We start from the raw sequence: 521,827 nt of genomic DNA on the forward strand, positions 1-521,827 counted from the left end.
AGTTAGCAATGTTGTTTTGCATAATGTGTATGCACTTAATAAAAATGAGATGAAGACTAATTGGAAGTTATCCTTGACCTACTTGTGGCGTTCCATAATTTTTTGAGATCTTTTGCGCAACAACATTTTATGCAGATATATTCTTTTTAAAACCTCTGCAAGGACAATTTTGGCAATTAGTTGCTTAAATTATACCATGAAGTTTGTCAAATTGTGCTGATTTATTTAAAAATTATGAGAGGGTAAAAAGAAATACAAACAATTTTTAAGTAAATATGTGTTTAATTGAAATTACAGCTTGTATGAGAAATTATAAAATTATAAATTATAAAAATATAAAAATTATAGAAATAAAATATTTTTGCCTTTAAAAACTTAATTAAGAAGTAAATAATAATTTTAAAAAATCTGTTTTTCAATTAAAACAAAAAATAAATGTAAGTAACACGAAAGAAAAAAGATAAACTTTTTCCTACAGACTTTAAAAACAATAATCACAGATGTTTTTCTTTCTTATCTTGGGAATTCCTAAATTGTGTCGGTACAATATAAGCAATTAACAGATGGTACAGGTGGTATTAAAGAAACACTAGTCTCTTTTTTCAAATTATAACAGTGAAATATATATAGAGTAAGGTTATGTCCAATCTGTGCCATGCAAATATGTCAATTTTAATGTATTATATAATAGTATAAAACTGACAAGCAGCTAAATTAATACACTTCTTGAAACTTTCGAAATGCCTTATGTAAAAGTGGGTCAAACTTGCTCCTAAAACTAAAAAAAGAATCTTCTACTTGCTTTTTTAAATAAAACACTTTTATGCATAAACACTCACTGTTCTCCATAAACTTTATGGCGGCAGATGAATCTTGCATAACGTGCAGATGGCGCTAGGTCTTCAGATTCTATGAAATATAAAGATGGTACAATTTAGGAGCCGGTACAATATGTACTAATACTCGATGGAACTTCTTGAGAAGCGTCAGAGAAACGGAAGGATGTTATTTAAGGATCTATTAAACCAAGATAACGGAAAATTTAAATGGAAGAAAGGTGCTCCGATCATGAGAGGTATATATAAACTAAGAAAAAAAATTAATCAACCAAGTATCTTACTATATATATGACATCATTTTGTGTGTGTGTGTGTGTGTGTGTGTTAACTTATTTTCAATACAGATGCTATGGCTTTTTCACTTGCGATTGCAATTCTCTGCAATCGTGAGAATATACACTTTCGATTATCTCAAGTACTCGCTACATTTACGTCATTTTATATCTTTAGCTCGCAATCGACGAAATTGGTGGCAGTCTGACAGCGTCAGACGTGCGCGCGAGCGTCCAGTTGTTTAAAAATAATATCGGAGGCCGGAGGCGAGAGCGAGGACGCGAAATTCATGCATATTCTCTCGTCTCCGCCCGTCTCCTCGAGCATCCTCGCGCGACGCACGACGTATACCTCGCGATAGCACGTGCTCGTAAAACAGCGCGGGTAAATAATGAGACGCGATAATGAGAAGCGTCACGTTCCGAAGAAAGTGGTCTCTCAGGCGTGATAACTTCGCGAAGTCGCGTCGGCGGGTCCACCTCCCGACCGGCTTGAAAGAGGCGCTCGGAGGAAGCGCGATTTGAAAAATAACGCAAGTCGTTCGATCGCCGTCTCTCTCTCTCTCTCTCTCTCTCTCTCTCTCGTTCGCTCGCTCGCTCGTGATTGCCGCGTGAAAAATCGCGTCTCGATTCGGAAATCGGAGCGCCCCACCTGGAAACCTGTTCGCGCTTCCTCGATCTGCCTCCGCGAGTGCATATCCCGAAAAACAGAGAGACGGTCCCCTATCTTCGCCGATTAATCCCGCTCGCGCCCTCATTTGTACCTCTCCTCGGCTCGCTATCTCCCTATAAATTTTTCGACGCTCGCGAATCCCTCTTCTTCCCTCTTCCCGCTCTCTTTTTCGTCATTGTCTCTCGCGTTATCGAGATACCCGGGAGGAAGCGCTCTCCGCCGATCCTCGGCATAGGCGAACCGCAGCGGCGCGTTTTCGACTCGTCGGCGGCCCCGGAGAAATTGATTTCTTCCTCGGTTCACAGTTACGGGAGAATTGCACGAGCATGTTAAAAAGTAAGACGAATTTTTTACAGTCGCGGGTACACGAGCACAGTTAGCAACAGTGACGTACGCAGCGACTGGCAGAAGCGCCGATTGGTTGCTAACAGCTGCTATCTTATCTTTTTTTCTGTGACTGTCAACATTCGGCGTTTGTCTTATGTACGTACGATGTGTGCTGTGTGTATGTGCACTGCGCATGTACGTGTGTGTGTGTATGTGTGTGTCTTGTACTCGCATCGGATACTGCTGTGCGTTGCGGACGCGAATCTTTTCCACATCCTTCTCGCCCGCGACTGGCGACATCGACTCGCGCGAAACGATGTCGCCGTCGTTGATTATTCGGGAGAGAAGAATCGTGTCGGGATAAAAAATCGAAAAGAGACGATCAGTGTCTTTGGTCTGCTTTCCCGAGAGGAAAGAAAAGAAATTTCGCGAAAGAATTTCTATTCTTATCTCACACATGGAAATCACTTCAGAAGAATGCCGCTGACTGAGAGAGAGAGAGAGAGAGAGAGAGAGAGAGAGAGAGAGAGAGAGAGAGAGAGAGACAGAGAGAGAGGGAGAGAGAAAGAGACGATGCGCAATCCTAAGAGGAATTTCGCGAGCCCAATCGAGTAGTCCGTCGTAGTTCTTCAGAAATAAGAAGAAATTCAACGCGATGAAACGCGGCTCGCGGCGTGCGGTAGATATATTGCGCCGATCGAAATCAGGCTAAATGACACCGATGTCAACTCGACGCGATCGAAGCAGCGTCGAATCGCGGCCGCGAGTTTATTTCGAGTTCGGCTTAAGCGCGCATATCTTATGTAAAGTGACCGCATGTGCGTAGACAATAAAAACAACTCGTTTTCGTCGCAGGTGCACATTGCGAGATACGATCGCGTCGCGTCGCGTCGCGTCGCATTGCATCGCATCGCGCCGGGCAGACCGTTCCGTGGAAGGAAACGTCCAAATTGCGTCACTATCCCGTTGAAAAATTTCTATTGAGGTCTAAAGTCAGATCTCCGAAGAATTTCCTATACGGGATCTCAATTATTTCATACGATATCTCAATTGAAGATAAGTAATGATCTTTTAATTGAGAAGAATAAAAGTTTCTCGATTGAAATATCATTACTTATTTTTTCATATGATTTTTCAAATGATATCTCAATTGAAACATCATTACTCATTCTTCATGTGATATCTCAATTGAGATATCATATGAAAAAAATAAGTACGGAAGAAAGTGATATTATGGCCGTTTTCGATATCTTCGTTATTAGCTAGCAAATTCCAGTTATTATTTACGAAATTATTTGTTTAGTCGTTCACGTCGTTAAGGCAATGATGCTAAAATATAAATATGCAATAGCTAGCACTTTTTACAACACAACATTTTTATGTTCGATCATTTCGAAATGTTTTTCGGTTTCACGGTACATTTTAGCATTTAATTAGACATGTTTCTTCAGTATTTTTGAACTTGAGCGTATTATCATACGAATATATGTACAATTGAGTATTTTGTTTGTTACTTGACATTTTATTCGGCTGTACTACTTTCAAGTTATGCAAAGTTAAATGAAGTAGCATGACATTTTGCTAATGTGGCCTCATAAAAGTGCTGATAAATGCTGCCTCTTTTTCGAGGTTATTTTTGTACCAAAGTAGTTATTATATTTTTGTACCAAAGTAATTATTTGATAAGTCGATTCTAATCTGTAGTTCAATGTTGTACTTATGTCTGCATTACACTACTATCTTTCTAGCAAATTGCATTTCTTAACAGTTAAGTAAGTCAACATCCACATTAAAAATCAGCAGTTATGTTCATTATTATTCCCTTTTTAAGAGTTTAATTTGAATAAACGTATAATTTTGTAAGTAAACACTTTGTGTTATTTTCAACAAAATTAATTTTTTGTATCAGTTTTAGTGGGAGGCCACATTATCACTCTATTTTTTCGCCGATCCATTACGCTGTTGCCATATTTTTATAAATAACATCCTGAATAATAAACATTACATAAATTTGAATCTATAGTCGACTAAACAACACTGTGACGAATATAATCATTCAGAATGTAATCATTCTCACTTTGAAATATGGATTGTTGACAAGGTTATTGTACAAAATGTGAATGGAAGGCCATAATTCTCCTCTAATGATATTTCAATTGAGATATCATATAAAAAATAGAAAAGCTTTTCCATCTTTCTCAATCGAAACATCATTATTTACCTTTTTATATGATTTTTCATACGATATCCCGATTGAAATATTATTATTTATTTTTTCATATTATATCTTGATTAACCCTTTCGCTGTTAGTGGGAAGTATATTTCCCACCTTTTCTTGATTCAATTTTGCATTGTAAATCACATAATTTTGAAGAACTAATCGGGGATTGGAGTTTTCCAGATAACTGAATAGTTGTTCAACATACCCCAATAGGTTTTTATACCCAATTATTCATTTGTGATTATTTATAACAAATCAAAGTTGAAAAAAAATGCTGTTATTAGGGGGAAATCGATTCCTCGAAGAATATTGAATGTAGAGGTCTGAAATTTTCACCAAATATTTTTCTGATGTTGTACAAAAATATATATTTTTTTCAGTATTTTTTGGCAGGTTAGATTTTTTTTATAAACAAATATTTCTACAAAAAACGGCCGAAATTTGATTTTTTGTATTTTTTAGCTTTATTTTCCTAGTTTTTTCATTCTGTATCTTCATCTCTTATCCATACTATCAATATTATTTTATTCAAAAATGAATGTTTAATCTCTAGTAAGCATAAATATGCAGTATTGAACATTTTCCCACATAAATTTTTTCCAGCTCGATCGAGTTCCATCGTCTAGAATCGTATGTTCTTATTACGACTTGGTCATTATTTAATAATAATTGGAATTTTCATTAATTTTGTACATGATTGCCATATTGAGTCCGCCATTTTGAATCTTGCAAATCTGACTTTAGATTCGTAATCAGCGACCCCCCCCCAAAAACGTAAGACTGCCAAATATCTTGATAATTTTCTCAAGGGAAGTTAACAGTTCAACAGTGAAAGGATTAAAATATCATACAGGCAATTTTTCGAAAGCTCAATTTAGATCTCAAAATTTTCAGTAAGGTATCTGTCGCGCGAGTCGGTTTTCTTCCCGCAGCCGCTCGCTTCTCGTACGCCGAAAGAAGAGAGTCTCGATCAAGGCTCCTCGATTTGCTAATGAGCTTTTCATTCCTCGCGGGAGCAACAGCGCGCGATATACACGTCGCGTCGCGTCGAGCCGCGTCGCGCCGCGCCGCTCGCGCCGCGGCAGACTTCGTCATTCCCGCGTGACATTTTTTTTTGTTGCCGCCGTATTGTTTCTACGACGGATGAAGATAATTCCGAGTCTATAAATAGACGCGGCTGGCAGAAGGAGAGCCTAATAAAAGCACGTTCTAGAGACCGTACGCGCTCGAGCGTGAAGCCGGAATAACGCAACGCCGCCGGCGATTATTGTTAACACGTGGAATCCAATGATCCTCTTAACGATCTCGAGTGATATTCTCGCGAAATATCTGCTTTTTCCCTGTCAATTTCATAGATGCGACTAATCGTGCATACCTGTCTTCTTTTTCTCAACAGCCTGCTATATTCGTCGTATCTCTCACGATCCGAATGCGTCGCGAAACGAGCGCGAGTCATCGCCGGTTCAACGGCGAAATTTGATAAAGTTCTCCGTCGAAATCGCATCAATTAACAATCCTCGAGATCTCGAAAGTTCACGAGTGGAAGTCAGTCTGAAGAAATTGCTTCTCGTAACTTCTCGTGAAAAACACGACGTTTAATAACCGACGCGTACTTTCCTCCTCCGTCCCTGTCCACTTGGTCCACAGATTTGATATGCGCGAATTCGCAGAGTTTCCGTGTTCGAATATACAACGCGCGGCTCTGGTCGGCCGAAACGGCGCATCAGAAATACGACGGGAGACTCCGAGACTCTCCGCGCGCACGAGACGAGAAAGAGAGACTAGTGAGACTAGCGAGAAATTTCCCCGAAGAGGTAGAGACCGGTGTGTCTATTTAAAACACAATGCGCCGCAACATTATTGCTTGCGACGGGCTTCTTCCGCGAAATTTTAGACTTTTCCTTTGAGATTTCACCGAGATGACCGATTGCCGAGGGTCGCGCATTGTGTTGTGCAGCGAGCTTAACGGGAGCGCGCGTGTCATCGGCTCGGCCGCTCGCAGCGTCGCTCGCTTAAGTCCCGAGCGTGCGCGGTGAGTTTTGCAACATTGCTAACGACGAAGCTCGGCGTCGACGTCGTTCTCAGGGGACAGATATGCCATTTGAAAATTACGGCGCCGCTTGCAACCTGTACAAACAAACGGCTATTACGTACTGTTATACGATAATCGTGCTTGACGTCAAATATTAAATGATTTCGCTGCGTGAATCGGGCTGTTTAAATTGTTCGGCTTGATTGAATGATGGCCACTGCTCTAAGTTGGCCGACAAGCACTTCAACGTAAATAAGACGGCACCCCATTCTGTATATAAGAATCGCCTCATTATACAGGGTGTCCGAGGCGTCACGGATTCTCGCGAGGTCGGCGGATCCGACCGGTCGTTTTTGCGGTCGCATTTCAGACACCGCTCGGCCGAGAGATTATTGGCTTGGCAACTAAGTAATTGCGGATTTCACTGATAGATGGCGTTTAGTTGAAGTTTCAGATATATTTATGTATTCGAAATGTCAAACTCATATTTGTTGTTTGATTTGAGTTGGTACTTCAATCGGCATTCAGTAAAAGAATTGTATCGATCAGTTGTGTAGTTTTTGTTTGGCGTCGGTTGAAGAATGGAAAAGCAAAACGAGCATTTTCGTTATATTTTGCTTTTCTACTTCCGTAAAGGAAAAAACTCATCGCAAGCTTAGGAAAAGTTATATACTGTGTATGATGACGAAGCTTTAAAAGAACGGCAGTATCAAAATTGGCTTACTAAATTTCATTCTGATGATTTTTCACTCAAAGATGAACAGCGCTCTGGTCGTCCAGGTGAAGTTGATGACAATCAAATTAAAGCAATAATCGATGCGGATCGTCATAACACAACACGTGTAATTGCTGAGAAGCTCGATGTATCACACACATGCATTGAAAAGCGTTTAAAACAACTTGGCTACGTAAAAAAACTCGATTTATGGGTTCCTCATGAACTTAACGAAATTCACTTAACACAACGTATTATTGCTATCTGCGATTTGCTTATGAAACGTAAAATGATCCATTTTTTAAACGATTGATAACTAGCGACTGGCGAAAAATGGGTTGTTTACAACAATGTTAATCGAAACAGATCATGGAGCAAGCAAGACCAGCGCAAACAACATCTAAAGCTGATATCCATCGAAAGAAAGTTATGTTATCAGTTTGGTGGGATTACAAAGGAATTGTCTGCTTTGAAATTTTACCACGCAACCAAACTATCAATTCTAATATATACATTCAACAACTAACCAAACTGTACAATGCAATTCAAGAAAAGCCACCAGAATTGGCAAATCGAAAAGGTATTGTGTTCCACCATGACAATGCAAGGCCACATACATCTTTGGACACTCGGCAAAAATTATTGGAGCTTGGTTGGGATGCGTTGCCACATCCACCATATAGTCCTGACCTTGCACCATCAGATCTTCTACTTGAATGATAAAAATTTCGATAATAATGATGATATCAGACCGCCCTTGGCTCAGTCTTTTGCCGATAAAAACCACAAGCTTTATGAACGTGGAATTATGACGCTGCCTGAAAGATGGCAAAAGATCATTGATAAAAATGGACAATACATTCCTGCGTAAAGCTATTTCGTTTCATGAAAAAATTGTCCTTTATTTTCTTAAAAAGGTCTGTAGTTACTTAATTGCCAAACCAATAGTTATCACTTTGTTGACGCGTTACGATCGTTTTCAGTCGATATCGATATGTTGCGTTCCGTTCTCTCTCCAATCCGCGGAAAATTACCGACAGCTCGGCCAAAGTTCCTGCTCTATTATTCAGCAACAGGTAAATCGGCCGTTACATAATGAATGATAATACGCCGTCGAGTCCGTTGCGTGCTTCGAACACGCCAGCGCGCACGCGAAATATTGATCTCGATATTGCCACTCGCATCCGAGCCGCACGAGCACCTGCGAACGGTAATTCGTGCAATAAATTCAAGAGTCAGAGTCTCGTGTTTGCACGGTACATTCGCACGTAGGCGAAGACGGGACGGACCGTCGCCGCTTTTCTTGTCACGCGTTCTCGCGGCGCGTAACAAAACGCGCAACGCAAATCGACGCGACGCACAGTGGAATGTTTGTACCAAAAAGTTGGCTAAAATTATTTTTTTACGAATTTCGGTTTAAAACGTGCCACTAATTATATATATGATCATTATAAAGATTTCGTATAAGTTTTTCACGAAATAAAGTGCAAATATATATGTAAAAATATTTTAATAATAAAGAAAGCATAATATTGCACATCAATAAGTATTCAACTAGACAAACTCCAAATTTCTTCATCTAATGAGCGTATTTCATCCAATGTTTCTTTTAAAAATTGTTTAGATTTCTTTCTTGGTACGGCTCTCATATTTGTTAGTAACGGGTCAGAATTTAGTAGAAGTCTGTTGATTATGTCCATGTTATAAAACGAAACAAAAGAACAAAAAGAAACAAAAGGAAATTTCATGTCTAAATAACCTTTGGACAAAACCTAATTTACGTTTAGAGAAACAAAAGTAATTACTGAAATTATATCCGCGGTTTTCCGCAGCTAATTCTTTCTGACATTTTATCCGGAAAGATTATTCTTTCATTTCACTCAAGAAATGTAACAGGGATAGACCGTGAAGTATAACCAAATCCTTCGAGTTTGACATCGAGAACGCAAAAAGATACATTATTGAATGCTATTTTCAAAATTGTATATCTACGTGAATAATAATTCAATTGTAATAAATATGATCTAAAACGTTTCTTCATACCTTTCTCGAAATAATCCGTAACGAAAAATTTCGCGCTGCCACTTCTAAGAACCTTAAAATTCTGATCGAAGATCATATGTTATAAAGTGCTTAGGATTGATGCGTGCAATACGAATAACGTCCAAATTCCGACTAACCAAAGCGCTTCATGTTATCGCGGACGAACAAAAGCATAGCGGCCTATTATTCCACAGATATTCAACTGTCTAAGACAGTCACTCATGCAGAGCAAGAATGATTTTAAGAAAATTGACTTTTGGCCAGCTCTTCAAGCCAAACATTCCACAGTGCGACGGGAGACTCCTTCGCGTGACGTCTCTCAGCGTATCGTCAATATTTTTCAGTTCCGGATGTTCCGGTCGAGCCGTGAAAATTCACCACGGCGTTTCGACGTTTCAGCGTGAGCGAGCGAGAGGGAGAGCTCCTCGATCGATGTGATTCAACGATCGAGCCTGAAAGTACGATCACGTCTCGCGTTACATTTACACAACTGAACTAGTCTCAATCGCGGTTTACGCCATTTCGGATAAAAATGCAGCTATACATTGCGCACATGGCCGGCAGAAACATCGTTAATAAATATACGAATTATGAAAACAAATGCGTGACTGAACGCGTCCGCGGTTCCTCGAGGGAGGAACGGAGAACTCACCCGCGTCGTTTTCTATCGGCTACGAGTCTCACCTGCACGTTAATTAATATACGTACTCGCCGTTAATTCAGAATTCTCATCGCACATCTGTCTTCGTCTTCGGCGTTAACGTGCGATAAACGTCGCTGTTAAAAGCAGTCCTGCGGACCTGAAAGCGAGCGGATACATCGTATTTTCAGGTTCGATCGTCGAATCGATCAACCGCTGTCGCGGAGAATTCCTCGCGAGGATGAAAAGCGACTCTCGCTCATGCTGAAGCGTCGTGATAAATGTGGTACGGCTCATTCGACGAGAACATGCGGAACTGAGAAATATTGACGATGAAAAACGCTCACTCCGCCAGAGCGGGAGACAAGCGTCGCCCCTGAAAGATGACTGCCCGATATACATCCGCGTAGGCGCCGAAAGACGCGCGTAGATGCGCGAAAGTCTCCGTTTGTACGATAGCGAACGATCTTTTGCGCGTGAGTATTGCAGAAACATTTTATTCAGGCGAACAATCTAAAGTCACTGTCTGTTGGCCTTCCTCCTCCTCCTTCTCCTCATTCTCTTTTCTTCGGTACGATTGGCGTCCTTCGCGCGATTCATTAGACACGTCGACGTCTCGTCTCGACTTTGCTCTCTTTTTTAAATGTTAATCAGCAATCGGTTGCGTATGAAAGATAAAAGGAAAACACACATACGCCCGTAACACGTACAATCGCTCGCGCGGCAGTCATATTTCATTAATTTCCTCAGTAATAATGATTTAATGAATCTTTGTGTATTATCGTCGCCGCGCTCTCTATCATACGTCGCTCGCGTGTGTCGGATTACATTTGCAGCCGTTGCACTTGCATGCGACGGCTGCATAAATTAAATTGCGCATTAAAGCGCACCGGCACGGCGATGGATTCCAGATAGAATGTACGTGTTTCCACGCGAAGCAGTGTCATATGAAGCTTAGAGAATTAGTCGCTTGGAAATAAATATTATTAGAATGTTGAATTAATTCTGGTCTTATTTTGTTAATTTTTTATCTTTATTTGAAAAAAGTTGTTAAATTTATATCAATCAAAATCATTTCCGTCGTTAGCTGTGACTTTTTCCCATCTTTCTGGCAACATAGCGATTTCGCGACGATAGAACGATCTGTCTTTCGAAGCAATCTAATCAAATGCCCATTTTTGCGCATCCTCGTAAATATTGAAATGTCTATCGACCAAAGCGTATTGCATCGATCGGAATAGATGGTAATCAGATGGTGCTAGGTCTAGGAGAGTACGCTGGGTGCGGAAGGATTTCCCATTCGAGCTCTAACAATGTTTGTTTAACGATTGAAGCAACATGTGGAAGAGCATTATCGTGCAAAAGAATCACTTTGCGTCTATTGCTGGCTATCGCTGGACATTTTTGCATCAATTCAACATTTAGTTTGTTCAAATGTTGCTGGTATCGCTCCCTCGTAATTGTTTCATTCGAATTTAGGAGCTCATAGTACATATCACACTTTCCATATTATACCAAATATAGATAATTACTTTGTGACCGTGAATGTTCCGTTTTGGTGTCGATGTTGATGGTTATCCTGAATCAACCTAGGACTTTTTTCGTTTTGGATTATCAAAATAAATCCACTTTTCATCTCTGGTTACAGTTCGTCATAAAAACTCATTTTTCTGTCTGACAAGCAAAGATATGGAGATATTCAAACGATTTTCAATGGCATTTTCACTCGATTCGTGTGGAACCTGTTTGCCTTCCTTTTGAATTTCTCTCATGGCGTATAAGCTTTTAGAAATTGTTGATTTATCGACGTTGAGTTGTTCAGCCAATTGTTTTTCCGTTTGAGTGGTGTTTGCATTCAATAATGCTTACAATTCAGAAGCTTTAAATTTTTTTGGTTGACCAGTACGTTTTTTGTCACTCAAATCGAAATCGTCACTTTTGAATCGTTGAATCCAAAATTTATAGTTGGAATATGATGGAGCTTGATCATCGTAAGTTGTAACAAGCATTTCATGAGCCTCAGTTAATCGATTTTTTCAAATCAAACAAAAAAGTAACAAAAGAATGTCGAAAATGCAATTTTGTACGATCCATTTTAAACGCGTATAAACAATGAAACTATCAATAATAATAGCGCGCAAACTGTCATAGCTCACAGAGAAATATCAAATCTTTCATTATTGCCAGATTTTAACATTCATACTAACCATTAACTTGTTACTAAAGCCATCTATTGCTAGAGACCAGAACTAATTCAACTTCCTTGTAAAATTAACTAATTCAACTTCCTTAAAAAATTAACAATCCTTATCATTGGTCGCATTTAAGATTAGTACATTTCTGAGACATTCTCTTAAAAAAGATTCGACTTCAAATATTCCCAACACTTCCTCAAGCTTGGTCTTCTTTACATTTTTATAGTATTGCCTTCTACATAAGGTAAACGTACCGAATTACGCCACTTACCCGAGTTACGCCATCTTAGCTTGTTCTATGCATATAATAAAACACAGCTGAATAAAAGTGTACAAAAATTGTCGGAAAGAAGTCGTGATAGTGTGCCAAATGGCTCCGCTAAAGTAAGTATACGAAAATATAATGTGATTTTTCGTGAAAACCAATTTCAAAAACCTATATCAAAGATTTATCACTTTTGACTATTTTCGACTGAATTTGCTTCTAAATGATTACTAACCTATGAAGTGACACCTTATAATAATATGATAAAATGAGATATTTTTGAGTAGTAATATAAAATGTTTTAGTTTTGTACGGTTAAAATATAATAAAAGATGATAAAAAGGTATGATATTATAAAGTTATATGGTTTTTATATAATATTATACACTAAAGGTGTTGCTGTGTGTTTGGCAGGATTGCAGGGGAATTATTCACATCGAGCTACTCCGTCGCGGCGAAACAATCACGACGGACAAGTACTGTGAGCAACTCACTAGACCCGATGCGGCTATTCGAAAAAAACGCCCGGTTTTGGCCAATCGGCAAGACATCATCTTCCACCACGACAATGCTAGACCGCACGTCGCCCAACAGACGCTGCAAACAGCAACAGGAGTTACAATGGAAAATTCCCCAGCACCCAGCATATTCTCCATATATTGCCTTTAGATTTTTATGTGTTCCGGTCTTTACAGAATATATTGAAGGGCGAAAATCTTAAGCCCGAGAAAGCTGTCGAAAACCACCTCACGAACTTTAAAAAAAAACGAAACTCTTTTTCCAAAATGCAATCGACAAGCTTGTAAATCGTTGGAAAACAATTGTAGAAAAGAATGAAGACTATATAATTGATTAATAAAAATGTATTCTTTAAAATTTAACCTATTGAAGTTTATTTTTAAATCGAACACGAATTTATGCAATCATCCAATATTAAAATATATAACAATAAATACAAAATAACAATACATAAATGAGTTATATTCCTCTTGAATATTCTACCTATCTGAGTAATGTAAACAGTTCGTTTCTGCAAACAAATTGTTCTTCGATGATTCTGCGACCGGAAAGCGCTCGCTCAACAACTATGACGTACTTTGATTCTTATCATAACCGATCACCGCGTGTAAGTACGTGATTGGGACTCGCAACGGTTATTTCATGTGTTTCCTTCATGAAGAAAATGTTCAAACTCTATTCGCAGTCGTCTTGACGTGACCTTTTCTATTTGCCTGATATATCTCGCTTTCGGATATTGTCGATATCATGTGAGTCATTTCAAACAGTCGCTCGTCGAACATACAGAATACATATGGAAACTTGTCTCTTTCAGATATCAGGAATTAGTCGAAGAAAAGAAATAAAGTTGTGCGGTTACGCAGACAAATTATTGCACCAAGCAAATTGAAAAGAACAGAATCTCAATTAATAGTGAATCGATAGAGAGAAACTGGCACAGTCTTTAGAGGGTGATCCGTGCGACAAACATTAAAAAAAGGGAGAAGCATTGAAAAGTGTATAAGTGTATTTTATCGACGTAATATCTGCAAACAAAACTTCTGTCTGAAGATGGATATGACAGATCTCGACGAGGTCTTCGGACTTAATAATTATAAATGGAGCAATTACAACTACCAAAGCAGCGATTTGGTAATCTCGTAAAATTACATTATATGAAAGCGCAAGGACGTTAACATGTTCTTGGTAAGGCTATAACTTTGTTTATAATTTGCAGGAAGATGTGTTAAGCGAACAACGATGTCTTCTACCTAACGAACAAGAAGGAAGCAATGTTATGCAGCCAGGACCGTCCTTGGAGAATAATTTGTGCGGCAAACATTCTATCAAGGAGAGCAGCACTAAAAAGTACATCAAATTTCAGAAACAATGCCACATTTGCAAACAAAACTTTAACGATAAACATGAATTGAATGATCATTACGAGAAGGACCACAAATATCACTTCTACAAATGTAAATATTGCAACTACAAAACCAACCGTAGGGGTAACTTAGAAAGACACGAGGAAATACACTTAAGAATATATTCAACCAAAAGCAGCGACTACGTGTGTATTGAGCCCGGCTGTAACAGTAGATATAAGGATAAGTATGATTTCAAGTACCACATAAAGATTTGTCAGTATAAAAATAAGATGGAAAGCAATAATATGGAGCCGGGACCGTCCTCAAAGAGTAATCTATACGGCAAACTTTTCAGCAGAACGAAAAATGAAAAGCTCAAAGTTTCTAAACAATGCGGAATCTGTGGTCAAATTTTCCGTAATAAAAAAATGTTGGTAGATCACTCAATAACGGTTCACCAACATTGCGTGCATATATGTGAAGACAAAACATGCGATTACGAAACCGACGTACTGTATCACATGCAAAGGCATTTTGTAACAAAGCACATGAATAATAAAAACTAAGTATGTAGTGAGACTGGCTGTAACTGGGTGAGAAAAGGACATCAGGAGTAGCTAAGACAACACATATGACGCGTTCACTCTGACAAATAAAAGGAAAGCAGTATTGAGGACCCAGGGCCGTCTTCAGAGATCGACCTGTACGGCAAACATTTCAGAAGAAGCTCCAGCATTGAAAAGCCCATAAATATGCCTCATAAATGCAAAATCTGTAACGGAATGTCTCTTTCTAAGCAACAGTGGAAAAAATACCTCATAGATCTTTATAAACAATCCATATGCAACTGCAGCCATGGTTAATTACGTATTTAACAGGGAGAATAACTTGCAAAGACACACGAAATCACACGGATACTTAAGCCTAAATGTGTACTGAGTCTGTCTGTGGAAGTATAAATAATAGGCGGATCTGAAGACACACATACAATCGTCCTGTCAACCAGAAGAAAAGCAAAAGTGCGAATCCGGGGGGTCTTCCGAGAGCGACCAATGCGGTAAACATTCCAAAAGAGGGAGCAGCATTGAAAAGCGCGTAAATGTGCCTCAGCAGTGTAAAATTTGCAACCAAGGTTTCGATAGGAAGAAAGAGTTGACACATCACCTCTGAAAAAATCAAAGGATATCGCATGTGCATCTGCGATTGCAATTACATATCTAACATTAAACAACACTTGATACGTCATGTTGTATGTAAGCACATTGGCAATTACGACCATGCATGTAATAAGAATGGTTGCTAAGAGAAATTCAAACTCGGACAGAAACTGAATAAACAGGTAAAATATCACCTTTCCAATGACTCTCGTACCGGTTCTGAAAATATGCTCAAGTAAGCTGTTGTTTTTTAAAGCGCGGGAGGCACAAGAATGTGCGGAGAAATCAAGAGGTGGCCGATCTGCATCGCCCGAGTTACATCCAGCGGCAGTCTTTACGCAGTTACATGGAGAAAATACATTTCGATTCACTTCCAATCGAATAAAGTTTCAAAAGCAATGACAAACAGGCTGTTGAATCGAGTAGAGAAAGTACAAGAAGGACGCGAGGAAGCAGTTTGTGCTTAATTTGTTTATATACAGTTTATTTATATCCACACGCGCACATATACACAAATACACGTACACGCTCAACATATGTGCTGAACCATATATTCTCTTAACACTCACACGCACACAGACACGCAATATCCGCGCATAGTAGATATCCCACATCGTATCGTTTTGTAAAATTATATTTTTAGCCCTTTTTAAATTGTATTTTTATCCCTGGACATCTTTCGCACTAATTCTATATATTCTATATATTCTTACATATCCGCGCGCGCACGTGTATGAGCATGTACATACGCATACACACACATACATGCTTGCACCCAATTTGCTCTGTGGGATAATGAGACCAGTACATAGGAAAGAGTTGGAGGATGATTATATGACGAACGTTGTAGGTATATAGTTTGCTTACATAACGAGCTGAACGTAACATAAAAATTTGAATGTTATATAATAAGATAAACAAATATCATATTGTACGTGTGACATTTTTATAATAATGTAAAACTTTTGTACATCTGGATATTTACATAGCCGGCACATATTCAGTGAACACAAATTATAACAGTGATTTTATATGTATATTATAACATTGCACTTGAAAATATAACAATATAAAAGAATGTAAATGTAATATAATACATCTTGCAAATTATATTTACATTGTTTAGCAAGATATTGTGACATTGTAATAATGTTACTGTTCTAGTTTGTGCTCTGACTAGAATGCAATAAAAAGGAATATATACGTATTTATATATATATATATATATATGTATATTTCTTTTTTGTAATGTGCATATTAACATTTCTATGTTATATTTGTATTATATATTTTTACTCAATAGAATTGTCATTGTAAGAGCTAATAACTATAAACTAACTAATAAACATAGCGTTATATAGAAATATAAGTTCATATATATATATATACTGTGCTTGTGTTTATTATAATATGTTTTATTATAATACGTTATATTATTTTATAGTGACTTATATATTACCTTAAATTCATACAATGTTATTGATTTGATACTGTGCTGCCAATTCTAACGGATGTATTAATTTCATTTATATTTAGTCTTAGATATAATAATATTAATTTAACTGTATATAATTTCATATATTCTGGAATAGGAAATCTGGATATAGTCTGGAAAAATTAATTCTGTTAAAGAAAAAAAGAATAGATTTATAAAATTATAATGAAGAATTTCTATAAAGGGGGGCACATATTCGTTTTCATCGTATTTATGTAACAGATTTCTACCAGTTATGGATGTATGTAATTATGTATACTTGTACCAAATGGCCGTGTAATATTAACTAACAGGAATATTATATTAATATTGTAACATGTTATATTATCATTGAGTAAAAGTATAACATGACATTTATATTATTGAGTGGAAATTAAGAAGTTGTTTTAATATTACTGTTGGGTTATTAAATTTGTTAACGATGTTTTTTAAATAGGGACACAATTTATATATAATAATTTTTATCCAGGACATATCTTTTTTTCTTTTTGCATCATGCTTCTAAAAGTAATAATCTTGCTGCGAATTTCCATATCGTGTTTTGAACCGAGATTTCAATAAATCTACATTTTAATATATTTTTGTTATATTTGTTAATTTTGTAAGTCGCCATCAATCTCAAAAAATCGTGAGCATATCTGTCCGCAATTACTTTAATTATAACGCTGATAAGACGTATGATTGTATTGAATTTTTCAGTTTCGAACTTCCTTTCTATATAAAAAATATAATACCGTTTTCTAAGACGATTGAGAGTTATTGAAGCTATAAAAATATGACGTACGATATCCTCTCTTTGCGTATTGGCTTATGAGACGTAACTCTATTCTAATCTTTTAAAGACCTCTCTATACTCGTTTCCTATTATTATTTTCATAATCCATGTGTATCTATTTCAATTAAATAATACAAACTCCAAAGTTCCCTATTATCACTGAAAATGTGCTAAATTTCATCTCATACCAATGTGTGGAATTTCTTTCTATTTAATTCAATCCACAACTATTCAATCCACAATATATTCTCATGAATTTCATTTCCTAAGAAATCTTATAACTGTAAGGGATAATTTCATCGGGACCTTCTCTTGCGGGGACGATAGTCAATAGTGTAACCTTTCGTAATTAGGATAACTTTAATATAAATTGAAGCAATACAGCACAGCGTCGTACAAAACTCATGTCGCATCGCTCTCTCTGGACTCCCTGCTCGTCTTCTCCTATCAACAATCTCCCTGTTTTTCTCCTCATTACTTTGTTCGCGTATGTGCAACAGCGCCTTCGGCCTCAGGCCTCTGCGATGTTCGGGGCATGCTTGCGCACATCTTTCTGGTTCTTACTTTCAAAAACGCTTACATAACACAGTCTCATGATTATTCCCGGGCATAAAATTTGAGATACTAATACAATCTCTTGAATCAAATCTTTCCTCCGAGCTAATCGGAATAATACTAACGAGATATACAGGATGTTTGGTAACTTATCCAGCCATAGCGAATGAAAGTATGGTGCTAACTAAAACAAACGTTAAAGTCCCATACAGTTTTGCTAAATTCACAATAATTAAAATTTATTTATTTATTACTCATTTATTTTATAATATTTTCATATATAGTTAATTACAGTACACTATCTAGATCGGATCATACTTTAAATGGCATTTGTTACATGTACATAAAATATAATGTATTATCGTAACAAAAACCTGCGTTTTTAAATACGACAATGCGTCATATTTTATTCATGAGTAACTATACGACAAAATATGTACCAAATCTTCTCATCAACTTTCGCAACGAAAACCAGTTTTTAATTAATGATTATAATTTTTGACAGCAACAAATGTTCCCACCGAAATATCATGTATGTTAATAGGAGTAAGTTTTAATTGCGGATCAATCAAGAACGCCAAGATATATTTATATCATTATATCTACTAAAAACAATATATATATATATACATCAAAATTATATAAAAGTATAACAATAAATATACAATGTAACAATAAATAATATGATAAATGTTTAACACACAACATACAAGTATAATATATAAATATATAATATAAAAGTACGCAATATATAAAACATATAGTATATATCAAAATACATAACAATAAGTATAGATTAACAATACATAAGAGACTTATATTCCTTTAAAATATTCCGTGTATCCCAGCAATGTAAACAACTCGTTTCGAAGATAGTTCTTCGATGGTTCTGCGCCCAAAATGCGTGCTCGCTCAACAATTACGACAGACTTTGATTCTTATCATAACCGATCAACGCGTGTAAGTTCGTGATTGGGACTCGTAATGGTTACTTCATGTATTTCCTTCATGAGGAAAATGTTCAAACTCTATTCACAGTCGTCTTGACGTGACCTTCCTTGTTTGTCTGATATACCTCGCTTTCGGATATTGTCCATATCATATAAGTACCAATAATTTCAAACAGTCGCTCGTCGAACATACAGGATACATATCGAAACTTGTCTCTTTCAGATATCAGGAATCAGTCGAAGAAAAGAAATAAAGTTGTGCGGTTACGCAGATTATACGACAAATTATTGCACCAAGCCAATTGAAAAGAACAGAATCTCAATTAATAGTGAATCGATAGAGAGAAACCGGAACAGTCTTTAGAGGGCGATCCGTGCGACAAACGTTAGAAAAAGGGAGAAGCATTGAAAAGTGTATAAGGGTATTTTATCGACGTAATATCTGCGAACAGAACTTCTGTCTGAAGATGGATATGACAGATCTCGACGAGATCTTCGGACTTAATAATTATAAATGGAGCAATTACTACTACCAAAGCAGCGATTTGGTAATCTCGTAAAATTACATTATATGAAAGCGCAAGGACGTTAACATGTTCTTGGTAAGGCTATAACTTTGTTTATAATTTGCAGGAAGATGTGTTAAGCGAACTACGATGTCTTCTACCTAACGAACAAGAAGGAAGCAATGTTATGCAGCCGGGACCGTCTTCCGTGAATGATCCGTGCGGCGAACCTCCCATCAAGGGGAGTAACACTAACAAATACAATAAAATTCCAAAACAATGCGACAGAAGACATGGGTTGATAGATCATTGCGAGAAGGACCAACGTCGCATTTACAAATGTAAACAATGCGACTACGGTACCAACCGTAAGAATAACTTGAAAAGACACGAGGAAACACACATAAGAAAACGTCCGACCTATAGCGGCGGCTACATGTGTACTGAGCCGGGCTGTAACAAGATATATAAGAATAAGTATAGTTTAATGATTCATATGACATATAATCATAATAATAACAAGATGGAAAGCAATAATATGGAGCCGGAACCGTCCGCAGAGAGTAATCTATACGGCAGAAAGCTAAATGAAAAGTACAAAGTTTCTAGACAATGCAGAGTCTGTGGTCAAATTTTCTGTAATAAGAAAATGTTAATAGATCACTCAATGAAGGTTCACCAATGTTGCGTTCACATATGTGAAGACGAAACATGTAATTACGAAACGAACGTACTGCAAAACATGCGAAAGCACTTTGTAGCAAAGCACATGAATAATAAAAACTAAGTATATAGCGAGATTGGCTGCAACTGGGTGAGCAAAGATTAGCAGTAGCTAAGACAATACGTACGACGCGTTCACCGTGACAAATAAAAGAAAAGCAGTATTGAGGACCCAGGGCCGTCTTCAGAGAGACCTGTACGGCAAACATTTCAGAAGAAGCCCCAGCATTGAAAAGCCCATAAATGTGCCTCATAAATGCAAAATCTGCAACGGAATGTTTCTTTCTAAGCAACAGTGGAAAAAATACCTCATAGATCTTTATAAACAATCCATATGCAACTGCAGCCATGGTTAACTACGTATTTAACAAGGAGAATAACTTGCAAAGACACACGAAATCACACGGACACTTATGACTAAATGTGTACTGAGCCTGTTTGTGGAAGTATAAATAATAGGCGGGTCTGAAGACGCACATACAATCGTCCTATCAACCAGAACAATAGCAAAGCACATGGACAATTATGACTACGTGCGTAACAAGGAAAGCTGCTACAAGGAATTCAAAACTCGAGGAGGAACTGAAGAAACAGGTAACATATGACCTTTCCAAAGATACCTACTAATGCCGAAAATATACTGAAGTAAATTCTAATTTTTTAAAGCGCGGAAAGCACAGGAATGTGCGAAGAAATCCAGAGATTCAATCTGTGGCAAGGCTATACTAACAAAGAAAGGGTCGGAATTGTTCTTCAAGGATTTTGACGGGCTTTGAATATATAGCAGAGCAATGAGAACTATTACATATGAATTTTTTTTACCGGCGAATCTCAAACTTTAGAAGTGTGCGTGAAACAACCCCTAAGAAAAACCAATATTTTAATTTTTTGCGAATATCTTGTAAAATGCGAGGTATATGAAAAAATGTGCCGCACAAAAGTTTTACAGTATTTTATACTATTTGCACTTAATTTGATGATTTTGAAATTTCCAAAGATCGATAAATTAACAAAAGTAAAGGCACTATTATAGCAATATATTCTTCAAATTAAATAAACTTAAAAGCTCTAATTTTTTCCATTTTTTCTTTCGACAAATGATTAGCGAGATATCTTAAGTTAAATATTGAAAAAGTTATCAAGTTTTCCCTGAATATCTCAAAAAATATTAGGCACATAAAGAAATGTTCAGACAAAAGTTGATAAAATTTGTGTGGCAGAAAAAGAAGATATAATGAAAAATTTGGCTTTCTATTTAAAAAAATTAAGTTGACCTTTAACCCACTTTAAATATACGTTTCAAAGTTAAACCAGGGACACCATTGTATGTCCCCCTTTAAAACATACAACTTTTATTTAAAACATTTCTTTCTCCATCGTTTCGTTTTTGAGATATTTTGCATCATGAACTTAAATGTTTCTCCCTGTATAAGGCACATTCATCTACTTAATATTTTTATTCGTGTAATAAATTGCTTATTGTTGCTTATTATTAAAATTAATTCCCTTGCATATTGTATGTATGAGGAAGTATATAAATATAAGAGACAGTTATTGAGTACAGCGCAACTGAAAAGAAATAACACCACACCTATCTACAGCATGGCGTCTGTAGCACGATGTTGTCTCGTTTTTCTAAAAATTAATCATGACCATATTGTATTATTATATATGGATGGATTTGGTATCAAATGTTCTTTAATTTCTGTCCTCATGAAATTTTTTAATTTTGCGAAATTAAAAAGATAGGGGCGGGAGGTAGGAAACTTTGACACTTTTGAAAAATCTGAATATACCGTTACAAATAGTATAAAGTATTATGAAACTTTTATAGGAAATATTTTTTCATATACCTCGTATTTTAAAAAATATTCGCAAAAAATTAAAATGTTAGTTCCTTTTAGTTGTTTCACCCTTTAAACCTTGAGATAAAAAAATTATGTGTCTAATTTCTTATTGCTCTACAACATATTCAAAGGCCATCAAGTGCCCACACAAATACACACACTCACTCACACACAATGTCCGCGCGCAGTGAATATTCTAAAGCAAATCTTTTTGTAGAAAAATGTTTTTAGCTCTTTTTAAATGGTAGTTTTGTCCCTCAACATGTATTCGTAATAATTTTATATCTTCTATATATTCTTATATATGCTAACGCGTGTATGTATGTATGTGTATATACGCATGCATGCACATAAATGCTCTCCCCCAATTTGCTGTGTGAAATAATAAGACAGTACATAGGAAAAAATTGGCGGATGACTATATAACGAATATTGTGTATACTTTGCTTACACGACGAGCTGAACGTAATATTAAAATTTTATTTTTATGTAATAAGATAGACAAATTTTTATATTGTACAAGTGATGATTTTAAAATAAGATGAAATGTTTGTTGTAAACGTGGATATTTACATATTCCATTAACACGAATTATAACAGTAGCATTACATCAATAATATAACATTGCAGTTAACTATGTAAGAATATAAATGAATGCATATGTAATATAATACATCTTGCAAATTATAGTTACATCGTTTAGCAAGAAATTGTGTCATTGATATAATTTTTCTGTACTAGTTTGTGCTTTAACACGTTGACTGCCAACTACGAGATATCTCGTAGGTTGTTTACTTGCCCAGGACGCCTACTACGAGTTATCTCGTCCCTTCATTACTTGCCATATTTGTACAGCTACGAGGAAACTCGTAGCATAACAGTGTAAATATGAATAGATGGCCTCAGGAAAGAGAATAAAAAATGTTTTTTAAAAAAAAACATTTTTTAAGCTTTTTGATTATTACTATATACTATTATTAAAGTTTTTAATAATATAACATGTTTAAATCAAATTGGCTCTTTAGACCGGAATCGTGAAAAATTCCGTGGCAGTCAACGTGTTAACTATGATATAATAAAAAGAAATATATATATATATGTAAATTTTTTTGTAATATATCAGGTGTAGTAAAAAGAAATCCATTATTTTTGCATAAAATTGAAGGCTTTAATTACCATAGTTAGAATGATCCGATTTAGGTCAAATATGCGCCGTTTTGTTCGATAACTTGTTGCCATTTTGAAGGTAATTTCATTATGCCTCTCTCATAGAAGCCCTCGTTCCTATTGGCAAAAAGTTGAGGCAGTCGATTTTCACAAGCCTCTCTTGAAGAGAATTTTTCACCAACAAAATTGTTCGCCATGGACAGGAACAGATGGTAATCACTTGGTGCCAGGTCCGGACTATAAGGTGGATGCATAAGAACCTCCCAACCAAGCTCCCGGAGCTTCTGGCGAGTCACTATCGATGTGTGTGGCCTGGCATTGTCCTGATGGAACACAATTCCTCTCCTATTGGCCAAAGCTGGCCGCTTCTGGGCGATTGCTTCCTTCAGACGGTCCAATTGTTGACAGTACAGTTCCGAGTTAAGAGTTTTGCCGTAGGGGAGCAGCTCATAGTAGATAATTCCCTGCCAATCCCACCAAACACACAGCAAAACCTTCCTGGCCGTCAATCCTGGCTTGGCCACCGTTTCCGCCGGCTCACCGTGATTCGACCACGACCGTTTTCGCTTGACATTGTCGTAAGTGATCCACTTTTCATCACCAGTGACCAACCGCTTCAGAAATGGGTCGATTTTGTTGCGATTCAGCAGCGATTCGCAGATGGAAATTCGGTCCATGAGGTTTTTTTTCGTTAACTCGTGTGGCACCCATACATTGAGCTTCTTTTTGTATCCAGCCTTATTCAAATGGTTCCAAACGGTTTTTTGTGCAATCTTTAGCTCTTGGGCAATCGAAACAGTGCTTACATGACGGTCGGACTCGACAATGTCCATGATTTTATCGATATTTTCGACAATTGGCCTTCCAGTGCGTGGTGCATCTTTGACGTCGAAATTACCGGAACGGAATCGACGAAACCAAAATTGCGCGTGATTGGCTGTTACAGTATCAGGACCATAAACACTTGGAATCGACTACGTAATGTTTTGAGAAAAATTATTAAATAAATGAGCGAATAAATACACAGTGGTCGGACATTGCGGGCCTGCTATTCCACACAGCTTGGACCGCTTAAACCACCATTTTGAGGCAGCCATCTTGAATTCACATTTTCACCAATGCATACCTTGAAAGTCCAACATTTTTGAGACAAGATGTGACACTTGTAGCTGTATCAAAGTAACGTTTTTGATACGAAATCAAGCTTATAAAAAATAAAATTGTCGATTTCTCACGACTTCTTTCAAAAAGCAGCTGAAGGTGCAGAACTCGTTGCAAATGCTGGCCTGCATCCACTGAAGGTGTTGCTGTGTGCTTGGCAGGATTGCAGAGAAATTATTCACATCGATTTACTCCGACGCGGCGAAACAAACATGACGGAAAAGTACAGTGAACAACTCACTAGACCCGATGCGGTTATTCGAAAAAAACGTCCGGTTTTGGCCAATCGGAAAGACATCATCTTCCACCACGACAATGTTAGACCGCACGTCGCCCAACAGACGCTACAAACAGCAGCAGCAGTTATAATGAAATATTCCCCAGCACCCAGCATATTCTCTAGATATTGCCTTTAGATTTTCATGTGTTCCGGTCTTTACAGAATATATTGAAGGGCAAAAATCTTAAGTCCGAGAAAGCTGTCGAAAACCATCTCACGAACCTTTTTCAAAAAGAAGAAAGTTCTTTCTCCAAAAATGGATTCGACCAACTTGTAGATCGTTGGAAAACAATTGTAGAAAAGAATGGAGACTAAATAACTGATTAATAAAACTATATTCTTTAAAATTTAACCTGTTGAAATTTATTTTTAAATCAAACACGAACTTATGCACCATGCAATACTAAAATATAACACTAAATAAATACAAAATAACAATACATAAAAGAGTTGTATTCCGTTGGAATATTCTGCCTATCTGAGCAATATAAACAGTTCGTTTTTTCGTACAGATTGTTCTTCGTTGGTTCTGTGACCAGAAAGCGATTACATAACTATGACGTACTTTGATTCTTATCATAACCGATCATCGTGTGTAAGTTTGTGATTGGGACTCGCGACGATTATGTCATGTTGACATTATGTGTTTCCCTCATGAAGAAAATGTTCAAACTCTATTCGCTGCCGTCTTGACATGACCTTTTCTGTTTACCTGATATACCTCGCTTTCGGATATTGTCGATATCAAATAAGTAGCAATAATTTCAAACAGTTCCTTGTCGCACATACAGAGTACACATCGAAACGTGTCAGTTATCAGTACTTTCAGGTATCAGTAATTAGTCGAACCACGAAGAAAAATAAAGCTGTGCGGTTATGCGTACAAATTATTGCGGCATGCAGATTGAAAAAGATCAGTATCTCAATTAAAAGTGAATCAATAGAGAGAAACCGGAACAGGCTTTAAAGGGCAAACCGTGCGGCAAACGTTACAAAAATGGAGCAGCATTGAAAAGTGTATAAGTATACCTTATCGACGTAATATCTGCGAACAAAACTTCTGAAGATGGATATGATAGATCTGGCCAAGATCGTTGATACAAATAAATGGAGCAGAAACAACTACCAAAGCAGCAAATTGGTAATCTTGTAAAATTACATTATATGAAAGCGCAAGGACGTTTATACATGTTCTTGGTAAGGTTAACTTTGTTTATAAATAGCAGGAAGATCTGTTAAACGACCTACGTTGTCTTCCGCCCAGCGAACAAGAAGGAAGCAATGTTACGCAGCCGGGACCGTCTTCCGTGAGTGATCCGTGCGGCGATCCTCCCACCAGGGGGAGCGACACTAACAAATACAATAAAATTTCAAAACAATGCGACATTTGCAAACAAATCTTTCGCAGAAGACATGAGTTGATGGATCATTGCGAGAAGGTCCATAAACGTAGCATGTACAAATGTGACCGTTGCGACTATGAAACCAACCATAAGAATCACTTAAAAAGACACGAGAAAATACACGTAAAAAAACGTCCGACCAATAGCGGCGACTACGTGTGTACTGAGCCCGGCTGTAACAAGAGATATAAGAATAAGCATGATTTCATATGCCACATAAAGATTTGTCAGTATAAAAATAAGATGAAAAGCAATAATATGGGAACGGGACCGTCCTCAGAGAGTAATCTATACTTCAGAAAAAAAAAAGAAATGTACGAACTTTCTAGACAATGCAGAATTTGTGATCAAATGTTCCGTAATAAGAAAATGTTAATAGATCACTCAATGAAGGTTCACCAACATTGTGTGCACATATGTGAAGACAAAAAGTGCAATTACGAAACCAACAAACTGCGAGACATGCAAAAGCACTTTGTAAGAATGCACACGACTAATAAAAACTAAGTATGTAGTGGGACCGGCTGTAACTGGGTGAGAAAAGATCAGGAGTAGCTAAGGCAACACGTTCACCCTGACAAATAAAACAAGACGACGCGTTCACTCTGACAAATAAAAGAAAAGCAGTATTGAAGACCTACGGCTGTCTTCAGAGAGCGACCTGTACGGCAAACATTTCAGAAGAAGCCCCAGCATTGAAAAGCCCATAAATATGCCTCATAAATGCAAAATCTGCAACGGAATGTCTCTTTTTAAGTAATAGTTGGAAAAAATACCTCTTTACATATAGATCTTTACAAACAATCCATATACAACTGCAGCAATGGTTAACTACGTATTTAACAAGAATCATTTCCAAAGACCCATTGCACGAAATCACACGGACACTTATGGCTAAGTGTGTACTGAGCCTGTCTGTGGAAGTATAAATAGTAGGCGGGTCTGAAGACGCACATACAATCGTCCTATCAACCAGAAGAAAAGCAAAGCACATGGAAAATTATGACTACGTGCTTGACAAGAAAAGCTGCTACAAGAAATTCAAAACTTGAGGAGGAACTGAAGAAACAGGTAAAATATGACCTTTCCAAAGACACCTACTAATGCCGAAAATATACTGAAGTAAACTCTAATTTTTTAAAGCCCGGAAAGCACAGGAACGTGCGGAGAAATCCAGAGATTCAATTTGTGGTAAGGCTATACTAACAAAGAAAGGGTCGGAACTGTTCCTCACGGATTTTTACGGGCTTTGAATATATTGCAGAGCAATGAGAACTATTACACATGTATTCTTTTTACCGGCGAATTTCAAACTTTAGAAGTGTGCATGAAACAACCACTAAAGAAAACCAACATTTTAATTTTTTGCGAATATCTTCTAAAATGCGAGGTATATAAAAAAATATGCCGCACAAAAGTTTTACAGTACTTTATACTATTTGCACTTAATTTGATGATTTTGAAATTTCCAAAGATCGATAAATTAACAAAAGTAAAGTCACTATTATAGCAATATATTTTTCAAATTAAATTACCTAAGAAGGTCTAATTTTTTCCATTTTTTCTTTCGACAAATGATTAGCGAGATATCTTGAGTTAAATATTGAAAAAGTTATCAAGTTTTCCCTGAATATCTCAAAAAATATTGGGCAAATAAAAAAATGTTTCAGACAAAAGTTGATAAAATTTGTTGGCAGAAAAAGAAGATATAATGAGAAATTTGGCTTTCTATTTAAAAAAATTAAGTTGACCTTTAACTGACCTTTAATATACGTTTCAAAGTCAAAGCAAGGACATCGTTGTATGTCTCCCTTCAACCATATAAATTTTATTTAAAATATTTCTTTCTCCAACATTTCGCTTTTGAGATATTTTGCATTATAAACTTAAATGGTCCACCCTGTATATGCACGTTCATCTAATATTTTTATTTGGTGTAATAAATTGCATACTGCATCATTAAAATTAATTCATTTGTATATTGTATGTATGAGGAAATATGCATAAGAGACAGCTACTGAGTACAGCGTAAATGAAGAGAATTAATAACACACTTATCCACACCGCAGCGTCTATAGCACGATATCATCTCGTTTTTCTAAAAATTAATCATGACCATATTGTATTATTATATATGGATGGATTCGGCTACAATTTTCTTTAATTTTTGTCCTCATGAAATTTTTAATTTTGCGAAATTAAAAAGATAGGGACGGGGGGTAGAAAGTTTTGACACTTTTGAAAAATCTGAATATACCGTTGCAAATAGTCTAAAGTATTATAAAACTTTTATAGGAAATATTTTTTCATATACCTCTTACTTTAGAAGATATTTGCAAAAAATTAAAATGTTAGTTTTTTTTAGGGTTGTTTAGGGTTAGTTTTTTTTAGGGTTGTTTTTTTAGGGTTGGTTTTTTTAGAGTTGTTTCACGCTCTAAACCTTGATATAAAAAAAATACGTGTCTAATTTCTTATTGCTCTACAACATATTCAAAGCCCATCAAAATCAGTGAGGGACTCTTTCCTAAGTAAAGTTTATTTCATCATTTATAGATATATGCTGAGACGACAATTGTTTGTCCTGTCCGCAATAAGATGTATAACAGCAGAAGAACTATACTGGAGCACTGTATACGTATATACTTGGATAACCCTACATCTGCAGTCTACAGCACGGGATTCATCCAGCGACGGTCTTTACGCAGTTATATGGAGAAGAGATATTCTAATCCGGTCCTAATCGAATAAAATGATCAGGTATCGAGAGCACTTTTGCAACATTTCTATAAGAACAAAAGACGAACAAGCTGTCGAGTCGAGTAGAGAAAGAACAAGAAGGACGCGAGGAAGTAGTTTAGTGCGTAATATGTTTATATACAGTTTATTTATACATACATGAGAACATACACATACACGCTCAACATACGAGGTCTGGCAAAAGTACGGAACGGCTAATTATTAAAAAAAGAATGATTGTTTTAAACAATATTTGAAACAAAAGTTGTAGGGCTTAAAAAAAGCTATCAGATATTGATAATTGTTTGGCCTGGGAATGACCCTGAGAATCGTTATCAAGGTTATCAAGGTCGACATAAAAATCTTAAATGGGAACTCCAATATTTTATTACACCGTCTTTTTCCACCAATTAATTTGAACAACTTTTGTCTGAAATATTTTTTTATTTGTCTAATATGTTTTGAGATATTTAAGGATAACTTGGTAACTTTTTCAATATTTAACTAACGATATCTCGCTAACTGTTTGTCGGGATAAAAAATGGTACTAGACTTTTCTATTCTACTTGCTCGCAACAATATATTGGTACAATGCTTTATTTTTTGTTAATTTATCGAACTTTTGAAATTTCAAAATTATCAAATTAACAAAGGTCAGGACGCTATCGTAACAATATATTCTTAAAACCAAGTAAGATAGAAAAGTCTAGTACCATTTTTTTATCCAGCCAAACCGTTGGCAAAATGTCGTTAGTTAAATATTTAAAAAGTTATCAAGTTATCCTTAAATATCTGAGAAAATATTAGGCAAGTAAAAAAATGTTTCAGACAAAATTGTTCAATGTTGTTTGGTGAAAAAAGGCGATGTAATAAACAATTGGAATTTCCATTAAAAATTTTTATGTCGATCTTGATAACGTTTCTCAAGGTAATTCTATGGTCAAACAATTATCAATATCTGATAGCTTTTTTTAAGCTCTACAACTTTTGATTCAAACATTGTTTTAAACAATCATTATTTTTTGAAATAAAGACCGTTTAGGAACTTTTAGCAGACCCTGTATGTGCTGAATCTTTGAATAAACTCTCAAACGCTCACACGCTCACAGACACACAATATCCGCGCATATATCCCACATCGTATCTTTTTATAAAATTATATTTTTAGCCCTTTTTAAATTGTGTTTTTATCCTTGGACATTTATTCGCACTAATTCTATATCTTCTATGTGTTCTTACATATTCGCGCGCGCACGTATATGTGCGTATACATACGCATACACACGTATACATGCTAGCACCCAATTTGCTCTGTGGAATATTGAGATCAGTACATAGGAAAGAGTTGGAGGATGATTATATGACGAACGTTGTAGGTGTATACTTTGCTTACATAACGAGCTGAACGTAACATAAAAATTTGAATTTTACATAATAAGATAAACAAATATCATATTGTACGTGTGACATGTTTATAATAATGTAAAACTTTTGTACACCTGGATATTTACATAGTTGGTACATATTCAGTGAATACAAATTATAATAGTGATTTTATATCAATATTATAACATTGCACTTGAAAATGTAACAATATCAAAGAATATAAATGTAATCACTTCTTGCAAATTATAGTAACATTGTTTAGCAAGATATTGTGACATTGTAATAATTTTACTGTACTAGTTTTTGCTTTGACTAGGATGGAATAAAAAGAAATATACCAGGTATGTAAATGAAACCGGAATTTTTGTATAGAAAATACATGTTTATTGTATGAAGATGATAAAAAATATTTTATTCGAAGTATTACCCATCGCTAGCTATACATTTTTCCCACTTGTCTGATAATTTGTGGATGCCACGTCAAAAAAAACTGTTGCTCTTTTGAGGCAAACCAGTCATCGAGCCATTTTCGTACATTTTCGTAAGAAGTGAAGCGCTGCTCAGCAAGTGCGTGTCCCATCGATGCAAATAAGTAATAATCGGACGGAGCCAAGTCTGTGGTGCGATTTTTTAACTCGTTATTGGAGTTAACGACAGTTTCGTTATCGTTGCGCAACTTTTCTACGGTATACAAAAGCTGCGCAACGATAACGAAATTGTCGTTAACTCCAATGACGAGTTAAAGAATCGCACCACTAGTGAATAAGCCGCATGCGAAAGTATTTCCCAATTAAATGCCTCAATCGTTTCCTTGACCAGTTTTGCTGTGTCTGATGGTGCATTATCATGAAGCAAAATCACTTTGTATTGCTTTTTTTGATATTCTGGTCGTTTTTCACGCAAAGCTTGATTCAAATCGATCATTTGTTGTCGGTAGCGTTCAGTATTAACGGTTTAGCCAGGTTTTAGCAGCTCATAATATATCACACATTTCTGATCCCACAAAACACAGAGCATTGTCTTCCGTCTATAGCGATTTGGGCTTGCAGTCGATGTCGATGGATCGCCTGGAGTTACTCATGATCTTTTATGCTTAGGATTCTCAAAATATATGCACTTTTCATTGCCAGTCACAATTCGATGGAGAAATGACTTTCTTTTGTACTTGGCGAGCAGTATTTCGCAAGTGGTTTTTCGGTTTTCCTGTTGTTTTTCATTCAGTTCATGTGGAACCCATTTTTCCAGCTTCTGGATCTTCCCCATGGCTTTCAAACGTATGGAGACGGCTTCTCGTATCACATTCAATTGATCCGCGAGTTGTTGTTGCGTTTAAGCATCATCCTCATCCAACAATGCCTGCATTTCGCCGTTTTCAAACTTTTTCGGTGGTCTTCCACGTTCTTCGTTTCTCACGTCAAAATCGCCACGTTAGAATTTTTTAAACCACTGAAAGCACTGTGATTTACCAAGAGCATGCTCACCATAAGCTTCGATAAGCATTCGATGCGATTCTGCAGCAGTTTTCTTCAAATGGTAACAGAAAATCAATGCTGTCCGCAAATCGTAGCTTCCATGCACAAAATTCGACACGTTTAACACTATTACAAACTATGTTGCTGTATGAAACTTGTATTGTTGTGAGTTGAAAATCTTTATCAGATGTCAACAAATGGAAATGGCGTCAATGACGCGGTTTGACTGTAACTACATTGACAGCTAGGGCCATATGTGGGCAAATTCCAGTTTCTTATTTACAGATCTGGTATATGGCTCAACAATAAAGCGAAATGCTACATCGTGAGAAATATATAAAAGAAAGAGGAAGAATAAGTACAGAGCGAAAAATAGCCAATTTTTATAGAAGTATTAATTGGATTTTCTTGCTCGTTTATATGTCGATTCTACTAGGGAAAATATATCCACAGAGATTTTGAAAGAGGTAGTACGCATCAACGAAGATAGTGATGCATCACTCAAAGTTGAATGTTTGTCTGTTTCTATGATTTTCATTTTGGAAAAAGAACATTCACATAAATATGTGGACCCAAACATAGAGAAAATTCGAAGACCGAAATTTCTAAGACGTTGATAACACGATGCGTCTAAAATTTTAATGAATTCGACACGCTTTTCCTGTTTTTAATGAAAGATCATATTGCGAATCGCGCAATTCTGCCTGAAGATGTAGGCTTTGTTCCTCGATTTGCACAGTGAGAAGATTCTCAAAGAATATTAAATCTTTTCTTAGCATAAAAATGTATTTAAAATTTAACCTATTGAAGTTTATTTTTAAATCGAACACGAATTTATGCAACAATTCAATATTAAAATATATGACAATAAATAGAAAATGACAATACATAAATGAGTTATATTCCTTTTGAATATTCTACCTATCTGAGCAATGTAAACAGTTCATTTTTTCGTACAGATTGTTCTTCGATTGTTCTGTAACTAGAAAGCGATCACACGACAACTATGACGTCCTTTGATTCTTATCATAACCTATCATCGTGTGTAAGTTCGACATTGGGACTCGCGACGATTATGTCATGTGTTTCCCTCATGAAGAAAGTGTTCAAACTTTATTCGCAGCCGTCTTGACGTGACCTTTTCTGTTTGCCTGATATACCTCGTTTTCGGATATTGTCAATATCAAGTAAGTAGCAATAATTTCAAACAGTTCCTTGTCGCACATACAGAGTACACATCGAAATGTGTCAGTCATCTGTACTTTCAGGTATCAGTAATTAGTCGAACCACGAAGAAAAATAAAGCTGTGCGGTTATGCGTACAAATTATTGCGGCATGCAGATTGAGAAAGATCAGAATCTCAATTAAAAGTGAATTGATAGAGAGAAACCGGAACAGTCTTTAAAGGGCAAACCGTGCGGCAAACGTTACAAAAAGGAAGCAGCATCGAAAAGGATGTAAGTGTATTTTATCGACGTAACATCTCCAAACAAAACTTCTGTTTGAAGATGGATATGATAGATCTTGACGAGATCCTTGATACAAATAAATGGAGCAGATACAACTACAAAAGCAGCGATTTGGTAATCTTGTAAAATTACATTATATGAAAGCGCAAGAACGTGTACACATATTCTTGGTAAGGCTATAACTTTGTTTATAATTTGCAGGAAGATGTGTTAAGCGAACTACGATGTCTTCTACCTAACGAACAAGAAGTAAGCAATGTCATGCAGTCGGGACCGCTTTCCGTGAGTGATCGGTGCGACGAACCTCCCATCAAGGGGAGCAACACTAACAAATACAATGCAATTCCAAAACAATGCGACATTTGCAAACAAATCTTTTGCAGAAAACATGAGTTGATAGATCATTACGATAAGGTACACAAATGTCACATCTACAGATGTAACCATTGCGACTACGAAATCAACTGTGTGATCGACTTAAAAAGACACGAGAAAACATGCACAAGACAATGTCCGACGAGTAGCGGCGACTATGTGTGTACTGAGCCCGGCTGTAACAAGGTATATAAGACAAATTATAATTTCAAGTACCACATAGGGATTTGTCATAAAAATAAGATGAAAAGCAATAATGTGGGGCCGGGACCGTCAGAGAATAATCTATACTTCAGAAAAAGAAATGAAATATACAAACTTTCTAGACAATGCAGAATCTGTGGTCAAATTTTCCGTAATAAGCTAATGTTGATAGATCACTCAATGAAGGTTCACGAACGTTGCGTGTATATATGTGAAGACGAAACATGCAATTACGAAACCAACTACCTGCAAAACATGCAAAGGCACTTTGAAAAAAAGCACATGAATAATAAAAACTAAGTATGTCGTGAGACGCAGTAATTGGATGGGAAAAGATCAGGAGTAGCTAAGACAACACGTTTACCCTGACAAATAAAACAAGACGACGCATTCACTCTGACAAATAAAAGAAAAGCAGTATTGAGGACCCACGGCCGTCTTCAGAGAGCGACATGTATGGCAAACATTTCAGAAGAAGCCCCAGCATTGAAAAGCCCATAAATATGGCTCATAAATACAAAATCTGCAACGGAATGTCTCTTTCTAAGTAATAGTTGGAAAAAATACCTCTTTACAAATAGATCTTTACAAACAATCCATATGCAACCATGCAGCCATGGTTAACTATGTATTTAACAAAGAGAATAATTTCCAAAAACACATTGCACGAAATCACACGGACAATTATGACTAAGTGTGTACTGAGACTCTCTGTGGAAATATAAATAGTAGGCGGACCTGAAGACGCACATACAATCGTCCTATCAACCAGAAGAAAAGCAGAAATGAGGACTCGGGGTAATATTCCGAGAACGACCGTGCGGCAAACGTTCCAAAAGAGGGAGCGGCATTGAAAAGCGCATAAATGTGCCACAACAGTGCAAACATGCAACCAAGGTTTCGATAGGAAGAGGAAGTTGACACATCACCTCCGAAAAGATCGAATGTTATCGCATGTACAACTGCAACGATTGCAATTACATATCTAACGAGGAAGAGCATTTGAAATATCACGTTGTATGAAAGCACGTGGACAATTATGACTACGTGCCTGACAAGGAAAGCTGCTACAAGAAATTCAAACTCGAGGAGGAACTGAAGGAACAGGTAAAATATCACCTTTCTAAAGACACCTACTAGTGCCGAAAATATACTGAAGTAAACTCTAATTTTTTAAAGCGCGAAAAGCACAGAAACGTGCGGAGAAACCCACAGATTCAATTTGTGGCAAGGCTATACTAACAAAGAAAGGGTCGGAACTGTTACTCACGGATTTTTACGGGCTTTGAATATATTGCAGAGCAATGAGAACTATTACATATGTATTTTCTTTATCGGCGAATCTCAAAGTTTAGAAATGTGCGTGAAACAACCCCTAAAAAAGACCAACATTTTAATTTTTTGCGAATATCTTCTAAAATGCGAGGTATATGAAAAAATATTTCGTACAAAAGTTTTACAGTACTTTATACTACTTGCATTTAATTTGTTGATTTTGAAATTTCCAAAGATCGATAAATTAACAAAAGTAAAGGCACTATTATAGCAATATAATCTAGAAATTAAATAAACTATAAAGGTCTAACTTCTTTCTATTTTTTCTTTCGCCTAATGATTAGCGAGATATCGTAAGTTAGATATTGAAAAAGTTATCAAGCTCTCGCTATATATCTCAAATAATATTAGGCAAATAAAAAAATGTTTCAGACTAAAGTTGTTAAAATTAATTGGTTGGAAAGGAAGATGTAATAAAAAATTGAGCTCCCTATTTAAAAAAATTAAGTTGGCCTTTAACTGAGCTTAAATATACGTTTCAAAGTCAAAGCAAGGACAGCATTGTATATCCCCCTTTAAACCATACAAATTTTATTTAAAATATTTCTTTCTCCAACATTTCGTTTTTGAGATATTTTGCATTATGAAATTAAATGGTCCACCCTGTATATGCACATAATCTAATATTTTTATTTCCTGTAATAAATTGCATATTATAACATTAAAATTAATTCGTTTGTATATTGTATGTATGAGGAAATATGCATAAGAGACAGTTACTGAGTACAGCGCAAATGAAAAGAATTAACACCACACCTATCCACAGCGCGGCGTCTATAGCACGATATTTCGTTTTTTTAAAAATTAGTCATGACCATATTGTATTATTCTATATGGATGGATTCGGCATTAAATGTTCTTTAATTTTTGTCCTCATGAAATTTTTAATTTTGCGAAATTAAAAAGGTAGGGACGGGAGGTAGAAAATTTGGCACTTTTGAAAAATCTGAATATACCGTTGCAAATAGTATAGTATATTGTAAAACTTTTATAGGAAATATTTTTTCATATACCTCTTATTTTAGAAGACATTCGTAAAAAATTAAAATGTTATTTTTTTTAGGGTTGTTAGTTGATTCACCCTCTAAACCTTGAGATAAAAAAATACATGCCTAATTTCTTATTGCTCTACAACATATTCAAAGCCTATCAAAATCAATGAGGGACCCTTTCCTTGTAAGTAAAGTTTATTTCATCATTTATAGATATATGCTGAGACGACAATTGTTTGTCCTGTCCGCAATAAGATGTATAACAGCAGAAGAACTATACTGGAGCACTGTTTACGTATATACTTGGATAACCCTACATCTGCAAAGTCTACAGCGCGGAATTCATCCAGCGACAGTCTTTACGCAGTTATATGGAGAAGAAATATTCTAATCCGGTTCTAATCGAATAAAATGAGCAGATATCGGGAGCATTTTTGCAAAATTTCTATGAGAACAAAACACAAACAAGCTGTCGAGTCGAGTAGAGAAAATGCAAGAAGAACACGAGGAAGTAGTGCTTAATATGTTTATATATAGTTTATTTATACCCACACGCGAATATACATATACACGCTCAACATACAAGGTCTGGCGAAAGTACGGAACGGCTAATTAAAAAAAAAATGATTGTTAAAACAATGTTTTAAATTTTTCACAATTGTTTAAAACAATGTGAAACAAAAGTTGTAGGGCTTAAAAAAAGCTATCAGGTATTGATAATTGTTTGGCCTGGGAATGAGCTTGAGAAACGTTATCAAGGTCGACATAAAAATCTTAAATGGGAACTCCAATATTTTATTACACCGTCTTTTCTCACCAATTAATTTGAACAACTTTTGTCTGAAACATTTTTCTATTTGCCTAATATGTTTTGAGATATTTAAGGATAACTTGGTAACTTTTTCAATATTTAACTAACGATATCTCGCTAACTGTTTGTCGGGATAAAAAATGGTACTAGACTTTTCTATTCTACTTGCTCGCAACAATATATTGGAACAATGCTTTATTTTTTGTTAATTTATCGAACTTTTGAAATTTCAAAATTATCAAATTAACAAAGGTCAGGACGCTATCGTAACAATATATTCTCAAGACCAAGTAAGATAGAAAAGTCTAGTACCATTTTTTTATCACGACAAACAGTTAGCCAGATATCGTTAATTAAATATTGAAAAAGTTTCTAAGTTATCCTTAAACATCTCAAAAAATATTAGGCAAGTAAAAAAATGTTTCAGACAAAATTGTTCAATGTTAATTGGTGGAAAAAGACGATGTAATAAAAAATTGGAGTTTCCATTTAAGATTTTTATGTCGACCTTGATAGTGTTTCTCAAGGTCATTCTAAGGTCAAACAATTATCAATATCTGATAGCTTTTTCTAAGCCCTACAACATTTGTTTCAAACATTGTTTTAAATATATATTCATTATTTTTTGAAATAATTAACCGTTCCGGAATTTTTAGCAGACCCTGTATGTGCTGAAACCCTGTATATGCTCTTAAACGTTCACACGCTCATAGACACACAGTATCCGCGCACAGTAAATATCCCACATCGTATCTTTTTGTAAATTATATTTTTAGCCCTTTTTAAATTGTGTTTTTATCCTTGGACATCTATTCGCACTAATTCTATATCTTCTATGTGTTCTTACATATCAGCACGCGCACGTATATGTGCGTATACATACGCATACACACATATACATGCTCGCACCCAATTTGCTCTGTGGAATATTGAGATCAGTATATAGGAAAGATTTGAAGGATGATTATATGACGGACGTTGTAGGTGTATACTTTGCTTACATAACGAGCTGAACGTAACATAGAAATTTGAATTTTACATAATAAGATAAACAAATATCATATTGTACGTATGACATTTTTATAATAATGTAAAACTTTTGTACACCTGGATATTTACATAGTTGGTACATATTCAGTGAACACAAATTATAATAGTGATTTTATATCAATATTATAACATTGCACTTGAAAATGTAACAATATCAAAGAATATAAATGTAATCACTTCTTGCAAATTATAGTAACATTGTTTAGCAAGATATTGTGACATTGTAATAATTTTACTATACTAGTTTTTGCTTTGACTAGGGTGGAATAAAAAGAAATATACCAGGTATGTAAATATGAAACCGGACTTTTTGTATAGAAAATACATGTTTATTGTATGAAGATGATAAAAAATGTTTTATTCGAAGTATTGCCCATTGCTAGCTATACATTTTTCCCACCTGTCTGATAATTTGTGGATGCCACACCAAAAAACCTGTTGCTCTTTTGAGGCAAACCAGTCATCGAGCCATTTTCGTACGTTTTCGTAAGAAGTGAAGCGCTGCTCAGCAAGTGCGTGTCCCATCGATGCAAATAAGTAATAATCGGACGGAGCCAAGTCTGTGGTGCGAATCTTTAACTCGTTATTGGAGTTAACGACAGTTTCGTTATCGTTGCGCAGCTTTTCTACGGTATACAAAAGCTGCGCAACGATAACGAAACTGTCGTTAACTCCAATGACGAGTTAAAGACTCGCACCACTAGTGAATAAGCCGCATGCGAAAATATTTCCCAATTAAATGCCTCAATCGTTTCCTTGACCAGTTTTGCTGTGTCTGATGGTGCATAATCATGAAGCAAAATCACTTTGTGTTGCCTTTTTTGATATTCTGGTCATTTTTCACGCAAAGCTTGACTCAAATCGATCATTTGTTGTCGGTAGCGTTCAGTATTAACGGTTTCGCCAGGTTTTAGCAGCTCATAATAGATCACACATCTCTGATCCCACCAAACACAGAGCATTGTCTTCCGTCTATAGCGATTTGGGCTTGCAGTCGATGTCGATAGTTCGCCTGGAGTTACCCATGATCTTTTATGCTTAGGATTCTCAAAATATATCCACTTTTCATCGCCAGTCACAATTCGATGGAGAAATGACTTTCTTTTGTACTTGGCGAGCAGCATTTCGCAAGTGGTTTTTCGGTTTTCCTGCTGTCTTTCATTCAGTTCATGTGGAATCCATTTTCCCAGCTTCTGGATCTTCCCCATGGCTTTCAAACGTATGGAGACGGCTTCCCGTGTCACATTCAATTGATCCGCGAGTTGTTGTTGCGTTTGAGCATCATCCTCATCCAACAATGCCTGCAATTTGCCGTTTTCAAACTTTTTCAGTGGTTTCCACGTTCTTCGTTTCTCACGTCAAAATCGCCACGTTAGAATTTTTTAAACCACTGAAAGCACTGTGATTTGCCAAGAGCATGCTCACCATAAGCTTCGATAAGCATTCGATGCGATTCTGCAGCAGTTTTCTTCAAATGGTAACAGAAAATCAATGCTGTCCGCAAATCGTAGCTTCCATGCACAAAATTCGACACGTTTAACACTATTACAAACTATGTTGCTGTATGAAACTTGTATTGTTGTGAGTTGAAAATCTTTATCAGATGTCAACAAATGGAAATGGCGCCAATGACGCAGTTTGACGGTAACTACATTGACAGCTAGGTCCATCTATTCCGGTTTCATATTTACAGACCTGGTATACGTATATATATATATATATATATATATATATATATATATATATATATATACGAGGGTAGTCCCAGAAGTACCTGACCTAACAAAGAAAACACAAAAAATTTGGGGAAAAATATCTTTATTTCTCTACATAGTCTCCTTTTAGCTCAATACACTTTTCCCAGCAATATTCAATAGCTTCGACCCTGTTTCGATACCCTGTTTATAGTGGGAATCGTCGAGTTCCTCAAAATAGCCATCAAGCCACCTTGGTCCATTGTTTTGACTGTTCCTTCGTCTCAGGTGTAAAGTGATGGACCTATGTTTCATCTATGGTTATGAGTCGACGCAAAAATTCGGCTTTATTGCTACGAAACTTCGCCAAACATTCGATTGAAACATCCTCACGACGCTGTTTTTGTTCCAATCGCGGCACCCATCTTGCGCACAGCTTTCTCATGTCCAAACTTTTAGTCAATATATGATATACAGCACTTTTTGAAATGCCTACCATGTTTGCTAATTCGCGTACTTTCAGTCGACGGTCATCCAATACCATTTTGCGGATTTTCTTCACCATTTCTGGCGTGGTCACCTCATTTGGTCGATACACGCGCGTTAGCATGTATAAGAATATATAGAAGATATAAAATTATTGCAAATACATGTTCAGGGATAAAATTACCATTTTAAAAGAGCTAAAAACATATTTCTATAAAAAGATTTGTTTTAGGATATTTACTACGCGCGGACATTGTGTGAGTGTATCTGTGTATATTTGTGTGAGCATTTGATGGACTTTGAATATGTTGTAGAGCAACAAGAGATTAGGCACGTATTTTTTTATCTCAAGGTTTAGAGGGTGAGACAACCTCTGAAAAGAACTAATATTTTAATTTGACCCCTTCCGTGGCAGAGCAAAATTCAATAAAATGCACTGAAACCGCCCCAAAAAATGACGGGGCGGATTTTGTCAATAATTTGTATACTTCAGTTTTTTTGGTCGCTGAAGCCGAATTTGAGGTCAAAATATAGAAATTCAAAATGGCGGACCGAATATGGCGACTAAAATGTTTAGAAATGCTTAATATTATAAATAAAAGTAATTGGTCATTTCTCAAGTCACTAAATTAACAATTTTTATATAAAATCGCTCTTAATGCTCTTGCTGCTTGAACTGACTCGTTCGCTGCTCGCTCTTCGTCGTACATTGTCTGTTTTTTGGTACTACCGAACACTCGGATTCCTCTAGGCGCTGCGATCGAACGACGCCGAACGTCGCGTGAAATCCATCGATGACGCCGCTGCCCTGTTCTAACGACGCCGATCCCTCCATTGGACGCCGCGGTCTCCTCTCAGTTTCTCCCTCTTTCCCTTTCTCACTCACACACATCCCGTGTGTGAAAAAAAATTTACAAACTTCCGACATTTTAATTTGATTATAGTTTTTTTATTAACAAATTATAAAAAACTAAGTTGAAATTCGTAATCAGCGATCCAAAAAATACTTGATAAAAATTCTACAACAATAGTTGTTACACTTAAAATTCAATACAACACGAAAATGATCTGGACGCATCGGTGCGTCCGTGCCACTTACGGTACTGTTTTGGCTGGACGCGCGTCCGTGCCACGGAAGGGGTTAAAAACCACTACGATTTTCACATTATGGAAAAAGACTTTTTTGTTCCTCTCACTTAGCTCTACGTCCATACGGAGGCCGTGTCTCAAAGTTCTGAGACACCCTGTATATACAGGGTGTTTGAAAGCTTATCATACAGACGAAAGTTGGAGATAGATTCGGCGTAGCCGAAAAGAAAAGTCATGTACCATAATGTCAAATTGGCAATAGTTCTCGAGTTTTTAATTGAAACATGTGAGCCAATGAGCGCGTAGAGAGCGTTGGACGGCCGCGGTAAGACATTTGGTATAGGCGGAGTCAACGAGCGTCGATAGGCGAGCGTGCGCGGCGAGGGGCAACCGTAAGCGACAAGAAGCGAGCGCGCGCGACGAGGAGCGAGCGAGCGAGTGACAAGAGGCGGCCGCCCAGCACTCTCTACGCGTTCATTAGCTCACATGTTTCAATTAATAACTCGATAACTATTGCCAATTTGACATTATGGTACATGATTTTTCTTCTCGACTACACCCAATCCATCTCTAACTTTCGTCTGTACAATAAGCTTTCAAACATCCTGTATATAAGATCATGTACAGATATATCAGATGATTGCATAGGTTCATGCCCGATTTTCATAAATGCCGTTAACTTACTTCATGGCGGAACTCCGCTACTTTTGTTCGATTATGTTGCATGCATTGAATAGGTAATAGTGTCTTGTGTCACTTTAACATCAGGCATCGTCCAGATAAGTCGATTTGTGTGTAAGAAAAATATTTTAAAATGGAGAATGAAAAGGTGCATTTGCGACATAAATTATAAACGAATGTCGGAAAAGCGTAAGTGTTGGGACTGCACAAAATAACATTCAGAGCGTTTATTTGGACCGTGCTCCTGCTCTCCCGACAGTGAAAAAGTAATTTGGCAGATTTCGAAATGGTGATTTCAACCCTTGGGAAATCAATCCTGCTCTGGACGGCCTTCTGGCATTAATGACGACTGTCATTAATGAATGTAATGATTCTGTGTGCCTTAGTGGAAGAAAACCCAAGGATTACAACTGAGAAGATTGCTTAGAGGCTGAAGATCGATAATTCGACCGCGTTTCGCCATTTAAAAAAGCTTGGATACGTTCGTCCAAGCTCGATACATATGTGCCGCATCTCTTGACTGAAAGGATTACCCATTAACGCCCAAAAGTCCTAAAATATTAGCCTTACTTTGCAACTGTATTTTATGTAGATAAATATATTATATAAGGTTGGAACAGCATTTCCCTATGTTTTCGAGGTCGTTCTATAAGATTCCGGCGTCAAAATTCGTTTAGATTCACAACAAAATTCAATATGGAGGAATTTTTGAAAAGAAGTCGTGAAAAATTGACAATTTTATTTTTTATAAGCTTGATTTCGTATCAAAAAAGTTACTTTGATACAGATACAAGTGTCACATCTTGTCACAAAAATGTTGAACCTTCAAGGTATGCATTGGTGAAAATGTGAATTCAAGATGGCTGCCTCAAAACGTAGGTTTAAGGGGTAAGGCCACTCCAGGTCCTAGAAAGAAAGGCTAATTTCGGGAATCTTTTTCAAGAGTATAATAAAAGCATTGGAAAATTCAGTTAAGGTACTTTATTAAACACACATTTAAGTGTAAGAAAAAATTTTTCTTATTTGTTTTTATTTTAAAATGGCGGCTTCAGAACCCAAGATTGCAAGGCACCTTTCATGCGAGGCCTTAAACGGGCGAAACGATTGCTCCCGCAGATTTCAACCTAGAACAAAAAACCAAACATTTTTAAGTAATATATGCCAAAAGCTACTGGATAGCATACGGAAATTTGAAAATACCGTTTTCTTGAAAAATGGTGCACATTTTTTAAAAAAAGTTCATTTTTCAAAAATTTAACCCAAAAATTTAACCGAAAAATTGTTTATAAAAAGAAAGTTTATAACTTATTGCAAAATCCATACGCTATCCACTAGATAATGTATCTGAAAAGTCACCCTCAAAAGTTCAAGAGAATCGATAAAGGTTCGTAGGAGTTATCATTTCACCCAATTAGAAAAATGCAGTTTTTAGAAAAACGCGTTCAAAGTTTTGAGTAACATTCTATAGCAGAAAATTTTATTATACCTTTAATCTGCAATGCCTGCATTATATAATTGGCCTTCCAAATTGATATTTTCCTCTTCTTCATCCTTCCTGCCTGATTTTAAAGCAAGCCGAGATGTTCTTGCAGCTTCAGTCAACGATCGGTCGAATAACTCGATGCGGCGGTCGCCCGTCTCAATGCAGAAGTTATAACAATTCAACCCTATGGTCATGCCTGAAACCGCCATAATTTGCGTGATACTGCTTATTCCATCGTTGAAGATGCACACAGTAAGATTTCCTGCAAAATCAAGGACAGTTTTGCTTGATGTTGCAACTTGATGTTGATTTTGGGGCTATTGACCAAACCGTAGCATTGAAGCTTTCGTTGCTATTCTGTGTGAAGCCACCTAAACACCGTGTAAGAAGATCATCGCTGCTCAACTCTTCGTAGATGGACTTCATGGCGTTAAAAACTGTTTATGGAAGAGCTTGCTTGTGTGAATAAGTATTTAAAGTATTGGTGGCTTTTGCCTTTTGCCAAGAACACCACGAACTTTCACCGGACGGGCACTTGCCGTGTTGTGGCTTTTCATTTGTCGACAGCTTGTGGTACAACGTTGCCCAAATTTCATTTCTCATCTTTTCTATTGAATTTTGATTCCTGCGGATGGCCAAGCCGTAGTACATTGAAAGCTCATCAATGAGCTTGCCTGTCAATTTTCCTTTCCTGCCAAGATCTTTTACTTCTTTTTTCAAATTTCTTAGTCGAGTTCCCATTCTTTTCTGAACGTGATCGATGCATTCCTTCTTTTGTATTGTGAAATTCTCGTAAGGCTCAGCATTTAAAATACCTTTGAATGTCTTAGAGTCACCGTCACCTATGTATCTGCCGTATTTCACTTCATATAAACTTTCAGAACGCTGAAACATTTCGACAACTGCGTCGACCTCCATTTTACCCGACCCCTCGTGGTTTATTTGGCATTGGTTTGCATGTGTTTCCAGCCATTCAGCATATTCTGCAGTATCAGATTCTTTTTCCAATATTCGCAAGCCTTGCAATATTTAGATTTGATAATTATATCAATCACTTTTCCAGTACTCCATCCTATTAATGTCACCAAACCAAATAATGATGAAAATCCACGTTTCCTCTAAGAACCATCACCTGACACTACCAATCCATTTTCAGCACATTCTTTTTTTTCTATTTCTGCTGCTTTTGCCATGCTAACCTTACAAACAGTTTCTGTTGCATCATGAATAGTTTTAATAAGTTTATCATAGAATGAATGAAAAATTGGCTGAGGCAGTTCCATGAACGCACAGAACTTTTTGATTCCATGTAAACCAATTCCTAGTAATCGCATGGCAAGAACTATTCTCCGATTGATTTCATATGCTCAGTTAATATATGGACCATTGGAAATTTCAGTTTTCTCATAGTTGACACAAGAAATAACTATCTTGAAACCAAGTCCACGTTTGCCACTTTCAGTAAATGTGACGTTCGATTTCACACTTTGCACTCAACAACTTGTGAAATAGCAGAAAACACAGCCACAAAATTAATCAAACGATAGCCGAACGATGCATCTACTTCAACTTGACGAGCATCTTCAGACAGCCTAAGCTTCTTAGCGGACATGCCGACGCTCTCGGGATCCGTCGACTCCATTTCAAATCTGTTTAACGGTAGATGACGTGCTTGCTTGGTTTATTTGCAAAACTCGCTCCTCCCTTTATACCTTTGCGTTCACGATATTTTGATCTTTCACTCATTTTGTGTCAATCACTCGTGCGTGAGTGCGTGTGTGAGTGCGTGCGTGCGTGCGTGCGTGTGTGTGTGTGTGTGTGTGTGTGTGTGTGTGTGTGTGTGTAACGGCAAGAAAATAAGTAACAAGGGGAGAGAGAAGAAGAATGGTGGAGAGAGACAGTGAGAGAGAGAGAGAAAGAGGAGACGGGAATTTTGACTGAAGAAACACACACACAAAATTGGTCCTTTTTAGGGCTATATACACGCTCACACACAGTGAAGAGGAGTAAAAAAATACGAGAGTGAGAAACCATGGGGTCTATATCTTTACTGTGACACACACATACATACTCACTCATGCTCGCACGCACGCGCGTTCCCACACACACACACACACACACGCCCGCGCGCGCACACCGCAACACCGTTAACACCGTTAACACAAGAGGCGTAAACCCGACCGTGCAACCTCCACGCGTTACATCTTGGGTAATGCGAATGCCGTTGGTATGTCAACTTTGAAGATTCATACCTTGGAAATGGCTTGCGCAAGAAAAAAAATGTAGTGTTTTGTAGACGTCTCGACATGGACTATAAGAATATGCAATAAAAAATAGGAGGTTCTATTTAAGAAAATATCGATTACATTGACCTGGCCTTGATAAAGTCATTCAAGGCCAAGCCCTTATTTTTATCATGTGTCCCCCTCAATACCCTACAACTTTTGTCTGAAACAATTTCCCATATTTAAAGCCATTTCCGAGATCCAGGGGTGGGGTCGGACTTTATAGATAGCCTGTATAATATGTTTCTCTACATAAAATACAGTTGCAAAGTAAGACTAATATTTCAGGACTTTTGGGCTTTAATGGATTAAGCTGAACTGCATGAATGTGGCAATTTCTCTCCTCGCACGTAACAAAAAAAGAGCCTTTCTTGGATCGAATGGTCGAACAGGCGATGAGATGCGGATTCTATACAACAACATATAACGAAAGGGGGCCTGGAAAAAAGCAGCTGAAGGTGCAGAACACGTTGCAAATGTTGGCCTGCATCCGTTGAAGGTATTGCTGTGTGTTTGGCAGGATTGCAGAGAAATAATTCACATCGATCTACTCCGACGCGGCGAAACAATCACGACGGACATGTACTGTGAGCAACTCATTAGACCCGATGCGGCTGTTCGAAAAAAACGTCCAGTTTTGGCTAATCGGAAAGACATCATCTTCCACCGCGACAATGCTAGACCGCACATCGCCCAACAGACGCTGCAAACAGCAGCAGGAGTTACGATGGAAAATTCTCCAGCAACCGGCATATTCTTCAGATATTGCCTTCTGATTTTTATGTGTTCCGGTCTTTACAGAATAATTTGAACGGCGAAAATCTTAAAAGTCTGAGAAAATTGTCGAAAACCATCACACGAACCTTTTTCAAAAAGAAACAAGCTCTTTCTCCAAAAATGGAATCCACAAGCTTGTAGATCGTTGGAAAACAATTGTAAAAAAGAATGGAGACTAAATAACTGATTAATAAAACTATATTCTTTAAAATTTAACCTATTGAAATTTATTTTTAAATCAAACACGAACTTATGCACCATGCAATACTAAAATATAACACTAAATAAATACAAAATAACAATACATAAAAGAGTTGTATTCCGTTGGAATATTCTGCCTATCTGAGCAATATAAACAGTTCGTTTTTTCGTACAGATTGTTCTTCGTTGGTTCTGTGACCAGAAAGCGATTACACAACTATGACGTACTTTGATTCTTATCATAACCGATCATCGTGTGTAAGTTTGTGATTGGGACTCGCGACGATTATGTCATGTTGACATTATGTGTTTCCCTCATGAAGAAAATGTTCAAACTCTATTCGCTGCCGTCTTGACGTGACCTTTTCTGTTTACCTGACATACCTCGTTTTCGGATATTGTCAATATCAAGTAAGTAGCAATAATTTCAAACAGTTCCTTGTCGCACATACAGAGTATACATCGAAATGTGTCAGTCATCTGTACTTTCAGGTATCAGTAATTAGTCGAACCACGAAGAAAAATAAAGCTGTGCGCTTATGCGTACAAATTATTGCGGCATGCAGATTGAGAAAGGTCAGAATCTCAATTAAAAGTGAATTGATAGAGAGAAACCGGAACAGTCTTTAAAGGGCAAACCGTGCGGCAAACGTTACAAAAAGGAAGCAGCATCGAAAAGTGTATAAGTGTATTTTATCGACGTAATATCTGCAAACAAAACTTCTGTCTGAAGATGGATATGATAGATCTTGACGAGATCCTTGATACGAATAAATGGAGCAGATACAACTACAAAAGCAGCAAATTGGTAATCTTGTAAAATTACATTACATGAAAGCGCAAGAACGTGTACACATGTTCTTGGTAAAGCTATAACTTTGGTTATAATTTGCAGGAAGATGTGTTAAGCGAACTACGATGTCTTCTATCTAACGAACAAGAAGTAAGCAATGTCATGCAGTCGGGACCGCCTTCCGTGAGTGATCCGTGCGGCGAACCTAACAAATACAATGCAATTCCAAAACAATGCGACATTTGCAAACAAATCTTTCGCAGAAAACATGAGTTGATAGATCATTGCGAGAAGGTCCATAAACGTCGCATTTACAAATGTAAACATTGCGACTATGAAACCAACCGTAAGATCGACTTAAAAAGACACGAGAAAATACACGTAAGAAAACGTCCGACCAATAGCGGCGACTACGTGTGTACTGAGCCCGGCTGTAACAAGAGATATAAGAATAAGAAAGATTTCAAGTGCCACATAAAGATTTGTCAGTATAAAAATGAGATGAAAAGCAATAATATGGGAACGGGACCGTCCTCAGAGAGTAATCTATACTTCAGAAAAAAAAATGAAATGTACAAACTTTCTAAACAATGCAGAATCTGTGGTCAAATTTTCTGTAATAAGAAAATGTTAGTAGATCACTCAATGAAGGTTCACCAACATTGCGTGCACATATGTGAAGAGAAAAAATGCAATTACGAAACCAACAACTTGCGAGACATGCAAAAGCACTTTATGAGAATGCACATGAATAATAAAAACTAAGTATGTAGTGGGACTGGCTGTAACTGGGTGAAAAAAGATCAGGAGTAGCTAAGGCAACACGTTCACCCTGACAAATAAAACAAGACGACGCGTTCACTCTGACAAATAAAAGAAAAGCAGTATTGAGGACCCACGGCTGTCTTCAGAGAGCGACCTGTACGGCAAACATTTCAGAAGAAGCCCCAGCATTGAAAAGCCCATAAATATGCCTCATAAATTCAAAATATGCAACGGAATGTCCCTTTTTAAGTAATAGTAATAATAAAAGAAAAAATACCTCTTTACAAATAGATCTTTACAAACAATCCATATGCAACTGCAGCAATGGTTAACTACGTATTTAACAAGAATCAATTCCAAAGACACATTGCACGAAATCACACGGACACTTATGACTAAGTGTGTACTGAGCTTGTCTGTGGAAGTATAAATAGTTGGCGGGTCTGAAGACGCACATACAATTGTCCTATCAACCAGAAGAAAAGCAAAGCACATGGAAAATTATGACTACCTGCTTGACAAGGAAAGCTGCTACAAGAAATTCAAAACTTGAGGAGGAATTGAAGAAACAGGTAAAATATGACCTTTCCAAAGACACCTACTAATGCCGAAAATATACTGAAGTAAACTCTAATTTTTTAAAGCGCGGAAAGCACAGGAACGCGCGGAGAAATCCAGAGATTCAATTTGTGACAAGGCTATACTAACAAAGAAAGGGTCGGAATTGTTCCTCACGGATTTTGACGGGCTTTGAATATATTGCAGAGCAATGAGAACTATTACACATGTATTCTTTTTAACGGCGAATTTCAAACTTTAGAAGTGTGCGTGAAACAACCCCTAAAAAAAACCAATATTTTAATTTTTTGCGAATATCTTGTAAAATGCGAGGTATATGAAAAAATGTGCCGCACAAAAGTATTACAGTATTTTATACTATTTGCACTTAATTTGATGATTTTGAAATTTCCAAAGATAAATAGAGTTGTTTCACCTTCTAAACCTTGATATAAAAAAATACGTGTCTAATTTCTTATTGCTCTATAACATATTCAAAGCCCATCAAAATCAGTGAGGGACTCTTTCCTTGTAAGTAAAGTTTATTTCATCATTTATAGATATATGTTGAGACGACAATTGTTTGTCCTGTCCGCAATAAGATGTATAACAGCAGAAGAACTATACTGGAGCACTGTATACGTATATACTTGGATAACCCTACATCTGCAGTCTACAGCACGGGATTCATCAAGCGACAGTCTTTACGCAGTTATATGGAGAAGAGATATTCTAATCCGGTCCTAATCGAATAAAATGATCAGATATCGGGAGCATTTTTGCAACATTTCTATAAGAACAAAAGACGAACAAGCTGTCGAGTCGAGTAGAGAAAGAACAAGAAGGACGCGAGGAAGTAGTTTAGTGCGTAATATGTTTATATACAGTTTATTTGTATATACACGAGAACATACACATACACGCTCAACATACGAGGTCTGGCAAAAGTACGGGACGGCTAATTATTAAAAAAAGAATGATTGTTTAAAACAATGTTTGAAACAAAAGTTGTAGGGCTTAAAAAAACTATCAGATATTGATAATTGTTTGGTCTGGGAATGACCTTGAGAATCGTTATCAAGGTTATCAAGGTCGACATAAAAATCTTAAATAGGAACTCCAATATTTTATTACACCGTCTTTTTCCACCAATTAATTTGAAAAACTTTTGTCTGAAATATTTTTTTATTTATCTAATATGTTTTGAGATATTTAAGGATAACTTGGTAACTTTTCTATATCTAACTTACGATATCTCGCTAACTGTTTGTCGGGATAAAAAAATGGTACAAGAGTTTCTACTTTATTTGATCTCAAGAATATATTGCTACAATAGTACTCTGTTTTTTGTTAATTTATCGAACTTTCGAAATTTCAAAATTATCAAATTAACAAAAGTCAGGACGCTATCGTAACAATATATTCTTAAGACCAAGTAAGATAGAAAAGTCTAGTACCATTTTTTTATCACGACAAACAGTTAGCCAGATATCGTTAATTAAATATTGAAAATGTTTCTAAGTTATCCTTAAACATCTCAAAAAATATTAGGCAAGTAAAAAAATGTTTCAGACAAAATTGTTCAATGTTAAATGGTGAAAAAAGGCGATGTAATAAACAATTGGAATTTCCATTTAAAATTTTTATGTCGATCTTGATAACGTTTCTCAAGGTAATTCTATGGTCAAACAATTATCAATATCTGATAGCTTTTTTTAAGCTCTACAACTTTTGATTCAAACATTGTTTTAAACAATCATTATTTTTTGAAATAATTAACCGTTTAGGAACTTTTAGCAGACCCTGTATGTGCTGAATCTTTGAATAAGCTCTCAAACGCTCACAGGCTCACAGACACACAATATCCGCGCATATATCCCACATCGTATCGTTTTGTAAAATTATATTTTTAGCCCTTTTTAAATTGTATTTTTATCCCTGGACATCTTTCGCACTAATTCTATATATTCTATATATTCTTACATATCCGCGCGCGCACGTATATGTGCGTATACATACGCATACACATGTATACATGCTAGCACCCAATTTGCTCTGTGGAATATTGAGATCAGTACATAGGAAAGAGTTGGAGGATGATTATATGACGAACGTTGTAGGTGTATACTTTGCTTACATAACGAGCTGAACGTAACATAGAAATTTGAATTTTACATAATAAGATAAACAAATATCATATTGTACGTGTGACATGTTTATAATAATGTAAAACTTTTGTACACCTGGATATTTACATAGTTGGTACATATTCAGTGAACACAAATTATAATAGTGATTTTATATCAATATTATAACATTGCACTTGAAAATGTAACAATATCAAAGAATATAAATGTAATCACTTCTTGCAAATTATAGTAACATTGTTTAGCAAGATATTGTGACATTGTAATAATTTTACTGTACTAGTTTTTGCTTTGACTAGGATGGAATAAAAAGAAATATACCAGGTATGTAAATGAAACCGGAATTTTTGTATAGAAAATACATGTTTATTGTATGAAGATGATAAAAAATATTTTATTCGAAGTATTACCCATCGCTAGCTATACATTTTTCCCACTTGTCTGATAATTTGTGGATGCCACGTCAAAAAAAACTGTTGCTCTTTTGAGGCAAACCAGTCATCGAGCCATTTTCGTACATTTTCGTAAGAAGTGAAGCGCTGCTCAGCAAGTGCGTGTCCCATCGATGCAAATAAGTAATAATCGGACGGAGCCAAGTCTGTGGTGCGATTTTTTAACTCGTTATTGGAGTTAACGACAGTTTCGTTATCGTTGCGCAACTTTTCTACGGTATACAAAAGCTGCGCAACGATAACGAAATTGTCGTTAACTCCAATGACGAGTTAAAGAATCGCACCACTAGTGAATAAGCTGCATGCGAAAGTATTTCCCAATTAAATGCCTCAATCGTTTCCTTGACCAGTTTTGCTGTGTCTGATGGTGCATTATCATGAAGCAAAATCACTTTGTATTGCTTTTTTTGATATTCTGGTCGTTTTTCACGCAAAGCTTGATTCAAATCGATCATTTGTTGTCGGTAGCGTTCAGTATTAACGGTTTAGCCAGGTTTTAGCAGCTCATAATATATCACACATTTCTGATCCCACAAAACACAGAGCATTGTCTTCCGTCTATAGCGATTTGGGCTTGCAGTCGATGTCGATGGATCGCCTGGAGTTACTCATGATCTTTTATGCTTAGGATTCTCAAAATATATGCACTTTTCATTGCCAGTCACAATTCGATGGAGAAATGACTTTCTTTTGTACTTGGCGAGCAGTATTTCGCAAGTGGTTTTTCGGTTTTCCTGTTGTTTTTCATTTAGTTCATGTGGAACCCATTTTCCCAGCTTCTGGATCTTCCCCATGGCTTTCAAACGTATGGAGACGGCTTCTCGTATCACATTCAATTGATCCGCGAGTTGTTGTTGCGTTAAAGCATCATCCTCATCCAACAATGCCTGCAATTCGCCGTTTTCAAACTTTTTCGGTGGTCTTCCACGTTCTTCGTTTCTCACGTCAAAATCGCCACGTTAGAATTTTTTAAACCACTGAAAGCACTGTGATTTACCAAGAGCATGCTCACCATAAGCTTCGATAAGCATTCGATGCGATTCTGCAGCAGTTTTCTTCAAATGGTAACAGAAAATCAATGCTGTCCGCAAATCGTAGCTTCCATGCACAAAATTCGACATGTTTAACGCTATTACAAACTATGCTGCTGTATGAAACTTGTATTGTTGTGCGTTGAAAATCTTTGTCAGATGTCAACAAATGGAAATGGCGCCAATGACGCGGTTTGACGGTAACTACATTGACAGCTAGGGCCATATGTGGGCAAATTCCAGTTTCTTATTTACAGATCTGGTATATGGCTCAACAATAAAGCGAAATGCTACATCGTGAGAAATATAAAAAGGAAAGAGGAAGAATAAGTACAGAGCGAAAAATAGCCAATTTTTATAGAAGTATTAATTGGATTTTCTTGCTCGTTTATATGTCGATTCTACTAGGGAAAATATATCCACAGAGATTTTGAAAGAGGTAGTACGCATCAACGAAGATAGTGATGCGTCACTCAAAGATGAATGTTTGTCTATTTCTATGATTTTCATTTTGGAAAAAGAACATTCGCATAAATTTGTGGACCCAAACATAGAGAAAATTCGAAGACCGAAATTTCTAAGATGTTGATACTGGCCTAATACTGGCCTGCATCCACTGAAGGTGTTGCTGTGTGTTTGGCAGGATTACAGAGAAATTATTCACATCGAGCTACTCCGATGCGGCGAAACAATCATGACGGACAAGTACTGTGAGCAACTCACTAGACTCGATGCGGCTATTCGAAAAAAAACGTCCGGTTTTGGCCAATCGGAAAGACATCATCTTCCACCACAACAATGCTAGACCGCACGTCGCCCAACAGACGCTGCAAACAGCAGTAGGAGTTATAATGGAAAATTCCCCAGCACCCAGTATATTCTCCAGATATTGCCTTTAGATTTTTATATGTTCCAGTCTTTACAGAATATATTGAAGGGCGAAAATCTTAAGTCCGAGAAAGCTGTCAAAAACCACCTCACGAACTTGTTGAAAAAAAACGAAGCTCTTTTTTGAAAAATGGTACCGACAAGCTTGTAAATCGTTGGAAAACAATTGTAGAAAAGAATGGAGACTTTATAATTGATTAATAAAAATGTATTCTTTAAAATTTAACCTATTGAAGTTTATTTTTAAATCGAACACAAATTTATGCAACAATTCAATATTAAAATATATGACAATAAAAGAAAATGACAATACATAAATGAGTTATATTCCTTTTGAATATTCTACCTATCTGAGCAATGTAAACAGTTGGTTTTTTCAAACAAATTGTTCCTCGATGGTTCTGCGACCAGAAAGCGCTCGCTCAACGATTATGACGTATTTTGATTCATATCATAACCAATCACCGCACGTAAGTACGTGATTGGGACTCGCCACGGTTATTTCACGTGTTTCCTTCATGAAGAAAATGTTTATACTCTATTCACAGTCATCTTGACGTGACCTTTTTTGTTTTCCTGATATATCTTGCTTTCGGATATTGTCCATATCATGTAAGTACCAATAATTTCAAACAGTCGCCCGTCGGACATACAGAATACATATCGAAACATGTCTCTTCCAGGTATCAGGAATTAGTCGAAGAAAAGAAATAAAGTTGTGCGGTTACGCAGACAAATTATTGTACCAAGCAAATTGAAATGAACAGAATCTCAATTAATAGTGAATCGATAGAGAGAAACTAGTACAGTCTTTAGAGGGTGATCCGTGCGACAAACGTTAAAAAAGGGAGAAGCATTGAATAATGTATAAGTGTATTTTATCAATGTAATATCTGCAAACAGAACTTCTGTCTGAAGATGGATATGACAAAGCAACATCTCGACATGGTCGAACGTAGTACAAATAAATGCAGCAATTACAACTGCGATACGGTAATCTTGCAAAATTACATTATACGAAAGCACAAGGACGTTTACACGTGTCCTTAGTAAGGTTGCAACTTTGTTTACAATTTGCAGGATGATATGTCGCTGAAGAGCATACAACGTCTTCAACCTAACAAACAAGAAGGAACCAATATTATACAGCCAGGACCGTCGTTGGAGAATAATTTGTGTGGCAAAGATTCTACCAAGGAGAGCAGCACTAAAAAGTACAAAAGAATTCCAATACAATGCGATATTTGCAAACAAATCTTTCGCAGAAAACAAGAGTTGATAGATCATTGCGAGAAGGTTCATAAACGTAGCATCTACAAATGTAAACATTGCGACTACGAAACCAACTGTAAGAGTAACTTCAAAAGACACGAGAAAACACACGTAAGAAAACGTGCGACTAATAGCGGAGACTACGTGTGTACTGAGCCCGGCTGTAACAAGATATATAAGAATAAGTATGATTTCAAGTGCCACATAAAGATTTGTCAGTACAAAAATAAGATGAAAAGCAATAATATGGGACCGGGACCGTCCTCAGAGAGTAATCTATACTTCAGAAAAAAAAATGAAATGTACAAACTTTCTAAACAATGCAGAATTTGTGGTCAAATTTTCTGTAATAAGAAAATGTTAGTAGATCACTCAATGAAGGTTCACCAACATTGCGTGCACATATGTGAAGACGAAACATGCAGTTACGAAACCAACAACCTGCGAAACATGCAAAAGCACTTTATAAGAATGCACATGAATAATAAAAACTAAGTATGTAGTGGGACTGGCTGTAACTGGGTGAGAAAAGATCGGGTGTAGCTAAGGCAACACGTTCACCCTGACAAATAAAACAAGACGACGCGTTCACTCTGACAAATAAAAGAAAAGCAGTATTGAGGACCCACGGCCGTCTTCAGAGAGCGACATGTACGGCAAACATTTCAGAAGAAGCCCCAGCATTGAAAAGCCTATAAATATGCCTCATAAATACAAAATCTGCAACGGAATGTCTCTTTCTAAGTAATAGTTGGAAAAAATACCTCTTTACAAATAGATCTTTACAAACAATCCATATGCAACTGCAGCCATGGTTAACTACGTATTTAACAAGGAGAATAACTTGCAAAGACACATTGCACGAAATCACACGGATAATTATGATGAAGTGTGTACTGAGCCTGTCTGTGGAAATATAAATAGTTAGCGGATCTGAAGACGCACATACAATCGTCCTATCAACCAGAAGAAAAGCAAAAATGAGGACTCGGGGCAGTCTTCCGAGAACGACTGTGCGGCAAACATTCCAAAAAAGGGAGCAGCATCGAAAAGCGCATAAATGTGCCTCAGCAGTGCAAACTTGCAACCAAGGTTTCGATAGGAAGAGAAAGTCGACAGATCACCTCCGAAAAAATCAAAGGTTATCGCATGTACAACTGCAACGATTGCAATTATATATCTAACGAGAATGAACATTTGAAATATCATGTTGCATGAAAGCACATGGACAATTATGACTACATGCGTGACAAGGAAAGCTGCTACAAGAAATTCAAACTCGAGGAGGAACTGAAGAAACAGGTAAAATATGACCTTTCCAAAGACACCTGCTAGTGCCGAAAATATACTGAAGTAAACTCTAATTTTTTAAAGCGCGGAAAGCACAAGAACGTGCGTTCTTCGAGGTACCCCCTGACAGGTAGAACATTGGCGGAAAAAAGTGCGCGATCAACTATGCGAAAATTCGAGTGAATTCCTTGCAGCATTCCAAGAACTTTTTGTCTTTTGCAATTTCCCCCTAAACCCCACCATTCTCGAGTAAAAAATTCAGGAAGTTTGAAAATTTCAATTTTGGAGGCTGAATAAGTGAAATTAGTTTGCGTTATAAAAAAAAATGCTTCAGACTAAAGTTTCATTTTCTTTTACGTAGAATCGATTGCTGATATGAAAAATAGGGGTTCCCATTAAAGAAAAAAAAGTTGACCTTGAATGACCTTGAACCCTTCACCCGAGGTCAAAATTGTTGATGGCATCGAATGTTAGAACTGAGCAACATTTGTCTGACATTTTTTTCTGGAAAATATCATCCTCGAATTTTATTCAGCCGGCCGGATTAAAATGGGACACCTTGTATATAGTATATATATATTTCTTTTTTTTTCTTTCTGTAATATGCATATTGACATTTCTATGTTACGCTTTATATATTTTTACTCAATAGAATTGCTCAATAGAATTGCTCAATAGAATTGCTCAATAGAAACGCTATTATATATTTTTACCCAACAGAATTGTCATTGTGACAGCTAATAACTAATATAATATAGAGTGGCGTCATTTGGTACATAATCAGTGGCGTAAATTGGGACCTACAATTTTAGTGGACGTAATTCGGGACATTTGCAGTTCACACTTAATTCTTTTATATACATATATATATGTAGATAAATAATCTTGTTTATTTCTAATTTGTATGTGCGTTTTTGCTAATTTACAATAATAACTTTTAATAAGATTCATAGTCTTATCTAGGGTTGCCAACTGCCCGGTTTTGACCCGATCTGTCAGGTTTTCAGAAATCTTGTCCAGTGTCCGATTAATAAGTTAGACCGGACGTCATATGTTCAGTTTTTAAGTTATGTCGGGTAGGGAATGCGGGAGCAGTTCTCCTGACTCCCCCCACCACGGTCCGAATGGTAGACATCCCGCAGGGGTTTTAGTCTGTAAGAGTCTGACATATCCCCGACCCCCCCAACGGGTCGGGGGTATCTATGATGGATTTCCCCTGTGTTACCAAAAAAAAAAGTTTTTAAATTATATCCAATCAATGGAATGAGAGTTCAGATTTTAGCAACATTTTTTCCAAGCGCCTACAAACGGTCGAGCGCCACGAAAAGTCGTCTAGTAGATGATCTGCCGAACCATCATTTCATATATATTAAAAAAGTAATAGTTTATTATTTTGTTCAATCGAATCTTGTTTAAAAAATTGTTTGGAAAATAATATTGTAAATAAATTCTTGTCATATTTTGTATATAATATAACGTTATGATTATTATTTTTGTCCGGTTTAGTCCGGTTTGGGTTTGTTACCAAAGAAAAAATGTCCGGTAATTTTAACTTTTGGACTTGGCAACCCTAGTCTTACCTAACATCACTTTACTTTTTTAAAAATAAACTCTCAAAAATTAGTTTCTGCTTAACGTGGCGTAATTCGATACGTTTACCTTAGTCGTATTGCGAGAGATCCTGTCATTAATATTTCCACATGAAACGCTGAAACTTCAATCGATAAATTCCGCTCAGTAGCATGTTCAACGAGTCAAGGAAACCCACATAGTACGCAATGATGATGTTGAAAAGACGTTTTTATTCATCCATATTTTATTGATATACATTTCTTCAAGGAGAGAAAATGGGGACGAAGAAAACGTGTCGCGTAAGTACATCTATCTCCTCCTCTCAGATTATACGCATCGTTTGTTCGTTAAAAGACCTCTGAAAAATTTGTGTAAGAATATTAATAATACTTTCATCGTCTCGCTGTCGACGGTGACTCGCGAATCCACACGCAATGTTTACAGATGGCTTAGCTCTTCACGCCGGGAAGTGACATTCGACGGCGCACGGAAATGCAAGAGACAACGTGAACGTGGCGCTTAAATTATCACTGACTAGACGCTTGCTTAGCATAAGAAGCACGAGCCTTTTACGTTCGTCTACGCTAATATAAGGAATATGCTATTTTTACGTACTGACGTTTCTGCATGAGGGAGGGGAAAGGGAGAACAAGAAAGAGAGAAATAAATAGATAGATAGACATATAGATAGAAAGAGAGATAAAAAGAGAGAAAGATAGAGGGAAAGAGAGAGAGAGAGAGAGAGAGAGAGAGAGAGAGAGAGAGAGAGAATTAGCTACGAATACGTTGACGCACGTATATGTGTGAGATATAATATATCTCGTTTGTACGTATAGTCCGCTTTGGTACCGCGTCGTGTTACTGCGAGCGAGAGATCGAAAAGTCTCGCCGTTCGAAAGTGCGTCGCACGACGCACGAGATTACGACGCTCAATCGATATTCGAGTCCGCGCGATGTCGCGTTCACGGAACTTTACCGATTGTCAAGCTGTTCCTGCAGAGACGCCTCTTTCACGTTCGCACGCGCAGCCGTGCGGATGTATCTTCGCTGCGTTTCCGCCAGGGTAATGCGGTTCTTGCTTCAAGTCGCTCGACGCGACCATTCAACGACGAGAATTCGTCCGTATCCCGCGAAGGATTCCGATTGATCGAGCCTGCTCACTGGACTACTCGTTCAGTTATCCAGGTGACCGGCGGGATAATAAATCAACGGCGTCATTACGTCCCATCCGTCGATCTCCTCGTTGGACTGTGCCGCTCTCTTCTGGGCGTTCAGCACCGTCGCACTGTGCCGGGGACTGCTCGGTGCGGATCTGCAGGTGACTTGAAGCAAGCCGGGCGCGCCGAGGTGCAGATTTTTCGCGCTGCTGCGCGGCAGGCACGACTCGTTGCCGAATATCAAATTCGTGCGCAGCGATGGCGTGTTCTTCATGTCTGATGGTAGCTGGCGCCGCAGCAGGTCCGGCTGCGCCTCTTGGTCGCACAGCTTCTCGACGCAGGGGCAAGAATTGCTGGACGATCTCCAGCTCTCCATGCAGGATGATCGTATCGCGCACGAGGTCTTCGTTTTGCAGGGACTGTTGTCGACGATCGACTCCAGCTGGTTGCTCACCCTCGAGCTCTTCTGGTCGAGCTGGTCCGAGCTGGCGAATCGCAGCCGCTTCGGCGACTCGCTGGAGCAACGCATATACGTCGACCTGACCAGGGATTTGTTCTTCAGGGAGCTGCGTGGAACTAGCTGGTCGGTCATGCTGTTTTTTTTGCTGCTATTACGTTTGCTTGCTCTTTCTTCGCTACGCGTGCTACGTAGAATCGGGTCCTCGCCGATTAACCAGTACGTCAAGCGCTCGCCTTTCCCTTTCATGGAAACTACCCCACGTTCGACTAGGGTGAATCCTCCTAACTTGTCTAGTAGCTGTTTCGTTTCGCTACTACAGTGGATTTTCAGCGCTAAAGGATGTAAGGAAGAAAAAAATAAAAAATGTGCGTCGATGATGTCGGTGAAATATAGAAATATAGGTTATAAAGAAAGTGATTGCCGCCATTTTACACATAGATGTCGTTAGTCGCATTTTCAAGTAACAAGCTTCACTCTAAAAAACCGTAAAATCATTTTAGAAATCGAAAATTGACATATTAAACGTTATTTATCAGGTTCGCAACAAAGTTATGTCGTTTTTCACGGATAAATGGCTTTACTTGTCAATAAACGCAACTAACTTCACTCCAAATCCTATAACCTTCATATCATTTGACATTTCAAGCTTTTTTTAACCCTCTAACACCCGACTTTTTTATGTTTTAAGAATAAAATTTGAATATTTTTGAACTGAGACTATAAGTAGTGATAACCAAAAAAAATATCAGAGTTTTATATCTACGGGAAACTAGCTTTCCAAGCAGAAACTATTCCCAGAAGCGAAAAATATGCCTGATCGGTTAAATTTTTTTTTAGTTTTAATAATTTTATATCATACCTAATGGTTGGAAAAATTCCTCGTATCTGAAGCACGGAAGTTTTAAGCTCATATTTTGAATTCTTTTTTATCGTTAAAAGTGTCTATAAAAGTGGATTATAAACCCCCTGATTGGCTAAAAGCCACTTTTAGAGTCAACGAGGGAACTTATGCAAGCAAAGCCGCGAAAAATGGAATGGGACGCTATGGTTCAAATGTTTCAACAATCACTCGAATTATACAATATAATACCGCATATGCATATTATATTGGCGTCGGCGACTATAAAACGTTTTCCGCATTGCTTAACGCGCGTATATATAATAATATAATACCGACAAAATTAGAATGTGTGGGCCATGTGCAGAAACGCATGAGTAGGTCGCTTCACGTTAGAAAAACATTTAGAGAAGCTGCAACAGCCATGAAGTCGAGGTCGGCGAGTCTCGAAGGCAAGGAAAAATTAACGGCATCGTTAATTGACAAGTTAACAGTGTATTATGGTTTGGCGATCCGAAATAATTGTGTTTCAGTATTTGTGTGATTCAGTAAAAAATCTGAAGGGCGCGATTTGAGCCACATTCCACAAAATTTCCACTGACGTCAAGCCACAACACAGGTACTGTCCGTCCGAAGCCAATAGTTAGTGTACGTTGCAAAAAGCGAAAGCTAAAGGGTCTATACAAAATTACAAACATCAACCTGCTTGATCGGAAATTATAGTACAGACAGCCATCAAACCCGCATATGATGCTTTAAGTAAAGAAGATTTACTGCAAAGATGCGTAGGTGGTTATACGCAAAATAATAATGAAAGTTAGAACCAGAATATTTGGAATGTTGCGCCCAAGACGACCTTTGGCAGCTTGCGCATTGTTGAAATAGCTGTTTAAGTGACTGCGAGCGTTTTTAACGACGGATCCGACTTATATCTACTCGTAATGGATTTGTTGGGCATCCAGGTAGGACGAAATGCGTATCAATATTGCCAAGAAGAGGACACGAACCGTCTGATGCACGCCCGCATCAAAGCGCAACAAGCGATAAGGGAGGCTCAAATTGCTCGTAGACTTTCTCTATTGAAGCAACACATGGCTAAAGAGGCGCAGGAAGGTACCTCTTATGGCGTCAGAATAACTGAGTAATAGTAAGTTTGATTATCCAAAAGTTATATTATAAAGTTTTCATGTCAAAACTTTATACGCGTTTTTCTCGAAACGCTGTTTTCCGTCAGTGTCGGCACGACAACTCGTCGAGTTTTCAATATTTCTGGGTGCGCTTTAGACGAAAATATTCGTAATTAAATTCTCTACCGTCTATCGAGGGCTTTTTTAGATTTTCCGTTTCGTTTTTCTTTCATAACAAAAAATATGACGAGATTTTGAGGAAAAATCGCATTTTTTGTTTAAAGTTACGCCATTTTGTTAATTTTACGAAACTCAAAAATCCCCCTCGATAGACGATAACCACAACCTTTAAAAAAATATTTTTGTTTTGTAGATCGCACGAACGTACAGGACGGAATCATGCCGACACTGCAAAAATCGGGGTTCACGTCACGTTGTGCCATTTTCAAAGTATTTGCTCAATCGAACTTTCGTTTAATATTTTTTGTACTAAAATATATGTCATATAATTTCAAAAAAAACTCCGCACTCATATCTCTATCCCAGGCTGAGATTAATGATTGATTTGAATGTCTACTGTCGCTAATTGGATAAATTAAATACAGCTATTCGCGTGGGACGATCAGAATTGGTGAATATAAAAGGTGTAAGGTGTCCCATCATAACAACGCAAGACCACACACAAGTTTGATGATTCGGCAAAAATTATTGAAGCTTGGGATGTTGCCATCATCTTTATCTGATTTTGCACCATCAGATTACCTTATCGGTCTGTGCAAAATTCTTTGAATGGTGTACATATCGACCCAAATGAAGATGTAACAAATCACATAGTTTAATTTTTTGCTAATAGGGACCTTCTATAAGCGCGGAATTATGAAGTTAGTTGAAAGATGGCAAAAGATGTTAGAACGAAATATTCAATATATAACTGAATAAAGTTTTCACTTTCTACGACAAAATCGTCTTTCATTTCTTCAAAAAGGTCGTCAGTCACTTTCTTCACAACTCCAGACACAAGTTGCAGATGATGTGTTACTACTTTTATAAGCTACCATCAGATATCACCTCGAGCTAATTTTTCTTGTTATGTTTACAGCAAAATGTATACGAGAATTGATCTGTTTTATCATAATATTATCACCATTGATAGTGTAAATAAATATCTAGATAAAGTCAGTGTCGTCAGTGTGGTTACGTTTTCTAATAAGGTTAAAAATTCGCTTGAGATAAAATTTCACTCATAGTAGCCTTTAACAGTAAATGCTGTGAGTTATGTTTGCGTATCAATTTGCACAAAACACGAATCGCGGTTATCGTATTCTCACCATAACAACTTGATAATATTTATATGTTCTGTTGAATGCTTTGATATTCATCTATGTATTGAGAGACGAACACTCACGTAATCCTGTCGACTCCATGCGGCTGGCTGTATTCACCGTGTCCCCAAACAAACAATAACGCGGCATTTTTAGCCCGACAACGCCAGCGCACACTGGACCTGTCAAGAAATCATAATTAATTCGCGAAATTATATCGCACGAAATAACTGTGACAATTTGCGTTACTCCCTGATGACTCAAAAAGTCCTTTTTCTCTTGTTGAAAACGCACCGGAATGTATTCCTATTCGAAGTTGCAGTTTATCGTGTGGCCGGTGGCGGATGGCGAACTGCTTAATCGCGTCCAAAAGGCACAACGACATGCTCGCTATTTCTCCAGCATGTTGAATGCCGTTTCTTATCGGCAGTCCGCTCACCTGTGGAAAAATAAAACCCGTCTGTACGTGAGCGACACCCTCTTAATTGACTCGTTTCGTAATTATCTGTACACACAAATGCGTTATATTAGGAGTATAATTTAGTTTTGAAGGTTTTGCAAGAGATGGCACTAATGTCAGTTTTGTCGAAGACATTCCAATCATAGCTATCATTTTTTGATGCTTTAATATTAATTCATGACATTCAGTCATTTACCAGAAATAAATGCAGTAAAAATCGTGTTAACACCATTTTAAAAATGTAACTTCCTGCTTTTGTTTTCTAATCGGAAAAAAGTGGCGGCTGAAGGTCAAAGAATTCTGATAGAAACATATGGTGATGTTGCTCCATCAATTAAAACATGTGAATATTGGTTTAGACGATTCAAAAGTGATAATTTCAATGTTAACGACAAAAATCGCTTCCAACCAAATCGCGGACAACCAAAAAAGCTTGAAAATATAGATTTGCAAGCATTATTGGACGAATGGACGAAAATCTAGCATAATCACTTCAGAAGTTGCCAGAACATTAAATATTGATCGTACAACAGTTACTAAACGTTTACATGATATAGGAAAGATTCACAAAGGAGGAAAATGGCTTCCACATCAATTATCGGAAAATGCGATTGCGAACCGGTTGAACATTTGCATTTTGTTCAAAGATATGGCTGTATTTTGATGGGATTAAGAAAGTACTATGAACTACGTGTACTATGAACTGTTAAATCCGAATGAAACTATCACCGCAGATCGACAACAATTATATAAATTGAAGCAAGCATTGGACCAAATACGATCACCAAGTGCGAATAAACGATGCAAAATGATCCTACTTCGCGACAATGCTCGACTTCATGTTACATTATTAATGAAGCAGATACTATTAGAGCTAAAATAGAAAGTCTTATCGCACCTCGCGTATTTTGCAGACGTTGCACCATCCGATTATAACTTGTTTCGATCGATGCAACATGCTCTAGAGGATACACACTTTCATAACTTTAAATAAGTGCGAAAATTGAATCAACTCCAAAGGAGAATCTTTTTATCGTCGCGGAATCTATCTCTTACCGGAAAGATGGGAATGAGAAAACGAAGGAAAATATTTTGATTAAGATATTCATTCATTATCTTGTTTAAGTAAATCAGTTTTTGAAAAAAAGGAACTCTTAAAACTAAATTATACTCTTAATAATAACATTTTAATACTTAAAAGCTATCATGGGTGAAATTTCACCCTTTGAATTTTATTCTTGTATCTTATCAAGAAACGTTTGTAATTGCTGTAAACAATAACTTCTCTACTTTTCATCTAACATTCAATAATAATAATAAAACATTTAAATGTATTTGTTTGACTTTTTGGATTTCTAAAATAAAAAAATATATACTGAGGTGAAATTTCACTTATAATAGTACAAACATGTTTTTTTTTTAGGGTAAAGATTAAGTGTAAGTTTCGTGAATAATTTTAGTTTTACAATACTTACCACCATGTAAGCGTCTCCAATAGTTTCGACTTTGTAGACGTCATAATTTTGTATCGTCGAGTCGAAGCACGTGTACAGATCGTTGAGAAAATCCACTACCTTGCAGAGGAAATTATAATAAGCTTTTAGCTTACATTCAAGATATTAAGTAAAATAAATTATAATAAATAAATTGTCTTAAATCTCTCAAGCCCTTAACGTAAATTCTAAATTTTATCAACGTATTATTATTCACACGGATGACTAAACTGAAGTGCGAGGTGACCTCTCAAGTCAGATGGTTTTTCAAATACAACGTTTGTACCTGTAACGGTGTACTCTCCGCAGACATGGACGTGAAACCGACAATATCACTGAAGTAGATGGTAACGCAATCGAAACTTTCAGCCTCCACTTTGTGTCCCTTTTTTAATTGCTCGGCCACGTAACGCGGTAACATTTCGTACAGCAACGCGTCTGGAAGCGACAAAAGAGCGAATTAAAAAATTCCTCATTCACGATAATAATGAAATATTGATTAAGATTTATCGGTCGACACGACTGACCTGTTTTCTTCTTCTCTTCGGTCAACTGATCCGTGCGCTCATCGACGAGAGCTTCGAGATTATTCGCGTATTGTTCCATTAACGACATCATATTGTCGAAGATGTTCGCTTTCCTGCACGATAAAGACACGTTTACGTGCGTATGTAATTTATATTGACCGACGAAACAATATTCCCGACGATATCGCGGATAAAGCGAAAGAGGGAAACGCAAATGGACAACTCACATGCCCTTCCGCAGCGGTCTCAATTTGTTCCTAATAATTTTGAAATCCGGCCGGTAGTCCGGATTTTCCGCCCAGCACTCCAGCAAGCAGTCGCGAACGAAATCAAACGTGTTCTCCAGTTGCTCCAGAGGCGGTCTGCAATTCGGTTTCAAATAGGAGAAAGAGAGGGAGAGAGAGAGAGAGAGAGAGAGAGAGAGCCGTTTAATGACACGCGAAAACTCTTCGGATTAACATTAAAAGGACCGAGGTAATCAATTTGGTTCCTCGCGAAATTCTAAGTGCTATAACTTATTTCAACTATGCCTCCAAGTGATATCCTTTTGTGACTTTTCATCATTTTTCATATTCTTAATTGTGGTAAACAAATTTTTCAATTATATAAGATGGTTGAATTTTTATTTAATTGTCTACCTAGAAGGGCCGTTGGAGCCAATTTGGCTTCCTTATATCTGATATTGCATTCTGATATGTTTTACGGGTTTATTTACAAGTTTTATGACTTTAAATAGGTAAATAAATTTTTTATGTCTATCTATCTATTTGTTCGTTTGAAAAACAATTATATACATACATATATACACACAGTATGCATAGATATGCATATATAGTATTTCGCCGTTAGCCAGTTCATATTTTTTATAATATTTTGGATTTTACTGCAATAAGTGCATCGATTATATACAAGGAAGTTACGTGTAAAAATATCAAGAAGAATCTGTTTACAAAACCTCGTGGAAGAGTTGAGTGCCCCATGTGTTGCTCAGAGACGAAAGTCTCAAAATTTTGATTCAACCGAAGAAGAAATTGAATTCGACGATTCTTCAGACAAACGATCATTTTGTCAAATAAAAACAACTGCAAGAAAACATCATAAAGCTGGAAAATGTTTGTGTAAAAAATTTGTGTGCGGTGAATGTACAAAGAAAATTACGTACAAATGCGTTTCCTGTAGTATATAACGGCGTTGCATTTCACGATTAGTCTTTCTCCAAAGACTAAGAAAATTCAATATAATATAACTAACAGTTTCTTTTGTTCAATAAATTAGTAATATTATTGTTAAAACGTTAAATTTTATAATTGCCTATACATTTCGTTTCTTTCTATTTGTTATTTACGAAAAGATATGCTTGGAGCCAATTTGGCTCCTACGGTCCTTCTAGGGGAGTCGCCAAATCCGGTCCCTCTAATATTAAAGGCAATTTAATAGTCTACCTAAATGCTGATGTTTCAGGATCTTTCGCGATTACTTTCTTCAGTATCTCGGCCGCTGACAGTTGCGTGACGCCGAAGGGCCCGTGCCTGCCTTGCAGCTCGTACAGCACTATGGCGAACGAGTAGACATCTCCTTTTTGAAAATCACGAGCGCTTGGCTCACTGAGACCGTTGGAGCGCAATAACTCGGGCGCCTTGTATAGTAATCCTGCAAGTTATTTGCATGGCAATGTTAATTACTACCACAATAGCGTTTATACAAATTATCACGGTAAACAGCTACGAGTGCGTGTCATCGGTCGGCGCTTCCGCAAGCAGCTCAGCTGGTTCACCGGATTTAATCAGGAATTTGCAAAAGTTTGTCGGATCATTGACCATGTAATTAGGAAAGGACGTGTGTCCTTCTTCGGACACACCAAAAGTGGACAAAAGTGTGGCATGATGATAGCAGATTCTTTGGTCGAACTTATATCGTTGCTTTACTATTAAGAGTGTGATTTAGTTTTGAGATTTTTTTCTCAAAAATTGATTTACAAGACAATGAACGAATATCTTAATCAAAATATTTTCCTTCGTTTTCTATAACTTTTTCCCATCTTTCTGGCAAGAGATGGATTCCACGACGATAAAATCTCCTTTGGAGTTGATCCAATTTTCATCAAATTTTCGCACTTGTTCAAAGTTATGAAAGTATGTATCCTCTAGAGCAGAGATTCCCAACAGGGGGTGCGAAAAAATATTCTTGGGAATGTTGATGGAAAAATGATTGTAATTAAGAATGATCAAGATAAATTCTGGAATAATCCGGCATTTTTATCATCAAATTAAAAAAAGTGTTATTAAAATTATATATTTTGTACGTATCTGTACGTATATATTCATTACTATGCGAAACATGAATAATAATTTTATAATATTAAAATTATAGCTAATTTCTATAAAACAACACTATGTAATAATAAATTATTATAAATTGACTTCTTACCTTAAAATCCTAACAATTAATTTTTACCATAAAACATAGGAATAATTTTCTTTTTTGTGAGGAGGTGCGAAGGTTCATTAATAAATTTTTAGGGGTGCGAAATACAAAAAAGATTGGGAAACCCTGCTCTAGAGCATGTTGCATCAACCGGAACAAGTGATGGAGCAATGTCTAGAGAATACATGGGGTGCGGTAAGATTTCCCGTTCTAGCTGTAATAACGTTGGCTTTACTGATAATGCAACATTAAGTCGAGCATTGTCACGAAGAAGGATCACTTTGCGTCGTTTACTCGCAATAGGTAATCTCGTTTTTGGTCCAATGCTCGTTTTAATTTATATAATTGTTGTGGATAACGATCAGCAGTAACAGTTTCATTTGGATTTAACAATTCATAGTATACATAGTATACATAGTATACATCTTCTTAATCCCATCAAAACACAGCCATATCTTTGAACAAAATGCAAATGTTCAACCGGTACGCAATCGCATTTTCTGATAATTGATGTGGAAGCCATTTTCCTTCTTTGTGAGATTCTTTCCTATATCGTGTAAACGTTTAGTAACTGTTGTATGATCAATATTTAATATTCTGGCAGGTTTAAAGTGAATTGTGCAAAATTTTCATTCAATAATGCTTGCATTATTCAATCTATTTTCAAGCTTTTTTGGTTGTCCCAAGCGATCTTTGTCGTTAACATTGAAATTACCACTTTTGGATCGTCTAAACTAATATTTACATGTCTTAATTGATGGAGCAACCATAAATTTCTATTAAAATTCTATGACCTTCAGCCGCCGTTTTCTTCTGATTAAAAAACAAAAGCAGCGCATGTCGAAAATGTTCTTTAGGAAACTCCATTTTTAAAATAGTATTAACATGATTTTTACTGCGTCTATTGTTAGTAAGTGACTAAGTATCATGGATTAATATTAAAGCATTAAGGAACAAAGCTATGATTGGGATATCTTCGACAAAACTGATATTAATGCAACCTCGTGTAAAGCCCTCAAAACTAAATCACACTTCTAATATTAAGTAACCAATAAAGTCCGTGCGGTTTTGTACTAAAATTTATACAGGGGCGGAAATTTTTAGAAAAAAAAAATGTTACAACTGATATATGAACAAATAATCGATAACTATTCGTTATCGATAGCGAAGGATCCTCCTGCATGTGGTACATCCTCAATTAATCGTTGAGAGAAAATTTTTTAATGAGTCCTGTGCAATCCGTTCTTCCAGCATATCTTTTTTCCAAGCGGTACGTGTATCTTAAGACATGCTTCTGCAGCTTTTCACCCGAGTTTAAATTCACAAAGCAAACATACTCGAAGTACACTCGATTCAACAGAAAAGAATGAATAATCATAAACCAAGAGACTATGCCACGACAAAGTTCGCCGATTAACTCACGCAAATCTGTGCCATGTAATAAGTATAAATAAATTTCAACACGATTCGACAACTCATTGCGTCAAACTCGAGCGAAAACCGCCCGAACTGTTTTGGTCATCTGATATCAACGAAAGAAACATGGGGCCGAAAATCCGAATCTTCGCAAGCCCCTGATATCTCTTTTAATATTTTTTGTTTTACAAGCTCGCAAAACGCGCTGTATATTCAACGGGCGTGAATGAGATTAGAAAATTACGACCGGCATAAAACATTCGAAAGCCGTCCAGACTTTCGTGGGACACGGAAGTGTTCGCGGGGTTCACGCGAGCATCGCCTTCTCTTGTCGTGCTCACCGTGATATTTTTTTATGACGTCGCTGGGATCGCATTCCGCGTCGCGCTTGAATTCGTGGAGACCGAAATCCGCCAGCTTTACGACCCACCGCGAATCCACCAGGCAGTTCGATGTGCTCAGCGATCCGTGGTACTTTATGACCGACTCGTGCAGATAGATCATACCCTAAAAGACAGCGTTCAATTTACTCTTCAGAAGTGACGGTCATTAATGTCCTGATGCGCGAGATCGGACATAAAGCCGGCCAGCCGCAAATTTACAATGCAAGCGGCTATTCACTTATTTATTGCATCACCGAGGCCTGCATTTACATACTCGTTGCTGCAAAATTACCAGGCATGAGACACCTCAATTGAGTTCGTCAAGTTGAGCCTGTTCTGAGAGACGATGCAACGGATGCATTTTGAAAGTTAGTTTGAACTTTGCGCCGGAGGAGGGGGAGGCCATGAATTTGTGATTAGGGGAAACACTCAGTAGTTGACACCTTGTTGGTCAAAAGAATCAGTCTTTTTCTTCTTAAAAAAATCATTGTTAATCAAAATTTATATTATTCGGTCACTGTGCGAAGAGAATATGTTCTAGTTTAGTTATGAGGAGTTTCAAAGAATTTTATTTAGATCTTAATACTCATTTTGATGATAAATACTAGAAAACTACCAATCTCCATTTCCCATCACTCTGATTTTCTACCAGCCAGCACTATCTTTTTAGATATTAGTTTATTATATGTTTCATGTATATATTAACGGTAGACATTAAACATATTATTTTTATTATAATAAATAGAGAGAAAGATAAACATACGTGTGTAGGTATATGTATGTGTGTGTGTGTGTGTGTGTGTGTACAAATACAATTATGAGTTTAAACTAAAAAATACATAAAAAAGAAAACTACTAATTTAAAATATGCTGATAATACTCGGAAAAACTTAACTAACAAAAGAGAAATTGAGATATGGCAGTAATTTTCATACATATCAACAACCAAGATAATTAGAATGAGAACTACTATATTTTAGATATGTTGAAAATAGAATAAAAAATTTAATCAATAATTATAAGTATAACAGGCATTTTTATTATAAAAATAAAAAAGAAGTCTTTAAGGAAGTATAAATATACCGACTACTGGATTTCAAACAAATGATTAATGCCCATACATAGTCGGCATGTCTGGCATGCCGACATACTAACAACTGGAAGGAGATATAGTTTCTAACCTACAAATCGGTATATCTCTTAAAATCAATATATTTCTTTTTATCTTTCGAAGAATAAATGATTTATTGTGCATAAATAGACTATAAATAAGTAGAACATAAGACTTTTTGGTATAAATTACATTCTTAAAGCAAAAGAAAAAGTTCCAACGATATATAGAGTGTCCCATTTTAAATAAGCCAGGCAAAAAATATGAAAAATATGGAAGATACTAAGAAACGTTTCAGACAAAAATTGTATAGTTTCGAAAGGGATATGAAACAACTATATCATTTTGTTTACACATGACGCCACTTTCAAGATATTCATTGATCATTACTTTTCTTAAATAGAAACCTCAATTTTTTATTATATTACCTTTTCCTACTAATTAATTTTCACAATTTTTGTCTGAAACATTTTTTCACTTGTCTAATATTTTTTCAGATATTTAATATTAATTGGTAACTTTTTAGTTTACAATATCTCGATAACTATTTGTTATCGGAAGAAAAAGTGGTACTTGACTTTTTTACTCTGGTCTCAAGAATATATTGTTACAATAGCGCCCTGATTTTTGTTAATTTGATGATTTAGAAATTTCCAAAGATTAATAAGTTAACAAAAGTGAGGGCACTATTGTAACAATATATTTTCGAGACTAAATAGAGTAGAAACGTCTAGTATTTTTTTTTCAACAAATTTAGTCAACAAGCTATAGTCGTCAAATGAAGAAAGGAAGAAATTTCTCTGAATACCGGCGATCGTTGCAGAACTGTGCAAGTTACTCCAACGCGCTTATTTCTAGCGTAAAAGTTGCCGCACGCGGAAGGGAGAAGTGGCGGGGGAGAAGTGTGGACAAGTTTGGAAAATTGCTTTCCTCACATTACGGACCTTTCATCTGGCGATACGACGCTACGCGCATGAAGGAAATTTAATACAACTTTTTTGAACGAAAATATATTATACGCCTTACGGAGTTGAAAGAGCGAAGGCCGCTTTAATGCTCGAACAAAATTGACGAAAACTCACTCTAATGATGTCGCCGACGAGGGACGCCATGAACATATTATCGAGTTTTATGTCTTCGTTCTCAAGTATGTCCTGAAAACAAAAAAAAGGAAAAGGAAAAGTAAATATTTTGTCGCCGAGCGTTTCACGGGGAACTTGAAATTACGGATTTTAACTCTATATGGTACATTTTTTCTACTTGACAGTTTCTGTGAAATTTTTCATTTTTATATTTCTTGGGTCGCTGATTATGAATCTGAAGTCAGACTTCAATAATTAAAAATGGCTCTATTCAATATGGCTACCATACAAAGCTGTAAATTAGCATAAGTCTGAATAAACATAAATCACAGATCCATGGTAAGGATTTTTCAGATCGTTAATTAATTCTTATGTCAGATTTACAAAATCCATTCAAGCAATTTGTTTATAAAAAATAATCTAGTACGCAAAAAATTCTGGAAAGATATATATACCATATTTTGACATGTGAAGAATATTCGCAGTAAAAATTTCAACCTCTAATCTTAAATATTTCCCAAGAAATTAAATTTTCTTCTGCAAAACACTTTTTCCCAACTTCATTGGTTTAAAAATTAATAATCGAATATGAAAATCATGGGTAACATTTAAAATAAGTATTAATATATCAAAAGAATCATATGTTACAAAAGTTCAAAATGGTAGATTCAATATGGCAACTATAAGATCAAAATTAGCGTAAGTCTGAATAAATGTAAATCAGATATACGATATAAAAGTTTTTCGTTAATTACGAATTTCACGTCAGATTTACAAAATTCATTCAAGTCACGTTCAAGTCAAGACTTATAAGAAAAGGATCTAGCGTGCGAAAAATTCTAAAAAAATATATTTTGACATGTAAAGAATATTTAATAAAATATTCAGCTTTTAATCTTAAATATTTTCCATAAAATTAAATTTCCTTTTGTAAATTGCTTTATTCCAAGTTTATTGGTTTATAAATAATTAAAAATGAATAATTGGATATGAAAACCATGAGAAACATGTAAAATAAATATTAATATATGAGAGGAATGTGAAATTATATTTATTTTCATTAAGTTGTAAATAGTATATAATAAAAATGAAAAAGAAGAAAGTGATAAGTATACTCACTGCTACACAAAAAGTTAACATGGTAATCCGCAGCATTAATACCGATCTCAACACATGTACTAAAATAATTTCACAATAATGACATAAGAATTATACCGACCTTGAGGCTACCACGAGCGCTGTACTCAACGACGATGCAGATATTGGGTGGGTCGGTGCATGCACCAATGAAGGAGATGAGGTTGTCATGCCGTAAATCGCGCATCTGAAAGTACATAACGTCGTCGTAACAAGTGCGAATGTTTCGATACGAGTCAATAACAGTCGTCACGCGACAATTACGAATAGAATTGAAACTGTCGATTGTGCCTAAGCGCGCCATTACCATTTTCAGTTCTTTTTTCATTTCCCGCGTGATCTCGATCGATTTCTTCCTGACTTTCTTCACGGCGAATATCCGTCCTTTGTATACGCCAATTTGCGTGTAAATCATGGAGTATCGGAAGTCCGCGTCGGGATTCGAACTCAATGAGACTTGGCTGGTTCGCACTATGGGTTGTGCTGTTGGCGGCTGCATCAAACGAAAAGAGATATATTTAACGTTTGGGACGAATTTGAAGCTGATTAAAGTTTAATTTGAGATTACTTTATGTAATTATGTTTTATATTCGTTGATATACAAGTATTAAGAAAAAGGATTTAGAGCTCTAAAGGTAGGCGGTATTTACAAAATGGAGGAAAAAAGTGCTAATAAACATAGGTCAAAAAATTAATATTATTAGAGTTGTGAACAATTATTTATTTTAATTAAAGCAAATATTAAATAGTTGGGACAAAGCCGGAAATTTTTGAAAGAGTTCGCAATTCTATACGAAGATGTAAAGCGTGTGCAAAAATAGGAGGACATGAAAATTTTCTGCAAATTTTGTAGCAAGAACTAGAAGCAAGTAGGTCACTTGCTTTAATTCAAATAAATAATTGTTCATAACTTCGACAATATTAATTTTTGGTCTATATTGTAAGAACTTTTTTCCTCTATCTTATGAGTGTCCATTTATCCTTCAAATCCTGAACCTCTTTTTTAAACATTTTGTATACAGAATATACAGGATGGTCCGTTTTAATCGACAATCGGAAATATTTCGTCAGGTAAGCTAGATCGCGAAAAATATCTCAAACAAAAGTTATAGGGTTTAGAGGGGGACATCTGACGGTGACCTTGGCTTGACCTTAGATTGTCGTTTGAAGGTCACATAAAGGTCAACTTTAAAATCTTAAATGGAACTCTCCATTTTTTATTACATATGCTTGTAGCTCTTTTCGAGATGTTTTTAAAACACTACTTATTTTTGTCTTTTGCGTAAATTATTCGCAAGATATGAAGCTTCAAAGTTGACATATCGCCGGAATTCACATTACCCGATGTACACCGCAAAGAGGTTGTTCAATCGGATTTGTACATCATAGTTTACTTTCCTTCGGCAATCACCTCGATGTCACTTTCCCTCATCAATGGATAGGTCCCTCATCAGGATGGTCCAATTTGAAGGCCACCAAAATCATTTGACTTTACTCCTCCGGATTTTTATCTGTGAGGATTTTCGAAAGACGCAGTGTTTCATCAACCGCCAACGACGCGGCAAAATATAATGGATCGCATCAGAAATGCGTGCAAACGTTTCTAGCAAACGTTCTTCTGAAACTCGTCAAAAGTTTCGAAAAGCGAGTTCGAGTGTGCCGAGCTGTCGATGGCGGCATTTTCGAACATCTATGATGAATAAGCCCCCCCCTCCACATACACACACACACATACAATCGACTCTTTTTAGGGCCATTGCAATGTACAAATCCAACCAAGCAACCTCCCCGCGGTGTAACATCGGGTAATGCGAATGCCGGCGGTATGTCAATTTTGAAGCTTCATATCTTGGGAATGGCTTACGCAAAAGGCAAAAGTAGGTAGTATTCTGAAAATGTCTCGACAAGGGCTATAAGAATATGCAATAAAAATGGGGATTCCATTTAGGATTTTAAAGTTGATCTTTAAACGACCAAGGTCAAGCCAAGGTCACTGTCAGATGTTCCCCTCTGAACTCTACAACTTTTGTTTGAAACATTTTTCGCAATCTGGCTTACCTAATGAAATATTTCCAATTGTCGGTTAAAATGGACCACCCTGTATAGGGTGTTCCATACCACCCATACCACCCAATTTTTATATAAACGCGATATTTTAGAGAAAAACGTTTCAGACAAAAGTTGTTTAGTTTAAAGGGAGATATAAGACAGTAAAATTATTTTATTTACGGATGGCGTCACTTTCGAGACATTCACTGATTATCAATTTTTTTAAACGGTAACTTCAATTTTTTATTATATCAACTTTTTTCTACCGAGTAATTTGAACAACTTTTGTCTGAAATACTTTTTTATTTACTTAACATTTTGTGAAATATTTAAGGCAAACTTGGTACCTTTTTCAACATTTAACTTACGATATCTATCGCTATCTTATGATAGCTATCGCTATCTTATGTCCCCTTTCAAACCAAATAACTTTTGTCTGAAACATTTTTCTCTAAAATGTTGTCTTTACAAAATGTCGCGTTTACAAAAAATTGGTACGGTGATCTGGAACACTCTGCATAAGTATATTTTTCCTTCTTCAGAAGAAGGAAGAATGTATTTAGCCTACATTGTAATAATTTTATCGATGCTGCGCTTTTATCGATCGACACGAAGATTGACAAAGATGGAAACGAGCTGTGCGTAGCACGAATGCGAACGATTTCGATCCACAGTACGACCAATTGCTCGACAAGAGACGATGGAAGTAAGCACGAGGAAATGTCGGCCACGAGAATTTCCACGAGAATACGAGCGGCAACGTCGGGACGGGCAGTTACCTTGGAATTGCATTTGGCAGGCGCCTCGTTGGCTCCCGCCGCTTCGTCCTTCTTCTGCTCCTTAATCTGGATGTCCTTGTAGTTCACCTTCCAGAGTAAGGAATCCAATTCTTGTTCGTACTTCCAGTTTCTGTAGAGGATCAAAACAACCGCCGTGATAATGAACGCCAATCCGCCGACGATGCCTCCCACGATCTCGCCGGTATGAGCTGTAACGGACAATTCAAAGATATTTTTGCGACAGCGGGGTTACCTCGCAGCGGTAAATATGGGTGAGTTTTTTAATTCATCGATTGCTCCGTCGCGTAAAGCGCAGCTGCCGCGAAGCGTTCTTTTATTTATTGATAAATGCGTTTTTATTTTCAGCGCATATCCATCAGATCCATCGACTCATTTTACCGATGAACTAGTGAAATTTTTGACTGAATATAATGCGGGTGATTTCCTAACCTAGAAATATTAATAGCTATGTGTGATTATTGACATGGAAACACTAATAAATTATAATTTAATTAAAAAAAAACGTATAAAGATAAATCTGTTTCTGATTTTTCTTTTGGTATTTCGCCTTTAACAACTGACGACAGTGGCACAGATTTATTATAAATTAAACGTGTACGTGTAAAATATAATAATTGATAACTTTGTATCAGAAAATTATACGTGCATATAAATATTAAATTCTTATCATCGACTTCAGTTGAATCTATTCATCAAATCGTTCTTAAAAACATATCATCAAACATCCATCGGAGACGCCATATTGCAGGGTTAGATAAGTTAATTCTTTTGAAATTAAGTTAATTTTAAAGTTAACGACTTATAAATTAATTAATTTACTTAAACAACTAACTCGATTAAAAGTTAAGTTAAAAAGCTAAATTAACTTATTAAAGTTAAAAGTTAATCATGCTGAGTTATGTGTTTTTTACATAATAACTTTTTTAATCGTACATTAAATTTAGGTGAAATACTAAGAAGATAGTATTTTATGAAAGAGATAAAACGCATTTTTTTCTAATAATTTAATATATTATTCGGAAAAATATAATAGGGGTTGCAATAGAGAAAAAATGTTTAAGAACAGAACGCTCAATTAAGAACAATTGAAAACGGTGAAAGGCAAAATACTCATGTGCAGATGAAGCGAATCAATCTGAACAGAAAAATCCTGTACATAATTTTACTTATGTCATTATTCTACTAGAATTATAGAATAGTTTTCGAGGAATTACTTAAACACTGTTAGTGAATGAGTACGCGGGAAACGGTAGGGCGTGCTCTGTGAACAAGGTATCTTCCAAAATGGCTCGAATTTGTTAATGGTCTGGTTGGCAACAGCAAGCGGTGCATGATACTAACTGCACAACTCCAATATCTACCACCATAAACCGTTCGCTTTTGCCAGGATATCATCAACAGATTCGAGTTATTTTGAATGAGACTTTATTTATAGAAATCATCATGCGCATACGTTCATTAATATAATGTCTAATTATTTCCTTGATAACTATTGTGGACCATTTTCATGTGACTTTGATGTTGATGAATTATTTTAATTCGTGACTTGGAAAAAAAGTTAATAAGTTAACGTTAATGCATCTAAAAGTAACTAGTTTAAGTAAAAAGTTAACGATTAAGATTAACCAAGTTAAATTAAAAGTTATTAATTAAGTTAAAGATTATTAACTTTTTAATTTCTTAACTTAATTTTTAATTGATTAAATACCCAACTCTGCCGTATTGTCATTTGTTCGATGAAGATGCGGTGGATTTATGTTAAATTAAAAAACTCATCCTATATGTCGATCTTTGCGAAGGCGTCGTTTGCATCTTCGCGTGCACGCGAGAATATCGATGAGAGTGATTGAGCGTCACTCACATTTGCACTTTCCACCGTGATACCCGCAGTAAGGCTCCGCGACCGGCGGTCCGTTCCCAACCCATGATATCTGCTTGGTCAATCGCAGCTTCTACAAGTCTCATTAGTTCTGATTAGATTAGAAGTCGACTCAACACAGCTCGGCGCGAATTAGAGCTATCGCCACCGCTTTACGTCCACGGAAACCGATAAAATCGCATTACGACTCTGTATACTCTTGTTGATATTCACTTTTCCCGGGAACGAAATAACATCGCGGTGGCGAAAGCAGCTCGCTTACCGGTAAATTTGTGCCCTGCTCTTTCCCGACGAAGTACGCTATCGGATAAAGCCCGCACCCCCTCGTGGGTCTGTCGTCCAATGCAATCAGCGTGTAATTGCCTTCGGCGTCTCCATTCTCATCCATGTACACCATGTATCTGCAAATTCCCTTAAACTTGACATAGATTGATCACGTAGATGTCTTCGTAACGCGAGACGCTTCCAGATGCGAGATCGTTCGATTGCAATTAAGAGGACTGCTCGCGTCTATATTGCGTCGTAATGTTGGGGTTTTACTAATTGCAAGATATCTACGAAAACTCAATAACCAATATTCCTTATTGAGAACAATAGGTGCTATTCAGAAAATACATAAAACCGTAGAAGAGAAGATGGTTTTATGGTCCTTGTAGGTATTATGGCTACTTTCAATATCTCCATCATTAGATAGCGAATTCCAATAGGTAGACAATAGGTAGTTATTATTTATGGAATTATTTGTTTAGTAGTTCGCCACTAGCGCAATGACGCTAATATATCGATACACAATAGCTAGTACTTTTCATAACGCATTTTTACTTTCGAGCATTTCGAAATGTTTCTCAAGGTACATTTTAGCATTTAATTAGACATGTTTTTTCATTATTTTTAAACTTGGGCGTATTATCACACGAATGTATGTACAATTGAGTATTTTGTTTGTTACTTGACATTTTATTCAGTTGTACATCTTTCAAGTTATGCAAAGTTGAATGAAATAGCATAACAGTTTGCTAATGTAGCCCCATAAGAGTGCTGATAAATACTATCTCTTTTTCGAGGTTTTTGTATCAAAGTAATTATTCGATAAATCGATTCTAATTTGTAATCCACTGTTGGAATTACGTCTGCACTGCACAGTCTGTCCTAGATACGATGAGACTGGTTCCATCAAAGTTCTTAGCGCAGCGATATCTATGAGTGAATGATGGTAGGTGAATATTCTACCCTTCATCTACTTAACCTCAAAATTTGAGCGAATTCGGTTGATATTTCACTGTGGTTTGACATTTTATGTAAAGTCACTTTGTGTACGTCGGTCGAAAAACCAACATGGAACATGTTTTAAATTGGGTAAAAGTGATGCAGAAACGTACGAAACGATAAGAAATGTGTACGGGGATGAATGCATGTCCCGTGCACAGGTTTTCCGTTGGTTTGGCCGATTCCGTGACGGTCATGAGGACCTTGCAGACGATGACCGAGCACCGCTGCCAAAAACCACTCGCAATGAAGAAAACATCGAGAAAGTCAAAGAAATTCTTCGATGCGACCGCTGTGTGTCTGCGAGACTCATCGAAGAGGAAACTGGGATACCGAAAAGCACAGTCTATCGAATTTTGACCGAAGATTTGGGCAAACGGAAGGTTGCACGATAATGCACCATCGCACAAAGCCATCATGGTACATGAATTCTTGACCAAAAAAGGTATCATTGTTATCGATTATCCACCGTATTCACCTGATTTGGCTCCGTGCGACTTCTGGCTATTTCCCAAACTAAAATTGGCGATGAAAGGAAATCGTTTCGATACCATCCCGGTCATCCAAAAGACTTCGACCGCCATACTAAAGGCCATTCCAGCCGATGAGTATAAAAAATGTTTCGAAAAATTTGTTGAACGTTTCCAGCACTGTATTGACTCAGAAGGAGACTATTTTGAATAAATAAGAATAAAAAATCAAAATAATAAACGCTTTGTATCTTTTTTAGACCAGTCTCATTGGATCTGGGACAGACTGTGTATACTGCTGTCTCTCTGGCAGATTGCATTTTCTAACAAGCAAGTCAATATCCATGTCAATATCCTAAAAATTTGCAGTTATGTTCATTATTATTCCCCTTCTAAGAGTTTAATTTGAATAAACATATAATTTCGTAATTAAATACTTTGTTATTATTTTATATATTTTAAACAAAATTAATTTTTTGTATCAGTTTTACATTGCTACCCCATTTTCTCGCCGACCCATTATGTTGTATTGTCACACTTTTATAAATAACATCCTAAGTAATAAACATTACTTAAATTTGAGTGTACAATCGATTAAACAACACTGTGGCGAATGTAATCCTTCAGTTGTCATTTTAAAATATTGATTATTGACAAAGTTATTGTACAAAATGGAATGAATGGAGAGCCATAATATACCTTCTCCTTTAATACCATCTTCTCCTTTAATAATCTTACTTTAGTCCTGATTTAGTTAGTCCTTTGATAGTCTAGCTTATTCATAGACTGACGATGAACTAAGGCTATATTATTCAGAGACATTTTTCCGGAATAGTTCAAATTTGTATTCGGATTAAGGAAAGCCTTCGGGCGGTATTCATAATAGAATAAGATTGTTATATTTAATTGTCTGAAGTTTATCTCTAGATATTTTGTAGCCAATAAAATGCAATCACCAAGGACTTGTCAAAGCCATTGATACGTAGAATGGACTGCTAATTGCAGTGGTGGAGGTAGAAAGATGAGTAGAGTGAGATGCAGACTGATAGGTCTGTTGCTTTCATTTTTGATACTTTTATACCTCATATCCGTTGCACACTGGCCTCTCTTAAAAAAAGGAGCTCTCATTGGATATCGTTCATCGCGTCTGGTGTGCAACAGGTATTAGGTACAAAAGTATCAAAAGTGCAGGCAACGCGAACAAACCTAATATGAAGGCACCTCCCGTCTTTTTTCCAAGCAGGAATGTATTACATACCGTAATAGAATCTTAGTCATAATGATGCAGTGTCGTCAGATTTTTTATTTTTACGGTATGTTATATTCCTGCTTGAAAAAGAGACAAAAGATATCCTCATATTGTCATCTCATTCTACCCCATCGCTGCAGTCCATTCTACATCGATGGTTAAAGCGTCCGTGTTTATATTTTGAGACTCTTTTTTTTAATTTGTGACAGCAAAATTATTCTCACTAGATACATCACACAAGATAAGGCGAAATAAGTAGGCTAATTGGAGAACCATGAAGGAGAAAAGTTTCCTGACGAATTCGATGTGAAAAAGGAAGAGCGTTATCGAAAAAAATGTATGCACAAACAAAATAAAATAAGATCAAACAAGAATGAAGGCAATTCTTAATAATATCAATGGACATATCAGGACATGTATATACGCCTGTAGTAATTAAAAGATTAAATCAAGCTTAGACTACGTCAACAGGTAGTTTAAACATAAGCTGGGTTTACTACAAGACTAAAGTCGGCTGTTCCAACTTCTTAGTAAATTAACTGATAGTTAAATCATATGTTCATCTTTGTTTTTCCTTCAATTTAAACGAAGACAGCTATATGATTTAATTATCAGTTAACTTATCAAGGAGTTGGAACAACCTGTCCTAAATCATAAAAAAGTGTCTCTGATTACAAATGTCTCGTTAGTTTCTTCATATACTATTGTTAAACCGCGACTAAACCAAGCTCGTTTTGCCTCCAAGTAGCACCCAATGTGTCTCTCGGTCGATGTAATTTCCGCGCGAATGATTTCATCGATAATAAAAGAGTACACAAGTGCTGTTTCCCGACTCGTGTCGCGACTCGTTTGCTGTTAAATGACAAAAGTTAAGTGTTTCCGCAGTGTCGTCGGTCGCCGTAAGTTACTTCACAGCCGATCGTCCTTTCTTCCATTCGTACCAACGTTTACGGTTATTGACAGCTATTACGAATCCCAACGTCGAACCGCCCATAGGTTAGGTGCGTACGAGGTATCGGCCGAGTTTAGCGGCCAACTTCAATCGAGGCGCTGTACTAAGGGTGACTTACATTTCACGGGAAATATTAGGTCAATCGCAAAGTTCCATCCGTTTTTTGCAAAACGTATAGCTTTATTTAAAAAACAAAATGAAAAAGTACATCGATCAAAATATTGTCCATCGTTAGCGATGACTTTTTTCCATCTTTCGGTCAGCAAGCGAATTCCGCGGCGAAAGAATGACTCATCTTTGGAGGCTATCCAGTCAGAGACCTATTTTCCGACGTCTTCATAAGAATTGAAGCATTCGTCAGCAAGTGCACACGCACTTGCTGACGAATGCTTCAATTCATCGACCGAAACAAGTGGTAGTCGGAAGGGGCACAGTCTGGTGAATAAGCCGCATGGGGTAACACTTCCCAACGAAGTGCTTCTAACGTTTTCTTGACAGATTTTGTGACGTGAGGCCGAGCGTTGTCATGAAGCGAAATCACCTTATGCTGTCTCGTTTCATATTCTAGTCGTTTTTCGTGCAATGCTCGGCTCAAACGGGTCATTTGTTCTGTGTAGAGATCCCCTGTGACTCTTTGACCACTTTTCAACAGCTCATGATACAGCACACCCTTCTGATCCCACCAAATACAGAGCATTACCTTCTTTTCGTGGATATTCCGCTTTGGCGTCGATGTTGAGGGTTGGCCGGGATCGCAAATAGTTTTTCGACGTTTGGAGTTGTCAAAATAAATCCATTTTTCATCCCCAGTGATGATACGATGTAAAAACCCTTTTCTTTGTTGCCTAGCAAACAGAATTTCGCAGGTGGTTTTTCGTCTTTCAATGTCTCTTGACTTCAGTTCATATGGAACCCATTTTCTTTCCTTGTAAACCTTTCCTAAGGCTTTCAAAATCGGAAATGACAGATTGATCACAATTTAATACTTCTGCGAGTTGCTTTCGCGTTTGACATGAGTCTTCGTCCATCAATGCCTGCAATTCTTCATTTCTGAATACTCGGCCGTCCAGAACGCTCTTTGTCCTCAAAATCACCACTTTTAAGCGTCTAAACCATTCTCTGCATGTTTTATCGGAAGGAGCATTATTACCATAAACTTCTACAAGCATTCGATGAGCTTCAACTGCAGTTTTCTTCCAATTGAAGCAAAAGATTAACACTTCGCGCAAATGACGCTTATTTGGCTCAAATTTCAACATTTTCGATGTAATAAAAAACAATGTTATTGACGCAAACGTATACCTTTATGTACTGAATGTTATTGACAGATGTCAGAACAAACCATTAAGCTTCGTTTAGACATTAAAGGTCAACGACAGCTTCTAGCTATAGCTATAGCAATACTTGCCGCTAGATGGACGGAACTTTCCGATTTACCTAATGAAAGGGATCTCACCATTTCTTCTCGCACGTAGTAAATGATCGGTTTCGTCAAAGGAAGTCTCCTCAGACACACGTAACTATCCCCCATCGAAGTCTAACGCGCAGGATGAAGCACGAGCGAACCGGAACACCCAATTTCATGAATAATTCCCCCTCCCTCTTCACGCTAGTAACGAAATGTGTACACGAGGCTGATTCAACTCCGACGAAGCGATTGAAACGTCTCTCGCTGTCTCTGACCGCTCGGGTCTATCTCTTTCTCTCCCTCTCCTCCTGTCTCGCCGTCATAAAGCGCGAAACGGTCGGTTTTAATTGCCGGACGAATCCCTTTTTCACCGCCGCCGGCGCGCGCGCCCGCTCGTCGCGTCTCAGACGACGCAATAATTCCGCCTTAATCACCGCGCCGCAAATGTTCGCGCGCGGCGATCGCGGATGATAAATCGCTTAGCTTCCGACTTCGACGGCCTCGTTACGGTATGCAAACGGTAATTACTTCGCCGAAAACACACCGAGGGGCACGCGCACGCCCGCTGCTCGTCGGTCGGGCCTTTTCAGCGAGAAATTGCCGGCTGACGTTCCGCCTCGTAAGGGAATCTGATTTGCATGCCGTAAAACGTTACGACGCGCTCGCGCCCCGGCGACGCGCTCGCGCCTTTATGCCGTGCTCCTCCTCGGCCTCCTGTACACCGCACCGCGTGCCTACGTACCCCCTCGCGCTCTGATAATGAACCCCGTGCAGCGCCGACACCATCTCCCGGCCGTTCCGTGGGTCCCGCTTCTCGTCCAGGGCGTGCAGCAGCGATCTCGCGTAAAGGTGCACCGCGTCGTACAGGTACGCCGTCTCCGGCACAATCTGCCTTATAACATAAAGTAACGATTATGCTCGAGATAGGGGGTGAAGAGGGCGGCGATGTCGGGCCGCGGCGATTCGCCTGGGAGATATCGCCGGCCGGATTGCGTGGATTGACGAGTCGTCGCGAGCGAAGACGATAATGACAGGGCGAGCAAGTGTGATAATTTCGGAGACGTGTGCATGTGTGTGTGTGTGTGTGCACATGGAGCAGGTTGTTATTTATAATGCATTCCGTAATATGGTAATACGCGGGGCCGTACGTAATCGAGGTAACGCGTGGGCTTTAATTTAACTGCGCTTCGTGACCGTGCGATTAGCAGCACAATGTTTCAATACGGCCCGCGCTCTCTCCCGTCGCTCTTAACGAGCCGCTGTTGGGAAATATTACCGCGGAAAAATTACGTTTCTCGCGATGTAACGTTATTCTGCCGATGTACGGCCGATGTACTCTGTGCGCATATGATACGTTGTATTTATTAATAGGATAATGATAATGTGTTATGATGTGGAGCGTTGTGATGTGATATACGATATATGATGACACGAGAGTGAAATTTCATGCGCATTTTAAATATTGGCAATATGATATTTTACAAGGTCCACGCGATAGGATATCTAGCGAGGTAAATGAAATTGGAGAATTGATAAAATTAAATAATCTGTCCACCAAAACAACAAGCGACTTGATGGAAACAAATAACATTATAAGATCCCCGTCTTCAAATTCAATAATGTAATAATTAATAAACTTGTTAATGAGATAATGACAATGTTACGATGTGGAATGATGTGCTGTGATATACGATATGATGGTATGAGGGTGAAATTTCATGTCCACTGTACAGAGTGGCTCATTTTAATTTATTTACTTAAATATCTCGACGAATATAAAAGATACGGAAAAATGTTTCAAACAAAAGATGTTTGTTTTGAAAGGCGACATAAGGCAACGACATTATTTTGTTGGCGTTACCTTCGAGATATTCACTAATGATCTGACTTTTCTTAAATGGGAATCTGTTTTTATCATATCATATTTTTATATCAATCAATTTGAACAACTTTTGTCTGAAACATTCTTATATTTGTCTAATATTTTTGAAGATAATTTCGAGAAAAATGTTCCAAAGATCGACAAGTTAACAACTGTTAGGGCACTATTATAGCAATATATTCTTGAAACTAAATAGAATAAAAAAGTCTAGTACTATTTTTTTCTTTGCACAAATAGCGAGATATCATAAATTTAATGTTGAAAAAGTTACCAAGTTTTCCTTAAATATCTCAAAAAATACTAAGCAAATAAAAACATGTTTCAAACAAAAGTTGTTAAGATTAATTGGTAGAAGAAGATGGTATAATAATAAGTTGGAATTTCCATTTAAGAAAAGTAATGATCAGCGAATATGTCGAAAGTGACGCCATCTGTAAACAAAATGATATAGTTTTTTTATGTCCCTCTTGAAACCATACAACTTTTGTCTAAAAACATTTCTTTCATATTTTTCGAGATTTTTATCTAGCTTATTTAAAATGGGACTTGTATAGAGTGGCTCATTTTAATTTATTCACTCAAATATGTCGACAAATATACGACGAAGATACGAAAAAACGTTTCAGATATCTGCTTTAAAGGGGGACATAAGACAGCGACATTATTCTGTTTACAGATGACGCCATCTTCGAGATATTCACTAATGATCACTTTTCTTAAATAGGAATCTCAACTGTTTATTATATCATCTTTTTACATCGATCACTTGAACAACTTTGTCTGAAACGTTTTTTTATTTGTCTAACATTTTTTTGAGATATTTCTGAAGAACGTGGTAACTTTTTTGATATTTAACTTATGATATCTCTATAAATATTTGTCGGAAAAAAATAGTACTAGATTTTTTAATTCTTTTTGCTCTCAAAAATATACTGTTATATGTAGTGAATATCTCGAAAGTGACATCGTCTGTAAACAAAATGATGTCGCTGTCTCATGTCCCCCTTCAAACCAAATAACCTTTGTCTAAAACGTTTTTCCGTATCTATGTTATATTTTTCAAGATATTTGAGTGGATAAATTAAAATGAGCCGTCCTGTATATTTACGATATGATATTTCACAAAGTCCAACGATAGCAAACAAGAAAATATCCAACGAGATACTTGAGCGAAATTGATATAAAGTTAAATAATTCGTCTACTAAAGGGACAAGTAACCCAATGAAAATGGGTAGAGTCGAAACATTACAACTTCTCGTATAATCCCGCGTCTGCAAATGCAGTGGTGGGAGCTTGGAGACAATTTCGCCCAGTACCGTGATCTCTGGTAGTCACCTGAACTATTCCTCCCATTTTCTCCAACGGGTTTGTAAAATTGAACGGCGGTTTCTGCCTGTACTCGTTGACCCGCCGCGTAAAGTTCATAATGTCGATCGGAGTTGATGCGACAATACTGAAAAAGTTACGGTACGCCTTCATCGATAGATTCGTGTTCCGCTGCCAGTGTCCACGGACATATTTGTCAGGTCGCTCCTCGTCGTATTGCTTGATGTCGACACCGACAACCCAATATTCGCCTGCGGCACCAAATTGCTGAGTGTTTCTCTCTCTGCTCTCTACCGAGAGCGGCAAAAACGGCGCGCGGAGGAGCGGTCGAAAAATTTACGAAGCTACGCCACGGGGAGTGTAATAACGGACCTTCACTTAAAGGTTCACGTTCTTACGTAATGAAAGAATAACGATTAGTCGGGCAAGCGCGACCAAATGTAAATTGATAAACCGAGCAGCTTTTTTCTCACGGTCGTTTCACTCTCGCTCGAATCGAAGCGAAGGCTGTTGTCGCGAACTACCAAGTATGTACGGGAGAACTCTGCATTGCGAGAGTGCGAGAGTGGTTAACATTAAAACTACATCTAATGACGGCTACTCCCTAATATATGTACCTGATTATCGTACAGGCAGTATTTATACCTTTTTCCAAAAGATTCTTTTCGTCCAGAGCCATCAACAGACCCATGTGCTCATAATGTTGGCCGAGTATTACGTAAACTGAAACACCACACACGTGCGTCGCTTTCATTAAGGAAATGTCGCGCCGTATTTGGAAGTTCTTCCCGGATCGCGGCCGCTTTATCGAATGGGGAATTGCTAAAAACCGGCCGCTCGGAGAAGGAGAGCCGCGCTTATTTTTAGAAGCGGCTTTTAATGTATCCAAATAGGCGCGCGCGAGCGCGTGACTAATGAGGCGAATAGCGAGCTGTGAGTTTTATTCGCAAGCCGGGACGACTTGTCGTAGCCGCGGTAACATGCGGGTCATTCCGGCGATGCAGGCTTCGTTTCGTGGCGCGTCGTGTCGCGGTCGAGCGCACGCTCGACGAGCCGAAATGCGGGTAGTCTATTTTGGATCGCGTCTGCAAGTGCGATTGGATAAAAGGTGCGACGGCCGGCGCGACGGGAACTTTCCAATCGGACGGAGCGAAAGCCCGCGCGAAATGATTAACGCCGAGAGAGCCGGCTTCGCGAAGATGAAAAACAGCGAGCTCCTTCTTTTCTTTCTCTTTAATTGAACGCAATGCGATAAACGCGCGGACGATGATTAAGATCTTAAGAGATCTATCTTCGTTACTACTTACTCCGCGTGTCCGCGTACGTTTCCTTAACATGCTTATGGAATGGATTCTCCATGTGCGTCGCATAATACGGCTCTTCCCAGCAACGTAGATGATTCAGACTAATGCCAGCCGCTTCGAAGGACGCTAAGATCGTCGTCGCGACCGTTGACATTCGGTTGAATTCGTACACGGTCGAGTTCATGTACATGAAAGTCACCTGCACGAAACATCGAAACGACAAGAGTAGGTTGAACAGTTCTTAATCCCTTGTGTGACATATCGTTTCTATCTGACGGATTTCTGTGAAATCCTGCATTTCTGTGTTCTCCGGGTCGCTGATTATAAATCTAAAGTCAGATTTCAAAAATTCAAAATGGCAAATCTAAAATGATTACCATATATAGGACTATAAATTAGTATAAGTCTGAATAAATAAATCAGACGCTGCTCGAGATTTGATTTCATTATTAGCAACATAAAAGAAAGCTCGTTCCCGTCAAAGCGCACAATTATACTCACTTTGGTCCAATTAAACGCCTTCAGCACCGAGACGACGGATTTTGAGATTTGTGTGTCGGGCGGCCGTGTTCTCGCGAATGTCGGGTATTTCTTTTTGTTCGACGTCTCGCGATGCGTGCAAAACTAAAAGGGACAAAAAGGTGAGATCGTTAGTGAAATACATTCCTCATTCTTGCGCGCTGCTTCCTTCTCGTCTCTTATCATCCCTCTCTTCCAATCGATTTTCCTTCACTATTCCGTCGAAATTCCACTCAGATCAGATGAGAGAGACAGAACATTGCGAGAACTCAAAGTGCTCCTCTAAAATTCTCGCAATCAGCTGATAAAGCGTTACACAATGCGCACATGCGACAGAAAAGCGGAAGAAATCCCGATCGCGAAGAGATCTTCGTTCTGAGAGCGAGAATTGGAGTGACGTAAGAGAGATCGTTTACATAGGATATCATCGGGATGTTGAATGCGGCCGCCATTCTGCCCTCGTGAATGCACGTCTCCTGCGGCCCGATATAAGCGCTGATGTTTCTTTTCCAGAGAACCGCCGTGTTCAAAATGCTGGTCTCCTCCTCGCCGTAAGTTTCCGCCACCACAAAATCGAGCTTGTGGCCGCGTCTACCAAGCTCGCCGGCGTTTACCTGCATTGCAAGTGGAGTTTCAGCTCTAAGGAAAACATCTGAAGGGGACGCGAGAACGTGAGTTTCAGCCGCTGACTCGGCGGCTTCCCAGCTACGCGCGTCGTTCTCGATTCGTCTGACAATTTTCCGCGCAAAATCGGTATGAGATTCTCGACCGCGCCTAATTTGCCTCGAGTCACGAGTTTCCTCGCGATCTCGCGTCTTATCGCACGAACGCTTCCGCAGGATCACGGCGTGTTTACGCGGCGCTCATTAACAACCCCTTAACTGTTAATGACGAGAATATCCGCGGAAAGAAAAAAGTGGTCCAAACTGTTGATGACGAAAATATCCGCGCATTCTAAAAGGAAAAAAAGAAACTGATACAACGGAGCAAGGACACTATATTATTTTTATATTTCCGAGACTGCTGAATTCAAATCCGAGGAAATTGGAAATTGCGAAGTTCAAAACGGCGCATTTAAAATATGACGGAGCGAAAATTCAAGAAATCGTTTCGTTTACTCTTGACTTCGAATTTGAGTTCCACAACCTCGAAAATATAAAAATATATTAGGTCTGTGCATAAGTTCCTGGGGGATATGTTTGAATGGCGCTGTAATCTGAATGCGCAAACTTTTCAACTAGGTTATGTTTTATATTAATGCTGTTGGTTAACCTGGATTCGAGCTTACATATAACAGTTCGTATTTGTTTATTTAAACACATTTTTAGTTCAATTGTAAATAGAAATCGAAAAGGTGATCGATATTCGATCCTGCATGCTGTATTATTTTTATCGTGAAAAAAGTGCCGTTGAAACAACCAGAATTATTTGCGAGACCTATGGTGAACATATTATATCTGAAAGTACGTGCCAATCCTGGTTCCAAAGGTTTCGAAATGGAAATTTCGATGTTAATGACAAACCTCGCTCTGGATAACCTCAGAAGATAAAATACGAGGATTTGGAAGTTCCACTCGCTGAAGATGCAGTTCAATCGTCCGTAGACATTGCGAAACAGCTTGCCATTAATCACACAACAATACTTCGACGCTTACATGCATTAGGAAAGATCTAGAAGGAAGAGAAGTGGATTCCACATTAACTATCGGAACAAGCTATTGGCAACCGGCTTAATACCTGCATCTCATTGCTTGCTCAACAAAAATAAGAGTTTTTTTCATGGAAAATAGTAACTGGAGATGAGAAATGGATTTATTATGATAACCTTGAACGTAAAAAAGAGTGGTTAGATTCAGGGTAACTTTCTACTTCAACACCGAAGCGCAATGTTTACACACATAAGATTCTCCTCTACATTTGATGGGACCAGAAGGACGTGCTCTATTATGAACTGCTCAAACCTGGTGAAACGATTACTGCAGAGCGCTACAGTCGCCAATTGTTCTAGTTAAATGAAGAAATTCAGAAAGGAAGGCCGTGGACAGGGAAAGGAAATCGAAAAGTCATCTTGCTCCGCGACAACGCTCGACCACATGTTACTTCCGTGACTGACACTTTACTGGAACTTGAGTGAGAAGTTCTACCACACCCAATATAGTTCAGATCTTCCCTTCAGATTTTTACCTATTTCAGTCAATGCAGAACCATCTCTCCGACGTGCGATTTAGAAATGAGATTGAAATATGAAAATGAGTTGACGAATTCATCTCATCGAAAGATGCGTCATTCTTCAATCGAGGAATCCATTTGTTGCCTGAAAGATGGTCCAAAGTTGTAGCAAGCGAGGGAAAATATTTTGACCAAACAAGTGTGTATTGTTTCTTTCATATAGACAAACTAAGCCGAAGAAACCCCAGGAAGTTATGCACAGGCTTAATAGTTGTCTTGTTCCAATTGCTACGTTATAATTATAATAAATTTTATTTATTATAAATACTTATAATATATATAAGTATTATATATAAGTATTATATTATAATATATATAAGTATTATATAAGTATTATATATAAGTAATAATATTTATAAGTATTCTTTTTTAATGCGTGGGTATTTTCGTCATCAGTTCGAGCCACTTCTCTGACTCCTTTCCCTGCGGATATTTCCGTTATGAACCAGCCGAGGGGTTAAACAGCCCCGCTAATCGCGCGATCATTTTGCGCAGCTTCCGCGAGCGACAAACCGGACACGTTCTTCCGCAAGTATCAACCGCAAGCCGCTCCAATTTCGTGCAATCGATACCCCGCGCGGATAGTCGTATTTCCGCGTGATTGGAATTGTTAAATTTAATTATCCGCTTCCGTGCGCGCGCGCGCGAACGCTAATTGCGGTGTGTGTCGACCGGCGCGAATATATTACGGTGCGATTACTCGCCTCCTCCACGGCGAGAGTCATAGCCCCGGAGATGCGGAAGCCCGGCCGCTGGTACTCGAAGTCGTCTGGACGTCGCTTGGAGCCGGTGATGTATCCCAAAGTGAAGGTCTCCGCATCGGCGTTCTTATCGACGAGCAAAACGTGGATCGCCGTCAGAAGCAGACACGCCCTTTTCACATTTGCCAGTAGCATACCCAGCTGCGAAGCCTTCACGCACATAGAAAGTACCGTGTCGATACATATTGCATAAGCAACTCGACTTAGAAGTGGAGCGTGCCGAGTCGATCGTGCCTTCCTGCGATCTTTCGCCCGGCCGCTTTCGCCTGAATTCTCGCTCCGTCGCGAAAACGGGCCGCGCTGACTGACTGTATCATGTTCGAGCAGCTAAATACAGCAGGACGGGATTCCCGGAAGCTACTTCGGAAGGACGTGCCGAATCGGCACGAGCGAATCGTTCGACTTATCGGCTCTGCTCGCTCTGTGTTCATTAGATTTAATTAGGGCAACGTTTATCGCGGGGGAATGAAAGGACCGACGATGGGAGGAACGATTGTTTATCAGAATGCATATCAATGTCCGCTTCCGCACGGGCGAGACGTCACGCCTTTGTCGCGCGTGTTCTCTCTCTCTCTCTCTCTCTCTCTCTCTCTCTCTCTCTTTCGCGGCAAGTACAATTTCACCAAGAGTCGAGTTTGCAGCGGCTGTTGACCGATCATGAATTCGCGACAGCCCTCCAGGGGAGTCGCGTAGATTCCACGGCTCCAACCGCGGCGCGGCCGGTCGTTTGTCTCTTGTCCGCTACGTTTATCCATAAGAGCCATGAGGTTGCAGGTGAGTGCTTGTAATGCGGCTAATGGATGAAAGCAGTAAGCTCCGCGGGATCGCAATAAACCCCATCAATCTCCCACAGTGCAGCCAACTTCCACTTCCTCGACATCTCCCCCTCCTGCCCCGCGCGCGCGCGAACTTGCCCCCGCGGTGACCTCATACCCGCCTGCGAGAGCTCGATTCGACAAAAACGGGAAACCCCGCTCGCTGTTCGTGCATGCGATATCCGTGTCTCCCGCCTTGTCGATTGACTCGACAAGCTTCAAAGGCTGCGTTCCGAAATGTGCTGACAGTACTGACAGTACTGCTTTCGCGTTCAAATCACAGACTTCTATAGTATAACTAGACTGCTAATTCGGACTCAATACATGACCCCGAAAAGTACCGTCCTGGTAGTCCGACACTCACACGACACGTCTGATTGGTTGAATCAAGACACATTTCTTCTATTTGCATCGGTCATATTGCTTATATAGCCCCTCTCCTTGTGACTACCAATTTCACGCATGCGCACAGATGCTTGATTCTCTTATTTAATATATACTTTTTAGGGTCAATTTTGTGCTACAGGGAGTTAGCAGTCTAGTTATACTATAGGAGTCTGTGGTTTAAATATATCTTGCGTCCCGAAATCAGTTTCGGAAACTTGGTTTTAGTCACGAAGTTGGTAGACCTTAAACTATTTAGATACGTTCCGTAATTCATCATTCAGCTAATCTGTGCGATCGACGTTACAATCGGGAAATCCAGTAATCAAGTAATAAGTAATAAAATTTATCTGTCCTATTACAAAATTAGTAGCTAAAACCAAGTTTGCAAATAGAAATAATACGTAGTAGGGATGGGCGATGTTCGAAAATACATTGACGTTCAAAATATCGGTTAATAAAAAAAAAATTGAAATGACATCAGTTATTTTCTAAAAACGATCGATTTACCAATTAATCGATTAAATTTGCAAAGTAAACATTTAAATTGGTTAGCACCAGATTAAACACTGCTAAGAGTGCGTTCGGAAATATCACTCGGATGCTTTCTTTGCTTATATTGGATGCGTTCTTAAATTCACAAGAGATGTAGCCGACATTATTCAATCCTTATTTTTCACTGAATGTTAAACAAGGATAGAACGACACCTGCAATATTCTCAGTATTACTAGAAATCTTCCTAAAGGATCTTACACATTGGATGCGACTAGCAACGCGCTATGAGGATATTTAATAAGAGTTCTGTTTTAAGAAGAAAGAGCTTTCGTTTCTTTGTTAAATAGAACTCTCATTAGAGAAAGAGAGAGAGAGAGAGAGAGAGAGTCGCTTATAGTTCGTTGCTAATCGCGTCAGTGTGCAAGACCTTTAACTCGATATCATTTGATGTATTTTCCATATGATAAGAGAACTAATTTTGGGAAGATAAATGCTCTTATTGAACTATTCGGCAACATTCCGAAACTTATCAATAAAAACCGGACAACCCTATTGTCTATGACTGCATAATAGATGTAGTAAACTTTAAACCTGAAGAAATTAACCAATCCCAACCTACTTTTACAAGAATAATTGACTGTGGTTGGCCAATTTCTTAAGACTTAAAGCTTACTATACCCATTATAGGTCCGGACTTAACGTTCATAAATTTCATTTACCGTATCTGGAAGACGATATTACAAAAATCTTCTATTTAAAAAAAATAAATATGTGTTGCCTACGTTGAGAAAAAAATCATCTGAAAACATCCAAAAACAAAATATCGCTTCTTTCGATTAATCGATGAAAATCGCCCATCCCTAGTACGTAGCCATGTGAACGAGCGTGTCCCATTCGTTGTACCAACAGAAATAATTTCGCGAAGCTAATCGCGTGATCAGCTGATCAATTACAGAACGTATCTAAGGTATTTTAATTTAAGATAATTTAAGGCCTACCTTACGACTAAAACCAAAGTTTCCGAAACCGATTTCGGAACAGGATTATATTTTTCAATATGCTGTTAAGATGGTAAAACTTTGTGTCTTTTCCACGAAAATAGGGAATTAACTGGCTTTCAACTAATTCCACAAATTATTTCGAGGTGGTGCAAGTTGAGTAATGCATATGACGCACGATAATTGACGGAAGTGATAATAGAACTTATGAAAGACACGAAATCTTTTTCCATCCTCCGAAATGATAAATTTTGCAGATTATTTTCAATCAAATCTGCGATACTTTGTGCCTCAAGTAAAATTGCTATTAAGTTGGCCATTATTCTAAATTCACTTTCAACCTTTATATCCGAATAGGTTATATTACTCTGCGCTGATCACTGCGCGATACTGCGCAGCTGCGTTTCGTTTTCCGCACTGCTGACCATTTACTGACAATTTTGGAACGACTAATACGCTGCTGTCAGTACTATCAGTACTATTTCGGGACGCAGCCAAAGTCTCCCGCCGTCTCGCGGAAGCGCAGATCAGTCTCCGAATCTCTCGGCTCCACACTGCACTTCCGTTCCTAATAAACGCGCTCGTCCCTCCCGATTTTCCACGTCCGACGCGCCGAGAGCGTGTCTTCGGCCGCCACTCCGAAGAATTCCGCAATTTTACCGTCACTCACAAGGCGAGCACCTCGTAAACGTCCGTGAAGAAAAATACGTGTCTCAGTCGGCGACCGAGAAGCTGGACAGCGTGTGAACGCGACATGTCACAGTGGTGTGCTGACGAAATTCGACGCGAACACGTCGGACGTCGACGGCATCCGCGTCGCGTGACCAGAGGCACGCATAGAAAGAGAGAGAGAGAGAGAGAGAGAGAGAGAGAGAGAGAGAGAGAGAGAGAGAGAGGGAGAGAGGGATAGAGGGAGGGAGGGAGGGAAAGACGGAAGCACAACGACCGTCGTCTGAGCTCTCTCGGGCTCTCTCATTATTAATAGCGGTCTATTTTAAATAATACGTGAAAACCGCACGAGCTCGTCTTAGGACACGCGGTCGTTTTTTTAGGTGGTCCCCCGTTGAGCGTTGCGCAAAGTGAGCGTCAAGGACGCGCCACTCGCCGAGACGTTGAAGGATTTGCGGGCCCCCGCGCTCATTGCATGAAAAAGGCGCCGATGCGAGTCGTCCCGAGCCGCGCGCGCGCGCGCACGCGGCGCTTGATTGATAACTCCTCCTCGGCCTCGCGACCCGCGAGGATCCGCGCGATCCGTGGGTGGATAATCGCTCCCATACGACGCGCGATCGCGTGGGAATGCCGGCGAGCGCGCGCGCTGGAAGTTACACTTTGACCGCCGCCGCCGATTCAAACCTTCCCGGGAATAACCCGAGGCGATGAGCGATGAGGGGAGCGGAGGAGGTGGCCGGGGGAGGGCAAAAGGTAATGCTCGCGGGGAGAATGCGTGCCGCGTAATGCGCGCGGCTACACGTTTGTCCAAAGGCAGAGGACCAATTAACCCCGCCGAGCTCTGACCGTTCTTAAATTGCGCCGCGCCGCTTTCACTGTTTACGAGTGGCCGCCCGTGTCCGCCGGCAGCTGTAAATTTCCTCTCGCGCAGCGGGAAGAAAGGGTCCTTTATCATCCGCGCGTGGGCCAATTAGTGGATTCGATCGGAGCGGGCTCTCAGGCCGGCAGAGTCGGAAGCGCTTGCCTTAAGGAGGACCGAGCGGGTCTTTTCGCGGAGGGAAACTGATTTTGCCCCCGATACTCCTGGGGCAGGATTGTCGGAGCGAAAAGATTCGCGATAAGTGACGCGCGATAATGATGAGAGCGGTATATTATAAGGTAACAGCCCGCCTTTTTGCGCAAGACTTTGCTCAGTGCAATCAGCTTGGGTGAAATCGGAGAATATTACGCAGGGTCTTTAAAAAGGATCCGGGATTTTAAGAGTAGATGGCTCTCACGAAGTGGAGAAAAGTAATATGATATTATTCTTACCGTACTGCGGAAACTTTGCGATTGCCTGGTGAAGCGAGCGTATAAATGGAAAGAAAATAGATGTTTGTTTACATCTCGAGCAAGAGCGAAGATTCTTTTTAGGGATTCCTTTAGAGCGTACTCTCCTCACCGATAAATAACATAAACAAGAACATCAGAGAATACAAAAGCACCAGAAGCGAGTAGGTCGCTTGCTTTAATTCAAATAAATAATTATTCATAATTCGGGCAAAGTTAATTTTTACTAGGACTTTTTCTCTCCTTTTCCCCTCGTGTGAATACTATCTATCCTTAATGTCCTAAAGCCTTTTTTTAAACATCTTATATATTATCTTATACAAGGTGTCCTAGATCTTATACAGGGTGTTCCTAAATTTGGAAACGAAAAATTGTGAAGATTAACCCCTTGCATTGTGATTTAAGTTGCAACAGTACGTGCCAAAATCGGTGGTAAAGTTGCATCTGTAATGCCCAGTCTACATAAATTGCAAGTTACAAAACGCAAATCGCAGCCGCTAAGCATTGATCAAAACACATAAAAATTGAACCACGAGTTTTGCTCGTGTTTCTTATGTTTGGCTCGCAAAACATATCAAGTGTCTTACACGACATTATAGAGGTTAATCAGATCAAACTGAGAAGAAAAGTCAAGTACCATTTTGCAAAAATTGCAATAGTTATTAAATTATTAATGATTGAAAATGACCACATCCAGAGACTCTTTTAATTGATAACTTGAAAATTTGCGTGTTTATTTGCAAAATGATAAGAGACTTTCTTGTTCAGAACAACCTACAATTATATGACAGCTGTTTTGTCTAGCGATAGATATGAGTATATTGAACTTTGAACCCTGAATCTTGAACCGCTAGACACAATAGCCATCATATAGTTGTAGATTAGGTCATTCTAAACAAAAAAATTCTTTACCATTTTGCAAATAAGTTTTTCTTTATAAATTTTCAAGTTATTCTATGTTCTATGTGATCATTTTCGATTATTAATAACTCAATAACTTAATAACTAATATCACTCATAACTTATAACTTATATATATACAGGGTGTCTGGGATCTCTGGGAGAAGAAAAATTGTAAAGATTAATCGAATCAAACTGAAAAGAAAAGTCATGTACCATTTTGCAAAAATCGCAATAGTTATTGAGTTATAAATGATTGAAAATGATCACATTTAAAGGCTCTTTTAATAGATAACTTAATAACTATTGCCAATTTTGCAAAATGATACTTGACTTTTCTTCTCAGTTTGATCTGATTAATCTTCACATTCATTTTTCTTTTCCAAAAGATCCCGGGCACTCTGTATATAATCTAGATATGTAGAAATCTTGCTATTCGATTCGCCTGTATATTTCACAAAAATGTATTCATTATTATTCACTCGGGATAATATTCCTCACTATTCAGAGCCATCTTTTCATTATTATTCGTTCAAACAAACTTTTTTGCATCTATATCTTAAAGCTATTATTCATCTAAATATATTTTGCAAGTTTCTGAATCTATTTTCTTGCGCAACGCTTCGCACACAGTAAACCGAAATCTTTCCATCCAGTCTCTCTCCTTCTCGCAAAAAACGAGACAACGGCACTTTCGCGAGTTTTAAAAAACGTATATACGTCCGCGGCCTCGATTGGCCGCGCACGTCTTCGGGTGACAAACTGTGGATCTGTCGTCGCTTAATCTTGCGGCTCGGCGACTTTTGACAGTCAATTCTCGTCCCGTCAAAACGTAGCGCCGGCCGCGCTCGCACGCCCAATTGCAATGCAATCGGCGAATTAACGAGCGCGCGCGACACGGCCGCTGAATTAATGCGGTTAACGGAGCGCGGTACCACGTTTCTCTTTTTTTCTTTTTTCAGCTTCATGTCGGCACACCACCAGATTTCAGGTGCGACACATCCGGAAGATTTACTCGGCCGCGTTATTTACGGCAATTGCGCGCTTTTATCGGCTTAAAGAGAACGGCATAACGGATAACATTTTTACGCCGGATAAACGTCCGCGCTTTCATTCCGGCCGAAAGTCGAAAGTGATACAATAACGCTCACAACAAGACGCTCGACTCGACGCAGGGGGGCAGGGGGAGACGCAATTTAACGTACTTCACCTTTGGCAGCAGATCCACCGAAAACCGAATCAGCGAAAACTTGTCGCACGTGCGTGTGTGTCGGTGAGAATTCCGGCGCCGGAGCTCCGCGAAATGGAATTTTTCACTGTTTCTTTTATCCTCAGCAATCCCACTCGAGACTGATGTTACCGGTATCTAATGCTCGAGAGAACTGGATTCCAAATATTAGTAACGAACACACACGCACACGCACACACACACACACACACACATATATACACAGCGCGTATATACATATACACACCTGTTTGGCAGGCAACGTCGGGATCGTTTTGCATCTGGATTCGCGTCACTCTAGCGGCGTGCGTGAACGCCCGGTAACACGTTTATCTAATGAAAGTGGGTATCTATTTCGACCGGACGCGAGCGAGCAGCGAACGAGCAAAACGAACGTGCGCGCGTTCACAATAGAACGACCGGGCGCGTTCGCTTGTTTACACACCGAAAGTCACGGGAGCTCGAGGGTTAAGCCGACAGAACAGAGAAACTTGCCCGCGGGGTGACGCGGCAGAATTTTTACTCCGATTTACATTTTGTTGCGAAAGCGGAGGAGCGCGCAACGCAATGCAACGAGTTGTTAGCGATCGCGCGGCCGGGCTTCCCCCGGGCCGACGTTTTGACAGCGTGCCCGTCGGCGTGCAAAACTCGTGACGCTAATTACGGTTGACTAATCCGGTCCGCGTTTTTTTGCTCTAACTGACGGCTCTGCGTTACGTCGTGCGCGGCAGACGGAGGGACGGAGAGATAGCGAGTGAGTGAGTGAGAGAGAGAGAGAGAGAGAGAGAGAGAGAGAGAGAGAGAGAGAGAGTGCGTGAGTGAGACGGAAGGGGGGGGGAGGGAACGGTTCGCGGGCGTAATTGATCGCGTTTTACGCGGATCGCTCGTTTCGGACCTGTCGTTTCGTGATTTACGACCGCAGCTTTTGCTGCCAGTTGGAAAATTTACGGACTTTTTCTTTTTGTAAAGCGACTCGGCCTGACAAACTACAGACATCGAGGAAAGCTTCGCGTTAAAGCGGACGGCGGAGATCCTCTCGCGATAGCTTTCAGAAATTGATGAAAGTGCGCGCGCGCGAGATTTAAGTTTAGCTTGAAAGCCGGCGGAAACGCGGAATATCGTGCAAACGTTTTTTCAGAGCGCTTGACACACTTTAACTAGCTAACTGGTGGACCCGAAATCAACGTTTTGTGCCAAAACTTCTGTGAGAACGAATTTCGTATTTCACATGGAGGCTTGTCTGTAAGGGTACTTTTTTTGAGTCATTAGTGGTAAATCTATGTTCGAAATTTCCAAATTTAAAATTTGGCAGCTTTGAGTGACTAATTTTGATATTCCATTATACAGGGTATCCCATTTTAAATGCCCCAGGCAAATATTTCGAATTTGAAATTATATTTCGAATTTGATGATTTTGAAATTTTCAAAAATCGATAAGTTAACAAAAGTCAGAGCACTATTGTAACAATATATTCTTGAGATAAAATAGAATAAAAAGGCCTAGTATTATTTTTTCTTCTGATAAGTAGTTAGTGAGATATCGTAAGTTAAATATTGAAAAAGTTACAAAGTCTTCCTTAAATATCTAAAAAAATATTAAGTAAATAAAAAATATTTCAGACAAAAGTTGTTTAAATTAATTGGTAGAAAAAGATGATATAATAAAAAATTGGGGTTTCTATTTAAGAAAAGTAATGATCAGTTAATATCTCGAAAGTGGCACCAACTTGTAAATAAAATGATATAGTTTTTTTATGTCCCTCTTGAAACCATATAACTTTTGTCTGAAACATTTTTCCATATCTTCCATATTTTTCGAGATATCTGCCTAGGGCATTTAAAATGGGATATCCTGTAGATGCGTGTCAAATTTGGTACGCTTTTTCGTTTTGCTGATAACGAATTGGTTTGAAACATTCAAACTTTGTTGTTTCATTTTGAGTATGCACTCAAGACTGATGTAATATCTATTGAATCGTTCATTGTGGATCAAATTTTTTCTCAACTCAATTTTGAATATTTTTGTATTTTTTGATATATATATATATACAAACATAATATACAAACAAAATTTCTACTGAAAAATAAGGGCTGGACCCTTCATAAAAATGCGGTTGAGATTTTACATTTCCGTTATCAGATTTTCAAAATTCAAGATAGCGGCCACAAATATGAAAAATCGTGATAATTTCGGTGATTCGTAATCAGTAACCTTAAAAGCTAACCAAAGTACAATTTCAGCTAATCATATACAAATTTTATGATCCGCCATCTTGGAAACTAAATTTTAGAATCGGACCTCAGATTCGTAATCAGCGAGCTCAAAAACTAACCAGAGTACAATTTTAGCTAATATGTATATTCTATGATCCGCCATCTGGAATCCGCCATCTTGGAAAATGAATTTTAGAATGTAGATCTCAGATTCGTAATCAGCGACCTCGAAAACTAACCAGAGTACAATTTTAACTAATTTAATAAAAATTCTATGATCTGCCATTTTGGAAAATTAATTTTGTTTGGACCTCAGATTCATAATCAGCGATCCAAAAAACCTCCAAATTTTTATTTTGAGCAAAAAATTCATTCATAGCTCGTGGAAAATGATTTTTTTCTGTAAAAATGTGTATTTTTACACTTTGTTTATTTATAATAAATGGACAACTTATGCAAAACACTTTTCAACCTTTCATGTATGTTCCCATATCATATAAGAAGCTAAAAATCACAAAAAACCTGACAAGAATCCCTCAAATATGAAATATTTCATGAAAATATGAGAATAAATAGGTGGTAAGTACATATACTTATCACTATGCCTAAAAGGATTAAAACAGCTGATGAGGTACGAAAAATCATCGCTGACTTTATTGAATCAAAATCGTTAAGTCACAAAAAATAATGGAAATCATTTCGAACATTAAACTTGTACTTGACTCTTCGTAAGTAAACTTTGAATTTCATGAAGAAAGGCACCGAATTAATTTGCACACCTGATACATCCACCGCGCCATATTGGATCCGTTATTGGGAATTTCTTATATTTGACTCCGGATTTATAGTCAGCGACGCCAAAAAATAACATGGGTTGATGTGCTCATAATGCTCATATATGAGTCATTACCAATTGTGGCACCATTTTTCCTCACATATGAGTCATTACCAGTGAACTGATTAATCACACGCTTCTGTAAGCTGGAAGGAGCGATTGATCACTCTCACGGAAGTGAGAGTGATCAATCGCAAAGTTACACGTGTTCCGCGTAAAGGCAGTCACGATGCGGACAGCTCAATAGATCATATTTGTATTCATAAATAAAGAATATCGCACAAGAATCGTGTATATACAAAGCGGAGATCAAGATTACTCTACGACATTAGTAGCTCACTATTAATATCGTCTCGCTATTTCATCACTCGAAAATAATTACGCAACTCCTCGAGCCGAGTGCGCAGTTAATAAGCGGCTTTATTACGATCGAGGACTTGTATTAATCAAGCCGAGCGTGAGCCGCTCTTAAGTGAATCTTTAGAAGTCACAATGAATGTCGAGACAAGCGCGTCGAATCGTCAATTGCGCGTCTCTTCCGGAAGAATAATCAAGCACGATCTTCCATCTCCGCACATCTCTCGGCCCTCTCCTCCTCCTCTCTCGTTCCTCTTGCTTTACATCACACCGCGAAGGAAATCGTGAAAGGCGTATCGGGATCGAGGCCGCAAACGAGATAATATTAAGCGATTGCAAAAACGTATTTATTGCACCGCCGAACAATCGTCGGTCTCTCATTCGCTTCGCGCCGATTCGGCAAAAGCGGCGCGTCTCTCGGCCGAGCGGAGAGTTAATCTCCGCGGCTACGCGCCGATCTGCACGCTATGCTCACAATTTAAGATCGCGCTGTACGCGGTTAATGAACCGTTCATTAGGGCGCAAAACGAGCGAAACGAGCGAAACGGACGAGCGGTCAAGCGATTGTGAAAGTGTCCGCTGTGCGCACGGAGGAAAAAGACGGAAGAGACAAAGCGTGGAGATTACGATCTCTCATCGTAGCGAACGTAGCGGGATATCTCTCGTGTAATGAGAACGGCGATATTTTTCTTCTTTTTTTTTTTTTTTGCCAATAGGAAATATGGTGATTATGAGTCCTCGATTGGACTGATATAATAGATTTGATCTCACGGATGTAACAGGCGCTTCTAATTTACGTGTGTTAATCTTCTGTAACTCGATTCTTCTTCGCGAATATAAAAAAAAATTACTATTCAAAATAAACTACAAATTAAGCCAGTAAGAACTAACGCCGGTGAAAAAGCGCAAATAATAATAATAATAATAATAACGCCGATGGACAAGCATAATTCCAAAGTGTTTATTGAAATTATTATATACGTTTCGGTCCTATTTCTTGGACCCTCTTCAGTGTAAACAAATAAAATAATATAAAAAAATATACAAAATGTCGCAGTGAAAAACCATATCTTTGAAAAGAAATCGATCTGGCAAAGACTCAAACAGACAAGTGTAAAAATTACCTATAAATAACGAGGAATTATTTTTATTAAATTATTATTAAAAAGAAGTAAATAGATCACATCCAAAAAATTCTTACTAAAAAGTCACACTTCTCAGCAATTTCTCAAAAATTATTATGTTATATTACGAGTTCCCAGTTGGACTAATACGATAGATTCAACCTCACGAGTATTTTGTTTGTGAATATAATAAAAATTATTAGAGGAGAATGTGGTATTATGGCCCTCCATTCACATTTTGTACAATAATACTTTGGCCATAATCAATATTTCAAAGTTAGAACTAAGTGATTACATTTGTCACAGTGTTTAATTGATTATAGACTCAAATTTACGTAATGTTTATTAATTAGGATGTTATTTATAAAAATATGGCATAATAGGTCGGCGAGAAAATGAGATGGCAATGTGGCTTCCCACTGAAACTGACACAAAAGCTGATTTCGTTTAAAATAACACAAAGTGTTTAGTTACAAAATTATATGTTTATTCAAATTAAACTCTTACAAGGAACATCTGCAAAGTGTGTGTCTCGGATTTCGACGAAATTTGGCATATTTGTAGAATAGCCAGAAATAAAAGACTCCTATTTTTTTTATCGGCAATGGCGCAGATTTAAAGGGTGAAACTAATCCTCAAAATTTCATCTCCTTTATACTATCTCGATAACTATTACAGATAGAAAAAAACTTTTTAAACAAATCATACGATTCTTTATGAAAAATAAAATAGGCTTGGTTAAAATAAAAAATATAATTTTAATAATTAACAAAATTACTATATCAGGCTTAATTGATTAATTTATCAAATTATAATATATGGAGGAGAAAGTTAGCATTTTTCGTTCTGAGTCAATCCATATATAATGTTTTATATTTAAATTATATTGCAATTTTATAAGTAGAAGTGATATAAGCAAGGTGCTCGGTAACGTGCGTGAGCGCTTAATCGCTACATCGCTACGCAAATGACAAACATCTATTTATATCCTTTGAACGCATTTTAATTAATACAACAGTATAAATTAATTCAGAAACTATTAACACATAAACGCAGGCCGCCGTACATATTTTTTATTTGTAACATATATTCCACATCATATTATTTTTAAATGTGTTTAATATAACAGACGAGAAAGATATGCATGTGAATTTATATTGACACATTATACAGATTGGAATCGACTTATCGAATAATTACTTTGGTACAAAAACCTCAGAAAAGAGACAGCAGAAATTTATCAACACTCTTATGGGGCCACATTAGCAAAATGTCAGTCATGCTATTTCATTTAACTTTGCATAACTTGAAAAAATAATGAGGAAACATGTCTAATTAGGTGCTAAAATATACCTGCAGAAACATTTCGAAATGCTCGAAAGTAAAAATGCATTATAAAAAATGCTAACTATCGTGTATCGATATATTAGCGTCACTGCGCTAACAACGAACTATTAAACAAATGATTCCATAAATAATAACTGGAATTCGCTACCTAATAACGGAGAAATTGAGAGTGGCCATAATATCATTTTCTCCTCCTACTTATTTTTTTTCGATAAATATGATATCTCAATTGAGATATCACATGAAAAACAAGCAATAATATTTAATTGGGATATTATATGAGAAATCATATGAAAAAGTAAGTAATGATATTTCAATTGAAAAACTTGTATTTTTCTCAATTGAAATATCATTACTTATTTTTTTATACAATATCTCAATTGAGATATCGTATGAAATAATGAATTTATCACAAAACTGAAATTTTCCGTTCTTTAAAAAGTTCGGTAAAGTATTCAACTGGAAGTTCGGCTGCAACACAAGAAAAATTCCGTTAGGAAGTTTTTGTTGTCTCAGAAATATATCAGGCCATCTGAACTGAATATTAATGTTGTCAAGAGTACAAATTTCGTTATTCGCATGGATAAACAGAGCGTCCTATGTATGTGTAAGTGGAGGGGGTAAATGCTTGCGCGGCGGATTGAAAATCGCATCATTGGCAGCGTTACTCAATTTCTTCCAACGAATCTCTTCGGCAACTGAGATTTCATTTTTCTCTTTACATATACGATATAATTTCACCCCTTTTGCGGGAGTAGCCGAATACTTCGCTGCAATAACTATATTTTCCAGACCAAAAATTTTAGTTCCTTCGATTCGAAAATAGCTGTTTATTTATCTATTTATGCACGGGGTAAATTCCTTTTTTCCATCAAAATAAAGTAAAAAAAGGATCGATATCGGTTTACAATTACAGGTAGATCTTAAGACCTTAAGATTTTTACACTTAACAATGATTGAACATTTCATAACAAGATTTTGAAGAAACAGTACGTGATCAAGTTCTCAAATAATATATAGATAAACAACGCAACAGTCTGCTTAAAAATTGTAATTGAGGAAGAAAAGTAGTCGCACATACTCAAATTTCTACATGCGAAATCGCATATTCTAATAACGGGGTTCACATGCGAGCGATACATAAGAGGCCGAAATAGCGGAGCATTATGAATTGGCCTTACATGTGCGTTACAATTTATTAGTGATAAGAGATTCGGACAATCGGTATTAGATGATATCAAGTTATAAAGAAAAATCGCAGTTATCGGTGCGAATAGTTCTTCGGCAGCGAAACAGAATTTTCTATTACTGCAACGGAAGTTCATGCGACAGAAAATTTCAAGTTGTCAATACAGAATATTTTACTGCGTGTGCATGAAGCGCGTTCATGTGCAGTAAAGTCACGTGGCATTACAAGAGGTTAAACAAGCTCAGACGAGCTGATTCGCGAAGTGAAGGTATATGCGAGACAAGCACGATATTCAAATCGCTTCCGTTCGGTCTAAATCACTCTTTCATTATCGCCACGTCATAGAATTGTAAATAAACATCCTTCCTGCCGCGAGGCTTATCAGAAATGCGCGTTGCAAACGAATGAAGCTCGAGGCGGTTCCATCTGCGGTCATCGGCAAATTTCGATTTCGCCAGACGAATGGTCTTTCTCACACGCGCATGCGCGTTTCGACCTTCCGCGCGAGGCGAAGCGTGAAGTATCACGTGAGCTCGTCGCTCACCGGAAACCACGACAGCTCCCTCGACGCTTCGTCGGGAATACGTCGGTCGTGAATGAGTATCCCTTTTATCGCCGCGGCCTTACCTTTCGGACGCCTTTTATCTCACGTTTTGCCGTTAATTGCCGAAGACCGCCAGAAAAGACGTCTTTGCGATTTGCAATCGGCCACGCCAGCGGCGGAAAGGCACAAAACCGAAGCCGAAGCCGGTCGAAGCCGGAGAAAGTAATACGACGCGCACTGCACTGCATTTTATTATTTACCATTAAGTGTTTCGGTTAATTTCCGCTGTTCGCTTTTAAATGGCTCCAGCTGCAAATGTAGCGAACTGTTACAGCTGGAACTCATGCTATATCAAAGATTAGATGTTTTTCGATAGAATTCAGTCCATCAAGGTTTACTTCTGCAAGCAGTGATATTATTTTTAACCCTTTAACGCCCGACTTTTTTATAAGTGTTTTAAGAATGAAATTTGAGATTTTTGAACTGAGACTATAAGTAATGATGACCAAAAAAAATATCAGAATTTTATATCTACGAAAAACTACCTTTCTAATGTAAAGTAATGTAAAGTAAAATGTAAAGTAATAGTCTACTTCTGAACGAATAAATTTGTATTTTGTTTTGTAAATATAACGATAAAAATGATAAATATCGACACACTCAGAGATGGTTATCCAGATGGAAAAACCGTGAAACAATTACATGGAAAATCAGCATCAATCGTTTGCTTCTGAATGAATGAGTACATGAAGTTTCTGCTTTTCGTTTGTTAGTTTCGTTAGTTTGGTTTTTCTTATCGTTCGTTTTTTGTTTATTGATAAATATGACTTGGATCCTAAAAGCATACGAAATGCTATACGAAATGAGCAACCTATACAGAGAAAAATAAAGGGTAATCTATACGACATAACTCTGATAGTCAGCTTGACACTTTTGAACTGAAACTTTACTATATTTGTGAGTGAAGTTTATCATTCAAAGCGTCAAGCTTACTATTTCAGAAGAATATCTTATAGATCACCATTTAGATAGTCAATCGTTCCTTTATTTTTCGCCGCATAAAAAACTGTAGGTCACCAGGTTTCACGATAAAAATAGGTTGATTTCTTGATTTTCGTGTCACCATATTGGATTCGCCATTTTGAATTTCTGTATTCTTTTAATTTCACATTTTGCATCTGAGAAAGCTTCCAAATGTAGAAAATTATAACAAATACCAATCTATTCATTTATAGTGCTCTTCTAGATGTCAGTAACAATGCTAACTATGCCTTCGACGATTCAAAAATGGTGATTTTGATATGAAAGACAAGGAACGTCCAGATCAGCCAAAATAGTTTGAAGACGCCGAACTGCAAGCATTATTGGACCAAAATCAATCTCAAACAGTCAAGGAATTGGCTAAGGCGCTAAATGTTGCCGTTTCGGCAGTTTCTGCGACCGTTTACATGCAATGGAAAAAATTCAAAAGGAAGGAAAATCGGCACCACATGAACTGACCGAAGCGGACATATTGAACTGTGTATCCATCGTCACTGCTCTGATTGCCAGGCAGAGAAAAGAGTTTTTTGCATCAGATTGTCACTAGTGATGAAAAGTGGATCCATTATGACAATCCTAAACGCGAGAATCATGGGTAGACCCAAATAAACTATTCACATCGGTGCCAAAACGTAATATTCAATGGTCATAAAACATTGCTCTGCATTTGGTGGGATCAAGAAAGTATTGCATATTATGAACTCTTAAAACCGAATGAAACTGTTACGGCTGGCCAATACCGACAACAATACAGCTTGAAGCTAGCGTTGGATCAAAAACGACCACAAATCGCTCACAACAAAAGAAAAGCGATTCTGTTGCACGACAATGTCCGGCCATATGTTGCAAAAGTCGTCAAGGAAACGCTGATAGAGCTCGAATGGGAGGTTCTTCCGCATGCCGCGTATTCTTCAGACCTAGACCCATCTGATTACCACTTGTTCCGTTCAATGCAGCATGGCCTTCAAGACACACGCTTTTGAAATTAGAAGTCCGAAAGTGGGTGGATGAATGGATTATTTCAAAATCTGAATGCCGTTCTATCGCCGCGGAATTCATCTCTTATCAGAAAAATGGGAGAAAGTAATACAAAACGGTAGAAAACATTTTGATTGATTAACCCTTACTGTACACACCTCTGAATAATTTAGTATGATATACAGGGAAACCCCAATTATTAAAACTGCTACCACGCTTATTCTATTGGATATTCCGATTCGAAAAAAATTGAGGATATTCTTGAAACCTTCTAAAATAAGAAACTTTTTTGAATAATTTTAATACGAACATAATGAAAAAAATCCGTAAAGGAAAAGAACGCGAAAAATGATATTTTTTACAAAAAAAAAAATCATATCTCATATAATTTTTGGTATTTTTAAATAATTCCTTCGGGATTGTATTCTTCAAATACTATCTTTTCAAGAAAAAATTGGTTCAGATGCGTGTGCTTAGAAAAAGGCATTTTTTTGACGGAGCAGGGAATTTTTTGAAAAAATCGAACTCTAAGAAATTTCAGATATTCATGCAGACTATTATTAATATAAAAAAATATTTTTGACGTTTAACATGTTTGTGGGACCCACTGGACTCCAGGTGTGCAGTAAGGGTTAATCAATTTGTAACTGGAATAAATGTGTTTATCAAGCAAAAAGCAGCGGAAATTAACCGAAACACCTAATATTTCCCGCCGAGCCGGCAGCGCAGCCGCGGCCGAGCTCTCGCGAGCGTTTCGCGATTCCGCCACGAATTCGCCACGGGCAGTCGCGGCCACGCACAGCTCTTACGCATCCGCTCTATTATATATGTGAAACGCGTCGCTGCACACGCTGTACGCTGTCGACTACGATATATTTAGAACTTTTCCAAAAGGAAACGCGGCCGGGAGCGACAGGTGTGGAAAATGGCCGGCGGCGAATATCCCCCGCTAAGGTGATAATAACAATAATAACAATCACGCAACGAGATCGCCAGCACGTATCGCGATGGCGGTGATTAGCTCGCGGCTAATTCTTCATTCATCGGCGTTTCCCGTATCGTTCCGGGCTCGTCGATTACGCGAACAATGGCGACGACTCCCCCACAGCGCACAGTGGGCCAGAATTCCAGAAGTGTAAAAAAAATACATTTTTCGACTGTTTCTGGATTTAAATAAATACATGTTTATTTGGTAATATTAATGTCAAACTGATGAAATGTAAAATGATTTTTCTCTCAAACATATATTAAGACCGCAAGATATTCACAAAATTGACGTCTTTTACAAATGCCATCAATTGTCATATTTAACTGATACAAATGATATTTTTATCGAATAAAACAAGCTATAAAATAGACATGAATAATAATCGTTATTATATAAAGAAATTCTATGACTCTTCCTCTTTCTAATAGTATATAATAAATTATAAAAAAATAATTTTATTACCATATAATAACGCATCAAAACTTAGTTCGCTTGCACGAAAATATCAATGCTATCTTTCAGAGCATATCGATTTTTGAAAACGTACTCGTCGTGACTCGTCGATTGGACTTAATCGGTTTTGTAACTGATGCTTCGTATTTTAATATCCAGAAAAGATCGTCTGCTTTTATCTGCTTTTACGACAGCTAGAACAAAATAATTATCGCAATGTTGATAGACACGCAATTCCCAAAAAATCAAAATATTGAAATTTGAAAACTAGGATTATTTATCGACAAGTCATAATATTAAGTACGAATATTGAAACAAATTATCGATACGTACACACATATATATATATATGTATGTATGTATATATAATGAAAACAGAGTTTTTTTAAATACTTCGAATACGACTTATACTAACGACTGGTAGTACAAGAATTATGACAATTTCTTTAAGCCATGTAAAATTCTTATCCTTAACTGTATTATATTTCTTTGAGAAGATTATTAACGCTCATTATATTCAAAAGCAAACTTGCAAGCATAATTGAAAATTTTCTTTTGACATTGTTTTCTGTATCATTCACCTGCATCTTGTCTTTTGGATAATTAAACAAAAATTCTTGATCGCATAACATGTTTGACATCTTTTATAATATAATCTATTGAACCGGTTAGTGCAGATGTCCATAAAATATTTTGTGAGCCAAAATTCCTACATGCTTAACTCTAGATAGCGATAGCAGTTCTGATAGCAATTAATATCAAATGCCAAAAAAATGTTAAATATATTATGAAAAAATGTTAAATATATTATTACTAGATATAGTTATGTAATAAAATACACATATACATACATAATTAAAAAGATTATAAAATATAATAAATGAATTAATAATTAAATGTTTATTTAATTCTATAATCATAATAAAATTAACGATATTCAATGTTTACATGATATTAATGACACATATTTGTTTAAATCCGGAAACAGTCGAAAAATATATTTTTTGACACTTTTCTGGAATTCTGGCCCACTGTGCAGCGCAGCGAAACAATTACGCGCAAGAAAAAAAAGAGAACGGCGAGGAAAAGCTGAAACAAAGCGCAGGCAGTCGTAAGACAAACACAGAGGTGGGGAATTACGCGCAATGGAGAAGAAATCGCAGAGGAATATAAATTCTATACGCCTCGTTATATATAGACATTGCGCATCGCGATACCGATTTGCATTTAAGGTGCACTTACATCGGTATGCGGTACGCGCGCTTATGCGGCGGAAATTTATGAGGCCTCGGAAAAGTACGCCGGGGACAGGGGGAGAGAGAGGGAGAGGGATAGAATAACAAAGAGAAAAACGAGAAGACAATTTACGCGCGCGAGCGTGACCTCTATCCGCGGGGCGCGCGCTAGCTTTTATCGCGTTGCATCGGATGAAATCTGATGAATCACATCGAGAGGACTCCGACGCTCCCGTTTTCCTTCCGTCGTCCTTCCCTCATCGCGGCGCGATCGCGCTTTACGGCGCGCGGCGGCAAATGTTATTTCGCGAAATGAGACGCGCGTATTTCCTCGTCGGATGCCTCCTTCATCCGTCCGTCTGTAAGGTCTATTTTTTTACAGATATCTCTGGCCGCTAGACGTCCCGTAAGGTCGCCGTCGGCTATCACCGTGTCGGCGCACATCCGTCGTCCACGGCGCATCGGTGCGTCTCGTCGTCGCGGAAACGCGGCCGCAAATCGCGGCGTCTTGCGAAACAGAAGCCTCGAGGAAGCGGCGACGCGCGCCGAATAATGACGGCGGGGACGCGCCAACCCGGCAAAAGGACGAGCCAGTCGATTTCTAGGACACCCGCGATCGCGCGACCGCGGATCATCGCGGCGCGCGCGCGCGCGCGCGCGGCTAATTGCTGCAGGAAACGAGCGATCGAGAAATTCCGACGAGCCGCGGCGAGAGCGTGACTCATCGCGGCGCGGTGTCGTGACTATTGGCTTTCGAGAAAGGTGATCTCTCGAATCTGTGTCACGTGTTGGCTGTTACATAGGGAATTTTAGGCACGCTTCACCTCGTCGCGCGTTGCGTCAACAACGCGCTGCCGCGCGACCCCCGGGCTATCGCGATCCTCCAATTTCTAGCCGGTGGTCGAGATTTTCTAATTGCTGCCGTCTCACACGGTGATAGCCGTGTGTGCAAATTAATACAGTTGTCGCAATATGGGCGTCGCTCTCCAGCGCTGAGTCGCCGAGCGGGGAGCTAAAGATTAGCGGACAGATAGAGAGAGAAAGCGAGAGAGAGAGAGAGAGAGAGAGAGAGAGAGAGAGAGAGAGAGAGAGAGAGAGAGAGAGAGAGTGAGGGAGAAAAGGGGGGAAGAGAGGGAATCTGGAAGAGAGAGGGAGAGAGGATAACTTACGTTGTGATCTCGCAATCACGTTACGAACACGTAATCGAATCGTTTGCGGTCGGAAGTGCACGTGCAAGCGCGCGAGTGACTTGCTGCAATAGGAAGTGTGTGTATGTGTGTGTGTGTGCGTGCGTCTTATCTATTTACGTCGCGCAACAGTTATCGCATATACAAGGTAGCGTGCGGCTTGATATGCATAACCGGTATGCGGCGGTTATTGTCTGTAAATAGTAATGCCATTGTAACGAAGCGTGAAATAGAGGCTACGCGCGTATCGGCGATTTATCATCGCGCGTATTCGCGAGATTGCGATCGCCGGCGAAGCGGAGACGGTTTTCATCGATTAATCGAAAGAACCGATAGTTTGTTTTCAATTAATCGATGTTTCCAGATGATTTTATTTTTACTCAATTGCTCGGTGTTTCATGATTTTTTCTCAACATCGGCAACCGATTTTTATTTTTTTTAAATAGAGGATTTTTGTAATATCGTCCTTCAGATATACGGTGAACAGAATTTATGAACGTTTAGTTCGGATCTACAATAGGTATAGTAAGCTTTAAGTCTTAAGAAATTGGCCAACCACAGTCAATTATTCTTGTGAAAGTAGGTTGGGATTGGTTAATTTCTTCAAGTTTAAAGTTTACTTTGTAAGTTTAAAGTTTACAGTGTAAGAAATGATGTATTAAATTTAATACATTTACATATTTCATGTGTCTCAAATCATCCACTCTCGTTGATGTGTTAATTTAATATACAGCAGATATGTTAAAAAGTAACACGCATAATATGTAAAGAATTAACACAAAAATTTAACATTTGAATGCCGTCAAGAATCACAGTTTGTGTTAAATTGACATACAATGAATGTTACTTCAACATTGGGGAAAAGTAATAATCTATGATTTGATGAAATGAAAATGTTAGATTGACATAATCTATGTGTTAAAAACCCAATCTTTATATTAATTTAACACATGATAACTGTTATAATGAGGAAAGTAACACATTTTGGGCGTTGACTTTAACATATAAAATGTCATAGCAAGAATTCATGCATTTACATAAAAGTTGTTATCTCAACACTTGGAAATGTTATTTTAACACAAGAAAGTCTAAATAACACAACAACGATATGTTAAATTAACAAACGACTGTGTAAAAAATTTATCTTTATACAAAACTTTCTACACACTTTCTACAACTTTCTACAAAAAATTTTAACAAAAGTACGAAACGTTTTTAACTGTGTACATCTATTGTACTGTCATGGACAATAGGGTTGTCTGGTTTTTATTGATAAGTTTTGGAACGTTGCCAAATGGCTCAATAAGAGCACTTATCTTCCCAAAATTAGTTTTCTTATCACATGGAAAATACATCAAATGAGATGCTGAGTTAAAGGCCTCGCACACTGACGCCATTAGCGACGAACAATAAGTGATCTCTCAATAAGTATCTCTCTCTCTCTTTCTCTCTCTACCGAGAGTTCTATTTTAAAGAAGAAACGAAAGCTCTTTCTTCTTAAAACAGAACTTTTATTAGATATCGCTCATAGCACGTCGCTAGTTGCGTCCAATGTGCAAGATCCTTTACGAGGGTTTCTAGTAATACTGAGAATATTGCAGGTGTCGTTCTGTCCTTGTTTAACATTTAGTGAAAAATAAGGATTGAATAACGCCACCTGCAACATCCGTTGCGAATTTAAGAACGCATGCAACATGTAAGCAAGGAGAGCATCCCTAGCAGTGATGTTTCCGAACGCATCCCTAGCAGTGTTTAATCTGGTGCTAAGCAATTTAAATGTTTACCTTGCAAATTTAATCGATTAATCGATAAATCGATTTTTCTTTTAGAAAATAATCGATGTCATTTCAATTATGACAATATGTTATTATGGTTAAAGAGCTTTTTATCCGGCATAACTCAAACTGTAAGGGTTGGGTATAGTTTATCTAGAGAGATCTCGGTTCTCTCGGTATTACCTCAGGGTTCCCATTTGGGTCCTCTCCTATTTGTTCTATTCATTAACGATAACAATATGTTTGAAAATAGTAACTTCCTGCTTTATGCCGACGATCTGAAAATCTTTCGTCGGGTGGATAATGTTCGAGATGCCGATCTTTTGCAGTGGGACTTGCTGAAGCTTATGGATTGGTGCAGCGTCAATAAACTATATTTTAATATTTCTAAGTGCCACGTTATTCGTTTCAATCGCGGAACCAACAGGAATTCTTTTAGTTATAATTTAGACGGCAAGCAATTGACTAGTGTTGATCGTGTTCGTGACTTGGGCATAATTTTTACTTCCAACTTATCGTTTGACCAACACATTAAATTTGCTGTTGGCAATACCTTCAGAACACTCGGTTTTATCAACAGGACTTCCAAGTATTTTAAAAACATGACAACCATTAGAGTTCTTTATGTCACGCTAGTTCGCCCGCACCTTGAGTATGGATCGGTATTGTGGTCACCTTATTAGAAGAATCATTGTCTTCTAATTGAAAGTCTTCTAATTGAATTCAGCACCGGTTTTTTCGCCTTGCCAGGTCCTTTGCGAATGATCCTGTGCATTTCGCGGATCACGATTATGTGCCTGAGCTTTTGCATCATAATTTATTGTCACTAGAATCTAGACGTGCAATACTTGATCTAACATTTTTATTTAAAGTTCTACACAATCATATTAATTGCTCTGCCATCCTCGTCGCATGTAAACTTTATATACCAGCTAGGTCGATTCGATCGTGAGACGTGTTCCACATTGAAAGGCATCGCACGAATTATAGTAAATTCAGCTGCATAAATAGAATGTTAATGATAGCCAAGAGATATTCCACCCGCATTGACTTCTTCGATAACTCATTGAATGCTTTCAGGAGCAATCTTCGCCGCATTTTGCTTCCTCATGTGCACTGAACGTCGCAATTTTCAATAATTTTGTATATATTGTTTTGGTTATTGTCATATGTAATTTTAGTACTTTTCATTATATGTAAGTTTGATTGATCTTCGTTATATTAGGCATCTTAATTTTATGTATACCACAGAATGTTTACCCGTAGATCGTAAAATAAATAAATAAATAAATAAATAGTTTTTGTCAATTGATATTTTAAACATCGATGTATTTTCGAACATCGCCCATCCCTAAGGCGAAGTGATGGCCGGGCTGCACGCCTGTCTAAAGTGGAACTGTCGATACCCGGCGTGCGCCTAACGCGCAGTTGCTCCGCAATAATGAAATTTATCGCGGAAAGCAGGAAGAGTAATTTGAAAACGGGTACACGCGAGAAAATATTCCGCAGCAACAACTCGAAACTCGAAACCGTTTACACGAGCCTCGGCTGCGAGTAGCAGGAAATTCTCTTTCGCGCCCCGAAGAACCATCTGCCTTCAACAAATGCCTTCGATAGAAGGAAGTAAAGTTTTCCGTTCTGGAAAATATAGTTACCGCGGCGGAGTATTCGACTACTCTCGCGAAAAGCGCGGAAATGTATCGTACGTGTAAAGAGAGAAATGGAATATCAATTGTTGCGATCGGAGAGATTCGTTTGAGGAAGCTGAACGACGCTGCCGATGATGTGATTTTCTCAATCCGGCCGCGCAAGCGTTTTCCCCCTCTACTTGCGCATATAGGACATTCTGTTTACACGCGGAAGATATCCTGCAGTGATAGCTTGGATTTTTCTGTTTACGAGGTGTCTCGTTGGGCTAATAAAACACCAGTAACCGCGAAAAATGATTCGCTAATGTGGGACAGCAAATGACTCCATTGTGGTAACAAATGATTTGTTACTTACGATTTGTTGCTCTAACCAACGCTTTTATAGCGGGAGCAAATTGTATTGTTACGTTGATCTAACAAATCAAAAGATTTTGATTTGTTGAATATGAGCAAAGCTTAGAAATTGTGTACGAGCGAATCAGTCGTATTAACTCTTCCTCATCGACGTATGATATTTAGCAAAAATGTAAAATATTTTATGAAACCACACATGCAATACTACACGAGCGTGTATCATAGTTACCAGATAATTCAAATACAGTTCCGTTACATTCAATTAAACATTGGCAGAGACGGATTAACAAAATAATAATTTTGTGCGTGTGTTTTTCAGGAATTCGGGGAGAGCGACGCATTATTACATTAATCTTTATTTTCAGCACAACACGTCATATAAAATTAATAACTGTTAGATAAAGTTAAGTAAGGTTAAGGAAGATATACATACAAAGGCTTGTACTGTAAATGCACTTTTATCAATAAAAGAGTCCGTGAAAGTGGTTCGTAGCTACTTAAAAAAGCCTATAAATCACTTTAAGAAATGCTTTTATGTATACAGGATGTTTTTTGGAAACGAAAAATTGTGAAAATTAATCAAATCAAACTGAGAAGAAAAGTCATGTACCATTTCCCAAAATTCGTAATAGTTATTAAATTATTAATGATTGAAAATTACCACATCTAGAGGCTCTTTTAACTGATAACTTGAAAATTTGTGTATTTATTTGCAAAACGGTAAAAGACTTTTTGTTCAGAATGACCTGATCTATAATTATATAACGGTTATTGTGTCTGGCGATAGATATGAATATATTGAACTTTGAACCTGAATCTTGAACCTGTCGCTAAGCACAATAGCCATCATATAAATGTAGATTAGGTCATTCTGAACAAAAAGGTCCTTTATCATTTTTTGTAAATAAGTATGCAAATTTCCAAGTTATCAATTAAAAGAACCTCTAAACGTGGTCATTTTACTTAATAACTTAATAACTTAATAATTTAATAACTATTGCGATTTTTGCAAAATGATATTTGATTTTTCTTCTCAGTTTGATCTGATTAATCTTCACAATTGTTCTTTTCCAAATGATCCCGGACATCCTGTATATAAGAGTTCAGAATATGAATCACAGAAGAGTCACGTACATATATGTTACATATATGTTACATATGTGTTACGCTATTACAACGTTGCTATTCTTTTTATTAGAAACTATATATCCAACAAATATATATGATTTGCATCTCCAGCGATATACATTTGTTAAAATTACAAATAATGGACAATGATTTGTTGCTGTAACTGTCTGACTTGTTCCCCGTACAATTATCGAGCAGTAAACGTTTATTTATTGTGACAACAAAAGTCTTTTTCTCAGTGCAGGAGCCTCGGCTGCGGTAGCAGAAAATTCTGTTTCGCAAGCCGAAGAACCATCGGCAACGAAAAATGCTTCCAATCGAACGAAGTAAAATTTTCCATCTGGAAAACATAGTTGCTGCGGCGGAGTATTCGGCTGCTCTCACAGAAAGCGTAGAACTGTATCGTACATGTAGAGAGAAACGAAATCTCAGTTGCCGCGACCGAAGAGATTGGTTTGAAGAAATTGATTGACGCTGCCAATGATGCGATTTTCAATCCGACCGCGCAAGCGTTTTCCCCCTCCACTTGCGCACACAGGGACGCTCTGTTTATCCGTGTGAAGAACGAAACTTGTATCCTTGACGACATTAATATTGATATTTCTGGTGACTGAATATATTTCTGGAACAACAGAAAGCTCCTGACGGAATTTCTTTTATATTGCAACCGAGTTTTCGGTTAACACGTTCATTGCCGTTCACGCGATATCGCGTGTTGCGGCCCCTCATCAAACGGCCGTTCACGCGATTGTTTTTTATTATGAGTGACAAACCAGGACCCTCGAAAAGACTCAGTTCAATGCCAGTTCAATCGTGCAAAAAAACGACTAAAAATAAATAGAAGAAAAAATAACTTTGGTCACCACACGAAATTCAAGTTTTCAGTTTGGCAATGAACGTGTTAATTCGGTCACTGAGGAGCGGAAGATTTTGGTCGTCGTAACTGAAATTCAGTTACACACCAACCGGGTAGTTTTCTGCGTGCAGAGTGCACTTCCCAGATTGGCGACGCGAGACTGATCGAGAAGCGCGAAGGCTCTGCGAAGATCGCTCAGCGCGGAGTTCGGCTTCGCCGGTCGACACACGCGCGCTAATTACAAAGGTGTCAGCGGAAAGTGTGAGCGCGAGACCTCTCGAATTACGCTCCCGGTCAAACTCGAAGCCAAGGAGGAACGACCGCATTGTGTTAAGCGCTGAATTCGCAACACGGCCATTAACATACGGAAGGTGCTTTAACGGTCGTGCCCGATTCTCGCCTACTTGCTCGGCAATTCGCGAGACGAGCCATGAATATTTCGTCACGTTGCAACCTTCCCGATAATTGGATCGCATTACGCGGCGCTCTCGCTCGCTCCTCTAGCTTCCTTTTCATCCGCGCGCGTGCGCGCGCGCGCGAGCGTTTAATTCGCGCGTGGTTTTCGCCCAATCTGGATTCCTCGCCGGCGGCGCAGGCCTCCGTAATCTTTCGCCGACGTGCTCTTCATGAGAATTCATCGCATCCCTCGCGGTCGCCGACACGAATACATTAGCCCGCCGATATAGATTCGGCACGTCTGAATCTCGAATTTGAATATCGTACTCTCAGGGTTAGCAGGTGGGCAGCACAGACCGAGGTGTGTACAGCTCGCCTACCTGCTTCGCTTAAATCTGCCGCGGAGATTTGTCGCTACCGCGAGACTTTCAGAAACGGCTGAACGCGCTTCGGTGATTGAGGAGAAAAGTCAAATACCGATTTGCAAAAATCGCAATAGTTGTTAAGTCGTTAACGAAAATTGAAAATGTCTAGACTACGTCTAGAGGCTCTTTTAATTGATGACTTGAAAATTTGCGTTGACTTATTTGCGAAATGATAAAGGACTTCCTTGTTCAGAATGATCTAAACTATGACATATGATAATTATATGACGGTTATTGTGTCTAGCGATAGATATGAGTATATTGAATTTTGAACCTGAGTCTTGAACCTGTCGTTAGGCACAATAGCCGTCATGTAATAGATTAGGTTATTCTGAACAAAAAAGTCCTTTATCATTTTTTGCAAAGTACGCACATTTTCAATTAAATTATCAATTAAAAGACGTCTTTGTCTAGACGTGATCATTTTTAATCATTGTTTAATAACTTAATAACTTAATAATTTAGTAACAATTACGATTTTTGCAAAATGACACTTGACTTTTCTTCTCAGTTTGATCTGATTAATCTACACAATTTTTCTTTTCCAAAAGATCCTGAACTAATCTACACAATTTTTCTTTTCCAAAAGATCCTGAACTTCCTGTATCTTCATTTCGTTTCTCCCTACATGTACGATACAGTTCTGCGCTTTCTGTGAGAGCAGCTGAATACTCCGCCATGGTAACTATGTTTTCCAGACGGAAAATTTTACTTCGTTCAGTTGAAAGCATTTGTTGATGCAAATGGTTCTTCGGCTAGAGAAACAGAATTTTCTGCTACCGCAGCCGAGGCTCATACACTGAGAAAAAGACTTTTGTTGTCACAACAAATAAACATTCGCTGTTCGATAACTGATACTGTTTGATTTACTGTTGTACGGGGAACAAATCAGACAGTTACAGCAACAAATCATTGTCCGTTATTTGTAATTTTAACAAATGTGTATCGCTGGAGATGCAAATCATATATGTTTGTCGGATGTATAGCTTCTAATAAAAAGTATAGCAACGTTGTGAGCGTAATACATACATGTACGTGACTCTTCTATGGTCCATATTCTGAATCTCTCATATACAGGGTGTTTGGAATCTTTTGGAAAAGAAAAATTGTGAAGATCAATCAGATCAAACTGAGAAGAAAAGTCAAATATCATTTTGCAAAAATTGTAATAGTTATTAAGTTATTAATAATCGAAAATGACACATCTAGAAGCTCCTTTAATTGATAACTTGAAAATGTCCGTACTTATTTGCAAAATAGTAAAGGACGTTTATGTTCAAAATGACCTAATCTACAATTACATGACGGCTATTGTGCCTAGCGACAGGTGCAAGATTCAAGGTTCGAAATTCAATATACTCATATCTATCGCTAGACACAATAACCGTTATATAATTATAGATCAGATTATTCTGAACAAAGAAGTCTTTTACAGTTTTGCAAATAAGTACGCAAAGTTTCAAGTTATTGACCTTTGATCGAAGCCCGATGATCGATTTTTCTTCGGGACTTCCTGCCAGACATGTCAATCGAGATCAAGCGAAGGATCGGAGGTTATCATTGGCGGTTAACGCGCGCGGAACTTCGTCGATAGTTCCAAACTTTACGAAGCACTTGAATGAACTTTGACACGTGTACAAAGTCCCAGTCCACGAATTCCCAATCTCCTTCTCTCGTTCGCCGTTCCACGAGTATCCGCTTACTATCGCGAATATCTTCGCGCGCGCGCGCGCGAGCGCCCATCGCGAATTTATTGGCTCGAATTTTCGCGTCGGCACGTGGCAACACTTCTGTCGAGAGTCATTCACAACCGACCGAGGAGCCCGAGTATCTCGTACCACTTATTCTCGCTACTGCTCTCGCAGCTTTCTATTGTTCCTCTTTTCACTCGTTTCCTCGCTTTCTTCCCATTTTCCAGGTCTCTCGTTTGTCCGACGTCACTCGCCGGCGTCGATCGCCAGTCGCACGACGCGAGCGCGGAGGGGAACGTTCGTCTATTTCTCGTTCCCATTCTCGCGTCTCGCCAAAGCGCGGCAATGACATTTCGCGACAGCTCGTTGCTCTTGACGCCTACGGACTATTTTAACGCTCTAGGCGAACTGTAAAATGTATCGCTGGCATTCCCCCCAGGAATCCGGAGGTGGACTGACGCGAATGGGTTGACTCGGGATAAATCGATAGGATCTCTTTTGTCCGCGAATAAATAATGATACGATTTTTTATTTGAGAGGTAATTAAACATGTAATAGTGTAATATACAGGGTGTCTGGGATTTTTGAAAACGAGAAACTGTAATGAACAAACTGAGAAGAGAAATCAAGTACCAACCTGCAAAAATTGTAATAGTTATTAAGTGATTAATGACCACTGAAAATGATCACATCTAGAGGCTCTTTTAATTGATAACTTGAAAATTTGCGTATTTATTTGCAAAATAGTACAGGACTTTTTTGTTCAGAATGACCTAATTACCAATTATGTGACGGCTATTGTGTCTAGCGACATGTTCAAGATTCAGGGTTCAAAGTTCAATAGACTCATATCTATCACTGGATTACTTTCTTCAATTGCAGGCATTTGTTGATGCAAATGGTTCTTCGGCTGGCGAAACAAAATTTTCTGCTACCGCAGCCGAGGCTCATACACTGAGAAAAAGACTTTTGTTGTCACAACAAATAAACATTTACTGTTTGATAATTGTACGTGGAACAAATCAGACAATTACAGCAACAAATCATTGTCCATTATTTGTAATTTTAACAAATGTATATCGCTGGAGATGCAAATCATATATGTTTGTTGGATATATAGTTTCTAATAAAAAGAATAGCAACGTCGTAATAGCTTAACACATATATGTACGTGACTCTTCTGTGATTCATATTCTGAACTCTTATATACAGGGTGTCCGGGATCATTTGGAAAAGAAAAATTGTGAAGATTAATCAGATCAAACTGAGAAGAAAAGTCAAATACCATTTTGCAAAAATCGCAATAGTTATTAAATTATTAAGTCTAAATATATCTAAAATATATCTAAATTATTAAGTTATTAGGTTATTAAGTAATGATTAAAAATGACCACATCTAGATGCTCTTTTAATTGATAACTTGGAAATTTGCATATTTATTTGCAAACAATAGAGTCAAGTTCAAGATTTAGGTTCAAACTTCAATATACTTATATCTATTGCTAGACACAATAGTATTCATATAATTGTGAATTAGATCAATCTGAACAAAAAAGTCTCTTACCATTTTGCAAATAAATACGCAAATTTTCAAGTTATCAATTAAAAGAGCATCTAAATGTGATCATTTTCAATCATTAATAACTTAATAACTATTGCGAATTTTGCGTACATGACTCTTCTCAGTTTGATCTGATTGGATCTTCACAATTTTTGGTTTCCAAAAGACACCCTGTATAGATAAAAACATTTCTTAAAGTAATTTATGAATTTTTTATGTAACTACGAATCACTTTTACAGACTTTCTTGTTGCTAAAAGTACGTTTACAATACGAGCCTTTGTATGTATATCCCTCTTAACCTTACTTAACCTTATCTAATAGGTTGTTAATTTTATATAATGTGTTACGCTAACAATAAAGATTGATGTAATAATGCGTTACTCTATTCCTCTTCTTGAATTCCTGCGAAACACTCACTTGGAATTGTTACTTTGTTAACCTTTTCTACCAATGTTTGATTGGACATAACCAAGTTGTATTTGAATTATCTGGTAATTATGACACGCGCTAGTATAACATTGCATGCGTGTTTTCATCAAGTCTTTTATGTACTTTGCTTAATATTATATATTGGTGAGGAAGTGGTAATACAACTGATTTGCTTCTACATGATTTCTAACCTTTGCTCATGTTCTGTATCGCCCACAAACGAAAAATTTATAATTTGTTAATTAGAGGCAAATTATAAATAACAAATCATTTGTTACCATAACGTTATTTCCTGCTCCACATTAACGAACCATTTATTGCGGTTACTGGTGTTTTTTATTAATCCAACAAAATTCTTTTTCTCAGTGTGCGCGGCTTAACGTGACTATGAATGCGAAAATTCACAGCAGACATTTTTTGCGATTGCATTTCAGCGGTGAAACAAGAAAGTTAATATTATCTTTACAGACTTGAAGAGGAAATTCGTTTAAAGCTTGTTCCAACAAAGCCCAAATCTCTCTCTCTCTCTCTCTCTCTTTCTCTCGTCTCGAGTATCCGATAGAAAGAGGTAAATAAAGATAAATAATAAGAAGTGTGTACAAACAATAGCTGGCACATAACTCACCTTGCCTTTCGTCGTATCCGTTTGAAAATAATCAGACCCGCGCACAGAAGCGAGCGCGGCGAAATTTCCGAGCTCGACGACGAGGAGACTGAGTTCCTTCACTGCGTTATTACTCGCGCCTCATCCTCGGAGATCGCTCTCCGTCTCATTTGCCTTCGTACTTTTAAAGACCGCGCGCGAGCAGGTGGTCGGAACGACGCCGAGGGACTCCACACAGGAAGCAGATTCGACTTCGAGTCTACCGGGAGTCTTCATATACGCAGGTCTTCGTTTAATTCAACTCAACACGCGATCGAAGAGGAAGAAGAAGAGGAGGAGGAGGAGGAAGAAGAAGAAGAAGAAGAAGAAGAAGAAGAAGAAGAAGAAGAAGAAGAAGAAGAAGAAGAAGAAGGAGAAACCGGCCGATACGAAAATTTGTCAAAGCGAAATTAAACGCACTCGTGTCGTACGAAGAGGAGGAGGAGGAGGAGGAGGCGGACGGTTAGTACGGAATGACGTGCGGGGACGATCGATTTGCAAAACTCGAGAGGTCGAATTTGCGATCGCGCGACGCGGGAACAACGACGAGGTCGACGACAGTGATCGGAGACGCGCGCGGCCAGACTGAGTCCGTTCGGTGGTCGGTCCTCTTTCCCTCGCGCCTCGTACGTCGCCGGTCGTCGCCGTCGTCGCCGTCGTCGTCGTCGTCGCCATCGTGGTCGTGGTCGTCGTCCCATTCACACTCCCGCGACTCCTCCGACGCTCCGAAATCGCTCCCAAGGCGCATGAGCGCGATCCACGAACAGGCGGTCTAGGAAGGGAGCCCCGCGGGAACATTGTTCCGTTTTGAGCCGTAAGCTACGGCGCTCTTTTTGCGGCAAAAGAGCCCGCGCGAGCTCGTGAACGGAATGAAATAGCTCGAGCGGAATGGTCCTGGCGAGCGTACCCGCGAACTTTTTCCTCGCCGCTGACGCGACGTGAGAGTATTTCGCGCGACGTCGGGGCGTAATTCTCTCCACAAAGGGGATTCCCTTCCGCTCTCCGCTGGGACACGGCTGAGCAATGCAAAGCTGGGCGGAGACTGCCGCAGGATTTTTCCGATGTACTCCGAATTTGCTGGAATCTCGCGAACTTCGCGGCCGTTCACCCCGCGCGATGCAGCACGACGATCTCGGCGGTCGCGCAGACGTGGCGTCGACGGATCTGTTGCTGAGAGAGAAGACAGTTGCGGCTGTGATAGCGGCCCGCCGCTTAATAATAAAACCGACCCGTCCCGTAAGAAACTTCCCCGCGAAGTCAGCTCATTTCCGCCGCGACCGGGAGCGTATATACGCCGGGGGACGAAGTCAGAAAACGGCGGAATTGTCGGGGAATAGAGGAAGAGTGAAGGGGAGGGGGAGTAACGCGACTGTGTCCCCCCGTAAGAAGCCAATCCTGTGAGAAAGCCACCCCTCGCGGAGCTACGAACGGTAACAGTGCCGCGCACTTCTACGAATGGCACCCTCTTCATATTTCGCGGCGGAGAGTCGGCGATAGAAAAGCACGAACGCGTACGAAACGCCAGTCGGTTCGCATGAAACGTGATAGGCGAGCCGAAAAGACCCGCTCGGACGAAGATCACCGTCAGCAGAACTCCCAGCGCGGTGACCTATAGATGGCTGCAGGACTCTTGTTCTTGGGAGAATTTAAAGTAATGCACAGGAATGAGAAATAAATGGTGAAACTTTGAAAGCATATTCGGTAAATATTAATTTCGGTGGCGATCTCTCATCGATTTCAGTAACCTTGACATGAACATATTGTCAAGAACATGGTTCTGACTAACTTGTAAAAAGTTTTAGCCGTCGCTCATTGTTTATTAAAAAATTATTGACAAAAGAAGTTCCATAAATAGAACCTACTTCTCCGACACAGTATACATTAAAAAATGTTAAACTCATGAGCTGGGGGACGGACTTTGCTTCTTCCCCTGCACCTACTCCTCGAAAAAACCTAACCTAACTTTATCCAATTTATATATCTTTGCATATTGTTGGGCGTTGTAACTTTTAACAGGGCTGGCATGTTTTACACTTTTGGTTTAAAACGAAAGTTTAAATCAAAGATTAAACATGTTTTAAATATTCGATAATTTTAAATATACGTTTTATTAAAACATGTTTTAAACATATGTTTAAACATATATTACAAAAATATACCCTAAACATGTTTCTTGAGAGTTTAATATAAATTTTGGTAAAATTAATAATGGTATATAAACTCGATCATTTCACAAAGTATTTATTTTTTTCATATTTTTGAACATTATAATATTGCACACGAATGTGTAGATATTGTGTATATATATATTTCATAGTTTATTTACATGAAATGATTTAATAATTTTTTCTATGCAGTTCGGAACGTAGTCAGTGATTCAATAAAATAAATTATCTTTTATGAATTTCCAGAGATAAAATTTTTTCATTAAATGATTGACTACACATAATCCAAACATCAAAAGTCAAGTGTTTAAATCGTACTAAAAATAAAAAAAATATATATATATGTTTAAAACATGTTTAAAATATTTTTTCATGTTTGAAACATGTTTCTTTGCGTTTGTTTGAAACACGTTTAAAATATAAAAATAGTTTTAAATAAAAAAAAGTGATACTTTGTTTTTTTTATTTTTAATTTATTTTTATGTATTGAATTTTAACCTAACCTTGTGTTTGAAGGGGATTTTTTTAACAACGCCCAACCATATGCAAAAATGTATGAGTTGAATTAGGTCAGGTTAGAAGTTAAGTATTTTCCAGAAAGAAGATGCAGAGAGAGAGGCTCCGTTATTCTCCCGCTCATATGATTAACATGTCTTTATGTATAGAAAATATGTGTTAGAAGTTAGTTTATGTGTTAGAAAAAAAGGCTTTATTTATGGAACGTTTGTCAATAAATTTTTAATAAACGATGAGCAACAGCTAAAGTTTTATACAAATTAGTCAGAGCCATGTTTCTGACAAGATCATTGAAATCGATAAGGTTATCACTAATATTAATATTAAATAATATTTATAATATTGATATTATAAATTTATTAAAATTTACTAATATTCTACTCACTGTAAGGATGAGAAAAAGTCAAATAAACAGGAACACTTCTTTTCCAAGTTATGAGCACTTTTTATTTACGACAGACTTTGGTAAGAACACAGAATAAGTTGCCATCTTGACACTATCTTAACTTTTAAACGTTTAAATAAAAACTGACTTCAAATCCAGACAGACCCATCTACTAACTTATTTAACCTTCTAATAGAAGAGCTGAATAAAGGATAAGATGCGTGATACGTCGGTACGAAACATGTCTATTAACACAAAATGTTTCAGAAAATTCAGAAAAGAAGTGTTCCTGATGTTTATATGACTAAAGGGTCATGTAATACATGTTTATATGACTGTTTTTTATTCTTAGCGAGTAGAATATACTCTTAAAATTTGGCAACCTATTTCTGAAGCAGCCGGTATAAGTCGCCGAGCAAACGGTGTTCAGAAATCCTATCGCCCGCGACGCGCTCCATCATCGACGCAGCCGTTCGAACTTGACGCCCAGGTCGCACGTGATCCAAGGTCTCGAGGAGTCGAAGATTCGCCAAGTTTAAATTTCACGTTCACGGTTGAGCGAAGCGAGCAAAATCGGCGCGTCATCGTCACCCGATTATCGCCTCTGCTTTGCTACAAATGCAAAGATCGGCTGAGTTAATTGACATGACTGAAACTCGCGTGCGAAAGCGAAAGAGAAAAAGAGAGAGAGAGAGAGAGAGACACGGTAATCGCTCGTTCCGATGGATCGCTGAGCGTCTAACGAGACGTTTATTCGAACGTCAGGTCAGTCGGAGGCAACGACGGTGAGAGGCGAGACGAGTCGAGGTATGATTTTTCACTTACGCGCTGCCCACCTCCCGCACATAAAGCCGCACGTAAAGTCGTGAAGGATGACGCTTGTGCCTAGGTGTGTACCGCGCATAATCCTTGATATCAGCGCTTTCCAGAAGGGAGACTCCACACCCCCCCGTTCGGCCGTGGCGGAAATATTGAAATATGGGGGGACTAATGCGTGCTGCAGCCGCGGTCAGGCAGCCGCGGAGGAACCTCGACCGCGAGCTATTTGTCAGCGAATAGCTCCACGCTCTCGCGGGGGGAGGGGTACCGAGAGGGGCGTACGAGCCTAAAATCGCCAACGGATCGCCGATGCATTCCTCATGTCGGCGAACGTCGACGTGCAGTGGCCCGAGAGCGCGCGTAACTCGCTTTTTCTCGCGACGTCTCGGCCGATTACGCGTTACGCAAGTCCGTAAGAACGCGAGGAACTCGCGCGTGACTTGCTTCGCAGAACGATCATTCGAAGCATGAGGACGACAAATCGGAAGGCCGCGCGTTGCCATCGCGGATTTATTTCGAGAGGGTTCCCGCTTGAAATCAACTCTTCTCCAAAGGAGGTCCGCGCGTCACGAGAGTGGCCGGCGAATACCGTTAATCTTCTCTTTCCTCTCCCCTCCCTCTCTCTCTCTCTCTCTCTCTCTCTGGCAGCTGAGATCGTCATTGGAGAAATTACATTTTGCAAAAAATAGTCCGCGAAAATTCAAAAAAGTATCATCCGACCAATTCCCGACAGCTGAGAAAACGCACTCTGCCCAAATAATGAAAAAACTTGCCGCTTGCAACTTTGTCCGTGTGTGCGAAGCGAGTGTCGTCAGGTTTTATCCTCTGTGACGTTACATTTTATGTTATCCTTAATAAACATGTATATACGCACACAGTACACAGCACACACGCAGAGTCAAGCGAAACGACGCGGTCCGAAGAACGCAATTGAGCTCGTTTCTTTTTATGCAGCCTCAGCGGCTCGTTTCTCGCGTACGCGCCAAATTATTGCGCGAGTCCCGTACTGAGGTCGCAATTGTCTTTCATTAAGGTTAAATTCCGAGAAAAGCGCGCGTTGTGCCCGAGTATAATAAAAATTATGCTCGAGACGTTGCGCATTCATTTATTTCCATCCTCGCTCGTTTCTCGATTGCGATTACACGCAGTTACAGCCAAATCGTTTCTTCTTCTTCTTCTTTTTCTTAGATCGCGTCTCCGAGTGTAATTAAACACTCGGCCCCAGTGAAAAGGTGAAAAATTCTCGCCGGTCGACGACAATGAATCTCGCCAATGAAATAACAATCGAGCGCGACCACGATTACGTTTCGACGTAAAGGTCTATGCACGAAAATTCCATTATCGTAACCGTAAGGTCGTAAGAAAACTCACCGATCACATCGATTATTCTCCTTGCGCTAGGAGAATAATCGATCGTGAATGGCCAGTTTTCTTATGACCTTAGGCTGATTTCGAAATCAGTTTCAGAAACTTTGATTCTCACCAGATTACAAGGTTATAAGGTTGGTAGACCTTAAACTAACCTAGATATGTTACGTAATTAATCAGTTGGTCAAGGTAATAAGTAATAAAAATTCTATCCGTTTCTCTATCTAATATTGCAAGATTAATAGCGAAAATCAGGTTTGTAAATAGAAATAGTATTAGGAGCAATACTATTAGGCAATAGATGGCTTTTGTAATAAGTTAATAGTTAGTAGAATGTTGAAATCTGGTACTGAAAGATTTGATATTTCTCTATAACATATGACAGTTTGCGCGCTATTGTTACTGATAGTTTTATTGTTTATCTAAAGTGGATTGTATAAATTGCATTTCGGCATGTATTTCGACCTTCATTACTTTTTTTGTTTGATTTTTCGTTTGAAAAGATCGGCAACTGAAGCTCATGAAATGCTTGTTACAACTTATGGTGATCAAGCTCCATCATATTCCAACTGTAAATTTTGGTTTCAACGATTCAAAAGTGGTGGATTGCGATTTGAGTGACAAAGAACGTAGTGACCAACCAAAAAAATTCGAAGATTCAGAATTGCAAGCATTATTGAATGAAAACACCTCTCAAACGGAAAAACAAATTGGTTGATCAACTCAACGTCGATAAATCAACAATTTCTAAACTCCTCCACGCCATGGGAAAAATTCAAAAGGAAGGCAAATAGGTTCCATATGAATTGAGTGAAAGTGCAAATCGTTTGAATATCGCTATGTCTTTGTTTGCCAGACAGAAAAAATGAGTTTTTTGTGGCGAATTGTAATTGGAAATGAAAAGTGGATTTATTTTGATAATCCAAAACGGAAAAAATCATGGATTGATCCAGGACAACCATCAACATCGACACTAAAACGAAACATTCACGGTCATAAAGCAATGCTCTGTATTTGGTGGGATATGGAAGGTGTGGTGTACTATGAGCTTCTAAAACCGAATGAAACAATTACGGGGGAGCGATACCAGTAACAACTGAACAAATTGAATGATGAATTGATGCAAAAAAGGTCTGCGATAGCCAGCAATAGACTCAAAGTGATTCTTTTCACGTTAATGCTCGTCCATATGTTGCTTCAATCGTCAAACAAATATTGTTAGAGCTTGAATGGGAAATCCTTCCGCACCCAGCATATTCTCCAAACCTAGCAGCATCTGATTACCATCTATTCCGATCGATGCAACACGTTTTGGCAGATACACATTTCAATAATTACGAGGATGTACAAAAATGGGTGTTTGATTGGATTGCTTCGAAAGTAGAGATGTGCGAAAGTAGAGATGTGCGAATCAAGAATTTTTATGTCGAATCGAATCGAATTGAATTTCATTCTTTAAATTCGAATTCGAATCGAATCGAATCTATGAAATTTCATTCGAATTCGAGTCGAATCGAATGAAATCGAATCGAATCATTAAAAAATTTAACATGACTATTAAACATGCAAATAATAATAGAATAGAATTTAATATGAAAGGGAATATTGATATTGTAATATCATCTTATAGTAAAATATATATTTAAATAATTAAAGTAATTTATAATTAAGTTGTTAATTATAAGTTAAGTTAATTACAAGTTAAGAGTTCAAACATACATGCCCAGATGGCCCGTTTTGTAGCAAATGATAACGTGTTTGATTCCTATTCGAATTATTCGGATTCGAATCATAAGGATTCGGATTCGAATAGTTCGCACATCTCTATTCGAAAGACAGATTGTTCTATCATCGCGGGATCGCTATATTGCCAGAAAGATGGGAAAAAGTTATAGCTAACGACGGAAAATATTTCAATTCATATAAATTTAACTATTTCTTTAAAATAAAGATAAAAAAGTTGACAAAATAAGACTAGAATTAATTCAACCTCCTAATACATGGCTGTGTCGTCCAAGTAGAATCAGCTGACCAATTACAGAATGTGTCTTAGTTATAGTTTTGAGGCCTACCAACCATTTAATTAAAACCATAATTTCCAAAACCGATTTCAGAACGGGCCTCTTACGGTTTAAATTCTACATGCAATAGTTTCAAATATTGCTCGTCTTGTTATTTCTTATTTATAATCCTGTTTCTCTTACTTTACATGTCGGTACATCTCCCTCTCTCTCTCTCTCTCTTCGCTCCTTCGCGCACATCCTTCGGTTCAAACCTCTCAGCCAGAGGATCATTATCGCGCGACCCAGTTTTCCGCGCGGTTAATTAAATCTTTTTGTCGGGCATATAGATGGGAATCAAAGTGCGGGGTGGGACCACCCATTAAACGCTCGTTACAGCACGCGGCATGGGCGATAATGTCACCCATTGGATTCGAAAGTAAGGAAAGGAGGGAGAGGGAAGAAGAGAAAAAAGAGGCGAAAAGGAGCAAAGCGAGAGGAAAGCCGCGAATAATTGGTGGCGCGCAGCTGGGACGCCCTGATTATCATTATTTGACGGCAATGCGATCATCCTCGGGAAATGTACGGCCGCACGGAGGGACGAGTTCCATGTATATTAATATCTGGGGCGTATATTAATTTTGGGGAATCGCGTCCTTTTTGGCGGCTGCCTCCGCATGAGCGAGCGAACGAGCGAGCCTGCGTGCGCGCGCGCGCTCGCGCGAGTCTTCGCGTACGCTTAATTACGAGCTTGAACTCCGATCCATGCCAACGCCATCGTGGAAATTATTTGGCGTAATTACGCCTTGACGCCGGGCGACGCGGCGCGGCGACGCGCGGGCTCTTCTTTCTCATTTTGTAGATGGAAATGACGGGAATACGAAATATCGTGAAAAAATTGAACGCACATTCCACGCTCCACGCTGAAACTGCACGACGCGCGGGCGCGGGACGTTACAACAGGCGGCTCGACGGAAATACGAAATTCGATAGCGTTTCGTCTGTATTTGCGCTAGGTAAACCGGCAAAAATGAAGCCGGCGGCGGGATGAAACGGAGAGATGGCACTCGAAGATCCCCGCGAGATCAGACAGACCCAGAGAGGGTTATACTTTTCTTCGCGCCATCGAAAAACGATGGTAAACTTCGAAGGCTCCGTGCTTCTTTCACGCGGCCAAAGTGAGGCGGTTTCTCAGGCGGAACATCAGCTCACATGAGGGAAATATTGGTTTGGCGACTAAGTAATTGCGGATTTCTTTAACCCTTTCACTGCTGAATTAACTTCCCTTGAGAAAATTATTAAAATATTTGGTAGTCCTATGTTTTTTGGGTCGCTGATTACGAATCTAAAGTCAGATTTGCAAAATTCAAAATAGCGGACTCAATATGACGATCATAATGTACAAAATTAATGAAAATTCCAATTATTATTGATGGTGTATGGGTTTTTCGGGTCGCTGATTACGAATCTGAAGCCAGATTTGCAAAATTCAAAATGGCGGATTCAATATGGCGACCATAATGTACGAAATTGATAAAAATTCCGATAGTTATTGATGATATATGGATTTTTCGAATCGCTGATTATGAATCTTTTGAGTAAAATAATATTGACAGTATGGATAAGATGGAGATACAGAATGAAAAAACTAGGAAAATAGAGCTAAAAAGTGCAAAAAATCAAATTTCGGCCGTTTTTGTAAAAATATTTGTTTATAAAAAAAAATTTAACCTGCAAAAAAATACTGAAAAAATATGTTTTTGTACAACATCAGAAAAATATTTGGTGAAAATTTCAGACCTCTACATTCAATATTCTTCGAGGAATCGATTTTTCCCTAAAAAAAGCATTTTTGTCAACTTTGATTTATTATAAATAATCACAAATGAATAATTGGATATAAAAACCTATTAGAGTATGTTGAACAACTATTCAGTTATCTGGAAAACTCAAATCTCCGATTAGTTCTCTAAAACTTTGTGATTTACAACGCAAAATTGAATCAAGAAAAGGCGGGAAGTATACTTCCTACTAACAGTAAAAGGGTTAAGAAAATAAAAGACAATTTTTTCATGGAACGAAATAACTTTATGCAGTAATGTATTATCCATTCTTATCAACGACCTTTTGCCATCTTTCGGGCAACATAATAATTCCACGTTCATAAAACTTGTGGTTTTTATCAGCTGAAAACTGAACCAAGTGCGATCTCACATCATCATCATTATCGAAATTTTTACCATTCAAGAAGTTTTGCAAAGAACGAAATAAATAATAATCTGATGCAAGGTCAGGACTATATGGTGGATGTGACAACACATCCCAATCAAGCTCCAATAATTTTTGCCGAGTGATCAAAGATGTGTGGATTGTGGCCTTGCATTGTCATGGAGGAACACAATATCTTTTCTATTTGTCAATTCTGGTCGCTTTTCTTGAATCCCATTGTTCAATTTGGTTATTTATTGAATATATACATCCGAATTGATCGGTTGGTTGCGTGGTAAAATTTCAAAGCAGACAATTTCTTTGTCATCCCACCAAACTGATAACGTAACTTTCTTTTGATGGATATCAGTTTTGGATGTTGTTTGCGCTGGTTCATCTTGCTTGCTGCACGATCTTTTTCGATTGACATTGTTGTAAAGAACCCATTTTTCATCACCAGTTATTAATCGTTTCAGAAATAGATTATTTTCGTTTCATAAGCAAATCGCAGATAGCAATGCGTTATGTTAAGTGAATTTCGTTAAGTTCATCAGAAACTCACAAATCGAGTTTTTTTATATAGCCAAGTTATTTTAAACGCTTTTCAATGTATGTATGTGATATATCGAGCTTCTCTGCAATCTCACGTTGTGCTATAATATAATGATCCGCATCGATGATTGCTTTGATTTGGTCGTCATCAACTTCGTCTCGACGATCAGAGCGTTGTTCATCTTTAAGTGAAAAATCATCAGAACGAAATTTAGCAAACCAATTTTGACACTGCCGTTCTTTTAAGGCTTCGTCACTATACACAGCACATAACTTTTCCTGAGCTTGCGATGCGTTTTGTCCTTTGCGGAAGTAAGAAAGCAAAATATGATGCTCGTTTTTGCTTTTCCATTTTTCAACCGACGCCAAACAAAAACTACACAATCAATCGATACAATTTTTTTACTGAATGCCAATTGAAGTACAACCTATCAAATAACAATATGGGTTTGACATTTCGAATACATAAATTCAACTTAAAAATTCAACTAACGCCATCTATCAGTGAAATCCGCAATTACTTAGTTATCAACCTAATAATTTCATTTCTAGGACACGCGGCGGTGGACACTCATTCTCTCTCGCTTTCCTTTTTTCTTTTTTTCATAATTATGCACTCTCCAGAGGACGACAGGATTTGTAGGAAAATGTTAAAGGAATTATCGCGCGAACGTGCGTCGTTCGTGTGCGCCGTTTACGCGTCATTACGTCATTAGACGCGCGTATCGCGCACCCGCCGACCGCGGTACGCACGTAAGATTCCCCGTTATTGAGACAACGTTGCCCTCTTGTAGTGCGGCGATTACGCAATGCGGCTCCGCTTATCGCGGTTGACCGAAAGTGCGAGCGCATAAATATGCACGCGCGCTCATGATCTCGCGGCCTGCGTATGTTCCATCGTACGTGCACACGCGCGCGCGCGCCCGCGGTAATGCTCGGCTCATTTGAGCCGCCACGTGTTTTTCGATGACTCGTAATTGCGGCGATTATCCGCCTCGATCGCGTGCTTCGTGATGCGCACATAAATTATGCGAGATCTCGAATATGTCGTTGTAAGGACCGGACGCGAAATAAGAGAGCGCTCTTTGCGGTCTACTGGGCCCTGCAAAGGGAAGAAGGGGGAGGGAGGAGGGAGAGGGGGAGGAGAGAAAGAGAGAGAGAGAGAGAGAGAGAGAGAGAGATAGAGAGAGAGAGAGAGAGATAAGTCCATTTCATCTATTTCAAACAAAATGCCGATATCGACGAGTGTGTAAAGCCTTTTCACGGAAAACGCAAAAATAGGGAAAAGTCGCCGATATTATATCAGCTCCTATTATAAATTGTACAATCTTTATATTACATAAAATCCGAAAGCTTAGCGCCATTTGCATATTATGCATCTATCACCATAAAGTTAATAAAGAGAAGTGAGTGTTTATACACGAAAGCGTCTTGTTAAAAAAAGTAAATAAAAGTTTTTTTGATTTTAGAAGATTTACTCACGTTTATATAAGGCATTTCGAAAGTTTCAAAAGATGTATTAATTTAGCTGCTTGTCATTTTTATTCTATATTAAAATTGATGCATTTGCTTCCATTGTATCGGTACAATTTAGTAGAATTTTCAAGAAAAACTACATCTATGACTATTATTCTTAAAATTTGTAAAAAGCAATATATCTTCTTCTTTTGTCTCATCTACATTTATTTTCTGTTTTAATTAAAAAACAGATTTTTGTTTAGTGATTGTTTATTTCTTAATCATGTTTTCAAAAATGAAAATATTTTACTAATGTTAATTTTTATTTCGGGGATATAATAAAAAATTCTGCAATTTCTAGTTATGTAGTCAAAAAATAATTACCAATAATATAAATAAAATGAGTATAGAAAGTTAAGTTTTATGTAAAATGAACTTTGTATAAAAATGGACACAACTGTATAATAATTATAATAATTATTTTAATAAATAATTTTAATATATATTTTTATAATTAAAAGAATTTTTTTTTAATTTGTCATACTAGCTGTGATTTTAATTAAATTCTTAGTTAAGTTATTCTTAGTTTCTAAACAAAATATTTTATTTTTGTAATTATGATGTTTATTTTTCTAATAAAAATATTTTTCTTTGGTTTTTTATACAAATTTTATACTTATATTTATTACTTATATTTTATACTTATACTTATATTTAAACTGTAATTTTAATTAAATACATATTTATCTAAATTATTTGTATTTTAGTTTTATCTCCTCGCAATTTATCAATTATTCACATCGATGCGACAAAGGAAAGCAAACAAGGTACAATTTGAGAAACTCTGTGGTACAATTTAAGCAACTAGTTGTTTAAAAATTGTACCATTTGCAGAGATTTTAAAAAACATGTCTGCAGAAGATTGTATTGTACAAAAAATCTCAAAAAATTGTAGAATGTCGCAAATAGATCAAGGATAAAATTTTCGAATAATCTCTATCCCATTTTTATTAAATATTTGCAAATTGTATAAAAAGATTGAAAACTTGTACAATATAGATAATTTTCCTCTATTTAAGAGATATGCGGCCCTGATAATATGATATCGGAACGTGAGATGGAAATTTATTAATTATTTACGCTATAACTGATACACACGTAGAAGATTTCCCGATCTCTCGCGTTTTCTAAACACCGACAGTGGATCGCGAGAGTGAATGGAATAAGTTTGCAGTTACCGGGAAACTTTTAATTAGTCCTTTTGTGCAATGATTAAAACTTTTTTCAACGAGATTAACGTCGCTCTCGAGCGCGAGTAAATGTCTACTTAGCCAATGCTAATAGAACATTACCGAGCGACGGGGAAATTCAGACCAAGTTGCAACTTTACTTCTCGCGTGAGCGAATAATCTGCTATAATATCAATCTATCGTGCTTTACAGTTTGATAATCAACGCACAGTGCTTCCTGTTTGTTTCTTTTTCCTTTTTTTGCGATTTCTTTGCCGTGGCAGAAGAATATGACGCGACGAGCGGAGAATGTCTCACGTCAAGCGATAGAAACATATCGGATGCTCTATCTCTCTCTCTCTCTCTCTCTCTCTCTCTCTCTCTCTCTCTCTCTCTCTCTCTCTCTCTTTCTCTAAAGAGTTATTCAAGTTTTGAGAAGTTTTATTATGCGACCGAGTGATATCTGTTGCTTAATTGGCACTTGTATAAATATTTTATTAAATATAGCGACCCACAGATTTAAATCGGAATGAACTTTCCGAAAGTTTGTGAACGAAAGTTTTGGAAGACACATTATTGTATATGCCGTGTTCTTATTTCGTGCACTCTTGATTAATATATATAGAATAGTTTTAATAAAATGAGACATATTGTATGACCTACGCGTCTGCTGCGAAATACGTCCAATTAATTTTGTAATTAAAATAATATAATAATAAAAATATCGATCATAAAGCAACACTATTTAACTTGAAAGAAGCGATTCACTAATATGCTTAATAACAGCTATGCGCTGAAATATTTAAGTAAAGAGTATTTAAGTACAAAAATGAAGTAAAAAAGTGAAAAAATGGAAAAAAAATGAAGTTCAACACCAGACCAATAAACAAATTAAGTAAAAACTTAATGTCGAAACAATAGAAGATCAGATTAATTTGATTTTCATTATATATATAAAATGAAAATCTAATATACAGAGTGTCCGGGATTTTTAAAAACGAAAAATTGTAAAGATTAATCAAATCAAACTGAGAAGAAAAGATAAGTACCATTTTGCAAAAATTGCAGTAGTTATCAAGTTATCAATTAAAAGAGTATCTAGATGTAGTTATTTTCTAAATGTAGTCATTTTCAATCATTAATAATTATTACGATTTTTCCGAAATGGTATATAACTTTTCTTCTTAGTTTATCATCTGATTAATCCTCATAATTTTTCGTTTCCAAAGGATCTCGGCCACCCTGTACATATACAATATATATAGGGTGTCCCATTTTAAAGGATCCACTCAAATATCTCAGAAACACGACATCAATGACTGGCCGACCAGAGCGAGAATCATCTTGGAGATCAAAATCTCCGCAACGAAATTTCGCAAACCACTTCGGACACACATTTTCGCTTACGGCATTCTCTCCGTATACGGCACATATCTTTTTGTAAGTTTGCGACGCGTTTTTGCCTTTTCGGAAATAAAAAAGCGAAATGTATCGAAAATATACGTTTTTTCCTTCCATGTTCAAAATATAATTAAACTTCGTATACGTCACGGATCTCAATGGATATTTTCTTAAAATGTCGGCACAAATTTCAGCTTTCACTTAATGTACGACACTTCATATGTTTGACACATATGCGAGCGGAAAAGCAACTGCGAACGACATCTATCGGAATTTCGCTACGGAATTATGCATAGACCCAATACTACATATAATAGTGCCCTAACTTTTGTTAATTTAATTATTTTAATAATTTTGATTTAATATCAATATTAATTTAATAATTGATTGAATAATTTAATAATTTTGAAATTTCCAAAGATCGATAAGTTAACAAAAATTAGGGCACTATTATAGTAATATATTCTTGACAGTAAATAAAGTAAAATTGTCAAATACTATTTTTTTTCCGACGAATAGTTAGCGAGATATTGTAAGTTAAATGTTGAGAACTTGTTACCAAATTTTCTTTAAATATCTCAAAAAATATTAAGCAAATAAAAAAATGTTTCAGACAAAAGTTGTTCTAATTACTTGGTAAAAAAAGATGATATAAAAAAAAGTGGGATTTCCATTCAAGAAAATTGATGATCAGTGAATATCTTGAAAATGGCGCCATCTATAAACAAAATGCTATCTTCTCGTTTCCAAAGCAGTCTTATATCCCCCTTTAAGCCAACAACTTTTGTCTTAAACAGTTTTCGATTTAACGCAGTGTTTCTGAGATATTTGAATGGATCCTTTAAAATGGGACACCCTATACACATATATATATATAAATATATAATTATATATATATATACATACAAGATATATATTTGACTGACTTTTGTTAATTTGACGATTTTGAAATTTTAAAAAGTCGATAAGTTAATAAAAGTTAGGGCATTATTGTAACAATATATTCTTCAGACCAAATAGAATAAAAAAGTCTAGTACTACTTTTTCTTCCGACAAATAGTTAGAAGGATTGTAAGTTAAATATTAAAAAAGTTACCAAGTTTCCTCAAATATCTCAAAAAATATTAGGCAAATAAAAAAAATATTTCAAACAGAAGTTGTTCAAATTAATTAGTAGAAAAAAATGAAAAAAAAATTGAGATTTCTATTTAAAAAAAGTAATGATCAGCGAATATCTCGAAAGTGGCGTCATCTGTAAACAAAATACTATAGTTGTTTCATGTCCCTCTTGGAACCAGCTTTTGTCTGAAACATTTTTTTCTAAAATACTTAGTTTTCGAGATATTTCGCCGTCCCTTTTATTTTTTATATACCCTGTATATACATATATATGCCGACATTTAACATTTAGGGTTCAAAATTCAATATTCAAAGTTCAATTCATATCTATCGCTAGACACAATAGTCGTCATATAATTGTAGGTTAGATCATTTTGAACAAAAAAGTCCTTTTATCATTTTGCAAATAAACACGCAAATTTTCAAGTTATCAATTAAAAGAGCCTCTGAATGTGGTAATTTTCAATCATTAATAACTATTGTGATTTTTCCAAAGTGGTACATGACTTTTCTTCTCCGTTTGATCTGATAAATCTTCGCAATTTTTCGTTTCCAAAGAATCCCGGATACCCTATATATATATATATATATATATATATATATATATATAATCGATTGCTTTTATTGCCTCTTGTTGCGTTAAGAATTGCGAGTGTCATATTTTGCTCGACTCGACTACCGACCATTGGTAATCTACGCCTTTCTAAGTCAACCGACCAGGATCAACCAATACGGGCGGAATATTAAAATTAAGGTACTTTGGAAATATGTCGATATAAAATAAATATATATTACATGCCCTTATATATGCGCAAGAGATTTTCTATTGAGTAGGATTTACGAATTATTGTGTTTTATTTTTGTTCTCGTTCGTATCAATGTTGCTTACACGTAATGATAAAATCTATAATGATACAGATACAAAAAGATTATTAATAGATACATCGTCACTGTATTTTGCATAAATAATGATTATAAATGCGGACGCGAAATTTTTATTCTCGTGCTTAAAATCTTTAATGTGCAGTGTAAAAACAAAGTATACAAAGCGAGTGTTAAAGTAACGTAATAGTTATGGATATGCGGAAGATGGATTGCTTATTTTATAAATTTTATGTTAAAAAAAGTACTAAAAATTCATGCTTCAACGACTAAGTTATGCAAATCTGTAATGTGATTGTATAAAAAGTAGCATAAAAAGAAAGATCGAAGATTTATTATTATCAGTTCTCGCATATATTGCATATGATGCATTTTATCGCATTTATCAATCGCATATATTTATATCGACTGATAATCGATTGCATCTAATCGACTTGCATCTAATCTAATATATATTTTAAATGATAAATGTTTAATAGGACATTGTTTACCGAATTAGGGAAAGATGGCGCCACTCGTACGGTTTTCTGCTACTACACGGCCACGTCTTCCTTTCCTCTGTACCTTAGTAGATCATATTCGCAATTGTTCACACGCGTAAACCCGATTGTTTAAGAGACTTTTAAACAAATCGTCTGTCTCGCAAAACACGATAGCCAACTGTCAACGAAAAGACACAGATTACTCGGCGAGTAACCATTCGACGAGAAAAACGCGCGCAAATTATTATCAATCCGTCGGTAGTTAAATAAGCCCGATAGATCTCGCACCGATGGAACGCACAAAAGAGCACAAACGCGACAGCGCATTATCGCACACAACAATCGCATTAGTCGCGTTGGAGCAAGGCGAAGGCGGCCTGACAGACGAATGAGAAATTGCACGGCACGCTACTGACCCCGACACGCGAGAGGGCTACTAATTGATTAATCGACCATGATAAAACGAAAAGAGACAAAAACAGGAAGAAAAAAACAAGCGGAAAGATCACAGCGGCAGTGACGCGACTCCGCGCGCGGGATCGCTCGATCGCGTGTCACACCGCTGGAATCTCTCTCTGACATCATTCGCGATCTTATCGCGCCTGCGATTTTATTGATCGCGACGCGCGGCAAGGTGTCGGCCACTAATAGCGGTCCGTCACCCTTTAATCCGGCTCGCGCGTAATTTTGTTTATCGCTTAACACGTCGTACGCGCCCGCGAATTGACTCGGCGGCGCGCGGCGGGGGGGAGGGGGAGAACACGATAGATCTCACGGCGGATACGATCGACGCGGATCGATCCGACTGACACCTTCGCAGAGACTGGAACGCCCGTATCTGATGACCGCGTGAATTTCCTTTTCCTTTTTCTACGGAGCGGCAGGTGCATCGCGCACGCAGCGGCCGAGAGGAAGGAGCGATAAAGTTGCCCGCGTCCAACGGGGGGGGAGGGGGAGGAGGGACGGGGCGGAGGAGAGAATTTCCGATGTGCCACGAGCGGAAAGTGAATGCGGCGGAAAACTGTTTACGCTGCGGTTCTTCCGCGTAAATATTCAAGGACGGTATATCGTCTTTCCGCTCGCCGCACGCGGCAGGAGATTATATCTAACTGGTAATCCTGATTTTATAATCGCCTCTGGAAAACCCCGCACACATGCACGCGCGGGCGTGTACGCGGCGCGAAATATCTATAAATCTTTTCTAGAACTTCGCTCGATTAAACTCTGCTCGGCTCGGCTCGACTCGGCGGCAAAGCTCCGCGAGCTACGGCGCTGCGAAGGGCCAACGTTTTTCCCGTAACGTGGAAAGTTTCTGACGCACAATCTGTTGTATGTATCCGTCCGACGATTAATTTTCATCGTCGAAACTTCGGCACGTCCGATCCGACCTTTATTATAATTTTTGAATGGCCGCTCGCTACCATGAAAACGTGCGCGCGCGCGCGACGAAGGATGTTAATTAAATCGCGAGGCATAAAAACGAGACATCGCTTCATAACGGACTTATTGAATCGTCGAGACGTCAAATTTTGCCGCTTCCGTGCGCTCGCACATTTTTCGCCGTTAATAAATGCCGCCGAGTTTCGTTCGATCGCAACGCAACGTTTCTCATGCACAAGTATTATACTTACGTTTATTGTTTTTGTCAGCAGTGTAATGTAGCTTTGACGGTTTTGCAAGAGATGGCACTAATGTCAGCTTTGTTGAAGACATTCCAATTTTCCAATCACAGCTATTGTTTAATCCATGATATTTAGGCATTTATGAGGCAGTAATAATCGTGTTAACCCTTTGAGGCATAATGGTAAGTATACTTACCACCTATTTATTCTCACATTTTCATGAAATATTTCATATTTGAGGGATTCTTGTCGGGTTTTTTGCGTTTTTTAGCTTCTTATATGATATGGGAACATACATGAAAGATTGAAAAGTGTTTTGTATAAGTTGTCCATTTATTATAAATAAATAAAGTGTGAAAAATACACATTTTTACAGAAAAAATCATTTTCCACGAACTATGAGTGAATTTTTTGCTCAAAATCAAAATTTGGAGTTTCTTGGGTCGCTGATTACGAATGAGGTCCAAATTCTAAAATTCATTTTCCAAGATGGTGGATTCCAGATGGCGGATCATAGAATGTACATAAAATTAGCTAAAATTGTACTCTGGTTAGTTTTTGAGCTCGCTGATTACGAATCTGAGGTCCAAATTCTAAAATTTATTTTCCAAGATGACGGATCATAAAATTTTTATATGATTAGCTGAAATTGTACTTTGATCAGCTTTCAAGATCGCTGATTACGAATCCGAGATTCAAAACTCACCGAAATTATCGCGATTTTTCATTTTTGTGTCCGCCGTCTTGGTGAATTTAAAAAGTCTGATAACGGATTCGTCATCAGCGACCCCAGAAACCTCCGTATATAAATTTTCATGTGCTTCGGATTTTCTGAAAAATACGTGCTTCAAAGAGTTAATACCATCTTAAAAATGAAGTTTCCTAAAAAGCATTTTTCACATGCGTTACATTTGTTTTTTACTCAGAAGAAAACGGCAGCTGAATGTCAGAGAATTCTGAAAGAAATATATGGTGATGTTGCTTTTCATTAATTAAGACGTGTGAATATTGATTTAGACGATTCAAAAGTAGTGATTTCAATGTTAACGACAAATATCGCTCCGGACAACCAGAAAAGCTTGAAAACACAGATTTGCAAGTATTTTTGAATGAAAATCCAGTACAATCCACTTCAGAACTTGCTAGAACATTAAATGTTGATCGTACAACAGTCGTTAAACGTTTACATGATATGAGAAAAATTCACAAAGAAGGAAAATGGGTTCCACATCAATTATCGGAAAATGCAATTGTGAACCGATTGAATATTTGCATTTCGTTGATTGCCAGTCAAACAATGAAAAGTTTTCTGTATTGAATTGTTACTGGGGATGAAAAATGGATCTATTTCGATAATCCCAAACGAAAAAAATTATGAGTTGATCCAGGCCAACTAGCAACATTCACTTCGAGGTGCAATATTCATGGTTTAAAGGTATTGCTGTGTATTTGGTGAGATCAAGAAAATATTGTGTACTATGAACTGTTAAATCCGAATAAAACTGTTACCGCTGATCGTTATTGACAACAATTATACAAATTGAAGCGAGCATTGTACCGAAAACGATCACTAATTGCGAGTAAATGACATAAAATGATCCTTCTTCACGACAATGCTTGACTTCATGTTGCATTATCAGAACGCCGTGAAGCAAACGCTATTAAAGCTGGAACGGGAAGTCTTACCGCAACCTGCTTATTCTCCAGACATTACTCCATCCGATTATCGCTTGTTCCGGTCAATGCAACATGCTCTAGAGTAGGGATTCCAACCGGGGATGCTCATATCTCCTGGGGGTACAAAAAATATTCTTGGAGGTGCGAGGAAAAGTGGTTGTAATTAATAATGATTAAGATGAATTCTGGAATAATCCGGTATTTTTGCCATCAAATTAAAAAAAATGTTATTAAAATTATATATTTTTTACGTATCTGTATATACATATTCATTACCGTGCGTATCACCGTGCGAAGCTTGATACCGTGGATAATAATTTTATAATATTAAAATGATAGTTACTTTCTATAAAATAATACTATGTAATAATAAATTATTATAAATTAACTTCTTACCTTAAAACTTTAATAACTAATTTTTACTATAAAACATACGAATAATTTTTTTTGTAAGGGGTGCGAAAGTTTATTAATAAATTTTTAGGGGTGTGAAGTACACAAAAGGTTGGGAAACCCTGCTCTAGAGGATACACATTTTCATGGTTTGGAACAAGCGCGAAAATTTGTTGAAAATTAAATCAACTCCAAAGAAGAATCTTTTTATCGTCGCGGAATCCATCTCTTGGCAGAAAGATCAGAAAAAGTTATATTGTAGAAAACGAAGGAAAATATTTTGATTAAGGCATTCGTTCATTATCCTGTTTAAGCGAATCATTTTTTAAGAAAAAAAACCTTCAAAATTAAATCACACTCCTCATATTATCTTCCAATCCGTTTCTCTCATCGGCGATTCGTAGACCGGCAAACTCCGCATCTCTTCTTTCTTCCTCAGTTCTGCAATCCAATGTATTTTTCTCGCTCGTCGTCTTCAATAATAAATATGATGCTTTTCTAACTCTTTATTATATTCTAATGCCTCCTTATCAATTAAATACATTTAGAAGGATTAAGGACGTTTACATTGTTACTTTCTCACTGAACCATGAGAGCGATGGCATTTCAATAATCACAATCGTGCAACCTAATAGATCGTTGCACTGATGTGCGTATACATATGCATGAAATAATATACCCAATTATGCGATTGCCTGTTACAATTGCACTTCTAACGGCGAAGGAGAGCGGGAAGGGAAGCGGATGTTCGAATTATTTACCTCTAAGCCGCATTACGCGATCAGCAATATATTCATTCTCGCAGCTGACCTCTGTCGCAGAAGGCTACATAAAAATAACCACATGTCGAGTCGTTCCTTTTATCAAGAGCGCTGCGTGTAAACAAATAAAAAGGACGCTACGTTTCACATAGCTGCGGCGTAAGCACCGCGCGCCGCGTATGTCAACACGATGTCGCTGGATTTAACTTATTTGTTCAAGCGAACAATTGCGCGCGAAATTTAACCGAGTAAACAGCGTATTTACCTGTTTGTTTAAATTTCATCATAATGCTGAGTTATGCAGCGGCAGGAGCGCACGAAGAAGCGACTCCTCGAAATTGAGTGAACCAGAAGCGCCAGATGAAAACGTACAAGCGACGGCCGACGGTGGCGGCGCTTCCGGCCGTAAGGAAGCGACCCCGCACGATCCCTCGGACTGGCGGCCGCGATCCAATAAAATTCCTTCTAATTACGCAACCAATTTCCCAAGACGGCGGAGTGACTTGCGGGGCGGCGTCGAGGCGTCGCGAAGAAATCGATGACTGTCGCGCGGCGTTAACTCCACGCGGACGGTACGTGTGCGAGCATGAACGCGCGTGTGCAGCCGTCGCTGGATCTAATTAAGCGCTCGATGGAGCGAGATACTCGCGAGCGAGTATTAGCGCCGCTGAGCGGAGCGACAGCGACTCGTGAATTAATTATGCATACCTTCTCCTCTTATGCCCTTTCCGATTCACCGGGCATATCAGCGCTGTCCTCGGTGGACGCAACCTCTCCGCCTCAATGGAAGGGGACTGGATGGCGTGTAATTGGAAATCAATACTCACATCGAGCTGCCAAAATGTCCATCTTCGCGGGAAAGGCGTCTTGGATCTTATGCTCGATCTCGGCGAAGATGTCCGTCCCCAACCGCGAGAGAAGACTATCTCGTCGCGAGCGCTCGTTATCCCTTTCTCCGGCGACGATTACACGATTCTACTCTACCTAGGGTTGCCAGATGGTCGGGATTTCCGGCAATGTCCCGGAATTCTTAAGCTTGTCTCGCGTTCAGGAATTTAAGTCTTCTGTCCCGGAAAATTAGAATTTCAACAAAATCATAATCATGACATTGATGTTTCTACCAGAGAGAAACTTGAGAGCAGCCACCGCGATTTATAGAGTCGAATTTTTCGACGTGCCACCTAAGAAAATTGATTAAATCATTCGCGTGGTAAAAAATACAATCGCACGGTTTATGTCCAAATTTCTCTCTGCTGGTACGTAATTTACGCATTTGTTTGTTGCGAATGCACAGCGGCATCTCTTAGCTGTCTTATCCCTCTATCTCACAAATTTAACTAAAATTCCCTAACTACTTATTTTTCAACCGTCGCCTAAAAAATGTCCCGGAAATAGTTATTTCACATCTGGCAACCCTAACTCTACTCCGAGCATCCGCCGTCGCGTATCGCATGCAGTAGGCGGCGAAAAAATTGTCTCTCGAGATGGAGCGATTTGATCAATCCACTTGACTGGTCTTCTTATAAAAATATTAGGTACATGTAAATATGTTGGTTCTTTCCCGGCCCTGTAATGTAATCATTTTAGATCGAAAAATTTTCCCGCCGTTTCATGTTTTTGTAAGGTTGCTATTGAACTTTCTAAATCGCCATTCATTATGATTCGTTGGCCCACATAACCCCTTTCGCATCCCAAATACACAAAAGCCTCTTTGCTGTAAATATTGACTTTCGCCATTGATGTAGAAGCTTGCGTGTAGAAGTATCCACCCACGTATGTTTGCATTTAGAATTATCATACATAATCGACTTTTTATCGCCAATAATATTCATCCACGGAAAGTATTTTTTACGTTGCAATAAAACGTACGTACTTAACCAGCGGATAATGCTGTTTTGCGATAATTCATGCGGCACCCATTTTCCGAGCTTCTGAATTTTTCCCATTTCATGCAGTCGCCTTGAAACTGTTTTTTGGTCAACTTCGAGCTGTTTTGCAAGTTCTATTTGCTTTTGGGACGGGTTTTCATTCAACAACGCTTCCATGTTGTCGGCCCCAGGCTTCTGCAGCGTTCCAAAGCGCGGACGATCACTCACGTCAAAATTACCGTCTTTATTGCGACGAAATCAATATTTGCATATGTTGTGGACATATGTTGTGCATATGTTGTGTAGGGTTGGGAAGTAACTCGTTATTTGCAGCGAAGTTACAGTTACAGTTATTTTTTTTGGTAACTATAACTTCACTTCGTTCCTTTTTCTTCCATCTATAACTATAACTTAACTTAGTTACATTTGTTTGATAACTAGTCACTAATTTAATAGTTACTGTAATAGTTACTTTATATATTTCAAACTTAAGTTTCTGGCAGACCAGCACGATAACGCGCCGTGCGATACTTGATATCCAATAAGCACACACTTATGCTGGCTGCATTTGGAAAACGCGCTATTGCGTCATCTATCTTTATTGTTTATTAGACATAAGAGAAGAATAAAATGACGCAATAGTTCTGATAGTCTCCTCCCTGAACGCAACCTGTATTTCTTTCAACAAAATTATACGCCTATTAGACATTTCCGTTGCGCGTTCTTACTTAACATAATCTGCGTTCAGTGTGAAGTGCGCTGCGTGGTTTTAGTTGTATAAAAAATTCAAGCAATGGATAAAAATCCTTCGGAGAGAAGGATTCTAAAATGCCATGGCCAGCATATGTAAGAATATTTGAGTTACAACAAAAATTTGGAATCAAAAACAACTGGGCAACTGCAAAATTTGCGCTGGCAAAAAAATTATTCATGCAAGTAGAACTTCAATTGCAAATTTAAGAAAATATATGAGTGTAAGTTTCTCTTTATAAAATATTATATATTTTTTTAGTGAAAAAATTTAATGTTTGGTGTTAAGATTATTTTTAGTATTTATTATCCTCATCAAATTCATTCACTTTTTTATAATTGTTATCAACAGTCTTAAAGAATAAGTATAAATTGCTTATTTAAATGAATGAATCTAATTTGTGAAAATTATATACAATATAAGGAATATAATAATCAACAAACTACCTTTATATTAAAATTGAAGGAATTTACACAATTACGAAATTTAAAATAATAGCGCAATTATTGTAAGAAAGTTACTGAAAAGTAACGATTCGTTACTTTCTAGATAATTATAACTATAACATATTCTTGAAGGTTATTTTTAAAGGTCAGTAACTTGTAACTGTAACTAGTTACTTTTTTAGTGAAAAAAACTGTAACTGTAACTAGATACTTTTACAAAGTAACTTTCTCAACTCTGATTGTGGGACACAATATTTTTCTCAGGAACAGAGCAAATGGATTCACACGCTTTAGGAGCATTTTTCCCTTGCTGGAATTCATCTTGACTGTAAAGTTTTGCATCGCTCATTGTGTCAACTGTTATTTTTAAGATTATGTGCATCAATGAATCATAATGGGATCTGTTCTCTTTAGTTGTATTACTGAACTGGTGTAATAAGTTAGAGAAAAAATAGAATTGTCTCGCCCTAATTTATTGTATTAGTTCAGCAGTGTAGCTAAAAAACGGACCAATGAATGGCGTTTCAGAAAATTCAATATCAACCTTGCACAAATACAAAACGGCGGAAAAATATTTCAATTTACAATAATTACATTAGAGGGCTGAAGAAAGACTAAAACTTTTGTATACGCCTAAGAATAAAAAGAGCGAGAGAGAAGTGAGAGAGAAAGAAAGAGAGATAGAAAGGTAGGGGCGAGAGGGAGAGAGGGCATCGGGCTCGAGTCGACTGGGCGTGTAAACGACGAGAGATAAATGAGGATCGACGAAAGGCGCGTGGGTGTTTCCTAGGGAAATTGTTTTCAGCAGATCGCTGTTTGATGGGTCGGACGGTGCTTCGAAATTTTTCCCCACGTAGTTGCCGCTCGCGCGCGACTTACTCTCGTCCCTTTTAATCCGTAACGGGTTCCGACAGAATTTTAATTAGAATCTTAGTTACCGGAGTCCGTTGTGAAGCTGAATGTCGAAAGATCGAGAGGCGAGAGATGTCGGGCGGGATATTTGTTCAAAGGGAAATTTGTCACCTTGAAAATTTCCCGGGGAGGCCGAGGAACAACGACTCTCGAATTCTTCTTCGGCATGTTCCGCACGTGTATCGAGTTTCCTGATACGAAGTTTCCCCGGAGCCGTTCTCACGGCTCTTCATGCTGCTTCACTCGCACACACATACATACACACACCGAATATCTCCGAAAGTCATTTACGTTTATTACCACTTTTTATGGCCGACGTTCGCCTAATGTCGTTCGTTACAGAAACAACGAATCCAGAGTTCCAGCTGATTTCCGCGAGTAATTTCTACTTACAGTCGAAAGCGTTCCAACGGACAAAACGAATGACCGTAAACCCTGATGCAGAAACTTTTTGCAATCCGCCCTCTCTCTTTCTCTTCTTCTCCTCCTCTCTCTCTTTTCCTTTGAGATCTTTAACTACAGATACACATACACAAATTACACGCGAGCTGGGAGAAGAATATCTTATCGACCGCTTTTCGTAAGCCGCTCTTGTGCTGACTTTTGCACCCGTCGCGACGTCACCCCTCGAAACGACCACATCGAGTACGAGAACGTTGTCACGTCTCGCATTGTGACCTGTCAAGTATTTATGGAGCTAAGGAAATATCTTTTGAAGTTTCAAAAGAGCTTCAAAAAGGCCCTTGCAAATCTCCTTTCGCTCTTTCCTCGACGGCATCGTCGATCACCAGTGCATCGACGGTCGCGCTTTTCCGCGAAGCGATTGGTCAGAAAGAGAATCTCGGGAGAACTCGTCGAGAATTTCACTCCCGGTGTTATGTTAACGCGGGAAAAGGGAAGTGATGTTTTATAAGACTGCCGACACGATTTCATCTGAGCTGAGTATGTAGATATATGTTAATCCGAGCTTACCCACAAAACAACGTGAAAGCTCGACAAAATATTTCCGTTCAGCGGTACATGCGTGTGTATACATGTGTCCGTGAGTGAATGTAAGGGCCCGTGCACAACGGAAGGAATAGGCAACAACGAATTAAACATAAAGAATCGGCGATAGGGAATTCAATTTCGACCCGTGGAAAGCCATGCATTCACAACAAAGGAAGACGGAATTGGGATGTGAAACATCGTGTTGAAATTCCATTCCTTGGAACTTGTGTGCTTTCCAGAATTCTATCTTGTAGATGTAAATAAACAAACTTGTTTCCCGCTGGAAGAAATGTGTGCAGACCAATAGTCTTTATTAATTGTTTCTTTTTATTCATAAATAATTAATAATAATTAATAATAATTTTTAACTGATATATGCGTCTTTATACTCGATACGTAAATACCGCAATTATTTTAACCGCACCAACCTAATATTAAAATGACATTTAAACATCATCAATATTTAAATATTATACAAGTCGGTACTGATGTCAATAACATAACATGTCCGTTTGAACCCATTAATGAGGTTATCAATTGATCGTCCGCTTCAAACGAAACATTTCTTACACACAAAAACATTTGTTTTAAAACGTTCTTGCATCGTATTCTCTATTCCTTCCATTGTGAATCGACTTGTAACTTACTTGTAACATTTTCTCTCTAATTCTCTATGTTTAATTTCTTGTTCTATGCTCCTCTCGTTGTGCATGGGCCCTAAGTGTGTATTAAGACAGCGTGCCAGCTAAAGTATTGAAGAAGCAGTCGATTCCTCTCCGCTTTCTCATCTCCCGCCCTACTTCCGCCTCCGCTTGCAAGCACTCAATATATTAAACAATTTTCGTCCCCGTAATTTTCAGTTCGGAAACAAAAGCAGGAACGGAAGCCGACGCTGAAATATCGCTCAGGTGTCACCGTCGTGATTCATAAATTACATCCCTCGAACGTACGGCACAGTCTGAAGGGGCACAAAAAGGGGAGGGCAGAAAGTGTGTTCGTAGCGAATGACTTTTCTCATCGATGTGACGTGATGTCGCATCGAAGTTCCATAACCCGAAAGCTCCTAAGAACAGTAACCTCGAGGATCCTCCGTCTCGCCGAGACTCTCTCGCTCGAGGTAAGCTGCTCGCGTGCGTCGTCTCGCTGGTCCTCTCACCATATCGTCCCTTCCCCATCCCCGGTCTCTACGAGACTCTCCTGTACACACCCGACTACCTCGCAAATCGGCCGTAAGAATGCCCTAAGGATAACCGTATTTCCAGCGAATGCAAAGACGCGCGAGCGAGGAATAAACAGGACCCGAGAAAATGAAGTCGAGTCGCCCGCCCGACCGATCATTTCCCGTCCCTTTTACGCGAGCTTAATAGAAATCTCCGAAGATCTTCTCGCTTCTTTCCTTTTTCTCTCGACAAAGCCGATCTCGCGAGCCGCTGGAGACGATCTTACAAGAGAGACTGAAATATGCACACACACACACACACACACACATACACATATGCACGCTCTCAGTGTAATAATCTTATCCTTCCATACTTCTGATACTCGCGTGCTTCTCTCCAAATTTCTCGCAACAGCCGCGAGGGCCGCGCTGACCTCTTATTTAGTTTTATTACTTATAAATCCCGCTGAAGGTAAAGGCATATATCTCGCAGTGTCGAAGCTATGATGTACAAGGTAACAAAGCAAAGTAATGAATATAGCAGCAAGGAATAAAGTCCGCCCCCTCCTCCTTTGCCGGGAACAAAATGCACTACTAAAAAATTATCTCCGGAGGAAATGACGAGATGCGCTTCCGATCGCGCGAGCTGTATATCTTCTCGAGATCGCAATAGAAGCTCTGATGAAAGTTTTCCTCGATCATAATTCGAGTAAACTATTAGGAGGTTGAATTAGTTTTGGTCCCTAGCAAGAGATGGCTTAAGTAACAAGTTAATGGTTAGTACGAATGTTGAAATCTGGCAACACTGAAAGGTTTGACATTTCTCTATGACAGGGGTTCCCAACCGAGTATACGAGGAAAAGTGATTGTACTTAATGATTAAGATAAATTCTGGAATAATCCGGCATTTTTACCATCAAATTAAAAAAAAATGTTATTAAAATTATATTTTTTTTACGTATCTGTATGTATGTATTCATTATTATACTACGCAAAGCTTGATACCATGGATAATAATCTTATAATATTAAAATGATGGTTAATTTCTATAAAACAATATTATGTAATAATAAATTATTATGAATTAACTTCTTACCTAAAACCCTAATAATTAATTTTTACTATAAAACATACGAATAATTCTTTTGTAGGGGGTGCGAAAGTTCATTATAGTTCATTAATGAATTTTTAGGGGTGCGAAATACAAAAAAGGTTGCAAAACCCTGCTCTATGACATATGACAGTTTGCGCGCTACTATTACTGGTAGTTTCACTGTTTGTGCGTCGAAAATGGATCGTACAAAATTGCATTTTCGACATTTATTACTTTTTGGTTTGATTTGAAAAAATCGGCAATTCATCGGAAGCTTATGAAAAAATCGGCAAAAATCGGAAGCTCATGAAATGCTTGTTATAACTTATGGTGATCAAGCTCCATCGTATTCCAACTGTAAACTTTGGTTTCAACGATTCAAAAGTGGTGAGTTGCGATTTGAGTGACGAGGAACGTACTGGTCAACCAAAAAAATTAGAAAATTCAGAATTGCAAGCATTATTGAATGAAAACACCTCTCAAAAACAATTGACTAAACAACGTCGATAAATCAATAATTTCTAAACTCCTCCACGCCATGGGAAAAATTCAAAAGGAAGGCAAATGGGTTCCATATGAATTGAGTGAAAGCGCCATTGCAAATCGTTTGAATATCGCTATGTCTTTGTTTGCCAGACAGAAAAAAGGAGTTGTTTGTGGCGAATTGTAATTGGAGATGAAAAGTGGATTTATTTTGATAATCCAAAACGAAAAAAATCATGGATTGATCCAGGACAACCATCAACATCGACACTAAAACGGAACATTCACGGTCACAAAGCAATGCTCTGTATTTGATGGGATATGGAGGGTGTGATATACTATGAGCTTCTAAAACCGAATGAAACAGTTACGAGGGAGCTATACTAGCAACAATTGAACAAATTGAATGATGAATTAATGCAAAGAAGGCCAGCGATAGTCAGCAATAGGCGCAAAGTGATTTTTTTGCACGATAATGCTCTTCCACATGTTGCTTCAATCGTTAAACAAACATTGTTAGAGCTTGAATGGGAAATCCTTCCGCACACAGAGTACTCTTCAGACCTAGCACCATCTGATTACCATCTATTCCAATCAATATAACACGCTTTGGCAGATACACACTTCAATAATTGCGAGGATGTACAAAAATGAGTGTCTGATTGGATTGCTTCGAAAGACAGATCATTCTATCGTCGCGAAATCGCTATGTTGTTAGAAAGATGGAAAGAAGTCACAGCTAACGGCGGAAAATATTTTTATTGATGTAAATTTAACCATTTTTTTTAAATAAAGATAAAAATTTTGTCAAAATGAGACCAAAATTAATTTAACCTCTTATAATAATATGCTTCGGAAAAAACCACTCTTGTTTCGAGTCGCTCTGGCTCTCGGCGATGCTCAGGCGATGAGCGATCGATCGAGCGTCTTGCGCACGCCGAGAGTTAATCTTGGCTCCGTAAGCTTACAGTGACTTCATTCTACATTCAATTCGAGAGAAGAATACCGCCGTCGCACAGTGTACGTTTTTGGACAAAAATCGCTCGCCAGCGTAAAACTCAACCAATCTTAATGAATTTTTTTTTAAATACGAGAGAAAACTCCAGCAACCTATCCTAACCTAACCTATAAAAAACGTATATAATCCATATAAAACAGGCACTCGTAAACTTAAGGATCTTGTAACCCAAATATTTAGTTAGAAATTTCAATCCATAAAAGTTCTGAAATCCTCAAACGTTAAACTCAAGAATTTCCTCACTTAATCCCAAATCACGAAACCCTCTAATCTCGAAATCTTTCAACCTTCCAACTTTGAGTGCTCAAACCTTTGACCCTTATGTAGTAATATTCCAGTGGGATATTATTGTGGAATCGAATTCGTGAATGCATACTATGCCATCATGAGGTTTAGGTAATGATTTGACTGTCTTTTGTTCCATTGTTACATTTCATCATTCACCTTAGAATGGTATCATAAATATGAAAGTAATTTCAATTATAAATTAATCAGCATGAAAATATAGGTAGACTTGGAAAAGTCGAAGGCTCTAGTATTGTAAATACGTTTTTTGTAGGTTAGGTTTGTAAGTATCCAATTTTCCGCAGTACTTTGTTATTGCTGGAGTTTCCCCCTGTATTTAAAACAAAAAATTCATTAAAATTGGTTGATTTTTACGCTGGCAAACGATTTTTGTCCAAAAACGGGACGAATCAAAGAGTCGTGTCTACGTATTTTCAGCGCTCGCCGAAGGCGGCTGTGCGGGATATACTGTTCGTCCATAATTACTGTTGCTACGTGCGAAATTATTGTTTTCCATCTGAAAGATGGAAGGAGTCACGATATTCTTATGCGACCAATTGCATCGCGCCAATAAAAAGGACAAATTAAAAACGACGTATCACTTCAAATCCTAGCGGGAAATCAGAATTCAATTCGGCGCGTTCCGCCGATAAGTCAGTTGTGCGCCGCAAAAATTAATATGATGTCTCTCGTGAGAAGAAAAGCGCAACCGGATATGCGCGGCAGGCGACGGATCGATCGCGATTAACACATCCGTTGGTCGCCGATGTCACGTTCGCGGATGCGCTCGCAAACATTATTTCAGGTCTCGCCGCAAGAATCCTGTCCTCGGAGAATCCAATTTCGCAGGGAGACACGCGCATCTGGGATTCTAATCGGGCGGCTCCGCATCCAGTTCGTTCGATCACGATGATTAGAGGTGTCAGTCCCGACGTAAACGCCTCGACGCAGCCGTGACGACGGAGAATGCGGGGCCTACACGCAGAATCGCGACCGCCATCGAATATTCCAGCCCGCCGCGCCGGATGCGAAGTATACGCGCGTGGAATATATTTTACCGGTGGATTCTTCGCGAGAGCGCGTCTCGAGGTAGTTACCTTACAACTTCCTCAATTGAATTAAGCCACAGGAGGAGGAGAAACGAGGGCGTTTTCCTGTCCCCGCAGGATTTTCGAAAAATAATAGTTTTTCATGTTGTATGATCATTTTAAGAAGGTAAATAAAAAATAACCACTAGATGAGACAAAAGCTCAATCCATAAAGCCGGAATTCAATCGACATCTGTTTATTATTAGTATATATATGTCAGGAGTAATAAAAAATTAATCTTTTCATTATGAGCCGCATTAACTTCACCGCTTGGCGATGATATAAATTGTAGTCAACGTGACGTTAACTACTTCACTAGTGGACTAGTGGGCGAAATCTACGTGTTGTACCAAAACTGATGAGAGCGAATAACTTTGTATTTTGCATGAAAGCTTGCTTACAAGGGTTTATTTGAGTCGCTGGTGACGAATCTAGGGTCGAAATTTTAGAATTCAAAATGGCAGTTTCAAGCAGCTAACTTTGATATTCCATTATGGATACAATGTAGACGTATCAAACTCGATATGTTTTTTCGGCCGCAGATAACGACTGTTATAAATCCGAGGTTTCCACCAGAACCATTCGGCAAAGAATTTCTTTTAACATTGTGAATTATTTACATGAAAGTTGCGACGCAGTTTCGTTAGATTATGTCAATATTTGGTTAACCTGCATAGAAACTGATGCGTAATAAGTCATGTTCATTGACATAAAAATTTTTAATTCGTATGAAGATGGAAATCAATAAGATGCATATTCGTCATTGTATGCTTTTTTTATTTTATCAGCGCAGAACAGCCGAAACAACCAGAAACGTTTGCAAAACTCACGGTGAGAGAACAATAGCTGAAAGTTCATGTCGTGAGTGGTTTCGGCGCTTTAGAAGTGACGATTTTGATTTGAAAGGCAAGGAAAATGACGGCCGACCGCAGATGAGTTCGGATGACTTGGAAACGTTATTGCAAGAAGATTCGACTTAATCGAGTGAAGAACTTGCGAAAAGATTACATGTTAATCAGAGTACTGCAATTCGACGCTTGCATAAGATGGAAAAAATTCTGAAGGAAGGAAAATGAGTTCCCCATGAATTATCCGAGAACACTATTAACAACCGAGTCACCATTTACCTTTCGCTGCTCAATAGACACAAATACAAGTCTTTTTTTATCGAATTGTGACCGGAGATGAAAAATGGATTTATCATGACAATCCCAATCGCAAAAGATCGTGGATAAATCCCGAAGAACCCTCTGCGTCACAGCCAAAACGAAATATCCACGATCATAAGGTCCTCCTGTGTATCTGGTGGGATACGCAAGGAGTGCTGTATTATGAGCTGTTAAAACCATCTTAAACTATCATCGCAGATTTATACAGTCGATAATTGAGGTAGTTGAATTGAGCAATTGATCGAGAAATGGCCATATTTTGCGACAAGCAAAACAAAGTGATTCTTCTGCACGACAATGTCAGGCCTCATGTTGCACCGATGACCCGGGAAACTTTAATGGAATTGCAATGGGTAGTCCTACCACACCCGATAATATATTTTCCAGATATTGCTCCATCGGATTTTCACTTATTTCGTTCTATACAGCACAGTCCTTCTGGCACACAATTTCTCAATGTTGAGGAAGTGCAACAATTCATTGGTAACTTCATTCATTCTAAGAGCAAATATTTTTCTTTTATCGTACTATTCATTCTTTTTTGCCTGAAAGAGCAAAAAGTAGTAGATAATGCCGGAAAATATTTTGATTAGAGATAATATACCATTTATAATAATATTAATAAAATACATTGCTTTAAAAACGATGGAAACTTCTGCGTGTCTTTAAAATGTAATGAGCGAAAATATTTTATTAGTCCACCTATATTACGTTACGTGCGGAAACTCCAACTCTGAGAATAAAAATGGGTGAGCGGTAGTGGGAGAGGCAAGCTGCTACCCGGGTGCGAGTAGTTTTCGAACGGTAGATAGGAAATGACAGATGGTCTGTTCTTTTCAGCTGCAGCGGTGCAATAAGTTAGAGTGATACAAGTATATACTTGTCTCACTTTAACTTATTGTACCAGTTCAGCAGTGCAGCTGGAAAGAAGAGACCAAGACAGTGGCGAATGATGGCGAACGACAGACAATTTCGGTATATTGTCGTAGCCATGAATGTGTGCCATGAATACTGGACAAGAGTTAAAGGGACTGGAGAGTTAGATCGCTGAAAAATCGTGCTTATTTTTGATAATTTGATATTGTTTTTGATATTTTGTGATGAACTGAATAAATGTGCAAGAATGAAAATTTTAGATATATTTATACAACATATGAAGAGTAGAAAAATTTTGTTTATTAACAAATACTCATATAAATATACGATATATACAGCTGAAATATACTCTCCTTTTTTTTCGTCGTTTTTGTCGTTTTTGCAGTCATTTTTGCAGTAATATCTCGGCTCTCGATGGTCCGATCAGAGCGAATTTTAGCTAGAAATCTTGAGGAGGCTTATCATTATCTGGTGAACCACTATAAAAAAGAATCGAACAAAATTAACAAAATGGCAGCTATTATTAGGAAAAAATCCAACTTTTCAGTTCTTTTACAATAAAAAAATTAATATCTCGAAATGAAATATTTTCACGTGATTGTCCATGATTTACCTGAGAGCCAGATGAACAAATATTATTGCTTTAAAATTTCAGATCGATACGAAGTTCAGTTTCGGAGAAATCATTGCAAAAAGTTGAACAATAAAATTTCGAGAAAAACGCGTTTAAAATTTAAGTGGACGTATATTTATGAGTATCTGTTAATAAATAAAATTTTTCTACTCTTCATATGTTATATAAATATATCTAAAATTTTAATTCTTGCACATTTATTTAGTTCGTCACAAAATATTATCAAAAACAAGCACGATTTTTCAGTAATCTGACCCTCCAGTCCTCTTAACAAGAACATGTTTGGACGTTCTACTGTCAACGCATTTCGAAATGCACCTAGAACGACATCGAGTGGGAACAAATTAATGAATTGAAAACACTATTAAAAAAATCCACCAAATATAATAATTTATCTGAATCCATCCTGAAATGTCAAGGTAGAAAATTATTTATCCAGAGTTTTCGGACGACTCCAGCGTTGTCGCTTGAGTGTTATCCAACGGTTTCCGAATGACACCTTAGACTCGGTTGTACCAATATTATTTTGTTTCTAAGCAAGACCTGAATATGTATGTCTTTATTTATTTAGAAAGAACGATAAAGATAGACTAATGTTTAAGTGCCGTTTAAAACTAAAATAATGTTGATGCAACCAGGCCTTAATCATGAAAAAGGCTTGGATACATCATACTGATATAATAATTAATTTTGGCCTTGTGGATAGATTTTTTCTTCATCTAATAGTTATTTTTGACATTCTTAATGATCATACAATATGAAAAAAAATTTTTTATTTTGGAAATCCTGTGAGGGCGAGAAAACAACCCTTCTCCTTACGTGCTATCGGCTGTTACATCTTTTTCAGTCACAAGATATAATATATTCAGTCACGCGAACTTTGCACTTCTCGGATGCGGGGTCGATGCATGCGCATCGCGTGGATTTCGCGCGTTTAATTTGCTCGACAAGAGTTAAGAATTAATTAATCGGCCGTTCATTAAGCCGTTTCTTAAGCGACCACCGCGTGTTTCCGTTTCGCCTTCTTGCGAGCAGACATCCTGCCTTTCTCTCGGCGAAGAATTTGCCTGCTGTATTCGATGTGCGCGACGGAAGCTACGAAAAATGTAGGGTATCGTATTTCATATATCCGAAAGGATTCCATATTCCGCAGGACGTGCTTCGTAAAAAGAAGAAAAAGAAAAAAGAAAGAAGAAGAAAAAGAGGAGAAAGAAGAAGAAGAAGAGGAATCTCGGCCGATTTCGCGTCCTTCGATGCCGTAAAACTTTTATGGCAAATGTTCGTTTGCATCTTTCGGAGTGAGACACGTACACCTCTTACTCAGGGGCGGCGGGATATGAAGAGGAGGGAGGGAGGGGAAGGATTTGCGTCGGCAAATAACAACGAGAGATCTCGGCGTAAGCGTTCTTTTTTTCGTAGGACTTCGCTTATTATTCGATTAAAACGCACAGTGAGTTATTCGACGAATTCACATAATAACGTGCAGCGATGCGTGCATATGTATGGCTGTGTATATGTGTGTGTACGCGCGCGCGTGTGTGTTGCTTTATTTTGGAAAACTGATTCGCCGGCGATGAGAGCGCGAGTGGCTAAGCTTAATTCGCACCGTACGTACGACGTACATGCGACCTCGTTTCGCAGGAGGGAACTCCTTTATATTCGACTAAGTGTCTTAATTAGAAGCGACCTTCCCCTTCGCTGTAGCCAGAGACATACAGAGACAAGTTCCTCGTCGCCTTTTCGCCTTCTCCTCCTCTTACGAATTATGCGAGAGAGTGATCGATTCTCGGTGTGGAAAAGAAAATTCCATCGCTTAACTACCTAGACTATCAAGAACGCTCGCGTGTCCTCCTTAATAATATGTACAAGGAAACAGTTAAGCAGTTTCATAATACACCAAATGCCTATTTATGTACTTACATTAGATACAATGTTACCTTAGACCTAGCGCGTGACTTGTTCGATGCAGTTTAGAGAGCTCGAGATACATACGTTGTGTGTATATATACAGGGTGTCACAGACCACCCGATTTTTTTGTCAACACGACATTTTAGGGAAAAATGTTTCAGACAAAAGTTGCTTGGTTTAAAGGGGAATATGAGACAGCGAAATCATTTTATTTACAGATGGCGCCACTTTCGAGATATTCACTGATCATTACTTTTCTTAAATGGAAACTCCAATTTTTTATTACACCGTCTTTTTCTATCAATTAATTTAAACTACTTTTGTCTGAAACATTATTTTATTTGCCTAATATTTTTTGAGATATTTAAGGAAAATTTGATAACTTTTTCAATATTTTACTTATGATATTTCACTATTTGTCGGAAGAAAAAATAGTGCTAAACATTTTTACTCTGCTTGGTCTCAAGAATATATTATTACAATAGTGTCCTAAATTTTGTTAACTTATCGACCTTTAAAAACTTCAAAATCATCAAATTAACAAAAGTCAGGGTGCTATTACAACAATATATTCTTGAGACCAAGTAGAGTAAAAAAGTCTAGTACCATTTTTTATTTCGACAAAGAGCTCAAATATCTCCTTATATAAATATTTCCTTAAATATCTAAAAAAATATTAGGCAAATAAAAAAATGTTTTCAGATAAAAGTTGTTCAAATTAATTGGTAGAAAAAGATGATATAATAAAAAATTCGGGTTTCTATTTAAGAAAAGTAATGATCAGTGAATATTCCGAAAATGGCGCCATCTATAAACAAACCGATATAGTTTTGTTTTATATCCTTCTTGAAACCATATAATTTTTGTCTGAAACATTTTTCTCCAAAATGCTTTGTTTTTGAAAGGAAAGAGGTGTACGAGTGGTCTCAGACATTCAGTATTTACATACAGGGTGATGCATTTAAAACAAGCCACCTAAATTTTGAAGATATGCAAGATAGAAAAAAGTGTTAAATACAAAAGTTGTAGAGTTTTAAGGAACGCATCACACTGTAATACTAGTATGATTTTGAACAGCATCGTCAAAATTACAGAAAGGTATCTTGAATTTTTTTAATGGAAATTCTCTTTTTTATTATATCGTCTTCTTCTACCAATTAATTTGAACTTTTGTCTCCAACATTTTTTTATTCCCCTTTAATATTTTTTGAGATATTTAAGGAAAACTTGATGATTTGATGAATATTTAGCTTTCAATATTTAGTCACATTTCGACAATTATTTGCTAGAAGAAAAGATACTAGACTCTTTTACTCTATTTGGTCTTAAGAATATATTATTAATGCCCTAATTTTTGTTAATTTGATGATTTTGAAATTTCCAGATATCATGAAGCTAACAAAAATTAGGCCATTACTGTAACAATATATTCTTAAAACTCCAAATGGAATAAAAAAGTTGAATATCACTTTTTCTTCTGACAAATAATTATCGAGATAATAAGCCGAGATCATAAGCCAAATATTAAAAGTTATCAAATTTTCCTTAATCTCAAGAAATATTAAGCAAATAACAAATATGTTTCAGACAAAGATTGTTCAAATTAACTGATAGAAAAAGACGATATAATAAAAAATTCGAATTCGAATTTAAAAAATTCAAGATAATCTTCCCGTAACTTTTTGATGACGCTATTTAAGGTCATACTAGTACTGGTATGTGATGCGTCCCTTAAAATCCTATAACTTCTACATTTAATACTTTTTTCTATCTTGCATATTTTCACAGTTATTCAGATTCAAAGTTATTCAGGCCGTTTAAATGCTTCATCCTATATTAAATTATATATATATATATATATAATTTACTCTGTTTAATACAAATTTTACAGACACATCGATACGTCGGTGCGATTAACGTCGACGAAGAACGACGGGGTTATGCGTAATAGACAGCGGAATGAGACAATATGTATGTATGTGCGCGCGTGTATGTGAGCTTAACGAGTACGTCATGAACCGCGGATATAGACTTTCGTTATACATGCTTGCATCGACGTTACGCGCGTTCCTTTTCCTTTTATTCGACAATCGCCGGCGGAACGCGATATTTATATTTATACATGCCGCACTTGCGCGCTCGCGCATGCGCACTCGCTCGTTCGTTAAAGTCACGGGATTAATGAAGCGTTACCTTCGCCTCTGTCGAAAAGCATATACTCTCTCTCTCTCTCTCTCTCTCTCTCTCTCTCTCTCTCTCTCTCTCTCTCTCTCTCTCTCTTTCGGGAGAGAGATTATCCGGGGTATTTCTAATAGAGCAATTTGCAAAATAGATGCAGAGAAGGGTCTCTCGGAGCACAAGACGCGTTCTTAATTTTAGGATTCGGACAGCTGTTTTAAAGAGTCGGGCGTTTCTTTTCCCCGGCGACCTGCACGTTGCACCATGATTCGAGTAGTATCAGGGCTTGGGAACCTTCAAGCAGAAAAAGAATTAGCCGAAGGAGCTAAAATATAGCTGTGGTAGCTAAGATGTGTCTTTGAAATAGGGACAGCTAATGTCGTTGCTATCAAATTGGTTAGGTAACACGGTCGCGCATGTGCAATTCACCTTTGGAGACGTGAAATTTAGAGAGTGTCGTTACTGTGTATACTGTGCCGAAACCATACATATAGCAATGTCCCAGAAACAATTGCAGTTCGAACCTCGGAATTCACGCGCGCATTACATTTACCAATAGCTGCAACTTTCTTAACTACTTATGCTAAGGTGCTCTTTTGATTTCAAATAAAAAAGTTGTACTTTGTAATGAATACACTTTATCTCTGATAAGCAATTTCTAGCAATGACGGTAAAGCAACAGTTAGTCTTTCAGCTAAGTTCGAACTAGCTACCGACATTTAACTAATATCGTTAAATCATCTTTTTGCATGTCTGTTTTAATTCATACTTTAACAAATGTGTGTATTTATACGTGTAATTCTCACGCTCGGCTATACAGAATGTGTCTGCTGATTAGACGCGCGCTTAATCGGACGAGATCGCGAATGGTTGGACGTTAACAGTGCATCAGCGGCTCTCGGCGATCGTGTCGTTTAACAAGTGCATTTCTGGCGAGTCACGGCGCTTACGAGCACAATCCCGAGCACGCGGAGGCGAGCGCGTTTGAAGGAATTTCAAGAATTTCTAGTGTTATCGTGACGGGGGCAATGCGATCCCTCTTAAGGCGGAGGGATGCTGGGCTAGCTGGAAGTGCCGGCGCGCAAATCGGGGAATACCGGTGTCAAAGTGCGCTCGACTTTCCGTCTAAACGAAGAATCTTTACGATCGCACTTGGCGCGAACGATTTCCCGTGATCGTGCATCACGAGATACGGGCTGTATGTCGCTGTGTAAGCTGCTCGCGCAGCTAATTTGCGCGGAATTACAAAACGCCCGAGTCCGCGATGGACGCGAGCGCTGTTCCGGCGTGAATTTTTATATTTGTCTCGCAATGAGCTGTTAACGAGAAATTATTCCGATGTAAATCAACGCCCGCTCTTCGTGTGGAATTAATAACCTTTCGACAGCGTGTTCTGGGACGAAATTGAAGACGACGATCTTGATGGGAAAATACGTCAAAGCATCGATACTGTCCGATTTATAAATCAATGGAACGGGCATAACGCGAAGAGAGACATCCTTTTTCAACTTTAACCTCAAGAAGTCAAGCAAAATACATTTCTTAGCTAGTTTCCAGCGGGGTTCCAGCGGGTACCTGAACCTGAACAAACTTTAAATAAAAATTTAGATAGACCAATTCAACATTAAGAAGCCGAATAAATTACATTTTCCAGATAATTTCAAACAAAATACCTGAAAAGAATTTTAGCAATGTGAAGATTTTCAAAGTTATGATAGATGACAACTTCCATTAATATTCTTGCGTTAAGATCTTTGATTTTCGTTCAACGCTTTCCGAGTCATAAATCGATGAGACGAGGTGAAAAGAGACATTTTTCTGCAACCTCAGCTTTAGGAAGTCGAGCGAAACACATTTCTTAGCTAATTTTAAATGGAATATACCTGAACAAATTTTAAGCAAAAATTTAAATATAAAGATATACAAATTCAAAAATTTAAGAAGCCGAATGAATTACATTCTCCAGCTAATTTCAAACAAAGTATACTTAAAAAGTATTTTACTAAAATCTCCGATACAAAGACAAATTTTCGTGAGCGTGAAAAATTTCAAAGTTGCGACAGATGACAATTTTTATCAACATTCTCACATCGAGATCTTCGATTTCAATTCAGTTCCAAGATATACTATTGAAATACTGCACGACAGTTTTAGGACGTTCTCTATGTGTGTGTGTGTGTGTGTGTGTGTGTGTGTGTATCTCATATTACAAAAGGACAAAACTTGGAATTCGAATTGGAGCGGCCGTGAACGAAATATCTCGCAGTAGCGCGCTTGCAACGTACATTGCGCGCTTTAACATCAAAGTGTCCGTGGCTGTTTATGGGACTGTCGAGGGACAGATTTATCGGCTTCCTCCTTTGTGGCGCGCGATCTCACAGTTATTGAATGGACGTCGCTCGGACCCGACGAGAGCGCTCGGTCACGCGACGCCGGGTTTTGTTCACGTTGCGGGACGCATAAAGTCGCGCGAGCGCACAGCGACGCGCATAAATCCAACGAGTCTCGCGTAAAACTTTTCAACGCGACGGAGCGGCCGCGCGCGCCGGCTTGTCTTGGCGTCGTGCCGCGAATTCTCCCGCGTTCGCGTGTTACAAAACCGCGCGGAAACTGCCGCGCATCTGGGAAATCAAACGGCGATATGCGCGCACACGCGCCAACCGGCTAAATAATACGTCCCTGTCGAGACGTGGCTTGGAACGTACACCGATGACGAAGATAGCGAAGTAGTGACGATTCTCTCCTCCCCCCCCTCCCGTCCCTCATCCGCCCCCCCTCCGCGTCATCAGCGACTCCGAAGTTATTTACGTCAGCGTGACGATACCGAGATCCGGAGAGGTGTGACGATGGAGCATTAACTGATTAGATCGTCGTATAGAAATTTACGCGGGCGATTAGACGTTGATGCGAAATTTAATTTGCTTGATGGCCGTGTGTGTAGTCGGCTGAAAGTTATAGCTGGTAAATATGGAATGTCTCGAACGTTAATAGACCGTGTCTCGAGTGTGTGTGTGTTTGTTTGTTTGTTTGTTTGTTTGTTTGTTGTTCGCTGCGTGTGTGTGCGTACGTGGGTTGCCGCAAAAGTTTCGGGAATGTGGAACTTCTAGTGTCGGCAGCTTACCGGCAACACCATTTTCATAAAATTTGACAGTTGTCATGTTAGACGGCGTTGACTGAACAAAGAAATGTCAATTGGTTTTGCTTTTATGGCGTGTCAAAGTTGGTAAAAAGGGGAAAAGAATGGATTCAGGTCGAGAACATTTTCGTGCGATGATTTTCTACGATTTTCGGAGTAATTTGAGTCAACAATAATGGGTGGAACGGTTTGTTGCGGCTTTTAGTGACGAGACACCGTCCGAAACAACTATTCATCGCTGGTTTCAAGAACTCAAAAGTGGACATAGCAGTCTTAAGTGATTTTTGTGAAGGTCGTCCGCCAACTGCTGTTGCCCCAAAAAACGTCGATGCTGTTCGTGAGATGACAGAGATGGGTCGGTATGTGACATACCCTGAGATTGAGTCATCCCTAAACATCGACATGAAACAAATATATATTGCACAAACATTTAAAGGTAAAGAAGCTTCGTGCTCGTTGGATTCCTCACAATTTGACCGATGCTCAAAAGAGATAGAATCGTGCAAAGTGGTGCAAGGAAATGCTTAAAAAAAATTCAGCGGAGGATCGTTAAATATGATGTCAACATCGTCACAAATGACGCAATTTGGATTTATTCGTATGAGCCTGAAACTAAACGCGAAACGTCGGCTGTTTGAGTCTCTCAAAGTAAACTGAAACCAACAAAGGTTGCTCGTTCTCGAAGTGTTTCGAAAAAAATGATCGCTTCATTCTTCGGTTTTACTGATCATAATGTTATTGTGGCTTTAGAAGATCGAAGAACAGTTAATGCTGTTTGCTACATGACAGTTTCTTTGTCGCAAGTCATCAAAATTAGGAAAAACAGCGCGAGAAGGCAAATCATTCTGCATCATCACAACACAAGCTCTCACACAGCAGCTGAAACGGTCGATTATTTGAAGCGCCAAAATATCGAATTAATATCTCATTGTCCTTATAGCCTTTATAGATTTATCGCCTAATGACTTCTCCCTGTTCCCTGTGGTGAAGAATAAAATGCGTTTTGCAACGCCTGAAGAGGCTGTCGAAGCACATAAATCGCATGTTTTGGTTATACCTTGAATGGAAAAATTGGTTTGAGCATATGCAAAAATGCATAAATGTTAGAGGGGAATATTTTGAAAAACACTAAAGCCGTTTGTTCAAATTTTTCTTTTCCAGGGTTGGGAAGTAACTCGTTACTAGTAACAAAGTTACAGTTACAGTTATTTCTTTTTAATATAACTATAACTTAACTTCGTTCCTTTTTTTTCCATCTATAACTTAACTTAGTTACATTTGTTTGATAACTAGTAACTAATTTAATAGTTGCTTTGTATACTACTTCAAACTTAAGTTTCTGGCAGATTAGCACGATAACACGACGTGCGATGCTTGATATCTAATAAGAATACAGTTATTCTGGCTGCATTTAGACGCGCTATTGCGTCATCTATTTTTATCGTTCATTAAATGTAAAACAAGAATAAAATGACGCAGTAATACTGATAGTTTCCTCTTCGAACGCAATCTATATTTCTTTCAAAAAAATTGGACATTTCCTATTGGACATTTCCGTCGCACGTTGCCAGTCCTTATTTGTTAACATAATCTGCGTTCAACATAAAGTCCGCTGCATGGTTTCAGTTATTATAAAAAATTCTAGCAATAGATAAAACAGCTCAATCTTTGGAGAAGGATTGTAAAATGTCATGGCGGGGACATGCAGAAATATTCGAGTTACAGCAAACACTTGGAAACGAGAATAACTGGGTATTTCTTTGCCCAGTTGTTATTAATAGTAACTTACTTAAAAAAATAAATATGGATTGCTTATTTAAATTAATGAATCTAATGTGTAAAAGTTATATACAATATGAGGAATATATAATAATCAACAAATTACTTTTATATAAAATTGAAGGAATTTACACAATTACGAAATTTAAAATAATAGCACAAATGTAAAAAAGTAACTGAAAAGTAACGACTCGTTACTTTCTAAACAACTATAACTGTAACATGTTATTTTTAAAGGTCAGTAACTTGTAACTGTAACTAGTTATTTTTCCAATGAAAAGAACTGTGATTGTGTAACTAGATACATACTTTTACAAACTAACTTTCCCAACCTTGGTCTTTTCCATATTTTCCTGAAACTTTTGCAGCGTCTCCCGCGCAGATGTAGCTTCGTGCTCACGCGACTACGGACGTTCGGTCGATTCTATTTATCCCCCCTCGCCCTGCTCATCGATAACTCCGCTGTAATTTCATAATCCTCCTACAAATGTGCGAACACATAAATACGCAAATCCGACGTATCCACCGTAATTACGATAATGAGTCGCGGTGTAAACCCCCCTTTGTACTTAAAGCGTTGTTAATGAAGTTCGACGAGAGGGAGAGTCGAAATTGGTTTCTTCCAAACGGCAATTTTATCTCCGATCTCCAACAAACGGTGAGTCTGCAACAAATGAACCGCAGAATATTCCCATTATTTCTATATAATCACATAATTACAGGTAATTATAACAGATGGGTAATCTCAATCCCCCGTCGCGGCCCTGATAATTCGCACTCGATTAAAGAGGAGTTCGCATAAAAGCGCCCGCCGCGTTTGGGTAGTCGCAAACTTCCCCCGGAGTGAGTCAACTCTGCTCCGAAATTCGCTTCGTCCTCGCGCCACTCCGTCCTGGATTTGTCTCCTTTCCTTCTCGTTCCCCGATCTTCGTCGGGAGATTTTATTAGGATCGCCCACTGACAAATGTCCATCGGAAATCAATCGCGCTGCTGCGCGCTCGAAACGAAGAATTGTAGCGCACATTTCGACGAACATGAACCGACAACGAGGGAAGGGGGGGCGAATCAACTGTTCGCATGTCAATAACTATCGTTTAACGGCGAGGACGATCGAAGTGGCGGACCCGTCGAGGGGAACGATCTTCCTCTCCTCGGTGGTTTCCGCATTTAGCATACGTTGGCGAAAAAGGTAAAAGGAAAGAAAAAGAAGAGTCGTAGAAATGACCTTTAATCTATCCCTCGTGTTTCCATTAATACCCCGATCCGTTTAATCCCCGTTTAACTCTTCGTGTGACATATTCTTCTACCTGATGAATTCCTGTGAAATCTTGCATTTCTATGATTTTCGGCTTGCCCATTACAAATCTGAAGCCAGATTTCAGAAATTCAAAGCGACAGATTCAATATAATTGCCATACAGGAGTACGTAGATTAGTGCAAGTCTAAATAAATGTAAATCAGATACACAATATAAAGATTTTTTTAATCGTTAATTACGAATTTTATGTCAGATTTACAAAATCTATTCGGGTGATTTGTTTATAAAAAATAATCTAGTATGCAAAAATTCTGAAAAAAATATATATTATATTTTGATACCTGAAAAATATTCAATGAAATTTTCAGCCTCTAATTTTAAATGCTTCCCAAGAAATTAAGTTCTTTTTAAATCGTTTTCGTTTAACTTTAGTTGTTTATAAGTAATTAAAAATGAGCAATCGGATATAAAAACCATGGGAAACATGTAATAAGTATTAATATATCAGAAAAATGTGAGATTATACTTATTTTAAATAAATGTATTATAAATCAGATACACGATATAAAGGCTTTTCAGATCATTAATTACGAATTTCATATCAAATTTACAAAATCCATTCAAGCAATTTGTTTAAATCGTTAATTACAATCATTAGCTACAATTGTTAATTACAATCATTAGCTACAATTGTTAATTACAATCATTAGCTACAATTGTTAATTACAAACTTCATATCAAATTTACAAAAGCAATTTGTTTATAAAAAAATCTAGCGTACGAAAAATTCTGAAAAATATATATACATATTATATTTTGACATGTGAAAGTATTCAATAAAACTTTTAGCTTCTAATCTTAAATACTTCCTAAGAAATTACATTTTCCTTTTTTAAAATTTTACTTATTTATAAATAATTGAATGTGAACAATCGGATATAAATATCATAGGAAACATGTGAGGTGAGTATTGATATATCAGAAAAATATGAGGTACTTTTACTTTAAAGAAATACTTATTTTAAATAAATGTAAGTGAAATACACGATTTTTCCAGATCATAATACGATAATCGTATAATAAGTGTCAACGAATTTCGTGTCAAATTTACAAAATTCATTCAAGCAACCTGTTTATAAAAAATCTAGCGTACCAAAACTTTTGGAAAATATACATATATATGTACACATATATTATATTTTTTTATTACATATGAAGAATATTCAGTAGAATTCTCAGCCTCTCAATTATCTTAAATACTTTAAGAGATTAAATCTTTTTAAATTTCTTTTCTTCAACTTTATTTGTTTGTAAATAGTCAAAAATGAGCAATCGAATGTAAAACCTATGGAAATTGTGAATAAAGTGAGTATTAATATATCAGAGGAATGAGTCAGACCATACTTATTTTGATTAAACTGTAAACAGTGTATCGTAAAAATGAAAGAGAAAACGGTGATGAGTGTATACTTAGCACTGCCATACGAAAGATTAACGTATCGGTGGATACTTTTAACTTGCTGCTCTCACGTTGGAATAACGCCAATAACGCCGGAATAACCCGGCGTCAAGTCAACGTATAAGCGCGCACTCACACCTTGGAAAAGCAGAAAAGCAGAAAGCAGAACAGCAGAAGCCAAGAGAGTGACAGAGAGAAAAACTCTCGCAAGAGAGAGACAGACTATCAGCGCGAGATTTGATTGGCTGCTGCCTTCCCGTTTTCTGCTTTTCTGCCCAGGTCTGCGCCCTATCGCGCGTGTTCGATACGTGGCGAATTTTCCGCGAAACGGCAGCGCCGAGACTTCTGTGAGTTGCGCTCACGCTCGAGATTGAGGTCTTTGACGACGGCATATTTATCGAAAATCAATCGGGGCGGCGACAATTGGTAATGACGGAAGCGCGATTAATAGCGAGTTCCATCAGACGCGCGCAGTTTCGCCGGAAAGCGGGATTTCCAATTAATTAAGAGATTAATAGCTACGCAATCTGAATGGTAAATACTATCGCCCTGGGAAGGAGTGCGGCGCCTATATTATACGCGCGTGTTTCTTATTTTTACAACTAACCAGCTCCTAATTAAACCGTACATTGTGGCTCGAATTGATTGAAACGGCGCGCGCGTGTCGAATATCGGACATGATTTCATGAATTCCAGAAAGAAAAGAAATCGCGCTCGCGAAGCGAGCCGAGTTCAAAATGTAAACCCGAGTTCAAAATGTAAACGTCGGCTTACCGCCGTCTATGACGGCGCGCGATCAATCAGCCGCCCTTCGTCACGAGCTTTTTCCACTTTGCAGCCTGCATTAACATAACAACATCTGAGGCACTGAAACGAGCGCGTCATTTTGCGGAAAGTAATTTCGCGCGGGCTGTTAATACAAGAGTTCATTATATGACTACAATTATGGACATGTGTGTAAGTGCGCGCGCCCGCGCGCGCCTGCGGTAATTAATTTCGTGCGACATTTTAGCGTAAAATATCTCACGTCGACTTTTGCCAACTTGAAAATGTACGTCGACCAACGCTTGAGCTCTCCTTCCAAGCGATCGATGCACGCAAATATTCAGTGTCTCAGTTAATTTCCGCTATTTGTTTTTAGATGGCTCCAGCTGCAAATGTAGGAATTGTGACAGCTGAAACTCATGCTATGTTAAAGGTTAGACGTCTCTCAGTAGAATTCAGTCCACCAAGGTTTACTTTTGGAAGCAGTGATATTGTTTTTAAATCAGTTCAAAATGGAACGCGATAAATCGTGTTTTCGATATGTTCTTCCCCACTATTTTATTAAGGCCTATCCTTAGACCAATAGAGATATGAAAAAAGTAACTATTGGGTTTCTGGCATGGGTCCTAGCAATGATTATTGGTGCTTCAAATTGGTTGAGAATAAATTTTTTCAAACAAATTGTTGTAAACAAATTAAGAAAAATTTATTTTTCCGAAAAACTAACCACGCCAATCGATTCTATGGGAAAAATCACTAAAGAAATGTATGTTATATTTTCTATTTTCCGCTTCATTTGTTGTTAAAAAATTACAAACAATCTCTATATGGATGTACCCGCTCCAGCCTAGATCCCGCTATGCCTAGATCACTAGAGATATAAAAAAGGTAACTATTAGGTTTCTGGCATGGGTCCTAGCAATGATTATTGGCGCTTCAAATTGGTTGAAAAAAATTTTTTAAATAAATTGTAAACAAATTAAGAAAAATTAATTTAAGGTCTAAGGATGGGCCTTAATGGATTAGCTGAAGCATATCGAATATTAGCGGAAACTTATGGTAACTCTGCTCCATCAGAAACAACACGCAGAGATTGGTTTCGACGATTCAAAAGTGATGATTTTGACGTGAAAGACAAGCAACGTCCAGGTCAGCCAAAGAAGTTTGAAGACGCTGAACTGCAAACATTATTGGACCAAAATCAATCTCAGACAATCAATGAATAGACTAAGGCGCTAAATGTTGCAATTTGGACAGTTTCTGGCCGTTTACATGCAATGGGAAAAATTCAAAAAGAAGGAAAATGGGTGCCACATGAACTGATCGAAGCGAACATGCTGAAACGTGTATCCATCACCACTGCTCCGATTGTCAGGCAGAAAAAAATTTTTTATACCAGGTTGTCACTAATGATGAAAAGTCCATTATGATAATCCTAAACGCAAAAAATTATGTGTTTTTTCAGTTTCCTGGTCCACAGTGTCATGCTGCGTATTCTCCAAATCTAGCACCGTTCGATTATCACTTGTTCCGTTCAATGCAGCATGGCTTTCAGGACACTTTCGAAATTATGAAGAAGTCCGAAAGTGGGTGGATGAATGGATTGCTTCAAAACCTGAGTCTTTCTATTGCCGCGGGATTCGTCTCTTACCAGGAAGATGGAAAAAAGTAATACAAAACGATGAAAAATATTGTGATTGACTAATCAATTCATTTTGTAATCGATATAAATGTTTTTTAAGCAAAAAACAACGGAACCGAAACACCTAATATATTCAAAACACAGTCGAACATGATCGGCGCAAAGTGCACGCACCCTCTGCTCTTCTCCGTGACATTCGGCGGTTTCCTCGCGCAAAAGGACTCGTCAGCGATACCACCTACTCGACACCGCCTTGCTCTCTAGTGATTTGCATCATACTGATTGATAAAGGCGCACCGGTCGACTATGATAGTTACTATGGACGTTCTCTATACGGCCGCTGATGTTCTGTCGCTCGGGGGGACGGCAATCGCCAACGGATCAAACGAGCGCCCGCGCGTACGCTAACGGACTTGTCGGGGCAAAGGGATCGGCTAATCGAGGCGTAAACGCATCGTCCGCGACAATCAGCGCGCGTATTTTGCGATATCGACGCGTTTAATAATCGAACGAGCCGACAAGCCAGCCGCGCATGTCGTCGCCGCAGCCTCTCGATGTTATCCACAAGCGTTGCGTGTGTCGCGAGTTCAATCGGACGTGCGGATGCGGCTCTGCCAAATTAAGGAAATTAATAAGTCATAGCCCGCTCACGCCAACTGCAAGTCGCTAGCTGACGCGGCAACGGCTCTGTAAATCTGCGACTTGTTCTCTCGACCGAGCGAGATGGGGGTAAGAACGGTTGATTTTACTACGAAGGCTGCGAAGAGAGGCCCGCGATGTGGATATAGTCGCGCGGTACGGATCGAGCTTCGTTCAATTGGTCCAATTTAGGCTTTCGCCTGATTAATTCCAACGTCTGACGATATTAAATGGATATTGACGGAGTCAACATCCACTTTGTCGCCGGGGGAAATACACAACAAAAGGCGAGGCGCCCCCGCCAGCTGATGCGAGCCGCGATCGATTCGATAATTATTTCCTTCTTTAACGCACAGGCGAGCTGCCAAGTGGCTGAAAAGGGTGTCTGCGTTATCTGTGCAATGTTGCGAGCTTGTAAACGGAGCGACGCACGTTCAAAACTACCTCGAATTTAATAACTCGTCTAATTCATCAGCAGAGCCAGCGTGCTGCACATTTACTCAAAGCTGCTTTTTTATCAGGTAAAATCGCCTGGTCATGTATAATTTACCCTTTATCTTTCGCGCGCGTGAGCTCCAATTATACGCGCATGACGTTGATGAAAATATTTCTGATATTAGGTGATATTAGGTTAATTTTAAGGGCTTAGCATAGATGGCTATAGCTACAAATCTACTAGAGATATTTTGAAAGTGATATTTTGGTACGCCATTTTAAAGCTTGGATATTTCTACAAATAATTTGACACATGGCACGTGCATTCGTGAACATAACCACACTTTTTGTGCGATTGAAAATGCAGCGTGGTAAAGAGCATTTTCGGCACTTACTACTTTATTGTTTCAATTCGAAGAAAACAGCTACCGAAGCCCGTCGATTCTTCTCAGAAACTTATTCTGACTTTTCTCCATCGGTTAATCCTTTGAGGCACGTATTTTTCAGAAAATTCGAATCACATGAAAATCTATATACGGGGATTTCTGGGGTCACTGATGACGAATCCGTTATCAGATTTTTTAACTTCAAGATGACGGATTCAAAATAGCGGACGCAAAAATGAAAAATCGCGATAATTTTGGTGACAATGGGTACTATGTGTGGGGTTTTTGGAGTCGCTGATTACGAATCCGTTATCAGATTTTCAAAATTCAAGATGGCGGTCACAAATATGAAAAACTGTGATAATTTCGGTGACATCGGTGATTCGTAATCAGCGACCTTGAAAGCTAACCAAACTACAATTTCAGCTAATCATATAAACATTTTAGAATTTGGACCTCAGATTCGTAATCAGCGACCCAAAAAACCCCCAAATCTTGATTTTGAGCAAAAAATTCACTCATAGTTTGTGGAAAATGATTTTTTTCTGTAAAAATGTGTATTTTCCACAATTTCTTTATTTATTATAAGTGGACAACTTATGCAAAACACTTTTCAACCTTTCATGTATGTTCCCATATCATATAAGAAGCTAAAAAACGCAAAAAACCCGACAAGAATCCTTCAAATATGAAATATTTCATGAAAATGTGAGAATAAATAGGTGGTAAGTATACTTACCACTATGCCTCAAAGGGTTAAAGCATGCGAGTACTGATATATATAGTACTGATATATTTCAGCGTAGTGATTTTAACTTTGAGAGACAACGTTCAGGTCAACCAAAATAGTTTGAAGATGCCGAATTGCAGGCACTACTGGATGAAAACTCAGTCCAAACGCTTCAAGAACCAGCTGAAGCATTAAATTTTGGCAAACCGTTTCAGATCGTTTACACGCAATGCGGAGGATTCAAAAAGAAGGTAAATGGGTTCCACATGCATTGCTTGAATTGGCTATTCAAAATCATTTAACCATTTGCACTTAATTGCTTTCTCGTTCCAATAAGAAGCAACTCTCGTATCAAATTATAACTGGAGCCAAAAAATGAAAAATGGATACTACTATGATAATCCTAAGCGTAAAAAGTCGTGGATAAGTTTAACCATCGACATCGACTCCAAAACGTAACATCCATGGAAGTAAGGTTTTATTGTGCATTTAGTGGGACGTGAAAGGCGTCGTGTTTTATAAATTGCTGCAACCGAATCAAACAGTCATTGCTGTGCGTTATTAATAACAATTAATCGATTTGAATCATGCTTTAAACCAAAAGCGTCCAGTAAGAGCTCAAAGAAAACGCAAATGATTTTGTTGCACGACAATGCTCGACCGCACGTTGCAAAAACAGTTAAAGATACATCATCGGCATTTCAATGGGAGATTCTACCACACGTCGCATATTCACCAGACTGTGCTTCTTCCGATTTCCACTTTTTTCAATCTATGCAGCACAGCCTTGCTGGCCAACACTTCAAATCATATGAAGAGACATAAAAATGGCTCGATGAGTGGATTGCTTCGAAGGACGAACATTTCTTTTATCGCGAGATTCACTTGTCGCCCGAAAAGTGGGAAAAAGTCATAGCTAGCGATGGAAAATATTTTGACTAAAATATAATTTAACATGTCTCAAAAATAAACGTGTTTCTCTTGTAAAAAATCCCTCGAAATTAACTGGAACACCTAATATTAATCTGAAATTTCCCGGCGAGATAAAGGAACTGATTTAATTAAAAATATTTAGTATTAGGTCTGTGAATTAATTCGGTCCGTTTTTTCTCCCAAAAAAAAGACTTTAGTATGAAAAAACATGAAAAAGTACACTAATCAAAGTATTTGCCATCGCTTGCTATTATTTTTTTCCATTTGTCTGACAGTTGTTCCGTCCTTCGAAGTGATCCATTCATTGAGCCATTTCTCTTCATAATTATTGAAGTGCTGGTCCGAAAGCCCGTGTGCCATCGATCTGAACAAGTGATAATCGGATGGAGCAATGTCTGGGCAGGTGAGGTAAAACGTCCCAGCCAAGTGCTTCTAAGGTGGCTTTCACAATCCTTCCAATATGTGGCCAAGCGTTATCGTGCTGGAAGATCACTTTGTCATGTCTCTTTGCATATTTCGGCCGCTTATTCTTCAATGCATTGTTTAAACGGATCAATTGTTGGTAAAGTTCGGCAGTGATGGTTTGGCTTTGTTTTAATAGTTCATAATACACTACACCCTTCTGGTCCCACCATATACAGAGCGTTACTTTCTTGTCGTGAATATTCCGCTTTGGTACCGACGTGGATGGTTTTCCTGGGTCGCTAATGAATTTTCTTTGTTTGGGATTATCGAAATATATCCACTTTTCGTCTCCAGTCACAATACGATGCAAAAAACTTTTTCTTTTTTGCCTGGCAAGCAAGATTTCAGACATGGCTTTCGCCTCTCGATGTCTCTTCCTTTCAGTTCGTATGGCACCCATTTTCCTTCTTTGTAAATCTTTCCCATGGCTGCCAAACGCACAGAAATTATTGATCGATCAACATTCAACAATTGTTGCGATTGACACGGATCTTCATCGATTAGCGCCTGCAATTCCTCGTCCTCGAACTTCTTCGGCTGACCTGGACGAGGTTTGTCATCGACACTGAAATCATCACTTTTGAAACGTCGAAACCATTCTCTGCATGATTTATGTGAGAGCACTTTCACCATAAGCTTCTACGAACATTCGATGAGCTTCAGCGGTTGTTTTCTTCAAATGAAAACAGAAAATGAGAACTTCTCAGAAATGATGCTTTTTTGGCTTGAATTTCGATATTTTCGAATCAGATAAACACGATGTTATCGTTACAAACCCAAAAGTTTATCAACTGAATATTATTGCCAGATATCAAAACTAAAAAATAAAGCCTTTTGCAGACATTAGAGGTTAGAAAATTACATAGTACAGCAATTGACCGTCAGATGGACCGAATTAATTCACACACCTAATACAATAATTACGGCTTCGGACGAGTGACTGTGACGTCGAATGGATTTCCGTCGCGCCGTTCTCCCGTATAAATAGTCGCATATTCGATTTTTGCCACGTCAAATAACACACGAACGTTCCGCACGCACGAAGCGGGTGATCGAGGAGGCGAGCAGGCGGAGACGCTAGGACGAATTTTTCCTCGTCGTTCGGCGGCGACTTTTCCTGCCGCGGCAACAGGTCGTTCTTACGACGGCAGGCCGCCGCGCCGCGCCGCGCCGCGCCGGTCGTAGATTCACCTCGCAACCCTTCCGCGATCCAACGCGTCCGCTGTATATCCACGAGCCGCCAACAGAGTGGAAGTGAATTTCACGAATGCGCTTGTGTAATCAAGCCGTGGCAGCCTCTTCTCATGTACGACTAACGGCGGGCGATTTCGTCGCGTTCTCGCCGGCACTTCTCGCTAGCGGCCGATCGATACGGGCGTCCTCAAGTGACACGAGGCTGATCCTGGAGCAGGCTGTGTATTTGTAAGTATCACGACACGACGTCGTCAGAGAGGGTCATGCTCGCTCGTAAACGGACACGGGGATCCGCACGATCGTATAGCTGGCGCGCGCGCACAATAATTTCGCAGCTGTCGCCACTCGTAAATGCAGCCTTAAGCCGGCGCTGGTGAGTGGACGAACGGGGTTGGCCGGCAATCAGCGTGTGTATTATGTGGTATTCGCGTATTTAATAATCGGCCCGATAGCCGCGCGCGCCACGTTGAATAACTGCAACCTGCGTCGTACGTAACGGCAATTATCAATTTTATTCGTAACGCGCAAGGACGCACCTCTCGACCAGCGCCAACGTGGCTCTCAGGCTCGTTGTTTGTTCACGCTGCGCTTGACACACCATTTTCCATTTGCCCGTCGCGCACTGTCGAAGAAAATGGCCGAAGACGAGTAAAAAGGAGCGAAGCCGTTGGCGAGCAGATACGCAGCGCGCTTAGACGCGCACAGTTGGATATTCGCGAAACGCGCGTCATAAAGTGAAAAAGAAAAAAATTTCACCTACGTACGCGAGCTGGACGCGAGCAGGGATACGATGGCGTTTCGCCGGGAAACACTCGAAGTGCAATAAGCTCATTCGACCCTTAATATTCCGCACGCTCGGCCCGTTGTGCACTCTTCTTCTTTATTTTTACAAGCCTGACGCGAAGCGTCCATCGTAAAATGAAAGACCCCTACCAGCCGTCTCGCCACTTTCAGAGAGCACACGTGTGATATACATGATCCAGCTCGCGGCTGCAGAGTGGATATCAATTGATGAGTCCTGCCGCAAGGTGCCTGCCGCTGAAGGCGCCGGCGTCGATCGATATCCGTCGCGCGCGATATGCACATTCCTCGTCGTCTTTAAAAGGACAACGCTGTAACATCGGGTCTGTTCTTTTCAGCTCAACCAGTGCTGCACTGGTTCAGAATTAGAACTAACGAGTACAGCAAAAGTTCATAGCTGCAGAAATGCCAGAAAAGAATGCCAGAAAGAAATCTTCAGATGAAGACTTTATTTACTATTACGTACCTTACCATGTGTCCATTACACGCAAAACCTATCCTAGGATGAAGAATATGATGGTGATATACTGTTATTTCATGTGGCATAATTGATTAATAAAGTAAAAACTGCAGAAGTATCTGATAACCTAATAACCGTAAGTCTGTTCTTTTCAAATACACTGTTTGAACTGGTATAAATTTTGCCCCGGCAATGTACTGAACTGCTTGTACTAACTTCAAACCTAGGATCTGTTCTTTTCGACTGAACTAGTGTTGCATTGGAATTGCAATGGTTAAGAACTAGGACTGACGAGTACAGCAAAAGTTCATAGATGCAGAAATGCTAGATAGGATAGGAAAAAACTCTATAGTGCAGGAAACAACATAGCGCAATACGTTATTGCAGCTTTTAATGACTCTTCAGATCTTATTTAGATATATCAGAAGACAATCTTATTTTACTTTATTATACACGCAAAACCTATCTAGGATGAAGGACATGATGGTAATAAACTGTTAATTCATATGGCATAATTGATTAATATTAATAAAATAAAAACTACAGAAGTATCTAATAACTTAATAACTTAATAACTGTAAGTTTGTTATTTTTAAATAGTATAAATTTTGAATTAGTATAAATTTTGCCCTCGCAATGTACTGAACTGCTTGTACTAACTCCAGACTTAATGCAAGCAGTACAATGAACTATTGCACTAAGTTCTGCTGCACTGGTGGAAAGAGCAGCAGCATCTGACGTCACTTCTGCTAGAAAGAACGCTTCAGCGCACACTTCTTGAACTAGTACAGAAAGTTCAGCTGGAAATAACAAACCCATCGTTGATTAATTCGTGCGCGAGCGCGGCCATTGCAACTCTCTAAGAGTCTGGACATAAGGGGTGGTACTCAGAGACAATCTATAAACTGTAATAATCTTTAATCCTGGCTTAGTCCTTCGATAATCTAGCCTATCTTATATTTATTATTTTTTCTAGCCTAACTTAATCGTCTGAAGTTTATCTTCAGATATTTTATAGCTAAAATGCAATCATCAGGGAACAGTCAAAGCGCAATTTTTGAGGTTTGTGTTTATACTTTAAGACTCTTTCTTTTTCGAATCTGTGATAGCAAAATTGTTCTCAATAGTAAAATAAAGCAAAGTACAAAGGCTGACTGGAGAACTACAGAAGAGAAAAGTTTTTTGATGTATTCGATTTTAGAAAAAAGAACATTATCGAGAAAAAATGTACGGATACAAACACAAATAAGGTCATAAGAATGTTGAAAGGAAATTCTTGATGATAATAATGGATATGTCAGAGCGTTTATACACGTCTATAGCAGTTAAAAGGTTAAACCTATCTTAGACTACTCCTACAGGTAGTTTAAACTTAAGCCGGGTTTTAATACAAGACTAATTCATTAAAGTATCTCTGAATACAAATGTCGTTAATCCCTTTTTATGGAATTGTTAGACCACGACTAAACCAAGCTCGTTTTGCCTTTGAATAGCACTCAAACACGCCAGTTCTGATTGGTCCGGCAAATTTTATCAACTGCAGCTCATATTTGAATCGCAATAATCTTAACATTGATATAAACGTTATATTTAAACAACACAAATAAGAAATAAACATTGCGAAAGAATGAAATCTAACGCGTGTATGTTTTATGTAACAATGTCCAATAATATATTAGAAATTTAAGAAATTCCTTGTAGTTAATGTTAATCTCTAGGAAATATCTTTATTATATAATCTTTATGCGACAAATTACTGCAAAACGGTGCTATACATCCATCTGTTTTCGCACTATTGTACTGCACACTACCACATTTATTACTGCAAGTTTTTTTAATTTTTAACCTCGGAGCAGCATGGACTGTATGTAGCGCATGCATGTAGAGCGCGTCGGAAAAAAGATAGGTTAACACATTGAGTGCCCAGCGCTTTTCGATAGTGCATCCTGCGGGGCTCAAATGACGAGCGCATGACTGTCACACAAGTTTTGCCGCTCGCGTATCTTACTTTAAAAAGACACACACTTTCTATTCCAAAATAGTTGTTCCGCGAAATGCTACGCGAAAGGTTACGCAAAATATATCACCTTAATTTTAAATATAATAATAATAATATCAATAACATCATTCAAAGAACTGTTGGCTACTGAACTAATACATAATTCCTTTGTCCCACCCGAAAGAATGTAAATTCCAGAAGAATACATAACGTAATGGTGAGAAAGGATCCGTAAAGAAAATCAATTAGACGCATTTTTGTTACAAAAAGCATAGACAATCCTCAGAGGCAAAGGAGAATGTAAAAAACCGTAACATATTATCCTACATGTCCGGCGAAACCACAATTATGCATAAATTGCTTCGAAGGTTACCACTCAAGATAAATATAATTTTTGATAATTTTGTTTTAAATATATATCCAGTGCATTAAAAAGATGATATTTTATTGTGTTTATCCGATATATCATAACGAAGTCTTTCCTATTAGAGTGAAGGAAACTGTCACCTACTTTTGGGTGACGGAGCACTCAAAGTATTAAAAAGAAATATGGCGCGAATATACATCTTTCTCTTTCGAACAACTTTGTCAAAACCGCTTTTGTGTCTAGACTCTTATTAGGAGGCTAGTTAAGGGGGACTTTTATTAATATCTAATTGAAGGAGCGCGCGGTGTGATCAATTCACGACTTAACAGAGTCCCTCCGTAGCTGTTAATTGATATTTAAAGTGGTGCTCGCGCGTGTTCCGCCCTATTTTTCTCCCCGCTCTTGGCGCAGGACGCACGCAGGAGCGCAACGAGCCATTCTCCAGATGATTTTTCGACTTGATTACACGCAATAGAAGGAGCTTCGTCCTACGCTGACGAGAACAGCCAAAGGGAGTGAATATAAAGGACGACCTCATAGCGAGTTCATTGTTGTCCCCGCGATTATTATCACGAGGCACACATTTCCAACGACGCTCGATAAGCTCTGACATTCCACGAATCTTAACGAGAAATCTCCGGAACGCGACAGCGGCGACGGGAACGTAGAGAAACGGATTCGATGGGGGAGGGTACAGCTGGTTTAGTTTGCAAAATTTCCCTAGACGACCGTCGTTCTGTATCGCGCAAGCGATAGGAAGTTACGAGCGCGGCTACGCGATGATCGCTCCGTTACTCGAATTGGAACGTGAGGTCGCAGATAGTTATTCCTGTTTGTATTTTTACTTCTAATTACGCGCCGTTTCTTCGAAGTGCTTCCTCCGCACTCCGAAGGATCGCGATAAATCTGCCGTGGTAAATTCGATTCCCATCGCTACGATGCGCATCGCAGCTTCATTACACGGCGACCTTCATTACAGCACGCGACCACTGCGTAGGAGATGTTAGTCGTAGCAATTACCGTCTCCATGCTCCATCTTGGTTATTTCCGGGGTATTTCCGTCGTATCGGCAATATTCGCGCCGGCAAGATTATATGATAGATGACGCGCAAGCGGTGTGACAAAATTTATACAGAGTGCTAAATTTCAAACGTAACAAGTGAAAAATGCCGAAAACTATGAAAGATAGTAAAAAAAAGCTAAAACACATGTTCCATGATTTCGAAGGGGAAAGAGAATGGCATTATCAGTTTTTTATTTGGAGAGTATTTTCAAGGTCAGTTGAAGGTCAACTTAATTTTTTAAAATAGAAAATTTTTTATTATATCTTCTTCTTCTACCAATTAATTTTAACAACTTCTGTCTCAAACATTTTTTATTTGACTAATATTTTTTGAAATATTTAAGGAAAACTTGGTAACTTTTTTAACATTTAACTTACGATATCTCACTAACTATTCGTCGAAAGAAAAAACAGTATTAGACTTTTTTACTTTATTTATACTCAAAAATATATTACTATAATAATGGCCTAACTTTTATTATACTCTTTATTATACTTTATTTATACTCAAAAATATATTACTATAATAGTGCCCTAACTTTTATTAATTCAATCATTTTGAAATTTCCAAAAGTCGATATGTTAATAAAAGTTAGGGCATTATTATAATAATATATTCTTGATAGTAAGTAAAATAAAAAAGTCTAATACTATTTTCTCTTCCGATGAATAGTTAGCGAGATATCGTAAGTTAAATGTTGAAAAAGTTACCAAGTTTTTTTTAAATATTTCAAAAAATATTAGGCAAATAAAAAAATGTTTCAGACAAAAGTTGTTAAAATTAATTGGTAGAAAAATAAGCTATAATAAAAAAATTGGGTTTTCTATTTGAAAAAATTAAGTTGACCTTCAATTGACCTTAAAAATACCCTCCAAATGAAAAATTGATAATGCCATTCTCTTTCTCCTTCGAAATTATGGAATACGTGTTTTAACTTTTTTTAATATCTTTCATAGTTTTCGAGATTTTTTACCTTCTTACATTTGAAATTTAGCACCCTGTATATCAGGCTGGCAAGAAAGTCATGTCATTTTTTTTATATATAAATAAAAAGCAATTTTTTCATGCAAATCAAAACTTTTATTCTGTAATATACTGTTCGTTTACTTCAATGGCCTTTTGCCTTCTGTTTGGTAACTTCATGATTCCAGTCTCACAGAACTTCTAGTCCTTATCGGCGAAAAACCGATCCAAGTATCGTTTGATAGCCTCATCAGAATCGAATTTTTTTCCCTTCAAGGAACTTTCCAAGGAACGAAATAAATGGTAATCTGATGGTACAAGGTCAAGTGAATATGGTAGTGTATGGTAACACATCCCACTCAAGCTGCGACAATTTCTGGCGGGTGACCAATGATATATGTAGTCTAGCGTTATCGTGATGAAAGACATCTTTACGATTCACTAGTTCTGGACGCTTCTACTCGATTGCTTCGTATAATTTGTCTAATTGATAACAGTACAATTCCGAATCAATCGTTTGATTACGTTTAGGCAGTTCAAAAAATACAATATCCTTGTAATCCCACCAAACAGATAGCAAAATCTTCCTTTGGTGAATGTCTGCTTTAGAAATGCTTTGTGGCGACTCATCACATTTGTTCCGCGATCTTTTTCGTTCCACATTTTCGTAAACAATCCATTTTTCATCGCCAGTTAAGTTTCATTTAAAAAACGGATCGTTTTGCTCACGTTTCTGGAGAAGATCGCTGATGATGCGTTTAGTTTGGTAAAATGAATTTCTTTGAGCTCGTGTGGAACCCAAATATCCAAGTTTTTTGTCGTATCCAAATTGTTTTAAGTGGTTTTCAAGTGGCTCGTATGTGATACGTTTAACTTCTCAGCGATCTCCCGTATCGTATAATGCCGGTTGGATTTAAACAATATTTTTATTTTGTCGTCATCGACCTCAATTGGCCGGCCTGAGCGTGATGCACCTTTCAGAGAAAAATCTCCTGAACACGAGCAAACCAATGCTGACACTGGCTGTCTGTTAAGGATTCCTCATTATACACAGCATATAACTTTTGACGGACTTGCACAGCGTTCTTTCCTTTCTGGAAGTAAAAAAGTAAAATATGGCGGAAATGCTCGTTCTAATTTTCTATTTTTAATTCGATGCCAAACACACAATTCTTTACCGAATGATGCATTTCTTTTTCTAAAGAAGGCGTGAAATGTCAGCTGTCAAATGATATAGAGGTTATAGGATTCGGAATGAAGTTACTTGCGTTTAACCCTTACAGTATACCTGAGGTCCAGTGGACCCAACAAACTGTTAAACATCAAAAATATTTTTTATATCAATAATAATCATGAATATTTGAAATTTCTTGCAATTTGATTTTTTCAAAAAATCCCTGCTTTATATGTCAAAATAATGTTCGTATTAAAATTATTCAAAACCACTGTTGCCTAGGTTAGGTTGCCTCTTATTTTAGGAGGTTTCAAAAACATTTTCAATTTTTTTCGAATCAAAGTATCCAATAGAATAAGCATGGTAACAGTTTTAATCATTGGGGTCCCCATGTGTATCATATTAAATTATTTGGAAATGTGCATAGTAAGGGTTAATGACAAGTAAAGCCATCTATCTGTGAAAAGCGACATAACTTTGTTGTCTGATATACAGGGTGTCCCATTTTAAATCCCCCAGGCAAATATTTCGAAACATATGGAAGATGCGGAAAAATGTTTCAGACAAAAGTTGTATGGTTTCAAGGAGAACATAAAACAACTATATCAATTTGTTTACAGATGGCGATTTTCGAGATATTCACTCACCATTACTTTTCTTAAAGGGAAACCCCAATTTCTTGTTACACTATCTTTTTCTACTAATTAATTTGAATAATTTTTATCTGAAACATTTTTTTATTTACTTAATATTTTTTGAGATATTTAAGGAAAACTTGGTAACTTTTTCAATATTTAACTTACGATATTTCGCTAACTATTTGTCGGAAGAAAAAATAGTACTCTTTTACTCTATTTGATCTCAAGAATATACTGTTACAGTGCCCTAACTTTTATTAATTTATCGACTTCTGGAAATTTTAAAACCATCAAATTAACAAAAATCAGGATGCTATTATAACAATATATTCTTGAGACTAAATAGAGTAAAAAAGTCTAGTACTATTTTTTCTTTCGACAATAAGTTAGCGAGATATCGTAAGTTAAATATTGAAAAAGTTACTAAGTTTTCCTTAAATAATTCAAAAAATATTAGACAAATAAAAAAATGTTTCAGACAAAAGTTGTTAAAATTAATTGATAGAAAAAGAAGATATAATGAAAAATTGAGATTTCTATTTAAGAAAAATAACAATCAGTAAATATCTCGAAAGCGGCGTTATCTGTAAACAAATTGATATAATTGTTTTATGTGCCCCTTAAAACCATGTAACTTTTGTCTGAAATATTTTTCCGTATCTCCCATATTTTTCGAGATATTTGCCTGGGGGATTTAAAATGGGACACCCTGTATATATTTCGCGTTAGCGCCGTTCGCTTCCGGCAATTCGCGAATCTGGCCGTTCAACGTCGCGTTAAGAGAGATTAAAGTGCCGTTCGAGGAATATTACGTCTCGATTTTATGACTGCCGACTTTAATCATTCGCGACTCGCGAAAAACGCGTAAGCGAGACTCGCACTATGCGACGTACAGCGTCGGAAATAAATTCCGCAGTGTATAGGATGCCTCGAAATAAGTGGACGAAATTGTAAATTGATGGGCTCGCCGCCAATTTACCGCCAATTTTTCCCGTCGCCCGGAATATCTCATTATTTCGAGCGAAAACAAACATCATGTCATTCACCATTGGAAAATCACCGCAACAGAAAATCTAAAAATATGGACGAACACACGGCGCAATTCCGTCTCACTTGTATATGAAGCGATCGCAGAGTACAGAGAGACGAACAAAATCGAATGTACTTAGGAATGATAAGAAATATCGAAGTATCTGAGATACGTAGGCGACTTTGCTCGGCGCATATTTACGGCATAAGCCGACCGCTTTCTCGTTTCCATGAGACTCCAGCTTCCGAGGAAAGACCGTGTTTGCTATTTAAGAGCTCGCGAGTTACAAACATATTGTGACGCACATGCGGAAGGTGTTTTAATTTTACAGCGTTACAGCGTCCTTAAGAGAAAAAGAAAAAAGGAAAAGAAGAAAAGAGAGAGAGAGAGAGAGAGAGGGAGGGAGAGGGAGAGGGAGAGGGAGAGGGAGAGGGAGAGGGAGCGGAGAGCGGAGAGGGCAGAAAAACAGCAGGAAAATGTGAAAGAGGCGCTCGTTAAGAGACACGAGCGAGAAGGGGACGTGATGAGGAGGAAGACGTCGCTCTCGTCTTGGTAAGTGCGAACGCGTAGAGATCGTCGCCTACGCGTCCGATCCGCCTTCGTCTGCGCCGCACAATCGCATATATATTGTATACGAAATTAGCCAATTTGTCAAACTACCGTGTCGACAATGGATCCGAACCACATTCGCCGTGCGTATTACCACCGTCGTATGTATTGCATCCTCTCCCTTCCCCCCTCCTCTCCCTGGTTTTATGGCGCTCATTAATCTTTATCATTGCTCTTAGGGGAAATTGTTTCCTAGGACGTAATAAACTTTCGCACCGCGCGCCCCTTTAGCTATATGCCTTGTCCCTCCCCCGCTCTCTCTCTATCTTTCTCTTTTTTCATTCACCACCGTATCCTTTTTTCTGCTTCATCTTTCACCACTTTTGCACCTTGACTTTGGCGTGAAGACGCATTTCGTTGCGTTGTTAAGTAAAGTAAGGGGAATCCCTTCGGGCCAGTCAGGCTTTATGACCCTGCTGTCGAGCAAGTTTAAGAAAGTTAAGGCAGCGTTTCTCTCTCGCGAGAGAGGGAGAGAGAGAGAGAGAGAGAGAGAAAGAGAGAGATAGAGAAAGAGAGAGAGAGAGAGAGAGAGAGAGGGGGGGGGGGGAACGAGGGATCTCGCCGGTGAGCATGTCGGCCGAAATGTCGGATTATGAACTTCGCAGAAATCCAGGTACGACATGATCGCAAGAAAGGTTGACGCTCGTGGCCCAATTTCGGTCCTGTGTATTCGATCTCGTGCAGATTTAATTATCCGTATACCTCGACGACACGGGAATTTTTAACACGTACAGCACGGCGTAAAAGTGGGACACGAAGGGATGCGTGGGTTATTTGATAAGTTTCAAGCCTGAATATGAAGATGATGTTACTAGTCGGAAATCTGTTTTAATAAGCTCCTAAATGTTCTGCCATATAATGACGGTTAGTTTTGTCTTGACAGTCAGTTGTAATAGTATATTGTCAGTATATTTTTCAGTATATTTTTCAACAACGCAAAAAATCGAACATTGTTTCGAGATAAAAAACTTGAATCTAAAAGAGAAAAACCCAAGATGGAAGTCAAAATCGAATTGGATTCTGTTTACAATGACTACAGTGACTACTGCTCCTTAGTTTTTAATGGTGAAAGTTTGAGTTGCCGAGTTTAAACAAAGTAAACGTGTCGAATTACGCCACGTCAAGCAAAGACTAATTTTTGAAAGTTTATTTAAAAAAGAATAAAGTAATGTTAGAGGTAAGACTACGAATTTTATTAAAAGTTATTGTAAATTAGCGCAAACATAGAAATACAAATTAGAAATAAACAAAATTATTTATTTGTATAAAAGAATTAAGTGTGAACTGCAAATGTCCCGAGTTACGCCCATTCAAATTGTAGATCCCAATTTACGCCACTGATTATGTACCAAATGACGCAACTCTATATTATATTATATTTATATTATATTATATTATATATAAAAACCATATAACTTTATAATATTATATCCTTTATCATCTTTTATTATATTTTAATCGTACAAAACTAAAATACTTTATATTACTACACAAAAATATCTCATTTTATCATATTATAAGGTACAATGTCACTTCGAAGGTTAGTAATCATTTAGAAGCAAATTCAGTCGAAAGTAGTAAAAAGTGACAGATCTTTGATATAGGCTTTTGTGAAATTGGTTTTCACGGAAAATCACATTATATTTTCGTATACTTACTTTAGCGGAGCCATTTGACACACTATCACGACTTCTTTCCGACAATTTTTAGACACTTTTACTCAGATGTGTTTTGTTACGTGCATAGAACAAGTTAAAGTTGCGTAATTCGAGTCAGTGGCGTGATTCGATACGTTTATCTCATGTTCGTACAAGTGTGTTTGATAATGAGTGTGCGGGTTGTTCAAAAACTGCAACGACTGAGGAAATGGTCGGCAAAGTGCATTAAATCGTACTGGATGATCGGAGACTGAAGGTCAGAGAAATAGCACATGCCGCAGGCATATCTTCTGAACGTGTTTAAAATATTACATAAAGAGTTGGATATGGGAAAGAGCTGACTACGCGGATGGATGGCGCGTTTATTGACGTTGGACCAAAAACACATTCGACACAACATTTCAAATAAATGTTTGGGCTGGGTCAAACGGAATACAAAGAACTTATTGCGTCCACTCGTGACTGTTGACGAAACATGAATTCACCACTATACACCTGAAAGCAAGGAACACTCAAAGCAGTGGACTTCATCAGCGAACCTCCGAAGAAAGCGAAGATGTTTCATTCAACCGGAAAAGTTACGACGATTGCTTATGAGACAGTCATGACATATCGATTATCTTCAGGAAGGAAAAATAATCACTGTAATCGCATATTGTGTATCGTTATTAGAACGTTTAGAGGAAGAAATCGCGAAAAACGACCGCATTTGAAAAACAAAAAAATGCTTTTCCCCAGGACAACTCATTCTCTTCGTCCTCGTCGTCCTCGTCGTCGTTCTCGTCATCTTCGTCATCCTCGTTGTCCTTGTCGTCCTCGTCGTCTTCGTCGTCGTTCTCGTCGTCCTCGTCATTCTCTTAGCTCATACATTTGCAATCGTCATGGCCAACTGCACGAATTATGCTACGAATCGATTTCCCATTCCACCTCCCTTCTGATTTAGCCTTTTGCAAATTTTTTCTCATTCTCAAATATGAAGAAATGGTTGGGAGGAAAACGATTCGCGACCAATGAGGAAGTGATTGCCGCCGTAAATGAGTATTTTGCAGGGCTTGACTTTAAACCTATTTGCTGACGGAATGAAAGGACTAGGAAAGAAATGGGCAAAGCGTATCGAGCGTATTGAAAAGGAGACTATATTGAAAAATAAAACCCATTATGAGCAAAAATGTAAATGCTTGTTAGGCTTGAAACTTATCAACCTTCATACATCGTGTTCTTTCAATAATCAAATTGAAATTTCGGATATTTCGGACGCGCGTTGTTCGGAAGAAAAGAATTGCACACGCAACATGTGCATCTACTTTTACCGATGGCACAGCAAATAGTCACGGACGGATTTTGTGAAATAGTCAAGCGGGTCAACGGCTCTCTCGATTTTTCATGACACAGCCAGAGACAGCGCGAATCTCGACTGTCTCGCACGAAAATTGCGGTGACGTGAAGGAAACTGTAAAGGGAGATTCCCCTTTTTCCCTTCGACCAACATCCAAAGCAAACTGAACATCCCGAAGGTACAAAGTGGCGGCCCCGATAGCTTACAGCGTGACTCTCTTCGCGACACGCGGCGTTTATTTCAGTGCAATATCTCTAGCGGAGAGCGCAACCAGGTCAGTCCACGGCGTGAAAGCGGAGAGAGAGAAATATTACGATACCCGATATCGCCATTCTTTAATATTCAAGTTGCGGAATAACATTAGCCTTGTTTCTCCTTCCGAAGCGTTGAATGGTCTCGAGATAAAGGCTCATTAAAATCTCTACCGAGGAAACAGGGGCGTATGCACGTGTAAGTGGAGCTCTTTCTTTTCTACGATACAACAGCGGCATTGTAACACTGATAGATAAACAGATCAGATGATAACGAAAGGTCGCGACGGACAGTCGCCGATGAGAATCGGCAAGATGAATGAACTGATTCTTAACAAGGCGATTGCTTTCGGTTATCGACTTGTTTTGTCCATCTTGCCGCCGGTGAGAGAGGCATTCTATTTGTCATTATCACTAATTGACAATCTCAGAGAGATGGAAAAACTCTGCCTCGCCTTACTTTGTGAAGCCTTCATTTTGCATTGTGATATTATTAGGTCGTTAAATATAAAATGTCCGATTTCCTCAAATACCAAATTCGACAGTTGATATCTCTGACATTTCGCTTTTGCAGCTTTTGGTCTTTTTTGTTGTGAAGATACATCATCACTGTGTCAAACGCATGTCCTAGTTTTTTATTATCTTTCGAGTTGTCTTTATTACAGTAATTTTTGTGTAATCATGGATAAGTCAAAAATTTGTATTATTTTCGAATATGAATTCCGCCGTGGAACCAATGCGGCGCAGATAATTCGAAATATCAACAAAGCATTTGGTGAAAATGTGGCTAATGTGGCTAATGATGACATAGACGACCTGAGACCAAGGGGGATAATGATGAGCTGGAAGCAGAACTGGAAGCGGATACATCTCAAAGTACGCGTGAATTAGCAGCAAGATTTAACGTTACTATTCCAACAATATTGGATCATTTGAAACAAATTGACAAGGTATAGGATAAATGGGTTCTGCACGAATTAACCATTTAAGGCACATATTTTTCAGAAAATCCGAATCACATGAAAATTTATATACGGGGGTTTCTGGGGTCGCTGATGACGAATCCGTTATCAGATTTTCGAATGGTGGATTCAACATGGCGGTCACAAATATGAAAAACTGCGATAATTTCGGTGACATCGGTGATTCGTAATCAGCGACCTTGAAAGCTAACCAAAGTACAATTTCAGCTAATCATATAAAAATTGTATGATCCGCCATCTTGGAAAATAAATTTTAGAATTTGGACCTCCGATTCGTAATTAGCGACCTCAAAAACTAATCAGAGTACAATTTTAGCTAATTTAATAAAAATTCTATGATCCGCCGTCTTGAATCCGCCATCTTGGAAAATTAATTATGGAATTTGGACCTCAGATTCGTAATCAGCGACCCAAGAAACCCCTAAATCTCGATTTTGAGCAAAAAAATTCACTCATAGTTCGTGGAAAATGAATTTTTTCTGTAAAAATTTGTATTTTCCACGCTTTGTTTATTTATAATAAGTGGACAACTTATGCAAAACACTTTTCAACCTTTCATGTATGTTCCCATATCATATAAGAAGCTAAAAAACGCAGAAAACCTGACACGAATCCCTTAAATATGAAATACAATATTTTATGAAAATGTCAGAATAAATAGGTGATAAGTATACTTATCACTATTGCCTCAAATTGCCTCAAAGGGTTAAACAAACGTCAGAAGAGAAATCGTCTCGGAGCTTGCTTTTCTTTATTATCACGATATACAGGCGAGCCATTTTTCCTTTTCATTTTCATATTGTTACGTATAATGAAAAATGGATTCTTTTCGATAATCGCAAGCGTCCGGCTAACAATGGTTAGATGGAGATGAAGTGCCGAAACACAGTCCGAAACCGAATTTTCACAAAAGAAAGCTAATGGTATCTGTTTGGTAATCCAGCGCTGATATTATCTAGCTTCATGAAACCTGGTCAATAGATTACAAGGGATGTCTACTGTAACCAACTAGACAAAATAAGGATGCTTGCGATTAAGCAATCGAGATGCCGAGATTAATCAATAGAGATAGACTAATTATCTTGCAAGACAACGCTCGACCACATTTCGTACAAGCAACGTTGTTCAAATTACAGGAGCTGGACTTGGAGACTCTCTATCATCCATCGGATTCACCGGACCTTCCACCGACCACTTCTTCCAGACACTTGACCACTTCTTGCAAGGAAAAATATTCAATTCTCAGCAAGCTGTAGAAAACGCCTTCCATGTTTTCATCGTGAGCCGCTCTTTAGGTTTCTTCGCCGATGATATAAATAAGCTACCGTTAAGATGGCAGAACTGTATCGATAGTTTAGGCGCACTTTGATTAATTATACCATTTCTAGTTTGACAAATAATAAATCAAACTTTTGATTCGAAATCGGACATGTCATATACTTAATAACCTAATATAATCGATACTCAAACTTGCTGCACGTATATGTGTATATTACGAGGAACAGACCGTTTCTCCCGGTGAGAAGGAAACACGAGCGAAGGAGAAAATGTGCTTCATCGTTTGCCATTTTTACCAATTACCGCGTTAAGTCTTAAAGCGATGGAACGATCAGAATTGCAGCGCGACGTGATTATGAAGTTATTATAGTAAAACCAAGACGTGAAATAAAACGCAATTTCCCGCGCGTAATGAGATCGAATGGTTCCAATAAGAATTCTGTTTGCATCTACAGAGGCACACAGGATGAAACTCTCCTGTAGAGAGAAATGAGACGCGAGAGAGAAGGAGAGAAACAGGGCGGGAGGAGTCGGAGAGAGGGCTGATCAAAGGATACGGGACGATTGAAGAGCGAGTACAGAAGCATACGATAATCAGCGTATCTCTCTTTTAGTTTACAGATTCTGCAGCCTATAATGAGGGGCATATACGGTGCATTGTAATAACTTACCGTGGAATCAGTTTTCACGCGACCAGTTTCACGCACTTCGTTTCACGTTACTCGTCGTATAGGAGAGAAACGTCGCGTACGAACGCAATTTTCTCTCCACGTTCTTGCGTTACGTAAACGCGTCTTCGTGCTGCGACGTCGTTTCGATTTTCATTGTTGCCTAAAGATCGATATGTCAGAGACGGGTTGTACATATAGGTTAGTTTAATCGAAAATTGACGACACGCGCGTCGCGTCGTTATTTTTAATTGGTCATTCGATCGCGTTGAGAAGTCACTCTGTATGATTGGTAAATTTCAACATATAAATGAAAAGATAACAAAAAAACCGGATGGAAGGTCCTGTAGAAAAGCGATAAAAACAACGATCGGAGCGCAATGCGAGTGATAAAGGCGCGCGCTTCCACTTGCATCGACAGATTCAAATAGGTTCGATAAAAAAGTCATGTTTCGATAGCATGTACGGCTTGTAGCTTCGCAGGAAGTCGACGCACATTCCGCTCGATTGATTAACAAACGAGGCGAAATGTTGAGCGGCCGAAACGTTGAAATTCGACGATTCAGCGATGCCTGCAAATGTGCTCGGAGTGCCTTACGACGCGTACATACAGCGCCGGCGATAGATATATTGGCTCGTTGGAAATGCTTCCGACAATTTCCAGCCGACGTCGCTCGAGCATTCGACAGGAACGCGCACGTACTCGACATAAAAGCGCGGCGAGTGTTACATTTTATAACACGACAAACGCGTCAAGCTGCGGTCTTCCATTGCGAGTACCTTCGCATTAAGAATTTCATCTTGGTGCTCCTCGACCATCCATTTTCTAAGTGCAAGAGAGCCAATATACTGGAGGGAACGAGTCTGTGTCGAAGAAACGCGACTTCTGAGAGATATATATATGTATATATATATATATATATATATATATATATATATATAGGGTGGCTCATTTTAATTTTAACACTCAAAAGTCTCGAAAAATATAAAAGATATGGAAAAATGTTTCGGACAAAAATTGTTTGGTTTAAAATGGGACGTAAGACAGAGCGATATCATTTTGTTTCCACTTTCGAGATATTTGAGATATTCACTAACCACCACTTTTTTCTAAATGGAAACTTTCATTTTTTATTATATTATTTTTTCTACCAATTAATTTAAACAACTTTTGTCTAAAACATTTTTTTATTCTCCCAGTGTTTTTTTGATACTTAAGGAAAACTTGATAACTTTTTTAAGATTTAATTTACGATATCTCGGTAACTATTTGTAACTATTTAAAATTTCCAAAAGTCATAAAGTTAACGATAGTTTGAGCAGAATTGTAACATGATATCCTTGAGACCAGATAGAGTAAAAAGGTCTGGTATGACTTTTTCTTCTGATAAACAGTTATCGAGATATCGTAAGCTAAATATTGAAAAAGTTACCAATTAATATTAAATATCTTAAAAAATATTAGACAAGTAAAAAAATGTTTCAGACAAAAGTTGTTCGAATTAATTGGGAGAAAAAGATGATACAATAAAAAATGGAAGTTTCCGTTTAAAAAACTCAAGGTACCTTCTCGTAACTTCAATGACACTATTCAAGGTCATACTAGTATTGTTGTGTGATGCATCACTCAAAACCCTACAAGTTTTATGCTTAACATTTTTTCTATCTTGCATATTTTCGAAATTATTCAGTTAATCTGTTTTAGGCGTCTCACTCTATATAGAAGGTGCTAATTTTTAAACGTAACAGTTAAAAAATTTCGAAAACTATGTAAGATATTAAAAAAACTAAAACACGTGTTCCATGATTTCGAAGGGGAAAGAGAATGGCATTATCAGTTTTTTATTTGGAGGGCATTTTCAAAGTCAATTGAAGGTCAACTTAATTTTTTAGAATAGAAAGCCCAATTTTTTATATCTTCCTTTTCTGGCAATTAATTTTAACAACTTTTGTCTGAAACATTTTTTTATTTGCTTAATATTTTTTTAAATATTTAAGGAAAATTTGGTAACTTTTTCAACATTTAACTTACGATATCTCGCTAACTATTCGTCGAAAGAAAAAATAGTATTAGTCTTTTTTACTTTATTTACTATCAAGAATATATTACTATAATAGTGCCCTAACTTTTATTAACTTACCGACCTTTGAAAATTTCAAAATTATTAAATTAATAAAAGTTAGAGGACTATTATAGTAATATATTCTTGATAGTAAATAAAGTAAAAACGTCTAATACTATTTTTTCTTTCGTCAAATGGTTAGCGAGATATCGTAAATTAAATGTTGAAAAAGTTACGAAGTTCTCTTTAAATATTTCAAAAAATATTAGGCAAATAAAAAAATGTTTCAGACAAAAGTTGTTCAAATTGATCGGTAGAAAAAGAAAATATAATAAAAAATTGGGCTTCCTATTTAAAAAAATTAAGTTGACCTTCAACTGACCTTGAAAATGCTCTCCAAATAAGAAACTGATAATGCCATTCTCTTTCTCCTTCGAAATTATGGAACACGTATTTTACCTTTTTTTAATATCATTCATAGTTTTCGAGATTTTTACCTGTTATGTTTGAAATGTAGCACCCTGTATACAGAGTGTATAAGAAAAAAGACTTTAAGAGTAGATAATACTCACAAAATGCAGGAAAAAAGTTTTAATAAATATGAGTTAAAAAATTAATATTGTCGAACTTATGGATAATTGTTTATTCTAATTAAAGCAAGTGATTTACTCGCTTCTAGTGCACGAACGTATAAGGAATGCATTTCTGCCATTTCTTCGTTAGAGTAATACGATGTCCACATCTTCTTACCTAGTATTAGAATATTGTAAGAATTTTGTAATAATTCTCTGCAACTGTTCACTGTTCGTGAGAATATTTGACTAACAATTGCTCAGTAATACAGGAAAATTACATTAGAGAAAAGCACCAGAAGCGAAATCACTTGCTATAATTCAAATAAATAATTGTTTCCAACTCCGACAATATTAATTCCCCGACTCATTTTTATTAGGACTTTCTTCCTCCACTTCATGAGTACTATCTGCCTTTAGGGTCCTGAGCCCTTCTTATAAACACCCTGTATACATATATCGCTCGCAATTACAGTCGTTAAGTATTGCTACGATCCCCGCCATTTTGTACGTCTTCTTACCGGGTGGCCGAAAGAAGACGTAATAATAAAAGGAAGCATTAAGGGAAAGTAAAGAAAGGGCCGCGGGTTCACACAACGAGACGCGAGAGCTGCGCGAGGGGGAAAGAGAGCGAGGGGGGCCGCATGTAACTTCCCCGCGACTTCGACATTATTACTTAGGCCACGCAGCGCACCGAATCGAGCAGGCGCTCGCTCGTGAGTCCTCGCGAAAGCACTCGCGACCCCTTGCGTGAGGTTCCTTCTCGTCCCGCGTTAATGGAGCGATGCTTATTTTGGCACACGGCGCACTCTTAAGACGATCCGTTAATTGTTCATGACGGCTCGGCGCGAATTGTTATGTACGCGCTAATGGAACGTTAATAGTCGTACGAGCGACCAGATCTAACGAATATATCCTACCTACCTCCCCTCCCTCCCGCTTACATACACGATAATTGTTACATCTTATCGCGTGAGAGTCGGAGAGAGAGGGGAGGGGGAGGGGGGGAAAGAACGCAAGACGAATCGAGGCAAACATGCTCGACGCCGTTTGTCCAAAAACGCGCGGATAAGTAATCACGAAATCTCTTCACGGAGAGAACACGCGAGAGTCCATAGATCAATGTCCGAGAGAGAATATCGACCCCCCCTCCGCTCTCTCTATTTCTCTCTACAAACTCTTTCAGCGACCACGGCTTTCGGTGTTTTCGGAAGTCCGCCAAAATGAGACGGTCATCGATCACTGTGACCTTTCATGCTCGGTCCAGCGATACGAGTCCGAGTTAACCGGATGAAGAATTAGAGTTCATCTTCTCTCCGGTGTTCCCTCATCTATCGTGAAGGAACAGCATCTTGACTGGACGAGCAGGTCGTTGCGCGGGGAATTGAGCGCGGTGTCTTCGGCTTGTCTGGGGTGGCTCTCGTCGACGTTGTAAATGGCGCCTCACCCGTCAGCAAGTACAACCATCAGGCAGAAGAAACTCGCCAAGATTCTTCAAGTTTAGCACTGTCGTTCCGTGAGCATTGCGCGAACTCGCCCCGAGTGACTCGTCTCGCGTCGATCGCCGCAGATATTCCTAGGCTATCAACCCTCTCTCTCTCTCTCTCTCTTTCTCTCTCTCTTTTGGTGAAATTGATCTTCTACCTTTCGACCACGTGCGTCCTACTCATCCGCCTACGAAAAGCGTGCCGTTGCATGAATTCTCTCGTCGGGAATATTTCGACCTTGCGTCGCGCTGTACGAAACCTTTCGAAGTGATTTTTCAATCATGGACATCCGTCGACAGCGCCTCCTCGAGTGCATCCTCATAAGCTCCGTCGCGCTTAATCTAGACAACCCGACTCACTATGGTGACCGTGAGAGCGCAGTAATTAAGGGTAGTGTAGCTATCGGCGCAATCGCGGGATCCAGATGCCAGCCCCGGCGATTCAATCGTTTCCGCAATCCGCAGAGAAAAGGAGAAAGGGAGGGAGGGAGGGAGGGGGAGAGAAAGAGGGGAGGAGAGAGAGAGAGAGAAAGGAAAAGCCGCGTGCGTCGCTTGGGTCTTTAGACCTGCGTCAAAAGAGTCAGCTGTGCGCCATTTTTCACGAGATCCTTATCCCTCTGCGTCGGGTCCCTGTGCTCGCTGCTAACCGTGATGTTCGACCGCGACGTCATGGTCACTGTAGTGGTGGAGGTCTTGCTGATAAGCAGTCCCCTCTCGGCGTCTTCGTCCTCGAGCTCCAGTCTCGACTGGCCGGACGTGATGATCCGATTGGGCTGCAGCCGGTCGACGTTGGCCTTGTGCCTGCGTGGAAACACGCTGTTTTCAATGTGCAAGGCCGCGTTCACGTCCTTGCCAGCGGCGCAGGTGCATGCCTTGAGGAAGCTCTTCTTGAAGTTGTCGCTGAGGAAAGCGTAGAGGATAGGGTTCATCGCGCTGTTGCTGTAACTGAGGAAGCCGGCCAGCAGGAAGCTGGTGATGCTGATGCTGCTTTGGCACTGCTTGGGCGGGGTGTAGATGAGCGCGACCTGAGTCACCCAGTAAGGTAACCAGCAGAACACGTACACAGTGATGACCGTCAGTACGAGCTTGGTGACCTTCCGGTGCGAGCGCTTCTTCTCCTTCGATTTGTTCTTCGGCCCGACCGTGCGTAGCTTCCTGATCACCAGGAAGTAGAAATTGAGTATGAGTAACAGAGGCACGGCGAAGCCGAGGATGAAGGTGTACAGGGTGAACGTGGTCTGGCCGCCGTGATCGTCCGGCCAATAAATGTTACAGCTCACCACACCTTCCAGGGACTCCATGGCGTTCGCGTAGAGAAACACGGGCACCATGAAGAGCGCGCTGGTGGCCCAGGCGCTGAGGGACACCACCCTGGAGATGAAGGGCGTGCGTATTTTCGGCGAGAAGATCGGGTGGCATACCGCGACGTAACGGTCGGCGCTCATGATGAACAGGAAGATGCTGCTGGTGAACTGGTTGATGCTTGTCGTGATCATGTACACCTTGCACATGATCTTGCCGAAGATCCAGCTGCGCAGGCTGATGGTCGTCACGAGGAACGGTATGCCGATGAGGAAGCACTCGTCCGCGATTGCGAGGTTCACGATATACATGTTCGTGACGGTCTGCATCTTCGAGAAGCGCAGCACCACGTAAATGACCAAGGTGTTGCCGAGGAGGCCGACCACGCAGACGATGGAGTAGAGAACCTGGTTCACCAGCGCGATGATCGGCAGGTTGGCCTCGCAGTTCGGCGAGATCGTCGAGTGGTTGTAGGTAAGGTTCTCAAACAGATCGATCATATCCATTGTTGCGTTCATCATTGTGACTCTTCTCGGAGGTGATCAAGCGCGGGTCTCTTCTGCTCGGACGACAATAGGTATTCTTTCCGTTGGGGGCCGATGATGATGAGAACCGCTTCGATGGGCGCACCGGCACAAACCATACGCACAAACACACATAGGCACACACATGCACACACGCAATTGGGATCCTCGAAGGGACTTTTTCGCCGTTCCTGCGAGCCTTCACAGAAGAATCCAATTAACCGCAGTCTCGGCTTCTCGTGTTCTATTAGAAACAGGGATTACAAGTATCTTCTTCGTATTCTCGCGGGGAATAACGTAGACACTAGCGTGGCTAAAGTTTGTTCCGCCGACGGGGATAACATACGTGACGTTGACGTCATTCTGCCAATCGCCCGTCCGGAGATCATTAGATCCGTGCGAGCGCTTCACTTCCTTGACCGAGAAGTTCTCCTCCCTCTCTCCTCCGCCTCGTCCGCTTCGCCAGGTCGTTTGTCAACTCGGAGAGTGGAATCTGAAACACACAGAGAGATCGGGAAAGTTAGCAAAAATACGCTCGCACGGCTCGAGTCGATATCACCGAGAGAAAGAGAGAGAGAGAGAGAGAGAGAGAGAGAGGGGGGGAGAGAGAGAGAGAGAGAGATATGGAGAGAGAGAGAGAGGTGGAGTACGTAAAGCGGAGATATCGCGTCGCTGTATCGCAACTTTTATCGCCATCGCCGGCTCCGTTACCTTCCATTTGCAGTTCGCAGTTCCGACGTACCGCCGAAGCGAATGCCGTCGTTATATCGCCGTCAATCCGGGTTCGATCGCGAGCAGCGATTCTCGCCGCAGGACCACATTGAGATCGCGCCCGCGAGAATCTCCGCGCTGTGAGAGAGAAGCCCCATCGGTGAAAATATTCCCGCCGTATCAAAACGACAGGCAGCGCGGCGGGCGAACGATGCCGGCTTGAATTTTCCGACCTAGCTTTCCAATTTGCCCGCCTCGCCGCCAGCTAGCGGAAAAAGCCCCGAGCCGAGCGATATTCAAGTCCGCGCGCGTGTGAGAGTTAATTCAACATTTGCGTCTGCTTTCAGCCGTAATTTCCGCGATCGGAAGCGGCTGAATCGAAACGCCGTGCCACATCATTTCGCAGCTCAGCCGGCGCGGAGACGCGGCTGCGGCAACGATACAGCGCGGCATCGCTGCCGGTGAAGTGATAATTTTCCGCAGTCACCGTTGACGCTGGAAATAATCTTGCTCGTCGCGCATTCCGACAATGGCTCGGGAATTTTGTTGACCGGGCGAGGGAGAGAGAGATAGGAGACGCGGAGACAGAGAGGAAGCACTCTCTCGTGTCCTATGCTGACCCGCGAAAGCCCTTGTTGCTCGTCAGAAACTGCAGCCTGTGCAACATTTCGGGCAAACCGCAAGCTTCTAGTTGCGTCATACACAGGCGGAAGATACGAGCCCGGTAAGCCGGACAAACGGTCCTCGGGTATGCAAGACTTGCTGCTCGACAGATACGAATAGAGTGAGCAGATGGGGTATTCAGACGTGAAACGGTGTGCGATGGGAGACCGCGGCATGATAAACGCTTCCTGTTTACCAGGATAATAATGAGATGTTGCCCGCAGAACGAAAGGATCAACGCGTATTGTGAGCGCCGCCACGGCTAGTTATCGGCTTGGTTAACCCTTACTGTACACCTGGGGTCCAGTGGACCCCAACAAACTGTTAAACATCAAAAATATTTTTTTATATCAATAATAATCATTAATATTTGAAATTTTTTGAGGCTTGATTTCTTCAAAAAATTCCCTGCTTCGTATGTCAAAATAACGTTCGTATTAAAATTATTCAAAAAAAGTTATTACCTCCTATTTTAGAAGAGTTGTTCGGAAAGTAATTTCGGTTTCTTCAAATAGATGGTATTAGGTTGCCTTTTTAAGCAGTTAACCTCATTCTAAACCAGAAAATCATTTCACATTTTTACAACGCATATTTTAAGGTTCATTTGAAAAACAGTTGTTTTGAAATCTGTCAAGTCAGTTGTTCTTGTTTGACGTTGTATGAAAAATGAAAAACCAGCGTGAGCATTTCCGTCACATTTTGCTTATTACCGTAAAAGCAAAAATGCAGCGCAAGCAAGGAAAAAATCGTGTGCCGTGTATAGAGGGGATGTGTTAACTGAACGCCAGTGTCAGAATTGGTTTTCGAAATTTCGTTCTGGGAATTTCGATCTCAAAGATGCACCATGCTCTGGAAGGCTAGTTGAGGCTGATGAAGACCAAATAAAAGCGTTAGTGGACGCACATTGTCATTTAACAACATGAGAAATTGCTGAAAGATTGAATTTATCGAATTTGACCGTTCAGGAGCATATGAAACAACTTGGATACGTTTCAAAGCTAGATATTTGAGTTCTACACGTTCTCAAAGAAAGAGATTTAATTCGTCGCATTACCACCTGCGATTTGCTGTTGAAACATGAGGAAAACGATTTATTTCTGAAGCGACTCATAACTAAAGATGAAAAATGGATTTTGTACAACAACATTAGGCAAAAGATCATAGAGCAGACGTAATGAACCAGCCCAAAGCACATCGAAAGCTGATATCCGTCAAAAGGTGATGCTTTCTGTTTAACAGGCTTGGAAAGGAATAGTTTTTTTTGAGTCGCTACCAAGCAACCAAACGATTGATTCGAATGTGTGCTGTCATCAATTGGACAAATTGAATGATTCCATCAAGCGGAAGAGACCAGAATTGGCGAACAGTAAGGTGTCGTGTTTCATCATGACAACGCCAGATCTCACACAAGTTTAATGACTTGTCAGAAGTTGTTAGCACTTGGATGGGATTTGCTACCGCGTCCACCATATTCACCTGATCTGGTATCATTATCATTTATTCCGGTCGCAAAATTCTTCGGATGATAAAAATTTCAATTCAAATGAAGGTGTCAAAAACCACTTAATTCAGTTTTTTGCCAATAAGGACCAGAAGTTCTACGAGCGTGGAATCATGTTATTACCTCAAAGATGACAAAAGGTGGTAGAACAAAATGGCCAATATTTGAAGGAATAAAACTTTTCTTTCTATTAAAAATATCGTCTTTCATTTTCATGCAAAAAAACCGAAATTACTTTCCGAACACCCCAATAAATGCTTAGCGCTTAAACGCAATTAGACGGACAATTGCGTGCCTTGTTGTTGTATTTTTTTATTTATAAATATAGAAATCATAACACAGTTTCCCGTTGAGCTCCATCGGAGATCTCTGCCGCTCATTCACGCAGATTTTTATTCAGGACTGATTGGAGTGGACAAGAATTGGAAGAGGAAAATATCGTTGACGCCAATCCGTGCGGAATTTTCCGATTCATGTGGAAAACGTGTTTTGTACAGACGCGATATTTAACGCGAAAAATTTCGCATATTTAATTTAAAAGTTTCAATATTTGCTTTGGAAGCTCGCTGCAAGCATGACTCTAGCGCACACAGAAAAAGCACGTTCAATCGAGCGCTATTAATTCCCTCTCAAAAGTTTCAGGATGGGATATTATTTAATTTATATCGTCATTAAACTGTCGCCCGAGTTCCCTTCAAATTGCTCTCTTGGGAAAGGGAAGGTACAAGCCCTCAAATCGTTCCTAATGACTCTCTGTCCAAAGTAACCCTTGAGTGAAACGAAAGTTTTCCACAGTATACAAACAGCTTGTAAACTCTTTCTCTCTCTTTTTCGCATGCAAACAGGACATTTTATTTTCAAAGTGGAGTACGAGTCATCCGCGCGCGGTGGATGGCGATCGGAACAACTCGCGGAACGATTCATCCGATTCAACGCATATAAATCTGAAGTACTCACCCCGAAAGCCGGGGTGGCACGCTACTCCGACGACCGATGTTTATGCGCCTACCAAACTTTCGACTGTCCCCGTTACCGCGAATCGACCGCGCCGATCTGCTATAGGAACATTATTTTCCGATAAAAAAGAGCCATCTCTCCACGATCTATCTTCGCGAAACGGTAAATTGCTATCGCAACTCGCCGGAACACACGAATCGAACGGGGAGAATTCTATTCTTTTTGACACGGAATCACGGCCACGAAAAACGAAGATTTCCAGGCACCGCGGGACAGGATGAAAGCTTTCCATGTCGGAAGGATAGCTTCGATCTTTTTTGCCCCTTAATGAGTTTCCATCGATGCGCCATTAACCAGCATTAGCATGTGTATCGGACAAAGTGCTTCTACGTTGTTGGTTTCCATGCGGAGGAAGGTTTCATGGGGTTTTCCTTTGTTCCCTAGCGGTATTTTTCTTTTGTCCCATTAGCGCAAAGAACGCAAATTTTTTCGAGAAAATAAAGGACTGTGTGTAGAGAAAAATCATCGATATTGTACCGGCTCCTAAATTGTACCATCTTTGTGTTTTCACAGAACCCGAAGGCCCAGCGCCATCTGCATATTATGTGAGGTTCATCTATCGTCATAAAGATAATAGAAGGAAGTAAGTGTTTACGCGCGAAAGTGTCTTGTTAAAAAAAGCAAGTAAAGATTCTCTTTAGAGATTAGTTTTAGAAGTAAGTTTTACCCGCTTTTACATAAGGAATTTTGAAAGCTTCTAAATGTATATTAATTTAACTGCTTTTTATACTGCATTAAAATTGACATATTTGCAGTATGGCAGTTTGGACATAACCTTACTCTGTGTATATTTTACTGGCATAATTTGAGAAGCAATGACTAGTCTCTTTAATCGTATCATCTATTCATTGCTTATATTATTGTAAGAGTATAATTTGGGAATTTCTATGGAAAGAAAAAAAACATCTATGATTATTGTTTTTAAAGTCTATAGAAGAAGAAATTTAGCTTTTTTCTTTGTGTTACTTACATTTATTTTATATTTTAATTAAAAACAGATTTTTAAAAAATTGTTATTTATTTGTTAATTAAGTTTCTGAAAACGAAAATATTTTATTTTTATAATTTTGATTTCATGGATGTAACAGAAAAATTTTGCAATTTCTAGTTACATGGTCGAACAATGATTTTATGAATATAAAATTAGCTTTATATAAAAACAATACCTTCGTAAAAAATAAACTTTATATAAAAACAAATATAATTTCAATAATTAATTTAATGAGTAGTTTTAATGTTTATTTTTAATTAAAAACTTCTTTTTAGTTTTTTATAAAAGCTGTAATCTTAACTAATTTCTTGGTTCAGTTTCTAAAAACAAAAATATTTCATTTCCGTAATTTTGATATTTGTTTTTAGTTAAAAAATATTTTTTAGTCTTTTGCACTAACTGCGATTTCAATTAAAACGTATTTATTTGAATTGTTTGTATTTTATTTTTATTCCCTCACAGTTTTTAAATTAATCATATCAATACGTAAAAAAGAAACGCGGTAGAATTTAGGAAACCCCGCGGTACAATTTAGTCTAGTTGCCAAAATTGTACCATTTGCAGAGATTTAAAAGAAACGTATTTGCAAAAGATATTACTGTGCAAAGAATCTCAAAAAATTATAGAATGTCTCATATAGATCAAGGATAACTTCCAATTAGTCCTCCCTTATCTTATTTTTATCAAATATTTTTAAATTATAAAAGCAAATTGAAAAACCGGTCCAATAGCAAAAGCAACCTCCCGGTATATCTCTTTCTCTCGAACGGTCGTCGGTTAACTGAATTGTCCGTTGCGTCTCTTCAAATATTTAAATATCTGGTAAAATTTACGCAAATCAAATATTTATTTTTCATTATTATTCGTTTGTTATGAAATTAATTGGTATTTTGCTAAAACAATATAACAAAAGGAAATTCTTCTCACTGTATTTACGATATTTATAGAAATCCATGTTTACATAAACTTTATAATTAAATATAATTTACGCGTGTGCGTGTGTGTGCGTACATGTGAGACGCGTATGATGTATGACCTCGTTTAATCGTAGCGTTCTCGATAAGAGACGCGTTGCCAATTGCATCCCGCTTTTGCCGGACGTAATCCACACCGGCACGCCTCATCAGAAATTCGAGAATTCAATAATAAAGAGTTATCAGCGCAAAGCTCGTACATGCGATACGCAACGCATTCTTGCATATATGCAACGCCGAATCGACGTGAATTTGACAGGATCGTAATAGGATAGATGCGCCCGTTAGATGTAGCGTGTGCCCGGCTTTGATCGTTTCCATCAATGCGATTAAATCAATTACAGATGAGTAAATAGTTCGAATTATCTCTTTTGGTAATTCAATTTACACATCAAACGCGAACGGCGCGTTCAGATCCCCCTCGTTTTGAAAGAATGCTTGATCCGTAGTTTATGCAAAATATAGCGCGTCGTTTATTCAATGTAAATTTATTATTAAAATATTTCCTCGCTAAGATAATCCCTTGAAGTTTGCGCGATAAAATGTCGCGCGTATTTTCCATATTAGAAATTCCGTCAAATTTCCGGAAAAAGGGAACGAAAGGGAAAGAGCGAGAGAGAGAGAGAGAGAGAGAGGGAGAGAGAGAGAGAGAGAGAGAAAGAAAGAGAGAGAGGAGGGGAGAGGGGAACAAAGAATATTTTAATAACCTTGAATAAAGCTGAAGCGAAAGCAATCAAAGCTTCTACGCGATCGTAACGGTAATCTGCATATTTGTGAGAAGGCGCATTTGCTTTTCAGATATTGAGATGGCGGAATTTGTACTCTTGCAATTTCCCGTGCCGGTCGACAAGTCATATCCTCGGCGATACCGAAAATGAAGTCCAAAGTGGCGACACCCAGCTGATGCAGTCAACGTGCCAGCGATGAATATTTCATACATGGACCGCCGTCTGCACACGCACGTACACATACATACATACGCACGCGCACACACACACACACACACACACACACACACACACACACACACACACACACACACACACACACACACACACACACACATAATGCGTATTATTAAGAATGCAGATATCTCCGCGAAATCTCATTCCATTGACTCGCGACGGCACAATGGAATACGGGAGAGCGGATAACTTTTTAATTTAAATCTCGAATTTCGATTAAAGTTTCCTCAATCGCGACACTCTACCTACTTTTTTGCATAATAGAAAAAAACTTGCGCACCCGCGATTGAAGATGGGAACGGCGCTGATTGTTTTTCAAATCTCAGGCCAACGATGAGACGAGAGTATTTGCGTGTTATACGTCGTTCAAAGGCGCTTTCGCAAATCGCGTTTCAGTCGCATGTACACAATCCTTTCCTTTCTAAAAAACATACAATTAATTTTCGTCCCAGCGATACTTACTAAAAGCGCGCGATTTTTAATTCCAAACGGAGTCACGAAAGAGATGAGATTTTCACCGAATATTGCACGGTTATCAAGAATTGTAAAGGCGGAAACGGTAACATTCTTCGTTAATTGTTTTTTTTTTCAGACAATGCCCGAATTTGTATATTTAAGATTTGATTGAAATTTTGATGATTGAGATTTTATTGAAATTTTATACCACTTGCTAAGATTCGGGAATGAAGGATCGTTTTGGCTAGGGGACACCGAAGACGTTCTCGCGACTGTTTACGCTCGTTAACTACCGACAGCAATAATGAAGTTCTCGACAAAGCACGAGGATGAAGTCGATATCAATGTCGCAGTGACGGTATCAATTTCGTAATACATAAGCCGCGATTCATCGTGATACGTAATCAATGCCTGTGCAAAGTTGTTACGTGTGGAAATTGAACGCAAGATCGATATCACTCCACACTTTGGTCGACTACATGCGACTACACGATGTAATTAGACGCGTTTACGCACACTCGGCAACTTCCAGTGTAAATAATTCGCCGAGTTTCGAAGCGCTATAAATCCGGCTGCACAGAGAGGCTCTCGTTAATAACAATTAAAACCGCCGCTCTCTCGTTCCGGAACTCGCGTTATAACGAAATGAAATAATATTTAAATAATGGCGTGTAGCACGCGTACTACGAACATCGCACATACACATACACATACACACATATGGATTTATATTTTCGCGTACGAGTCGTACGTACGTGCAGATCGCATTGATCTAATGTGTTACGTTATTATTTCATTTTTAAAAATCGTCAATTCACGCTTGTTCGGTTATGCATCCTTCTCGAGATATTTTTATCTCGTATTTTTGACTTTCCGTTTTAGGCTTGTGTGATGCGTATACGTTCACGCGTATACTTACAGGGTGTGTAAAAAGTACTGGGACAGCGAAATATCTCGAAAACTAAGCATTTTAGAAAAAAACTGTATTGAAAAAAAATGTTTCAGACGTTATTATATTCAGAAAGGTTGTATGGTTTCAAGAGACATAATGGTTTTAAGGGACATAAAACAAAACTATATCATTTTGTTTACGAATAACGCCACTTTCGAAATATTCACTGATCATTAGTTCTCTTAGGCGGAAATCCCAATCTTATTTATTATATTATCTTTTTCTACCAATTAATTTAAACAACTTTTGTCTCTGAAACATTTTTTTTATTCTCCTAGCATTCTTTTGAGATATTTAAGGAAAACTTGATAATTTTTTCAAAATTTAGTTTACGATATCTCGGTAACTATTTGTAACTATTTGAAATTTCAAAAAGTCATCAAGCTAACATAAGTTAGGGCACAATTGTAACAATATTCTTGAAAATAAAATAGAATAAAAAAGTGAGGAAATAAAACAGACAACTTGAATAACTTTGAATATATGCAAGATGGAAAAAGATGTTAAATACAGTAGTCGCAGGATTTTAAGTGACGCATTACATAGCAAATTTAGTATGACCTTGAACAGCGTTATCAAAAGTTATGGGAAAGTCATCTTGAGGTTTTAAATGGAAACCTCCATTTTTTATTATATCATCTTTTTCTAATTAGTTTTAACAATTTTTGTCTGAGTCATTTTTTACTTGTCTAATATTTTTTAACATTTCATATTAATTGATAAAGTTTTCAATATTTAGCTTACGATATCTCGATAACTATTCGTCGGAAGAAAAAATAGTACTACATTTTTTTGCTCTATTTGGTCTTAAGTATATATTTTTAGAATAGCGCCCTAACTTTTGTTAACCTATCGAACTTTGGAAATCATCAAATTAACAAAAGTCAGGGCGCTGTTGTAACAATATTTAATATTTTTGAGCTCAAATAGAGTCTAGTACCATTTTTTTTTTCGACAAATGGTTGGAGATATCGTAAATCAAATATTGAAAGTTACCAAGTCTTCTTTAAGTATCTCAAAAGAATACTAGGAGAATAAAAAAAATGTTTCAGAGACAAAAGTTGTTCAAATTAATTGGTAGAAAAAGATGATAAAAAATTAATAAGAGATAAATTAATAAAGATAATAAAAAATTGGAATTTCCATTTAAGAAAAGTAAAGATCAGTAAATATCTCGAAAGTAACGCCATCTGTAAATAAAACGATATAATTATTTTAGGTCTCCCTTGAAACCATACCACTTTTGTCTGAAACATTTTTTTCTAAAATGCTTAGTTTTCGAGATATTTCGCCGTCCCGATACTTTTTATACATTCTGTTTACATTAGAGATGTGCGAATCAAGAATTTTTATGTCGAATCGAATCGAATCGAATCTCATTTTTTAAATTCGAATTCGAATTGAATCGAATTTATGAAATTTCACTCGAATTCGAATCGAATCGAATGAAATTGAGTCGAATCATTAAAAAATTTAACATGACTATTAAACATGCAAATAATGATGGAAGATTTTAATATGAAAGGAAATTGATATTGTAATATATTTAAAGTAATTTATAATTAAGTTATTAATTATAAGTTAAGTTAATTACAAGTTAAGGATTCAAACATACAGGATTAGATGGTCCGTTTTGTAGCTGATGCATGCAAACGATAATGTATTGGATTCCTATTCGAATTATTCGGATTCGAATAGTTCGGACATCTCTAGTTTACATGTAACATTAATACAGGGTGTGCCTGAAACCTACCGACAAGCTTGTAGAACAGCTTGTAGAATTATAAGTTGAAAAATGAGCAAAATGATCTTGACAAACCAATATGTCCGCGGAGCTCGGTTTTCTCGAAATAAAATTTGACGGTGATGAGAGAAAATGTGTCGCGATAAGCGGGTTAAGAATCATAATATAACATTTTTTATCTGTTTTTTGAAAACACTCACCAGTTTTAATCATTTCTGGATATTGCACAAAGGATCATTCGTCGTGACGTTGACATATTGTTACCGTTTATTGCTAGTGAAGTTAAAAAACCGCGTTGTATTTCCGCTTGACGTCGTGGATTCCTCGCAAGGAGCTTGCAGATATGGAAGAAATCTTAAACATTTTTTACAACTGCGTGTATCTTGTTTCTTGCTTGTAAAACACGATTTAATGAGTAAAGCGTATCTTTTTAAAACAGAAATTGCGACGGCTGTATTTCAGAAACTAAGCGCTTGAGGATATGTTTACAAGGACCTTTTTATTTATTTTTTAAGCGTTTGAGGATACATTTGCTGAGACTTCTTCGCTTATTTTCTCGTGTAGAATCCATCCTGTGAGTCGATAGCATTCAAATACACCCTGTATATTTGCACTTCTGGAGACCCCGACGAATCTCCACGTGATGGTCAAACGCGGTCGCGTAATACGCAATCGCGTAATCACCGCTATCGTCGCGTGGATCACGGATTGTCATCGATCCCGCCCCTCCTCTCCCCCCGCCTCGTCTCCCGTTCCTATTGTGCGCGATATGTTATTTTTTCAGCACGCCGCTACTTTCAATCAGTTATTTAATGCACGCGTGAGAATCATAGTCACGAGACTATACGTGGATGCATAAAAGCTGCAAATTGCTTTTAGCCGCCACTGTGCTCTCACGTCCGCGATGTGAACGGTATTACGCCTGTTAAAACGACATTGCGCGCGCAAACAACGGTCGGAGAATATAGAGCGAACAAAAAAAAAAGGGAAAAAGCGACTCTCGATAACGCGCGCGTTGACGTCGGAGCGGCGCGCGGTCGGCCGTCGGATTTTAACGGTCGCACGGATTCGTGTCGGTCAGGTGTCGCGAGTCGCGAATGTTTATTTAATTCGCGTTTATTCGCGCCGAACACGGCAAACACATCTTCTATGCTTTCCCGCGGACATTTGTGGGAAATGGACGCAACGCGCGTGACAGGAATTGGGTAGATGCTAGAAATAACACGTAAGGACGACCGAGGACACTGCGGAGGCGCAGAATAGTGAAGAGGAGGTAGAGAAATAGAGAAACAGAGATAGAGAGAGGAGAGAGAGAGAGAGAGAGAGAGAGAGAGAGAGAGAGAGAGAGACTCGACTGGAGAAATTAATTACCCTCTTTACTCGCGTACGATGGGCACTAAAAGTAGGAACTCGATCAACCAAATGCGCAGGATACCTCGTTGTCGTCGTCGGCGTCGTCGCCGTTGTCGACGACGGTACTTAGATCCTTGAGACGATTAAGTGGATAGAAAGAGAGAGAGAGAGAGAGGGGGGGGAGGAGGGGAGGGAGAGAGAGAAAAAGAGAAGAGAGTACCTTCGGCGTGACATCAATTTTCGTGCTACAATTAATCGTAAATACGAAAGTTCTTGCGAGAGCGACAAAACGCGCGTAGCGATGACGAAGACGACGTGCGAGAGGATTAAATTAGCGTGAAAGATTCGTTATTTTTCGATTAAATCCTCGCAGAGGAAGTTCGGATACTGAGAGAAAATATGAAGTTCTCACTGGATGTCGGGAGAAATAATAAGGCGCTGTTGTTCGTTTCATTCGTCAAAATGATTAATCCTTGAAAGTGGAGTAATTTGATGGGAGGAGGGAGGAAAATGCCTTCAGCGTGTCATAAATTTTCATACTACAATTAATCGTAAGTATGAAAGCTCTTACGAGAGCAACACGAAAACGCGCGTAACGATGACGAAAACGAGAAGATTAAATTAGTTAGAAAGATTCGTTCTTTTTGATTAAAGTTCGGATATTGAGAGGAAATATGAGGTCCTCACTGGGTGAAGGATTTAAAAGGATACCGATGTTGCTCGTTTCATCCGTCAAAATGATTAATCCTTCGAAAAATGGAGTAGTTTTGTTTTCTATTTTATTTGACGAAAACACACGCATACACAAGCGACAAACCTCTTCCAACAATCCACTTCGAGATTATAAGTCATGGGAAAGAGAAAGAGAGGTACGACTGCAGATGCGCGACTATTGATTGGTTACGATGTCGCTCGATCAACACCGGTCGGCGATAACGCGACGCACGGACTTCCAAGTGCTCAAACTTTTACGTCGTGAATTTTGTAACGTCTATTGAAAGATTTATTAAGTTACCGTCACGCGGATGTTGCGGTGGTTTGAAAAAATGCTTTTTCCAAAGGACGGCCGCGCCACACTACGACATCCAGGATGCATAGTCGCAATTGTTTGCGATTTTATTGCCAGGAATATTTGCGCGTTAATGCCATTACTTATCCAAGATCGTTGGCAAACCATTCCAAACAGCACATGTTAATAAGTAATTAATATGCAATTTAACGTATGGCTATGCATACATATAATATGCACACACGTATTGTATATAATATATACAGAATGGTCTGCATAAAGTGTGACTATCCAAAAGCTCTAAAAATATTTGTCGTATCAAAAAATTATTTATGATAAAGTTTCGTGTATTCGAGAGGTCTTTCTAACTATATAAACAAAAGTCCGCCCTCGCTCTCCCCTGAAGGGGAATGGGGAGTAACTTCGTAATTTCAAATGGACCTCCTATAAAACGTTGAAAGTTTACTTGTTTCTTCCCAAATGTGTAACATTTTATAGGAGACCGGGGACGGACTTTTGTTTATATAATTAGAAAGACCTCTCGAATGCATAAAACTTTGTCATGAATAATTTTTTGATATCACAAATATTTTTAGAGTTCGTGAGTCCTTAGACTTTATGTAAGCCTCCTTGTATACAGAGTGTTCCATTTTAAATGAATCAGGAAAAAATCTCTAAAAATATGAAAGATATTAAGAAACGATTCAGACAAAAGTTGAATGGTTTCAAAGGGGACATAAAGCAACTCTATCATTTTGTTTACAGATAATACCACTTTTGAGATATTTATTCATCATTACTTTTCTTAAATGGAAGCCCCAATTTTTTATTATATTATCTTTTCCTACCGATTGAACTTTTGTCTGAAACATTTTTTTATTTGCCTAATATTTTTTGAGATATTTAAGCAAAACTTGGGGTTTCCATTTAAGAAAAGTAATGATCAGTGAATATCTCGAAAAAGTGACGAGCCATCTGCAAATAAAATGGTATAATTATTTTATGTCTCCTTTGAAACCATACAACTTTTATCTGAAATATTTTTCCGTATCTTCCATATTTTTCGAGACATTTGCCTGGGGCATTTAAAATGGGACACCCTGTATATAGTACATATACAGAGATAGTTGTTTTTCGTATTGTTGTATCGCGCGCTGAGCTTACACAAATTCATCGCGCGCTAAGCTTACGCAAATTCATCGCACATTGAACTACGCAAATTCATCGCGCGCGGAAGATATATAGTATTGGTAAATTAATAATAACGAATTCTCCACACAGACAAGTTAATATTCATCATCGCACCTCCCCGCAATCGTGCTGTAAACGAGAATGCGCGGTGTTTAATGCGTAACCCAATTTGCAGCGCCACGTTTTGCACACGGCTACGTGACAGTGAGGGAGGGAGAGGGAGGATTCCGTGCGGCAAAATTTTCACAAAATTGCAAGAGGTCCGGTGTTTGCGCGAGATAAACTCCAAACGGCTGATATGATAATGCGCGCTCGAGCGCGACTCATCCGAGACACGTCGCGCAGTGAGTTGCCAACAGCGCAAACAATCAAGCCGTCGCATCTATCAGGATAAAATCCAGATGTACGGTATAAAGCAGAATTAACGATCTCTTACTCTCTCGCATGCGAGATCGCCCCGCACGGCAGAGAAACAAACCAAACACGAGAAACGACGTTTAATTAATCTAGCGGCTCAGCAAATCAGCCATTGTCGGTCACTGCATCAGTCCTGGATACTCTCTGCCGTTTCTCTTTCACGTTTCAGTTCCATGTTAACTCTATAAATATCATCAGGCATAACGAAGAATTCCTGAATTCTTTTCCTTTAAGGACAGCTGGATAGAGAGGAAGACACTCGGCAACCATTTCTTGCATCAACGTGGGACAATGTAGTCTGCATGTTCGACGGAAGAATACTTTGACAGAATTTACAGGGCTAATTGATGGAGCCAAGACTTTAACTTGGTTAACGCGATGTTTATTAATGACTATATTCATTCAAAATGTGACCAGCTTTGACGCGATATTATCCCATTACGTACTTTCGGCAACGCGTTTTGATTCTTTTCGAGCACAAGGCTCGATTTAGCCCTTCTTATTTTCTTTTTTTTTTACGATGCGGGCGAGAAGCAGTAACTTTATTAAATATTTTGTAGAGAGATTTACTGCGCCAATGACGATTACAATAATGCGCTCGTTGCGTATATGTTCTGCCGAGAATACTTTGCGAAAGAAGCCATCTGCTTATGCTTTGTCGTCACTTAGATGTTTACAGAGTATCGCGCGAAGGCTAAAACCGCACACACGTCTCGTCAAAGAGAGGCTGGGAAACTTGCGTGTTACGTAGTAACCGAAATAAACTACGGTTGAAGTTTTGTTTATCTGCGAAGAACAAGTAATTAGTAAGTAGCGGGTGGTGTTTGAGTATCGATCTGACGAAATTTTATTTCTGTTTCGATCCTCGCTAATTCTCCTATTAACTTTTGTGCTGTATGTGTGTTTCTTTCTTTTTATATATAAATTTATATATATAAATATGAACATATATATATATATATATATGTATATATATAGTATAGGGGGGAGAAACATAAACAGGCTACCTAAATAACTTGAAAAATATGCAAGATAGAAGAAAATGTTTAATATATATAAATTGTAGGGTTTTAAGTGACGCATCACGTAGTAATATTAGTATGAACTTGAACAGCGTCATCAAGGTTACGAGTTGATCATCTTGAATTTTTCGAACAAAAACTTCTATTTTTTATTATATTATCTTTTCTTACCAATTAACTTGAACAACTTTCGTCTGAAATATTTTTTTATTTGTCTAATACTTTTTGAGATATTTAAGGAAGACTTGTTAACTTTTTTAATATTTAATTTATGATATCTTGATAACTATTTGTCGGAAGAAAAAGTGATATCAGACTTTTTTATTTTATTCGGTCTCAAGAATATGTTACAATAACCTACCTAATACAAGTGCCCTAATTTTGTTAACATGATTTCGAAATTTCCAGAGCTCAACAAGTTAACAAAATTTATAGTACAATTGTAACAGCATATTCTTGAGATCAAATAAAGTAAAAATATTTAGTACTATTTTTTCTTCCAACAAATAGTTATCAAGATATCGTAAGCTAAATATTAGAGAAGTTATCAATTAATATTAAATATTTAAAAAAATATGAGAAAAATATAAAACTGTTTCCGACAAAAGTTATTAAAATTAATTGGTAGAAAAAGATGATATAATAAAAAATGGAGGTTTCAATTTAAAAATTCAAGACGATCTTCCCATAACTTTTGGTGACGCTGTTCAAGATCATACTAGTATCGTTACGTGGTACGTCACTTAAAACCCTATAACTTCTTTATTTTTTTCCATCTCGCATATTTTCAAAGTTATTCAGGTGGTCTGTTTTAGGCACCTCGCTATACATACATATTTTTTTTAATATGTCTACATATATACATTTTATATAAATTTATATTTATATTTATATCTGTATATAACTTCAACTTTAATTAATTATCGCGAATTTTAATCCACCATTTCTTACCGCTTGCGAGTTAAAATCCCTCCGCGCGATATTGCGGTCTACATTTTGAGAGAAACGTTGCTCTAGGTAATTAATGTTAGATAGCTTCCCAGCAAACTCGTATATGTAGAGCAGGATGGAATTACTTGTTACGTGGATAACTTGTTACATTATGTTTTTGTTTCTATTCGTTTGATGCAGCGCTTCGGGTTTAGAACGTGACTCTTATTATTCTACATCACAGTGCGCCATGTTATAACTTTAATACAACTTATTATTCATAAGATGTTGTCAAACATCATAAACTAACAGATTCGTTAAAAGCCAAAACATTGTAAAAATGCCCCAACCTCATTAAGCTAGAATTAATCAAATCGTTCCTCTCGATTTATCTCGCTGAACAGCTGATGAATCGCAATCTGCGACAATTTGTGTCTATCAGAATCTATTGATAAATTACACATTGGACAAGAAGCAATCTTATAAGATGCAAAGTTGCAAGATTGCTGCGGAAGTATTGCAAATTTTTTGATAAAGCAATACACACACACACACACATACGAAGTTTGGTAACTTTCTTCCTCGAAAAGTTGCAAATTGCTGCAGAAATATCATAAATTTTTGAATGTAGTCATACAAAGTTTTGTGTCTTCCTCTCTCGATCGGATTATTCGGAAGGGGAAGAAGAGCTAGGGTTATCAAATAATTATGTAAAAATACAATTTGCCGTGGAGGAAAAGAGAGAAAGATAGTGAGAGACAGATGAAGGGAAAGCCGGAAATGAACTAAGAGAGAGAAAGAGAAAACACTTATACTTGGAGCTTATTAAATTCCAAGATATCCCCACCCGCCACTCATTCGCCGTTGTTTTCTACGCTTTTATATCTTCCGCGCTGTATTACCCCTCTAAACGCCCACTTAGCTCGTCTCTTTGTCTCAGCTGTGCAGTTACCCGAGAGATGCAAGCGTGTGTCGCTCCCTTGAATTGCGGATTCGCCACGAAGAATATCCGGGGAACGATTTAATTAATTTCGGGATGCCCCGGCCCTGAGGGATGAAATGGATTGGGACGAGCCGCGCGCGGCGAGACGACGAGAAAATAAATGTGAGGGTGGCAACGGTGGAAAGAAATTTTCCTGCGGATCTCGCGGCGTGGCTACGGCCGTCTCGCGCAATCCGCCACCGCGGGTTACTTCTTAATGTAGTTATCCGAAAAAGTCGCTTCATAACGTAGCTCGTGGGACAAAAGCGTGACACATTGGGAAACGGCAGATTTTCCAGTGGCGGAATTCCGTCAAAAATAACTGCGACAGAGCGCCCGAATTTCGTTTGCCCGGATGCCACTTGCGCGCGTGCGTGCGAACAGAAGGGGAAAATCTGTATATTTAATTTTCAACGATGTGCGCGTTTCTCTTGCGAGATCTGCCTGAGAATGGGGAGAAAGAGGAGAAAATCCCTCGGGAAGAGTTCGTTCGACTGTCGTGTTATTTTGACACGGCAAATTACACGGCTGTCTGTTCGCGCGGTAATATTAGGAGTGTGATTTAGTTCTGAAGATTTTGCAAAAAATGGCATTAATGTCAGTTTTGTCGAAGATTTTCCAATCACAGCAGTTTCTTAATGCTTTAATATTAATCCATGATATTTACTTATTTACTTAACAACAGATGCAGTAAAAATTGCGTTAATACTATCCTAAAAATGGAGCTTCCTAGAGAGCCACATGTGTTGTTTTTGTTTTTTAATCAGAAGAAAACAGTGGCTGAAAGTCATAGAATTTTCATAGAAACTTGTAGCGATTTTGCATCAATTAAGACATGTGAATATTGATTTAGAACAGGATTTCCCAACCTTTTTTGTATTTCGCACTCCTAAAAAATTATTAATGAACTTTCGCACGCCTTACAAAAAAAAATTATTCGTATGTTTTATAGTAAAAATTAGTTGTCAGTATTTTAAGGTAAGAAGTTAAAAATCAGAAGAGATATTCAATTTTTTATTAAACTATAAACCATAAAGAATTCAGTAATGTATTGTAGAATAATATGTAATATTTATAAATATTTGCTAAACATAAATAAAATATTAGAAAGAAAAAATTTATAGAATTAATGCATTTAATTTATAATAATTTATTATTACATAGTATTGTTTTACAGAAATTAAATATCATTTTAATATTATAAAAGTATAATATTATACAGTTATTATCCATGGTATCAAGCTTCGCACATTGATACGTAATAAATATATACGTACAGATATATAATGAATATATAATTTTAATAACATTTTTTTTAATTGACGGTAAAAATGCCGGATCATTCTAGAATTCATCTTAACCATTATTAGTTACAATCACTTTTCCTCGCACCCCCAAGAATGTTTTCTCGTACCCCCGGTTGGGAACCCCTGGTTTAGATTTTATTAGACGATTCAAAAGTAGTGATTGGAATGTTAACGATAAAAATCGCTGGGGACAAATAAAAGAAACTTGAAAATGTAAATTTGCAAGCGTTATTGGACGAAAATCCAGCATAATCCACTTCAAAATTTGCCAGAGCATTAATTATTGATCGTACAACAGTTACTAAACGTTTACATAATATCGGAAATATTCACAAAAAAGGAAAATGGGTTCCACATCAATTATTGAAAAATGCGAACCGGTTGAACATTTGCATTTTGTTAATCGCCAAACAAAAGTGAAGAGTTTTATGTGAATTGATATGTGTATTGAATTGTTACTGGGGATAAAAATGGATATTTTTATCCCCAGTATATTTCGATAATCTCTATACTATTTCGATAATCTCAAACGAAAAAATCATGGATTGATCCAGGCTAACCAGCAACATCCATTTCGAGGCGCAATATTCACGGTTCAAAAGTATTGCTGTGTATTTGAAAGGATCAAGAAGGTGTTGTGTACCGTGAACTGTTAAATCCGAATGAAACTGTCATCGCTGGTCGTTATCGACAACAGTTATATAAATTGAAGCGAGCACTGGACCAAAAACGATCACCAATTGCGAGTAAAATGACGCAAAATGATCCTTCTTCACGACAATGCTTCACTTCGTGTTGCATTATCAGTGAAGCAACCGCTATTAGAGCTATTTGTTGAAAATTGGATCAACTCCAAAGAAGAATCTTTTGATCGTCGCGGAGGCTATTTCTTGCCAGGAAGATGGGAAAAAGTTGCAGGAAACGAAAGAAAATATTTTGATCAAGGTATTCATTCATTATCTTGTTTAAGTAAATTAGTTTTTGAGAAAAGAGAACTCTCGAAACTAAATCATACTCCTAATGCACAGAGCGAGGATGTCAGCGGGTGGCCTTTTCGTGACGAGAGATCGATAGAAAAAGTCGGCGAGAGCAGATGATTAATGGAACGATGGAAATTCGATCTCGGGCGGGTCCGAAGGCGAGTTTACGCCTATGTTTGTCGCCGTGCAAGCAGGTTTTATCACCGTTGTGTTGCTCAAGCTGTCGCGGGAAACAAGAACAGAGAGAAGTCCGACGACTCTCTCCCGGCGTGCCGGCTGAAATTTCACGGGCTTGCCTCGCTCTCAAACTTCCCGGCGAATTTCTTGCCGAGTACCTGTTCGCGCTTCCGTCGCTGTTTTCACACGGGGTAAAATATGCCCGGCGATGGATGCGAGGGTGTTTTAGTCGCGTGGCGCTACAAAGAAGACGGATTCACGTGGACGAGTTGCCGCCGTCGTCGTCGCCAGAAAGCCCGAAAGCGCGGAAGTTTCCGCCGCCAGCCGGCGCGGCGGTCAGAATTCCGCCGCGCAAGCGCGCCAATTTATGGCGATTATTATCACAGCAACGTCGAATCGCGTCCTAATTGCGAAAATGAGATCAGCGTGAACAGAACCGCTCGTTCGCGGGCGCCCGACGTTTCCGCGCGACTTTAACACCGCGATATAAATCATCCGAAGCTTCCGATGGCATCAGCGCGAAAGGAGGCGAGACCGGACAAAGTTACGAGTTTTCTTCGGAATCATCGAGTTAATTGCTGCTCTCATTGCGTAACGATGCTGCGACGCTGCGTCGATCCTCGGACTTTCTCCGGTCCGCGAGATTTTCCTTCGAGTGCCAAGTTTTTCAAACGCCTTCACGAATTCCAAGGCGCACGCCATAAACAGGTCGGGCAAACGCCTCCTCGGGAAGCTTAACGACTTCCCAACGAGAATTAATACGGCAACTTTCACAAGGGGGAGACGCGGAGAGATCCTTCTCTCTTATTTCTTCTCTCCCTAATTTTCCCTTTTCTTTTACTTTTTTTTTCTTTTTTTTTTTACGAACGTTAGCCACCGTTCACGAAGGGATCTCGCAGAACTTTCGGAAACTTGCTTCAAGCAATGTGCACTTGTTATTCGAAGGGATGACTCGAGTAATCGAAATCCCGTCGCCGACGAGCGCCCGTCTTTATCTCGTCACGCAGAGAATATTCTGCAGTGGCAACTCTAAATTTTCTGTTACATGAGCTTCGGTTACAGTAACAGAAAATTCTGTTTTGCGAACCGAAGAACCGTCCACATCAACAACTGCTTCCGATAGAAGGAACTCAAATTTTCCGAAAATGTAGTTACCGCAGCAGAGTAAAGCGAAATGAAATCTCAGTTACCACGACCGAAAAGATTCGTTTGAAAAAGTCGAATGACGCTGCCAATGATGCGATTTCCAACCTGGTCGCGCAAATGTTTTCCCTTTCCATTTACGTAACAGAAACGTTCTGTTCATCCGTATGAAGAATGAAACTTGCACCTTTGACAACATGAATGTTAGGTTCAGGTGATCGAATATATTTCTGGGACAACAAAAACCCCTTAACGGAATTTCTCTCGTATTGCAACCGAATTTCCAGTTGATTCCTGAAGAACGGAAGGTTTCGATTGTCGTATCTGAAATTCAATTATAGGGAAAAGTGGCCGATATTGTGCAGGCTTCTAAATTGTACCATCTTTATGTTTCATAGAACCTGAAGGCCCAGCGCCATTTGCATATTACGCGAGGTTCATCTATCACCATAAAGATAATAGAGGAAAGTGAGTGTTTACTAGAGATGTGCGAACTATTCGAATTTGAATCGAATCGAATCTAATGTAATTCGATTCGATCCAAATCCGAATCCCTATGATTCGAATCCGAATAATTCGAAAATTTCGAATCACGAAGATTCGAATATGAATCAAATACATTAGCGTTTGCACGTATCAGCTACAAAAACGGGCCATCTGGATTTGTATGTTTGAATCCTTAACTTGTGATTAACTTAACTTATAATTAATAACTTAATTATAAATTATTTTAAATATTTAAATATATATTTTACTTTAAGACGATATTACAATATCAATATTCCCTTTCAAAATCTTCCATCATTATTTGCATGTTTAATAGCCATGTTAAATTTTTTAATGATTCGATTCGATTCGAATTCGAATTAAAAACATGAGATTCGATTCGATTCGATACGACATAAAAATTCTTGATTCGCACATCTCTAGTGTTTACGCACAAAAGCGCTTGTTAAAAAAGGCAAGTAAAGACTTTTTAGTTTTAGAAGTGAGTTTTACACACTTTTACTTACGGCATTTCGAAAGTTTCAAAAGTTTCTGTATTAATTTAGTTGTTTGTCATTTTTATATTGCATTAAGGTCGATATATTTGCATGGCACAGTTTGGACATAACCTTACTCTATGTATATTTCACTGCCATAATTTGAAAAAAAACTAGTCTCTTAAATCATACCACCTATTAATTGCTTATATTATATCGATACAATTTAGGAATTTCTAGGAAATTTCAAGAAAAACTACATCTGTGATTATTGTTCTTAAAATCTATAAGAAGCAATGTATTTTTTTTTCTTTCGTGTTATCTACATTTATTTTTTATTTTAATTAAAAAAGATTTTTTTTTAATTGTAATTATTTGTTAATTGAGTTTTCAAAAACAAAAACATTTTATTTTTGTAATTTTGTTTTCGAGGATATAATAGAAAAATTCTGCAATTTCTAATTACGTGGTCAAAGAATGATTTTATATAGAAAATAGAAAATCAACTTTCACATAAAATATAAAAACTTCATATAAAAATGAATATAATTTTAATAATTTTAATAAATAATTTTAATGTTTATTTTTATAATTATAAAATATTCTTCTTGGTTTTCATGCTGTGAATGTAATGAATTTCTTAAAATTTCTTTAAGTTTCTAAAAATAAAAATATTTGATTTTTATAACTTTATTATTTACTTTTTAATTACAAAATAATTTTTCAGTTTTTTTTTATACAAACTGCAATTTCAATTAAACACGTATTTATTTAAATTTGTGTGTGTGTGTGTGTTTTGTTTTTATCCTTTTCATAATTTTTAAATTAATCATATCGGTACGATTTAAGCGACCAATTATTGTACCACTTGCAGAGATTTATAGAATGTCGTAAACAGATCAAGAATAAATTAATCTCCAATTAGTCTCTCTTTATTCTATTTCTATCAAATATTTACAAATTATGAAAAAAAAATTGAAAATTCGTCCAATATAGGCAACATTCCTCTATCAACCGAATAACTTTCCGCGTCTAGCATTATTCGCGCGACACGACGGCGACTTGCTGACTGCCGCGCAAATACACATTCTTCACACTTTTTATCTCTCGACAATTTACTCAATTTATGACATTTTTATCGTCATCGATATCTCCGGTTGCGCCGCGCCGATTCGAATATGCTACTCTACGTTACAAGAACATTCCCATGTAAACGTGGGCGGTGCGTGCGCACATTGAAGCTCCTGCATTTACGTACATAACACCAGGATCTAACCGAGCACGAGGTAGATTTCCGGAGGAGATTATTCCCCGCGCAGAAACCCGTACGTCGGGTACGCCGCAGTTTTCAAAATTGATCCGACCTCGGAGACACGAACTCGTACAGGGTGGCGGGAGGGAGGAGGGGGCGTGAGCGTTTCGAGCTGCTCTGCACGGCGGTAGCGTCGTGGAACTTGCCATTGTCGCCGTAACGGCGCGTCTCCTTCTCGGAAAGATGAAGAGAGCGGCGGCGAAGCGACACGCGTGATTGAATCGTGAGTGTGTTGACTCGCTCGTTGAGAGCCGATCGATCGCATTGTCGAGCACCAGGAGAACGATCACCGCACGACACTTGTATCCGACGAGTCCGCGTAGCGATGAATGTTCCAGCGTTCTCGAGCGAGTGACGAGTCGCCGCACAGTGACAGTGTTCGCGTCCTTCGGATTCCGCGAGTGAAATGAGCGAGAGCTCTCAACCTCGCGCCGCCGCCGCGAGCGGCTCTCCTCGAACAACTCGAGACCTCGTATCACTCGCGCTCTCTCATCGGCGTCGCTTCAGCAAAATTAGCGCGGACTCCTGAAATCTCTCGATCCGGAAGGAACAGCAGCCGCGGCGAACGCTGCCTCGCGCGCGCAGAGTCGGCGGTAATGTTTGGAAGCTTTTAAGACGTCAGCCGGCTATAAGGGTGACCGTCTAGATAAGTTACGCCAGGGTAGCGTATTCCACTAAATGGGACAATTTGTCGCCGAGGCGGGTTACAATAAGCACGTATCGACAAGAACCGGGCACCGCTTTAATAGGAGCGTTCACGACAGTTGCACAAGTTCTCGGCAGAAGTGGCCGTTTCCGCGCGAGTTTCCGCGCGCGAGCGAGCGTACATATATATGTACCGTCCGTGGATAGAATTTAGTGCGGCCACGTTCGCGCTTCTATGGCTCCTCGGACGGCAGTGAGCCGTTTTACGATTATTGCCGGATTATACGTAAATGCGTTTTGCATACAATCATGCCCCGCCTTATCCGTGCATGATTGGCGCGTGTATGCGTGTTTATGGACAGTCTCGGCTTTCATACGGACGCTTCGTTGTGTTCAGCGACGTCGCGGCCGCGCACTTTGTTTCTCGCGATTCTATTAGGAGTATGCGAAAGTTTCGATTTCGTTTTTAAGACAGTGTTTTTTTATTAATATTATTATAAATGACATAGTACCTTTAATCAAAATATTTTCCGGCATCTACTACTTTTTGCTAACTTTCAGGCAAGAGATAGACATCATGATAAGAGAAGTATTTGCTCTTAGAATGAAGAGAAGTTATCGATGAATTGTTGCATTTCCTCAACACATTGCGAAATCGTGTATCAGAAAGATTGTGCTGCACAGAACGAAATAAATGAAAATCCGATGAGGCAATATCTGAAGAATATGCCGGGTATGGTAGGACTTCTCATTACAGTTTCCTGGGTCGTCAATGCAACATAGGGCCTAGCATTGCAGAAGAATCACTTTTGTTTTGCTTTGTCGCAAAATATGGCCATTTCTCGATCAAGTGATCATTCAACTGCTTCAATTGGCGACTGTATAATTCCACGATGATAGTCTGAGATGGTTTTAACAGCTCATAATACAGCGCTCCTTGCATGTCTTATTAGATACGTAGGACCTTGTGATCATGGATATTTCGTTTTTCCTGTGACGCAGAGGGTTCTTCGGGACTTACCCACGATTTTTTGCGATTGGAATTGTCATGATAAATCCATTTTTCATCTCCAGTCACAATTTGATAAAAAAAAATTTGTATTTGTGTCTATTGAGCAGCGGAAGACAAATGGTGACTCGGCTGGCAATAGCGTTCTCGGATAACTCATGAGGAACCAATTTTCCTTCCTTTAGAATTTTCCCCATTTCATGCAAGCGTCGAATTACTCTGATTAACACGTAACCTTTTCGCAAGTTGTACACTCGACTGCGTCGAGTCTTCTTGTAATAGCGCTTCCAAGTCATCCGAACTCATCTTTTGCGATCATCTGGCACGCTTCTTGCTTTCAAGTCAAAATCACCACTTTTAAAGGGCACTTACGACATGAACTTTCAGCTATCGTTCCTTCACCGTAAATTTCGCAAATGATCCTAGTTGTTTCGGCAGCTGTTGAAATAAAAATGCGCTGATGAAATAAAAATGTATACAATGACGAATATGTCTTATCGACTTTTATCTTCATACGAATTAAAAATGATTATGTCAATGAATATGACTTATTATGCATCAGTTTCTTTGCAGGTTGACCAATACTGACATATCATTGTTATTACTACGGCTCTAAAAAGGACCTTGGCCTCAGCGAGGAATCTCCATTTCTTTCTGTTTCTGGATCTACTCCTCTAATTGTCAATCTTCACCCGATGTCCTCCATCACCGCGTACCATCAGCGATGTCTGGGTCTACCCTTCGGTCTCTTGCTATATATGTTGCTTTCAAGGATTTTCTTACATGGGTTATTATTTTCCATTCTGTTGACGTGCCCCAGCCATCTCAGTCTACCTATCTTGATATAGGAGATTATGTCCACATTGTATATCTGATAGATTTTCTAACAAAAATGTATCGTAACTTTCATGTAAATAATTCACAATGCTATCTATACGTGAACGATGGAAACATCTGCATACTTTTAATAATCGCACTGAAATCTTCTAGAATCGCGCGACGCCTTGCCTCCGTGCGTGGAATTCTAAGCGTGACAGCCCAGGAGGTGTAATAATTAGGAACACACCTCTCGAATTCAGATTTTGTGTCTCGCACACGTGCGAGCTTGTTCCTCGCGTCATCAAAGATTCATTGTTAAGTCCTTATTAAATTACCTTATCGAATCCTTCTTACGTTTTATTTCAGGCTAAAACTTTTCTGCCCAGTCAGAGGATTTAGTTTATACGACGTCGAGTCAACATCGAAAACTTAATATCGATATTCGGAAGCGCACAAATACAGAGCTATCTTCGACTATAATTTCATTATCATTTCAATATCGAATAATACTAATTACTCATACAACATGGTTTTAGATTTTTAACGAGATATTATAATGTTTAATCTTCAAACAACAAAATAGTTTAAAACATCCAATATCACGTTAATTTTACGGCTATTTTTATTGACTGTTAAGGGAAAACAATAATAAACTGTAACTTGTTAAAAAGAAAAATATATATATATATATATGGTTAATACACTTATTAATAAGTTTTATAAGAAAAATGTTTTAGATAAAAGTTGTAAGACTTAAAACTATTTATTAGCTTTATCAGTTTGACCTTGGGTTGCGTCGCCAAGGTCAGGTGAAAATTACCTCGAATTTTTTAAATGTAATCCTACATCTTTTATTGCATATTCTTATAGTCCTCTTATTCAGACTCTTTCAAAATACTATAATTATATTCACTTTGGGTCAGCCGTTTCAAGGTTATCGAGGTTTTTATGATAAGATGTCTAGCCAACTAAGATCGGCGGGTAATCCGACAAACGAAAGCAAGATTGATGGTTGATCCAGGAAATGGAGGCAAGATCGCGGTGGTTATAAGGATATCAAAATAAAAGTGATCCTTAATCAAGATGTGATAATGGGCCTAGCAAAGAGAAGCTGCTGGTGTTTATATATTATAGTAAATGGCTTGATCATATGTCACGTTAATTTTACAGCTATTTTTATTGACCATCAAGGGAACAGAATAATTAACTGTAACTTCTTAAAATCTGATAGTGCAAACTACATTAGGTACAATGAATAAGAATCCGGACAAGGACCCATTAAAGGATCAACTAAAGTACATTACATGATACACTAGATAGTTACATTAAAGTCCTAATATAGATCAAATTATTATAACCTTACAAAGCTCTTCCTTACTCAATTATCATCAGGACATTATAAGGTCTGACTCAATTTGGATTATCTTCCACTCACCCTATTAGGTCTTATATCAGGCGTACCTGATCAAAATTTCTGGTCGGGAAGACACAGCATTATTTCCGAGATGAAATTCATCAGCTGTTGAAAGATGGCTTAAATTAAACTTACACAAAGTAATGACGAAAACTTTGATTGAAAATTTAATTTACTTTTGTTCTAAGATAAACCTACTTAGCTGGATTTACCTGAAATATTCGGATCATTCATTTATACACAAAGTAGACGGCTGACACAACGCGAACATCTTTCCTGTTTACGCATCTGAGCGCTACATCGCGCGCAGCGTGTCGCGACAGGGGCGCGCGTGAGGGATTACTTTGATCGCGGGATGGGGGAGTACTGTACACCGAGGGAGAGGGGGGAAAGGGGGGGGGTGGAAGACCACCATCGTCGATTTGTCTCCGACAGTTTCGTCGGGCGAACGAGCGTTTCCCTGTCGTTCCGTCAGCCGGGCCCGGCTAAAGTACGATCGATTTAAAATTCCTTATCAACGTCGCGGCTCAGGGAAGCCGCGGCCGGCTACGTGCTGAATTTATGTGCGACAGCTTTAAGGCCCTCGTAAACGTGAGCGGAACGCCGGGATCTCGGTTAAAGGAACAATTTGCCGCCCGGTTTCGGGCCCCGACGGGCCTGTGACAGGAGAACGCACGTCCGATAACGCGAGGCACTTCCAGCGCGTAATAGGAACGTCGTCGTTCTCTCGTAGACGTATGTGCGACGTAGGGAAAGAAATGGGACAGTGAAGAAAGAGGAAGAGGGAGGGGGAAGAAAGAAAAGCGGGGGAAAAGTTTTTCTCTTTTCCTCCCCTTCCCCCTCCCCTCACTCTCTCTGTCTCTCTCTCCACTTTCCACGCTTTTTGTCGAAATTCGCTCTCAGAACGGAAGAACGCGACAAGAATGACGATAGCGTCCGCCGAGGATTGAAAGCGCTTATCAGGGAGGTATTGTTTGCAGTCTCAAACACGTACACGCGCGATTTCCGACCTATATTTTCGGTTTCGTTATCATCGGCGCGCCTTGACCAAAACGAATTGAACATGTAGAAATATCGTCCCGCACGAGACCATCCATCAGCGTGATAATGTCGCGCGATGCCACTCTCTTTCCCTCTCTCTCTCTCTCTCTCTCTCTCTCTCTCTCTCTCTCTCTCTCTCTCCCCCTCTCTCTCTCTCTCTCTCTCTCTTTCTCTCTCATTCTCTCTCTTTCTCTCTCATTCTCTCTCTCTCTCTCTCCCTCTCTCTCTCTCTCTCTCTCTCTCTCTCTCTCTCTCTCTCTCTCTCTTTATCTTCCCAAACGTATCTGATTTAGCACGCAGAAATGTAAATGCCCGGACAATTGTGTCGTCAGGCTAATTTATGCGAAACGTCCCGGCTAATCGAATGTTTTACGCCACGTGCGTCGTACGCGTGTGCGCCGAATGTTAAGGGCGTTCTGGGACTGTACGTGACTGATTCGCGACATTTCGGCCTTTTCGGACGACGACGACGACGACGAATGAGAATTCGCAACGAGTACTATTTTCCTCGCCGCTTGTGACTCGACATTACAACATGGAAAAGGAACCCGACGGGAACGCAATCACAGCGATCTGACGGCCAGAGAAGCGCATTCACAAGCGCGACGCTAATTTAACCAGTGAAAGACACCGCTCCGTACATTCGCCTCCGCATCCTCCCTCCTGCCCTCGCGTCCATCTCTGTCCCGAACGTTCCGATACTCCGCGAGCTCCGCCTTTACGACGGTGCTAATCGTAACGGATCTCCCACGAAGACCCCTTGCGCGTTGTTCCCTCGGCCGACACTGAGTACTCGATAGGATGTAAAAACGCTGCTGAGGAAAACTATCTAGCTAAGAGCAGCGTAAAACGCCGGCGGGCTCGCGCGCAAGGGGATGCTGCTGGTGGCCGACGACGGTGGCGGATGACGCGCCGGTGCTTCGGACGCCGCGACGCAGTGCGCGAACGAACGTGAACGGTTGGAAGCGGCGGCGGCGGCGGCCGTAGTCGTCGAAAAATAGCGCCGAGCGGAGTATGACGAAAAAAATATGGAGCAGCGTCGCACGCAGGGCGCACCCCGGGCCGGGTCAAGGGTGGGCGACCGTAAAACTGCTAATCCAACGGCGCAAGTGACCCGTGCAGGGCAGCTCGCGCTCGTCAAAGAAGCAGCGACCTCGTCGGGAGACTCGCGTCGCGTGTAACTGATAAACCCGCGGGGCGATTGCGCCCGATCGAGTGCATTTTCGCGCAGCGAGAATTATATAAACGCCGGGATGAGGGAGACACTTAAACTGCCTGCCGTCCTGCATCTCCCTCCCCCTCTCACTCGCTCTCTCCCTCTTTTTCTCTCTCTACTTCTCTGTTTTCTTCCCCTTCTCTCTCTCTCTCTCTCTCTCTCTCTCTCTCTCAGCTGTTTATTCTCCGTGCCGGTCACCGGCCGTATATCGCGCTCTTTGTTACAGGTGAAACAATACATATGCATGCGCCGGGAAACCCCCGACGGACCTCTCTTCCGTCGCCTCTTTCTTCTTCCGTCTGCCGGAGGTGTATCAGCTATGCTCGAGCCATTCCTCGACAGTGGTTGATTTACGAGCGTTCCTAAAGATTTTCCGGGTACACGGCGCGAGAGCGTAAACGAGGCGGGCGAGCAAAGCAGCCGCACTGAGAAAAGGTTTCGTTGGGTTAACAAAACACCAGTAACCGCAACAAATGGTTCGTTAACGTGGACCAGCAAATGACGCCGCTGTGGTGACGAATGATTTGTTACTAATGATTTGTTGCCCTAACCAACAATTTTATAATGAGAGCAAATAGTATATTGCTATGTTAATCCAACAAATCATAAATTTTCGATTTGTTGGCAACATGAGAATACGAGCAAAAGTTAGAAATGATGTAAAAGCGAAATTAGTTGTGTTGACTCTTCCTCGCCAACGTATGACATATAGCAAAATACGTAAAATACTTGATGAAACCACACATGCAATGTTACACTGACGCGTATCATAATTAGCAGATAATTCAAATACAGTCCCATCTGATTGAACATTGGTAGAGAACGGTTAACAAAGTAATAATTCTGTGCGCGTGTTTTGCAGGAATTCGGGCAAAGAGATAGAGCAACGTATTGTTAGATTAATCATTATTTTTAGCACGACGCATTATACAAATTTTTATAGAGTTCGTGGAGACATAGATCGGTTTAAGACAAACATAAAAGTCCCGTACTATTTTGCGATATTCGTAATAGTTATTGAATTATTAATAACAGAAATCTGAAGAGTGAACGCGCGCCGAGATGGATGATTAGAGAAGCGTCACAGACGCTTGGGCTATAACGCGGCCCAGTCGATCCAGCAACTGTTGCCAGTACGCGCCAAGGGAAAGGGAAACAACGCGCCGTTATTCGTGTCTCATTATGCCGCTCCTACGTCTTGCCGCACGCCGGCAACAGTTACTGGATCGATTGGACCGCACTATGGCCCGAACGTCTGTAATGCTTCTCCAATCATCCATCTCGGCGCGCGCTCATTCGTCAGAATTTTTTAATTGATAACTTGATAACTATTGCAGATATCGCAAAGCAGTATGGGACTTTTATGTTTGTCTTAATCCAGGCTATGTCTCCACAAGCTCAGTAAAAATTATTCTAGGACACTTTGTATAAAATTAGTAAACTATTAGGTAAGGTTGAATAAGATTAAGAGGGATATACATACAAATGTTCATACTGTAAACGTATTTTTATCAATAAAAAAGTCTGTAAAAGTGGTTCGTAGCTGCTTAAAAAAGTTTATAAATCATCTTTAAGAGATGCTTTTACCTATACCTATACAGAGTGTCCGGGATCTTTTGGAAACGAAAAATTGTGAAGATTAATGAGATCAAACTGAGAAGAAAAGTAATGTACCATTTTGCAAAAATCGCAATAATTATTAATGATTGAAAATGACCACATCTACAGGCTCTTTTAATCGATAACTTGAACGATTTGCGTACTTATTTTCAAAATAGTTAAAAACAATTTTGTTCAGAATGACCCAATCTACAATTACATGACAGCTATTATGCTCAGCAACAGGTTCAAGATTCAGGGTTAAAGCTCAATATAGAGTGTCCAATTTTTATCTATTACCCCTCGTAACTTTGCAGGGAGCGATTGTAAAATATTTTTAGCAAAAGTTATTAAAATTAATTGGTAAAAAAAGATAATATAATAAAAAATTGGGATTTCCATTTGAGAAAAATAATGATCAGTGAATATCCCGAAACTGGCACCATCTGTCAACAAACTAATATAGTTGTTTTATGTTCTTTTTGAAATCATACAACTTTTATCTGAAACATTTTTCTTTACGACCGCTTCTTGCAAAATTACAGGGGTGATAGATTACAGGTGATAGATTAAAATTGGACACTCTGTATACTCATATCTATCGCTAGACAATAACCGTCATATAATTGTAGATTAGGTCAATCTGGCCTAAAAAATCCTTCACCATTTTGCAAATAAGTACGCAAATTTTCAAGTTATCACTTAAAAGAGCTTGTAGATATGGTCATTTTCAAGCATTAATAAATTAATAACTATCACGATTTTTGCAAAATGATATATGACTTCTCTTCTCAGTTGGATCAGATTAATCTTCACAATTTTTCGTTTCCAAAAGATCCTGGACACCCTATATATTACGCTCTTACGACGTTGCCATTCTTTTTATTAAAAGTTGTACATTCAACAAACATATATATGATTTGCATCTCCAGCAGTGTATATTTGTTAAAATTACAAATAACGAATGATGATTTGTTGCGGTAGCTATTTTATTTGTTAGCCGCATAATTATCAAACAGCAAACGTTCATTCGTTGTGACAACAGAAGTCTCTTTCTCAGTGCGAGTGCACGACGCGATTGTATTTTTCAGAAATACCTCGCTAGCGAGAGATTTAGCGACGTGCGCGTGTAACTTCGCCATCGACACGACGCACAGTGGTGCCAAAACACACTTTCGGAAAAAATTATGTAACTTTTTAATCTAAACAGATAGAATTATGATTTTAATTTAAAGATAATAATTTATCAATTAAAATGTATTAATATTGTGTTAATAAATTATTAAAAAAATATTAAAATATTAAAATGTATTAATGTTGTCATTTTTTATTTTTTTATGTATATTTATTATTGAAATATATTTATTATATATATTATATTGTATATATATATATATATATAAATTAAAAAACTTTTAAATCTACCTCAATCAGCTTTTTCGTCTTCGAGAAGAGATTTCGCATCCTCACTTAATAGCAAAATATTTTTTGCTGGTTCCTTTCGTAAACTAAATATGTATGGAACAGATGAGATTAATAATTGATGCTGTACGTCTTCATTTGTAGTTAGGTGACTAATTTTTCTTGAATGATACTAGTCTATGTGTATGTATAAGTCTATAATTCAAGCATAACATCTCCGAATAAAAATTCGAATTTCTTTCAGTTGCGCAAATATGCGCAGCTGGATGTTGATGTTTCCTTAAATTAGAAAGATTACCTTCTATTTTAGACAAACACCTCATTTTGGGGAGGTTTGGGTAACAAGGAAATGCTTCGTCCAATTTATATTTTCTTTTTTTCAAGAAGAATTTGTTTTAAGAGACATTTTTTTAAGCAATATTTCTGCAGAAATATAATCGATAAAAATGTATTTCTTGTTTTCTAAAGAAGATTCAAAGTTAATTTGAATTTTTATAATAAATATAATTATGATTTATTGATTCAAAATTATAAAAACACAATCAAAATCAAATACTACTTACTACGATATTTGAAGCTTTGTCGATTGAAAATATTAATAAGGGGAAAACTAAAAGAAAAAAATCATTTAGTATTGATATATTAGAATATTTTAATATTATTTTTGTAGTACAATTAAATAAAAATTTGAAAGTTGACAAAATCAATTTTTTCCGCCTCAGTACGACTGTGCGACGTGGAAATCGCCGCCGTGCAACATTTATCCGTAAATTTATTCACGGAGACGATTTAGGTTCGATGAAACTTCGGTGAATTTTTCACAGCGGTTGTTATGTCTGCGCCATGTCAATTATTCCGCATCCGCAAGTGCGCAATTATTCCGGTATATTTCGAGCGCCGCATTCGTCGTTGATCACTCATGCACGGATAAATCCCAAGAGAGTCGTTCCGCGACGAGTCGTTTCGCGATACGAACGATCTCGTTTCTTGTCGATTGCCCGAGTATGGGCATCCCAGACGGATCGAAGAGCTTGCGACACTTCATGAGCGGACAAAGAGTCAATTTCGATCGGACTCTGCTGCGGAAAGACCGTTAACGTTAGTCTCGTCGCGAGTTCAACCGCGAAGGAGCTCCGTAACAGCCGAAAGACAGACGGAATGTTGATCGAGGAGGTCGCCAGCGGGAGAAACTTGCGAATTTCAATCGCGATCGTAAATAACGTCATGACAGGTTCTCAGAAGATGAATAATTCCACGGGAGGACGCGATATTTGCGCCGAAATAGATATGCGTGAAATGATATTGCTGTCGCGGATGTGCTCGTCGGCGATGTGGCCGCTCGCTACTTCGTTTATGCTGAGAAAAGCGATTCGTCGATTTCTGTGAATCGATAAATCATTCATCGCGTCGCGAGCGAGCCGGAATATTGGATCGCGTTAAATTCCTCGCGGGTATAATTAATGGTATAATGTCAGTCTTCTATCGCAAAATTACACGTAGGACATACATTTATTAGATATTGTAATTAATGTTCTCGCACGCACGTGATATGCATCCGACCGCGCATTTGCTCTCGCGCGTCTCTTAGCAAGTAAAGTGTACACATATTGAAAATTCCTAATATTATAAAATGCAAATAAATATCATTTAAACATGTTATATAAATTATATTTATTTTGCATATGTCAAATATGATGCATTATGTAAAGATAACACCGACTAACTGCAGAGATCACGTTGCGCCGCGTTAAGTTCATCGCAAATTCGCCGATCGCACTCGACGCACGTCGACGATGTGATCAATGTTATCGCAATAACGTGCATTATTCTTTCTCTGCAGAGAACGTTCTCTCAGTTATTTATTCTTGACCCGGATTTAATGCTCAATTTATACATACTGCGGAATTTTGTGGTCTCTCGTATGTTAGTCGATTTGTATGTACCACGAATTTACGAGTATCGAAACTTCAACATACATACTGGGTGTCTGGGATCTTTTGAAAGCGAAAAATTGTGAAGATTAATCAGATCGAATTGAGGAGAAAGGTCAAGTACCATTTTGTAAAAATTGCAATAGTTATTAAGTTATTAATGATTGAAAATAACTACATCTAGACCATTTTTAATTGATGACTTGAAAATTTGCGTATTTATTTGCAAAATGATAAGGGACTTTTTTGTCCAGAATGACCTAATCTATAATTATATGACGGCTATTGTGTCTAGCGATAGATATGAGTATACAAGGTGTCCAATTTTAATCTACCACCCCCCGTAATTTTGCAAGAAGCGGTCGTAAAGAAAAATGTTTCAGACAAAAGTTGTATTGTTTCAAGAAGGACAGAAAATAACTATATCAGTTTGTTTATAGATAGCGCCATTGTCGAGATATTCACCGATCATTACTTTTCTTAAGCGGAAATCCCAATTTTTTATTACATCATCTTTTTTTACCATTTGATGTGAACAACTTTTGTCTAAAATATTTTTTTATTCTCCTAGTATTCTTTTGAGATATTTAAAGAAAGTTATGTAACTTTTTCAAGATTTAGTTTACGATCTCGGTATTTGTAACTATCTGTAACTATTTGAAATTTCCAAAAGTCATCACGTGAACAAAAGTTAGGGCACAATTGTAGCAGCATATTCTTGAGACCAAATAAAGTAAAAAGGTGAAGTATATAAAACAGGTCACTTGAATAACTTTGAAAATATACAAGATAGAAGAAAATGTTAAATACGGAAATTATAGAATTTTAAATGACGCATTATATAGCAAATGTAGTATGATCTTGAACAGTTATCAAAAGTTACGGGAAAGTCATTTTGAAATTTTTAATGCAAACCTCCATTTTTTATTATATCATCTTTTTCCACCAATTAATTTTAATAAATTTTGTCTGAAACATTTTTCTTTACGACCGTTCCCTGCAAAGTTACGAGGGGTAATAGATAAAAATTGGACATCCTGTATTGAGCTTCGAACCTTGAATCTTGATCTGTCGCTAGGCACAATAGCCGTCATGTAATTGTAGATTAGGTCATTTTGAACAAGAAAGGTTTTTACCATTTTATAAATAAATACGCAAATTTTCAAGTTATCAACTGAAAAAGCTTTTAGATGTGGTCATTTTCAATCATTAATAATCATTAATAACTTAACAACTATTGCGATTTTTGTAAAATGATACTTGACTTTTCTTCTCAATTTGATCTGATTAATCTTCATTTTTTCATTTCCAAAAGATCCCAGACACCCTATTATATTTATATATTCGGTTTATATCGGTATATTTCGGTTTATTGTAAAAAGAATTTTTACTGGAACATCCAGCGAATACGGTGCGCGCATTTCATCGTATATGTCTTAAATCTCAAAATCCGATTTCGTTTTAACCATCACCAAAAACTCGTGCATTTTGTACTTCTCCAATCCGAAGGTACAGTCAGTGAGTCAGCGAATGTTTCATAAACTGCTCGAATGTGTGTCTCAAAAAAAGAGCAAAAAGGAACACTTGTACCATCCGAAAAGCCGTTTTCCGATATATCGATACGATTGACGACGTATCGATAATCGATACGAATTTGACTCGCGTTTCGACAGATCGGCTTTCTCGACTACAACAACGACACGCTGACATATTTATCTTTGAAACTGCATCGCGATGCGTATATTTGCGGTGGAAAACACACTGAAGGTGGTCGATCGAAGTCGTACATTTATTTTTGACATTTCTGTCATTTTGATGTCTCAATTTAAATATATCATATATGTAAATCTCGAGATACATCATACGCAAACGACAGTTTTTCCTGTTTCCACCGGCATTGCCATCAATTGTTGAGAACCTCCGTAAAATATGGCGGTGCTCTCCGCGTCTCTCTACGGCGAAACAGCGGGCGCACCATCGTGAAATCTAAAACGGCGATAGAGGGAAATAAGATGCGCTTCGCTGAATCGTCGCCCCATACCGCGTGCTATACTCCTTAAGGCTGCTCTCGCCGATAACTGTATCCCTTCCGCCGATCTCAATTGCCACAGTACTGTTAGCGGCCTCCACATGCAAATGTAGTCTCGCAACGGTGCCTAGTGCATAAACGAACGTTCCTATTTTAGAAAATTGCACATTCATCCCGTCGGAGAATTCTTTCTCCCGCGGCACACCGCACGAATAATTATCAAAGTCGACTCTAACCAACGGCCGGAGATTGAATCGTGGTGATACGGTGCAACGAAAATAACACGGTTAAATCGCAGATTCGTATCTCTCTGTGCATCGCCCGTTGCATTCTCGTGCCTTATTCGACGGAAGAACGGGAATAAGCTCGTCCTAAGTGTTTAACGCCATCGGCTTTCGCGCCGAGCTCGATACGCGGTAACTCGCTTGTGAACTCGCTCCCGTATATAAGCTCGCTTGGAATTAACGTTCAATAATAAACCGGTTAATAAGCTTACATAGCAAAAATTACAATTAATTAGCGATCGATGCTACACTTTCTAGGCGCGAGATGCTCGCACGGCCGAGCGAATGCTCGCGGAACTCTCACATGAATAATGAGGTCTTCGTTACCGCCATATTAGCTTGGCGAGAAGTCTGCTTTGGGCTGCTTGATATTGCCGGTTAATTATCAACAGCCATTGTCGAGTATCCGGCTATTGTGTAGCAACAATCCTGCTGCGTGCGAGCATCGTTCAAGCTATTGTGCGACGAATCTGACCGCTAATAAATTCCCCGTGCAAATTCGCGTGCTATCCTTTATCCCACGTTAGCTGGCTAGCCGACTGGCTGGCTGGCTGCCTGGCTGACTCGTCGGTCAGATTACGTCGGCCCGATAAATAAACGATTTGTGTACCGGCCACCCCACGGGACGCGCGTCTAATATGCGCGCGACAGAACGCGAGAGCGGACTTCGTTATTTGCGTTACAAGTGACGTCCCCTCAACAAGCTTCGCGGATCTCGTCCCCGAAGAGATCGATCGACAAAGATTTCGTTTACCTTCTCTGCGTCTTTCCTTATTCCAACCTCTCAATCGCCTTACATTCGGTATCCCGGTATCTCGTTAAAACAAATTTGTCAATCAAAGTATTCGCCGTGGTCTTCTATAGCTTTAAGCCATCTTTCAGGCAACTGATGAATTCCATGTCGGAAAAATGTTGTGTCTTTGGACACGATAAAGTCGTCAAGCCATTTTCGGATCTCATCCGCTGATTCGGAGTGCATATCGGACAAGGCGTGTTACATCGACCGGAACAAATGGTAATCGGTAGGAGCGATGCCTAGTGAATACGCCGGGTGCTGCAAGACGTCCCAGATTCATTATGATTCATTATGATGTCTTTTGTCGTAGAAGCAATATGTAGCCTAACGTTATCGTGCAACAATTTCACAGGACGTTCTCTTTAGCTACTATACAGGCATATCCACTTCTGATCGCCACTTCTGATAACAATTTTCTACAAGAAAGACTTTCTACGTTGTTTATTGAGAAGAGAAAGACACACACTATCATTTGTTGATTTTTGTTGGCTTCAATGAGTTCATGCGGAACTCATTTTCCTTCTTTCTGAATTTTTCCCATCTCGCGTAGGCGTTTGGAAATGGTTTGTTATGTTACTCCTAACTGTTCTGCAAGCTCTTTTTGCGTTTGTGTTGAATTCTCAGCGAGCAATTGCTCCAAATCATTATTGCCGCACTTCCGAGGGGCTGCAGGACGTTCTTTGATTCACTCAGACTGAAATCGCCGCTTTTAAACCGTCTAAACTACAATGCACATACATCGTACAATACTTCGCCGAGAAAGGAATAAATCGGTTCGCATGCTCTTGTATTATATTCCTTGTTGGAATTTGTAAAGAATGCAGTGTCAGATATGCACATTATCTACTGCCATTTTTGATCGTACTGAACTGAATAATTTTTGAGGTTATGTTGGGCCTTCCGCCATATTAAATGTAATTTTTAATAGCTATGTGTCAACACTACATAATCATAAAAGAACGAGAAATTTGGATTATTTGAAACTTAATTTCTTAGCCGCTTAAAAAAGTTTGAATTCATTTGGTATTCATTTATATACCTAGCATTATTGCCTTTTCTGACGCGATGAATTCAAACGGTATAGCAGTTTCCTCTCGCTTCAGAATGCGGTAATAAAGCACACATTGATAGAACGCCCGTCTATTCTTACCATTTGCCCCCTATTTGATAATGTTAGTTACATGAGCTCGCGTGTAAGCTCTCATAATGACAATGTTGCGTTCGCGATCAAACTCGACTGAACAACAATACGAACATATACGCGACACGTCGTGTATACTAAAATTAACGTAAATGTCACTGTCGTGTCCGCAAACGAGTATGGCGTCCCTGTGCCGTTCAAATATACCGTCTGTGTTTAAACACTCGATGTTGTCCGTAAACGCAGGTACACGTATCTATTGTGTCCTGCACCTTGCTTGTCACAGCGAGTTTCGCGATACGTGCGGTGAAGCAGCTGCTTTCACAAATGTTTGCACGATAATTACCAACTAGCGATCAGTCCGTAATCACATGCCTCTGAGGAAACAAACAATCGTGCGAACGCACGAAAGAATCCTCAAGAGAGGAGTAGCCGATCATTTAATTAGAATTAAACATGCAGCTGCACATACAGAGACGACAAACAGAGTTGCCATTGAACTACGGCGAATCTGTGCCGGATATATGTTCCAAGTAAGATTTTACTAAATATGTACTGGTACTAATGGCCTCGACCTTGGCGATTTCAATGACCTTGACACATATTGTCGAGGACGTGGCTCTAACTAACTCGTAGAGAGTTTCAGCCGTCGCTCATCCAGAAGTTATTAACAAAAAAAGTTTTATAAATAGAGCCTACTTTTTCGACACAGCGTACATTTTGAAAAAATTTTAAATAATACATGCGCTTCCTGCCCGAAGACAACCTAACCTAATTTAACTCTAACCCTAACTTAACTCTAACCATAAGCTAAGTTTTTTTTTCAGGGACAGGGTACATATGTGTAGTTTAACATTTTTCAATGTACACTGTGACAATATCAGAAAAATAGGTTTTATTTTTATGAAACTTTTTTTAATATATCATAATTATTATTATTATAATATTAAGTAAATAATTTTTAAATTAACAATGAGTTGAGAAATTAACAATGACTTTTCAATAAATAATGAGTGACGTGACGACTAAAACTTTCTGCAAGTTAGTTAGAACCATGTTCTTGACTACATATGTCAAAAACATTGAAATCGGCGAGAGCGCCGCTAATATTAACCTTTAACCCCCCCGCGCATTATTCCAAGTATACTCATCCAAACGGAATTGTTCCCGTGTGCGTGATGACGAATATACTCGTCCAAACATTTTCTTTTGAAATTCCTGAACGAAATCACTTAGAGAGGCCTGCGACCTCGCAAATTAAAGCTTGAGACTAGCATTTTAAGATAGAGTGAGTTGCGGTATCGAATTTTGCACATATTATTATAAAAAATTGCAATGAAAATTGTAAAAGAAGAGAAAATTCATGTAATAATTTTCCAATTTTTCGTCCTTTCAAAAGTGGCCTAAAAGTACTCAATCGGTCTGGAAACTTTTACTCGGAGGTTTTTGGGATCGCTGATTACAAATTTGAAGTCAGAATCTCAAAATTCAAAATGGCGGACTCAATATAGCGGTCAAGTACATGATTTCTTGGTGAAACTTTGACAATTTTGCTCTAATTCGCTTAGGAACTGTTACTCGGGGATTTTTGAGGTCGCAGATGACGAATCTGAAGTCAGAATTTCAAAATTCAAAATGGCGGATCCAATATGGCGGTCAAGTACACAATTTCCCAGTCCGATTTCGACTATTTCATTCTAATTTGCCTGGAAACTGTTACTGGGGGGTTTCAGATGTTGCTGATTACAAATCTGAGGTTAGTATTTTAAAATTCAAATGACGGATTCAAAATGACGGATTCAATTGCGTTTAACACTCATACTAGGACTAGGATTTGCTATACTTCTCGTTTGATAAAGTATACCCAGAATGCTTCATGTAGAAGCTCGAAGTCCGATTTTACATCCCTTTCGTTTTTTGTTTTTTTTTATTTTCAATTGCTGAGTTCAGATTTGTAATCAAATTCGTAATAATTCCTCAAACTCTCGAGTAATAGTTTTCAAGTTTACCAGACGGGAATCTCCTAATTTTCACAGGGAAACGTATATGACCGCCATACTGGATCTCATTTTGAATTTTGAAATTCTAACTTCAGATTCGTAATCTATGACCCCAAAAACTTTAGAAATAATCGCGTTTACTTTGCAACACCTTCCAAAAAACTTGCATTTTGGTAACGTTCAAGTCGAGGAAAACTCTTGCGCATGGGGGTTAAAAGCTATCATCAAATATCAGCCCAAGCTAACCTTTCTCGTTATTGCTTATAGCAAAGTATACACGAGAATTGATCTGTTTTATCATAATATTTTCATTACTGACAATGTAAATATTATAAATACCTACAAAGTTTGTATTGCCAGTGTAACGTATTGGGGGTACAAATTATTATTATAATAGTTCGAATATTATATGAATATTATATATTATTATAATATTCAAATTATTATTATAAAAGATGTATTTATTTCAAAATAAAATGAATGAACAGATCAATTAAAGTATTTCCCACATTGGCTACTACTTTCTCCTATTTCTCAGGCAATTTTCGAAGTCCCATATAGTTTTGCTAAATTCACAATAATTGAAATTTATTTATTACACATTTACTTTATAATATTTTCATATATAATCAATTACAGTACACTATCTAGATCGGATCATACTTTAAATAGCATTTGTTACGTGTACATAAAATACAATGCATTATCGTAACAAAAACCTGCGTTTTTAAATACGACAATACGTCATATTTTATTCATGAGTAACTGTACGACAAAACATGTACCAAGTCTTCTCATCAACTTTCGCAACGAAAACCAGTTTTTAATTAATGATTATAATTTTTGATAGCAACAAATTTCCCACCGAAATATCATGTATGTTAATAGGAGTAAGTTTTAATTGCGGATCAAGAATGCCAAGATATATTTATATCATTATATCTACTAAGAACAATATATATAAGACATCAAAATTATATAAAAGTATGACAATAAATATACAATGTAACAATAAATAACATGATAAATGTTTAACACACAACATACAAGTACAATATATAAATATATAACAGTATGCAATATATAAAACATAGTATATATCAAAATACATAACAATAAGTATAGATTAACAATACAAAAGAGTCTTATAATCCTTTAAAATATTCCGTGTATCTCAGCAATGTAAACAGCTCGTTTCGAAGATAGTTCTTCGATGGCTCTGCGCCCAAAACATGCTCGCTCAACAATTACGTCAGACTTTGATTCTTATCATAACCGATCAACGTGTGTAAGTGCGTGATTGGGACTCTCGACGGTTATGTCACGTGTTTCCCTCATGAAGAAAGTGTTCAAATTCTATTTGCAGCCGTTTTGACGTGACCTTTTCTGTTTGCTTGATATATCTCGCTTTCGGATATTGTCGATATCAAGTAAGTACTAATAATTTCAAACAGTCGCTCGTCGAACATACAGAATATATATTGAAACTTGTCTCTTTCAGATATCAGGAATTAGTCGAAGAAAAGAAATAAAGTTGTGCGGTTACGCAGACAAATTATTGTGCCAAACAAATTGAAAAGAACAGAATCTCAATTAAGAGTGACACGATAGAGAGAAACTGGAACAGCCATTACAAGGCGAACCATGCAACAAACGTTAAAAAAGGAAGCAGAATTGAAAAGTATGTAAGTGTATTTTATCAATGTAATATCTGCAAACAAAATTTCTGTCTGAAGATGGATATGACAAAGCGACATCTCGAGGTCAAACGTGACACAAATAAATCCAGCAGTTACAACTATGAAAGCAACGATACGGTAATCTTGCAAAATTACATTATATGAAAGCGCAAGAACGTTTACACGTGTCCTTAGTAAGGCTATAACTTTGTTTATAATTTGCAGGATGATATGCCACTGAAGAGCCGCATACAATGTCTCCAACCTAACAAACAAGAAGGAACCACTATTATGCAGCCAGGACCGTCTTCGAAGAGTAATTCGTGCGGCAAACATTCCACCAAGGAGAGCAGCACTAAAGAGTACTTCAAAATTCCGAAACAATGCAAAATTTGCAAACAAGACTTTCGCGAAAAAAATGAGTTGCATGATCACTACGAGAAGGACCACAAATATCGCTTCTACAAATGTAAAGATTGCTACTACAGAACCATATATAAGAGAAACTTAATAAGACACGAGGAAACACACATAGAAAATCATTTGAGCAACCGCAAATACAAGTGTACTGAGCCCCGCTGTAACAAAATATATAAACATAAGTATAATTTGAAAACTCACATAATGATTAATCACTATAAAAATAAGATGAAAAGCAATAATGGGGCGCCGGGACCGTTCTCAGAGAGTAATCTATACGACAAACTTTTCAACAGAACGAAAATTGAACAGTACAAACTTTCTAGACAATGCAAAATCTGTGGTCAAATTTTCGATAATAAGCATATGTTAATAGATCACTCAATGACGGTTCACCACCATTGCGTGTACATATGTGAAGACAAAACATGCAATTACGAAACCAACTTCCTGCAAACCATGCAAAGGCATTTTACAATGAAGCACATGAATAATAAAAACTGAGTATGTAGTGAGACTGGCTATAACTGGATGAGAAAAGATTAGGAGTAACTAAGACAATACGACGCGTTCACTCTGACAAATAAAACAAAAGCAGTATTGAGGACCCGTCCTCAGAAAGTGACCTGTACGGCAAACATTTCGGAAGAAGCCCCAGCATTGCGAAGCCCATAAGTATACCTCAGAAATGCAAAACCTGCAAGGGAATGTCTCTTTCTAAGCAAAAGTGGAAAAAATACCTCATAGATCTTTACAAACAATCCATCAGCAACTGCAGCCATGGTTAACTACGTATTTAACAAAGACAATAACTTGCGAAAATACAATATACGAAATCATACGAACAATTATGACTAAACGTATACTGAGCCTATCTATAACAGAAAGTATAAATAGTAGGCGGATCTGAAGAAACACATACAATCGTCCTGTCAACCAGAAGAAAAGCAAAAGTGCGAACCCGGGGGAGTCTTCCGAGAGCGAGCAATGTGGCAAACATTCCAAAAGAGGGAGCAGCATTGAAAAGCGCGTAAATGTGCCTCAGCAGTGCAAAATTTGCAACCCAGGTTTCGATAGGAAGAGAGAGTTGACACATCACCTCTGAGGAGATCAAAGGATATCGCATGTGCATCTGAAACGATTGCAATTACATATCTAACATTAAACAACACATGATACGTCACGTTGTATGAAAGCACATTGGCAATTACGACCATGTGTGTAATAAGAATGGCTGCTAGGAGAAATTCAAACTCGAGCAGGAACTGAATGGACAGGTAAAATATGATCTTCCCAATGACTCCTACCGGTTCTGAAAATATAAGTAAGCTGTTGTTTTTTAAAGCGCGGGGAGCACAAGGATGTGCGCTGAAATCCAAAGGTGGCCTGTTCAATCTGTAGCAAAGACGTACGCAAGTAAAGTTTATTTCTTCCTTTACAGATACATGCTGAGATGACAATTGCTTATTTGGTCTGGAATAAGATATACAGCAGCAAGAACAGTATACTGGACTCATACGTTGCACTACACGGCACAATACCCACTACGCCTACATCTGCATCGTCTACAGAACGAGATACATCCAGCGGCAGTCTTTACGCAGTTACATGGAGAAAATACATTCTGATTCATTTCTAATCGAATAAAATGAGTCGGTATCAAGAGCATTTTTGCAAAATTTCTAGAAAACCAGTGACAAACAGGCTGTCGAATAGAGTAGAGAAAGTACAAGAAGGACGCGAGGAAGCAGCTTGTGTTTAATTTGTTTATATACAATTTACTTATACCCACACGCGCACATATATGGTATACAAATACACATACACACTCAACATATGTGCTGGACCCATATATTCTCTGAAACGCTCAAACGCACACAGACACGCAATATCCGCGCATGGTAGATATCCCACATCGTATCCTTTTGTAAAATTATATTTTTAGCACTTTTTAAATTGTGTTTTTATTCCTGGACATCTTTCGCATTAATTACATAAATACGATGAAAACAGATACCCAAAAACATTAGAAATAATCGCGTTTACTTTGCAACACCTTCCAAAAACACTCTTGCATTTTGGTAACGTTCAAGTCGAGGAAAACTCTTGCGCATGGGGGTTAAGAGCTACCATCAAATATCGGCCCAAGCTAACCTTTCTCGTTATTGTTTATAGCAAAATATACGCAAGAATTGATCTGTTTTATCATAATATTTTCATTATTGACAATGTAAATATTATAAATACCTACAAAGTTTGTATTGCCAGTGTAACGTATTGGGGGTACAAATTATTATTATAAAAGTTCGAATATTATATGAATATTATATATTATTATAATATTCAACTTATTATTATAAAAGATGTATTTATTTCAAAATAAAATGAATGAACAGATCAATTAAATTATTTTCCACGTTGGCTACTACTTTCTCCTATTTCTCAGGCAATTTTCGAATTCGAAAGAATTTTCGAATTCGAATTCGAACTCGAAAGAATGACTCGTCTTTTGAGGCGATCCATGTTTGGAGCCAATTTTCGATTTCTGCGAAAGAAGTGAACCGGTGACCTGCCAAATCGTACTGCGTCCTTCGGAACAACCAGTAATCAGAAGGAGCAATGTCCGGAGAATACGGCGGGTACGGTAAAACATCCCATTTGAGCGTTTCCAAATATTTATTTACGACTTTTGCGACAGGGGGCCGAGCGTTGTCATGAAGAACGCCTTTCAACGTCTCTCGGTTTCAGTTCATAAGGCACCCAATTTCCTTGTTTTTGAATAATTCCCATATCTATCAATCGTACGGAAACGGCTTGTTGTGTCACTCCCAATGATTCTGCAAGCTCTTCTTGCGTTTGATTCTGATCTTCTTCGAGTAATGCTTCTAATTCTTTGTCCTCGAATTTTTTTGGCTGTTCAGAGCGAGGCTTGTCTTCGACGCTGAAATCTCCATCCTTGAAACGTCGAAACCATTCCCTACATGATTTATCAGTTGGAGCAGCGTCACCATAAACTTCAACAAGCATTCGATGGGCTTCAGCTGCACTTTTCTTCCAATTAAAGCGGAAAATTAAATCCTGCCGCAAATGCTGCTTGGTTAACACAAAATTCGACATTTTCAACACTGTACAAAGCGAGGTTTTTGTATGAAACTCAAAGCGATATAAACTGAATATTATTGGCAGATGTCTAACCTCTCTGAAACCGCCGAAATCGGCAGCCACTATGAACCATTCATAACAGCCGGAGCCATCTTTTGAAAACGGACCGAACTAATTTGTACATCCAATATGTTTTAAATAATAAAATAAAAAATTTTTTGGAATGCTATTCACTATTCCATTAAATTCGTGTGTCGTTCTGTAGATCTAATATTGATGATCTTCGTTTTTGCCACGCTTTTACTTTTGCACACGCATATTTTGCAAGTAATTCGGGCATTGTCTAATCGCGTTAGTCCGCGTTCGAAATATTTTTACACATCAGACGTGTGCGCGAATATTGCTACGCGAGACAAAAGGAATCATCAGTTATCGGCGTGTCCATCAGGCCCATCTCTCTCGTTATTCGACTATTGTGCATTAAACCTTCGTCCCGAGCAACTCCAAATATTGATATAGCGTACACAGCTTAATCAGCTCGTGGACTGACGAGAATAACGAGGCGGATGGCACTATATCCATCGTCGCGCCGAGCAATACTCGTTTTGGACAAACGCGCGACAGAATCTTCCATTTGGCGTGATAGAAAGTTATCCGGGAGCTTAGTACGCGCAGCATTCACCGGTTAAAATGTATTGTTCGTTTTTATCAACCAACCGCATACGTTACTACTACTCACTGCGCGTTTGATCCAACAAACTGAAACGCCCAAATATTGAATATCGAAACACATGGACACGTGTTTTGTATCGAAGCGTGTCCAAATTCCATTACATCGACTGATAATAGAAAATCCATTTGACTGTTGCATTAACGTAGAGATCATCGCCGCGATAATGAGCACGCTTGACTTAAAAACGTTTCAAATAATCTTCGGGCGATTAATGTCCTATTTGTATTCAGAAAAATATTCTGTAGCAACAACTTGAAATTTTCTATTACTGAAACTTTCTGAGTTTCAATCGCAGTAACGGATAATTCCGTTTCGCAAACCGATGAACCATTCGCATCAACAACTGCTCTCGACCGAGGGAACTAAAATTTTCCGTCTCGACAGTAATTATTGACTGTGGAATTGACGAACCACGGGGTCTTTATCTCTTCTATAACGGACACACACACACATGCGTGCACACTTGGCCCGAACGCCAAAAACAACGATATTTTTGAAAGGCTGTAACTTTGCGAAAAAAAATTGTAGCGGCTCCATTTTTTTTTAAATTGATGGGGAAGATTTGAACTTTATGATGATGCAAACGGCAACGCCGAAAAAAATTGTCCACGTCCGTGCATTCCGTCAACTTTGCAATTTTCAATATACCAAACATGCCCTCAGATGTTAGGGGTTACAGAGGTAGGGGTGCATCGCATGCAAAAAATAGGGACACATTCTTAAAGTAGAGACTTCGAGCTTCATTTTGAAAAAAAAACACTAGTCTACAATAATTTTTCGCCAAGTAGTCGCTAGTCAAAGATGGCCAATTTTCGGCAATATATTATCTATGCCATAATTCTTTTGAGCAGTGTATATAATGAAATTGATACTTTTCTTATGTACAATTAGCACCAAAATATTGAATTATAGTAACGTTGTATGAATATCTCACTTTAAAATAAAGTCACTATAAAAGAGTCACTATAAAATAAAACCTTACGTTATATAATATAATATAATATAATAAAAAACATACAATACATACGTGTATATCATTTTATATTATATACTATACCACGTTTACTAAACGTTTACTAATGATATTAAAATAAAGATATCATTGAGTAAAAGTAAATGTAATTTTGCAAGATTACCGTATCGCTGCTTTCGCAATTATAACTGTTGAATTTACAGTCTGTAAAGTAAGAGCGTGTAACATGGCGTGTAAACAGCAGTTGGCTTCAAATATCGTCCTAGTTTTTTGTGAGCCGATAGATGAAATCTTTGTCGTGAATGTTTTGTCACAAAAGAACAATGAAGAAACCACTGTTAGGCGAAAAACATGTGACGAAAATACTCGCTTGGGCAAAGGAGAATTTGGAGATTAGAGCAACGTAATCTTTACGGACGAAGCTTCTGTTTGGGGATATACTGCCATCCGACGTTCCTGGTCAACCTTGACCAATAGATTAATACAACGGACTGTTAAACACCCTGTAAAAGTTCATATTTGGGGCTGCTTTTCGAAACAGGATTTTGGAGCATTATATCTGTTTTCATACAATTTAAATGCTCCGAAAATGCTTAAAGTTTATGAGAAGTGTTTGTTGCTGATTGCTGAACAACGCTTCATAAAAAAAAACGTGGAGTGGATCTTACAGGAAGATAACGACCCAAAACACCGGAGCAAGCTTTGCATCGAGTGGAAAGAGCAGTCTGGCATCGTCACGCTTGATTGGCCATCGCAGTCGCCAGATGCAAATCCCATTGAAAATGTGTGGGCATATCTCAAGCACAAGCTTCGAGGAAGAAGAGTGTGCACTTTGAAGCAGCTGACACGACAAATTCGTCTCATTTGGAGACGAACGAATACGCAGTCAACTTAGTGGAAAGTATGCCTCGGAGATGCCAGGCAATTATCAATGCCGGTGGTGACTGGACTCATTATTAATGGTATAGCATTTTTCTTCTCATGGAGTACAACAAATCCATGTACTTAAACATCATTAAAAATAAATTTTTCTACACATTAACCCGTACACGCTCTTACTTTACAGACTGTACTAACGAGATATACAGGATGTTTGGTAACTCATACAGCCATAGCGAATGAAAGTATGGTGCTGACTAAAACAAACGTTAAAGTCCCATACAGTTTTGCTAAATTCACAATATTTTAAATAATAATAATTAAAATTTATTTATTACACATTTACTTTATAATATTTTTATATATAGTCAATTACTGTACACTATCTAGATCGGATCATACTTTAAATAGCATTTCTTACGTGTACATAAAATACAATGCATTATCGTAACAAAAACCTGCGTTTTTAAATACGACAATACGTCATATTTTATTCATTAGTAACTGTACGACCAAACATGTACCAAGCCTTCTGATCAACTTTCGCAACGAAAACCAGTTTTTAATTAATGATTATAATTTTTCATAGCAACAAATGTTCCCACCGAAATATCATGTATGTTAATAGGAGTTCTAATTGCGGATCAATCAAGAATGCGAAGATATATTTATATCATTATATCTACTAAGAACAATATATATAAGACATCAAAATTATATAAAAGTATGACAATGAATACACAATGTAACAATAAATAACATGATAAATGTTTAACACACAACATACAAGTACAATATATAAATATATAACAGTACGCAATATATAAAAGAAATAGTAGATATCAAAATACATAACAATAAGTATAGATTAACAATATATAAGAGACTTATATTCCTTTAAAATATTCTGTGTATCCCAGCAATGTAAACAGCTCGTTTCGAAGATAGTTCTTCGATGGTTCTGCGCCCAAAACGTGCCCGCTCAATAATTACGTCAGATTCTTATCATAACCGATCAACGCGTGTAAGTGCGTGATTGGGACTCTCGACGGTTATGCCACGTGTTTCCCTCATGAAGAAAGTGTTCAAATTCTATTTGCAGCCGTCTTGACGTGACCTTTTCTGTTTGCTTGATATATCTCGCTTTCGGATATTGTCGATATCAAGTAAGTATCAATAATTTCAAACAGTCCCTCGTCACACGTACAGAGTATACATCGAAACTTGTCAGTTATCAGTTCTTTCAGGTATCAGTAATTAGTCGAACCACGAAAAAAAATAAAGCAGTGCGTTTACGTGGACAAATTATTGCGGCAAACAAATTGAAAGAGATCAGAATCTCAATTAAGACTGAATCGATAGAGAGAAAACGCAACATTCAGAAGGCGACAAACGTTAAAAAAGGGCGGAGCGTTGAAAAGTGTATAAGTGTATTTTATCAATGTAATATCTGCAAACAGAACTTCTGTCTGAAGATGGATATGACAAAGCGACATCTCGACGAGGTCGAACGTGGTACAAATAAATCCAGCAGTTACAACTATGAAAGTAGCGATACGGTAATCTTGCAAAATTACATTATATGAAAGCACCAGGACGTTTACACTTGTCCTTAGTAAAGCTACAACTTTGTTTATTTTGCAGGATGATATGTCGCTAAAGAGCCGCATACAACATCTTCAACCTAACAAACAAGAAAGAACCAACATTATGCAGCCTGGACCTGGACCGTCCTTGAAGAGTAATTTGTGCGGCAAAAATTCTACCAAGGAGAACAGCACTAAAGAGTACTTCAAAATTTCGAAACAATGCCACATTTGCAAACAAATCTTTAGCGAAAAACATGAGTTGAATGATCACTACGAGAAGGACCACAAATATCGCTTCTACAAATGTAAATATTGCAACTACAAATCCAAATATAAGGCAAACTTAAAAAGACACGAGAAAGCACACATAAAAAAAAAACCGAGCAACCGCAGCTACAAGTGTACTGAGCCCCGCTGTAACAAGATATATAAGTTTAAATATAATTTGATAACTCACATGACACAAAACCATAAAAATAAGATGGAAAGCAATACTATGGAGCCGGGACCGTCCTTAGAGAGTAATCTATACGGCAAACTTTTCAGCAGAACGAAAAATGAAAAGCTCAAAGTTTCTAGACAATGCAGAATCTGTGGTCTAATTTTCCGTAATAAATCAATGTTAAAGGATCACTCAATGGCGGTTCACCACCATTGCGTGTACATATGTGAAGACAAAACATGCAATTACGAAACCAACCTCCTTCATAGCATGCAAAGGCATTTTGTATTAAATCACATGAATAATAAAAACTAAGTATGTAGTGAGACTAGCTGTAACTGGTTGAGAAAAGATTAGGAGTAACTAAGACAATACGTACGACGCGTTCACCCTGACTAATAAAAGAAAAGCAATATTGAGGCTGTCCTCAGAGAGTGATCTGTATGGCAAACATTACGGAAGAACCCCCAGCATTGAGAAGCCCATAAGTATACCTCAGAAATGCAATACCTGCAACGGAATGTCTCTTTCTAAGCAAAAGTGGAAAAAATACCTCATAGATCTTTATAAACAATCCATCTGCAACTGCAGCCATGGTTAACTACGTATTTAACAAAGACAAAACCTGCGAAGACACAATGTACGAAATCATACGGACAATTATGACTAAACGTGTACTGAGCCTATCTATAACAGAAAGTATAAATAGTAGGCGGATCTGAAGACACACATACAATCGTCCTGTCAATCAGAAGAAAAGCAAAAGTGCGAGCCCGGGGGAGTATTCCGAGAGCGACCCATGCGGCAAACATTCCAAAAGAGGGAGCAGCATTGAAAAGCGCGTAAATGTGCCTCAGCAGTGCAAAATTTGCAACCCAGATTTCGATAGGAAGAGAGAGTTGACACATCACCTCTGAACAGATCAAAGGATATCGCATATGCATCTGCAACGATTGCAATTACATATCTAACATTAAACAACACATGATACGTCACGTTGTATGAAAGCACATTGGCAATTACGACCATGTGTGTAATAAGAATGGCTGCTAGGAGAAATTCAAACTGGAACAAGAACTGAATAAACAGGTAAAATATGATCTTCCCAATGACCCTTACCGGTTCTGAAAATATGCTCAAGCAAACTGTCGTTTTTTAAAGCGCAGGGAGCACAGGGATGTGAGGAGAAATCCAAAGGTGGCCTGTTCAATGTGTAGCAAAGACATAAGTAAACTTTATTTCATCCTTTACAGATTTATGCTGACATGACAATTTCTTATTTGATCTGAAATAAGATATATAGCAGCAAGAGTGGTATATTGGACTTATACGTTGTACCATGGCACAAAACCTACGCCTACATCTGCATCGACTACAGCACGAGTTACGAACGTACATCCAGCGGCAGTCTTTACGCAGTTACATGGAGAAAATACATTCCAATTCACTTCTAGTCGAATAAAATGAGTCGGTATCAAGAGCATTTTTGCAAAATTTCTAGAAAAGCAGTGACAAACAGGCTGTTCGAATCAAGTAGAGAAAGTACAAGGAGGACGCGAGGAAGCAGCTTGTGCTTAATTTGTTTATATACAGTTTATTTATACCCACACGAGCCCATATACACAAATACGCATACACGCTCAACATATGTGCTGAACCATATATTCTCTTAAACGCTCAAACGCACACAGACACACAATATCCGCGCATATTAAATATCCCACATTGTGTCTTTTTGTAAAATTATATATTTAACCCTTTTTAAATTGTGTTTCTATCGCTGGACATGCACTCGCACTAATTCTATATCTTCTACATTTTATTACATATGCGCGCGCGCACGTGTATGAGCGTGTACATACGCATACACGCATATACATGCTCGCACCCAATTTGTTCTGTGGAATAATGAGACCGATATATAGAGAAGAATTGAAGGATGATTATATGGCGAATGTTGTAACTGTATACTTTGCTTATATGACGAGCTGAATATAATATTAAAATTTAATTTTATGTAATGTGATAGGCAAATTTTTATATTGTACAAGTGATGATTTTAATATAAGATGATATGTTTGTAAACTTGGATATTTACATGTTCTATTAATACGAATTAGAACAGTAGTATTACATCAATAATATGACATTGCAGTTAACTATGTAAGAATATAAATGAATGCAAATGTAATATAATATATTTTGCAAATTATAGTTACATCGTTTTGCAAGAAATTGTGGCATTGATATAACTTTTCTAGTTTGTGCTTTGACTATGATATAATAAAAAGAAATATATATATATATATGTATATTTTTTAGTATGTATATTGACCTTTATATATACGTATGTGTTGTAAATTTTCACTCAATAGTATTATCAATTTAATATTGCTGGTAAACATGGCGTTGTATAGTATTATAAGTAAAACTTATATAAAACTTACCTTTTTAAAGAAAAAGGAAAAAATAGGCGTCAAGTACAAGTGCAACACGTATTGTGTTATTTTTAGAAATTTCAAACCCAAATTATTTTTTTAAGGTATACATGTGTACATAAGTTTTTACAAATAAACCTTATTACTATATGATAAAACTCTACAACACTATTCTACTGTACAAAAGAAGTGATATATTAGAATAGTGGCGCCAATTGAGAAACTTAATATATATATATGATTATTGTATACTTAATATCTTTAGAAATCTCAAATTCAAGTTATTTCCTTTTTTAAGATATGTATTATGTACATAACATAATTTTTTACAAGTAAAACTTATCAAATTATTTTTCTTTTAAGTGATTTTTGTGTACATTGTCTCTAAGTAGGTAAGAAGGTATTTTAAGATAAACTCCTAATCACGGAAAATTTCGATTCAGTATAAGAAAGTAAGAAACTTCGGACGCACAGGAGTGGTGATATGCGTGCTTCTTTTTATTCCGACACCAGGGGCGCTACGGCAGCGCCTGGTGTCGGAAATCTCCATCCTTGAAACGTCGAAACCGTTCCCTACATGATTTATCAGTTGGAGCAGCGTCACCATAAATTTCAACAAGCATTCGATGGGCTTCAGCTGCACTTTTCTTCCAATTAAAGCAGAAAATTAAAACCTCCCGCAAATGCTGCTTGGTTAACACAAAATTCGACATTTTCAACACTGTAAAAAGCAAGGTTTTTGTATGAAACTCAAAGCGATATAAACTGAATATTATTGGCAGATGTCTAACCTCTCTAAAACCGCCAAAATCAGCAGTCACTATGAACCATTCATAACAGCCGGAGCCATCTTTTGAAAACGGACCGAACTAATTTGTACATCCAATATGTTTTAAATAAAAAAATAAAAAAGTTTTTGGGATGCTATTCACTATTCCATTAAATTCGTGTGTCGTTCTGTAGATCTAATATTGATAATCTTCGCTTTTATCACGCTTTTACTTTTGCGCACGCATATTTTGCAAGTAATTCGGGCATTGTCTAATCGCGTTAGTCCGCGTGCGAAATATTTTTACACATCAGACTTGTACGCGAATATTGCGACGCGAGACAAAAGGAGTCATCAGTTATCGGCGTGTCCATCAGGCCCATCTCCCTCGTTATTCGGCTATTGTGCATTAAACCTTCGTCCCGAGCCACTCCAAATATTGATATAGCGTACACAGCTTAATCAGCTCGTGGACTGACGAGAATAACGAGGCGGATGGCACTATATCCATCGTCGCGCCGAGCAATACTCATTTTGAATAAACGCGCGACAGAATCTTCCATTTGGCGTGATAGAAAGTTATCCGGGAGCTTAGTACGCCCAGCATTCACCGGTTAAAATATATTGTTCGTTTTTATCAACAAACCGCATACGTTACTACTACTCACGGCGCGTTTGATTCAACAAACTGAAACGCCCAAATATTGAATATCGAAACACATGGACACGTGTTTTGTATCGAAGCGTGTCCAAATTCCATTACATCGACTGATAATAGAAAATCCATTTGACTGTTGCATTAACGTAGAGATCATCGCCGCGATAATGAGCACGCTTGACTTAAAAACGTTTCAAATAATGTTCGGGCGATTAATGTCCTATTTGTATTCAGAAAAATATTCTGTAGCAACAACTTGAAATTTTCTATTACTGAAACTTTCTGAGTTTCAATCGCAGTAACGGATAATTCCGTTTCGCAAACCGATGAACCATTCGCATCAATAACTGCTCTCGACCGAGGGAACTAAAATTTTCCGTCTCGACAGTAATTATTGACTGTGGAATTGACGAACCACGGGGTCTTTATCTCTTCTATCACGGAAACACACACACATGCGTGCACACTTGGCCCGAACGCCAAAAACAACATTTTTGAAGGGCTGTAACTTTGCGAAAAAAAATTGTAGCGACTCCATTTTTCTTTAAATTGATGGGGAAGATTTGAACTTTATGTTGATGCAAACGGCGTCCCCGAAAAAAATTGTCCACGTCCATGCATTCCGTTAAACTTTGCAATTTTCAATATACCAAACATGCCCTCAGATGTTAGGGGTTACAGAGGTAGGGATGCATCGTATGCAGAAAATAGGGACACATTCTTAAATCTATTAGAGACTTCGAGCTTCATTTTGAAAAAAAAACACTAGTCTACAATAATTTTTCGCCAAGTAGTCGCTAGTCAAAGATGGCCAATTTTCGGCAATATATTATCTATGTCATAATTCTTCTGAGCAGCGTATATAACGAAATTGATACTTTTCTTATGTACAATTAGCACCAAAATATTGAATTATAGTAACGTTGTATGAATATCTCACTTTAAAATAAAGTCACTATAAAAGTCACTATAAAATAAAACCTTACGTTATATAATATAATATAATATAATATAATATAATATAATAATATAAAAAACAAACAATACATGCGTGTATATGATTTTATATTATATACTATACCACGTTTACTGAACGTTTACTAATGATATTAAAATAACGATATGATTGAGTAAAAGTAAATGTAATTTTGCAAGATTACAGTATCGCTGCTTTCGGCATCTGAGGGCATGTTTGGTATATTGAAAATTGCAAAGTTTGACGGAATGCACGGACATGGACAAATGGCAGTTGGCTTCAAATATCGTCCTAGTTTTTTGTGAGCCGATAGATGAAATCTTTGTAGTGAATGTTTTGTTACAAAAGAACAATGAAGAAACCACTGTTAGGCGAAAAACATGTCACGAAAAGACTTGCTTGGGCAAAGGAGAATTTGGACCGAGATTAGAGCAACGTAATCTTTACGGACGAAGCTTCTGTTTGGGGATATACTGCCATCCGACGTTCCTGGTCAACCTTGACCAATAGATTAATACAACGGACTGTTAAACACCCTGTAAAAGTTCATATTTGGGGCTGCTTTTCGAAACAGGGTTTTGGAGCATTACATCTGTTTTCATACAATTTAAATGCTCCGAAAATGCTTAAAGTTTATGAGAAGTGTTTGTTGCTGATTGCTGAACAATGCTTCATAAAAAAAGACGAGGACTGGATCTTACAGGAAGACAACGACCCAAAACACCGGAGCAAGCTTTGCACCGAGTGGAAAGAGCAGTCTGGCATCGTCACACTTGATTGGCCATCGCAGTCGCCAGATGCAAATCCCATTGAAAATGTGTGGGCATATCTCAAGCACAAGCTTCGAGGAAGAAGAGTGTGCACTTTGAAGCAGCTGACACGACAAATTCGTCTCATTTGGAGACGAACGAATACGCAGTCAACTTAGTGGAAAGTATGCCTCGGAGATGCCAGGCAATTATCGATGCCGATGGTGACTGGACTCATTATTAATGGTATAGCATTTTTCTTCTCATGGAGCACAACAAATCCATGTACTTAAAAATCATTAAAAATAAATTTTTCTACACATTAACCCGTACACGCTCTTACTTTACAGACTGTACTAACGAGATATACAGGATGTTTGGTAACTCATACAGCCATAGCGAATGAAAGTATGGTGCTGACTAAGACAAACGTTAAAGTCCCATACAGTTTTGCTAAATTCACAATATTTTAAATAATAATAATTAAAATTTATTTATTACACATTTACTTTATAATATTTTCATATATAGTCAATTACAGTACACTATCTAGATCGGATCATACTTTAAATAGCATTTGTTACGTGTACATAAAATGTAATGCATTATCGTAACAAAAACCTGCGTTTCTAAATACAACAATGCGCCATATTTTATTCATTAGTAACTGTACGACAAAACATGTACCAAGTCTTCTCATCAACTTCCGCAACGAAAACCAGTTTTTAATTAATGATTATAACTTTTGATAGCAACAAATGTTCCCACCGAAATATCATGTATGTTAATAGGAGTAAGTTTTAATTGCAGTTAATAGGAGTAAGTTTTAATTGCAGATCAATCAAGAATGCCAAGATATATTTATATCATTATATCTACTAAAAACAATATATATAACACATCAAAATTATATAAAAGTATAACAATAAATATACAATGTAACAATTAATAATATGATAAATGTTTAACACACATTATACAAGTACAATATATAAATATATAACAGTACGCAATATATAAAAGAAATAGTATATATCAAAATACATAACAATAAGTATAGACAATATTAACAATACATAAGAGACTTATATTCCTTTAAAATATTCCGTGTATCCCAGCAATGTAAACAGCTCGTTTCGAAGATAGTTCTTCGATGGTTCTGCGCCCAAAACGTGCCCGCTCAACAATTACGTCAGACTTTGATACTTATCATAACCGATCAACGTGTGTAAGTGCGTGATTGGGACTCTCGACGGTTATGTCACGTGTTTCCCTCATGAAGAAAGTGTTCAAAGTCTATTTGCAGCAGTCTTGACGTGACCTTTTCTGTTTACTTGATATATCTCGCTTTCGGATATTGTCGATATCAAGTAAGTACCAATAATTTCAAACAGTCCCTCGTCACACATACAGAGTACACGTCGAAACTTGTCAGTTATCAGTTCTTTCAGGTATCAGTAATTAGTCGAACCTCGAAAAAAAATAAAGCAGTGCGTTTACGCGGACAAATTATTGCGGCAAACAAATTGAAAGAGATCAGAATCTCAATTAAGACTGAGTCGATAGAGAGAAAACGCAACATTCAGAAGGCGACAAACGTTAAAAATGGGCGAAGCATTGAAAAGTGTATAAGTGTATTTTATCAATGTAATATCTGCAAACAGAACTTCTGTCTGAAGATGGATATGACAAAGCGACATCTCGACGAGGTCGAACGTGGCACAAATAAATCCAGCAGTTGCAACTATGAAAGTAGCGATATGGTAATCTTGCAAAATTACGTTATACGAAAGCACAAGGACGTTTACACTTGTCCTTAGTAAGGCTATAACTTTGTTTATAATTTGCAGGATGGTATATTGCTGAAGAGCCGCATACAACATCTTCAACCAAACAAACAAGAAAGAACCAACATTATGCAGCCAGGACCATACTTGAAGAATAATTTGTGCGGCAAAAATTCCACCGAGGAGAGCAGCACTAAAAAGTACTTCAAAATTTCGAAACAATGCAAAATTTGCAAACAATACTTTCACGAAATATATGAGTTGTATGATCACTACGAGAAGGACCACAAATATCACTTTTACAAATGTAAATATTGCAACTTCAAAACCAAATATAAGACAAACTTAAAAAGACACGAGGGAGCACACATAAAAAAACCGAGCAACGGCAACTACAAGTGTACTGAGCCCGGCTGTAACAAGATATATAAGGATAAGTATGCTTTGATGATGCACATGACACGTAACCATAAAAATAAGATGGAAAGCAATACTATGGAGCTGGGACCGTCTTCAGAGAGTAATCTATACGGCAAACTTTTCAGCAGAACGAAAAATGAAAAGCACAAAGTTTCTAGAGAATGCAGAATCTGTGGTCAAATTTTCCGTAATAAATCAATGTTAATAGATCATTCAGCGACGGTTCACCACCATTGCGTGCACATATGTGAAGACAAAACATGCAATTACGAAACCAACAGCCTGCAAAACATGCAAAAGCATTTTTTAATAAAGCACATGAATAATGAAAACTAAGTATGTAGTGAGACTGGCTGTAACTGGGTGAGAAAAGATTAGAAGTAACTAAGACAATACGAACGACGCGTTCACCCTGACAAATAAAACAAAAGCAGTATTGAGAACACAGGGCCGTCCTCACAGAGTGACCTGTACGGCAAACATTTCGGAAGAAGCCCCAGCATTGCGAAGCCCATAAGTATACCTCAGAAATGCAAAACCTGCAACGGAATGTCCCTTTCTAAGCAAAAATGGAAAAAATACTTCATAGATCTTTATAAACAATCCATCCGCAACTGCAGCCATGGTTAACTATGTATTTAACAAAGACAATAACTTGCGAAGACACAATGTACGAAATCACACGGACAATTATGACTAAAGGTGTACTGAGCCTATCTATAACAGAAAGTATAAATAGTAGGCAGATCTGAAGACACACATACAATCGTCCTGTCAACCAGAAGAAAAGCAAAAGTGCGAACCCGTGGGAGTCTTCCGAGAGCGACTCATGCAGCAAACATTCCAAAAGAGGGAGCAGCATTGAAAAGTGCGTAAATGTGCCTCAGCAGTGCAAAATTTGCAACCAAGGTCTCGATAGGAAGAGAAAGTTGACACATCACCTCTGAACAGATCAAAGGATATCGCATCTGCATCTGCAACGATTGCAATTACATATCTAACATTAAACAACACATGATATGTCACGTTGTATGAAAACACATTGGCAATTACAACCATGTGTGTAATAAGAATGGCTGCTAGGAGAAATTCAAACTCGAACAGGAACTGAATAAACAGGTAAAATATGATCTTCCCAATGACTTACCGGTTCTGAAAATATGTTCAAGTAAACTGTTATTTTTTAAAGCGCAGGGAGCACAGGGATTTGCGGAGAAATCCAAAGGTGGCCTGTTCAATGTGTAGCAAAGACATAAGTAAACTTTATTTCATCCTTTACAGATATATGCTGCCATGACAATTTCTTATTTGGTCTGAAATAAGATATATAGCAGCAAGAGTGGTATATTGGACTTATACGTTGTACCACATGGCACAAAACCTACGCCTACATCTGAATCTACTACAGCACGAGTTACGAGCGTACATCCAGCGGCAGTCTTTACGCAGTTACATGGAGAAAATACATTCCAATTCACTTCCAATCCCATAAAATGATAGTCGGTATCAAGAGCATTTTTGCAAAATTTCTAAAGAAGCAATGACAAATTGGCTGTCGAATCGAATCGAGAAAGTACAAGAAGGATGTGAGGAAGCAGTTTGTGCTTAATTTGTTTATATACAGTTTATTTATACCCACACGCGCCTATATACACAAATACGCATACACGCTCAACATATGTGCTGAACCATATATTCTCTTAAACGCTCAAACGCACACAGACACACAATATCCGCGCATATTAAATATCCTACATTGTATCTTTTTGTAAAATTATATATTTAACCCTTTTTAAATTGTGTTTTTATCGCTAGACATGTACTCGCACTAATTCTATATCTTCTACATTTTATTCCATATGCGCGCGCGCACGTGTATGAGCGTGTACATACGCATACACGCATATACATGCTCGCACCCAATTTGTTCTGTGGAATAATGAGACCGGTATATAGAGAAGAATTGAAGGATGATTATATGGCGAATGTTGTAACTGTATACTTTGCTTATATGACGAGCTGAATATAATATTAAAATTTAATTTTATGTAATGTGATAGGCAAATTTTTATATTGTACAAGTGATGATTTTAATATAAGATGAAATATTTGTAAACTTGGATATTTACATGTTCCATTAACACGAATTAGAACAGTAGTATTATATCAATAATATGACATTGCAGTTAACTATGTAAGAATATAAATGAATGCAAATGTAATATAATATATTTTGCAAATTATAGTTACATCGTTTTGCAAGAAATTGTGGCATTGATATAACTTTTCTGTACTAGTTTGTGCTTTGGCTATGATATAATAAAAAGAAATATATATATATGTATATTTTTTAGTATGCATATTGACCTTTATATATACGTTTGTGTTGTAAATTTTCACTCAATAGTATTATCAATTTAATATTGCTGGTAAACATGGCGTTGTATAGTATTATAAGTAAAACTTATATAAAACTTACCTTTTTAAAGAAAAAGGAAAAAAATAGGCGCCAAGTACAAGTGCAACACGTATTGTGTTATTTTTAGAAATTTCAAACTCAAATTATTTTTTTAAGGTATATATGTGTATATAAGTTTTTACAAGTAAACCTTATTACTATATGATAAAGCTCTACAACACTATTCTACTGTACAAAAGAAGTGATATATTAGAATAGTAGCGCCAACTGAGAAACTTAATATATATATAAGTTCATTGTATACTTAATATCTTTAGAAATCTCAAATTCAAATTAGTTCCTTTCTTAAGATATGTATTATGTACGTAACATAATTTTTACAAGTAAAACTTATCAAATTATTCTTCTGTTAAGATATATAAGTATCATAAGTATCATATAAGTATCATATAAGCTTTTACAAGGAAAAATACCGTGTTATAAAAATTTAACATGTTTATTAATAGTGTCCAATATTAAAAAAAAATATCTTTTTAAAGGCTATTGTTATTCAAGAAAAACCTAGCTACAAAAAATGGGTGTTTCAGGAGGAAAGTTACATACTTCAGAAAGTTATAGTATGGACCATTTTGAATAAAAAAGGTCAAATTAACATGTGTCCAGTTTTCAATAGGTTCGGAGTTATAGCCATTTGAATGTTAAGTATTGAGAACTTAATGAGAATATTTAGTGTTACTCGCCAAGCGTGCTTCCATAGGACTACTTGTGCCGTACACAACAATGACCTTATTTTTATCATTTAAAGTTGCTCTTTTTGTTTACCGTTATAGAAGCGACTTATAAGAAACCATATAGAGATATCATTCGCCTAGAATAATCAGTAATTGCAAGTTTTGGCTAGTAGCATTATTTACTATATTCAGGCCATTCTTGCGACCCACTACTGGTCGGATAAATGATTGTTATTCCCTGTGATCTGAGGACTCAAACAATGATTTATCAAGGTTTATTCACTTTTCCCTTGGGGGCCAAAATCGATACTTTTTTAACATCCTCCTTTCCGGTTAATTCCTGCTGAACGGAAAGTTTCGGTCGTCGTAACTAAAATTCAGTGATATCAATCGAATAGTTTCCTGCGGTGCCGCCGATATAGAGAACCTGTTAATAAATGTTACTAAAGCATATACACAGGAAAAGAAACTTCAACCGCGAAGCAACACCGGTAATGAAAAGTCAGTGACGAGAGACGATATCTTCAGCGATCGAAAATATTCGTCGAGAAATTCGCTCGGGACAACCGCGAGAAATTCGCCGAGTAGAAGCTTTCTACGGAAATCTTTCTGTTTCTACAACCGAATTTTCCCCGCCTGGTCACTCTTCTATCGAGCTAGTGGGAAATGAGATTACGTTAACAGAGTTGTCTTCTCCGCGCAAGCTGAAGCGGAACTCTATCTCTCACACTTACATGTCCGAACGAAGATATCCTCGTCGCGGCGAGATTCCAGCTTCATTATCGCCCAAGAACGTTCGCGCGTTCGTAGTTGCGCATAGAACTCTCCGCTTGCGAAGAGTGAAGATTTTGATTGATTGTCGCGCTACCGAGAGCGGAGAAATTCGGCCACCGGTTCGTCTGTGTCCGCGATGGAATTCGCGATCGCGCGAGATGAATAGACAATGGCGCGCGCGGAGGGTTTGAAAGGATCGAAGTCGATTTCAGGATAGCAGCACTCGCCATCTGTTTGTTTACCTCGCCGTCATTTTAGTTTCTCGAGTGGATAGCGCGAGCACCGCGACGGAGAGTGGGAGTTGGTCCGAGTTTTACCGGCGAAGTCGTTAACGGACATTGAGAGCCGGGCTGAGAGAATACACCGAATTATTTTTAAACGCGGCGAGAGACGCGGTAACGGTAAACAATGTGCGCACGAATCGGAGCATGGCGATAACGTCTATGTTGTCGCTGAAATTTACCGAGGAGGAAGCGGTGAGCGCACGATGAAAATTGGACGCGCGTCTCGCGGAAGGACGCTCAGTTGCGTCTCTCTGCCCGAGAGGTATCATCGATGAAGACACACAGCGCGCGAATTTCATCAGAGCGCGGTGTACACATCGATATGCCTAGAAATTACCTTATTCGTTAGAATCGAGTCAATATTTGAACGTCCGCGCGGACCGTTCATGGTCAATGAAAAGGAGAACGGAGCTGTTAATTTCTTCATGTCTCTCGGCTCCTTTAGCTGCGCTCGCGGTCGTAAAAAGAGGAAGTGCGCGCGTGTTAGAAATTGTCATGAAAGAATAAATATCATTTCATTACATGTATCGCGTGATAACAGCGACATGCAACGAAAGAGCCTGTCAACGCGCGGCGCTTATATAAACTCATATGTCTCTATTTATGAGACGCGAGCAACGTTTGTGAAATATCGCACCGCGGTCATAAAAATATAATTAGGCGAGACCTAATTTCAAGCCTCGCGCGTTGATTATCTCCCCGCTACATTCGAATATCCACTCCTAGCAGAGTGTAAAAGCATATAATTTCAAAAGGTTTAATTATAATTTTAATTTTTATTTTAATTAAATTTTAATTTTAGAAGATATGTAAAATACGGTGGATAAATATAAGTATATATATTTTTGCCTGAGAGAACGCGTCACTTTAATTATTAGGTCCAGTAGTTAATCCTTCCCGATGAAATTTACATAGTTCAGAGCAAAATTTGGAATTGAAATATTCTCCCGCTCTTTTACGATTTTAAGATGTCGATATTTAACTTTTCAAAATGACATATGATTTGACGTTTAATGCTCATAACCTCATAATTAGTAACGTTCACGATGGCTATCAACAAAGAGCATATTCGATACGCGATGCATTTCGCATTTCATTTAAACAAAAACGTTTCTGAAGCAGCCAAAACGATTTGTGCTATTTACGGTGAAAATACTGTGACCAATCGCATGTGCCGAAACTGGTTTGAATGTTTTCGAAATGGTGATTTTGATCGACCAACTACGTTCCTAAAAAAATTTGAAGACGAGGAATTGCAAAATTTATTGAATAAAAATACAACACAAACACAACAAGAACTTGCGAAAAAGTTGAGAGTAAGCCAGAAAGCTATTTACAATCATTTATATCATATAAGAAAGATACATAAATAATAAAGGAAATGAATCTCACACGAACTAAAGATTGACAACAAAATTCGCCGATTTACCATATGCGTTACCTCGCTTATCAAAACAGAGATTTTTTCCACAAAATCGTAACTGGTGACGGAAAATGAATTATGAATGAGAACCCTAAACGCAAAAAAAAAACATAAATAGACTTTGATCAGCTGACAACGTCGACAGTAAAACCCAAACGTTTCAGAAAAAAGGTTCTTTTCTGTATATGATGAGATCAGAAGGGTGTGCTGTACTATGAGCTTTTGGAATCGGGTACAACTATTAAAGCAAAGATTCACCAAAAACAATTAATATGTTTCAGCGATGTAATTGAGAAAAAAGACCATTTGTTAGATAAGGCCACTGTAAAATCATTCTGCTGCACGACAATACTAAATCGCCTACAGCAGAGGCCACAAAGAAAACCATCTTGCACTGAGAACACGGCGTATTCTCCAGATTTGGCTTCATCAGATTTTTACTTGTTTTGGTCGATGCAACTCGTATTGTCTGATATATATTTTTCGACAACTGACGACGTACGAAATTTCCTTGACGATTTTATAACCTCAAAGCCACCAAGTTTCTATCGTAATGGGATTCGGTAAATGCCCAATAAATGGCGCAAGGTCATCGATAACAACGGAGAATATTTCATTGATTAATCTTGTCCTATTGACTTTTAAACAAAGATTGAAAATTATCGGAAATTGGCAAGAATTAACTACTAGATTTTATATTATTAAAGATAGCAGAGGAATCGAATAACGACTGATATATTACGATCAATTTTCCGCAAAAACATACATCGCGGAAGATCCGCCGGTGAATTTCACGCTCGGTTTGGAGCAAAAATCATGCGTTCGCTACGTCTCGTGATATATTTGCTCTTTGAAACTTTGTACAGCGGAACCAATTCCGCATGAATTATTTAACACTCGGCTGCATTTTATGGGTCCGCTAATGTGCACTGCGTGCGCGTACATGCGTACGATCGGATATTGAGTGTGCGCGACGTGTGCACGCATAAGCGTCCGTAATAACGATTGTTTAATCATTTAATAACCTAATGAGCGCGAAGCATGGAATTGTAGATCGTACGCGGTCGTGATGAAGCGAGCGATGCAACATCTTTCCGAAACGCGCCGGTCGATCTTGATTAAAACAACACGCATGCATCCGGCGCTGTTACGAGAATTCACCCCGCTGAAACATGTGCAATTAGAAAATCCACGGGAAATGATGATACTACAAGACTACGGCGAAATAAAATGTCCAGAACCAAACAAAAATGTATTACCTGGCCTCAATTATCTCGTGGCGCTAAAAGCAACATGTCGACGAGTACGAGCGTTTTCACACGCGTAAGTTTCATCGTTGCCGCGCAAGGGTGAGTCTAGAAGAGAAATACGAGTGTACGTAAATTTGACTGGTCAATTATGCAGCGAGATCTCAGCGACAAATTGCCAGAGATAATTATTATTTCATACCGTGTATTTTCCAGGAGCTTTCTTATTCAAGAAACATCATGCGTTTCCGAAGAGAGAAACGAAGAACGGAGAAATATTAAATTATTCATCGCCGTTGATCGAAAGTATATACCAGTTTGCCGCGCAAACACATAAATCGACGTTCAAATTTCCACCCAGCACAATAGATTACAACGAGGAATGCTATGTACATCCGACATTTTGCCGGCAGGTTATGTCGGCAATAACTGTCGAGTGAAGCAGCGAAGAGAAGCGAAGAACGCGTGGATAAACTACGGGACGCACATCGGTCACAGCCACGAGAAAGAGGGAGCGAGAGAGAGAGAGAGGAGAGAGAGAGAGAGAGAGAGAGAGAGAGAGGAGTGGAGAGGGAGAGCCGCGCTCGGTCCGTACGCGCCACACAAGCGCGACCGCCGGGGGAAATAAAAGTGCGCGAACTCTTTTCTCGCGCCGAGATATTTTAAATGTCAATCTGTATCTCGAAGGAAGGCGCGGTCGGGAGATTTTTGCAGAACTCGCGAGTCAAACGTGACAGCCATAGGCGGCGCCAGAATTGTTCATACGGGTGGGCCACAGGTGGGCCAGCGTTTATATGAGTGGGCCATATTTATAAAGTCATATAAAAAAGCTGAAAACTTGGACCGAATAGGACAGCATAATTATGCTAAAATTTTCTAAAATTTTAGGGTGGACCAAGGGTGGGCCAGCGTATTTTTAGGTGGGCCAGGGCCCACCCAGGCTCACCCTTGGTGGCAGCCCGACGAGTGGAAACCCGGCGACCGGGAATCTGCTCAATCTTGATTATTACGGTATATCTTCGCTATACCGTATCACTCGTTTCTCTCGTTCTATGTTGTTTTCGTTTCCTCTCTTTTTCTTTCAGGAGACAGTGGAACAAAGCGGACGCGCGTCGCGATATCGCGACGGCTGCCAGCGACATTAGGCCTGTTCGTTTTGTCTGCACTGTTGAACTGGTGCAACAAGTTGAAGTGAGAAAACCTAAGTTTGTCTCACTTTAACTTAATGCACCAGTTCAGCAGTGCAGACAAAACGAACAGGCCTATTGCTCGCTCAATGCGCGATTCCAAATCTGACGATCACTGCATAGGCGTACGAACACGACATGTGTGGGTTTCTTTAGTTTCTTCCGTCACATGGAGATCCGCAATCGGCGGACGATCGCGAGTCGACGGAAATCATCTATCTCTCTTTCTCTTTCTCTTTCCTGTGTCTCCCTCCCCCTCTCTTTACTGCTCACGCGTGAAATTCCTTCGCCCAAGTTCCGTCCTCTCTCGCAGCTGCGACAAGGCGGACCTTCGACCTCGTTAAAACCACATCCAGCTAGATTACCTTCGCCAGAGCGTCGATGAAGTATACATTAAGGCGAGCTGGGTCGCATCGTGTGCGAGTGTTCGAGAGTAACAGGACGACCTTTTCTGCAACTTGCCCGACATGCTGCTTAGATGAGCTCCGATATTGATTGCAGCATGGAACGTTGATCTTGACGAGTGAGAGCTTAAGAACAAAGCACGCGAATAAACGTGAGGGAACGCAACGCGACTGCGAAAGGTCAGAATGCGTCATCGCGTATCGAATAGCTTTCCTCGGATAGCTTTCCCTGGAACACGAAACTGCGCGGGAAAGTAATTCGATTGACAACACCTCTATGTTCTTTTTACTCGATCTCGCGCACCTGTGGAAGAACTTATGACTTGAGATACACTAAAATACACCGTTCAACGAGGAGAAACTGAACGCGTAACGTTCGATCTATTCTTTGTTCCGGACTTTCTCGTTTTGATGCCAGTTGCATGTACTTCTTTATAGATCAGAGGTCAAAATATATAATATTAGGAGCAAAAGTTTCCATCTCGTTCACGTATAGATGGCATTGTGAATTATTTACATGAAAGTTGCGACGCGTTTTTGTTAGTATTCGTATAAAGATGAAAATCGATAAAACACGTCGTTCGTCATTGTGTGCTTTTTTTATTTCACCAGCGCAAAACAGCTACCGAAGCAACCAGAATCGTTCGCGAAAATTATGATTAGGGAACGATAGCTGAAAGTTCATGTCATAAGTGCTTTCGGCGTTTTAAAAGTAGCGATTTTAACTCGAAAGCAAGAAGCGTACTAGGTGATCACAAAAGATGAGTTCGGATGATTTGGAAGTGTTGTTGGAAGAATATTCGACTCAATCGAGTGTAGAACTTGCGAGAAGGTTAACATGTTAATCAGAGTACTGTAATTCGACGCTTACATGAGATGGGGAAAATTCTGAAGGAGGGAAAATGGGTTCCCCATGAATTATTCGAGAACGCTATTGCCAACCGAGTCATCATTTGTCTTTCTTTGTTCAATAGACACAAACACAAGTCTTTTTTGAAATGTGACCGGAGACGAGAAATAGATTTATTATGACAATTTCAATCGCAAAAGATCGTGGGTAAATCCTGAAGAACCCTCTACGTCATAGCCAAAACAAAATATCCATGGTCATAAGGTCCTTCTGTGTATCTGGTAGGACACGCAAGGGGTGCTATATTATGAGCTGTTAAAACTATCTCAAACTATCACCACGGAATTATACAGTCGACAACCGAGACAGTCGAATGATCAATTGATCAAGAAATGACCATATTTTGCGACAAAGCAAAAGAAAGTGATTCTTCTGCAATGCTAGGTGCCATGTTGCATTGACGACCCGGGAAACTTTAATGGAATTGCAATGGGAAGTTCTACTACACCCGGTATATTTTCCAGATATTGTCCCATCGGATTTTCAGATACTTCGTTCTATGCAGCACAGTCTTTCTGCCACACGATTTCGCAATATTGAGGAAGGAACAACAATTCATCGCTAACTTCAATCATTCTAAGAGCAAAAACTTCTTTTATCGTGACGTCTGCTTGAAAGATGGCAAAAAATGGTAGATAATCCCGGGAAATATTTTGATTAAAAATATTACGTCATTTATAATAATATTAATAAAAAATTATTGCCTTAAAAACGATGAAAATGTTTGCATACTCCCCATACGTATAATTATATTATAAAATATAATATAATATATATAATATATATAATACATATAATACATGTAATAAAATATATTTATTATATTATTATTATATTAAAATACACTTATTGTATATTATTTTTTATTATATGTGTTATATAACATATATAATATATGTAATAAAAAACAAACAATATATATAATAGGGTCAAAAGTTCGTGCAACGAAGTAGCGGCTGTAACAGGAGAAAGGGAGAAAGGTGAGAAAAGGAGAGAGAGCTCACGCAAAAATAGAAACGCCGAGATATATCTAGATAGAAGAATCACTCGCAGTACTCTCGGACGTTAGAACGTTTAGAACTTGCTGTTTAACTTTACTTAAAAGCTTCGCTCGAAAAAATTTCCTGAAAGAACCTTCCCTCTCGGAAGAGACAAGTTCTATCTTATAAGAGAACATACAATTACTTGGGCGACGCCGAGGGAGAAAAAGATTTAATCGCGAGGAAGTATTATTAGAGACGTACTTGGCTATCGCCTCTCTTAATTTCCGACGCTTTACCTCGCTGATATACAAAAACGAGCGTCACAGACGCGCGATGTCTGGCATGTAATTTACTCGACGTTCATTTTTCGAGCGCCTACGCTCGAACACGCCGTAAACGCGCAGAGATACGGCGTAAAATTTATCGTGAGGATCGACCATGGTGCCGGGATAATTCGCGAGGATGAGAATTTCTCGTTAACGAGCTACAGCGTATGCTCGAAAAGTCGGCGGGCCTACGTAGCTCCAGCGCGTAATAACATATTCCTGACGTGAAAACCCGCTCGAAAAGATCGCTCGTCGAACCGAACCCGCGCACTGACCTTTCCGTCAGTTTCATCTCTCCGGAATATTATTTGCCCGATGGACCTGGCATTAAAAACAGGCCGGGTCATCGATTTTCCTCTTCTACCGATTCGTACGATTCGCGCTCCTGGATCCGTCAGCATCCTCGCAACCCTCCGGCGACTGCCGCTACTCCGCCTGACAGATAAGAAGTCGTCACAGGCAAAAGTGTTTCTCCACGTAACCGAATGTGTTCCATTCATCCACGCGAAAATAATGCATGTTATTCCCGAGGAATCGCCGATGTTCCATCAACCGTCGCCGTATGTTCGCGAACGGCACTGACGTCACTCGTCGATTGCGCGCAATTTTGTAAGATTATGCGAATTGAGAAATTCCGATACCGCGCATTACATCGTCCATCGCCCGCGGAGCTCTTTCGTTCAAGCGACGACGGATTGCTAATCAAGAAGTAGATCGGTGAGACGAGCACACATCATCGGTGATTCCAAGTCTCCTCGTTTGAAGCCGTGCTCGTCTCGCGCGCGTGCGCACGCGTGAAAGAAACGCGTCGCCGTCGCGGCGAAGCTGCAAACTGGAGTTTCAGTCGTCGGCCGCTCGTTGTATCATTTCCGATCCGTCGAACGTCGGCGAAGGAAACTTTCAATGCTTGCGGGCCATGTAGCCGGTAATACTTTCCGCCGACGCATTGTCGCGGTACAATGTGCTGCAGCGAGCAACTGATATTACAGAAGAGAGGAAGGGGAGGAAGCAACGAGAGCGACGGGATCGGAAAGAGAGAGGGAGAGAGAGAGGGATAGAGAAAAAGAAGGGGAGAGGGAGAGCGTGCGATGGTGCAGTCGGCGTTATTAACCCTTTGAGGTATAGTAATAAATATACTTACCACCTATTTATTCTCACATTTTCATGAAATATTTTATATTTGAGGGATTCTTGTCGGTTTTTTTGCGTTTTTTAGCTTTTTATATGATATGGGACTATACATGAAAGGTTGAAAAGTGTTTTACATAAGTTGTCCATTTATTATAAATAAACAAAGTGTGAAAAATACATTTTTACAGAAAAAAATCATTTTCCACGAACTATGAGTGAATTATCTGCTCAAAATCAAGATTTGGGAGTTTTTTGGGTAGCTGATTACGAATCTGAGGTCCAAATTCCAAAATTAATTTTCCAAGATGGCGGATTCAAGATGGCGGATCATAGAATTTTTATTAAATTAGGTAAAATTGTACTCTGATTAGTTTTTGGGGTCGCTAATTACGAATCTGAGGTCCAAATTCTAAAATTCATTTTCCAAGATGGCGGCTTCCAGATGGCGGGTCATAAAATGTACATAAAATTAGTTAAAATTGTACTCTGATTAGTTTTTGAGCTCGCTGATTACGAATCTGAGGTCCAAATTCTAAAATTTATTTTCCAAGATGGCAGATCATAAAATATTTATATGATTAGCTGAAATTGTACTTTGGTTAGCTTTCAAAGTCGTTGATTAGGAATCACCGATATCATCGAAATTATCGCGATTTTTCATATTTGTGGCCGCCATCTTGAATCCGCCATCTTGAATTTTGAAAATCTGAGAACGGATTCGTTATCAGCAATCTCAGAAACTCCCGTATATAAATTTTCATGTAATTCGAATTTTCTGAAAAATACGTGCTTCAAAGGGTTAATGGCGACGATAACAGCGGGATAACAAACACACGAACGGGAAAGTTGCTGGGCTTTCTGCCAATCGCCGATGCGACTATAAAATCTTATTAAAAGCAAACGCTTTTCATCCCGCTCGCTGTCTGCGTATATATACATGCCGGATAAAGTTATGTTTATTTCATAAACGCACGTTCGCGATCATCGCGATGGTAGGGAGGGGAGCCCGTGATCTAATCTTCGTTGTACCAACATCGGCCGAAATTTATCACCATATTTTCGTACAACACGATATAATTATTATACCGTGCGCTCCTTCCTCCCTCTCTCTCTCCCCCCTCCCTCTCGCGAATACTATTGTCTCGCTGCAGTGACTGAATGTTGGTTGTTGCAAATGTCGGTAAATAAAAAGTAACGCATAAAAAGTAACTCATCGACATTTTTCGTTAAATATTAGGTCTAACAGTTAATTCTCCCCGATGAAATTTACATAATTCAGAGCAAAACTTGAAACTGAAATATCTTCCGCACTTTTGCGGTTTTAAAATATCGACATTTAATTTTTCGAAATGACATACAGTTTGATGTACTTCAAATAATCAGCACGATGGCTATCAACAAAGAACGTATTCGACACGCCATGCATTTCGCATTTTATTTAAGCAGAAACGTTTTTGAAGCAGCCAAAATGATTTGTGCCGCTTATGAAAATGTTGTGACCGATCGCACGTGCGAAAGCTGGTTTAAACATTTTCGAAGTGGTGATTTTGATCTTCACAACCAACCACGCCCCGAAATTCGGTGAACCGAAATAGTTTGAAGACGAGTTACAAAATCTACTGAATGAAAATACGTCACAAACACAACAAGAACTTGTAGAAAAGTCGAGAATAAGCCAGAAACCTATTATTTACGATGACTTGACGCAGTTACATAGAGAAGATATATTCCGTGTCACCTCGAATCGTATAAAGTCTGTCGATATCGAAAGCAGTTTTGCGAAAGTTCTGGGAAAACAAGAGGTAAACAGGCTGTGGAATGGAATAGAGAAAGTATAAGAAGGGCGCGAGGAAACAATTTGTGCTTAATTTGTTTATAAGCAGTTTGTTTATACCTACACACACTCAACATACGCGCTGAATTATACATACGCTTAAACACGCATACGCGCATGACACACAATGTCCGCGCTTAGTAAACACCTTAAAGCGAACCTTTTTGTAGAATTATATTTTTAACTTTTCTTAAATTGCGGTTTTATTCCTGGACATATATCCGCAATAATTTTATATTTTATATATATTCTTACATACGCGCGCGTGCATGCGTATGTACACGTTTTTAAAGTAAGATAAAATTTTTGTAAACGAAGATATTTACGAGTATTTTGTCCAGTACTGCATATATGAATCTTTTTTGTAGTTTCCGAAATATTCGACTTTGAAGTATTGGAAAGTAAAAGTGAAGCTTAGAAGATATCCTTAATCTGCGATAAACACTAATATCTTTTTTATTGATTTATATCTTGTTAAATTTTTATTATAACCTTTCGGCTTACTAAATTCATGAGCTTATTACATATTAGAAATGAAAATATTGTAAAGATAAGTAAAGACCTCTGCGCGAGTTTAAGTTCTTTTGAATTCACTAAGAATTTAGTAAGATAAAAATTAATAAAAAAATATTAAAGTGTTTTTCGAAGAGAGATCTTCCACATTTCATTTCTACCTTCTAATATTTAAAATTCGAACATCTCGGAAATTACAAGCGAGCCCTATATAGATGCTATATAAAGATGCTATATAAAGATGCTATATAAGATGCTAGATAGTGCTAGATAGAATATAAAAAATTACTCGAATGGCTTTTAATCTTTACAGCATATTTAAAAATGAAAAATAAAAATCGGTGAGGTGTCTCACCTTTCATGCATATTTATAGACCAAATACCTCTAATGCCTTCTAATGTCCATTATAGCAGCACGCGATAAAGTTCTCGTGGGAAATCGATAACGTAACGCAATATAGCAAAATGACATCCTCTGGAAATCTTGAGGACACTCAAAACGAACATTGCATTGGATATCCAAATTTTATCTCAATATATACTTTGAATGTCCTGAAGAAAAAAAAATGATAACTGAATATTAGCAGTAGTAGCTTTTAAGACATCTAGAAGACATCCTGTCGGATGTCCTGAGGACTTTTACAAGATATGTTATGGATATTTCCAGATAAGCGTCTAAAGGAAAAAGAAAAAAACATAATGCATTGAATTTGCTGACTACAAATTATATCGAGTCCTTTCTATTTAAATTCTAAATATAACGAAAAAAGGCACTTGATTCTAAATCGAAATTGGCAAATTGAATACATTAATAGTTCAATTTCATTTCCAGAAATAAAAAATTTTTGAATCTCTTTAAATTTTAATCATTTAGAATTCTAAAATCTTTTGAATCTAAAAAAAGATCGAGCTATTAATGTATTCAATTTACTGAATCCATTTTAAGATCGAGTCGAATATTTTCTTTTCTTTATATTTATAATTTAAACGGAGAAGATAGAAAGTACACACATATCTCGACACAACTCGGAACCAGCAAATTCAGTAGGCTATATTTCTATTGTTTATCCTGGAGACATTTTTCAGCTGTCTGGGTTCTTATGTTATTTGAGACTAATGAATATGCAGTGGATATTTATGGGAAATTTGTTTTATTAAATACAATATTAAATATTCTGAAATTATTTCTAATGTTGCACTATAATTAATGAGGTTAAATATACACATAAAATTCTCATTTAAAATATTTACAATAATACAATTAAATATCCTGAAAATATCCCAGGATTATCCTAAATATTCTGAGATATCCTTTCAGGACATTTCTATGGTATATTCGGTGTTCAATATTGCCGAACTTCGCGGAACTATAGGCCAATTATCCAGACAGCGCAAAACATCCTCAGGATAATTCTCAATATATCTAGGATGTCCTGAGATATCTTCAGGATATTTTCATACCCTGAAAATCCATCCTAAACACTTTAATTCCGCGAATTTGAGCAATGGTGGATTTAACATTGGTTTTTTGTTCACATGTCGCTCGATGGCGCGATATGAACGCGATTAAAATTCTATCGCGATAACCATTCGTCTCCTTTGATTGTCGTTCAACAAAACACCACAGACACTTACTTAGACTTTAGTGGACGCTTCGTTGTAAAAATGCCGGAGACACTCTAACAACGATTTCGTTTCTGCGGTTAGCGAGATAACGCCCGTTCGTTCGAGCAGGCTAGACTATGAACAACGCATTCGTTCCAGGACGCAAGTAATCATGCGCAAATGATGATTGCTACGAGACTGAACGCGAGGTGTATATGTGCGACTAAATGGCGCCGTTAGTTATAGTTAGCGTCAATGTTATCTGATAACTGCGTAAATCTGATTTTCGGACGATGCAAATTAACACATTTTGACACGCGATGTGCAGCCTCATAAAGCGGCATTGACCAGCGCGGTTAATACTAATTGTTCGTTACCGCCAAACGAGAAGACGCATCTCTCTTTAGAAACGATCAACGTTTCCATCTATTGATTTTAACTTGGTCAGCGTTATCCGCAATAACGCGAGAACAAGAAGGGAGATAGGATCGAAAACGGAAAGAAAAAAAGAAGGAACTCGATGATCCATCGAATGAGAAAAATGTACGAGAATAGAAGAGAACTCGGTTGGTAAGGGAGGCAACAGCCGCGCGTGCGATGCACGTTAAATCCCTGCGCTAATCTGTAAATTTTGTCGCTGCATGAACCACCGAATCACCGCTCGTAAGCCGTGGGAGTTACGCGAATGCCGTGCATACATCCGCTTGTACAATTGCACGTAATTTTCGCTAAGCGTCTGTTTTATCGCCTGGCAAAATTTCCGCCGGTACAAGTAAGCTCCTGCGGAACTTGAAAAGAAAAACGAAGTCTCGTTTGTGAGACATGTTCTTCACGAGTTGCTCTTTGCTATATTTCGGCTGCAACGGTGGCGCCAAGAATGAGCTTGGGTGAGTCCCACCTAAAAATACGCTGGCCTACCTTTTGGCCCATTTTGAAATTTTGGGAAATTTTAACATAATTATATAATTATATAATTATATTTTAACATAATATTATATTATATAATTATATTTTAACATAATTATATAATATAATTATTATGCTGTTCTATTCTGTCAAAGTTTCCAGTTCTTTTTATATGAAGTTATTTTTATAATTAAAATTGTACAATTAATTTTAAATTCTATATAACTTCATAGTTAATTACTCCCAGAGACAAAACACAACGGTTAAAAACATTAAAATAATGTAATGTTTCAAAAGATCTACTTACTGATATTATGAGTTTGATCTTGGGTAGCATCGCCAAGGTCAGGACAAGATCACCTTGAATTTTTTAAATGGCACTTCCAATTTTTTATCGCATATTCTTGTAGCCCTTCTTCAGACCTTTTCAAAGCACTATAATTTTTTCTACTTTGAGTAAACAGTTTCGAAGTTATCGAGCTTTTTATGATAAAATATCCAGCCAACCAAAGCAAGATCTTTACAAAAGCGTTTGAAAATAATGTTAATCTCTAAAAGAAAAAGTAAAGTCTAACGAATAAGCTAGGAAACAAAACGATTTATCCAATAAACAGAAATTTATATTAATTAATAACAAACTCAACAAATTAATAACAAAATCGATAATTCAATTAAAGAAAGAAAAAGCAGTAAAAAATATAATTTATCTGTTTCGTATGAAACAACGCGTATCGTGTACAAGTAATATATTCTACTTCAAGTCAAATTCATTGCAATTGATTTGAAATAATTCAAACGTGAATTTTAATGCTGTTATAAATTTAGTACTTTAGTATTACTTTAATATTACATGTATCTGAAATATAAGTCACGAAATTGCTCCAGCCGCTGGCTAGACTTCCTATCATAAAAAGCTCGATAACTTCGAAACGACTTACTCAAAGTAAAAAAGTTATAGTGCTTTGAAAAGGTCTGAAGAAGGGCTATAGGAATATGTAATAAAAATAGGGAGTCCCGTTTAAAAAATTCAAAATGACTTTGTCCTGACTTTGACGACGCCACCCAAGGTCAAACTCATAATGTTAGTAAATAGATCTTTTAAAACTCTATAATTTTTATTTGAAAAATTTTTTTCTAAAATGCTTAGCTTTTGTGATATTTCACTGTCCCGGTATGTTTTGTACACACTGTATAATAAATATGGCCCACCCATATGAATGCTGGCTCACCTGTGGCCCACCTGTGGCATGAATAGTTCTGGCGTCGCCTGTGTTAGGCTGGTACGTTTGGTAACGGCATGAGGCTAGAAAACGTTTAACGAAAATTTCCGGAAACACTGCGTGTACGAAGTACCGCGCACGAATACGGATTTATGCCTTTACGTTCGCGACAGAGCACGGTGCTCACATTTTCATTAGCAGCGAGCTTCGCCATAAGGACACCCGGTGGAGTGTTCGTCGAAGAAAGGGATTCCCGGTAAGCTCGGGCGCAGTGATGATGATCAAATCGCAGTTGAAAGCGTTGATTACCAAGGCGTTAATGCATCACGACTTTGCGCTCGTGCAAGCTGCAAACTCACCACATCGCGACAGCGCTGTACGTTTGCGGCTTTGCTAGCCGATGCGAGCACGCACGTAAACGTGCGTGCATCTTGCGGTTACGCGCCAAAGTGCGTGTGCGCCGGGGGGAAACTACGAAAATATTGCGTGTTACGGATTGGCACGCACGCGATTCTATTTTCACACTGCTCGTTTGCCGCCTGGTATAAAGGTGCGTTTATATTAAGCGAAAGAACAACGAAGAATGAATTCGGTAAATGTGTACGCCACAGCAACCTCCACGCGGTACACTTTGGGTAATGCTAATGTCGACGGTACTGTAAATTGAAGCTTCATAATTCGAGACGTACTTAACAAAAAATACTTTGTTACAGTGTTTTGTAAAGCTCTTGAAATACGTCACAAAAATATGCAAAAAAAGGAGGATGTTCCATTTGAAAAATTCAAGGTGACCTTGCTCTGACTTTATTGACTCTACCCAAGGTCAAACTGATGAGATCAGTATATAGATAATTTTAAACTCTAAAACTTTTGTTGGAAACCTTTTTCTCAAAAACTTTGTTTTATTGTTTTCGAAATATTTTAGTGTTTTCGGACTTTTTGAGAACCCTGTATATATGTAATAATTATTTTTTATAAACGAGCAATATAATATACAAAGTGTCCCAAAAGTTCTGAAACGAATAAATATCTTAAAAACAAAGCATTTTATAAAACAATATTTCATACAAAAATTGTAGAATTTCATGTGACACATTATGTAACAATATTAATACGACAAAATCGGCTTACGAAAAGTATTTTGAAAATTGGATTAAGCGCTAACATATGTATATAGTACAGAATAAGAACTATTTTGAAGACAAAATAAACTTACTTGAACAATTGAATATTTTGTGTTATATTGCCTGATTCCGGATACCTCTTGAGTAGAAAGTATATAACAATTGTCGAAAAGAATGGAGACTAAATAATTGATTAATAAAAATGTATTCTTTAAAATTTAACCAATTGAAGTTTATTTTTAAATCGAACACGAATTTCTGCAACAATCCAATATTAAAATATATAACAATAAATTTAAAATAAAAATACATAAATGAGTTATATTCCTTTTGAATATTCTATCTATCTGAGCAATGTAAATAGTTCGTTTTTTCAAACAAATTGCTCTTCGATGGTTCTGCGACCAGAAAGCGCTCGCTCAACAACTATGACGTACTTTGATTCTTATCATAACCGACCACCGCGCGTAAGTACGTGATTGGGACTCGCGACGGTTACTTCATGTGTTTCCTTCATGAAGAAAGTGTTCAAACTCTATTCGCAGTAGTCTTGACGTGACCTTTTCTGTTTGCCTGATATATCTCGCTTTCGGATATTGTCGATATCATGTGATACCAATAATTTCAAACAGTCGCTCGTCGAACACACAGAATACATATCGAAACGTGTCTCTTTCAGATATCAGGAATTAGTCAAAGAAAAGAAATAAAGTTTTGCGGTTACGCAGACAAATTACTGCACCAAGCAAATTGAAAAGAACAGAATCTCAATAAATAGTGAATCGATAAAGAGAAACCGGAACAGTCTTTAGAGGGCGGTCCATGCGACAAACGTTAAAAAAGGGAGCAGAATTGAAAAGTGTATAAGTGTATTTTATCAATGTAATATCTGCAAACAGAACTTCTGTCTGAAGATGGATATGACAAAGCGACATCTCGACGAGGTCGAACGTGGCATAGATAAATCCAGCAGTTACAACTATGAAAGCAGCGATTTGGTAACCTTGCAAAATTATATTATACGAAAGCACAAGGACATTTACACGTGTCCTTAGTAAGGCTGTAACTTTGTTTATAATTTGCAGGTTGATATGTCGCTGAAGAGCCACATACAACGTCTTCATCCTAACAAACAAGAAGGAACCAATATTACGCAGCCAGGACCGTCCTTGAAGAGTAATTTGTGCGGCAAACATTCCACCAAGGAGAGCGGTACTACAAATTACTTCAAAATTCCGAAACAATGCAAAATTTGCAAACAAAACTTTCACGACAAACATGAATTGAATGATCACTACGAGAAGGACCACAAACATCGCTTCCACAAATGTAAATATTGCAACCACAAAACCATATATAAGAGAAACTTAAAAACACACGAGGAAACACACATAAGAAATTCGACCAATAGCGGCGGCTACAAGTGTACTGAGCCCGGCTGTAACAAGATATATAAGAATAAGTATGCTATGAAATATCATATAATGATTAATTATTATAAAAATAAGATGAAAAGCAATAATGCGGGACCGGGACTGTCCTCAGAGAGTAATCTATACGGCGAACTTTTCAGCAGAACGAAAAATGAAAAGTACAAAGTTTCTGGACAATGCAGAATCTGTGGTCAAATTTTCCGTAATAAGAAAATATTAGTAAAACACTCAATGGAGGTTCACCAACGTTGTGTTCACATATGTCAAGAGGAAACATGTAATTACGAAACCAACTACATGCAAACCATGCAAAGGCATTTTACAATGAAGCACATGAATAATGAAAACTAAGTATGTAGTGAGACTGGCTGTAACTGGGTGAGAAAAGATCAGGAGTAGCTACGACAACACGTTCACCCTGACAAATAAAACAAGACGACGCATTCGACCCTGACAAATAAAAGAAAAGCAGTATTGAGGACCTAGGGCCGTCTTCAGAGAGCGGCATTTCAGAAGAAGACCCAGCATTGAAAAGCCCATAAATATGCCTCATAAATGCAAAATCTGCAACAGAATGTCTCCTTCTAAGCAACAGTTGGAAAAAATACTTCTTTACAAATAGATCTTTACAAACAATCCATATGCAACTGCAGCCATGGTTAACTACGTATTTAACAAGGAGAATAACTTGCAAAGACACATTGCACGAAATCACACGGACAATTATGACTAAGTGTGTACTGAGCCTGTCTATGGAAGTATAAATAGTAGGCGGATCTGAAGACGCACATACAATCGTCGTATCAACCAGAAGAAAAGCAAAAATAAGGACTTGGGGCAGTCTTCCGAGAACGACCATGCGGCAAACATTCCAAAAGAGGGAGCAGCATTGAAAAGCGCGTAAATGTGCCTCAACAGTGCAAAATCTGCAACTAATGTTTCGCTAGAAAGAGAGAGTTGAAACACCATCTCTAAAAGGATCACGGACATCGCATGTTCAACTGCAACGATTGCAATTACATATCTAACGAGAATAAGCATTTGAAATATCACGTTGCATGAAAGCACATGGACAATTATGACTACGTGCGTGAGGAGGAAAGCTGCTACAAGAAATTCAAACTCGAGGAGGAACTGAAGAAAGAGGTAAAATATGACCTTTCCAAAAACACCTACTAGTACCGAAAATATACTCAAGTAAACTCTAATTTTTTAAAGCGCGGAAAGCACAGGAACGTGCGGAGAAATCCAGAGATTCAATTTGTGGCAAGGCTATACTAACAAAGAAAGGGTCGGAATTGTTCCTCACGGATTTTGACGGGCTTTGAATATATTGCAGAGCAATGAGAACTATTACACATGTATTCTTTTTACCGGCGAATTTCAAACTTTAGAAGTGTGCGTGAAACAACCCCTAAAAAAAACCAATATTTTAATTTTTTGCGAATATCTTGTAAAATGCGAGGTATATGAAAAAATGTGCCGCACAAAAGTTTTACAGTATTTTATACTATTTGCACTTAATTTGATGATTTTGAAATTTCCAAAGATCGATAAATTAACAAAAGTAAAGGCACTATTGTAACAATATATTCTTGAGATAAAATAAAATAAAAAAGTCTAATTTTTCTCCATTTTTTCCTTCGAAAAATGATTAGCGAGATATCGTAAGTTAAAAAATGTTGAAAAAGTTATCAAGTTTTCCCTAAATATCTTAAAAAATATTAGGCAAATAAAAAAATGTTACAGACAAAAGTTGTTAAAATTAATTGGTAGAAAAAGAAGATATAATAAAAGATTAGGCTTTCTATTTAAAAAAATTAAGTTGACCTTTAATTGACCTAAATACACGTTTCAAAGTCAAACTGAGGACATCATTGTATGTCCCCCTTTTTAAACCATATAACTTTTATTTAAAACATTTCTTTCTCCAACGTTTTGTTTTTAAGATATTTTGCATTATGAACTTAAATTGTCCATACCTGTATACGCACGTTCATCTATCTAATATTTTGATTTCATGTAATAAGTTGCATATTGTATCATTAAAATTAATTCTTTTGCATATTGTATGTATGAGGAAATATAAGAGACAGTTATTGAGTACAGCACAACTGAAAAGAAATAACATCACATCTACCTACAGCGCAGCGCCTATAGCACGATGATATCATCTCGGTTTTCTAAAAATTAATCATGACCATATTGTATTACTATACATGGATGGAGTCGGCATCGAATGCTCTTTAATTTTTGACTTTATGAAATTTTTTAATTTTGCAAAATTAAGATAGGGGCGGGAGGTTGAAAATTTTCACACGTTTGAAAAATCTGAATATACCGTTGAAATAGTATAAAGTATAAAGTACTGTAAAACTTTTATAGGAAATATTTTTTCATATACCTCGTATTTTAGAAGATATTCGCAAAAAAAATGAAATGTTAGTTTTTTTAGGGGTTGTTTCACCCTCTAAACCTTAAGATACGCCAATAAAAAAATACGTGTCTAATATGCTGCTGCTCTTTGACATATTTGAAGCCCATCAAAATCGGTGAGGGACAGTTCCGTCATCTTCCTTGTAAATAAAGTTTATTTCATCATTTACAGATATATGCTGAGACGACGAATTGTTTGTCCTGTTTGCAATAAGATGTATAACAGCAGAAGAACTATACTGGAGCACTGTATACGTATATACATGGATAAGTTATACTACGGTAGAAAAAGCCTACATCTGCAAAGTCTACAACACGGGATTCATCTGGTGGCAGTCTTTACGTAGTTATGGAGAACAGACATTCTGATCTGGTTCCAATCGAATAAATGAGCAAATACTGGGAACATTTTTGCAAAATTTCTAAAAAAGCAAGAGACAAACAAGCTGTCGAGTCAAGTAGATAAAGTATACAAAGAACGCTAGGAAACAGTTTGTGCTCGATTTGTTCATACCCACATACACACATACACATATTCAACATATGCTCTAAACCACACATACGCTTAAACCCCCACACAAACATATACACACCCGCACACAATTTTCGCGCGTAGTAAATATCCCAAAGCAAATCTTTTTGTTCAAATATGTTTTTAGCACCTTTTAAATGGTAGTTTTATCCCTAGACATGTATTCGCAATAATTCTATATCTTCTATATATTCTTATATATAGTGTGTGTGAATATATACGCATGCATGTACATAAATGCTCCCCCCCAATTTGCTGTGTGAAATAATGAGGTAGTACATAAGGAAGAATTGGCGGACTATATGATGAATGTTGTGTATATTTTGCTTAGATGACCAGCTGATCATAATATAAAAATTTTATTTTTACGTAATAAGATAGACAAATTTTGTATTGTACGAGTGATGTTTTCAAAGTAAGATAAAATGTTCGTAAACGTGTATATTTGCATATTCCACTAAACATAAATTATAACAGTAATATTACATCAATGATGATTGCATTTAACGATGTAACAATATAAAAGAATGCAAATGTAATATAATACATCTTGCAAATTATAGTTACATCATTTATCAAGAAATTGTGACATTGATATAATTTTACTGTACTAGTTTGTTCTTTGACTACGATATAATCAAAAAAAATATATATGTAATATATATATTTTTTGGTAATATGCATATTGACTTTTATATGTACGTTTGCATTATATATACTGTTACTCAATAATATTATCAATTTAATATTGCTGGTAAACATGGCGTGATATAATAATAGCGTGATATATATAAGAATATGCAGATATATTATGCGTTTTTTACTATTATATTATATTATGTTAAATTATTTTATTAGTGACTTATATATTACCTTATTCATATAATGTTACTATAATTCGATACTTTAGTGCCCTAATTGCATATAACTGATGCGTCTATTTCATTATACATTTAGTCTTAGATGTAATAATAGATTGGACCTATATAATTACGTATATCGTTTTGGAAAATTAATTCTGTAAAAGAAAAAAGATAAATTTATTTAATTATTATATGGAATTTCTAGAGAATTTCTAGAGAAGTAAACACATTTTTACTTCCATCGTATTTGTGAAACAAGTTTTTTCTCCGTTAGGGATATATGTACGTATATAATTGTGTACACTTATACTAAGTGGTCGAGTAACATGAACTGTCGGGCACTTTACATTAATGTTGCATCTGCTCATTCAATAATCTAATTGTTATTGCAACGTATATATTTGTTATTGAGTAAGAATATATAACATGGTATTAGATTTTTATAATTTATTGAAAAATTAAGACCTATAATTTATTGGAAAATTAGGAATATCAGAAGCTTAATATAACGGTTGATGTATTAGGTTTGTTACTGGTGTTTATAAGGCAGGGATATCATTTATGTACTGTTTGTAATTCTCGCAAAAACTCAACAGTGTGTTAAACGTTTTTCTCCGCAAAAATCGATCTATCACTTGATTTGATCTATGACACATATCGTTAAATCCGTAATCCTTTGCGCAATGAATAGCGGATAAAAAATCTGTGTCGGTGTTTATGAGATTTTATATCCGAGCGGTACGTAGAGTCTAAACTCACTTATGATATGAGCATGCTTGTCGTTACTGTCCGAACCAGAGGTCAAATAAGAATATATCAAAGAGTTATATTCTTTTTGAATATTTCCACCTACCTGAATGTAAACAACTCGTTTCGCAAATTATTCTCCGATGGTTCTGTGCCCAAAGAACGCATATTCGATAATCGCGTATAAATGTGAGTCTTATTATAACCGACCACCGCGTGTAAGTACGTGATTGGAACTCGCGACGGTTACTTCATGTGTTTCCCTCCATTCCATGAAGAAAGTGTTCAAACTCTATTCGCAGTCGTCTTGACGTGACCTTTACTGTTTGCTTGATATATCTCGCTTTCGAATATTGTCGATATCAAGTAAGTACCAATAATTTCAAACAGTCGTCCGTCGAACATATAGAGTACACATCAAAACTTGCTAGTTATCAGTTCTTTCAGGTATCAGTAATTAGTCGAACCACGAAGAAAAATAAAGCTGTGCGGTTACGCGGGCAAACTATTGCGGCAAGCAAATTGAAAAAGATCAGAATCTCAATTGGGAGAGAATGGACAGAGAGAAAACGGGACACTCACAAGGCGACAAACGTTAAAAAAGGGAGCAGCATTGAAAAGTGCATAAGTGTATTTTATCGACGTAATATCTGCAAACAGAACTTCTGTCTGAAAATAGATATGACAGAGCGACATCTCGGCAAGGTCGAACGTGGCACAAATACATCCAGCAGTTACAACTATGAAAGCAGCGATATGGTATCTTGCAAAATTACGTTATACGAAAGCGCAAGGACATTTCCACATGTCCTTGGTAAGGCTGTAACTTTGTATATAATTTGCAGGAAGATGTGATGGGCCAACTACGATATCTTCAATTTAACCAACAAGAAGGAAGCAATGTTATGCAGCCAGGACCGTCTTCCGAGAGTGATCCGTGCGGTGAACCTCCCACCAAGGGGAGCAACATTAACAAATACAACAAAATTCCAAAACAATGCGACAATTGCAAACAAATCTTTCGCAAAAAACCTGAGTTGATAGATCACTACGAGAAGATCCACCAACGTTGCATCCATAGATGTAAATATTGCAACTACGAAACCAACCGTAAAAGCGACTTAAAAAGACACGAGAAAACACACATAAGAAAACGTCCGATCAGTAGCGACTACGTGTGTACTGAACCCGGTTGTAACAAGAATTATAAGAATATTTATAGTTTGGAGTATCATATAATGACTTGTCACCATAAGAATAAGAAGGAAAGCAGTAATGCAGAGCCGGGACCGTCCTCAGAAAATAATCCATACGGCGAACTTCTCAGCACAAGGAAAATTGAAACGTACAAAGTTTCTAGACAATGCAGAATCTGTGGTCAAATTTTCCATAATAAGCATATGTTGATAGATCACTCAATGAATGTTCACCAACGTTACGTGCACATATGTGAAAAAGAAACATGCAATTATGAAACCAACAAACTGTACAGCATGCGAAGGCACTTTATAAGACAGCACATGGATAATAAAAACTAAGTATATAGTGAGACTGGCTGTAACTGGGTGAGAAAAGATCAGGAGTAGCTAATACAATACGTACGACGCGTTCACTCTGACGAAGAAAAGAAAAGCAATATTGAGGACTCAAGGCCGTCCTCAGAGAGCGACCTGTATGGCAAACATTTCAGAAGAAGCCCCAGCATTGAAGAGCCCATAAGTATGCCTCAGAAATGCAAAACCTGCAACGGAATCTCTGTTTCTAAGCAAAAGTGGAAAAAATACCTCCTAGCTCTCTACAAACAACCCAAATGCAACTGCAGCCATGGTTAATTACGTATTTAACAAATAGAATAACTTGCGAAGACATATTGTACGAAATCACACGGACAATTATGACTAAATGTGTACTGAGCCTGTCTATAACAGAATGTATAAATAATAGGCGGATCTGAAGAGACATATATACAACGTCCTATCAACCAGAAGAAAAGCAAAAGTGCGGACACGAGGCAGTCTTCTGAAAGCAATCCGTGGGGCAAACATTTCAAAACAGAGAGCAGCATTGAAAATCGCGTAAGTATGCCTCAATAGTGCAAAATCTGCAACTAATGTTTCGCTAGAAAGAGAGAGTTGAAACACCATCTCTAAAAGGATCACGGACATCGCATATTCAACTGCAACGATTGCAATTACATATCTAACGAGAAAGAACATTTGAAATATCACGTTGCATCAAAGCACATGGACAATTACTACTACGTGCGTAACAAGGAAGGCTGCTACAAGAAATTCAAACTCGAGCAAGAACTGGAGAAACAGGTAAAATATGACCTTTCCAAAGACACCTACTAGTACCGAAAATATGTTCAAGTAAACTCTAGTTTTTTAAAGCGCGGAAAGCACAGGAATGTGCGGAGAAATCTAGAAATTCAATTTGTGGCAAGGCTATACTAATAAAGAAAGAGTCGGAACTGTTTTGACCAATTTTGACGGGCTTTGAATATATTTTAGAATAATAAAAACTAGTACACATGTATTTTTTATCGGTGAATCTTAAAGTTTCAAGTTTTCAAGTTATCAAGTTTTCCCTAAATATCTAAAAAAATATTAGGCAAGTAAAAAAATGTTTCAAATAAAAGTTATTGAAATTAATTAGTAGAAAAAGAAAAAATAATAAAAAATTGGGCTTTCTACTTAAAAAAATTAAATTGACCTTTAACTGACCTAAAATATATGTTTCAAAGTCAAACCATTGGACCAAGGACACCATTGTAGCTTCCCCTTTAATCCATACAACTTTTATTTAAAACATTTCTTTCTCTAACGTTTCGTTTTTGAAATATTTTGCATTATGAACTTAAATGTTCCACCCTGTATATGCACGTTCTTCTATCTAATCTTTTTATTTCGTGTAATAAGTTGCATATTGTATCATTAAAATTAATTTTCTTGCATATTGTGTCCGAGCCACAAAGTTTGTGGCAACGTCCGTTGTTCGCGAGCCTTAGGCATCTGATGCTGATTTTGACAACTGAACGAAGATTGTCTGGACGACGGAAAATCGATAAGAAGAAAACAGCAACAGCTGACAGAGAGTTGCCGGCAAGCAGTCATCGAGGACAGATGCGAGAATTAGATCAGAGAATTATTCCTGTAAAAAGCTTGAGTGAGCTGTGCTGTGAATAGTAAAGTACTTCATATTTGTTACGCGAATGTTTTCATTTACTTGAGTGCAAGCGCGAGTGTGAGAGTGAGCGCAACAATATTGTATGTATGAGGAAATATGCATAAGAGACAGTTATTGAGTACAGTGCAACTGAAAGGAATAATACCACACCTATTTACAGCGCGGCGCCCATAATACAATGATATCGTCTCGTTTTTCTGAAAATTAATCATGACCATATTGTATTATTATATATGGATAGATTCGGCATCAAATGCTCCTTAAATTTTGTCCTCATGAAATTTTTTAATTTTGCAAAATTAAAAAGATAGGGACTGGAGGTAGAAAATTTTGACACTTGAAAAATCCGAATATACCGTTGCAAATAGTATAAAGTACTGTAAAACTTTTATAGGAAATATTTTTTCATATACCTCGTACTTTAGAAGTTATTCGCAAAAAATTAAAATGTTAGTTTCTTTTAGGGGTTGTTTCATCTTCTGAATCTTGAGATAAAAAATACGTGTCTAATTTCTTGTTGCTCTACAACATATTCAAAGCCCATCAAAATCCGTGAAGAACCCTTTCCTTGTAAGTAAAGTTTATTTCATCATTTACAGATATATGCTGAAACGACAATTGTGTGTCCTGTCCGCAATAAGATGTATAATAGCAGAAGAATTATACTGGAGCACTGTATACGTATATACTTGGATAACTCTACATCTGCGAAGTTTACAGCACGGTATTCATCCAGCGGCAGTTTTTACACAGTTATATGGAGGAGAGACATTCTGATCCGGTTCCACTCGAATAAAATGAACAGATATCGAGAGCATTTTTGCAAAATTTCTAAAAAAGCAAAAGACAAACAAGCTGTCGAGTCGAGTGGAGAAAGTATACAAAGAACGCGAGGGAACAGTTTGTTTATACCCACATATACACGCTCAACATACGCTCTGAACCATATATACGCTTAAATGCGCACACAAACACACACACACACAATGTCTGCATGTAGTAAATATCCCAAAGCAAATCTTTTTATAGAAATATGTTTCTAGCTCCTTTTAAATGGTAGTTTTATCCCTGAACATGTATTCGCAATAATTTTATATCTTCTATATATTCTTATATACGCTAACGCGTGTGTGTATATGGATATATACGCATGCGTGCACATAAATGCTCGCCCCCAATTTACTGTGAGAAATAATAAGACAGTTCATAGGAAAAAATTGACGGATGACTATATAACGAATTGTGTATATTTTGTTTACGTGACGAGCTGAAGCGTGAGTAATATTAAAATTTTATTTTTATGTAAGAAGATAGACAAATTTTTATATTGTACAAGTGATGATTTTAAAATAAGATGAAATGTTTGTAAACGTGGATATTTACATAACACATCGATCAATAAGTCCCTGGACTAACTACTAAAACAACATTTGTTTGCCAAAATTCTTCTTTATTCATCAACATAGTTTCCTTCAAGAGCGATACATTCATTCCTACGCTTTCCTAACTTTTCTATGCCAGCCGTGTAGAACGATCTTTGGTTTCAAAATAGGCGTTAGCTTCGGCAATCACTTCTTCAAAAATGGAATCAACAAGCTTGTAAATCGTTGGAAAACAACTGTAGAAAAGAATGGAGACTATATAATTGATTAATAAAATTACATTCTTTAAAATATAACCAAATGAAGTGTATTTTTAAATCGAACACGAACTTATATAATTATCCAATACTAAAATATATAACAATAAATATAAAATAACAATACATAAATGAGTTATATTCCTTTTGAATATTCTGCCTATCTAAGCAATGTAAACAGTTCGTTTTTTCGAACAGATTGGTCTTCGATGGTTCTGCTACCAGAAAGCGCTCGACAACTATGACGTACTTTGATTCTTATCATAACCGATCACCGCGCATAAGTACGTGATTGGGCCTCGCAACGATTACTTTACGTGTCTTCTTCATGAAGAAAGTGTTCAAACTCTATTCACAGTCGTCTTGACGTGACCTTTTCTGTTTGCCTGATATATCTCGCTTTCGGATATTGTCGATATCATGTGAGTACCAATAATTTCAAACAGTCGCTCGTCGAACACACAGAATACATATCGAAACGTGTCTCTTTCAGATATCAGCAATTAGTCGAAGAAAAGAAATAAAGTTTTGCGGTTACGCAGACAAATTATTGCACCAAGCAAATTGAAAAGAACAGAATGTCAATTAATAGTGAATCGATAAAGAGAAACCGGAACAGTCTTTAGAAGGCGATCCGTGCGACAAACGTTAGAAAAAGGAAGAAACATTGAAAAGTATAAGTGTATTTTATCGACGTAATATCTGCAAACAAAACTTCTGTCTGAAGATGGATATGACAGATATCGACGAGATCTCTAGACTTAATAATACATATAAATGGAGCAATTGCAACTACCAAAGCAGCGATTTGGTAATCTTGTAAAATTACATTATATGAAAGCGCAAGAACGTTTACACGTGTCCTTAGTAAGGCTATAACTTTGTTTATAATTTGCAGGATGATATGCCACTGAAGAGCCGCATACAACGTCTTCAACCTAACAAACAAGAAAGAACCAATATTATGCAGCCAGGACCGTACTTGAAGAGTAATTTGTGCGGCAAACATTCCACCAAGGAGAGCAGCACTAAAAAGTACTTCAAAATTCCGAAACAATGCAAAATTTGCAAACAATACTTTCGCGAAATACATGAGTTGTATGATCACTACGAGAAGGACCACAAATATCACTTCTACAAATGTAAATATTGCAACTACAAAACCAAATATAAGGCAAACTTAAAAAGACACGAGGAAGCACACATAAAGAAAAACCGAGGAACCGCAGCTACAAGTGTACTAAGCCCGGCTGTAACAAGATGTATAAAGATAAGTATACTTTGATGATTCACATGACATATAACCATAAAAATAAGAAGGAAAGCAATACTATGGAACCGGGACCGTCCTCAGTGAGTAATCTATACGGCAAACTTTTCAGCAGAACGAAAAATGAAAAGCACAAAGTTTCTAGACATTGCAGAATCTGTGGTCTAATTTTCCGTAATAAACATATGTTAATAGATCACTCAATGACGGTTCACCACCATTCCGTGTACATATGTGAAGAGAAAACATGCAATTACGAAACGAACGTACTGCGAGACATGCAAAGGCATTTTATAATAAAGCACATGAATAATAAAAATTAAGTATGTAGTGAGACTGGCTGTAACTGGGTGAGAAAAGATTAGGAGTAACTAAGACAATACGTACGATGCGTTCACTCTGACAAATAAAAGAAAAGCAGTATTGAGGACCCAAGGCTGTCCTCAGAGAGTGACCTGTACGGCAAACATTTCGGAAGAAGCCCCAGCATTGAGAAGCCCCTAAATATACCTCAGAAATGCAAAATCTGCAACGGAATGACTCTTTCTAAGCAAAAGTGGAAAAAATACCTCATAGATCTTTACAAACAATCCATCTGCAACTGCCGCTATGGTTAACTACGTATTTAACAAAGACAATAACTTGCGAAGACACAATGTACGAAATCACACGGACAATTATGACTAAAAGTGTACTGAGCCTGTCTGTAACATGAAGTATAAATAGTAGACGGATCTGAAGACACACATACAATCGTCCTGTCAATCAGAAGAAAAACAAAAGTGCGAACCCGTGGAAGTCTTTCGAGAACGACCCATGCGGCAAACATTCCAAAAGAGGGAGCAGCATTGAAAAGCGCGTAAATGTGCCTCAGCAGTGCAAAATTTGCAACCCAGGTTTCGATAGGAAGAGAGAGTTGACACATCATCTCTGAGAAGATCAAAGGATATCGCACATGCATCTGCAACGATTGCAATTACATATCTAACTAAATTAAACAACACTTGATACGTGACGTTGTATGAAAACACATTGGCAATTACGACCATGTGTGTAATAAGAATGGCTGCTAGAAGAAATTCAAACAGGAGCAGGAACGGAATAAGTAGATACAATATGATCAACATATATGCTCAATCATATATATATTAAACGAACACATACACACAATATCCGTGTATAGTAAATATCCCTTGTCGTATCTTTTTCTAAAATTATATTTTTAACCTTTTTTAAATTGTATTTTTATTCCTGGACATCTATTTGCACTAATTCTATATCTTCTATATATTCTTACATACGCGCGCTCGCGCGTATATCTGTGTATACCCGCATACATGCACACACATGCTCGCACCCAATTTGCTCTGAGGAATGTTAAGACCGGTACATAGGGAAGAATTCGAGAATGATTATATAACGAATGTAAACGTGACGTATGATGTTATAAACATATATTCTGCTTACATGGCGAATGTATCATAAAAATTTGAGTTTTATATAATAAGATAGAAAAATATTATATTATACGTGTGATATTTTTAAAGTAATATAAAATACTTGTACATGTTGATATTTACATACTCCGTACATATTCAGTAAATACAAATTATAATAGTGATATTACATCAATATTATAACATTGCATTTAACAATATACAGGGTGCACGATTTATCTGAAGACATTGAAATATCTCGAGAACTATGCATTGGATAAAAAAGAGTGGTTCATGAAAATTGTTAGTCTCGAAGGGGGACATCCAATGATACCAAACTCGACCTCCCACCCCACCCCCTGGGGGTGAGGGTTGGGGGCAACTTTGAAATCTTAAATAGAAGCCCCCATTTTTTATTGCAGATACGGATTCTACGCCACAAATTACGTAAATTTTGTCCGAAACTTTTTTTTTTATTCGTGATAGATGGCACTGTAATCGCAAAAAATTATATTTTCCGCAATTCTCCAGAAATGATCATTGGATTGAGAAATAAAAAATACCTGTTCAATATTTTTAAAGAACATAATAAAAGTTATTCCCCCCCCCATCCTCTCGGGGTAGGGTGGGTGGTAACGTTCAAATCTCAAATTGGAACCCGAATCGAAGAGAGAACTGCTCGACGCGCCACTGTGGGTGTATGGCGAACTATGGCTTATTATAAAAGGCAGTGCAATGCTATCTATCACGAATGAAAAAAATTGTTTCAATAAAAATTTCACGTACAATCTAATTCTGCAATGAAAAATGTGGGTCCCCATTCAGTCTTAGATATAATAGTATTAATTTAACCGTATATAATTACATATATCTAGAAAAATTAATTTTGTTAAAAAAGATAGCATAGATTTATAAAATTATAATAAAGAATTTCCACAAAAGGTGGCGCATATTTGTTTTCATCGTATTTATATAACAGCATTCTACCAGTTATGGATATATATAATTATGCATACTGATATCAAATGGTAGTTTAACAGAAACGTTACATTAATATTGCAACATGTTATATTACCATTGAGTAAAAATATATAACGTGACACTTTATTGAATGGAAAATTAAGAGTTTGTTTTAATATTACTATTGGCTTATCAGATTTGTAATGATGTTTATTAGATAGAAAGAAAATTTATATCTAATAATTTTCAAGTTTTCAACCATGACATCTCTTTCTTTCTTTTTGCATCGTGTTTCTAAAGGTAATCATCTTGCTGCGGATTTTCATATCGTGTTTTAGGCTGAGATTTCAATAAATCTACATTTTAATATATTCTTGTTATATTTATTAATTCCGCGTGTTTATGATAAAAGTTGCATATATATGAAATTTGTTAAATATACAGAACACTCCTTTTCATTCAATGCTCTGAAATTTCTCGTAACACATTCATCACCATTTTTAGGCCTCCTCTATAATATGTCGTTCCTTGGAATCGAATATCCGACGTATGCGCATTATATTGTTAGCTATCGTATAAAAAGGTCACAAGCCTGCTGCCGGTATTAGAACGAGGAATGAGCATATAGTATCAATATTCGTCTCATATCGAATATTCTTGCGTTGTTTTATTTCTATTTCCGTAAACATTGGTTAATAAAGTGATATCACACAGAAATGTAGGTGTAGACAAGGAGTCGAAATGTAGCATTGTCGAAAAATAATATTTACTGCGTTTCGTCAGCAAAATTCGCAGTTTAAATTACAAAAGTTGCGTTCCGCGACGCAGTTCCGAGATACCAGGGAATGTCAATGTAAAGTGCATACGTTGAAAGCATTCGTGAAAATCTCACGCCTCACTTCGCGCTTACAATGCTGATGTGATTTTGTGTGAAGCGAAACGACACTACGAAAAACGCATTAGTGAGGTGTCTAGCGTACTTCGATAAAACGCACGGTGACTTTCGGGACACTGTGTACTATATCACACGATTTTAGTTGCTGATTTTGCTGCGAGGAAGTGGCGAACCGCCATTTTCGTGGATTAGAAGAAGGCACGCACGGGCACTTACGTTTCCAGCGTTTACGTTTTCCACAGCGCGCCAGGACGGAGAAAAATTTGTCGCGATTGTTAACTCATTAGCGTTCAGCGGAGTATATCGTGAACCCCACACGCTACTTGTCAGATATTATTTACTTTGCGCGTGCGAATACACGCGTAGCTTTACGCAGTCTTCGTACCCCGCAGACGCGCTGCCCGCTGGTACTTTATGCAAATCATAATTATGCAAATTCGAAATAGCGTGAAAACGCAAAACAGCAACAACAGAGCCTCTCGCTCTGGTGCGCAAGATGCGAAATAACGCGCGTCCCGAGAACACGCGGCAAAGGTTCGTTCGTTCCCCGTTCAAAAATGATCCCGGTTAATTAAGAAATGCTCTGAGGAATATTGTCGCGCTTTTAACCGTCTCCATTACGGCAGCTCGCTGTCGCCCGTTACTTCCGCGGCGCTATTAAAGTAACGAAACGCACAACGAGCAATTATTTCGGCGACAAGTTACTTTTAATTTCGCGCACGCTCGCACGGTTATTTCGCGAGCCGTGTCACCCCGTCGTATCGGCGTATTTTACAACTCCACACCGACGCCACACGCGGTACGGGAAATTGCATGCATTAGCTAAGATGCGGCCGTTACGGAAGCATCGCGGTGGAGCAGAAAATTACGGCTAACACTACTTTGTGAATATTATATAACGTGGTTGAACATTTCAGCGCGGGGAGTGCCCGGACGCGCTTAGATTACATTAGAAATTGAAGAAGCGAGCAGAGCGTCGATACGCGACGACCTAACGGATGCACTCGCGACGCTGGGTTTTTGCATACTGCGCGTGTGCGATTTAGCTTCGGGTATCGTATAATTATCGCCCGCACCGCGAGTATCGTGTGCACGCTCAAGATTCCTACCGATGCGTCGTCTCTCACTTGCTCGCGCTCCCGTTGTATTTTACCGAAACGAGCACGTTACATAATCGCATAGTGGGCCAAGTGCTGGAGAAAAATCTATTTTTGCACTTATTTCCAAATTTGTTTTGCGATATATTTTTGTTTTCTTTACTTCTTAACCCTTTTAGTGCCGAACGAAAGAATTGTGCCTAAGCGAAAAATACCGAACCAAGTTGATATAATTTAGTAAGGTTTGAGAAAAAAAGTATAAACATAAAAGTAAGAATAATATTTACCAAATTCAAAAGGAACATATTACGAAATAAAGGGAGAATAAATTAATGCCAAATGTATTTCAATATTTGTTGGAAATCGTACTAATAATGTTTATTCAAAATCATTAGGAAAATGGAAAAATCAGTTATTTCTTATAAACAGTATTTGCAACTAAGAAGAATCGTCGTTTGGTCATAGTTGAGTGTAGAACACAGTATAAAGCATAAATACTGCATCTTCAATTATTTGTAACAAGATTACTAATATCAAAACACAAAACTAAATGATAGTCCCATGATGCGCAGCAAGCATCAGGAGCATCGCGGAATATAACAGAAAGTTAAGCCCATAAACAATTTTTTCAATTCGTAGAACATCTCACACAGGACTTCTGAAGAGAAATTCAACCATTTATAATGTTTTATAAATTTATTTTAAAACAGAGTTCTCTCACGATACGAATAGTAAGGCGCCATCGCACGCGCAATGATATATCGTCGTTGGCACTAAAAGGGTTAAAGTAATACTTTGTGTAAGCATAACGTCTTCCATGATGTTCTTCTTTTCATTTAGTATTGTCAACGTAGATCAAAACTCAAATTCTGTAACTCTTACATGGTATCTTATATAGAATATATATGTGTGTATTTGATAATTAAATGTCGTGAGATTAACATTTAACAATATTTTCAATATAACGAAGTATTCTTAATACATAAAGTTATAACTTATGTGTTCATATTTTGAAAAAAATTTTGGTCTTTTAATGTGAAACATAATGAAAAGGACATTTATCATTTTTCTTGTAATATATTTGGAATATTCAACATCCTTCAATTTGGCGATAATGTGCATTTTGTTAGTTATAATTAAGAAAGCGGCATGGTATATAAAATGAGCGGCTCGGCAAATAAAATTATTAACGTTTTTCAGCAAATAAAAGATTTCGCTTTATTATTAAAAAACCTTGTTTTTCTATTTATCCGATACTTCATAAAAGTCAATTCCCTTTGAGACGAGTTTAAATTTTCAGGATTTCAAGAGCGACGAAGAGAGGCAACGCCAACTACTGAATATGGCCAGAACTACCAGATCCTGACGAATTTACAGCAAATTAGAGATATGCGAACTATTCGAATTCGAATCTAATCATATCGAATCTAATGTAATTCGATTCAATTCGAATCCGAATCCCTATGATTCGAATCCGAATAATTCGAAAATTTCGAATCGCGAAAATTCAAATACGAATCAAGTACATTAGCGTTTGCGCGCATTAGCTACAAAACGGGCCATCTGGTTCTATATGTTTAAACCCTTAACTTATAATTAACTTAACTTATAATTAATAATTTAATTATAAATTACTTTAAATATTTAAATATATATTTTACTTTAAGATGATATTACAATATCAATATTCCCGTTTATATTAAAATCTTTCATCATTATTTGCATGTTTAATACTCATGATTCGATTCGATTTCATTCGATTCGATTCGATTCGAATTCGGATTTAAAAAATGAGATTCGATTCGATTCGATATAAAAATTCTTGATTCGCACACTTCTACAGCAAATTCTTTTTAGTTATTCAAGAACAAACTATATACATACACACATACACATGCGTACACACACACATAGACTCAAAAGAATCAAATCCTCGCCACGTCCACGTCATTGATCCTGGTAGTACCGAGAGTGGATATTCAATGGACATTTTTTAAATCAAATTCAAATTCAGCGACCTCAGAAATCCTTTATAAAAACGTATTTTTTCATTTACACGAAGTTTCGATTTTTGTCCAGCTTTTTACCGCTTTCGGCCTACTGTGCGTCGGTGAGAAAAGAAGAAAGAAAGATCGTGATGAATTCGAGGCGGATGGCCGCAATAACTCTTAAAGCAATTAGACGCATTAATGCGTCATGATTCTCGCGAAATTCAGAAGATCGAGCATGAGCGCTTCGGAATACATTATCCCTCTTTTATATTCATTAGGTGCCGTTCCTCCTTCGGTGCTTCGTTGCTCCCGCCTGTAACACGCGCTATTTTAACCTGTCCACGCGAACTCGATAGTTTGTCCGCGGAGAGTTGGTGGAAGAGGAGGAAAAAATTGTATGTCACCGATCTCTTATCTCGCACGGGTCAATTTATAACTCGGTAATAAAAACGACGAAAGCGAGGAGTTTCACAAGCGCGCACCCCTTTTATTGCAGCGTCTCATCGCGCGATCATTGTCGGAGGGACCATTTGTTACGTCGTAAAGTATTACGATCCTGTTTTTTCTTTCTTTTTTTTTCGTTAATATCTTCAATGCCATTGAATATTTAGGACGCCGTGGCCACGGTGGGCTTTTTGTCGCAGACATGTCAGAGGAATCACGCGCGCACATGTGTCGCCAAGCGCAAACTTATGTTTCTTTTTTACTGGCCGGTCGACAGTTAATTACGACAATTCTGAAATCTCCGATCATTCTTCCGCTCGTATTTTCTTCTCGCAACCCCCGAATATCCAAAGCCAGACGAATGAACTTATCTCTGTGTCGACGATAAAAATGTTATCCTTCCTATTACGTGCGTTGCTTCACGTCTCCGATAGTAAATGCTGATCGATGAGCGCGAGTGGGAATTTCCAAGGAACTTTCGATAAACGCAGCCATCGATCAGCTTGCGCTCGGTCGTCGTTTGTAATTTAATAGCCGTCGTTTAACATCAAATTTTGTATCACGCGGCAACAATTAAAATGCACGGTAGCAATTTATCGTCGCGACGAAACGCGCGTGCAATTATTCCGCCGAAATGAGAAAGCGCTCTCGCACTCTTTTAAATTGATAATTCGGTCGGTTTTGCTCTAGCGTAGTCGATTAATTACATTATCGTTCGTGCGTGTATACCAATTTCAATGGTGCCGAACATCGAGAGCCAATTATTCCGATGCGTGCTGTGACACGTAACTATGCGCGCGGGCGGCGGGCGTTGTGCCGGCGCCGTAATAATGTTAATAGATGCCTTTAATTATGATGTCAACACAATCGACGCTTTATAATTACAATTAAATCGTATCCCCCGCTAACGTATATATCGTTTGCAGCGTATCGAAGGATTTGAAGCGCGCTTGATGAGTTCGGCGTTCCCCGGGAATTCCCTCGCGCGCGGCCATAAATGACGCGCGGACATTTTATAATCAGCAATAGCAAGCGTCCGTTAGAGGCGCCGGGCGCCGTCGCAATTACGCGCGGAAACCGCAGGTATCGCGATAGCGTGTACGTTTCCGTCGGGGAAAAAATCAACGATCCCGAGTTCATCATCACGGGAGAGGCCGCGTCAGAGAAACGAGGACACGCTATTCACTTTGATTATAGGGACAGAACGTGCGCTTGGTGAACGCGGAGCGACGGGGAATTTATACATGTGTCTCTATCGGTACATGTGAAAAAACATGTTTGTTATTTTCAATCCCGCTACTCTTTCCTTCTCTCTCGATCCTCCTAAACAGACACGGCGCGTCGCGAGAGAGAGAGAGAGAGAGAGAGAGAGAGAGAGAAAGAGAGAAGGATTCGAGGACAATGAGAGACGTAAAATATTCGTCTCGCCGATGCGGTAAGTGCGACGCGTTTCCGCTGCGATAATCGCGCGGTGTGTACGCGCGATAAATACACGAGCGATAAATACGCGAGAATGCGACGACAAGTAATGGTTTTAAGCGTGCCCGCAACAGATGATAACGTTTTAGTGCGCGTTCGCGCAACACCACGCAGTGCTGCACGATAGCGACCGTGACGCGTATCATCGATTATACAATAATTCCGTTCGAGCGAAGGGGATAGGGGGGGATATGTATTTTTCGTACGCGTGTTATTTTACGGCGCAATTAAACCGGATTATTCGCGAATTGATACCCCCAGCTATATATATGTCGCACGCGTGTCCCTCTCTCTCTCTCTCTCTCTCTCTCTCTCTCTCGCTCGCTCGCGCCGTTTTTCTTGCCCGTTGTCGCGCGTTTACTCTCATTAGTTTGCTCGCGTGAGAAAGCGCGCGTGAATATAGACAAATTGTTATTCTTGCGATGACGTAGTCGATCGACTAAACGCAAACGCGCGGGGACGCGCACACAAAGGACGATGATATAGCGCGGCGCGCATACGTAGCGCGTTAGTGCGCGTTATATGCGTACAATCGATGAGTGGCAAATTAGGGGATGATGCATCATCGGTAACCTCATGTGGGTAATATGCAAATATTAGCCTAATGCTTAGTATAACGGAGCGATACTGCGGTCTGGCGTTTAGAGCGCGGCGTATCTGACTGAATCTAACGGTGTTACCAATATTGCAGCCGAGGCTACAAAGCGGAGAAGATACGAGCGAGCTTGTAAACGCGGAACCGTGTTGACCGTACCATCGCGACGAGACATATTTGTCGCGGTTCGCCAACCACGCACGATGAATCCCCTTCGCTTTGTCCGCGAAGACAGAATGAGAGAGACAGATTCTTCGACAGTGGGCCCGAATCGGCTACGAGGAACGATTACTCGCCGATCAACTTGGTCAAGTAATTTTTTTTTTTTTCGAGAGAGAGAGAGAGAGAGAGAGAGAGAGAAAGCTCAGCGCCCCGCTATGACAAATGTTTGGACCGCGACAAAAAGTGCAAACTCGAACAAATCGCGCTGACATGCAAGAAGTATTCGCAAAACATCGCCAAAAAGCGCGATTGCTGCTTGATTAACTCTCCAGGTGTGTTCCCGCGAAATTTCATTTTTTTTCTTTTTTTTTTTTCATGAAGAGAAACATACCGCGGCGCGCGTTTTATTTTGCGGTAAATATTTGTCGAATACTCGTTGAATGAACGAAAATATTTATTATCCGCCACGGATATCGTATATGTTTGCGCGCACGCGCGTCAGATATTATTGAAAATGGCAATAGAGAAATATAAAGTAAGGGAAATACAACGTCGTTATACTCCATTTCGCAAACTTGCATTGACACAGTTTCACCTCGATCCGAAAGAGAATATCGTATCGAATGAGTCGTACGTGACACGTAGAAAGATCTTCAATGGCGTTTCATTTTTTTCACACATCGGCGTAGAATAAATTTTTAAACAGGACTCAGGAAATATGTCGCTTGTGCGTAAATCACGGAACCTTTCAACTCTCTTAAAATTTTTTTCCATTATCGCGTCGCGCATCTGCACACATCGCTGTGGCCGTAAAGCGATCCTCGTATTATTCGCAGGTAATTCACGTAACATTTACATAAAAAAAGTATATAATCCGATAACACGGTTTCCGATTATAAGTGGGAATAATTCGCGCATGATCGTACCGATATGAAGCATTACGTAACAAACATCCGGGCGAGGCCGTCGGATCAAACAGTAAACGGAAAAACGACGATACTCTCCTGCAACTTGAAATAAAATTCATCGTCTAACGCCATGAACGTGAAAATAAAGAATAGCGCGTACCATGTGAATCGTGAAAGTACCGAGAATTAAATTATACATAACAACGAATAACAATAATAGTAATAGTTTCTCTCCGTGGAATGGCTGATATTTCAGAGAATTCATTTTTCACTGCACAATAGCCGTCATACGATCGCACGATCGCCAGTTCATCGTTTTCCATTGTTTCTTTTTCTCTCTCGTTTGCAGCAATTTGCTTTGACGTTCTACTAAATTCCGCTGTTAGCTGCAAATGCCGCCGTGCACGTATTCGAATACAGAAACGACAGACATTTCACATATGGGCATGCAACAAACGGTTCTATCGCGAATAAAAGAGAGAGAGAGAGAGAGAGAGAGAGAGAGAATCCATGGAAATTTTCCCAGCTTAAATCTATCCCGCTGCTCGCGGTTATCCTCCAAGATAACAAGGAAAATCCCAATACAGATGTGTGCAGGATCATATACCGAGAAGATTGCACTTCGTTTCGTATCTCTAAGCCGATTCGTTCCTGAGTTACGATTTTTCAAAGTTTCGACGTGCTCACGCTCGCGCGCCGCGCGCTGTGTTTAAAGCCCCATTTGTTGTAACGGCCCATCACGTGCTCGAGCGGCCAGCTGACAGTCTTATGCAACACGTGTTACACGCGGGCCTTCCCCCACTACCGCTCAGTCAGCTGGCCGCTTTCGACCACGCGCCGTCCGTCCCACTCGCTCAGTGTCGCGTCGCGTCGCACCGTGTGACGCAGTTGGTGTTATTGAGTCTTCACTTTGGCCAAGAACGGCTTGATGTAATCGTCGATATCGTCGTTTCTGAAGCTCGTGGCAGCTTTCAATGGAATTCATTGAGAAGCTGGGACTCCCACGCGCTTTTGATAATCGGCAAAATGAGAAATGTCACGATAGAAAATGTCGATTGTTCTCGGTCGAGCGGCGGAAATGAGTTTATGGCGGCAGTCTAGGCTCGCAACATCGCAGTGATATCGCAGGTCGTCGTTGGCTTCTCAGCTTCAAGCACGTGTAAAGTGAAATTAAAATAGCAGAAATAATAACGAGAGCCTTCTTCCGATTTCGACGTCGCCGATAATTCAGCTGGTTTATTATTTCTCGCAGGATTACACAGTTGGAGATAATATTAGAAGTCGCGGACATATTAAACACGGAATATTTACGATCGAGTGAATTTAGAGAGACAAACACAACGAGACTGATATATATACACATCTTATATATATATATATACGGGGTGTCCGGGATTTTTTGAAAACGGAAAATTGTGAAGATTAATCAGATCAAACTGCAAAGAAAAGTCAAGTACTATTTTGCAAAAATCACAATAGTTATTAAATTATTAATGATTGAAAATGACAACATAGAAGCTCTTTTAATTGATAACTTGAAAATTTGCGTAATGGTAAAGGACTTTTTTGTTCAAAATAAATTAATTTATAATTATATGACGGCTATTGTGTCTAGCGACAAATATAAGTATATTGAATTTTGAATCCTGAATCTTAAACCTGTCACTAAGCATAACAGCCGTCATATAATTGTAGATTAGGTCATTCTGAAGAAAGAAATCATTTCGCAAATAAGTACGCAAATTTTTAAGTTATCAATTAAAAGAGTTTCTAAATGTGGTCATTTTCAATCATTAATAACTATTGCGATTTTTGCAAAATGGTACTTGACTTCTTCTCAGTTAGATCTGATTAATCTTCAATTTTTCGTTTCTAAAACATCCCGGACACCCTGTATATTCGTCAAGTTTTCCTTGAATAACATCTAGATGCAATACCAGTGCTATGAATGTTAATTACTCCCGCCTGACCTTTCGATAGTCGTATTTTCTGCGAAAAGAATAGAATAAGGACTACGGAGAAAGTGAGCTTTTTTGATAGCAATTCGCCTGAGAAGAATTTATAAGAGTAATTAATGACTCTCAACTTTTAAGATTTTTAAGACGTATACGCCAGAAGACAAATTGCATTTTTTATCGCTATATAATACATAGCGCAACAGGAAATACCATTGCGAGATATTGATAAAGTTCATACAATCTCCCGTCCTTTCATCGCGTATGTTTATTTCATTTGAGAACTCTATTTGAAAAATCCTTCGTTGAAAATTCCGCTTCTTCATTTAAAATTAATTATATCGTAGGATCTGCACCTAAAGCATCCTCTTATCCCTCGTTTCTTATTCTTGACGTTACTTTTAACGCTATCTTCCTTACCAACCGCCTCAGCCGTGCAAAAGAAGCGTAACGAAATTTTTACCGCGTCTAAGGAATGCGAGGAGACAAAGGACATGTGTAATTAGGTTATATCTAATACTCTCACACTCGCATAAAAATTGAAAGCAGCACGTGAGAACGAGCCCGGGCTTTGCATGCAAAGGAACCCGGGCGAGCTTTAAACAACTGACATCAGACGCGGGTATTTCTCAAAGGGACGTTTAGGACGCTAAACACGGTGCCTCATTCCCAGCTGACTCGCGCACCACGACACGGCAAGGAAATCGGCAGATGTGTCGCGCTCTGCAATTAATAAGCGAATCTCCTTCGGCTTCGTGCGACACACCATCGGTGTGAAACGCGACGTATAATCGCTCAGCGCTCTTAGCGGTCTCAAAGTGCTAACGCGGAGTCTCGCTTTATTAATCGGCAGCTAATTCCACCTACGACTTCGTCCTGCGGTGCGGTTCGATCCTGATGTCGTTACGCCACTCGCGAGCGTCTGGATGAATATTGCAGAAGTGCGCGGGAAATTATATCCCGGAACGGCGAAGCCGGCAGGAAGCGCGCCCTGCAGTGGTCATTATCTGCCAACGACGATGACGACGGCGACGAGGTCAACGGCGACGCACACGGCAGGCGGAATTTTTCATTCCATTCGTCTAGCCGTCGCGATTTTTTTTACCATAGGGATTTTAGACCCCCGGGCTTCGCAGCCATCTCTACATCCGGCTCTTTTTTCAAAGTTGGACCACGTACACAAAGCTCTTCCACCGTCCGACTCGATTTCGCGATCACTTCCTTTCCTCTTAATCCACTCTGCCCGACGCAATGCGGATGAATTTCCTTTTGATGCGGAGAAATGACTTTGTTACGCATTCGCGACAACTCTTTCGGAGCTTGAGCAAATATTATTAGGAGTGCGATTTTGAGGGTTTTGCAAGAGATGGCACTAATGTCAGTTTTGTCGAAGTGCATTTCAACTTCATTCAGGCATTCACAGCTATTGTTTCTTAATGCTGTAATATTGATTCATGATATTTAGTCATTTATTGACAATAGACGCAATAAAAATCATGTTAATATCATCTTAAAAATGGAATTTCCTAAAGAGCATTCTCGACATCGCTTTTGTTTCTCAATCAGGAGAAAACGGCGGCTAAAGGACATAGAATTACTGATAAAAACTTATGGTGATGTTTTATCAATTAAGACGTGTGAATAATATTGGTTTAGACGATTCAAGAGTTTTTTTGTATGAAATTGTTACTGGGGATGAAAAATGGATCTATTTCGATAATCCCAAGCGAAAAAATCATAGGTTGATCCAGGCCAACCAGCAACATCCACTTCGAGGCGCACTATTCACGGTTCAAAGATATGTATTGCTATGTATTTGATGGAATCAAGAAAGTGTTGTGTACTATGAACTGTTAAATCCGAATGAAACTGTCACCGCTGATCGTTATCGATAACAATTATACAAATTGAAGCGAGCATTGGACCAAAAACGATCAGCAATTGCGAGTAAACGACGAGCAAAGTAATCCTTCTTTACTTCAATGCTCGGCTTCATATTGCATTATCAGTGAAGCAAACGCTATTAGAGCTGGAACAGGAAGTCTTACCACACCGCGTATTCTCCAGACATTGCTCCATTCAATTATCGCTTGTTATGGTCGATATAACGTATTCTATAGCAAGGATTCCCAACCGGGGGTGCTCGCACCCCCCGGGGATGCGAGAAAATATTCTTGGGGGTGCGAGGAAAAGTAATTAATAATGATTAAAATGAATTTTGGGATAGTCCGGCATTTTTGCCATCAAATTAAAAAAAAAATTTTATCGAAATTATATATTTTTTACGTATCTGTACGTATATATTCATTACGTAACATTATGCGAAGCTTGATACCATGGATAATAATTTTATAATATTAGAACAATAGTTAATATCTGTAAAACAATACTATGTAATAATAAGTTATTATAAATTAAATGCATCAGTTTTCATAATTTTTTTCTTTCTAATATTTTATTTATTGACAAATATTTATAAATATTACATATTATTCTATAATACATTACTGAATTCTTTATGGTATAATAAAAAATTGATTGATCTTCTTTGACTTTAAATTTTTTACCTTAAAACCCTAACAACTAATTTTTACTATAAAACATACGAATAATTTTTCTGGTGTAGGAAGTGTGAAAGTTCATTAATAAATTTTTAGGGGTATGAAATACAAAAAAGATTGGTAAACTCTACTCTAGAGGATACACATTTTCATAACTTCGAACAAATACAAAAATTTGTTGAAAATTGAATCAATTCCAAAGAAGAATCTTTTTCAATCCAATCCATTTTGAGCAAATCCATTGTTCCCTTTTTGAGGAAAATATTGTGTCCCACAATATATGCAAATATTGGTTTCGTTCCTTTAAAGACGATGATTTTGACGTGTGTGAAGTTGGCCCCGCACTTTTCAAATTTTATATTTTTTCGAATTGTGCTACATTGTGCTACGTTTGTGCCGTATTGTACCGCAATCCGCAACTTTGTAACTCAAAGCGTACTAGAAAATTAAGAAAAACTAAATTTTCGGTAGCCCCGCATTTTTCGAATTTTGAGTTTTTCTTTATTGTGCCGTATTGTGCTATGTTTGTGATAATTTGTGCCGCAAACGCGAGACCGATAACTTTAATAACATTTAAGAAAAAAAATAAAAACGAAAATTTGCCAGCCCCCCACTTTTGTCCGAATGAACCCAATTTTTGTTTGTAAATTCCTACTAATTTGTGCCGCGGTGTGCCGTTTGAAGAAACTGGATATCTCATTTCGTTTAGTAGAAAAAAATGTTAAAGTTAAAATACAAATTAACGAATAACGTTTTTTACAATGCATTTATCGCAAGTCTGCAAGTTATGCTGAATTGTGCTAATCGAGCATAATAAAAAACCACTTAGAGATGTATCGAAAATTACTCAGATTGCAAAAGAAATTTGCAAACATTGGTGACGCAACAAAAATTTTCCACATTTTCGAAATTTCGAAAGTTGTCCCGGATTGTGCCAGTCAAACCCAACAACTTTTTCTAATTGCAAAATGTCCTCAAATGGCTGGTTTTCGCAGTACGAACATTCAAAGAAAATAATTTTTATGAATAATTTTAGGAATAATTTTCAGATCACTATAGCTTTTGAACCGTGGTAGATATTCAAATTCTGCGAGTTGTGCTGAATTGTCCTAACCGAGTACAACAAGAAACGACTAAGACATGTTCCGAAAATTGCACAGCTTGCAAAAAAATTGGCAGAAAGTAGTGGGCCAAAAAATTTTTTTTTTACATTTTCGAGATTTTGTGCCGGGTTGTGCTAGTTAAGCCTAAAAACTTTTTTTAATGGTAAAATGTCCTCAGATGACCGGTTTTCGCATAATAAAATCCTAATAATAAAATCTCTGCTCGAGACAGAGACTCCTTTCGATGAAAATTCTCCCTTCTTCTTCCTCTCTCATATTTTTACAATCACGAGCTTGCACGACGTGTGCTCGTGCACTCGCCTCGAGGCGCGTCTAGGAACAGAGGAAGGGAGAAGAGATGAATTGCACCTTGGTGTAATCGGCTGATCTGAATCTCAAGTCTGATTTTCGTATATACCGGGTGTTTCAAACTACCTGGGTCACCTGATTTTTCCGTTAACGTGACATTTTAGAGAAAAATATTTCAGTCAAAAGTTGTAGGGCTTCAAAGGATCTATTTCCTGACGCTATGAATTTTACCTTGGGATAACCTTGAAAAGTCCAGTCAAGATCAACATAAAAATCTTAAATAGATACCCCAATTTATTATTATATCATCTTTTTCTAGCAATTAATTTGAACAAGTTTCGTCTGAAATATTTTTTATTTACCTAATATTTTTTGAGGTATTTCAGGAAAACTTGATAACTCTTCCAATATTTAACTCATGATATCTCGCTAACTATTTGTCAGAAGGAAAAGTGGTACTAGACTTTATTGCTCTATTTAGTCTCAAGAATATATTTTTACAAGCGCCCTCACTTTTGTTAACTTGCTGATTTTTGGAAATTTCGAAATCATCAAATTAACCAAATTCAGGGCGCTATTGGAACAATATATTCTTAAGACTAAATAGAGCAAAAAGGTCTAGTACTACTTTTTCTTCTGACAAATAGTTAGCGAGATATCGTGAGTTAAATATTGTAAAAGTTATCAAGTTTTCCTGAAATATCTCAAAAAATATTAGGTAAATAAAAACATATTTCAGATAAAAGTTGTTCAAATTAGTTGCTAGAAAAAGGTGATGTAATAAAAAATTGGGGTATCCATTTAAAATTTTTATGTTGATCTTGACTGGACTTTTCAAGGTGATCCCAAGATCAAATTCATAACGTCAGTAAATAGATCCTTTGAAGCCGTACAACTTTTGTCTGAAATATTTTTCTCTAAAATGTCGCGTTAACCAAAAAATCGAGTGAACCGGGTGGTCTGAAGCACCCGGTATATGCGCGCACAGGCGCATACGCCTTGTCTACTCGATTGCCTAAAGCCTGAGGTTATGATTAAATCTGCCGCGCTTCTCTTGTCCTGCGCTATCACTGCACGCGGCTGCGGTTTCTACCAATGTAGACGCGTTCGCGTTTACCTTACGTGGTGACGCAATCTAAGCCCCTTGCCAGTAGTTAAGGTAGATCCAGTCTCTGCGATATTAACTTGTATAATAGACGACTTAATAACACTAATCTAGAATCTAATGCCGTGGAAACACACACACACACACATACACACACACGGGGCTCATTTGCTCCAAGCGAACCGTCGATGTGAAAGGTGACGTTAACTTTAACGTTAACGAACGATGAATCCCTATCGAATAGGTGTATATGTGTGCGTGAGTGTGTATATGTGTGTGTGCAAAGTACGCGTATCGTACATTATGGAACGTCCACCGGCGTATGCCGATTAATTCTCTATCGATTCAACGATTTAACGCGGAGCATAATTACTCATTTTCGCCATTCTTGCCTTGTGTAATGAACAATCGCGCGGCATTTGTCGCCGGCAGTGGGGTGCGCGGGTAAAATCAATCTCCAGTTGCATATTTGATCGCGAGTAAATTTAAATCGGTGGATCCGCCATTATATATGCACGATAAATTACTTCGATTTTGCGGGATGCGGCAGGCGAAGTGTATAATTAATACATCGCGCGAGCGAGGTCGAGTTGATTAATTTTTCACGATAATATTGTACGACGTAATTCTACCTTGATTTAACCGCCAAGAAAACGCATACATATTTAACAACTCGGAAACCTGTCGGGCGACAGACACGTTGCTAAAATATTCCAACTTTTCAACCGTCGGCTCGAGACGGTTGAGACGATCATATAAATTTTCAAGAATTCACGCGCGGCATCGGAGCGCCGTTCAAATCAATCGCGAGATGCCTCTATCTTCTCGTTCAACGACGATATATTAGAAATGTGATTTAGTTTTCAGGGTTTTTTGCTCAAAGAGTTTAGCAGCATTTTTTCCTTGCTGGGATTCATATCGAAAGCAGTGTCAAATGTAAAATTTTTCGTCGCTCATTATATCAACTATTATTTATAAGGTTGTGTATACACCAAGGAATCGTAATGAATGGCATTTTAGAAAATTCAACACCAACTTTACAAAAATACAAGACAGCGGGAAAATACTTTGATTTGAAATAATTATAAAAGGCTGAAAAAGGGACTAAAACTTTCGCGTTTAATATACAGGATGTTCAAAAAGTCCCGAACCGGTAAAATATCTCGAAAACCAAGCATTTTAGGAAAAGAATGTTTCGGACAAAAGTTCTATAGTTTCAAGAGGAACATAAAACAACTATATCATTTTGTTTACAGATGGCGGCACTTTCGAGATTTACCGACGTTGGATTTTTCAACCTTTGGAAATTTCAAAATCATCAAATTAACAAAAGTCAGGGCGTTATTATGATAATATATTCTCGAGATCAAATAAAGTAAAAAAAGTCTAGTACCACTTTTTCTTCCGACAAATAGTTAGCGAGATATCGTAAGTTAGACAGAAAAGATTACCAAGTTTTCCTCAAATATCTCAAAAAATATTAGGCAAACAAAAAAATATTTCAGACAAAAGTTATTCAAATTAATTAGTAGAAAAAGATGATATAATAAAAAATTGAGGTTTCCGTTTAAGAGAAGTAATGATCAATGTCTCAAAAGTGGCGCCATGTCTGTAAACAAAATGATATAGTTGTTTTATGTCCCCTTTGAAACCATACAACTTTTGTCTGAGACATTTTTCCTTAAAATGTCGCGTTTACAAAAAGATCGGGTGGTATAGATGGTCTATGACACCCTGTATACACGAGAGAGAAAAGGAAGAATCCAGCGAGCGGAAGTGTCTCGTCCCTTCGAATAAAAGAGACGCGGTCACTTAAACGCGTTACATGTCCGAGCGACGGCGATACTCGGAGCCAATGTGCTTCGCGACGTTCGCAGGAGATTCGACGTAACGATCCATCGCATCTTTCCGCCCCGACGATCCCGAGCTCGTAAAAGCACGCCAAACGAAATACCAACACGGGAGCTTTTCGTGCGCGGCCACCCTCCTCCTCCTCCTCCTCTTCCTCCTTTTACTCTTTGAAAAATCTTTGAAAACGCTCGGCGATGAAGGGGGATAGAAATTGAGGGCGCGCAAGTTATTTTCTTTTCCGGCGGGAGAACTCCCTCCCCTCATGATCTATCCTCGAAACCGCACGATCAAATCAACAACGGGCTTCTTGAGGGAATCGGGGAACGACCGTCGCACGGCTGTAAACTCGTCCGTCGAGTCGAAGAGAGCGCGGCCGGAAGCGGAAAGGCGGTCGCCCCAGCCGTCAATGAGGCAGCCGGAACGCGCGAGATTTATACAGCTCTATATGCGTTACCTTCGACACCTGCCATTTTTCTTCCGCCTTTCAGACCGGCCGCGCAATGCAGCGCGCATTAAAGCGAGAATCGAGCCGGATATTAACTCGCGTCCGCCTGATCTAGCAGATTCCGCGCGCGTATTTCTCACAGCGCGAGGGGTGGACGCCGACTATCGATACGCCGAGAAAGAGAGAGAGAGAGAGAGAGAGAGAGAGAGAGGGGAGGGCAGGGGTGACGTTACACCGATAATTTATGCCGCGCGTCGCGACGCGTTGTAATGCAGCGCGAAGCGCTCTTCATGCCGACGCATACATATGTCTCGTTCGACGCTTTCGCGCTTCGGCGCGGCTTCAGTCGTCTCATCGCGCTCGTCCGCCCGACGTGAGCGAGAAGACGCGAGCTGAATTACGGAGAATTATTTCGAAGGGGCGAGAGGCGGGAAGAAGAAAAAAGCAAAATCTCTTTCGGCGCGATGTGTGTGCACGCCAGCGCCGTATCAGCGACGATATCGCAGCGAAGACACGCATTCTCCGCGGCTGAATTTAAATACGTACTTAAAGTAAGATCGCGCTGTGCTGAAGAGACCGACAGCAGCAACTCGTTAACCCGCGAATTACCCGCGTTTGTTCGCCGCGCTAATATTTACGCTGCGCGGCGATCTGGATTCAAATTTCTGTGATATGAATACCGCGGGTCTGCGAATGGACAAATCTCGCTAGCTACAACGCACAAAGTCGCCGAGGATCGCTTGAACGTGGAGGAAAGCTCGAGGACATTGTCGAATTCCAATTTCAAAATCAACGTACTCGACAACGAAATCTTGTCGAGGACGGAGAGGACCATCTAAAGAGACGATCCAACGGTTGAGTTCGGATCTCTTAAGATTCTTTCCTCTCTCTCTCTCTCTTTCTCCCTCAAGAACAAGTCGCTCCTTTCACGCGAGAGTGCCCTGACCTCCGAGGAGGTGCATCTAGGACGTTAAACGCACCTGAGGGAGTAAAAATAGATATCACCGGAAGCGTCGGTATTTGTTGCGCAGTTACACACGCGGTCAGGTACAATTTTATGAATCCACGGGGTGCACTCCCCCGTGGTGAGATAAACGAGAGTTGCAGCGTTGGATGTCTCCTGGCGTCCTTTGGCGCTTTCGCGCTCTTGTCGCGCTTTAATCGAGCTTGTTCGCGGGCTCTTCAGGGACGGAAATATGTATTGGGAAATTGAATTAATTCCGATTTTATTTTATCAATTCTTTTATCTTCATTTTAAAGAAATGGTTAAACTAATATCAATCAAAATATTTTCCGCCGTTAGCTGTGATTTTTCCCATTTTTCTGGCAACCTAGCGATTCCGCGACGATAGTACGATCAGTCCTTCGAAGCGATCCAATGAGACACCCACTTTTGCACATCTTCACAATTATCGAAGTGTGTAACTGCCAGAACGTGTTGCATCGATCGGATTGAGATGGTAATCAGATGATGCTAGGTCAGATGGTCTGGAGAGTACGCTGGGTGCGGAAGGATTTCCCATTCGAGCTCTAACAATGTTTGTTTAACGATTGAAACAATATGTGAACGAACATTATCGTGCAAAAGAATCACTTTGCGTCTATTGCTGACTATCGCTATTTTACTATGCTATTTATCAATTCATCATTCAATTTGTTTAATTGTTGCTGGTATCACTCTCCCTGTCTCATTCGGTTTTGGAAGCTCATAGTATTGGGTCTATGCATAATTCCGTAGCGAAAATCGAATAAATTTCAAACGCCAAATATTTAGCAAAATAAGTGATTTTAATCAACTAAATATATTCCATTCTGTTCAATGACTTTCTACCATCTCTCCACGAGCTTCATTATACCTCTTTCATAGAAGTCCCGAGATCATCGGGCAAAGAAGTCATCCAAGTGGTTTTTGAGGACGTCTAGGGAACTGAAGGTTTTATTATTCAAATTGTTCTGTAGCGCCCGGAACAAGTGATAGTCTGAAGGTGCAAGGTCCGGACTATACGGTGGGTGCGCCAAAACATCCCACCCAAGCCGCAATAACTTTTGCCGGGTCATCAGAGAAACGTGTGGTCTAGCGTTGTCCTGGTGGAACACAACGCCCTTTCTGTTCGCCAATTCGGGCCGCTTCTGATCGATTGCTCGCTTTAATTAGGCCAGTTGTGAGCAGTACTTGGTCGAATCAATCGTTTTGTTGGGTGGCAGCAGCTCATAATAGACGATTCCTTTCCAATCCCACCAGATACAGAGCGTGACCTTTTTCGGGTGTAATCCAGCCTTTGTGACCGACTGAGCAGTCTCTCCGCGCTTCGACCATAATCTTTTTTCGATTGGCATTGTTGTAGGCAATCTACTTTTCATCGCCAATGATCATCCGCTTTAAAAATGGCTCGTTTTGACGGCGTTTGAGCAGCAAATCGCAAGCTGAAATTCGGTCCATTAAATTCTTTTCGCTCAGTTCGTGCGGCACCCAAACATCAAGCTTGCTTACCATCCCAAGCTTCCGTAAATTTCTCGAAACAGTTGATTGGTCAATGTTGAGGCTATGTCCGATCTCTGTAGTCGTCAAATGCCGGTCGGAGCCGATTAAAGCCTTGATTTGATCGACATCAGTAGTGATTGGCCGACCAGAGCGAGAAGCATCTTGGAGATCAAAATCTCCGCAACGAAATTTCGCAAACCACTTCCGACACACACTTTCGCTTACGGCATTCTCTCCGTACACGGCGCATATCTTTTTGTGAGTTCGCGACGCGTCGCAATACAAATGCATCGAAAATACACGTTTTCTCCTTCCATGTTCAAAATATAATAAAACTTCGTATACGTCACGGATCTCGATGAATACTTTCTTAAAATGTCGGCACAAATTTCAGCTTTCACTTAATGTACGACACTTCATATGTTTGACACATGTGCGAGCGGAAAAACAAATGCTAACGATCATCTGTCTACGACATCTGTCGGAATTTCGCTATGGAATTATGCATAGACCCAATACATCACACCTTCCATAGCTCGCCAAATACAGAGCATTGTTTTGTAACCATGAATGCTGTTTTGGTGTCGATATTGATGATTGTTCTGAATCAACCCATGACTTTTTTCGCTTTGGATTATCAAAATAAATCCACTTTTCATCTCCAGTTATAATTCGCCATAAAAAACTCTTTTTTCTGTTTGGCAAGCAAAGACATGACGATGTTCAAACGATTTGCAATGGCACTTTCACTCAATTCATGTGGAACCCATTTGCCTTCCTTTTGAATTTTTCCTATGATGCGTAGGCATTTAGAAATTGTTGATTTATCGACGTTAAGTTGTTCAGCCAATTGTTTTTCCGTTTGAACGGTGTTTTCATTCAATAATGCTTGCAATTCAGAATCTGCGAACTTTTTTAGCTGACCAATACATTCTTTGTCAAATCGAAATTACTACTTTGAATCGTTGAATCCAAAATTTACAGTCGGAATACAGTCGGATGGAGCTTGACCACCGTAAGTTGTAACAACCATTTCATGAGCTTCAGTAGCCGATTTTTTCAAATGAAACAAAAAAAAATAATGAATGTCGAAAATGCAATTTTATACGATCCATTTTAGACGCGTATAAACAATGAAACTATCAGCAACAATAGCGTGCAAACTGTCAGATGTCATAGAGAAATGTCAAATCTTTCGGCGTTGCCAGATTTCAATATTCGTACTAACTGTTAACTTGTTACTAAAGCCATCTATTACTAGGACCAGAATTAATTCAACCTCCTAATACTTGGCAGTGGTCTAACGACACGTCGCGTAACCACGAGATCCGACGAATTGATGAAACGATTTGATCTCCACGCGATTCGAATTAACGCTTCCGCTGCCTCTCAACGTGTAACGCGGTTACGCACACGCACGTGCGAACGCGGAAACGCGACGAAAGGACCCTTAAAAGAACAACAAAATCGCAATCATCCGCACCATCCGCGCGAGAACTCTCGAAAATGAAATCTCGATTAATTCGCTGCGGGTTCCTTCGTCGCCATTAAACACAACTAATAACCCTCCCGAGGTCTCAAATGTGTCCTAATCCGACTTGTACAGCCGCGAAGACAAAGCGGAGAGCTGAAAATATTAGGAGAGGATATATCGCAGTTCTTTATGCGAGCGTCATTAGTCACTTTACAAATGACTCGAGTTGTTTTAAGGACATTATTACCGGAGATGCAGAGAACAACGTCGCACTTTCTTATATTATCTATAGCCCGGCGCGTTATGTCGACGACAACGACCTCGTTGAAACTCTCTTATCTGAAAGTGCTGCTGCACCGCACACGAAGGCAATAAAAGTACGCCCGCACATTTCCTTGCGCGCGCGCGCGCGCGCGCGTCGTATGACTTTGCTGGCAAAAGAGTGCCGACGAGCGACCTGTATCGCGGGATAATCGACGACGGCGATTCCGGAGGGAGGCAAAATTATTTCGATCGACGAGCGGAAGACCCGCCGATAAGAAAGTTCGACGCTGTTTTCGCGAGGAACGCGCAATTATCGGGACGTAACCTGACCTGACCTGAGGAAGTCTGGAAGTGGAACTCGATGAATTCAATTTTCAACTCATTGCCAGGCACGTCTAGCCGGTCTCTTTTTTATTTTCTGTGACTTGCACCAGAGAGATCTAAAGAAGAATAGCGTTGGAATTGTCACCTAAAGTGAGGATTAATTTTAATACGACTCTTTGCGATCTCAAATTATTTGTATGGATGAAAAAATGTATCCATTAAATGCTATCAGTGTAGATCACTCTGAAAATATTTATTTATTCCCGGTTTGAAGATCATAAAAACGACAAAAACTGAAATTTCAATTGAAAGATTAATTGACACATTGGTATTTATTCTATTTTAAAAATAACTGAACTCTTGATTTAAAAATAAAATGACAGCGATATATCTATATCATTCCGACAATAATAATGATAACGGGAAATTGTTATAACAGCGATCAAAGAAACGTGAAAATATGAACGTATATGTAGAACTCACAAGAGAGAATAATTAATGACATTTAAATATATCATGCATAAATTTGTAATCTCAAAAAAATAAATTTATTATCTCTTTAACAGCACCCGCGGTGAACATCAAACAACTCAATTTCATGAAGCGTACGGCATAACCGGTTAAAATCTGATTTCTTTGGTAAAAAGATAATTTTCGACGGACGTAGAAACGGATGTGTATGTAAACTACATAGCGATGCTCCACACGAGCACTCGAGATTAACGATCGGTGAAACCGTCCGAAAGGTATCTCAATTAGCCGAATGGGACGACATAAATATATTAGATATTAAACCAAATTTTCACTATTTTCTTTTCTTGCTTATAAAACGCATTTATTTTAATAAGAAAATTAATTAATACATTAATCAAAATATCTTTTCCATCGTTTTCTATTACTTTCTCCCATCTTTCTGGCAAAAGTTGATTCCGCGACCATAGAACGAGTTGTCTTTTGAAGCAAGCTATTCATCCACGCATTTTCGGACTTCTTTGTAATTGAAGAAGAGTGTATCGGCGCGCGCGTGTTGCATCGATCGGAAAAGGTGATAATCCGATGGGGTCAAGTCTGGAGAATAAGCTGGGTGTGTGGGAAAACTTGCCATTTGGGAACTCCAACAGCGTTTCTTTTATGCCTCAACGTATGGTCGCACGTTGTCATGCAAAAGAATCCCTTTGCGTCGATTATTGACCACTGATGGCCTTTTCGCATCAATTTATGGTTAAATCGATATAATTGTTATTACTAGCGGTTAGCCGTGACTATTTCTCGTCCTATTGCAGTAGCTTATAATATTAGGGATATGCAAAAGTTTCCGTCGTTCACGTACAAATAGCATCGTGAAAATTATCTATACACAAAATAATTAATATAATTATACACGAAAGTTGCGACGCATTTTTGTTAGATTATGTCAGTATTGGTCAACCTATATAGAAATTAATGCATAATAAGTCATATTCATCGAAACATACATTTTTAATTCGTATGAAGATGGAAGTCGATAAGACGTATTCGTCATTGTATGCTTTTTTATTTCATCGGCGCAAAACAGCTGCCGAAACAAGCAGAATCATTTGCGAAACTTATGGTGAGGGGACGATAGCTGGAAGTTCATGTCGTGAGCGCTTTCGGCGTTTTAAACATGACGATTTTGACTTGAAAGACAAAGAGCGTGCCGGACGACCGCAAAAGATGAGTTCGTATGACTTGGAAATGTTATTGGAAGAAGATTCGACTGAATCGAGTGTAGAACTTGCGAAAAAGTCACATGTTAATCAGAGCACTGTAATTCGACGCTTGCATGAGACGGGGGAAATTCTGAAGAAAGGAAAATGGGTTCTTCATGAATTATCCGAGGACGCTATCGCTAGCCGAGTCACTATTTGGCTTTCACTGCTCGATAGACACAAACACAAGTCTCTTTTGTATCGAATTATGACCGGAAACGAAAAATAGATTTATAAGGACAATCTCAATAAGTTAAAGATCATTGGTAAATCCTGAATCCTCTACGTCACAGCTAAAATGAAATATCCATGGTCATAAAGTCCTCCTGTGTATTTGGTGAGATGCAAAGAGTGCTGTATTGTAAGCTATTAAAACCATCTCAGATTATCACCGCAGAATTATACAGTCGACAATTGAGACAGTCGAATGAGTAATTCATTGAGAAACGGCCATATTTTGCGACAAAACAAAACAAAGTAATTCTTCTGCATGACAATGCCAGGCCCCATGTTGTATTGACGACTTAGAAAACTTGAATGGAATTGCAATGGGAAATCCTATCACACCCGGCATACTACTGTGATCAAAAAATATCCGAACTTTATTTTTAAAAATCAAAATTACAATTCAATCATCATATGACATCATATTCCTAATAAAGTATGCCTTCCTGATCTCACTAAATGAAAAACAATGCTTTGTAACCGTGAATATTCCGTTTTGGCATTAATATGGATGGTTGACCGGGATTCAGCAATGATTTTTTTCGCTTGGGATTATTGAAATAAATCCATTTTTCATTCCCAGTCACAATGCGCCACAAAAATCTTTTTTCAGTCTGGTAAGAAAGGAAGTCGCAATGGACAAACGATTCAAGGCATTTTTGAACAACTCATGTAGCAGCCATTTTCTTTCCTTTTGGATTTTTCCCACGACGCGTAAATGCTTAGAAACAGCCACTGGAGTAACATTTAACACTTTTGATAATTTTTCGAGTATTTGAGTTGAATTTTCATTCAATAATGTTTGCAATTCGACGTCCTCAAACTGTTCGGCTGTCCAGAACGTTCTTTGTCTTCCAGACTGAAATCACTACGTCTGATCGTTTAACCCTTTAACGCCCGACTTCTTTATAAGTGTTTTAAGAATAAAATTTAAGTTTTTTTGAACTAAGACTATAAGACTGTAAGTAGTGATAACCAAAAAAAAGATCAGAATTTAGAATATCTACGAAAAACAATACTTCTGAATAAATGAGTACATGAAGTTTTCGCTTTTCATTTGTTGGTTTCGTTAGTTTGGTTTTTCTTATCGTTCGTTTTTTGTTTATTGGTAAATATGACTTGGATCCTAAAAGCATATACGAAATGAGGAACCTATACTGAGAAAAATGAAGGGTAATCTATACGACATAATTCTGATAGTCAGCTTGACATTTTTGAGTTGAAACTTTATTATATTTATGAGTGAAGTTTATCATTCAGAGCGTCAAGCTTACTATTTCAGAAGAATATCTTATAGATCACCATTTAGATAGTCAATCGTCCCTTTATTTCTCGCCGCATAAGAAACTGTAAGTCACCAGGTTTCACGGTTAAAATAGGTTGATTTCTTGATTTTCGTGTCCACCATATTGGATTCGCCATTTTGAATTTCTGTATTCTTTTAATTTCACATTTTGCATCTGAGAAAGCTTCTAAATGTATAAAATTATAACAGATACCAATCTATTCATTTATATTTCTAGATGTGCACTTCTAGATGTGCAGTAACAATGCTAACTATGCCTACTTGGAATTTGGCAAAACATGTTATCATTAAAACTGAGCTAAAAATCGAATCTACATATCTATATATCATTACATAATCTATATATTACATAATCTATATATCTACATAATCTATATATCTATATATCTACATAATCTATATATCTATATATCTACATAATCTATATATCATTTTTTAAAAGAAGAATTCAGCTTTAGTGGCGCAAAGAAACCGAAAATACCTCCTTTTTTGACTAAGTTATAGATTCTTAAATGCATTTCTGGTAACTATAGTTACCAGTAAGCGTTAAAGGGTTAAACTACCCTCTACATGTTCTTTCTGATGGTGCTTGTTCATCTAAGTTCACATAAGTTTCAGGAATCAATTGATGCGCTACAGTTGCAGTTTTCTTCAGATCAAAGTAGTGAAAAAGTACATGTCGAGAAACCACGTATCACGATTTATTTTAAATCGACTAAAAAATATTTCCGCTTTCATAAAAATTAACTTTGGCGCATTGAATTTTATTGACAGATGTCTAACCTTCAAAAGACAATCAGCTAATCAAAGCTGATCAAAACTGAACTATCTATCGTGAGCGGCGGAAAACTAAGTTTATCACCTAATATGTGTAAGCATATACGCATGTATATTAATATTACTCAGGTGATGTGGATATAGATTGCAATCAAAATATAGTCAAGGAGAAGCGCGAGCGTGCGCTCGCGGAATAAAAAGAATCCGATTCAACGACAATGACAACGAGGGTGACCACGAGGAGGACGAGGCCGATAGCGACGGCTTGAACGGTCGCGATTCGCGACGTCAACGAGCGAATGCCAGCGATTGCGACGGCCAAATTCCCCGATTCATTTCAGGGTAAGATCTCGGCGCCCTTCGATCACGAAAGCATCGAAAGCGCCGCGAAAAGAATTAGCGCGGACATTCCCAATAACTGTTCGCCGTGAATTCGTCCGAGTCATTCCTGAAATATCTTCACTTTACCGATGCTAACGCATTCTTGCTTCGTTATCGGGCAACTCCCGGTTCTTTGGGCGGGAAAGCTCTGGTTGCTCTTTCAGGGAGTTATGTCGCTGTGCCGCATCGCGCTGTTGAAATTGGTTTATCTCGAAACAAGGGCGCCGCCTTCCAAGTGGAGAAGTTCGACAAGTGAATTAAGACACTTTTTGTTACCGCACGAATTATGCAACGAGTGAGTCTGCGCATCCGTTTCTCGCTGTTCCGACCGCATCGCAACGTCGGACGATTATGGTAATATTAAGAGTATCGCGATTTCGCTGTCAGCGTAAAATGAGCCGCGAGCTTCCCCGATGTGGTAATTAGGTGGTCGAAAAAGCAGAACAGTCGAATAATACCGCCCATGAGGCAATTTCGAATATAATACGAGTTTCCCCCTCTTGCTTCCTTTTTTGTCATTCGCCAAATGAAATCTTCAATATCGTGCGGTAATATTTCCCGATATCGTGGCTGGATTTCACATTTACGTTTATATTACGTTTTCGTTGTCGCGCGAATTAATAAATGCCGCCAGTCGAGAGAGGAAGAATGAGAGAAAGGGAGAAATGTGGCAGGGGAAGCAGGCACGCTGTTTAAAAAATACATGCAATCAAGGAAGCCTGTACGTCGCGGGAGAAATATATTTTAATATTGCGTCGCTGGATATTTATTTATCGTCCTATTTAAGCAGACTTCGAAGATATTTGCACAGTTACGAGTCGCATTCATCTTGCGTGACGTTGGCCGTCGCTTCGATGAAGTGTTATAGTTGTACCTGTTCCTCACTTGCACAGCCTTTCTCTCGTACATAAGACCCCTTTCAGGAGCCTAACGCAGATTGAAATCAAGCACCGTGGTCGAAACAAGAAACTTTGGGAATATACGCGAGCTTTACGCCGGATATACGAAAATTATTTTACATCATCTCCGAGATTAAATTTTAATGATTATGGTGTGTACGTATGATATCGATTCTCTTTAAAAGATCATTCAATATCTATGTAAAAGCTGCTTCAGCAACATCTTCTCCAAGAGGAAACAGAGTATATAATTTTGAATAAACTTCCAATATTAATTATGAGTTGCGGATAGGACTATGCAAAGTGCGACGAAAGTACACTTAGACCGGAGTGCTCTTACCTGAGAAATTTCGATTGATATCTTATTTACAAAGTTCATTTCCCGTCGGATAGATCGCGGTGCGAGTAAAACGGCAAACGAAAAGGAGCACGAGAAGACGCGGAAGAAAAAAAATAGAAACAAAGATAGAATGTGAGAGCAACGTCGTACACAATTTATTATTCTGGAGAACGAGTCTCCGCAGAAATGCACGAGGGAATAACAAGGCGCGCGCGCGAAATAGGAAGTTTAAGTTTAGAAACCTCGTATTTTGTGAGAGGCCAGATAAACGACATTAGCCGTATATTCTTAATGTCTCAAAAATTTATACGAGCTACTACGACACGTAATACGAATCTACAAATTTTCCACGTTAGGGGCACATGTCCTGATGGGAAAATTGACAGGAGCCTTTGATCGAATACTTATAAACAAGATCTTACGTTATACTCTGCGCTTTGGACGAAATATACAGGATATCCGGGATCTTTTTTGGAAACGAAAAATTGTGAAAACTAAACTGAGAAGAAAAGTCAAGTACTATTTTGCAAAAATCGCAATAGTTATTGAGTTATTAAAGATTGAAAATGACTATACCAAGAGGCTCTTTTAATTGATAGCTTAAAAATTTGCGTACTTATTTGCAAAATGGTAAATGATTTCTTTCTTCAGAATGACCTAATCTACAATTATATGACGGCTGTTATGCTTAGTGACAGGTTTAAGATTCATGATTCAAAATTCAATATACTTATATTTGTCGCTAGACACAATAGCCGTCATATAATTATAAATTAATTCATTTTGAACAAAAAAGTCCTTTACCATTACGCAAATTTTCAAGTTATCAATTAAAAGAGCGTCTATGTTGTCATTTTCAATCATTAATAATTTAATAACTATTGTGATTTTTGCAAAATAGTATTTGGCTTTTCTTTGGAGTTTGATCTGATTAATTTTCACAATTTTTCGTTTCCAAAACATCTCGGACACACTCTATAATTAGACGTATTAAACTGTCATTAGAGAAAATTGCTCCCAAGTCGCGCAACGTAAGCGATTTCGATAAGACCGACGAGAAGGGAAGAGAAAGCGACAGAGAGAGAGAGAGAGAGAGAGAGAGAGAGAGAGAGAGAGAGAAAGAGAGAGAGAGAGAGAGAGCGAGGGGGATAGAGGGAGGGAGAAAGGGAGGGAGAATCGGAAAAACTGAAAGTGGAGAACCAAGATCCGAGTGTTAAAAAACGTCTCGAGTTCGAAGGCCACATCCCTTGAACGCCCTATATCCCCTCCCCGAGTAGTTCGTCGTCACTTAGTTCTTAGAGTTGCCGAGCGAAGCAAAAAAGGAAAGAGAGAGAAAAGGATAAAAAAGGGACGGAAGAGCGGGCGTGGGGCGAGAGGAGGTTACGAATTAAGCAGGCACGGTTTAATTTCCGAAGCTGGATTTACGAGCGCGGCTTATGGTTATTGTTGCTACCTTTAACCTTCTACGTCACTGCGAGCAACCGCCATGGTATGTTCAGGGTACGGAATAGTCGCCTCGAAAGCTCTCAACATTCAATGCTATTATTACCGGTTGCACTACTTGCTATTTAACGGTCCTAGACTTTAACGAAATGAAAGCGTAATCGCGAGTCGCGAGCCGTGAGCTCGTCGTTACGGGAACGATTTCGTGCGCGTGACGCGGTATTATCGTTTTATTGTACGGTACATTTCGTTTGTACCGTAAAATTGCAGGATCACCCTTTACCTGCCGCACACACGATACGTGCGATTGCTTTCACCTACGTCCGTCGCTCGTGCTCAAAAGAGACTTCAAAGAGGACTGTTGAACTTTTTACCCTGATGTACGTCGTCGTTCTTTTCTCGAAATAACACGAATAGAAATGTGAACAGTGACGATACAAAAGAGTGATTAATACAGCTCTGGGTATGAATGAAAAATATAAACATCTATATCTAAATTTAATCGTGACGTATCGATCGTGACGTAGGCAATATAGACAAAACATTTTCCAGTAGTTCTTGCCATTTCCTCATTTTAAACCGGAATGTCAGCATCACACGCAAAAGGGACGGAAAAAGGCAAGATGGCTTGTTCCTCTTATTGTGAAAAATTGCCGCATCCCGGCAAGGAGAGGATGGTGAATTTACGGTTGGAGTGGGAGCGCAGCGAAATATAAGGATGGAGTTGCCAAAATAGGCGCGTCGGGAATTTGCCTTTGCGAAATGGAGAGTGGCGTCAGATGCAACTGCCATTCCCGTAACTGTCCCGCTATATAATAAGCGGTTGGCGCTTAAAAACACTACTAACAAAGCGCACGTACTAATAATATACAGGGTGCTAAATTTCAAACAGGTAAAAAATCTCGAAAACTATGAAAGATATTAAAAAAAGCTAAAACACGTGTTCCATGATTTCGAAGGGGAAAGAGAATGGCATTATCAGTTTTTTATTTGGAAGGCATTTTCAAGGTCAGTTGAAGGTCAATTTAATTTTTTAAAATAAAAAGTCCAATTTTTTATTATATCTTCTTTTTCTACCAATTAATTTGAACAAGTTTTGTCTGAAACATTTGTTTATTTACGAAACGTTTCCACTATTGGCAAGAGAAAGAGAAAGATGCTGGAGGGAAGCAGCATGAAGCAAACACGACGCGCGTTGAAGAATAACTCCTTAAGGATCGTTTCGCTCCCTCCCCCTTCGTGTACTTTGCAGTGGCTTTAAACATAAGACGATACTGGGACAATATTTCCAGCGGTAACTTCATAACGATACTCAACGCGAGCAAGTTGTAAATCAGCTGGCGCTCGACGCTCCCCTTTCTCTTTCGGCGCGCAGTGGCGCTTTGAAAGAGGGATAAAGCGACTTTCGCAAACGAGTTTCAGAATGCAAGCCGACGAGTGGGTTAGAGTCAGCGCGAGATAAGGCCGTGGAAGTCGAGACACAGGCGTCTATCCCGCACAAGCGCGCTAAAGAATCGCGATTTAACGGTCGAAAGAGGATTTACGAGCGCCATTACCAGCGGGGAAGCCCCTTGCGACATCGCGAGAAATATTTGCGTGACAAATTGTCACGGTGCATCAACTTCTCGCGGGACAGTCGTCACACAGCCAGCGTCGACGTGGTGCGCATTTTTTGGACTGCATTTTTTATGATTACTCTGCATATCGAGAAAAATCACGTTTGAAATCGGAAATGACAACACGCTGTGTCGACCGTAAAAGGCCGACACGCAACTACAGGGAAGGACAATAGGGGTGAAGGGAGGGGAGGGCGAAATAAGTATCGTACCTCGAATGTAAGTTGCACAATCTGCCTGATTATACGTGTACGAAGATAATTCCACTAAAGGCAACCACAATATCTCGCGCTATACAGAGATCCCTCTACAGCTAATACTGAAGTGCTTATATAATTGACGAGATAATCTTTGTTGTTACGCTATGAAACTTTCTAATCAGTCTTGCATTATAATGGCGTCAAAAGGCTCGCGTGCATGCAATGTCCGACGATGTGGAAAATTAGGTACTAGAAGCTCAAGTGCAAGCTCTCACACGAGGATAGCTTCTGTATCGACGTTATGTTTTCCGTAATTTTACGCTCGTTGTAAACGCTGCATCGCGAACGGCAAATGCAGAATAATCGAGCGCGCGTGTAAGCTAATTACTGCACGGCGTTGTATTCGCTCGAGGAAACCGCCGCGACGAGTCGCGTCGGTGGCGAACGCGTGTTTTCATAAATATAATATTTCTTAAATTTAATAATGCAAATGCAATTATGCGTATACACGTCGTTCCGCGCCGCGTCATAAAGCGTAGCGCTTTGCTAAATAACTTTTATACACACAAACGCACCTCACTTCCTCCGTCTCCATGCGACATCGCGATACCGAGTTACACACGAGGAATATAATTTATTAACTCGTGCCATTTTACGCTATACGGCGTCGCTATAAATACCGTAAACACAGGGATGTTACAACACTCGCGCGCGCGTTGACGAATCCTGCACGTAGCCGAACGTGCCGCGGCCGGATGATTAAGCAACTTTCACGAGCGTCACGAATCGGGCTACATTTAATCAGACGGCTAAATTAGGCTCACGCAATCTGAAATTTTTGACGGAAAGTGCGCCGCGACGACAACGGCAACGCGACGAGACGTCGCTTGATTTCCCGCCGATGCGATCGCCCGCGGAGGACGAACGCTATTATTGCTCCCGTCGCCATTATATTTAATATTTTTCCAGTTCGCCACCAGTTCGCCATCGCGCGATATTTATTCCGCGGTGCTCTCCTGCTCGTCGCGTCTCGCAGCTCGCATGCGCGCCGAGCGATTTCATTTGCCGAAGACCGTGCTCGCTCTCTGTGGATCGTGAAATCCCTCGATAACGATACGGCGACTTAAATTGCTCGTAAAGTTCCCGAAGAAACTCGACGGGATGTGCTTCTTACCGCGATATATTTCGGCCACCTGAAAGAGAAAAGCGTGGGCGCGCACCGGCTTTCTTGAAGCTCACGAAGTATCGATCCACCCGTTTAGAAGTGACAAGAAGGCAATGCTCCGTGCCGGAGCGTAAAGGACCAAGGACGAAGAGCGCGGTTTGACAAATGAAATTTCGTCCGCGGAGCGAGTCGCGACGATGAGCCAAGAGGAGAATATTAAGCACACAGTAACGACCGTCGTGTTATCCGAATTACTACGTACAGGACCGATAATGATCCTGCCGCTGGTGACATGGCGGAAAGAGCTATCAGTCGGATAATAATGATGTCCGAGACGGTAAAAACGGAGTGAAAAGTTCTTATGGATTTGCACGATTTGTACGTCCCGAGAGAGAAACGATCCTCCCACCAAATCTTTAAAGCTAATAAAAAGAATCGAGAGGAATGTTAAACTCAACTTCGCTGCTCGTTTCTTTCTTTCCTAAAATTGCCCAGATTGCGACGTCATTGTGAATTAGGAAGTTTATTATCGCGAGATAAGGAAGAATCACGAGAAGCGAGGAGCGACGAGGAGCCAAGTAAAAAAAGCAAAAGATGAGGAAAGCTTGAAAGTGATGAGGCTCTCTTTAGTCTTTGAGAGGGAATTCCGAAAGAAGAGTTTCTCAAAACTCTTAGAAACGGCGAAGATTAAAATGCGTCCTGCGTAATGACAAACGAAACACTATACAGATTGTCTCATTTTAAATGAGCCAGGCAAAAATCTCGAAAAACATGAAAGATTTTAAGAAACGTTTCAAGCAAAAGTTGTATGGTTTCAAGAAGGACGTAAAACAACTATATTATTTTGTTTACAGATGGTGCCACTTTCGAGATATTCACTGATCATTACTTTTCTTCAATGGAAATTTCCATTTTTTATTATATCATCTTTATCTCTTTAACAATTAATTTTAACAATTTTTGTTTGAAACATTTTTTTACTTATCTATGATATTTTTTAAGATATTTAATATTAATTGATAACCTTTTTCAATATTTAGTTTCCGATAACTATTTGTCGAAAAAAAAGAGTACTAGACTTTTTTTTCTATTTAGTCTCAAGAATATATATTGTTACAACAGTGTCCTAACTTTTGTTAACTTATCGATCTCTGAAAATTTCAAAATCATTAAATTAATAAAAGTCAGGACCCTATTGCAACAATATATTCTTGAGACCAAATAGAGTAAAAATATCTAGTATCACTTTTTCTTCCGTAGCGAAATATTGTAAGTTAAATAGTAAAGTTAAATAATAAAGTTTAAATTATCAAGTTTTCCTTAAATATCTCAAAAAATATTGAGCAAATAAAAAATATTTCAGACAAAAGTTGTCAAAATGAATTGGTAGAAGAATATAATATAGTAAAAAATTGGGGTTTCTGTTTAAGAAAAGTAATGATCAGCAAATATCTCAAAAGTGGCGCCGTCTACAAACAAAATGATTTCGCTGTCTTATATCCCCCTTTAAACCAAACAACTTTTGTCCAAAACGTTTTTCTGTATCTTTTATATTTTTCGAGTTTTTTGCCTGGCTCATTTAAAATGGGACATCCTGTATAGATAAAAGCATCTCTCAAGGTGATTTATAAGCCTTTTTAAGCTAATACAAACCACTTTTATAGACTTTTTTATTGACAAAAGTACGTTTACAGTCTTTGTATATATATCCTTATTTAACTTTATCTAATAATTTATTTTATATAATGTGTATATATATATATATATATTTTATCTCTATCTTTACTCATCTTTTATTTATCATATTATACATCTATATAAAGTATATAATAAGATAAATGTGAGTGGTGCTGCAGAAGCTACGCGGAGCGCGACGGCAGCCGGGCAATATGATTTTTACACGGCGATATATAGCCGCGCTGCGGTGCTATACTCTGTAATATCTCTTACATCTATCGCCATACCTGCCTGATTCCGCAGCAACGGCGTATCTTAGTCTCGCGGCTTACATAAAACTCGTTTATCTCGTCCATACGCGTAGCAGCTTTATCATTTTATACGCGCCCGGTTTCGTTGTCTCGGTTCTATTAAAAACAGTTCGTCGTCGACGATTCACGACGACAGACAACAAGCCCGCGAGAGAAAAACACGATGGCCCGGTCTCATTTTTTCACGGCGGCAAACGAAGCTCGCATTTTACCGCATCCCACGACGCGTCGGTCTAATTGCATTAGCGCAGGCTGCTTGTGATCCGAGACGGATTTACATGTCGTGTGTGCGTCGCAAAGCGATGGAAAATAGAAAGCTATATCGAGCTTCTTATCGTGCGACGAAGTATCTTATCATCACGCGTACATTTCGGTATTCTATCGATACACAGAATCGACGGCAGAGAGAGAGAGAGAGAGAGAGAGAGAGAGAGAGAGAGAGAGAGAGAGAGAGAGAGAGAGAGAGAGAGAGAGACAGAGAGAGAGACGGAAATAGACTCGCATGAAAGCAGAGGGAAGCTACATCCCTATTGTGCCATGCGACGCACTAAAGCGAACACAGGAGCACGCGGCCATCCCCATGAGCTTTCCCGGGACGTAGGAAGCGACGCGTCCACCGCGTCTCCCGGTCCGACGCGAAGGCGTCGGGATATCGCGGACAAACCTACGTCCTACGCGTCTAGACGAAGAGGACTCGCGTGTGTCAAATGGACAATGGGTGGTCGCCGATAATCCCCGAAGCCGACCGTACGAATCGGTCTCGGGCCGTACGGGAGGACGAAAGTCTGAGCGCCGGTCGATTTTACGCTCACCCCCTCAAGAAAGATGGAAAAAGCCGGCCAGGCCTGCGGTGTTGCGTACGCGCTTACGACAAACCGCATCCTGAAATATCGTACCTGCGCGAGCAATCTACGCGGTAACTGCCTCGTATTCCTCTGACGACGGAGATACAGCGTGTGTGGACGAAACTTTCGCTGGGGAAACAGAGAGAGAGAGAGAGAGAGAGAGAGAGAGAGGGAGCGAGGGAGAGAGACGGTACGCGGAGCACACGCGCGGACGCCGTTGAAGTTGCAGCGCTATCAGCAGAAACGTGCAAATAGCGAAAAGTTGGCGCACCGATCTCGATTACACGTGGCACGTGAATAATTTCCGGGACGTCCATCCGCCCTCTGCGCTGGCCGCCGCGCCGCCGCTTTCAGCGCGATATATCGCCGATATGGTCGTCGAAAGTACCACGCGCTCACCCCTCTGACTCGCGCGGGGAATTGTTTCGGGCAGATTTGGACTCGGCAGCTGAATTAAATATGATAGCCGAGCTGGGGGAGGGGGGGGAGGGCGGAGGGGGGAGCGCTCTCTCAGCAGCTAAGTGAGATATGTGGTACCCACGTCAAACGCGCGGCGAAGTATCGGAATGGACCACGTCAAATATCCCGCTGATTCGATCTCGCCCGTTGAATTAGTAATCGCGCCTTTTTCGGCCACCGCGACTTCGTCGTTTTGACGAGCTTCATTTGCAAGCGTGTCGAACAGACTCGCAGACTCGCAGACTCGATGTAACTGCAAAAAAGATTACACGTCTAAACTTGCCGTCCGCCGCGGTCGCGGAAAAATCTGGCAAAGTCGCCGCGAGGTCACTTCTATCTATTCCGAATATTCGACCGGGGCTCTTCGGCATGCCAAACAGAAAAGCGGAAGCGCTTCTCCTCCTCCTCCTCCTCCGCGTGTCTTTCTCCTTTTGCGCTCGAAGGAGGATGCTGGGATCGGAATCGGCGAACGAGGACGTGCGGTCTCCTCCGCGAACACACACGCACGCATCTCGCGCGAAAGCTGTCAGCTGAACCGAAACGCACGGAGAACTGAGCACACGGAGAATTACGCGTACACACTGGCGAAAAAGGTTAAACATAAAGCGCTCTTTGCGAAGAGGATATCGCCGCGTTGCGAGTGACGTGTAAAAGCCGGCGGGATCTGCTTTTTTGCCGGATCGTTTTTCGAACGTAGCGAGCGCTGAAATCCGGAGGTGCGTAGTCGTAAGGGAACAGTCGTGTGTGCAATGAGGGCGAACGGAAGTGTCAGCGTTGTATATGTGTGTGTGTGTGCGAGAAGAGGGGTCGGAGGGAGAAATTTTCCCTTTTTCTTTTCCGTCCCGGACCAGGTTGCATCGCCGCGCCACTAGCTTTTAACCCCCTTTCCCAGACCCGCCATTTCCTTTCTTTGCATTCCGCATGGCGAACGAAGGCGAACTCGACGTTATTTGACTTCCGTACGACTTCCGGCCGCTCGGATTTCTTCGAGATGAGCTCGCTCGTGCAACTGTTTCGTCATTAAATTGACTCGACGGGATATAACGAGCTTATTGCCGGATGGAGAATGTCCGACAGCGCGGTAAATCTCGCGGGCTCGATGAGAACGCGAGTAACAAGTTGCGAAATAACCGCGATGTAAATTTCAGCGAGTCAGAGCGCGCGCTGTTTACCGGCGGTACGAATCATTCTGCGATTCTATCCGGCGCGCCGTAATTTAGCGGCGAATTCTTTGTTGAAACGGGCAACCTTCGGTCGCTATGCAAAGAACGTCGTGCAATTAGAATTTACTTCTAGTGTAATTCTAGCGCTTCCCTGTGCCTCTTTTACGCGCCTCCCTCTTTGCGGTACACGCAGAAAACTATTCGGTTGGTATAACCGAATTTCAGTTACGACAACCTTCCGTTTCTCAGGAGTCAACTGAAAATTTGGTTGGAACACAAGAGAAATTTTATTAGAAAGTTTATGTTGCCCCAAATATGTACAAAAAGTCTGGAAACCCCAAAAATTTCGAAAAATATATATTTTTAGAAAAAATATTTCAGATAAAAGTTATATGGTTTTAAGGGGGACATAAAACAACTACATCACTTTGTTTACAGATGGCGTCACTTTCGAGATATGCACCGATCATTACTTTTCTTAAATGGAAATTTCCATTTTTTATTACATCATCTTTTCCTCCAAACTAATTTTGACAACTTTTGTCTGAAACATTTTTTTTTATTTATAACTAATAATTTTCGAGATATTTAATATTAAATGGTAATTTTTTCAATATCCAGCTTACGCTATCTCGCTAACTATTTGTCGAAAGAAAAAATATTATTAGACTTTTTTACTCTATTTAGTCTGAAAAATATATTGTTATAGCAGTGTCCTAACTTTTGTTAACTTATCGACTTTTGGAAATTTCAAAATCAAACTGTTCAAATCATTAACTGTTGGATCTAATATTTAATGAAAAATATCGGAGGTGTTAATTTTTATGCGTATTTACTGGCTTGCAACAACCAACATTCAGTCGCTGTAGCGAGACAATAATATTTGTATAAAAAGTTCGGTTTCTTCTTTTTTTCTTGAATGATTCTGCGATTATCGACTAGATCTGCTCTTTTTCTTTTGCCCGCGATCAGTCTTATCCGCTACTACGCCGAGCACCAAAAATTTTTTTCCAGATCTTCCTGACCGCAGCTTCACTTACGCTTTACTTTCGACCGATTTCTCTTTTAAAATTTTCATTCTGCGAGTCCTTAATTATTTAAGCTTCGAATTTCCAGAGAAATTTGTTTAATTTCCATAATTACCGAGAGGTAACTATTACATTTATTAATAAGAACATATAGACTACCTCTCGGTATATATCCTTATTAATGGATGTAATTAAATATTCCAATGCGTATTTTATTTTGTCCAAGGCATATATGATAATAAATATAATAAATTTGACTATTGAAAGGTTTTTAATGCTTTTGGGATTTTTTCATTCTATATTTAATACTTATTACTTAATACTTATAAATTTGTAATCTTACTACTTATTACTACTTAATACTTATAAAAATAGATTAAGAAATCTTCTTTTTGTTCAAATACATTATTATTCTATCTTCTAAAACTGCCGAGTTATTCACGCAAGCGTGGAAATGTTCGGGGTGCGTATTTTATTTCGTCTAGTACTGTAGATGTGGTATAAAAACTTACTCAAAATTATTCTTACTCAAAATTCTTTCGGATTTTCGACAATTTTCAATCATTATTTAAAAATCAACAGAACAAGATTAGTCAACGAAATATTCTCCGTTATTTTCAATAATTTTACGCATTATTTATTAGGCAGTTGTCGAATTCCATCACGATAGAAACTTTGTGACTTTGAGACTATAAAGTCATCGATGAAATTTCGTACGTTATCAATTGTCGAAAAATGTTTACTATGCAATGCGTATTGCATCGACCGAAATAAGTGAAAATTTGATGGAGCCAAATCTGAGGAATACGTCGCGTGTAGGAGAACTTTCCAGCTCAAGTATAAGATGGTTTCCTCTGTGGCTTCTGTTATATGCGATTTAACATTGTCGTGCAGCAGGATGACTTTACGTCTGCTTTGTTCCGTTAAGTAGCCTTTTTTTCTTAATTGCATCAGTCAAACATATCAATTGCTCTTGGTAAATCTCTGCTTAAATGGTTTTACTCAATTCCAAGAACTCATAGTACAGCACACTCTTCTAGTCTATCCATGTATTTTTTGCGTTTAGGATTTTCACATATAATCCATTTTTTTGTCGATTTTTTCGACAAAATTACGATTTTCTGCAAAAAACCTTTTATTTTTGTTGTCTAGTGAACAAGGTAACGCATGTGGTCAATCGGCGATTTTTGTTGTCAATAGTTAACTTGTGTGGAACCCACTTCCCTTCTTTCTATATCTTTCCCATACAATGTAAACAATCATAAATAATTTTCTAACTTACTCCCAGCTTTCCCGCAAGTTCTTGTTGTGTTTGTGCCGTATTTTCATTCAGTAAATTTCGCAACTCCTCGTCTTCAAATGTTTTGGTGATCGGCACGTGGTTGGTCATGAAGATCAAAATCACCATTTCGAAAACGTTCAAACCAGTTTCGACACGTGCGATAGGTCACAGCATTTTCGCCATAAGCAGCACCAATCATTTTAGCTGCTTTAGAAGCGTTTTTATTTAAATTAAATGCGAAGTGCAAATTGCGTATCGAATATGCTTTTTGTTGACAGCCATTGTGAACACTACTGATTATTTGAAGTTATCCATCAAACGCTAAATCATATATCATTTTGGAAAGTTAAATATCAATATTTTAAATTCGTAAAAGAGCAGGAGAATATTTCAATTTCAAATTTTGCTCTGAGTTATGTAAATTTCATCGGAAAAAATTAACTACTAAACCTAATATATATTCCTGAGCAGAACATTAACGTTGTTGAGAGTACAAGTTTCACTCTTCACACGGATAAATAGAGCGTCCATATGTGAGTAAGTAGAGAGAGAAGACGCTTGCGCGGCCGGGTTGAAAATCGCGTCATTGAACTTCTTCAAACAAGTCTTTTCGCTTGTGCTAAAATTTCATTTCTCTTTACATATAGTTCCATGCTTACGAGACCTACCAAATACTCCGCTGTAACTATTAGGTGTATGCAAAAGTTTTAGCCTTTACTTTCAGCCCTGTAATGTAATTATTTTGAAGTAACATATTTTCCCGCTATCTTGTGTTTTTATAAAATTGGTATTAAACTTTCTAAAGTCATTCATTGGTGCACATAACTTTAAAAATTCTTAAATGGTTGATAAATTGAGCAATTAAAAATTTCATATTCGATATGAATTCCAACAAGAAAAAAACACTGCTAAAACGTACAGATTTGATTTGTTCTTGGGAAAAATATTGTGTCTCACAATACGTACAATATTGCTTTCGTCACTACAGAGACGGTGATTTCGACGTAAATGATCGTCCGCGCTCTGAAACTCCTAAAGCTTGAAGCCAACAATTCGAAGCGTTGTTGAATGAAAACGCGTCCCAAACGCAAGTAGAACTTGCAAAAGAGCTCAGCATGGATCAAGCAATAGTTTCAAGGCGATTGGAATGAAGTGAGAAAAATTCAGAAGCTCGGAAAATAAGTGCTGCATAAATTGTCGCAAAACAACATTATCCGCCAGTTGAAGTGCGTTTCATTATTTTTCAGACAGCAGAAAAAAGATTTTTGTCGGAAATTATTATTGGCAATAAAAAGTGGATGTGTGGATTATGTATGGTAATCCTAAACGCAGATATTCGTGGTTGGATCTCAAACAACCTTCCACATCAGTAAAACCAAATACAATGTTGAATATAAAGTTTCTGGTCGCTCAACCGTTATTTTTAAGGTTATTTTTAAGGTTGTGAGTCATGAAGATGATGGCGTTTTAGAAAGTCCAATACCAACCTTACAAAAACACCAGCGGGAAAATATTTCGATTTAAAATAACTACAGGGCTAGAACTAGAGGACTGAAAAAAAAACTAAAACTTTTGCATACATCTGATATATTTTCGAGACGAAAAGAAAATTGTAGTCCCTTCAATCGAAAGCAATTATTGATACGGTTCTTCGGTTCAGTTCGCGAAACAGAATTTTCTGTTGCTACAACCGAAGTTCATATAAAAAAAAATTTCGAGTTGTCTCTACAAAAAATTTTTCTGGATGTAGCTTTCAGCGAACCTGCGCGGAGCTGAATACAATAACCAAATCTAATAACAAGAATTCCTATTGTTGCATTTTATGGTACATTCAAATATTCTGAGAACTATTCCAACATGCCATACTTCACCGTCTCCTTGAAAGCTGCACAAAAGAAGGGAGGGCAGCGTGGGAGATTGAAGAAGTTAACATTACCATAGTATGTACAATTTCTCCCGCACACAATTCACAATAATGCGTTTCTGCGGGCAAGCATATGAGCGAAATTTAAATGCGCCTTTTTCAAGCCGTATAAAACTGTGCAGCTCGCGAATTCGCCATAGTTCATTGTGAAAAACGCTAACATATACTGACGGCGGCTGAATCACACGGCGGTTTTAACCCTTGAAGGCTTGAAGGTTATGAGTGAAATTTCACCCCTTATGAATTTTTCATTTTATTAAAAAACATAACCACACTGACAAAATTAATTTTACACGTACTCGAGTAGAAAAATTAATAGGGCTCTGGTAAGGGCCTGATTATTTTTCTCTAACATTAATCAAGCCCTAGTAAGGATAGAAAGACAAGGGCCCTACAAGATATGTAACAAATGGTTTAACGGGTCCTTATAAGACAATATTATAAAGGCCTTATAAGGCAATATTAATAGAGCCTCATAAGGAAATATTTTTATAATTGCTTGAGTAAAAATATTCGTTCTTTTCATTCCCCGAAATTTAGACTATAATTTCTTTATTTTTTTATAACCTTGTTAATATATAGGAATTTTTATTTTAAAAATATAGCATACTTTACAATAAAATATAGCATTCTTTAGACATAAAAATCCTGTTATTGTTTTCATGAAAGTTTGCTGCATTTTAAAACGAAGGCAATATTAGAAAAATCCTTGGAAGAGATTAATCAATATGGCAACTAATAAAACTAATAAAATTTGTTTTTAATTGTGGTATAATTAAAAAATCGTTAAAAAACCAGATAAAGCATACGAAAACAATACTAAACTATGACAATTTTATTACACTTCAGATCTTATTAATTTTCTATAACAAAACTTGATTTTGTATATCTAAAGCATCCTTAATAGATCTTTCTAAGACTCACATCAGTTTTCCATGTTAAAGCCTTATTTCATAAAATCTAAGGCATCCCTAAAAATTTTTTCTAAAGCCCTTATCAGTTTTCCCTCTATCAAAACCTTATTTATTAGATCTAAGGCATCCCTAAAAAATCCTTCTAACATCTTTTACAGGTTTCCTTATCAAAGGCTTATTTATTAGATCTAAGATATCCCTAAAAAATCCTTTCAAGGCTCTTCTCAGCTTCTTCTCTATCAACACCTTATTTCGTAAAATCTAAGATATCCTTGAAAGATCTATCTCGGAACCTGATATTACAATAATGAAGTATCTCTTTTTAAGATACCCTACTTTCAGCCTTATCGGGGCCTTATAGCCCATGCTTCATAAACATGGCTCTAACAGTTTTCTGTTTTACTTATTCACACTATCAACAGTGACAACATTGTGATGAAACAGATCAATTCTCGTATATCCTTCGCTACAAACGGTAACAAGAAAAGTTAGCTCGTGTTGATATTTGATGGTAGCTTTTCACAGTTAATTGAAAATCGACAGGGCGAGGGTATCCCGCGGTCGTAATTCTCGCGACAGATCGCGCGACTTATCAGCCGCCATCGTAATTCCACCGGTGAATAAACGAAACGCGACCCCGACGAAGGAAAATGGTTCGTCCTTTGTCGCGAGTGACGTGTCGCCGGGCGCAAAAGTGGCGTGATTAATCGCGCAGCCGTGCATCGTCGTTGAGAAATCTTAACTGAAGCGAAACAAAAGCGCGAAGATCTGCCGAGGTGCTCCATCAGACACGAGTAATTACCGCGCGCAATTCTGCGCCGCTCGGCAAAACGAGTGGCCTCATTATAAGATGATGACCGCTCGTGTTCGAGGAAAGAACCGCTGTACACTCGAAATCGTCCTTTTCAGTCGTCGCAAAGGATCCGTTTAATAAAAGGAACTGCTGGAGCTCGATGCAAGTGCGCGCGCGGAACAGAGTTGGAGAACAACAACCTTTCACTTTAAGCCCCCGGCACTTCTACTCAGTGACGTCGCCGAATTGAGCTGCTGCGGAAGCTTTCTCGCACCATGCCGCGAAAGAGGCGAGGCAATCGCACGCGGAATCGATTCGCTCGAGAGGGGCTACCTTTGCTGGAGATTAAACGGGTCTGCCGTGTGGACAGTCGTGACCCTACGATTGAAAAATATCGCGCCAATATCTCGTCGATGCGCTCACCGAGAGAACGCATCTCAATGGCTCGTATCTCATTTTTCTACCCCTTCCCTCTTGACTATCCCTCCCTCGCAATCCGAAGATTTTTCTCTTTCACCTTTCATGTATTTTTCAGCGCAATACGCGCGCCGGTTTGCACACCGCGCGGGAAAACGAGCGACGGTCGACAGCGAGCAGACGAGAGCGAGGAAGAATGAAAAGGTTACCCGCGCCGTGTGCCGAGGTAAGGAAGGCAACGACGACGACGACGACGATGCAGCGTCAATCGTGGGCAGTACAGAGACGTTATCTCGAAGCCACACGTTAACCCTTTATCGATCCCGCTCCTCGCGTCTGCCGGTGATGTTTGGTTAACGTCAATTCTTGGATACCATTTTCTGCCTCTTCTAAGCGATCCTTTGTTCCCCCCCTCCCCCTTTCCTTGCCACGGCCGCGCTTTCGCTTTTCATCTATCGCGCGGCTACGGGCTTTTCATCGTAACGATCCTCCATACGCGCCCCGGCAAATATTTTCGAAATGTCGTAGAGCATCCCGTATATACGATAAAGCTCATCTCGTTTACGCCTCATAACGGCGGATGGAACGCACGCACTTGACGGGTTTATGAAAAGGTACATAAAGTAACGATCGCCCGCCGATCGATGAACTACAAAATAGTTTAAGTGCGCCTCCTTCGTCGTCGTTCAATCGGCCAGAGTGACGCGCGGCTGAACGATAGTCTTTAATGCGCGTCCGCGACATTAATGTCGGCGCTGGTAAAAACAGCCTTGTGAAGCGACACGCGAGAACTTTACGACGCAGCTGTAAAATTCGGGAGATAATCAGCGTCTGGAAAATTTGAGAGCTCGCGGATGAATCGTCAGCCATACGGGAGAGAGAGAAAGAGAAAGCTTTAAAAAAATTTCAGATTCATTTCGAGGATGAAAGAGGATGAAATTTATTATTGTCGATTTTCGTGATTAGAAACACCTAAATACCAAATATATCAACAACAAACGCTAAATCTCGGACTTTAGATCTTAAGTTACGTTGAAGAGAATTTTGCAGCGTTTGCTGGCATTTTTAGCACGTAACGTCGCGAGCAAAAAATTGTTAGAGTTATCTTCATGAAGCATAAGGCCCTGATAAGGCTGAAAGGATGTCCTAAAAAGGAATATGTCCCATTATTACCAAATCAAGCTCCGAGATGGATCTTTTAGAGATACCTTAGATTTTAGTAAATAAAGCTTTGATAGAGAAAGCTGAGAAGAACCTAGATTTAATAAGTATGGCTTTGATATAGGGAAAGCTGAAAAGGACCTTAGAAGAATTTTTTAGGGATGCCTTAGATTTTACGAAATAACGCTTTATCAAAACTAATGTGAGCTTTAAGATCTTTTAAGGATGTTTTAGATGTATCAAATCTTAAGTTTTATTATAGAAAATTAATAAGATTTGAAGCTTATAATAAAATTGTCATAGTTTAGTATTGTTTTTGTATGCTCTATCTGTTTCTTTTAAGATTTTTTTAATTATACCGCAATTAAAAACAAATTTTATTAGTTTTCTTACTTGCCATATTCATTAATCTCTTCCAAGGATTTTTCTAGTACTGCTTTCCTTTTTAAAATACAGCAAACTTTAATAAGAAGTAGCAGGATTTTATGTGTAAAGAATGCTATATTTTATGTTTTTAAAATAAAAAATTTTATACTAACAGGTTTATAAAGAAATAAAATATTACAGTCTAAATTTCTTGGAACGAAAAGAGCGGATATTTTTACTTAAGCAATAATAAAAATATTTTCTTATAAGGCCCTATTAATATTGCCTTATAAGGACCCATTAAACCATTTGTTATACATCTTGTAAGGCCCTTGTCTTTTTATCCCTACTCGGATCCGGTTAATGTTAGGGAAAAATAATCAAGCCCTATTAATTTTTCTACTCGGGGTGTGTGTGTGTCCGCACGATTACACGTTTATTTATGGGAAGGTTTTTAAAGAAAGCCTCCAACATCCTTTTTCCCGGAGGTTAAAAACTCAATTACCAAAGCGTCAAGGATCGACGTGAATATACTGTCGCGAGGAAAGGTAAAGCCGAAGTACACGTCACCCCTGGCCGTTTTGTTTTGACCGGCGAGGCGGAGTAATTTTAATGTCGCGTCACGTAAGTGTGTGGGCAAATCTCGCATCCCCTGTCCATATTTCCGCGGCACGACCGAGGGAAAGGAGGCTTCAAAAGCCTCAAAGCTGTCATCCGCCTTCGTGTTGTGGAAACTGAGAAAAATTCCTTCGCAGGAGATTGCCCGGCAGAGGGACTCGACTTGCTCGTGACATCTGACGAGTCGACGACGTGACTTCACCTCTCCCAAATTAGTCACCGCGCGCGAATTAATATAATTATAATATAATTATAATATAATTATTAATTATACGGTCGAATTAATCGCCTATACCATGCCATCGTGTTAACGCACACGCTTCTACTTTCTATTTCCTTTAAATAGAATTAAAAAAAAAACAGTCCTCATGTTTAATCTCTACCTCCGTCCACATGCTTGCGTATCAGATTTCCGCGCAATGATGGGTAGAATATATCAAACCGATCGATTTCATGCGATACAATCATTGCAACAGGGACAGAGAAAGAGGCGGGAGGGGATAGAAAAGTGCGATGACACGAGAAGTCTGTCACGCACATTCGGTTCGTAGATATCTCGAAAATTTGAAAAATCCATCTCATCATTTGACATGTTGCCAATATGCGTGTGAAATATTTCGAATTGCAACTGCGAGATTATTCCGCCTCGCCGAAAGTCTCAGCGTGTTTTGGTGAAATATGGCAACTGCGAGACGCACGTTTCAGTGATGTAATTATATGTACGCTTTTATTTTACGTAAATTGTGAGTGCGACGTATGCTCAAGCTCATTTGCAGCGGAAGAAACCGTCTATCTCGACACCCTCCAACATTCTCTTGAATATCCAAGAACCCTCCCATTTTGCAAATTCGAAGAACAAGTTCTTCGACTTGTGCAAGATGGTATTATCGGCATTATAGTCTTTCAGCGGGATGAGGCGCCGTACCATCACGTCAGAATTATTCAGGAATATCTGAAGAATCGATCTCCGAATCGGTGGATTGGGCGAGAAGGACTCAGAACTCGGGCGGTACGTTTTCCAAATGTAATCTCGTTAGGTTTCTTCTTGCTCAGAGTTCCGTTAAATCACGACTGTACCACAGAGGAAGTCAAGATCTGACAGATCTTCGGAAACGGAGAAAAGGAATTCTTCTAAAAGATCTTTCACAAGGACTTGTAAAAATCTTTCATGAGAAATTTATGTGATCAACCGATTTTAATTTAACCAACATTATATTTATAATTGACACATTTTATCAAATTCTACTGTTTGAAATATTCCTCGTCGATCAATTATCGCGCATATTCTCGGGTGCAGTAAAATTCTAACATTATTTTATATATATATACGATGTCCCATTTTAAATAAGTCAGACAAAAATGTCGAAAAATATGAAAGATACTAAGAAAAGTTTCAGATAAAAGTTGTATGGTTTCAAAAGGGTTATAAAACAACTATATCATTTTGCTTATAGATAGCGCCACTTTCGAGATATTCATCGATCATCACTTTTCTTAAATAGAAATTTCCATTTTTTATTATATCATTTTTTTCTCTCAATTAATTTTAACAACTTTTGTTTGAAACATTTTTTTATTTACATTTTTACATCTTATATTTTTTACATCTAATATTCTTTGAAATATTTAAGGAAAACTTGATAACTTCTCCAATATTTAACTTAAGATATCTCGCTAACCATTTGTCGGAAGAAAAAGTGGTACTAGACTTTTTTACTCTGTTTTTCTTTTAGTCTGAAGAATATATTGTTACAATAGTGCCCTAACTTCTATTAACTTGTCGACCTTTGAAAATTTCAAAATCATCAAATTAACAAAAGTCAGGGTGCTATTGTAACAATACATTCTTGAGACCAAATAGAGTAAAAAAGTCTAGTACCACTTTTTCTTCTGACAAATAGTTAGCGAGATAAAAATTGTTAAAATTAATTGAAAGAAAAAAATAATATAACAAAAAATTGGGGTCTCTTTTATAAAAAGTAATAATCAGTGAATATTCTCGAAAGTGGCGCCATTTATAAACAAAATGATATAGTTGTTTTATGTCCTGCTTAAAACCATATAACTATATATGTGTATATAACTATACAACTATATATAACTTTTGTTCAAAACGTTTCTTAATATCTTTCATATTTTTCGAAATTTTTGCCTGGCTTATTTAAAATGGGACACCCTATATCTTTCAACGATTTCGTCGATGGGACAAGCGACGGAAGTCGTTTGAAAAATCTAATTCTGTCGCGTTCGAATGAAGATTCGACGCGACACGAGCAACGTCGCAACCACCGAGAGAAACTACATAGATTTGCCCTTTATTTCTCTTTACGAGAATTCAACGAGAACCCGACGTATATTGGACGGGGCGCGACATTATATCTCTTAAGCATTTTGCCGGCGTTGTGCGAAAGCGAAGCTTTTGTGAAAGGGTTTGCGGTGTGCACACGCAAGGCTGCCATCGCACTTAACGTAATTGAAATAGATATTGCGATGACGGATCCCCGGGCATTTACGTGGCCATTGAAGAGCTTAGGATTATATTTATATTTTCATACCTCGGAGTGTATTCAATGCAACTCGAAAGCTCGCCATCGTTCCCCGCATGTAGCAGGATCTTCTGGACATCGACTTCTGTCTCTCCGACGAATCGGTTTGCCGCAGCAAAATTTATTTCGCAAAATTTATTTTGCCCTTTTAGTCCGGGCGCTTTATAAAAGCCCTTTGTAGATTTCCGCAAAGCTGATCCGTTAAGATCGCGAATGCCCCGAGCAAATAATTTTTTACCAGTGCGATTGAAGTGCAAAATGCGGGGGAGAAAGAGCAAATGAAATTTCCTCATCAGAAAGCCAGATTACCATGACGGGGGAATGTGCGCAAACCGTCAGGCGAGCGACCGGCCGAGCTACTTTTCCAATCCCGAGTGTAGGAGTAACCGCGTGAATTAAGACTCGACCTATTTTATTTTCGCTTGCGCTCACATGAGAATGAGCGTAACAAGTGATACAGCGATGCCGCACATCGGGAGATTTCCACTGCGTTCCATTTACAGGACTCTGGAACGAGTTCGCTAACCGAGCGAAAACGAGTCGCGATACGTGCCGGTTCGTATCTTGGATCTCCGCCTTTGAAAGCGCGCACGTGCGTCAATGATGAAATCAATTGGTCAAATTCTTTCGGAAGAACAATGCGAGGCTACCCCAGCGACGTCATTCGCGCGATGAATATGACCTGCTACGTACAGGATGTAACATCAACATACAGGTCAGTATGACGGGTTGCTTGCCCCTATTCAGGCGATAATGCAGAGATAGCCGACAAAGTCACTCGTTGACTTTGTTAATAATGATATTCGAACTGTGTGTTCCCAGTTATGACAAGTGCAACTAACTTTACCCTGTCATCGTTACTATATTTTATCGACCGCATAAGCTTATGCTGCGTCTCTAGCTGCGATTTATACTTTTGCAGAAGCGATCTTTTGTGGAAACATGGATGAAATACAGTATATAAGATTTTTAGATATTTCTGCATCGTTCTTTCTAATCTCCAATTCCTATCGAATTTTCCAACGTGAGAAAGCAATTAAGAAATTATGCATAAAATATGTTGTATTGTTTATTTCTTTAACTATTACTCTTATTTATTCTGCTTAATTTCGTAATATTTATTCCTCAGTTTCACTTTTCATTTCTTTAAACATCTTTTCTAATTCAATGAGGCTTGATTCCTCATCGATAAACGATCGATAACCTATCATAACGATCACGGTGCGAAGTTAGTTGCACTTATCCTAACTGGGAATACTGCAAATATCATTATCAACAAGATCAACGAGTGACCTTTTCGGCAACCTCTGCGTTATTATCCGAATAGAGGCAAGCAACCCGTCATGCTGAACTGTATGTGGATGTTACACCCTGTATATACACGCATCTGTGCGCGTGTGTAAAAGGTGTGAGAGAGAGAGAGAGAGAGAGAGAGAGAGAGAGAGAGAGAGAGAGAGAGAGAGGGAGAGAGAGAGAGAGAGAGAGAGAGAGAGAGAGAGAGAGAGAGAGAGAGAGAGAGAGAGAGAGAGAGAGAGAGAGAGAGAGAGAGAGAGAGAGAGAGAGAGAGAGACAGAGAGGAGCCAAAAGAAGGAAAGGGAGGGTGGGGCGCGTGTGGCGACGCGGGCGTGCGGTCGTGCGTATTCACGCGTGCGTTCGGCCTGTGACGAGAAGCCGGTGGTTATACGGCGAGAGCGACGGAGAAGCGTTGGAACGTACCTATGGATACCTATGTGCGGGTCATGGCGCATGTCAGAGCGGCGAGGGTGCGGCAGCAGCAACCCGAAGACTAAACCGCGCCAGGGCGGATCCATCCTTTCACCGCTCGATCGTATTTTCCCGCTGTACCTGATTGCCGCCGGCTATACGGCGCATAACGCGTTTCCTGCTTCCCCTTATGACGAGCGCGAGTTCGCTTGATTTTTTCCATTCTCATGCTCGCGCGATTTCAGCCAGCGCGCGCGCGCTTTTGTTCCGCGCGGAACAATGATATTTTATGGCAAGCCGCGCTTAAGGTTCGGGAGCTGTTATTTTTAGTTGAAAAATATATACGCGAGCTACAGCGGCGACGTGGCAGCAGCGGTCTCGAGGAGACGGTGGGGCTGTGTTATCGTCTCTTAGCGATGGGGGCAAAAATACAGCCGAACGACGATGGAGTAAGCGACTTTTGCAAAACAAGTGTATACTCGCCGGCTGCTCTTCTCGCGATGGTTACACAGGAGGTTTCATTCCGCTCGCGAAGTCAGCCTTCCTGAAGAATTTGCAAGGCAGAGGAATCGCCGCCGGCGAGCGAGGAAGCGCACCGGAAACTTATCAGTCGCGTCTGTAAACTGTTCGACGTGACCGGAAGGCGGGCTCGAAAAAGCGCGCGCCTCTCTCTCTCTCTTTCTCTCTCTTTCTCTCTCTCTCTCTCTCTCTCTCTCTCTCTCTCTCTCTCTCTCTCTCTCGCTGCGATTCATACTTTGAATTCATGTGTAGTCGAACACGAGAAAGCATAAACGTGAAAAAAAATCGGGAAGAGAGAAATAAAACACTCAAGTAACAAGTGCTTAGAGCGCTTGGAAAATGAACCGAACTTTTTAGCTTTAAGCAGTGAATTTATCCGACAACAGCACTCGAATCCAACGCTTTAAGCGACGAACATCTCTGGATTTAAAGCTTCACAGCCAAGGTGACAAGACGTCCCAGAATAACGAATTCGTCGGGGTATCAGTTGCCCCAATTCCCGCTTTAACTAATTATTCACAACATCCGATTACCGCCTTTGAGCAGATTGCGAATTAAATTTGGAGTTAAAAGAAACGATATGTAATCAGATACATCGACGGATTAATTAATGGGAATTCCATCGAGTGCGATAAATGGGAGACTTCCTCCCCGCATGGCCAGGTAACACGACTCTTTAACGGCGTTGCCATGGCGCGGCGTGTTTTTGCTCGCTACTATTCCTGTGCGTCACACATTCCACAATTAATTCCACTAACGTCCATCCGTTTCTATCCGCCTGCAACCTCCACCTCATCGGGCCGACCCTTCGCCAGCGGAACACAAACACGCGGATCCTTAATCCGAACTACAAGGGAATGCAACAACCTCTTAACGGCACCACCCCGGCTTCACCCTTTAACTTTAAGAGGTCCGAGTGACGTTCGGTCGTTTCTCCCTCGCCCGACTACTGACCGAGCTAAGTTTCTGCGTCACGTACGACGGACAGCTGGATGTTCACAGAGAATAGTAATGATTCTCGTCTGCCATCTGACGGTCCGCGATCGCCCGGATAACACGATTAGTTTCGCCGAGAGACACAGCCCGATCCATGCGCCCGGCTGACAATGCACCGACGGTCTAAGTGAATCGATATCTCACGTCCGAATGCGATATTTACGTAACGCGAGCTCTGCGAGACGCGCAACAGAAACGAGCCAACTCCCTGCGAGCAGCGGCCACGTTCACGTGGCGAAAAAGAGACGATGAGAGAAAGACGGGAGAAAAATGAGCAACGTCGAGGGCGCACTATTCGATTCCTCCGTTTTCCGAACGAGCAGCGACGATAACGACGCGAACATGCCAATGCCGAGCTCGACAAAAAGCCGACGAAGAATAAACTATCGGGCACCACCGTCGCGCGATTCGGCATTCAAACGCCGGCTTGAAGCCGACCTCGAGCAATTTCTCGACCGTAAATCGATCGAGTGTTTGATAAATAACAACGGACGCGTCGTTCAGCTGGACCGTTAATGAATTCCGGCAGACGACTTATACCGCGCACAGACGAGCTGAATCGGATGTAATTAAACGCACTTTCCTACACGTTCGACTTGGAGCTTCAACTTGATCGATTGGATTATTGATAGGCTTTAACTTTATGTGCGGCAGTGGAAACCTCTATATTTATCATCTTTTCCTCTTTCATTTTTACGACGTACTGTTTATGGTTTAGGTTAGGTGACAATAAGCATGACCTCATATTTTTCTGATTCTATATTAGTATTTACTTTAGATGTTTCCTCAAGTTTTTATATCCGATTGTTCATTTTTAATTATTTATAGATAAATATAGTTGAAAAAAGCGGTTTAAAAAAATTTAACTTTTTGGAGAGTATTTAAGATCAAAGGCTGAAAATTTTACTAAATATTCCTCACATGTCAAGATATAATATATATTTTTTCCAGAAGATTGCACATATGCTAGATTTTTTTATGAACAAATTGCCTGAATGAATTTTATAAATCTCACGTGAAACTCACGTAATTAACAACCTAAGAAATTTTATATTCTTTCGTGTATCTGATTGACATTTATTTAAAATAAATATGTTCTCACATTTTTCTCTGATACATTAATACTTGATTTACATTTCTCCTGTAGTTTTTACATCCAATTGTTTGTTTTTAATTATTTACCAATACAGACAAATATAGTTGGAAAAAGCGGTTTAAAAAATTTATTTTCTTTGAGAATATTTAAGATTAAAGGCTGAAAATTTTATTAAATATTCTTCACATATGTCAAGATATATATATCTTTTTTAGAAGTTTTCATTCATGCTAGATTCTTCATAAACAAATTACTTGAATAAATTTTCTAAATATGACATGAAACTCATAATTAACGATCTAAGAAACATTTATCTAATTGACATTTATTCAGACTTATACTAATTTATTTTTATGTAGCAGCCATTTTAAAATTTGTAGAACCTTTAGATTCGTAATCGGCGACTCAAAAAACAGAAATAGAGGATTTTACAGAAATCCGTTAGGTAAAGAAAAAATGTATCACACAAAGGATTAAATGAAAATTATCGAGTTCGAGCTTTTGCAATCTTTGTATATTAAACATCTTTATATTAAACGATCGCGAAGCGCAGCGGTTTCGAAAACAAAGCAATTATTGGAAAAAAGATTATAACGTAGGATATTTTATCAAGGATCGATGCGCGCGAGGATAATATCCGCAAACCAGAGGAAAAAAGAGCCACGTTCCGGGTAGCTTCGAAGCCAGCCAAGACACTCTTGGAGTACTTTTTTCCGCCTGAATATCCGAATAAAAGTATCTCGGAAAAAGTGCGCGTTAGTGTTCGCACATGATTGCTCGCCCGTTCGGAAAAAAGCCTCTCGCTCGAATATAGCTCGCGCACTTCGCACGCACGCGATTGCAAAATTAGGACAATGCATGGATTAATTAACGCTTGCAATTCTCATAGACGACCTCACAGAGAATTACGTGCGCGCGCGCGCACGCGCGCGCCAGCGTGGCTGCTTTAATTTTGGAGTCCTCTCTCGGATTCCTTTCTTTTTAATCCAATATCCCATTACGTTTGTACGCAATATAACACTTTCCGTTATCATAAGCGCGCTTATATTGTCCTAAAATATCACGCGGTTTATATCGTCCTAAGGACTCGTATTCCTCAAGCGTCCCGGTATCTCGGATTATATCGACCTAAGACCTTGTATCGCCGCATTTCGCTGTTGAAGCAAAGCGCTTATGATCGCCCTGGAAGCATGCTGCACTCCCGCGCGACCTTTCCGACGGATTTGGGTTGTCGGCGGTCCTTCGGATAACGACTCGCTCTATTAACGAGGGGACGGGTCATTCTGAGCGCGCAATAAGCCGAAGGCGAATCGCGCCGCTGGCGATAAATAAGGACACGCGTCGGAAAACATGTATCCTTGTCGCGCCGCGAGCACGGGCCGCTTTTCTCCTGATTGATAACAATAATTGTTCGTGCGCGCGCGCGCGCATGTCCCCGCATACAAATCGACGAATCTGAGCGCGCGATAAGAATCGTGCGCGATTGAAATTAGTATAGCGATAAATAACGATACGCGTGGAAAATATCCAAATGCGCTCGTCGTGTCGCGCGTGCGAGGAACCCTTTTCCCAATTAACGCGAGTGTAATAACAAAATTACACTCGTGTGTTCGCTCCTACGCACCTGATAAATCGACGACGAGTTGCGGGAGAAAATCGCGAGTATTCCATCGAACTGCGGGAAAAGAAGAACTGTAGGAAAGAAGTAGACGCGCGGCAACAACTGTCGCCGGAACAAAGTCGCACTATCGCCAATACGAAGGCATTTTCCACGCTGCGGCACGAGCAAATCGAAACGCGCGCGGTACGAGGTAATAGCGAAGAAGCTTGATAAGGGAAAAAGTTTGCTACGTGACGCGCTTTCCTGTGTCTCATACGAGCGACGGACACATAAAGCGGACGGCGATAAGAGAGAGAGAGAGAGAGAGAGAGAAAGAGAGCCAATCTGTCGGACGAGCGGCGGAATGATATCGCAAATAGGAAATCGCGCAGACGCGGCGTTCCTTCTCCCTCTGTACGAGCATTATCTATTAGCGCGTGAAATTCTTACCAACGCCGGAGCTCGATCGAATTCCGCTCGCGTGAGCGGAAGCGATCGGCAGAAGTTGCCTTCTTGAGAGAAAGAAATGTGCGGAGGATATATGGACAACTGGACATTCGCGCGATCGCCATACCGCGCGCATACAAACGACGCTCGCGGCTGCCTAAGCAAACCCAAGTAAGCCCACAACGTGGGCGGTGCCGAGAGAGCGCACATTTCTGCGCTATCAGAAACACACAGGAGCAATCCCAGCCGCGCACCGGTCCATTTTTGTTCCTCACCCCAGGCGCGATGTTGCTCCCACATTTTTCCTCTCTATTACGCGCAAACGAGCAGCTGTGAAAATATCGCGCGCGATACGACGCGTGCGCGCGCGCTCGTGAACGCGGAAAAAATCTGTAATAAAAGGATTATAGGCATGCGTACGGGAACGAGAGCAAGAATTTCCAATCACGTCGGCGCACAGTAGGCCAGGAGACTCGGTTTCGTAGCCAAAAGTCGGCAAACCCATTAAAATGTACAAAAATAAATTGTAATTATGCTTATATATGGTTCTTTAGGTTGCTGATTCCAATTTTAAAGTCAAAATTTTAAAATTCCAAATGGCGAATCCAATATGGTGAAAGATTATTTTAAAAAATTATTGGGTATCCTCTAAACGTAGCATATAGGGGTTTTTGAGGATGCTAATTACGAATCTATATTAAATATTGCAAAATCCAAGAAGTAATCCAATATGGCGGACGACTATATCGACTTTGCTGAAATAAAAATTTTTAAATTCAACATGGGAGATTCAGTATTATTATTATTATTATTATCATTATTATTAATTTGCGAAATTGTCCATAAACAATGTAAACAATAATAAATGTATGTGAGGACTACATCTATGTCCGATGATTTTGAAAGCAACTCAAGAATCTCTCGTTTGCTGAATTTCATTTTCTTAGAATAAAGTAAAAAATGGTAAATTGACATATAACGTATATATTGGGTGAGTGCAAAAGTTCGTGCGGAGTTTGTGAGTAAAAGTCACACAGTGATTAGGCAAACAAAAATCTTTATTCAATCAATGATATATTCTCCATCGTTTTCTATAATCTTTTCCCAACGTTCTGGCAGCATACGGATGCCTCGATCATAAAAACTGCGCGGTTTAGATTCGAAGAACGAAGAGACGCCGTTTTTTAAGGCCTCCAAAGAGTCAAAGTTTTTTCCATTCAAATAATTTTGCAATGACCGGAACAAGTGATAGTCAGATGGTGCGATATCAGGAGAATACGGTGGATGCGTTAAGACATCCCATTTCAGGCTCTTCAGTTTGCGCAGCGTCTTTTTCGAAACGTGTGGTCTGGCGTTGTCGTGATGAAAGACGACTCCTTTGCGATTTGACAAAATCGGACGTTTCTCTTTTATTTCTCGATTCAGATTGGTTAATTGGCGACAGTACTTGTCCGAATCAATCGTTTCGCCAGCGGGGAGAAGCTCGAAATAGATTATGCCCTTGCAATCCCACCAAACAGAGAGCATCACCTTCATCGGGTGCAAACTGGCCTTTGGCATTGCGTCACCATGTTCACCTGATTGTTTCCATGTCCGTTTGCGCTGAACATTGTTGTAGAGGACCCATTTCTCATCGCCCGTCAATAGTCGATCCAAAAACGACTCGTTATTGAGCCGCCCGAGTAAAGAAACGGCTGCAGAAATTCGCTTGATTTTGTTCTTCTCGGTCAGCAAATGGGGCACCCATATATCGAGCTTCAAATCGAATCCCATCTTTTTTAAACGCCGAAAAGCGGTTGATCGGTCAATGTTTAGTGCTGTAGCAACTTCTTCTGTTGAAATTCGCGGATTATTGAGCACTAAAGTACGCAAAACATCGTCATCAATGTCAGAAGGTCGACCAGAGCGTGGCTCGTCTTCAAGGTTAAATTCTCCGCGCCGAAATTTAGCAAACCATTTTTCCACAGTTCGTTTAGCTGGTGCTTCATCCTGATAAACATCCTGAATGTTTTTTACGGCTGCGGCAACGTTTATTCCCTTCCGAAACTCGTAAAGCATAACATGCCGTAAATGCACCTTATCGATACTCATTTTTAAAGTGATATTTCTCGAAGCAGTTTGTATGAAAACAAATGTTTTTTTTTTTAATAACAGCTGAAGACGTCACCTTTCCAACGTTATATAATATGTAGATGGAAGTATTAATGACAACACTTTACGACGCTTATAACTCCATCTATTGAAACTCCGCACGAACTTTTGCACTCACCCAATACAATAACACAAAAGAAATGATGAAGCATAAAACATCAATTAGTTAGTTGTAAGTGTCTTATTGTATTTCCCTCCCTACAAGACTCACGTAAAAGAGAATATGAGCTTAAGATATCTTGAGATATGATATCGCACTGCGATGAATGAATTCAAAATCGTCAACTTCGAAACGCTATTTTTATCAATTTGGAAACAAATTTGACAAAATCTCGAATTTTCGATAGTTTTTACGATTTTCCATCTAATCACGTATTCAAGTAAGTGCAACTTATGGTATCAAATATAATTTCTCTCTGTCATTGTAATCAAAAGGCGCAAAAAGGCGCATATTCAAGTTATAGTGTACATCCTTACGAGCAATTTGACGAATCATATGATTGATTTCAGAGTGGAAGCTCAGAGAAGGTTTCATTTGAAATTGAACAAGTGTACTATAAGATTCGAAACTATTAGTTTTATCAGACGAAACAAAGTCAATGTACCATGAAGAACTTCATGTATTGATAAAAATAACTTTATTTGTTCAATTTAAAAATATAAATGTACTGCTATAACATCTGATAAAATAAGATTCATAGCAAAGGGTGTATAAAAGTCATAAAACGTTTAAATTTGCAAACATAGTTTTTTACATTCACGACCTTCCACAAGCAACATCAATTAATATAAAGAAACAATATTTCAGCATTTAGTGTAGGAAAATGTAAATAAATATATAATATCATATATGTTTGATTTCATGTAAGTTCAAGAAATTGAATTTTGGCCAACCATAGTGGACTTCTGACCTTCTGTGTGGCGGTTGCGAGCCGTGCGAAATTCACCGAGGCAAAAGTGCCGCGCGCGCGCGCGAGCGTTACGTTTCATCGTATTTATCACCAGCCGGTCGCTCCTGCGCTCGCAGCGCATTCAACATATTTATAGAGCAGACCTCTGAGGCAAATGGCCCACTCATTGACTTTTTAAGAGTAGCAAAGATAGTTATTCTTTATTCATGCAAGCTATACAGAGTATCTCAGAACAATGTTCACAGTGAAGCTCGTGAAGACATAGAGCGGGTTAAGACAAACATAAAAGTCCTGTACTGTTTTGCGATATTCACGATAATTATCGAATTATTAATAACAGAAATCTGAGGAATGGCCGCGAGTCGACATGGATAATTGGAGAAACGTTGCAGCTGCTTGGGCTATAGCGCGGCCAGTCGATCCAGCAACTGTTGCCGGTGCGCGGCGAGGGGAAAGACAAGATGTCGTTATTCGTGTTTTACTCGCCGCATGCCACCAGCAGTTGCTCGATCAACTGGGCCACGTTAAGCCCAAGCGGCTCTTCTAATACTATCTTGATGCGCGTTTACTCACTAGACTTCTATAATTAATAACTCGACAACTATTGCGAATATCGTAAAACGACATGTCTGTCTTGATCTGATCTATGTTTCCACGAGCTCTGTAAAAATTGTTCTAGGATACCCCTTGTATAAGATGAAATTGATAACGAAGTTCTATCCCATAAATCAAAATCATTCTTCACGTAAGATACACCTATTTTGCGAAGATAAATGTAGAAACTGCAGTAAAGTTATTTATTTAAAAATACTAGTCCACCGCCGGTGTTTCTGATTCTCTGGAAACACCGATATGTCGCACTTTCTGATTGCATCGCCGACTAAATTTCTGACTTTTCACGCTGTTACAACATAATCTCACAAACAAATTTCTACTTTGTTTGTACAATTTCACAAATATGAGCGTGAGAAGATATTTCTTTATTATTATATTTCTGTATAATATAAAATAAATTGTATTTAGATAACTATACTTACAATATTTGTATAAGATATATATAGGGTGTGCCAGAAAGATAGATATCCCGGATTATAACTTGAAGGGATAACGTTTCTGAAAGAAATGTTAAATACAAAAGTTTTAGGGTTTTAACAAATGTATCAAACGGCGATACTTATTTGGCCCTGACAGCAATTATGGAGAAAATCTCAAAGTTAACTTTAAAATCTTGGATAGAAACTCCAATTTTTTTATTATCATCTTTTTTCACCAATTAATTTAAACAATTTTTACTTGAAACATTTTTCTATTTGATTAATATTTTTTTGAAATATTTAAGAAAATCTTTTCCAATATTTAGCTTACGATATTTCGGTAACTATTTGTCGGAAAAAATTGGGAAGTACTAGATTTTTTTATTCTATTCAGTCTCGAATGCACACTGTTACAATAATGTTCTAACTTTTGTTAACTTGTTGACCTTTGGAAATTTTAAAATCAAGTTAACAAAAATTAAGGCACTATTGTAACAGTATTTTTCTTAAGTATATTCTTAAGACCAAATAGAGTAAAAGAGTTTAGTATGATTTTTTCTTGCGACAAGTAATTACCGAGATATCGTAAGATAAATATTAAAAATATTAAAAAGTTACCAAGTTTTTTTAAATATCTCAAAAAATATTAGGCAAATCAAAAAATATTTTGGACAAAAATTGTTCAAATTAATCGGTAGAGAAAGATGATATAATAAAAAGTGGGAATTTCCATTTACGATTTTAAAGTTGACCTTGTTTTGACCTTTAAATTTAATCCCTTGATCAAGCTCAAGTTCACCACTAGATGCTCAGTTCCGAACCTTAAAACTTTCGTATTTAATATTTTTTTCAAAAACGTCATCCCTTCAAGTTAATCTGGGATATCCGCCTTTCTAGTACACCCTGTATAATAATAACACGGGAACAGATTTTAATGCGTAGCAACTTTGTGGTCAATAAATAAGACGTAGCCTCAAATGTATGGCCCACTAACTGATCCGTCAAATTTAATCGAAAAATTAAGTTCGACAGAAATGTTTTCTTGTCAGAACAAGCATTAATTCTTTCTTAACTTAATCATGCGACTTTTATAGTATGTGTCATACGTACGTTTGTAAAAGTCTATAAATATAGCATGACTTGCGCTGGAGTAGTTACGTAAGAAAAACGGAAAAAGCCTTCGGAGCGTCGCTCTCTGTTTCAGTCGGAGGATTTGATTCAAATGTAAACATGTGAATTTCGTACACCAACAATGTTTATATTTCCATGTCATACTTATAAACAATTAAGATTTCTGTTTGCGTTACACCAAGCTACATGTCAAATATAAAAACCATGTTTCCTGTTGCGTCGCATTCAATTCGAAATGTTTCGGCTCAACGTCTTTGTTCGGTTGTTATAACGTACAAGTACAACCGACATTAGTCATTAAAAGTTGTCACATGAAGACCACAAAGGTATTTCCACGGCATTTCCTAATACCCTTCCATGTGTCAGGAGAGTTCGCTGTTGCGCAGATCCGGAGGAGAAATTACACGGAATTCACCACCTGTTATTAATCCACGTAGACTTCATGGCTTAAGGAGCTATAGTGCGTTACCGAGGACGTGAATTTGTGTATTTTGAACGAGCTTTTGAACGAAGATAGCAGAGATAGCGATATGTTAGTCCTAACACAACAGCATACGTTTAACCACTGATGAGGGCCAAATACAGAACCGAAACGTTTGACATGTGTTTTATGTATTAGATAGGTTTCTTATTGAAATAAATTTTTGTAGTGTTATTATTTCGCACTAATATCGTGCGCAGGCTCAAAGTTGCCATTTTAATTATTTCAATTTGATGAAAATTATTCATCCCAAATGTCTGATTCTTCGCAACTGAAAACGGTAAATACCGCTACTCACCTTATTGATAATCGGTATAACATTTTATGCCTAGAAAAGTACTAATAAGGAACATCCGTAAAGTATTAAAGTATGTCTCCGATTTCGACGAAACTAGAACAGCCAAAAATAAGGAACCCATATTTTTTTCTATCGGCAATGGCTCACGTTTAAGGGGTGAAACTGCCCGTCAAAGTTTCATCCCCTCTACATTATCTCGATAACTATTGCAGATAGGGAAAAACTTTTTAAACAAAAATAAAATTTTTATTGTTTTTTATGCCATACAATATTTGTTTAAAAAATTTTTTCCTATCTGCAATAATTATCGAGATAGCATAAAGGGATGAAATTTGAGGGGCACTTTTACCCTTTAAACCTGAGCCATTGTCAATAAAAAAAATACGAGTCTTTTATTTTTGACTACTCTACAAATATGTCAAGTTTCGTCGAAATCGGAGACACACACTTCGCGGATGTTCCTTGCAAGACTAAAATACATCGAAGAGGTCAGAAAATGTGAGCCGTATACTTAACCTCTTAAGTTGAATGCGGCTCGCGTGCGCGCACGCAGTACGCTGACACGTGCGCTTCAAGTTGGACAGATATTACGTCGAATAGCATTCTCGAGGAATGCGTCGGCGATAAGGAGGAATTGGCGTACGATATTCACGAGCAGGCGTCTCGACAGGCGCGAGATATATATGCGCGCACATTTCCATCGAGCGAAAATATGAGCAGCGGAAGTGAGTCCAAGATTCGAGACAGTTAGCGACGGCCGTATACGTTTAACGAGATCGAGGAAAGTGGTGAGGCTAGATCGCGACCTTTTCCACATCAATCGTAACCGCGGGAATGTCACGGTATATCGTAGCAACAGAACGGAATTGTCTCTTTCTCTCTCTCTCTCTTTCTCTTGCGCGCGCGCGCGCGCGCGTCTTACAGTCTTACAGTCGGCTGCTTTAAATTTAAACTGTTCGGAAGAGATACACTATCGATCGCTCGACTTCGCTCGACTTTATTTACGCGGGCGCGTTAGCGTTTGAAATATCTCCCGCATTAAGATCTTTCCGCGTACTGCCATAACTCGAATGTGACTGAGAAAAACAGAGAGAAAGAACGAGAGAGAAAGACAGAGCGAGAGAAAGAGAGAGAGAGAGAGAGAGAGAGAGAGAGAGAGAGATTTCTCCCTCTCTTTCTTTTTATCTTGGTTTTTTAAGATCCATCGAGCTACGTAGACGACGCAGACAATATCGGATTGCGCGCAACGGTGAAGCTCCGCGCGAAGGATTGTAAAAGCTCGCTTTACGATAAAAGCCGCCGTAAGGCGCAATGGTGAAATTAAAAGATCGAGTATCGTCGGGATCATTCGCAGGTTATATTATCCCTCGCATAATCATCCGAGTCGTAGGAATCAGCGGCGGCGGAGGCGCGATAGGAGCGGTAACATCGCTTAGCAACGAAGCATTCTCCGAGCGAGGAGAGCGCGATCGAAATGAGCTTCGTCGGTCTAGACGGGTGACGCTAATTATAGACGCGTGGCCGTGTGAATTCATCTTAACTTTGCTGATGCGTAATACCAGGCAAGATTTATGACGATATAATTACGATGTTCCGGTCTAACGTGCGACATCGATCGATCATGAGTCGTGACACGCGAGACAACTTGATGCATATTTACTTAAACGTGTTCGAATGACGATGGGCCCGTGCTGTAAGCCTATCGAGACCTGCATCACGATTTTCTCGCACCCATACATTAAGCACGTCACGCGTTAAGCCATGAAGAAGCGTAAAAAGGGATTCGGGGATTAAGAGCCTCGCTCTTTGCGATACGCGAGTCCGCATCTCGTTCGGATGCTGACAGTACGGTATTTTTTAATGCCATTGACGCACGAGCATCCGCGTCTCTTCGTGGAAATTTTGATTCTACGTACGTAATGGAGAGCTCGCGAGGAGAGAAAGAGAGAAAAAGAGAGAGAAAGAGAGAGAGAAAGAGAGAGAGAGAGAAAGAAGAAAAGAATACACTTCTTCTCTTATTTCCTTTTTAGACAGGAGAAAAAATATGTATTTCCAGATTCTCTCTGTAGACATATACAGGGTGGCTTATTTTAATTTATCCACTAAAACATCTTGAAAAATATGAAAGATACGGAAAAACGTTTCAGACAAAATGTTTGAAGGAGAATATAAGACAGCGATATTATTTTTTTTACAGATGGCGTTACTTTCAAGATATTCACTCATCATTACTTTTCTTAAATCATCATTACTTTTCTTAAATGGAAATCCAATTTTTTACATCATCTTTTTCTACCAATTAATTTGAACAACTTTTGTCTGAAATATTTTTTTATTTGCCTAATATTTTTTGAAATATATAAGGTAAACTTAGTGACTTTTTTAATATTTAGCTTATGATATCTCACTAACTATTTGTCAGAAGAAAATGTAGTATTAGACTTTTTTACTCTATTCAGTCTCAAGAATATATTGTTACAATAGTGTCCTAACTTTTGTTAACTTATCGATTTTTGGAAATTTCAGAATCATCAAATTAACAAAGGTCAGGGCAGTATATTCTTATAACAATATATTTTTAAGACTAAGTAAAATAAAAGAGTCTAGTACCATTTTTTCTTACGACAAATAGTTACCGAGATATCATAAGATGAATATTGAAAAAGTTACCAATTAATATTAAATATCTCAAAAAATATTAGGCTAGTAAAAAGATATTTCAGACAAAAGTTGTTTAAATTAATTAATAAAAAAAGATATAATAAAAAATGGGGGATTCCACTTAAGAAAAGTAGTGATCAATAAATATCTTGAAAGTGACGCCATCTGTAAATAAAATGATATATCCGTCTTGTGTCCTCTTTCAAACCAAACAACTTTTGTTTGAAACGTTTTTCCATATCTTTGACATTTTTCGAGATATTTTAATAGATAAATTAAAATGAGTCATATTGTATTATTTGCCTAAAACAAGAGAAATAATTCTATGAAAAGTTCATTCCAAAAAACTGAAGTCAGCAAGGAAACCAGAAAGGAAAATTGTCGAAATTAGCCGCTACGTACAACTGGAACTGCGATAATAGATGTTTCAGGAACGCAGCGCTTCCGAGTGCGATTTCGAGCAAAATTAGTTGCGTTTGGAGATATTTCAAATGTAGGAAGCAAACGGAATTAACATAACATCTTATACGGGAAACTACATTAAACGACTTCCCGCTTTTCCGATTATAATCAAACTTAAAATTTCACACGAGAGTCCTTGTATAATTCATGATTCTCCAGGGATCTCGCGGCGTCTAATTTGCACGGAGGCACTTATATTTCCTTGAACGTGTTATAAATTTGCCTTATGCATTTTTAAGGGGTCTCTGAACGTTTCATCACAACGTCCGCACAACGAGAATCGCCGGAGTAGCTTGAAACCGTCAGCAGAGCGCGGCTGAGAAATTTTGCGCTGAATGATATAATCTCCCGACGAGATTAAAAAGTTACCGAGCGTGCGTACAATTCCGAGCGTGTTCTTGCCGGAATGCGATGCAGGATACGAGCTGTAGTATAAGTTAATGCGTTTTCAATCACACGTGTCGAAGTTGTTAAAATTGCCGCAGTTACGATTCGTCTCCTCGCTCGCGCTCACGCTCGCGCATGCACACGAAAGCGCCAGAGCTGGCGCGTCCTCGTGAAACTTCCTGCGTAAAATACGATCTAATGGCATCCGCGTTTTGAGTGTTTTCAACCGTCCATGAATGATCGTAGAAAAAGTAGGGCGCAACGCTACTTAGGATTTTAATATCACGCTTCCGAATTCCACCTGCGCGCTTCTATCTCGAATGCGCCGCTGCTGTTTGCTTCCCTTCAAACGACACTGAGAGATCCTTTGCGAGAGAAAAATCTGCCCAGCTGTTCGTCCTAAGCCCGTAGAGTCAAAAGCATACTTAACAACGACGCCGATGCGGTTTCACGCGTGCGTGAAATTCTTCATATCCGTTGTCTATTTATTACATCGACGACAATGTAATAACACACACGAGGCGCTTTACTATTATTTAATTTATTTCTGTGACATTAATTCGCGCCAGTCCGTTGTTCCGTTATTATTATCGCGAGTGCCCGTCCCCAGGAAACCAATTAAAGGGGGATATTGAAGTTCCGATATATCTGAAGGATATATAGGATGAGGTAAAAATTACATTTCACGTAGCGCGACAAAGCACCTCCTATTTTCTTTACCTACGATTTATATCCGTTTTATAGTTTATCGATAGGTATGCTCGACGACGCGTGTGTTGTGACGCATGCACTCCTCATGATTCATCGCGAGTTTAACACGACATATATATATATATATATATATATATATATATATATATATATACAAGAGTATACAGTTAGATATTTCGGAGAAACGTGGAGATATTTCTTTTCTCAACGGCAAGAAGGGTGGAAGGAATATATCGTATGCGACGAGGGGTTGTATGCGCGGTTGCACACCGCGGCTACAATAACGAATGAGGAAGGAAAGGCGCTGGCACAAAAAGAAGCAGGGAAAAAACGGATATACAATAATGAAACATTATATACGTCTTGTTATAATGCACTACCCGGCAAAAGGAGCTACCGAGGCGGGAAAAAAGTGAGACCGTGCTCCTTTTTTCTTCCTGCGACAAAAACTTCGACGCTCGGGGAGGAGGCAAGTATATTACGATCAATGCGCGCGCGCGTATGAAACTAAAAATATCGCCTCTGAGAATATCGTATTACCGTAATTTCACGTTGACGTAATTGCGGCTCTCGAATAACAGTAATTGATATCGATGCGGAATCACGCGAAAGAGGGGCGGGAATAAGCGAAGTAAACAAGAGGAAGCACAAAAATGGTGGAAATGCCGAGAGAGCTGACGGCCAATTGTCCTTTTACGATTACGTATCGTTACGCGCGCACGCAGAAATGCGATTTAAGCTGCGGCGTAACACCGATGCGACGTCCAATATGTGCGCGTGGCGCGAAATTCACCGCGAACGTCCGCGCTAATTATTATTCGATCGAAGATTGATTATCTTAATGACTTATCTTTATCTTAACGCGTAAAACATCAATTGCGCGCAAAAGCGAACGTCCCGTTCTGGATCGGCACGCGAAGGTGGGGGAAAATACATAACTAAGCTTTTAAATAACGGCATTGTTTTCTCACTCTGGTGGAACGCGAATCGCGATTCATCAAGAAATCTCATTTGCCGCCCGACGTGTGTAGCGCGCCGAAAAATGCAGCTCCTGCCCCGGGGATAAAAGTCGGATACCCTTTACTCCGAAACGCACGTGGACCCTTACAATCGCTTTCTCGAGAGAAGCATTAGTCGAAGAGGAGAGGGAACGGATTAGAAAGAGAAAAAAAGGCTAAAGAGAAAGGGAAGGAGATATCCGTGCTACTTGCGCGATACGCTTTTCGTTTTAAGTGAAAGATACCGTTACCAAAGAACGGGCGTTTTTACGTATGTTTCGTAAGCACGATTGCGAGAAAGGAAGAGAGAGAAAGAGAGAGAGAGAGAGAGAGAGAGGGAGGGAGCGAGAGAGAGAGGGAGGAAAGTCGGCAATGGGTTCGTCGCATTTGGATTACCTGCGCGGTAATTAGTCACGGAGACGCTTCAGTGGTTTACCGAATCGATTTTGCCGGTTTCTCTCGCGCGCGGTTAATGAAGTGCGTAGGATTATTTCGAAAAGGAAACGAGCGCGAAGTCTTCGAGCGACGTCTCCGTCTCGAGGTTTCTGCCTCTGCTTTAGATTCAACATCTAAATGGCATAAAACGCAACGGTGTTTCGCGGCGATCGATCAGTTTGATTTGATTGAATTTTACACAAGTTGGCATTAAGAATATTTTATGCGCACGCGGAGATTCTCGCGGGATCATCGCGAGAATTTATATGTTTTCGCATTTGTTCAGCACGGGTTTAATTCCTGCTTGTCGGTAATATGGTTCATAATTTACCGGCCGTATAAACAGGAGCGCGGGATGAAACGTGTAACTAACGAGACATAAAATCGCGGCGAGTTGAAAGTAAAATTTTATTTCACGTAGAAACGAGCGAGGAATTCCAAGAATATATTTGCGCTGCCCTTTCAGCGTGGCGTGCTTCACGCGTGCGACGAATATATTACTATCCGTTTTCCCGGCACTCTTAATCAATTTCCCACGCGGATATCGCCCGGACTGAACGAACTGCCGAGCCAGGGTGCGTTCGCTCTCTGCGCCCGAAAAATGTAACAGATCGAAAGGATGGTACGATCGAGCTTCGCCGCTTCGAACAGCGAGTTGTCCGACACGACGGCGCGCGACTCTTTCTAATTATTCAATCCAGTTCCCCCTCAACCCTGTTCCTCTCTCGAATATAATGAAAGAACCCCTATTACTAGACCCGAGACTAACTTGAAGTTTACTTGAGCTGTGTCTTCGCAACGCCAGATATTATTCCTAGGTACTGCTCTTTGGAATTTAACGGAACTCGATAAGTGGATCTTAATGGAGCGTTCGTGTTACTTCTCCGCGGGTCGATATATTTTTCCAAAGAACCGAGACCGATCTCTCCGACCGCGGGCTGCGGCCGCGGTCGGAGAGATCTCGTCGGTGCACTTTGAAAGCACACACGGTAACTTCGACGTAAACAGGATCTACGTCCTCGGCGACTCTCCGCGTATTTTTCCGCTCGTCGCGACGCGCGCTGTGTGCACCGGCGCGTTTCCTCACGCGCGACCGAGCCGCTAAGTGGCATCGGGCTAGCAGGAAGACGGAAAAATCAGCGCAAAGCGCATCCCCGTTCCAATGAGGAGGGGGAGAAATATACATACATATGTATATATACACATCCCTGAAATTCGATGGCGCGACAATCCACCGCGAGCCGGCGACCGGGCTGTTTCGCCGAAAATTTGAATTTCAAATGTGCCGTACACACGCGCGGCACGTGAGGAGAGATCCTCTCGTGCAGAGAGACCGCACGCTCATTTACTCTTTACCTCAGCATCCTGCCATGCGCGACGAGGCTGTCGTGTGCGGCGTTTGACAGCTTCCTCTCCTGCGGGCGCTCGAGCGGGCCGCACGGCGGGCGTTCCTCCGTCCCGACGATCACCGGCTGAGCGATTCGTGACTGAGCGGGAGACCGGAACGTCCAGCCGGAGAGGAGGATCCGGCCGCGAAGACGCGAGGTGGACGACGACCACCAGAGATGAGGAACCACGCGGGGTCCTTCCGCGACGATGTCACGTGCGCGGCTCGCGCGACGACGCGTACTCCCGTGCGAACGGAGGAATTTTTAAAAACGTCAACAAGTGTGGAGAAGAGAGAAAGACGGAAACAGAGTGGCAGAGAAAGAGGGAGGGAGAAGGAGGAGGACGTGTTGTCGCGACAGGTGGACACGCACTGCTCCGAAGAGACGCGGCACACGTCGGCAGCTACTGGGCGTCGCGGCGCCGGCGATGACGACGACGACGATAACGCTGGTGGCAGCGGCGGTGACGGCGGCGGTGACGGCGGCGGCGGCGGCGGCGGCGGCGGCGGCGACCACCACGACAATGACGACGCCGACGTCGACGCGTGCTACTAGCTACTAGCGACCGGTAGTTCAAGGGGATGTAAAGGGGACGCGCATGCGTTCGCCGACGACACCCTCCGCTCTCAGCTGCGGCTCTCGACTGATTAAACGCAGGTTCCTTCTTCCATGCTGCACGTTCCGCCTCGCCCGCCGCCGCCCGGCGGATTCCCGATCTTGCATTAGTATCGCCGGTCGGATCGAAAGTTTGCCGGGGAATTAGCGCCGCGAGAAACGCCGCTAATGGCTCCTGCTTCGGCTCGAGCTCTGCTGCGCTTCTCTCGCCGAGGAGACATTTCTCATCCGCGTGCGCCCGCGGCGATCGAGATGCGAGGCGTAAATACACATCGGACCGTCATGAGCGAGCGGGTCTCGCGTCGCCACGTGAGAATTGCATTACGCTGAGTGAAGGTTGCTTTTATCGGCTCGCTCGAATTTCGTCTCGCTGCTTCCCGAGCGGCCACTCTGCCCGATCCGGACTTCCAGTCACGAAGAGCAAGCTGAATCATAATTAATCATCGAGATTCGCGCGACGAGCCCTTCGCGTCCATGTGCAAAGCGAAAGCGCAGCTATTGTATCCGGATGAGTCGAGCATCGATCGAGCGAGCCGATCGAGGGAGAGAAATAACGCGAATATTCATGCGAAGGTTAACCCCTGAAAGCCATCTCATCAAAAAAGTCACGTTAATCCTATCATAGATGAAATTTTGCCCCGGGGTATACTTTTTATTTGAGAGATCAAAAAGTTAAACTGATGCAATTAAACGTTTTATTATTGATTATCAGATTAAAAGTAGAGAAGTTATTGTCTGCGGTGATTACATACGCTTTTTTAATAAGACTCAGAAAAATTCATGTAGGGTGAAATTTCACCCCAATATATATTTTTTCATTTTAAAAATCGAAAAAGGCAACTAATGCATGTAAATGTTTTATTATTATTGAATATGAGATGGAAAGTGGAGGAGTTATTGTTTGCAACGGATAATTGAAATTTAATAAAATCAAAATAAAATTCACGTAGGGTGAAATTTCACCCCAATATATATTTATTTTAGAAATCGAAAAAGCCAACTGATGCAATCAAACATTTTATTATTATTGGATATTAAATTAAAAGTAGAGAAGTTATTATTTGCAATGGTTACATATGTTTTTTTAATAAGATCCAAACAAAATTCACATAGGGTGAAATTTCATAATTTCCTAATATATACTTCTTATTTTTAGAAATCAAGAAAGTCAAACTGATGCTGTTAAATGTTTTATTATTGTTGAATATTAGATTAAAAGTGGAAAAGTTATTATTTGCAGAGATTATATAAATGTTTTTTAATAAGATCAAAATAAAATTTGCATGTAGTGAAATTTCACTCTAATATATATTTTTTATCTTAAAACTCGAAAAAGTTAACTGATGTAGTTAAACATTTTATTATTATTGAATATTATATTAAAAATAAAGAAGTTATTATTTGCAATGGTTATATATATGTTTTTTTTAAGGAGATCCAAACAAAATTCACATGGAGTGAAATTTCACCCCAACATATATTTTTTATTTTTAAAAATCAAGAAAGTCAAACTGATGCGATTAAACGTTATATTATTATTGAATACTAAATTAAAAGTAGAGAAGTTATTGTTTGCAGCGGTTGTACAAACATTTTTTAATAAGATCAAAAAAAATTCGCATGAGATGAAATTTCAAGTGATAGTAGCCTTTAAGAATTAAATCGAATATCTAATTTATATAGTTCGCGCGAGAGAGTCGACATCACACAATCCCGAAATCATCAAACCGCCGCGGGATTAATTGAAATACACATGACGCACGACATGTTAGCCGTCGCTGATAAGATCGGACACGAGGCATGTCGGTCGAAGCTTGCCGCGAAATTTCGGTGTGAAAATCGACGAATGAGCGCTGTCAAAGGCGTCTCGTACGTTCTTCCGTATGCGCTACGCGCAGGACACGCGCGCATGCAATTTCTCGCGCGTAAAGGCGGAGTGACAATCTACATGCACGACACTTGGGAGATCCTTTGAGGTAAATACGTGCTGTCCCGCTCTCTTTCGCTGCGCGCTACCGCGAAGTGTGTTCCGCCTTTTACGGAAGAGACTCTTCGCGCTGCTCCTTAGCGTCAGTCCCGCGTTTCTCCATGAAAATATAAGAGCGGAATAAAATTTCGCCGTACCGCGCGTTACGCGCTCGTCCGCCTTTATTTCACTCGCATAGATATGACCGCGACAGAATGGCGGAAACGACGACGCCATTCCTTCCTCTCTCAGAGCTCTCGCGCGTGATAACGAAGCAACTCGTCAAGGAATAATAGTCATGCGAACGCGCGTTCTCACGTTCACAACGGGACGGATGTTCCACTTTGACGCGTTACTTCGCGTAGAAATTAATTCGAGTGTCAATCTTCCTTCTATCGAGCGCGAATTCGAATCTTCGCGGAGAATTCCCTCAGCGCGCCTGCGTCCGTTTGCGCCCCCTTCAATAAAAGTGTAGGCCAATTGCGGTCGTAAAATTGAGAGAACGGCATCTAAACCTCGCGCCGGATTCCATTCCCGAACTTCGCTATCATTTCTACGGATTTGACTCGCCCCCCTCGGCTTATCGGCCTGGTGACTTATCGGCTCCGCTCGTCTGCAATTGGGAAAGGGTGCGAAAGAGAAAATGTGGTGTGATCCGCGCGGAGAGGATTGCTGTTTCGACTGATCGGACATGTAGAAACTTTTTGCAGTACACCGTACATATTAGAATGTACGGAAATTTACATACAGTGATATATATACAAAGTGCTCCATTTTAAATGAGCTAAACAAAAATCTCGAAAAATATGAAAGATACCAAAAAATTATATTGTTTCAAACAAAAATTATATTGTTTCAAGAGGGACATAAAACAAAACTATATCATTTTGTTTACAGACAACTTTCGCTTTCAAGATATTCATTGATCATTACTTTGGTAATTATGCAGAATAGGTGCTTTTTCGAATTTTGAGATTTTTTTGTTGCTATTGTGGTCAAAATTTTTGTTGTGGCTCCAAAAGTAATAATGAATCGGGGGAGCCCGAAAAGTATGCAACCAACATATTTTTTTTAACAATTTGTAGTAAACTTATCAAAAGGCTACAGCACCTCCAATTTTGATGAAAATAGACTAATATATGTTTTAATGGTAAATATGGGGTTAAGGGGACCCACTTTTGATGACCTTGAATTTTATATATATTATCAAGAACACTCTCCCGAGTAACATGCAAAAAGTTTTAGTCCGTGCTTACTGTTCGTTAAAAAGTTACTAACAAATGAAGTTAGTGATAAGAGTTTGCATCGAGCATGTGTACACGCACACACACACACACACACCGAAGGGGGTGTGCGGGGGGACCTCCGGTCCTCCACCTGCATCCCCCCCCTCGAGGGTTAACGGGTGAAACTCGCTTCACGTGGAAAGTCGCAATAAGTCGCAAACTCACATGTGACTTTCCATATGAAACGAGTTTCATCCGTTGACCCTCGAGGGGGGGCGGGGGGCCGAAGGCCCTCCGCACGCCCCCTTCGGTGTGTGTGTGTGTGTATGTATGTACATATGCTTGGTACAAACTCTTATCACTAACTTCATTTGTTAATAACTTTTTAACGGCGGAACCCGTTCTGCTTTGCCTCGTTTTGGCATATGACATCAACATTACAAATATTACCTAGATGAAGTTATGTTTAAAAGACAATACGATTTTCATGAACGTATACCACATTTCTTTAAAATAATAGCTTCTGTGTATCTATTAAATAATTGCACGTCACTTCTTATACACAACACTACATGACATTGACTGCTCTATTTGGATAATAGAATATATCGATACTTTCCTTCAGTACACGAGCAGAGATACATGTGCTTAGAGCTTAGACAATGAATTGCGAAGGCTGTGTTCTGAAGCTAAGATTTTTTTTACGGATGTGCGATGATAAAAAAGAGTTATTTGAATTTTTAAAATCACATAACGTGATTAAAAGATCAGTGACTTGTTCAAGTTGTGGGAAACAAGCATCGTTTGACAATCGCCAATTAAAGTGGAGGTGCCAGAAGAGAAGGAAAGTTAAGAAAGGACATAAGATTCAGATTGTATCGTGTTCATTCTGTACAACGATTCGAAAAGATACGTGGTTTGAGAACGCCAATATATCCATTGAAACAGCTTGTGCGTTTATCGGATATTTCGTGACCATAAGTCCACCACGTCAAAACTTTTTGGAGAATGAATTAGAAATGAGTCCGCACACTATCGTTGACTGGTCAAATTTCATTCGAGAAGCTCTATTGTCGTGGTGTGCCGAAAATTCGAGGCAAATTGGCGGGCCGAATCGTGTTGTTGAAATCGACGAAGCGAAATTTGGCAAGAGAAAATATCACCGAGGACGTATTATAGATGGACAGTGGTTTTTCGGCGGATTCGAGAGAGAATCGAAAGAATTATTCGTCATTCCTGTTGTAGATAGATCAACTAAGACATTGTTAAATGCGATAAAAGCGAATGTTCTACCAGGAACCACGATTATGTCTGATTGCTGGAAAGCATATAATTGCTTAGATACAGAAGAAGCTTAGATTCAGCATTTAACTGTTAATCACTCTTACAACTTTGTGGATCCTGACACAGGAGCGCATACCCAGAATATCGAGCGTATCTGGCGAGAAATTCGTTCTAACATTCCTCGTTATGGACGTCGCGAGCATCATATGGACAGCTATATTGCAGAATTTTATTTTAAACGAAAATATCCGGACCATACTTAGCGGTTTCATAAGATTTTTGAAATCATTGCGCTTGATAACGAGTTAAACCGAACTAATGTAAGACAACAAGCATAATTCATGTAGGACAAGATTTAATATAATCGTTGTTTAACCTTTTGCGGTCCGCGCAGTTTTCACCATTTCGTTACAGCTGATCCGCGCTACATTCGCAGTTTCGTACCAGCCGGTCCGTCTGAGTCTTCATCACTTTGGCCATGACATTGAATTACTCTTTGAAATTCATGTTCAGTATCAGCCATATAATCACTGTCACTGCTTTCAAATTCATTGTCGTGCATCGTTCTACATCGTCTTTCCTGTCTAGCCGTAATCTTTCGAAAAAAAATTCTCTTATTGCAATTTCGACTTTGAAAATACTTTTTAACTGCACTACAAATTCCAACTGTACCCCCCGGTGGGTTTGAAACTACTAAAACTAAGCTCTTGCTTTCAAGAGGCGTGGCTTATTCGGGATATGCTACACCACAGCTCTTATCTTATCTCTTTTAGCGTTCGACGAAGATTCGCAATGGGTTAATATATACTGTTGTAATGTAACATAATGCAAATATATATATGACGATGTATGTGCTGAATCGACTTTTGAAAGGTCACGATCGTTCGAAAACAAGACAGACGTGTTGACGGTTGTAGGAAGAACATATCGACGACAAAGCATGAGTCCGATCAACTTTATTGTTTCTTTATTTCACTGTACTCTCCATATTTACCTATATATATATTAAATATTCACTTACAAAAGCAACTGTTAATTAAACAAATCTTACATTCATAAATTGGATTTGGCCGGTAACAGATATATTATGTTACCAGCCAAACCCGATTTCAGAATAAACTAATTGCCCTTGCTATACTTTTTGGCAAAACAAGTTTGATTATTTTTTGGAAGGCGGGGGGAGGAGCCCGCCGCCATCATTTCGCCAACAATAATTAAAACATATATATTAGTCTATTTTCATCAAAATTGGAGGTGCTGTAGCCTTCTGACAAATTTATCACAAATTGTTAAAAAAAATATGTTGGTTGCATACTTTTCGGGCTCCCCCGATTCATTATTACTTTTGGAGCCACAACAAAAATTTTGACCACAATAGCAACAAAAAAATCTCAAAATTCGAAAAAGTACCTATTCTGCATAATTACCATTACTTTTCTTAAATGGGAATCCCAATTTTTATATTACATAATCCTTTTCTCCCAATTAATTTTAACAACTTTTGTTTGAAACTTTTTTATTTGCCTAATATTTTCTGAGATATTTAAGGAAAACTTGATAACTTTTTCAATTTTAACTTACGATATCTTGCAAACTATTTGTCGGAGGAGAAAGTATTACTAGATCTTTTTACTCCATTTGGTCTCAAGAATATATTGTTATAATAGTGCCCTGGCTTTTGTTAATTTGATTTTGAAATTTATAAAGATTGATAAGTTAGTTAACAAAAGTTAGGGCACTATTATATTATAACAATATATTCTTGAGACTAAATAGAATAAAAAAGTTTAATATTATTTTTTCTTCCGACGAATAATTACCGGGATATCGTAAAAAAAGTAATGATCATAAATATCTCGAAAGTGGCGCCATTTGCAAATAAAGTAATGTAATTATTTCATGTCTCCCTTGAAACCATACTTTTATTTGAAACGCTTTTCAATATCTTTTATATTTTTCGAGATTTTTGCTTCGATCCTTTAAAATGGGCACCCTATAAATAAAAGCATCGCTTAAAGTGATTTATAAGCTTCTTTTAAGCAATTACAAACCACTTTTACAGACTTTTTTGTCGATAAAAATATGTTTTCAATATAAATTTTTCTATATAGAGTAATTTTAAAAATCTCGGGTAAATCTCGAAAAATGTGAAAGATACTAAGAAACGTTTCGGACAAAAGTTGTCCAAATTAATTAATAGAAAAAGTGATGTAATAAAAAATTGGAATTTCCATTTAAGAAAAGTAATGATCAGTGAATATCCCGAAGGTGGCGCCATTTGTAAACAAAATGATATAGTTGTTTTATATCCCCCTTGAAACCAACTTTTGTTCGAAACATTTTTTTCTAAAATGTTTGGTTTTCAAGATATTTTATCGGTCCGGGACTTTTTGGACACCCTGTATATATATGTATATATATATATATATATATATACAGTATATATATACAGGGTAGACCACTTTAATCTACGCACTGAAATCTCTCAAAATCCATAAGTTTAAGACAAAAATGTTTAAGATAAAAGTTGTTTGGATTGAAAGGAAACATAAAACAGCGATAGCATTTTGTTTATAAATGGCGCCGCTTCCGAGATATTCACTGATCATCAATTTTCTTAAATAGAAAGCTCAATTTTTTATTATATCATCTTTTTCTACTAATTAATTTGAACAACTTTTGTCTGAAACATTTTTTTATTTGCTTAATATATTTTGAGATATTCAAGGAAAACTTGGTAACTTTTTTAACATTTACGATATCTCGCTAACTATTCATCGAAAGAAAAAATAGTATTAGACTTTTTTATTTTATTTACTATCAAGAATATATTACTATAAAATGCCCTAACTTTTGCTAACTTATCGATTTTTGGAAATCTCAAAATTATTAAATTAATAAAAGTTAGGGTACTATTATATTATATATTCTTGCTAGTAAGTAAAGTAAAAAAGTCTAATACTTTTTTTTTTCGACGAATAGTTAGCGAGATATCATAAGCTAAATATTAAAAAAATCACTAAGTTTACCTTATATATTTCAAAAAATATTAGGCAAATAAAATAATCTTTCAGACAAAAGTTGTTCAAATTAATTCGTGGAAAAAGATAATATAATGAAAAATTGGGATTGCTATTTAAGAAAATTGATGATCAGTGAATATGTTGAAAATAGCGCCATTTATAAACAAAATGCTATCGCTGTTTTATGTCCCCCTTCAAGCCAAACAACTTTTGTCTTCAACATTTTTGTCTTAAACTTATGGATTTTGAGAGATTTCAGTGCGTAGATTATCCTGTATATATATAATGGCCTATCCTGTACAATATATACTACATACTATATATATACACACATATATATATATATAGTGAAATCGGAGCAGGAATCGCACACGAATGCACGAATCGAATCAGTCATTCTAATGCCGGGAAAGTTTGGGATATTTGCGCCACCAGTAGAGAATATTGCGTCGATGAGTTTCTCATGAAATTTTAATGAAAACCCTTGGACATACGCGGCCACATACACATATAGACATACATACATACACACATACGCACTCATGTATACATGACATAGCGCACAACACATAGAGCACTCGCTCTCCCATTGGTTAAACTTTCAGTAGTTAACGCTTGCAACGAAATTACTCTCGCGTGGTTTAACACGAGCGGGTCATCGGATTTGAGAATTCATGGAATAATATTGCTAAGCGCGCACGTAGTCACATTGTATCATAATTTTTCACTCGTACGCTTTGGGATTTATATCGGTCGCGCGTTTGTGCTACGTGATAAAATCATAATACTTTCAGGATGCTCCGCTATTAGCGCGAAATTTTTCAGAAGAGCACGTAATTTATCGTCGCGATGAAAAAAAAATCACGTAGAAAGACGCGCGAGAATTTTAATGCTCTAAGCATCACGCAAATGCACTCGCGAGTTAAAAGTTTCGTTCGGAAGTACGAGAATCAACTTGACGTTCTTTGCGGGAACGCTACTCTGAAACGAACAAACGGCTAAAGTAGAATAATTTCGTTTGCCATCATTTAAGAACGAACGAAAACGAAGACAAAGGGCAAGGGAAATTTGATTGTTTCCCTACGAGACAGATTTATCGGGACGTTATCGCGACTGGAATGTCCCGGAAGCATCGGTGCTGTAACTCCTCCGAAGAAGACGAATGTTTAATGTGGCTTAGCAATCTTGATGTTCGATAAACTCTAAGTGCTAATTAAGAGTCGTTAAGTTGTTGAGAAGACCCGCTTCATCATCGATTGCTTTACTATCGACGTGCACGCGTAACCGTTTATTAAGTACGTCGTTAAACACGAAGTTATTTAAGGAATTCGCAAAAGTTGTTTAAGGATTGCACGTGGGAACAATTTTCCTTATAAATTTGGCTCGAACCAACGCGATAGAAAGGCTACATACACGTATCCCGCTATGGCGATTAATAAAAGCATAGAAAAATTTATGAGAAAAGATTTCTATGTTAAATTAATATTGATATTAATAGTGGCGGAGGGGGGGGAGGCCAATTTATTCGGTGTCCTTACGTTTTTAACGTCTTGTAACACTGATTCAAATTAAAATTTTTTCCCGTCCTATGGTGATTTGAAAGTGCCAACCTTAAGCTTTAAGAAGCACTATAATAGTTGACGGTCCTGTCGACATAACCTCACAAAATAGCAATGAACACGATAGCGGTCGAAAAGCAGCATTTGAAATACTGCGTTCTTTTCGTATTTGAATTAAAAAAAAAGCGCTGTTGAAGCAACGGAAATGATTTGTTCCGCTCTGAGTAAAAACGCTGTGATGTATAAAACGTACAAAAATAATACCAGAAATTTCGAAATGAAGATTTTGATCTTTCGGACTGAAAACATCCAGACCAATCAAAAAACTTTGAAAACAAAGAACTCGAGCAATTGTTAAAGGAAAATTCCGCTTAAACTCAACAGGAGCTTGCATTACGACTGGGAGTTACCACCAACGTATATCCCATCATCTGCTTCAACTCGGAAAAATTCAAAAGGAGGTTAGGTGGATTCCGCATAACTTCAGTCCGGAAAACAAACAGCGAAGATTCGACGCGACTATGTCTTTGCTGGCCTGGTTTAAAAGAAAGGATTTTTTATACAAAATCATTATGCGTGATGGAAAATGGATATTGTATGACAACTCTAACGCAAAATATCGTGTGTAAATCCCGGCTAATCGTCGATATCAACGCCGAAGCCCAATATTCAGGCAAGAACAATTTTGCTGTGCATCTAGTAATGTGAAAGGTGTGGTCTATTATGAGTTGCTGAATCTTGGTCAGATTATTAATTCAGACTATTACCAACGGCAACTTATTCATTTAAACAACGCTTTGGAGTAAAAGAGGTTTTATAATGACGGAACTAGTGATTTTGCAGCATGACAATGCTCGACCACGTGCCGCAAAAGGAACGAAGGATTACGTCTATACCAGGAGTTTCCAACCGGGGGTGCGAAAAAGCATTCTTGGAAATGCGAGGAAAAGTGATTGTAATTAATAATGATTAAGATGAGTTCTGGAATAATCCGGCATTTTTACCATCAAATTAAAAAAAAATATCTTTTTTGATTTTTAACTTCTTACCTTAAAACCCTAACAACCAATTTTTACCATAAAACATACGAATAATTTTTTTTGTAGGGGATGCGAAAGTTCATTAATAAATTTTTAAGGATGCGAAATATAAAAAAAGTGGAAAACATTGGAAATTCTCCCTTATTCGCCAGATCTAGCTCCATCGGATTATTACCTAGTTCGGTCGCTCCAACATCATCTAGCGGATACACATTTTAAAACAGTTGACGAGATCCGAAAAAATATTGATGACTTTATTAAATCAAAACAGCCAAGTTTCTTTCCGCGAGGGTATTCATCAGTTGCCCGATAGATGGAATAAAGTCATAGAAAATGATGGAAATTATTTCAAACATAAAATTTTTATTTTTTGTAAGTAAACCTTAAATTTCATGAAGAAAGACATCGAATTAATTTGCACATCAATACATAAATCATTATTTTATATCTCCGATATGTGCATTTTATCTTCTATCCTGTGTGTCGTTCGATTATTGATTTGTAAAGCACTTGATATTTTATCAAATAATCGAAGCCGCGATGAAAATCTGTCGCTGCTTGATCGCTGCGGTGATTGACATCACCAGAAGAAAATCTCAGAAGAGATGGAACAGATTACATTCTTAGCAAACATGATACTTTTCGCGTAGACATTCGACCGAATCGTTAATTGCGTCGTTTACGAGGCGCGCGGATTTATCCGCGTCTTGATTCGCTTCGTCGAAATCATTTCACCGAGATAATGGAGGAGGTGACGTCAAATCGAGTATCACAAAATGAAGTGAAACGAATTAAGCTGCGGGGCGCATTTCGCTTAGTTAAACGGGGGAAATATTCAGTACTTGCAGCGCGCGAATTTTCAATGTGTCAAAGAGCGTTTTACGCGACGGCTGTTAAGTGCCAAACGATCCTACGGATCGCCGTTTCAATTACACGCTGCGTCCTAATTTTAAACCGTGTGTATCGCTGTTTCTGAGTCCTATTGTATGTGTTTGCAAATTCGGTCCATCGAGAGACAGAGAGAGAGAGAGAGAGAGAGAGAGAGAGAAAGAGAGAGAGAAAGAGAGAGAGAGAGGAATGGCGCGCGTTCCCGCAGAACGCGCCCACGGCAATACAGTGCAGCGGATGCGCAAGTGTATTCCTCCGCCAAAGGTAATTAACGGAGATATCAGTTTCGGATCCTTAGTTAATCGCGACGGTTAATTGCTGATTAAGATTTAAATCCACGACAGAGATCGATTCTACGCCCGGCTCCTCGCGGAAAACGCTTTTACTTTCCCGGACACGGGGAAAAGTCGTGTACGTTCGATAAACAACGGTAAACGATCAACACGTCAGAAGCACAAAGCACTCTCACGGAATGCTCTGCCGAATACAGAGGACAAAAACTACTACAGAGGGAGATTCGCCCGCGAACAAACACTCCGCCCTGTTTTTCCGTTTAGAGTGCCTGAATTTTGCCCCTGTACCGAATGTCTAGTGCTCGTACGGTCATAGAGCTGGCGGGGTGTGCTCGACCGGAATTACAGTTGTACATATCCGGCTGTCAAATGCATGATCTCGCCGTGATATCAATTGGACGTTGAAAATGAAATTCGCTCTTGACGGATCGAAGACGTAATGTTCTTAGATGAATAAGATTATCGGCGCTGTCACGACAAAGGGATTTTCCCGCCTATTAGCCTGCATTCCGCGACAAAACGTGCTCGATGTGTTGCTGCGTGGGTTGAAATTATCGCGAATTATTTCGGTCTTCGTTAATCTATCAGCAGTAACGAGTAGTCAACTGCAGTAATTGCCTATGTGCGACCGCGGGCCGACTGAACTGCTGAAATACGCCTTTGGGAAAGTCATTTCGAATCTCACCCCCGCAACTCTGTCCTGAGAGTTTTAAGCAAAATCAGAGAGAAAAAGAGAGAGGAGAGAGAGAGAGAGAGCTATGTAAATAAACCTATTGAGGATGAAGGAAATACGATATAGGGCGGAAACACGACGCTAAAGTGTAATTTTGCCTTTCTATAGAAAAAATATAAAAATCCCCGACGGTCTGTGTAAATTGTGTTCGCGACATCGAAAGATACACAAACATCGAAGCGACGCATCGATTCAATCGACATAATCTAAAAAAAAATTGATAACTTACTTATGCATTTTATCTTATGTATTTTTTACTAAAGTACAAATTTTGCGACGTGCGCAAGCGACGCGTGCAATTCATGTGAAAGTTCACCGAACTGAATCCCATATGGGCAATCGCGCGCCTTTTGCTAATTGGATGAGTAGAAAATATTTTCTATGCAGAATTAGCGACAGCTCACTCCGCGTAGCGAGCGTCGCACAGTGGATCGAAACGGTGAAAAAGGTGAACATCGAACCAAAAATAAAAGTTCGAATTTCACAAGTTCATCTATTAGAATATATTGTAAAATAGTTCTAATATATGATCCGAATGCAGAAAATATAAAATAATGAGTAATATAGATACTGTAAGCGTCTAAAATTTCAAGTTCCTGTGATAAGTAAAATGTGTTAAACATAAGTCGTCCATTTGTGTTCGCTGTATTTTATATAAATAATTATCGATCCTTGTCTATCTCATGGTACACTATTCTATGGTTCTTCAAGAACATTTTTATCATATCCGTTGCCAGATTTTGTTATATTTTACGTATTTTTCTTTATGATGAATTAGAACGAAATCGTAACTCAACTCATACATGTTTATTGAATAATTAAAAAAATGTCCATATTTGTCCAAGATCTACCAAATAAGATTTAAAAAAATTATTTATATAGTAAAAAGCTGTATAGGTTTCATTTGCGATCTCGTGCGATCTTTTCTCCTATACATCGTATAGTGGATAGAAAACATCTAACTTATTATTATGTATAATTGTACATGAATGAAAATTCAGTTCGGAGACAGAATTTCGCCCAGAAATCATTTGTAATGAAAATTTCAGTAAAATTTCTGTTTATATTTCCATAATATTTTTATAACAATACTTTTTTTATTGACTTTTAAATATTCCTGTTTGGATTCAAGTCAGCGTCACATAGATAAGAAATAAGACATACATTTTTTTCAATCTGTTGCAACGGATTGAAAAAGAATCGCGAAATTTCGAATAGTCCTTTCGTTTAATCCAGTTCTATTCATACACACGTAATCGAAGGATTTGCGAAGAATCTCTATGTTGTACTGTTATCCTTGGCTGTTTTCACGAATTTTGTTTTACAAAATCCACTAGTCTTGCAATTTTCTCTTGTGTTTTCATACCGATTGTTTAATCTTAAAATTTTCAAAAATATGTAACAAATATTTTATTAAGTGAATTTATGCAAGAAAATTTGATATAACTTGCTCAAGGCTAGCTTGTTCCTTACCTTCACGTGGTGCTAGCTGTTAAAACCAAATAGGAACACTATATATTTATATATATTCGTTACAATATTATTATTATCAAAATGGTATACAAAAATATTACAAATAAAATATTTTATGAAAATTAATTTCATTAAAACTTGTTCCTGCACAAAATTTTTTCCCAAACAGAATTTTAGTCGATGTCCACAGAATTTGAGGTTTCGATCCACTGTGTGCGGCGGTAAAAGATAACCCATTGAAACATTTTTTATTTTATTAACAAATAGGATTGAGAAAAAATTGTCCAGCACATGGATTCTATATAGTTTTTCCCGTAGAATCGAATGACGCTATCAGTTTCCTTGTATCTTGCATTTTTCAACGAATTGTTTAAATAATAATTTTTTGAACATTTGGAAAGTTAATGTTTTGTTTATGAGTAATTGTCTTTTGACCAAATATTTTCATTCCAATATTCAGCTTTCCGTTAATTGCTATATTCTACCTGCAAAGTACGATGTCCGCACATCCCTATGTTTCATCTCACTGTGCGCGTCTTCTACAACCGCACGGATTACCGCCAGTTACACGCAAAATAAAATGCAAAAGAGAGAAACGTGTGTTTGCTAGACGGGATTTAGAATAAAGCGTTTCCTACGCAGGGATTAACAACGTCTATATCGGGAAACGCAACCTACAGTCGCGGGCGGATGTTCCCAATTATATACGCGGTTTGCATCTACGCGAAGGGAAATGGAAAATCGAGCGACACCAAGCCAGAACTGGAACGCGGGACGGTAGAAATGGGAATTTGTTACGCGTCTCGACATATCGCGAGTTTCGAGCTACGGGAATGATTTATACGGAGAACGTCGGGCAGCGTTTTCGCAAGCGGAAAGGATGAGAGATCAAGGATCCAGAACCTTGACCGGAGATTTGTCACGGCACATAACGGCACGCGACGGTTGTAGCGACCCGGAAAATTACCGCTGATCTATCATCTACCGAGGAAATTAAAAACAGATTATTATCGGTCTTTCGCTTTTTTGTCACGTCATTACGCACTTTTAGCGATTCCCCCTTCGTACATTTCTCTTTCTAATGACGACCATGCTGTTTCAAAGATTCGAAATTCTCAAAATATTAGGTGTACAAATGAATAATCCAAATCTTTTTAAGCGACTAAGAAATTAAGTTTCAAATAATCAAATTTTCCCGCTCTTTTACAGTTATGTAGTGTTGACATATAGCTATTAAAAATTACATTTAGTATGGCGGAAGGCTCAACATAATCTCAAAAATGATTTAGTTCAGTCATAGTCAATAGTCATAGTCAACAATGGCAACAGATAAGGTGCATATCCGACACTGCATTCTTTACGAATTCCAACAAGGAAAAAATACTGCAAGAGCATGCGAATCGATTTGTTCCTTTCTCGGCGAAGCTGTATTGTACGATGTGTGTACATTTTGGTTTAGACGATTTAAAAGCGGTGATTCTAGACAGAGTGACAAAGAACTGGAGGCCCTCCAAAATATGGCAACAATGATTTGAAGCAACTGCTCGCTGAGAATTCAGCACAAACGCAAAAAGAGCTGCAGAGCAATTAGGAGTAACGCAACAAATTATTTCCAAACGCCTACACGAGATGGGGAAGATACAGAAAAAAGGAAAGTGGATTCCGCATAAATTAATTGAAGTCAACAAAAATCAATGATTTGCAGTGTATCTTTCTCTCCTCAATAAACAGCGTAGAAAATCTTTCTTGTGGAAAATTGTTACGGACGATGAGAAGTGGATATTCTATGACAATTCGAAACGCAGAAAGTCATGAGTAAATCCTGGCGAACCATCAATATCGGTCGCAAAGCCAAAACACTTCGAAAAGAAAATTCTGTTCTGCCTTTGGTGGGATATAAAAGGCATGATTTATTGTGAGTTATTAAAACCAAATGAAACAATTACTGCGGCCTACCAACACCAATTAATTAAGTTTGAGTCAAGAATTAGAACAAAAACGTCCGTATAATAGCAAAGAAGAACGTCCTGTGAAATTGTTGCACGATAACGCTAGGTCACACATTGCTTCTACGACAAAAGACATCATAATGAGTTGGCTGAGACATCTTGCAATACCCGGCATATTCACCAGGCCATCGCTCCTACCGATTACCGCTTGTTCCGGTCGATGTGAACATGCCTTGTCCGCATTTCAAATCAGTGAATGAGATTCGAAAATGGCTTGACGACTTTATCGTGTCCAAAGACACAACATTTTTCCGACATGAAATTCATCAGCTGCCTGAAAAGTAGCTTAAAGTTATAGAAAACAACGGCGAATATTTTGATTGGCAAATTTGTTTTATTTTCTTTTAAAATAAACCTTGAACTTATAACCTTAGCCGAAAAGTTTGGATTATTCATTTGTATACCTAATAGCAAATGCCCGAAATTTCCAACATACGATATGCCATCTCCCCGCATGTTAATAATATTCATCAATATTTTATTCATCAATATTTTATCGCGCAATATTTAATTACTCGAATGAACATCACGCGAATTTGCGACGGTGACAGTGACGGATTGAAATAAAATTACAAGGAGACTCGCGGCGTGTCGCATAGATACATGGAGGAAAGCGCAAACACGCTGTCATCGTCATCTTTCAATAATCAAAACATCCCGAGAAGCGTCGCGGAGAAGGGATGAATTAAACTCTTCCTCTCCCCCTCCCTGGAGATCGGATGGCTCTCGGAGGCCTTGCCGGCGGGCAAAAGCGCAACGTTACAAGCCGTTTCAATTCTTTTCAATATACTCCGCCGTACGTTCAACCGTTCCCAACTAAGCCCACTTGATGCTCGCTGAAAAAACAGCTCGGAGTACGCGCTGCAAGCTACAAGCATCGCGGCGTAACTTCTCCCTCACGCGTCACCGGGTTATGTAGCCTCGTGTTCCTCTCTCGTCACGACAACGCCGACGACGACGACGACGACGGCGGCGGCGGCGGGAACGAGGAGAAAAAGCCTCAGGTCGGTGCGCGCGCGTCTCTCATTCCTACAACACCCCGTTCACCCTGTTATTGCGTATGCATCATAAATCCGTTATTCCGCGGACGTGTATCCAGATACACGCGTACGCGGTTCGCCGTCGTCTCTCGTCGGCACGACGTAAATTTATCAGGACGTGTGTGCCGCGGAGCAGATACGGAATCCACGTGTACGCGCGCATCGTCCGTCGTCGGCGCGCTCACTATGCGCCGGACCCTAATATCGCTGGTCACGAAAGGGCGTGAATTATTCGCTAGCGCCGGACGCAACGCGAACACCACCACCGCCCTCCTCGCAGCTTGCTCGTCCTGGCCCGGTTTCTTGGTCCTATAGATCCGCGAGAGAGCCATTCCGCCCATATAAAAGCCATAGCGATAGTCACCGGAGTGGTGGTACCCCCCCCCCGCTGCCTCCTCTCCCCCCCTCGCCCTCCCCGGCTGCCGGTCGACCCGACACATGATCGATGATTTAGTGTCCATCCGCGGACGGGTGTTCTTTTTACACCGCGTGTTCGATGGCCTCGCGACACAAGTAGGGCGGTTCACCCCCGCGGGTCATCTGTCAGCTCGACCACGAAAATCAAGTTAGTCGTGCGAGCGAGACGAGGTCGCCGTTGAGCACGAAGAAGCGGCTGAATTATCGGCCGCTCGACACAAGAACGTTCACGGAGGGATTTATATGCGATCTCGTCGGGAGTGGTATTAGACGGATCGCGGAATCTCGATTCTTCGCGAATCGCTACGGTTGCTTTCCTCAGCGGTGATGTCGCCGTGCGTCGCTCGGATCTGTTAGGTCAATCGGAAAGTTCCGTCCATCTAACGGCAAGTAGCTATAGCTAGAACTGTCGTTAATCTCTAATGTCTAAACGAAGCTTAATGGTTTGTTTTGACATTTGTCAATAACATTCAGTACATAAAGGTACACGTTTGCATCAATAACATTGTTTTTTACTGCATCGAAAATGTCGAAAGGAAGGGTTGCGACGAGGCCGGTTTTTGGCCCCCTAACCGATCAAGTTCATATTATGTAAAATTGTTCTTTTATATGTGCCTCATAATACCTTGAAATGATTTGCCCATTGGATTTTCCATTACAGAGAAAAGTGGGCCTTCATGATTGCGTTTTACATGGGATTTTCATCATCCCGTTACATATCCCGTTACATATCGTTACATATATATTTAACAATGTTATAATTTTACCCCGTTCACGAAACTTTCGAAAATATCCTGTATATGTGACGCATAATATATATATCAGAATGATGAACTTAACGCTTTGTCCACACCCTGAATTAAATTAAATTAAATTAGATATTATAATAGGAATACGGTATCTACTAGTAAAAGATGCGCTGTATGACGAAGAAAAGTTATAACAAGATGTTATAAGTGCTAAAATGCTATTTATGGAGCACCAAACTCAAGATGGTATCATTTAGATGGGGTACTGTTTTAATACCAAAAATTGCTCTGAAGTAGATCCCACTTTTTACAATCACTCTGAGACTTCACACTGCAGTCGTACGACTTGCCAAAGTGAGATTAGCCGCATGCCACATCATATAAAGCCTCAGTTTGTAAGCGAATATTATACGAAAGTACTTCTTCTTACTCCTTGAATGGCCGCGTTTCCCTTTCGGAATCGATACAGCCTAAATTCACACTTAAAAAGTTTAAATTCCCGTTCAATAAGTTTAACTCGACAACCTACATCGGATGATGCAATGCAGTGCAAGATGTAACAAGCACGCAGAAAACAAAAAATACTTGAGTGACGCAAACACGTCCTCTCACTACGACGGCTCAGCACCGACTTTTTATACGAAAGTAGTATGTAAATAGTTTGTACTTACTCGTAGGGTGTAGTACAGATTAGTACAGATTAATACAGATACAGAAAAATGGATTTATTTTGACAACCCCAAACGTCGAAAAACTATTTGCGATCCCGGCCAACTCTCAACATCGACGCCAAAGCGGAATATCCGCGGAAAGAAGGCAATGCTCTGTATTTGGTGGGATCAAAAGAGTGTGCTGTATCATGAGCTGTTAAAAAGTGGTCAAATAGTCATAGGGGATCTCTACAGAGAGAACAAATGATCCTTTTGAGCCGAGCATTGCACGAAAAATGACTAGAATATGAAACAAGACAGCATAAAGTGATTTTGCCTCATGACAACGCTCGGCCTCACGTCACGAAATCTGTCAAAGAAACGTTAAAAGCACTTCGCTGGGAAGTGTTACCCCATGCGGCTTATTCACTAGATTGTGCCCCTTCCGACTATCACTTGTTTCAGTCGATGGCGCACGCACTTGTTGACGAATGCTTCAATTCTTATGAAGACGTCGGAAAATGGGTCTCTGACTGGATAGCCTCCAAAGATGAGTCATTCTTTCGCCGCGGAATTCGCTTGCTGACCGAAAAATGGGAAAAAGTCATCGCTAACAATAGACAATATTTTGATTGATGTATTTTTTTCATTTTGTTTCTTAAATAAAGCTATACGTTTGCAAAAAAACGGACGGAACTTTCCGATTGACCTAATAAATCGCGGCACGGAAAACGCGAGCTTCGTGCCGGGAAAACGGATACTCGTCCGGCGGGCTCGTCCACCCCCGCTATGATTTCATCTTCTGCTATCACAATCGCGTTTGAAGCGCGCGCGACACCTCGAGCGCACTTTTATCTATCATCGAGAAACTCCCTCCCGCTCGTGCGTGACGCTCGATTATGCGCGGAATGCATGCCCGTGTATGCTAATTCCTCGGCAACTTTCATCAATTAGTGTCGCATAATGATACGTAACTACGCTAACTACTTTCCAAGAAAAAAAGTCGCATGCTAATAAACAACTTTGTGTGTATTTACGCCCGGAACGCTCGCGACGGTTCTTACGAGCAGAAATTGGATCGCGTACGCACACTCGACGCGGAGAAGTGCAAAAGTTTCGTCGAACGTCACGTAGACGGCATGCCCGAGTAGCGAGCGCGATGTGTACTCGGGACTGTCAATAGCTTTTAAATCAATACTCGACGAGTGGCTCATTCCGCGTTGTGTGTGTATGAATGTATGCGTATGTGTGTGGGGGGGGGGGAGGGGGATGCGTTCATTGGAATTTCACAGTGTCTTGCGAGGGAGGACCTCGCACTCGCGTCCGCGTTTTCAGGACGCAAACTAGAGCTGCTCAAAGCTCGAGCGAGATTACATTTTAGGTTTGCACGATGAAGTAATATATTCCCGTGAAAATATTTATGCAACGAGTCTTTCCGGCGGAAGAGTGATTATCGCGAATGGAGCGGTTTCATTCTACGAGATTGCGACGTTTACTCTGTGGGCTGCGTCAAAACTGGCAGATTTATACAGATGTAAGGACGCACAGTTGTGTGACTTAGGGCCCTCGCGAATAAGACGCGTGCAACCGCGATCGCGAGTAGTACAAATTCAAACAGCGTTCGTGGCACCGACTGTATTAAAGGAGACTTTTCGAAATCCACAGATTTATGCGGCTTATTTCCATGGAAAGTATACGGTAATGTAAAAAACATTCGGTGAATTATTGAGGCAGGAACGAATGTGGGGCAGATCTTGCAAAGCTCTCGGCGCGGTCCGTCTTACTTAAACGACTTAAACTTTTAACTCGGAAAGCTCATTCTTGACGCCGAGAGCTGCGCGAAAGGAACGAGCGATCCCCGATAAGATCTTCAGGGTCACTAAGAGATCTCGAATGCTTATTCATCCGCATATACCTTTATATCGGCTTACACGCTGTTCATCCATGTGATGCTTCAAGTATCTGCATGTTCCTATCGACTGGCGAACTCGCGTCTCGCAAATACAATATGCTCGCGATACCTGTTGTAAGGTGTAAAATCTTTTTAACAAGTGCTCCCAAATGTTCAGCCACGCTTAGCCATGCGACGCTTAGTTTTGTTTTGACAATCAGTTGTATTATATGTGTCGGCGATATTTCTCACGATGGAGAAAATCGAATATCGTTTCGAGACAAAAAACTTGAACCTAAAAGGGAAAACTTCAGCGGAAATCAAAGCCGAGTTGAATTCCCTTTACGGTGACCCTGCTCCTTCGTTTTCAACGGTGAAACTTTGGATTGCCGAATTTAAGCGTGGCCATACATTTGTATTTGATGATAAGTGCCCGGAACACTTAAAAACTGAAACGATTGCTGTAGATATATCTTCTGAACGTGTGTTCAAAATATTACCTAAAGATTTGGAGAAAGCTGACTGCATGATAGGTACTGCGTTTGCTGAATTATATCAATGTCACAATATCTTGCTAAACGATATAATTATAATCTACAACATTCGCATTCGTTTATATTGTTACATTGTTACGTGTAATATTATATCATTGATGTAATATCACTATATTATAATTTGTGTTTACTGGAATATACAAATATTTACATGTACGAGCAATTTATATTACTTTAAAAATATCACAAGTACAATATAATATTTTTCTGTTATTATATAAAAGCACAATTTTAATGTTATGTTTCGTTCGGCATGTAAGTAAAATACACGTACACGACGTACGTCATATAGTCGTCCTTTAATTCTTCCCTATGTACTGTTCTTATCATCAGAAAATTGGGTGCGCGTATATATGTGCGTGCATGCGTGTGTACACGCATGCACGCGTGCGTGTGTAAGAATATATAGAAAATATAGAATTATTGCGAACAAATGTCCAGAAATAAAACCACAATTTAAAAAGGACTAAAAGTAGAATTCCGCAAAGAGATACGTTTACTAAACACAAACATTGCGTGTGGACGCACGTGTGTGCGTCTAAGCGTACATATATGGTTAGGCGCATATGATTAAGCTCATTAGCGTGTATGATGAGGGTGTGTAAACTCAAGCACAGACTGTTTCATCACGTCTTTCTTATACGTTCTCTATGCCACGTTCGACAATCTGTTTGTCTTTTGTTCTTATAAAACAACAATCTTTTGCAACAATACTCCCGAAATCGTCTCACTTTATTGAATCGGAAGTGAATCGGTATGTTCCTTCTCCATGTGAATGCGGAAAAATCGCCGATGTATAAACGCCGGGCCGTACAACATTGCAGATGTAGGATTTTTAGCCCAGCCACAACGCATGATTTCCGGAAATTCCTATTAAACATCCTATTGCAGAGAGAACAAGCAATTATCATTATAGCATATGTCTATAAATAATGAAGTACACTATACTTGCGTGTGATCTTACGATAGATTGAACAGGCTACTTCTGTATTCTTTACATATCCCCGTGCCTCTTATTGTTTACAAAACTGGGCCTAAATGATCATATTTTCGGGCAACTGGTACGAGTCATTCGAATGGTCATACTTTATGTGTTTCTTCAGATCTTCAGACTCGAGTTTGAACTTCTCGTAGCAGTCTTCCTTGTTACACACGTGATCGTAATTGCGCACGTTCTTTCATGTAAAGGGATATTGCAAGTACCGTTTCCCGTTAGATACGTAATTGAATTCGTCGCAATTGTACATGCGATGTCCGTGATCCTGCCAGAGGTAATGTCCCAACTCTTTCCTCCTGTCGAAACGTTGGCTACACGTTTTGGAGGATCTCTTACGTACTTTTTTATGCCGCTTCTTCTAAAATGTTTGCCGCATCGGTCATTCTCCGAGGACAGCTCCGCGTCCGCACATTGCTTTTCTTTCGTTTGTTAAAATGAACACATTGTACGATGTATGAATCGTATGTGCTGCGTCAGATCTCCTTTTATTTTGAACTTCCATTTACAGCCGTGCGCAGGACATTTGTAGTCGTAATTGTTCATGTGAATTCTTCTAACGTGCCTTTGCATGCTGCCCTTATCGTTAGTTTCGTAGTTGCAATGTTCACATTGGTATATGAAACGTTTGTGGACCTCCAAATAGTGACATATCAATTCATTCTTTCTATGGAACCTTTGATTGCAAATGTCGCATTGATTAACAACTTTTTTGCGTTTTATAATATTGCTTTTTTGGCTGGAATGTTTGCCGCACGGATCATTCTCCAAAGATGATTCCAGATACATATTATTGCTATATTTTTGTTTATTAGAATGTATACGTCGTATATGTTTGTTCAGATTCTCCTGAACTTTGAACGTCCGTTTACAGCCTTGCTCAGGACATTTGTAGTCGTTATTGTTCGTGTGCATGCTTGTAAAATGCGTTTGCAACAGGCGCTTCTCGTTGGCTTCGTAGGTGCAATCTTCACATTGGTACATTAAACGTTTGTGGACCTTCATGTAGTGACTTGTCAATTCATATTTTCTACGGAACCTTTGGTTGCAAATGTCACATTGGCTAGGGACTTTTTGGCACTTTTTAATGCTGCTCCTTTGGTCGGAATGTTCGCTGCACGCATTACTCTCCAAAGACGGTTCCAGGTCCGCACTATTGTTTTTCTCTAGTTCGTTAAAATGAACACGTAGTATATGCTTCGTCAGATCCACTTTCACTTTGAACGTCCATTTACAACCTTGCTCAGGACATTTATAGTCGTAATTGTTCGTGTGTATTCTTGTAAAATGTTGTTGCAAGGTGAACTTGTTGTTGGTTTCGTAGTTGCAATGTTCACATTGGTGTATTAAATGTTTGTGGACCTCCATGCAATGAGATGCCAATTCGTACTTTCTACGGAAACTCTGGTTGCAATCATCACATTTGTAAAGCATATTCTCGCACTTTTCAATGTCGCTGCTTCTGCTAAAATGTTTGCCGGACGAATCACTCTCCAAAGGTAATTCCGGGTCCATAATATTACTTTTCTCTTATATGTTGGAATAAATACGTATGTTCCTGGTCAGATCTTCCTGCAGATTATAAACAAAGTTATAACCTTATTAAGGACACGTGTAACCGCGCTTTCGTATAATTATTTTTGCAGAGTTACCTGTTTGTTGGATTCGTTGTTATAATGGCTGCGCTTGCTTTTGTTACGTTAGTAAACCTCCTTGAGACTTTATGAATTCTGTCGCCAAACTGAAGCTTTATTCGCAGATATTACATTGATAAGGCACACTCATATATTTTTTAATGCTGTTCTCTTTTCTTAACGTTTGTCGCACGGATCACTCTTCAAGGATTGTTCTTGTTTCCTTCTATCGATTCTCTCCTAATTGGGTTGTTGCCCGTTTATAACTCGCTCGACGCAATAATCTGTTTGTATAACGGCACCGCTCAATTTTATTTTTCTTCGTGACTCGACTAATTACTGGTACCTTGCAAAGAGACAAATTTCAATGTGCACTCTGTATGTCAAACGAGCGACTGTTTGAAATTATGGGTACTTACAATATCGACAATATCCGAAAGCGAGATATATCAGACAAACAGAATAGGTCACATCAATTCGACTGCGAATAGTGTTTGAATACTTTCTTCATGAAAGAAATATATAAAGTAACCATCGCGAGTCACCAATCATGAACTTACGCGTCATGCGATAAGAGTTAACAACTCTAACACAGTTGTTGACTGAGCGCTCTCTCGGCGCAGAACCATCCGAGGACAATCTTCGAAACGAACTGTTTATATTGCCTCGTTAGGTGGGATATTTAAAAAGAATATAACTCTCTCATGTATTGTTACCTTGTATATATTGTTATATATTTTAATATATACTATGTATTGTTACATTTTTTTTATATTGCACAATGTTATATATTTATATATTGTTATTTTATTTTATATTATTTTTCTTTTACATACTGCTGCCTTTGATATATTAAATATATTAAATATTACAGATTCTTATATTATATATTAGCCCTTATGAAAAAAAAACCTCAATTTTGAGTGTTAACATTCAAAAAACGTTTAACTTTGGGTGCTAAACACCGATAAAAAGCGCTCAACTTTGAGTGTTATATACCGAATAAACGCTCAATTTTGGGTGTACACCGATTGGGGTTATACACCGAAAAACCACTCAAATTGAGTGTAATTTCGGATCGTTAATTGAAGGTTGCATCCAAATGAAGGTTAACGCTCAACGAAAACCTTCAAAATAACACCCAAGAAAACTCTCAAAATAACACCCAAATATTTACATTCACATTTTTTACCCTATATTTCTTATTCATACATACACAAATACATATACATGTCCAAAAAGCATTTTAGAAATATATCTCTAAAATGTTTTTCGGACATTGTATATGTATGGGTATAAGCTATATTATCATTTAAACAAAAAATCACAATGACTTCAAAATGAGTAACAAAAAACTATAAAAACTCACTTTATAATCATAATTAGATCATTTTCTTGTCATTTTGACGTCATTTTGACATCACTTTGATGTTATTGTTACTTTCTATTTTAATGTACAGTTCTAAAAGTCACCATAACATCATTTCAATATCAAAAAAATATCACCAAACCATCACGAAAATATCGAATGACATCATCCTGATTTGTCTTAAAATGACTTTTTTTTATATCATAATTATATTATTATGATTTTTTGTTCTACCTGGGTTATTGTAACAATATATTCTTGAAACCAAATAGAGCAAAAAAGTCTAGTACCACTTTTTCTTCTGACAAATAGTTCGCGAGATATCGTGAGTTAAATATCGAAAAAGTTATCAAGTTTTCCTTAAATATCTCAAAAAATACTAAACAAATAAAAAAATGTTTCAGACAAAAGTTGTTTAAATTAATTGGTAGGAAAAGAAAGTATAATAAAAAATTAGGTTTTCCATTTAAGAAAAGTAATGATCATCTCGGAAGTGATGCCATTTGTAAACAAAACAGTATAGTTGTTTTATGTCCCCCTTGAAATCATACAACTTTTGTTCGAAACATTTTTGCTTCGTTGAAGAATTATTGAGGTGTGTTTTTTAAAATTATACCCTGTATATATATTTCTTTTTCTTTTTATTACATCCTAGTAAAAGCATAAACTAATACAGTAAAATGATATCAATCTCATATCTTCCTAAACAATATAACTATAATTTGCAAAATGTATTATATTACATTTGCATTCTTTTATATTGTTACATTGTTAAGTGGAATGTTATAATATTGATATCACTGTTATGATTCCTGTTTATTGGAATATGTAAATATCCACGTAAACAAATATTTTATATTACTTTAAAAATTTCACACAAGTACAATATAATATTTTTCTATCTTATTATATAAAAATAAAATTTTAATGTTATGTTTCGTTTGGCATGTAAGCAAAATGCACATCTACGACATATGTCATATAGTCATCCTTCAATTCTTCCCTACGTATTGTTCTTAATCTACACAAAAAATTGACGGTGAAAATGTGCGTGCGTATATGCGTGTATACACACACGAAACACATATACACGCACGCACGCGCGTATATGTGAGAAGATGTAGAAAATATAGAATTATTGCGAACGATTGTCTAGGGATAAAAACATAATTTAAAAGGGGCTAAAAGTATAATCTCACAAAAAGATATATGATTTAGGATATTTATTAAATGCGGACATTGTGTATGTGTATGTACGAGTGTGTAAACTTGTGAACAAACTATTTCGTCACGTCCTCCTTCTACTTTCTCTACGCTTGATTCGACAGTTTGTTTGTCTCTGGTTATTTTAGAATGTTTGCCACAATGCTCTCGATATCGATTTGATCAGGAATGAATCGGAATACTCCTTCTCTTATGGCTGCGTAAAAAATTCCGATAACGCCGTACCGTAAACTTTGCAGATGTAGGATCTTTAGCACATGTGATATAGCGCATAAATTCAACATATTATTCTTCCTACTAAACATCTTATTGCAGACAGGACAAGCAGCTGTCGTCTCAGCATATATCTGTAAATGATGAAATAAATTTTACTTGCGTGTAAACTTACCACAGATTGAACAGGCTATCTTTGGATTCCTCCGCACATTCCTGTGCCTCTTGTGCTTTAAAAACTAAGGCTTACATTACCATAATTTTTGGCACCAGTAGAAGTTATTCGAGTGATCATATTTTATGTTTTCAGATCTTATTCGAATTTGAATTTCTTGTTGCAGCCAACCTTGTTACACACGTAGTCGTAATCGTACATGTTCTTTCGTGCGATGTGATATTGCAAGTGCTGTGTCCTGTTAGATATATAATTGCAATTGTTGCAGTTACATATGCGATGTCCGTGATCCTTCCAGTGATAATGTTTCGAATTTTTCTTCCTATCGAAACTTTAGTTGTAGCTTTTGCATTGGTGAGGCGCATACATGTGATTTTCAATGATGCTACTTCCTCGGGAATGTCTGTCACACTGGACATACTTCGAGGGCGGTCCTGAATCGGCATTACTGGTTTTCTTCTGGTTATTAAGATGAGCATATTGTATGTGTCTCTCCAAACACCTCTTTACGTTCTCTATTACAGCCGGCCTCAGTATTTGTGCATATGTGCAATGTGTCTTTGAAAATTGTACCTTTTGTTGCATCCGTAGTCGCAACCGCTGCAGTTGAATATCGTCCGATGTCCATGGACTTTCATTAAGTGATCTATCAACTCTTGGTTCTTATAGAACTTTTGGTTGCAAACGTGGCATTTATTACGCTCTATTTTATATATATATTCCATCGCTATTTCTGCTGTTTCTGCTGGAATATTTGCCGCACGGATCACTCTCCAAAGACAGTCCGGGTCTATAATATTGCTTTCTTCTTGTTTGTTAGAATGATCTCGTATGTTGCTCTTCAGATCCTGCTGCAGATTATAAAGTTATAGCCCTACTGAGGACATGTATAACCGTCCTTGTGTTTTCGCATAATGTACTTTTTACCTCATCGTTGGTTTCGTAGTTATAATATTCACCTTGCATTAAATTTTGGTGAACTTCCATCAAATGATTCGTCAACTCACTCTTACTACGGAATCTTTGGTTGCATACATCACATTCGATATTGTTTTCGATGCAGCTGTTTCTACTAGAATGTTTGCCGCACGAATCACTCTCCAAAAACGGTTCCAGATCTATAATATTGTTTTCTTCTTGTTTGTTAGAATGATCACGTTTGTAGTTTTTCATATTCCCCTATAGATTATACACAAAGTTATAGTCTTATTGAGGATACGTGTAACCGTCCTTGCGCTTTCGTATAATATACTTCTGCAGAGTTACCTCATCGTTGGTTTCGTAGTTGCAATGACTCCATATCTCTATCCAACCTTCGACGACCTCAATGAGGTGATTTGTGAATCCGTATAATTGAAGTTTTGTCCGCAGGAATTACATTTGTGAGACATGTTCATACATTTTTAAATGCTGCTTCTTTTTCGTAACGTTCATCGCACGGATCGCTCTTCAGGGACTGTTCCGGTTTCTTTCTATTGATTCTCTTGTAATCGAGATTTTACTCTTTTACAACATGCTCCGCGCAATATTCTGTTTGTATAATCGCAACGTTCAACTTTGTTTTTCTTCGTGATTCGACTAATTACTGATACGTTTCGATGCGTGCTTTGTATGTTCAACGAGCGACTACTTGAAATTATTAGTAACTGTGATTTTACGGTATCCAAACTGATATTCACAGTATCCAAAAACAAGATATCAAAAAAACAGAAAAGGTCGCGTCAAGTATACGTTGCGAAACAGTTTGAACACTTTCTAATGAGAGAAACACATGAAGTAACCGTTGCGAGTGCCCAATGACAAACTTATGCACGATGATTGGTTATGATCAGAATCAAAATCTGCGGTAGTTGTTGAGCGAGCGCTCTCTGAGCGGAGAACAATTCATCCGAGAACAATTTTGAAACGAGCTGTTTATATTGTCTAACCCGGATAACTTTGCAGGATCAAGTTTTTATGAAAAACTGTAAAATACAAAAGTTGTAGAAAATCAAGTAACGGACTTCATGGTGACCTTGAGTTTTGTTAATTTGATGATTTTGAAATTTCCAAAAGTCAGTAAGTTAACAAAAGTCAGGGCACTATTGTAACAATATATTCTTGAGACTAAATAAAGCAAGAAAGTCTAGTATCACTTTTCCTTCCGACAAATAGTTAACGAGATATCGTAAGTTAAATATTGAGAAAGTTATCAAGCTTTTCTCAAATATCTCAAAAAATATTAGGCAAATAAAAGATGTTTTAGACCAAAGTTGTTCAAATTAATTGGTAGAAAAAAAGCAGTGTAATAAAAAATAGAAGTTCCCATTTAAAAAACGCAAGTTGACCTTCAAATGACCTTCAAGGTCGAGGTCAAGATCAAATTTGAGGTCATAAAAAAACAGAACTTTATGAACCCTAAAACTTTTGCTCGCGTCATTTTTCCCTACAATGCATAGCTTCTGAGATAGGGGGGTCCGTTATTTTTTAAAAACTTGGTATAAGCATATTATGTAAAGATCAACATTTAATACTTGAATAAAAAAGAAGCCTGGTAGGAATAATAACGCATTATGGAGCAGAAGAAACATCGAAAATTCTGATACGAAAATGTCGAAGTCTCGATCATTTCGGAATTATAAATGATCAAAGTTGGTCAATGATGTTACATACATTTCTCGCGATTACATCCCATTACGCGTAACTACGCTTAACCACGCCTAACTATGTGTAACTGCGCATAACTACGTTAAATCATATATCGTACCGATTTGTCATTTGTTATGTATAATTTTCGTGATTGATGTTCATGATTCCCTGCTGGATTTATCTTTTGCTCGGTTACATATAAGTACGATATTACGCACAATATTAATTAACTACGATGTTAACGAATTGATCGCTGATGATAAATCGAAATTACTGCACGCGAGTTATCTGATAAATAAAATATCAATTCTGGAGGACCCGAAGATTCGATTCAGAAGTAAAAACGACCTTCCTGCAAAAATCGGTAATACATTTAATCGGAACAGACATTTCTTTTCTGTTAAAGTTTTCGACTCTGATTAAGGGGACTGGAAGGTCAGATTGCTGAAAAATCGTGCTTGTTTTTTATAATATCTTACGACGAACTGAATAAATGTGCAAGAGTGAAAATTTTAAGTACATTTATACAACATACGAAGAGTAAAAAATTTTGTTCATTAACAAATACTCATATAAATATACGACATATATAGTTGAAATATACTCTCCTTTTTTTCAAGTCGTCGGTTTTGCAGTAATATCTTGGCTCTCGGTGATCCGATCAGAGCGAATTTTAGTTAAAAATCTTGAGGACGTTTATCATTATCCGGTGAACTACTGCAAAATAATCGAACAAAATTAACAAAATGGCAGATATTATTAGGAAAAAATTCAAATTTTTCAGTTCTTTTACAATAAAAAAATTAATATCTCAAAATGAAATATTTTGACGGAGTTGTCCATGGTTCACCTGAGATCCAGATGTACAAATATTATTGCTTTAAAGTTTCAAAGCGATACGAAGTTCAGTTTCGGAAAAATCATTGCAAAAAGTTGAAAAATAAAGTTTTTTGTTACTCATTTTGAAGTCATTGTGATTTTTTGTTTAAATGATAATATAGCTTATACCCATACATATACAATGTCCGAAAAACATTTTAGAGATATATTTCTAAAATGTTTTTTGGACATGTATATGTATTTGTGTATGTATTTATACATGTATTTGTGTGGCCGTGAACTGTGCTATATCCGAACTAGAAAATCATATCCCTGATTCGTCAGAACGATCAAGAGGTCGCTCAATTAGAACGAATTAAGAATACGAAGATGCTTTGTACGGAAGTATACGCGGTTCGAACATGCACCTCTTTACATCGAATAAGAATAAAACAGCAGTGTTACCTAACCCTTCGAATGCCCCGAGACTCGCAGTGATCACAGTATGTAGGGATGCAACGATTTCTCAAAATATCGATAACGATATTATCGTCATTCAGAACCATCGATAACGATAATATCGATAATTTTGAAAAATATCGATATTTATATAAAAAAGATGTATACATATAGGGGTATGCATATAAAGGGTATGCATGAAAAATTTGAAAAGATCTTTTAAAAATTTTTATCTTTTATTGTCGTTATATAATTTATTGTCGTATTCTTATTAGAAAATATATAATGAACCGCAGTCGTTTGCTGGATCACCACATACATGGAGCAGGAGATCTATCACGGTTCAACGATTGAGGTAGAAATTATAAAAGTGAGCGAATTTACTAGACATCGAGCAATTACATAATATATATTCTAATGAATTCACTCACTTTTGTAATTTTCATCTCGGTCGTAGAACCGTAATAGGTCCCCAGAGCTATAACTGAAAAATACGAAGATCAGTAAAATTCATATCGATATGTCGATTTTATCAGAGACAAAAAAATATCGATAAATATTCGATATTTATTCTCTCTCAATATTTCGATATTATCGACTTATCGTTGCATCCCTAACAGTACGACGATCGCGATCATAAAATGTCGTAATCGCCCTCGCGCGTGCTCTGATCAATTTACAATAAAACAGGAATAGAGCGTGCATTTTTCCCTCGATCCGTGTTTACCCGTACGCTGAAAACCGTTATAGCCGCAAAGCGCGTCGCGTATCAACAGGAAAAACTGCTTTATAATTGTTGTATAAAATTCGTCAATCTAATTGGCATATGCTTTAAAAAAAAAATATATATATATGGCTGAATCCAAGAGCATACACCAATCAGATTTACGAATTTTACAACAATAACAAAGCAGCTTTCTCTGCTGAACGTAGCCTACGTGTATGTGTGTGTATATATATATATGTTTCGAAAGTCACGTAACCTTTGACGCGCCAATCGCGCGCTTGAAAGCACCGATATATTATCCGTTTGATTATTTAACGTTATAATATTAACATGTCACGCATTTGTAATTATTTGACTTTATATTAATTTAATATGGCTATTCAGTGTCAGTTGCGTTTATCGCGATCTTACGTGTACTTTCGGGACATGGAGAATGATATTATCGCATCCACACACACTCGTGTGCGAGTTATACACTTAGCGCAATGTTTAAATTATTTAACGATGAATAATTCACACTTTTGTGGGAGGAGAGGCACGCCGATCTAAATCCTCCTCCCGCAAACTCTAACAAGCGCCAGGGGCGTATATTTACTCTCGCACTTTAATGCTTGAATTATTCATGGCCGAGTAACCAAAACAAGGCGTTGTTCGCTCGGCACAAACATTCGTGGGGACATATTGCAATGGAGATAAGACGGTAACTCATACTTGGCTTTCGCGCCTTGCCTGTCCGTGGCGAGTGTCGCCCAAATCATGCGACGATGTGAGCTATAGCCTCCGAACACGCGGGCTATCTTGCGCGAAGAGAACTTCATTAGATTAACCACTTGCATTATATTACAAACGCATTGCTGTTGTTGCTTTTCTCCGAAATACTCAACATTTCTCACACCGGCGAGTCTACTCGAATAACACGAAGTGTAGATTAAATTCGGAGGTAAGATCCCCTTCTTCGCTTTAATCGCCGCGTTTAATTTAATTGAAGCGATTCCGATATAATCTTCCACTTTTAATGAAAGTGGTTTGACTCCAGAATTATATCCGTACGTACGCACATATACATACATACACATTTACAACTTACATACATCGTATAAATTTAAAGAGGTCAAACACGTCAGATTAAACACACTTGGATTTAGAAGAGAGATATAAATTATATTCTTCTTTTACTCAAGTTGTAACTTTTACCGAATTCTTTAATGTAACATTATTACATATCACACGTACACACACACACGCGCGCGCGCATGCACACACACACGCACATGCAATTGATATTGAACAGAAAAGCATATATTTGTGAAATAAATTCACTAAAATATAGCAGAAATTTAGCATTAAACATTCTTGGAATAAAAAATGTTTCACAATAATTATAGAATTAAAATATCTAATACAGAATATAATTAAAAACGTAAATATTAATAACATGATTTAAGAGTCTAATATTTCTACTTCCTGAACAATAGAGAAAAGTTAAATCATGTTGAAATGAACATTATATAAACATAATTTGCATGAACAAACAGCACAGTGCTTTACAATAGTAACTTTCAAAATTTATTTCCAACATTCTAATCATTTTTTTATATGCGATATTCATTTATTAATTTTTTCCTTAAAATACATACTAAACATCTAAAAATAGGATACTGAAACAAATAAAATTACTAATAGGATTAAATGTAATTTTATTTTAATTCAAGTATGAATGAATATAAGTTCCTTAAATTGATATACATCAATTCAAAAACATCATAAATAAACGTTTTGTAACAGAAATATTGTTTTAAATGTAAAATTCAATGCAGATTAATTAAACATGTAGTATGTTTCTACAAAAAGAAAATATAATGTACATAATGAATAATAAACTACATGACTTATCGAATAAAAACTACATACGTACGTAAACAAAATTGAAAAATAATCTAAATGTAAAATATGCGCAAAGATCAATTAACAATCTCAATATCAAAACATATAATATGCACATAGTTATATTATAGAATAGAACATAAAAATAAGTCTTTAAGATAAAACACTATAAATATTTTGTAATCAGACGAGGTTCTCTTATTTGCGAAAAATTAAACGATATATTATTATCTTGACAAACAGACTCATCTTCCTCCGAGACAGAAAATTTGCCTGATGGCACCTCAATCTCCTCTAAACCTTCTGTAAATAACACAAAATGGTATCTTAATTTATATTAAATTAATATTAAATATTTTGTATAGTATTTTATATAGTAGTTAAATATTTTATATAATATTGAACCATGTCTGTATCATGAACAAACATAATTATATTTATCAAGTTACTTACTGATTATCTTAAAAATATATGTTGCAGAATCTGTACAGGAACTTAATACCTCGCCTATAATAAAATTGGATATCTGAGGTGTATAGTCATCAGCAAGTTTTAAAGTCTGCAAAAAACAGTAAATACTATACAATAATAATATATAATATACAAGTGAATATTATAAGTGACTGATAATAATATAAATGAGATATTATAAATGAATATTATATAAAAATCTTTAAAAGCATTTCATGTGCATATATGATATATGATATGATGGGTGATATATACCTTAAAACTAATAATATCTCCAACACGTGGCTTTCTAGTCATAACTGGAAAATTTTCGAGTGGCAAATTTAACAAATCTTTATGAGCATACATCTTTCTACTAATGTCTATGGTACATACACTCTTCTCTATACTATTGTCACTTTTAGTTTTTTTCAAATGTTTGATACACTTTGCCTTTTCTTCCGTCGGGCTTTCCATATCAACTTCTATCGCAGATATTATAGGTGTTTGGAAGTTTTCTGTCTTACTATTATCTTTTATTTTTTTCGTAAATGTTATTGGAGTAGAACTTTGTCCTAACGCTAAAAGTGTAGAGAGACCCTTGGATGTTAATTTGCTCGTATGAAATTCTACAGAATCATTTGCTATCTCAAGTTTATTAACATGATTCTCCTTTTGTTCAGTATCACTGAATCTTATATGTTTTCCAGTGGGTATAGTCAGAGAGTTAATAATTTTTGGTTTCTTCGATTTACTCTCTTCTTTTGTATCTGAAGATGATACTTCAAGGCTGTTGTGCTTGTTATCAAGGTTAGTTTCTTGAGGATTATTATTTCTTGGTTTACGTTTTCGAACTCGCTTTCTCTTTGTAGCAGAATCTATTGTATTACAACTTTCACTTATATTACTATACTCCATAACCTTTGAATCTGCGTCTGCTTCTATATCATCAATTGCAGTAGTAAACATTGCATTTGCTGTATTATTATCTAAAAATAAATATAATTCATTAATTATATTATAAAGATTATTCTATTTGTTTTAGTGCAATATAAATAAAATATACTAACATATCAAAGCTGAATCTGTATAATTCAAAGGATCTTCAGATACATCTAATCCATTACTTGTATTTATTTCTATTTTCTCAGTCGTAGCATCTGTTGTTTCGACAACCTTATTATGTGAAATATTGTTATATGCTTTAGTCTTAGAGAAATTTTTGTTATTATTAGTATCTGGTACAGTAACTACTGCATTTAAAACTTCATTTTGTATGCCAGATCCAGGGATTACTCTATAAGAATAAGATTGTAAATTAATTACACACAAATAATATTAATGAGTAAACGCATAAAAACTATTTGAACTAAACATATATCAAAAGTTAAGTTTAAAACTTTGTATTAAATTCAATTATACTTACTTGATTGTCTCATTTTCGATGAGAATGCGAATATCCTCCATCGGTGGTAGATATTCGGCATCGTTCAACAACAAATGAAACGGTTCTCTTATGCCAAATATCTTAGTGATGTGTTGTTTGACATGAATAACATGTTGAAATTTTGTTAAATCAACAAAAATCCAACAGATCCGACGCGCATCGTTAAAAAACTTGGACAAGTCAACTTTCAGTCGAAAATGTGAGCGCGGCATTGTGATATCTTTGCGATTACGAAGCTTCAAAACCGAAATGCGCGATCGGCGAAATACTAACGCGATTGTCAAAACTTCGTTGTCGCTCATTACTCGACGTAACTACTAACGTTGCGATCACGTTGCTCGACTCGAATTCACGTGCTGTATATACACCAATGTCACTCCCGGCATTCATTGGCTGTAAATAATACACGAGCGTCGAATCGATATCAAATTATCACTTACACTTTATATGAATTGCCTTAGTAGTTTGTTCCGCCCGAATTTTCATTTTTCAGTATAATAACGTCGAATTAAACGAATAATCTTCATCTATCTAGTCTGCATGATTCGATCGTGACAACGATAAAGATTTATAAAAAATCTAACCTGTTGCTGAAAAAACTGTAATCGAGCTCAATAATAAAAGAGAAGAGTTTCTTTTTCAAAGAACTTTCTAAATTGGTGAATGCTAATCTAATAAGTTAAAATAAAACAAGTATATTTTATTTTAGTCGAACTTATTGCATCAATATTCACAAAGTTTTTCTAATGCTCGTTTTTACTAACCTTAACTCAAACGGTCATTCCAATAAGGTCATTCTACAACGGCTTCAAGAATAAAGTTGAAAGCGTAAGCAGTAAGAAACGAACCAACCAGAGTCGATTATACTTATAATAATCGACGGATAGACTTACCAATCGTATTCGTCGTAAATTGAAATTGACAAACGCCATTGGTCAATTCCGATGGAATAACCAGCCTCTTATAAATTAACCACAGTAAAGCCAGCGGCACACGATGCTTGTTTTCGTGCTGGATTGCTTGCTGGATGAAAATACTGCGTTCTGATTGATGCATTTCCGAAGATGGATGGAAATGCACCAATCAGAACGCAGTATTTTCAACCAGCAAGCAATCCAGCACGAAAACAAGCACCGTGTGCTGCTGACTTTAGTAAAAACGAGCATCAAAGGAACAGACTAGAGACAGAGAGAAACTTGAGAGCGGTCACCGCGAGTTGGATATGCCAGGACTCTTTTTCCGACGCGCCCCCTGAGAAAATATATGCACACTACGTTTATTCTGATGGTAATGGCAAAGCATGCACGGTTCTTGTTCACTCTACTTCCTTACAAAGATAGTAAGTTAGAAAAGCACAGACCATCAATCGTGTCTGGCGAAGTTAGCACGTCAAATTATTAATATGAAAAAAAAACAAATAGAGTTCTATCAGCACTTTTTGGTCTTACTAGCGATCTTACAAGATGATACCGCAACTGAATGAAAAAAAACGGTTATTCCCAAATTTCTTTTGTCAAACATATCAAAATACACGTCGACGTCATGACTCTGTATAAAAACAGTTCTCATGCTATAACTCTTTTGAAAAATTACCGCGATGCTTAGAACTGTACGAGGACTAACGAAAACAGTTGCCAGAACAACGAAAAATAGTCAGTATGCAATTTTCTCGAAATAATACACTCCTAAGTTCATATTAATATTAGTTAAAAAATTATTATCGGCCGGGACTCATTTTACAAATAATCGTAGAGCATAGAACTCTACGAAAAGCAACTAAACTCTCGCTAGTAGAAATAAAAATCTTCAGGACGTCGCGACTCTGCGCAACGTGTTGAAACGTTTCATCTCTGTGAAACGCATCTAGAACTGTCGTTAGAAGTCAAGAAATTGATCAACACGTCGCTTTTATTCTGAACGACGTACTGGCACGTTTCATTAGCAACTGTTTAATAATGGTTAACGGACCGGAACTCTTCTCAAATATGATTGTGAGATATAGAATTATGCGAAAATTAACGAGAATTATCACTAGATCTGCGAAAAATAATCAGCACGTTGCTTTTTTTCCAGAGGATGCATTGCAGTATTTAAAATTTACAAAAAAATATTAAATGTTGGAATTTTTTTATGCTTGCATTCAGAGACGAAACTCTTGTAGAACTAACGAGAGCTATTGCCAGATGTTGAAATATTTGATTGCTTCTTATACCTTAGAGGAACAGACGTGCTAACTTCGCGAACCTAGCATGTTATATTTTTATTTTTGATTTTTTGGGTGTAACGTTGCAGAACTATTTTTTTCGTTATAAGAGAACTGTAGAACTATAAAAAGTGCTAATAGAACTCTACTTGTTTTTTTCATATTAATAGTTTGACGTGCTAACTTCACAGACACCTAACGCCGATGGTGTTTTAATTTTCAAGTCCCATGACTGAAAAAGTTCTTATGGAAAGAAGATTTGTAACCAGTGTTTCGGAAACGTCTCAACGTCAGCTATAAGAATATGTAACAAAAAATAGGGGGTTCCATTTAAGATTTTTATGTCAACCTTGATAACGTTTCTGAAGGTCATTCCAAAGTCAAACAATTATCAATATCTGTTCGGAAATGTGCAAGCACTGACATTCATTCACATTAATACAACATGCATATTATTATAATCGTCGAGCCGGTGCTGCGTGGCGGACAGCCTGGCTCCCGTCGGTTTCTCGCAGGCGAGCACGCGGTGCTCTCGCCGACGCCCCGCACGCAGCTACTAGTGCCGATCGCGGCCGCTACGTAGCGCGCTCACCGATCCGCTGCTCGCAGCTAAGATTCGGCCGCCCGGGTGATATAACCGAGCGCGACAGCATAACGCGCGCCTTTGCATGGCCTAACGCCGATTGTGGCATTTAGGATGTCGGATCTGTGATACTTTTATAACTCTGCCCAATCTTTTTTGCCGACCTTGCTATCTAGGTTTTCCTAGTGCAGTTTGGCTTCATAGTATAGATATGAAACCCCCACACTATATATATATATATATATATATCTCGCTGATTTTAATAGAAGACGCACGATAATACCTATGCTGGTTGAGGCTTACGGTTCGATTGTACATTGTTCAACTTTGTTCTCTCCGTTGTCACGATTCAGGAGCAGCGGTGACTCTCTTTTTTCAATACGTCTGTTGATGACGCATTTGATAAATTATGATGCGTAAGAATGAAAACGTATTTAGTGTCGCTATTGCATGAGTGAGCTTGGAATAAGAAATGTATACAGATATACACAGAAACATACTGAATATGTATATTACATATTCAGTATGTTCTGTGTAACTATTTACATACTTTAATATCTACTACATACTACTAGTTTATTACAACATGTCTCTGGTATTTTAAGTTATTCAATGTCAATATGACATTGAAATATGTATATCGATAAATTACCAGCTCACGTCACAAAATGCGTTTCTGGCACTAATTAATGAGAACCAGCTCACATCTATAAATGGACGACTCTGGTATTAATAACAAGCAGCTCATATAAAAAAAGAGTGCCTTTGGCACTAATTATTATACCAGTCCATTTTAATAAATGCTTTTGGTATTATATATTATTGAAAGCATACATTAAAATTTTGTTTCTCCATGCGGGATACTGTCATTCAGCTTTTACTATTCCTCAGCTGTATAGGTCTCGCTGCTTGTCATTTTTTTGGTTATGTATTGTAAGGAATGACCTTGCGATTGCCGATAGCAAGAGACCGGTGACCAATTATGGGGAGGAACGAATTATATTTGTTAAGTACAGGGTTTCTCCCGTCAGGATTCAATAAATCAAAGTCTTGATTAACACACCACAGTTTTTATATTTCTGCCTCAATACTTACCGCACAGAAATATTAACAATATTCCGCTACTTTCGCAAATAGAAACGGTAATGAAAAAAAACACGAATATCATCTTGAAATCATAAAGAATAAGTTTCGATAATATAGCTTCTTGAAGAAACGAGGCAATGAAAGAAATAATAGAAACTTACTAATGGCCTTATAATTAACGAATCATTGAACTAGAAACTCTCCGTTTTACCCGAAGAAAGAATGCTCCGCTTTTTAGTCAGTTCTAGCTAGGCAAGCTCAGCACACGAGAGAGAGCTTTGAATCGCCGCCTACTGATATATAGGGTGTCTCAAAAATACCGGGGACCCCCCGGATAACTTGTAGGATTAAATTTTCATGAAAAACTTTAAATACAAAAATTGTAGGAAATCGAGTAATGGACTTGATGGTAACCTTGAATTTGACTTTGGCCATGATCTTGAAGGTCATTTATAGATCAACTTTAAAAATTTAAGGGGCAACCCCTATTTTTTGTTATACTTTTTTTCTACCAATTAATTTGAGCAACTTTTGTCTAAAACATTTACTTAATATTTTTTTAGATATTTGAGGAAAACTTGACAACTTTTTCAATATCTAACTTACGATATCTCGCTATTTGTCGGAAGAGAAAGTGGTACTAGACTTTCTTGTTTTATTTAGTCTCAAGAATATATTGTTACAATTGTTGAATAAATTGTTACAGTAGTGCCATGATTTTTGTTAATTTGATGATTTTGAAATTTCCAAAAGTCAATTAATAAAATTTAAAAAAAGTCAGGGCGTTGTGTGATCAACTCCTAATGATTCTGCAAGTTCATTTTGCGTCTGACATGGGTCTTTATCGAGTAATGCTTCCAATTCTTCGTCTTCAAACTTTTTCGGTGTGCCAGAGCGTTCTTTATCTTCAACATCAAAATCATTTTCAAAGCGCCTAAACCAATCTCTGCATGTTGTTTCCGACAGAGCATGGTCGCAAGAATTCTATGTGCTTCAGCTGCAGATTTTTTTTGAAAAAGTAATGCAGTAAAATTCCCCGCAAATACTTTTTTTTGCACGAAATTCGACATGTTTGACGCTATGAAAAAATATGTTTACACTTCGGCGGAATAACATATCACTTTGAGCCTAATGCTGGAACTTCACGATGAAGTTGGCTGTAGTATTGCCCGATGCAAAAAGGCTAAGATAACACTATCTGTCGGAAGACAGCGAGAACTTATTCAAGTCCCCAATAAATGTTCGAAATGTTTCTTTTCATTCAACATCCTGAAACATCTCATAAAACATTCATCATCATTATTAGGCTTGTGCTATAATATGTCGTTCTTCAGGGACGAATGTTCGATGTGTATTCACTGGAGTGCCGAATGATTTAATCGCGTCAATATGCGTCGCATATCGAATGTTCCTGAGTTGTTTATCTGTCTCAGTAAACACTTATTAATGCGTTAATATTAGGGTATAAACAAAGAATTGAGAATATTGTCAAATTATATTTACTGCGTTCCATCAGCAATATTCGCAGTTTAAATTGAAACAGACAAAAGACAGCAAATGAAAGACAAAAGGCGCCGGTTGCTATTAGACTTCTGTTTATATGGTGCTCGGAATTACTTTCACTTTTCATGCAATTTTCGGTTCATGCAAGTTTTCTTCCACTTACTTTACCTTTCGCGTATGCACCTGCATACCTGTTGATCATAAACGTGACGGTCACTTTCCCCACCTCAAGATCGTTGACATTGTAGCATCTAAGAAAGGCCTAGCAATAACTTCAAAATTAGCTGTAATCACAGCTATTAGCGTATGATGTGAACGGCTCTGAAACGGGAAGCGCGACTGGGAAGGTAAGAGGAAGTAAGTAGGGGAAACTCCCGAAAATCGCTTGAAAAGTAAATGTAATTCCGAGCACTGCGTTGTATCATACGACATTGTATCATTCGATCTCTTATAATACTGCACATTTTATTCATTAATTCGTAGTAATATAATTATACAAAATCAAATACTGACAATTAGAACATGTTATACCATAGATTTTATACAGAGATGGAGGAAAGAACAACCGTTATATTATTATACTGTCTGTATTCATAAGGTAAATATAAGCTTTAATTACAATTCATACAAGTCTTTTACAATCGGACATTATAGCAGCGTACACCTCTCAACTTCATGTTTCTTTTCCTCGCCACTCGCAGGAAAATACGCCGGAATATTTATAAGAAAATAACATATTCACGATCTGTTTTATATTTAATTATCAATACGCATGTAATATTATCTTCATGTATAGAATAAAATAAATTTTGCTTGCCGAGGGAAATTATATATCCAGGGAGTGAAATCAAAATTATATTTCTTTCAAGTGAGATTATCACATCCGAGTTATCGCTTCCTACATAACCAATCGTGTGCATTCAGATGGAACTCGTAAACTACATTGAAGTCTTAATACTAACAAAACATTGAGTCAGTGGCACACACACACATACACATATGTAATTAATTGTTTAATAGTTATACTAAAGTGCTTAATCATGTTCGTGTAAAATTAAACCCAATGTGGGCTTCAAGGTAGCAAGATGTATGCTAACACGTTATAATATTATATTATTTATATAAATATTTAATATATTTTCTTCTAACGCGAGACGCGATTGAAATATATATTTCCTCCCTTCTCGATAATTCACTTTAATGAAGAAACATATATGGCAATGATTCCAAGAAAAAGAAAAATTCTCGTGTTAGGTAAAGACGAGGGATTAAATTTTATTTCAGAAATTTACTCGTCAAATCTTACGATAGTTATCGACGACATTCCTTAATGTTCCCGATAAAGAATTTGCGTAACAGTCTCTTTGTTATGTACAGTAAGCATCTACTCTTTTTGAAAAATTTGTAGTAAGTGAGAAGTTGATAGTAATATTGAACATATGGTTTAACTGCATATTTGTGGGAAGAGAGAGAGAGAGAGAGAGAGAGAAAGTGAGTCTACGAGACAAACGATCTAACACGTTTTTAACACGAATCTATAACATTAACAAGCACACACAGTTGCTTCTCGTATAGTTTGCTGGTGTTTCATGAAATTTGACAGTGTATTGCGCGTATATTAATTTTACCAATTATCTAGCAGATCACTAACAATTTCCCAATTTCCAATTTGAAACAACCGATAATGTTTAATTAATTGGAATATATACTATATATATATATATATTTCCATACTTATTAAGAATACATATCCGAAACGAAATACACTTTATTCTAATCGCATTCTAATTTGAAAATAAAGTACATTATATGGACAGTATTTACATTGAATTCTTTCCTTCCGAATTTCTTTATGAACAATAGCTGAAAAAGTGTCTTACGGTTAGAGTAATAATCAATAGACGAAACATAAGTGTACAGTCTCACGCTCAGTACATACATTTGAGATATACAAGATATACCAGAAAAATGGATAGTACTTCGGATTAACTTGAAGGAATGACGTTTTTGAAAAAATGTTAAGTACAAAAGTTTTAGAGCTTAAAAATGAGCACCTAGTGATGAACTTGAACTTGATCTAGAGATCAAATTTAGAAGTCAGATCAAGGTCAATTTTAAAATCGTAAATGGAATCCCTATTTTTATTATATCCTGTTCTTCTACCAATTAATTTGAACAACTTTAAAGCATTTTAAAACATTTTTTATTTGCCTAATACTTTCTGAAACATTTAAGAAAAATTTAGTAACTTTTTCAGTATTTAACTCACGATATCTCGGAACTATGTCTAGTTATAGTAAAAAGTATAATACCATTTTGTCGGAAGAGAAAGTGAGGGAATATTAGACGTTTTTACTCTATTTCGTCGCAAGAATACGCTACTACAATAATACGCTAACTTTTGTTAACTTGATAATTTCAAAATTTCCAAAAATCAAGTTAACAAAAGTTAGGGCACTATTTTAATAGCATACTCCTGAAACCAAATAGAGAAAAAAAAATAGAGAAAAAATCTAATATACTTTTTCTTCCGACAAATAGTTACCAAAATATCGTAAGCTAAATATTGAAAAAGTTATCAAATTTTCATTAAACATCACAAAAAATATTAGGCAATAAAAAAATATTTTAAACAAAAATTGTTGAAATTAATTGGTGGAAGAATATGATATAATGAAAAATAGGCGTTTCCATTTACGATTTTAAAGTTGACCTTGATTTGTCCCTTAAATTTCATCCCTAGGTCAAATTCAAGTTTACCACTAGATACCCATTTCTAAACCTTCAAAATTTTGTATTTAACATTTTTGTCAAAAACGTCATCTCTTGAATTCGGGGTACCCATTTTTCTGGTACACCCTGTATATATATATACAAATATATATATATAAATATATATATACACGTATATATGTATATTTTTTTAATATTTCTTATTCAGCATACGAAATTAAAAGTATTCGAAATGTCTAACGTGTCGCGGAATAGATACATAGAACAAGTTGCTTCCCTTTTCAGCCCAATAAGTCGACTCGTGCAATTATATAAATATATTGTAAAAATTACATATATTTATTTACTCGTTCGCGTAATACGGCGACCTTTCATCTCGTTACTTCTTTCTCTTCGTCGTTATCATTTCCCTGATGATACACATCGCAAGTAAACGGACACCTTCGTAGGAATAGTATTTCTCTAATAAATTTTAACAAAATGTGTGTACATCCATATACAAATAATAGGGAGATAAAAGAGCCAATTCTTATGTTATAAGTATGACTAGTAGACGAAGTCTCGTAATATTATCTTGTCGAATTTTACAATGTATATGTGTAATCCATGGTAATAAAAGACCGGGCAGTGCGAAGTAACCCTGAAACACGGTATTAGAATGTACGAACGTCACAATGAAGCTACGTAATTACATAATTCGGAATTATTAACGTTCATATGAGTCCCATAGACGGGTGAAACCGCCGGTATGTTCTTTTCTCTTTCGCTTTTTTTCCTCTATCAGATGATAATAGCTCCAATCGCAGTCAAAAGACAATACGGAAGAGAGATCGTACGTAATGTCATATTATTATGAAAGTTTCGTTTAATACATCTTAATGCAAATAGATATAGTAACAAAACGTCCTTCCCCTCTTCAAATTCTACGTAAAATCGACAATTTCTCCCGACTGATTTCGCAGAGAGAGAGAGAGAGAGAGAGAGAGAGAGAGAGATCCCTATTTTCATACACACACACACACACACACACATATATATAGTTCATATATAATTTTCTTTTCTATATATAAATACGAAGATTATTTCGAATTTTGCGTTCGTAACTCTGTCGGCTGTAACACGATTCGCGTGCGCCTCTGATCCGATTTATCGCTAGTTCGCGACTGGAATCAGCCCGATTTGAACTTTTAATTAAATTTTACCCTTTCTCTCGTCGTGCGCGAGAGCGGATAGAAGTAGTTTCGCGCGGATAGGATCTTTCAATCGAACAAATCTAATTCTCGAACGTTCGATCTCTCGGTTTTACTACGAAACGCGCCGACGTTTCAGGGTCGCGTCTTGCTTGTCATAGCTCTGTCATCCGTCTCGTGTTCGCGGCGAATCGCTGAAGAGCAAATCGCTTGCAAGCCGGTTGCAAAGGAGAGTCATTAATAGAATCCGATATACCTACGTGTATAAAGTGCCCTTCTCGTGTGCTCTCGATGAAACGAACGGTGCTTCGCACGATACCGATCGAAATTGATTCTTTGAAATCGCTCGTTCTCCGAACGGACAGTTATCACAAGGGAGGAAGCGATTACACAAGGTATGTCCACATCGTGCTTCTCTTATTATTCGCATCGCCGGACGTATCGTCGCACTCGGTTCACTCGATATATACCTTTTCGAGGAAGTCGCGCATTCGTGTGCATTTCATCGAAGTCGACGAGAATGTTCTCACAGGTCGAACGAAAGTGCTCCTATCTCTCGGAACGTCGTTTTTCCCTAAGCTATTCACGAGACAAGATTCTAATACTTTTACAGATACCGAAGGAAGTTTCGCGACACACGCGACCCTCGGGCCGACGGAGCACGGTTCGCGTGATCGCCGAGAACGCTAGAGAACCGGAGCTTGCCGGAGGATCTTCAAGTTTCCAAATTAGGTAGAAACATTTGTCGCACGCGCGCGCTGTGTGTCGCGCTTGTTCTCTCGTTCAAGTACCACTCCTCGTAGAAGATCCGTACTTCGACATGTAAGTGAAACGATTGACGCCAGGGGCGCGAGACTCCCTCGAGTACGCGCGTTCCGCGTCGATGTCGCTTGACACTCGGGGTACCGACGAGTACATCGATTTATCGCCGCGACGTCCTGCGCACAGAGACGCAGCCCGAGTTCCGTAATCGGTGCCTCCTCGGTACGTCCACGCGAGACGAGATACCTTAGCGACCGGCCGAAGCTAATCAACCACCTGTCGCGCGCTGCACCCGGACGATTCTCCAAGACGAAATTCCGGCGCTAATCGCGTGCTCATCGCGGGATCATCGGATGGAGGAGGGAAGTCTCTCGCGAGGGTCTCGCTCTTTACGACAGGATGCAGGAGTTCCTTTTGGACTCGGAGCGCTCGCGAATCTGTTGCAGGTGCTGCAGCTGAGCTGCGGACGGTACGTGAGTGCTGCTGCTGTTGCGCGAGTTGTGCTGCGGGGGCGGCAGGGACTGCCGACGGCGACGTTGCAGCGCCGGGCTTAGGTTGTACTTGAGCTTCGCTTGGATCAGCAGCTCCTTAAACACCTGGCTGATGTTGAGGTTCTCCTTCGCGGACACCTCCACGAAGCCGTTCTCCCACTTGATGGTCACCAGGTCTCTCGTACTCTCGGACTCCACCTGTAATTCGTCCTCGTCGTTGTAACGGATGTCAAACGGGGTCGCAGGCGACGTGCGACGCGGAACGCCGTTCGCACGTCGGACGCGCATTCATGCTGATCGAGCCGGTTTCATTTGCATCTTCGGCTGCGCAGCTCGAATGATCTCGTTTTGTTATAAATATTAACAATGGAATTTACATTTCAGTTGCGTTGGATTCTTTCCGCGCATATGCAACGAAATGACACGTGGAGCATGTTGTCGCACGTTCGTATGAACTTGTACTGTTTGGATTTAACTCTCCGGCATTAGAATGAGTAAAAGTTCACCCGATGACATTTTTCAACTGTCGCCACTAGATAGCGACACATTATACAGCAGTGTCCTGCTAGGATTTATAATATTTATAAATATTTTAGACCCTTTCACTGTAAATAAGAAAAGTTTTTTTTCACAGTGAGAGGTTCTTCTTTTTTTAATTGTATATGATTTAAAATTGTTTTACATGCTACAAATTTTTATCAAATATTTATAGTTCATGTACATATAAAAAAAAAAGTGATGAAAAAATTATGGGTGTGAATATTATCATGAATATATTCATCCGCCTTGGTAATAGAAAGTAACAAAAGCATTCTAATATTCAAGAGTTAAAGTCGCGCACACGAATCTTTCTCTCTCTTCGTCATGTGAGTTTGATACAGAGTTGGAAACAGGCAGTTGGAACAGGCGTTCGAGTTAGCCTCCTCATCTACTTTTAATGATGTCTATAAATACCAGAGTAAGAAAAGAGTATCTAAAATCAGACGACGCGATGAATTTCACTTATTCTCAGTATCATGTAAAAGAATCTGTAATTCCTAAAGAATGAGGTAAACACACATTTCCAAGTTAAATGAAAGCGCGACTTTATTTGATGATTTCACGAGGGAAAAAGAGAGCTATTTTAGGAATGTCGAAGATTACGAGGGCGATTGAATTCGATGACCGCTTCGATTGCCATCCGGACTCACCTCCTGCTTTACCTCCACAAGGTCGATCTTGTTACCGACGACCACGATTGGTACGGCGCCCTTCGTATTGAGTATCTGGGCCCTAAGGGTCTTCACCTCGAGGAACGTGTTGGAATCGTTGACGTCGTAGACCAGAACGAAAGCGTCGGCCGATTTGATCGACAGGTCTCTCATCGCGGGGAATTCGTACGAGCCAGACGTGTCGAGAATATCGAGAGTCAAGTGGATCCCGGAAAGGTTAAAGTCACCATGATGCATCTCCTCGACGGTGCGCTTATACTTGGGGGTGAAGGTGCTGTAAAGGAACTGATTGATTATGGCTGACTTGCCGACCTTCGCCGCGCCCATCACGACGATCTTGTGCCGAATCGTGCTCTCGGCCGGTTTTCCGCCCCCGCTATCCGACTCCGTTAGTCTGTCATTTCTGAAATGATACATCGTTTTCACCCGTCGGCGACTCATTCCACGCTCCCTATCGCCGATTGTAAAGCGTCAAGCACATAAAAATTACGCGGCACAAAACTGTATTAAAAAATAGATAAATATTACGTTTAACGGAGCAACGCACGAGATACGTTTGTGATCTTGACGTTGTCAATTATTTGATGTTGTCAATTATTTTGAACAATAACTCTAAGGTTTCAGCCCTCCGTCGCTCGTTGTTTCTTAAAAAGTTATTAACGAGAAAAATTTACTCTTTTGTTCGATATATCCATTGACTTTTTGTCATTAATGTAATAAGGTGTAACTTGAAAAAACCCATGTTTATACGTAGAAGAAGGAGCAGAGCTCCTTCCTCCCCACGTACCTCCTTCCGCCATAGCATAAACTAGGGATGTTCAATTTCGAATAAATTTTTCAGAAAATCGATTTTCTCTTGACAAAAATTGATTATTTTTAATTGATTAATTCGATTTTTACGTAAATCAATTTTTTGCGGAACGCATTATCGTGCAGTAATTAGCAAATTAGAACATTAGCAAAGTACAACCTATCTGAATGAAAAGATTGAAAGTAAATTTGGAATAACGGCCAATTTAATACTAATTTTACTTCGTGCACGAAGTATCGCAAATTTTATTGAAGATAATTTTCAAAGTTCATCTCATCAGACGATGAAGAAAATATTCCATATATTTCGTAAGTTTCATTTTCACTTCTGCTAATTATCGTGTATTTTACTAATGACATTTTTTACACTTCCTATACAGGATGTCCCGTTTGAAAAACGCACCTCGTTAATTCTTTAACGAAGCATTTTCAGCAAAAATGTTTCGGACAAAAGTTGTATGATTTCAAAGGGGACATAAAATAATTATACTATTTTATTTACAAATGGCACCACTTTCAAGATATTCGCTGATCATTACTTTTCTTAAACGGAATTTTTTATTATACCGTCCTTTTCTACCAATTAATTTAAACAACTTTTGTCTGAAGAATTTTTTATTTGTCTAATATATTTTTAGATATTTAATGAAAACTTGATAACTTTTTCAATATTTAACTCACGATATCTCGCTAACTATTTGTCGGAAGACAAAGTGGTACTAGATTAGACTTTTCCGTTTTATTCTAATCTCAAGAATATATTGTTACATTAGCGCACTTTTGTTAATTTACTGATTTTTGGAAATTTCAAAATCATCAAATCACCAGCCCCAGGCTGGTCCATTTTAATCAACAATCATCAAAAATCATTTCAGCAGTCATCGCTCATTATTTATTAAAAAGTTATTAACAAAACAAGTTTACTTTCTTTCCGTCTTTGAGGATTATCTTGACCTTGAGATATACATGTATAGTTAAAGTCACAGCTCTCAGTGACTTTCATATATCTACTATTCATAGGATCTTTGGCACTTTTGGTTGATAACTTTTTAATGAACAATGAGGAATAACTGAAACCTTTCGTTATTCAGGATGATAACCTTGACAACAAATGTCACAATCACGAGTACATCTAGTTGCTGTTTGAAACGCAATATTTACTGAAAAATATTTCTAAAAAAAATAATATACGTCCTCGCAGTACACATTGCCGAGGAGTTGATTTTAATTTCTCACGAATATCTAAATAATTAATTTTCGAAATACATCTGTGAGACTAGGAAAGCGAACACAGATAAATTGAAAAGATACACGAGAGTTCACTGCGGAAAAGCTGATACATCGAGTTGCCGTTTTCGCACGACGAAACGAGAAGCGAAAGATATACGGCGTAGCGAGATATGATAAAAAAACATTCAGACTCGCATCGTATTCAACGAAGCGGCGAAATGACAAGGACGTTCGGTCGTGGGCATTTTGTCAGCGTTCCTCGCTGCAACATTCAAGTCTATCTAGCCTCTTTAAACAGATATAATCGCCATAGATGCCACGAAGCACGACAGGGATTGTTATTAACGGAAACGGAGCGGGATACGATCGCTCTCTGCCAATGGCGGACGATGACGAAGGCGAAGGTAGCACATTCCGTTTAAGAGACAATCATCCGAGAGAGAGAGAATGTTGCTAATGAACGCGAAGGATCTGCCGCGATGCAAGCACGTGTTATTGAATGCCGGTTTTGTATAGGGTGTCCTGAATTCGGGGCGCTATCAGCGCCTCAAGAGCCTTGTGAGCCTCTTATGAGCAGGTTGGGGCGATGCAAAGCGAAATGAGGCAAGGCCATGCGGTCGTTTTTACACGCACCAGATAGCAGCTGCTTCTAAGTATCCGCATCTTCTCGTAATCATCTGCGCTTATTACAAGAAGTCAGACGTGGTTATTACTGTGCACACAAAAGCGGAAAAGCGAGCGTCCCTTTCGCGTGGATTCACCGCGAAATTAAAGCTCGGGCTAAAATCCGAAAGCCGGTCGCGAGGAATGGATAGCGAATGCAGAAGAAAGAGGGAGAGAGAGAGAGAGAGAGAGAGAGAGAGAGAGAGAGTCGCAAAGGAGAGCCGACGAAAGCGAGGAAAAAGCCGCGACATGTCGCGCGGACCCGAGCGGGATTCACGCTGGAAGCAATTTTCCCGCAGCGTGATTTATTACTCGCGAACGCCGGCCTCTCGCATGTATGTACATGGACTTTAAGTTCGCGTCAGTTAGCGAGGAAATACAATATCGAAAATCGAACGCTCTCCACACGTGTATCTGCATACTGCCTCAAACAGCGTTTTCTTTGGCAAGTAAATGGTGTTGCGTGTTCAAAGGAACGGCAAGATTAATATCGATCCTTCCGCGGTCATAAAACTCTCCGTCTTAGGGGACGAGAGACGTGAATCAGCTGATTGCAATTGTTATCACGCATTTCGATGATTTTTGCTCCAACGCACTGTGGGATGTTTGGTCTGAAAAGCTGACCAAAAGCCAATTTTCTTAAAATTATTCCTGTTCTACATGAGTGACTGTCCTAGACAGTTCAATATCTGCGGGAGAATGGGCCGCTGCTTTTGTTCATTCGCGATAACATGAAGTGGTTTGGTTAGTCGGAATTTGGATATTATTCGTATTGCATGCATCGATTCTCATTTTATGACTCGTTTTATAACATAGGATCTTCGATCAGAATTTTAAGGTTCTTAGAAGTAGCAGCGCGAAATTTGTCGTTATGAATTGTTTCGAGGAAGGTATGAAGAAACATTTTAAACTATATTTATTACAATTGAATTGTTATTGACGTAGATATACGATTTTGAAAATGGCATTCAATAATGGTATCCTTTTGCATTCTCGATGTCAAACTCGAAGGATTTATACCGCAGGGTATATCCCTGTTACGTTTCTTGGATGAGATGAAAGAGTAATTTTTCTCGGATAAAATATCAGAAAGAATTAGCTGTGGGAAACCGCTAATGTAGTTTTAGTAATTACTTTTGTTTCCGTAAACGTAAATTAGGTTTTGTCCAAAAGTTATTTAGACATGAAGTTTCTTTTTTGTTTTTTTTTGTTTCATTTTGTAATATGGACATAATCAACAGAGTTCTATTAAGTTCTAACCCGTTACTAATAAATATGAGACCCGTACCAAGAACGAAATTTAAACCATTTTTAAAGGAAACATTGGATATGCTTCTTCTCACACTGAGATCCTACACTAAGAAAAGGAGATATTTTAATAGACGAAAATGATGTTGATTCTGAGGGTGGAATGCACTCATTAGATGAAGAAATTTTGAGTTCGTCTAGTTGAATACTTATTGATGTGCAATATTGTTTTCTTAACCCTTTGAGGCATGTATTTTTCAGAAAATCCGAATTACATGAAAATTTATATACGAGGGTTTCTGAGGTCACTGATGGCGCATCAGATTTTCGTTATCAGATTTTCGAAATTCAAGATGGCGGATCCAAGATGGCGGATACAAAAATTAAAAATCGCGATCATTTCCATGACATCGATGATTCGTAATCAGCGACCTTGAAAGCTAACCAAAGTATAATTTCAGCTATTGTATTTTATGATCCACCATCTTGGAAAATTAATTTTAAAATTTGAACCTGAGATTCGTAATCAGTGACCCAAAAAAACCCCAAATCTTGATTTTGAGCAAAAAATTCACTCATAGTTCGTGGAAAATGTTTTTTTTCTGTAAAAATGTGTATTTTTTGCACTTTGTTTATTTATAATAAATGGACAACTTATACAAAACACTTTTCAACCTTTCATGTATGTTCCCATATCATATAAGAAGCTAAAAAACGCAAAAAACCCGACAAAAATCCCTCAAATATGAAATATTTCATGAAAATGTGAGAATAAATAGATGGTAAGTATACTTACTACTATGCCTCAAAGAGTTAATTATTAAAATATTTTTACATATATATTTGCACACTTTATTTCATGAAGAACTTATACCAAATCTTTATAATGATCATATATATAATTAGTAGCACGTTTTAAACCGAAATTCGTAAAAAAATAATTTTGGCCAACTTTTTGGTACAAACGTTCCATTGTGCAACGGCTCGATCGATTAATAAAAGGGAGGTGACAAACGATCCACGTTCCTTGTCTCTGTATGTATGTGTTATATCAGTGCATACATGTAACACCCTCGCGTTACCTGACATTCTTCGTCGTTCCATCTTCTTGGCCCTCTTTCAGGGGCGACGAAGGCTGCAGGCTGAAACGACGGCGGAACTGATGACGGCCCTTCATCATTTGTGCCGCGGGGTTCCTGGCGACAAAAATTCATGCGTATAAAAAAAATGACGTCTCCTGTGTTATTCTCGTTGTGAAAAAAAAAGCCGCATTAATGATCGCTTCTCGAGTTTAATTCTTAAACCTCCCTCCCCCGAGGGGCGTTGTACATGTAAACGCGCATTGTGAATTTCCTCTTCCTCTTGTACTCGCGGACGGGAATTTATTATTAGTGGTCGGAAAAGGTTCTCGAGCGAGGAAAGCTGATAAAGGCGCATCGCGGGATAACCGAGTTCTGTCGTTTCTTCAGCTTTGTTAACTCTGCGCGGCATCGAGCGCAGCAACGCGAGAAGAAAACCGATACCGTCTTCTCTCCTCGAGGATCTCCCGTTCGCGTGAATTTAACGCATAAAATATGGCCAATCTTCCTTACGAGGCTTTTCACACCAGACTACCCTGTATCACGAAATTCGGCAGGTTCATCGAGGTCGCGACACCCGAAGCGACGTTGGCACCTTCATTCCAATCGAAACTTTCGACTGATGCTCGCGCCATAAAGCGAGTAAATATATTCGACTACGACGGGTATGTTCGATTGATACGACAGCCGGCTGAAACATCGCCGCCGATAAGGCTCAGCTAATCGCATATGTCGCGTTGGATATCGATCGGCATGATTGGTGATTTTAACGACGCGAACCGAACAGCGCGAGCGATACGACACGGCGATGCGGCTTGATCAATCACGCTGGAGCAAACTTGATAAACATGATGGCCATCCCGCTTGTGATTTTGAAGCAACGTAGAAGAACGTTTCATGCGAAGGAGACTTTCATCCGCCATGCCTTCATATTTTATCGTTGCTTTCTCGAGAAAGATCTAAAAAGCGTATGGACTACGCTTTTTAGATTTTAGGTTGCGGCGTAAGTTACGGCGAAACGTACGAGTCGGAAACTCCCGCGGATGTAAAAATACCACAAAGCGACTCGAAGTAATAAGCAATTACCGAATACGGTGGTTTTGAAGCGCAGTTAATCTCGAGACGATACGAGATTGACGTTGGAGAATTGGCCGAGGTAGCTCACAACGCTGTTACATGATGAGATACATGCCTCACGGGTTAACAACTGCACATCACATTTTGCCAAGTATAAGCCATTTGTGTGTGTCTGTGTGTAAGCGCACAGAATGGCGCCCAAGGCGATCCCTTTTCCGCTTTACATCATTAATCCTTTGCGCCGCCGCAAAGTTTATTGAATAGCCGCGGCACGGCGAGACGACGGCTTAAGCCGCCACCCTAAATAATCGAATGTACGTGTTCGACGTGTAAAGCGCGGCACGTATCCGCGCGGGAGTTTGCTTTTATCCCACGATCTCTTCCATATTGCCCCGCGGAAAGGCGTGCCAGCAACACTGATTGAGGAAGCAATCAAGAGCCGCCGGAGAGAGACTCGGGAAACGGCCGCTCGTGTCTTATCTTATCCGCGGCGCAACTGTTTCCGCGCGTCCGGCCGAATGCAAATCCGCTCGGACCGGCGAAACAGGAGGAATTGCGCCGAGTCTCGTGGGAAAACTCCTACGAGAAGCCGCTGTCGCGCGACGCGGCCGAAAAATCGATATTTTCGTGTTCGGCGAAACGGAATCACGCGAGGGTCGCGATAAGAGGCCACTGACAAAAAACGGCACCTGCGTCGCAGATTCCCGCGTTATCGGCTCTCTCTCTCTCTCTCTCTCTCTCTCTCTCTCTCTCTCTCTCTCTTTCTCTCTCTCTCTTTATCTCTCGTCGATGTTCCTCGCGATAGCGCGACTACTTTTCCACCTTGCCGTTCATTTTCCTTTCTTCTTTTTTCTTTTCTTCCTTTTTCCTTTCCTTTTTCAAACGCGTCACGTTTTCTTCATAATATCGGAGATACAAGGGACAGCGTGTGGTGTTCCTTTGTTATCAACATCTTTGCCGGTGGACAATATTTTTCAATCCCTTGCGGGAACGGTCCGGGCAATTCGCCGCGAATAAACAGGTGAATCGGGCTCCGCTCCCCCCGGCCCCTTATCGCTGTTTACCGTGGAACGATAGCCGTAACGTAATTTCCCATTGAGATAACCGACATCGCGTGTGTTACGTGGACGAGGCTGGTCCGGAGGGTTACTCCGGCTCGTGAAGGAACAAGCGCGATCGATAGGCGAGCGCCGATAACCGCTATGCGACGGACTGGAAGCGATATCGCCGAATCCGTCCGCTAACTGACTTTTTCTCAATTACCAATAACATGTGTTTGCGTGCTGGGGCTGGCCGATCGATTCCGCAATCGGACGCAAATTGACGTTCAAGTATTCCAACAACGCGGGGTTATTAGATTCCGCGAGCTTCTTCTTGTATTTAACGTGGCGAGTATCGTAAGACCGCAGTATCTGGGCATTTTGTCCGTCGCGTATCCTCCGTCAGTCTTCAAAGCGATATTTTTATAAGCATTTGACCGCGCTGTGCGACGCGAGGATCCGAAATTTATTGCATTCTTCCCAAATTGTGCCTCGTAAGTTTTCATGGTGGGCTCAGTAATAAATAAATGAGGGACAAAAGAGAGAGAGAGAGAGAGAGAGAGAGAGAGAGAGAGAGAAAACGGGAAAATTAAAGGCCTACGAACAAATCATTCTTTCTTCCTCATTCAATCTCCTCTCGGCGGTTGTTCGCTTCCGCGGAACTCGTTCCGAATTTACCGTTCAGGAATACCTCGCATCAGGGAAAGAAATTACAAGGGTTTCTCGAGCATTCTCACAATCCCCTTTTCCCGTACAGAGACCCGTTCAATAACCTCCTCCGTTCAACGAATCGCAATCGCAACCGTGAGCCGCAGCATGCGGACGGTATGTCGAATATTTCGCCAATCATCGGATAACGTTTGCCTTATGAAGGACTCGCGAAACGTGTGTCCATGCTCCGCGGGTAGCAGTTCCGAGACATTTCCGCACGTGCTGAATCCAAACGAATCCGAGTAAAAAACACGGACTCGCTTGATACGTTCGTCGCACTCTCTGATCCGCCTTCAAATTACAGGCTTCTTCCGAAATCGGTTTCGGAAACTTTGGTTTTGGTTATAAAGTTGGTAGGCCTTAAGTTGTTTGGTAAGTTTCAAACCTAACAATGAAGCACTTATATATCTTTGGACAAAATGAATTTAATTTTATTTTTCGATATTATTAGGTAAATCGGAAAGTTCCGTCCATCTAGTGGCAAGTAGCTATAGCTAGAACTGTCGTTAAACTCTAATGTCTAAATGAAGCTCAATGGTTTGTTTTGACATCTGTTAATAACATTCAGTACATAAAGGTATACGTTTGCATCAATAACATTGTTTTTTACTGCATCGAAAATGTCGAAATTTGAGCCAAATAAGCGTCATTTGCGCGAAGTGTTAATCTTTTGCTTCAATTGGAAGAAAACTGCAGCTGAAGCTCATCGAATGCTTGTAGAAGTTTATGGTGATAACGCTCCTTCCGATAAAACATGCAGAGAATGGTTTCGACGCTTTAAAAGTGGTGATTTTGATGTAGAGGACAAAGAGCGTTCTGGATGGCCAAGAGTATTCAAAGACGAAGAATTGCAGGCATTGGTGGACGAAGACCCATGTCAAACACAAAAGCAACTTGCAGAAGCATTAAATTGGGCTCAAACTGTCATTTCCAATCGTTTGAAAGCCTTAGGAAAGGTTTAGAAGGAAGGAAAATGGGTCCCATATGAACTGAAGCCAAGAGACGTTGAAAGGCGAAAAACCACCTGCGGAATTCTGTTTGCTGCGCAACAAAGAAAGAGGTTTTTACATCGTATCATCACTGAGGATGAAAAATGGATTTATTTTGACAACCTCAAACGTCGAAAACCTATTTGCGATCTCGGCCAACCCTCAACATCAATGCCAAAACAGAATATCCACGGAAAGAAGGCAATGCTCTGTATTTGGTGGGATTTGGTGGGACAGAAGGGTGTGCTGTACCATGAGCTACTGAAAAGTGGTCAACCAGTTATAAGGGATCTCTACAGAGGACAAATGATCCGTTTGAGCCGAGCATTGCACGAGAAACGACTAAAATATGAAACGAGACAGCATAAAGTGATTTTGCTTCATGACAACGCTCGGTCTCACGTCACAAAATCTGTCAAGGAAACGTTAAAAGCACTTCACTGGGAAGTGTTACCCCATACGGCTTATTCACCAGACTGTGCCTTTACCGACTATCACTTGTTTCGGCCGATGGCACACGACGAATGCTTCAATTTTTATAATTTATAAAGACGTCGAAAAATGGGTCTCTGACTGGATAGCCTCTAAAGATGAGTCATTCTTCCGCCGCGGAATTCGCTTGCTAACCGAAAGATGGCAAAAAGTCATCGCTGATGATAGACAATATTTTGATTGATGTACTTTTTCATTTTGTTTCTTAAATAAAGCCATACGTTTGCAAAAAAACGGACGGAACTTTCCGATTGATCTAATAGATGGTCCGGTTAGTTTTGACGGCAAATGAAACACGTTTATGTTTGAGAGACGTTAAATTATACTTTATTCAAAATAGTTTCCATCGTTAGCTATAACTTTTTCTCACTTTTCGGGCAACAAGAGAATTTTGGGATAAAAGAAATGTTCGTCCTTCCGAGCAATCTACTCATCGAGCCATTTTTGTATTTCTTCATATGATTTGAAGTGCTGGTTGGTAAAGCTGTGCTACATAAATCGAAATAAATAGTAATCGGGAGGAAGACACAGTCTGGTGAATACACGGCATGTGGTAGGACCTCCTATTGAAGTGCCGATAATTAATCCTTAACTGTTTTGCAACGTGCGGCCGAACATTATCGCACAACAAAATCACTTTGCGTTTTCTTTGAGCTTACTGGACGTTTTTGGTTTAAAGCATCATTCAAATCGATTAATTGTTATTGATAACGCACAGCAGTGATTGTTTTATTCAGTTGTAGCAACTCATAAAATACGACATTTTTCATGTCCCAGCAAATGAACAATGAAACCTTACTTCCGTGGATGTTGCGTTTTGGAATCGATATCGATGGTTGGCCTGGACTTATCCATGACTTTTTACGCTTAGGATTATCACAGTAGATCTATTTTTCATCTCCAGTTATAATTTGATACAAGAACTGCTTCTTTCTGTGACGAGAAAGCAATGAAGTGCAAATGGTTAAACGATTTTAAATAGCCAATTCAGACAATATATGTGGGACTCATCTGCCTTCTTTTTAATTTTTCCCATTGCGTGTAAACGATTTGAAATGGTCGATTTACCAACATTTAATGCTTCAGCTAGTTCTTGAAGCGTTTGAGCTGAGTTTTCATCCAATAATGCCTGCAATTCGGCATCTTCAAACTTTTTTGATTGACCTGAACATTCTTTGAGTTTTAAATCGAAATCACCACGCCGAAATTGCCGATATCAGTACTCGCATGTTTTAATCAATGGAGAAAAGTCAGAATAAGTTTCTGAAATGAATCGGTGAGCTTCAGCAGAGTCGTTTTCTTCGAATCGAAACAATAAAGCAATAAATGTCGAAAATACTCCTTACCACGCTACATTTTCAATCACACAAAAAGTATGGTTATGTTCACGAATGCACACGCCATGTGTCAAATTATTTATAGAAATGTCCAAGCTCTTTAAAATGGCGTAACAACTTTAAAAATATCTCTAGTAGATTTGTAGCTATAGCCATCTTATTAAGCCCTCAAAACTAACCGGAACACCTAATATAATTTTCTTTTAATTTGATACACTTTGTCCATTTCTTTTTTCTTCCGTCTTCTTCTTCTTCCGTCTTCTTTTTATTCCGTCAAAGCAGATCTGCAAAGCAGATTGGGTCGAGTCCTGCAAAATACCCGTTTACGGCGACAATCACTGACGCGTTGTCCTGTTGAAAAAGCACCTTTTTCTCTTTCAAATGCGGGCATTTTTTTGCGATTTCTTCCTTCAAATGTTCTGACAATGCACCAATGACAGTATTTTATTCCTGAAGATAATCGATGAGCAATATATCATGGCTACCTCAAAAAACAGTCGTCATAACCTTCCTAGCTGAATAAAACATCTTCGCTTTCTTCAGAGCAAGTTCACCTGGTGAAGTGCACTCTTTTGACTATTCCTTGCTTTCATGTGTGTAATAGTGAATCCATGTTTCGTCAATAGTCACGAATCGACGCAAGAAATCCTTTGTATCCTGTTTGAACTGGTCCAAACATTCCTTTGAAATGTTGTATTGAATGCGTTTTTGGTCCATCGTTATCAAACACGACACCTATCACGCAGTCAGCTTTCTCATATCCAAACCTTCATGTAATATTTTAAACACACGTTCAGAAGATATGCTTGCGACATTTCCTATGTTCTTGATCTTCAGTCTCCGATCATCCAGTTTGATGCATCTTATCGACTATTTCCTGAGTCGTTGCAGTTTTTGGGCGACGCAAACGGTCATCATCAAACACACATGTAAAGCTACTCTTAAACCCGGCAATCCAAACTTTCACCGCGAAAACAAGGCAGAAGCACCGCAGCTGGCAACAGAATCCAACTCGACTTTGATTTCCGTTAGGCTTTTCAAGTTTTTAATCACAGAACGATATTCAATTTTTTTCATCGTTGAAAAACATGCTGACGCGCACTATAATTGACTGTCGAAACAAAACTAGGCGTCGCACATGGCTGAACACATTTAGGAATAGTTATTAAAAAGATGTAGCTTTCTCATCTTACAGCATCTTCCGACTAGTAACGTCATCTTTATGTTCAGGCTTGAAACTTATCAAGCAACTCACGTAAACTAACTTAGATACGTTCCGTAATTGATCAGCTGATCACGCTTGAATGTTCACAGCCGTGTACTATTTCTGTTCGCAAACTTGGTTTTAGCTATTATAATAATTTTGTAATATGAGATAGAGAAATGGATAGATTTTTTTATTACTTGTTAATTGATCAGCTCATCGGTTACGTATCCAAGTTAGTTTAAGATCTACCAACTTCATAACTGAAAGCAAACTTTCTGAAACAGATTTCGGAGCAGATCTTACAATCTGTTCAACAAGAAAACATTGGTGATAATCTGAAAAGAATAAAACAAATAGTTTTTTTAAACGAAAAATAGAAGATTTTTAGAAGGTAGTGCGCAATTACCTAATATTTGATTCAGTCGCTTCCATTATGAATTATTGCTTGGCACCGTTTTTGCATATTTTTGACCAGATTTTCAGCGTATTCTGGTAAAGAACGCCATATTGTTTTTATTTTTATGTACAGTTGCTTAAAAGTAAAGACACGCTTTCCTTTAAGTTTCATCTTAAGATATGACCACACATTTTCGATGGGATTTGCGTCTGGAGAGAATATCGGCCAATCCATCATAGTTATGCCATTTTCGAACTTTTCTAACAACAGTGATTTTTTCATGGTGGACCGAAATGTGGTGATGCCACATCATTTTCATGGCGGCTTTTGATGGTATTAAGCAAGATATGTTAACCTTTTCGGCGGAGTTTTACTTGGACCTAACGCAGGATAAGACTGGAATTCGTCTGAAAGAGACACAAGATCGCTTTGTTCTCCTTCAGAGTCGTTGCATGAGACAGCCCTCTTTCTGCCAAGTCGTCAACATTTTCAGCGGTTTTGAATCTATTGTATATTTATTCACTTCCTTACGAAAGCCTCTGACTTTTTAATTGCTCCAGCAGTTGTCGCGATTGTTAATTTTGGTCCTTTAGAATAATTTAATAAGAAAAGGTTAATAAAAAAAACCGCCTCCTAACTCTTCAAATATTTTACACTCATTTTTAAAAATAATGTTTACTTTTAATGACTACTCAATGCAACTTTTTGATGTGCACTGCGTAAAAGAAGATAGATTCAAGATTCATAAGATAGATGGTACTACTATGATTTTCTACCGAAATATCATCTATAGTTTCTTGTTGAGCAAACTGTATATTTAGAAGGTGCTCCCGATTCTTGATCCGCTGCTGATCCGCCACGTCACGTCACGTCCGACAGCTGCGTTCGATTTCCGCTGCCAGTCCGCCGTCATGTTATTTCTGCGGCAATCCCGACAAGCTCCGGCGGAATGCGCGAGCTCAATGCGAACGCGGTTGACGGCGATCCGCCGCGGTGTGACGATCAAGCCTGTTGCACAATCGTTGGCATACTGCACCCGTTTCGCTATCCGTCGTAATGATCGCGCTCGCCACCCGTTGCCGAATTTTATCGGCAGTCGCGGTCGGCAATTTCGCGGCCTGGGGAATGGACTCGACGACGCATTTCCGTCGCTCTGCTTCTTCCTCTTCTTCGTCCCGCTGCTTTCGAGTGACGTGCCCTGGCGAGTATAACGACAAGCCGGAACCGGGGGATGACGCGGATGCGTCTGCGAAATTACGAGGTCATAAAAGAGGACGGGCGGCGGACTCGGTATCGTCGGGACTTCATCATCATAATCAAGTTGCGCGTTCCGCGGAACTCGAAGTGATCCAGCTTAAGAAGATTTACGCGAGCCGCGTCGTTACCACCGCAACGCCACCCTCACGTGGCTGCGTTTTAATAATGGACGACATTAACGAGGGATTCGTCAGGCGAGTAAATCTCCCGTGGAATATCCGGCCGCGTGGAGCGAGCGCTAGTGTATTACGTAAGCGCGTAATAGCATGTGCTCGCCCTCGTGTGACGAAAGTTCCTGCCGTCGTCCTTTCGTCCAGAGACGCGCGTCTGATGCGGCTGACGCACGTGCGGGTGGGTACACGCGCGTGAGGTACAACCGTGGCTTTAGCCGCGAAAACAACGGCTGATTTATCGCCGGTCGATATTCAAATTTATTCCGAGCGAGATGCGGGTGAACGGGCGCTTTCGTTCGTCGCGGCAAGTAACGCACGACGACGTACAAAGCGGGCGATATTTCATCCGAGACGGAATTCACGTGCCGTAATATCAATTTCCTGAGTAAACTGCGAACGCGCGTGGTTCCTCCCCTATCCTCCACCCTGCTCCCCCGCACTCCGATTAGACACGAGTATCCATCGGTAATTCGATATCTTCCGCGAGATAAAATAAATCACATAATTGCCCGCACGTCGTTCTGTCGCTTGAACGAGCGATGAATTACATTTGTTACGTTATTATTGACTTCCGTTGTTATTAACGAGAATCACATTTGCCCGTTATTGTTGACTTCCGTAAGGATAACGGTTTATTGAAGAGGAGATTTGCTCTCAGCGAAATGTCCCAATTTAGCGTTGAAAATACGACAGAGAAATTTGATATTCATTAACCAGTTCACTCGTAATGACTCATATGTGGGCGGGAAAAAGGTATGCTGAAACCGGTAATGACTCTATACGAGCGCCATTAATAGCTCGGCTAATTTTCAACGGATTTGCATCGAACTAGGTACCATGTTTTTTAAGTCATTGACTATGAATTCGAAATCAAATTTGAGAAATTCATAATGACGAATCCAATATGGTAGCGAAATACTCGATTTTGTTAATTTCTTTTATTAAAATTATTTATTAAGATTGACATCCCCATTTGACTTTGTGTAAAATCTTCTTTATAGAGGTTTTTCGAGTCGCTGGTGATGAATCCATGGTCGAAATTTCAAAATTCATAATGGCAGATCCAATCTGACAGCTCCAAGTGGCTAATTTTGCTATTCCATTATGGAGAAGATTATATTCGATATGTTTACGTTCTTTTGGGTTGCTGATGACAAATCCAGTCGAAATTGTAAAATCTAAAATGGCGGAGCCAATATGGCGGTTTCTACTTACTATCGATATTCCATTAGTGGGTGAAATATGTTAAAGGAAACTACTTCTTTGCCGAATGGCAATGGTGAAAACCTCAGATTTTTAACAGTCGCCAGCGACCCGAGAAATATGAACATATAGAATATGATCTTCTCCATAACGGAATATGAAAGTTTGCCATTTGAAGCCGTCATATTGGATCCACCGTTCTGATCCTGGATTCGTCACTATAGTGACTCTTAAGTAAGCTTCCATGTAAAATACGAAATTATTCGCTCTCACCGTCATAACACGTAAAAGTGAACCGATAACAGTGAACTGATTAACCGATGCGCTTGTTGGCTGCCGGTCGAGTCATGTGACTTCCGGCGACTCGCGGCTTACGTGATGCGCGACATCTGTATCAAAAGTGTGACAAGTTTGAGACGCGGTAAAACACAAGGTGTGTCTCTTGAAGTGTAATTTCACCGACAACGGGCGTGACACATTTCGCTACGTCCGCGCGCTAATCCCGTCGCTAAAGTTGCGTGAGATTTACGTCGGCGTAGATTGCGCGGGGTGTCTTCAGGATTCTACGGGAGATAAAAACGTCAACCGCGTTTACGAATTCGCTTCTGGACGCGCTTCGTCCGCCCAGGTATTCCACGCACCTTCACCGCGGCGATTTATACCGACGCGGAGGGTCCGCACGACAGATCGTAAAGGGCCGCACTGAAAACTCGACTGCACGTGTACGTCCGTCGGATTGTACTTGAGGGACCGTAAGAGTTATACGGGTTAATCCCCATGCCCGAAGCTACTTCTTATTTGTCACGTGAAGCATTACGAGGATTACACGGGCGAACGTGCTTTGAATTTCTCGCCCCCTCGCTCAAGAGCCGCGATATCGTCGCCCACCGTCTCCTACCCCGAAACTTTTGCCGTGTGATAATAAACACCTTCGACGGGGTAATCTCTGTGCGCTTATCATGAAAGCTAAAAGCGGCGCGAAACTTAATCTCCCTTCCTTTCTCGTGGTTCTCACGCGAAATTTCTCGCGACATGCGTCAGTTGTAAACAATACGATATTATACGGAGTGAACGCATGAAGCAAACGGAGTACCAAAGTTGATCAGCGTACAAGCGAGAGTTGCCTTGGAAGCTACTTGGCCGTAGCAATTTTTGCAATTTTCTCGATTGCGGGCGCATTCATCTAAAGGGGTAATTTTATGTAGAGATAATATACAAGACTCATCCGTCTTGACAAGAGAACAATAACGACAGCAAGGTCTCCCTCCGCGAATCTAGAAATAATCTTGAAGTCAGTAATGGAAATGGCTTATTATAGCTTATTGTATAATCAGGCCGCGTATTTCGAGAAATACGTCAATCAAACAAGAATAGACGACAAAGCGCAGAGAGTCAAGAGACTGGTTAACAAATGACACTTATCTCTGTTTCGCCAAGTGACGTTAAATGTTCTCCCTTCGCGGACGAGTGATTAACGAAATTAAAATGCTCGAGACGAGAGTGGAGCATCGGAGAGCCAAGCGAAGCGCGAAGATCGTGCAAAAGGGACGTTTGTGCAAACGTCTTGCGCTGCTATCCGAAAGATAGAAAGGGATTTTCTGCGAATTCCGCGCGTACAATCTCTTACGTTGGACGCAAAGGCTGCGCGATTTTTTCGTTCCTCGTGCATCTTCCCGAAGAGATGTTCCCCGAAGAGATGCCCCTCGAAGAAATTTTTCACTGGCGCTGGATTGACTTCACCCGTCGATATTAAACGTTTCTTAAATTTTAATATCCTCACTGATGCTTTTTAAAGACCTTACAAGAGAGGGAGCAGCGGGGAATATCTGTCGAGTGAGAGATCAATGGCATAACTCTTCAGGGCAACAACTTACAAAATACACAGGAAGCCCCCGGATTTTCTCGAAAATCGTTTCCGATAGCATCCTGAGCAAACAGGCGCGATTCACGATTGTTTACGCTTGATTTTTCAGCCGGAGAGAGAAGACTGTTTTTTCAGGGCCATTGGCAGGACAGACAGATCCTTTCCGCAAATATGGCTTATAAGACCTCGTGTGGTACACGCGCGGCGAGCGGACGAGGCTGACCTTCTATGCATGTTCTATTTACGCGAAATGCTGCGAGACGAGCAACAAGAGGACAATAACAATAGCGAAATTTTCTGCTTCTGCGAGTCTGTAAATTATTTTGAAATCAATAACGCAAGTTGATAGACGCTTATTGTTGATAGAGAGTATTTCGAGGAATATTCCGGGAAAAACAGTTTAATATGTTTTAAATATGTGTAATTTGTAATTGTCCTTCACATGGAGTTAAACTCGAACCAAGTTAAACACGAATAAAAATCAAATATTAAATAAAAAAGTAATTATATTAAATTAAAAAATAACTTAATTGAAATACATCCTTAATATATGCATCCAAATAAAATTTAAATAAAATTAATAAAATTTGAATATTAAAATTAAATATTAAATAAATATATTAAGTAAGGTTTTAATGAACATTTAACTTGACTTTCATTTGAGTTCAACTTGGTTGAAAATAAGGGGCAAATATGAAAGGGCCATATTTAAAAGATATTTAACTGTTTTTCGCGGCAAGGAGATCAGATCAGACAATAAAGTCCAAAGAGTCAAGACTGACTGACGAGTGATACTTATTTTATCAAGTCGCGCTAAATATTCTTTTGATTTAATAAGTAACCACATTAAAATGCTCGAAGCGAGAATGAGGACATCCCCACAGGTAGACGACAAAGTTGAAAAATCATCGAAGCTTATTTAGACGAGCGAGCTGAACTGCATTCAATATTGTGAAAATATTCACGTATATTCCGAAGAATTTCCGCGACACATATATACACACGACATATATAATTTTCGCTCTCTAGACCGGGCGAAACGATATTCCACAACATTTCGTTCGCTGCGGATGCATAAATCCTTAAGTATTTATCCTCCCGCTTCCTGTCGTTGTTTCAGTTCGCGCTGTACTAGACGATGAGAAAACTTTCCCAGCCTGTAGCGAATAAATCGCGATTCTACAACGGGCTGCTGCCCATACAATTGAAATACGAACAGATACAGAGTGTTTAAAAAAGAATATTAAAAAAGAATTTAAGGGCAAATACTCACAAAATGGAGGCAAAAAGCCCCGATAAACAAGGGTCGGAGTTGTAAAGAATTATTTATTTTAATTAAAGCAAGCAACTTACTCACTTCTGGTGTATTCTTCTTTTGTATTCTCTGATGCAATTTGTCTATGTCATTTATCGGTGAAGAGAGTGACTTGCTTTAAAAAAATCCCTAAAAAATGTCTCCTCGCTTTTGCTTGGAATGTAAACAAATGTCTATTTTCCTCCCATTTGTACACACGCTTCACCAAGCAATTGTTAGTCACATATCCTCGTGAACAGTGAACAGTTGCGGAGAGCTGTCACAAAGTTTTCACAGTACGGTAAGAATGACATCGTGTTACTCTAATGGAGAAGTGGCAGAAATGCATTTTCTTCTTTTTTCCTCCATTTTGTGAATATTACCTGCCCATAAAGTCCTGAGCTCTTTTTTTTTAATATTTTTTTAATATTTAACTCTGTATACCGTCGGGATGTAAATTTGTGTTATTCGCGAACTGCAGTTCACGAAAGTCGGGGACAGAGAGAGAGAGTGAGGGAGAGAAAACGGCGAGAGAAAGGAGTATCTTGATGTCCCAGGCGGATCCCAAGTCCCCGAAGAACTCGGCAACCTCACGATACCCTTTTCGCGAGTTGCTGAGCTCGCACGTTTACCTTGGACCCTTTCGAAGATGCTGCGCTCGATGTGTGACAGAAAAACGAGACATCCTCCGGCGGTATCTGCTGATCGCTTATGCCGCGGTAACTTACAGAGGAGAGAATTTCGCAGAAGGATAATATAAGGAAATCGACTACATGCGCGGCAGGTTGGGGAGCCGGCGCCGACTCGAAATTGATTTTACGAGCACGAGTCCTCGTTGATAAAGGTAGACGAATACACAAATCCCTCATTTTAAAACTGATTTTACAGAACGAGAGCAAAATTACCACGTGAGGGAATATTGAAGAATACATAAATCCCTTATTTTTTCATCGATTCTCCCGAGCACTCCAGGAAAGGATGAGGACAGGCGAGACGAGAGAGCTCGTCGGTCTTCCCGATTCGGAATATATTAGGTCAATCGGAAAGTTCCGTCCGTTTTTTTGCAAAACGTATGGCTTTATTTAAGAAACAAAATGAAAAAGTACTTCAATCAAAATATTGTCCATCGTCCAGCTATGACTTTTTCCATCTTTCGGTCAGCAAGCAAGTTCCGCGGCGAAAGAATGACTCACCTTTGGAGGCTATCCAGTCAGAGACCTATTTTTCGACGTCTTCATAAGAATTGAAGCATTCGTCAGCAAGTGCGTGTATCATCGACCAAAACAAGCGGTAGTCGGAAGAGGCACAGTCTGGTGAATAAGTCGCATGGGGTAATACTTCCCAGTGAAGTGTTTTTAACATTTCCTTGACAGATTTTGTGACGTGAGGCCGAGCGTTGTCATGAAGCGAAATCACTTTATGCTGTCTCGTTTCATATTCTAGTCGTTTTTCGTGCAATGCTCGGCTCAAACGGATCATTTGTTCTCTGTAGAGATCACCTGTGACTGTTTAACCACTTTTCAACAGCTCATGGTACAGCATACCCTTCTGATCCCATCAAATACAGAGCATTGCCTTCTTTCCGTGGATATTCCGCTTTGGCGTCGATCTTGAGGGTTGGCCGGGATCGCAAATAGTTTTTCGACGTTTGGGGTTGTCCAAATAAATCCATTTTTCATCCCCAGTGATGATACGATGTAAAAACCCCTTTTTTTGTTGGCTAGCAAACAGAATTTCGCAGGTGGTTTCTCGCCTTTCAATGTCTCTTGGTTTCACTTCATATGAGACCCATTTTCCCTCCTTGTAAACCTTTCCTAAGTCTTTCAAACGATCGGAAATGACCGATTGAGCACAATGTCATGCTTCTGCAAGTTGCTTTAGCGTTTGACATGGATCTTTGTCCACCAATGCCAGCGATTCTTCGTCTTCGAATACTCTTGACCGTCCAGAACGCTCTTTGTCCTCTACATCAAAATCACCACTTTTAAAGCGTCGAAACCATTCTCTGCATGTTTTATCGGAAGGAGCATTATCACCATAAACTTCTGCAAGCATTCGATGGGCTTCAGCTGCAGTTTTCTTCCAATTGAAGCAAAAGATTAACACTTCGCGCAAATGACGCTTATTTGGCTCAAATTGCGACATTTTCGATGCAGTAAAAAACAATGTTTATTGATCCAAACGTATACCTTTATGTACTGAATGTTATTGACAGAGGTCAAAACAAACCATTAAGCTTCGTTTAGACATTAAAGGTTAACGACAGTTCTAGCTATAGCTACTTGCCGCTAGATGGACGGAACTTTCTGATTGACCTAATATTTGGAACGTGAGCGAGAAGCGCGCGTCAGGCGTACTCTTTTACGTAGTCAGCTTCCGTGTATCAATTTGTAATTAAGCGCAAGGACACACGCTGATCGATAGTACAGCCAAGTATCGTCCCGATACGCGCAGGCTCGCTTGCGTTAAGTGCGATTCAAAGTGAATTAAATCGCGTGCATATTCCGCGCGAGCGAGCGCGCGCGAGGCTGCCGGCAATTTAATATACGCCATGGCGAATAATAGGTAGACGTTGATACCGGCCGCGGCATGCAAAATATTATGAAACCGACGCGCTTTCATTGTCTATTATTACCCGGCGTAATGCACGAAACTGAGAACACGACCCGCTTGTACGTAAGGCCGCGTTTACAATGTACCGACAGACGAGCGGAGTCAGATGAAAATCTCTACCGTTCCCTCACTCTCGCCTGGCAAACACCCGCGGGAAATGCGCCGCGGCGGAGCTTAAGGGGGCCGATTCGATAAATCAAAGTCCCCATATTGTTAAACACGACGGCTATTGTACGGGCGGACCGTATGACCTCGCCGACGGCGAGATACAACACGTTGCGAGAACGTGACGTCGCCAACGTCGACGCGACCCCGCTCTCGCCGGGCGAAAGGAGAAGACCGACGAGATCGCCGGTGAACGGAATAAGACGATGACGCCGAGGCGAACGGAAAAAACGGGGGGGCTGGCCGACATATCCCGCGTGGCGCGCACCACGGGACATCGCAGGTCCGCGCAAGAGGGAAAAAAAAAAGGACGAGAGGGAGAGCGCAGGAAGGGGAGTGAGGGTGATGAATCGCATCGACGACCCTCGTCGTCGCCATCGCCGTCGCCGGCGCGGTGCTTATGGTAGTTCGCGCTGGTGCCGGTCGTCGTCGTCGTCACCGCCATCGTCGACGACGTGTAAACCGGATCGGTGCAATACGACGAAACCCGACAGCACGGAGCCAGCCGGCTGATCCGACTGACTTTCCGGTCGTTGCTCCACTTTACGTACACCAACGATGACCTACGCATCGGCCGCGCGTGACGCCTGATTATCCGGCCGATGTGGGGCGACTTCGCGGTGTGGGTGCGTGCGTGTGTGTGTGTGTGTGTGTGTGTGTATACGCATGAAATACGCGCGGCAGATTTCACGGCTCCGCGCAATTCGTCCGCGCGATTACAGCCGGTACGGGCCGGCCGAGCGAGCTGAACTCATCCGGAAAGACAGGCGAAAGTAGTCCGGATCGAATCTTTCGGCGGGGAAGCGCGTTTAGGCGTTTAGACTATCAGGCCGAATTTCGCGCCTTCGTGAACACCGGCGCGCTTCGCGCAATTTGCGCACGGCCGACACGTCTCGCGCGCGAGACTCGTCCATTGGGGTGTTACTTCAATCCGCAACATCCCTTCAAGTGACGTCAAAGTATCGACTTCTGACACGCGAACCCGCCTGCGTAGTCGCGTTAACATCGAAGCGTACGCGCTTCTGCATTCAGCACTATCGGCTGGTCACGAGCTCCGACTCGAGCTCCGGCTCGTTGGAGCGCATCCAGCTTAACGGATCCCGCTAAAGCGTATCTACCCGTATCGCCCACGCGGCCGCAGCCGCACGGAAACTCCCGCGAGTAATTTTACACAAGAAGATTTGCCGAAGCCCTCGTGGGGATGTGCTGGCCGCGCGCGAGATCGGCGAGCACGCGTTCGCATTGTAACGGAGTTGTGTAAGCGCGCAAGGTGGTCGAATCAGGGCGACTGAAATACTCAAGAGTCCGCCGACAGCTTCCGGCATTATTTGCTGATAAATTGATAATCGGCTTATCTTAGTTTTAGTACGCTGGTTTATTCGACCTAGTTACCATCGCGAGAGACGCTGGTGCTTCGCACGGGAGTGAAACGCGCGCGAAGTTTCTTTACTTGATGAGATAAGAAAGATGATTTTTAATCCTTGAAAGCTATCATAAAAAAATCATGTTAGCGTTATCATATGTCATGCAAACAATAATTTCTGTACTTTCCATTTAATATTCAATAATAATGAAGCATTTGAAACATTTAATAATTTTTTCAAATATTTGGGGTGAAATGCCACCCCAGAGTGTTTCTCGTTCTAGAAGTCAAAAAATCAAACAAATGCAATTGAACGTTTTATTATTAATGAATATCAGATGGAAAGTAGAGGAGTTTTTGTTTGCAACGGGTAATTGAACGTTCAAAATCGAAACAAAATTTTCTCTCTCGCACGGGGTAAAATTTCACCGATGGCGGCCTGTCAGAATTAATGCATAAATAATAAATAACTGGTATGTGTTTTCAAGAGGAAGCACATCGCGAATTTCACGAATATATGTTTGTTGTTATTTCGTTATTTTTATTCCGCCCCCGTTTCTTATCGACGCGAGCTTCGTTTCCTGAATTCCCAGGAGGCAAAGCGGACTGAAATGAATGGCCGACCAACCAAAGCATCCCACATGTAATATACACAAAGCCCTGTCGGTTCCCCTTGCGCATTCACGGACTTTGGAATCACGTTGCCGCCATTCGAATGTTTACACGATTGCGTACCTGCGTAGAATATCTCCCACTACATTACAACGACGTATCACTTCCTTCGACGGTACATTGTTATTTACATATACGAACATATACAGGTTGTTAGGATTCAGGACTTTGAGGGCAGACAGCTTACTGCTTACACGAAATGCTTACATGCTTACACGAAATGCTTACACGAAATGGAGGAAGAAAGTCCTGATAAACATGAGATGAAAAATTAGTCGCATTAATTTGTCTCACTTATGAACAGTTATTTATTTTAATTAAAGCAAATTATCTACTCGCTTCTGATGCTTTTGCAAAGTTTATAAAAAATTTTCTACATGTCCTCCTTCTATTTCTATACACACTTCACATCTTGCCATAAAATTACGAACTCTCTTAAAAATTCCCAGCTTTGTTCCAACTACTTGATTGGCGCTTGATTTTGTATTCTCTGATGTCATTTGTTTAACATTTAAATAGGTTCTTCGGTGAAAGGTGAACTGGACCAGTCTCATTGTCCCATCGTTCTCCTGATTTAAACCTTAAAAGCTACCATGGGTGAAATTTTACTCAGTCTTCATCTTATTAAAAAACGTAACCACATTAACAATATTAATTTTATATTTATTCACATTACTAGTAGAAACAACATTATGATGAAATAGATCAATTCTCGTATGTACTTTACTATAAACAATAACAAGGAAAATTAGCTTGGGGTAATATTTGAAGGTAACTTTTAAGAGTTAAGTCCCGTAGACTTTTTTTATGAGGTTTCTTAAGAGCATGGTATATTCTTCACCGATAAACGACATAGACGAATTACGTGAAAGAATACAAAATACCCGTCAAATAATTAGAACAAAGCCGGAAATTTTTGAAAAAGTTCACAGTTCTAAAGTGAAACGTATGCAGAGATAGAAGGACATGTAGAGAATCTTTTGTAAACTTGCAAGCACCAGAAGCGAGTAGGTCATCTGCTTTAATCCAAATAAATAATTGTGCTTTAGTCTAAATAAATAAATAACTATTAATCCAAATAAATAACTGTCCATCATTCCGAAAATATCAATTTTTCGACCCACGTTTATCAGGACTTTTTCCTTCTACTTCGTACCAAGTATCATCTCCCTTTAAAGTCCCGAATCCGTTTCTTTTAAACACCCTGTATATCACAAATGTCTACACATGCATACGCGGAACGAACTCTTCGCACGATTTCATTTCATTGGTTTACGGCTCATGAACACGCTCGCAAGATGCTAATGCGACGTAGAAATTGGATTATTTCTGTACACGGAGAGATCGCGAGCAGTTGATCACATATCGGCGCTCGTGCTATAAATTAAGCGATATCCTGCCGCTCGTGCCGCGCTCGTACGGTCGCCTAGATTCCCCAAGCAATTCGTCCGATCGAATAAATCCGCCATCGCGCATCTCTTTGGCGTAGCATCGGCACCGTGAGCCGCTTCCACCATCGCGAAGCTCTCCGAAGCTGAATTACGGTTCTTGAAAAGCCATCTGGCTCTTGATGGCCATCTCGCCATTAATCATTCGTAAAAAGGTCGACGATTCATACAAGTCGGTCCGCAAAGAGCCAGGCCGGACGTTCCGTTTCGAAAAAGGAGAAAGACCCGATCCGCGCCATTAACATCAGAATCAGAGACTCTCGGGACGGGTCAACGGCTTCACCACTACCAGCAGCAGCAGCAGCGGAGCAGTCAGCAGCAGTAGAACCGACATCACCAAAACATCACCGAAACTGGAATAACGTCCTCGCCGACCCGATTGGACCCGGGAAGCGATCGATAACGTCAGTGAATTTCTTGCATGTCAAGATAAGAGAGGGAGAAAGGAAGAGAGAAGGAGACAAGAGAGCAGAAGAGGCAGAAGGAGGGAGCGCGCGCAGAGACACTCGACGCCAATTTTATCGCCCCTCCCTCCCCCCCTCCGGGCGCTTCATCGCGATTTCTCACAAACTTTTAAAGCCGTTAGCGCGACTCCGGCTTACAAAGTTAAGTTTACGGCGCATAAGACACGGGCTGTTTTATGATGTTACACGAGCGAGACGGAGTCTCCTAATCCCGCCGCCGTCGCTCGCGATCGCATTCGCGGCGAGTATCCATAAAAGAGAGAAATGTCTGTACAAATTTCTACACGCTCGCCGATTCCCGACGGCTAAACGAAATTAGCGAGACCCGGGATTGTCGTCGGGAACGGGACCGTCGCGAAATTCAGTTCCGCTCTGTGTGTCATTCACAGGGACGAAGGAGCTTGCCGGTGTGTTGGTTCTTCCACCCCTTGCGCGGGTTTATTAAAAGCTCGCAAGAGCACGTTTATATAGCGGGGAATCGGATTCGTCCGCGTTAAGCGATTAATCGGAGCTCCGCACACAGCCGAACTCGATCGCATTTTGACACACGGGCTGAAAATTTACCAGTGACACACAAGTTTGTAAGCTTAATTCACCGTACAGATCTTGAATTTAGTCGTTGAAGTTGTTTCGAGGGTCACGTATATTTCCGACACAAATCATCGAATGAAATTCTTTAACCCTTAAAGAGGATCTTTAACGCTATCATCAAAGGAAGTCAATGCTGTCATGGATGAATTTCATCCCGCTATATTTTTTTTATTTTAGAGATAAAAAGAGTTAAACAAATGCAAATGAATATTTTATTGTTACTAAATATTATATGAAAAGCAGGGAAGTTATTGTTTGCAGCGGATAATTTAACACTTAATAAGAACGAAACAAAGGTCGTTTGAAGTGAAATTTCATCCCTTTAAAGATTAACAAAACAATACATTTAATTCGATTTAATGGATTGATATATTTTTAAATACAATCAGGTTTAATCTTTTTGTACTTTTTTTACTTCCTTATTTTCGAATCGAGCTTATTATAGCCACAATGTCTCGCTGGCGACCATCTTCAATCGAGAGAGCGCTTGCTTCTTCTCGCATTTCTTGCATATGTTTTTCTGATTTTTCAATCGATCTCCTGCTGGCAGATTTTCCTAGTATTTGCTTATCCAGCTAAATTATTATGATTCATGATCTTACGCGTAGTAAAAGTACTAATTGCCGGACATGTATACAAAAACTTATTATTATTAATCTCAGATATTTTCTCTGGCGTAACATTAACATTTAATTGAAATCTGTCAATATAAACATACGGATATGATGAACCATTTGGAGTATTGTAAAAATTAATATCCAACGAAAAAGAAAATTATAACGTAATTAGATACAAGACGTGCTTTGACGATTCCTAACATTTTTTTAAAAAGCTATTCCTAACATCTTTTTAAAAAGCTTGACATATTTGTTAAGATATTTCTTACTTACTTTGTCACTCTTATCTTACAAACATTACGGTATTCAGTACAAAAGTGATGAAGAATAATTATAAGAAAGCATCTAGTTGATAAAAAAATTATTTGTAACTAAATTGTATGAATTTACTGGTTACTGGTACAGCAATTTCATGAACGCCTAGTAACCGACCACATATTTAGTTACTGGTGTAAGTAGCTTTAGTGATATATGTGTTCGCGAGTACAAATAAGCAAACTAAAAAATAACTGATGTTAAAATTTCATAAGTACTTTTATAAATTAGTACTTTTATAAATATCTATATAATAATATTGTCCATATTATAGTTTAAAAAGTAAGCAGATACTCTAATGTTTTAAAAGTATGCATTTTGATCATGTCTACCATAACTTTTATAACTATAATGCAGGAAATTTCAGATTTCAGACCCATCCATCCCTTTTAAAATGAAGGAAAATAGTTTTAATTAGTTAGCAAAAGAATCCCGAAAATTTTTATTACTAAGTCAGGTACGCTCTACCCAATGATGATATTTTCAACTTCCGGTACTGACTGGAAATTGATTATGAAGGTACAAGAAAATAATTATCGAGAAAAAGAAAAAAAACAAGTAGAGAAGAAATTATTAGAAGAAAAAAAGAGACTTAATAAAAAAGTAAAAAGCGCAAAAGAAATCAAGAAACTTAACTAAACAGTCCATAATTTAAAATAAAATATATAATTGTTATCTTATATGAGACATATAGTTTATGCAATTATTTCTAAACAAAGTAATGATTAACATAGAACTTTCAAATAATCAGTAAAAATGAAGATTTTACTTGTGCATAATTACGCAATAATTATGTCCGAATATTGACTCGACAGAATTTAGCAATCAGGTACAATTATTCGAATACTAGTACGCTCGTGCTCTTTAAAATTTTGATTATTTTATTAAACTAATTTTAAAACTTTTTATATCTCTCATTTCTTAATAATAAATTCTGATATTCCAGCTCTCAATTAATCGTATATTTATATTATTAAATTTCATGTGTCTTTATAAAATTAAGTAATCGTAACATTGCACCGTTAAATGTCCGGCTGTTGAGACATTTATCTTACGTACAACTGTCATCGCTCTTATATTTTTCGCACAGGACACTCCGTGAATTTATGAACAGGATCTCAGGCGAAGTTTGCTCGCTTCTCGCTTAAGTGCTCCCGCGAGCCGGAAGAGCAGGTCGGTGCGTTTTCGCGAGTGAGTTGAAACTCGCGGTCGCGAGCCGAGCAAAGCAGCCATCGGAGCGCGACGATTAATTGGGAACGTAAACGCGTGCGGTGAGAGAAATTGTCGCTGAAAGGCCCTCGACTAATGATTAAGTATTAATAATAGCTGTCGATAGTCGGGGGGGAAGATTGCATGCGCTAGGCGCTAGGAACACAGCATAATATTAAGCTTTAATCAATATTCGTCGAGCTATCCGGCCGACTCGGCCCTCGGCATTAAATTATTCACGAGGCCGACGTTAAACGCGGCGATTTTGCGCAACGCGCCGCTGCACGCGCGAGTGACAAATAGGGATGCCGAACGATTATTTTCTTGTTCGTCCAGAAGCGTCGGCGATGCGTCGCGTCACGTCGCGTCATGTCGTGTCGCGTCACTTTGCCTCGCGCTGCCGATCGATGCCAAAAGGAATATTCAGCACAGCGCGGCGAGTGACTGTGCGAATATGACCCGCGCGGTCGGAAAGACGGGGTAATGTCCGACCGCGTAAACAACTTAGCCGACGCCGGTGTAAGTGTCAGGCGTGCCGGGTGCGCTGGCTGTATTTGGGTTAAGCCGTGATAACGCAAACGACGCGGCTCGCGATAAATACGCACGCAGTGGGCGTAGGGAAGCATAAATTTCAGATGTTATTAATGGGTCACTCGAGCGTGCGCCTCTTTATTCTCAGAACAAGGACACTCGGTCGTTGCGCAAAGAAGCGGCGATATTTTTCAGGCGGACAGGGGAACGCTATCTGTTTATTTTAAAGACGACGAGGTCGGGGAGCGCGATCGGGAAGCGATTTCACGAGCGCTCGCACGGAAGTTGTCCCGCCGGCAGTCGTGGATTTCCCGTGCGATCGCGGATTTACACGTGAAACAGACACGTGAAACAGACGACAAATTTGAAGCGGATTCCGCCCGCTTGCGCGCGGATACGTCATTATCTGCGGCTATAATCTTTAAAGGCTACCGTGACTGAAATTTCATCCCGTACACAAATATTTTGTTTTGATCTTATTAAATGTTCAACTGCCCGCTGCAAACAATAATTTCCCCACTTTCCGTTGATATTCAATAATAATTAACCAATATTCAGTAATAATAATAATAATTAAACATTTAATCTCTTTGGTACGGTACTTATCCACCGCATAATGTTACTTGACGGCTTATCACATAAATAAACGTATTTTATAAAGTATAAAAACGTATTTTATAATTTTATAATGTGTATAATTCCACAATGTTCAAATTTCACCAATGTGTATAATTTGCTTTTAACAAAAAAAGAAAATAATTTTGAAAGCTCAATTAAAAAATTACGAATTTTATGTTGATACAGCTATAATAAATATGGACAGGGTGCAACTTCAATATATAAGTCAGTACGACGCACAGTGGGATGTTTGGCCTGAAAAGTTAGCCAAAAGTCAATTTTCTTAAAATCATTCCTGCTCTACATGAATGACTATCCTAGACAGTTGAATATTTGTGGAATAATGGGTCGTTGTGCTTTTGTTCGGTCCCGATAACAAGAAGCGGTTTGGTTAGTCGGAATTTGGATATTATTTATATTGCACGCATCAATTCTCAGCGCTTTATAACATACGATCTTCGATCAGAATTTTAAGGTTCTTAGAAGTGGCAGCGCGAAATTTGTCGTTATGAATTGTTTCGAGAAAGATATGAAGAAACATTTTAGACTATATTACAATTGAATTGTTATTCACGTAGATATACAATTTTGAAAATAGCATTCAATAATGTATCCTTTTGCGTTCTCGATGTCAAACTCGAAGGATTTAGTTATACTTCAGAATATATCCCTGTTACGTTTCTTGGATGAAATGAAAAAGTAATTTCTCTCGGATAAAATATCAGAAAGAATTAGCCGCGGAAAACCGCTGATGTAGTTTTAGTAATTACTTTTGTTTCCCTAAACGTAAATTAGGTTTTGTCCAAAAGTTATTTAGACATGAAATTTCCTTTTTGTTTTTCTTGTTTCTGTTTGCAATATGGACATAATCAACAGACTTCTACTAAGTTCTGACCCGTTACTAACAAATATCAGACCCGTACCAAGAAAGAAGTCTAAATCATTTTTAAAGGAAACATTGGATATGCTTCTTCTCACTGACCCCATACCAAGAAGAAGAGATATTTCAATAGATGAAATTGACGTTGATTCTGAGGATGGAATACACTCAGATGAAGAAATTTGGAGTTTGTCTAGTTGAATATTTATTGATGTGCAATATTATGCTTTCTTAATTATTAAAATATTTTTACATATATATTTGCACGTTATTTCATGAAAACTTATACGAAATCTGTATAATGATCATATATATAATTAGTAGCACGTTTTAAATCGAAATTCGTCAAAAGATAATTTTGGTCAACTTTTTGGTACAAACATCCCACTGTGCGACGGGTTGCTTGTCCCCATTCGGACGATAACACAGAAGTTACCGAAAGAGTCACTCGTTAACCTTGTCGATTATGATGTGTGCAATGCTGCCAGTTATGACGAGTGCAATTAATTTTGCACCGTGATTGTTTATGACAAGAGCCGAGCCTCATTGAATTAGAAAAAAATGTTTAATTAAATGAATTAAAAGAAGTGAAACTGAGAAATAAACATTACGGATTTAAACAAAATGAATAAAAATTATAGTTAGAGAAATACATTTAAATAATTAATTACAAAAGATCTTCAAAACATCCATGTAATATATCCATGTAATATATGATGCGATTTCACATATTTTGTGCAATCTTGTGCATCTTTATATCCAACGGCAGTATCTTCACTAATAGGTTCTAATTTTCTTCTTAATTCTTTTCACTAACAAGGTTCGGGTAGTATTCTCATGCTAGTATTTCGTTTCGAGTGAATCTCCGATGTAAAAAGTGTAGAGAGCTCATATTCTGAACTTTTTATCAAAAGAAGTAGCTTATAAGTCTTCTGTTTTACTTATATACTTATATACTAAGCTGCAAAAACTTCTAAAAACAGATCCCCTTTCCAATAAAAAAAACATTAAAATAGAAGACTAGGATGTATCAAAAATATATCGCTTAATACTTGTCATCGATTATATTACAATCAATAATTTATGCTGCATTTCCGACCGATTCATACTTTTGCCGAAGCGATCTTTTGCAAAAACAATGGAATATGGTATATAAGATTTTTAAATATTTCTGTTCTTTTCAATCTACAATTCCTATCCAATTTTCAATGTAAGAAAAGAATTAAGAAATTATGCGAAGCAAGAAAGTATGTTGTATCATTTTAACTATTACTCTCCTTTAACTATTATTCTTAATTAGTCTACTTAAATCCGTAACGTTTATTTCTCACTTTCACCTTTTAAACATTTTTTTAGTTCAATGGGACTCGACATCACAGTGAAACGATCACAGTGAAAGATTAATTGCACTCGACATAACCGGAAGCACTGCAAATATCATTGTCGACAAGGTCAACGAATGACTTTTTCGGTAACCTCTACATTATTATCCGAATGAGGGCAGACCTATATATTGACCTATATGTGATGTTGCACATTGTATATAAGTATAAACCAAATAAACACAAACAACAAGTAAGCATAAAGAAAAAAGGACCAAATTTAAAAGACAAGCTTGATATAATAAGTTTTGAAACACGAAACCGTACATGAGGCAACATTACATTGTTCACAACAGTTGTAACAAATATCGTAGTTGTGCATTTGCCGGCTGTCGACCAAAGTTGACGCTCGTGCCAAAGATGTTAATTGCATTTATTTGATTTCTAAAATAAAAATATATACGGTGGGGTGAAATTCCACTTACGATTGCATTAACGTGATTTTTTTTGAAAATAGCTTTTAAGGATTAATTGCGCATTCAGACCTGTTGCGTGTAACACACACGAATCTCTCGCTCTCTCGACGCTAATTTTTAGCAAAAGTCTGAGAAAAGTCGAGAAAATTTTCCAGATTGGCATAAAGAGATTAGCGCGGCCGTTGTGCTCTCCTAATAAATACCGGATCAATTCAGCGCGTCCCACGGGTTCCCAAAATAATCGCTGGTCCCGAAAGCGGCACGTAACTATTACAACTTCGCGCAAGTGCCGGGCGTACTTCTAGAGGTGAAACTTCGCCGTTAGCGGGGACCAGTTTCCCCGTAGTTCCTCGAAGGATCAGATTTACGACAATACGCGGCGTTGAGATTTAAATTCAGCAGCAAGCGCGTTCGACTCCGATATCACTACTTTTCCGATTGTTGTACGCATCTATTGCGCAACTTTTCCCTTTCAACTCGTACGAGGGCGGCTCTTTGTCCTCCTCGTGCCTCGCACAGGGCATGTTTCACGAAATATCGGGAGCTCCGAAAGCGAATCGATTTACTCGGCGCGACAATACCCGTCGTCGCGCCGGGGGCCGGCGGAAAACAGGCCGTGAAATGGCAAAACTCGATACAGCGCAAAAAAAATATGGCCGGCGCGAGCGCGTCATAAAGCACGGGACGCTAATGCCCGCGGAAATGAAATGTCGCGTCAGCTGAATATGGGATTAATTGCGTGATGTAATCGCGTCACCGGTCGCGGGATTAAATTACACGCCGACCACGGGCAAATTGAGAGATTATTTTGTAGGAAGAGACGCGCGCGCGTCGAGAACGACGGACGAGTCGGGACAGCCGAGATTCACCGTGAAGCTCGAGCGAGCTTCCGCGAGGCCATTCGCGTTCGTCCGAGCAATCAGGAGCCGCCGCTGCGCGCCGAGTTGGCGACGAGCGGCCCAACAGTGAGCGAGCAAAAATTAATTCGCGGCAATTCTCGCTCATCAGCCGGCCGGCCGGAGTGTCAAGTAATCCGCCGAGCGAACGCTCTCTGTGCAGCTAGCCGCGATGCGCGGCGCGGCATTTGATCTCGATTTAGCCCGTGAATACGCTAATTAATCCACACCGCGCTTTCCTCCGCGTGAGTCCGCGGGAGAAGAGAGGTAAACGGTGAAATGCGTGCATGCGGCGGGCGTGTTTCTCTCCTCGTAGAAACTTTCCGTCCTCTCCTCTTTCGGGCGCGCTTCCGAGCCGCATCGCAAACGTTCTTGCGACCCGGCAACGCAGGTTCTACGGGCGTGAGGACGAAACAATGGCCGAAAAAAAGTCCCCGTTGCATGTCGCGAGCGATGGTGTTTCGCAGAAGAAAGCAGGACGTTTCCATCCCACGGCTCGTTGAGCCCGCCGGTCCAATTAAAATGTCCACGGCTCTTTTTCCGGTAATCTATTTTCGCGCAGCCGAGCCGGGCTTTTATTTGTTTCCTCCCTTTTCTTCCGTCGGCCCTCGGCGCTCGTGTATTCTATTAGGTCAATCGGAAAGTTCCGTCCGTTTTTTTTGCAAAATGTATGGCTTTATTTAAGAAACAAAATGAAAAAGTACTTCAATCAAAATATTGTCCATCGTCCAGCTATGACTTTTTCCATCTTTCGGTCAGCAAGCGAATTCCGCGGCGAAAGAATGACTCACCTTTGGAGGCTATCCAGTCAGAGACCTATTTTTCGACGTCTTCATAAGAATTGAAGCATTCGTCAGCAAGTGCGTGTATCATCGACCAAAACAAGCGGTAGTCGGAAGAGGCACAGTCTGGTGAATAAGCCGCATGGGGTAATACTTCCCAGTGAAGTGTTTTTAACGTTTCCTTGACAGATTTTGTGACGTGAGGCCGAGCGTTGTCATGAAGCGAAATCACTTTATGCTGTCTCGTTTCATATTCTAGTCGTTTTTCGTGCAATGCTCGGCTCAAACGGATCATTTGTTCTCTGTAGAGATCACCTGTGACTGTTTAACCACTTTTCAACAGCTCATGGTACAGCATACCCTTCTGATCCCATCAAATACAGAGCATGGCCTTCTTTCCGTGGATATTCCGCTTTGGCGTCGATCTTGAGGGTTGGCCGGGATCGCAAATAGTTTTTCGACGTTTGGGGTTGTCCAAATAAATCCATTTTTCATCCCCTATGATGATACGATGTAAAAACCCCTTTTTTTGTTGGCTAGCAAACAGAATTTCGCAGGTGGTTTCTCGCCTTTCAATGTCTCTTGGTTTCACTTCATATGAGACCCATTTTCCCTCCTTGTAAACCTTTCCTAAGTCTTTCAAACGATCGGAAATGACCGATTGAGCACAATGTCATGCTTCTGCAAGTTGCTTTAGCATTTGACATGGATCTTTGTCCACCAATGCCAGCGATTCTTCGTCTTCGAATACTCTTGACCGTCCAGAACGCTCTTTGTCCTCTACATCAAAATCACCACTTTTAAAGCGTCGAAACCATTCTCTGCATGTTTTATCGGAAGGAGCATTATCATAATAAACTTCTACAAGCATTCGATGAGCTTCAGCTGCAGTTTTCTTCCAGTTGAAGCAAAAGATTAACACTTCGCGCAAATGACGCTTATTTGGCTCAAATTGCGACATTTTCGAGTAAAAAACAATGTTATTGATGCAAACGTATACTTTTGTATACTGAATGTTATTGACAGATGTCAAAACAAACCATTAAGCTTCGTTTAGACATTAAAGGTTAACGACAATTCTAGCTATAGCTACTTACAACTAGATGGACGGGACTTGCCGATTTATCTAATATATAGCGCGAGCGGACCTCGATTACAATCTTCAAGCCCAACAGCGCGACGGGAGGAAATCCGCCGAGTCCGTCCGCGTGAGAGACTTGAGATCCGCGACTCGAGAGCGAGCGTATATATCCACGGGAAATCTGACCGACCGAGAATATTCAACGTTCAGTGGATCCGCTTGCTCAGGTATAGCCAAAGACAAACGACATTCCCCGACGAGTTCCCCACTAAATCCACTCACGCGAAGGAAAACAATAAAGCCCTCGTGCGCTGAATGTAAAATGCACTCGCCGCTCTGCAAGTCCGGCTCGAAGCCGCCGCTACGTTTCTCCTCCCGCTAAGGTACTCCCGTGCGAGGCTCGTTCCCGGTCGAGCCAACGGAAAAATTTAATAGCTAAGGGGAGCGTTCTCTCTCCCGCCGGGGAGAGAGAATCTAACGCGCCGGCAGCGGGGCGAGCGCGCCATTAATCCGTGAACTTTCCGCGCGCGTGAACAGCCTGTGCCGCGCCGCAAACTACTACACAGCGTTATCGTTAATATTCTGAAAGTTTAATATTAAACAAAGGAACGAACTGTGTGCTCCCTCGAAACTTTCGCCGGCTCTCGAGGGATTTACGCGGTCGTTGTTTTGACTGGGCAGCTTTCGCAAAGTGTGGAGGATCGCGAGAGAGCCGAATAAAAAAAAGGGGGGGGGGAGCAAAACGTTCGCCGGACACTTTCTCAAACTTCGGAATTTCACATATATGTCGACCGAACACGCGCGCGAGGCCGATCGGAAAAGCGTTCTGCCCATTTGAACGTCTAATCGCACGTTTCGCGTTGCAAAATCAACACCGCTCGTTCCGGAACGTCGCGCGCATAACATTCGTCACGCCCGACGACGACGGCCATCGCTCTTTTCGTCGCACGCGTTCGTGCGCTCCGAGTAAGATTTCAGCTTGTCCGCTTGCACTTAATAAATCGCCGCGCGGAGCCCGCGAGCGCATTTCACGGCGAACCCGGCCAACGGAAAGGATAACGTGCGGCACGCTGCTTCAGCAAACAACGCGTCCATTAATCGCCGCGTAACCGCCACGTAACTCGATCGGCGGCGGCACGCTCTCGCTGCGCAGGGACTGGCGAAATTCGCGCGTTGATTTGAATTTAAGACCGCGGCGAGTCGCGGAAACGTGACTAAAAACACGAACGCAAACCGATGACTACATTCACGGGCTGTTAAATTCCCGCGCTGACCCGGTTCCCTAATACCTTTCGGAATCATAAATATCCCCCGGCCGTAAATCACATTAAGCGCGCGCTCGCGCACGTTGAGACTCGCGCCCGGGTATTTCCTACAGTCGTATCGGTATAATTGCGCGCTATATCACGCGCTTAATGCGTTTTTGAGTGTGATTTATAGCGCGAAAAATGCTAATAATTTCCGCTAAAGACGGCATTCGAGACGTTACTGGGAGGCACAGGTCGGGCGGCTTGGCATTTATCTCACGCGGAATACCTCCGAGCACAACTGCGACTTCTTCGAGGCATCAATCTTCCAGATTACTCACGCACAAATCGTCCCTCCTTTTCGGCCAATGTTCGATCGTTCGCGCGCAGGACATTTCGGCCACTTTTCCTTGGCGAATTGACCAAGAAGGCTCGTGCCGCTTCTGGGTCATTGTCATTGTCAAACTGCGCATGCGCACGCTATCAATTAAAAGTGTTGTTATGTATGCTCAAACAAAAGCTTCTTCTTTAACAGAGAATTTACCGCCCGCGAGAAACGGTTAAAAATGTTTTAAACTGTGGCATCGTATTTGCCTTTCATATGGATCGAGTTAAATGTTAATTAAAATCTTATTTGTTCCAAATACAAAATCCAATTTTGATTCAGGTTTTTTTTTCTTTTGTTAGATGCGTATTAAATATTAATATGACCTGTATATGCGCCTGGACAGAGTTAATCGAACAGCAGGATTATATTTAAATCTAATTTGAATGCATATTAAGAACGTATTTGAATTAAATTACTTTTTAATTTAATATATGGCTTTGATTTAAGCTTAACTTGATCCATATAAAAGACAAATATGAACCATATTTGAAACATATTTAACTATTCTTCTATAAAGCGACGTATGAAACTTACGGAAATTTATTATTATATCTCTATTCATTGACACTAGAAGGACCGTCGGAGCCAAGTCGTTTGGCTCCAAGCATATATTTTCGTAAATAATAAATAAAAGGAAATGAAATGTATAGGTAATTATAAAATTTAACGTTTTAACAATAATATCACTAATCTATTGAACAAGAAAAATTATTAGTTATATTATATTGAATTCTTTTTAATCTTTGGGGAAAGGCTAAAACGTGAAATACAACGCCGTTATATACTACAGGAAACGCATTTGTACATAATTTTCTTTGTATATTTATCGTACACAAATTTTTTAATTCTTTTAACGAACGACATTTTCCAACTTTGTGGTCTTTTTGCAGTTTTTCTTTATTTGACAAAATGGTCGTTTACCTGATGCATCGTCGGATTCAATTTCTTCTCCGGTTGAATCAAAATTTTGAGACTTTCGTCTTTGGGCACTCAACTCTTCCGCAAGATTTTGTTGATAGTTTGAAAGATCTTTCTTGATATTTTTTTACACGTAACTTCCTTGTATATAACCTATGCATTTATAGCAGCAAAATCCAAAATATTATTATATAAAAAGTATAAGCTGGCCAACGGCGAGATGCTATATATGCATATCTATGTATATATACATATGTATGTATATAATATATAATGGTTTTTCAAGTGAACAAATAGATAGATACACATAAAAATATTTATTTATTTATTTAAAGTCATAAAACTTGTAAATAAACCCGTAAAACATACGAGAATGCAATATTAGATATAAGGGAGCCAAATTGGTTCCAACGATTCTTCTAGGTAGACAATTGAATAAAAATTCAACCATCTTATATAATTGAAAAACTTTTTATCAAAATTAAGAACATGAAAAATGATGAAAAGTCACAAATGGATACCACGTGGAGGCAAAGTTAAAAAATGTTACAGCAGTTTGAATTTCGCAAGGAGCTAAATTGGCTGCCGGTCTTTCTAGTGTTAAAGCGGTACGAACTTTTTCAGTTAGCCAATACTTCGCCCTCTTCGACTGTTTTGTATTTCTCTTTATAGTTTTTTCTTTATAGTTTTTTTCTCTTTATAGTTTTTACGGACACTTCGTTATTAGTTAACTTCTTCGGTACGAGGTCGACTTTAGTCAATAGCCGCCAAATGTACAACTACGACGTTTGTTACAACCGCTGTGAACAGGTAATGTCAGTTTGTGTATAATTTCGCGTTTCAAAATTTATTATACCAAGCTTTACTTTTAAATTAAATATTTTTCTTCTTTATGTTTACTTGTTGCTTATATTTGTGTATATATTTGTCATAGTTATATCGTATAATTTTTTAATTGAACTTTCAAAATTATTTTCTTTTTTGTTAAAAGCAGATTATACACATTGTAAGGACACTTTATTATAAAACACGTTTATTTATATGAAAGTACTACAGCACTAAGCCGTCAAGTAACACTATACGGCGGACGAGCGCCGTACCGAAGAGTTTAATTTGTCGATAGGCTGTAGCGAAAACGCATCGTATCAGTCGACCGTGGGCGATCGTTTGCGTGTTATCGATTGACACGGAATTTACATTTTTCGACGCCAGAACCCGCACGAATCAACCGTCGATTGTTGTCATTTCCAGACGGTCGTGTTCTGAAAACGCAAAAAGTGGCTCGCACCTTGCACTTCGTCACACCGTGTATAATTCCAGCCGCGTACGATGCGCAACTCGTGTTCCGCTCGTCGGAAACATGAAGTTGTAACACTGGCGCTGCGTTCAGGAAACACGACAGTTGTATAAACAACCGATTAAAAATTATTTCTGATTGATGTTACACTTTTGAGTCTGCCAATGAGACATTCTTTTTTCAGAAACCGATCACTCGACAATTTTTGAACAATTCGCCAACGTAATTGATTTAAATTTAGAGATCGTTAATCGCTTTGCTCTCCGCTAAACTCAGCCAACCTGATTAGTGTATGCTCTTAGATTCAGCCGAAATTAATTAAGAGTATACGCCAAGCATATCTACAAATTTTACGATAGTTGCAAAACAACATCTGAAATAATCAAAAAAGCATAAGTGTTACTCCCTCCACAACTCCCATAGTCAACATGTTGAGTCCACAACAGGCAACTTATCGCTTGTAAACAAAGTAACCCGAGCAAAAAATTATTAGGGCCATCCTCGTAAAGCATAAGGCTGAAATGCCCTAAACAGAATGCTTCATTATCACATCAGGCCCCGAGATGGATAATTTAGGGATACTTTAGATTTTACGAAATAAGGCTTTGATAAGGAAAAGCTGAGAAGGGTCTTAGAAGAATTGTTTAGGGATGTCTTAGATCTAATAAATAAGGCTTTGATAGGGAAAGCTGAAAAGAGCCTTAGAAGGATTTTTTAAAGATGTCTTAGATTTAATAAATAAGGGGCTTTAGAAGGATCTTTTAAAAATGTTTTAGATATACGAAATCAATTTTTGTTATAGAAAATTAATAAGATCTGAAGTGTGTAATAAAATTGTCATAGTTTAGTGTTGTTTTAATAGATACGCTCTATCTGGTTCTTTTAAAGATTTTTTTTAATTATACCGCAATGGAAAACAAATATTGTTAGTTTTATTGTAGTTGCCATATTCATTAGTCTCTTTCGAGGATTTTTCTAGTATTGCCTTCGTTTTGAAAAGTGCGGCAAACATTGATCAAAATAGTAGCAAGATTTTTATATGTAAAGAATGCTACATTTTATCGTAAAATATGCTATATTTTTAAAATAAAAAATTCCTGTTGTACACTGACAAAGTTATAAAGAAATAAAAAAATTACACTCTAAATTTCTGGGAATGAAAAGAATGAATATTTTTACTCAAGCAATAATAAAAATATTTCCTCATAAGGTCCTATTAATATTGTCTTATAAAGATCCATTAAATCATTTGTTATACATCTCGTAAGGCCCTTGTCTTTCTATCCCTACTAGGGCTCGATGAATATTAGAGAAAAATAATCAGGCCCTTACCAGAGCCCTATTAATTTTTCTACTCGGGAATCTCTATGTATCTGACTCACTCAGAAGTATTTTTGTTTTAGTTCCAACATTGTAATCAACGTGCAATAAGATATTTTTGAAGTTTCGAAATATTAAATGGGAAATGTTATCAAAATCGATACAGCGACAGCGATATCTTGTTAAAACAATAAAGTAATATTGTTATCATATGACAGTTTTGTTCATTATCTAGAAGAGAACCAGCTCATTTTATCAATAATATTATAAATATCGATCTTTCTTACTTGAAAATATCAGTTGCGGGCCCAACACTCGCGGTTTTGATTGGTGCCGCGGTCAGCCAATTAGCAAGCAAGCTTCCGGTTGCGCTTCTCTAATTATTTAGGGCTACACGGGACAGTTTTTCCCGCTGAACGCAGCCAATGATCACATTGAAAAGCACAAAAACCTGCTTTGTCCCAAGCTATAACCCAGACAGCACACGGATGTCCACTGGACGTCCGTTATATGTCCATTTTTTTTACAAAAGACGTCCATAGGACGTACGTTTGTTACAACTGCGGACATAGGACATCCGATGGACGTACATCGGACGTCCTACAGGTCCGATGTCCAATAAGGATATCCTTGTTACGTCCAATTTATGTCCACGGACGTAAATCAGACATACGGACATAAATTGGACGTGAAACGTACATCCATTGGATGTCCGGTGCTGTCTGGGAAAATTCGTGAATCCAATTGGTGCATGATCTTAGATTCGGCCGAGATTAAGCGCGTATGCCAATCAGATTAACGAGTTTCACATAGTTGCAACGCGGTTTTTTCTGCTTGAAAACGCAGTCAATGGTGGCGTTCAGCAGAAGAAGTTACTTTATAACTGTTATAAAATTCGTTGTAAAAATCGAATTAACGCGTGCTCCTAAATTTAGCCGAATCCAAAAATACGCACCAATCAGATTCAGGAGTTTTACAACAGTTACGAAGCAGCTTTCTCTGACGAACATAGCTAATGTCAATCGGCAATGCGAGAGTACAGCGCACAAGAAAGCACGCGAAATTATGAAACTGGCCATTTCGCGCGATCCGCGCTTAATCTCCGTTCTGCTTTGCGTCCGAAACCGGCGCACCGGTGATATTGTATCCCGTGCCGCCAAAACCGTCGCAGAAACGAGCTTCCATCACGATTAGCGTTCAAGAGAGCGAACTTTAAGCGGCGGCTTTCGTCACTTCCCGCGAGCAACTTTGCGAAACATTGTCACGTTTTGCGCAACACCGCGAGCACGAATGCTGTGCGCTAAGTCACATGCGTGGGACATATTGTTAGAGTTTCGCTCACCCGGCTGTTCATTTTTTCGCGGATACATACTTCTTTATCGGACTATTTAGCCGCTTTCACCACTTCAAAAGGTGGCTCGCCGTAGCAAAATGCCGCTGAGGCTGAACGCCACGCGATGTCGCATAGTGAGACCAGATGATATTCTTTGGTTCAAAATTCTCTAGAGACCTGAATTTCCAACCGATCATCGACACCAATGGATGAGGTTGATCCTGAATAAATTTTGAAGAGATCTGTCTTGCCAAAATAAAAAAAAATTTTTTTCTCGAATTACTAACCACAAAAGAGGAGAAATTATCGTTAAACGCGAGAAACTTATGAAATACTCATTATTCGATTTCTATCTAATAGCGTATTGAATTCAGCGGATTGAAACTATGAAACCAATCAACAGACACCTCGAGATTTATCAATCTTGAACCAGAAACCCATTAACACTAAACCCATATGCCCAAAATACAATGCCCAAAATATAAAAACATCAAATATAGATCCGATAAGCACAAAACCGAGGAATTTTAATCTTTAATTCTTTCTTAATGTGAGCTGAAATGATGAGCTTTGAAATTCTGAGTTTTCTAAAAGGTGATTATAAGTTCTGGGGTCTCGTATTTAGTATCCATAGGCTCGAACCCAAGACACTGTACTTTAAACGGTAAACTTTTGAGACAAACTCTAAACCCATAAACCCTGAACCGATCATTTTTTCAAAATTTCGGCTGGACAAATCTCTTTGGAATTTATTCAGGATCAACCTCATCCATTGGTGTCGATGATCGGTTGGAAATTCAGGTCTCTAGAGAATTCTGAACCAAAGAATGTCATCTGGTCCCACTGTGCGTCGCCCCGTCGCCGACGTCTGCAGCTTTCGGTTGAAAAGGCACGAGAAAGTTCAGTCAGAAGGAGAGCTCGCAGGTTGTGAGGATCGAGAATCGCAGCAGCCAATTTTCTCAACGCGCACGAACGAAGAGCACACATATGTAAATATTATATTTTTGTCCCCGGTGCGTTTGGCGGCATTTTCGCCGGCTGACCCAGTCAGCCAAAAATGCCCGTGGATGTAGCCGTGCGGTTGCGTGGAAAAAAAAACTGTGCGTTGAACAAACGTTTCGCGACGGACGCAATCAAATCGTGACCCAACAGTCGCTTCTAGCGGTGTAAATCGCGGTGACGAACTGAACGTAACGTAAAGTCAGAGCAATGGGCAACGCATTCCGAAGAAACTAATCAAAATAAAAGCTGACCGGAACATGTCGCATCCGCTAGAGCTCTCGTGGGCTCGGTATAAATCGCGGAAGCTGCTACGACCGCGTGTTCTGCGCCCCCTCCCCCTCCCCCACCCTGCGCTCTCTCTTTCGATACTTTGCGAGTAAACACATGAAATCAAGAAGCCGTTGTTTGAGCCGCTGAGATGCGCGCCATTCGCGCGCGGCGAAATGTCGGAAAGGAGCCGGGCGGCGCGAGCGGCGTTAGTTGAAACGGATAATCTGTCGACGCGCAAATTAAGAACCGACGTCTCGCAACGTCCTGAAAAAAGCGCGTAAGCTCGTTTAAACCCGGGCTCGGGCTCTCGAGAGAGTGCGGGCAGTTAATTCCTCGACCGTGTAACACGGTTACGCGTTTCCATTTGAGCTAAATGCGCGCGGCGGTCGGTCTCTCTCTCTCTCTCTCTCTCTCTCTCTCTCTCTCTCTCTCTCTCGCACGGCCAGCATTACACGATTGCGATTTCGAAAGTTACACGTCCACGCGCGGAGACGGAGCGTTGCGCATCGCGAAAGAATCTCCGCAAAAAGGGTCGATTTTTTGACCGTTTTTCGGTCCTCGATTTTGGAATCGAATTTTATGCCAAAAGATAGTTCATGATGAGACATTAACCCATTCACGTACCTTTTTTGACATCAGAATAGATAACGCAAAATGTGCTTTTAGTTCATCAGCTGTAATTGGAAACCACGCGTAAGTATCTTTAGAAATATTTTCTTGTAGTTTTAGTAGACTTGTAGATAGACAACATAGTCGGTACGATCGATAATGCAGAGCTCACAAAATGACGATATTATTTGATGGCGGAAATACCCGTCATAGTACAGATGTAACGAGTTAAATGATGACGGAGGACCCCGTCAAAGTACGTGAATGGGTTAATTACAGAAAAGTTTTACGTTGAGCATACGTTGGTTTCAAAGATGTAGAGGGTCAAAGTAGTCACTACCTACTAAGAAAGTATGACACTAATAACGCTTTATCGCACAAATTTTGGTAAAATTCGGTATCTATGGGTCCTTTGAGTTGCTGATTATGAATCTGATGTCATATTTTAAAAATTCAAGATGGCAGGTGCAACATGGCAGACATACTTAGTGAAACAATCATTTACTTTTATTGGAACTGTTATGTTGTGGTTTTTTTGGCTAGCTGATTGCGAATTTTCTATTAGGTTTTCGAAAGTATTTTTTTCAACAACAATTTTTGAGTGGAAAAAGTATTTTTTTTTATTGTTTTTTCATAAAAAAATATCAAATTCAAATTGATACAGTACATGATGCATAAAGGATAACATGATAGTTTTATTTGTTATATTTTGAAGCTTTTTCATTGCAGACGTGTTTTTTCATTGCAGTTTCCGTGATTCTTTATAATTACATATCCAATAATATAAAAGTTATCTAAAAATCAGTTCTCGGTTTTAAAGTATTGAGTATTATAATTAAAGGAAAACACTACATTCTTTATCAAACAAGACTCAAATGTTTAACTCTTCACAAAAAATGAAAATTCTCCGAAATAGTTGAAGGTGCTCACGACGTTTCATTTGTTTCCGTACATATGTGATAACGTGATACAGTTTTATTGCAGATTTTATCTTGCCTTCATTAGTTGGATAACTTTTTCATCTTGCCTTCACTGGCTGGATAACATTTTTATCTTGCCTTCATTGGCTGGATAACTTTTTCATCTTGCCTACACTGAAGATAAATGTAAATCTGATAGAAAATTTGCAATTAGCTAGCCGAGAAAATCACAACATAACAATTCTAATAAAAGTAAATAATTGTTTCACTATTTGTATCCGTTATATTACATCCGCCATCTTGAATTTTTTAAATCTGACATCGAATTCGTAATAAGCAACTCAAAGAACCCTGATACTGAATTTCGCAAAAATTCCTGCGACAAAACGTTATTAGTGTCAAACTTTCTTAGTAGGTAATGACCACTTTGACCCTTTATATCTCTAAAACCAATCGTATGCTCAATGTAAAAGTTTTTTGTGATTAATGTCTTATCATGAGCTATCATTTCGTATAAAATTTAATTTAAAAATCGAGGACTGAAAAAACGGGCACTTTTTGCGGAGGTTCTTTGCACCGGGAAATGTCGCCTCGCGAGCGCGAGCGGTCGAATCGTCCGACTGGCCGAATGTGGTTAATTCGGATGTATGTGCATGTTATGAATTCGCTCTCTCAAAGGCAGCTCGCGCGCGTTTATATCGGGGGGAAAGGTTTTTTTTCCCCTACGGCTCTCGGGACAGAGGATTACGCGACGCGACGTTTTTAGCGCGCGCACGGAGGTCGTGACGAATGATTATGTCGTGAATAAATGCGAGGCGATCGACTTTTCCCGCGGCACTAAAGTCAACCGCCATTGTCGCGGCCGCTTTATTATCCCCGGATTCTTTTTCACCGGCCGCCTCTTTAGACCGCGCGTTTAAGCGCGCGTCACACTGTGCAACGCTCGCCACCGGACGCGCTTGTTGTGTCCCGCTTGTATTGAAATTGCAGTCCGGGTCCGAGCGACATGAGGGGAAGCGCTCGCGCCTCCATCATTTTTTACCGACGCAATTTCGTCGCCCGGCGCACGTGATAAATTGCGGCTGTAATATTGTTTGCGGAAGGAACGCGCGAATTTTGCACGGAAATTCAACGTGCCAATTCGAAGCGCGTGTAGCAAATAGAATTAATATTGGCCGAAAATATGCCGAAAAATTGAGTGCGAGAAAGAGGGAGTGGGGGAGAGAGAGGGAGAGAGAGAGAGAGAGAGAGAGAGAGAGAGAGAGAGAGAGAGAGAGAGAGAGAGAGGGAGTGAGTGAGTGAGGGAGGGGAAGCGGAGGAGGGGAAGGGAATAATATTTCACGATGAATTATTTAATTATCTGCTCGTTATCCGATCGTACAAATCGCGCGTACTTTTACTGTATATCCGCATAAAGTTAATCATTCGGATTGAAAGGGGATATATCGTGATCTCCTCGTGAACCGTTAAAGCGCACGTGATAATATCGTACGGACACGGTGATTAGCTAATTAAATTGCGTTTCGGCAATTATTTCGCGCCGTGCACCGCGTCGGGAGAGGCTTTCGAATTTAAATTGGATGTGTTTGTGACATTTATAGCGCAACAGTTTAGTCGCACGTATTTGCTTCCGTTGTTTTCTCTGAAGGACTTTGAGGATGTTCAACGTCAAAAGACCGCCGCGCCGTTGAGAACCGAAAATGTGAAATATTCCATGCAAAATTGCGGAGAACGTCCGTTCACCCCGCAGCCAATAATTATCACTCTCGGCACTTCGCTAAAATCTGTGTGCATGTGTGTGTATGTGTGTGTGAAAACAAAGGGCGCTCTCGGTGCGTCATGTACAGCCTGTCCGTACCGCTCGCGCCGGGAAATATCGAAAAATAAGAGCAACAGCCAACGAACGCAAACAAAACACGACAACGGGAAGGATCATTTTTCATCATTCGCAGAGAAAATCGCTCCGCTGCCGCGGAATGACAAATTGTCGCCACTCTTTCGAGCGTCGCAAAGGAACATTTCCGACGCGTGCTGATTCCACGCATCGTTCAGTCAGACGCGCAACACATACACGTATATATATATATAGCATAATAAAGGGAAAATGGAGCAGCTCGCGCGCGGAAAATCAAAGAGAATGTGACAAGTGCGCGACAGGTGCAATTTACAAAGGATCACGACGGGAACGGCAGAGGAAGCGCGAAGATTAATTTCCTTTTTTCTCTCTTCGACCCGGTTCCGTTTATAAACAGAATAAAGGAGCGGGAGATGTATCGCGAGTCGCAACATACACGCGTTTGCGTGTGTGTGTGTGTGTGTGTGTGTGTGTGTGTGTGTGTGTGTGTGTACGTGTGTGACAAATACGACATGCACGAGGCAACGTCGCAGCCGAAAGCCGCTTTTCGCGCGCGCATGCTGTACGTCAATTCCGAGTGCAGATGAATTCGCATTTAAATGCGACTAATTATAACGCACGTTCGACGCGAGATTGAACTGCGAGTTAAGCCCGAGACATACTTCAAGCGGCGCCCGCCGTGGCGCCGAGTCTTCCGGAAATTAATTGGCAGCTAGAGTTGCCGCGAGATGAGACAAGTCGCGTCACTTCGACGACGCGTGTTAATTTAATTACATCTCCTCTCCCTCCCTCTCCCTCGCCCTTTCGGCACTCGTCAATCCTTTAACGCCTACTAGTAACTATAGTTACCAGAAACGCATTTAAAAATCCATAATTTAGTGAGAAAAGGAGATATTTTCGTTTCCTTTGCACCACTGTAAAGGTGAATTCTTCTTCTAAAAAATGATATATAGATTGTGTGTAGATTCGGTTTAGTCAGTTTTTAGCTCATTTTTAATGATAACATGTTTCATTAAATTTCAAGTAGGCATAGTTAGCATTGTTACTGCACATCTAGAAGTGCACTATAAATGAATAGATTGGTATCTGTTATAGTTTTATACATTTGGAAGCTTTCTCAGATGCAAAATGTGAAATTAAAAGAATACAGAAATTCAAAATGGCGAATCCAATATGATGGAGACGAAAATCAAAAAATCAATCTATTTTCGTGAAACCTGGTGACCTACAGTTTTTTATGCAGCGAAAAATGGAGAGACGATTGACTATCTAAATGGTGATCTATAAGATACTCTTCTGAAATAGTAAGCTTGACGCTCTGAATGATAAACTTCACTCACAAATATAGTAAATTTTCAGCTCAGAAATGTCAAGCTGACTATCAGAGTTATGTCGTGTAGATTTACCTTCATTTTTCTCTATATAGATTGCTCATTTCGTATATGGTTTTAGGATCCAAGTCATATTTACCAATAAACAAAAAACGATAAAAGAAACCAAACTAACGAAACCAACAAACGAAAAGTGTAAACTTCATGTACTCATTTATTCAGAAGTAAACGATTGATGCTGATTTTTCGTATAATTGTTTCACGGTTTCTCCATCTGGATAACCATCTCTGAGTGTGTCCATGTTTATCATTTTTACCGTTATATTTACAAAAAAAATACAAATTTATTCGTTCAGAAGTAGGCTATTACTTTACATTTTCCGTTCAAATAGTCGATTGTTAGTTTTCGTTTTTCGTATATCAGGAAGTATTACAACAAGCATATGCCTGTTAAGAAAAACAGTAAAAGACGTTGTCAATTGTGCAGCTCGAAAGGGAAGCAAAGCAGGACAAAAGTAATTTGCAAAACCTGTAAAATTCCTCTCTGCATCTCTCGATGCTTTATGCAATTCCATTCCGGGTAAATAAAGATCAAGTTCTGAATATGAGTTTTATGTTTCGAGGAATTTTTCCAATCATTAGATATGATATAAAATTATTAAAACTAAAAAAAAAATTTAACCGATCAGGCGTATTTTTCGCTTCTGGGAGTAGTTTCTGCTTGGAAAGTTAGTTTTTCGTAGATATAAAATTCTAATATTCTTTTTGGTTATCACAACTTACAGTCACAATTTAAAAAAACTCAAATTTTATTCTTAAAACATTTATAAAAAATTCGGGCGTTAAAGGGTTAATACGCTCTTTGTCCGGGGGGGGGGAGGGGAGGCAAAATAGAAGAAGAGGGAAAAATTCGCTGTCGTAGACAGTTGCTCGATGCTCGCCTGCGTGCAGAAGTGTTGCGTTTCGCGCGCGGAATGCCGCGCGTGAGAAGAGGATTTCGCGATTTTCGCGAGTTTTACGCACGCTCGAAGCGTGACGGGAGCCGAAGTGACCCGTTCTCTCCTCGGGAAATCCGCGAGTCGCACGGCGCTGCGGAATTCTCGGGAATTGCCAGTCGCGATTACAGAGCGCCGTAATCTTTTATACATAGCGCGTGAAACTTGGCGTCCGCGTCCGAATAAATTCAATAACGAATCCTAATTTCGTCGAGAGCGCGCCGGCCTGAATAAAAATTACATCCCGTTACGCTGCGGGAGGGAGCGCGGGGTCTTCTCCCCTCTCGCGAAACTTACTTCGAATTTCGCAGCACGAAAAAAGCTGTGGGCCTGCGAGAGAGAAGGTATCTTGGGAATCTATCCTTCCGTCGTATCGTTAGCATAAACCTCGAATATTTCAGCCGCGCTATGTAGCCGAAATATGCGCGAGCATATTTTGATATAGCATAGTCGTTTTATCACGACTGTCAATGCCTGTGTGATATATAAAAATATGTCTCTGTTGCACGGAGAGCACATCAATCTCCATTTTCATGTGTGCAAGATCTGTCATTTCTCCCCCTTCCCCCGCTCTCTCTCTCTCTCTCTCTCTCTCTCTCTCTCTCTCTCTTTTGCAAGCATTCTCACAGCGCGGATTTTAATCATTTGACGTTTCGCGTAACGACGTTACATTTATTATTCGACGTTACTCGCGAGCAAAGTAATTCTGAATTTTTCTGAAATTTTACCAAGGGACGCATGAATCCGACTTCCGGCTACGGGCGTGCAAAAAACGTATACGTGCTCCATGAATTTTTCACGCGCAACCGCCGCAACGGAGGCACCCGCATGAATTTGCAAAGCGCAGAGATAACTCTGGAAATATCGACGGTCGTGTACACAAAAAACCACCGCGGGAGATAAAGGGAATTGATAGACGACCGCCGCCGTTTCCGAGAAGCCGTATGTGACACTGACACATTTTCTCACGACGGAGAGGAGAACGGAGAAATACGGCTGCACATTATTAAAAAAAAAACACACACAAAGAGGAGGTTACGCGAGCGCGCAGCAGCGACTTCCAAAAATGTTCGCCATTTTCGAGCAAAGTCGCTGCAGTCCGTCTCGGAGCGTTCAATCTTCTAAATCTAAGAAGAGGGGGGGGGGTGCGTGTGATCGATAACGATGAGTACACGGCGGTGCGGCGCACCGAGATACGACGGTAATAACAATTTTAAAGCGTCCTAAACCCCACATGGAGGCGATAAAATTCACGCCATATGAGAACGGCCGCTTCGTCTCTCGCGAAGTCGAACGCCGTTATCGCCGATAACTTTTTCCCAACGATACTCGCAGATGCGAAAGTTCGCGTCCGAGGAAACCGCGCGTTCCGCGAAATATCGCGGGAGAATCTCAGAGGATACAAAAGCTCGGCGATTGTTCCGCAGTTATCGCTCGTAACGAGCCGCGGCACCGGCTAGGAACTCGAAACTCCCACTAGCCGGTCAGCGGCGAACTACTCCGGAATTTATGCAACTCATAATCCCGCCGTTCGCTACGCGCGGTCATCATTTTCACTTGAAATGCACATCGGCATATTGCGTAGTCACCATTGTTCTTGCCATCGCACTCTCATTAGCGCAACAAACAAGCGCGTTGTTCCAATACGCGGCCGAATCGATTGCTCGGGCCTTTATTGTCCGGCGCGGCTACATCAAATAATACACAAATCAAATATACAATTAATAGCGCGTCCTATGAATAATTCACCCTTCAGCTACATCGCGAATTAGAATCCGAATATTGTAAATTTTCACGGTTCAACACTCGTCGACGCAACTCGCCGTCGCGGTCGCAGTCGCGCGCGCTTACGCGACGATATCGCACGTGCGTGTGTGCTTCTCGTTTGCAAAAATAGACTTGTTGATGAATCCTTAATGATCCTCGCGATCTCGAAACGCGATTGCGCGACGTCGCGACGCAACGTCCTAGGTCGCGGAGGTACGGGAGAAAATGATTTATATTTATGTAGGTAATACTCGACAATCGGCAGATAGAAACGTTGATTTAACCCTTTAACGCCTACTGGTAACTACAGTTACCAGAAACGCATTTAAGAATCCAAAATTTAGTCCAAAAAGTCTCCAAAAAGGAGATATTTTCGTTTTCTTTGCACCACTGTAAAGGTGAATTCTTCTTCTAAAAAATGGTATATAGATTGTGTATAGATTCGGTTTAGTCTGTTTTTAGCTCAGTTTTAATGATAACATGTTTTGTCAAATTCCAAGTAGGCATAGTTAGCATTGTTACTGCACATCTAGAAGTGCACTATAAATGAATAGATTGGTATCTGTTATAATTTTATACATTTGGAAGCTTTTTCAGATGCAAAATGTGAAATTAAAAGAATACAGAAATTCAAAATGGCGAATCCAATATGGTGGACACGAAAATCAAGAAATCAACCTATTTTCGTGAAACCTGGTGACTTACATGTGAGATGAGTTTTTTATGCAGCGAAAAATGAAGGGACGATTGACTATCTAAATGGTAATCTATAAGATATTTTTCTGAAATAATAAGCTTGACACTCTGAATGATAAACTTCACTCACAAATATAGTAAAGTTTCAGCTCAAAAATGTCAAGCTGACTATCAGAGTTATGTCGTATAGATTACCCTTCGTTTTTCTCTGTATAAGTCGCTCATTTCGTGTACGCTTTTAGGATCCAAGTCATATTTATCAATGAACAAAAAACGAACGATGAAAAGAACCAATATAAAATTCTGATATTTTTTTGGTTTATCACTACTTATAATCTCAGTTCAAAAAGCTCAAATTTTATTCTTAAAACACTTGTAAAGAAGTCGGGCGTTAAAGGGTTAAACACACTTTCAGATGACACGCTTTTGCGCAACATACAGACGTATTTCGCGAGATCCTATCGTGCAGACGCTAACGCGATGTTACACTAACGCGATCTGATAGCGTTATCACTCCGCGATACGCGTAACAATGAGGCGTCCGCCAGAGGCTCATCACTTGATCTATACCGGCGTGACCGAGCCGCGTCGCAATTTACTGTGATCGTTACAGGGCGACACGGTGTCGTGCGTTATGCAACAGATGTCTAACGAAAGCGCATTCATCTGTGCGATTCGCTGACAGAATCGATCCAATTAGCGATCGAAATGTGCAGAGCCGCGCGTAAAAATTTGAATTTTCGATCGATGGGGCCGCTGCATTTTTTTTTCTTATTTTTTTTAATACCAAAAGCCGGACTCACGCGTGATTTCCACTTTCTTTCTTCGTGCCTCGTATGAAAATGCAAATTTAAGCCGTATATATACACGATGTTTAAAAAAAGGGTTCAAGGCTTTAAAGGCAGAGAGAACTCACCTAATGGAGGCAAAAAGTCCTAATGAACATTACTCGAGAAATTAATATCGTCGGAGTTATGAAAAATTATTTATTTTAAAATTACTTATTTTACTCTTCAGCGAGTGATTTACTCGCTTCTGGTGCTTTTGTATTCTCTCATGCAATTCGTCTTCATTTGTCAGTGAAAAGAGTACCATGCTTTAGAGGAATCTCTAAAAAAGTCATAACATGATGATATGTGACATAGACGGATTATACATCGGTCAAATATTAAAGAACAAAGCCGGGAATTTTTGAAAGAGCTCGCAATTCTATGGTACAAAGATGAAAAGTGGTAAGTGAAGTGGAAATAGGAGGAGGACATGTAGAAATCTGTAAACTTTGTAAGCATAAAAAACGAGTAAATCACTTCAATTCAAATAAATAATTATTTATTCATAATAATTAATTAATTATTGATTAATTTATTAATTGTTTAATTGTTCAGAGCTCTAACAATATTAATTCTCCAATTCATGTTTATTAGGACTCTTTTCCTCCATTTTGTGAAACTGTCCTTAAAGTTCTGAACCCTTTTATTTAAACAATCTATATATATACAGGATGCCTAAGATCTTTTGGAGGGGGGAGGGGGAACGAAAAATTGTAAAGATTAATCAGATCAAACTGAGAAGAACAGTTAAGTACGTTTTGCAAATATCGCAATAGCTATTAAGTTATTAATAATTGAAAATGATCATGTCGAGGAACTTTTTTAACTGATAACTTGAAAATATGCATACTTATTTGAAAAATAGTCTAATCTACAGTAATATGACTATTTGTGTATATAATATGGTTATTGTGTGTAGCGTTAGATATGAGTATAGTATTGAACTTGGAAGTCTGAATCTTTTGAACCTATCGCTAGGCACAATAGCCGTCATATAATTGTAGATTAACCATTTTGCAAAAGAGTACGCAAATTTTCAAATTATCATTAAAAGTTATAATTAAAAGAGCTTCTATCATAGCCATGATCATTTTCAACCATTAATAACTTAACAACTATTGCGATATTCGCAAAATAGTGTCTACTTGACTTTTCTTCTCAGTTTGATGTGATTAATTTTCATAATTTTTCGTTTCCGAAAGTTCCCGGAAAGTTCTCTGTATATGCGCTTAATTTCGATTTTTTTACTTTCGCTGGATAATTCGTTTTCCGATTTTTTTTTGCTTTCACAAAGTATCGATGATGAATTCAATTTCCCGTTTGCCTGAAGAAGCTATCGAGTGCTACATCGAGTGCTACCAAGCAAAGAGAATCGCGGAGATAGTTCGCTCGAAAACCTTTTTTCTCAAAGTTGATTACTCGAGTACGCGCAACGAAGCGGAGACCGCAGAATTGCAAAAACGGACACGTGGCACGAGAAAATCCAGAGAAAAGAGGGAGGAGAGGAGGCAAATACGAAGTAATTCACCGAAGTAATTCACCGAAACCGGACCACATGTGCGCTTCTTCCTCGTGGAAGAAAGCGCTTCTTATTCTTGCCCTTGTCTAATTTAGATCCATATTGTTTTGCCAAATAAACGTGCCGCAATTCGTCGAAATTGCTCAGCCAAGCGGCCGGGAGATCAAACGGCGTGAAGCTCTCTTACCGTTCGCGCGAATAATTGCTAATTACTAACTTCAAGTGACATTTGCTGGAAAGGCCAACTGTGGCGTCCGCAGCCGTTTATTCCGTCCACGGAGAAGGAAAAAGCGGCAGCGCCTCGCGACAGGACGCAGCTCGGCGGCTCTAATACGCCAAGAGTCACGCGGGCTGTAGGCGGCCGTTACGTGAAGTAACTTTCAAGAGGGTGACTTTTTCGGAGCTATAAGGAAGCGCCGTTGGAGCGGAGATGCGAGTCGCCCCGCACGAAAATCCTCCGACAGAAACGGCAACGGACACCTCGAAGTAATTACGAAGAGTGGATATATGAAGGAGACTCGCGATAAAGCACGACGTTTAAAAGTGACCGCGACTTGAAGCAACGAGAACGACCAGAATCACAGAGATGACCAATCAGTACACTTGCGTCGAGCAGCGTCGAGGATTGAGGCGCACGAGTGAGCGCGTCGAAACACACAGAACACACTTTTCAATTTCTCCGTTTAACCCCTAAGAGTCGTCGTCGAAGAAAATCACGTCGATGTCATCGTGCGACAGAAATTTCACGCCGGTACATACTTTTTATCTTGGAAATCAAAAAAAGTCCAACAAATGCAATTAAATGTTTTATTATTATTGATCATTTTTATCGATTATTGGTGATTTATTATTATTATATGGGGAGCAGAGAAAAATTATTTTTTGCGACGGTTACAAATGTTTTCTTAATATTATTATAAGATTATTATTATATTATTGTTAGATTTATTATTATTATATATTTTATTATATTATTATATATATATTATATTATTATATATTATTATTATGTAAGATTATTATTATATTATTATAGGATTAAAACAAAGTCACATGGGTGGGAGGTTTAAGGGTTAACGGTGTTTTTTTTTTTTCCACGAGACGTACACTCAATCGCGACTGTTAAAGTGCCGGTCAATTAACGAAACGACCGCCGAGTTCCATTCGGCGAGCTCCGAGAAGGAAACCGCCCTCGCGGCCGGGCGAATCGAATTGAACGTCATCGCTTGGCCATTAGGCCGCTGAACAAACTACGTTGAAAAAGTCATTCCAAGTTCCGCGAGCGCGCGAGCACAGTTATTCGAGATTATTCGAGAACTTTCTACCGAAACAGCTCTCGCGCGCCCGCTCACGCCTCTCGCGGCACGACTCCGCGTGGACACATGATTCTCGCTTAAAGTTTAGATGAAACTTGATATTAGTCCATTAAGCCGGCTGGGATTAGCATGGAGAAGCGAACGAGCGAGCGCACTTTGCACTCGGGAATCTGCCAAACAGTCGCAGCACGACCAAGTCCGATATCATTCCGAGCGATCGCGGAGTCTAGGATAGCAGATTGCTTCCCGGGGTGTAATTTAAGGGCCGACCTCTTCCCAGTGGAATCCAGCCTACGTTCTGTCAACTAGCCAATCTTTGACGAGACTCGCGATGTGCGCCACGAACGTGCTGAAGCTGCGTGGGCTGTTTTTTTAAAGGACCTCGGTGAAGGGCAGCGCGACGCACGAGCTGGTCTTTTCTTCCGACGCTTTTTAGCCGACGAAAACATCGCGTATTCTCTCTGCGGGCCGGGAAAGCGGCGCGTCAGAGGTGGCTCCCGAGGGCGTACGAGCGTAGCCTGAAATTTCGGTCCAGCGACCCCGAGCGACGAGGAACAGCGCCGGCGACGATCGATTTCGGAGGAGCAACAAGAGAGCGGACACGACGCGAAGGAGCGGACGGCGCTTGCGAGGCAAAAGTAGCGCGTGCGAAGAAGAGAAAAATAAAGCGGCGAGAGCGAAGATACATCGCTCATGTCGTTCGACTCTCGCTGAAGATAAAGGCGGCCGCTATTTCCCGGCGGGACTCTCCGGAAGCGCGGAGGTGAAGTCTCGTAACGAGAATTACTTCGCCATGACGGTGACTTATTTTTAGCGCGAGAGACTGCGTTAAGAAACACTTGCTGCGAAAAGCTACGTCACTTTCACAAGTCGTCAGCGGCGATTATAGAACGAAAGGATTCCTTCCGCCGCGCTGCGCCGTCTCCCTGCAGGACAATCGCGAGAGAAAATTTCCATCTCTTTTCTCCTATTAGACATCTCGATTTACTGAATCCCTCGGAAGATCCTGCTCGTTCTACGGGGCGAGCGTGAATATCGTAGAACGATCGCGGATTATTGGGCGAAGTTTCGGAATTTTGTCGCAATTGGCGAAATTAAACGGACGTCCGAGAGCCAACGTAAAAGTCCAAAGGCTCACATTCTTCCTTTTTTTTTTTTTTTCATTTGCGAGTATGTCGCACGATTGGCGCGAAAGCACGTCGAGCTACGTGTGTCAGATATTTGCATATCAGACTAAAAATTTGACACGTCCGCCCTTTGTACGCGATCAATTAATTACGCCAGTGTGAATTTTCCAAATTCCGCGTTGACGTCCATGACGTCCAGTCGCAGAGCATCGGCGATGACATTCGCGAAACATGTTTGTTCAGTCACCGGCAGATATCGGCAGGTTATCATTTTTTATGAACAATTTACAGCTGCGTATATACGTATATATGTTTGTTTGTTTGTGTGTATGTGTGTGGGTTGGTAAACCGCGAGTGTGCGGGCGTGTGTTTTGCACGGTTCAGGCATTTGCGCGAAGTAGGAAGCTGTGTTCAACGCAGGGGGTGGCGTGGCCTAGAATATTTGTGTGGGACGATCAGAGGCAGCATTGCGGCGAGCGATGCTATGACGAAAATGCTTCGCCCGTGCCGTAATTAGTCCCCGCTGCAACATGCGAGATAATTGTATTAACGACTGATGAAAATTAACTCGCTCTCTGCAAATTTTATCCCCGATTTCACGAAGTTCGCGGATTATGACGATGAAACGGCTTTCCCGTCGCCGTTTACCCCCTTTAGCAGCGGAGAACTCGCTGCTCGTTCGCGTTCGCGGCTGCGGAGAATAACGCTCGCTGGCGATTAAAAGCCCTCGGATGCTCGGTCAGTCGCGAAGGAAACCGGCCAACGAGGGCCGCCGAAGCGGACCGAATTACGGCGCGCGGTGAATCACGGCTTGCGGTAAACGCGCGCGCGCGCGCGCGCGGTTAATTAACAAACGGGGGCTTCGCTCTGCGATTTCCGGTAGCCGCGATAACGGGCAATAAAACACACTCGCCGGTGCAAGAACTCGCGCATGAATTTCTGAATTTGAAACGAAGATGCCGCGGGCGACTCCGCCGATGCGAGGAGGAGCTAATCAATCTCTCGGCGCGCACATACTCATTTCGTATCTCCGCGCGATCGATATTTGCATAGAATTTAATATTTCACACACTGGGAGCGCGGATTTTCCGCTCTCGCTACTCTCCCTCTCTCTCTCTCTCTCTCTCTCTCTCTCTTTCTCGTCCAGTCCGCGGAAACTTCATTCATAATTATGCACAATCGCGCGCACTTCAATTACCCCGGAAGTTCGCGTGCATTCGCGACTGCATTTACGCGCTGGCACAGCCGCGTTTCGAAAGTTCGCCAAACTCTCGGCACGGCGTCTCGCGACGGCAAGACTCGTCGCGATCCCCGACGATTATTACTTACGTGGTCGAGCAGGTCACACAAGGTCGACGGTGAGTTCGGAGTTGGTGCGCGTGCTGAGCGCGGGAAAGCGACGGCAACGCTTTTCCAAATCGCCGATGTGCCGACGGCTCGCCGATCTGATCTCGCTCGCCGCGGCCAAGCGGTGTACTCGCGAAATCGGAAAACCCGCGAGATTACGCTGCTCGACGACGCTGGACACCCGCCGACGAGTACGCCGTCCTCCCCGCTGGCTGTTGCTGACCTGACACGCTGGCAGACGAATACGGCAATGCGGGCGAGCTAGCTCTGTCCGGTACTTCGGTATCGCGCCGGGTGCTATCCTCGATGCTTTCAGTCGGCGTCTGCGCTCTCGTAACCTTCCGACCTTCTTCCACCTGCGCGCACCGCCACTAGATACGCCGCTCCGAGTATACCGGAGTGCAGCTCCACGTCGACGGTCTGTCTCTCTTTCGCTTCGCCGACGAGTCGGCCTTCCTCCTTCGAGGAGCTACGCGAGCATCTGAGGCGGAGTGAACGTTTGGGCCGGCGATGACGCGATGAGACGGAGCTTCGTGTCGCGACGACGAGACTCGTATTTTGTATCGCGTGTCTCGATTACTGCTCGTCGAAGCGGCCGAGCTCGAATTACGAGACGGAAATTAATAATTACGCGCGCAAGCGGCGGCGTAGAAAAATGTCATAAATCCGCATGTCGCCGGTTTGCACGCGCGCGTGCGCGCGCGGGCGCGCGCGAGAGAGAGAGAGAGAGAGAGAGAGAGACAGAGAGAGGGAGAGAGACGCAACGACGTTCCTCGTCGACACTCTCAATATCGTAATTCCGAAATAAAGATTTACAGCGAGTCGATCCCGCAGCGAGCTAACTGAAACAAACGAGCCGGGTGCGGGTTACGAAGCGACGTTACGCGCGACATCGAATTATTCGCGAAATAACTTGCGCGGAGCGCGGCTGAAAAAATCATTCGAGTTTATCTGGCGGATTACGCGTGTTTATTTATCCGTCCGCTCGCGAATGGCTTTCGAATGGGTTCCGGCGTCGAGTTTTCATCGCTACAAAGGTGATTACTCGGAATTTCGATTGCCGCGTTTCGATTCGACCATTTCCACGGGAAAATCAAACGTCCACGTTGCGGCCCGACCGCCAGCCTTCGCGCGCAACTGCAACCCCGAAGCAGCAGCAGCCGATGCTGGAGCGGGACAAGGTCAATGTTTGCGCGTTAGACTGCAATATGAGATTGAAGCTCCTTTGCCACGCTATTCCATTAGGTAATCCGTATACACGTATCGATCTTACGACGGACCCGTCGGATGAGGCGTCTCACGCAGGTATCCCGGCGCTTTGTTTGACGTTGACGTTAGGCGCACCGCTGCGAACGGAGAAACTCGCAGAGTGTCGATTGTACAGCGCGCCAAATATTCAGGATTGCTATTAGATAAATCGAAAAGTTCCGTCCATCTGGCGGCAAGTAAGCTATAGCTAGAACTGTCGTTAACCTCTAATGTTTAAACGAAGCTTAATAGTTTGTTTCGACATCTGTCAATAACATTCAGCACATAAAGGTATACGTTTACATTAGTAACATTGTTTTTTACTGCATCGAAAATGTTGAAACTTGAGCCGAATAAGTGTCATTTGCGCGAAGTGTTAATCTTTTGCTTCAATTCAAGGAAGGAAACTACAGCTGAAGCTCATCGAATGCTTGAACCCTTGCTTGCCCTTCCGTGGCAGAGCAAAATTCAGTAAAATGCATTGAAACCGCCCCAAAAAGATGACGGGGCGGATTTTTTCAATAATTTGTATACTTCAGTTTTTTGGTCGTTGAAGTCGAATTTAAGGTCAAAATATAGAAATTCAAAATGGCGGATTGAATATGGCGACTAAAATGTTTAGAAATGCTTAATATTATAAATAAAAGTAATTGGTCATTTCTCAAGTCACTAAATTAACGATTTTTATATAAAATCGCTTTTAACGCTCTTGCTGCTCGCTGCGAACTAATTTGTTCGCTGCTCGCTCTTCGTCGTACATCCTCTGTTTTTTGGTACTACCGAACACTCGGATTCCTTTAGGCGCTGCGGTCAAACGACGCCGAACGTCGCGCGAAATTCATTTTTTAATGACGCCGCTGCTCTGTTCTAACGACGCCGATTCCTCCATCGGACGCCGCAGTCTCTTCTCAGTTTCTCCCTCTCACCCTTTCTCACTCTCACACATCCCGTGTGTGAAAAAAAAATTTACAATTTTCCGACATTTTAATTTGATTATAGTTTTTTTTTATTAACAAATTATAAAAACTAAGTTGAAATTCGTAATCAGCGACCCAAAAAATACTTGATAAAAATTCTACAACAATAGTTATTACACTTAAAATTCAATACAACACGAACATGATCTGGACGCACCGGTGCGTCCGTGCCACGGAAGAGGTTAAAAGTGGTGATTGATGTAGAGGACAAAGAGCGTTCTGGACAACCAAGAATATTCAAAGACGAAGAATTGCAGACATTGGTGGACGAAGACCCATGTCAAACGCAAAAGCAACTTGCAGAAGCATTAAATTGTGCTCAATCTGTCACTTCCGATCGTTTGAAAGCCTTAGGAAAGGTTTACAAGGAAAGAAAATGGGTCCCATATGAACTGAAGCCAAGAGACAGGCGAAAACAGACAGATAAAGGCGAAAAACCACCTGCGAAATTCTGCTTGCTAGGCAACAAAGAAAGGGGTTTTTATTTTATATTACAATACATCGTATCATCATTGGGAATGAAAAATGGATTTATTTTGACAACTCCAAACGTCGAAAAACTATTTGCGATCCCGTCAACATCGACGCCAAAGCGGAATATCCATGGAAAGAAGGCAATGCTCTGTATTTGGTGGGATCAAAAGGGTATGTTGTACCATGAGCTGTTGAAAAATGGTCAAATAGTCATAGGAGATCTCTGGTTTTAATCTGAAAAGGAAGTATACGGGAACATGCATTTTAAAAATATATAATTTTTGCAATGATTGCAGTTTATGAGTTTGTAAATCATGTTTTACCAAAAGACATTCCATGCCATAAAATTTTTATAAAACTTAAAATTTACAGAACAAATACAAAAAATTGAAGTAAATATTTAATTTTATAAGTCTAAAATTTTATAAGTCTAAACAAAACTGAAAAAAATAAAACTAAAAAAAGATAAAATAAAAAAACAATGAGTAAAAAAATAAAAAATAGGAAATATAAAAAATATAAAACCAAACAAAAAAATTAAAAAAACAGAACCCTTTTTTTCGTCTACCTCCACGTGGTAAGAGTTGAGCAACATCAAACCTTGGTTAAGGGACGAAAATATTGTTTGGCTTATTTTTATTTTTCTATTTGTTCTTTTTGTATTTTCATCATAAAAATTTTCCAGTAGAAATACAAAAAATTCATAAATATTAAAATGTTTATGATTTTTTTCAATTTTTTAACCGCCATATTAAATCCGACATTTTGAAAACTCCATATTTTCGTAAATCTAAAATAGGACTACTTAATTTACTATTTTGGGGTGAAAAACAATATTTATCAGTCGAATCTTATCCAATTTCTATGAAAAAGGCAAAATATTAGGTTTTCTCGCTTCAGCCGCCATTTTTAATGCCGCCATGTTGTATATAACAATTTTGTGGGTTGGATTTTCAAAATACAACTATTTTGTCTCTCTTTGGTACACTCGGTCTTCAGTTACCTATACTATTTCGATGTGAAAAAAAATTGTTAAAAAAAGTCTTGTATTTTCTGTGTTTTTTTTTATTTAAACCGCCATATTTATTTTTCTAGCAGAGATAGCTCAATTTTGGCGTCGCCATTCGAAAGAGCACGCCCAAAAACACTAGGAAATAAAGTTACATATAAATCGCTCACGTTTTACTTAGTAAGCATAAAGCTTGAAAATGAACAAAAGATTTTAGACTTTTCGGCGTTAATGGGTTAATACAGTCAAAAATTTGGCGTGCCACTTGAGAAAATTGATGTCAAGTAAGCCATTTGTGTAGTAAAAAAAAAAGGAAGTAAAAAAAGTTAAATCGCGCGGTTTATATTTAAACTTTTCTCTGCTGGTACTTAATTCACGCATTTAATTATTACAAGAACACGGCGATATTTCTTAATCATCTTACTTCTCTGTCTCTCAAATTTAACTAAAATTCTCTAACAATCTATTTTTCAACCATCGCCTAAAAAATGTTCCGGAAATAGTCATTTTGCATCTGACAATATTAATTCAGGCTCGTCATCAGTCTGCGTTGGAAAGCTCGTCTTGGTTACGCTTCTTCCTCGTGATAACTAACTCATAATCGCGTGACACGCGTTTGAGTTTTTGGCAAACGCTGTTCCTCCCCGAGACAAACGAAAATATTTCTTTTCTGACATTTTCATGCCGCTTTATGTGGTTTTTGAGTTATTAATGACGTATGTGAGATGGGGTAATTTTTTTCACAATCATTGAAACGCAATGTATAAGTGAAATGTGTTTTCTCACCGAAACTGTTGCTCGCACGTCCGACCATACGAGAGTTCTTACTACTTGAGGGAAGCGAAAGTGGCAACTAGAGACTTTCACGTATAAGAAAATCAAGTATTCCTCTTACACTTTTCCCTTTCTGTGGTTACGCAAAGGGCGATTTCTTCAGAAATAATTGTCATATTACGTTTTGGAATTCCTGCAAATTCATAATTTTCTATTTCGGCGCGATTTACGCAAAAATGAGAAACGTCTCGCAAATATTGGCGAGATTTTACTGCGGACAAAAATACACGTCCACCGTAGCATATTGCCACTTCTTTTCGTTGCAAAAAAAGAATCTAAAACGTCAGTGCGAATAGGATTTATTAATAAAGAATTCTTTATTGCATTATTCGGCTCGTTATGAAGAGGCAGCACTCGCCAGAGAGACAGAGTGGATTAGCAAACAGAGAACACGCGATGAATTTTACACGAAAGATTTAATCTCGTAAACATGATTGACAGATTAAAGGGAGAGGGTTTAAAATTCTCGTCGCTCTCGCCATGAATCGCGTTATGTAAAATTTCGTGTGTGGCATGCTACTTTAAACAACGCGCGCTGGAGTGACATTTCATCGCTCTACGATAAACGTGCAATCTCCAAGTAGATTCTAGCGAAGAAGACCGACTACGCGATTTCTTTCCTCTTTTATTCTCCTTTGTTAAAGAACTTCTTCGTGAATAGTTCTGCGCCGCAAGACCAAGCGAGTTCACAAGAATTTGCGCCCGATTTTGTGGCAAAAATTAATATCGTTAGCAACAGTAAATCACATACGATATAAATGACATTTGTTATTTAGAAGGATCATTATTGATGTAAAAAAATATACAGAGTGGGATTTTTGAAATGATATGTGTTAATTATTCTGCAACTGTTGAAAATAACGACTTAGATTATTTTTTATAATTAAATGTCACATGAGGACAAGTATTATCGCAAATATTTCTATCTTTAGCTCATATTTTTCAAGATTTAAAGATCACCGACATTTTTGTAATAACATAAAACGATAAAATGAGATACACTATTTGCTCGGTGAAACATAAACAAATTTATTTCTTAAATATTATCTTATTTATCACATACACACACATATTTTAACATCTTATTTTGACAAAAAAATATTTTTAAGAGAAAAACAAAATTTCATCACAGACATAGATACGCTAGTTGTTAAACATATTGCTAGATTGAGTCGGCGGAAGAATATTTCAAATCTTAAAGCATTCATATCGAATTTAGAAATTTAAGAGGTTAAGTACATCAAAAAAAGGACACACTTTTTATGTGGAAGTTTTCTGATAGATGATAGGTATGCAAAATTTAATAAAAACAAGAAAAATACAAAAAAAGTTATTATTTTTTTGTCATCACACACAGAAATTACAATTACATAGCTAATTTTAACTGTAACTTAATTTTCGGCTGATTTTTTGTTATAAAAACGAAATCAGCAAAAAATAACGATTTCTTTCTTCACAGGCTTCAAAAGTATGATATTCTGAACAATTTGACTATAAAACCTTCTTCGGCTATAAACCGCTAAAGCTTGTAAATCGTATAATAAAGTTGTAGGATCGATTTTTTATAAGCGTTATATGAGGTTAAAAACCACATCGAATATATATGCTGTGCTAAGTTATTTGTCAATTTTGCGAATAACATTTAAAGTACACATGTTAAATAATAATATATTGTACTAAAATATTTTAATAGACCACTTTGTGTAATTTAAAGGCTAATGTAAATAAAGTGCAAAAGACGACATGTCAAGTATACTAAAAATTCTTTATTTTTATCCACTTGTATTGTGTATTCAAGGCAACGTACAACATTTAAATTGTTCCCTGCATATTCTTCATAAAATTCAATAATTCTTACTGGTATTTAAACGAATTAGAAAAATTGATTTTTTGCCAGATTTTTAGACCATTTTATGTCAGACGATTTTAGATCACTGTGTGGCGAACTGACGCGAAGACACGATTGATTGATGCTTTAAACCGGAATGCCATTCTCGCGATTTAGTCGCTCGGTCCTCTGTTGAAACTTTTTCAAGCGATCGTCACATTTAGCGGTTCGATTTATGTGAAAGATGTCACCTCCTTTCATCGCGGACGATTAAGTCGCTTTTTTCTCATCGTAGCATTCTTTGAAGACAAGAGTTCATTACATCTCTGTTCTCTGAAGTCGCGTATTTACCTTCTCTCGTTTCATTCTTTCCTTTTTTCCTCCTCTCTTCCCTCTCGCTTCTCTTCCAGGTTATTAATACACACCCACACTACATTTCAGGTCACTTCAATTCAACCGAGGCGTTTCGAGATGTATCTGCATCCAGGTGTATTCAAAATAGCTGGAGGCGAAAGGAACAGCAAAAGTGTAATGTTCCATTTTATCGACACTCGGGATATCTTGAGGCAACTTCGTAAGTATGGAGACAGGAATAAGGAGGAATCGCGTGCACGCGCGGGGTAGGAAAAATAAGATTCGACGCTCGCCGAGCTACATAAAGCAATTCGCCTTATTTCTGGCCGGTGGGCGTATTTTCGCCGCGAGAGTACGTATCTCCGTTCGGAGAGTGAATAATTCGTTCCGACAGGATTTAACTTCGTTCTCTCGAGTGTCCACCGCCCGTGCCCTTTTTTCAAGCGCCGTCGCCTCGTTCCGGCATCTTCGTCTCGGCGACAGTAGGGACTCGTAAGTAGCGAGAGGAATCTTTCCACGCGACGATACCGTGGCGCTCTCCGTGCTTTTAATTCCATCGCATTAAGTGCAACTCGACATTGAAAGTCGAGAAAATATTAACCGACGCTGAACTGCGCTGAAGGCGCGAGGACGCAAAGGACTGAGTACGTCTCGTTCTTGCGAACCGGACGACTGCGGACTACATTTGCGCACGAATACCGCTCGGCTGAAATGTCAAAGTCAAAATCACCGCGACGCGGAACGTTCGCGACGAATGTTGACGCGAAAAAGTAAACAACCGGCCCGCCGTAGGGGAAATTCCCCAGAGACGCAAGGCTGTATCCGTAATTTATGATTAAGGGGACCTTATCGTGCAGAACTTTCAGAAAATCGAAAAAATTTCTTTTACATATTTTTATAGTACAACATTTCAATAATATGTCTGTGTAGCGATTTTTCGAAATTCGAAGTATTAACAAAGTTATAAGCGATTTAACATTCGACCGTTCGACGCTGTCAGGTATGGGTCAGAGTAAATAGGAACTTTTATGTCGAAGAAGCAGAGCAAACAAACAAATGAACAGAGAAACAGGATCTTCTACATGTGTAGTGACGTTTATATGTATGTACATCTTCAGCAAGATTATAATCTCTAATGGTCGTTCGAACTCGGTTTTTTCTCGAATCTTTGCATATTTGGCTGCAGGAGTGTTTAACGAGGATTACGTTACCATTCTAAAAGTTATGGAGACGATGGGAATAATTATTGGTCAGCAATGTAAGTTATTTGCTGATTACGCGGATAAATGGCGACTCACATATGCGGAAATCAAGAGTGCTGATACTACAAAGAAAGCTCGTATGGCGAGCCAAAGCAATGTAGAGAAATTACACGATTTTTACGAAGAATCAGAAGGGCTAGAATCTATGGGCCAGGAATAGCAAAAATAAGCCAGAAACATACTATAAGTATGAAAAAATAGTAACTGAAACTTTAAATGCGTTTTTCTCGAAACCATGTTTTACAAGACGGTTGACATCAGAACTCAAAAACTTGTAATCGAATCGGCTTCAGCTTTTAAATAATTCAATATAACAGTCACATCTTTGGAATAAACCTATAAAACCAATAAAAAGTTAATAATAAACTATTTTTATAGTGAAAAAAGTGTCAAAAAATCGACGAAAAATCGAACTCTTTTTTAAACTAAGCTTTTTTTAAGGAAATCGTCTATTATTTATCCGGATTGAGGTTCACGCTAAAGAGGTATTCATAAAAAAATGCTTTATATTTGCGCTTCAGATCAATCAAACGGGCACTAGGATGTCAACGGCAAATCGTGACAACACGCGATGCTTCGTGCAAACTCAACCTCAACAAACTCAACGCATAACTCAACCAAATCTAAACGAAATGCTTTGAAAAAATTTATATTTCTTCAATTTCATTAAATATGTGTAAAACTCCTCCTAAAATTTCAATTTAATTGGAGTTATAGTTTCCTAGAAAAAAATTCCTAAATTTACCTTATTTTTGAGCGTTCTGAACGATAAGGACCTTTTAACCTTAAAAGCTACCGTCAAGAAAAATCACATATTATTATAATGCACGGGTAAAATTTCGCCTCGAGGTATCTATATTCTTATTTTAGAAGTAGAAAAGCCAAGATGCAATTAAATGTTTTATTATTATTGAGTATCGGATGAAAGGTAGAGAGGTTACTGTTTGCAGCGGATAATTTAACGTTTAATAAGAACGGAACAAAATTCGCGTGGGACGAAATTTCAGCCGCGGTGGCCTTTACGGGTCGCTTCAACGCGAGAACGTGACTAGGTGAGGCACTGGACAAGCCACTGGACAAACACTGGAGCAAGAAGATCCTTCACTTTTAGCATTACCTCTGGCGTCCTTTCGCGACCGCCGAGAAAATGTGGACGTTTATATCTGGATATACGTGTATAACGCGTAGCTCGCCGTAAAATCCCGGGCTCTCGCTGACCCAACGGAATTTTCAATCTTTTTTTATCTGCCGACAGAATAAGCCCCCGAGGAGCGCACCCATGGTATTTGCCGACGGCAAGGTTGCCGCGACCCACCCACGCACCGTTCCTACCGTCAAACCGCAAAATTCTCTCGAGTCGCGTCCCGACTCACCGCGAGAGAGCACTCGCCCCGCTAAATAACCAATATTTCATTAGTGCCCGAGTCTGATTTTCCCCCCCCCTCTCTCTCTCTTTCTCTCTCTCTGGCCGTCCTATTCTCTCAGCTCCTCTCAGCTGTCCCGCTCATCGCGCGCGCACGAAGGGATCTTTTCACGACGGACGATTTCATCCCCCGGTTTCTTCGCGTGCTCGTCTCGTTCCGTCTGAAATTGAACGCGCGAAATACGCCGCGCCGCGAGCGGACGACCGACTGGATAATTCTCCGCGCTGGATTTCCCGTCTTGTACAACAGGCTCTTTCTCTGGGATCTCCCGCGCGAGAAGCCGCGCGCGTCTCGCATTCCTGCATCCTCGATACAGCTCCATCCTGAGACTCCCCGTTAAAGTGAAACGCGCGAGGGTGCGTCTGGAAAGCGCCGCTCAACGTCAGCGGCGAAAGAGTACTCGAATCTCCGACCCTAGTCTTCCCCCTCGCCCCATCGACCGCGGGGAGAGCGTTTAGTGAATACCCTCTTTATGACTCCCGCCCGTTTCTTCAGCGTCCTTCCCGCTCGGTCGTCGGTCTCTCGCACTCGTAAATACGTCGAGACATATCTTTACGAGGCTCCGCCGTTATTAGCGACCGCGCGCCGCGCCGAGACTCACCCCCGCGAGCCGCGCGCTGAAAGCCGTCGTTAAACTTTCACCTCTGAAAGCGCGCCGGCTGACTTCGCCCCGGGAGTCGACTTTAAACGGCGAGCTCTCGGAAGCGATCGACTATCGAACGGCCGGCTGTGACTTTGCAGCGTCGGAGCGACGACCGGGTCGTCCTCATGCGCGCTGCTCTGACGTTTCCGACGAAGACCGACAAGCGCATCTGAACGCCCGACAATGTGAGATCGATGCCGCGCGACAAACGCGGCCACGAGCCGAGTCGTAGCTGCTGCTGCTGCTGCTTGAAATTCCTCGCGAAAGTTTTCACGCGCGAGCGAGCAAGCGAGCGCGCGCCGAGCCGGCCGCCGGAGCTGACCTTTCTTCTGTCGGGATCTTTAAAGGGGATACACCGGCGTCAATCCTCCGCGGGACTTCAGCCCGGGACACCCCCATCATCGTCTCGAGTAAGAGACAGTTCCTCCCCCCCCCTCGACCCCCCATCCGGCTTCTTGTAAACTCATCCCGAAGAAAAGGAGCGATTCGGCAACCTTCGCACGTACGTTGATGGCCTCGCGCTTTGAACGCATCGAGATTGCGGACGTATTTGGTGACCGATCGAGAATAATATGTCAATCTGCTGAACGGATTTAACCCTTTGAGGCACGTATTTTTCAGAAAATCCGAATCAGATGAAAAATTATATTTCTGGAGGGGGGGAGTTCTGGGGTCGCTGATGACGAATCCGTTATCAGGTTTTCGAAATTCAAGATGGCGGATCCAAGATGGCGGGCGCAAGAATGAAAAATCGTGATAATTTCGGTGACAATGGGTATTATGGGGTTTTTGAAATCGCTGATTACGAATCCGTTATCAGATTTTCAAAATTCAAGATGGCGGCCACAAATATGAAAAATCGCGATAATCTGGAATCCGCCATCTTGGAAAATGAATTTTGAAATTTGGACCTCAGATTCATAATCAGCGACCCAAAAACCCCCAAATCTTGATTTTGAGCAAAAAATTCACTCATAGTTCATGAAAAACGATTTTTTTTTGGTAAAAATGTATATTTTCTACACTTTGTTTATTTATAATAAATGGACAACTTATGCAAAACACTTTTCAATCTCTCATGTATAGTCCCATATTATATAAGAAGCTAAAAAAAACGCAAGAAACCCGACAAGAATCCCTCAAAAATGAAATATTTCATGAAAGTGTGGGAATAAATAGGTAGTAAGTATACTTACCACTATGTCTCAAAGGGTTAATACGTACTCGTAGATAAGGACTCGAGCAAACGAGTCTCTTTCTCTCTCGCGCTCAATTATTGACGAAATTTAGAAGATTACTCTTTTTCTGTCGTTGAAGGCAAACGATCGTTATTTGGCAGAAATGAGAGGTCGAGGAAAATGAGCAGACTCCATTATCTTGCGTGTCCTCTCTTTTTCTGTCCTTGCTGAAATTGTCGCTATGTTGCACGTTTATTCGCCTAAACCAGCCAATTATAGTGCATCTCTTGCACGCCGCTCAGACTGTTATTTGTCACGGCGAGGTCATTTATACAGAGCCCGTTACCTGAGGAACTCTTCGCGCTACACCTGAAAGCAAAAGCAGGCGTCTTTGAACCGGGTTTACCTCTTTAAGCCCGGCTCTTTTCAACTACGCGTAATAGCATAACGATCTCCGGATTTCCTTGCGTGGAAGCGAGACACGATCATGCGCGCCGCAAACGAACCGTGTGACGCACCCGATGGCGCAAAATTCACTTCGTGCCTCAAACTCGCGTCCCGGTCGGGAAAAATTGCAGAGTCGCGCCCATTCTCGTCGTCATCATTGTGCGGCAAGAAAGCGTTAATTTCAAATAATGTTCCCTCCCCCGCTCTCCATACTCACCTTGCTCCGTCCCATCAACCTCGGTATGAAAATAACGGCGGTTGACAACGGCGGAGTTCACGCGACGCCGTTTATCAATAATTCCCGTAATTCCCGACGTTTCTTTGTCACCTGAACTCTCCCGCGAGGTGAAACTGAATTATTTTTGGTGCGATATTTCGTATCGGAAATAACGGCAGATATAAGCGGATACCACAGCACGCTTAACCGCGCTTACATATTTGCGGCATTCACCGCGGTGGAGCGGAAAACCGTTCAAAAACACGATGCTGTTCTGAATGTCTGATCGCTTTATAGGCGGCTTACAGCGCGGGAACGTGATTACCTTAAGCCGGGAACGTGATTACTGCTGGTGAAATTTGTGTCCGATTGTTACGCCCGGCGGGAGCGATTGTTTTTACGGTGCGATTGAAAACGCTGAATAACGGAACTTCGTTTTCTCCTTCTTATCGATTCTCCCGCTTCTCCTCTCCTCTCGTCGAAGATTCAACGCGACACTGCATTCGTGATTCGTTCTTTCCGGCAAATTAACGTAAAAAATTCCACGTTATGGTAATGTATACACAAACTTACCGCCGTTCGCGATAACTTCCCAAGAAGACGGTCGAACTAACAGCCTCGGAGACTGTATTTTTAAGATACCGTCGTCTCTCGGTTTTTCTTTTCGTGCGCGAACGCGATGAAGTCGCGAGGTGAAGTTGCAGAATTCCGGATTTACAGAGATCGTACAGCGTGACATTTGTTACATGCGCGTTGTTTTGAACACATGTTAACCCTTTCGCTCCGAAGAACGTATATATAGGGTGAAGTACCTAAAACACGCCACTCGAATAATTTTGAAAATATGCAAAATTGAAAAAAATGTTAAATACAAAAGTTGTAGAGTTTCAAATGACGCATCACATAGCAATACTAGTATGATCTTAAACAACGTCATTAAAGTTATGGGAAAATCACCTTGAATTTTTTAAATGGAAACTTTCATTATGTTATATCATATCATCTTTGTTTACTAATTATATATTATATCATCTTTGTTTATCAATTAATTCTAATAATTTTGGTTTGAAATATTTTTTATTTGCCTAATATTTTTTGAAATATTTAAGGAAAACTTGGTAACTTTTTGATTTACGATATCTCGATAACTATTTGTCGGAAAAAAAGTTTGAATACTAGACTTTTCTATTCTATTTGATCTCAAGAATATGCTGTAATAATAGTGCTCTAACTTTTGTCAATTTTATTTTGAAATTTCCAAAAGTCATAAAATTAGCAAAAATTAGATCATTATTGTAACAGCATATTCTTGAGATCAAATCGAATAAAACAGTTTTTAGCAACATTTTTTCTTCTGATAAATAGTTATCGAGATATCACAAGCTAAATATTGAAAAAGTTACCAAATTTTCTTTAAATATCTTAAGAAATATTACGCAAATGGAGAAATGCTCAGACAAAAATTGTTCAAATTAATTGATATAAAGAGACGATAAAATAAAAAATGGAGATTAAAAATTTTTTTTTAACTCAAAGTGACCTTCCCGTAATTTTAATGACGCTTTTCAATATCATACTATTAATATGTAATGCATAACTTAAAATCCTTCAACTTTTATATTCAACGCTTTTTTCTATTTTAGATATTTTCAAAGTTATTCAGCTTGCCCATTTTAAATGAAAGCAGCGTATCAGCCATATTAAAATAGTCAATAGCGTGAAAAATTAAATGCATGTGCAATATCGTGCAGTGATTAACGGAGTAGTATAACCTATCTGAATATAAAGATTGAAAATAAATTTGGAAATAATGACGAACTCAACACTAATTTTACTTTGTGCACGAAGTATCGCAAATTTTATTGAAGGTAATTTTCAAAGTTTATCTCATCAGACGATGAGGAAAGTATTTCATATATTTTATAAATTTCATTTTTACTTTCGCCAATTATCGTGTATTTTACTAATGACATTTTTTATACTTCCTTTTTATATAAGTCTAACATGAAATAACAGTTAAACGCCATATGCATTACTTGCACCACCTCGGAATAATATGTGGAATTAGTCGGAAATCAGTAATTCCTTGGAGCTTATTTGCGTATAGAAAGCAGCAAGTTTTACTATCTTGCAGCATGCTGAAAACTATATCGGAATTAGTCGGAAATCATAATCGATTCTATAGAGCATCTAACATTTTTTTTTTTTTTTTTTTTTTGTCGATCTTAGTTGATTTTTTATACAAAATCGATTTCCATGGTGATGATCAAACATCCCTAAGTTATATTGGGCTCGAAAAATTGCCGCATACGAAGAACGTATAGTAATACATGTAAGATATTGTTGCCAACTGAGTATTTGGATGCCTCAGATAGTTGATGAAATGAGAAATAATGTACCATCGACAAGACGCCTTCATCAGTTTTCCTCAAACTATCATTCATATCATATCAAAAGGAAAATATCAGAATCAACAATTTGTAATTTTAAATTGACTAGGGTATTTTAAATTCTTCATTCGTTAACAAATTAACTCACAGGTAAATACTTGTTTCGTTTGCGCCGTTACAATATTGTTATATTTTGCATTAAAATATTTAATTTTTGTTTAGTTTTTAATATTTGTCACATAACATTATCTTCCGTAAAAATTAGGTATGTTTCTGAGGATATATCAATATAAATTGTGTTACTTAAGGGGTTATATACAGTCAGTAAGATCAAAAATATCGGTTTTTCAAAAATATTTTTTTCTAAAATATTATTTCAAGAATATTCTGTAAAAATTTCAAGTTCATTCGAGTAAAATTCGTCGAGATATAGGCTGCTATGCACACACTCCTCCGAGCGCTCGAAGAGCCGTTGAAACATCTGCTCCGCCTTTCCCCTCTATTATGATTATTTATATACCTGATAAATGGGAGTCCCCATTTATTTTACTTTTTTATTTTAAAGTATATGGGCCTGCAATAGACGACATTGTGTAAGTTAAAAAGAAATTAATATATATTATTCGCTTTTGAAACTTTAAACGCGTTTTTCTCAAAATGATATTTTTAAAATCGGCGAACAAGATATCTTGAAAACTACAGCACCGACCACTTTGAAATTTTACATACTTATTTTAAATATAAACATCTCATAATTAATCGATGGATTTATTTTTCCGATAAATATTTTCTATTTTATGGTCAAAAAATAGACAATTCTTTTTATAAAAATCAAAACATTAATTTTAAAAAGTCGCCATTTTGTTATAAATCAATATTTTGCAAAACCGAACGATTAATCACCATTATCATATACTAATGAAATCTGCTTGATTTTTTTATTTCGGATGATTAGGCTTTCAGTTACATTGCTTACCGCACATTATATTTTTTAAAAGGCACCTGCGGAGACTGACTACTACGCGCTTATAAATTAAAATTTTGCTTCAAAAAAATTTTTTAAATATTACTTTTCAGATATTCTTAAAATATTATTTTTCCACATATATAAATTTGAAAAAGTAAAAACCTCTCAGTTTAAAAAGAATCAAAAATCCCACTTCCTTTGTTCTCCTGACTGTATATAACCCCTTAAAAACATTCTAATTACTATAATAAATTTCATTCCGTATGTTAGTGTCGACTCGTCAGCTGCGTGTTCCATCCGTAACGTTCACGTTATTATTCCAAGCGCACTGGAGCGAAAGAGTTAATCCGACGGAACAAGGTATCCAGCTTCAGAATTCTCGAAGGAAGCGCATAAATTTCGCCGCGCGAGCGTGCCGCGAAAGTTATGCTGCTCTGGCTGGTGAACGATATTCAACAAGTCGTAGAGCAAAACAAACGGCGTGTACAGATTTTGCTGAAGCACGAAGTGAAAGGTTCTGCGGCCTGCAGGCTGCAGGTGAAGTCGCCGCTCGCACGTGGAACGTACACAGAAGCGAGGAACTCCCGGCGCGATACCCGGCAGCTTGCCGCATGACGTTATATCCCGTCTTTTTTCTTCGCTCCTTACGAGCTTCATCGATCATTCAGGCGGGAGAAACGCACGCCCGCCGGATCGAGCGTCACGATGAATTTTTCACGAGCTGCACGTAACACACGAAACGACCCTCCTAACTGCCGTCGTCGTCGGGGAAAGCTTGCCACTTCGCGGAAGTCGAGACGAGGTTATTTGCGGGCGAGGGGTGAGCGAACTGACGAAACGCACGCTTGTAATCTCACGCGCGTTGTTCTCGCCGTTTCCACGTTGAGACGTCGCGCGGACGTCGCGGAAGAGCTCGCAGATGCTCATTCCGAATTTCCAGCGCGAGTCGCTTTGACATATCGCTCTGATGTGTGCTCTCTATTACCTGGAAGAGAAACTGCGCGTCTCTCGCGAAGAGGCTCCTTCCTCAAGCAGAAGCGGCCTTTGTGCGTTTCGCCGTTTCGCACGATGTAACGCTGTCGCGACGTATTTGCATTACACATTGTCGAGCTCTCGCTATATCTGGATCGCGCCACTTAAAGACCCTGCGAATGACAATATCGTGTAGATTTATGGCGCGTATTCTCGCACTGGTGAGCAAGAGAATATCCGCGTTGCGTGGCGAATTCGGTCACGGGTCACGCTGGAACGCGCGTAAGAACAGCGGCGATATAAATATTCCTGTCACATTAGTATCATCGCGCTCGACTCCTTTTGGCAGCGCGATATTCGGGGCAAAAGCGACGAGAGCTAACGCGCTATTGACATGCCAACTCGCGGGAACACGTCCAACGTCGATGGAATCGCTGTCGAAACGCAGAAAACGGATGGGGTCGTTATCGAGGTCACTCGTCGCGCACAAAACCCCGATGGGGAAGTTTCCTAGAAGCGCCGGCGTTGCGCTATCCCTAATCCGTCGCCATTATTTGCTAAGGCAAAGCGTTTCTAGCGCGGAAGCTGCGGTCGACACCACGCGCACTTGCATGACGAATTCCTTGATTGATTTTCGATCGATTCCTGCCCGGTGAAAATGTCGGAATACGGATAGTCTTTGTATCATAAGCCTTTGTATCATTACCCTTTAACGCCTACTAGTAACTATAGTTACCACAAACGCATTTAAAAATCCATAATTTAGTCAGAAAAGGAGATATTTTCGTTTTCTTTACACCACTGTAAAGGTGAATTCTTCTTCTAAAATATGGTATATAGATTGTATGTAGATTCGGTTTAGTCTGTTTTTAGCTCAGTTTTCATGATAACATGTTTCATCAAATTCCAAGTAGGCATAGTTAACATTGTTACTGACATCTAGAAGTGCATTATGAATGAATAGATTGGTATCTGTTATAATTTTATACATCTGGAAGCTTTCTCAGATGCAAAATATGAAATTAAAAGAATACAGAAATTCAAAATGGCGAATCCAATATGGTGGACACGAAAATCGAGAAATCAACCTATTTTCGTGAAACCTGGTGACCTACAGTTTTTTATACGGCGAAAAATGAAGGGACGATTGACTATCTAAATGGTGATCTATAAGATATTCTTCTGAAATAGTAAGCTTGACGCTCTGAATGATAAACTTCACTCACAAATATAGTAAAGTTTCAGCTCAAAAATGTCAAGCTGACTATCAGAGTTATGTCGTATAGATTACCCTTCATTTTTCTCTGTACAAGTCGCTCATTTCGTGTATGCTTTTAGGATTCAAGTCATATTTACCAATAAACAAGAAACGAACGATAAAAAGAACCAATATAAAATTCTGATATTTTTTTTGGTTATCACTACTTATAGTCTCACTTCAAAAAAACTCAAATTTTATTTTTAAAGCACTTGTATAAAAGTCGAGCGTTAAAGGGTTACGGGGCGGATGGTCTCTTGCAACTTTGGTTTTAGCTGCGTGAACAAACGACGGAATTATTTTAGTTGAGTCTCTCAAACAAGCTTATAAATCCTTCATCGAAGATCAATTGTGAAAATATTCGACGTTAACTGAAATGCCGCGCAATAGCGAAGAAATCGATTTTTTCTTTTTTCTAAGAAACACCCCGAGTCAACAGTTTGGATTCTATTAGGTCTGTGCATAAATATAGTGTGAATAGACGGAGCATGGGCTTCCTTTTCTTATAGGAGAATATGACGCCCACGAATATTGGGAATGAGATAGAGCAGGAAATGTATATGCATTGTTTCTGTCTTCTCGCGCCTGCACAAATTGACTATAACCTCAGAATCCGATCAGATTATCGGAGAAAGTTTAGAGAAGATAGAGAGATAAAGAGGATAGACAGTGTATAAAGTATAATAATATTGGACGAGAAAATGCCCAGAAAGTATGCTACATGCGAATAGGTGCGAAACACTAATGTGTCATATAGTCTGATCTTTTTAGCTGCTGAACTGGTGCGCTAAGTTAGAATGAGAAAAAATATAGTTGTCTCACTTTAACTTATTGCACTTATTAGTTCAGCAGTGGAACTAAAAAGAACAGACCCACGATTATATGTATTATATGTATTAATTTCTTTCATTTCATTCATTTTCAACGTAATATTCACTCAAGAACTTTATAATTCCATTAATTAATAAACTATATAACAATTTAATTTGCGTAAATAATTTGTACTGATATTCGTGTTATGCCTTTTTAGAAATTGCATAGAGCAAGAAGACAAAAGAGTGCGTGTGCACTTCCTGCTTTGTTTTACTGCCATTATTCGCTGACGTCAGCCGAAAGACAGCATGTTCCGTCTAATCATATTCTATGTCTATGGGTCTATGCATAAGTTCCCTGGGGTTATGTTTGGATGGCGCTGTAATCTGAATGCACAAACTTTTCAACTAAGTTATGTTTTGTTGTTGGTTAATCTGAATTCAAGCTTACATATAATAGTTTGTATTTGCCTACTCAAGCACATTTTTAATTTAAAAATGGAGATCGAGAAGGTGCACATTTGACACTGCGTGCTGCATTATTTTCATCGCAGAAAAAGTACCGTTGAAATAAGCAGAATTATCTTCGAGACCTATGGTATATTATATCTGAAGCCACGTGCCAATTCTGGTTCCAAAGGTTTTAAAGTGGAAATTTCGATGTTAATGACAAACCTTGCTGTGGACGATCTTAAAAGATGAAAGACAAGGATTTTAAAGTTTTACTCGCCCAAGATGCAGTTCAATCATCTGTGAAGCTTGCGAAACAGCTTACCGTTAATCACACAACAGTACTTCGACGCTCACATGCATTGGGAAAGATCCAGAAGGAAAGAAAGTGGGTCCCACTTCAACTATCGGAACGAGCTACCGGCAACCGGCTCAACACCTGCATCTCATTGCTTGCTCAACAAGAAAGAAAGAACTTTTTATGGAAAATAGTAACTGCAGATGAGAAATGAATGTATTATGATAACCCTAAAACGTAAAACGTAAACGTAAAAAGGAGTGGTTAGATCCAGGGAAATCTACTTCGATACCAAAATGCAATATTCACACACATAAGATTCTCCTTTGCATTTGATGGGACCAGAAGAGCGTGCTTTATTATGAATTGCTCAAACCTAGTAAAACGATCACTGCAGAGCGCTACAGTTGCCAATCGTACCGATTGAACGAAAAAATTCAGAAAACAGGCCGTGAACAGGGAAAGGGAATCAGAAAGTTATCTTGCTCCGCGATAATGCTCGGACACATGTTGCTTCCACGACTAAGGATACTTTATTGGTACTTAAGTGGGAAGTTCTACCACACCCGGCGTATAATCCAGATCTTGCCCCTTGATTTTTACCTATCTCGGTTAATGCAGAACTATCTCCCCGGTATGTGCGAATACTAAATAGAAATGAAATTGAAATACGAAAATGGGTCGACAAATTCATCTCATCGGAAGATGCATCATTCTTCAATCGAGAAATCCATTTGTTGTCTGAAAAGTGGTCCGAAGTTGTAGCAAGCGAGGGGAAATATTTTGACTAAACAGGTATGTATTGTTTCTTTAATATACATAAACTAACTCGCCGAAAAAACCCAGGAACTTATGCACCAGACTAATACATTGATCCTAGATATCGTCCATGCTTTCTTCGCTGTTTTCTTTACACCAAGGCTTGTGTTTGCGTGTGTAAGAGACACTCGCTGGAAAATTATTTAATACTTAATTGTCGCTACCTTTCTTAAAAATCTCTCTTAAAAAAACCTTTCTTAAAAAAGTTCTTTTCATTACAAATTAATGAGAATTTGCGTCACACTCCTAAGTCCGCTGATGAAACGCGAAGTTATCCTTCAGGCTCCATCTTGTGTCGTTCTACGTTAGTTACACTCAACACTTCACTTGTACCATTGTTTTACTTGCGAAGCAGTTAACATTTATATTTAGATAACGATATTAACGAGTATTTCGAGTATTTCGATGATAGTGATAAAAAAGTTTTGATTTTTTCGAGATGATACCTACAAACTCAATTAACGCGAAATAAAGTTGGAATTAAAATTTGTGGGCTCGTTTAACGGATATTTATCACAATACAGTAAATTTTGCCATTTTATAAATACAATCACGAATAGTGTATAAAATATTGCGGCTTGAAAATCATCGTCTTCGTTGGTCGTCGGTGAATTCGAGTCGAATTCGGTGAATTCGCACGAATCGTGTGCGGAAATTCGGCAATGGAAGATATCAATCAAGATCTTCGAATAAAAGTAATCGCGACGGAAATATACGAGTAAAAAATCTTCAATCAAAAGCCGATTGCGAAATTTAACAACGCAGCGCGGCTAAAGTCCTCGTAAATAACGCGAAAATCTCACGTACGGTAGCTCTGTAATTATTTATCGAAATTTATACTTCCGTGATATTTTGGTGAACTGAACTGAAATTAACTAATGAACCTGTCTTTATTTATTTACGAGACATAATTGCGGTATAAAAATGCGTGAAAATTAATAGCCGCGATCGTAAAATCCAAATCCGCGTGAGCGAAGTAATCTCTAACTCATCGTGCAGTAACGCAGTTTTGTTTTATGTGCATTATATAGTATTTAAAATAATTAAGGGATTGGATGTTGGTCGTAAAATTACGTAGTTTGAGTCAAATATGAAAGTAAAACATATAATTGAAATATCATACTCGTACTAATATATCTCACTGAAAGTTTAATTTGAAAAAAAATATGAAAGAGGTGTCGCATAACTGCATCGATAATAAAAAAAAATTCGATATTTTGAATCTGCCAATTAATACAGGATTCTGATAAAGCAATCCCTTAGTTATTTGGAGCATTTTATTTAATTAGACAAAATATACGTGTAAAATCTATAGGTAATTTGCATCAATTTGCAAACTCCATCAGATTCCACCCTATAAACCCATCATCCCCAAAACTTTTTTTTCTCTTTTCCACTCACCGAAACAACTTGCGGTCGAAATCAGCCACATTCCGCTCGAAATCTGAAACAAGAAATAGAGTTACTAATTATTTATCTGTCTTTGTTAGATTATTTAATTTAACATACTTTTATCGCGATATTCTATCTATATATATAGCAATTGAGTAAATTATATAATTAAAGCTGCAATTATTAAACTTAGAAATAGATCGGCCAGGCAAATGGTCTATTGAGATAATCAGATGAGAGATAAACAAGTTTCCTTTTAAGCCCCGACGTCAGCGTGTATGGCACACAAGTACCGTTTTACGAATACGCGACATGAGGGAATATACGCGAGATAAATTTTTATTAAGCAAGAAATATTTTGCGAGGCAACATGAACTGCCCCCGAAACCCGAAAATACAAATCGTGTTGCGCGACGAAGGATTTATTTTTATAAAAAAGAAATAGCCCGTCAGCAATTCGCGTCACGTCGATCGTAACGTTTTATTTAATCGGTTTTATAAAATCTTATATATCTCGCGACGAATAGTCCGGCCAAACGTAAAATAAAAATCGCGAAATGTGTTTATTTTACCGTGGACCCGTGTGCGTGCCGTCACACACATACACACACGCAATATATCGCTACCAAATGCATGTGATACTGATATTAACGTCAAATGCAATGCCGTTTTCGTAACTGTTTTGTTTGCGCTTTGTAACGCATCTAGAAATTAAATTCACGTGGGGGAAACGCGCACAAAGGGTCTCTCGTAAAATGCCATTGCTTAACGCGTTGACGCGCACGCGTATGTATATGTGGTGTGTGTGCAGAAAGTTATTCGCGGCGAATGTCGGTGCTTACCGCCAAGATGTAATTACATTAATGCGTCTTTTCGATTCTGCGTGACCGCGTATTTCCGTAAAAATCGCACGACGTGACACGCTCAAAGCTAACGTATAATTATGTGGCGAAGCTCGTCGTTAAGGTCTCCTCATTAACGGCGATATGGAAACATGTGTTTTCGATAAACGAACAGATACGGAAAGAGCGCGGCCGGCAGCAATTACAGCGTTTTAAGTAGCGAGAAATTACGCACCACGGCTCTTCCGCCTCCCGCCTCATCGTTTGCCCCCTTAACGATACGTTGTAATTTTTTTCGAGGCGTCGCCTCGACCGCTGCACAAGTATGGGGCAAGACGACGGGTTACAGTTTTAACCCCTTTGTAGAGTCATACCCCTTCTAGAGAGCGCCATTCTCCTCACATGATTGCGCAATCCAGAAGCTTTAGCAGCGTTATTCCGTAATAACTGTAATAACTGCGACAATAATTACATCCCGTAACAGTGCAATTAATTTTAACGACTGCACGTACGTAACAATCGATGAATACGCATGATTCCGCCGCCATGCTTCGTTACGTCGAGAGCTATTTCGCATAAGATTAAAATATACAGGGTGAGGCTTGATTACCTTTAAAAATTTTAAAATCATCAAGTTAACAAAAGCAAACTATTATAGTAGCATATTCTTGAGACCAAATAGAGTAAAAAAGTCTCGTATCATTTTTTCTTCCGACAAATTAGCTACCGAGATATCGTAAGCCAAATATTGAAAGGAAGTTACCAAATTTTCCTTAAATATCTCAAAAAATATTAAGCAAAGAAAAAAATGTTTCAGACAAAAGTCGTTCCAATTAATTGATAAAAAAGCATGATATAATAAAAATCGGAGTTTCCATTTAAAAAATTCAAAGTGACCTTCCCGTAACCTTGATGACGCTGTTCAAGATTATACTAGTATTGCTATGTGACGCGTCACTTAAAAGCTTTTCTATTTAATATTTTATCTATTTCACATATTTTCAAAGTTATTCGGGTAGTCTGTTTTAGGTGCCTCACCCTGTAAGTCGTATATGCGCATGCACGTACACACACGCTACGTCGCTCGGTGATAAATACCTTTATATAACTCGGAAAGTTTTTATAATAGATTCTTAAAATGTAACAAGACACTATGAATACATTATGTAATAAAGATCTCGGCTTTCTTCCGATCGACCGTGCAGCCGCCCGATTCACCGTGTGAGCAAATTCTCTTTCGCAAGATAGAGACGCAAGTGCCTGAAGGAACGAAGTTATTTAATCCCTTCGCTACGAAAGATGTCTATAATCGCTCTTCAAGAAACGCTTTATTCATATATTACGAGCTAGAACTGACAAAAAATATGTTTAAACTAGAAAAACAAAACATTTTTTGTTTAAAATTGTTTTATATTTTAAACATGTTTTAAATGTGTTTTTAAACATGTCATGTATTTTATACATTTCATTTCTAATAGTTTCAACATTTAACTTTTGATACGGTTTGGAGTGTAGTTGGTGGTTTAATAAGAAAATTTTTTTTAAATCATTTCATTTAAATAAACCATGAAATATATATATAATAGTTACTTTTTTAATAATCGTGCAATAATGTATATATTTGTGTGTAACACTATAATGTGCAAGGATATGAAAAAATAGATATTTTGTGAAAAAATCAATTTATATCACTAGTACACTTTATTTAGTTTCAAGAATATATTGTTATAATATAGCCCTGACTTTTATTAACTTTTGTTACTGACTTTTGGAAATTTCAAAATTATCAGATTAACACTATTATGTTAATCAGGGCACTATTGTAACAATATATTCTTGAGACTAAATAAAGCAAGAAAGTGTAGTACCATTTTTTCTTCTGGCAAATAGTTAGCGAGATATCGTAAGTTAAATATTGAAAAAGTTATCAAGTTTTCCTCAAATATCTCAAAAAATATTAGGCAAATAAAAAAATGTTTTAGACAAAGGTTGTTCAAATTAATTGGTAGAAAAAACAGTGTAATAAAAAATAGGAGTTCCCATTAAAAAAATGTAAGTTGACCTTCAAATGACCTTCAAAGTCGAGATCAAGGTCAAATTTGGGGTCATAAAAAACAGAACTTTATAAATCTTAAAACTTTTGTTCGGGTCATTTTTCCCTATAGTGCATAAATTCTGAGATAGAGGGGGGGTTCGTTACTTTTGGAAAACTTGGTATATAAAGGCACTCTTGAAGAAAATATTTTGTTTTAAAGAAAAACTCTTTCTCTTCCAAAAAGCATTGTCGAAGCAACTCTTCCATAGGCGGAAGAACTCGAAATGCAATACAATGTATATACCTTTAGCACGGCGCTTCGTTCAACGATGGCGTTCTAGCGCGGAGGATCCAGGACTTTCTTTCGTAGCAAAAGGATTAACTCGACGGGAATTTACGTGGCTCGACGTTTCCCATTAAAAAATTGCGAAGCACGAGGGCGAGTGCAGTGGCTGAGATAGCCAGATGCGATAATCGTACACTTATTCGTGCCCTGCCTTACACAGAATCAATTGTCCTGTTTCGCATAGTATAAATAACCTGAGATGGCCCCTGCCGGCGGTGCGGCAAACAAACATTACCGCAGGCCCGTTGTAACGTGAGAATTACGTTAAACTATGTATAGCGCGACACGAAGAAATGGATCGACGAGCTGCGAATCGCCGATCGTGCGAAAATGCGCCCGCTCTCTCTCTTCCCTCCGTTCACGCATTCACGATCAGTGACAGCTCACTTGCGCGAATAATCTGATTACCATAAATTGAATTTTATTGTATCTCATTTCATTGTTATTCGTTTCGGTGACTAATCGCCTTCTTTGGACGAACGGTAAAATGGCGCCTTCAGCAAACGCAACGGTTGCATAATGCTTGAGTAATTCGTCAACATAATTGGTCTAATTTAAGGATCTAGCGGTAAAAACCAATAATCGCTGACGACCTCATCGATCGCCTCGTTCACCAATACGCAGCCAATAGACCTGTTCTAAAACCGGTTTCGGAAACTTTGACTTTAGTTATGAGGTTGATAGGCCTTAAAACATTAACTTTGATACGTTCCGTAGTTAATCAGCTGATCAAGACCTACTAGCTTCGGGGTATCGGGGAGGGAATGCAGGCGTAGTTCCCCTGACTCCCTTCACCACGGTCCGAGCAGTAAGCACCCCGCAGGGGTTTTAGTCGGTAGAAGTCCGACATAACCCCCGCCCTCCCCAAGGGGCGGGGATATCCATGAGGATTTCTCCTGCGTGACTAAAAAAAAAAAAGGGCCCACTAACTTTATAACTAAAACCAAAGTTTCCGAAACCGATTTCGGAGCGAACCTAAGGTCTACTTCGCGACTGAGAACAATTGAATCCGCTGTAACTAAAGGATAATTCACACGATGCTATTTTTGACGCTTGACGCTGGCTTCTTATGTCGCCAGCTTCTCACTTTCCTAGAGAGAATTTCTGGCTGACAAAGTCGCTACCGTTGGAGCATTTACACGATGCTGATAAACAGCGTTTAGTCGCTAGCGTTTTAAGGAGAATTTTGCGGAAACGATCAGTTAAAAGGATCATGGAATCACATAAAGGATCAAGGAATGACATAGTTCAAGCTGCTGTCGTGCTTGCATCATGGTTATCTGCCCATCTCGCATGGGTTTGTTGGAATATTCTTTTAATTTAATATTCCAAATGATTGAATAATTTTCCAAAACTTCGAGGAATATTATAATATCATTATTCTTCAGTCTGGTTAATTTTACCGACATTATATTTTGATAATAAGCAGCAACAATATTAAGACAATATTATCCGCACTGAGAACTCACAATGGTCTGCCGGCCGTACGCACGTCTCGCGCACGCGCAGTGTGCTGAATATTCGCTAGCTGCCCGCTGATTTATTCGCTACCGTCTTTATACGGAGCTTCTTTTGACGCTGCTGCTAAAGTCACCCGGCTATTCGCTTGACGCGAGCGGTAAAAGTTGGACATGTTCAACTTTGCCGTAGCGACTAATAGACGCTGCGTCTTCCAAATTTTAGACGCTAATAAAATTCGCTTGACGCGCATAAAAATCGAGCATCTAGAAGTTTTCATCAGCGAATTCGCTGGCGACTTAAGAAGCTTGCTCAAAGCGAGTAAGAGCAGCATCGTGTAAATCACCCTTTACGTACGTAACCTTGAGTTCAATGTGTCGACGAGAGATACGCGCGCGCGAAATCACCGCGACAATCTGGTGAAGCGCGCGCCGTGGTAGCGAGAGATGAGAGGAAATGAGAGATCTCGCCGAGATTTATGGGGACAATTACAAATTCCGCAATGCTCTCGCTCGCACAATTCCCCGGTGATCGCGCGGTCGATTGACTTCGCGCGTCGTCGCGAAACGCGTCTCGCAGAGACCGTTCGTCAAAGTCTGAGAGGAGCTTCGGAGTCACGAGCTAAGCGAAGACTCGCGTAAGCTTTCCCATCGATTTGTAAGCTACAGCGGTGTGGCGATAAAAATCGTATCTGACACAAATTTCACCCTCCCAGTGCATGAGAGACCGGCTTATTGGGTGTTGAAAACTATCGCTCTTCCCCCACCCACCCACCCCTCTCTCTCTCTCTCTCTCTCTCTCTCTCTCTCTCTCTCTCTCTCTCTCTCTCTCTCTCTCTCTCTCTCTCTTTCTCTCTCTCTCTCTCTCGACGTTGAATTATGACGCGATAATGCGAGGTAATCCGTCGTGCGCGAAACAGAGGAATCCGATAACTCAAGTGCAGGATTTGAAATACCGATTCTCATAAAAAACAGTAGTAGTCGTTATCTCACATCCTCTCACGACGTTCTCTCGAGGTCGAGAGTTGCGAGAATCACGCAGTTCGATCGATGCTTTAACCTAGCGACAGGAGGACCTACTTCTGTTTTTTGCCAAATTCTAAGGCGGATACCTTGGAGAATGCTCTCCGACCTTTAATAAGATAACATGGGGAGTAGAAACGATTATAGTCGAACGACCTACGGAATGTGTTACAGACCGTTATCATGTTTCCATTAATTTTTGAGATTCTTTATAATGAAAAATGTGCGCTTTTAATTATTTTAGATATTTGTGGATAGGAAAAGATTTAATGTAAAGTTTTAATGTGAGAGTTAGTAAAAAATTTCATATACAAAACGAATATAATATGTTTAAATGACGACAAACATGTTTTATAAGCTCTGTAAATCTAAAACTAGACAAAATAATTTATTTCGATGATGAACGGTCTCTTTTTCTCAGATTCCCACACAAACATAGGAAAAACCCATGCGACTAATTTAACCTTTAAAGCAATATGTTGGACCACTTGAGGCTTTAATTATCAATAACTTCCTTGATATCCGCAAGAGACATCCGTGTTACTTTTCTCGCAGTAGACAGTTAATGCCAACAAATAAACCACAGGAGCGTGATGTGCCACCCGACGTCCTAAAGAAAAAAAAAAACACAGAAACAGAAACGTGCATCACTATTATAAATTAAAACACAAAACGACGATGCAAATATGCAAAATGCCATCAGTTTGAAGAGACATCGGTTTGTCTGCGATGCTCGCGGGAAGTGTACGTACACTGTTCAACTGGTACGTTAACGAACGTCAATGTTAACGAACTTGTCGGAAAACTCAAACAGAGTTCTTAAAGAATATAATTTTGTGATATAATAAATAACTATTTATATTTTCGTTCTTGTTAGTTTAATAAATCATGTTTGATCTAATTAATCATCGAAATGAAATATTTTGTCCAGTTTTAAATTTAGGCGACTTGTAAAACATATTTGTCATCATTTAAATATATTTTATTTCATATAACATTTTTTATATAACAAATAACTATTTAATATCTTTTATACAAAAACTAATTATTTACATTTCGTTAGTTTAATTAATTTTGTTTGAGCTAATTAATTATCGAAATAAAATATTTTGTCTAGTTTTAGATTTACAGAGCTTATAAAATATGTTTGTAAACATTTAAATATTTAAATTTTAATCATTTAAATTTTATTCGTTTTGTATATGAAATTTTTTACTAATTCTCACATTAAAACTTTACATTAAATCTTGTCCCATCCACAAATATCTAAAATAATTAAAAACACACATTTTTCATTATAAAGAATTTCAAAAATTAATGGAAACATGATAACGGTCTGTAAGACCAATATTACTACTAGTGTGATTTCTTCGAACATATCAGTTTAAAGGTTAAAGAAACGTTTTCGAGTACATCGAGAGAATATTTCTCCTCCATGGCGTATACTAAAAAACGGCAGTATCATGTCATAAAACAAGCGCACCTTTTCTGATCACGGCGGCCGTTATAACCTCGTGAGAAAGCCGCGACGTCCTTTCGTTCCTTCGGCTGTCCTCATCGCGTGTCCTGACCGACGTCCCAGTCCAATTGAGCACAATCCATCCTAAGATCGTGCCAGAAATGCGTATCGCATATACGCACCGTTATTCGCAAGAACATGCAAAAGTGCGCGAGTATGCGTGAGTATACCCAGTCGAGCATTTCCATTTGACCTCGCAGTCGTCCTCTCGTCGCGAATCGCGAACGCGAGTCGAAGCCGAAGCAGCACCGAGCCGGCAGTATGCCATTCTGAGATATTGACCTATTTCGAGTTGGCGTGCAACGGATAAATCGAAAGGTTGCGTATCGGCTATTGCTACACGTACGCGATGTCTTAAATGGTGACGATTGCGCCGCTCGAACGTTTCCCTCCGTTCGTGAACCGCTCGCGTCTTCCATGACGCGCAAAAATAACCTTAGCGCGAGATAAGTGGAGAGAATAGGTGTTTCTCGGTATGTGCGAAGTCAACTTGCGTCTTCGCCTTCGTGCCGCGTTCCTTAAATTCAGTGTCTCGGTTTGCGCGTTCGTTAAGGGATTAGGCCATCTTGGACGAGTCAAAATCATTGTCATTTCCGGGAATTTCTTCCGAAGACATGACAAAAGAAACATAAAAATGAAAATACGGTATTTATTAAGCAACTCTTTAAGGGAAAGAATATATTTTTTTTGTAATTATTTTGTTTGTAATTAGTTTGTTTGTAATTATTTTCTAATTATTTTTGTAATTATTTTGTAATTATTTTAAACAAAATAGCGACGTTGAAGCCGAGACACTTTTTGACCGACGCTTTCAGCGGTGTTCAGTTTGACGACTACAGCATTGGATGTAAAACAGAAACGAAAAAATTTTTATTATCTGCATGCCAAAAACTGAAGAAATACATATGCATTTTATGAAATATTAAAAATTTTTTTGCAATTAACACTTTTGCACGAAATTTTTAGGTCAAAACATGAAATATTTTTTGTGTTTACCATTTCTACAAAAAGTATTTACCATTTCCATAAAAATAAATATTTCTAAATATCCATATGTACTTCTTCAGTTTCTGGCATCTAAATAATAAAAATTTTTTCATTTTTATTTTACGTCTAATGCTGTAGCCATGAGACTGAACACCACTGAGAGCGTCAAAAGGGCTCCCAGTGTCGACTTCAACGTCGACATTTTATTTAAAATATTTACAAAAAAATACTTTTTTTCCCTTACAGAGTTGCCTGATAAATACCTTATTTTCATTTTTGTATTTTTTTATGTCCTCAGAAAAAATTCCCGGAAATGACAGTGATTTTAACTCGTCCAAGGTGGCCTAATTCCTTAAGAAGAGAGATTTGTTCCGAGTCGATCGAGGACGGCAGCGTCGTTGGAGTGAGGTCGCTGAAAGGAGATTACGATTTTTAATTACTTAGCCGTTTCGCGTATTGACCGGCCGGCCGGCATTTTACCGAGTTTTCCCCAGCGCACGACAAGAGTTCTCTCGGCGAGCTCGCACGATAATTAATTTCAAGAGAGCTCAGTTTATTCTGCCGGCGGCAGCTGCGAACGATGCGATGCTTTTGCCCGTGTTTAAGCTGCGATTCCTCGCGCCACGGGGAGCAGCGTGGGAGAAGCTTATGCACATACCAACTGTACTTCTTTTTCAAGTAATAGCGAGATTATTAGGAATTCACCGCCAACACCTCGAAACCATCGCGCAAGAAAGTGAGGCGTTTCGGGTGAGGCGAGCCGGTGAGGCGTTCCAGCGATCCCGACCAGATGTATCATTCACTCCTTAACGTGCAGCCTGGAGCACTCGAGATTATTCTACCTAGTTACTTGTAATGCAACATCGCCGTGCTGCTTGCAAACACATGAACCGAGTTGAATTCCGTGCCTGCGAAATAAAAACAAAATTACACCGTGCCGTGAGGGAACTCGGCGCGCCCCGTGCGGAAGTTCCTCCCGTCGTGACGTTCTGACGTCCGGTTAATCTGGCAGGCAACTTGCAGCTTTTATAATTCACTTATTATTATGTAACTATGGATCTATTAGGTGCTTTGGATAATTTTCGCTGTATTTTTGTTTGAAAACACATTTATTTCAATTATAAAATAAATTGGTTGATAAATCAAAATATTTATTATTATTATTTCATATCGTTTTATATTACTTTTTCCCATCTTCCTGAGGTGAAGAGATGAATTTCGCAACGATAGAACAGCGTTCAGGTCTTGAAACAATCCATTCATCTACCTACTTTTGGGCTTACTTCGTAATTTTGAAAACGTGTGTCTTGAAGGGCATGTTACATTGAACAGAACAAAAAGTAACCAGACGGGGCCAAGTCTGGAGAAGACTCACCGTGCAGAAGAACCTTCCATTCCAGCTCTGTCAGCGTTTCCTTCACGACTTTTGCAACATATGGGCGGGTATTATCGTGCAACAGAGTCACTTTTCTTTTGTTGTATGCGATTTGTAGTCGTTTTTGATCTAACGATAGCTTCAAACTGTATAATTGTTGTCGATATTGATCTGTCGTAACAGTTTCATTCGGTTTTAAGAACTCATAATACATAACACCTTCTTGATCCTACCAAATACAGAGCTATGTCTCATGACCATGAATATTGCGTTTTGGCGCCGATGTGGATATTTTGTCTGGGTCTACCCATGATTTTTAGTGTTTATGATTATCATAATGGATCCACTTTTCATCACCAATGACAATCCGGTACAAAAAACTATTTCTTTCTGCCTGACAATCAGAGGAATGGCAATGGATACATGATTCAACATATTTCGCTTTCCAAAAAAGGTCGTCGAAAAATGATTAAAATATGAATTTGTTAGAAAATAAATGAACTTTAGACCTCATATATCATCATTGTACCAAAGAACAGATTTTCCAAAGCAACGTAACAGTTAAAAAACAAATTTTTTTTTCTTATTAATCAAAGTCTATTTTCAACAGTCGCTATTTTGTAAAACAGTCTTTATAATTCACTTTTAAGTTTTTGGTTGTTGACAAGAAATGTCCAAGCTTTAATTTGAATTTTGTTTCATCTCAATAGGATGATTTTTGGTTGTTATCACTATTGAAAAATATTACAAAACTGTGCTAAAATTTGGTGACCCATTCTTTTTTTTTGCGGGTGAGTGTCTATAAGAATCTGTAAAATTTAACGATACATCAAAGGCAACAATATGTTCAAGAAAAATAATATAAACTAAAATAACAATATATCAAAATATAGATATATAGAGGGTGTCCCATTTTAATGTCTCACCCTAAATAACTCTTCAGTATTGAAGTTTCAAGGAAAATGATCTGAATAGAAGTTATAAGGATTTAAATGAGCTACCTTATGATGATCTTGACATTGACCTTGACCTCTATTTTCAAGGTCATTTGGAGGTCAACTTGCGTTTTTTAAATGGGAACCCTTATTTTTTATTACACTGTCTTTTTTCTACTAGTTAATATGAACAACTTTTGTCTAAAACATTTTTTTATTTGTCTAATATTTTTTGAGATATTTGAGGAAAACTTGATAACTTTTTCAATATTTAACTTACGATAGCTCGCTAACTATTTCTCGGAAGAAAAAGTAGTACTAGACTTTCTTACTTTATTTAGTCTCAAAAATATATTGTTACAATAGCGCCCTGATTTTTGTTAATTTAATGATTTTGAAATTTCTAAAAGTCAGTAAATTAACAAAAGTCAGGGCGCTATTGTAACAATATATTTTTGAGACTAAATAAAGTAAGAAAGTCTGGTACCACTTTACCTTCCGACAAATAATTATCGAGATATTGTAAGTTAAATATTGAAAAAGTTATCAAGTTTTCCTCAAATATCTCAAAAAATATTAGACGAATAAAAAAATGTTTTAAACAAAAGTTGTTCAAATTAATTGGTAGAAAAAATCAGTATAATAAAAGATAAAGTCTTCTATTTAAAAAACACAAGTTGACCTTCAAATTACTTTGAAAATAGAGGTCAAGGTTAAAATCAAGGTCATCATAAGGTAGCTCATTTAAATTCCTATAACCTTTATTCAGATCATTTTTCTTGAAACTTCAATACTGAAGAGTTATTTGGGGTGGGACATTAAAATGGGATACCCTGTATATACATAAATATATATATGTATATATATATATGTAGGAATATTCCACCTATCTGAGCAATGTAAACAGCTCTTTCCGAAGATTGCCCTCAGATAATTCTCGTCTTAGAGAACGCTCGCTCAACAACTGCGTAAGGCTTTGAATCTTATCATAACCGATCACCGCGGGTAAGTTCATCATCGTTGACTCGCGACGGTCACTTCATGTGTTTCTCTCATTCGAAAGTGCTCAAATTGTTTCGCAGCCGAGTGTACGTGACGGAAAATTTTCTATTTGTTTGATATCTCGTAGATACTGTGAATATTATAACTACTGAAATTTTCAAATACTCGCTCGCCGAACACACGTAGTGCGTATCAAAACTTATCTTTTTGGAATGTACCAATAATTAGTCGATTCACGAAGAAAAACAAAGTTGAGCGGTGCGATTGTACAAAAAGATTATTACGCCGAGCAAGTTGTGAAAGGACAAAATCTCGATTAAGAGAGAATCGATAGGAAGAAACCGGAGCAGTCCTTGAAGAGCGATCCGTGCTGCAAACGTTAAGAAAAGGGAACAGTATTAAAAAGTACATGAATATGTCTCATAAATGTAATTCTTGCGGACAAAACTTCAATTATATGGATTTCATAAATCATCTCATTGAGGTCGCTGAACATTGGATAGAGATAATGAGCCATTGCGACTACGAAACCAACGATGAGGTAACCATGCAAAAGTACATTATACGAAACCTCAAGGACTGTTACATGTACATTCAATAATTCTATAACTTTGTTTACAATCTACAGGAGAATGTGCAGAGCCATATTCGTGATCATTCTAACGAACAAGAAGAAAGCAATATTATAGACCCGGAACCGTCTTTGGAGAGTGATCCATGCTGCAAACATTTCAACAGAAACAACTGCATTGAAAATAATATGCTTCACGAATGTGATGTTTGCAACCAAAGATTCCGTAGAAAGAATGAGTTGACGAATCATTTAATGGAGGAACACAAAGATTTAATGCACCAATACGAACAATACAACTACGACACCAACGATGAGGTAACCTTGCAAAAGTACATTATACGAAAGTGCAAGGACGGTGACATGTGTCCTTAGTAAGCCTGTAATTTTGTTTATAATCTACAGGAGGTTCTGCAGAGCCACACACATAATCATTCTAATAAACAAGAAGAAAGCAATATTATAGAAGCGGAACTGTCGTTGGAAAGTGACCCGTGCGGCAAACATTCCAGTAGAAACAGTTGCATTGAAAGCAATATGCCTCACGAATGTGATGTTTGCAACCAAAGCTTCCGTAGAAAGAATGAGTTAGCGAATCAATTAATGGAGAACTATAAAGATTCGATGCACCAATATGAGCATTGTAACTACGAAACCAACGATGAGGTAACCATGCAAAAATACATTATACGAAAGCGCAAAAACAGTTACATGTGTCCTTAGTAAAGCTGTAACTTTATTTATAATCTACAGGAAGAATTGAAAAGCCAAATACGTGATCATATTAAGGAACAAGAAGAAAGCAATATTATAAACCCGAAACCGTCTTTGAAAAGTAATCCGTGCGGCAAACATTCCAACAGAAACAGCTGCATTGAAAATAATATGCCTCATGAATGTGATGTTTGCAATCAAAGGTTCCATAGAAAGCAAGAAATGATACATCACTTAATGAAGGTTCATAAACGTAAGTTATATAGATGCAGCCTTTGCAACTACGATAGCAACCAGAAGGAACACTATCAATATCATATTATACGAGTGCACGAGAACAATTATAATTATATATGTCCTGAACAAGGCTGTATATGGAAGTTCAAAGTAAAAAGGGATCTAACGAGGCACATACGATTTGTTCATTCTAACAAACAAAAGGAACGCAATAGTGCGGGCTCAAAACCGTCTTCGCAGAATGACTCATGCGGCAAACATTCCAACAAAAACGGTAGCAATGAAATATACAAAAAAAATCCCACGCAATGCCTAGTCTGTAATCAAAGATTCAGTAAAAAGCAAAAGTTGATGCATCATTTAATGGAGGTCCACGGATGTCGGACAACATTCAACTGCAGCGATTGCAAGTACGGATCCAACAGAAGGAACGATCTTCAAAAACACATCGCACGTATGCACAGTTACGACTATGTGTGTACTGAGGCCGGCTGTAACAGAAAACATAAAAAGGTATTTGGAAAAACACATGCAACATGCTTATCTTAATAATCAGAAGAAAACCATTAGTGCCGAATAGCAGTAGAATCGTCCTATGCAGTAACATTCTACAGGAAGTAGAAGCATTGAAAATCGTATACCTATATGTGCCTCACCAATGTAAAAGCTACAACTAAGATTTCGATAGGTATAAATATTTGAAACACTACCACACTATCTACTGGGAGGACCTCACATATATAACTGGACGTTTGCAATTATACAGGGTGTCCCAAAGGTAACGTACCACCCTAATAACTCTTCAGTATTGAAGTTTCAAGGAAAATGATCTAAATAAAAGTTGTAGGGATTGAAGTGAGCTACCTTATGATGATCTTGACATTGACCTTGATCTCTATTTTCAAGGTCATTTGGAGGTCAACTTGCGTTTTTTAAATGGGAACCCTTATTTTTTATTACACTGTTTTTTTCTACTAGTTAATATGAATAACTTTTGTCTAAAACATTTTTTTATTTGTCTAATATTTTTTGAGATATTTGAGGAAAACTTGATAACTTTTTCAATATTTAACTTACGATAGCTCGCTAACTATTTCTCGGAAGAAAAAGTAGTACTAGACTTTCTTACTTTATTTAGTCTCAAAAATATATTGTTACAATAGCGCCCTGATTTTTGTTAATTTAATGATTTTGAAATTTCTAAAAGTCAGTAAGTTAACAAAAGTCAGGGCGCTATTGTAACAATATATTCTTGAGATTAAATAAAACAAGAAAGTCTAGTACCACTTTTTCTTCCGACAAATAGTTAGCGAGATATCATAAGTTAAATATTGACAAAGTTATCAAGTTTTCCTCAAATATCTCAAAAAATGTTAGACAAATAAAAAAATGTTTTAAACAAAAGTTGTTCATATTAATTAGTAGAAAAAGACAGTGTAATAAAAAATAAGGGTTCCCATTTAAAAAATGCAAGTTGACCTTCAAATGACCTTGAAAATAGAGGTCAAGGTTAAAGTTAATGTCATCATATGATATCTCACTCAAATCTCTACAGCTTTCATCCAGATCATTTTCCTTAAAACTTTAATACTGAAGAGTTATTAGGGTGGTCCGTTACTTTTGGGACACTGTGTATCTAACATGAAACAGCATTTGCACGAATATCATACTGCACGAAAGCATATGCATAACTATGACGAGGTATATAATAAGGAAGGCTACCATAAGAAGTTCAAACACGAATAAGATCTGAAGAAAAAAGTAAAATATGATCACTGGAATAATTCCTATTAGTACCGAAAATATGGTCATGTAAGCTCTAGTTTTTTAAAGCACAAGAGGCAGACAGTCGTTTCAAGTGTAGAGAAAATAGAAGAAGGGCGCGATGAAACTGTTTATGCATAAGTTACACATTCCACACAAACACACACACATGCGCTCAATCACATATACGCTTAATGCATTCACATGCAGACAATGCCCACGTTTAATAAACATTCCAAACAAATGCCTTTGTAGAATTATATTTTTAGCCCTTTTTAAAATTTATTTTTATCCTTCAACATTTGTTCCTAATAATTCTACATTTCGTATATTTTCTTACGTACGTACGTACGTGCGTGTACGTGCGTGTACATATGCGTGTACGTGCGTGTGCGTGTGCGTGTGCGTGTGCGTGTGCGTGTTCGTGCGTGCGTGCGTGCGAGCGTGCGAGCGTGCGAGCGTGCGAGCGTGCGTGCGTACGTGCGTGCGTGCGTGCGTGCATGCATGCGTGCGTGCGCACATTTGTGCGCACGTGCATTCATGTGTGTACACGCAAGTTCACATCCAACTTTCTGTGTAGATTAAAAAAAGCGATACACAGGAAAGAGTTGGAGGATGGCTATATGACATACATTATATATGTATATTGTTATGCAAATTATGGTTACATCATTTAATAAGATATTGTGGCATTGATATAATTTCATTGTATTAGTTTGTGCTTTGACTAGGATATAATAAAAAGAAAAAATTATATATGTATATTATAACATATATGTTGACATTTAAATATAACATTTATGTTACAAACTTTTACTGAATGAAATTGTCATGGTGATATTGCTAGTAAACATGGCATAGCATAGGAATATAAGATTACGCATACATATACTGTCTTTTATTGTATTATATAATATTATGTTGCATTATTTTACAGTAACTTATATATTACTTTGTATTCATGCAATGTTACTATAGTTCAATACTTTAGTGCCAATTGTATGGTATATGACTGACATATTAATTTCATTTATATTTATTCTTAGATGTTGTGTCTTGCACTGAGATTTGATTATATGTAAATTTTAATATATTTTTGTTATATATATCATCTCTGTTATATATATCATCTATGTGTTTATAATAAAACCTTAATATATAGGATCTTTCACACCATGCATGCTAGCCGTTTTTGGGAAAAATATACATTTTAGAAAAATATGTTATATAGAAAAAATGTAGAATGTTAAACAGCGTATTATACAATAGCATCAATATTATCTTATACAGTGCTGTCAAGACCCTATGAAGGTCACATTTAATTTTTTTAATGGAATCCAAACTTTTTCATTGCATATTCTTGTAACGTAGCTCGAGAGCTTTTCAAGACATTATTATTATACAAACTATTTTTTATTAAGTATTTTACAAGGTACTAGATTAAAAATGGTCGAATTTACATTTCTTTTGTGATATACAGAGTATGAAAATGTTTTTGCGCTAGTTCTGACTGTTTATATATTTCTGACTATTGATATAGTAAATATCAAATAACATAAATATGTTTTGTCGTAGACCATTTAAAGAAAGATATGAAACTGATACAAACAGAAATTTATCATTTGTCATGCAATTATGGTTCATAATCAACGTAGGAAATATGTTCTTAAATGAGAAAGGTTTTGATATGCTTATGATTTTGAATGAATATCATCAAAATCACAAAGCAGCCGCACATCCGTACAGAGAGAGGTACCCACAACGAGAATCGCACAGTCTCGGGAAGTTTTTAGATGTCTTTTCTTTCGGGTTCCAACAAGTGGTGTGTTTCAGCCTCAATAAAATCAAAAGCAGGAAATTAGACGGCCTAGAGAGGTGAAAAATAGCTAATCCTTACTGCTGCTACTATGCGTCCTCATGAATCAATTAAAAGAATTTTGATTAATAACAAGTCAAACAATAATTTAGAGGATTTTGAATATCTATCGTTATGATACTTGTCACGTTAATTTTTGCATTATCCAACAAAGAGAGACAACATGATGGAGCGAATCCGAGACGCTTGCCAATTACTGAGCCCCGAGGAAGTTTTATGAGCTACTGACAGTGTTAAAACACGGCTGCAGCAATGTGTTTATCAAGGTGGCAGGCATTTCGAATATTTCTAAATAGTCAGAAACATGCCAATATATTTCCATACTTTGTATATCACAAAAGAAATATAAACCCGATCATTTCTAATCCAACAACTTGTAATATACGTAATAAAAAATAGTTTATAATAGTGTCTTGAGGAGCTCTCGAGTTGCGCTACAAGAATATGCAATAAAAAGGGGAGAGATCTATTAAAAAAAATTGAAAGTAATCTTCACAACCTTGACAGCTTTTATATAACAATTTTTTCTATAATGTATATTTTTCGAAAACAAGACGGTTGTCGTTGGTGGTCTAAAAGACCCTGTATAACAAAATTTGTTAAATAGTCAGAACACATTTTTTTATTCAACGTCCTGAAACATCTTAGAAACGTTCCACATCATTATTAGAATTGCTTTACAACATGTCATTCTTTGGAGACAAATAACTGGTGTATATGCATTGGAGTGAAGAATGACTATAGCGCATCAATATTCGTCGCATATCGAAAGTATTCGAATTTGTATGTGCATTTCCGCTAATTTACAATAATAATTTTTAATAAAATCCATAGTCTTACTAAATACCACTTCACTTTTCTAAAAATAATCTCTCAGAAAGTAGTCTTTGCTTCATGTGGAGTACAGAGAACGTCAGACCATTGCCGTGACGTGCAATTAAGGCGTACTTTGAACTCTATTTACGCCTTTCGATTCTTCACAGAAATGAATTGCTTCTTAACAGGTCGTCGACCATGTAGACCTGCGTCTTACAGGCGACGACATACAGTCTGTAAAGTAAAAGCGTGTACGGATTAATGTGTACTTCTATACCCTTCTGTTTTAATTTTGCTGCTCCTTGTCGCAATGTTAAGGTCGGGTTCCGCTTAAACAAATTCACAATTTTTTTTTCCATATTCGGCGTCACTTTGCCTATCGAGCCACGTTCTGGCAAGTCGTCGACACTTTTGATCTTCTTATATTGCTGAACCCACTTAGCGACGAACGATTTTGACTTTCTCACGTATTTAGCAGCTATTGCATATGACATTTTTGGTCCTTTGAGGTGGGAACAAAGGAACACAGCCTCGTAGCGCGATGCGCATGCGGTACTCATGGCGGTTAATGTGTTTCTCAGGTTAGAGTTCGACGCCAATTGAATCTTTTGTGACAAAGCATTCACGGCAAAGATTTCATCTATCGGTTCACAAAAAACTAAGACGATATTTCAAGCCAACTGCCATTTATGCCGTACACGATCTTACTTTACTTTACAGACTGTATGTTATGTACAGATGAATTTGACTGTTCTGGATTCAATATTTCTTTAATAATGTCCGGTCCCGTGACATGTTGATTGTTGCGAGATGTACGCAAAATGTGACGATCACCGGGAGAAAGAGTATGCGGATGGCCGTGTGTTTTCTTATTATAACAAAACCTTCCTGAAGCTTTAAACGCTCTTAAGTAACTTGATCATCGCTGATTTGGAAAAGCCTAACTGCCGGGAGATTTCTCCATGCCCTTGTTTGCGACTCTCTATGATAAATTTTCATTGTCGTTCGTCCATCTTCTAAGATACTACTAAACTAATGTTTACAGCCGTGCTGAAATAGCGACAAAATACATAAACATGACATAAACAAAGGTGATCCACGGACGATTTTGGGACAATTAATATAATGTTCTGAATATCATAATATATGTTGCTAAATTTTCTCATACATTACACACAAAGTATATATGATACAAGCTACCTGTTGCAAAAATGAATCTAATTTCTTTACTATAAAGAAAGTTATGTTAAAACATCCTAAAGGTGATATATTTTTGGTCGGTACTGTACATAAAGTTAAAAATACATGAGTATATAAATATACATAAATATATAACAATACACGATATATAAAAATATGTAACAACATATAGTATGTAACAAAATATATCACAATATATACAAAATAGCAATACATACAGTTATATTGCTTTTGAATGTTCCGCCTATTTGAACAATGTAAACAGCTTTTTCCGAAGATTATCCTCGGACAGTTTTTCGCTCAGAGAGCACTCGCTCAACAACTGTATAAGAGTTTAATTCTTATCATGACCGATCACCGCGCATAAGTTTATGATTGGTGACTCGCGACGGCTACTTCATGTTTCCCTCTTGAAGAAAGTGTTCAAACTGTTCCGCAGCCTTGTAGCTGACGCGACCTTTTCTGTTTGTCTGATATCTCGCTATTGGATACTGTGAATATCACAGCTACTAATGATTTCAAATAGTCGTTCGTCGATCTTACAAAGTGCACATAAAATCTTTAAGAGGTACTAATAATAAGTCGAATCACGAAGAAAAATAAAGTTGAGCGGTGTGGTTATACAAACGGATTATTGTGCCGAGCAAGTTGTAAAAGGGCAAAATCTCCATTAGGAGAGAATCAATAGAAAGAAAACGGAACAACTTTGAAGAGCGATCCGTGCGGCAAACGTTAAAAAAGGGAGTAGCATTAAAAAGTGGATATGTCCTACGAATGTATTTCCTGCGGACAAAGGTTCGGTCAGATGAATTTCACAAAGCACCTCATTGAGGACGAAGAATGTTGGATAAAAATATGGGACCATGGCAACAATGAAACCAACGATGAGGTAATCTTGTAAAAGTATATTATACTAAAGCGTAAAGACAATTATACATGTCGTTAGTCCATAGTAAGGCTGTAACTTTGTTCATAATGTGCAGAAAAAACTGGAAAGCGATATACATGTTCATTCACAAAAACAAGAAGAAAGTAATATTATAGGCCCGGAACCATTTTTAAGCAGTAACACGTATGACATACATCCCAGCACAAGCAGCGGCATTCAAGAGAGCAAAAATATACTTTACGAATATGATGATTACAACCAAAAGTTTTGTAGAAAGAATGAGTTGACGAATCACTTAACGCAGAAACACAAAGGTGTAATGCACCAATGCGATCATTGCAACTACGAATTCAAGGATGAGGTAAATCTGCAAAAGTGTTAAACATTGTACAAAACTCAAAGACGGATACATGTGTCTTCAGTAAAGCCGTAATTTCCTTTATAATCTGCAGAAACATCTGATGAGCCACATACGATATGTTCATCCTAACATCCAGGAGGAAACTAACAGTGCGCAGCCGGGACCTTCTTGGGAGGATGGTCAGTACAGCAAATATTCTAACAGAAATAGTTGCATTGAAAACAACAGGCCTTACGAATCGTGTAAAGTTTGCCAGCAGAGGTTTCATAGAAAGTTAGAATTGATATATCATTACAAAAATGTCCACCAACGTTTGATGCATCAATGTGAACATTGCGCCTACGAAACCAACAATGAGGTAACTCTGCAAAAATACATTGTACGAAAACACATGGACGGTTACATGTATTGTCAGTAAGTCTGTAACTTTGTGTATAATTTGTAGGAGGATCTGAAAAGCCACATGCAATTTTATCATTCTAACGTCCAGAAGGAAAGTAATCGTGGGGAGCACGGACCATCTTGGGAAAGTGATCCCTGTGGCAAACATTCCAGCACAAACAGCTGCATAGAAAACAATATGCCCTACGAATGTGATGTTTGTGACCAAAGGTTTCATAAAAGATATGAATTAATATATCACTACAAGAATGCCCACCGACGTTTAATGTACCAATGTGAACATTGCATATACGGAACTAACGATGAAGTAAATCTGCGGAAATGTTACCATATACATTGTACCAAAATGCAAAGACCGTTATATGTGTTCTCAGCAAGGATATAACCTTTTTATAATCTGCAGGAAGATATGAAGAGCCACATACGTGATCATTCTAACAACCAAGAAGAAAGCATTATTATAGACCCGGAACCGTCTTTGAAGAGTGACTCGGGCGTCAAACATTCCAGGAAACACAGCTGCATTGAAAACATACCTCACGAATATGATGTTTGCAACCAAAAGTTCCGCAAAATTAATGAGGTGACGACGAATCACTTAATGCAGGACCACAAATATTTAATGCATCAATCTGAATATTGCAACTACCAAACCAACAATGAAATAATCTTGCTAAAATATTATTCATTATAGGAAAACGCAATGGTTATATGTGTTCTCAGTAAGACTATAACTTTCTTTATAACCTGCAGGAGCATCTGGAGAGCCAGGTACAATGTGTTCATCCAAACATCCAGGAAGAAGATAATAGTGCGGAGCCGGGACCGTCTTGGCAGAGTGATACGTATGGCAAACATGCCAGCAGAAACAGCTGCAGTGAAAACAATATGCCTTACGAATGTACTGTTTGCAACCAGAGGTTTGATAGAACGTTAAAATTGGCATATCACTACAAGAATGTCCACCAACGTTTAATGCCCCATTGTGAACATCGCGCCTACGAAACCAATGATGTAACTCTGCAAAAATATTATACATTATACGAAAGCGCAAGAACGGTTATATGTGTTCTTAGTAAGAGTACAATTTTGTTTATAATTTACAGAAAAATCTGAAGGACCATGTACGACGCGTTTATCCTAATGTCCAGAAGGAAAGTAATAGTTCAGAGCCGGGACCGTCTCGCGAGAGTGAGCCCTGCGCCAAATATACCAGCATAAATAATAACAAAAAAAAGTACAAATTAGATTGGAAATGTCAAGTTTGTAATCAAGAGCTCTCTGGCAACCAAAAGTTGATGCATCACCTAGCAGAAGTCCATGGAATTCAGGCAAAATTCAATTGTAGCCAATGCAACTACAAAACCAACTTACACTATCTTTATTATCGTCATTGGAAAGCAATGCATGAAGACAATTACGACTACCCGTGTACTGAACCAGGCTGTGAACGGGCGTACAAAACACGAACAGGTCTGTGGAGACACATGCATGTTAAGCATTCTAACGAACAAGAGAAAAGCAATATTGTGGACCTGAAACTGTCTTCAGAGAGTCATCCGTGCGGCAAACATTCCACCAGAAAGAGCAGTGTTGAAACGTATGAAAGAAAACCTGCACTATGCCCAGTCTGCAACCGAAGGTTTCGTTTTCAGAAAGAGCTAATAGATCACTTAATAAAAGACCACGGCCGTCGAACGATATACAACTGCAGCCATTGCAGCTATGAAACTAATCACAGGCAAAGCTATGAAAGGCATAATAAACGAAAGCACGAAGACAATTACGACTACGTGTGTACTGTGCCCAACTGTAACTGGAAGGGCAAACTTCAGTGTGATCTAATACGACACATGCAAAGAGTTCATCATAATAAACAAAAGAAAAGCGGAAGTACGAACGCGGAGCCGTCCTTGGAGAATGACTCATGAATCAAACATTCCAGAATAAGAAATAAACAGCAATAAAGAGCCCAAAAATGTGATTAAGGTTTTGATAGAAAGAAAGAGTTGAAACATCATCTCTGAGAGGGGGAGGCCATAGAAGAACTGACTGCAGCGACTGCAATTACACATCTAACAAAAAACAGGACTTGCAATATCACATTGGACGAAAGCACGTGTACAATTACCACTACGTATTTATTAATAAAAGCTGTTACAAGAAGTTCAAACTTGAATAGGATCAGAAGAAAAACGTAAAATATAATCACTCGCATGACTCTTAATAATGATGAAAATATAATCATGCTAACTCTAGTTTTTTATAAAAGATACACGGATGTGCAGAAAAATTCAAAAATAGCCTGTACCATCTGTGGTAATATCATACACAGGTAAAGTTTATTTAATCGTTTACTGATGTATGTTGACAGGGCAATTACTTGTTCTGTTTGCAATAAGATATTTGGTACGAAGGGCAAAATGCGGAATTCATTCGTTGTACCACGGGCCAACGATTCTACTTCTGCAAGCTTTACGGCATGGCATTTGTCCATTCGCAGTTTTTACGCAGTTATATGGAAAGAGGGAGAAAAATGTTCGGAATAACTTCCGATCGAATAATGTCAGTAGATATTGAAGCATTATTGCAAAACTTCTAGATGGACAAGCGATAAACAGGCTGTCGAATTAAGCGTATAAAAAGCATAAAAAACAGTGGTGAAACAGTTTATGCTTCAGCTTCCACACACTCGCTCAAACTTACATCTTGAAACGCACATATGCTCATGCGTGCACACGCACATAAGATATCCGTGTTTAGAAAATATTCGAGAGGGAATTTCTTTGTAGAATTATATTTTTGCCCTTTTTGAATTGTGGTTTTGTTCCTGGACATGTATTCGCAATAGTTCTACATTTTCTATTCTTCTTTATACACGTGCGCAAAATGTTTTATTTATTGTACAATACGTATAACTATACATACAAAAGGAATGGATCTACATAGTGCAATCCTTGAGCTTAATCGAAACCTAAGCCCATGTCATCGTCTTATTCCTCTTCCGGTTCTTTCTTTTTTTTCTCTTCCTTGGTTGGTGCAGCTTTTGGCTGTTGGCAGGTGCTACTGCAGATGGAGGCTCAGCTCCTGCAGGCGCGGCACCAACACCAGATCAAATATCGGTAATCAGTTCTTTAACATCGATTCCTTCCAAAACTTTGGCAACAGCTTTGGCCAGTAAGATTCAACATTAATATTCGCAGCTTTCAAAATAGTTTGTATTTTTTCTCGCGTGCGTGGTGTGTGTATACATGGTTGTGCGCACATATATGTTCATAATTTTCTGTGTAGACTACAAAAACGAGACATATGGAAGAATTGAAGGATGGCTATGTGAGGTACGTCATAGATATATATTTTATTATTTGTGCTAAATGAAACATATAAAACTTTTTTTATAACAAGGTAAAGAAATAGAGTCTGCAAAGTAAGAGCCTGCACGAGTTAATGTGTAGAAAAATTTATTTTTAATGATTTTTAAGTACATGGATTTGTTGTACTCCATGAAAACAAAAATGCTATACCATTAATAATGAGTCCAGTCACCACCGGCTTTGGTAATTGCCTGGCATCTCTGAAGCATACTTTCCACTAAGCTGACTGCGTATTCGTTCGGTAAAGACCTCCAAATGAGACGAATTTTGTCGTGTCAACTGCTGCAAAGTGCACACTCTTTCTCCTCGAAGCTCGTGCTTGAGATATGTCCACACATTTTCAATGGGATTTGCATGTGGCGACTGCGATGGCCAATCATGTGTGACGATGCCAGACTGCTCTTTCCACTCGGCGCAAAGCTTGCTCCGGTGTTTTGGGTCGTTGGCTTCCTGTAAGGTCCAGTCCTCGTTTTTTTTTATGAAGCGTCGTTCAGCAGTCGGCAACAAACACTTCTTATAAATTTTAAGCATTTTCGGAGCATTTAAATTGTATGTAAACAGATGTAATGTTCCAAAAGCCTGTTTCAAAAAGCAGCCCCAAAGATGAACTTTTAAAGGGTGTTTAACAGTCCGTTGTATTAATTTATTGGTCAAGGTTGACCAGGAGCGTCGGATGGCAGTATATCCCCAAACAGAAGCTTCGTCCATAAAGATCACGTTGTTCCAATCTCGATCCAAATTCTCTTTTGCCCAAGCGAGTCTATTCGTCACACATTTCTCGCCTAACAGTGGTTTCTTCATTGTGCTTCGATGTTTGAGGTTATGCGCAAGGAGATGGATTCGTATAGTTGTATGTGATACTTCTATACCCTTCTGTTTTAATTTTGCTGCTCCTTGTTGCAATGTTAATGTCGGGTTCCGCTTAAACAAATACACAATTTTTTTTCCATATTCGGCATCACTTTGCCTATCGAGCCACGTTCTGGCAAATCATCGACATTTTTGATCTTCTCATATTGCGGAACACACTTAGCGACGAACGATTTTGTCTTTCCCATGTATTTAGCAGCTATTGTATATGAAATTTTTGGTCCTTTGCGGTGGGGACAAAGGAACACAGCCTCGTAGTGCGATGCGTATGCGGCACTCATGGCGGTTAACGTGTTTCTTAGGTTAGAGTTCGACGCCAACTCAATCTTTTGTGACAAAGCGTTCACGACAAAGATTTCATCTATCGGTTCACAAAATACTAGGACGATATTTCAAGCCAACTGCCATTTATGCCATACACGATCTTACTTTACTTTACAGACTGTATGTTATGTACAGATGAATTTGACTGTTCTGGATTCAATATTTCTTTAGTAATGTCCGGGCCCGTCACATGTAGATTGTTGCAAGATGTACGCAAAATGTGACGATCACCGAGAGAAAGAGTACAATGAGGTTGGCCGTGTGTTTTCTTATTATAACAAAACCTTCCTGAAGCTTTAAACGCTCTTGAGCAACTTGATCATCGCTGATTTGGAGAAGCCTAACTGCCGGGAGATTTCTCCATGCCTTTGTTTGCGACTCTCTATGATAAATTTTCATTGTCGTTCGTACATCTTCTAAGATACTACTTAACTAGTGTTTACAGCTGGGCTGAATTAACGACAAAATACATAACCATAACATATAAACAAATGTGATCAATGATTTTGGGACAATTAATAGTGTTTTGAATATCATAATATATGTTGCCAAATTTTCTCATACATTACGCACAAAGTATATATGATACCAGCTACCTGTTGCAAAAATGAATCTAATTTCTTTACTACAAAGAAAGTTATGCTAAAACATCCTAAAAGTGATATATTTTTGGTCGGTACTGTACATAAAATTAAAAATACAACAGTATATAAATATATATAAGTATATAAAAATATGCGATATAAAAAAATATGTAACGACATATAGTATGTATCAAAACATATCACAATATATACAAGGTAGCAATACATAAGACAGTTATATTTCGTTTGAATATTCCGCCTTTGTGAACAACGTAAACAGCTCTTTCCGAAGATTGTCTTCGGATCGTTCTTCGCTCAGACAGCACTTGCTTAACAACTGTGTAAGAGTTTAATTCTTATCATAACCGATCACCGCGCGTAAGTTTATGATTGGTGACTCGCGACGGTTACTTCATATGTTTCCCTCTTGAAGAAAGTGTTCAAACTGTTTCGCAGCCGATTGTAGCTGACGCGACCTTTTCTGTTTGTCTGATATCTCGCTTTTCGATATTGTGAATATCACAGCTACTAATAATTTCAAATAGTCGTTCGTCGATCTTACAAAGTGCACAAAAAATCTTTCAGAGGTACTAATAATAAGTCGAATCACGAAGAAAAATAAAGTTGAGCGGTGTAGTTATACAAACAGATTATTGCGCCGAGCAAGTTTTAAAAGTCAAAATCTCCATTAGGAGAGAATCGATAGAGAGAAAACGGAACAACTTTGAAGAGCGATCCGTGCGGCAAACGTTAAAAAAAGGGAGTAGCATTAAAAAGTGGATATGTCCTACGAATGTATTTGCTGCGGACAAAGGTTCAGTCAGATGAATTTCACAAAGCACCTCATTGAGGACAAAGAATGTTGGATAAAAGTATGGGACCATGGCAACAATAAAACCAACGATGAGGTAATCTTGTAAAAGTATATTATACTAAAGCGTAAAGACAATTATACATGTCGCTAGTCCATAGTAAGACTGTAACTTTGTTTATAATGTGCAGAAAAAACTGGAAAGCCATATACGTGTTCATTCACAAAAACAAGAAGAAAGTAATATTATAGGCCCGGAACCATTTTTAAGCAGTAACACGTATGGCATACATTCCAGCACAAGCAGCGGCATTCAAGAGCGCAAAAATATACTTTACGAATATGACGATTACAACCAAAAGTTTTGTAGAGAGAATGAGTTGACGAATCACTTAAAGCAGAAACACAAAGGTGTAATGCACCAATGCGATCATTGCAACTACGAATTCAACGATGAGGTAAATCTGCAAAATTGTTAAACATTGTACAAAACGAAGACGGTTACATGTGCCCTCAATAAAGCCGTAATTTTCTTTACAATCTGCAGAAACATCTGATGAGCCACATACGATGTGTTCATCCAAACATCCAGGAGGTAACTAATAGTGCGAAGCCGGGGCCTTCTTGGGAGGATGATCAGTGCGGCAAACATTCTAACAGAAATAGTTGCATTGAAAACAATAGGCCTTACGAATGTGATGTGTGTAACCAAAGGTTTCATAAAAGATATGGATTAATATATCACTACAAGAATGCCCACCGACGTTTAATGTACCAATGTGAACATTGCATATACGGAACTAACGATGAAGTAAATCTGCGGAAATGTCATTATATACATTGTACAAAAATGCAAAGACCGTTATATGTGTTCTCAGTAAGGATATAACCTTTTTATAATCTGCAGGAAGATATGAAGAGCCACATACGTGTTCATCCTAACATCCAGGAAGAAAATAATAGTGCAGAGCCGGGACCGTCTTGGGAGAGTGTCCCGGGCGTCAAACATTCTAAGACAAACAGCTGCATTGAAAACATGCTTCACGAATATGATGTTTGCAACCAAAAGTTCCGTGAAATTAATGAGGTGACGAATCACTTAATGCAGGACCACAAGTATTTAATTCATCAATCTGAATATTGCAACTACCCAACAAACAATGAAATAACTCTGCTAAAATATTATACATTATAGGAAAACGCAATGGTTTTATGTGTTCTCAGTAAGACTATAACTTCCTTTGTAATCTGCAGGAGCATCTGAAGAGCCAGGTACAATGTGTTCATCCTAACATCCAGGAAGAAAATAATAGTGCAGAGCCGGGACCGTCTTGGGAGAGTGTCCCGGGCGTCAAACATTCTAAGACAAACAGCTGCATTGAAAACATGCTTCACGAATATGATGTTTGCAACCAAAAGTTCCGTGAAATTAATGAGGTGACGAATCACTTAATGCAGGACCACAAGTATTTAATTCATCAATCTGAATATTGCAACTACCCAACAAACAATGAAATAACTCTGCTAAAATATTATACATTATAGGAAAACGCAATGGTTATATGTGTTCTCAGTAAGACTATAACTTTCTTTATAACCTGCAGGAGCTTCTGGAGAGCCAGGTACAATGTGTTCATCCAAACATCCAGGAAGAAGATAATAGTGCGGAGCCGGGACCGTCTTGGGAGAGTGATACGTATGGCAAACATTCCAGCAGAAACAGCTGCAGTGAAAACAATATGCCTTACGAATGTACTGTTTGCAACCAGAGGTTTTATGGAACGTTAACATTGACATATCACTACAAGGATGTCCACCAACGTTTAATGCCCCATTGTGAACATCGCGCCTACGAAACCAATGATGTAGTAACTCTGCGAAAATATTATACATTATACGAAAGCGCAAGAACGATGATATGTGTTCTTAGTAAGAGTACAATTTTGTTTATAATTTACAGAAAAATCTGAAGGACCACGTACGACGCGTTTATCCTAATGTCCAGAAGGAAAGTAATAGTTCAGCGCCGGGACCGTCTCGCGAGAGTGAGCCCTGCGCCAAATATACCAGCATAAATAGTAACAAAAAAAAGTTCAAATTAGATTGGAAATGTCAAGTTTGTAATCAAGAGCACTCTGGCAACCAAAAGTTGATGCATCACCTAGCAGAAGTCCATGGAATTCAGGCAAAATTCAATTGTAGCCAATGCAACTACAAAACCAACTTCTACTATCTTTATCATAGTCATTGGAAATCAATGCATGAAGACAATTACGACTACCCGTGTACTGAACCCGGCTGTGAACAGGCGTACAAAACACGAACAAGTCTGTGGAATCACATGCATGTTAAGCATTCTAATGAACAAGAGAAAAGCAATATTGTGGACCTGAAACTGTCTTCAGAGAGTCATCCGTGCGGCAAACATTCCACCAGAAAGAGCAGTGTTGAAACGTATGAAAGAAAACCTGCACTATGCCCAGTCTGCAACCGAAGGTTTCGTTTTCAGAAAGAGCTAATAGATCACTTAATAAAAGACCACGGCCGTCGAACGATATACAACTGCAGCCATTGCAGCTATGAAACTAATCACAGGCAAAGCTATGAAAGGCATAATAAACGAAAGCACGAAGACAATTACGACTACGTGTGTACTGTGCCCAACTGTAACTGGAAGGGCAAACTTCAGTGTGATCTAATACGACACATGCAAAGAGTTCATCATAATAATCAAAAGAAAAGCGGAAGTACGAACGCGGAGCCGTCCTTGGAGAATGACTCATGAATCAAACAATCCAGAATAAGAAATAAACAGCAATAAAGAGCCCAAAAATGTGATTCAGGTTTTGATAGAAAGAAAGAGTTGAAACATCATCTCTGAGAGGGCCATAGAAGAACTGACTGCAGCGACTGCAATTACACATCTAACAAAAAACAGGACTTGCAATATCACATTGGACGAAAGCACGTGTACAATTACCACTACGTATTTATTAATAAAAGCTGTTACAAGAAGTTCAAACTTGAATAGGATCAGAAGAAAAACGTAAAATATAATCACTCGCATGACTCTTAATAATGACGAAAATATAATCATGCTAACTCTAGTTTTTTATAAAAGATACACGGATGTGCAGAAAAATTCGAAAATAGCCTGTATCATCTGTGGCAATATCATAAACAGGTAAAGTTTATTTAATCGTTTACTGATATATGTTGACAGGACAATTACTTGTTCTGTTTGCAATAAGATATTTAGTACGAAGGGCAGTATGCGGAATTCATTCGTTGTATCACGGGCCAACGATTCTACTTCTGCAAGCTTTACGTCATGGCATTTGTCCATTCGCAGTTTTTATGCAGTTATATAGAAAGAGGAAGGAAAAATGTTCGGAGTAACTTCCGATCGAATAATGTTAGTAGATATTGAAGCATTATTGCAAAACTTCTAGATGGACAAGCGATAAACAGGCTGGCGAATTAAGCGTAGAAAAAGTATAAAAACCGTGATGAAACAGTCTATGCTTCAGCTTCCACACACTCGCTCAAACTTACATCTTGAAACGTACATATGTGCTGATGCGTGCACACGCATATAAGATATCCGCGTTTAGAAAATATTCGAGAGGGAATTTCTTTGTAGAATTATATATTTGCCCTTTTTGAATTGTGGTTTTGTTCCTGGACATATATTCGCAATAGTTCTACATTTTCTATTCTTCCTTATACACGTGCGCAAAATGTTTTATTTATTGTATTGGGTGAGTGCAAAAGTTCGTGCGGAGTTTCAATAGATGGAGTTATAAGCGTCGTAAAGTGTTGTCATTAATACTTCCATCTACATATTATATAACGTTGGAAAGGTGACGTCTTCAGCTGTTATTAAAAAAAAAATCATTTGTTTTCATACAAACTGCTTCGAGAAATATCACTTTAAAAATGAGTATCGATAAGGTGCATTTACGGCATGTTATGCTTTACGAGTTTCGGAAGGGAATAAACGTTGCCGCAGCCGTAAAAAATATTCAGGATGTTTATCAGGATGAAGCACCAGCTAAACGAACTGTGGAAAAATGGTTTGCTAAATTTCGGCGCGGAGAATTTAACCTTGAAGACGAGCCACGCTCTGGTCGACCTTCTGACATTGATGACGATGTTTTGCGTACTTTAGTGCTCAATAAACCGCGAATTTCAACAGAAGAAGTTGCTACAGCACTAAACGTTGACCGATCAACTGCTTTTCGGCGTTTAAAAAAGATGGGACTCGATTTGAAGCTCGATATATGGGTGCCCCATTTGCTGACCGAGAAGAACAAAATCAAGCGAATTTCTGCAGCCGTTTCTTTACTCGGGCGGCTCAATAACGAGTCCTTTTTAGATCGACTAGTGACGGGCGATGAGAAATGGGTCCTCTATAACAATGTTCAGCGCAAACGGACATGGAAACAATCAGGTGAGCGTGGTGACGCAATGCCAAAGGCCAGTTTGCACCCGATGAAGGTGATGCTCTCTGTTTGGTGGGATTGCAAGGGCATAATCTATTTCGAGCTTTTCCCCGCTGGCGAAACGATTGATTCGGACAAGTACTGTCGCCAATTAACCAATCTGAATCGAGAAATAAAAGAGAAACGTCCGATTTTGTCAAATCGCAAGGGAGTCGTCTTTCATCACGACAACGCCAGACCACACATTTCGAAAAAGACGCTGCGCAAACTGAAGAGCCTGAAATGGGATGTCTTAACGCATCCACCGTATTCTCCTGATATCGCACCATCTGACTATCACTTGTTCCAGTCATTGCAAAATTATTTAAATGGAAAAAACTTTGACTCTTTGGAGGCCTTAAAAAACGGCGTCTCTTCGTTCTTCGAATCTAAACCGCGCAGTTTTTATGATCGAGACATCCGTATGCTGCCAGAAGGTTGGGAAAAGATTATAGAAATCGATGGAGAATATATCATTGATTGAATAAAGATTTTTGTTTGCCTAATCACTGTGTGACTTTTACTCACAAACTCCGCACGAACTTTTGCACTCACCCAATACAATACGTATAACTATACATATAAAAGGAATGGATCTACATAGTGCAATCCTTGAGCTTAATCGAAACTTAAGCCCATGTCATCGTCTTATTCCTCTTCCGGTTCTTTCTTTTTTTTCTCTTCCTTGGTTGGTGCAGCTTTTGGCTGTTGGCAGGTGCTACTGCAGATGGAGGCTCAGCTCCTGCAGGCGCGGCACCAACACCAGATCAAATATCGGTAATCAGTTCTTTAACATCGATTCCTTCCAAAACTTTGGCAACAGCTTTGGCCAGTAAGATTCAACATTAACATTCGCAGCTTTCAAAATAGTTTGTATTTTTTCTCGCGTGCGTGGTGTGTGTACACATGAATGTGCGCACATACATGTTCATAATTTTCTGTGTAGACTACAAAAACGAGACATATGGAAGAATTGAAGGATGGCTATATGAGGTACGTCATAGATATATATTTTATTATTTACGTGCTAAATGAAACATAGTATTAAACCTTTTTTATAAAAAGATAAAGAAATACAGTCTGCAAAGTAAGAGCGTATAGGGGTTAATGTATAGAAAAATTTATTTTTAATGATATTTAAGTACATGGATTTGTTGTACTCCATGAGAAGAAAAATGTTATACCATTGATAATGAGTCCAGTCACCACCGGCTTTGGTAATTGCCTGGCATCTCCGAGGCATACTTTCCACTAAGTTGACTGCGTATCCATTCGGTAAAGACCTCCAAATGAGACGAATTTTGTCGTGTCAGCTGCTTCAAAGTGCACACTCTCTTTCCTCGAAGCTTGTGCTTGAAATATGCCCACACATTTTCAATGGGATTTGCATCTGGCGACTGCGATGGCCAATCATGTGTGACAATGCCAGACTGCTCTTTCCACTCGACGCAAAGTTTGCTCCGGTGTTTTGGGTCGTTGTCTTCCTGTAAGATCCAGTCCTCGTTTTTTTTTATGAAGCATCGTTCAGCAATCGGCAACAAACACTTCTTATCAATTTTAAGCATTTTCGGAGCATTTAAATTGTATGTAAACAGATGTAATGCTCCAAAAGCCTGTTTCAAAAAACAGCCCCAATGATGAACTTTTAAATGGTGTTTAACAGTCCGTTGTATTAATTTATTGGTCAAGGTTGACCAGGAGCGTCGGATGGCAGTATATCCCCAAACAGAAGCTTCGTCCATAAAGATCACGTTGTTCCAATCTCGATCCAAATTCTCTTTTGCCCAAGCGAGTCTATTCGTCACACATTTCTCGCCTAATAGTGGTTTTTTCATTGTGCTTCGATGTTTGCGGTTATGCGCAAAGAGATGGGTACGTATAGTTGTATGTGATACTTCTATACCCTTCTGTTTTAATTTTGTTGCTCCTTGTCGCAATGTTAAGGTCGGGTTCCGCTTAAACAAATTCACAATTTTTTTTCCATATTCGGCATCACTTTGCCTATCGAGCCACGTTCTGGCAAGTCATCGACATTTTTTATCTTCTCATATTGCGGAACACACTTAGCGACGAACGATTTTGTCTTTCCCATGTATTTAACAGCTATTGTATATGAAATTTTTGGTCCTATGCGGTGGGGACAAAGGAACACAGCCTCGTAGTGCGATGCATATGCGGCACTCATGGCGGTTAACGTGTTTCTTAGGTTAGAGTTCGACGCCAACTCAATCTTTTGTGACAAAGCGTTCACGACAAAGATTTCATCTATCGGTTCACAAAATACTAGGACGATATTTCAAGCCAACTGCCATTTATGCCGTACACGATCTTACTTTACTTTACAAACTGTATGTTATGTACAGATGAATTTGACTGTTCTGGATTCAATATTTCTTTAGTAATGTCCGGGCCCGTCACATGTAGATTGTTGCAAGATGTATGCAAAATGTGACGATCACCGAGAAAAAGAGTACAATGAGGTTGGCCGTATTTTTTCTTATATAACAAAACCTTCCTGAAGCTTTAAACGCTCTTAAACAACTTGATCATCGCTGATTTGGAGAAGCCTACTGCCGGGAGATTTCTCCATGCCTTTGTTTGCGACTCTCTATGACAAATTTTCATTGTCGTTCGTCCATCTTCTAAGATACTACTTAACTAATGTTTACAGCTGGGCTGAATTAACGACAAAATACATAACCATAACATATAAACAAAGGTGATCCACGATTTTGGGACAATTAATATAGTGTTTTGAATATCATAATATATGTTGCCAAATTTTCTCATACATTACGCACAAAGTATATATGATACCAGCTACCTGTTGCAAAAATGAATCTAATTTCTTTACTACGAAGAAAGTTATGCTAAAACATCCTAAAAGTGATATATTTTTGGTCGGTACTGTACATAAAATTAAAAATACATGAGTATATAAATATATATAAATATATAACAATACACGATATATAAAAATATGTAACAACATATAGAATGTATCAAAACATATCACAATATATACAAGGTAGCAATACATAAGACAGTTATATTTCGTTTGAATATTCCGCCTTTGTGAACAACGTAAACAGCTCTTTCCGAAGATTGTCTTCGGATCGTTCTTCGCTCAGACAGCACTTGCTTAACAACTGTGTAAGAGTTTAATTCTTATCATAACTGATCACCGCGCGTAAGTTTATGATTGGTGACTCGCGACGGTTACTTCATATGTTTCCCTCTTGAAGAAAGTGTTCATACTGTTTCGCAGCCGATTGTAGCTGACGCGACCTTTTCTGTTTGTCTGATATCTCGCTTTTGGATACTGTGAATATCACAGCTACTAATAATTTCAAATAGTCGTTCGTCGATCTTACAAAGTGCACATAAAATCTTTCAGAGGTACTAATAATAAGTCGAATCACGAAGAAAAATAAAGTTGAGCGGTGTAGTTATACAAACAGATTATTGCGCCGAGCAAGTTGTAAAAGTCAAAACCTCCATTAGGAGAGAATCGATAGAGAGAAAACGGAACAACTTTGAAGAGCGATCCGTGCGGCAAACGTTAAAAAAAGGGAGTAGCATTAAAAAGTGGATATGACCTACGAATGTATTTCCTGCGGACAAAGGTTCGGTCAGGTGAATTTCACAAAGCACCTCATTGAGGACGAAGAATGTTGGATAAAAATATGGGACCATGGCAACAATGAAACCAACGATGAGGTAATCTTGTAAAAGTATATTATACTAAAGCGTAAAGACAATTATACATGTCGTTAGTCCATAGTAAGGCTGTAACTTTGTTCATAATGTGCAGAAAAAACTGGAAAGCGATATACATGTTCATTCACAAAAACAAGAAGAAAGTAATATTATAGGCCCGGAACCATTTTTAAGCAGTAACACGTATGACATACATCCCAGCACAAGCAGCGGCATTCAAGAGAGCAAAAATATACTTTACGAATATGATGATTACAACCAAAAGTTTTGTAGAAAGAATGAGTTGACGAATCACTTAACGCAGAAACACAAAGGTGTAATGCACCAATGCGATCATTGCAACTACGAATTCAAGGATGAGGTAAATCTGCAAAAGTGTTAAACATTGTACAAAACTCAAAGACGGATACATGTGTCTTCAGTAAAGCCGTAATTTCCTTTATAATCTGCAGAAACATCTGATGAGCCACATACGATATGTTCATCCTAACATCCAGGAGGAAATTTACAGTGCGCAGCCGGGACCTTCTTGGGAGGATGGTCAGTACGGCAAACATTCTAACAGAAATAGTTGCATTGAAAACAACAGGCCTTACGAATCGTGTAAAGTTTGCCAGCAGAGGTTTCATAGAAAGTTAGAATTGATAAATCATTACAAAAATGTCCACCAACGTTTGATGCATCAATGTGAACATTGCGCCTACGAAACCAACAATGAGGTAACTCTGCAAAAATACATTGTACGAAAACACATGGACGGTTACATGTATTGTCAGTAAGTCTGTAACTTTGTGTATAATTTGTAGGAGGATCTGAAAAGCCACATGCAATTTTATCATTCTAACGTCCAGAAGGAAAGTAATCGTGGGGAGCAGGGACCATCTTGGGAAAGTGATCCCTGTGGCAAACATTCCAGCACAAACAGCTGCATAGAAAACAATATGCCCTACGAATGTGATGTTTGTGACCAAAGGTTTCATAAAAGATATGAATTAATATATCACTACAAGAATGCCCACCGACGTTTAATGTACCAATGTGAACATTGCATATACGGAACTAACGATGAAGTAAATCTGCGGAAATGTTACCATATACATTGTACCAAAATGCAAAGACGGTTATATGTTTTCTCAGTAAAGATATAACCTTTTTATAATCTGCAGGAAGATATGAAGAGCCACATACGTGATCATTCTAACAACCAAGAAGAAAGCATTATTATAGACCAGGAACCGTCTTTGAAGAGTGACTCGGGCGTCAAACATTCCAGGAAACACAGCTGCATTGAAAACATACCTCACGAATATGATGTTTGCAACCAAAAGTTCCGCAAAATTAATGAGGTGACGACGAATCACTTAATGCAGGACCACAAATATTTAATGCATCAATCTGAATATTGCAACTACCAAGCCAACAATGAAATAATCTTGCTAAAATATTATTCATTATAGGAAAACGCAATGGTCATATGTGTTCTCAGTAAGACTATAACTTTCTTTATAACCTGCAGGAGCATCTGGAGAGCCAGGTACAATGTGTTCATCCAAACATCCAGGAAGAAGATAATAGTGCGGAGCCGGGACCGTCTTGGCAGAGTGATACGTATGGCAAACATTCCAGCAGAAACAGCTGCAGTGAAAACAATATGCCTTACGAATGTACTGTTTGCAACCAGAGGTTTGATAGAACGTTAAAATTGGCATATCACTACAAGAATGTCCACCAACGTTTAATCCCCCATTGTGAACATCGCGCCTACGAAACCAATGATGTAACTCTGCAAAAATATACATTATACGAAAGCGCAAGAACGGTTATATGTGTTCTTAGTAAGAGTATAATTTTGTTTATAATTTACAGAAAAATCTGAAGGACCACGTACGACGCGTTTATCCTAATGTCCAGAAAGAAAGTAATAGTTCAGAGCCGGGACCGTCTCGCGAGAGTGAGCCCTGCGCCAAATATACCAGCATAAATAGTAACAAAAGAAAGTACAAATTAGATTGGAAATGTCAAGTTTGTAATCAAGAACTCTCTGGCAACCAAATGTTGCTACATCACCTAGCAGAGGTCCATGGAATTCAGGCAAAATTCAATTGTAGCCAATGCAACTACAAAACCAACTTACACTATCTTTATTATCGTCATTGGAAAGCAATGCATGAAGACAATTACGACTACCCGTGTACTGAACCAGGCTGTGAACGGGCGTACAAAACACGAATAGGTCTGTGGAGACACATGCATGTTAGGCATTCTAACGAACAAGAGAAAAGCAATATTGTGGACCTGAAACTGTCTTCAGAGAGTCATCCGTGCGGCAAACATTCCACCAGAAAGAGAAGTGTTGAAAAGTATGGAAGAAAACCTGCACTATGCCCAGTCTGCAACCGAAGGTTTCGTTTTCAGAAAGAGCTGATAGATCACTTAATAAAAGACCACGGCCGTCGAACGATATACAACTGCAGCCATTGCAGCTATGAAACTAATCACAGGCACAGCTATGAAAGGCATAATAAACGAAAGCACGAAGACAATTACGACTACGTGTGTGCTGTGCCCAACTGCAACTGGAAGGGCAAATTTCAGTATGATCTAAGACTACACATGCAAAGTGTTCATCATAATAATCAAAAGAAAAGCGGAAGTACGAACGCGGAGACGTCCTTGGAGAATGACTCATGAATCAAACAATCCAGAATAAGAAATAAACAGCAATAAAGAGCCCAAAAATGTGATTCAGGTTTTGATAGAAAGAAAGAGTTGAAACATCATCTCTGAGAGGGCCATAGAAGAACTGACTGCAGCGACTGCAATTACACATCTAACAAAAAACAGGACTTGCAATATCACATTGGACGAAAGCACGTGTACAATTACCACTACGTATTTATTAATAAAAGCTGTTACAAGAAGTTCAAACTTGAATAGGATCAGAAGAAAAACGTAAAATATAATCACTCGCATGACTCTTAATAATGACGAAAATATAATCATGCTAACTCTAGTTTTTTATAAAAGATACACGGATGTGCAGAAAAATTCGAAAATAGCCTGTATCATCTGTGGCAATATCATAAACAGGTAAAGTTTATTTAATCGTTTACTGATATATGTTGACAGGACAATTACTTGTTCTGTTTGCAATAAGATATTTAGTACGAAGGGCAGTATGCGGAATTCATTCGTTGTATCACGGGCCAACGATTCTACTTCTGCAAGCTTTACGTCATGGCATTTGTCCATTCGCAGTTTTTATGCAGTTATATAGAAAGAGGAAGGAAAAATGTTCGGAGTAACTTCCGATCGAATAATGTTAGTAGATATTGAAGCATTATTGCAAAACTTCTAGATGGACAAGCTATAAACAGGCTGTCGAATTAAGCGTAGAAAAAGTATAAAAACCGTGATGAAACAGTCTATGCTTCAGCTTCCACACACTCGCTCATACTTACATCTTGAAACGTACATATGTGCTGATGCGTGCACACGCATATAAGATATCCGCGTTTAGAAAATATTCGAGAGGGAATTTCTTTGTAGAATTATATATTTGCCCTTTTTGAATTGTGGTTTTGTTCCTGGACATATATTCGCAATAGTTCTACATTTTCTATTCTTCCTTATACACGTGCGCAAAATGTTTTATTTATTGTACAATACGTATAACTATACATATAAAAGGAATGGATCTACATAGTGCAATCCTTGAGCTTAATCGAAACCTAAGCCCATGTCATCGTCTTATTCCTCTTCCGGTTCTTTCTTTTTTTTCTCTTCCTTGGTTGGTGCAGCTTTTGGCTGTTGGCAGGTGCTACTGCAGATGGAGGCTCAGCTCCTGCAGGCGCGGCACCAACACCAGATCAAATATCGGTAATCAGTTCTTTAACATCGGTTCCTTCCAAAACTTTGGCAACAGCTTTGGCCAGTAAGATTCAACATTAACATTCGCAGCTTTCAAAATAGTTTGTATTTCTTCTCCCGTGCGTGATGTGTGTACACATGAATGTGTGCACATACATGTTCATAATTTTCTGTGTAGACTACAAAAACGAGACATATGGAAGAATTGAAGGATGGCTATATGAGGTACGTCATAGATATATATTTTATTATTTATGTGCTAAATGAAACATATAAAACTTTTTTTATAACAAGGTAAAGAAATAGAGTCTGCAAAGTAAGAGCCTGCACGAGTTAATGTGTAGAAAAATTTATTTTTAATGATTTTTAAGTACATGGATTTGTTGTACTCCATGAAAAGAAAAATGCTATACCATTAATAATGAGTCCAGTCACCACCGGCTTTGGTAATTGCCTGGCATCTCTGAGGCATACTTTCCACTAAGTTGACTACGTATTCGTTCGGTAAAGACCTCCAAATGAGACGAATTTTGTCGTGTCAACTGCTTCAAAGTGCACACTCTTTTTCCTCGAAGCTCGTGCTTGAGATATGTCCACACATTTTCAATGGGATTTGCATGTGGCGACTGCGATGGCCAATCATGTGTGACGATGCCAGACTGCTCTTTCCATTCGGCGCAAAGCTTGCTCCGGTGTTTTGGGTCGTTGGCTTCCTGTAAGGTCCAGTCCTCGTTTTTTTTTATGAAGCGTCGTTCAGCAGTCGGCAACAAACACTTCTTATAAATTTTAAGCATTTTCGGAGCATTTAAATTCTATGTAAACAGATGTAATGTTCCAAAAGCCTGTTTCAAAAAGCAGCCCCAAAGATGAACTTTTAAAGGGTGTTTAACAGTCCGTTGTATTAATTTATTGGTCAAGGTTGACCAGGAGCGTCGGATGGCAGTATATCCCCAAACAGAAGCTTCGTCCATAAAGATCACGTTGTTCCAATCTCGATCCAAATTCTCTTTTGCCCAAGCGAGTCTATTCGTCACACATTTCTCGCCTAACAGTGGTTTCTTCATTGTGCTTCGATGTTTGAGGTTATGCGCAAGGAGATGGATTCGTATAGTTGTATGTGATACTTCTATACCCTTCTGTTTTAATTTTGCTGCTCCTTGTTGCAATGTTAATGTCGGGTTCCGCTTAAACAAATGCACAATTTTTTTTCCATATTCGGCATCACTTTGCCTATCGAGCCACGTTCTGGCAAATCATCGACATTTTTGATCTTCTCATATTGCAGAACACACTTAGCGACGAACGATTTTGTCTTTCCCATGTATTTAGCAGCTATTGTATATGAAATTTTTAGTCCTTTGCGGTGGGGACAAAGGAACACAGCCTCGTAGTGCGATGCGTATGCGGCACTCATGGCGGTTAACGTGTTTCTTAGGTTAGAGTTCGACGCCAACTCAATCTTTTGTGACAAAGCGTTCACGACAAAGATTTCATCTATCGGTTCACAAAATACTAGGACGATATTTCAAGCCAACTGCCATTTATGCCGTACACGATCTTATTTTACTTTACAGACTGTATGTTATGTACAGATGAATTTGACTGTTCTGGATTCAATATTTCTTTAGTAATGTCCAGGCCCTTCATATGTAGATTGTTGCAAAATGTATGCAAAATGTGACGATCACCGAGAGAAAGAGTACAATGAGGTTGGCCGTGTGTTTTCTTATTATAACAAAACCTTCCTGAAGCTTTAAACGCTCTTAAGCAACTTGATCATCGCTGATTTGGAGAAGCCTAACTGCCGGGAGATTTCTCCATGCCTTTGTTTGCGACTCTCTATGATAAATTTTCATTGTCGTTCGTCCATCTTCTAAGATACTACTTAACTAATGTTTACAGCTGGGCTGAATTAACGACAAAATACATAACCATAACATATAAACAAAGGTGATCCACGATTTTGGGACAATTAATATAGTGTTTTGAATATCATAATATATGTTGCCAAATTTTCTCATACATTACGCACAAAGTATATATGATACCAGCTACCTGTTGCAAAAATGAATCTAATTTCTTTACTACAAAGAAAGTTATGCTAAAACATCCTAAAAGTGATATATTTTTGGTCGGTACTGTACATAAAATTAAAAATACAAGAGTATATAAATATATATAAGTATATAAAATATGCGATATAAAAAATATGTAACGACATATAGTATGTATCAAAACATATCACAATATATACAAGGTAGCAATACATAAGACAGTTATATTTCGTTTGAATATTCCGCCTTTGTGAACAACGTAAACAGCTCTTTCCGAAGATTGTCTTCGGATCGTTCTTCGCTCAGACAGCACTTGCTTAACAACTGTGTAAGGGTTTAATTCTTATCATAACCGATCACCGCGCGTAAGTTTATGATTGGTGACTCGCGACGGTTACTTCATATGTTCCCTCTTGAAGAAAGTGTTCAAACTGTTTCGCAGCCGATTGTAGCTGACGCGACCTTTTCTGTTTGTCTGATATCTCGCTTTTGATTCTGTGAATATCACAGCTACTAATAATTTCAAATAGTCGTTCGTCGATCTTACAAAGTGCACATAAAATCTTTCAAAGGTACTAATAATAAGTCGAATCACGAAGAAAAATAAAGTTGAGCGGTGTAGTTATACAAACAGATTATTGCGCCGAGCAAGTTTTAGAAGTCAAAATCTCCATTAGGAGAGAATCGATAGAGAGAAAACGGAACAACTTTGAAGAGCGATCCGTGCGGCAAACGTTAAAAAAAGGGAGTAGCATTAAAAAGTGGATATGTCCTACGAATGTATTTCCTGCGGACAAAGGTTCAGTCAGATGAATTTCACAAAGCACCTCATTGAGGACAAAGAATGTTGGATAAAAGTATGGGACCATGGCAACAATAAAACCAACGATGAGGTAATCTTGTAAAAGTATATTATACTAAAGCGTAAAGACAATTATACATGTCGCTAGTCCATAGTAAGACTGTAACTTTGTTTATAATGTGCAGAAAAAACTGGGAAAGCCATATACGTGTTCATTCACAAAAACAAGAAGAAAGTAATATTATAGGCTCGGAACCATTTTTAAGCAGTAACACGTATGGCATACATTCCAGCACAAGCAGCGGCATTCAAGAGCGCAAAAATATACTTTACGAATATGACGATTACAACCAAAAGTTTTGTAGAGAGAATGAGTTGACGAATCACTTAACGCAGAAACACAAAGGTGTAATGCACCAATGCGATCATTGCAACAACGAATTCAACGATGAGGTAAATCTGCAAAAGTGTTAAACATTGTACAAAACGAAGACGTTACATGTGCCCTCAATAAAGCCGTAATTTTCTTTACAATCTGCAGAAACATCTGATGAGCCACATACGATGTGATCATCCAAACATCCAGGAGGTAACTAATAGTGCGAAGCCGGGGCCTTCTTGGGAGGATGATCAGTGCGGCAAACATTCTAACAGAAATAGTTGCATTGAAAACAATAGGCCTTACGAATGTGATGTGTGTAACCAAAGGTTTCATAAAAGATATGGATTAATATATCACTACAAGAATGCCCACCGACGTTTAATGTACCAATGTGAACATTGCATATACGGAACTAACGATGAAGTAAATCTGCGGAAATATTATACATTGTACCAAAATGCAAAGACCGTTATATGTGTTCTCAGTAAGGATATAACCTTTTTATAATCTGCAGGAAGATATGAAGAGCCACATACGTGATCATTCTAACAACCAAGGAGAAAGCATTATTATAGACCCGGAACCGTCTTTGGAGAATGACCAGGGCGTCAAACATTCTAAGACAAACAGCTGCATTGAAAACATGCTTCACGAATATGATGTTTGCAACCAAATGTTCCGTGAAATTAATGAGGTGACGACGAATCACTTAATGAAGGACCACAAATATTTAATGCATCAATCTGAATATTGCAACTACCAAACCAACAATGAAATAACTGCTAAAATATTATACATTATAGGAAAACGCAATGGTTTTATGTGTTCTCAGTAAGACTGTAACTTTCTTTGTAATCTGCAGGAGCATCTGAAGAGCCAGGTACAATGTGTTCATCTTAACATCCAGGAAGAAAATAATAGTGCAGAGCCGGGACCGGTCTTGGGAGAGTGTCCCGGGCGTCAAACATTCTAAGACAAACAGCTGCATTGAAAACATGCTTCACGAATATGATGTTTGCAACCAAATGTTCCGTGAAATTAATGAGGTGACGACGAATCACTTAATGCAGGACCACAAATATTTAATGCATCAATCTGAATATTGCAACTACCAAACCAACAATGAAATAACTCTGGCTAAAATATTATTCATTATAGGAAAACGCAATGGTTATATGTGTTCTCAGTAAGACTATAACTTTCTTTATAACCTGCAGGAGCATCTGGAGAGCCAGGTACAATGTGTTCATCCAAACATCCAGGAAGAAGATAATAGTGCGGAGCCGGGACGTCTTGGGAGAGTGATACATATGGCAAACATTCCAGCAGAAACAGCTGCAGTGAAAACAATATGCCTTACGAATGTACTGTTGCAACCAGAGGTTTTATAGAACGTTAACATTGACATATCACTACAAGAATGTCCACCAACGTTTAATGCCCCATTGTGAACATCGCGCCTACGAAACCAATGATGTAGTATCTGCAAAAATATTATACATTATACGAAAGCGCAAGAACGATTATATGTGTTCTTAGTAAGAGTACAATTTTGTTTATAATTTACAGAAAAATCTGAAGGACCACGTACGACGCGTTTATCCTAATGTCCAGAAGGAAAGTAATAGTTCAGAGCCGGGACCGTCTCGCGAGAGTGAACCCTGCGCCAAATATACCAGCATAAATAGTAACAAACAAAAGTACAAATTAGATTGGAAATGTCAAGTTTGTAATCAAGAGCACTCTGACAACCAAAAGTTGATGCATCACCTAGCAGAAGTCCATGGAATTCAGGCAAAATTCAATTGTAGCCAATGCAACTACAAAACCAACTTCTACTATCATTATCATAGTCATTGGAAATCAATGCATGAAGACAATTACGACTACCCGTGTACTGAACCCGGCTGTGAATGGGCGTACAAAACACGAACAGGTCTGCAGAAACACATGCGTGATAAGCATTCTAACGAACAAGAGAAAAGCAATATTGTGGACCTGAAACTGTCTTCAGAGAGTCATCCGTGCGGCAAACATTCCACCAGAAAGAGCAGTGTTGAAAAGTACGCAAAAAAACCTGTACTATGCCCAGTCTGCAACCGAAGGTTTCGTTTTCAGAAAGAGCTGATAGATCACTTAATAAAAGACCACGGCCGTCGAACGATATTCAACTGCATCCATTGCAGCTATGCAACTAATAACAGGCAAAGCTATGAAAGGCATAATAAACGATTGCACGAGGACAATT

General features: G+C 38.7%; 24 protein-coding genes across 34 annotated transcripts; 16 read left to right on the forward strand and 8 right to left on the reverse strand.

The window, feature by feature from the left end:
* Positions 1-13,520: 13,520 nt before the first annotated feature.
* On the forward strand, positions 13,521-15,676 carry LOC105192079 (zinc finger protein 567). Its single transcript, XM_011155955.2, has 3 exons — positions 13,521-13,873; positions 13,959-15,427; positions 15,502-15,676. Exons 1-2 carry the CDS (start codon positions 13,793-13,795, stop codon positions 14,652-14,654), a joined length of 777 nt encoding a protein of 258 aa, XP_011154257.2. The 5' UTR covers positions 13,521-13,792; the 3' UTR covers positions 14,655-15,427; positions 15,502-15,676.
* Positions 15,677-19,218: 3,542 nt separating this feature from the next.
* LOC112589970 (zinc finger protein 671-like) lies at positions 19,219-20,313 on the forward strand. The gene is made up of 2 exons (XM_025305194.1): positions 19,219-19,568; positions 19,654-20,313. Exons 1-2 carry the CDS (start codon positions 19,488-19,490, stop codon positions 20,311-20,313), a joined length of 741 nt encoding a protein of 246 aa, XP_025160979.1. The 5' UTR covers positions 19,219-19,487.
* A 5,182-nt stretch (positions 20,314-25,495) lies between these two features.
* On the forward strand, positions 25,496-29,053 carry LOC112589962 (zinc finger protein 880-like). Its single transcript, XM_025305183.1, has 3 exons — positions 25,496-25,845; positions 25,928-27,298; positions 28,661-29,053. The coding sequence occupies exons 1-2, from the start codon at positions 25,771-25,773 to the stop codon at positions 26,612-26,614; spliced, it is 762 nt and encodes a 253-aa protein (XP_025160968.1). The 5' UTR covers positions 25,496-25,770; the 3' UTR covers positions 26,615-27,298; positions 28,661-29,053.
* A 14,759-nt stretch (positions 29,054-43,812) lies between these two features.
* Positions 43,813-44,291, reverse strand: LOC112589971 (uncharacterized). The gene has a single exon (XM_025305195.1). It carries the CDS (start codon positions 44,287-44,289, stop codon positions 43,813-43,815), a length of 477 nt encoding a protein of 158 aa, XP_025160980.1. The 5' UTR covers positions 44,290-44,291.
* A 2,794-nt stretch (positions 44,292-47,085) lies between these two features.
* On the forward strand, positions 47,086-48,902 carry LOC105186263 (zinc finger protein 43-like). Its single transcript, XM_025305182.1, has 3 exons — positions 47,086-47,442; positions 47,530-48,764; positions 48,837-48,902. Exons 1-2 carry the CDS (start codon positions 47,368-47,370, stop codon positions 48,190-48,192), a joined length of 738 nt encoding a protein of 245 aa, XP_025160967.1. The 5' UTR covers positions 47,086-47,367; the 3' UTR covers positions 48,193-48,764; positions 48,837-48,902.
* Positions 48,903-53,918: 5,016 nt separating this feature from the next.
* On the forward strand, positions 53,919-56,066 carry LOC105186683 (zinc finger protein 260). 2 transcript variants are annotated; one of them, XR_003113903.1, is made up of 3 exons: positions 53,919-54,261; positions 54,349-55,842; positions 55,915-56,066. XR_003113903.1 is itself a non-coding variant. In XM_025305181.1 (2 exons), the coding sequence occupies exons 1-2, from the start codon at positions 54,187-54,189 to the stop codon at positions 55,033-55,035; spliced, it is 762 nt and encodes a 253-aa protein (XP_025160966.1). In that variant the 5' UTR covers positions 53,919-54,186; the 3' UTR covers positions 55,036-56,053. The 2 variants fall into 2 exon arrangements, 1 of the variants encoding a protein (XP_025160966.1); XM_025305181.1 differs by having other exon boundaries at positions 54,349-56,053.
* Positions 56,067-57,622: 1,556 nt separating this feature from the next.
* LOC105186684 (guanylate cyclase 32E) lies at positions 57,623-138,431 on the reverse strand. Of its 5 annotated transcripts, none has more exons than XM_025305180.1 (24): positions 121,637-121,972; positions 97,236-97,407; positions 90,378-90,584; positions 87,861-88,058; positions 87,427-87,549; positions 86,929-87,124; positions 86,267-86,344; positions 85,631-85,872; positions 83,155-83,300; positions 77,330-77,468; positions 77,050-77,140; positions 75,168-75,376; positions 72,647-72,832; positions 72,422-72,526; positions 71,203-71,274; positions 68,968-69,133; positions 66,229-66,436; positions 65,014-65,148; positions 64,787-64,899; positions 64,546-64,697; positions 64,242-64,340; positions 62,601-62,745; positions 62,390-62,488; positions 57,623-59,351 (listed from the first exon to the last, which is right to left on the reverse strand). In XM_025305180.1, exons 3-24 carry the CDS (start codon positions 90,567-90,569, stop codon positions 58,576-58,578), a joined length of 3,870 nt encoding a protein of 1,289 aa, XP_025160965.1. In that variant the 5' UTR covers positions 90,570-90,584; positions 97,236-97,407; positions 121,637-121,972; the 3' UTR covers positions 57,623-58,575. The 5 variants fall into 5 exon arrangements, with proteins under 5 accessions (XP_025160965.1, XP_019698549.1, XP_019698548.1 ...); XM_019842990.2 differs by lacking the exon at positions 121,637-121,972 and adding an exon at positions 97,501-98,015; XM_019842989.2 differs by lacking the exon at positions 121,637-121,972 and adding an exon at positions 97,501-98,015 and having other exon boundaries at positions 97,231-97,407.
* Positions 138,432-192,341: 53,910 nt separating this feature from the next.
* On the reverse strand, positions 192,342-353,769 carry LOC105186685 (somatostatin receptor type 2). Its single transcript, XM_025305175.1, has 2 exons — positions 353,273-353,769; positions 192,342-196,091 (listed from the first exon to the last, which is right to left on the reverse strand). Exon 2 carries the CDS (start codon positions 195,593-195,595, stop codon positions 194,333-194,335), a length of 1,263 nt encoding a protein of 420 aa, XP_025160960.1. The 5' UTR covers positions 195,596-196,091; positions 353,273-353,769; the 3' UTR covers positions 192,342-194,332.
* On the forward strand, positions 236,906-239,549 carry LOC105186686 (zinc finger protein 624). The gene is made up of 3 exons (XM_011147067.3): positions 236,906-237,541; positions 237,629-239,100; positions 239,265-239,549. The coding sequence occupies exons 1-2, from the start codon at positions 237,461-237,463 to the stop codon at positions 238,325-238,327; spliced, it is 780 nt and encodes a 259-aa protein (XP_011145369.2). The 5' UTR covers positions 236,906-237,460; the 3' UTR covers positions 238,328-239,100; positions 239,265-239,549.
* LOC105188864 (zinc finger protein 880) lies at positions 244,435-247,567 on the forward strand. The gene is made up of 3 exons (XM_025305176.1): positions 244,435-245,069; positions 245,155-246,630; positions 246,795-247,567. Exons 1-2 carry the CDS (start codon positions 244,986-244,988, stop codon positions 245,854-245,856), a joined length of 786 nt encoding a protein of 261 aa, XP_025160961.1. The 5' UTR covers positions 244,435-244,985; the 3' UTR covers positions 245,857-246,630; positions 246,795-247,567.
* Positions 252,244-255,395, forward strand: LOC105188863 (zinc finger protein 624). Its single transcript, XM_011150543.2, has 3 exons — positions 252,244-252,894; positions 252,982-254,457; positions 254,620-255,395. The coding sequence occupies exons 1-2, from the start codon at positions 252,811-252,813 to the stop codon at positions 253,672-253,674; spliced, it is 777 nt and encodes a 258-aa protein (XP_011148845.2). The 5' UTR covers positions 252,244-252,810; the 3' UTR covers positions 253,675-254,457; positions 254,620-255,395.
* On the forward strand, positions 272,999-277,094 carry LOC105188855 (zinc finger protein 665). 2 transcript variants are annotated; one of them, XM_011150529.3, is made up of 3 exons: positions 272,999-273,357; positions 273,445-274,938; positions 276,401-277,094. In XM_011150529.3, the coding sequence occupies exons 1-2, from the start codon at positions 273,274-273,276 to the stop codon at positions 274,141-274,143; spliced, it is 783 nt and encodes a 260-aa protein (XP_011148831.2). In that variant the 5' UTR covers positions 272,999-273,273; the 3' UTR covers positions 274,144-274,938; positions 276,401-277,094. The 2 variants fall into 2 exon arrangements, with proteins under 2 accessions (XP_011148831.2, XP_011148830.2); XM_011150528.3 differs by lacking the exon at positions 276,401-277,094 and adding an exon at positions 275,011-275,274.
* On the forward strand, positions 278,730-282,827 carry LOC105188856 (zinc finger protein 83). Its single transcript, XM_011150530.3, has 3 exons — positions 278,730-279,129; positions 279,216-280,691; positions 282,159-282,827. Exons 1-2 carry the CDS (start codon positions 279,052-279,054, stop codon positions 279,906-279,908), a joined length of 771 nt encoding a protein of 256 aa, XP_011148832.1. The 5' UTR covers positions 278,730-279,051; the 3' UTR covers positions 279,909-280,691; positions 282,159-282,827.
* Positions 283,367-285,933, forward strand: LOC105188857 (zinc finger Y-chromosomal protein 2). The gene is made up of 2 exons (XM_011150534.2): positions 283,367-284,009; positions 284,097-285,933. The coding sequence occupies exons 1-2, from the start codon at positions 283,926-283,928 to the stop codon at positions 284,481-284,483; spliced, it is 471 nt and encodes a 156-aa protein (XP_011148836.1). The 5' UTR covers positions 283,367-283,925; the 3' UTR covers positions 284,484-285,933.
* Positions 353,770-374,927: 21,158 nt separating the features above from the next.
* On the reverse strand, positions 374,928-377,844 carry LOC105188858 (zinc finger Y-chromosomal protein). The gene is made up of 4 exons (XM_011150535.2): positions 377,762-377,844; positions 377,361-377,688; positions 375,679-377,280; positions 374,928-375,596 (listed from the first exon to the last, which is right to left on the reverse strand). The coding sequence occupies exon 3, from the start codon at positions 377,221-377,223 to the stop codon at positions 376,141-376,143; it is 1,083 nt and encodes a 360-aa protein (XP_011148837.1). The 5' UTR covers positions 377,224-377,280; positions 377,361-377,688; positions 377,762-377,844; the 3' UTR covers positions 374,928-375,596; positions 375,679-376,140.
* Positions 377,845-380,441: 2,597 nt separating this feature from the next.
* On the reverse strand, positions 380,442-381,067 carry LOC112589967 (uncharacterized). The gene is made up of 2 exons (XM_025305191.1): positions 380,897-381,067; positions 380,442-380,782 (listed from the first exon to the last, which is right to left on the reverse strand). Exons 1-2 carry the CDS (start codon positions 381,046-381,048, stop codon positions 380,455-380,457), a joined length of 480 nt encoding a protein of 159 aa, XP_025160976.1. The 5' UTR covers positions 381,049-381,067; the 3' UTR covers positions 380,442-380,454.
* A 5,879-nt stretch (positions 381,068-386,946) lies between these two features.
* Positions 386,947-389,724, reverse strand: LOC105188860 (coilin). 4 transcript variants are annotated; one of them, XM_025305184.1, is made up of 7 exons: positions 389,631-389,724; positions 389,502-389,543; positions 388,717-389,130; positions 388,361-388,587; positions 387,567-388,279; positions 387,294-387,399; positions 386,947-387,143 (listed from the first exon to the last, which is right to left on the reverse strand). In XM_025305184.1, exons 3-7 carry the CDS (start codon positions 389,037-389,039, stop codon positions 387,007-387,009), a joined length of 1,506 nt encoding a protein of 501 aa, XP_025160969.1. In that variant the 5' UTR covers positions 389,040-389,130; positions 389,502-389,543; positions 389,631-389,724; the 3' UTR covers positions 386,947-387,006. The 4 variants fall into 4 exon arrangements, with proteins under 4 accessions (XP_025160969.1, XP_025160970.1, XP_025160971.1 ...); XM_025305185.1 differs by lacking the exon at positions 389,631-389,724 and adding an exon at positions 389,322-389,408 and having other exon boundaries at positions 389,502-389,518; XM_025305186.1 differs by lacking the exon at positions 389,502-389,543 and having other exon boundaries at positions 389,631-389,722.
* Positions 389,725-397,884: 8,160 nt separating this feature from the next.
* On the reverse strand, positions 397,885-457,121 carry LOC105188861 (ras-related protein Rap1). Of its 2 annotated transcripts, XM_025305178.1 has the most exons (4): positions 456,683-457,121; positions 405,533-405,646; positions 400,479-400,902; positions 397,886-399,486 (listed from the first exon to the last, which is right to left on the reverse strand). In XM_025305178.1, exons 2-4 carry the CDS (start codon positions 405,628-405,630, stop codon positions 399,187-399,189), a joined length of 822 nt encoding a protein of 273 aa, XP_025160963.1. In that variant the 5' UTR covers positions 405,631-405,646; positions 456,683-457,121; the 3' UTR covers positions 397,886-399,186. The 2 variants fall into 2 exon arrangements, with proteins under 2 accessions (XP_011148840.1, XP_025160963.1); XM_011150538.3 differs by lacking the exon at positions 456,683-457,121 and having other exon boundaries at positions 397,885-399,486.
* Positions 457,122-489,448: 32,327 nt separating this feature from the next.
* LOC105188862 (zinc finger Y-chromosomal protein 1) lies at positions 489,449-491,782 on the forward strand. Its single transcript, XM_011150540.2, has 4 exons — positions 489,449-490,015; positions 490,103-490,363; positions 490,451-490,711; positions 490,799-491,782. Exons 1-4 carry the CDS (start codon positions 489,884-489,886, stop codon positions 491,543-491,545), a joined length of 1,401 nt encoding a protein of 466 aa, XP_011148842.1. The 5' UTR covers positions 489,449-489,883; the 3' UTR covers positions 491,546-491,782.
* A 3,319-nt stretch (positions 491,783-495,101) lies between these two features.
* Positions 495,102-497,060, reverse strand: LOC112589966 (uncharacterized). The gene is made up of 2 exons (XM_025305190.1): positions 496,871-497,060; positions 495,102-496,502 (listed from the first exon to the last, which is right to left on the reverse strand). Exon 2 carries the CDS (start codon positions 496,010-496,012, stop codon positions 495,614-495,616), a length of 399 nt encoding a protein of 132 aa, XP_025160975.1. The 5' UTR covers positions 496,013-496,502; positions 496,871-497,060; the 3' UTR covers positions 495,102-495,613.
* A 123-nt stretch (positions 497,061-497,183) lies between these two features.
* LOC112589965 (zinc finger protein Xfin-like) lies at positions 497,184-501,185 on the forward strand. Its single transcript, XM_025305189.1, has 7 exons — positions 497,184-497,541; positions 497,636-497,902; positions 497,994-498,260; positions 498,348-498,611; positions 498,708-498,887; positions 499,058-499,318; positions 499,411-501,185. Exons 1-7 carry the CDS (start codon positions 497,416-497,418, stop codon positions 500,233-500,235), a joined length of 2,190 nt encoding a protein of 729 aa, XP_025160974.1. The 5' UTR covers positions 497,184-497,415; the 3' UTR covers positions 500,236-501,185.
* Positions 501,186-503,811: 2,626 nt separating this feature from the next.
* Positions 503,812-507,751, forward strand: LOC112589964 (zinc finger protein 62 homolog). The gene is made up of 7 exons (XM_025305188.1): positions 503,812-504,364; positions 504,459-504,725; positions 504,815-505,078; positions 505,175-505,354; positions 505,522-505,704; positions 505,872-506,132; positions 506,228-507,751. Exons 1-7 carry the CDS (start codon positions 504,239-504,241, stop codon positions 507,050-507,052), a joined length of 2,106 nt encoding a protein of 701 aa, XP_025160973.1. The 5' UTR covers positions 503,812-504,238; the 3' UTR covers positions 507,053-507,751.
* A 4,187-nt stretch (positions 507,752-511,938) lies between these two features.
* On the forward strand, positions 511,939-516,121 carry LOC112589963 (zinc finger protein Xfin-like). Its single transcript, XM_025305187.1, has 7 exons — positions 511,939-512,471; positions 512,566-512,832; positions 512,924-513,190; positions 513,278-513,541; positions 513,638-513,817; positions 513,988-514,248; positions 514,338-516,121. Exons 1-7 carry the CDS (start codon positions 512,346-512,348, stop codon positions 515,160-515,162), a joined length of 2,190 nt encoding a protein of 729 aa, XP_025160972.1. The 5' UTR covers positions 511,939-512,345; the 3' UTR covers positions 515,163-516,121.
* A 3,487-nt stretch (positions 516,122-519,608) lies between these two features.
* On the forward strand, positions 519,609-520,414 carry LOC112589972 (zinc finger protein 271-like). The gene is made up of 3 exons (XM_025305196.1): positions 519,609-519,650; positions 519,739-520,002; positions 520,094-520,414. The coding sequence occupies exons 1-3, from the start codon at positions 519,609-519,611 to the stop codon at positions 520,412-520,414; spliced, it is 627 nt and encodes a 208-aa protein (XP_025160981.1).
* Positions 520,415-521,827: the final 1,413 nt, after the last annotated feature.

The sequence above is a fragment of the Harpegnathos saltator genome, unplaced genomic scaffold (assembly GCF_003227715.2).
Source record: "Harpegnathos saltator strain DR-91 unplaced genomic scaffold, Hsal_v8.6 scaffold677, whole genome shotgun sequence".
NCBI classification, from domain to species: domain Eukaryota; kingdom Metazoa; phylum Arthropoda; class Insecta; order Hymenoptera; family Formicidae; genus Harpegnathos; species Harpegnathos saltator.

Bases quoted from the DNA above. Each gene is read 5' to 3' on its own strand.
- LOC105192079 (XM_011155955.2), top strand. From the start codon at position 13,793: ATGGATATGACAGATCTCGACGAGGTCTTCGGACTTAATAATTATAAA. The intron at 13,874-13,958 runs GTAATCTCGTAA...TATAATTTGCAG, and splicing joins ACTACCAAAGCAGCGATTTG to GAAGATGTGTTAAGCGAACA.
- LOC112589970 (XM_025305194.1), top strand. From the start codon at position 19,488: ATGGATATGACAGATCTCGACGAGATCTTCGGACTTAATAATTATAAA. The intron at 19,569-19,653 runs GTAATCTCGTAA...TATAATTTGCAG, and splicing joins ACTACCAAAGCAGCGATTTG to GAAGATGTGTTAAGCGAACT.
- LOC112589962 (XM_025305183.1), top strand. From the start codon at position 25,771: ATGGATATGATAGATCTGGCCAAGATCGTTGATACAAATAAATGGAGC. The intron at 25,846-25,927 runs GTAATCTTGTAA...GTTTATAAATAG, and splicing joins ACTACCAAAGCAGCAAATTG to CAGGAAGATCTGTTAAACGA.
- LOC112589971 (XM_025305195.1), bottom strand. From the start codon at position 44,289: ATGGAGGTCGACGCAGTTGTCGAAATGTTTCAGCGTTCTGAAAGTTTA.
- LOC105186263 (XM_025305182.1), top strand. From the start codon at position 47,368: ATGGATATGATAGATCTTGACGAGATCCTTGATACGAATAAATGGAGC. The intron at 47,443-47,529 runs GTAATCTTGTAA...TATAATTTGCAG, and splicing joins ACTACAAAAGCAGCAAATTG to GAAGATGTGTTAAGCGAACT.
- LOC105186683 (XM_025305181.1), top strand. From the start codon at position 54,187: ATGGATATGACAAAGCAACATCTCGACATGGTCGAACGTAGTACAAAT. The intron at 54,262-54,348 runs GTAATCTTGCAA...TACAATTTGCAG, and splicing joins GCAATTACAACTGCGATACG to GATGATATGTCGCTGAAGAG.
- LOC105186684 (XM_011147062.3), bottom strand. From the start codon at position 90,569: ATGCTACTGGCAAATGTGAAAAGGGCGTGTCTGCTTCTGACGGCGATC. The intron at 87,550-87,860 runs GTAAACGATCTC...TGTCCCTTTTAG, and splicing joins ACATCCCGATGATATCCTAT to TTTTGCACGCATCGCGAGAC. The intron at 77,469-83,154 runs GTACGTAGGCAC...GGGAATTTGCAG, and splicing joins CATTATCAGAGCGCGAGGGG to ATACATGGTGTACATGGATG.
- LOC105186685 (XM_025305175.1), bottom strand. From the start codon at position 195,595: ATGATGAACGCAACAATGGATATGATCGATCTGTTTGAGAACCTTACC.
- LOC105186686 (XM_011147067.3), top strand. From the start codon at position 237,461: ATGGATATGACAAAGCGACATCTCGAGGTCAAACGTGACACAAATAAA. The intron at 237,542-237,628 runs GTAATCTTGCAA...TATAATTTGCAG, and splicing joins ACTATGAAAGCAACGATACG to GATGATATGCCACTGAAGAG.
- LOC105188864 (XM_025305176.1), top strand. From the start codon at position 244,986: ATGGATATGACAAAGCGACATCTCGACGAGGTCGAACGTGGTACAAAT. The intron at 245,070-245,154 runs GTAATCTTGCAA...TTTATTTTGCAG, and splicing joins ACTATGAAAGTAGCGATACG to GATGATATGTCGCTAAAGAG.
- LOC105188863 (XM_011150543.2), top strand. From the start codon at position 252,811: ATGGATATGACAAAGCGACATCTCGACGAGGTCGAACGTGGCACAAAT. The intron at 252,895-252,981 runs GTAATCTTGCAA...TATAATTTGCAG, and splicing joins ACTATGAAAGTAGCGATATG to GATGGTATATTGCTGAAGAG.
- LOC105188855 (XM_011150529.3), top strand. From the start codon at position 273,274: ATGGATATGACAAAGCGACATCTCGACGAGGTCGAACGTGGCATAGAT. The intron at 273,358-273,444 runs GTAACCTTGCAA...TATAATTTGCAG, and splicing joins ACTATGAAAGCAGCGATTTG to GTTGATATGTCGCTGAAGAG.
- LOC105188856 (XM_011150530.3), top strand. From the start codon at position 279,052: ATGACAGAGCGACATCTCGGCAAGGTCGAACGTGGCACAAATACATCC. The intron at 279,130-279,215 runs GTATCTTGCAAA...TATAATTTGCAG, and splicing joins ACTATGAAAGCAGCGATATG to GAAGATGTGATGGGCCAACT.
- LOC105188857 (XM_011150534.2), top strand. From the start codon at position 283,926: ATGGATATGACAGATATCGACGAGATCTCTAGACTTAATAATACATAT. The intron at 284,010-284,096 runs GTAATCTTGTAA...TATAATTTGCAG, and splicing joins ACTACCAAAGCAGCGATTTG to GATGATATGCCACTGAAGAG.
- LOC105188858 (XM_011150535.2), bottom strand. From the start codon at position 377,223: ATGGACCCGGAATTACCTTTGGAGAGTGATTCGTCCGGCAAACATTTT.
- LOC112589967 (XM_025305191.1), bottom strand. From the start codon at position 381,048: ATGGAATATATATATAAAATAGAGCGTAATAAATGCCACGTTTGCAAC. The intron at 380,783-380,896 runs GTACAATTTTCA...CTTAATAACCAG, and splicing joins GACTACGGATGCAACAAAAG to AAGAAAACCAGTAATGCCGA.
- LOC105188860 (XM_025305184.1), bottom strand. From the start codon at position 389,039: ATGAGCGACAACGAAGTTTTGACAATCGCGTTAGTATTTCGCCGATCG. The intron at 388,280-388,360 runs GTTAGTATATTT...ATTTATTTTTAG, and splicing joins TACAGATTCAGCTTTGATAT to ATAATAATACAGCAAATGCA. The intron at 387,144-387,293 runs GTAAGTAACTTG...TGTTATTTACAG, and splicing joins ATATATTTTTAAGATAATCA to AAGGTTTAGAGGAGATTGAG.
- LOC105188861 (XM_011150538.3), bottom strand. From the start codon at position 405,630: ATGATGAAGGGCCGTCATCAGTTCCGCCGTCGTTTCAGCCTGCAGCCT. The intron at 400,903-405,532 runs GTAACGCGAGGG...GTATCATTTCAG, and splicing joins GGAACGACGAAGAATGTCAG to AAATGACAGACTAACGGAGT. The intron at 399,487-400,478 runs GTGAGTCCGGAT...GACGAATTACAG, and splicing joins TTGTGGAGGTAAAGCAGGAG to GTGGAGTCCGAGAGTACGAG.
- LOC105188862 (XM_011150540.2), top strand. From the start codon at position 489,884: ATGAATATGTCTCATAAATGTAATTCTTGCGGACAAAACTTCAATTAT. The intron at 490,364-490,450 runs GTAACCTTGCAA...TATAATCTACAG, and splicing joins ACTACGACACCAACGATGAG to GAGGTTCTGCAGAGCCACAC. The intron at 490,712-490,798 runs GTAACCATGCAA...TATAATCTACAG, and splicing joins ACTACGAAACCAACGATGAG to GAAGAATTGAAAAGCCAAAT.
- LOC112589966 (XM_025305190.1), bottom strand. From the start codon at position 496,012: ATGAGTACCGCATGCGCATCGCGCTACGAGGCTGTGTTCCTTTGTTCC.
- LOC112589965 (XM_025305189.1), top strand. From the start codon at position 497,416: ATGTCCTACGAATGTATTTCCTGCGGACAAAGGTTCGGTCAGATGAAT. The intron at 497,903-497,993 runs GTAAATCTGCAA...TATAATCTGCAG, and splicing joins ACTACGAATTCAAGGATGAG to AAACATCTGATGAGCCACAT. The intron at 498,888-499,057 runs GTGACGACGAAT...TATAACCTGCAG, and splicing joins AGTTCCGCAAAATTAATGAG to GAGCATCTGGAGAGCCAGGT.
- LOC112589964 (XM_025305188.1), top strand. From the start codon at position 504,239: ATGTCCTACGAATGTATTTGCTGCGGACAAAGGTTCAGTCAGATGAAT. The intron at 505,079-505,174 runs GTAAATCTGCGG...TATAATCTGCAG, and splicing joins TATACGGAACTAACGATGAA to GAAGATATGAAGAGCCACAT. The intron at 505,705-505,871 runs GTGACGAATCAC...TATAACCTGCAG, and splicing joins AGTTCCGTGAAATTAATGAG to GAGCTTCTGGAGAGCCAGGT.
- LOC112589963 (XM_025305187.1), top strand. From the start codon at position 512,346: ATGACCTACGAATGTATTTCCTGCGGACAAAGGTTCGGTCAGGTGAAT. The intron at 512,833-512,923 runs GTAAATCTGCAA...TATAATCTGCAG, and splicing joins ACTACGAATTCAAGGATGAG to AAACATCTGATGAGCCACAT. The intron at 513,818-513,987 runs GTGACGACGAAT...TATAACCTGCAG, and splicing joins AGTTCCGCAAAATTAATGAG to GAGCATCTGGAGAGCCAGGT.
- LOC112589972 (XM_025305196.1), top strand. From the start codon at position 519,609: ATGCACCAATGCGATCATTGCAACAACGAATTCAACGATGAG. The intron at 519,651-519,738 runs GTAAATCTGCAA...TACAATCTGCAG, and splicing joins ACAACGAATTCAACGATGAG to AAACATCTGATGAGCCACAT. The intron at 520,003-520,093 runs GTAAATCTGCGG...TATAATCTGCAG, and splicing joins TATACGGAACTAACGATGAA to GAAGATATGAAGAGCCACAT.